We start from the raw sequence: 576,716 nt of genomic DNA on the forward strand, positions 1-576,716 counted from the left end.
TCACATTTGGTATTTATGCCCTTTGGAAATTTGAGTAAGATTAAAGCCACTCGATCTTAATTATTGACTGTTTCTTTTCTCGTTATAAATATATAGTTCTTCCTATATCCTTAAAAGCAGTAATATCTAAATACACACATACTATTAGACAATTGGATGTAGGACACAGTGCGGAAAATCTATTCACTATTTTTTAAGGGTGTCTTCTGACCCGTTACAATATGTCACCCATACTAAGCCATTTCCTATAGCGACGGCACCAATCAGGCTGAGAATATCGCGAGAACACGCAATACTGAGCGGAGATATATAGCTGTTTGCTTCTCACCTACATTTGAATGACACCGAGCAACAAGAGGGACACGCTGTACTAAAGCACGCGAGGTAAGATCATATCCATGCTTAGATCTCCGTTTTTGTCTCTTGGTTGCCGAGCGTTATATTCATCCGTAAAATTCACTCCAACTAAAACTTGGTTCTGTGCACATAACGAGTAATTATTCTTTTCTCTAAGGTTAAGCAACATAATCTAGTGTAGAGTTAGAAAGCCTCTGCTCCTACAAATATGCTTTTATAAATGCTATAAACTAAACAAAACAAGGGGAATCCCTGCGTCTATATAAGATCTATACCCATTCCAAGATGTCGTCCTTACTACCGGGCTTTTTTAGCTGTCCCACAATGGTCACGCGCTTATGATCGCGAGACTACGTACTATAGGACTTACAGATAAACAAGTCTGCAAGGTCCCCGCTTTTAAGTTTTGACTGTTTCAATCTGTAAATAATCATGATAGAAGGAGACTCCAAATAACTGTGATAGAAGGAGACTTTAGGCTTGCCTCAAGCTGGAATCATTTGAAGCAAATAGCCGTAATGCGTTAATTTTGAGGTAATATCTGACCCATTTCAGTTAGTCACCTCTGAATAAACTGTCCGTTTCTAGGAAAATGTCCCGTCTTTTTTGCTTAAAAATATTGATTAACCAATAAAATACAAATGATGCCCTAATAAAACCATCATGCAATTGTCTGAAAAAATTAGGCAAGTAGAGCATCATATTAACTCATACGAATAGTATTATTGGAGACAAATCTCGATAATATATTATTTAACTGACAGATGTGATGATTTAAACAAGGTAGAAATACTAAAATATATCTTATATTATCATCTCTGCCTTCCAGAATTAATAACCTGAACTCCATGTGCAAGTTTGTATAAGAAACGGCAGCATGCAAATTTGAAATAGACTACCCTCTTGTTTGGCGCCTTACAAAACGTTTGAGGTAAGAACGACACCAATTTTTTCACAGAACTCACGCCATACTTTAAGATACATATTAAAAATCTTTTTATATGTGTCTTTACCCCATAGATACATTGTTTCGCCAGAGGAGACTTATGACGGAGAGTCCTAAGGCAAAAAGCCAATACCAGCAAAAAAGAATATATTTTAATCACCATACGAATCTCTGACTCTATAGATCTAAGCAGTCAGTGTAAGAAATTTCACTTACTCCCAATTTAACAGTAATTGCGTGTTTCATTTAATTACTGTTCTGAATAGTTTTTCTCATTGCATTTACAGCTTTGCTTTCGTCCTACTATCTAGTCAACACTTAAGCGCTAGTATAGCGATCCAAATACACAATCTGTGTTGAAACAGGTATTTTAAATAGTATTGTGTTATTTTGTGTTGAACACTGGGAGAAGGGCTCTATGTCTAATCGACAGGCACATTAAAAATTCTCTCTTGGTTCATTCTCACAACCAAATGCATTTTCTGTCACTTTGGAGAAGGGCTTTCTGTATAATCTTAAATTTTCTAAATTTTCTAAATCTAATAATTCTCCTTCTTCTGCCTGAGACTTGCATGAACCAGCTATTTTGAAGTAATCTAAAATAAGTCTTCTAAGTAATACATTAAATACCCTCATGTTCCCCATATCTGATACACAATGGTCTTGCTTTTTCAGAAGGAAAGTAGCCCCTCCAAGGTTTTTTTAGTATCTGATGGTCCTGAGGAAGGTGATCTTTATCACCGAAACGTGCGTAGACCAGATCGAATGTTCTGACAGCTGGAAAATAAATCTATACGGATCAATTTAAACACAGATGAAATAAAAAGGAAAAGTTATCTTAAGATAAATGTCAACGGAATACACTGATAAATATCATTTTGAGAAAGAAAATATTTCCAGCGTTCAAACATATGTTTTTACAACTTTTTTTGTGTATATATATAGTGCAGTATGTGGTATGGATGTTGGTATGTGAGATGAGGCAGTTAAACTTTTTATGTTTATAATTTTTTTTGTTGTTTTGTGAGGGGCACTGTCAACCATTTAGTAGTTTTTCTGTTTTAGGCAACTATTAATTAGTTTGTCTACACTACTTGATTATGTACATGTATGTTTTATGTCAATTTATGTAAATTATAAAACAAAAAAGCAAAAATTGAAAATGTTATAAAAATCATGTTTTATCTTTGACTAAATAATAAAAACAAAGAAAAAGCACTTATGTTGTGAGGACAGTACATTTATGTGTTACACTTGGGGGATTGTTACATAAATTCAGAGATTTTCTCCACACAAGTAAATAAGATAGGTTGGTTAAGAGGTCTACATCTCATTGATCTATCGTGCCCTTGGTCACTGGTAAGTGACCCAGACTCTGTCCCCTCTGCTTTCAGGTTCCTTCCATCCTAGATCCGGGCTTGGATCTCTTCGGACACTTCTCCTCATCACGGCAGCAGCACTTCCCGAGCAGCTTCCATTGAAAACAGCGACGCGACCCGACACCATTTGACACCTATGCACCCGGCTTCCCTGGGTGAGGTAACTCGAGTACTCTGGTGTTCCCGTGGGTGTTTGCCCTAGACACCTCTAATTCCAAAAGGGTTCGCTCGTAGATATCTTCTACGTGTCCTTAAACTCTAAATTTCCAACCGCGACATTCCCCATAGAAGTAAACGGCGATTCGCGGCTGTGTTCTCACACTGCACGCATCCTCCGTGGGTCCCCTGTGTCACTACCTTGGATGGTTTCTTGTGGTCGAAGCACTTCTACAGGCTCTAGGCCTTGTGTCTAGTTCAGCCGTGGTTCTTATACCACTTTATTGGTATATGGTTTGATACGCCCATAGGGCCCAAACGTTTGCGCTATCACTGTTGATTGCTGACTTGTAACTTAAGTACTTCGAACTCCAGTCTCATAAAGAGCCTGGAGGGGTGTGTTTTATCTTAAATACATATATTTTAAATATATACCTGGTGTGGTTGTCCTTTCATTTGGTCATTCAAGAGATTATAGACTGGTAAAACAAGCTGCTTTACATTCCTACAAGACTTAGCCTGAAGGCTGCACTCCATAGCTAGCACTAGGATAGCTTTCAATAAAGGTTGTCTTTAACCTATCACCATAAGGGGTTGTTTGGACTGATACAAGGTGCCCACTATAACTAGTGGACAGCATATATGTGTAGTGTGTTGATTTGGTACTTACCAACGAGCAGTCCCGTTCCATATGTGCTATCCTGGAAGTGCTGGTTGATGATGGACTGTTGGAAGATGAAGAAATCGTGCACACTGCCTGGGTAGTTTGCGACAACATTGGAGAAGAGTCCCCGGTGGTCCACTATTGCCTGCACATTGGTGGAATGCATGTGCTTTCTGTTGCGGTAGTGGTGTGCAGTATCCGCAGGGGGCACAAGTGAAACATGTGTGCAGTCAATTGCCCCCAATACGGCCGGGAATCCGGCTATGGCATAGAAGCCTTGCTTTGTGTCCAGCTGTTCCTGCGTAGTGTTGGTGAAGTGGAGGTACTCAGGTATGAAGCTGAGGATGGCATCCAGGACAGGTGTGATGAACTTTGATAGGGCTGGCTGCGAGACTCCTCTGACTCTGGCAGTTGTTGGTTGGAATGTCCCAGAGGCCAACAGGTGCAGCACAGCCAGAAGCTTTGTCTGAGGTGGGATGTTGGTTTTCCGCTGTGTTGGGACCGTCAGCCTGTGGGCGATGTGTGTCATGATGCGGATAATGGTTGTCCCTTTGAGCCTGTAGTGGGCAATGACTTCCGCGGGTGTTAGGTATGTAAGGGTGGTGCGTTTTCGGTAGGTCCACTGTCTTACTATACGCTGCCTCTGTGGTGGTCCGGGGGGGTGCGGGTCTTGGTGGGCTGGCGGTCCTGGGGGTGGTGGCGGTGGGTGTTGTGGCCCTGTTGGGGCTCCAAGCTGCATGATGAGTAGTTCCATGGCGTTGTTTGTTCTTCGGGTATGGCTGTGTACGGGGCTCCATTGCCTACTGCAGGTAGGCGTCCGTCTTTACACCTGCTTGAGGCAGGTGTTAAATAGCTGCGGCCCCCGCGGCTCATCGCCTGTTTTTGGTTCGCTTCGCAGTTCTGTCAGTTCATTGTGTAAGTGGTGGTGTTTTTTCATCTGTTTTTGCACGGGAACGCCTACTCCGCATGTCATTAGAGTTAGTTGGTGGTGTCCGCCGTGGTGTTAGATTTTGGGGCAGTTATCACGGGAATACTGGCGATGTCAGCAGTTTGCACCTGCTTGTGAATGGGGTGTTAAATCTATCTCCACTTTTGTTGTGTTAAGGTGGAGATAAATCGGTGGTAAGTCCTTGTGAATATGCCCCTTAGTACTGTATATTTTCATTACAACATGCAGGTGAGTGAGAATGTGCATTTGTGTGAATAAATAAACAAGTAAGTTAATGACCTGAGTAAACACTTTGGGACCACTGCTCCTTTTTTTATGACTGGACCCCTTCATGTGGTACTTGCTCATCACTCCCACATTGTCACCGTCATAATAATTCATGAACTATGGTTCATCCAAACCTTTAGTTAGATGATGTACCAAGTATTCAACCCTTTCCACATGCTCTGTGAAGTGGCTTTAGTGACACGTTGACAATACACCTCCTGTGATGCCTGCTGAGTCTTTATTTATCAGAGTGCTGCCAAATTACTTCAAGTTTTTGATGATTCTTGTACTCTTGCAATTCAGTAAGTTACATTATTTAGCCTCTGCTTACCCCTTTCCTTATAGTTGTGATCTAATATTTAATTATTTGCTATAGTTTCATCTAGACTGCATTGTGGACTGACAATTGTTAAGTTGAAGTCATTTTGTTCTTCCACACTCACTGAGTGGTCTAATTGTTTTTATCAGGATGACCATGTGCAGGCAATCAGGATGCTGTTTAAATTAGCAACTTGGGCAACTGTGCCAGCGGCCCAACTAAGTCAAGCCCATTTTCACCCTTCTGCGATATGGATGTATTCCCTAGTTCTGCCATTTCAGAGAAATTGGCATACAAATGTAAGCAATTACTTGATCTTGCACTCCCTACTGCTGCCATTTTAGATGAGTGACATGCCAGTCTTGTTTGTGTAGATATGGTTGGGCCGGGTGACCTACTTTTTGTAAATGATCTACTTATGTGCTGCACTACTGTCAGGTCTCTAGTCAAACATAGCATATGTATCGCTCAGTTTATTATAAAGCAAAGTTTTAATATATTCTTTATAACAGAAAAAGGCATAACAGACACATCCCTCCTTCATATACGCTTAGCTATTCCCCCAAATTTTAAGGTTTCCCATGTCAGGGCAAGAGAGACAGTCGACTAGTAATTATCATTCATGGTCATTTAGTCCTGTTAATTGCCCTAGCGAGTGCAGCCCGAATGTGAATAATTTGGCATTTAGCTTTTCAGGGATGGTGGCCTGCTTAGGTCAGTAGACCACCATGTCTGTGATTGCTTTTTAATAAAATAGAATGACTCAACTACTTTCTCGGGTATTCTACTCTATTTTCCTTTAGGAAGTGCTACTGAATCTGAAATGGAGTTTTCAACTCTCAAAAATCTCAACTGCCTCTAAATTGATTTCAATAGGGGATTGGCGGTGTCATTGTGTGGTAAATGTCCTAACTCACCAGTTATGGTAAACCTCTGGTATCTTGTGCCACTCATAATCACACACTGAGGACAACTGTCCTTGGCATAATGCAGGGCATTCTATAGACCGTACCTTTGTCTGCAAGTTGATTCTGCAATGTAAATACTCAAACGTCGAAGACGTTTCCTTGTGAGCGTTGTCAAAGCAGTTCTCAAAACCCAAGAAGACATAACGGAAGGAATATTCTTTTATGCCTCTTGTTGGTCCTTTTTAGTGATGCAGGACTGGGTAAAGAGAACTACAACTGAATAAGGCCCATGCCCTCTATTGAATGATTGACAACTAACACTGTTTTTTTTTAACTTTCGGATTACCCCGGCTTTAGATGTATTTGTGACTATCAAGATATCAGTTTCTCACCATAAGAGACCATTATCCCCCTGGTATTCTTCTGTCTTGGTTGAAGCTATAAGGGCTTCTAAGCTTTTAGAGCACGAATGGTGTCGGAAAACTCTTTAGAAGCCAAGGCAAAATACACTGTCACCGTTTATTAGCCTCTCCGGAGTTTCTCAAAATTGTCAAGGAGTTCTCCAGTCCATGGAACACACAAAAGGATGCCTCTTCATTACCATTTCTCTGTGAATCTTTGCTTTTTGATTAACAAAATAAAGTTTATCTGAGAATGAAAAATTAGCCAACCTCCCTTAGTGAGTTGAGGATGCATTCTAAAAGGACATATACTGGCCTGCTTCAGCATACTAAGGATGCTGAAGAACATCTTCAGGTGGCTACCAGATAACATCACCATCAGACTAGACTAATGAAAAACCATGTAAGGAATTACCAACCAGCTCACAAGAAGACTGCAAACCATCTGAAATGCAGCAGCCAGACTAGTCCTCAACCTCCGTTGCTGAGCCCACGTCACACCACAACTTAGGGAACTCCACTGTCTAAAGATAAAAAAGCACACACACTTTAAACTCCTCACCCACACCTACAAAGATTTCCATAACACTGGCCTTGCCTAACTGAATGACCACTTACACTTCAACCTACCTTCCAGACACCTCCGCTCTGCTGGCCTCTCACTAGCAAACACACCACGCATACACAAAAGCAGAGCAGGTGGCAGCGTCTTCTCGTTCCTGGCCCAGAAAGCCTGGAATAACCTCCCACTGCATATCAGAACCTCCTCCTCTCTTCTTGACTTTTACAAGAAGCTGAAGACCTGGCTTTTGTAGTAAGCCCCCAGGGCTATCTGCACACACCTGCTAGAGTGTCTGGGTATCCTCACAGGAGATTAGCACATAATAAAACACCAATAACATAACATATTGTACAACTTATGAAGATGATAACATTTAGCTCTCACAATGATTCTTGTCCGAGACGCATTATGTAGTTGATAGCCACTACTATCACACTAGTTGAATGTAGTGAACTTGTCCTTGGAGTGTGCTCTGATTCCCTGTGTGTGAAAACAAAACCTATTTAATTCCCCTGCAGAAAAACATCTTCTCTAGATATTTCCACTCTTTAAGTAACTATCACGATACTTCGATGCTGCCTTTTAATGCTAAAATAGCAGACAGAAAGTGAGGTCATTGCTCAAGTTTCCTCTTTGGTTATGAAGAATTCTAACTTAGTTCTGCTTTAGCAGGATTCTGACCCTGTCATGGAACAGATATTGCTACATTGTCAGTTGAAAATGAACTGCCCATAATCCTGGATCTGGAGGCTTTGCAACTCTAATTCTTCTTGATCACTCCGTGGCCTTTGACACCATGTCACACAGTTGTAGAAAGGCTAAGGAGAATGGAGATCAGAGGCAAAGAACTGATTTGACCTTAAGTCCATGATGAAGAATGCTGCAGCATATAGAATGCCTTTCAGTGGTGCCATGGTGGTGTCTGGTCCAGGTGGGAGACAACCAGGGCAATTTCACCACAAAATACGAACGCCCAGGAAGTCATTGATGCCTGTGTGTGGTACCTGATCCTACAGAGATATTGATAATAATAGAAAACACCTTACCCACTAAATGGTGGCATGCTTCATCATTAGTGTTCGGTCAATGCCACAAGGGTGGGCTTGGAGCTCTTATATATTTAATGTTCTGGACAATTACAGGGGGTTCACTTAAGTATAAAAATGGTTATGGGTGTGCCCTAAATGTCTGTATTCGGTGGGGGCCCATATCATGACTAGAAACCTATAACCCAGATGCCAAGGGGCAAGCCAGTGGTCCCAGCATCCTCATTTTGCTAACAGACATCCCTGCCTACCCTTTTCCGATTCTATAGCGGAAAGTAAACAAAAGGAGGCATAATATCTATAATAGTAATAATATCTCTGTAGGATCAGGGAACACACCCAGGTATCAATGAGTTCTTGAGCTTTCGCATTTTGTGGTGAAATAGTTTGTCTGTGTGGGCAGATATGTCAAAAACATACACCACTTTTCACAATCTCATTTCTGTGTAAAATATACAATCAGGGCTTCCACTGCCATTCTGAAATTGCCTTCTGGAAGGAGGGGCTTCATTTCTCTCAGCAGTAAGTAATGGTTTAGTGTATTCAATTTATCCTTGCTGATGTGTTCTTCAGAGATCTGTGTCAAGGGTGTATCCAAGTGACATTTCATTGTCTGGCAGATGGGGATTGAAGCTGCCTATGTAAGTGTTGACTAGCCAGGCATTAATGTGCATTTTCCGAAGGTGCTTCTGCTCGAATAACACCTATTGCCACAATAAGCGCCATGCTCATCTGGAGATGAATCTGCCGCCCCAGCCTATCCTATATGAAGGATACAGAATATCATAAGAGCACATAAGGGCATGGTTCTTTGTTTATTCTGATCTAGCTAGTCTGCTGGCCCAGCTCACCCATCATCTGTAATGAATGATGCAGTTTGTAATTAATATGTAACTTGATGTAACACTATTGCCCTTATAATCACCATTGTATGGATGGCTGATGTGTATGCATTGTGCAGCGCTCTGATATCTTCGGGTCATGTATAACCCTGGGCGGACAACTAAGCTACGCTCGCGAATTTTGCGTAGTTTGTGCTACTTCGCACTACGCGAATTACACGTAGCACAGTGCAAAATCGAGTACCGTAGCGTAGTCGTCGCTCGAGGTCCTCAACGTCAAGTTGGTGACCATGAGCAAGCAAAATGACATCCCGGCGAGACATTTTCCTTGTTCGCGATCAGCAACATCAAGTTGCCAATCGCGAGCGTGGAAAATAAACCTCCCGGCGAGATTCTCAACGTGGGAAGGTCAGGTTTCTCATTGCGAATGGTCACGTATGACCGTGACCGCTCGCGATGAGAAACTACCAGTCCGCGTTGAGAAAGCTGCGGCTCGAGTAAAAATCTACTCGAGCGGCAGAAAACGACCGCTTGCACTGTGCAAGATGCTGTTTGCAACGATTGCATAGTGTGGACAAGCATCCGGCACTGTGCAATCATCGCGAACAGCGTACTAGGCAGTTCGCGTAGTGCTATGCATATCTCGCATAGTGCGCAGTGCACTTCGCGTAGCTACGCGTAGCGCTACTACGCGAACTACGCCCAGGGTCAAACTAGTCAGGGCCATCATAAACCCCCACTTCATCAGCTTGAGTGGAGGTGAAAGCAACTGGCAGTGTGTGTAACACGTCTTTAAAATATTTTACTTGGCTCCTTTGACTTTGATTGGAAACACTCGTCCCCAAACATAAATACCACTGCAAGACAATAATATGAAGATGTAAGTGGCAGGTGGCAGAACCAACAAAACAAGGAGTATCGAAGAAAGTAAAGGAAGACGTGACTGATGGATGGATGAACAGTTGGAGAGAATGATGGAGAGATGACTGAATGAATGGAAGCCAGGATGGGTAAAAGATGGAGAAGAGGATGAAGGAGAGAAGGATGGAAGAATGGGAAGGATTAATGGAGAGAAATAAGGAAGGCTAGTGAGAAGGATGAATGGATAGATAACCAAAATCATTAAGAACTTACGTGTGATGTTTAGCCGCACTGTTTTCCGAATGCTCTTGGGAGAGCAACCGGATGAGCGTGTTTGTGTCACTTGCAAATTCAGTGCCATTTAGAATACGGTACAAAGGGGAGGAATTTTATTCATCTGCCTCCTCCACTGTACTTATTAAAACTCTAAAATAAATTAATGTACATATCTGTACTGGAGAACAGTGTGCCATGATATCAGGCACTTGAGCATCAGTGCATTAACTCACTCAAACTGAATGTCTGAGCATGGACACCGACCCCATCGGGTGCACGCTGTTTGTTCCCCCATCTGTCACTCTTGGGGCCTAGAGCTGCACTGTTGAAGGGACCTGCACAACTTCAGACTCTCAGGGCGACATGGATGAAACTTGGGAGGAACATCCCATGAAATTAGCCTCTTCTGCCATAATGTGCTCAAGTTGTTTAAAGATATCTGTCAATCGCTCAAATTATACTTCTGCAAAATATTCAGAGCATTCCACTGTGTAGCCATTTATTGTAAATATCAACATTCATATGTGTATAATTCCAAAATTATTTTATTGTATTTTACAAAAAACGCAGTCAATTGCGCATCTCACATTCTCATGCGAAATGGAGGCTGCCTTATCAGAATTCTATCAAATATGTATATACCGAGCATATCTGTACTTTTAGCCGTAACAATTGTAGAATGGTTACGAAGGATTAGTTGTTCACAATTTCTTTTAAAAACAAAATCTGGGAGGTTAGAAAAGTAAGTATCAGTGAAGCATACCTTACACTAGTTAAATAAACAGCACACATAACTGGTGAGGAGGGATGCGTGAAGCTAGGACTTTGGGGGATAGACCTTAAATTAAATCATTTGTCACGGCGAGCAGGATGTACAGCTATCACAGCGAGAAGCCAGTTGATGTTTGAGCACATCTGTATAAACGTTAGATAGTAGCGCGCTATGTATTTATACATATGTTCACACTTTTCATATAAATGTTTTAAGTTTACAAACTGAAAGACAGGTGCAATGTGTTTAATCATTCTGACAAAAGAAACCAGGCCACTCTGTGCTGTCTGTGCCTTGTTGTGAGAGGTCCAGGATGCAGATACCTAGGAGCAGCTTATGAAAGACTAATGGGCCATCAGAGCACCACTTCACTTCCGTCCAATTAGGAAATATTTACATCAAAGCCAGACCCTCTCAGCACAGCAAGGGCTGTCTTGAATGAATTGCAAGGAGAATGACAGCAGTGGCTTATTGTTCCCCCCTTCTGGAAGCACAATCCTGCAAATGTTTTAATAAGTTGTTTGAGGTCAAAAGGTTGAGGGTCCTAAGAAACTGTTAGAGTGTTTCAATATGCGTGCTGCTTGAAAAGCAAGCAGGCAGACGCGAGGACTGCCCTATAGAAGTCTGACACCGCTCACTTGCTTGTGGTTCAACACTGAACTCTCATGCGCTTATGGATCTGGAATGCTACCCAGAAAAAGATGGATGGTTTGCAAAGAAAGGCTGCGTCGCAGAGGAGGCCATGTGAAGTTATTGTATGAATAGACACTGTGATTAAAAGGTCAAAGGAGAGAAACGTGTTTTCTCTTTATTGTAATTAAAATTTCACTTCTCAAATGAAAGATAATAACTTCCTCCACAAAATAACCCAGGTTCTCCCAGCGCTAAGATTCTGAATAGACTATTTCAATGCTGTCTTCATAGCCAAAAAGCTATCTTTCTGAAGCTCAGAGAGCCTGCAGCTACGCAGCCTGACTTTTCTTAAACCCAAGTCATCAAACAGATCATGGGCAACCCATTGCTCACTATCAAAGAAACATCACAATTCAAAACACTGTGCTCGGGTCACAGGGCACTGCTAGAATGCACCCCTGAATATTGTTCTGAAGTTCACGATCCATGCCAGCCTGTTAAATGGTAGCGGCAGTTTCAGTCGATAACCTTTCAAGTATTTGCCCGGCGGTAATCGCCTCTCATACCACTCGATAATTTACCAATGAAAGAGGCAGGCACCGGAGACTGGAAGGCAGGAAACAAAGTTTTCTTCCGTCGGAGCAGAACACATCAAATCAGACAGCAAGGTATCGTCACAAGGTGCTCTAACCGCATCTCTGAGACCTGGTCTCTTATACACCGGTTTATTGCTTTATTACATATAGTACATTCTTGAGATTCTCTTGATGCCTGAAAGAACATCCCCTGAAGCCCCGGCTCAGATCCGATCCCACACATAGTTACAGTAGAGGTTCCCACCCTACCCGCAGTGGGAGATGGCTATCGCGCAGCAGGGAATTCCGCTAATTCCCGGGGGTGTGTGCAACCGGCCGGGTCTCAGGGGGTAGGGGCTTTGATCTACTGTAATCCCTTTGATGCGGGGTGTTTCCCTTACAGTAGGGGCAATAAACTGCATCCGCAGGGCTAGGTGATGGCCTGGGACCAGTTCGGACAATGGGGCGCAGAGGAAGGGGTTTATCAAAGGAGAGGCATGACCATGTATGGGATGTCGGTCGGATGTGGTTCCGTAGCAGGGTCGCGCAGAAGGAGAGGGTTTATGGCCTGTAGGAGAGAGCGGGGGTGGCCGGCGAGCGGGGGATGCTCGCAGCGCCAGGGGAAAGCGCTGGTGATCGAAAATGAGCGGGGAGAGAGGGGGGGTGCCTAAAATGGCGGCCGTGCATTCGCGGTGCGTGGTGCTGGGGAGAGTCAAGATGGCGCAGATAATGTTCAGTTTGCACGCTAAATTTCCACAGTCCTCCCTTTTAACATATCTCGCCAGCTTGTCTAGTTCGGATTTATCCCCATAATACTGCGGACTTCTACCTCATAGAGGGCTTTCATCCGCTCTGTTTCAAAGTTCAAAGTCTTAGGGCAGATGCAGTTCATAAAAAGCGAACATAAAGGTGGCAGACACTGAATCCCCAAACAACATCCACATAGTATCACAATCGGTATTAGGATAAATGAAAACAGCCTCCATCCCCAACTTTTGATAGTGTCCCAAAACCAACTCCCCAGCGACCATTCTTCTTGCTCTTGATGGACCTCTGTGGACAGTCTGTGGAGGTGTTCAATTGCTTTGTAGACTGAGGGTGAGTTATCTGGTACGTAGGTACAACAGCTGGACCCAATGATGCGGCATGCTCCTCCACGATCAGCCAGAACCACATCTAGAACAAAGCGGTTCTGAAGAGCCACCAGGCGGACGGCCTGAAGCTCAGCGGTGTTGTTGGCGAGGGCGCCAGCTGTAATGTTCATTGCTGTTTCGACTGCTTTGGTTAAGTGGCGGATGGCACGGCTGTTTGCCATCGGACCCCAGAGCGGAACAAGACCCTTTACTGCGTCCATGAACTGTGCTCTGGTGGAGTCGGCTTGTACAATGTCTTTGGCACGTTTCTGTCGGTGATGGTTTGCTGGAGCCACATACGTCGGGGGAAGGACGAAGGCGATGTAGCAGGTGCCTCCCCAACCTTTCGGGAGCCAGGTGTAGGCCTTAGTACCACAGACGAAGTACATATTCGGGGAGGCAACAAAGGAGGGTGGGTCAACTGAGTCCAATGTTCGGGTGATGAGGCAGGAGCTGTGGCCCACCAGCTGTGCCCCCAGGCCTTCGAGGCATACAGATCCAGTGATGTTGATGACGGACAGGGCCACTGTTAGGGTGGCGGCCGTCCGTTTTCGGAGGTAAGAGAAGGTGGGTCTGGCTGGATTGTTGAACACTTGCATTTCAACTCGCTCTTTGGCGGGGATGTCCATGTGAAAGGAAGTGTTCGATCTCAGAGGGCAGAAGAGGGCGGAAGTTCTACCAGTTTTGTTCAGCCAGAACCCATGGTAGAAGTGTGACATGGTTCTGCCGGAAGTGGCATTGTCCTTGTAGCTCTCCTGCAGGAGGATCAGCCAGGCGAGGCAGGAACCATGGACAGAAAAAGGTGAAGGGATGAAAGGGATTGAGTGCCCAGTGGCATGGGGTAGCAATCCACAGATCCAGCAGTTAGTGGCGTTGGTGGCAAGATTGTGTTGGTGGAGCAACTGCACAAAAGAGTTATTCCAGAACTCCTTACGCCTTTCTCGGAGTTGGGGTGAAAGTGAGATCAGATGGTGTTCTTTCGTGGTGGTAGGTTGAACGGTGGCCAGCAATGTCTTATGAGCGGGTGTGCTCTCCTCCATGATCCAGAAGGTGACCACGAGGAGAAGGCAAAAGAGAAGGGAAATGAAAAGTGCTATTGTCTTAAAGCTGTGCATTCGGTCAGTCTTTGGGTTTTTGTAGTGGATCTTCGGACGTCCGGTTGCTTCCATCATCTTCATGTCGGGCGCTTCCATCACCTTCAAGAGACTCGGTAGCGGGCAGAACCACGGACTTTGTTTTAGTTTCTCTCCTGGTGGCCTTTGAGGTGACTAGGCTACCGTTCTGAGATTTCCACTTAGCCTGTGGTCTGCTTAGCCGAAGTTCTCTCCTTTCGTCGCAAGTTATACCCTTCTTTGGATGGCACAGTGGGATCGGGATATTCAATCAATTCAAGTGTCTCTGTATCCGGGCAGCGGCTCAGGGATGGTCGGTCTTTGTCCAGAAGTTCCTCTTGGGCGGTGATGATGTCCGTGGTTGTCAGGGTCGGTGGTACCTTCTTGCAGTGGTGTGCATGCAGCCAATTGCGTTTCCCCTCCACTCGAAGAGCTGTTCGGGTGGTGATCAGGACTTGCAGGGTGCCCGTCCAACGGGGCTCCAGACTCTTGGTGCACTGGAAGTTACGCACTAAGACGAAGTCACCGGGTTGGATGTCGTGCCCGGGGCCCCTGGAAACATCGGGAATGGCGTGCAGCACCTGCTGATGGATAACAGACAACGTCTTAGTTAGGTTATACAAATAGTCAGACATGAGGACGTCCGGGACGTCGTGGATAGATGTTGGTTTTGGTGCAGTCCAAAGGTTCATGGGCCGCCCAAAGACGACCTCGTAGGGGGTTAAGTGGTGTTTGGTGGGGGTGGAACGCATTGATAGCAATGCTAGTGGGAGAGCGTCTGGCCATCTTAGTCCTGTGGTGGCGACTATTTTTGCTATCTTAAGCTTCAATGTGGCATTGTGTCGCTCAACCAGGCCTGCGGATTGGGGGTGGAAGACCGCATGGAATTTCTGTTTTATACCCAACCCTTTTAAGATGAGTTGGATAACTTTGGCTACGAAGTGGGGGCCGTTGTCGCTCCACAAAATTCGACAAAGGCCGTATCGGGGGAAGAATTCCTTCAGTAGTACTTTTGCGGTAGTCATAGCGGTGTTGTCATGGGTTGGGTAGGCTTCCACCCACTTGCTGAAGGCACACACAACGACAAGTACATACTTTAAACCTTGGCACCTTTCTAGCTGGACATAGTCCATTTGTAGGACTTCAAAGGGGTGATTGGGGACCCCAAACCCTCCCCGGGGTACAGCAGTTCCTTTCCCAGGGTTGTGTTGGAGGCATACTAGGCAATGTTGGACCAGACGTTTGGCTGCGTCTGGTATTCTGTCGTTGTGCCAGACTTTGGAGATGAGTTCGATCATAGGGGCAGACCCTATGTGTGCGGGGGAGTGTGCCATGGTCAGCATGGGGATCAAGTATGAGTCGGGTAGCAACCATTTGTTCGAGTCTTTAGTTCGCCAACAACCGTCATCGTCCTTCAACCCCACCCGGGCCCATTCAGTTAATTCGTGTGGTGTGCTGGCTAGTTGGATATCCCTAATCGTTTCCCTAGCATCCTTCCATTTCTCAGTTTGTGACCTGGTCACGTACATGCGGGTCGTGGACCTGTTCTCGGCTGTGGTTCGGGCAGTAATGTCAGCTAGTGCATTTCCCTGTCCTATAATGTCTGTCACCTTCTTGTGTGCCTGGCATTTGATCACAGCTAACCGTGTGGGGAGGAGGACTGCTTCGGTCAGGGCAGAGACTAGATCTCCATGCAGGATGGGTGTGCCATGAGAAGTCAAGAATCCCCTCTCTTTCTATAAGAGCCCAAAGTGGTGAACTACCCCAAAGGCATACTGACTGTCTGTGTAAATGTTTGCGGTTGTCCCTGCTGCCAGGATGCAGGCTCGTGTGAGGGCAATTAGTTCCGCCGCCTGTGCGGAACGCTGTGTGATGCGGGCTGTCTCAACAACTGTTCGAGCTGTGGTGACTGCATAGGCAGCTGAGGTGGTGCCATCGGGGAGCTTGATGCATGAGCCATCCACCCACAGTTCTCCGTCAGGGTCCGGGAAGGCAGTATCCCGGAGGTCAACCCTACTCTTGGTTTGTTCGTCGGTGAGGGTCACGCAATCATGTATAGGGGATGCATTGGGGTCAGCATCCGGGAGAGGTAGTAGAGTAGCTGGATTCAGAGTGGTGCATCGTTTCAATGTGATGTGGGGTGCAAGCAGAGTCAGTTCATAACCAGTCAGTCGTGCGCTAGTCAGGTGTTGAGTCTTGGTTTGGTTCAGGAGGGTATCAACAGCATGGGGTACCAATACTGTGAGGGGGTTCGAGAGCACGATCCCCTCACTTTGCCGGATAGAGACAGCAGCGGCGGCTACTGCTCGAAGGCAGGCGGGCAAAGCTCTGGCTACGGGGTCAAGAGTGGCAGAGAAGTAGGCACAAGGGCGTTGCTTAGGGCCTATGGACTGGGTTAGGACAGACAACGCACATCCCTCCCTTTCGTGGGTGTAGAGGGAGAAAGGTTTAGTGTAGTCTGGGGTTCCTAGGACTGGGGCCGAGCAGAGGGCGTCTCGTAATTCTTTGAAGGAGGATTGACATTCGGGTGTCCAGGGGAGGGGGAAGGGGGTATCTTTAGCCAGCAGGGAAAGCAGAGGTTTTACGATAAGACTGAAATTTGGCAACCACTGTCGACAAAAGGAGGTGAGGCCCACTAGGGACCGCACTTGCTTCTGAGTTTTGGGAACAGGGGTTTCTAGAATGGTTTGAATTCGGTCAGGGGTAAGTTTCCTCCCGTCTTTGGATAGTAGGTGGCCTAGATACGTTACTTGGGGCTGGCAGAATTGCAATTTCTTTCTGGAGACCTTGTGACCGTTCTCCGCAAGGAAGCGGAGGAGGTGAATGGTGGCTGTGACGGCAAGTGGAGTGGTGTCGGCCGCCAAAAGAATGTCATCGACGTACTGTATCAACACCACTCCATCGGGTAGTTGGACTGCATCCAGTTGCCTCTTGAGGGCCTGGCTGTAAATACTGGGACTCTCAGTGTAGCCTTGGGGTGCCCTGCAGAATCTGTATGAACGGGCTTTTAAAGTGAATCCGAACAGGTAGCGGCTGTCTGGGTGGATGGGGATGGAAAAGAATGCGTTCTTGAGATCAATAACAGTAAAGATGGTGGCAGTGGATGGAATCAGGGTGAGGATGGTGGTGATGTCTGAGACCACGGGGTACTGGGGTATGACTACTTTGTTAACCTCTCGCAAGTCAACAATGAAACGGTAGGCTTTCTCATCCCCCTCGCCTTGCTTCTTTACAATGGGTAGGATAGGGCTGTTGCAAACATTACTCACTACTTCTTCTACCACTCCTGCCTCGACTAGGGACTCGATGATTTCCACCAATGCCTTCTCGCCTTCGGGTGATATCCGATACTGTGGAAGCTTTGGGAGCACTGCGTCCGGTCGGACGGTTATGTGTACCGGGTCGATCACCATGCGCCCTACATCTGAGTCGGTTTTGGCCCATAGATGTGAAGGTAATGTGTCGAGTAGGGACATGTCAGCATCGGTTATAGAGAGCATACGCCGTGTGTGATAGGGTCTGGACAGATCTGGGTTGTCGTGCAGGATGACTCGAACTCCGTCTGGGGAGCATCTGATGGTAGCTCGAAAATGTTTTAGCAAATCAAGTCCCATAATAGCATCGGGGGTGTTGGAGGAGAGCAGAAAGGTCGTGTCAGTGGTGTTATTTTCTAAGTCAAAGGAGATTGGTGCTGATAGGGGTTAGTGGAGGGCGTTCCATCGAAGCCTATTGAGGTTACATGTGAGCCAGACAAGGGTGCCCTAGGGATCAGTCGTTTGGATAACGCACTACGTGTCGCCCCAGTGTCTACCAGGAATGGGGATTTTGTGCCCAAGACCTTAGCAGTGACGTAAGGGCCTTGCTGGTCAACACGGAGTTCGACTGGATCCCTCCCTTGCCCCTGGCGGTCCTATGCGAAGTCATGGGTGCTTTCATAGTCGGACTGCTGACACTGGTTTTGTCGGGGGCGGTCAAAGGTGTTTGGTTTGCCTGGCCTGACGTTGGTTGCGTCGTTCGTGTGCCCTCGTCCCTGTCCTCTGTTTCTGGGGTCATATGCTGTGTCTCTGGGATCCCTATTTTTGTTTAGTTCCAGAAGGACCGGGCACTGGGATTTCCAGTGTCCGAACCCTCTACAGAACGCACATTGGTTCCCATCTAAGTCTCTCCGTCCGTTGTAGGGTGCAGGTGTATGGTCTCTAGGGGGTAGCTTTCTAGGGGCGGTTGGGTGGTAATTCTCTTTCGGGGGTTCCCTTCCTATGGTCACCCCTTGCAACTGTGCTATCATTACCCTCTCCTTCAGTTCCTTTTTCTTCTTCTCTGATGCCCTATCGTTCTCGTTTTTCTGATTTTCGTAGTACTGGGCCATCTGGAGAATCGCTGCGGGTTTGGAGGCTGCCCAGCTACTCTCGCTGGTCTGTAGTTTCTGGGAAATTTCTTGTGTCAGACCCTTCACATAATTCTGGACAAAGAGGTGATGTCCGGTTGCGGTGGTCATGTCTTGGCCACTGTAATCGGAAAACACGGTCTCGAATCGGGAGAAGTATTCAGACACATCCTCCTGGGGTTTCTGGCGGCAAGCCGTTACTATCGACCAGTCTACCTTTCTTTCTGGGATTAGAGTCTTCAGTTTTAGTACAATCTTGTCTGGGAGCTCTAATATGGCTTTTGGGGGTTTCTGTCCTGGTTCTCGCTGCTTATCTATGGTATCGAGTTGTACCCAGGTATATCCGAACGGCTCAGCGTGGTCAACTTTCCGGATTTGTTTCCACACATCAGCCGGCAGACATAGCCCAAAGAACAAGTCGATATCTGCTAAAGTCATAATCGTAGAACCTAAGGCTGTACCCAGTTCAGTGTAGAAGGCAGTCGGGTTCTTTCTTAAGTCGGGTAGAGTTTTTCTAAAGGTCAAAATGTCTTGCCGGTCCCACGGCTGGTAGACCCAGTTATATACAACCCTTCCCTTCGCATCTTGGTGGTTGATGTCGTCATGTGTTCCCAGACCTCGCGGGGGGACCCAGTAGGGGGCAGCTTCTTTAATGGGCATCATGGCATCAGCCCTTCCTTCCTGGGGCTTAGTCGCTATGGGGGTTTCTGCTTTGGTGGTCTGTCCATGTTCTTTAAGGTGTCGGTAGACCTCGAGTGTACGAGTGAAGAGGTTCGTAACGTCGCCCTCTCTTTCCTCTCCGATGTCTACCTTCCTATATAGGGCTGCTAAGCCTTCGGGACCTTTATCGTGGTATCTTTCCTCATACGCATTCAGGGCGTGATAACAGAGCCGTACGACGAAGTGTCGTCTGCGGCTGTCGGCATACGAGTTATACACGTCTGTTATATACTCCTCACTTTCTTTTCGCTCCACCAGTGTCCCTACTATCTTATCAATTCCTGCTCGTTCATCCTTTGTTAATCGATTCATTCTGGTGGACTCTTTCTTTCCCATCTCATGGTCATCTAGCGTTGCAACCGACATTGGGTTCAGTACAAGAGGCTCAGCCGGCGCGGAGGCCGTGAGGACCGAGGCCCCTGTACTGCTGTCGTTCGTGTTCGGGGGTTGTAGGTGTTGCACTACTGACTGGGAGGGTGCATATGGAGGGGGCATGTAAATGATCGGGGGACCTAACAGTAATTCATCATTCGTTCGCTGCTTGGAGGATAACTCAGGGTAGAGCAAAGAAGGGGTCCTAACAGCGTACTGGCCTGAGGTTTCGGGCTCCTGTCTTAGTTTAGTTTCCCTTCTCTCCTTTATGTCTTCTTCTAACTTTCTAGCGGCAAGGTGAGCTGCCTTTCGTAATTCCTTTTCTGCTTTTACTTCTTCCCTCTTTTTCCGTTGCGTTGCTTCTTTGCGCCACATGCCGATACTGTCAAGCATAGTAGGCGTCGTCTTATTGCTACGCAGAGCTATTTCTAGCGCTTCTATCTTATGGTCGTCGAAGGATCCCATCAGTGGCCACTGACTCTCGGGGTCCTTCTTGGTATATTTATGCCATAGTTTGGTATAAGCTACGGCGACTAGTCCATAGTTAGTGAACATGTCCTTATTAGGGGTGCCCTCCAGTGGAGCCGGATGGTTCACCTCTAATAAGCGGTCCGGGCAGAACCAACTACCAATCAGTGGGGAGAAGATAGGCATGACGGGTTTCAACGGGGACAAAAGTCAGCACTACCTATCTTTTCACTGCTTGCAAAGACTAGACAGAATATCTCTATTCCTCGTTATTTGTAAGCAGAGAATACCTCCAAAGAACCAATATCGAACAACTAGTGTTCGGACAATCAATCAATCAATCAATGGGAGATAAAGATAGGCATGACGGGTTTCAACGGGGACAAAAGTCAGCATTACCTACCCTTCACTATTTGCAAAGACTAGACAGAATATTCCTATTCTACGTTATTTGCAAACAGAGAATATCTCAAAAAGCACTATTCTCCAAAACAATCAATGTTCGGACAATCAATCAATGGGGAGATAAAGATAGGCACGACGGGTTTCAAAGGGGACAAAAGTCTGCGTTACCTACCCTTCACTATCTGCAAAGGGAGAGAGAGAGAGAGTATTTCTACTCCTCCCCGTTTGTAGACAGCGAATATCTCAAAGAGAACAACCAATGAGCACAATCAATGAGCAATACTAGTATTTCCAAAAGCTTTAAACAATCAATCAACTATTTCGCATTTTGTCGTGTATCACGACCTTACCCGGACCGCGTGGACAGTTTCTTGTCTTCCGCCTCCAGCGCCCGATCGTCCTCTACTCTCCGTATTTGCCGCGGCACTCCTGATGGTTCCCAGTCAGGACCGTAGATCACTCGAGAGAGGTCTGCTCGGAACCAGTGAAGTTCGGATGATCGGCTGCCAGACGAGGGTCTATTGGGCAGGAGCTCTCCCGATCGTTGCAGTCGTTCACTCTGTCGTCGGGACCTCTCCCACTGGATCCACGTGTCGCTGATGGGCCCCACGTTTGGGACGCCAATTGTTAAATGGTAGCGGCAGTTTCAGTCGATAACCTTTCAAGTATTTGCCCGGCGGTAATCGCCTCTCATACCACTCGATAATTTACCAATGAAAGAGGCAGGCGCCGGAGACTGGAAGGCAGGAAACAAAGTTTTATTCCGTCGGAGCAGAACACATCAGATCAGACAGCAAGGTATCGTCACGAGGTGCTCTAACCGCATCTCTGAGACCTGGTCTCTTATACACCGGTTTATTGCTTTATTACATATAGTACATTCTTGAGATTCTCTTGATGCCTGAAAGAACATCTCCTGAAGCCCCGGCTCAGATCCGATCCCACACATAGTTACAGTAGAGGTTCCCACCCTACCCGCAGTGGGAGATGGCTATCGCGCAGCAGGGAATTCCGCTAATTCCCGGGGGTGTGTGCAACCGGCCGGGTCTCAGGGGGTAGGGGCTTTGATCTACTGTAATCCCTTTGATGCGGGGTGTTTCCCTTACAGTAGGGGCAATAAACTGCATCCGCAGGGCTAGGTGATGGCCTGGGACCAGTTCGGACAATGGGGCGCAGAGGAAGGGGTTTATCAAAGGAGAGGCATGACCATGTATGGGATGTCGGTCGGATGTGGTTCCGTAGCAGGGTCGCGCAGAAGGAGAGGGTTTATGGCTTGTATGAGAGAGCGGGGGTGGCCGGCGCGCGGGGGATGCTCGCAGCGCCAGGGGAAAGCGCTGGTGATCGAAAATGAGCGGGGAGAGAGGGGGGTGCCTAAAATGGCGGCCGTGCATTCGTGGTGCGTGGTGCTGGGGAGAGGCAAGATGGCGCAGATAATGTTCAGTTTGCACGGTAAATTTCCACAAGCCCTTCCAGAGCCTGTTCAGAACACGAGTAGCCAGACACAAACCACTGCGGAGCTAGCTGACTTCCCATGCACAGAGCACTGCGCTGTGATTTAACTCGCCCACCCCCACTTCACACGGGTAAGACAAAATAAAGCCTTCTTCTAGCTCTATCAAGGCCTGAAAAACAAATCTTTGTATTAAAATTAGAGATAATATGCAACCGGTGGCTCCTGACTATTTGCACCCCTTTCCCTAAAAAAGCCATGTAACAGAAACCGTTCAGGTGCCTAGCCCTGGCACCAACACTATGCCACGCTACATCCGGTATTTCATCACTTTGTTTCCTACTCATTAAAAGCAACTTGAATCTCTTCTATAGGGTTTCATGCCAATTAAATACACTTTATAGCGGTGCCAATCTGGTTTCACATGGAGTGCAGCTAACAAAACACTGCGTGTCAATACTCAATGGTGTACAGTTTGTGCAGGTAAGGTGATACCCATCCCCTCATCCTTATTGACCTTTCTACAGCATTTGATACAATCGATGAGGAAAGGCTTACTTATATCCTGGAATCTTGCATTGGCTGCAAAGGTACGGTAATAAATGGTTGGGACATGTAGGAAGACCAATATTTTGGAAGAGGAAGTTCCAGCCACAATTTGTGGCATGCTTCATCATAGGCAACCTCTCCCCACCCTGGTAGGAGGGTGTTACCAGGATGGGCTCAACCTCCAAGGACTGGGAAGAAGGAGGGAGTTCTTAGATAAAGTAAAACTGGACAATTTGCGGGATCCAGATAAGTTGAAAATACCTTGTGGCACCAAGGTGTTTCACCTCTAATTCTGGGGACCTTTGGTACATCTAAAAATAATACAAGGATGGAGACTGAGGACAATGGCTGTATCCATCCCCCTTAGCCAACATGTTTCTGCGCCTATCATTAGCCAAAGGTAGTTTTAACTGTTATGGATCCCGCAAATTGTCCAGTTGTACTTTATCTAAGAAAGTTGAGGTTGAGTCTGCCCTGCTGGCACTTTCCTACCAAGGTGGGGAGAGGTTGCCTATGATGAAGCAATCTTCTGCACCCTAGCATGTCGGGCTTTAGACCTCACTTTAGCACTGAGATAGTCCTATTAGAAGTTGCTGATTACATAAGGGGTGCCCTTGACATCAGAGGAAAGGCAGTCTTGATTATGTTGGACTTATCGGCGGCTTGCGATACTATCCCTCATCAAAGACGCCTTGACCACCTTCAATCGATCGGGCTCAAGGATACAGCTCGAAATTGGCTTTCTTCCTTTTTGGATGGGAGAAGCCAAGATGTTTAGATGCCCCCTTTTTCTTCCAAAGCCAGTGAGCTGATGGTAGGCGTGCCTCAGGGCTCGGCACTTAGTCCTACTTTGTTCAATGTATACCTCACACCCTTGGCGATGTTGGCAGGGTCTCTGGGAGCGAGGGTAATCTGTTATGCTGACTGCACCCAGCTTCTCTTCTCCTGTGTGAAGGGAGAAGAGTTAGCTGGAGAAGTCATTAAAAATTGCCTTTCTAAGGTGTTTAATTGATTGGCCTTTAACCAATTAAAATGTAACCCAGAAAAAACTGAGATTGTGCTCTTGGACCATTCTCACTAGACATATTGTGATCCTTTTGGCCAAAGGACCCCCCTCCCATTGGGCCCTTAATTGGGTACCGTAAAAAACCTGGGTGTTAAGTTCAACAGTGCTCCCTCTTTCCATTCACAAATTCAGGCTCTGCCAGGCTCTTGTTTTGGGCTCTTACGGACTCAGTATTGTTTTTTGTATCATAGTGTATCATCCAGGGAGTACGTGTGGTGGCATTACCTCCCCCTCGCCACTTGTGTGATTAGAATGTTTATGAATGGTTCATCTAATTACTGGCCTACCATGCATAGTGGTTTAGAATGGCAAACCACATCTGTGACCCTTGTTGGAATGCTTGCATTGTTACATCCATCACCATTTTATTTGTATGTGTTGACAGTGTGACTTGTGATGGAGGAGCACAATGACTAGATTCACCAATTTGTAGACTCAAATTAATTTGAAGATTTCCTCCACTGATGATGGCCATGATCTTGTGGTCCTGCCTACAAAACCTCCTAAACTGATAAAAATGAGAAATCTATTGTTCAATTGCCTTTTCATGTAACAGTACCTAAGTTCCCACCCAAATCCCTGCAGTTATCATTTGAAACTCTTGCCCCTCTTATTGATATGATCGACTGTCGAAATACAAGTTAAGTAGAGAACAATATGCTGAATACAATATGTGGTGCAGTTCAGATGAAGCCAGTATACCACTCTATCTTCCTGGCACAGGAGCAACCTTCCGAGCTTGTAGGTACAATGAAAAACCTCCCTGCCGGTGGGGCAGTAAGCAGCCATCTAGCACAAGAAGAGCCACGTTAATCAAAAACCTAGATTAACTTAGTTTACTAATGACAATCATTAAACGTGTTTTAACAACCTTGAGGAAAATGTTTTTTATAATATTGCAATTTTTACATTGAAATCATTTCTGGACTTTAGACTTTAGACTTGTTATGTATGCCACATGGCTCACCACAGGTCTTTACCACGCTTCTAAAGAGGAGTCCTTCCTTTTTGTTCATGACTTACTTGGACTTAAGACTCCCCCGCCCATTCTGAGAGTATCAGGACACAAGAGAAAGGAGGTGCAGAACTACTCAACAGGGAAGGGGGTGCTCTGACTGGGATGAAGAGGACCTTATTCTGGGTAATGAAGGTTAACAGGAAGTAATGGTTTCATCACCTCCGCATTGGTCTCCCTTGTCCGAGCCAAAACAACATAGGACATGAACAAATCACACTGCATCATCTTATGATGTCACAAAAAAGAATTTTAATACAGGAACAACAATTACCACATTGCAGTTTTCACAACATTAAAACCAAATTGATCAGAAGTATCAGTCAACACATCCAACTTGTAATGTGTGATAGGGCGCCCAAGTAGTTTCCCAGCATATCTCCTGAATATACACTCCACCAACCTCCGCCCAGGCAGAGGAGACCGACCTAGTGGAACGACCCTGAATCTGAGAAGGAGGAGTCTCTTCACCTGACTCATAGGCCGGAGAAATAGTGTGTCAAATCCATCGACTCGAAGTAGAAACAGACACCCGTTTACCTTTGTTAACTCTCCCAAAAGCAACTAAGAGGGAATTTCGAGACTCTTATTTAGTGCAATCTAAATAACACAAAAGAGTATGTCTAACATTAAGGAAGTAAAGATCCGGCTGCAGATCATCACCCTGTAAGACAGGCAGAATCAACTCTTGATCAGCATGAAATGTAGGATTAATCTTGGGAATAAAACTGGGATCAGGAAAACAAATCAGTCTATCAGGTAAAATCCTCAGATACGGGAAAGTAATGACCAGAGAACTCTAACAACAGCTAGAGAATCTCTCTAGCCGTTGTGATGGATAAAAGAAACACCAATTTAGGGGTCAATCAAACCAAATGGGCTGAATTCAAAGGTTCAAATTGCAAACCCCTCAAAACAATAGGTAAATCCCAGTAGGGAACTGTAATCAAGGAAACAGGAGTCTGTAACCAAAAACTCTTCAATAAACGGTAGACCAAAGGAGTAACAGCAGACAAATCACTCCTGATACCTCTACATGATTTAAAGGCAGCCCACTGAGCAGAGAGAATTGAAGGAGGCGGCTTCTTCAGAAAACCATCTCTCAAGAAATTTAAAACCTGGAAAATATCAACAAAAACAGGATCAAAGAACATAGAAGAACACCAATGAGAAAACGATTTCCAATGCCTTTTTATAAGAAGTCCTGGTAGAATCCTTCCTAATGTGCTTAATCTGCTCCGCCACCAGGGTGGAACAGGCCAAGGAAACCAGACTCAATTTCTCAAGTTCCAAGCAGTTAGACTGTGGTAGAGCAACTGATTCGGAGACATCTCCAGAAACTGCAAGGAGGATGGGACTGTCTGGAACTTGAAAAACCCACTCTTGGATAGAGACATCAGAAGAGAAAACCATAGGCGTCTGGGTCAAAAAGGGGACATCAGAATCACCGATACACCCTCCTCCTGAATCTTATAAAGAACCCTCGGAAGTAACGTAATCGGAAGGCATATAGAAGACCCTGTGACCAGGGTATCGACAGGGCATCCACCACCCAGGCCTGTGGACAAATCATCCCTGTGTAAAATATTGGGAGCAAATAGTTCTTTCAGGAAGATTCAAATAGGTCGACCAGGGATAGTCAAAGAGGTTGCATATCTGATGGAAAAAATGAGTTGCCATATGAAACAGGACTGAAGAAGGTAGATTGTGACTTAAGCTGTCTGTCTGAAAATAATTCAGAGCCCCTTGAATGTACACTGCCTTCAGGGATAATAAATGAGCCCCACCCAGGTACAGATTTTGATCATCAACTGATTCAGAGATGGACACTTAGTACCCCCTTGGCGACTCAAGTAGAATCACCTGATTGTCTATCCAGATTTGGAGGCATTTCACCCCCAACTGAGGCAAAAAGTTCTGAACTGCCTTCAACACTGAAGCTAGTTCTCTCCAGTTGGAGGAACAGCCTCTGTCCTTCTCTGACCATTGCCCCTTGTACTCCCAATCCAGAAGCGTTGACCCCCATCCCCACAAACATGCTTCAGTCATCAATAGACACGGAAGAGGCATCCAAAAGGGGATACCCCTCTTCAGATTTGGAGTGTGCAACCACCAATTGAAAGCCTGAATCACCTCTGGAGTCACCAGAGCTTTGTAATCTAGTGATGCAGGTTCCCGATTGACTCAGAATGTGATTCACTAAGGGCTTCAGGTGGAACCAGGACCATGGTACCAATGCCTTTGTTGAGGCCATTAGACCCTGGACTTGAAACCACAGCCTGGCTGATGCAGAGGGATGGGAGAATAGTGTCTGAAGATGCTGTAGCAAAGACACAATTTGCTGTGAAAGGAGAAACACAGACCCCCGCTGGATATTGAAGATCGCCTCTATGAACTGGATGATCTGAACTGGAGCCAAATATGATTTTTGCACGATCAACTTAAAGTCCATCATGCAGAAAAGCTCTGTGTATTCCAGAACTGCTCTTGAGCCTTTGAAAGAGAGGAAGCATAGATTAGCCAATCATCCAGGTAGGGAAAGATAGAAATCCAAGAAGTTGTATAAGAGTGACAACTGGAGCCAATTCCTTTGTGAAGGTTGTTGGAGCAGTCGACAATCCGAAAGGCAGCACTTGAAATTGGACATGTCTTCCATGCACACAGAACCAGAGAACAGGTTGGCTGCTGGGGTGAATGGGCACATGAAAGTATGCATCTTCTTAAAATACAGAGTTGCCAGATAATCTCCCAACTGAACCAAGGGAACTATCATCTGTAGGGAGACCATTTGAAGTGGTCCAAGCGAACCCACTTGTTCAACTACTTCAGACTAAGAATGGGTCAATATGATCCATTGGGTTTCAGCACCAGAAACAGAGTGGAGTAGAAACCCTCACCCATCTGACGAGGTGGGACAGGAGTAATCATGTTTTTTGACAGCAGCTTTTCTACTCCTAATAGCATAGCATCCCTCTTCACAGCATCACTGGACATAGATCAGCACATCCTGTATCCCTCTTGAATAACTGAAAGTACCCAAAGATCCGTTACTTGAGCCCTCCATTGAGGAAGGAAATGTCTCAATCTGGCTCCTACTGCCAATTACTCCCTTGTGACCAGAATCTCTGTCGGACTGTCCTTGAGGCTGGGATTTATCGGCAAATGCAGCTCCCTGACCATGAGCCCGGCTGTGAAAGGGAAAAAGACATCCAACATCTGGCCTCTGCTGAGCCGGTTTATGCACAAACGACTTCTTCCTTTGGTAGAGTTTAAAAGGTTTAAAAATCTTCTTATTCTCTGCGGAGTTTGCCACTATATCATTGAACTCTTCTCTGAAAAGTGTGGATCCAGGGAACAGAAGTTTCTGCAGCAAACACCTCTGGGAGGACTCTAATTTCCAGGGTTTCATCCAAACTGTATATCTCCCTGACATAGCAGGCCCAGCCGCAGAGGCCGACGCCCACAAATTGGACAGCATAAGAACGTTTCAGAGAAGATTCAACCTTGATGTCTATGTCATGCACTTACCTGGTCCCAACTGCGGGGACGATAGTGGAGCTGTTGCTGAACCTCCTATCCCTCCTGATGAGAGCAGGTCAAGGAACCAAAACCTTAGATCACACACTGTCGCCTAGCCGTAATAGGGCTTTGGATAAAATAAGAAAAGAGAGACTTGCAGTACTGGATCTGCTCAGCAGCTGCACGATACTGCCTCACAGGATTGTTGCTTTAGAGACCCTATGTGTCTACGAGCTAGATATCAACTGAACGAGAACCTCTGGTTATTCTATGATGCACTACATGGGAAATGTCAAGAGGAGGCAGTTACACTAACACGCCTCTATATAGAATGACCATGCATTGACTTCAGTGACATACACTTACAGATTTCATCAGCAGCACAGCATAAAAGCAGAAATACCAAAATCACAGATTTGAAGTGAGAGAAACTCCCAAAAATGTAACTTAAAACACAGAATTCGGTACAAGGTTCATACATATATGAACCGCTCTATGGTGCTTTCTCTTGGCACTACAGATCATCAGAGAAACATGGAGCTTAAGGCTCTAGTCATTGTGCAATCACAGTTTTAGCGCTGAGGTTGCAAGAGGGGTCTGTAGCATTAACACCTAAGAAGAGCTGGAAGAAATCACGGAACGGACATGGAGGAAAAGTCTATAGTCTTTGAAGACGCTGATACTCGGTCCTGCTTACAACTATAGGAGGATTTGTGCGCACTAACCTGATATCAGGCACTTAAGCTAGTTTTTCCACTAGTCTGAAGTTTAAAGAAGCACTTAAGGCTATGACTCAATTGAGTCACATGGGATAGGCAGTAGCTGTGCTGGAGGGAGAGCTGAAGGAGGCGAAGGATGCTGGAGTCACTGGTACCACCGATTCAACATGGACTGAAGTGGACTGCAGTGCTTCTTGGTTCCGGCTGGACTCTTCAGGTGAGTGGGAAGGGTGAAGCTTGTTCCGCAGGGAGCGAGGCCAATGACTCAGGTTTGCGCGGGGTTTATATACCCTCTTTGAGGCTCAATGGATATAGCTAGATCGCGTGTGACATGTGGGACACAAGGCCGTCTGGAAGGTTCTTGAACCCTTGAAGAAAACATGTGTTAGTACACTTGCTTTGAATTTAGAGGAAGGGCAGGTGCTACTTGGCGGTTGGAACCAAATAACTGGAAACAAATGTATTGCTTTTCCTCAAACGTGCATTATGGAATAGGTGCTGCAAACAGGCAAGAATATTATTGCTTTTAAAAGCAGGCCACGTTTAACTATTGCAAGTGTTTTTAACTACGGGACAAAGCTTCTATCACACTATTTATATTGTGAGAGTTTTAACTACGGGACATAGCTTTATTGCATTGTTTATATGTGCTGTCTCATTGCACACATTTTTGGAGCTAATTACCACTCTCCGGTCTGCCATGGCTATGTGCCGTTTACTCTAGAGAAAGTTGGTTCCTATTGTTTGTCTCTTCCTCGTGGGCTACTAGACCGCTTCTATTTTGGGCAGGTCAGCGGTCTAGACAATAGGCCTGACATGTATGTCTCCAATTAAAGTAGATGCAGGGCGAGGTCGCCCCACCATGGCCCAGAAGGCAAGCCCATCTGCGCTCTTCCATGCATGAACGACGCAAGACACCAAGACCCCTGCCTGTTTCCTTCCTCTGTAATTCTCTTCTAGCATTCTTGATTGTATGGCCAGTAAAATGACCTAGAACTACTCCTCTCTTGAATTGTTGCACTGCCCGAGGTTTTAATTATCGCTCATATTCCTGTTCTTTGTTACAATCAACAGTTCCCACTTTTGGAGGGACCTGCAAGCTGCAAAAACTGCAGCTTCTCATGCCCAGACCTTCTGTTTGCACCTTGTGCGAGGAACCTGTTGGCGCATATTAGCCCACTCTCAGGTCCTGCTAAAGCCTCTGCTCTAAAGACCCTCTCACAAGAGGTTTGGGGTCTTATCTCTTCCCATCACCCCATGTTATGCTTTTTCACAGAGACATGGTTATGTGAAACTCCCATCCTAGCATCTCACTAACAATACCAGACCAATATTCATTAAGCAAACGAGAAAGAGAAAAATGTCCAGGACAGGGCATTGCAATTGCCTTCCATGATTTGGTACAAGTTACAAAAATTGTCTCTCTACTTTCAGAATGGCTGGAGATGTGCATTTTTAAACTCTCCATAGCTGCAACTGAAATCTGGAGAGGGGCATTGACCACCTGTCTACAAGAAAGATTTTAGCCAGACATTAACTGACTATATTGAACCACACAACCTCTGATAAATTTCTCTTATTGGTTGATTTTAACTCCCATGATGAGAACACCAACGACACTGGAGTGTCCCAGTTCCTAGCTGACTTAGAGACCCTAGGACTTAAACAAATAGTTGCTGGCCCTATGCATAAGGCTGGGCACACTTTGGATCTCATTTTCACTAATGTAGCACAAGTGACAAGCGAACCTCCTCTTCCTATTAGATTGTTGACCACTATCTGATCAAGCTCTCTATCCCACAGAAGAGTAAGTCTGAAAAGATCAAGAAAGAGGCATGTAGCACCCACCGTCCATGGAAGGCAGTCATCCCTGCCTCCTTCTCAGAATCTTTTACGGCAGCTTCTCTGGCATCCTCTACAGACATTAATGCCGCTTTAGACACTTCTCATAAGTCACTAACAGCCTTTTTCAATCAAATAACCCCTTTTAAGAAATCCTCCTTTTCTTCACAAAAAAATGTGTCACCTTGGTACTCTAATGATCTGCCTCAGGAGAAATCTAGGTCTTGGAGTGAAATTTCGCTGTGCTCACGGAGTTTGCAGAGTCTTTCCCACTCTGCACTCCGCGTAGCGTGCAGAGTTCTGAAAAACTGTCCTTAGCGTAGCAGAGTTTTTTCCTTGTTCCCTCTCACCAAAGTTGAGTTGGTGAGTGCGAGTGAGGAAAATCTTACTCCAGACTACCTTCCGGTAAGATTTGTCAACGGGGACGGTCACGGATGGGCGCTACCGCTCGTGTTGGGAAACCTTCCATTCGTTTTTTTTTGTCAAACCATTTTTATTGCAGGACCAAGTGCAACGTACAGCAACCAGGATACATGTCAATAATGCAGGGTTCCCATCCTCCCCTTAATCATTAATCCGGGTAGTATACACAGCCGTACTGCCCACATCCCAGAGGCCGGGCGGCGTCATATAGACACATGGCACATTAATACGAAACTGTCAGGAGCATACTTCCGGTGAAGAACCCCGCTGCCCGCTTTTGATCGCTGTCCCTCTGCTCCCCTAAATACCTACAGAACGTACAATCTACTTTCAAAAAACCCTTAAACTTGGGAACTCCCCCTCCACCCTCCCTCCCTTGTGCCCTCCCGATTGTGCCTAGTCAGGAACATATAGCATGTGTGGCGGGTAACAGGAAAAATGCAGTAATCCCTAATCGTGCGTGCTTGGCAGGGGGGCCTGTGGTACGACTTCGTCCGCTGCTTCCTCAGAGTTCTCACCCTCCTCCCCACTGGCCGGGCTATCTCGCAGGGCCTGCACCATCACTTCCCATACCATTGCCGCCGCCTGAGCCCGGTCGTCCGGTTTACGGTGAGCTAGTTGGTACCTGAGCGTGCTCTCGCTAGCCGCCCATTTGAGAAATTCATTTAGCCATCGCCGGTGTGTTGGCCCCGCCTTCGACTTCCACCCTTTCGTCACCTCTCGCTTAGCTAGGAGAAGGCCCATGTCTATAAACTTGCTGGACATTTTATTCTTGGGCGTGTGCGGGAACCAGTGGAGTATACAAACAGCCGTGTCGTATTGTAGGTCCCTATCTGCTACGTCATTCAATGTGTCTCCGACCCCCTCCCAGTACTCCTGCAGGTTTGGGCAGGTCCGCAGCATGTGGACCAGGTCCGCTCCCACTCTGTTGCACCTAGGGCACGCAGCTTCCGCGGCTCCAAAATATTTCCTAATTTTTCCTGGGGTAAGGTATGCCCTATGGAGCACATAAAAATGTATCAATTGGAATCGCGCATTTCTCGTGCTTTTTCTGGCTCTGCGCACCAATTGCGCCCAAGTGGTGTCAGGGATGTCCACCTGCAGATCCAGCTCCCACTTGTTTTTTAATGCAGTTAGGGGCTGGAGCGTCTCCCTCACCATCCGCGAGTAAAGGCACGTCACTGCCTTGAAGGTGCCAGCCGACATCATCGTATATTGGCACACCTGTGTCGTCGTAGGTTCAACTAGGCCCTCGCCCCAGTGCGCCTGTATGGCCCTCACCACCGCCGCATGCAAGAGGTAATCTCCTCTCGGGAGGTCATAGCGGTCCCGCAGAGTCTGGAACGGGTTGGGAAACCTTCCATTCGTGTAGAGGAAGCTGCTGATTGAGTGGAACATCTACTCGAGCTGCAGAAAGAAACAGTGCCCTCCTGCGCTGCACATGGTGCAGTTCGTGCTGATTTTTCAGTGTGGGACAAACACCCAGTGCTAAAAATCAGCAATACCTAATGCACTTCACCGCTTGCTGAAGTTTTTGGTCACTAAGCAGAACACAGCAAACTCTGCCCAAGCCTAGAAAAATCTAAATGAAAACGTTAAGAACGGCGCTGGAGGTCCACCAATTTCCCCACGGATAAGCAGCTTATTGGACCATACTTCGCAATTATCACATGCAGATCAAAAGAGCTCAGAAAACTCTCATCACTTCCACTGTTACCCTAGCTGGAAATTCTCAAAAGGAGCTCTACAGAACATTAAATAGCTTTTGGCATCTCAGAATCTTTGTGACTTCTTAGCCGACATTTTTGAAAATAAAATTAACATAATCTATAAGAACTTTCCTGTATGCCTAGAACTACCGCACACTGCTCTGAAACAGAGTCAATCTCACCCAGTCACCATAGCCTCTTTGGAGGCCTAACCCTGTTCAGTAGAGCAGGTGCAGCGGATGCTAACTCTGGCAAAAAGTCTCTTCACTAGATCTTTGTCCACATAGGATAACGTCCAGGCTAGCTAACTATTTGGCTCCTTCAAAAAAAATCTGTTTGATCTTTCGCTAACCTCTGCCAAAGTGCCAGCGGAGTGGAAGTATGCGTAAGTATCACCACTTCTTAAGAAGTCCTCTGCCAATCCAGGGGACCTCATGAATTACAGCCCCATCTTCCTACTATCTCTGTTGATAAAAACCCTGGAAAGCCATATCAATAAACAATTATCATCTTTTTTGAGGAGCACAGGATCTTAGACCCCTCACCATGTGGTATTCGAGCACTACATAGTACTGAGACAACATTGGTGGCTGTTACTGCTAACATACGACTCTCTCTCGATGCTGGAACTTCAGTCATCCCACTGGATCAGTCTGCTTCGTTTGACACTGTCTCCCATTCCATCCTCATTAGCAGACTACATGAAGCAGACATTCATGGTAGGGCACTACTATGGCTCAGGGACTTCCTTGATAACCGCTCCCAACAAGATTGCATTAGGCCGTTTAAATCAAGAAAGATAATCTCTAACAAAGGATTGAACCCAACCCTATTTAGCATCTATGTTGCACCCCTGGCTCATGTTGTGACATCCTGCAGAGTGGAGAACATGCCATAGGCAGATGATACTCAACTTCTCATCACCTACAGTCCTGACCCAGACCTGGTGAAAAACCAACTCATGTACTGTATGAGGGAAATCATGAGCTGGAAAACCAACAACTATCTCTAACTAAATAGTGAGAAATCCAAGATCATGCTGTTTGGCAAAGCCCATGAGCTTTGGTCAGCTGTCTGGTGGCCCTCTGATCTCGGATCAGACCCTCCACGTAAGCTACTGGTGAGAAACTTAGGAGTGAAACTTGACTGTACATTATGTATGAGAGATCAGGTCAATGCCATCTGTGGCAGCTGCTTTGCCCCAATGATACTGCAAAAGAAAGTTTTTCCTTGGTTACTGTCCACCTCCAGGAAAACCCTGGCCCAGGCGCTTATAACAAGCCACCTGGATTATGGGAATGCATTGCTGGTCGCAGCTAATGAATGGCACCTTGCCGGCTAAACTACACGTCGTTCAGAATACTGAGCCCTGTTGATTTGTAATTTGCCAGCTCGGTCACCCTCAGCTCCCATTCTGAAAACATTGCATTGGTTGCCCATAAAAAGATGAGCAATTTTTAAACTCTGTTGCTTGACACATAAGGCCCTGTTCCAATCTCAGCCCGCTTATTGACGTCAATACTGAGTTACTGCCTTTCATACAGCTAAGATCTTCTAATAAACCCTTTCAGCAGATCCCACTTATTCGTACTGCCAGATTTGGTGGTAGAGCGTTTTCATATCTAGCCCCATATCATTGGAACAACATTCCTCTCCACATTTATACCTGCTCAAATTTCAGGAATTTTAAGAATATGCTCAAAACATGGTTGTTCTGGGCAGTCCTCTCATGCCAGCACAGCGCAACACCAAAATGCTCCTCTGGGAGTGAGTCGTGCACGATACTAAGTACTAAAGTAAATTGAAGTAAATTGAAAACAACATTAAGGCCCCAGCAACAGTGGGTGTAAGACACTCTATTGGTTCACTGGGGTGGGGAATGCTAACAGGGATTCAAGCGCAAAGGAATCATGGGATTTGGAGAACATCAGTCATAGTATCATACGTGCCATTAAACGCCACAGGGGTAATACAACATGAGCCCTGTGCGCTAGGCACACTACCCAGAAGGTGCCTGAGGGGCTCATGACATGAAGAATCTGGAATATTTTGTTTGTCCACGTCCTTCAATTCTTTTTGGATTATGTCTTGAAGAATGTCATGAAAAGGCAGATTCTACTCTAAGCATCCACTGTATTGGGCATAAAAGCCATCCTCATCATCAGATTTTTTTCTGCATCCCAGTACCTCTCGGGTGTGTGAGAGCATTTCTGTCAGAGCTTTTCCCTGTATATATTTTCCTTTAGGGGAAACATCAACACATACTCAGTATCCAGACGTTGTCTCTGAGGGTGACTGAGGGTCATTAACAGCCTCATCAACTGCCTGTTTAATTATTTCTTGTAATTCAGCCATTTTGGAATCTAGAGGGTATCCTCCTCCTCCATAGTTATGATATTGTGGAGTTTTGCAGCCCTCTTCCCTGAGCTGGAAGACTCCATTGCTAAAGGCAGAAAAGTCAACCCAGCTACACTTCCTTATTTATACCGGTTTCCTAGCAAAATCTCACGATAAAACCGGCTTGCAGCCTTCCCTGACATTACGCACCCTGCAGTGGTCAGAAAACCCCTAGGTAGTTCTAAAGCGGGCCACTGTGGTGCGCTGAATGAGGCTCCCCCCCAGCTAAGCTTATGGACGGGGAGACCGTCCCCCCCCCCACCAGCTAAGCACATGGACGGGGAGAGCGTCCACAGCACTGCAGAACACCCATTGTGCGCCGAGTGCCGACAAGTAAGAATGCATACAAGCATTGGCATAGCCAATAGGTCTCGCCTTTGGGACCTTATAAGTGTTTAGCCATGCAACAGTTGCATAACTAAATACTTATAAGGTCCCAAAAGAGAGACCTATTGGCTATGCAAAGCGGCTGTGCGGCCGCGAAAGTGAAAGTAATCGCGGTAAAGCGCGGCGCGCGCACCCGCGCACATGCACTGTAGCTCTAGGCTGGCCTGGTAGCACTTTTTGGAGCCCTCTCAATAAGTCTCGCCAGACCAGCGCATGCGCTGGGTCAGACGAGACCTACTAAAGAATACATTTTTTTTAAAGAAACACAGAAGCATAGCACTTAGCTGTCGAAGACATGAAAAAACAGAAAACGGGTGGGGGGGAGGGAGGAGCCCTAAGTCTTTATAGGTCATGGACATAAAGGAAGGACTCCTCTTTAGGAGCTTGGTAAAGACATGTGGTCGGAGGGGGCTGCATCACACTGTATTGAGTGGGACAAGGGGGACCAATTAGGGGGTAATGGCATGCATGGTAAAGACACCTGAATGGTAAAGGCTGCATGATAAAGGCATTATGTGGTAAGGTCTGTGTGGTAAAGGCTGTTTCCTCTGACAATTACAAATACATGTAGTTTTTTATATGTGTCAGAGGTCTACACAGACACATGTCATATTTGCACATATCAGGCAGAGTCCCTCGTTGGTGCACTGTTCGTTTGATGACAGATACCAAGTCCAGTGTCCTAGACACAATACTAAACATTTATATTTCTTAAGTCTGTATTATTTAAGGAATCTGTTAGCGCTAAGCACACCCGCCACATCCTGGCTATCCGGAAGGAAGAGTTTGTGCAGAATGTGCATGTATCTATTTTGTTAGAGAAATAGCCAAAATGCTTTTTTATTTTCATATACTTCAAACGCATTATTCTAGAAGGTGGTTTTATTTTTTTCAATTTAACTGTCTATTACAGAAAATCACTACTCATTGATGGTGTTATTATGCTCTATTTAGTAACAATAATAAACAAATGTGTTCTTTTTTTCATACATTCTGGAAGACCAATCAGAACAAAATGGAGTAAACGCCAAGGAGAGGATGAAAAGGGATTAGGGAAGGGAAAACTGAATATAAACATGTACCTTGACGATGTATGTCAAGGTTCACAGATGTGGTGCTAAGAATAGTAAATCAATACTTACTAAATGAACTTACTTTTTCACTATTTTGGGTCTTATAGAGACACTATTCTGACATACAAAGCAAATTCATCACTATACTATGTTTGGGTCTCTGCTTCTTATTTCCAAGATGGTCACTGCATAGAGCTCCCGCCAGGGATCTCCCAGGCTAGGGATCGCCTAGCGGCTTGGATCCCCTGAGAAGACCCTCCCCCCAGGTCGCCACTACCTGGCCAGTGTGCCATGCCGCAATGCCAACTACAGACCACTGGTCGCAATAGCAAAGACCCTGCAGAGACGAGAGTTGTTGAGGTGGGAATCCGGGGGTGATTCCCTGGTTCCGGGCTCTATTTGCCATCGGCACAAATCCCAGTGAAAGTTGGGAGATGTGCCTGCGGATGGCCACCTGCCCTTCCATCCCACAGCGCCTCTCCCCACCTGCAAAGCAGCCATATATGAGCTGGGAGGTCGCTCCCTTCCCCAATCCCCAGTGCCCCTGTGACCTGTCGGGAGAGAGAGCTGGGTGGCCATTCTGTGGCAGAGTGAGCCCACCGCCACCCTCCGTTGGCCGACTGATGGATGTCAGCAGATGTGCTCTGGTCCTGCTGTCCTGTACACCCCATCCTCTTCCCAGAGAAGGTGGGATTCCAAGCTGGGACCAAGTTGTGTGGGCGCTCTCCGACGCTGCCTCTCTTCTCGTCGCCAGCACGTTGGTGATGTCCCGGGGTGGGAGATGGTCGGGGCAACCATGTTAAAGAGAACTAGGTGGCCATGATGTCCCCACCCATGCACTCTTCAGTTACCAGCCTCCCGTGGTGCTGAACTGTCCCCAGAACCATAAACTATTCTCAAGTTCCCAGGAGCATTGAGGAAACCGGGGCAACAAGTGTGGAGGACATCTGGCCATCACCAGCTCGGGGATCCCTCCAGGCCCAAGATCACTCCCCGTGGATGCAACAACACCCTGAAGGCCAGGCTGACAGCAATGGTGCGAAGATCATGATGTGTAAATATGTAATATATATGTTTGTAAATGCCTATTCGCTTCAACGTTTCTTAAAATGTAACCTTGAGTGGATTCGCAAATTGTATTGCTGTAATTCTAACCACTAGTATCTCTAGTAGACTTATGTACCTACTACCATTCTTAGGTGAATTTAGAATTTATCTGTTTGCATCTTTTATGTAATTCATGTACTCTGAAGTCCTTATGTAATGTAACTGGTTCTTTTGTAAAGCTCTCTTATATCTTCGGGTAAAGTTTGTGCTATATAAAAACATATAAATAAATAAACACTTTTAAATTAATGAATAGAAGAGGTGTGTTACCCACCCATACCTTCCACCTCCCATCCAGTCCTGACCCATCCTGGCATGTGCCATATTTCTCCCACACCTTTGTACTAAGTCTCTTCTCATGCCATCCCTTACAATCGTCTGTCTTCTATAAACCTGCTAACCCGTACATACACCTAAATTTCTCTCTGGTGGTCATGTACATGGGGAAGAAGGTGGCTGAGAACAAATTAAAATAGCTACATGGGTATGGACTCTGGGAACCACACACTCTTCATCAACCAACAAGCACATGCAAACAGAAATCAAACACAAGCCTATGCACAATATCTATAGCACGGCAACAATGAAAAATTAAAAATTCCAAAAACAAAAGAAATACATGAACTACTGTAGACTAGGGCACAAGAGTAAAGTACGACAGTATAAGAACAAATCTGGACACAAACACAAGTTAAAGGAGGGAATAAATATAACCCTCGGGAATGTGCTCTCCATAGTACAAACTTCATGTCATCCAACAAAAAACAATATGAAATTTAATCAAAAAAGAATTGAGTTGATCATTAGTGCTTAGTGTTAAAAACACCAACAGCTCACATTTGGCAAAGTATTCTAGCATTTTTCCTGCAATGGGCTTTTTACCCAAACAAAATCTCATTAATGCAGCGCATTGTAATCTTGGGTATTTATGTCATATCCATAACACAAAATTCCAGAGATTACGTGAGATTGCACAGGTGTAAATTAACTTTCTCTTGGGCTAATGCAGGATCCAACTGCTTGCTGTAGAGCTTTTTCCTACATTATGGGGAAACAACCAATTGTTAATTCTCAGGCTTGCACAAGCGTATTCTAATGAAAACATTTGAAGGCTTTCTGCAAACTCAGCTTTCTTACAACATTTTATCTCAAGCAATTCTTTTAACCCTGAAAGGTACCTTCCCCACTGCTGGATTCTGATTCCCCATCTCATAGAGAGGTAAACTGCTCAGAAGTAAGCATAGGACATCTGAAATATCTAGATCAGTCGAAGTAGACACCTCTGACTGAAAGCCTCCTCAGCTGAATCTCCTTTTTCCTTATGGACTTTTTGGGGTGGTCTTTGTTCTGATGATAACAGCTACCACTGGAACCCAACCTCTAAAGTCCCTCTGCAAAAAAATAGCCTGGTGACGTTGTTATTTAGACTAAACAGGACCTATCTTTTCTACTCACCCATCAACACTTCAAAGTTGGTGACTGGGTACTTATAACCCTCACCGGCCACAGTGACTTCATGACCGATTTGCACATGATTGGGTATTTAACAGCGGCTAAGATTAATTCAGGCATTTCATCCATCACTTTTTTGCATACTTCAGTGGAGCGCCAAGGTTGGACAAGTATGCCCAGAAATGGGTGCCGTGCACACTGTCTCACTGGAACCAAGATATACTTGACTGATGAGCCCTAATGAGGGTGAAACCGGTCCTGGTTTACTTGTGTTCTGGTTCAGGGAGGACCTGGTCTGGTAGTTCAGGCAGGACTGTTCCTAGTGGAGTAGGGTCGAAACTGAGGACGCAAGGTGTGTAAAATAATTAAGGACTGGGATGCTGCTTGATAATTACCAGAAACTGCGAATAATTCAGGCATTCGATCCATCACTATTTTGAAATCAACAGTGCGAAATCTTAAGTGGATGGTATGCCAAAGTATGGGTCCTTTACACAATGTGCCACAGCACCCAGTAATGTTCCAATAGTTGATAATGTGGTGTATACCTGACTGATGTGCCCTAATAAGGGTAAAAGAGGTCCTGGGTTGCTTGTGTTCTGGTTTAGGGAGGACCTGGCCTGTTAGTTCGGGGTGGACTGTTCTCATTCTAGCAGTGTCAAGACTGATGTGTATTTAGCTGGGTCCAAACTAAGGTGGTATGGTGTGCAAAATAATAATGGTCTGGGATGCAGCCCCAAGTAATTACTAGTAGCTGAGTTTAATTCAACACATTCCATCCATCATTTTTGTCTGCTTCAGATCTGCGGCATGAGCACCAACCATGATTTGGTAACCACTCGTGTCTTGCATGCCACTTAATTTGGTAGAATATACCTAGTCATGTTCCATATGGTCCTATCTCTTGGACAGGATTTGAGGCCCCTCCACCCAATCAACAGAGACTAGCGCTATTTCTAAAGGGACAGCTTGGCAACCCTCTGCCAGGTAGAAAAGTGGTGTGGGTGTCTGTAGGATTGGTGCTAAGTGTTGGCAGTTATGCATCAAATGCCTTATGTCCAACAGTTTTAACACCCTTCCCTATGTTTGGTCAAGAGCACCTCTATCGCCACCTTTCTCAGAATTATAACCATTTGTAAAAGATTAATTCCCTTTTGTTTTTTCTTCCTGTGGATTCTCCTTGGAGCCATTGTAATTAAAATCTAATCATCACAGCCTTGCACCATTGGACTACCTTTCCCCTTCTGACCTACCTGAATTATTATCTGCTTGTGAGCATGTGCTAATCGTCCCTTGGAATCAGGTTTCTGCCAATCAGCCAAAGACTGATGCAGCTCTAGACAAATGCTAAAAAGTTGTTTTATTACCAGCTGATTGAACAAACTCCTAAGGTTATGGCCATGTTCTTTTCAATTACCTACTCCAACTTGCATGAATGTCATGAATAATAAATGTTTCCCATTTCATGTTTGGCATCCTAAAAGCACGCTGGAGATTTTTTAATTTTGAACTTGGTCAGCCAAAACGTTTTTGAACTAAAATATTCTAAAATACTTGGGGCCATATTATCAAGGAATGGCGATAACATTATCACACCAGAACCTGGGCTTTTATGGGAATTCACAAGAGCATATTATCAAGCCCATTATCACCACTTTAGCAGCAGTTTCCTAAAGCGGCGATAATGTTATCGCCGTTCCTTGATAATATGGCCCGAGTTCTGTTGCTTTTATTCAATGCAAAAACAGCTTTAGCACTCTTTAGCTGAAATCTGCTAAATGCAATCCCCACTTTACTCATATTGCTTAGATTATGCAGGGCAGAAGGCAATTCAAATCCATTGATTCAAGCTATAACATGAGCCCCAGTGGTGTTGTTGGGAACTGTGCTATTGATTAGGACTATATAGATATAGAAAATACATAAACTGTGTGGCACAGTGGTCATTACCTGTCGAAAAGCTAACTTAATTATCTGTAATTCTAGCATCTTAACCTCCGCCATATTGGCAAGTTTCTTTTCTTTCAATCCTATTTCTTTTCCTTTAACATACCTCTCTCCTGCAAGTCACGTCTCATCTGCTGCTCTCAGCTCATCTTTATCAAAGCCTCCTATTCAACTTACTTAACAGGCTCCATCTCCGCCATCTTTGCAAAGCACTCAATAATGCAATTAATGCTTGGTGTAGAGGGCTTTGCATGATCTAGGCTCTAGATCCCACTGCTACCACCAGTGTCATCCAGGTCTCAGGAATCAAGGGCAGTCAGACAATCTTTTCAGGAAGGCACTGCTGCAGTCCTTTGAAACACTGGAACAAGGTTGTACTGAAAGCTCAATGAATTTCTAGGTATCCTATTTAGGCTTAGATTTTCTTGTGGTAAGGCAGCAAAACAGATGAGGCTTACTCTGGGGAAGAATATCGAGGGCATGTACCACTCAAAGGAGCAGATTTACAAGCCCCTTGCGACACTTAAGCGCTGCTGTTGTGTCACAGCGGCGGCGTAAAAAATGCAGCCGATTTACAATGTGACGCATCTAGGGAGATGCTTCACATTGTTTAGCCCTGCGTCACATTATACCTGCATCAAGTATATGTATGCAGGGTGGGCGTCCCCACTCCGGAAAGCCTTATAAAAGTGACGCAGTAAAATCTACAAGAATTCACTGCGTCACTTCTAGGATGCCACTGCGTCAAAACCTTAAGCCTGCTTGAAGCAGGCGTAAGGAGTGATGCAGTGTAGTGGGAATAGGCCTCAAAATGGTTTGCTGGAGTTGCGTCGTGCTTGCAACACGACAATGCGCAAATTTTGCCCCAACAAATGCGTCAGAATTTCTGCCCTATCTGTCAGTCCTTGCACCATGGTGCGTCGTATTGTAAATACGGTGCATCCATCGCGGTGCAAGGTTTTCTCAGGGTGACGCAGGGAAAGTGACACATCTCTACAGATGCGCACTTTCTTCTAAATCTGCCCCAAAATGCGCAAGGAGTCTTATTATTTATGAAAAAAGAAAAAAGGAAGTGAAATGGAGATTCTGGAGGGCTGGGGCACAGAGGACTCAGGACCAGACTGGCAACTGGGCCAATCAGAGCAAGGACTTGAAGAAAGGTGGTCATTTCCATGGGAATTTAAGAAGAGGCAGTAGCAGTGGTTAGTTGCCTCGCAACTGCTTAGCTGAATGGTTCCTCAATCGTGGTTCGACCACTATGTTCCTTTACTTGCACATTTATAGTTTTTCCACGATCCTTCGCTGTTCCCTTTCCTCCTGTGCTTGCCATGGTGTGATGGACACATGCATTCTTGTGCTAACTGGGTTTGCTAACCCTTCTCCACTGCTGACCGAACTTGCAGCATTTTCCTTGGCGTTCACCAAGCTTTGTGTCCTCTTGTCCCGATACCATCCAAACATCCGATGACAGCCTCTTCCACCTTCCAGTCCTCTAAGGTGCGGGAGGGATTGGGGGCGCTAGAGGGCGCACAGCGGAATGGCTGCCTCTTGAGACAGCTCCGCCGGACGAGGACCGAAAATGGCGAAAAAAGCATGACCGGGGACGTATTGCAGCCAGGAAATGTCCCTGCACTGATCGGAAGCTGCCCGCAACAGAAGGGGAGCATGTAAACAGCCCAACTGCCCTGCAACTCCTAAAAACACGGGCTAAAGTGCTCCGGGATGCGAGAGACTAACGGCTCCCAAGATGGCGGCACCCGCTGAAGCGACGACGCGATAGTGCAGGTAGCGGCCCAGCCACTGACGAGCGCTCCATGTGGGCGCTGCGGCCACGAAATTGCCCTCAGATCACCTTTGCTGGCGAGTCGCGGTGGCCCTGAAAATTCGGACGGCGACCGGAGAGCGCTGCGGTGGCGCTGCGGACGGACGCTGCCATGGACGGACCGAAATGCTGATCGATGACCAGGGGTGAGGACTGGGCCATGGTGAGGCGGCGCGGCTGGAACAAATGTGTAACGCTGGGCTGCGGTAGCGATCGTAAGAACGGAGGGATGCTGCGGGAAGCCGGAGTGGAAGGGTGCTACAGACTGCCTGCCTGATATTGTGAAGCCCGGACACTGGTGAGAGACATAGGGGGCTGGGGCGGCACTGCTCCCGCGAACATCACACGGAGCGCGCCTTGGAGGCTGCCGACTACGCAGGCCTGCCGTTGTGCCGGTGAGAGCTGGGCCGCGCGACGATCGTTGGGGTGCTGAAGGACGGCGCTGGATCCCAGAGTGCCGCAAAACAGTGAGAGCCTGAACAGCGGCCATACTACCACGATACCCCCTACCCCACCCGAAGGAGAGAAGGCGCTGCTCGGTGACGGTGTCGGCCGGCCCCGGAGACCCAAGGGCGCCAGTGGGCACAATGGGGAAACCAGAGAAGACCCAGTCAAAGCTTCCATTTGAGACTAAGCGCCAGACTAAAGGCGCTGTAATGTCACCAGATGAAGTACCAGGCGCTGAGGAATCGACACCACAGGGAATGGCGGAGACGCTGAGGGCCATCCAGAGTAGCCTACAAGATGTCCATGGCAAACTAGACACTATCACGCTACGTGTCGACAACATGGCGGCGAAACTGGACGCGCACGGAGAACGCCTGACAGAAGCGGAGACCCGAATTGGGGCGCTGGAGGACGTTTCGCAAACCACGACTCAAAAGTTCACGGAGGCTGAGAGACTGCTGGAGGTGCTGAAAAACAAGGCAGAAGATTTAGAGGCGCGCTCACGACGCAATAACGTTAGAATCACGGGGGTTCCGGAGTCTACCAACACTGGACGGATGGAGACGTACGTCGAAGAGCTAATTAAGGAAGTTGTGGGCGCGGAGCACCTCTCCTCGATGTTCCTCATTGAGCGGGCACACAGGTCACTGGCCCCGAGGCCGAAGCCCGGGGCGCCCCCGCGGCCTATAGTCGCCAGAGTCCTCAATTACAGGGACCGCGATGCTGTCCTCCGCATAGCGCGTGAAAAACAACAAATCACGCACCAAGGGAACACTCTGGCGTTCTATCCGGACTTTACAATTGCAGTTCAACAAGCACGGAAAGAGTTTAACCCGGCGAAAAAGAAACTTCGAGAGATGGGGGTTGATTATGCCATGCTGTATCCCGCCCGGCTTCGAATAACACACGAGGGACATGCGGCACTGTGCCATTCGCCACGGGAGGCGCATGACCTGATCAAAAAAATCGGTCTTAAGCGAAAGGACAAGAGGAGAATCGAGCCACACGAAGACGCTGACTGAACGCCTGTGCAAAAACAACATGCCAAAAGAACGCCTAAGCGACTCCATACCGTGGGATGCGCCTATGGCCCTGACGGACTGGGCTGCGAAGGGCACAATGGCCGGTAAAACGACTTATGGCAAAGCACAGACGGAAGCTGCAACTGCTGCGTACATACACGCTGGGGACTGTGAGGAACGGATGGACAATGGCGGGGCCGCTAAGTCCGTCTTGGTGATCTAGACCTCCCTATTGTCTGCGGGCCACCGGTGGTGGGACTCCATTGCCGGATGGGACCTGCGTGGCGTGGGGGACAGCCGATCCATGCTGGGAGAGCATAGGGGATTTTACAGGGACTGCGGATGGCCCCGCCAGAGGAGCAGCAGCAGAGACAATACCTGCCTCCCAGGACTAGATCATAAATACATAGGTAAGCTGCGGGAGGAGGGCCACCCTATAGACTGGCGAGAACTAGTTGGCCAGCAGGACAGTAAAATTGTAAATGGGATATTATGAACGCTGCTGCAGCTGCGATGAGCCCTGGGGAAAGTCACTCGGATGCTTACACGGAGATGGGGCCCACTGGGGTCTGATCAAGTAGCTGTCCTTGTCCACATCCATTGAGTTGGATGGAGTGGTGTGTTCTCGGCGGTCCCCCCAAAAAGAAGGGAGATCCCCGTATTCAGTTACTTTAATGTTTAAACTTAGTTATGGGGTATGTCTTTGGCATGGTTGGGGTGCTGAAGTGGGTGGGGGGGAGAGGGATCTGGTTGGGCAGTTGAAATGTTGGTCACGGTACAAGAGGCACACTGCTGAAATCCAAGTGCGTTTGCTGAGACACAAAAACAGGAGGTCACTACCCGCTACGCAAATGATAGGGAAGCGCGCTGGAGGGGGGGGTACATGGGACATACATGCTGACACGAGGGAATGACTGATACAGGTCTGAGGGCGGGATATATTCGTTTATTAACATGGAATGTCCGGGGACTTGGTAACCCCAAAAAAATAAGGCACACGTTGGCATATCTAGACAGGCAGCGCGTAGACATTGCACTACTGCAGGAAACCCACTGCGCACCGTCACGCCGAATACCTGTGGGCCGTCGATGGGCTGAATCAGTGCACTATTCATCTTACTCCTCATATGCGCGGGGGGTGATGGTGCTCATCAGAAAAGGACTTAAATATACAATTGAGAAGGTTGAGAGGGATGACGTGGGGAGGTATGTCATTTTGACTGGTCTCCTGCGGGGGCAAAGGCTGGCTGTGGTAAATGTGTATGGGCCTAATGTGGACGATCCACAATTTTACCAAACAATGTGGAGCAAACTGCGCGACCTGCAGACTTCGCACGTGGTGTGGGGGGGAGACTTTAATCTTGCACTCTGCGACGGCATTGACCGATCAGGGGCGACTACAGAACCCCATAAGCGCGCACTCCATGTCCTTCAGGACATAATGGCAGATAGAACACTCACTGACATTTGGAGGAGTAGACACCCGGCTGAGCTGGCTGCTACTCATGTGACTACGTCGCGAGGTAGCTGGTCCCGTATTGATTACTGGTTGGTCTCAGGGGAGGTTGCACTGTGGACGAGGGAGATTTGTCACCTGCCTAGAACACTTTCCGATCACAACCCGGTGCTCCTCGCCTTGGAGCTCCCAAACTACACGCCACCCCCATTTAGCTGGAGATTTAATGCTAAGGCTCTCATAGACCCCCTCTACGCTGATACCATTGGGCAGGCGATACAGGACTACTTTGAAAATAATGCGTCCACTGCGCCTGACTCGGGAGTGTTATGGGAGGCCTGCAAGGCCACTATACGTGGCGTCTGCATCAGCACTAATGCGGGCATCCTTAAAGATATTCAAAAGCAAATCGGAGCCAAAGAGGACGAGCTCCGAGCACTGGAGCGTGAATACGAGCGCACTCAAAATGCTCGGACGTTGGGGGACATTCGGACAGCTCTGACCGAGTTCCAAAAGCTTGCGGACGATGAAATTAAATATACCATGAAACGGCAGGTGGCGAGGGCATACGGGGAGGGCGGCAGGCCAGGTAGGCGGTTGGCGACTAACATATGCGAGGGACGTGCACCGCAGAACATACAGGTGATACGCGGACAACTAGGAGAGCGGAAATATGGGGAGCGTGAAATATTAGGGGAATTTATGACTGCATACGGGGAGCTGTATACCTCCAGACCTACGGCCTCCGAGGCTGAAGTCGGGGAGTACCTCGACGATGTGGCGATAGCGTGGCTTTCGGATGCACATCGTGAATACCTATCCCAGCCCGTCACGGTGGAAGAGGTCACAGAAATAATTAAGTCGCTGCCGAATGGTAAGGCGCCGGGTCCTGATGGCTTCACGTGCGAATTCTATAAGGCGTTTGTGGACCAGTTGGCCCCCCGGTTGGTGGAAATGTATGGTAATGCCCATGAGCAACAGCGCCTGCCGCCAACCCTATGCGAAGCCTTACTACTGGCACTCCCCAAGCCACAGAAAGACCCGGAGCTCTGCGACTCATATAGACCACTGTCCCTCATAAACGTAGACAACAAAATATTGGCCAAGTTACTGGCTGCCCGATTGAACCCGCTGATGCCCAGACTGGTCTTACCTGACCAGTCTGGATTCATACCCGAGCGCTCCACGGCGCACAATACACGAACGCTGTTTGCACTTTCCCATTACTTGACACCAGAGACGAAGGCCGCGGCGGTCTTTCTAGACGCGGCCAAAGCCTTTGACTCGTTAGAATGGACATATATGACTAAAGTGCTGAGAAGGATGGGCTTCCCGCTCATGTTTCTCCAGTGGATTCATCTATTGTATGATGCACCTGTGGCGAGGATTAAGGTAAATAACTATATCTCAGACACCATAGCTATCCGGAGGGGGACGAGGCAGGGATGCCCGCTATCCCCTCTCTTGTTCGCATTAGCACTGGAACCTCTTGCCTGCAGGATAAGGCAGGGACATCACTATTCGGCCCTGCAGTTTCCGCAAAGGCCATTGCACATATCATTATATGCAGACGATATGCTGCTATATGTGAGAGATCCACAGACCAATCTGAACCCGCTGCTGAGGGAATACATAAAATTCGCGCGGCAGTCTGGTGTCACTATAAACTGGGCCAAATCACTGATTATTCCCTTGACCGACACCACGCACCCGCACCACATAGACTACCCATTGGAGTGGAAAACGGACCCGGTAAAATATTTGGGTGTATGGTTTCACAGGGACCCGGAAATTGTGATCAGGGCTAACTACGGGACGGTGATCGACACGCTGGAGGAGAAGGTGGGGAGATGGATTCAATTGCCTTTATCACTGGCAGATCGTATTGCTATAGTAAAGATGGTGGTACTGCCGAAGTTACTCTACCTATTCGTCAACATCCCCATACACCCCCCACGGGAGGTATTCCGCAGGATTGTTTCGATGGTCCACAGGCTTGTATGGGCGGGAAAGACAGCTAGGGTGGAGATGCGGACGCTCACATTACAATACAGTCAGGGGGGGTTCGGGGTCCCAGACCTCTATCTATACTACCTCTGTGCGCAGGCGCAATACGCACATTACTGGTACCATAGGATTCCATTTCTCACCCACACTGCGATTGAGGAGGGAGATGCATTGCCAATCCCACTTGAGGCGATCATTACTCACCGTAGGCCCCCTTTGCACGCGCGAGACATAAATACTGTTGACGCCACTAATAAAGCATGGCACGCCATGGGCAAAATGGCCAATAAACTACCGCTGTATGCCCCGGCGCTCAGGCTTCAATGGCATCCATCCATATCGGTAACGCAAGAAAAGTTGGGATTGGACCTCTTGCGCCAAGTAGGCATCGACACTGTAGGAGACTTGTACGAAGAGGGGACGTTTAAAACACTAGCACAATTAACATACATTAGTAATATGTCTACACTTTTTCGTTTTAACTATCATAGGTTACAAAAAGCTGTAAAGCAGCTGTATCCAACGTACCCCCTAGAACCGCAGACATTAACAGCACTGCAATGGCTGATAACCACACCTGCAAAAAAACACCTAGTATCAACACTATATATAAAAATGCAGGAGGACATAGCGGGAAACACGCACGTTTCCATGGACAAGTGGAGCAGCTGCCTAGGCACGCAGTTAACGGAGGAGGAGTGGACAACGACCTGCACACTGACGGGGATGCTGACGCCCAATGGCAACCTCCGCATATTACATTTCAAATACCTACACCAGACATACTACACGCCGGCTAGACTACAACGGTATGGGCTGCGTGGGGACTCTAGGTGTGAACGCTGTGGGTCTGAAGGGGCAGATTTCCTGCATCTGGCATGGTCCTGCGCAGCAGTGGGAGAATACTGGGAGCAGGTGACGAAAATACTGGGGGCCATGGTGGGAGGTGGGGTGCGATGCGAGGCCAAAACCTGTTTGCTGGGGCTGCTGCCCGACTTGCGGGCCCTAAAGCGTAGATTCTGTGTGGTTGCGTTACTAATGGCCAAGCGAAGGGTCTCGCTATGCTGGAATGGGAGGAGGAGCCCGAAGCCGAAAGACTGGCTTATAGACTTAACGTACTGCAGAGATACCCTGAAAACTTACGAAGAGGAACTCCCTGCGGGGTCTGCGCCCAGAGACTACTGGGTATACCTAACCCAATATTTGCAAACTGTTTCCACAGAGTCTGCGAACGATTAGTGCGCAAGGGGGAGGAAGAAGTGTATAACAGTCCTCTGACTAGGAAATGAAAAGGTGACATGGATGTAGGGTGCTGCTGTGCTGTGACCACAATGTTTTGGTTGTTGTTTGTTTGTAAATTATAACAAATGCCAATAAAAAAAAAAAAATAAAAAAAAAAAAGGTGCGGGAGGGATTTGCGGTACTCCTTGGTTTGTTACTAACATTTCTCTGATGCCACCTGGTAAGTCCCAGTCTGTAGAGTTCAACATCAGAAGTCATATTTGAATTGCTCTCACTAATACCTTATACCTTATTTGTTCTTATGAATCTGAAACGTTTACCCAGTTGGGGTCTATAGACGCAGGAAAAACACTTCAAACAAAAAACAATCATCTGAGAAAACTGCTGCAAAGAAGAAATGTGCAGAGAGGTTAAATATTAAGGAATAACCAGGGTTTCATCAATTTTAGTGAGCAAGACATGAATCAAGTTTTAATGATCACGCAGCATCCTTGTGCAGTCTGTAAATGCGCAACACAGCATATTGTGAGATTGGACTTGAACATATGGAAAGGAAGAACTAGTTGTTTTTACCTGGAGAAGAAAGCTGATGTCAGGGTCAGGCAAGATCATTTAGATGCTTTGCACAGCATTTCGTTACATCAAAAATCTTTCGTTAAAAATTGTGCAAAACATGTTTTGCCATAGATTCACTTAAGAACACCTTCATAAAATTTATACTAACTGATGAAAAACTAAGGGGCTTATGTACAACAAAATGTCTGAGAGCAGAGTTGAGCCAAATTTGGCTTTATTTTTGTATTTACTACAATATGGCACACCCCTGTGTTTTCCCTAGCACGGGCGCTAAATTTAGCTGCCTGGCGCCAATGCATGCACCCTTGCACCATAGTGCAAGGGAGCCTGCATTGCATGGAATGATTACTTATGTGCACACCAATCCATAATGGCTATTTGTTACTTCTATATGTGCTGCATTCTGCAGCACACCTAGAGGTAGCAAATCATCATTATTTAATGATTGTTTATGTGCAGGAAGGCACACCTTCCTGCACATAAACAATCACTAATAGCGCTTTGCTTTTTCTATGCGTGCTGCATTTTGCAGCACACATAGAAAAAGCAAAAACGAGGAGAAATAAAAGCATTTCTCCTCGTGCACCATTCTGACGCATGCTCTTGCACGGGCAGCGTCAAAAATCAATGGGCAGTGCTTAATTCGAGCAGGTGGTTGCCGGTGCTCGGTACCGGCACTTAATTGGTTTCCCGTGCTTGGCACCAGCACTTAATTGTCATCACCACACTTATGACACTCTGCCACATGGTGGCACTGCTCATCTAACTTGGAGATGAGCAGAACAACATCTGTTTATATACTAATACCTGCCTCCCCAGCCATTCCTTTAGCTTTGGGGACCTGGAATAACCGGAACTGTCGAACTTGCAGGTGAGAGAAATGGTTAGTAGTTGTTTTGGTACCATCATTGGCAGTGATGACTGGCCAATGGGTGATTATTCTGCAGTTGCCTCCTGGTCAGAGCTCTGGCACTTATTATTGTACAAATTAAGCACTGGCAATGAGTGTTGAGGTGGAACGTCCACAGCAACATCCATTGCACAAGCCTTTTACGCAGATACCTGCGTGAAAGAGTGTGAATATTTACAAAGCGATGTTAAGCCACAGAAAGTGGCTTAACGCCAATTTGTAAATATGGTACAGGGCATACCGCCACCAAAGCATCAAAAAAAGTGAAGCTCTAGTGGTGCTAGGGGCTTGTATATATGCCCCTAAATATGCCCTTCTATTCTATAGCAATCTCAACGTACGGCATGTCCACAAACTGATGACTGGACACGCCCGTCACAGAATAGAGGCTGCACATGTGCGCCAGACAATTTTCCATATTGTTCATGAAAGGAAAGGTGAAAACTACCCCAGGGTAACCACTGCCCCCTCTAATATGGATGTTCCGCCATGTGGCTTGCCATACCCAAATACAGCAGCCTCCCTTACGAGGCTGTAAGTGGCTTTTGCATGTATTCATATAAATGTATGCATCAAGACATACTTAGATCCGTTTAAACGATAAAGAAGAGCACAGATACAGTTTTAGTGAATGACTGTGAGGTACCAGCACATCCTCCGTCTGTTTTGTTGGTAAATTGGCATCTGTCGTTTTTACACAAGCACTGTTTGTACTTGCACACGTGCATATGCACAAGACTCATATAATCTCATATAAACTGATTAATAACAGCATACTGTACCCCTGAATTCAACAAATGCGGTGCAGTCGTTTTCGACATATCCAGGCAACTTATTTCGGGGCATATTAACAAGGGCTGGCGATAACATTATTGCCGCTTTAGCGTCCGTTTTCAGGCGAAAAGCGGCTTTCATTTTATCACAATATCATCAAGGACACGCTAGCGCGTGTTTCCTTGACTTAGCGCCCATTTCCAGCACGCCTAACTTCGCATCTCTAAGGAGATGCAAAGTGGGCGTTACTGGGCGTACCCCTGACGGACTACCTTGTAAAATATCGCGAAATGTACATTGCGATATTTACAAGGATGCCCACGCATTTTTGCAGATGTTAGTTTTTGGCGAAAACTGCGGTTTTCGCCAAAAACTAACATCTGCAAAAATGCAGACTTAACAATACCTAACAATAGGGGTGGATTATGCTGATACGACCACAGGGTCGTATCAGCAAGGTTATTGCCGTTTTCCATGGAACATCGCTGGAAAACCAGCAATGTTCCATGGAAAACACCGCTATCTCTGGGAAATTATCGCCATTGCGCTATGCGTTGTTAATACAGCGATAGCATGGCGGAAATTGCCAGCGATAGCCGGCGATAAAATAAATCTCGCTAAGAGCGGCCAGCGATAATTATCGCTGCCGCTTGATAATATGTCCCCAAGTTTCTGTCAAATTGGTATTGTACGTAGAAAGCATGTTCGAAAACATTGCAAAATGACATGCATGTTAGCGCAGATTGGTAATGTCCATGCAATTTTTTTTTATAATGTAATTTTACCTTTGTGTGCCAGCCAATTTGTGTTTCCGAATTTCAAGTAGACTATACTACAGCCATATATATTGCACAGATATTACGAACACAACAAACTGGATAAGGGAATATTCGTTGCAAAATATGACAAATTCACTTGGGTGATTCTTTGAAGGAGCAAATTGAAATGTTAGCATTAGAATCTGCGAATGCTGCTTCAATAAGGAAAAAATTAATTTGCATGGTCCAGTGAGAATACCTTCAAAACTAACACAGCTATTAATACCTTAAAGTTTCCCAATCTCTCAGACTTCAGTCTGTCTGCACAGCTGTTGGTATCTGAGGTTTTTGGCAGATCTCCAACACAGAAGTTTGACAAAACTTTTCAATCTCTGTCCCATCAAGCTTCAAGAGCTGCTAGTGCGTGTCAGACAGAAGGAAATGTATATTTCCGTTGAAAACCACTTACAACCCAGGTATGCAGCCAGAGCTGTAACTTACATTCCAGCTTGGAATAGGACCTGCTCCGCAGCTGCTGTCACTGCTGTTTTACGCGAACACGCAGCAATAATTCACAACTAAACTGTAAGTTGTGCCTGTCAGTTTATTATCTTAATTGAAAACCGCCCAGTTATATTTTCTTAGTGGGGAAAGTGAGGGGCTGTGACTGAAATAGCAACAGAAGAAACATTCCATTTCGCAACATGCTGCTGTTGTGTCCAGTGCGTGCGGTTGGCGTATTTGAATGTTGGGGATGGCGCACAGTGGCGTAGCAAAACTAGAGGGGGCACCTGCAAAGTACATGCAGGGGGGGGCCCCCACGCTCCGGAGCCAGTCCGGAGCTCTCCGTCCAGGGACCCGCTGCCGGAGGCCGGTCCCCTGGAGCTCGACCACCCCGCCCCCACACCACTGGGGCAGCAAGGCTTTTGTTACGCCACTGGTGGCGAATACGAAGTTTACTTTGTCTTGATTCCACCTCATGCCTGTTTCATTTGCCACCAAGCACCCACGGCCATTTATCAGTGGCGGCTCGCATAGGGAGTGCTGCGGGACAGAGAGACGTATGTCCGAGTTTACTCAGTGGTGGCTTGTGACATTTGAAAGTGGTGATCTTGTAGATTTCACTCAGCCACTTTTCGGAGGCTTTCCTGCGCCGGAACGCCCCCCCCCTGTGAAGGTACGCCCACATGTGGCGCAAGCTTTACAACGTGACGCATCTCCCTAGATGCGTCACGTTGTAAATCTGCCGCAGGCATGGCGCTGGCTTTGCGCCGCCGCTGCGTCACAAAAGTGACGCAACGGCGGCGCAAAAGTGATGCACAGGGCTTGTAAATCTGCCCCGTAGTTTACTTTGTCTTGATTCCACCTCATGCCTGTTTCATTTGCCACCAAGCACCCACGGCCATTTATCAGTGGCGGCTCGCATAGGGAGTGCTGCGGGGCCGAGAGACGTATGTCCGAGTTTACTCAGTGGTGGCTCGTGACATTTGAAAGTGGTGGGCGTAAACTTTGTGGGAGAGCACCCTGGCGAGCGAGCAAGCTCAAACTTTTAAAGGAGGGTTTGGGGGGCGTTCTCCACCACGAGAAAATGTTGAAAAAAGAGTTGGTAAATGGTGCATTTTCAAGCACATTTGATAAGAAAGAAGGTTAATAAAGCAATTGTGAAAGTGCAGATATTACATAAATAAATGGATGTCATATAACATGGTAGCTGCTTTCATTATAACCACTGAGCTTCATAACAGACTTCAAGATACAATGCTGCAGAACCTCTCAGATTTTTTAAATTTAAACTGCAAACAACTAAACAGGTCAGAAACTAGCAGCATTCAAGAAGAAATGTTCTGTGACAATCTGTCGTACGATGGGACATTAAGCAGACTTCCTTTCCATTCTGGATGTATTTTGTAGTGCTCTGGCCTCCATGTACAACAGTCAACAAGAGGTTGTACTCTTGTTTTTTTGTATATTACCTGCTAGAATAGTCTGTCTAAAGCATGGCCACCGTAGCTCGCTCAGCATCCTCAGTCCTTACAGACATCCATGGCCTCCCTGAGCCCAAGGGCCACTTTAACATCCTGCAACAATGACATGCTCAGGGCACAACTGCGAACTAGAATATTCCCCATAACGATCGGACTTTTCTGCAAGACTCAGTTAAAAAGATTTAAATACCTTGATAAGCCTCTTATGCCAACTGTGCAGCGTTCCAGCATGCATTACAGCAGCTCTCACAGACATCTGTGTCAGGCAGTGGTGCCAGTGGCGCGCTTTCAAAAGGTAGCTGCCCTGCTGCTTGCCAATTTGGTTCAAATGCACAGGCTTGTACCTCGTGTGGTGGCATGGGAAACTCCTTTTCACTTTCTTTTATCCCACTGGTTGGAGCCATCCTGACCAGGGTGTGTACAACCTTCCCCCTGGCCCCTGGCCCTGGGCCCCAACCCCTGCTCAATATAACAAACACGGCAAGTCCATTGCCACAGCCGTCCGTGCACACAACTCCTCACATATTTTTTTAGTTGCTGCAGTTTTCTATAGCGCAAACTCGACCCAAAAGTATCGGAGCGCTTTACATGAGCGCCAGTTACATTACACTGATCTCTCTCAGGGTCAAACTCATTTTAATTTCAGGTTACCCCACACAAACTATTATTCAATGAGACAACCGAACACAACTAAACAGCCATTCACAACTAATCGGGGGAGATTGCGCAACTTTGAGAAAAGTCACATTCTGTGAAGGGGGAGAGGCATCATTTTCTGTTATGCCACTGGTGGTGCCTTGTCCCCGGTGTAGTGTGAAAACCTGGTCCCAATTAAGTTCGGTACTTACATTACACAGGTGGTGTCAGTCGCGGCTCGCGGGGGGTTGGGGGGGTTTCGCGCGGGGGGGAGGGGGGAGTGTTAAAATAAATAAATAAATCCTACCTGAGGTCCTGAGCAGGTCCGCGCTGCCTCGGGTCCGTTGGTGCCTACAGCCCCTCTCAGCCAATCCTGGCGCTGCCAGCAGCGCCAGGATTGGCTTTGGGCACGGTTATTGCTCGCCCGCCTGCCCATTAGGAGACCGAGGTTTGAGCTTTTGCTCAACCCTCGCTCTCCTAATGGGCATGCGCCAGCCAGAGCAGACACTAGTGTGCATGACTGGGCACGGCGCGAAAATTCTCTCACCTTCCCCACTCATGCGCACTTGAGCTGCTGCCTGTTTCCCCTGGTCCGTCTGACAATCATGTCAGTCAACATGACGCCGGCCCGCCCACCCCCTTCAGACTCTGAAGGGGGTGGGCGGTCCGACGTCATGCTGACTGACATGATTGTCAGTTCTCCCTCGGTGTCTTTGAACTTAGGTAAACTGATTCAGTTTACTTAAGTTCAAAGATGCCGAGAGAGCTGCGGGCGGGGGGGCTACGCCCCAACGCCCTAATGGACGCACAGCAGCTGAGTTTACTAAGTGTCTGTTGCCCCTTGTTTTGCGCCTTCTGTATTACAGATAGCGCTGGCGCACATGTAGTGCCAGTGCTATAGAGAGAGGGTGTTATCTTATTTGTATGGAGGCGTGGCCCCGTGACAATGAGGGAATAACTTTGCCTCTGCGCCCTCGCCTATTACCGACAGGGGCGTAGAATCAAACATTCCCTTAGGATGCGCACTGTAAATGCGCCAGAAAAAGGTGACGCACTCTCAGTGATCCCCCTAAGGGCAGCCCTTTCAAGGGATGAAAGGGGGTTCCATAGACCTCCCAGAGACCCCCCTTGCAGGCGGGTGCAGTCACTCAGTGCACCTTCTTGCAAGGGGGTCTCTAATCCCTTTTGAAAGTGCAGGTGGGTTGCCGCCTCCACAGAGAAACACGAAGCAGCTTTTAAACAGTTGCTCCGTATTTCTCTTGAATGCGCTGCCCTGGGGTCAGAACAGGTTTGCAGCTCCCCCGAGGGCAGCACATTCTTCGTAATAGGGTGCACTTTCCCTATTTCCACCCCGGTGCACATGCTTGAAGGTGTGCTATGGTGCAAACAGGGAAAGTGCTCCTTTTCTGTAATACCAGACCCAGGTTGTGTGTCCTCTCTGCCCATGACCCTTTGTACATCCTCTGTAGTTGACAGGTCAAGCTGCATGGCCCAGTTCTGCACCTTTCCCTTTGCACAGTGCCTTCATGAGAAACATGAAAGCTTTTCAAAGAACTTAGTCATACTGAAATGACAGGAAAAAAGTAAATGAAATTGCTGGCTCGCCATTAAAACATCACTTTTGTTTTGTAGCTTTTTGGACGAAAAGTGAATCAATATTTTGGCTGTTAAAAAAAATATATATTCCATGTTTGAGTGCTTATACTGCACAAAATGCAGTTAAATAAAAAAATATTTCAAATTTAACTGTGAAAATTTAGAAATATTTCACACTACCCTGTGAAAAACAGATTTCATCATCACAACGACCACCCCCAAACCACTCAGAAGAGCTTTATCAAACAGCATGGAGGACCAAATTATGCAGGCAAAATGCAACGTATGTGACACACTCTCTAGCAATGTTATCTTCATCCAATTTGGACAGAAACCAAATTTCTGTGAAATCTGCAGTTTTGCAAATTGTGCAGTAAAGTTTGGCATTGCGCAGTAAATCCACAATTATGAGTTATTTACTGCAGCCAAAGAGTCAACCGAGCCTTCTGGCATTCACCATTGCACATTGTTTTATTGGCAATTTATTTTTGAAAGGTAAACATGAATATTCTAATTACAGTCAATTGACCCTGGTTAGCTGCAAATTAAACATAAAACTTATGTCAAGATAACTACCCAAAATAAATATGTAATCGAAAAAATACATAACAGACTCAGTCACCAATAAGACTATTGTGAGCAGAAACCTGATTGGGGCAGCTACACAGCAGGAAGATCAGCTGAGTCAGATAACTGACCTCCTTAGGGCCCAGAATAATCTCCTGGGACATCACTAGTATACTATAACTCAGAATTCTAGGGTGCTTGCTGGATTCCTTCAGATCACTGGCTGCAGCAGTGTCTGACTTAGCTGTCACTTTCAGTGGTTAAGTACCATCTGCTGCCAGCTCAGTCCAGGGCATCTACAATTGGCAGCACCACGGAAAGCGGATACTGCTTATTACAAAGATACCTGTCACCACCTCCTGTTGACACTAAGGCTGCTTCAGTAGCCCTTAGGAGGGGTTGTTCGTCTGGTTGAGCACCAGAAAAAAAGCCATCTCCTAATGTAAGCGGCTGGACTATTCTGCTTATCCACATGTTGAACATGCATTTCCCATCCGCTCATGGTCTGTTGTCTGGAAAAGGACTCTAAGGAACTGTTGGCTAATCTTAAATTTCTCATCCAAGTGACCTTATTTTCTGAGAATCTTACCTGAAGATAACTGATGGAAAGAAATTGTGTTGCTCATAAATACATTCATTTACAAATAAAAATGTATAAACAAAATCCTTCTTCTAATCTTTTTTTAAATAAGGTCACAACCAGTACATAGTTTAGATCAAAGTATAAATGGTTGATACTCATGTATTCTACAATGAAAATACACATTACATGACCACAATTATAAAATACCCGACATAACTATATAAAACAACAACAATTGCTGAACTTTTGAGGACCCTGAACGATATTATGAAGGCCTAGAATGAAAGCCAGGGGGCCACAATATGTTCTATGGAGTATCAACTGAGTGTCCACACTTTACATTCTGGGGTGGTGGAAGATGGCTTCAGAACATTGTCTCAAGCAGGGTCTCATTTATCTGCTTCTGCGGTCAACAGCCCTTGACCCTGTTTCAGGCCAGGCCACTCCCCCTCCGCATCAGCACACCCTGCTGGTGCCGTGTCCCTGCCCCTTGCTACTGCTGCTACTGCTGGAAGTTCGAGGCCCTCCTCCACCCGCAGGCTCCCGCCTGCGCCTCATCCCTGGTGGCCCAGTGGTCGGCTGTAAGTATTGTAAGTATTGCTCTGCCTGTTTCTGTCTGCTTTCTCTCTTTTTTTGCTCATTTGTGCTTGCTCTGTCCATCCGATTGTGTTCTGTCTGCTTTCACTCTCTCTGCTCATCTGTGCTTGTTTTCTGTACATCTGATTGCGTTGTGTCCCTGTCTACCTCGCTTTCTTTCCGTTTTCCGTGATCCCCCGTTGTGCTGCCTCTGCTCCCCTCTGCTTCCCCCCCTGAGTGAATAAAGTTGCCTCCTTGTCTTTTTTGCTTTTTTCGCCGTCCTTTCCTCCTTTCCCCGCCGCCCGCTTCCTGCTCTTTCCTGCCGCTGTGTCCCCTGCCGCCCTGCCCCCCTCCCTCCCATTGGCTCCCGCTACCCGCCTCCCAGCTGCTCCTCCCTCCCTCCACCCCTTCTTAATGCTGGCCGCTGAGCGGCCGAGCCGCTGGCGCGCCTCCGGCGCGCCAGAGGCAAGCCCGTCTGCGCCCGTCCGTGCCTGGACCGCGCCCAGCGCCAGAACCCCTGGCACCCGACAAGCCCACCATGCACGACGGACCTTCGACGCCGCCACCCTCCTCGCACTCAACACCGGCCGCTCGACTGCCTGCTACCAAGCCACCCCGAAGCAAACTCACAGACCATTCTCCTGCCGAAACTGCTGCTACACCAGGACCCGAACCATCGCCTCCCACACCAGCCCAGGAAACAACAACGACCTCAAGTGCATCCTACTCAACACCCGCTCCGTACACAAGCACGCCATCGAACTCTGGGACCTCCTCGACTCAACAGCCCCGGACGTCGCGTTCCTGACGGAAACCTGGATGAATGCCTCCTCGCCCCTGACATTGCCATTGCCATCCCGGACGGCTACAAAATCATCCGGAGGGACCGTACCAACAGGCCCGGAGGAGGAATCGCCATCGTCCACAGGAACACCCTCAGAGTCACGTCCAGCACCGAAGAAACTCTCAGCACCGCCGAGCACCTACACTTCCAGATCCACACCGACCCCAAGACCACCCTCAGAGGAACACTCATCTACAGACCACCGGGTCCACGCCCACAATTCAACGAATCCATCGCCGACTTCGTCAGCACGCACGCCCTCGCCACCACAGACTACATCCTCCTGGGGGACCTGAACTTCCACCTGGAGAACAACAACGACAACAACACCACCACCCTGCTCGACAACCTCTCCAACTTCAGACTGAAGCAACTAGTGAACACCCCGACCCACCACGCAGGTCACACGCTGACCCCATCTTCTCCGCCAGCACCAACGTCACGGTCAGCCATACCACCACTCTCCACTGGACCGACCACCGATGCATCCACTTCTCCTACAAGAAACTCACCGCACACATCCAACCGCCGCAGATCCCCCGAAGATGCTGGAGCAAAGTCACCACTGACCAGCTGACTGCCGCCCTCGCCCAGGGCCCCCCGGCCAACACCTCGGACACCAACACCGCCATCCACAACCTCACACAGTGGATCAGCAACTGTGCCGACACCCTCGCCCCTATCTAGAACCCTCCGAACAAGCACAACAGCAGGAGAACCACCTGGTTCACCACAGACCTCAAGGTCTCCCCAAAAAAACGCTGAACTCTAGAGAAAGCCTGGCGCCAAGAACGGACTGCGGAAAACCTTGAGGCCCTTAAGACCGCCACACGCAAACACCACCAGCTCATCCGCATCGCCAAGAGAACGGCCTTCATAGAGCGTATAGACAACAACGCACACAACAGCAAGGAGCTCTTCAGCATCGTGAATGAACTCTCCAACCCAAGCTCCAACTCCACCGACATCCCCCCTCACAGGACCTCTGCAACTCCCTCGCAGCCTTCTTCCACCGCATGATCGCCGACATACACAACAGCTTCGCAAACCAGACGCCTCCACCAGCCGCAGAACCAATGCCCACCACCGCACTCCTCAGTCGATGGACCCCCGTCAACACCGAAGACGTCACACAGATCATGAACACCATCCACTCCGGCTCTCCATCCGACCCCTGCCCTCACCAAATCTTCATCAAAGCAGACACCATCATCGCACCCCACCTCCAAGACATCATCAACAGCTCCTTCGAATCTGCCACCTTCCCTGAGAGTTGGAAACACGCTGAAATCAACGCCCTCCTTAAGAAACCGACAGCAGAACCCAAGGACCTCAAGAATTTCCGGCCCATCTCCCTGCTCCCCTTTCCAGCGAAGGTCACCAAGAAAGCAGTCAACAAGCAACTGACCAACTTCCTCGAAACCAACGGCTCCCTTGACCCGTCCCAGTCTGGCTTCCGCAGCAACCACAGCACCAAGACCGCCCTCATCGCTGCCACCGACGACATCAGAACCCTGCTTGACAACAGAGAAACTGCAGCCCTCATCCTCCTAGACCTCTCAGCTGCCTTCGACACGGTCTGCCACCGCACCCTAAAAACACGTCTCCACAACACAGGGATCCAGGGAAAGGCCCTGGACTGGATCTCCTCCTTCCTCACCGACAGAACCCAGAGAGTCCTCCTACCCCTGTTCCACTCAGAGGCCACCAAGATCATCTGCGGCGTACCCCAAGGCTCAACATCTACATGAGCCCCCTAGCCGACATCGTCCGCGCACACGACCTCAACATCATCTCCTACGCCGACCACACCCAGCTGATCCTCTCCCTGACCAGAGACCCAATCACCGCCAAATCCAACTTCCAAGAAGGAATGAGGGCCGTCGCCAAATGGATGAAGATCAGCCGCCTGAAACTGAACACAGACAAGACGGAGGTCCTCATCCTTGGACCATCCCCCTCCACCTGGAACGACTCTTGGTGGCCCGCCGCCCTGGGCACAGCACCGACACCCACCGACCACGCACGCAACCTAGTGTTCGTCGTGGATTCACCGCTCACTATGACAAAGCAAGTCAACGCCATCTCCTCCTCCTGCTTCAGCACCCTCCGCATGCTACGAAAGATCTTCAAATGGATCCCCATGGAAGCAAGAAGGATTTTCACCCAAGCCCTCGTCACAAGCCGGCTCGACTATGGCAACGCACTCTATGCAGGGACAACGGACAACGGCCAAGCTACAGAAAGGACTGCAACGCATACAGAATGCCTCCGCATGCCTCATCCTGGACATCCCCCGCCACAGCCACATCACCGCCCACCTGAGAGAACTGCACCTGACTCCCCGTCAACAAGAGGATCACGTTCAAGCTCCTCACCCATGCACACAAAGCGCTCCACAACACCGGACCCGAATACCTCAACAAACGCCTCTCGTTCTACGCCCGACTCGCCAACTCCGCTCAGCCAGCCTCGCCCTCGCCACCGTACCACGCACCAGAGGAACAACAACAGGCGGCAGATCTTTCTCCTACCTGGCCGCCAAGACCTGGAACTCCCTCCCCACCCACCTCCGACTGACCCAAGACCTTCTCACCTTCAGGAGACACCTCAAGACCTGGCTGTTCGAGCAGTAGCAGCACCCTCCCACCCCCCTCAGCGCCTTGAAACCCTCGCGGGTGAGTAGTGCGCTCTATAAATGTACTGATTGATTGATTGATTGAACCACTATTGGGTGTCAGATTGGATCCAAAAATGTCTGCAACAGCTCCACTGAAAGCAAACACTGTGCCAGATGGAGCCACCAGTCACCACTACCCTCTATTGACCCTTAGGCCGCCTCAATGGCTTGTAGTAGTTATTGTTCATCTAGCAAGGTTGAGGGGAACACCCAAGACCCCACCAGTATGAGATGCAATAAGTGTACCCACTGTGTGCTGGAATGAAGCAGTCTCGCAAAAATTTAATTCTGCCATAATCTTCAAAAAAGTTGGAATGGTTGTTTGAATTTTGATGTCCGGCAATAGTTCTGTCTTGAATTCTTGTTCCAGTGCCTCTATGGTGTCGCGGGTCAACTTGTACTTCTTAATGATGTGCCTTTCATGGATGGTCTCTACATCTGGATGTGCTTTGTACAGATGTTCATTACATTGATGTATCCTTTGCCATCTTGCCTAGGGAAGATAAAGGACATATATTCAAAATATAAATCCAATGCATACATGAGATAGATACATAGATACACACGTTTGATGGACACGTGTAAAGAAATTAATTTGGTGATGTTTAAATGCTGACACATAACGGCTGCAATGTGAGTAACCTCACTAATTACACTAAGTGTAAATCTATTTATATTAAAGAGGATAATCTAGTTGTTATTGACGGGGGTAAAATCATGTATGCTGGATGCTTCCAATCTGCCATATTCTCAGGCTTACTTTATGCTGGCATCGATGGTTTTTGAAGGTGGACTAAACATGCCAGATGCCTAACGTAGCAAACCCAAGAAGATGATGGATGGAGTACTGAAACTTTTCAAACACTCACCCCCAAACACAGATCTGAGTTGAATCCGTTATTGTTCTTTAGCTCACTTTGCCGCCCCAGTTCAGACACAGCTATATGCAAATCAGTCTTGACCCTGTGCCTCATCAATCAATCAGAACATTTGTAAAGCGCACTACTTACCCGTGAGGGTCTCAAGGCGCTGGGGGAGGGGGGGTAATGCTGCTACTGCTCGAAAAGCCAGGTCTTGAGGAGTCTTCTGAAGGTCAGCAGGTCTTGGGTCTGCCGTAGGGGGATGGGGAGGGTGTTCCAGGTCTTGGCGGCGAGGTGGGAGAACGATCTGCTGCCGGAGGTCGTTCTTCGGATGCAGGGGACTGTGGCGAGGGCGAGGTCGGCGGAGCGAAGCTGGCGGTTGGGGGTGTAGAAGCTGAGTCGTCTGTTGAGGTATGCTGGTCCGGTGTTGTGGAGTGCCTTGTGTGCGTGGGTGAGGAGCTTGAAGGTGATCCTCTTGTTGACGGGGAGCCAGTGCAGGTCTCTCAGGTGGGGTGTGATGTGGCTGCGGCGAGGGAGGTTGAGGATCAGGCCTGCAAAGGCGTTCTGAATGCGTTGAAGTCGTTTCAGGAGTTTGGCCGAGGCTCCTGCGCAGAGGGCGTTTCCGTAGTCCAACCTGCTGCTGACAAGGGCCTGGGTGACCGTTCTTCTTATTTCGGTGGGGATCCACCTGTAGATCTTGCGGAGCATGCGGAGGGTGTTGAAGCAGGAGGAAGAGACGGCGTTGACCTGCTTTGTCATGGAGATGGTGGAGTCGAGGATGAACCCTAGGTTGCGTGCGTGGTCAGTGGGTGTTGGAGCTGATCCCAGTGCGGTCCAGCTACAGCTGACACGCCATGTCTTCCCTGGACCAGACACAAGCATCCTGGGACCGGTTTTGGGGTAACACCCCTAATCAGCCAGGCTAGCTTGATTCCAGTGGCAAAGTGAGCAAGGGACCCACGTCTGGGCATACCTTGCCAACATAGTGTGAACAAAGAAAACACAAGGATATGATGGACAGAGAGCTGAAACTTGTCAAACACTCATCCCCAGTCACTGATCTGAGTTGAATCCATCATCGCTCTTTAGCTAACTTTGCCACCCCAGTTCAGACACAGCTAAATGCAAATCAGTCTTCACACTGTGCCTCATGGAAACAGTCAAGCCCGAATTGCCAAGCCATATCTTCCCTGGACCGGACACAAGCATCCTGGGATTGGTTTCGGGGTAACACCCCTCATCATCCAGGCTAGCTTGAATCCAGTGCCAAAGTGAGCAAGGGACCCACGTCTGGGCATACCCTGCCAACTTAGGAAAAACAAAGCAAACACAATGAGATTATGAACAGAGTGCTGAAACTTTTCAAACTCTCACAATCAGTCACAGATCTGGGTTGAATCCATCATCGTTCTTTATCTCACTTTGCCACCTCAGTTCAGACACAGCTATATACCAATCAGTCTTGACCCTGTGCCTCATGGCAACAATCCAGCCCAAACTGCCAAGCCATGTCTTCCCTGGACCGAACACAAACATCCTGGGACCGGTTTTGGGGTAACACCCCTCATCAGCCAGGCTAGTTTGAATCCAGTGCCAAAGTGATCAAGGGGCCCACATCTGGGCATACCCTGCCAACTTAGGGAAAACAAAGCAAACACAAGGAGATGAGGGACGGAGTGCTGAAACTTTTTAAACACTCACCCCCAGTCACAGATCTCGGTTGAATCTGTCATCGTTCTTTAGCTCACTTTGCCACCCCATTTCAGACACAGCTATATGCAAATCAGTCTTCACTCTGTGCCTCATGGGAACAGTCCAGCCCAAACTGCTAAGCCATGTCTTCCCTGGACCAGACACAAGCATCCTGGGACCAATTTCGGGGTAACATCCCTCATCAGCCAGGTTTGCTTGAATCCAGTGGCAAAGAGAGTAAGGGACCAACGTCTGGGCATAACTTAGGGCGAACAAAGCAAACACAATGAGATTATGAACAGAGTGCTGTAACTTTTCAAACTCTCACAATCAGTCACAGTATATGCAAATCAGTCTTGACCCTGTGCCTCATGGGAACAGTCCAGTCCGAGCTGCCAAGCCATGTCTTCCCTGGACCGGACACAAGCACCCTGGGACCGCTTTCGGGGTAACACCCCTCATCAGCCAGGCTAGTTTGAATCCAGTGGCAAAGTTAGATGCCTAACGTAGCCATCAGTGATGAGTAACTATTTTGTCAAGGCTGTGCCTACATTTCCCAGTGGCCGTGGTCCCATACTGATTTAACTGTCCCATGATTGGTGGAATCAGTCCTCTACTGTGCACGCTTCCGTTGACAGAAAATCCATTGTGATGTTTAAATGCTTACACATGACATGGCTGCAATGTGAGTAATTTTGCTGACATTAGTTACACATGCTAAAATGCTTCATGCAAAAGACTTCAGTGAATAAATATTCAAATAGCTCAAAACCATCTATATTTAAAGTCTATTTAAAAGACATTGGGGGTCAAAACCTGTTTTGGGACTCCCTTTTTTCTTTGCACCGCCTTGACCAATCACCCTGAAACTTTCTTTTATCCTCCAATATAGAAAGAAGAATAGGTTTGGAAACTTTCATGGAGATTCCTCAAACAGGTGCTCCGATATTGAGGGTTAAAAATACAAGGAATTCTTATTTCTAGTAATCCTAAAAATAACTTCAGAGTTGCTACAGACACACTGTAAAATAAATATATATGCACACACACACACACGCACTCCTTTTAAAATCATACATGCAATTGTATGTTCTGTTTCCCTAATTAATAGAAACCACTCTCTACAGGTACATAAAGTGCCACTGAATGCTAATTACAATTCCTTCTTGCTATTTTGTGGATTGCGTTTCTACGGTGATGAGCCATAAAAGAGCAAAACTCCCTTCAGAACTGGTGGCAGCTATCAGCAGATCTAGACAATACACTAATAAGCTATAATTAGAAAAGCGTTCGAACATATCTTTATTTCAGCACATCTGTTGTCTCTGCCTTTGATTTGTAATTTTTCACGATCATGGTTTCAATCCTTAAAATGGCCATCAGATTAGCGCACGCCTTAACTGTGCCAGCCACTGGGAAAAATAGGATCTGTGTAATTATGGTCCTTCAATGTTGTGATAACATTGCGCCTGTATCACCACCACCCAACAGCATATTTGCGGGTGAGGGGATGGAGGATACACAATGACGAGGTGATCCAAGGAAAATAATTATTGATAGAGATCTGGCTTATTTAGCCCTGTATATGCTGCAAATTCAAAAGAGCAAATTGGAATTTCAAGATTGGTTTAAGAGAATGTGACCGTTCTCCACAACGTTTTCTAAGCATAGAATACATTTAAAGTTCCAACGTTTGTGGGTCAGTTAAACTAGGGTCTTCTGCTGGTGAAGTAGAATAAATAATTATTTTAGGTGTGACCTAAAGACAGCTTTGACTATCTCACCAACCTCATGTAATAAAAAAAAAATTGTAAATAAAAAATATGTCACACTGATCAACCATCTTCATCCATTTGTCTGTTCTGCTCTCATTCATACTTTGCTTCTGTCCACCACAAGTATGAGAATAGGCATTGGGGCAAACCAGTTCAACAACTGGCCCTATTGAAGCTCCAATGATTGATGTCTTCACCTCACTGATAAGCTTCACATGGACATAGTGCCGGGCACCGTGAGCTCAGCATAGATGATTACGGTCAGTCATACATGGTCATCTGTATATTGGTGCACCCGTGCGAAAGCACTTCGAAGAACACTAGAAACACTATCAATTGCTCCTAACAGAACCCATGTGAAAAGGCACATCAGAACAGGTTCGCAGTTTCTTTCTATCCGCTTGGGCATAGAGAATGAAGTAATGACTTTGTTTTTGGCCTAAAATCTAAACTCCTTTCTGCCTCTAAAACCCTTTTAGCCCCTGTTTAAATCTTTCTCGAGGGAGGCAGTAGCCTTCCTCTATTGCGGACAAGATCACCAAGTAGATGTCTTTTTTTGCATGTTCCAAGTGGACTTGAAATGTAAACATTTTAATTTCTCATTTCCTGACACATTAGTACTCAAAAGGTTGAGAGTGCAAAATATCCTTTAACTCTAGAAGCTTCAGCACTTTACTACTGAAACCACAGAGATTCTTTCAAAAGAAAACCTATAACAAAGCCTTCTCGGGCATTGCACCAATAATTTGGAATTCACTCCTTCAGGACCTAAGGATGAACCCTTCAACCTCATCCTTCAAGAAAGGAGTTAAACTATTACTCATGAGCAAATTTCTACCCTAGACTCTAGTAACTCTCTTTCCGAGCAGTCTATACTTAGCAACCACACCTTTAGATTACTGCTAGCCTGTTCCACTATTGTCCTTATGATTTCTCTGTGTCAACATTCAGTGGACCCCACCCTTATTTGGGATGCTGCCTGATTAATCCTTTGCTGTCCTAGATTATAATACTATGATCACTTGCCTAATCTAATTGTCCTATCACTGAGATTATGCCACCCTCAGCAGGGGTATTGTCTCAGATTATGACACCAATTTTACTACTTGTATATTGTATTATATTGTTGAAATCTATTGGTCATAACACTGAAAGGTCACCATCCTCTTATTGGGGAAATGCTGTATCCTGTAATGCTCTAATTATTCCAAATGTTCTACATGGTTCACTGCATAACTATATCCTCTCTAACATTTATAAAGCACTCTGATACCTGTGAGGGTCATGTTCGTGCTGTATAAAATGCTTGTAGGACTTGGTGTTGCCAACTTAGATGCTTTGGGCACTTTTCCACTGCTAATCAGTGTCAAAGTGCAAGTGCTCCCTGTATAAAGTATAATGGTAATTGGTTGTCCATGATTGATATGTTTGCCTTACTAGTAAAGTCCCTAATAAAGTACACTATGTGTGCCAGGGCTGGTAATGCAAATGCTACTAGTAGGCCTGCAGCACTAATTGTGCCACCCACACAAGTAGCCTTAGGGATAGCGACCCACCAACGACTTCAATTTGCGGAGATTATAACAGGCCAAAAACGCCCATTCAAAAGTTACTCTTGCAATCATCTGAACTCGCGGGCCAGAAAGGATTTAGTAGTATTCCCATAGTGAATCACAAAGAACTAACACATAGCGGCCATTCTTTCAAAAGGGACACATTGATATTGTGGAATGTTGCAGGAATTAGCTCCAAAATTTTGTCTCCGGAATGGCTTACTTTTATTGATTGTTTTGATATCTGTTGTTTTCAAGAAACATGGCTCTCTACATCACAATGTCGTGTAGGATTTTTAAATTACTATGTGCCGGCAGTAAAAGGGGCTAAAGGTCGGCCCTCAGGTGGTCGGATTATATGGGTTCGGCAAGCACTAGGTATCAACATCAAGGAACTCCCATCCAACAGCAATGACATCCAAGTACTAAGATTAGATCTAGGACTATTAGGGAAAGTTGATATTTACAACATCTATGTGAGGGGAACAAGAGGGGGTAGATCTCAAGTTTTAGCAGCTTTAGATAATCTCCTCGATTCACACTCACTAGAAAGTAATATTATCATAGCGGGTGATTTTAAAATTCAACCTTTGAGCCACTTGCCAATGAGGAATGGCTTCTCACCCAAGAGGAAGATGCCCAGTGGGGAATCCCAAAATTGGATCTTGTACCAATAAGGAAATGGACAGAGGCGGTAATCCAGATAAACTCTATGTGCCTAAAGAAGGGGCTTAGGGCACTAAATGGTAGGACTCCACAAGATAGAGTAGGGTCCAATACATTTAATAACGGATTCAGCAAAAGCAGGATCGATTAGAATACTTGTGAGTCTGAAACTTTGGCATACCATTGGTGATATGGATGTAAGGGATCGTCTCGAAAGTGACCATAATCCCTTGTGTGTAGCTCTAAGTTGGTGGCTGCCCGATCAATTGTCCTGTAAGGAGGTTGAATTACATTCCCATGATGTAGTCCCCACTAATGATATGAGGCAACTCAAGTGGTCGAGTGTAGTTGAAAATACAGGGTCCCTGGAAGACATTGCAAAGGATGTTGATCATGCTTTATTAATGTTGTAAAGCCCTTGTTTCACTAGTGTAGGATTGGAGATCGTTAACCAGTCCCACAACAGAATTTTTTCACATATGAGAACTTATTTTATCAAACAACACAAGCCAAAGAAAGCAACAAACCAGAAATTCTGCCGCTGGTATAACAAGGAATGCTGGCAGACAAGAGCTCTTCTTGGGAAGGCCATTAGAGGTTGTGAATCAGCCGCAGTACGTGCAGCTAGGCAGGCATATAAAAACTCCATGGCAATAGCCAAAGGCTCCTGGAACGAAAAAAGATGGCAGGAGCTTAAAGAGGCTAGTAATAAGAAAGACAGTAAACAATTCTGGAAGATCATAAAGTGGGATCGAGAGGGCATCCCTGAATCTCCACATAATCATGTTTCACAGGAAGAGTGGGTTAAACATTTTGAACCACAATATGCCCGTAGCCCACTAGAGCAAACTATGGAAGACCCTAGCTATGTGTTTTATGTTGACAAGGCTTTCAACAGTAAAGACGTCGAGATAGCACTTGGAGCAGTTGTTGGAGGAGAGTGCCTGGCCCAGATGGCATACCTACTGATGTGTTTCTCTATGATAAAACTAGATGGGGAAGGTATATTATGCTACTGGCTAATGCAGTTGCACAAGGAGCCCCTATACCGGACTCTTGGGAAGGAGCCGAAATAATCCCTGTATACAAAAAAGGTGATAAATCATTGCCGGGGAATTATCGACCCACTAGCCTGATTGATTTGCTGCAAAAGATACTGGGGAGATTGATCCTTAGCAAAATCCAGGATTGGATAGAGGAGCATAGCATACTGTCACCTTTGCAAGCCGGTTTTCGTGCATATACTAGTACCATCGTTCAGGTGTTCCGTTTTGTTTTATTATATTGGAAAACGGTGGTCCTGGGCAAAGGCAGCTTATATGCTGCCTTTGCGGACTTAAAATCGGCATTTGATCTTGTCCCCCTCCCAAGTTTATGGGCGACCCTCCAAGAACTAGGGTTGCCCATCGAACTCCTCACGCTTATAATGAGATTGCACGAGGGCAATTATGCCAAAATACGATGGGGTTCCCAGGGTCAGGAGACTAGTTATTTTCCTCTAGAGCGAGGGGTGCGCCAGGGAAGTGTCATGGCTCCGACTATGTTCGCTGTGTTTATAAATGGGAATAGTTGATTGCATGACACGTGTGAACACTGATGCCCCGATTTTAGCAGGAATTAAAATTCCAATTTTAATGTTCGCGAACGACACTTTGATAATTTCAAAGACTCCAAGTGGGCTCCAGTGAGCTCTGTTAGTGTTTGAGGAGTTTTGTTTTGCTCGTGATCTTGAAGTCAATGTGTCAAAAACGAAATTTATGACTTTTAATCAACATAGAGTTTTTAAAGGTGGTATTTTAATGAATAAGCGTCCACTGGAACAAGTCAGAGAGTTCACATATCTAGGGGTGCATATTCAGAGTGATCTAAAGTGGAACCAGCAAATCGATATGGCCACACTTAAACACCAGCAATTGTCAGGGGCACTACGCCTCGAGCACAATAGGTCTCTTACGAAACCAAGTAGACCGGTGCTCCAAGTGTATGATGCAAAAGTGGTAAGCTCAGCATTATATGGTGTAGAACTATGGGGGTTAGAGAACTTGTCTAAACTTAGTGTGTCAGAAAACAAGTTCCTACGGGGTATCACTAAGCTCCCACAAAGTAAGCCATTGTGCCCTCTATTTTATGACCTTGCGAGAAAACCCCTTCTTGACATTGCAAAACTATGCACTGTGTTATAATGGCGTAGGCTGTGGACAACACCAGAATTGGCACCATATACCGCGGGCTTTATGGACATAATAAAATCTGACACCTTTCACAAAATTAGTTGGCTATGTGGCATTAGAGACATGTTAGCTGAAATTGGCATGACAATGCTCTGGGATGATCCTATCACTGCCAGTTTTCCCCCCAAAAAGGTTTTATAAGAAAAGTATTAGGAGATAGTGGCACACAATGCCCTGAGAGTTAGCGAATCATCTTCATTAGCAGGAATCTTCTTGGAATCCAAACTCATCCCGAGTCTAGAACTATACTGGGACACTGTCACTAAACAACTTGACAGGAAACTGTATTTTCAGCTGAGGGCAGGTACGTTGCCCCTAAGGTCTTTTACATCAAGGTGGACCAAAACATGTTACAGTAAGTGTCCTAGTTGCTCGGCTTGCACTGAATCAGTTGCACACATGTTATTTGCCTGCCCAGCTTACGAAACCCCTCAAAGGGTGTGGTTGAGGCCCATATGTAAATTATTAGGCACAAGACGAAGCCTTGAAGCTGAAAGAATTATACGTACTAATACTTCATTCCCCATTTTTTTAGCAGTTGCAAAATACCTCGGGTGGATGTGGGTAATCAGGTCGAAATCTATCTCTCTATGAAATGTGCATGTAAAATTGTGTTAAATTACTTTTCTGGTTCAGTGTTTTTGGACATTTATATTCATCTAAACCAACATAGTGCTCTCTAGCTTTGGGCTTAGCTAGCCAATCTGAATTCTTAGTTACAGTGTTTTGTGGAATGAGATCACTGTGTTACACTTGGCTAGCTGCCAAAATAGAGACTGTCCCAGGAGAAATCTATTTGTTGTTGGCATTTAAGTTATATGCAATTGTACATTGGCCAAACAGGCTCATTTTATAAACTGTGTACGACACTTTTATTGTAAATATTATAAAATGTTAATGTGCTTTTATGACTATATGTCGAATAAAGCTTGTTTGGATTGGATTGGATTGGTATGTTTGCCTTACTAGTAAAGTCCCTAGTAAAGTGCACTATGTGTGCCAGGGCTGGTAATGCAAATGCTACTAGTGTGCCTACAGCACTAATTGTGCCACCCACCCAAGTAGCCTTAAAGAGGGAACTCAAGTTTGCCATTGCAGTGCCTGCTTGCAGTTTGTTAAACTGCCATGTTGTACTGACAAGTGCACCCACTTGCCAGACTTTACCCTTCCCTTTCTATGCACATCAGCCACCCCTATGGTAAGTCTAGGGGTGGCTGCACCCTGGGCAGGGTGCAGTGCATGTGAAAAGTAGGACATGTACTAAGGTGTGTACCATGTCCTGACAGTGAAATAATCTCCATTTCGTTTTCACTGTTGAAAGGCCATCTTGCCCAGAGGATAGAATGGGGAGGCTGTGTAATATGTTTTCCAGCCTATCTCCCCAAAGGCTTAAGATGGAGAGGTGAAGTTTAGTGTGCCTGAACTCACCATGTAATAACACATCTTTTTATGAAGGTGGTTTAAGCATTATGTGTTTAAAAGCCACTCTTTTAGAAGTGGCTGGGTTTTTGTGCTCTAAACATTTCTGTGTGTCTCTGTCTGGTTGTGGATTGACTGTCTGGATTTTAAAGTGATAGGATCTGGGGAATGTCTTGACCCAGGGGAGGAGGTGAGACAGCAACAGACTGACCTGCATCTGGAGTGTAGGGTGAAGAGTAGCCCTTAGAGATGAGGAGACCTGGGTTACTGCCATAAAACAATTGTCCCATCTCCTGCTGAGTGATTGAGAATCCAGACCCCCACTAATCAAAGGAAGAAGGTGTCACTGGCAGGGAGGCACCCAGAACTGGTTTGAACAGGGGTCAGTGCCCCCCTGAACACAAAGACTTCAAAGCCATTTAGGGGTATAACTTTGAGAGCTGAAGTCCCTGAATTTCGGAAAATGGCTTGATCAAGACTGAACAAGACTGGAGCTACTTCGTGGTCAAGAGGAACCTTTGCCAAGGAAGAAACAACTGAAGAGACTGAAGTAAAGGACTGACCCTTGCTGTGTGTTCTGGGGCTGGCCTGCAGTTTGCTGTTTTAACCAAGGAAAGGCTGAAGAGACTTTGCTGTGTGCTGTGTCTCCCTGCTTGAAGGGACTTTGCTGTGCTGTGTCCTGAAGTAACTTATCCCCAAGGGCCCGAGGTGAGCTGGCTCCCTGTTGAGGAAATTCAGGAACACAAAGGTTTCCACGAGAGTCTCAGCGACGCAGTGTGCGTGTGCTTTTTGCAGCCTGAGACCCTCGTAAGGAGTGCCCTGTGATTGTGGGCACCTGGAGTCCAAGCGAGTCTCAGCGATGCTGTGTGCGTATGTTTTTTGCAGCCTGAGCCTTTCGTAAGGATCGTCCTGTGATCGTGTGCATCGGAGTCCAAGTGAGTCTCAGCGACGCTGTGTGCGTGTGCTTTGTGCAGCCTGAGACCTTCATGAGGTTTGCCTTGTTAACGTGCACACCCGGAATCCAAGTGAGTCTCAGCGATGCTGTGCGTGCTTGGTGCAGCCTGGGACCTTCGTGAGGATTGCATTGTTGACGTGCACCTGGAATTCAAGTGAGTCTCAGTGACGCTGAATGCGTGTGCTTTGTGCAGCCTGAGACCTTCATGAGGATTGCTTTGTTATCGTGCCCCCGGTGTTAAAGTGAGCCTCAGCAACGCTGTGTGCGTGTGCTTCATGCAGCCTGAGATCTACGTCAGCGGGCCAGACCGGCAGCCCCGGAGGAGCTGAGCCGCCGGCCCGAGCCCGCCGTTGCCAATTCACCAAGATTGCATCAGAGGCCCAAGTCGCTGGAAGAGGAGAGGAGAGTGAGTTTGCACCCCCCAGGTATCGTGTGTCGACTTCTGGGGTAGGGTGCGGGCTCGGAGGGAGACGCTTTCGGCCTCTCTCTCATTCCGGCAGTGCGAACCTCTGCTTCGGCTCGTATTGTGGCCTGTTCTTGCCAAGGGAGTGGCAGTACCGGGGTCGGAGCGCGGAGCTGCACTTTTTGTTACACCATACCCATGTTGGAGCAACTGTTGACTGAGGCTGACTGCGAGTCAGCACGGGTGGCGGAGAGACCTCCTAAGTGTATTACGCATTACCTTATTTCTGCATAACTGAGTACCTGATTGTTGTATTACACATTGCATCATTTCTGCATAACGAACTACCTGATTAGTGTATTCCGCATTGCATTATTCCTGCATAACGAACTACCTGATTAGTGTATTACGCATTGCGTTATTTCTGCATAACGACGTACCTGGTTGTTGCGTTACTTATTGCATACGTTTTACATTGCAAAGTGCCTGATTCTAGCATTACGAATTGCATAGCATAGTATTAGGACTACAGGGGAACGGTTAGAAGTGCTCATTAATATCGCCAGAACTTAAAAGGGCTGGTTGGCCTAACAACTGGCCAGGAGGAATATTACAGATACGCATATGTTGGATTTATATTGTGTGGTCTTATCGTATATCTTTTTATATAAAATGTATACTTGTTTTTATAAAACTCGTGTGGAGTCCATTTGTGGTGTCATCATTGGCTTGCTGTGAGCGCGGCTGCAAATACTTTTCACATTTGCCTTGAAGATAAGGTTGGCTGCTCGTGCCAAGCTACCAAGGGGGTGAGCGTGGGCTATCTCAGAAGGTGTCCTTCCTTTCCCTGACGTGGAAATCCGGGTCCCTATTTGGCCTAAGGTACCTACCTCAGCCAACCAGGGATCCCGGTGGCAGCGGTGGGATTTGAATGTGTAATTGCAAATTTACTCAATGTGATTGGTGTACATCACAAGTTTAGCACAGACCACGAAGCAACCACATAGTATGTTCTTTATTTGTTGGTTCTATTTTTGAGCGACCTTTAAGCCACATTTCATGACTCGGAGGAGTCAAGTAGCCGGTGAGGCTGCAGAATTTGAGTTCGATATTAAGATTCTCCTGGCTCGTGAGTTAAGCATGAGAGAACTGGACATTAAGGTTAAGCAGACAGAGTCCAGTTTGAATGGTGGCAGCATACAGATGACTGGGTGTTGGTGAGCATGGCAAATGATGTGAAGGGGTTGCTCAACTTTATCCCCAGGGAGCCTAGGCTCAGTAATTGTTTTCCAGGATTGCGCCAACCCGTGTTAGGGTGCGATCTCTTTGATTCTCGGGAGCTGGCACAAGAGCCTGACCCCTGGTCATGGGTCCAAGGGCCTGAAAAGGCCCTAGAGAGGGAAGAGAGGTGAAGTAGAACCGTTAGGTCCTGGAGTAGTGGGGGGGCATGTGGGCTAACGTCCTGTCTCAAGGGAGAGGGAGGGAGCGTGAGCAGTGTCCCCAGGGGTTCACCATCCCACCCCAGAGACTGGAGGGTTCCTTAGAGGAGCACCAGGTTCAAGGCCTAGCGCATACTTGCCAGCTGTGCGAGGAAGAACACCTAGCGTCAGGAGGGCTCCCGCGGTCCTGAACTTTGTGGGTGCCATTCCTTTTAATGCTCTTTACTTTGAAAAGGATGGGTATTGGTTTTAGTAAGTGAGGATTACCATATGCACAGGGTATTGTTTTATTGTTTCCTCTGAAGTGAGAGCTTAAAGTTAGAAGAATTGGTTTGTGTCATAAATCGAACCTATCACAGATGGACCCTATTAAAAAACTTCTCTTACCTCTTTCAACATTCCCATAGAACCTGACGCGGGCCAGGGTAGGTGATGTACCAATCCTAACTTCCCATTTCATTATGTGATTTTGGGTCTGGGATGTATATGCAAATTCGGTTTGGGATCCAGTAGAACTGAACTGTGCCAATTTCCCCATGGCTTTAATCATGACAAGTGAGTGTAACAACCTTCTTCCTGACTATCAATTAGGGTTCAGGCCACAGTGCATTATACAAATTACAGCTATATCATTGGCCGACCACATCCACTGTATTACCAATAACTGTGCCCCTGAATCTTCATCCACTTCAACCTCTTAGCAGCACTCAGCACTACCAACCAGCAAGACCTAACTTCTGTCTCTTGCTGCAGTAAGCTTTGATTGCTCGCACCAAATGCCCTTTCCAAGGGAGTAACTTTACCTATCCCATTGCTGAGCAATACTGCGTAACAGCCTGGAACACCGGTGGTAAATGGTTGCACCAACCATGTATATTGCCCTTTAATCCCAGTCCAGGTTCCATAGAAAAAGCTTAACAACTGTGCATTCAGAGATTCCATTTTTTCTTGGGGACCACTGATAACGGTAGAGGTAAGGATGGTGTTTGCATCGTGGTAACTTTGCACAAACTCAAGACTCCACTATGCCCACTGCGACTGACGTTTGTCTTGAACTCACTCTTAAAACATAAATTCAACATCAATTCAATCACAGTGAAGCAGATTTTGCCCCACAGTAATGACAGAGGAATTTGGGTTTGCAAACCATGAAGGTTTTATCATAAAGTACGAAAGTTACAATCAAATTGAATTAGTTCAATCATAAATCATTAATCACTTACAAACAGCAATGTGAATGTAATTCAGACAGGTCAAAACAAGCAAATGCAAAACCAAGTCATTAGGAGTCAAAATATGTGAATTTGAAGTTCCATCCCCACAACAAGAAACTTCCTAATGCTAAGCTAAGGTTGTGAGTGAGTTGGAATCATGAAAAGAGCTGTTAAATATAGTATTGAAAGAAGTACCAAATTACGGGTCCCACCAACGAAAGGTGAAATGTACTTACTGTAGAAAGTAAGTCTATGAGCAAAAGTATAAGGAGAATTGGGTCTCATCACAGCCATTGTGTTATCTCACAAAGGCATAACTGTCTCCTCTGCCGCTCATCCAGTGAGGATATATGATGGAAGAACGCATGCCTCACACATGCCTTTACCATGCAATCTTTACAGCGCATATACCGTAACCACGCATGACTGTACCATGCATGCCTGTACCATGCATATCTTTACCATGCAAAACATTATCATGCCTTATGTATAAGGCAAACATTACGATTAAATGTAGAAAAAATTATTTTATATATTTACACAAATGTATTTCATTACACAAAAAAATATTTTTAGGAACATAAAAAGTACTGCGCAGCGCATATGTGTGCAACAGAAAACAATACAGTACATCACAACTGTACGAAAATAAAATTAATGCTTTTGACATTTCTACACAATGTGCAACCCTGTACCCAACTAAGATGATGGAAGTAATCTCTGAAGTTGGTCAAATACATATCAAAAACACACTTACAATACAATTATACTTTTAGTCACATATTTCTTCACTCAAAAACACAGATTACAACATTTATTTTACTGATCATTGCAGTTAAACCTTACCAAAGATATAAAAACAGGTGCCCACCATTTGTGATCAGTGATACACTGCCCTCTGAAGTGACCACAAGCACGGAAGAAAGCAGGACTTCTACTACTACAATTTTCAGAATTTATTAGCTATGGAGTCTACCACCTGTAGGAACATTTCGATATGGCAATGTGTAGAAAGTTGTCATAATAACAGTGAGTGAAAATAATTTTAGAAATGACATTAGAAATAGCAAAACGAAAGCTTGCAATGTAATAAAATAGAAAACGTTTTATTTTTTTTCCACAAACAATAACTGTGTGAACCACTAACTTTTCCCACTCCAATAAGTGTTACCTTCAGGAAAAGTGCTGGACAGTGGCTGTGGGGCTGTGGGGTAGATTTACTATTCTAACTCCACTAAGTAGAAACCTCAGGGAAGGTGCTGGACAGTGACTGGGGCAGATTTACTATTCTAACTCCACCAAGTTCTTACATCAGGGAAGCTGCTGGACAATGACTGGGTGTCAGATTTGCTATTCTAACTCCACCAAATACTTACCTCATAGAAGGTGCTGGACAGTAGCTAGGGGCCAATTTACTGTTTTAACTTCACCAAGTATTTACCTTAAAGAAAGGTGCTGGACAGTGGCTGGGGAGCAGGTTCACATGTATAAGCATAAAACATAAATAAACACTTTTTAAAACGGAACTGAAATATACATTTTTTATTCTCATATTAACATACCATCCATACATAATTTTCGCTAATTTCGTTGAAAAACATCTCCACGATAAAGAAAAAACTATGAACAGCCAACTTGAAGGAAAAACTGTCACAGGTTAAAACAAATAAACAGCATTTTTTAACATAAATATTCAATCCCCCAGGAACTGATTAAATGAAAACAATTTCATGCAGCACAGCAAGAAAATACGTTTTGTACCTAATACATTGCTAAAAAGTAAACATTGTTTTTCCATCTTTTATTAATAACAGAATCTCGAGGAACCATCTCAACTGGAAGAACTGAAATCACTAATCAAAGTGAATAAAGAACTGCAACAGAACAGACCAAATCTTCATTACAAAAAAGGTAATAATGTTTGTAAAAAAACAACTTCAAAACACTTCTCTTTAAAGTTTAGGAAACAATTATTTTCATCCAGCAAATAAACTATGACATTTGAGTCCAAACAGGTTTTTAAAAATAATAAACATTTTGTTTACAACCATCGGTGCAGCAAAAGTTCTAGACAACTAATGTAGAACCTTTACAGAACATTTTACTAAAACATTTTGTTTTTCAGAAAATAGAAACTCAACAAGCTGCATTTGTGTTGTCTTGCCAAGAAAACAAACTACTAAAGTACAATGGTTACCTTTATTGTATGGAGAGATTAACTAAGCCCAGGAATTACTGGAGGTGTGTTGAGTATTCCTCAGCCCGCTGCAAAGCGGAGAGGATGTGGCCTAACGGCTAGGGTGGTCGACCTCAAATCTGGGGAACCGTGTTCGAGTCTCGGCAAGGACACGCAACATCCTGTGATTCTGGGCAAATCACTTAATCTCCCCGTGCCTACCAAAATGAATGTGTCCTCATGTAACGCAACTGGTGCTCATGTAAAGCGGTCTGATACCTGATACCTTCGGGTCAAGTTTGCGCTATATAAAACTCCGTAAAAAAGGCATAACGGTTACCCTTAGTAATATGGTTGAAAGAACCAATGAACATAACCTCTGCAATCGAGATTGAGGCTAGAGAAAATGTACACCATATTAAAACTCTAATGAACCTTGTGACTCTGTTTTGAGGGAGGTATCCCAGAACATCCCAATGCATGTTGCGAGTGGTATGTCTACAATCCCCAATTTGAGAAGAATAATACAATTTAAAAAAACAGGAGAGTAATCTCATAAGAGTAACCCTCAGAACCTTCAACCAATAACCTTTCCTACTTCATAATAATGAAAACCCTCTTAAATGCATGCTAACTTTCAGTACCATTCAATATGCAGTTATGCTTGAGAATAGTGAAATTTGGATGATGGATGGATCTTTTAAACCAACACCCCATTTATTTTCCCAAATTTATACTATTCATGCAAATATAAATAACACTGCCATCCCTTTAATTTATAGCTTACTGCCTGACAAACATTCCTCAACATATACTGAATGTTTATCAGTTGTAAAAACCAAAACAACTGACAAGTCCTAGGTAAATAGTAATTGACTTACAATAACAAATCATTAATACTGTTAATAAAACGTAACCAAATTCAAGGATGTTTTTTCCACTTTTCCCAGTCATATTGGAGATAAAATTAAAAAAACATCCTCAGTTGAGGAATCCTCAGTTGAGGAATCCTCAGTTGAGCCGGTTGACATTGACAAGCAGTAAGCTACAATATGATCTTAAGAAACTAATAACATGGCATTGTGTTTTGTACCTGTTAAATGTAAAGACAAATTCTACACCTCAATTATAAAATCGAAAATTTCGTACCCAAAATTAGGACAAAATGGCACCACTTCTAAATTACTTTGAAGATACATGGATTGGCAATCTAAGCAGGTCGGGTTACAGAAGGAAACCACGTTTTCCGAATAAGTGGTGGAACTGTTACTCGACTTGCTTAGAGGTAGTTTCAAAAACCAAAAAATCAATAGGTCAGGTCAGGTAATCTTTATCCGTTCATTTCACAGATGATCATAAAAGACAAGCATAATATAAACAAACACAATTAATATAAAAAACAGGCAAATATGTAAATATGTAATATTTAAAATACATCAGTTAAAAGGACTACATACCAACCATAAGGCCATAATTAAAACATAATCTTAAAATAAAAGCAGCTATATTACATAATAAAATTGAGACAGAAGATAATAAAAGCCGAGACATAAAGTGCAGATGCAAATGAGCGGACGTTATTCAGTAGAAGGATGGCATAATTCATTTAACAGCAGTATTGGTAAAACCCACCCTAACCTATTGCCATTTCTTTAAAATTTTGAAAAAACTACAAGTCATGTCAGAGACTTCCTTAAGCATCCTTTCAAGGCGTATGCATAAAGTAACAACTGTCACATTTAACAATTAAAAGAAAAGGGAACAATGCAGATAAATCTTCTGTGAGAAATTAGACTCATTTATAGGAAGAATATTCCTACATAAATTACGACATGATTTTCATCATTAACAGCGTTCCTTTCATGTAAAAGCCTTCACAAAGGCAATTATTGCATGACTGATTCAATATGCAATATCAAGTGCCTGCCAAAAGTATTTTGTGCTCCTCTTAAATGACTTTATCCATTTTTAGGTACCTGCAGGAATTATGCGTTTCTAAAGAGAGTGGGTTTCTGACATAAACCTGAGACATAATTCGACATCTCTATTACAAATTTCAAGTATATACGCAACCTGACTCACATTGAATGTGATTCCACACATCTTTTGCCACCGCAGTTTGACTTGGAAGGAAGTGTTTAATCAACAACCTGTGTTCATTTGGGCATTAAAATACATTTGAAAAATTAGAGGCTTATTTGCTAGCTTTTGACGCAGGGCAGCGCAGCAATTCACTTTGACGCACTGCTCCATGTCAAAAGAAAAGGGCAGGAACGCACCATATCTATGAGATACAATGCATTTCTGCCCGATTACACTGTGCTGGCACACACATGGCTGTCTAGTGCCAATGCAGGCACCCTTGCACCATGGCGCAATGGTGCCTGCATTGAAATCAGGTTGTTTTTGTGCAGGAAGGGACACCTTCCTTCACAAAGACAATTGTTATGCCACCCCTGGGGAGGTGCAAGGTTTTGACACAATTCCCAGATTTACGCTAAGTTGTAAATATGTGAATGTGTCAAAATCCATGGGAGTTGAGTGGGGACACCCACCACAATGCCCATGGCACACCTCTTCTGGGCAGTGAGAGGCAGAGTGGCTTTTCGTGGCCTCGTAATACGGGTCTGAACTGTGAACATCTGGAACGTCAAAAAAGTGACGTTTTTGCAGTGTACAGAGCTTGTAAATATGCCCCTTAGTATTTTGTTTAAGGGCACAAAGTACGGTGTCAATTACCAACCATTTTTTCTTATCAGTGAACCAACAATTTAGAGGGCACACTGCAGTCAGACTGTATGAGTGCCAGTCTCGGACTGGCCTATAGGGCAGTCAGGCAGTGCCTTATGGGCTGGTCTGACCGATTTTTAGCAGTTTGTGTGCTTGTTTCATGGCAAGTTAGGCCGATTTTTATTGCTTATTTCCCTCATATTACCGCAAGCAATGCCTACGTGAAACACAAAGGCATGCAGTCTCACATACCATGCAAAATACCCACACAGTGTGCCCTTTACAAGTTCAAAACTGGCATTATTTGGAAATGTGGGCCACTTTTTAGGTCTCGCCTGACCCAGAGCATGCGCTGGTCTGGCGAGACTTATTGAGAGGGCTCCAAAAAGTGCTACCAGGCCAGCCTAGAGCTACAGTGCATGTGCGCGGGCGCGCGCGCCGCGCAATTACTTTCACTTTCGGGGCCGCACGGCCGCTTGGCATAGCCAATAGGTCTCGCTTTTGGGACCTTATAAGTATTTAGTTATGCAATTGTTGCATGGCTAAACACTTATAAGGTCCCAAAGGCGAGACGTATTGGCTATGCCACTGCTTGTTAGCTTTCTAATTTGCTAATGGGGGCCTTTAGCAAACCCCTTCTTGTGCATAATTGCTCTGAAGTGTAGGGTCTAGCAATTTCAGCCAACTGGTATAACACAAACTTTATGATTACCAACAGTGTTAAACTAGTTAAATTGGATAGATAGAGGCATTAAGAGTGTTGGTTGCCTAATCGCAAATAATCTTTGTACTCTTTTTAAGAGGTGCATCACAGGGTTGTCCAGATACAGTTATCCTCAAGTATGATTTGTTAATAGCAGGTATTAATCTAAATATGCCAAATCCTTCTGCAACAGCCGAGAAAGGTGAAGCAATGTTGGCTTAAATTTACAACATATCTACAGAAGTTTAAGAGCCTTATTAGGATGTTGGTTGGAAACTAAACCGCACGACTCCTTGTTGGATTTGGTTCTGACCGACTCGCGGTCGGTGGTTCCGCCCGACCGGTTATGATGCTCCCAAACATTGTTCGGAAGGATTCCCATTGACTTCAATAGGAGCCTATGTTCTGATCGACAACACAGGCTCCTATAGGGGAAAATGGGTGTATGCGGAAAACCTTTCACCCTGGTGCAGGCACCCCATGGTGCCTGCCACACTGTTCATGGTTTTATAGGGAGGTCCCTTGGGTACCCTTTCGACCCCAAGCCAGAGGACCAAGGATGGAGAGGGGCCTGCTAGGATCCCCCAAAATCAGTTTACGACAGCCTTTTCATGTTGGACAGACCGAGTCGGAAAGGCTGTCAGAATCCAACATCGTAATCGGCCGGTCGGAAATGTTGTCCTTAGAGCTCAATGAATCAGCTTTGACTGACTCGGATTCTCCGAGTGCCGGTCGGAAACTGATTCAGAATGACTGAGCGGTTTCCATTCCGACCGCGAGCATCGTAATCGGTTGGTCGGAATTGTTTCCTCGAGACCGAGGGTTCCTACACGGTCTAGGAGAATATGACTGTCTTAATCAGGCCCTTAATGTCCTTTATTTATATTTATATGTAATAAAACATATAGATCGCGATACTGACGGCCCCTAAAACTGAAGGTGAATAATTATGGGGGAATGACCTTGAAAGACCTTGCTCATTCCTTTATGAAACACACTCAATTTCATGTTCTGCAAGCACAGCTCAAACATTGAATTTTTCCTATAATTGTTTATAGACCCTAGCTCTCTTAATAATATGAAAAATTCTAAAGATAATAAATGTTGGTCTTATAACAATAATAGTGATGTATTACAAATGTTTATTTAAAAGTTAAGCTGTTTTGGAAACAAGTTTAGGATAAGATTATTGCTATATATGTTGATATAATATATATTGTTTTGGTGGTTCTTGCAATATATTGTCGTCAAATTATTTAAATAGGAAATTTCTTGGCCCAGGCATAATTGCAATTACGCTTGAATATTCAGTGTAATTTTGGTAATTCTGCTTTACTCTTTGCTGTGGAATTAACAATGTTATGAGATTTGTAGAGCGCATGGCTGTCCAGGCAAAGGGACGTCCCAGCACTAGCAGCCGAGAGAGGAAGATCGGGGAGGAAACAAGGTCAGCGAAAGAGCCAGGTCTTGGCCGCCCTTCTGAAAGTCAGATGGTTGGGGATACTTCTGATGGACAGTGGCAAGGAGTTCCAGAGGGCCGGAGCTAGCACCTTAAAAGAATGCCCTCTGGCTTGGGATCTGAGGAAACTGGGAGCTTGTACCAGATAGAGGCTGGTAAATCAAGCGTCGGGTGTCTTATGAGTAAAACAGTGCACTTTGAATCGAATTCCTGGGGAGGGCAATTGGCGCACAAGCTGCTGTGTTCTGAGTGCGCTACAGCCTTTTCATCACTGACTTGTTGGATCCAAGGAGCAGCACATTGCAATAGTCCACCCTAGCTAGGACAGTGTCTTGAACAATCAGCTGGCGAGTGTGGGGTGTCGAACAGACCGAAGATGGGTTTTAGGACGCACAGCAGGCCGAAATAGATTCATGTAACAGATTTGGCATGCTCTTCGAAAGTGAGGGCATTATCAACCCAAATGCCTAGGTTTTTTACAGCCGTTTGCGGCCAAGGGGGTGAGCCGAGCTTTAGAGACCACCAATTGCTACCCCATAGATGGGAATCTCTGCCTCATACAAGGATCTCTGATTTCGTGGATTTCAATTGGAGGCAATTATCCTCCATCCAGGCAGAGATGGCAGTCAGGTCCTCCTGAAATTTGGCGGCATCTTGATTGGGGTTGTCTAGAAAAGAAGAAAGCCAGGTGAGGGCTTTATCAGTGATACCGATCTCCTGCAGCCAAAAAAGCAAGATGTTGTGGAGGATTGTATCGAAAGCTGCACTGAGATCCAACAGGATCAGTGCCGAAGTTCTGTCCTCATCTAAGGCACCTCTAAGTTGCTCAGTAACCGCCAGTACAGCAGACTCTGTACTATGCCAGGGTCTGAAGCCATTTGCGAGGGGTCTAAAATGGAGTTGGATTCCAGGTACTGAGTCAGGATGGTGTTCACATGGGATTCTGTGATTTTAGCTGAGAGAGTAAGCAAACAAATTGGGCGGTAATTCTCTGGTCTAGAGGTATTTAAACACTTTTTTTAATAGAGGGATGACTTTCGCATGTTTCCAGGACTGCAGAATCTCTGCTGAGGATAGGGAAAGATTGATAAGTTCTCTGCAGCTGGGTAAAAGGCATTCTTCGACAGAGTTTTATATAGCGCGAACTTGACGCAAATCGGGTATCAGAGTGCTTTACATAGCACCAGTTGCATTACATAAGGACGCATTCATTTTTGTTAGGCACTGGAAGATTAAGTGATTTGCCCAGAATCACAGGATGTTCAGCGTCATTGCTGAGACTCGAACCCAGTTCCCCAGATTCGAGATCGACCTCCCTAGCCGTTAGGCTTAGATCGGATTTTAGAGGGTCATCTAGGGATCCAGATTTAATCTTAGTGAGCACGGCCTGAAGACCTTCAATGGTCATCGTAGGAAAGGCGGGAAGGGAGCGAGTCTCAGTGCCACTGGAGAAGCCTTCCAGAGAGTCCCAGACTGTCATCTAAGGACAGAAGCTATCATAAATAGCCTCAGCCGTATTAATAAAATAGGTGGCCAGTGCCTCACACTGAGCATTAGACATTATAGTATTTTCCGTGGACAGAGGGAATTTCAACATGTCCCTTAAAAGAGAAAAAATCGTTTTAGAGGAGTTATTGCTAGTATTGATTTTGTTGGCAAAGTACGCGGCACAGGAGTTCTGGACCATTTTATGGTATGTTTAATTGGCCATTTAGCGTTGGAATCATATGAGCGTCTCCAGGCTTGTTCTAAAGCCTTACCGTTCTTCCTAGCTGCTATAAGTGATTCGTCAAACCAGACATTAGCCCGAGCTTTTCTTGGGGTATGTCCGTTTGGTCGGGATGCACATGTCTAATGCCTGATTGACCCACCTCCCGAAACAGTCATTGGCCAGCACGATATTGGTGGGCAGTGCTGGTTTTAATGTGCCAAGAGTGTCTTGACAGGTAGTCTGTGCTAGTTTATGCCATGGGCATTTGTTTGAAGGGTTCCTGTAAGGCTGATATTAAGGGCCCGCTAGGTGTACAGAGAACTGGATAAGAGAGTAGTTGGTGCAGGCCATGGGTAGTGGGGTCGAGACCTCTAAGTATGGTATGTTGGAGAAAAAGGGGTCAAGAAGATGTCCAGCCTCATACTTGGACCCCAAAACCACCTGTAATAGTTGGAACCCCTGCCATGTCACCTAAGAAATTACGGATGTCAGGATCCTTTTGAGATTCCAAGTGGAGATTCAAGTCTCCAATGAAAGTAAAATTGGCTGTTCTAAGCGCTAGTGTAGTAGCAGCAGTTACTACTGCTTCTCTGAAAGGCTTAGACGGACCAGGGAGGGTGGTAAATAAGTAATCCCGAAAGCATAAAGTTATCTGTTAAGGCAATTTTAAAAATAGCGCTTTCACAGTCCGGAAGTATTTCCTGAATGAGACTGCATGTGTAAATAGTCTTATAAATGACTGCAATGCCCCTGCATCTCCCCGTCCATATTTTTGCATTTCTCATAGCGTATTCTGAAGGCATAGCCAGGGCCGGCATAGTGGTAGAATCCTGTGAGAGCCAAGTCTCAGTCAGGAAAAAGATATTAGGGGACTGTTCAGTTAGAAGGTCAAACACTTCAGCATAGTGCTTAACTAATGAGCGGCAGTTAAGACTGGCAATTTTATACTACTTATACAGGAGAGGAGGCATGAACAGTAGTTGGCCCTGAAATTGCACTGGCTGCAGTGCAGAGGACCAGAGGTGGGAGAGCATCTATGGTTCCCACACAGGGGTGCTATTTTGCAGGGCAAGCAGAGTCTCGCGCAGATACATTAATCTGTGGGTCGGCAAACGGGCATAATGCCGGGCTCCGGGCGATGCCCATGCACGGACGGGCGCAGATGGGCTTGCCTTTGGTGCACCTTTGGTGAGCCAGTGGCGCGTCCGCGTTATGAAGTGCATGAAGTACCTGGAGGGCACAACTGGCTCCTTCCAGGCATGCCTCTGATTGGAGAAAAACAGGCCAATCAGAGCGCTGCACCGACGAAAAGCATGCAGCCACAGAGAATAGGTTAAGAAGTTAAAAACACAGTCAATACACATCAATAATAACACAATTAAGCTTGCCTGTGTAATTAAGAGCAATTTGGGAGAAACAATCCTATCACAAGAGCACATTTAGCGACCACTTGCTATTTCGGTTCTGATGCATTTTGCAGTAGATGCTGGAAGTAGGTTGGGGGAAAATTCTATCCCGATAGCACATATATTGCAATTTTTTGTGTGCAAAATACCTTCCCACAGCCATTTTGGATGCGAGTGGAGCATTTTGCAATAAGTATAAAATGCAGGGGGTAAGTCGACACATTTAGAGAGCACGAGCAACTGCTCACGCTTGCTATTCATATTCTGTTGAATTTAGCACTACTTCTTAGTGCAGAATGCATTCTCACCCCCATTTTGGAAACAATGGGGCATTTTTGCATTAGGAAATAGCGCTAAATGCAAAATTATTCTTCTCGCATAATTATGCGTAATTACTAGGTCCCTTTCCAGCCGGTTAGAAACTGACCCCTGTTCTTGTATCATGGGAGGTTCCACAAGCAAAGATGTCTTGTGTAGTGTGGGGGGGATCAACAGCCATAGGGGGCAATATTACTAATAACATTTAGACATTTTTTCTTTCCTTTGGGAGCTGATCCCATGCTGAAGGGGTGGGCACAATTGGATACCAGAGGAAGGGAAATTATGGCTGCCTTTTTTCAAAAATAAATGTGTCCAGGGCTTTTCTGGAGCTGCCCTGGCACCAAAAATTAAACCCCCCATGCATGACTCAACCCCCAAGGGAGCAATATAAGATATTTTTTCAATTTTTCCAAATGGGGCACTGTCTACGGTTTAGGCATGGGAAAATATGCAGACATTTTTTAATGTGCATGTGCCTAGTATTTTTGTTGCTCCTTGTGTACCCAATTAATATAGGGTCGAGTTGATCCCTCACACTATAGGGCACACAAACATTTGTAGACTTTCCCTTCCCTGGTGGGAGGTACAACCGTCTCTACAAAGAAGGGAAAATATGATGGCCAGTTTTTTGTATCTGCTTCTGCTCTGGAGCATTTCAAGTGCCCTCTCCGAGGGCAGCACAGTCAACCGCTTCAGCCACCAATTAGTTATTGTGCTGTTCAGATTATACCAAGCACATTGCGGGGCAATGGGTGAGCCCACTTCAGCTACTGGTCAGTTATTCACCCCTTCATGTTTTGCCATAACCATGGCATTTAGGAGGCCATGGTGGGTGGACTGACATATGACCCTAGGATGTAGCAAGCAAAAGCAAAATGTGAATGCTGAATAAAAGATCGGTGGCTGAAGTGGATTCGTGATGTATGCCATGCAGGGTACAATTACCATGTGAGTGGCACAATAACTGATCAATGCCTATAATGTGCTCACCCATTTACCTCAAATAATGAAGGAGAGATTTGAGGCAGAGTTTAATTCTTTGAAAGCATCGGAGGTAGAGGGCCAGGGAGCAGAATCTGGGAGTGATTTTTCAGTCTGTGTCCCTTCTGATGGCAATTAATCTTTTGATTATTCAGAAAAACAGGCCAATAGGTGTTGTGATGTTCTTTCACAAGGGCAAACTGTGCAGTGGTGAGCAAGTGGCAGGGTAGACCAATCCAAAGTGCAGGCAGTTACCACGCTGAGCACAGGTAGAGTGCTCACTTGACAGACTTCTAATTTAGTCCAGACTGTAATTCCCCCATTCATTGGAGATGCTGGATGCAAGTTCAATGCAGCCCTTTTTTTTACCAAATGATTAATTCCATCTTTTTCTGGATCCAGTCTTCCTGGAATAGATTGTGTACCAAACAAATTTGCGTGCTGAACAGTTTCTGTGGGAGCATGGCTGCTCGATATTTTGCGCAATTTCAGGCAAACTTTGAGGTTTGCGGGTAAGAAATGTTGTGTGATCAACAAGAAGCACATAACCCTGGACTCACCTGGGTGTCTAGTTTTCAGAAATGTCAAGGTTTTTTATGTTTGCCAGGGTGACTGCTAAGTGCTGGCACAAATACTGCAACAACCCACAATGCCAAATCAGGTCTTTTTTTTTTTACAGAAAATGTGTATGTCCCCACATTGGTTTTTTGGCCCTTTTCTGTCACAGACTCTAGGCCCAGCACTCAAGTGGGAAATGGTTTTTATCAGTAGATGTGTGGGAAAACTGGATGATGGGAAAGTGCTAAATACCCACAGATCCCAGAACTTTACCTCACAGAAAGGTGAGGAAAATGTATGTTTTTAACCAAAGTTTGAGGTTTGCGACAGTGTAGAAGTGAGCCCCTTTTTGTAAAGTGAAAGAAACTTCTTCCAAATCTGAGGTTCAGAGATGTTTATTAAGAACAGCGTACACATGGACCCCATCAAACTACCAGGTCCAATTGCCTTTCACAGCACTCTAAATTCCAGCCCAGCAACCACCCACATTCTTATGGCTATATCATCACTTAGAAACTAACTTTAATGAACATGGAAGAAAGGTAAAACACCACAACACCTCCCTCCTTATAAAACAAAGTCAAAGAGAACAGAAAAACAAGAAAATAACTAGGAAAGGAAAACGAGACGGAAAATTTGCTGGTCACAGAGTAGATGACACAGTTTTGCAATTGGAGTGTTATCCTTTTTATACGTAGCAATCTACCATCCTTCTCTGGACCAACCTGCCTGTTGGCATCACCAACTTCCTTTCCTGGACACCTAGCCACCCTGTTAAGATTCCAAATTTTGTGATTATGGGTTTTCACTGCGTTTTTAAACAACTTAATGACCTTGAACGGTTGACTGAACTTGGACTTTCCTCCATCTCTCCATTGGGACTTAATCCTAACCCAATCCTCCACAGATACCACAGTTTTTTTACCGCCTTCCTCGCATCATACCACACCTTCCTCTTTTTCATCTTGGCTCTCTCCTTTACCCTCCATCCTTCGGTGCTACCCACATCATCATCCACAATACTCTTCTTGGCTATGACCCATGATGGAGTCACTTTATTATTGCTAATCATGCCCTTGAACAAACGAAATGGAGCAACACCAATGGTGGAATGTGGAGTAAATATGTATTCACATACTTTTTTTTCATAGCCATCTCCCAATTTCCTTTAGATAACACAGCCTGCTGAAAAGTTTATTTAAGCACCTTCACAAACCTCTTAACAACACCATTACTTTCAGGATGGTACACAGCTGCTTTCTTTGTATAATACCCCTCTCTTTCAAACAACTTTAAATCATTTTGGAGGTATATTGGACCCCATTGTTTGACAAAATGGACAACGGAAAGCCCTCCCTTTCAGAAAGTTCCTCCAGATATTCGATGACCACACCAGATTCAACAGAATTACCTATCTTAATCTCAGGCCACCTGGAAAACATATCTAAGCACACCAATACATACTTGTCTTGAGATTTCAACTTGACAGGGTGCAAAATATCTATTGCAATGTCAGACCATGGCCCGCTAGCTTGTTCCCTTACCACCATGGGTTGTGTCCTGCACTTCAAAAACCTGCTGCTGCACAATCATTCAGTACAATCTCAAATACTTTCTCAATCTGCATGACCATGGCATTCCACCAGTTTCCCTGATTCTTTCCTTTGTCTTTGCAATATCCATGTGACTAGCATGAGCGCCTTTCACAAGTTTGTCTCTGAGATTATAAGGAGGAATCAACTTGCTTCCCCTCATGAGAAGACCATCACCTAAAGCCAGCTCCTCTCTGACTTGGCAATACCCTTTGATTTCATCCTCAGAGTCCTTTTATCGACCCATCTTCCCAGAACATGCTTCATTACCTGTTTCAACCTTTGATCATCTGCCAGACATGTCCTCCATTCCTCCTCCAGAATCAGACCTCCACTGACTGCACAAACATTGACCTCCTCATCAAATTCTTCTCCCCCAAACAAGTCGCTGTCTTCTGAGACTTCAGCCTCACTGCCACATAATTTGGACAGGCAACCTGCTAACATATTACTAGAGCCAGGTACATATGAGACTGTGAACTCAAACTTCTGTAATGCCACAACCCATTTCCTTATACGATGAGAAACAAAATCAATACCTTTCTTGGTAAAAACCTCTCTCAAAGGCTTGTGATCAGTTTACACTTCAAGCCTCTTGCCCCACAGGAACTTTTGTAGGTTTATGCACCGCCCAGAAAAAACCTAGGGCCTTTTTTCCATGACAGAATAATTACATTCTGCCCCTCTCAAAGGTCTCGAGATGAATAATATAGTTTTGTCCATGCCATTTACTTTCTGTAACAGAACAGCTCCTAACTCTTTTGAGCTGGCATCCGTTATGACATAGGAACATTTTAATGGATTAACACTTGCCAAATTGGGAGCTTCGGACAAATTTCTCTTAATGTACACAAACTCTTTGCCCCAACTTTAACTCCATACAAATTCACATCCTTTCCTGAGCAATGCCCTCATACAGCAGGTCTTATCAGCAAGATTAGAAACAAACTTATTGTAAAATTCAGCCATCCCTAAAAACGTAATTAGTTCTTCTTTGTTGGAAGGAGGCAAAAGATTACAAAAAGAATTTACCAGTGAAGGTTTGGATCCAATACCAGATGCAGATACAAGATGACCCAAATACTCAATCTTGCTAACATCAAATTTACACTTATCTGATCTGAGAGTGAGACCCGCTTCTAGCAATTTCTTTAACACTGACCTGAATCTCTCATTATGTTCTTCAAGATCCACCTCAAAAATCAGAAAATCAGCTTGATAAACTTTGACACCATCAATTCCCTGCAAAATACTCTCCATTGCTCTCTGAAATACAGAGGCTGCAGAAATTAGTTCAATAGACATCCTCAGAAATTTAAAGGTGCCAAACGGCGTGATAAAAGTTGTTAGATCTTAAAAAAGTGGGTGGAGCTGGACCCGATGGTAGGCTGAAGATAAGTCTAATGTTTCGCAAAATGCTTTGCACCTTCAAGAGAACAAAGCATTGCATTTATATTTGGAAGTGGATAGTGGTCAACCACTACTGCCTTGTTAAGCTCACTCAAGTCAATGCAAAGTCTAGCCTCTTCATTGGCCTTCCGAGCCGTAACAACCGGAGAGACCCACTGTGTGGCTTCCTCCTCCTGAATTATACCATTCTCCAGAGTTTGTCCAATTCAGCTTGCATGCTTTCCTTCACTAGTAGGGGCACCCCTCTTCCTTTTGCTACCTTGGGAATGGCAGTTGACTTGAGCTTGATAAAGTGCACATGATTTGTGAGACATCCCAGTTTTTTTTCAAACACATTTTGGAATTCTTTAATCCAATTTTCACTCCCTTGCTCCACTGAGCTGACAGAAGGAATCTCTTTCAAACATACTGAGGGGTTTTCATTGGTATCCAAATACACACGCAAATCAACTGATCAGAGAGTCTCCCTTCATTGAAACATGTATTTTTGCACTAATAATCCTTCCTTTAAAATCAAAAGTGCCCCAAAAGTAGCTCAAAAGATCAATATTCTCTCCACTATACCCCTTTGGTTTTATATCAGGTTTCAATAAAACAGCCTTTCCCAATGGGTGTTTCTCATAAAATACCTTCAGGATGAGAGCAATTTAAGCCCCAGAATCAAAAAGCATGTTCACAGATGCATCATTGATCTGCACATCTTCAAACGGCTCTTCCCTGGCATTTTCCTTAAACTGGAGAATATTAACTTCCTCAACAACTTCCTCATAGACTTCCACCTCTCTGAATTTCTTAGCATCCTTACCAGATTTGCAGCATCTAGAGAAATGCCCCTTCTTTCCACAGGTACTGCAAGTGACCTTCCAGCCTGGACAGTCTTTAAAATTTGCCATGTGTCCCACATTGTGGTGGCAACAGATTTGTTCTTAGTGGGTTTGTTGTCCACCGTCTTGACTACATCCCCTTCATTTTTCCCTGCAGTTACACCTTTGCGTATGGTGTCTACACAGGCCTTAGAGTGTTCATGCATCTTCACAATAGTAAGAACCTCTTGTAAGGATGGGTTATCTTTTTGCAATAAACTATCACTAGCTTTGTCAAGGGTGCAACCCAACATCAACTGATCTCTCAAGCGTTCCGCCAAAGACGCCCCAAAATCTCACGTAGAAGCAAACTTCCGTAATACAGTGATGTACTGTTCTGCCGACTCTTCCTGTCTTTGCATTCGCCTCTCAAAATGATATCTTTCAAAAACCGTGCTAATTTTGGGAAGGTAATGCAAGTCCATTTTCTTAATACAAACCTCATATTCATTCAGAGCAGCGTAGTCACAGTCGGGAAGATCAGGCAGATGATCGAAGACCTATTTCCCTTCTGAGCCCAAGCAATGCATAAATAAAGATGTTTTCCTTTCTGCACTGAGAGATGTGCCACACACTCTGGCATAATTTGCAACATGTTTTCCTTTCCGCAATGAGAGATGTGCTTAACACCCTGGCATAATGTGCAAAACCCTTCATTCATCTCACAGCCACGGTATAGGAGGATCACCAGGGGATGGAAGAAAAAATGGAGAAGTGGTAACGTTTTGCATATTTCCTAGAGCTCACACCCAGTCTACTCAGAAACTGTTTGTGGAATAAATAAACTCATGCAAACCATCAGAATCAGAAAAGAGAAATACATGAAATTACTGACTGTTAACGAAATGCTTAACTATTGATCCCCTCCAGCTGATGTAGTTGTAACTAAATAAGGAACTTGTACTGAACCTTTGGGATGTAACAAGAAATACCCAGCGGATGAAGAAACTGTTGAACAAATTAAGAAATTGCTGCGAAGAACAGTGTGAAGAGTACTCTCTTAAAATTGAGTAGCGATATGTTATAAGCTGTGTGCACCAGCGTGACACCCTGATGCACATTGACTATTGGAAGAGTTGAAAACGGTCTAAGAAGGAGCTGTGCGCGTCAGTGTAACCGTGAGCACAGCGCCGATATCAATAATCAGCTGTGTGCATCAGCTTGACATCCTGATGTGCAGTGAGGGAAATAAGTGGGTTAGTCCAGAGCTGTGCCCATCAGGGCATCCGTTGCGAGAATTGAGGTTGTCCTGATCCGAGATGGCTGCCATGGGTGCTCTGCATGTTCTGCGTCCTCCGCACTCTCTCGTCACTTGGCTTGCAGGCGTCAACATTCGAACACAGAAGCAGCCGCGTGCATGCAACTCGTGGTGGAGACCGTGCACTGACCTCGTGCTGGACTCGCGCTACCGGCTTCAAGATGGTATCTTGACAGACTCGTGCCAGCTGCTTCGCAGTGGTCTCGTGGCCGACTCGCACACAGCACCACCGGCTCCCTAAAGTAGGTTCAAAGTCTTAAGTTCTTGAAATTGTGGGGAGTCTTCAAAGAGATGCAGGTGCTCTGTCACTGATATGTGATGAAGGCTAATCTTCCATTCAGTGTTGGGATATCTTTTCTGCCCTGCTTATTTCCTCCTTTTTCCAATTGTCGCCAAAATGTAAGAACAGTGTACACAGAGCCCCCATCCATCAGACAGCCAGGTCCAACTGCCTCACATAGCACTCTAAATTCCAGCCCAGCAACCAGCCACATTCTTATTGCTACATCGTCACTTAAAAACTAACTTTAATGAACATGGAAGAAAGTTCAGTTCATAAACTTTATTCGGATAAACATTTGTATCCATAAAAGTACAAAATAGTAAAAAGAAATGTAAGTGACAAAAGAAGAGTAACAGTAAATGCTTATAAAAATGTTCAGTTATAAAACACAATGTTACAGGTTCGAAGTTGTAAATAAAATGAAAGATTCATTATCAGCGATTATAAATTTATCCATTCATGACTTAGAAACTCAAAGGTTGAGCATTGTCTTACGTGCCCAAGTAGCAATTCTCAGAAATGTACTTATACGAAAAACAAGCTCTTCATCGGTCAAGGCAAGTATACTTAAAAAGGCAGAATTCAAGCTAATAGGCCTACTCCTATTTAAAAAAAGGGTAAAGAAGCCCCTTGCTGTATTTCATGCAATATATACAAAAAAACAAAACATGTGAGGTTGATTGGCCACTCACCCCGTCACAAGGACAGGGTACTAAATCAAGTTTCGAATGGTAGCCAAGAGGAAAACACAATGCAAATTTAACTGTCCCTGCTCTCAAGCGGAATAGCAGGCTCCTTTCCCAGTAACTCATAGGTAAAATAAGATAATTAGAGGGTGGCAGTGCCGCTCAAGAGACATATAACTAGAAACAAAGGGTTTCTTCGATTCCAGCGCGAATCTTTCTGTATTATATGACAAATAGAGGGCGCTTCTGAGTTCTTTTTTATGCAGAGTTTCAGCTTTGCTGGGGTTTAAGAAGATTATTTATTGATGCTGCATAAACTCTGGTATACTCCAGATAGCCAGGGAATGTCTTTCCCCCTTCTCACACTTCAAACAATCGGTAATAATGTCTCTAGTTAAAGTCGCTGCCTCGTTCTTCCAGACCGATAACCAGAAAAGGGCTGGACTAGCACGTATAAAATCAGCTATATAATTTAAGTTTAATTCTTTGTGGCAAATATATTGTGGGGTGGAGATTGGGATACCCAGCAGTTTCCTGCAAAATCTGTTTTCTTCCTGCTGGATGCAGGAACTGTTTGCAGTACCCCAAATCTCTGCTCTATAAGTAGCCACTGGAACACATTGTAGTTTAAATTTTTTTTAAATAGCTAATATGGCACCTGAGTTCTTTGGACGGGGAAAACTGAAAATCGAATTGATGGTCTTTGAGAACTTGCTCCTGGAATGGGTAAGATGCTCAGTCCAGGAGCCGTTCACAGCAAAAACCACCCCAAGGTAGGGGAATTTACAGGTGCTTATCAATTTTTGACTACCAACAGCAATAGAGCTGAGCTGGCGTTTCCGAGGGCCATAGGACATTAAAAATGATTTATTAAAATTAACTCTTAGGTACAGACTATCCATATATTTAACAAAAGACTGTACTAGAATGCGCAGAGAATTTGGGGTGCGGCATATAAGAACCGCATCATCTGCGTATAACAGCACAGGGAGGGGTTTCCCATTAATTATAGGGACGTCAGGGGTCATGGACACTAGTGATTTGTTCAATTCATTAATATAACTGATAAAAAGAAGAGGGGCCAAGACACAACCCTGCTTGACCCCCCTTCCGACCTTAATGGGTCCTGAAACCTCCCCGCCTCTGCCAATCCTCACTTGTGCCTGGAGGTATTTGTGTAGATATGCCAAGAAATGGACCAAAGGCTCATCCAGACCATAGGCCAACAGGATAGCCCACAGCTTTGACCTGTTAACAAGGTCAAAAGCTGAGGACAAATCCATGAAGGCCAAATAGACTGGAGAGTTCCATGCAATAGTATATTTCCCAATTACAAGGCTAAGGTTGAGACATTGTTCGTTAGTGCCAACCTTACTGCGGAAGCCTAGCTGGCAGGGCTCTAAAATGCTACATTCCTCTGACCATTCCAGGATCTTATTATATAAAACTCTGCCCAATATTTTAAGGGTATTATCGATCAATGAAATAGGCCTATAATTACTGGGCTGTGACCGATCCCTCTTTTTAAAAATTTGGGACAATAATACTCTTTGCCCAGGTGTCAGGTAATGGAGCATACATTAGGTTATTGAAGACATTCAGTAGAAGCGGTGCCCAAAAGTCCGATTTCCATTTGATAAGATCTATTAGTAGCCCGTCAGGCCTTATTCCCAATGCTCTGGTGGATAGCTTCTTCTACTTCGGAGAGTGTTATCTGAATACTGGTAAATGAACCATATTCATACTGGTCGGTCTCCGATAAGGGGGTGACATGGATTTTAGAAAAGTTGGTTTCCCAGGATTGGCTAGAAATGGTGCAGCTAATGGGAGTTAATAGCTGTCCCATAGATCGGAGATCCCTTACAGCAGACCAAAATGATTTACCCTTTTTGTCAATTGTAGCCTGCGATAGGGTTTTCCACCGATCACTTGAGTACTTCCTTTCGATTGTTAACTGCTATATTGTACTTCTGCCTAGCCAGTTTCACATCTGTAGCACACCTAGGTTCAATTGACAATACCCTACGCAGATTCCTATTAGCCAGTGAACATTCATCGTCAAACCATCTAGGGCCCTGCTTTCTCAGAGGTGCACGCTTCAACAAAAGGGTTTTAACAGCCAGACAGAGTTTAGAAAAATCATGAACTACCTCTGGATACGGGGTTTGAAATAACAAACAGGAATTAATGAGGGGCAAGTTGTCCTTAGCTAGTGACTTAAACAAATCCCCATTGTCAATGCCCCTCCAAATTAATCTTACATTTTCAGTCGAAGGCATTAAATCTCTAGCCCCGCATTCAGATGAAAACACAGGTTGCGAAGCCAATCTCAATGCTATTTTAATAGGGTTGTGATCCCCATGGATAGTAGCAACAACCTCTGCGGTAATTAAGTAATCTGCGAGCGAGGGAGAGATAAAAACAAAATCTATTGTGGACGAGTAGCCCCTGCCTCTGAATGTCGGATGGTGATTATTAGTCACATGTAAAATACCCATCTGATCCATGACATTAACCAAGTTATGGGACCTCAAAAATACTACCAGATCTACACCCCTGCGGGAAGAAGGACCTAAATTATAGGGCTCTGCACCAAAATGCATATCATTTAATTTTGCATTAAAATCTCCTCCTAGAATAATCCCAATAGTATTGCCCGGACATTACTGATAGTCTAAATTAGAGATGAAATCAAAAAGCTCAATAAAATTCTTGTTGGGAATGGAAAAGAAATCATTATTGTAAAAATGTACCAAATAAAAGGAAACTCTTCTCTTGTAAAGTACAATTTGAAAGTTACAGCTATTAGTTGAAAGTATCTTAAAACTGCCTCCAGCTGCTACATTAGGCCCCCTGATGGTCGGCCCAATTTATGGCGAGATGCCGCTACACTAATACAATGAAACCCCTTGATATGCAAGTCGTGTGTGGCCCAAGTCTCCTGAAACATTACTACGTCTTGTTCTTTAACCAAGCACAGCCAGTCCTGGTCGTCAAGCTTAGAATGTAACCCTGCTACATTCCAACTGAGGATGTTCAAATCTGCTCCGATGTTAGCTCTAGTTGGGGGTTAATCGCCATTATCATTATCAGTTGTTACTATGATTACAGGGGAATCCTCCAAATAATGATGATGATGCTGCTGGGCAACCATCAGTGGTGGTTGTCAATCCTGTACATCTAAACTAGAAAGTGCGTTGAACCTGTTGGTTGTCAAAGGCAAGACGTAGGCATTCCTGGAGGGTTTAGAGGGTGGCTTATAAAAAATAACCCAAAGGGAGCGCACTAATGTGGGTGTTTTGCGTGGGGGATTGCTCGGAGAGACTCAGTAAACGGCGAACCGTATGGGGTCTGCGGAAATTAAGGACAACACAATCGCCATTTATGTCCTTGGCAGAATGACCAACCCACCCTACTCTTCTGGCCATAAGGATGTCATTCATGTTGGAGGGATGGAACCCCTTGTGTTTGCAAAGCCAGTCTACGGACTTGTTGCGCAAATCTTCCCAGGATTCCCTTTGATCTCCAATTAATTCGGGAACCCCAGCCAAAACTAACACATAGGAACAGGAGGTAGGGGGTAGACTTAGCACATCAGTATTTGGTCTCAAGCAGGCGTTCCTAGGGAAATTCTGAATATCCCTGTTTAAACTTATATCACTTGCAGGGGCCCTGGGACGTGAGTGAGTGAGATGGCTTCTTCCTGAGGCTAGGTTAGAATTATCTATATTTTCTAAACGGAAACCCTGTCTTTCCTTTTGTTCCCTATGGGGGTTTAGCCCAGGGAATACATTTAATTGCTGCAATTTTTGTGCGGGATAGCAGGAACAATATCTTTATGAAAGACAGAGCTGGGATGTGGCTCTTGCCCAAATGTGTTACTCATAGAGGATTCCTGTCCATTAGGTTAACCAATTCAGAGTTCAAACATTCCATTTTCCCCCACAGTAAATAAAAATTCATATCAATTACATTCTTAATGTCAGCCAAGGCATTTTCAATACGTTTCAGTGCGGACGAGGCAACAACAACGTCTCCCACAACACCTATATTAGTGTCATTACGGACAGGGTAGAGAGAGGCATCAGTCTGTGTGCCCACTGAAACAGTGCAAGTATTCACCAGATTTGTTACATTATTAGCGGGTTGACAACCTTTGGGATTTTTAGACTTAGTCATCCCTGCATTTCTCTTTCTTTTTGCAGGTTGTGTTTTCACTTTAGCATTCCTTTGAGGGCATGCCGTCCGTGCTCTAGTGTTGATGCCAAGTGCATCAGGGACGTCCATATTAGGGGCTCCCGGGCTTGGCGATGATGAATCTAAGGAAACAGAGCATACTTCTGTTGGGAGTGACTTATGGGGGGTTTCACGTGTCACACTATCAGTGATCAAGCCGCCTAATGATAGACGAGAGTGTAATGTTACAGGTTCCAAGGACAGGCGTCGCTCTGTCAGTTCGATTTCATGAGTCAGCAGGGACTCTGTCCTCACAATAAAAGCATCTAATGTCCCGGCTACTCCTTTGTGTTTGCTCGTCATTCCAAGGACTCAAATCGGTCCAGTTATAACACTGCAAGATGAAATGAAATGAAATGAAATGAAATGAATGAAATGAAATGAAATGAAAAGTGGATTTATAAAGCGCAAATTGCTGCCCGGAGGCGTCCAAGCGCTACTTGAAGAATGGAGTGAGGGGTAGCCGGGACACTTCGGGAAATTAATTTTGGAGAGTAAAAAGAAAGGTCTTTAAGTGTTTGCGGAATGAAGAAAGGTTGGAGTTGGATCTGAGTTGAGGAGGTAAGAGGTTCCACAGCTTGGCGACATTATATGAAAACATCCTGCCGCCAGCCCGCGTTCTCCTAACCCTTGGAACTGTCGCTAAAATAGCAAGGCTGGAACGGAGGTGCTTTGTAGGATGATAATGAGTCCTAAGGTTCCGGCAGATTGCCGGGCCTGTGTCCCAGAAGGCCTGATGGGCGATGCACAGTGCTTTAAAAGAGATTCTTTGGCGGACCGGGAGCCAGTGTAGTTTCCTCAGTCCGGGTTTCGCTGATATTTTCCGTGGCAGTTGCAGTAGTGTGCGGGCAGCACAATTTTGCACAGTCTGTAACTTGCGGAGGGTATAGTCGGGGGCACCTAGGTATAGGGAGTTACTAAAGTCGAGTCAGGATTGTATCAAACCCTGTACAGCGACTTGCTTGGCTTCCATGGATAATAATGGGAGCACTTTCCTAAGCATCCTAAGTAGGCCAAAACAGGTTGCAGACAGCTTTGTGGCCTGGGTGTTGAATGTTAGGGCCTTGTCCAGCCATATGCCCAGACTTTTTATATTGTCCTTGGGTACCGGCGGAGTGCCAAGGCAGGAGGGCCAAAGAGAGTCAAAGGATGTGGGGGCGGCAAGCCCCAAAAACATCAGCTCCGTTTTGTCCGTTTTGTCCCCATTGAGTTTGAGGAAGGATCTTGTCATCCACACTTTCACAGCCTCCAGGCAATCCCTTAGTCCTCTTTGCATGGGGCCACTGTTCTCCTGTGCCAGGGATACCACTAGCTGAGTATCGTCCGCGTAGGAAACTATTTTAATGCCAAATGGGCGGACGATCTCAGCCAGTGGTCGCATGTAGACGTTAAACAGTGCAGGGCTCAGTGATGAGCCCTGCGGGACCCCGCAGCTAAGAGATTTGCTGGTGGAGACAATGTCTCCCTCAAAAACCCGGAAAGATCTGAACCAGCATAGAGCCTTGCCCGAGATTCCTATTTCAGAGAGACGGCAGAGGAGCACATCGTGACTAACCATGTCGAAAGCTGCGCTTAGATCAAGGAGGATCACTGCCACTGATCCTCCCTGATCCATCATCCTCCTGGCTTCTTCGATTACTGCCAATAAGGCAGTCTACGTCCCATGTTTTGGTCGGAAACCAGTCTGGGTGATATCTAGCAGCTGGTTTGAGTCCAGGAAAGCCATGAGGTGGATATTGATGTGCTTCTCCAAGATCTTACCTATCCAGGGGAGCAGGGAAATGGGGCGATAATTACTAAAATCGCCAGGGTCCAGATTGTTTTTTTTTAACAAGGCACGGACCATGGCCTGCTTCCAAAGTGCTGGGACTATGCCGGCAGTGAGAGAAGCGTTGAGAAGGTCCTTGATGGTGGGAAGGACCGTCTGGATGACCGACACCATAGCCTTAGGAGGGGCAGGGTCACAAGGAGATCCAGATTTCACCTGCCGTGCTAGTGACTCAACGGCGTCCTGCTCCAACATGGGGAAACATTCCAGGTTAACCATGGGTTGGGGAGGAATTTCCGCATAGCAGGGCCATGTTTGAGAAGCCCGACGGGAGCCAGTAGCAGAGAAGGAGGAATATATTTAGAGAATTATTTGATGAAAAAACACTGCCAAGTTGTTACAATGCATTAATGTATTATCCGGTAGTGTGGGTGGCAGAGGAGGTTTGGTGAGGCTCTTTACTACTTGAAAAATTTCCTTAGATTTAGATTTGGCCTGCAAAATTTGAGTGGAAAAATAGGTAGCTTGAGCGAGTTTAACCTCATTTTTATAGGCTCTAATTGCCTTTCTATACAGTATTTTGTCACTTGAAAGAAAGTCAAGTCGCCATCGTCTCTCAATTTTCCTGCAATCCCTCTTTTTTTTCCTGAGTTCCTCAGAGAACCAAGGGGCAGATTTTTGCAGTCGTTTGGTGGTGATTTTTTGAAGGGGAAGGATGGTCTCAAGGGAGTGAGAGATCCATTCTTCATACTCCTGATTGGCTACGTTAAGATCCATATTGAGGGAAGTGCGTGAGCTAGCAAGGCTTTTGGACCAGGATACTGCAGAAAGTTTTAACCAGTTTCTAAAATTCTTTTCACGGTGAGTTACCCGGGGAGAGGTATAGGTAGACCATAGAAGAGGGACAAGCAGGTGATCTGTCCATGGCAGAGCAATGGGGGGTCCAGCCTTAAGGTCAGAGCAATTGCTGAACACAGGATCCAGCAAATGGCCCTTAGCATGAGTGGCAGAATCGACCAGCTGCTCCAATTGAAGAGCCGCTAGGTCATTCACTAGCTCGCTAGCGATGTGATCATGGGCGGTATCGAAATGAAAATTAAGGTCGCCCAGCATTGTGTAGTTTGAAAATGTAGTGACATCTTCAGCTAGAATCGAGGACAAGACCTTGTGGAACTGTCTCGAGGGACCTGGGGGTCTATAGACCTGTGTGCCTGAAAAGCAGGTATTTGGGGAAAAATTGATACTGAACGCAAGGCTTTCACAGTCGGGGATGATACTGGCCATACTTCTGCAGGGATATGTTCTTTATATACAATTGCCAGGCCACCTCCTCTGGCACAATGACAAGCAATGTATGACAAATTGGATCATATTACCTTGGAACACGAGTGTAGGGGTTGTTTCCTCGATGAATATCAGAGGGGTGGCCCAGCCCAACCTCTTCCAGCCCCTGACGGGCACAGACGGGCCCACCCTTGGCCCGGGCTTTGCCCGGTGTGCGCCCACGTGCGTCCCGCAATGCGGGTGCTGCGAGGTATGTTATAGCCTTCCCCCTGCACAGGTGCGGCACGTTGATGGCAGCAGGGCTTCCTGGGACTTCAGTTCCCCTCAGTAGGTCACAGTGTCCTCCTCCTGCAGCGAAGCTGCTCCCGTGAAGCAGGTGCCGCAAGGTATGTTATAGCCTTCCCCTTGCACAGGTGCAGCGCGTTGATGGCGGCAGGGCTTCCTGGGACTTGCAGTCCCCCTCAGTAGGTCACAGCGTCCTCCTCCTGCAGCGAAGCAGCTCCTGTGTAGCGGGTGCCGTGAGGTATGTTATAGCCTTCCCCCTGCACAGGTGCGGCACGTTGATGGCAGCAGGGCTTCCTGGGACTTGCAGTCCTCCTCAGTAGGTCACAGCGTCCTCCTCCTGGAAGAAAGGTAAAACACCACAGATGGCTTCTTGGTAAAAAAAAAATCCTTGTGAGATCTATGCACTCCCACAGATGTCTAGATTTTTTTAACTTTCTGGGTATGGTAAGTTTCCCTGGGTGGCAGCCCAGCCCAGGTCAAAAATCCACAGCTACCCACATTGGAAAAAAATGGTTTGTTTTGAGTGGAAAAATGTAATCTGTCCACCTTGTGTTTCGGGCCCTTTCCTGCTCCAGCTGCTAGGACGAACCACAAAAGTGGAGACATGTGGGAACACAGAATAGTAGTAGAATAGTAAAACATTTGTTATTACCTATTGAACTTCTTTTCTTTTTTGGCTTCCAAATGTAACCCAGTGTGCAAGGAAGAAGACAATTTGCAAAATACCTTTTAAATCACATGAACTACCCAAATCACGTGGGTACCCACAAATTCAGAGATGTACAAAAGTTGTTTCTAGACTCAATATCTTGTGTACATTTCAGAAATGCATGGGTTTCCGTTATACACATTTTTAGATTATTTATATTTTTCTATACAAATTGCTGTGTACTCAGTACATAATGAAAAATCATTTTAGGGTGCTGCACAATTGCTGGCTCTGGGCATTACGAGTTTTTCGATAACCTGCAAACCCTATATATCCCCCCAACCAAATGGTTCGATCGGCCATAACGGTATATTGGTTTTGTAAACTGACTGTTGTGACATAAAGTTGCAGATAAAAAAGTTGTCACAATTTCATTTTCATTACATTTATATTTTAACTGTTAATTATTTAGCATAACCTTGATGGGTCTATTCAAATGACCCCTTGCACATTTCAAATTGTGTCTACTTTTCAGAAATGCTTTCTGGGATCAGCCATGGGTTTCATACTGCTTCCACCAAAAACTGCAGTTGGCATGAAACAACAAAAAAAAGGAAGTATGGACTACCTCCTTTAAAATTCCAAAACTGGTAAAAAACTGTTTTGGGATGCATCTCTAATTGTTCCTGAAAGTTGGGAACATGGTGATCTTAGCCCAGCAAACTTTTCGTTGACACCACTTTTAGAAAAAAAAACATACACTGTCTTGCACTATTTTCCCATTTAAAAAAAAAAAAAAGTTTTGCTATATTTTGGCTATTTTCTTCAGTTTACAACAGGGGACTCTACAAACGCCGGTGAATGTATTAGAGAAGGTAGTTATGCGAATGGAAAGCCCTGTAATGTACGACGATGTAAGTATATGAACATGCATTGTACCAAAGGAAATAAAATATGTTTACGAAAAGGGGAATCTACAAACGCTGAGAATCCCCAGGATGTTGGAAAAAATGAATGTTGGAAAAAAAGGACACACATTTGATGCGGATCCTTAATGTGGAAAAAAGTTATGATGGAGTAAGCACGAATTACCCTAAATTGCAAAACAAAGGACTCAGTACTGGTGGTGGAAAATTCTCGGCAGCTAAGGAGTTAAGAGGAATATGTTATGGATGGCCCTGACCTCCTCTTTATTGCAAAATGTTGTCAGAGATAATACGGTGACTGAAGTTTTACAAATGTACTTGAAAATATATATATTCAATATAAATATTTAAATTAGCGTACATGCATTTATATAATATACTATTCCTAATTATCTTTGAACAATAAAATTCCTACTATTAATCAGAGATAAAACACTTTATATTGGTTGGCCCATTCCGTTTTCTTCTTGTGTGCGTATAGGCCTTTTTGTTAAAACTATACAGTAGGCCTTTTACTGTAATAACGAATAACTGTGATTTAAGTTTATGAGGTATTCTTCTTTTAGGTTTATCCATAGTAGCTTTTCTGTTCTCATTTGAATCATTTGATTTACTATTACTTCTAAAATTGTACTTTAAATGTTTATTAAAAGCATCTTTAAACCATAATTCAGGTGAGAATTAGCCTGGGGTGCGGAATTATCTCCATAACACCTTTTCGGGCAGGGCTAAACTTTTAGATGTTCCTAGATTCGGAGCTCAGGGTTCCAATAACACTCCCATGCTAAAATGAGGGCTTCTTTTTGTGAAAAAGCATGGCTTTAAATAGGCAGGTAAAAGTATTAAAACAATGATGCAGCATATTTGTTATCTGGCTCCTAATGACCCAGAGAAGACATGCAGCCCATTAGTGAAATGCACAAACTTCTGGGATGTTATTCGGTCTTTGTGTCCATTTCCTTGGGTTACATGCAGTATATTGCATAGTCTCATGCTTTGAGGTATAGAAATCCTCTGCTTGAAGCTATACAAATCCTTGGCTGTGCTGTAATTGGATAATTTCAGCAAAGCTGGTTCACCAAAACAATGCAAATATCTTCAGTAATGGCGAGGGCAAATCTGGACTGACAAACTTTGCAAATGAACTTCTACAGGAAGTCAAATGGCTTCGTTCAACCTGGTTGCTTGCTGGTTGTGCTCTGATGAGCTTCCGACCGATTACACTGTTTCTTACACCATTTCCATTTCTCTCATCTGTGTTCATCCTTCTTGATTAGCAGTAGATCTACAGCACACATTCTAACTCTAAGAGGTCTTCACTCTGGGGCAATAGTTGTTAGTTGTACGTTGCCTTAGGACAACAACATGCTCTGAGCAGGAATGAACAGAAAATTAGACATTAACATCAAAATTGCAAGGAGCTAACAGCTAGCCTCTCGTACCCAGCTGCCAATTGGTCAACCTATTAAAGGATATGGTGAAATCACCGACGACCAATGTAAGCTCTATCACCTCTAATGATCAATGCGAGGTGCTGGCCACCTATTTTATTAATAAAGTTGTTGGCATCTATGATAGCTTTCACGTGGCATGTGAAGCCGCAGATATGTTGAGGGGAGATTTCACAGGAAATGGGGTCCACTCCCTGTCCACTTTTCCTTCTAGCACTATAGATGGCCTCAAGGTGTTGGTCACCAAGATAAAATCGTGATCCCCTGATGACCCTCTTAAAATAGAACTCTTTGTTACACATCAGGATTGCCTTCTTCCCAGTTGTCGGGATCTTATTAACCTTTGCCTCTCCAATGCTGAGATCCCGCAAGCTTGGAAGCACGCTAAGGTCATTCCCTTCTAAAGAAGCCTTCGCTAGACGCATCCAGACTGGAGAACTATTGCTCGATTTCTCTGCTACCGTTCCGAGCGACAGTTACCGAATCCTTTGTGAACGGCCTTTCGACGCAATATCTGGAGTCTTATTCCTTATTGGATCCGTCTCAAAGTGGCTTCGGTCCGAAGCGAGGCATAGCACGGAGTCATCCCTATAAGCAGTAATGGAGCAACTAAGAGTCTTCAAGAATGAAGGCAATCTGACAGCACTCATCCTGCTAGATCTCGACGTCGCCTTTGATACGGTTTTACATAACATCCTGACCCGTCGGCTGCAGGAGATCGGTAACAAGGGTAGTGCTCTTGATTGGTTTGTATCCTTCCTGCGTAATAGGTCTTTTCAGGTTATCTCTCCTCCCTTTCACTCTCAGATTCACCCTCTGTGCTGTGGGGTTCCCCAGGGATCAGCATTGAGGCCGACCCTGTTCAATATTTATGCTCAGCCATTGGCCCTGCTGGCCAAAGCCCGCAAAATATCCTTGGTATCTTATGCGGATGATACGCAGCTGGTCTTTTCTTGCACTAAGGACCCTAGCCAGGATGCGTCAATTTGCCGGAGGACTTGTCCACTATAGTGGGCTGGATGGAGACAAATTGTTTCCAACTTAACGCGTCTAAAACTGAGATCCTCCTATTAGGCAGAGACTCCCATCTGTGGGGCAACAATTGGTGGCTGCAGGAGCTGGGTACCTCTCCTGTGCCTAAAACTGTTGTAAAGAACCTCGGTATTCAGGTGGACAGTGCCCTATCCTTTGAGGAGCATGGCAAGTCTGTGGCAAGGACCTGTTTCGGCATGCTGCGTGGCCTCAAACCCATTTTGGGCATGTTTGACCCCCACACTCGCCAGCTGGTAGTACAAGCCACGATTTTGGCCAGGCTGGACTACTGGAACAGTCTCCTGCCTGGCGCTAATAAATCTGTGACTAATAGGCTCCAGTGCACCATGAACGTGGCGGCTCGCACTCTACTCGCACTACCGAAGCACAGCTCTGTTTTTAGGTGCGTTGCGCCGACTCCATTGGTTGCCCATTGAGCGGAGAATCTGTTTCAAAGCACACTGTGTCACACACAAAATACAGGCGGGTGCCGGCCCAATGTTTCTCAGTGACCTATGTCTCCCCTACATTCCTACTCGCGCTCTGCGCTCTGCGGATCGCCACTTGCTGCGGGTGCTGCGATTCCGTAGAGCGAGAACCGGAGGCTGTTTATGTAAGGTACTAGCACCGACTCTTTGGAACTCGCTGCCTCTCTCCATCAGGAACGTCTCCAATCTTCTGGCCTTCAGAAAGGCAGTAAAGACCTGGCTGTTTCAGTAAGCAGTAGCCTCTTTTGCACGCTTCCTCTGTCTTTTAGCGCTAGGACGTCCCTTTGCTGGGACAGCCATGCTCTCTACAAATCTCCTAACATAACATAACATAACATAAAATAACATCACACAACATTAAGTAAGCTAACATCCCTGGGATCTGTAGTTCTATCTTTCAGATAATAAGTATAAATTTACAACACCCACCTGTTAGCTGAAGACACCAGTAGTGAAGACAAGCCGATGAGGCTCAGGTGAGAAGAGATTACTGGTCTTCAATTCTAACAACTGAAGTGAAGTGGGCAATTGCTCAGGGGCCCAACTTTTCAAAGTTCCACTGCTCCCCAGAAAGTTAACTTGTTATCTATTTGTCTATCTGGGCATCATATTTTCTTTCTAAGTCTCTGTAACTCTCCCCATTTCTACCTGTGACTTTGTCTTTCTACCCCTTGTCATCTTAAGGATTTAATGGGTTCCAGGCAAGCCATATTTAAGCTGTTTTGTGGGAGCCTGTTAAAGTTTAACACTTAAGGGTCGATTCCAATTCCGGTCGCAAAACGTACCGACCGACAGGGACCCAGACCGGAGACCGACCGACACGGACCAGCGCCGTACGACCCGTGCAGTACGATGCAACGCGTGTGAATTACAACTGACACGTACGGAATACAAGCCGTACAACCGAGCCGTAGGGAAAATAGTGATCCGGACGGAAAACCGAGCGAGTTTTACCGACCGACACGACCCCGGAATGAACTCGACCGACACGTACCCGCGATGTCCGACCCGCGCAGTACGATGCAATGCATGTAAAACCAGACGGACTCGCACGGAGACCAAGCCGCATGACAAAACGCACAGAAAACCGGGCCCACAAGTAATAGAGATCTCCGCGACCGACGGTGTGAAACACAGAAGGTAGCCAGCGTGAACGAGGCGGAGAAGCATGCACGAGCCAACATCAGCGTCCGTCAGAAGAACGTCTCCTTCATGCCTAGAAAACCCAAAGGAAAAAAGACAAAAAAAGGGGCAAACAAGCAATGACAAAGCCAATAAATATCACATAAAAAAAACCCGGGACAAAGACACACCCACAACTCCACCTATATAAAGGACTTCAATCACTACCATGATCCCTTGCAAATAGGAGACACGGCCAGCAGCAAACACCATCACACAGCAACCACAGACACACTCACAACTCACCCATCACACAACTCACACACCATCAGCACCTCACCAAAAGCACTCACACATACGGCTAGCTAAACCAACACTAACCCACCCTCACTTGCACCCTCACACACACATCACTCACTACCACCACCCATCACCATGCCCCCAAAGAAGAATCCAAAGTTCACAGATAGTGAGTTAGAAGTGTTGGTAGATGAGATCATCAGAGTAGAGCCACATTTGTTTGGTACATTGGTCCAAAGGACCCCCATGTCACAGAAAACCAAGATGTGGGTGAGGATTGTGGACAAGGTGAATGCACAAGCACCAGCAAGGGGCACAAAGGACGATATCCAGAACAGGTGGTATGACGTGCGCAGGAGGGTCAAGAAACTCATCGAGAAAGATCACGCCTTCAGTCAGTACACCGGCGGTGGCCCTCCTGCCAAACCAGTCTACTTCAGGACCTGGGAGGAGAAGGTGCGGGACATCCTACCACCAGAGAGCGTCCATGGTCTAACAGACATACTAGAGCCTGGTGAGTACACAAACAACATACCCAGAATTGTGTGGCAAGGGGACAGTGAAACCATGCACCGCAAGCAATAGATAATCATCCCAAGATGTGTATGCTAGTCAGACAAACACAATACCTGCCATCTCATAGTGACTTGGAACTGTGTCATGACATGTACCAACCTACAAACAAATAGAGCAAGGCAGTGGCACAAAGCCAAATAAACACTGCCAGACAGAGTGCCACCACAAACACACTACCTCACAGTGCAGCTGACTGACAGGAAGGAAGAGTGGGGATGCAGGTGAAGTGAGTGTATCCAAAAGCATGATGGGGTTTGTAGTCACAGATAATGCTCCCCATCCAAATTGGCCCATCAAGCCCTCTCTGAACCATGCCCACATCACAGGGAGTGGAAAATGACTGACAAGATGGCTGACACTGGGTCCTGCTGTGGGGAGCACAAGGCCCTGGTAGGGGTTGTGTGCAAATCAGAAGCAGGACACCACTGACTGACATCCTGAAAGACAACTTGCATGCCCTCCAATGGATGCACGTTTCATGGTGGGATGTCTGGCTGGGTGGGAAGGAGGACTGACAGCTCTGACCATACTTACCAGCATGTGGAGACACCCCCCCTCAACACAAACTCCACACAACTCACCAGGTAGAATGCATTGACCCACACCTCAGTGAAATATAATCAAAAGATACCCTGTACTGGGTGTTGCTGTGTGAAGCACAGGGGCTCTCTTTGGACTTGTAGCCAAACAAACACCAGGATTTCACAGTCAGCCATCTTGCCATTGCTGTCACACTCCCTCACAGGGAAGCAGAGTCAAAAGGAAGGAAGTATGGGCATGCTGGGAAGCGGGATGTAGCCAAGAGCATGATGGGAGTTGCAGTCACAGACAATCCCCACCCACCCACATGGCCCAGCAAGCTCACACTGACGCATGCTCGTCCCACAGGGAGTGGGAAGAGACTGTCAAGATGTCTGACACTGGGCTCTGTTGTGTGGAGCACAAGGCCCTGCTGGGAACTGGGCAACAACAAACACCAGGACTTCACAGTCAGCGATCTTGCCATTGCTGTCACACCCCCTCACAGGGAAGCAGAGTCAAGAGGGAGGAAGTATGGGCATGCTGGGAAGGGGGGTATAGCCAAGAGCATGATGGGAGTTGCAGTCACAGACAATCCCCACCCACCCACATGGCCCAGCAAGCTCACACTGACACATGCTCGCCCCACAGGGAGTGGGAAGGGACTGTCAAGATGTCTGACACTGGGCTCTGTTGTGGGGAGCACAAGGCCCTGCTGGGAACTGGGCAACAACAAACGCCAGGACTTCACAGTCAGCGATCTTGCCATTGCTGTCACACACCCTCACAGGGAAGCAGAGTCAAGAGGGAGGAAGTATGGGCATGCTGGGAAGGGGGTGTAGCCAAGAGCATGATGGGAGTTGCAGTCACAGACAATCCCCACCCACCCACATGGCCCAGCAAGCTCACACTGACACATGCTCGCCCCACAGGGAGTGGGAAGGGACTGTCAAGATGTCTGACACTGGGCCTGAGAAATCATGTGGCTGACAATCACACAAATGCACTGACCAAACAAAACCCGGTCGCACACACAGCGATTGCAACCATATGTTTTAAATCATTGTCTGGGGATGCAGTTGCTGCAGATCAGGGCATATAAATTCTCCCTACTTCCATGGACAGAGTAATTCCACAGTCATGCGCACATACACTCATCACACACTAGGGCCCATCACACCGACATTCATTCTAATACTCTATCCACACTGAATATACGAGAGAAATCCTAAACAATCTGCATCTATACTGAGGTCAATGCGACCTAATGATCAGTCTTGAGTCATGATATTAAACAATAGGAATACATTTGGAAACTCAATAAATGACAAAGAAATAATCACCCGACACTGTCATTCAAACAATAGGTTATTTTATCTAAATTAGTTCAAATGAAAGTCAACCAATTGCAAAATCATTATTCTCATAGTTACCTATTCTAGCTAAATGTCATATTTGGGTCAGGACAGGTCTCTCAGTAAAGTCTCCCGAGTCGCCGTCCTCTCATTCAGCGTCGATCCTCTCGAGCATAGGTTCGGGAAGAAGTGGGCTTCAGACCCTCTCTGGTCTAACAATATTTATACCCAAACTAACAATTTAAAGTAACAAACAAACTCTGAACGTCCGTTGAGCCATTGAGCAGAGTAAGGATGTTGACTCGCAACATTTAGAAAAAACCTCCGCTCTCGAAAATCTCAAAAATAAAAACACGGAAGAAGGAAGCATAAACTAAAAAAAAATGTAACATCCATGAATGCTCTTCCTCGGAATCATAGTGAAGCCACCGCAAGTTTATCAAAGTTCATTGTGGCCTTATTCTCTTCCAAGTGCAACTGGCATCAAGCCCGGAGCTGCTGTCCTCACGGAAACTTTTAATACAGACAGAGGCCGAGGTCAGGTGGTTTCCAACCATATTCAGCAAGGCCTCTCTTCGTATTTCAGCAACTCAAACGCAGGCTGTAAATATCGTCCATCTTTGTCTAGGCCAAAACGGACCATCTTAATTAAAAGAAACACAAAACAACGTTACTTCATCGTAATGATTATACAGTGTTAATTCCCACTAATACCCTTATGTGTATGTAATTATCTAGCCAACGGCAACATAAAGAAGCATTAAAAGCGTATTATTTCAAAGCGTTTGCACTCAAACAAATAACAAATAGCACATTTAACCACACATATTTAATTAATTTGCTCACCAACTTAGTTCACGTATTAATAAAGCAACACAAATGCATCCCCACGTGTAATTCTCTCATTAGTAAGGTTGATTAATCAGAAACTTCAACAAATTTAATAACTAGTAAATTAATTATTAGTAATTTTAATTATGACATATAAAAATATAAGCTGATGTTCGGATTTTTACAGAAAACCCTGCTCCAGCAATCCCCCCTTTGGTGATATATTATCACCACAAAAACCAACCCAAAAAAAAATGTAGTCCCCATTTCTTAGGAGAAATTGAAATGTCTTTTTTCAAAACACTACACACCAGATTCTCTTTCGTCATCCCTCTTCGATTCCAAATACACACTCTCCCTAAATTCTTCTAATTCTATTTCTCGTGGGTCTCTCTTTGACCTCTTTTGTTTCTTTTCAATATTTTCTCTCATTATCTTCTTTTTCCCTCCCCTGTTTTTACAACACAAACACCCTAATCTAAGTAACAGTAAAGCAACAATCACACATGTCAAAGGAAACAATATCTTACCAAATATGGTACTACCTATTTTAGCTATAAAGTTCTTAACAGCAATCATTTTATTAGCTAACTTAGTCCAGATACTTTCAGCTTCCAGTGATACTAATTCTTCATGTAAATCAGTAATATTCTTGATATAGACCTTTAGATCTTTACTTTTATCAGGAATGTAAGTGCAACAATGTTGTACTTTCAGCATTCCACAGACTCCACCCTCTTTGGCCAATAGAATATTAAGGGCAAGTCGATTTTGCATAGACATGGCGCGTAAGGCAACCATCTCCGTATTTACCAAAAGAAACCCTCCAGCGGTGCTTGTCGATAAGCGATCCACCACTGTTGACAGTTTCCGAATTCCATATGCATTTAACGAAATTCCCACTGCTGGTATCAAAGCTCCAAAAATATCTCCTACAATTTCTGACCAAGTTTCTCTTCTAAAGCGTGTTAGTAGATTAATCTCTTCTGCATCTTCTATCTTATCTATATGGAAAATCTTTGGAAAGACCAGGCCAACATAACATGTGCCATACCAATGGTCAGGCAACCTGTAATAAGCCCTGTTCCCACAAATATAAAACACTCCCGGGAAAACCGGATCTTCTCCTCCTTTAAATCCCCATCCCGTTGCAATGAAGTATGTATCATGGCACTCACTAGTCCCAACAAAATATGTATCATATTGGGATTTCCTTCTGGTAATGCATAGTTTACCCTTCTGTGGTGCATCTAAAGCCAAAGTTGGACTGGCCCCATTCCTCAATTCTTTTCCCATCTCAATGTCCCACATTGTCTCACTCATTTTGTATCCCCCTGCCTTTTCATGCATGCTCACTCTCCTTTTCTCTACCATGTCCAGGAAATCTTTTTCTTCTTCCTTCAAACTACAAGTTAAATTGTTTCTAAAAATGTAATCTATTGTTAATTCTTCTGTTTCAATAAAAATCTCACCTAAAACATTAGCTTCTTTAGCAGGATTTAATCTCTTATTCATAGACAATTGCCCAAAAATGTTATTTTTATTAGACATCTCATAATCTATTTTCCCTAGCAGATAAAAAATGCTAATTAACACACTACATGAAATCCCATATGTAGCTGGAAGATGGTGATAAGTAACTCCCTCCGAAACGGATGCAGGTAACTGCATACAGACGTAGCAATCCCTTACTTCCATTGTTTTCACATACTCATATAATAATTTTGAAAAAACATTGCTAGGAAAATCATTAATTGACCTATCTTTGTGTATGTATATATTACTAATTCTAGTTGGCACTACTCTTTGTGAACTCTTCCCTACATTAGTCATATTCTCAGTGTGTATTCCTAAAGTGTCTACTGTAACCCTAAAGGTAACTAATAAAGCAAGTACACTCCATAATAGCATTAATAATCCTGTACAGCAGCAGCACATCCTGCACCATCTTTCCAAGAAGGTACATCTACTTTGATTATTTTCTGTGTTAGCCATTTTATTACTTTGACCGTGTCTTTTGACTCAGCCTCTACTACTCCACTACTGTATCACTAGAACACTAGATTTTACAGTCTGTTAGTTTTCAGAACTCTTCTTCACTCTTCTCCAAGTGACTCTTTAGTTCACTCAATTTGGGTTTTCATCATTTTTCACTTCTTCTTCAGCAACATCAAATTGTATCAAATGTTCAACATCCTGAGCATCTGACTCTTCTCCAATGTCAGTCAAGATAACTTTCAGGATTCCAACAGATTTCTCTTCCTCAACCACTCTCCGTAAGGTCCCCTCTGGATTTCCTTGACTCTCTGCCTCTTCTTCTCCTTCAGACAGTGCCACATACGTCCATTCCGGTGACCTATACTTCTGGTTGGGCTTTCTGATTCTCTTGATCTCCTCTGGTTCTTTTGATTTCTTTTGTTCTTCTTCTTTCGCTTGATTTTGACTCGACACTTCGTTCACCTGTTCAGCTTTCGATGAATTCACTCGTGTCCGTCGATATCTCAGCCTCTTTATCTTGTTAGGCCAAAGATCTCCTTTTACACTCCTTTTCTGTTTCACTTCTCTATTGTTTCTCTCTCCAATCCAAGTTCTCTTTCTCAGAACTCGACCCACCGGTTTCTCATTCTCACTCTCATCAGATTCTGTCTCATTTGTATCAAGGATTTTCTCTTTTTCCACAGTCTTTTCCTCCACCGATTGAGATTTCCCTACTACTGTCCCTCCTCGGGTCTCCGACACGCAATCTTCTTGCTGTCTACTTGTCCCTTCACCTAGCTTATCAGGAATGTTCCCTACACCTCCTCAGGGGTCTTCCGCAATCTGTCCCTCTCTATCTTCTTCTAACCCTACTTCTTCAGAAGCAATCTCAGGTGGATTTCTCTCATCCTCTTCATTTGTCTCAGGAATAGTCTCTGTGGAACTGCTCTTTTCTTTTCTTTTTTCCCTTTTATTTTCTCCACTGCTCGTTGAAACTTCAGGCACCTTTCCAGAATCTGATCTTTCTACTGAGGTTCGCAATGTTCCTCTTGAAGCTCTTGAAACTTCGTCTGGTAAGAAAAAAGAATCACCTGACTCTCTTTCTGACTCTCCTTCCCCCCTTTCAGGATTCTTTTTTCTTCTCACTGTTTCAGTGTCTTCATCATCACTGGAATCTGACTCTTCAAAATACTCTTTCCCAGTCCCATCTTTTGGATTTGGAACTCTCAGAGTATGACTTGCATGAACCCAGTTCTTCCCTCCAGCACACTTCACAGCAGTCGTAGTAGTCAAAATGACTTGTCTTGGCCTTCCCCACCTTGGAACCAAGCAATTTCTTCTTCTGTGCACTTTTATTCTCACCCAGTCCCCTGGACTCAGCTCATGGGCTTGCTTCTTTTCAAGTGTGGTGGTGTCTTCTCCAACCTGGTGAAACACAGAATGAACTGCGTCAGCCAGGCCTTTACAGTAATCCAAAATCATGTCATCAGTTATAGTCATCAGCTTGTTGACGGGCACGAATGCATGTCTCATCGCACGTCCCATCAAAATTTCATGTGGACTCAACCCCGTAGTTCTGTCTGGAGTAGATCTAATAGTCATTAACACTAGAGGCAAGACATCAGGCCATTTCATTCCAGTGGCTAAACACATCTTACCAATCCTGTTTTTGATTGTGCCGTTCATCTGCTCAACAACACCAGAAGCCTCTGGCCTGTATGCACAATGTAGCTTCTGCTGTATGCTCAATGCTTCACAAATTAAACCCATGAGCTCATTGTAGAAGTGTCCCCCTCTGTCTGACTCAATTGTCACTGGGAACCCGTACCTAGGAATCAGCTCTCTTAACAGCAACTTTGCCACTGTTATTCCATCATTTCTCCTAGTCGGATAGGCTTCCACCCATCTTGAAAACAAACAGACCACCACTAAAACATACCTCAACCTATTGACTTGAGGCATTTCAATGAAATCAATTTGCATTCTGGTAAAAGGACCACCTTCTCTGCCTATTGTTCCTAGGCTCACCACTGTTTTCTTTCCAGTATTGAACAGCTGACAAATTAAACATCTCTGACAAATGCTCTCTGCAATCAGCCTGAACTTTGCATTGTACCAGGTTTGTTTAAAGGACCTAATCATAGCGTCCCTCCCCAGATGTCCCTGGCCATGATACATTCTTGCCATTGTTGACAGCATGGAATTAGGCATAACTGGTCTTCCATCTCTATAGATCCAAACATGATCTTTCTCTCTTGGAGCACAACCTGCTTTGATCCAATCCCTCATTTCCTCATCTCCTGCTTCATCCTGCAACTGTTTCACCTCATCCCATGTTTCCAGGACGTTAGTAAACATCACCGAGCAAAAAGACATTTCCCTTTCTCTTCCCCGGTTAATCGAATTAGCATTCTTTGCACAATACTGTGCTATGTCATTTGCAAAACGATTACCAAGGGTAACAAAATCGTCTCCTTGTCCATGAGCAGCACATTTTACAACTGCTAGTTCTTTAGGCAGCTGTATCGCCTCAAGCAACTTTCCAATCACTTCAGCATTCTTTATAGGAGTTCCACTCGAAGTCAGGAAACCTCTCTGTAGCCAAAGTTGGCCAAAATCATGAACCACTCCAAATCCATACTGACTATCAGTCATTACAGTCAATCTCAAATTTTTCCCAATCTTGCAAGCTTTCGTCAATGGCACCAATTCAGCTACTTGAGCAGACCTTACTCCTTTCAGAGACAAAGCTTCCATAACCTCTGAAACTTTGCACACCGCATATGCTGCACTCAGCACACCATCATCAGTCCTCAGACATGATCCATCCACAAACAACACATGATCACTCTCAGGCAATGGCAGATCTCCTATGTCTGGTCTCGGTTTTGTACAGTAGTCAAGCACATCCAAACAATCATGATCAACATCATCTCCCACACCCACATTCTCTGCATCTGGCAACAGTGTCGCTGGATTCACATTCACACATCTCTCAAGTGTCACATTTGATGCTCCTAGAATTATTTTCTCATATTTAGTCAGCCGACTATGTGACATATATTGAGTTCTTCTTCTGGTCAAAAGAATTGCCACATCATGAGGTACGAATACCCGTACAGGATATCCCATTATTATACCCTCACTCTGTTCCAAGCTTCTGCATGTAGCAGCTACTGCTTTCAGGCAACCTGGCAACCTGGCAAACCCACAGCTACTGGGTCAAGTGTTGATGAGAAGTACGCAATTGGTCTTCTCAGTTGTCCATGTTTCTGGATTAACACTGATAGTGCACATCCGTTTCTCTCACTACAGTACAATTCAAACTCCTTCTCATAGTCTGACATTCCCAAAGCAGGAGCTTCACACATTCTGCTCTTTAATTCTTCAAATGCTGCCATTTGTTCTGCATTCAATTCCAATGGGTCTTTCACCTCCCTTTTAGTCAACTTATTCAATGGTTTTGCTATCAGGGAAAAATTACTTATCCACTGACGACAATAACCCACCATTCCCAGAAACATTCTTACTTCTCTCTGGGTCATTGGAGCTCTCATTCCTCTGATAATCCTGATCCTGTCATTGGTCACATTTCTCAGACCTTTTTCAATATTGTGTCCAAGATAATGTACTTCTTTCTTGCAAAATTGCAATTTGGCTGGAGATACCTTTAACCCTCCATCAGCCAGATGATTCAGTAAAGCTATGGTATCTACTTCACAAGCTTCACGTGTCTTTGATGCCACAAGTAAGTCATCGATATATTGTACTAGTACTGAGCTCTCAGGCATGATCAAACTCTCCAAAGACTTCTTCAACAACTGATTGAATATTGAAGGACTCTCTGTATACCCCTGTGGGATACGGCACCATGCCAAAATACACTGTCCAAACCGAAATGCAAAAATCGGCTGGCTATCATGATGCAATGGAATTGAAAAGAAAGCATGACACAAATCAATCACCGTGTACCATTCAGCATCATGAGGAATCTGATACAAAATCACTGATGGATTTGGCACAATGGGACAACATGCTACCACAATTTTGTTAATCTTTCTCAAATCTTGTACGATCCTGAACTTACCATTAGGTTTCTTCAGCGCCATTATTGGTGAATTACATGGGCTACTTAGTAACTCTCTCAAAACACCTTGTTGAATCATCTTGTCAATTATAGGGGTTATTCCTTCAATTATTTCTGGTGCCAATCTGTACTGTGGGATATTAGGATAAGTGATTCCCTCTTTCACTGCAATCTTCACTGGATCTATATTATTCATTAATCCCACATCTTCTCCAGTAAAATCCCAAACTGCTGTTTTTACTGTGTGTCTCAACTCTTGAGGCAAATCATCTGGATTAAATACAGCATACGTTCCAACAATCTCACTTTCTCTATTATCTAGAGTCATCCTGTACAAAACATCCTCATCTGGTGTCTCAAAAGCTATTCCATCCGGAGTACAAAAAATTGTGCAATTCATCTTACACAACAAGTCCCTACCTAACAAGTTCACTGGACTAGTGTCACAGACCACAAATCTGTGCATATCTGAAAATTTCCCTATTCTTACCCTTACTGGCTCAGTAAGACGAGTTTTAATCTGTGTATTAGCTACACCAACCACTTGGATTGCTTCATCCGAGAGAGGAAGATTTTTTATATCTGCTGACCTGACAGTTGATCTCGTCGCTCCTGTGTCTACTAAAAAAGTAACACTTTTCCCATTTATTTTCCCATCTACAAATGGTCCTGCCTGGTCTATTTCTAGAGTTGCACCAAGTATGCACTCTTCCTCCTCTCTCCGGCACCGTCAGTAGTCCCCTTCAGACTCACTCCCCTCATTCCTTAACCAGTATTGCTGTACTGGGTTAGTACGTCTTGGTTTGTTTACCTGCTCATCATTGTAGAATCCTGAGTCCTGGTTATATTTCTGGGACCCTCTATTCTGCGGCAAAGGCGGCTTTGGCTCTTGACTCTGCTGTCTGACAACCTTCTGCTGTTGCTGCTGATGATTACACCCCTCGTTCTGCACCTGTTGATTCAATGATTTACTCTCATTATTCACTAATGGTGGATTCGTACACTCGGATCTCCAGTGCCCCAATTGTCCACAGTTGTGACATGGGAACTTCTTCTTGGCCTCTTCTAAGTTCCCCTTTCCTCTTCCTGTGCCATATCTGGGCCTATTTCCTGGATTATTTGTTTGTTCCACTAGCTGTGCTTCTTGTCTTTCTGCAACCTTCACCTGTGCCCACATTGCCTTCTCTTTCAGCTTTCTTTGTTTTGCCTCAATCTCATCACTAAAGTACTTCGCATGTCTCAAGATTTCATCAATCTTCTTACTCTGCCAGTCAACTGTATGCTCACGTATCATTTCACTGATCTCAGGTCTCAAGCCATATACAAATCTGTATACAAAATGACTCAAATCCTTATCACCCAGATGTTCATCTCCACTGAACTGTTTAAATGCCAGTATCAACCTTTCATAAAAGGCATGAACTGATTCTTTTGCTTCCTGGTGTGTTCGATCTATCTTAACCCAATCTGTCTCTTTAGGGGGTACCTTATTCTTCAGGAACACAATGACCTGATCATATTTTCTCATTACCTCCGAGTCTGGAGCTCCTGTTCTTTGATCCCTTGGGTATTCTTTAGTAGGCCAATCTATGACTATTTTACACTCTGCCCACAAATCTGCTGGAACAATTATATCGAACAGACTATTCAGGTCAATCCACAGCACTTTTGACAATTTCACAAACCTATCTACCTGCCTATACCACTCGACGGGCTTTTCTCTTAGTCGAGGGAAATCATTCGTAAATGACAAAATATCCTGTCTAGTCCATGAAACATGTACATATCCTCCTCCAGGAATCTCTCTCATAGGATAGGCATCTACTGTGTTTTCCTTTTCTCTCATGGGAAATGCTGAGTAAGTCCTGTCCACTGAATCTTCCCTTTTCTTGTACCACCTATCCTTCCATTTTTCCACATCACCCCATTTTCGCAATAAGGAAATCATTTCTTTAATCTGCCCCGTTCTGCCAACACCATTTAGATTCTCAATGTCTTTGTCTGAAAAGTCCACCCTGTAAGGTTTCTGCAAAGCTTTCACCTTATCCATATCAACTCCAAGTTCACTCGCTATTCCTTTTAACCTGTCATGTGTACTCTTAGCCCTCCAGGTAATACTCTTGCACATGAATAACAACTCTCCATCATGATGATTTTTCAACATCTCTGTAGGAATTGTCCCTGCTATAAGTTCCTCCAGTTCTATACGCAACCTGGCTACATCGATTGCCTGTGAATCTTTATCCTTCTTTTGGAGAACTTTTAACCAATCATTCAAATCCTCAGCCGTTATTTCTGTAGACCTTTTCACTTTACCCGCTTGTCCTGTAACCCTCTGTGGTTCCAAAATCGATCCTCCCAAACAACCAGTATTCAATCCTGAATTAGGCTGTACATTTAACTCTCCACCACATGTGTCATGTCTCAGTTGTCTTAAATGATTTTCTTCCGACCTCATTCCAGATTCTCCCGAAGAATTAACCAAACCATTTCTTACGAAAAGAACCGTCAAACCATTTTCACCCATTCTTTGTTTTTCAAAAATAGGCACTACCGGACCTATGGTTACAGGCACTGTCACAGCTTCTAGATTCTTTGTTAGCTCTCTAATTTTCTCAGTCAACTCAGATGTCGTTCTGGCTAATTCTCTTGTTTTGTCATTCCCGATTACACTCTCTCTTTCTCGCTCTCTCTCTCTCTCTCCCTTTCCGTGAAAGAGCTACCACTTTTCAGATCAGGGGTCGCAACCTCTGTTTTAATAATCTTCAAAGTATCTCTTATTGGAGTAGCAACTGATGTCCTCACTTCTGGTTCCGGTCTATATGGAGGTGGTCTCTTATAGAGCATGTCATCCAAGACCTCATCCTCATAATCATTAGCCCCATACCTTCTCAATTCTGCATCAGGTACCTTTTCTGCACTTTTCCTCTCTTCCGTCTCTTCAACAGTTCTCATAGGATATAATCCCTCTGACATACTAGCATCTCGCCATCTCCTCATTCGATCATGATGAGTTTCACGATCATATGTCCTCCCAAAAATATACCTATAATTGCCTCCACTCCTCTGCTTTTCTCGCTGATGCACTTCATCTTCCCATTCCACCAATGCCTCAAACTGTGTCGGCCTTGGTCTAGGCTCTAGACACATCATCTTCTCCCGTAAATTTCTCAACACGGCCAAATTAAATGAACCATGTTCCGGGAATGCTAAAACACCATCTTCTCTAGTCTACTTAGCCCAATTGTCTAACCAAATACAGGTATGATACCCATATTTCGCAACCAAGAAGGATGCAGGGGTTCTTGTCGGAGGTAACAGTTCACCTTCTCTAGTTATAATGTCCTGATCCTTGTCGAACCACCTTTGAATTTTACCGAACAAGGATTTCTTTTTTTTCTCTTCTGTTTGGTAATACATTTTCGCGTTTACCACAACCCTCTAGTCCCTTCCGCAACCGTACGATCTTTTGTCCAATAACAGCGCGACTCACACTAACGCACCAATCCTGGAACGTCTACGTCACCCTGTACTCCTTCCAATCCCTGTGCGGCTCACACCAACGCACGAATCACAGCGCGAGCTTTGTTCCAACCCACTGCCCAATCACAGCGCGGTCTTTCTGACGTCAGTAGTCGCTGGCTGCAGTTTCTACTCCTGTCTCCTGTCACTCGACTACCCCTCCTTTACAAAGTCTTCTCAGTAGACTTCGTTTCAGATTCTACAAAATCTATTAGTTACAACATATAAACATCTCCATTGTCTGCTTCGCTAACCACAGAATAGTAAAGAAATGTCTTTCTCACAAAAAATCCCGCTTCTCTCTAGAACAGCGCTTACCTCTGCTCCACTACGGAATTATTACTTTCGTTGACACAGTAGCACATCCTTTTACTCTGCCCTTCTAACATGCATCCATCAACTGTTTTCTCTCGGAATGCTCCTAAGAGTTTCACAATCAACTGAATGCTCATACATTCACGCACTTTCACACCAGAAAATGTAGCACATCCACACAGAATCCTGCCTTTCCCGAGAACAGCAAACAGTCTGTCCCACTACAGAATTATATCATACACTAACCAAGCAGCGCTTACCTCTGCCCAGTCCTTCAAGCAAGCTCAGAGGATACCTATTACTTCTCCAGTGATAAGCTTTAATGGCAAACCTTACAGATCCCTGGGACTTAAGACCAGAGTTTCACAGATAACCTTCACTACCATACATACCCCTTTTATACTGGAAATTTATCTCTAGTAGTAACACAAGACGATGTCACTGATTCCGAACCCAGGCAATGCGTCGCGCAACTTCAATTGTCACACACTTTTCCTGCATACGTACAGGTAATTCCAACAATTCCGTCTTTCCCGAGAGCAGCACACACTTCCCTCTGCCCTACTACGAAATTGTCACCATCTCCCTACGTTCCAGAAGCCGTACACACTACATAAAACTCACTACGACGACTTCAATATATAGTGTTAATACATATATCAACATCAATCAATAAACCAATGAATCCAAAAGCCTATGTACAAGCAATCTATCAGATCAAGACAATAATCAAACCATCATACTGCTACCAGGAAACTGCTGCAGATCGGGGCATATAAATTCTCCCTACTTCCATGGACAGAGTAATTCCACAGTCATGCGCACATACACTCATCACACACTAGGGCCCATCACACCGACATTCATTCTAATACTCTATCCACACTGAATATACGAGAGAAATCCTAAACAATCTGCATCTATACTGAGGTCAATGCGACCTAATGATCAGTCTTGAGTCATGATATTAAACAATAGGAATACATTTGGAAACTCAATAAATGACAAAGAAATAATCACCCGACACTGTAATTCAAACAATAGGTTATTTTATCTAAATTAGTTCGAATGAAAGTCAACCAATTGCAAAATCATTATTCTCATAGTTACCTATTCTAGCTAAATGTCATATTTGGGTCAGGACAGGTCTCTCAGTAAAGTCTCCCGAGTCGCCGTCCTCTCGTTCAGCGTCGATCCTCTCGAGCATAGGTTCGGGAAGAAGTGGGCTTCAGACCCTCTCTGGTCTAACAATATTTATACCCAAACTAACAATTTAAAGTAACAAACAAACTCTGAACGTCCGTTGAGCCATTGAGCAGAGTAAGCCGGAAAGGATGTTGACTCGCAACATTTAGAAAAAACCTCCACTCTCGAAAATCTCAAAAATAAAAACACGGAAGAAAGAAGCATAAACTAAAAAAAATGTAACATCCATGAATGCTCTTCCTCGGAATCATAGTGAAGCCACCGCAAGTTTATCAAAGTTCATTGTGGCCTTATTCTCTTCCAAGGGCAACTGGCATCAAGCCCGGAGCTGCTGTCCTCACGGAAACTTTTAATACAGACAGAGGCCGAGGTCAGGTGGTTTCCAACCATATTCAGCGAGGCCTCTCTTCGTATTTCAGCAACTCAAATGCAGGCTGTAAATATCGGCCATCTTTGTCTAGGCCAAAACGGACCATCTTAATTAAAAGAAACACAAAACAACGTTACTTCATTGTAATGATTATACAGTGTTAATTCCCACTAATACCCTTATGTGTATGTAATTATCTAGCCAACGGCAACATAAAGAAGCATTAAAAGCGTATTATTTCAAAGCGTTTGCACTCAAACAAATAACAAATAGCACATTTAACCACACATATTTAATTAATTTGCTCACCAACTTAGTTCACGTATTAATAAAGCAACACAAATGCATCCCCACGTGTAATTCTCTCATTAGTAAGGTTGATTAATCAGAAACTTCAACAAATTTAATAACTAGTAAATTAATTATTAGTAATTTTAATTATGACATATAAAAATATAAGCTGATGTTCGGATTTTTACAGAAAACCCTGCTCCAGCACAGTGTCCAGGGGTGCCCCATGGCCGGGCAGGGGAGGTGTGTCTTGCAGATGACAAATGTGGAGAGCCATATATATGGTACATTGTGCAAAACACACAGGAATTCACATATACATCATTGACAGGGGACATCTGACAGTGAATGGAATGGACACACCAATATAGCCGATACCATAGCATGGTCACATTCATACTCGGTGCTGTTGTGAGCTGCATTCCACCCCTACATCGTGCTGAAACATAGGCATCCTTCACACAACACACCACTCGCTGACATAGACACTGTAGACACAAGGTCAAACATGGACAGCATTGGAGGAGACATGCTACTCACAGCAGCCAAACTACAACACACTCACCACCGGCCCTCACTGTCATGAACATTGAAAAGCCAGAGTGCTACCTTGCCCAATCCATGTCAACATGTGGAACATTGACAAGTCAAATCACATATGCACGTACAAAACTCAGCACCAGACTCATTAACAATGGTGATATCATCACTTGTATGAAATGAGATGTGAACTAGGAACACTGGAAGAAAACACTTCCTCCAAAGAGATCACAGGCATACCTGACTGTGACCATGTCGTACCAATACACCAATGTGGCACACAAAGAGTAGCAATCTCTGCTACCACACATGCCCCAATAGTACAACATATCCCCAGTGGAATAGCACGTATGTCCTTGTTAAAGCTCACACGTGTACAGGGATGACACACCTGTGTCAGCAACGTGATGGCCCTTGAGTAGCAATGGTCATGTACAGACAAATCTATCCATGAGCTGGGCATGCACACACTTCGACATGCACATTGAAATGTTTCTTTATGGCAGGGCAATGTACAACAACAATATCAATCTCTGTCCGTGACAAGCCGAAAAAAAGCATTGTACAGGCAGGCATCCGTTTGTACAGTAGAATATGTCATGTTTGTGAACCATTGATGCCTGTAGAAACATAACTTACATTGTGTGCCTCTTCCAAACACAATTGGTGCTGGGGACCCAGCACCAAATGAAGAGGATTCCCAGTCCCAGACTCTGGTGGACACTGAGCTCTCTGGTCTGACTCTGTCTCTGTCCTCTTCGGATGATAACGACCAACCTGGCCCCTCCGGTGTGAGTCATCATGCAGCACCAGCAGCATCAACATCTGCACCCCCTGTACCCACGCCTCCAGCATCTGGAAACCGACAAGGCACCCCCGCCAACACGGACAGACCAAGGCCACTGAACACCCACAGCACAGGGACACAGGACCGCCTGGAAGCTACAGCAAACACCACCAGCAACACCACCCAAGGGGTCCAGTGTCACCTGTGCGGCACGCCGCTGGTCCTGCCCGTGTGGATAGGGTTGCTGGGAGGGGTGGGAGGCAGAGGGGTCTGGACTGCATGATGACCCCCAACTGGCACGCATCATAGATGCGTATCAGGATAGCACCGGAGGATTTGGCCAGGTAGTGGGGATCCTCAAGGACATACAACAGGAGCAGGCTGCCCACCATGCCCGCATGGAGGCAAAGTGGGATACCTTTACTGCGGTGCATCGGGACATACTCCAATGCCTCCGCCAGATGAGCACAAATCTGTCCACACCTCCCTTTGTGGCCACAACATCTGTTGCAACACCATCTGCCAGCGCCACAGGGAGGGAGGAGGATTCTGGCAGAGAGTACCCTGCACCGCAGAGGCTTGCACTTGAGGATCCTCCCCCAAGTAGAAGAGGGGTCGTCCGAAGTAGGACATGTGAGAGGCAGATGTCCCAGCACATCCCCCAGGGCCTCTAAACGTGTTCTGGACAATGTTCTTTGTGCACACAACTCGCCCACACCACATGGAGGGTTCATGTTGGTCCAATGTAGCCGATGACTGTGGACTTTACTCTGGACATTTCATCTACCAGCACTTCCAACTCTAATCTGAACTTTGGATTCAAAACCCAATGTACAGCACCCACCATCCTGTGCACTTTCCTCCCACATGTTCGAAAATAAACTCACCAGTACACCATACTTGCCTCTGTTGTGATTACAAACTTGTCATGTGTCATGGAGATGTCGATCTGCTAAACAACACAGTGCTTGCCAAACACTACAACAATGTGACCAACGTTAGGTGAGTCATGGTGATGTGACACATGTGAGGAAAACACACCACTATGGCAACACAACACATACTCACCATGGCCATTTTACTCATCCCACACAATGACGTTGACCTGAAACACATAGGTATGCACAGACACAACACCTATCCACAGTCAGTGGTAACAAGTCCACAGGTGAGGTAAGCAAATGTCACTCAGATGTGGGAAGACAGACAATCCACCTAACAAAGCATAGCACAGGTTCATTACACATCAGCAACATGTTTATTCTAAAATAGTTGCAAGGCAATTGTATGTTACGGTGGACACCCGGTCACAGAGAGTCTGAATATTGAAGTCCAGGGGTGTGTGGCACATCACTTGATGGCAATTGACGACTCCCACACTGGTGTTGGATTCTGGGTGTTGGGGGTCAGTGTTGACCAAACAACAGGCAAATTACCCTGGGAAGGACAGACACAAGACACAGTCAAAAGCACAGCAGAACAAGAAAGAAATGCAATACACATGCACAAAACATGTCGCAATAAACCTACGCAGAAACAAGTTAGCAGTACTACCCTATTGTGGAGTACACACCACCTGAATGGACACATCAATGCACGCATCCAGTCAAGTGGCACACAGACACACTCAGACAGCAACTGAGCAGCGACAACACATTCCAGGCTAACTCCATACATTGACATAACAACCCTGGAAACTCACATTCAGGTGAAGAAGTTGTTGATGAGCTGTGAGCGGACGTCACCCTCATCCTCATCATCACTGGCATCGTGGCCCAGGCCGGGATCCTCCACAGGTGGCGGAGGTTGGTCATCATCATCCTGGATGAGAGGCACCTTCTTCCGCACTGCCATGTTGTGTAGCATGCAGCATACAAGAATAATTTTGCACACCTTTGTAGGCTCATATGGGAGGGCCCCTCCGGTCTAGTCCAGGCAGCGAAAGCGGCTTTTCAGGAGGCCAAATGTTCCTGAGGGGTGCCAGTAACCACGGCATGTTGGGGTATCCGGAGTCACCTACACACAAAAAATTAACAAGTAGCGGAGTTTTGTAGGAGTGCGGAATACAACATTGCCAAACACACACAATGGTAAACAGTCAGTACACACTGACAAGCCAGACACGCTGATCTGGCATCTGTGACATCAGCGTTGCAATGCGACTACTCCTCATTATGTAGGCATTGTGCGCAGAACCAGGGAACCGTGCACACACATGTGTGATACACATGTCTGCAAGACATACCACCAGGGCATTGATCGAGTGTAAATGTTTCCTGTTCCGGTATGCCTGCTCATGTGCCAGTGGTGGTATCAGGGCCACATGTGTAACATCAATAGATCCGATGACGTTCGGCATCCTCCCCAGTGTATAAAAGGCATCCTTTATTTCAGGGAGTTCAGCTGGGCTAGGGAACTTGATGTACAGGTCAAGGAAATGCAACATCCCCTCCAAGACATCGCGTAGCACACAACAAAACATAGTTTGCGGCATCCCACCTGCTGTAGCCACAGTGTACTGGAAGGTACCAGTAGCAAAGAAGTGCAGGGCTGCCATCACCTTCACCTCTGGGGTCAGTGCTGTAGGGTATGTCCGGCCAGGTAGCAGATATGGCACCAACTGCTCCGCCAACTCCTCAATCACTGGCCTGGTGAAGCGGTACCGTCGGATGCAGTCGCGTTCCTGCATGGTTTGAAGGTCTGGGAACAGTCGATGGACAGCTGGTGCCCTGCAGAACAGAGATGAACAAAGGAAGATTGTCGGTTCATCCACCCATGTGGCCATGACCAGGCTCAATATCACATGACACATCATGACACTACACAATGTACTGAGGCGTGTGCTGTTGGGCATGGACACATATGTCACCTACATGACCATCACCTCACATCTCAATTCCACATGTCCACATAAGTCCCATGTAGTGCAATGGCCAATCATTGGGCTGTGTCAGCCGACCTATGTACTGCTGTGACGTTACAGACACACACCACAGTGACAAATGAGGCCTGATGTCTCCCAGGCATCACAGAACTTTGCCATGCAGATAACCAGGGTCCCTGTATTGCCACATTGACACTGGCATGGACATAGCGTATCATGTACACACCACAAGGCAAGCGTGAGTCCCACAGGTAGTGGCCACTGTTGTCCCTGCAGGCCCTACATGTACGTCTCTTAGACACACACACACCATCAAGGTTGCTGCATATACCACATGGATGTGGAGACTGTCTCCCATTGGGCACATTTGATCATCCACATCTGAGACACAACATGCACACAGACTGTGGATGCACATCTGAATTGTGGCTACAGGTCTCACAGTGACGTACATGCCATCACCCCCAGGACTCAGGGTGTATGTGACATGTCCTAAATATATCCAACCTGCAACTGTGTCCGTGACTCATACCCATTACTGTACAGTTGCACATAACAGTGGTAATGTGCACAACAAACAAAGGCTTATGCCCCCATGAACACGTGCATAGCCTGGGAGTGGCTAAACAAAAGTGCCACACAACAAACCAAATGTTGCCCCCCCAACACACAGGGAATGCAGACTTACATGCCATGGGACACTGCGTGGCCAATGCTGTAGTGTGGTAGGTGTGCACATGTGTCCCTGGCAAGTAATTGTGTGCTGAAGCCGTCAAATAGTCACACCAATGAGGTCCGACGCGGGTGACAATGCATACGCATTGCACGGTTCATGACCAAGCTGGGCGTACGCTTTGTCATTGACTGCAATGAGGTCCGACGCGGGTGGCAATGCGTATACATTGCACGGTTCATGACCGAGCCGGGCGTACGCTTTGCCATTGACTGAAATGAGGTCCGACGTGGGTGACAATGCGTACGCATTGCAAGGTTCATGACTGAGCCGGGCGTACGTTTTGTCATTTACTGCAATGAGGTCCGACGCGGGTGACTATCATGCATGTGCGTCGGGCAGGCATTGTCCGAGACAGGTGTACACCTTGGCCATTGAATCGTATGGAGACGGGTGCTTGTGTATTTTAAAACTACGCGTTGTACAGTCAGTTGACCGAGTCGGGCAAACCCATTGGCTCTGGACTGTCATGGAGACGGATGCGGATTCAAAACTTGTGCGAGTTGTGCGCTGGAAATTCAGTTGGATGCCTACAACAATGTTGCAATTCCTAGGGTTTTATGAAGGTGAAGATTTGAACGATGCGGACGACGTGTATGAGTCGTACATTTCCATGGATTGGCCAGATTCATAGAATGCAACCGTTTTGGGCCTATCACTGGGGACACATGGCACAGAGTCTGCCTCTGCAGAACAGATATAAGGCTGGCTGGCCCCCAGGGAGCTCACTTGCTTGCACTACATGCTACTGGACCACATCCCTGCTACCACTGCTGCTGTCTCTGCATCCTCTGGCTCCTGCTATGGCACGTACTCTGGAGAGGGCCCCAGCCTTCACTGAGGAGGAGAACCAGGCCCTGCTGGACGTGCTCCTTCCACAGTACAGCAAGCTGTATGGGAAACCAGGGGAGCAGGTGAGTCTGCAGTCCACTGCCTTCCTAATTATGCATGTTGTCTGACTAGCAGTACTAGCAGTGTGTACACCAGTGGCAAGCATTCTCACTGACTACTTTCATCCCCCAAAGTGTGTAGGTACATGTAATGAACAGGTGTTCTGCTGCTAAAGTGCATTTGTGCTTGCTTAAACTTCCCAGGCATTGTTAACATGTCAGACATGCAGGTTATTTGTCCTTTTCCATGGTTGCACTACCTGTGTAACTCATTTCCCTTTGTGATGATGACAAGTATATCCAAATGTGTGCAGCACAAATATGGGGCATGTGTGTTAATGTACTTTTAACTTTGTCATCCTCACAGGTTGATGCCCACCAGAAGCAGGAAATATGGCTGACCATCGCCCAGGCAGTTCGTTTGGTGGGGGTCTACAAGTGCGGATCCGCAACTGCCAGAAGAGGTGGCAGGACCTTCGGGCTGGACCGGGAGGATCGCAAGAGTCCAGCTGAAACTGTAACCTCCTCGCAGGAGGGGCGGACACTGGACCCTGACCCCCCACATGCTCCGGATACTGGCGGTGGTCTTCCTGGACCTTGATAGGCAGGTGAAGGCCAGACAGCAGCAAGGAGGGGGTAAGTCTATGCCTATTCTGTGTACTATGTCTGACATGCTAATTGCAGTCTTTTGGCCTAGTCACACTTCCACATTACGTAGGTCTTGTAGTCCAATACTCAGGTCCGTCAATTGTGTGATGCACCCTCCTCATCTGTTCCACAGGTGTGGCCCCTACAGTCTGTTGCTTGTGTCACTAGGGCACTGTGTCCCTGCAGTCAGCTATGCTTCAGCTTCCGGAGAGCATCTGTTCCCGTGACTCTGTTGTGTGTTTCATGGGTGGGTCAATTGCTTACCCAATGCCTGGGATCTGACATGTGATCTGTGGGTGCCCTTGATATGTGTTCCAATTGCTGGTCTGAATCGCCACATGTGGCTGGGGTATTTCAAACAAAATCATGCAGCAGGGGACTCCAATTTGTGGGCCTCAGGAGTATGTATATAAAGTATGTCACACTAGCTTAGCCACCTGACTACTGTCCAGGGCCAAACACTGTTTCACGTAGACCTGGGCAGTCATGCCTACTCAAGGGCATTTACAAACACTCTGTTATCCTACTCCTGTGTATTAACTTACAGGTTGTGCTTAGTGACATGTGCCTTCAGGTGTCTGCCTCTGTGTCATTATGGTGTGGCTTCCTGTTACGTACAACTGGGGTGTCCATGATTTTGAGGGTCAGCAGGACATCTGAGATGTGACTGTGAGAGACAAGACCTGTGTGACATATAGGTGTGTGATCATCTGACAGCGCACAATGGTGTATGCAACTGTGTACTTCAGGCAGCTGGGTTACATGCACAGCAGACTGTGATGTGCTAATGTACATGGAGTTGTGTTCGCAGAGACTCATATGTCTGATTTGCATGATGTGGGGTCTTCTGGGTCCTGGATATGTTGTTTGCAGGGGAAGGGCAAGTGCACTTGTCATCTGCAGAGTTTGCATTACCCCTGAGCTATGATTGTGACACAGTGCATACTGTTGTTGTCTGGATGCCCTGCCCCTGTGACAGGAGACAGTGTTGACTGACTTTCCAGGCATGCCAGTGCCATTGCATTTAACTTGCTATGAGTGATCCTGAATTGTGTTCAAGTGTGCACCATGCACCCAGTGTGGCATTGACTATCAGTACATGAGAACATCATAGTGTGCTTTGCTGGCATGCATCACAAGCATGTGAAATGAGTCTCTGCCCATCCCTTCATCCGGACACCTGTACTGAGTCAGTGGCAAGAGATGTGCTGTGTGTATAGTGACATACTCCTACATGTTCACTTGCATGTCCAACAAATGTGTGGGTGGTGCATGTCGGCACATTGGGGTATTAGCATCCAACATGCACCAGACATATGGGTGCAAGTCAAGGAGTGATATGTGTGCCATGGTTGATGGTGAGAATGACAATTGGCTTATTCTAAACAGTGTTGGCACTTTGAGCAGTGTTCAGCTGATGATGCCAGGCCTTGCCCTGTGATGTGATGTACTCACTGTGGTGTGTGGAGTCAGTGCAGGTGACTGATGTTGTTCTCTTTCTTCCTATTTCTATCCAGATACATACACGGCCACAGATGGGGACAGCTCCACGGACCAGGAGGAGCCACAGAGCCTGACAGGGACAGAAGGAGAGGAGTAGGGGGGGCCCAGTGGCACGGAGGGCGAGTGGAGCCACACCGAGGAGTCCTCAGCACCATCCACCCCAGCTGAGGGCCACAGCAGCTCTGAGGATGACTCCCTTGTGGAGGCGGGTGTCAGCAGCCACCAAACCCCAGCTAGTGAGGCGTTCCCCGCCACCGCCCCCACCACCCTCCCATTGGCTCCCATTCCAGAGGTCCGTGGAGGCTCCCGTGTTCGGGAGCATGTCTCCTTTGTGCCAGGCACCGCACCCCCTACCCCTGTGTCCCCTGCTGCCCTGAGTGAGGAGTCTGTGGACTTACTTAGACAGATCCATGTAGGGCAGACATCGATGCTGAGTGTCCTCTATGCACACACCAGTCTGATGACACAACTGGTGTCGTTCATGGAGGGCATTTCATCGGGCATGTCTGCCCTACAGAGGACCAATCAGTCCGTGGCCTCCTCCTTGACGGCAGCAGTGTCCCTCCTCCAACAGTCCCACGCCCCTCCTACCCCTGCACCACCCACGATTCCTAGCAGCCTACCTGTCCCAAGCACACACACACCTGCACATTCTCACAAAGCCACAGACATGGGCAGCACACAAACACCCAAACCAAGGGCTAGACGTGCACACAAGCAAGCGCAGGGGACTGATACCACACTCACAGGGGATGGTTTGCAGACACACACACAGTCATCCACAACCACTCCGCAGTCCTCCGAAACCTCTCCCTCCCAGCCCCCTTCCCTTGCCTCACCTGCAACCCCATCTCCACAGAAGCTCTTCCTCTGTGACCTTGGCTTCTTCCCCACCGACCCAGCAGATCCAGATTACAAGGGGAAGAGGAAGTCCCCACACACAGAGGGGAGTGCCCCTCACACCAGGACACCCTCCCTCAGGCACAGTCAGACTGAGGCCCCCACCCCCTGGAGTCAGAAGAGCAAGACCCCACCCCCGCCACGCAGCTCCAAGACGAAGTCTCCATCCCCCAGGCCACCACTCCAGAGGTTCCCCCGCCACACCCTGCCCCGGGTTCACCCACCACAGCAACACCATCCCCAAAATGCTGAGGCCCTCCCCCCCTACCACTTGCTCCTCCACACCCGGTCAGACTGTTAGTGGCACTGATGTGGGGACCGTGTCCCCCCCTCTGTCCTGCCGACCTCACCTGCACCCCATTCTGCTCACATGTATTTAGGCATTGCAGTGGAGTCCACGACCACCCCGTCTGACTTGGGCACTGCAGTGGGGACCCAATCCACTCCATCTGACCTGCCCACTGAAGTTGTGCCGGCACCCACCCCATCTGACTTGTGCCCCACAGTTGTGACTACACCCAGCACTTCAGTGAGCTCCACTGCAGTTGCAAGTGACTCTCCTGCATCCACCACCCCTTCACTACCTCCTTCCGCTGCGCCCTGATCATGTCGCAGCGGTGCCTGGCCTGCCCCCATGTATGCCCCTCCGAGGGGATGTCCCCTGTCCTTATCAGTGCGGGCAAGCAACGTGTGACATTTGTCACTCAAGTTCACTCCTTGTCATTTGATAATGGACTGGCCATTGGCCTTTTGTTTGAACGGACGTTTACATTTTCATTTGCTTAATAAAGCTTTTTTCTTTATCCCTGTGGACTTGATTTAGCTGTACATTAGGTTGATGATGTTTAGCATGCCCTTGCACCTCTTATGCTTGGTTTCCAATGTTGAATACTGAGGTGTTGAAGTGAGGTACTCCATGTGGTCCGTGAGATATGTGTCCTATTCTGGTCGGTATCCATGTCATACTTTGCAGCTAACTGGGTTTGTCATGATCAACAATTTGTGGACATCTCTGTGAACAATTCATTTGCATGGTCACATCTGTGGCTTGTACCCGTGCACATATGATGTGCTTCACATTGTCCAATTTGTCTATTTCCCTGACTTTGGGCGCATCACCACTGGACCTACAGGTGTGGGCATCATTGGTATAGGAGCAGCTGGGTCCTCTGTGGAACTTGCTGTACATATGTGTTGAGTATGTGCAGATCACTTAGGGGAGACTCACATACCCAGGCTGTTGTGACCAGAGCCTTCATTGTGGTAACTGATGGCTGACTGACCAAGTGTTCTGCTGACATGAGTGAGACGTGCTGTGACTATGTTTGGCACAGCTGGGCTTCCACAGGAGTTGGGTCCCCTCAAGTAAGTGTGTTGTTCCGTGACATAGCCTGGGCCCATGGTGTGTGGTGTGTGAGCATGTGTGTGTGTCCACATCCCTTTTCATACTCAGGCAGTGTTCCCTTGATATGTTCCTGTTGTTTATGCTTGCTGAGTGGTACTGTGTTTATCCCACAACTTTGCCATGGGCTACCAGATGTGTGGGTGCATGACACACTACTGTTAATTGGTGTTTCATCATTGGGATTTGTCAGTTCTGAGTGGTGATGATGTTGTCAGACGCAGATGGGACACAGTCAGGGGTCCCCAAGGCACTTGTTTGTTCGAAATATCATTTAGTTGTCCCTAGGTGATACCTTTCAGTGATTGAGACATGTGTATGTGTGTGTGACTGCTCCCACTTGTCCGGTTCAGGGCTGCAATGTTTGCACATGTCAGCATGTGTGCCTTGTGGTTCACCTTGGCTTCTGCATTGTCCTGGGACTGTGGCAAGTATTCTGAAGGTTACGTGAGCTTTGACATCATGGCCAGGTACCGCATAATGTGCAGTATGTCTGTCATTCACCAGGGTTGTAAACTGTCCTTGTGTAATGAGTCTGTGCACCTTAGTTCCTCCCAACATTCCTGTGTTTGTCATGGGTGTATGTGCAATGTCACCTGTCCATGTGGGCTTCACAGATGCTCATTGTCGCAGTTCAGGGTGTGTGGTGTTGAGGATGGGCTGATGTAAATGTTTGCATGGATGTGCCCCTAGCTCCTGTTTGTCCATGGATGACGGGCCATGCTGAGTGATTTGTGTTTGTGTAGATGTGATGTACGTTTGTGGCACAGGACACATGTCTGGTTTTCACAGTTTGTACGACATCTGCCTTTGTCATCACAGTGGATGCTTGTGTCACCCCAATGTCTGGTCCCTGGGGGTAGTGCTGTTGTGTGTCAGTCTCTTGCTGTGTTAGTTTGTGTTCATTCCAGCTTGTGTTACATGTGTCTTTTGTGCTCCCTCTCATCTCACAATGCCCGATTGCCCACTAAGGGGGTCCCAATGATGGTTTACTTTTGTATGGCACTGTGTCCACATCTGTGTCACTGTGCTTAAGCCCCACTCATGTGTTGTGTAGTTGCCTGGGGATACTGAGACACACACACACACATGTTGTCTCAGAGGTGCAGTGTGAGGTTGCCTGTTTGTGTTTGTGCATCTGCATCAGTGCATTGGTATTGCTGTTGTGGGCCATTGTCTGGATGCTGTTTTTGTTATTTACCCTGCTGTCCCTGTGAGTCATATCACATCATTCTGCACATTCATCCTGGTTGTTAGGTGCCATTGCTGGCATGGAATGGGAGTTTGTGACCTGACACCTACAGTCTACAAAGGTTGTTTTGATTAGTGTGTCTATTTTTCGAGTTGTGTGTATGCTTTGTGCCATTGTACACTGTATGCATTGTCAGTCCCCATGTGTTGTGCTTGTCTGCACATGGCCAAGAGTATGTTTTGTTTTCAGGGCACTGTTAGCCTCACCACATCTCTGTGGGTATGGACACAACCACTAGTTTGCCCCAAAAGTGTTTTATGTGTTGGGACCAGGAATCATACATGCTGTTTGGCATTTGCAGCTTTTACCATGATGACACTTACCTTTTGGTCACTGTGATGAGGGGGGTTTAAACCCCATCACCACAATGCTCGACATTTCCTGCAGTTTGGAACCTCACACTTAACTTTTGTTCTACACAGTGAGGGGGTGTTATTTTTACATTGACGCAGTGCTATTGTGATGCTTGTCTTGTGTAGGCCACACTCATTTTTTGGTTACACATGTGCTGATAGTTACATTGTATGTTCGAAGTCATAATCACCGTTGTGGGCATTTGTCACAGACTACACACTGTTGTCATGATGTTAGGGGGGATGTATTTTGCTGACATACCTAATGTTGGAGTATGATGGATGTGTGGTGCATCACCCATCCTATGGGTGGGGGTGGCAGTAGTGCTGGGCAACAGGTCCCCTATGGGTGGGGGTGGCAGGGTCGATGGGTAGCAGGTCCCCTATGAGTGGGGGTGGCAGGGGTGATGGGCAACATAAGTCCTATGAGTGGGTGTGGCAGTAGTGCTGGGCAACAGTCCCCTATGAGTGGGGGTGGCAGGGGTGATGGGCAACAGGTCCCCTATGAGTGGCGGTAGCAGGAGTGATGGGCAACAGGTCCCCTATGGGTGGGGGTGGCAGGAGTTATGGGCAACAGGTACCATATGAGTGGGGGTGGCAGGGGTGATGGGCAACATAAGCCCTATGAGTGGGGGTGGCAGTAGTGCTGGGCAACAGGTCCCCTATGAGTGGGGGTGGCAGTAGTGATGGGCAACAGGTCCCCTTTGAGTGGCGGTGGTAGGGGTGATGGGCAACAGGTGCCCTATGAGTGGGGGTGGCAGTAGTGCTGGGCAACAGGTCCCCTATGAGTGGGGGTGGCAGTAGTGATGGGCAACAGGTCCCCTTTGAGTGGCGGTGGTAGGGGTGATGGGCAACAGGTGCCCTATGGGTGGGGGTGGCAGGGGTGATGGGCAACATAAGCCCTATGAGTGGGGGTGGCAGTAGTGCTGGGCAACAGGTCCCCTAAGAGTGGGGGTGGCAGGGGTGATGGGCAACAGGTGCACTATGGGTGGGGGTGGCAGTAGTGCTGGGCAACATAAGCCCTATGAGTGGGGGTGGCAGTAGTGATGGTCAACATGAGCCCTATGGGTGGGGGTGGTAGTGGTGCTGGCCATACAACCCCTATGGTGGCCTGTTGTTAGTGGCCAGGATATGGATCCCCTGTGTGTGTGTCCTTTGTTTGTGTGGTAGGTGTCTGACTTACCGTCTGCGCCATCCACGTCTGTACCTGATCCGGTCATAGATGTAGAGTACTCGTATGACCTGCATGTTACGGGACGACTCTTTGGTACGTTGTCAGTCCCGATCGGCGACGTCCCATTAAGCAGAACTACATTGCCCAGAGGGCGGTGCGGCGCATCGGTGGCGTGTTGACGCCATGTCCGGCACGCAACGCTGTTTCCGGCATCGCGCGCTTGTGAAGAGGGAAACAAACGCGCAAAGCTGGTGCCGGATATTCCTAATGGTTCCTGTTATGCAGCAGGGCGGAAAGAGAGGCTGTAGGCTGTCGTGGTCGGGTAAGGGTGCACAAGCACCGTTGAAGTTGCTCTGATAATTTCGAGTGTGGGCGTCTTGGTACGGGTGGACCACTGACACTCAAACGATATTCTTGTTCGTGCATATTCTCAGTGCACGCGTTCTGAGACATTTCGGAGGAAAACAAATAGGGCACACACCAGGGTGAGTGCAATCATGGGTTATGGAGTTTACTGGTATGGAATGAGTGTGTGTGAGAGAGAGAGAGCAACGCCGTGAAGTAAACGGCTCTGTCATAAAAAACTACCTTAGAAACCCCTCTATGCTCAGATTAGGTAAGAGCTGGAATTTGGAAAACATTGTTACATGGTGGAGCACTGAGGGCCGAAGCCGGGGTTCGAACCGGCAACTATAGTGCATTATCATCCTTTGTCGAAGCCGTGTTGAGAAACGGTGGAGGTCATGGAATGAGAGTTTGGTTACTCAAGGAACCCGGTTATAACGAAAGGCATGCAAAGGTGTATTAATTCTTTTGGTGAATTCACTACTGGTTCTCTGTGGGAGATGTAAACTATGGGTACAAACAAGCCCGAATCCAACCACTGAACCACAGTACTGTTCATGACATTCTAATGAGGTCCATGGTTATTTTCTTTTACAGGTACTGAGATCATCCACAGGGTAGTTCCCATGTTAAATGTTTACTGTATAGTCTACGCATAGATACAGTGTATAATAGTGTGCTTCTATTTTTTACAGGTCTCCCTCCCCGCTGTCCCCATCCTTTCCTTCCCTCACTTGATCCGATCTATCTCTTGTGCTATAATAGCTATCGGAGAGGAAACGATCAAGAGGTGGAACCCTTTGTGCAACAAACCAATTCCGAGGTGGTCAACGAATTCAACTCGAAGCTATCGGAGCTGACAGAATATCCGGCCCCTAAAACAGTTCACTTCCTAGTTGGTTCGGAGCACAATGGCCACCCTAGAAGACGTTCTAGCAGCCTTACAAATAGTACAAGCAGAGGTAGCGGCCTCCAGAGTAGAGACAGCTGCATTACAGGAGCGCGTAGAACGATTGCAGCGTAATCCTTTTGATGCAGTTGGGAGCAGACCCATTAGTGGAGGTACTTGGGGAGGGGACCCGTCCTCAGCGCAGCCCACTCCTGTTACGGTGGAAATACCCACACCCATTCCCTTAGCCGCACCAGAAAGGTTCCATGGGGACGAAAAGAAGGTACAGGTATTTTTGACGCAAATCATGCTTCATTTCACGTGTCGTCCCAAGGTGTTTAGTACCAACCAGGCTAGAGTAGCCTTTCTGATCTCCTATTTGGCGGGGACGCAGCACAATGGGCGGTTCCCCTAGTACGGAAGGATGATCCTTTGTTATATGATTGGGACGGTTTTAGGGAGGAGTTTGAAGGCGTCTTTGACCACAGAACCCACTCCTATTCAGTGGATAGGGAGTTGTTAGAGTTAAAGCAAGGGAATCGTGACTTATTGGTATATGTAAATGCTTTTCAGCGATTAGTGGCAGAAACGCAGTGGCCCGAGGAAAAACAAGCAGCAGTCTTTCACCATGGTCTTAGGGATGAGTTGAAAGATGTAATAGCCCAAATAGACCCACAACCCCAGTCCTGCACAGATCTAATCAACCTAGCTAGACGTTTGGATCATCGTCTCTCAGAACGAAGGGGGGACAGAAAGAAATCTGAACGTCCTTTTCTGAGTGGTGATAAACCACGCTCACAGGGAGTATTATCTGGTCCAGCGGCGGAACCTATGGAAATAGGTTCAGTGAGAGCGGCCCTAACACAGGAAGAAAGGGAACTGAGGAGAAAGCAAGGCTTATGTATGTATTGTGGGAAGAAAGGGCACTATGTAAAGGAGAATGGAGCTTGAATCACACCCTACGTGTCGGTCAGGTTTTTGGCAGTTATGCGCATCGTACTTCATCAACAGGACGGACCGGCTATGGGTACGTGTCGGTCGCAAGGTAAGGCTACGAACAGCTCTCGGAGTCGACCCCTTAATGTAGTATTGTTTGGCTTGAGTTAACAAGAAATGGGTTTCTCCATTTCTGTACTTGTTGCATTAGAAAATCCTAACCACTGGAAACACTTGCTTCTCCCTGGCAAACAAGTAAACAAGAAACCTCAGTGTAAGGCCTTGTCTTGCCTACCTGTGTGTCTCTGGCTATTGTTTTCATGCTGATGAGCAGCTGTCTATTTTCTAGTGTAATAACTATTTTACGCCACCACAAAGGTAAAACCTTGACCTCGGTCACAGGCCTCCACTCTCCCCGGCAGCTCCACTCGCTCCATCACTGCCACTGAGCCCGCCTTGCCTGGGTGTTCGAGGCTGCTCTTTGCCTGCCTCCGCATCGCGGTATTGTATCTGTATCTGCATTTTCATTTTGTGGTATCGCGCATGCATCGCGGTATTTGTATCTGCATTGTTGTATTTTGTTGTTTTCTTTTTTCATTCTTACCCTTACTCTTTTTGCGCTTTCCCTTGACTTTCACTGTACCCCTACCCCTCTCCCTCCCCTCACTGTTCCCTTCTCCGTGACTCCCGCCGCTGCTGACTCGCGGCCCTTCCCCCCGGCCCTCGCCCGTTTCCCGCCTCCCAGCTGAGCGTCCCTCCCCTCCCCTACATAATGCATACCACTGTGGGGGAGCGCTTGGAAGACCTTGAACTTGGTCACAGGCCTGCACTCTCCCCGACAGCTCCACTCGCTCTGTCACCACCGCTGAACTCCCTCTGCCGGGGAGTTCGAGACTGCACTTTACCCGCCTGCCGCATCGCGGTTTTGTATCTGCATTGTTGTATTTTGTTTCATTCTTGCCCTAACTCTTTTTGCGCTTTCACTTGACTTTCACTGTACCCCTACCCCTCTCACCGTTCCCTTCTCCCTGACTCCTGCTGCTGCTGACTCGTGGCACTTCCCCCTGGCCCTCGCCCGTTTCTCGCCTCCCAGCTGAGCGTCCCTCTTGCAGATCCTGAGTAGATCCTTCACCATTGACAAAGCCCTCACTACCGCCGAAGGCCCACCCGAGTCACGCACCGCTGAAACCCTGACATGCATCTTCCTCAACGTACGCTCCCTGCACCGACACGCCGTAGAGATCTGGGACATGATCGACACCCTCTCGCCCGACGTCGCCTTCTTCACGGAAAGTTGGACCAACACCACCTCCGGCCCCGACATCGCCACCGCCATCCCCGACGGCTACAATATCCAGAGAATGGACCGCCCCCATTGCCCAGGACTCACCATCGCACACAAGACCCCCCTCCGACTCTCCACCTCCAGCACAAGTGACCCCCATTCCAACACAGAACACCTCCACTTCCAGATCCAGACCAGCCCCAGGACCACTCTACGCTGCACCCTCATCTACAGACCACCAGGACCTGGCACCCAGTCCATGACCACCATTGCTGAGCTTGCCGTACCTCACGCCATCACCTCCACGGACTACATTCTACTCGGAGACCTGAACTGCCACCTCGACAACCGCAACGACCCCGACTCCACCACTCTACTCAATAACCTCGCCAACCTCGGATTGAAACAGCTGGTCAACACGCCCACTCACAGAGCTGGACACACCCAAGACCCCATCTTTGCAGGAGGAACAAACATCCGATTCAGCCACACCACCCAGCCCCACTGGACGGACCACCACTGCGTCCACTTCACCTTCAACACCACCACCGCACCGAAGCCGCCTCGCGCCTGCCATGAAGGAACTGGAGCAAGGTTACAGAGGAACACCTCAACAGCACCCTCCTCTAAGACCCCCCCAGCACCACGACTGACACCAACTCCACAGCAAAAGAACTTCACCGCTGGATCTCCTGCTGCGCCGACAAGCTTGCACCCCTCCACCACCCCACCAAACAATGCCCTCTGAAGGCCGCCTGGTACACCACAGAACTCCAAGAAGCCAGGCACTCCTGCAGATGCCTAGAGAAAACCTGGCAAAACCAGAAAACCACTGAAGCTCAGAACAACCACAGGAGCGCCCTGAAGGAATACCACCAGCTCATAAGAGACACCAAACGGACCTTCATAAGAAACAAAGTCCATACCAATGCGGCCAACGCCAAGGAACTATTCAATGTCATACAGCAGTTCACAAAACCCCCCAGCGAAACCACGGACGTCACACCCTCCCAGGAACTCTGCGACAAGCTCAGCTCCTACTTTCATCTGAAGATCCAGGCCTTCTACGACAACTTCAGCGAACAGATGCCGGACATCACCCCGCTCTCCGCCACCTCAGACAAGCCAAGCGTCACGACCTGGAATCCCGCCACCCTGGAACACATCACCACAACCATGAAGAAAACCCACTCAGGGGCCTGACTGATCCCTGCCCACCGCACATATTCCACAAGGCCGCAGCCGCCATTGCACCTGAACTAGGATGGACCATCAACGCCTCCTTCAGGTCCGGCACCTTCCCAGACAACTGGAAGCGGGCGGAGGTTAAACCCCTCCTAAAGAAGCCAACAGCCGATCCAACAGACCTTAAAAGCTACCGGCCCATCCCTTCGCGGCCGAAGTCACCGAGAGACTCTTAAACACCCAACTGACTGCCTTCATCGAAGACAACGCCATCCTCGACGCCTCATAATCTGGATTCCGCAGCAACCACAGCACCGAGACGCCCTTATCGCCGCCACAGACGACATCCGCATACCACTCAACCAGGGACACACCGCGGCCCTCATCCTCCTATACCTCTCCGCAGCCTTCAACACCGTCTCTCATCGCACGCTTGCAGCCAAACTTCTTGACTCGGGGATACAAGGAACCACCCTCGACTGGATCCAATCCTTCCTCTCTGGCAGAACCCAGAGGTTCAGACTCCCTCCCTTCCTCTTCAAACCCACTGACATCAACTGCGGAGTACCCCAAGGATCGTCGCTCAGCCCGACGCTCTTTAACATCTACATGGCCCCCCTCACCGCCATCATCCAACAGCATGGGCTCAGCATAGTATCCTACGCCGACGACACCCGGCTCATCCTCTCGCTCACGAAAAACCCCGAAGACACCAGACTCTGCTTCTATGAAAGACAGTTGCCTGAATCTCAACTCAGAGAAAACCGAGGTCCTCATCCTCGGCCCCTGCACCTCCGCATGGGACAACACCTGGTGACCCTCGGCCCTCGGGAAGCCACCCACCCATACAGACCACGCACGAAACCTCGGCATCATCCTCGACTCCTCCCTCTCCATGAAAAGCCAGATCAACGCCATCGCTTCCACCAGTTTCAACTGCCTGCGCATCCTCCGCAAGACCTTCAAATGGATCCCCCCCATTGCAGAAGGATCGTCACCCACGCTCTCATCACCAGCAGACTGGACTACGGCAACGCCCTATACACCGGAATCAACAGAACTTTTCTACACAAACTCCAAACCATCCAGAATGCCGCAGCCAGACTTGTCCTCGGAACTCCACGCCACCAGCACATGACCCATCACCAACGAGACCTCCACTCTCTCCCCGTCGAGAAGAGGGTCACTTTCAAGCTCCTCATCCACACCTACAAATCCCTCAACAACATCAGACCAAAATACCTTAAGGAGAGAGTCTCCTTCCACGTACCCATTAGGACCCTCGGCTCCGCTAACCCCACTCTGGCAGAAGTCCCTCGCATCCGCAGAACAGGCAGTAAAGCTTTCTCCTACATCACAGCCAAGACCTGGAAGAAGCTCCCTGTAAACATCAGACGCTCCCCGACCCTGCACACGTTCAGGAAGGACCTCAAGACCTGGCTCTTTGACTGATCTGGAGATGCCCCTCCCACCCAGCGCCTTGGGACCCTCACAGGTGACTAGCACGCTTTATAAGCCCCCTGATTGATTGATAGATTGATTGAAAGTGTTTTTGACAAACAAAAAAATTACAATCCATGAATGTGAAGAAATAGAAAAATGTGCTACTTAAAAGACAAAATGTTTGAAATTTAAGAGGTATACAACACACTTCCTACTTCCTTATAAAGTTCTTTTTGCCTTGAAGTGCTAGTAGATACCAGCACCTCAAGACAGAGGTCTTCAAACTGGGGCGGGCCCTCTGGCAGGCCTTACGTGATCCTGTGTGAGTGTGGAGGGGGTGCGGGAAAGGTTCTGGCCAAGAGAAGCATCATGCTTCATTTTAAGTGATAAAAAATGAGCGGCAGTAAGCCACTTAGTAATGGGCCATCACCAACCACTTTTGTCATTATATATCCTTACTGAGAGTATGTGTAAAAGGAGTAACCAAACTTAACTGCAATATTTAAATATAAACATTTCCAATTTAACAGAATAATTGTGAAAAATTGAGGGGGGGTCCCTGATGATTTCTTTTTCTTTTTACACAGGGAGGGGCAACACTGTTACTGAACAGAGTGACGAGGTTTGACCAGTAGTAAAGTGAACTTGGAGTGAAATGGATGGCCTATAATGTTAGTGGCAATGTATTCACATATTAATTCACATGGTTGCATAGTATCATGCCAGCATATGTCCATGTCTGAATGTCTCTTAAGAGATTCTGGAATTCTACAAACTGTAAAAACCTATAAAACTTTGATTTGGAACAGTAGAGGCTGTTTTTAATCATAGTTGCAATAACATTATAGATCTATCTATTCATTTATATAGTTTGATTTAAAACGAAAATGGCCTGACTCTTTAGCGTGCTTCACAAGGGAAGAGAAAGTAACACACTAAAAACAACATTAGTATAAAGAAAGTTAGAAACTATGCATGTATGCAACAGGAAGTCGCTCACAAAGGTATCTTTGAAAAGGGAATTTGCTTAAACGTGACTGTGTCTCCAGTGAGTCAGTGGCACATAGATCTGGTGGTGGGACTGTTCCAGATTCCTATTGGATTCCCTGTCAAGATTATGTCATCCTACTCTTCATTTTGAAAGTTGGAGATTCTAAACATAGTTATTCTGAGCTGTGTAAGGATCTGTTCATTATCTAAGCAAGGTAACAGAAGTGGGGGAGTAGAACCTTGTGGGTGACATGCAAAAAAATTACAATCCATGAATGTGAAGAAATAGAAAATCTTGTGAGAGCCTTGTCTTTCATGGGTATCAATTTCTTAGACATATAAACAAAGGGGCATATGTACAAGGAAGTGGCGAATCCTCCGTGGCTTAATGCAGCGTTCTGCCACTTCTGAAACACAGGGCTACAAGGTATTTACAAGAATACGGTGCAGCCTTGCAATTCCCCCTGTGCTGGTGCTAATTTAGCTGCCTTGCGCCAATGCAGGCTCCCTTGCACCATAGTGCAAGGTTGTCTGCGTTGCAGGGGAAGATTGTTTATCTGTAGGAAGGTGTCCCTTCCTGCACAAATATGATCTTTAAATGGCATTTTGTAACTTCTGTGTGCTGCTTAATGCGGCACACATAGAGGTTGCAACTCATAATTTCTTTATGATTGTTTATGTGCAGGAAGGGACGCCTTCCTGCACTTAATCAATCAAAGGCGTTTTTCTGTTTCTATGTGTGCTGCCCAACGCAGCACACAGAAACAGCAAAAACGAGGACAAATAAAACATTTCTCCTCGCTTTGCCAGGGTAAGAGCAGGTTTCTTTTTGGTCTTAATTTTAACGCTACCCCATATTTACGTCATCCTTGTAAATATGGGGCAGCGTCAAAATCAATGGGGGTTGCGGTTGAATGCCGACCACAACAACCGTTGCCCACCCCTTTCACGCAAAGTATATCGTGAAAGGGTGCATTATTTATAAGCCAGCGTTAAACCATGTGAAGTGGCTTAATGCTGCTTTGTAAATAAGGCGAAACCCCAATCGCCATTACAACGTTAAAGAAAGTGATGTTGTGGTGGCGATAGGGGCTTGTAAATATGTCCCAAAATGTGGTGCAGCATGAATTACATCCTTCAGGAGGGTGAGGCGTATTTCAGGAAGTCCAGTCAAGTGACACTTGCCATAATCAGTCGTTGACAGAGCACCTGATTGATTGGCACTGCAGCTATCTACTCATACTCAACCAGTTGTTATCAGTTCTTCAAAATGTGCATTAGTGGCTTTTGTTTCGCTCTCTCCTCATGCTATTGACTGTTTGGTGTATGGTTCTACCTCCTTTGCAGTGCTAACATCTCAAAACTACATCGAAGCATCACACTTTAAATGTTTTACCTAAGAGATGCATTATATAGAGCAAGCAATCAATTTTTTTTGTTCTGTTTTTTCTCTGCAGCAGAATGTTTTATTGTGTTAGTCAGCACTTGCCGGCGCCAAAACTTTGGGGGGGCCAATTGATGACCAGTGCAAACCCAAAGCACTCAAAAAATGGCCTCCTATTCTAAGGGCCCCTCCATCTTCAGGCAAATGTATCTTTGTTACCATGATTGAATGGAACTGTAATAAATTACATTTCAAATAGAATCATCAATTTCAGTAACTTAATGTTCAGTCAATGATGAGACGATTGAAATCATTTTAAAGCTTTAGTTCTCATTACGATATTAGTATTGTTTTTGACACTTTTATTCAGATTAGTCAAATTACAAAAATATTGAGAAAAGGTTTTGTAAGAGTCAGCATAAAATAGACAGCGTGTTCCATAAAGGAAATAGTCCTTATCTTAATCTAAGCTCCTAACCTAAATAAGAACTCATAAAGAGTCCTCCTAGAAAAGAGCAAGATTCTGGAACTTCTTGTTAGTCAGAGAATTAACTCCATCTAAAAAGTAGTTCTGGAAAACTCAGCCAAGTTCCCCAACAAGTTGCAGTAGCTACTGTTAATCTATCAAACGAAATTAATCACTGCAGTAGCTCTGATCAACATGAGGAGAAAGTCTCCCTGCAAAAGGGTTAGACTAAAAGGAAATCCCTGTTAGCAGTAGCACACAGCAACCAGGGCAAGAATAGGGGAAAATAATGCATAAAGTATGGAGGATAAGATGGCATGGAAAAGAAGAATGACATGGATTAGATTGTTTCCTACTCTCTAACTAGGAACATGTATATATGAAATCACAAAACATTTGCAATCTGTAGCATGGTTAAATCATCTTCGTCCAATGGAAATGGGTCTTCCAATGGTCTGTCATCTCTCTCCTCCCATTTCCCACGGTAGGCATCCATGCCGGCGAGCAGTTATCTAAACGTTTCTAAGGGCCTCATTACGAGTTTGGAGGTCTTCGTCTGAAACCACAACTGCAGTGGTCCCAGGAAGACTGCCAAACCCGTGGTGCACCCGTCCCTCTATACCGAGTCGAATCCTGGGCTGGCAGTGTGGTGGCTCTGTCACAGTCATAGGAGAGCCTCACAAGCATACCGCCACGGTGACAGCAGCTCCAGGTCCAGCATGCACAGTGTGGCATGTACCATGTTGTGCCTGTTTCCCCCCGCGCACCTCCATGGCAATTTAAGGCTATGGACCCTGTTGGGGGCCCCTTTACATGCCGTTCTGCCGAGCATTTCATGGTGGGGTTACCGCCATGAAATGCTTGGAGGAATAGCAGGTAGCAATCAAATTCCCCACCGCCGCCCCATCGGGATCCAGGATACCGGCGGTTGTGGCGGTCTCGTGACAGTCCCACTGCGACACTCGTAATACAGCAGTCGGAACGCCGGAGTGGTGGCAGTCGGACCGCCCCTACTAGTACAGCGATCCTTGGACCACCATACTTGCACTAAGCCCCTAAATGTCTTGAACCAGATACATGAGGGAAGGTTCTAATGAGAACCTTTGCTGGCCTATCCTGTTAGCTGTTGTCATTATTCCTTTGTGTGGACAAAGGGCTAGTCTAAAGCAATGAAACATTCCAATCAGTATGTCTTGATGAGACCATGCAAAACAATACCTTCAGTCAGCTTAATATTACTAATACTCTATTCATTATAAAATATTGTGAAATACATTGTTTAAAGAAATAAGGAAATCTTATGGTGTGAGGAAGCAAAGAAATACATTTCTCTTAGAGCAGCACATTTTAAAGTAATGAACGATTTTGCAGTCAGATGATTAGGTCAGACGTTCTAAAAGGCATTGGGGCATATTATCGAGAACCGCGTTAAAATTATCGCCGCTTTAGCGGAGGGAAACTGCCGCTAAAGCGGCGATAATCGGCTTGATAATATGCCCTTGAGAATTCCAATAGAAGCCCATGTTCTGGTGTGAACCTGGGCTTCTATGGGAATTATTCAATATTTCTGTAATTTGACTAATCTGAATAAAAGTGTCAAAGTGTCATTTTATTTTGATGTCAAACAGAAGTCAAAGAACAGTTTCAGGCCTAATCGTAGAAGCACATTAGGTTTGAGGACCTACATCTTTATGTAAGCTACACGTTTATTTTACATTGAAGAAAGAATCATCTCCTACGGTTTAAAGCTGCATAATGTATTTATCATATTTTAAAGAAGAATTTTCTTTGCATTTATGACAAAGTTAAACACATTTTCTAATGTCGGGCACATTTTCTTCAACCTTAACCGAGGTCAATTTTCGTGAACAAATCTGGACTTTAACGCACTCAAAACGCAAGCCAGACCTATTGGGTTTGCCAAAGTTTGATCCCCAATGGAGGGGAAGTAGACATGGCAGTGATGTTCTTACTGTGATGGCGTGGAGTGTAACGGTGGGATTACTGGCATCTCATTTTGGCGGGAGTTTAGCAGAGCGTTGTTACTTGCTGTGTGTTTTTCTTCTCATACCCTGGAGTTATTCCGTGCTTTCAAAACACCAAGTAGATTGGAGCTTCCATCATTTGTCATGTACCAACTGTGGAATGACTGCCATTCGTCTGAAGTTGAAGTGCTACAATAAGCTGGCAAACACCATGTGTGTTTAACAACATACCTCAGCTTCAACTCATACATTTCAGAAACGTGCAGTTTGAAATATTATACCTAATGACCAAAATAACAAATGCGTCTGCTGGAAATCTTGCTACAAAAAATTGTGTATCAAAAATTCACTATATTTTGAGCTTAATATAGTAAAACAGGTCAAGCAATTTATTTGATTATGCACTTTCCACTGCACTGTGCATGTCTGTACCATGCTCTACTGGTGAAACGCTCAATCACTCCTTTTCTCTATCTGGTGCAGAATCTTTGCCCATCACCCCATGAGTAATCGTCAGGAATGAAACCCTTGTTACATCTTTGAGGAACCCACAAATAGGACTCCTGCGCTCAGATTTAATGTCAGGCAACATCTAAATCACATTATTTACACTGGATAAAAACGCACCTCTAAAATCGTGATAAAAATGGGACGAACCAATGTTTGTGACCTGAATTTCTAATATCTGATCTATGGAGGAGGCAAACATTTATGTAGGTTCTGTTTTTTCCTAAACTAAGATCCTAATATCTGTCAACAAAGGTCTTTTCGGATTGCATCACCTGTCTCCCCCTATCACTTGTCAACATGTTTTTCTTCCCGGCAAGTACCAAGGCCTTACATTGCCACAGGCACACGCGCGCATGCACACACAATCAGGAAAATGCTGAGATTTGTGAAACCTTTCGACCTCTATTTAGGATTATTGTCAACTGCGACAGATCTGTAGTGAATCACTCTCTGGAGACTTATGCTCTCTAATGGAAACGTGTTTTTGTATTGATCGCCGTGTTCTGTTCCAGTTTACCTATAATAGATTTGCAGTCTAATGCATGTGATAACACTCAATCAATGAATGAAAACAAAACTGCGCTGGACAGCATAAAACAACGCCCCTCCCTATTCAGAAGATACCAGTGGACACGAAAAGCCCAAAGGCTAAACGAAAAAATAATCTACTATTAAACCAATTTCTGAAAGATGGCTGAAGGATGTTTGCGGATTCAGACATCTGTTGTGAGTGGGCGGGACCAAATTATGCAAATTCTATTTGAGTTGTAATATGAGTAAAAAAATGCGACGTGCTGTGCTGCTTTGTCCACACTCAATCCAGCAGTTGTGGCTAGTATTAGGATATGTTATTTTCAGGCATTCCAATGTATAGTACCACCCATAGCGAGTCTTATAGTGTATATTCATGGCTTTTGTACTCATAGAGCAACTGTGTATGCCTCTCCTCAATGGGTTGCACTGTTTTAGTGTGATCTCAATGTGCAAGGCCTTCTTCCTCTCCCATATAGACATGTGGGACCAATTTTGCTGGGAGCCCGGATCATGCAGGACCACATACATATGCAAAATAGCCCCCCCCCCCAAGCCTTCCATATTCAGAAAAAGGGTTTAAAATGGCTTGATGGCCCTCATTGTGGCTGCTTTAATTTTGAAGTGTAGGGCCCTGGGGCATATTCGGATGTAATTGAGTCTTTTACCCTCACTGAGATGAAATTTTATTTGACATTGGAGAAAGGATTTGGGGGCATATTAACAATGGCCAGCGATAATTATCGCTGGCCGTGCTTAAAGATAATTATATTATAGCAGGCTATCTCTGGTATTTATCGCCCTGGTAGCGAGGTTATCGCCTTTTTGCAGGGAACAACACTGGTTTTCCAGCGATGTTCCCTGCAAAAGGGCGATAACCTTGCTGATACGACCCACAGGGTCGTATCAGCATAATCCATAATCAGTTAGGGATGGCTAAGTCAGGATTTTAGCAGACGTTAGGTTTTGGCGAGAACGGCCATTTTCGCCAAAATCTAATGTGTGCTAAAATCATGTGGGCTGCCTTGTAAATATCGCGATGTAAACATCAGCGATATTTGCAAGGTAGTCCATCTTGGGTACGCCCAGTAACTCCCACTTTGCATCTCATTGGAGATGCAAAGTGAGGTGTTGGGAAAAAGGGTGCTAACATGCGATTATGCATGTTAGCACCCTCTTGTAAATAGGGCGCTGTTTTTAACTGCGCTTTTTTGGCTTTTGTAAGCCAATAAAGCGGAGATAAAGCCCTTGTAAATATGCCCCTTGGTTACTCCCTTTGAGAACAGGCCCAAAACCATTATTCAGCTCCACTCACTCAGTTTCGACAATAGGTCTTCTGCACAGGTTGGTGTAAAATCTGTGTTACAGTGGATCAGGATGTATGGTGAGGGAACAGAACTTAAACCTTTATTGACAGCTACTTGGTGCCCCATATTTTGGCTGAGTCTGATCAGAAGCATTTAGTCACCACTCTTTACTGTGCTGCCTCATAGTAGGCATATAGATCTGGTATTGCCATTTGCCGTCCCTGCCTCGGTTGTGCCACAGAATCTAAGGGGACTAGTGGTCTGGTCCCGTTCTATATGAATTTCATAATCAACCCCTGAATTTTCTCCAGGAATGTCTCCTTCAAAGGTAACAAGAGTACCTGGAAGAGGTACAAAACCCATGGTCAAACATTAATTTTCACACTATTGACTCTACCTATCCAGTGCATAAATAATGATCAGTTTTACAGATCTTGTTTAATGGCCTTTGTCAAAGACGGGAAATTTGCCTTAAATAATTCCTTACCATTGGGCGTTATTTTAACCCCAAGTACTTAATAAATTGCAACGTCCATTTAAATGTAAACTTATTTTCCAAGTTTTCAGCTACCTTCAGAGCCAGCGTCAAATTAAGTATTTCTGATTTAACCAAGCTCTTTCTATCTCTTGCAATGACTTTGATCTCTGCAAGGATGCGGACCACTTCCGGAAGCAAAGCTGCAGGTGTACCTAGGGTAAGACATCGCCCACACTTAGATAACTATTCTATGTTTTTGCAGCCCAAGTTGCATTCCCTAAATATCTGTGGACTCTCTTGCCTTGCTTGCCAGTGGTTCAATACTAGGTGCAAACAGCAGAGATGACAAAGGCTCACCTCTTCAGAGTTCCCTTTTTCAGACACAAAGGGTAAGATATACTGAGATTTACATATGTTCTAGTTTAGAGCAAAAATAGTTTGCCATTATAATTCTTAATTATCTAGGGCCTATGCCCACCCACTCCAACACCTATCTCAGAAAGAACTTCATGCTGCTATTGAAATAGTCAAGCAATTGAACATTCAGAAAAGTTTGTGCATAGATAAGAAGTAGTCATGGCGGTGAAATTCATTCTATGATTAACAATTTGCCTGATAAGTTAATAAAAATCCTTTCAGGAAAAATGGTACAAAAACTGTTGTAGATGTTAAAGTTTTTCCCATCTTGGTAATTTTAAAATTGCCCTGCTATTGACAAAGTTTATTCAAAGTGTAAAACAGGAAGGACATTTCAGCAGACTATGCAAACCCAGTTAAAGGGAGTACGTTTAAAAAGTGATGAACCATTGGTCAATTGTAGGAATATTGAAATGGACCCAGTACCATTTTGTGTGTAGGAAGTGAAGAAAAGAAGAAAGGTTTCCCCTATTGTAATATTTCAATTGATGGGAAACAGATTTCTGTGTTGATTAATTCTTGTGCTTGGTATACAATTATAGGAGATAACATTGTTAAGGAATTGTGGCCTAACATGACAATGTTACTTCTTGTTGTATTTCCAGGAGGGTATATGGGATTTTAAGGAAGAAATACAAGAATGTGTTTAGTAAAAAGTTAGGGGAATTCTGTGGGTTTAAACATTGCATAATTCTGAAGGAAGATGCTTTACCAGTCCGGGATAGAGTTGGGAATGATCCACTTTCTACAGAGGAAAACTTAGAGCAAGTTGAAAGATTTATGCAAGGATGGTATTATTGAGCCAATGGAATTGTCTCTGTCGGTGTCTCCAGTAGTTATCTCTGTGAAGGCATCAGGACAGTTGAGACTTTGCATCGATTTATGCAGTGTCAGCACTTCCATTTGGGCTGATGCTCATCCCCACCCAAATCTGCACAAAATGGTTACAACCCTATATGGAGCTAACAATTTTTTCACATTAGGCCTTGCTAGTGCTTACCATCAAGTTAAGCTAGATGAAAAGTCCAAAATGTTAACGTTATCACACCAGAGGGACTGTTCTGATATTGTATGATGCCTTCTTGTGCTACTTCAGTGTGCAAGAGCCTCGAGTCTGTTCTACGAGCATTATCAGACAAGGGTTTGACATTGAAGATAACACAATGTAAGTTCTGAACACATGAAGTTGTGTATCTTGATCATATAATAAGTGGGTTGGGAATTGGAAGCCATTTTGAAAGCTCCCATTCCTATTTTCAAGGAGAAGTAGGTAGCTTTTCTGGGCTTAACCAAATTTTACTCAAAGTTTGCCCAGAATTACTCTTCTAAAGTTGAACCATTCAGGTGTTTGTTTGAAGAATGCTAAGTTTTTGTGGAATGAGTCTATGATTTATGAAATGAAAGAATTCATAATCAATGTACTGTGTCATAAACCTTTTGAAGTAGTTAAAGACTATATAGTGGTGCTAGATATGAACTATTGTGAACTGGGTGCAGTGCTAATGCAGATAGACGGTGTTAAGGAATGGATTGATTTGTATGCCTCAAGAGTGCTTTGTCAAGCAGAAAGGCATTATTATTTACAGAGGGAACTCTTAGCGTGTATTTGAGGTGCTGAACATTTTCCATTTTCGTACATTTTTGGGGGGGGTGCCAAATTTTTTAATAAAACAGACCACAAACCTCTGGTGCACAATTAAACATTAGGCGGGGGGATTTGTTATGACAGCCAGGTTGGGCAGGTTGGCGTCCAGACTACAGGTTTTCCACTACAATTTTGAATTTGTTCTGGGTAAGAACAATGTCCATGCTGATTGTATATCAAGATTGCCATTATTGGATGGAAATGTTTCTGGAGATGAGTGCAAGGTAGCATTCACATGTTCTGAAATCATTATGGTTGATGTTACCAATGCAATTTTTTATAAGTTTAAATGGTGGGCAGAGATGTCTTTGGATTCTATGTTGAGTGCTGTGCCCAAATACATATAGGATGGCTAGCCTGAAGAACGTAATGTTGCTGGTGAATTAATGACTTTTTCTAAAATAAGTGAAGAACTGGCTATTGAGAAAGGTGTGATAATGAGACGGGACAAATTTGTACCACCTTTTGGGTTGAGGGAAAAGATTGTTGCTTTTGCCCATGTAGGACACATAGAAATTTCAGGTACCAGAAGACGAGTCAGAGAGAACTTCTAGTCGTCTGGAATGGATATTATGGTGGATCACCATGTGACGTTTTGTCACAGTTGTGATTTTAGTGACAAATCAGCTAAGCTTTGATTACTGATGCATCACCTTTTGAACTTCCGGTTGGACCATGGAGGAAATTAGGTGGGGATATTATTGGAACATTTGCAGTTTTGTTCAGACAAGAAACGTATGGTATCATCGTAGTAGACTTTTTCAAAATGGCCTGCGATCAAAATGGTTAAAGATGTCACTTCAGAAATAGTTGATGAATTTTTGGATGAGGTTTTCTGCAGGGAAGGAATCCCTGAGGAGATTATTTCAGACAACAGGCCACAGGTTATTAACATGTATACCCAAAGGTATTTGGCCAAATGTGGTATTAATCACAGAAAGATTTTGCTTTTCCAGATGGAGAGGTTTAATAGATTTGTGAAGGATGCTATTTAACTTGCTATCAAGAGTGGATTAGATTGAAGGAAAATGTTACAGTCTATGTTGCTGCATGGTTGAAGAACAGGAAGGAAAATTATTTTGAAATCGATTTTCAGAGCAAAAGGAAGGCAATAGAGAAGCATAAACACAGAATGAAACTCAATATGAATGTGAGAAGTTAAGCCTGTAGTAAACGGTTTGTGGTGTTTGGTGATCTTGTACGTCTCAAGAAAAACAAGATTGCTGGAAAAGGAGCAGCATCTAGGTATGATCAAGTGAGAGTCATTGAAGTTCTTAAAAATGCTGTTTGTGTGGAAGGGGGAAAGTTGTAGAATATGAATTAGGTCTCATTGTTTATTGACGTGCTTGTGAGATGTGTGGATAGTAGTAAGGACCATGGATGTGTCCTTGGAATGTGTTTTTGGATTTCCATGGAGTGAAGAGTGGAGGAGCATTGTGTAGTACTACTATATCATCGTCGGAGGGGGTTGCCAGAGGTAGTGCTACACCATAGAATAATGTTAGTGTTGCTCACAGAAATGCTAGTGCGATTTCTGTGAATAGTGAAACAATATGCGGAATTCCTATTAAATTTAACAATTATATTATGTACAGTATTTGCCTGCATTTTGTCTGTTAGATTAAATTGTATTGTGTACTGTATCTGTTTAGCGATATATTGTATGTGCTTGTTTTGTTTAAAAAGGGGGAGATGTGTTACATATTGATATTTGAATTATGGTGGTGGTGTTGTTTTCTCTTGAATGGGTGAGAGTGTGCAGTAGAATGTAAGTGGTGATTAGGGATGTAAATTCAGATTTCCTAGTCTATTGCTGGGATTATGTGCAGCTGGCTGTACACTCTTACCTTCTACTCATTAAAGTAGGTTAACTACTTAGTGTGGGGGTGGATTTATTTAAGAGAGAGGACTTGCATCACACATATTTATAACAACAGGTGCGCGGTCTAAAACTGATATTGATCCAACTTCAGGCTGATATTTTTTTAGCGCCCATAACATTGCTGGTTAATATGCATTTAATGCGTGAACTGGAGTGATGGACATGGAAATAGAAATTGTTGCCCATGTCTTGCATGTGTAACCCCCTTCATAAAATTTCTAATACACAGTTACTTTAATTCATTTTTTTTATGTTTTGGAAAATGCTCCTATGCACCCAATTCCCCATGATGATCTATCTCTCTAAGGGTTCCAATTCACATTAAAATCCTGTAATGATGATGTCTCCCGATGTGAAATTGATTAGTATTTCCAAAAAGACCCCTTATTAAGGTGTCATGAGTCGTGTTGGTTGCTTAAAATGTAACAATGGTGATGCGTGAGTATATAGCAAACCTTTAAGTATCTAATATCAACCATTCTTGTGGTCTGATTTTTCTTCATTGAATTTTCCACCCCATTGTGTTTTGAACCCCACCCCCATCCCCCTCCCTTGAAGACTGTTAAGCGTTCGAAAAGCACTGTGCTTCATTCTATGCTGGTCTGCTCTCATTAAGTTAGTTTGTTGCAGGCACGTAAATAATATTGGATATCTTTTCCCCAAGCAGGCCCAACCCCCCTTCACACCAGAGAGGTAACCTCTTTAGTATAAAGATATACGGCCCTCACCATCCGTGCCTAGTTGGTTGTCCTGATCTCTCCTGTGCTCCTGTAACATGTTTTGCACATGTGTCTCCTGGAAACTCTTTTTTGATCAACTCATATTTTATTAGCCCATTTTTGGAGAGGACCATCTTTTGTGTGGTAGTCCCCCAGATTGTTGCTTTCCTATACTGAACTCATTTTTACTGTCTCTAGGACTCGGTGCACACTACACCTGCCAATCAGTGGCAAGAGGCCTTGTGCTCTCCCTTTTACACATAGGCAAAATGGTATACACCTAATTGCACATTTAATTTACTTATAGGTTCCTAGTATATGGCCCTGCATGTACCGTAAGCCTGTAAATTAAATGCTACAAGTGGGCTGCAGCACTCATTGTGCCACCCACTACATTAACACAGTAAGGCATTGTTTCAGACCTGCCCTGCAGCCTATCTCTGCAGTTTTATATTTCCTTTTCAACCTGGCAAAATAAACCTTTTGCCAGGCCTAAACCTTCCTTTTAATATGTATAGGTCACCTCTAAGATAGGCCCTATATGCCCTTGGGGCAGGGTGCATGGTATTTACAAAGTAGGACATGTATATTTAATGTTTCACATGTCCTCGCAGTGAAAATCCTCTGAAGTCATTTTTCACTTCAACAAGACTAACCCTCGCATAGCAAAACACTGAATTACATGACAACAATTTATAATGCTTAGCTTCAGTTAGCGAGCAACTAGATCCATGATCGAAGGACTGGTTTGAATAGTCCAACTTAATGGACAAGTAGGATTCTATATGACTATTTTAGAAACTTCTAAAAAGTTGTCATTCCTCTGTCTAAGCCAAATGTGTCTTTTTGCCAGTGTCCAGTGTCACCTGACTGTTAATGACTTTCTTGTGTGTGTTGCTCCCGAAAAGTGGACAACGGTCTAGGTTGTGGATGTTTATTTGTTTTCCTTCTGCAGAATGGTCTGAGTGGTTTGTGCCAGCCTCAGCCTGAGAATCAAAGAGTGCCTACCCTGTCACTGGAAGATATAACTCACACCTAGGCCTGCCTCCCTTGTCTTCCTAGTCAGCTCAGGGAGTGCAGCAGTGAGGGGAAGGCTGCCCTAGAGCTGGTTTAGAGTGACCACAAGGTAGGGTTTGCCCTTTGGTTGGGCAGAGAGAGCTCTGACCAGGGGAAGGAAGGTTCTGCCTCATTGGATTCATGTAGAGAAAGGACACTGTGAGGTAGTTTACATTAAAATACACAGAGGAGTATGCAACATGCGTTTCCTGGTTGCTTTGTCTTATCACGAACTGATATCTTCCTTTTTGCATCCCATGATGGAAGATCCAAAGTCAAAGCACTCAGCACTTTATCCCAGAAGAATTGCATAAGGGTAGCCATTATGTTTTAGTCTTGGTAATTTTTATCTTTAGTGTTTTTAGTATGACGCCTTGCTATCCAATTTATGCACTAAGCACCTTTCCTTGAGCATTTGGCCTACCATTATTTTTTTTAAACGAATAGTAAGGAAGAATTGTACAAGGACAGTTACGTTCTGGTCTTTGTAGTTTTGACTTTTTGTGTTCTTAGGATGATGATTTGTTAACCAATTCAAACACCTTTCCTTGATTATTTGGCCTTTTATGATTTTACATTAGTAAGCCTATTATGACGACAGGGAACTCATGTCAAGCACTACGCACTTTTCATTATGTTTTAGCATTAATAAAGCTATTATGTTGCATGTCTGCTGATTCTGTTGACTCTCCAATTTGGACTTGCACTTGCGCGAAGAATCTTGCACGTTTTATATCATAAATTCATATTTAATCCTTTTAATCTGGTACTGGTTTTGTGATCAGTTGTGTTAAATTTTTACGATTCTTGCCCTCTGTATGATTTTTACAATTCTTGCCTTCTGTATGACGACAGAGAGCTCTTGCCAAGCACTAAGCCCTTTTCTTTGTGTATTTGCATTAGCAAAGCTATTATGTTGCATGTCTGCTGATTCTCTGATTTGACCTTGCCGTTCGTGCTTGAGGAATCTTTGCCAGCGGACTCAGCGTTTGTTTCGGGTGTGAGGGACTGCGAGGCTCTGCAGCGGTAAAACCAGCAACAGCTGCGGCCTCTTCCCGGACACTCCCCCTTGCCTGCCTGCCTTCAAAAGACAACTCACGGCCCCCGCTCCCCGGGTGCCGTTCGTGCTTGAGGAATCTTTGTCAGCGGACTCAGCGTTTGTTTCGGGTGTGAGGGACTGCGAGGCTCTGCAGCGGTAAAACCAGCAACAGCTGCGGCCTCTTCCCGGACACTCCCCCTTGCCTGCCTGCCTTCAAAAGACGACTCACGGCCCCCGCTCCGCGGGTGCCGTCCGTGCTTGAGGAATCTTTGCCAGCGGACTCAGCGTTTGTTTCGGGTGTGAGGGACTGCGAGGCTCTGCAGCAGTAAAACCAGCAACAGCTGCGGCCTCTTCCCAGACACTCCCCTTTGCCTGCCTGCCTTCAAAAGACGACTCACGGCCCCCGCTCCCCGGGTGCCGTTCGTGCTTGAGGAATCTTTGTCAGCGGACTCAGCATCTGTTTCGGGTGTGAGGGACTGCGAGGCTCTGCAGCGGTAAAACCAGCAACAGCTGCGGCCTCTTCCCGGACACTCCCCTTTGCCTGCCTGCCTTCAAAAGACGACTCACGGCCCCCGCTCCCCGGGTGCCGTCCGTGCTTGAGGAATCTTTGCCAGCGGACTCAGCGTTTGTTTCGGGTGTGAGGGACTGCGAGGCTCTGCAGCGGTAAAACCAGCAACAGCTGCGGCCTCTTCCCGGACACTCCCCCTTTTTTGGTATTGACTTCTATAAACACTGAGTCGAGTCCCGGGACGCGGGACGTGCGCGGGTCGTGCGCCTGGCGAAGCCCGGGCCAAGGGCGGGCCCGTTCAAGCCCGTTACAGACCGAGTAAGACCGGACCGGGCCCCCCCTCTAACGTGTTCTTCTGCAAGCAGGAACATATAATACTTTTGTCGCCCTATAGTACTGTTTTTAGAAAGTTCTATTCACTGTTGCTATAAATGGCGACTACTCGAGGGAGTAGGAGCAAGGCGACTACGGATGCATCCTGTATCACTGGTCCACTGGATAATTTTATCGTAAGAGCCAATTCAGTTATTGATCAAGGGATTGCACTCATGGAACGGAGAGTCTCTCAAGACTTACTATTAGCAAAACGTTCCTCTTTGGGCCATTTTGCAACTGTTAAAACTCCCGATCCACAAAGTAACAAGGTAGTTCCGATTTTAGGACATGCGGACCTACATAGTATCCCAAACGTGGTAGACTTGTCATTGTCAATGACGGATTCTATATCTCTTACACAACTAGAGAGGTCCCCGCTCCTTGTTTCAGAACCATTGGATACAGAATTATTGCTACAAGATCTAACAAATAGTCAGACGAGAGGAGCGAGCGAGGGAGTTAGTACAAAAACATCTAAAAACTCTAAGAAAAAGAAAAATTAAATGAAAGTCAAGAAGTCTAGGTACTTACAAAAAACCACTGCACTTGTGGATAAAGGATTAAGTGAACTCCCCCGTAGGACCGCAGCTCGAATTGAACAGCAGTCAAAGAACGATTCTACTCAAAATTGCCCATTTGTAACCACTGCCACACTGGATTTGACTAGTGCTGAGGTTTCTCCCGCTATTGATAGAAAACCCAAGAATATTGTGTCTGATAACAATCTATTTAAGCATCTAAAGGAGCTTTTTAAAACCTATCTCTTCCCCTTAGAAATTAGGTTGAAGCGGATTGAGGTGCAGTTAACGGATCTGGCCGTTCTTTCTAAGACCTCGACTACCTTTGAGGCAACGAAGGCTGCGTCTGGGACATCAAGCTGTACTAAAAAACCATTAGTGGGCTCCTTGACTGTTAAATCACCAGCCCCTGTTAGAAAGGTAAATAAATCGGTATCCACCATGACAGAGAAAAAATCAATGGAAGAAATTAAAAATCCTTTTATAAATATTGCTCAGGAGGCAAACACACTTAAAGATTATAATTGGGGACCTAAACCAGGGAATCCAATTATTAATCTGCCCCCTGAAGCATCGCCTTTTTTGGTAATCCTGACTGGGGTTCCTAAATTGAAGGAGGATAAAGAAGAACCCATTGGATCATTAAAAAATAAGGTCCAATACTGGCTCAATACTAATCGACCTCTCCCTCCAAATAGGAGTAGCAAGATTTTAATGGTCCGCAGGGTACCCTGGGTGGGGCCAGGAAGAAAATCAATACAAGGTGACTGTGTTCTGGTCAATTTTGATGACCCAGGTACGGCCGATTACATTTGCTCGTGGGAGACCCAGTCTAACGATGAGGGTATTGAAACCAAACGACTTTCTTTCTTTTATCCACCCAGATTTTATTCTCACCCACTTCATGATGGTAATTGGGATTTTGTGGACACTCAAGCTAAAAGAGCGGCCAAAAGGGATTGGGAAAGGCAACCCTACAGGGATCAAATATCTAGGGATACTTGGAGAGGAATACCAACCTCCAATCGATATAATAGCCTGGAGATGGTGGATTGACTTTATTGGAGTGGTCGGAGTTTAAACGATCACTGCCCTAGTCCTAATAAATTGTATAATAGTTTTAACCACCTGGAAATAGCCTCCTTAGGGGATATCGATGAGGGCAGGGCCAATAAATCAACAGTAACCCCAAAAATAACTCCAATAGTTTCTCGATCTTTCCCTGATAAATTAGAGCAGGAAATGCCTGTACATTCCGATCAGGAATCGGAAAGTGCATTAAATTCACAACATTCCCAAATTATTATCGAGATAGAAACCGAAAGAAATTCTCCATTGATCGAAACAGATCATTGTGTTGATTATCCCACTGTTTTAGAACGTGGAGGAGAAGTTGTAAGGGGGGAGTTGGCCCTTCTATCATGGAACTTAGCGGGTTTATCAAATAAGGTAAATGATCCCATTTTTTGCGATTTAATTGAGAAAAATGATGTTATTTGCCTTCAGGAGTGCTGGGAACAGACTGAGATCCATCTTGCAGGATATCGTACATATTTTACCCCTGCAATCCAGTCAAGGAGAGGTAGGAGCTCTGGTGGGCTTTGTACTTATATCTCTAACACAGTCAATTTGTCTATAAAGCGACAGTCTACACGGGGGCACAATAGTTTCCAGGTTCTTAGCCTAACAGCAGGAGGGAGTCGACTCATTATCCTAGTCAATTTATATAACAACATCCCAAAGGAAGACCAGAACAAAGTTTTCGAAGATTTAAATAACTTTTTATGTTGTGGTACTGATTTGGAACAAAATGACACTTGTATCATCCTGACGGGTGATTTTAATTGCCATTTATGCCCTTATAGCAACTCGGGCATATGTGGAATGGTCAACCTAATCGGTGAACCATGTACCCACTTCAAGCATACTTCTTTGGGAAATTTGTTTAATAGTTTAATCTCTGACTGGAACTTGGGTTTTGCAAATGAACTTTGCAGCCCCCCGCTATCATTTCAAACCACTTTTAATGGGCGTGGTTTACAGTTCGTCATAGACTATACCCTGGTTACTACTTTCCATCATCATAATGTCCTGTCATTCAACACATTGGACATCGTGTTGAGCGATCATTATCCGATTTGCTCAACCTTTGACATCGAGACGAGTATTAGATCTGGCCCCAGCGCAGTAGAAAATTTGTACCGCCATGCTTTTTCACTGGCGAGACAAAATGGCTACGCCATAAAATGGAACAAAGTTGATCCTACCAATTTTCTTCAGAGTTTAATAGTGGATCAATACAATAATTTTAAGATTTGTCTAGAGGACAATCTTGATCCGGGCGTGATTATTAAAGCTTTTAACCAGATTACATCATATATTGGTAAAAAGCTAACAGGAACATTACGAGCAGGGGTGAGAGAAAAAGCCGAGGGATGATTCAACTCAGATTGTACTAAAGCACATTCCCATTTAAAGCAGATCCTAAAGAAAATACCGAAAGATCTGCTAGAAGTTAGAGCTGCTAGAGCAGCTTATAAAACTTCGCTGAACAAACGGAAACGGGAGCTGAAGGAGAATGTGTGGGATACTTTAGTAAAGGCTAGCTCTCTGAGAGATAATACTGCCTTCTGGAAAGCAGTAAATGCTCCCTTTTTTTGTAGAAAGAAAATCTGATAAGATAGAGCTCGCCATTGAAGGATCAATCTGGGTGGACCATTTTACAGAGCTTTATAAAAAAGATGTTTTGTTTACTATAGATTCCAATTCCCAAAATCATCAGCCTTTTACCGAGCCTACTCCTTCTGCTTTATTTCCTTTGAGGATTTCTTTCTCTGTCTCTGAAGTAGAATTAGCTTTACTAGAAAGTGCAAGAAATAAAGCTCCCGGGCCCGATGGTGTCCCTATAGATATATACAAAGATACTATCTCCCTATGGACCCCATTGTTGACCAATGTGTTAAACAGCTTTAACATTAGGGGATTTCCATCGTCTTGGCAAGAAGCCATAGTCGTGCCTGTTTTTAAAAACGGAGATCGAGATGATCCCAAATGCTACAGGCCTATCTCGCTACTTGATTCCTTGATGAAAGTAGCAGGTAGAATCATTTTGAATAAATCGCACTTGTGGGCTGAGGAAAACAATGTACTTTCTAAGTTCCAGTATGGCATCAAGGCAGGTTTAGGTACCATCGAACAAGGACTTAATTTAGCTTTAATTACTGGCAAATACATGATGGCAAAAAAAGGCAATCTTTTTATGATGTTTGTTGACTTAAGATCAGCATTCGACTGTCTGAATCACGAGGTCCTATGGGATACGTTAATAGATCTGGGCATTGATTCAAATATTGTCAATTTTGTTAAAGAATTACATAGAGGGGTGGGGGCAAAGGTACATTTTGGCAAAAAAGAAGAGTGTTCTAACAAGTTCCCAATAATGAAAGGGGTTCGACAGGGTTGCATCCTGGCACCATTCCTTTTTAATTTATATATTAATGGTGTGGCGGAATTTATAATTACTCAAAATTTAGATTATCCTCAAATTGATGGCACGGCGGTTCCCATTTTACTTTATGCGGATGACGCGGTCATCATGGCTAGAACCCAAAGGGGCCTCCAAAAAGCATTAACTAGTTTCTCATTCTTCATGAGCTCTAGGGGCCTAAAAATAAACATAGGGAAAACATTTTCCATGTGCTGCTATTCGAAGAAAAAAATTTCCTGTAACATTTTTATCGAAAATCGAAGATAGGACTTACAAGTACTTTTTCATACTTGGGGATTGTTTTTAATGAAAAAGGCACCTGGAAAGCAGCGACTAGGAGCAGGAACCTTGCATTTGCTCGAGCATTAGGTGCAGTAAAACAGTTTGCTAATAAACTGGGGGGCAGGCCTGTCCGTATTCTAATGGATATTTATAATTCCAAATGTGTTTCAACCGCATTATACGGTTCTGGCATATGGGGTATCGCTGAATGTCAGGAAATTCAAGTGAAAGAAAATTGTTTCCTGCGCTATCTGTTAGCGGTTCCCAAATCGACCTCTACATTTATTTGCCATAAAGAATTAGATTTGGTTTACATTTCTGATCTAATTAAAGTTAGTCCTTTATTACTATGGCATAAGATATGGACCTCAGAGGAAACAGTTTTTAATAGAACTGTTTTGACTGACTGCCTTAAATTAGAAAGATGCAAAGATATCCCGTGGATCGCCTATGTAAAAGAGTTTATGACTAATATGGGGCACCCAACCTTTTTTGATAATCCCTGCTCCCTATCCTCGATCTCCAGGAAGGCTTTTAAAAAATGTTGTCTCGCCTTCCTGGAAAGTAGACGATGGCTTGAGGAGAAAAGTAAGATATCTGTAATTCAACATAACTTACTTTTACAGGGCCCTGGCCTACAGCTTTATCTGTCTCCTGATTACTCCAGCTATGACAGAATGTTGCTAGCCCGACTGAGATTTGGGACCTATTATAGGTTGATAACTTTCCCAGATAGAAATGATTGGTCCACAAATTTAATCAAATGCCCTTGTGATGATCTTGCAATGCAATCGCAAATACATTGCGTCTTATTTTGTAAATTCTTTACACAGGGAAGAAGGAAATATTTGATTCCCCTTCTTAAGACATGGGGCTTAAGGCAGTGTAGACCTGCTTACTTAAAGCTGCTCTTATTACAAAATGAAATAACTATTAATGCTTTATCTAAGTTTTTAAAATTTGTAATTCGGTGCAGATTGTCGATGAATTAAGTCCAGTGTCTGTTTTTATGTTGGATACCCCGATTAGGATGTACTTAAGATGTTATGTACCCCGATTTCTACCTCAGTATTTTAATTGTATGTATTTTTTGTGCTTTTATGATTTTAAATTTGAAATCGAATAAAGCTATCTTGACTTGACTTGACTTGACCTTGCACTTGTTGCGTGCAGAATCTTGCATTTCTTATATCATTAATTCATTTTAATCCTTTTAATCTAGTACTGGTTTCGGTGATCAGGGGCCAGATGTATGACCCTTACAATTTGCGAGTCACAAATAGTGTTGCTTTGCGACTCTCAATTTGCGACTCGCAAAATTTAATTTACAACAGTGTCTCAGACACTGTTAGCAATTCCTAATGGTGTCACAAATTGCCTGCCTCATTAATATTCACGAGGGAGGTGGTATTTGTGACCCCACTAGGAATGGCTAGCCCTCCCAGGGATGGTGGCCTGCTGGGGTCAGAAGACTACCATGTCTGTGACTGCTTTTTAAATAAAGCAGTTTTTTTAATGCAGCCTGTTTTCCTTTAAGGAAAACGGAATGCATTTAAATAAGAAAAATGAAACGTTTCTGTTTCATTTTTTAAGAGTAGGCAGTGGTCCATGGGACCACTGCCTGCTTTTAAATTTTATTTTCGCACACACTCACAAAGGGGAAGGGGTCCCGTTTGCGAGTGGCTTACCACCTACTTGAAGGAGGTGGTAAACGTTATGCAAGTGTTTTGTGACCACAATTGCGGTCGCAAAACAATCTTACATGTCAGTTTGAGTCGCTATAAGGCAGGGACGCCCTTGGCATGCCCCTTCCAAACAGCGGGTCGCAAACCCTATTTTGCGAGTTGGTAAAAGGGTTTGTACATGGGGCAGACCAATTTTCCGCATTTGCGACTGCAAAATTTGGTCGTACATCTGGCCCCTGGTGTGCTAAATGTTTTACAACAAATGAAGGATGACAGTACAAATTTACATAAATGATGGATTTTATTGTATGATGTTTTAACTTGTGACCTTGTGACTAAATTGTAAGTTTTAATTAACTAAACAATAACGTTGTTTTTAAGGTTAAGGATTAAAATATACAGGAAGTGCTGCAAACGTGGGTCACCCCTGGGAACATTTACCCCATTGGTTAGGGAGTGACCAGGAGCTTCCCCACCCACAGACTGGCACTAGGCATTATTATTGCATTACCAGTACTCACCTCAGATCACTTCTGGAGCTTAGGAACAACAGAGGAGGACTGGACCTGCTGTTTGCATCCAGAGAAGAGCCTTGAAGACTGAACCTGCTCTCTCTTTTGTACCCTGGACAAAGAAGAGGACTCTAAGCATCATAAGGCATTCACAGCTGACTAGTTCCAGGCGGACCTACCCAGGACCGTGCTGCTGGCCTCTGCTGGAGTGAGTCTTGACCACCAAGTGATGTCCCCAAAGGACCTTGACTCTTGGCTGCTGTCAAAGTGTACTCCTACTAAAGTTTCCCAAAACCTGGAACTTGGAAACTTTTTGCCAAGTTTTTGCTCTTAGAACCAACGGGGGACAAGGACCAACCACCAAGCCAATCTGACAAAGGTGCATCACCACTAGGCCAAATATCCAGGTTGCTCCCACTCTGTTTTTCTCTGCAGCAGAAAATCCAATCCAGCTGGACTTTGCAGAGAAGGGTCTGGCCTTGTGGGGTCTTCTTTGGCTACAGCCTACACCCTTGCCTCACTGGCAGAATCTGAGCTCCAAAAGTGTGGCTAAGTTCAAAGGTTGAAATCTTCACCAGGTAAAGGGTCAAAACGATTTCAACTGGCGAGGGACCTTCTTTGGGCGTAAATTACAAACTTTTCCCTCTTGGAACTTTCCTTCCAAAAGTTAACGGCTTCACCGGGAACTCGGCTGGGACTATTCGATGACATGGAGCCCTCCTCTGTCACAGCCTGCTTCCTTGCCCCACTGAAGACTTTTGACTTCCATTCCCGAGACTACGTTTGAAGTAAAACATTTCTCCAGGACAAACATGGACCCTGTATCCAACCCACCCTCCATCGCTGTTGGCCCTAAATCATACTGTGATTAATTGAGATACTGGTTGAGGGAGGTGAAACCCTACTCAAACAGCAACCACAATCCTTGTCAGGGTGAGGCACAAGTAAACCCCAAATTAACCGGTGCTCAACCCTCTGGTAGCTTAACACAAAGCAGTTAGGCTTACCTTAGAGGCAATGTGTAAAGCATTTATGCAGCACTTCAAACAGTAATAAGGTGAAAACACAACACAAGAAAAATTCCACACCAACTTAGAAAAACAGATTAAAATCTAATAACTACAACAAGACCAAAAAAACAAAAATGTAATCAGTAGAACCAGAGATATGCAGTTTTAAAGATTTAAGAGAAAATGTGCCAAAAAGTCCAAAGTGGCACACGTGGCTATCTGGACGTGCAAGACCAGGAGAAAGACACAAGTTCAGGCTGACTGTGATGGAGTGTGGGTTGCAAACAAGTTAGTCCTGTTAAAAAGTTACCATCTCAGTCCAGTGCAAAGAGTCCTGTTTCCTGTGAGGGGGCTGCAAGAAGCGTCGCAGACGGTCATCGATGTAGCTAGAAGAGCATGCCTGACGACACTGATGGTCATTGCTGTAGTGTGAAGAACCTGTTGTCACGAGCGGGGTGGCACTAACCGTGAGTGGTCTATGCTCTAGCACGAAGAGTCAGGTTTACGGAACTTTGAGTTGGCGGGCAGTGCGAGTAACAAAGTTTGGCACCAGCAGACCCATTGACTGTCACAAAGAGCCCAACCCCTTCAATTCAGCTCCACTGAGGCAATACCAAGGGTCCAGGACCTGAGGTGCACCACTGGAGGGAGGGCGAGGGGGGGGGTCAGTGGCTGGCTCCAGCTGGATCTGGGTGGTGGTTCTGGTGGTTGGAGCCTGTCATATCCCTGTGACTCTGAACTGAAGGCCAGCTGACTAGCCCTTGGAGTCACCATGGGTTCAGGTGTAGATCCAATTCCTCTGACTCAGACAGGAGGGCAGCAATCCAGTAAGGCAGTAGTCCAACAGGGTGGCAGTCCAGAAGAGCGGCTGTCCATTAAGCAGCACAGCGATCCTTCTTCCTGTCATAGTCTCCACAGGTCCAGAAGTGTACTGAAGAATTAGTGTCTGAGGTTTAATATTTATACTAGGTGCCTCCTTTGAAGTCGGAGAAACTTCAAGATATTTCCCTTTGAAGTGCACAGGTTTGCTGCCTCCGCTGCCCTGACTCTAGACTAATTACATGGGGTATACATCCCTTTGTGTGGAGGCAGGGCACATCCTATACAAGTGTAAGTAGGGCTGTGCCCAGCTCCGCCCTTCCATTCTGCCAGCGATGGCACATCCAGGCACACCTAAGCTCTCTATTTTGTATAGCTGTCCAGGAGGAATAAACAAAGCCCAACTCTTAGCTACACCATGTTATTTGATCCATTTACAGGCTGCAGGCAGGAAACGGCTGAGGCAGAAAAACGCCAACTTTCTAAAAGTGGCATTTTAAAATTGGAATTTAAAATCCAGATTTACCATAAAAGAGGATTTTTCATTGCAATTCCAAAGACAGCAAACATGAATAGGCTACCTGTTCCCATTTGGTGCTTACACATTATTGATTGTAATAAGGTAACTTCAATGTTATCCTATGGGAGAGGTAGGCCTTGCAGTAGTGAGAAACGAATTTAAGAGTTTTCCACTACCAAGACATGTAAAACTTAAAAGTACATGCCCAATTTTTTTTCTGGGCTGTCAAGGGCCTGAACGCGGGGTGACTTATATGGATTAAAAAGGAAGGTTTGGGCCTGGAGAAAAAGGTTTCTTTTTCCAGGTTGAAATGGCAAGTTAACCTGCACACACCAGCTGAAATAGCAGGCCTGAGATGGTTTTAAAGGGTTACTTAAGTGGGTGTCTGTAGGAAAGTAGGATCTGCTTCTTATGGTTACCACCACTTTTTGCTTGATGTTACACTGTTTTTGACTAGTCTGACTGGGATCCTGCTAATCAGGACCCCAGTCTATCTGCTTTCTCCTCAAAATGTCATGTATGTACCTAGGTACACTCCAGATTGTATACTGGGGTACCCTTGTCAATCCCTAATATAGGGTACACATGTACCCAGGGCATAGATACCCCAGAGACCTCCCGTTGGCTGAAGCATGTATTGAGATGCCATGCAGGTCCCAACCCTGGCCCCTTGAAATATTCTTCTCCACCATCATTTCTCTTAACATCAAGCTTCATTTTCTGATCAGGGTTAACATTGTGCCTCTGTCTTTAAAATTGCAACCTCCTGCACTCATCTTATCTGAACTTCTCCCTCTGCAAAGCAGATTAAGCATTTCTAAATTAAATCTACCATATCCCATTCCTACCCTCTGCTTTAGTAGTTGTTATGTTATGTTATGTTATGTTAACTTGAATTTGTAGAGCGCTTAATACCAACAGGTCTCTAAGCGCTGTGAGCGGAACTACGGAAGTGCCAGGAAATGAAAGTATTGTAGCAAGGGCTTTAGGCCCAAGCCTCCGTGAATAAGAGAGTTTTCAGTTTCCTCCTGAAGGGCAGGAGACTGCTTTCAGAGCGCAAGTCACTTGGTAGTTTGTTCCAAGTTTGAGGCATAAGGGTGGAAAAGGCTCGGCCCCCTGTTTTGGAGTAGTGGAAACGTGGGCATTTTAGTAGACCCTCCGCGGAGGACCTGAGAGTGCGACCGGGGGTATAGATTGTCAGACGTTCTTTAATATATTTGGGGGCTTGCCCAAACAAGGCCTTGTGTGTGATGCAGAGGCCTTTAAATTTGGCCCTCTGCTTGATGGGCAGCCAGTGTAGTTGTTGTAGTAAGGGGGAAGCGTGAGTGTGTCTGGGTAGTTTAAATATTAATCTGGCTGCATCGTTCATAACCACCTGTAGTCTGTGCAGTAGTGTGGATGGAAGACCAATGTATAGTGCATTACCATAGTCGAGCCGGGCTAAGATCAGGGCGGATACTACGGTTCTCATTGTTGAGAAAGAGAGGATGGGGGAGAGTTTTCTTAATCGCCTGAGAAGGCTCACACAAGTCCCGAAGACGGAGGTGATCTGATTTGACAAGGAGAGATTCGCATCGATTTTAATTCCCAGACTTTTTACCATTGTGGCTGGTGCAGGGATTGCCCCCAGTTCATCGGGCCAGAACTGGGAGTTCCAAGGGTTGCTATTGTTTGTGATTGCTAACACCTCAGTTTTATCGGGGTTGATCTTAAGTGAGTTAGAGGTCATCCACCTGACCACAAATCTCAAGATATCTTTTACCCTATCGTGTGCTTGCGTGCTGTTGTCTATTTGGATAATGATTTGTGTGTCGTCCGCATAGTTGAAGACTTGGCAGTCCAGTAGGTCGAGCTTCCTGATCAAGGAACCCAGGTAGATGTTGAACAAGAGGGGGATAGTGCTGACCCTTGGGGAACACCGCAAGGAATGGATCCCTTCTCTGACGTCAGATCCCCCATCTGTATTTTGAGGGTACGATCTGACAAGAATGATTCAATCCAGCGGAGGATCGACCCTCCAATGCCGGTGTCTAATTCTATCCAGGAGTTGGGCATGATTGACCGTGTCAAACGCTGCCGACAGGTCGAGAAGAATTAGGACACAGGGTTTTTTGTTGTCTGCTTTGGTCCTAATTTCATCTAGAACGGACAGCATCACCAGTTCTGTACTGTGGTGAGCCCTGAAGCCGGCTTGCCTGTCCTCAAATAGATTGTGGGACTCCATGAATTTGGAGAGGGTTTGGAGGACGTATTGCTCCAGTGTTTTAGCGAGGAAGGGCAGCTGAGATATGGGTCTGAAGTTTTTCGAGTTGGATACATCAGCCCCAGGCTTTTTAAGAAGGGGGATAACTCTCGCTTCTTTGAATTGGGGTGGGACACTTCCTGAATCCAGCGAGGAGTTCATCAGGGCCAGTTTGAAAATCTTGGGAGGGCAAGGGTCTAATGGTGAGCCGGATTTTATTTTGGTCACAATGCTTCGCAGTGTCTCCAAGTCAAGGGGCTGGAAACAGGATATCAGCTCAGTTCCTTTTCCTTTTGACTCCACCCTCATGTTAAGGGGGAGTTTAAAGGGGGAATTGTTAATGTCCGTCAGAATATCTTGGACTTTATCCGAGAAGAAGGATAAAAATTTGTTACATAGTTCCTTACTAGAAGGGGCGACTGGCACCTGTTTTTGACTTAGTTCATTGAGGATATTAAATATTTCTTTTTGTTTATTAGTGGCCATCTGGATCTTGTTCTCGTAATGTTTGGCCTTGTAGCTCAACAAGGTCTTTTTGTAGATGGCGAGTTTTGCCTTATATTCTGCATGAGCTTGTGGTTCATATGCTTTGCGCCAACGTCTTTCATATTGGTGAAGTGTGCTTTTCAGGACTCGGAGTTCGTTTGAAAACCAAGGGGAGCCTTTGCCCTTATTTCCCGTTTTTTTCCTTTTAATTTGGGCAAGTGTGTTTATGGCAGATATAAGATGGTTATTAATGGAATCTGTCCATTTTTCCAGATCCAATGTAATAGGCCTCTTGACAGGGTTACTCCGAAGAGTACTCTCTAGGGTAGGACCGGAAATATTGTTCCAGCTTCTAACTACCTTCCAGGTAGAAGGTGGACTGGGGTTATGTTTAACCGGAGGGAGTAAAAGGTTAATAGAGTAGTGATCAGACCACCCACAGGGGATGATATTTATTAAGTTCACGGAGGGGGAGGTAGTCCATGCCAGGTCAAGGGTGTGACCTTTCTCATGGGTGGGGCCTGACACCAGCTGGGTGAATCCGAGGGAGGTAAGCATTGTCTCAATAAGTAGATCCTGTCCCCCTCTGGGTGTCTGATCCCAGTGGTAGTTGAAGTCACCTACTATCACCATTTGTTGGAAGCGTGAACGAAGGTTAGTAATACAATCGGTGAGGAGGTCGACAAAGGAGGGTGAGCAGCTAGGTGGCCGGTAAACAGTCACGATGACTATGTTAGAGGCGCTGTTGCAGACCTTGGTGACCAGTATGTCTGCTGCCTCCAAGTTTTCCCCAGACAGCTTCTCAATTGTCAGATGATCTTTAAAGATAAGGACAACCCCACCGCCACGCTTCCCTGCTGACCTATTGCCAAAGGGCATCAAAGCCTGGAGGTAGGGATGCGATTAGCGTGGGTTCTGAGTCCTCGTCGAGCCAAGTTTCGGTCAGGGCGAGGGCGTCAGGGGCATCCTCTTGTAGGAGGGTGAAAATTTCTGGGGCGTGTTTATGGAGTGATCTTGTATTGAGGGAGACGAGTTTCATGGGGATAAGATGCTTTGAGTGGGTGAGGTCCGGATTGGGCGGGGGAGAGGCGCAGCCTGTCCCCTTCACCTGTGAATTGGGAATACCTTCTCTCTGGAGGGCAAGCAAAGTTTCTGATGTTAGGGGATGTAAGTCAGTGCCTAGACGTAGAAGCTCATTGTGCGAGTATTTGAAAGCAAGAGCAGAGTTTTTGGTCCCTGGGCCCGTTCGGGCGCGGACGGGCGCAGACCGGCTTGCCTTAGGCGCGCCCGCTGCGCGCGTCCGCTGCGCGTCCGCTCCAGCGTGTCTTTTCAATGCTTCTCAATGCCCCTAGGCCCCTCCCCTCCAATCAGCCCTGCTGAGCAGCAGCTGAGGCCCCTGAGACTCGTGGGGAAAGCGGGGAGGAGGTAGAGGACTAATTAGCAGAGGATGTTTGCTTGCGAATTCACAGCAGGTAATACAATTTTAAAAAGCAATGTTTTAAAAGCAACAGGTTAAAAAAACGCTAAAAACGGGTAAAAGCAATACTAACACTGCCTGGGCTAGCGCGTTCTGCAATCGCTTCGCTGCGCGTCCGCTCCAGCGTGTCTTTTCAATGCTTCTCAATGCCCCTAGGCCCCTCCCCTCCAATCAGCCCTGCTGAGCAGCAGCTGAGGCCCCTGAGACTCGTGGGGAAAGCGGGGAGGAGGTAGAGGACTAATTAGCAGAGGATGTTTGCTTGCGAATTCACAGCAGGTAATACAATTTTAAAAAGCAATGTTTTAAAAGCAACAGGTTAAAAAAACGTTAAAAACGGGTAAAAGCAATACTAACACTGCCTGGGCTAGCGCGTTCTGCAATCGCTTCGCTTGGTGTCCTTCTATCTGATTCTCAGCGCCTCCTATGCCCATATCCTTTATAAGGGTTCCCCCTCACTCCTCAGTGTTCCTATGTCCATCAACTGCAATGTTGTACCATCTCTGAGATTTCGGCTTCTGCCACTCCTGAAGTGAGCGCTCTGACCTCGTAGATGAATGTGGCTCCTGGTTCAAACTGGGGGGGGGCAAGGGGGCGGCTCCTGATAGAGCTGGCCCCAAGATGTTCACTGTTTTGGCTCTATTCACGAGGTGTAACATCTTTCCAGTGTGTTTAAAGGCAATACCAAAAAGGCAGGTCCATCTGCATAGAATGTTCGCACTTCTCAGCAGTTGCAGTGAACAATTCTAAGTTCAGACTTTGTCACTTTCTTGGATGTCAGAAATCTCCAGCAGGGCGAAGCTGCAGACTATATACAACAAGGGCTATACAAGGACAGATACCCTTCGTGAGAGATGCTGCTTAACAGGATTTGCTGCTGCAGAGAAGAATATAGCGGGTAATCAGGCTGACAGTCATTTTACCTCAGGCAGACTGACGAACAGGTAAATTCCAGTCTCCTGTCAGTTCTCAGGTCATTTTTTGTGGAATTTGTTTTATCCCAAGTTTCATGTTTTGGCTGTTTGGGCATACTTAGCACCACTTCCAAGGGTCCAGGAGTGATTGAGCACCACTTGGAAGCATTATTTTTCGCTAAAAACTTTGAAAAAGTTTCAGAACTCCTGATCTACGGATTGGATTTAATTTATTTTGGTGTCAAATTATTTATTTGATTTGTCTAAATTGGTGAGGGATTTTCTTTGTGTTGTATTTTCACTTTGTTATTCCTTGTATGCTACATAAATGCCTTAGAGATTTCCTCTAATTTAAGCCTGTCTGCTTTTGTGCCACCCTATCAGAGGGTTAAGCACAGATAATTTAGTGACTTTTTTGCAGTTCACCCTGACAAGGGTTGTGTTTGTTGTTTGAGAAGGGTTAACAAACCCTCAACCAAAAACCCAATTTCCTACAAACATATATTCTTGCTTGTTGTTTTTTTGTTTGAGTTGCAACAGTCCATATGTGTATGCTGTCACAGGGATTCTGCTGGTAAATAAGAAATCTGCCTTGGGATGACAGGAGATCAGAATGCAGGGACTGAGTCTCTCTACAATGTCAGTATCTGTCAGCCCAAATCCTGGCTAGCTCACAGTGCCTCACCTCAACTCCTAGCCTTCCCAGAGTAGCAGGTGATTCTGACAACCTGACCCTGAGCATAATCCTCTAGTCCCAAGGGAACCGTGGAAACAGATCATCACCTTTTGTCTCTCACTAATGCATGCCCTTAGTAAAAAGAAGAAAGGCACAAAAAAGTTTATAATATATTTATTAAAACTATCATAGTCTAATATGAAGCAAATGTGCTGTGATTATTAGGCAGATACAACTAAACAATTTAATTAGCATTACCATCAGGCTGTATAAGACAAACATTCGAACCATGGCAAATTTCTATCTGTCTAGGCCTATCCTTACTGTGTGAGCACAGGTATATATGAGTGATCTCTGGAATTGGCAACAGACCCCGAACCTATTATATATAGTTAGGTGGTCCACATCATGAGTGTAAAGTCAGTTTACTCAAAGCTGTTTGCCATGCACCGGGGGCATGCATTCCACGACAGGTCTCTCTGCTGGAATTCTCCTCTCTGTCTCCAAGGGGACAAGACACTGTTTATATGATAAGAACTACTGTGTTGGAAAGCTGTAGCTGTGTTACCGTATTATGGGGCATATTCTCAAGGATCTATCCCCGAGTTATCGGCACTTTATCGCAGCCACGATAAATGTATCGCCCCATTCACAAGCTGGTGCTACCAGCCCATATCACCAGTTTACCTGCGATAGCAGTCGCAATAAACATCGCCACAGATGACCCCGGCAACTAACGCTAATGATATGCAGAGAAGGTGTTCCCGTGCAAAAAGCCGCCACAACACCACTTCGCAACATTCTCAACGACCAGCCAGATCGGCAATAAGATCACAAAACATGCGATAAGGCACGTTAGCAGTAGGATTTTAACACCTGCTCTGACCTGGTGTAAAGTCGACAACCGTTACCAGACAAGGGAGCACAGCCCATAGCCACACATGAAGGACAACAGATGCCCTGGAGCAAGTGATCATGCAGCCCGGGGTCCCAATAGGTTAACAACATCCACCGCCACTACCCCCAGGACTCCCACCCAGGCCCTACATGGCCCCCCCCACCCTCTCACTTTGGGCAAAGATGTTGCACATCAACTCTACGAAATCATGAACCAAACAATTTGCCTGTAGTTTCACAATCATAACACCAAACATACATGTGTGGACGGAAAAAGGGAAATCACACATTCATCTCATAATATCCAAATAATACATTTATTACAGAATAAACCCAAAACAACAATTCTGAAGAGTCATGGCAGGTCTTCTCAGGACATTCTGTAAGTCACAGCCTGCAAGACAGAAATCTAGATAAGAAGGTGTGCCATGCGCCCATCAAAGTACAGAGAGAGAGAGAGCGAAAGAGAGAGAGAGAGAGATACAGATAAGGAGAGAAAGAGAGGGAGAGAGAGAGAGAGAGATAGAGAGAGAGAGAGAGAGAGAGAGAGGGAGAGCGTGAGAGAGAGAGGGAGAGAGAAAGAGAGAGTGAGAGAGAAAGAGCGAGAGAGAGAGGGAGAGAGAAAGAGAGGGAGAGAGAGTGCAGACACTGCAGACCCAGGCCTCACTGCTCACCTGCTGCCACCGGTGTGCCTCCAACCACGTGCCGGTACACACTGCAGTCCCCCAGGTCCCTTATCTGAAACAGTTCCAGAGACATGAATGGCAGAGTCCATACAGTTGCACACGCCGTCATCGCTTGCCCGCCCCTGCGCATACAGGCTGCTGCACACTAGCCCATCCCGCCGCCCAGTGGTGATTGCCCGCCCCTGCGCTACTAGGCCTCACTGCTCACCTTCCGCCACCGGCGTGTTTCCAAGAGGGCCCACCACGTGCTGGTGGGAGCTCCAAGCCCGGGGACCGCGACCATGGCACCCTCCACATCATGTAGCCCCACACCGCGGGCCACCAGGTCTCACACTTGATTCTGGGTCTTGATTATGCAATGGCAGAGACCATATCAGTGCACCCGGCATCATCGCAGGATGCACACCCGCTCAGCTCTTGAGGTGCCACTAACACTGTGAAGCGCGAGTGCTCTCCATGCCACTGGAATCAAGCTATCCTGGCTGAAGAGGGGTGAAACCCCGAAACCGGTCCAAGGATGCTTGTTTCCTGTCCAGGGATGACCTGGCTTGGCAGTTCGGGCTGGGCTGTTCCAATGAGGCACAGGGTCTAGACTGATTTGCATATGGCTGGATTCAAACTGGAATGGCATGGTGAGCAAACAAACGATGGATTTAGGCCCAGATCTCTGTACTGGGGTGAATGTATGACATTGTTCTGCAATCTGTCCATCAACTGTTGTTTTTGCATTTGTCACCCCGAGTAGGACGGGTATGCCCATACGTGGGTCCCGTGCTCTCCATGCCACTGGAATCAAGCTATTCTGGCTGAAGAGGGGTGAAACCCCGAAACCGGTGCTAGGATGCTTGTTTCCAGTCCAGGGAGGACCTGGCTTGGCATTTCGGGCTGGACTGTTCCCATGAGACACAGGGTCAAGACTGATTGGAATGGCATGGTGAGCAAAAAAACGATGGATTTAGATCCAGATCTATGTACTGGGGTGAATGTATGACATTGTTCTGCATTCTGTCAAATGTTGTTTTTGCACTAATCCTTACCAGTCCAGACCGCCAGGACGGCGCATCATCGCAGGCTGCACACCCGCTCAGCACTTTAGGTGCCCCTACCTCAGTGCACCGCAAGACACCATCCCGTGGTGGTGTGCCTGTGCCTGCCGCAGTGTATTCGGTGCCACCAAGTCTGTGCACCGCTATTTATGGACCCTTTATGATTGAGTCCCGTGGTGCGGACGCCATCATGGCACCCCCGGCACTGGGCAATGTGAGGTGGCAGGGCCCTAGGCCCTCATGCATAAATGATAACCACACGGAGACACCCAGTTAGAGAGTGGAGATGGCGTCATGTTGCGTTGTCGCCCCCCCTGTGAGTGTAAGCGGAGTGGGCTGTCCTGAAATATGCCAGTCCAGCATTAGGGTGTGAACAACGACCCCGGAGCTCTGGGCATGGTTCCTTCTTGGGATGGACAAGGAAGTAACTAATGCATGTGTCTCCGTAGTAGTGTCGGCGCCACCCAGACCGCAATCGGCAATGTGTCACCCTGTGACCCGAGTCAAACAACATGAGTAACATGGACATAAGGGGGAATCCCTGACCCTACATTCATCAATACTTCCACACTTGAAAGATCATAGACATGACACATTTGTGTGAATATGAATGATTATTGCACATTCAGTGGAGTGTTGCAGTTGGAGCAGTACAGGGCCATGCAAACTCCACTTTACATTGTTGGCCCGTGGAGGGCCAGCCAGAGTCCTTCAGGGAATGACAAGTACTTCAGAAGAGGAGTTCAGTCCGCAGTCTGATAGCTGTGTCATTGGTGACCAAACAGAATATGGCAGTCTATGTCGAGGTCCAAGGTGAGTGTCGCAGAGTGCATCGGGAAACAGTGGAAGGTGATGATGCAGAGGGCAGAACCAAGCAGAAACAGGCCACATGGCGGAGATGAATGCTACTGCATCCTTCTGACCACAAAGGCAGATTCATCCGCATCTTCATCCTCTGCTGTTGCATGTGCCTCACATGTGGGTGGTGGTGTTCTGTCTCCAGCACTGTGTGGCAGTGACACCTCAGGGGCCGGAGGTGGAATGTCTGTCGCACTGTGTGGCACTGACACTCAGGGGCCGGAGATGTGGATGGGGTGGTAGCAGCAGCATGCATCAGTGCCAGACCTTGTGGCAGCAATGCCATGAGGAGGGTCTTTAGGGCATTGAGGGACATAGCTATCTCTCGCTGGTGTGCAGCCGCGGCAGCCGCTCTTTCCGCCTGCGTCCGCTCCATGTTCTCCATGATCCTCCGCATGTGTCCCAACTCCCGTGCTAGATAGCTGGAGGCACTCTGACTAGACAGTCGTTCTTGTCACAGAGTCAGGACTCTAGCGTTGTCAGCCATGGTTCGTTGGACAGCATGGAGCGGACTGTGGGTGTCCGTTAGGGACTGTGAGTGGTCCCTGGTGGGACTTAGACACTCACGTATGGTGTCTAGTTTGGCTGCCATGCAGTCGAACCCCACCTGCACCTGTTCAGCCAGCTTCTCCTGGCACCCCAACACACAGAGTTGGAAGGCCATGTGTTCGTCGTGGGGGGCCTGGGATGCTGCAGTGGTGGTGGGTGCTGCCTGCCGTGTGTTCTGTGCAAGGGGTGGGTTCTCCTTGTAGCAGCTGGGCTGCCCTGCTCCTGGAAGTGGGCTGCGGAGGCTCTCCACGAGCTGTTGGACAGCGTCGAAGTCGAAGGTGTGGTGGTCCTCTTCGTCATCAGAGAAGAGAGGTTCAGCCTGCTCTGCAGGAGGTGTTGGATTTCCCCCTGCAATGTGAAGGGGAGATGCAGTTTAACATTGTGTTCACATGTATGTTGATGCATTGTACATGTTTACATTCAGACTTCATGACAGTGTACATTGTGACTGTTTGGGGGGAGCTGCCTATTTGATGCGGGACAGTGGACATTCCGACAACATCACAGATGTGTGTTTGTACTTGTACATTGTCAACTCACATTTCCCTGCAATGTCAAATGTGATTGGCCAGTTTCTACACACATACGGCACCAGTTGTGGACGTGTTACGGTTTGTACCACATTGTTGTCAATGTTGATGTGCTCTGCATGTAATGTGTGTGTGCCGCATTTTGGGGGAGTCGCCCCTGCAACTCTGATTTAGCTGCCTCTTATCTCTTACATGCGGTGTGCCTCTGGCTTCTGTGCTTATACTGTGCTGAGATGTTGCATACTTGGGTGCATTGGTCTCTTGGTGGGAGTTGGGAGTCTGGGGCATGGTTTGTCCGCAGATGTGCTATGCTTAATTGTGCATGTGTGCCATTGTGCCCATCTCCCCCGGTGCCCCCAGTCCCTGGTTGTTACTCACCCTGTTGCTGCTGTGTCCGGTCATGTTGAGCAGTGTCCTGGCCCCCAACTCCTGCCACCGTCTCTGCACTGAAGACTGTGGACACCATTGCTGCCTTCCGGTTGTTTGCGAGTTTCTGCTTGGTTTTGCGCTTCAAATCATTCCAGCGCCTCTTGACTCTTCCATTGTCCTCTTCAGCACTCCGACTGCATTCACCTTGTCCACATTGGTCTGCCATATTCGATTTTGAGTTGCCAGTGACACAGTGGAGGTGATGAACAGTAGTTGATGGTGTTCCACCACCTCCGCTATCAGGATCCTGTTTTCCTGCGGTCTGAACCGCTTCTTCCTACTCTTCTTGCCCTTGCCCTTCCCTGACCCAGAGGTACCAGGCTGGTCCTCTGGGGGCTTGTGGGGTTCTGGTTGTCCTCTATACTTGCTCCGGCTACCTCCATTGTGCTTCGCTGTTGTTTGGATTTTGTTTGTATGTTTTTTTTCTACTTTTATAGTGCATTTTCCCGCATGGCGCATGGGAATTGCAGGCCTGTGGCTGGTTTTCGCTGATTTTTGTATCACGATTGGCGTCATCGCTACTATTTTTGCGTTTGTGTTTCGCATTTTTGTGGTGTTGCGTTGATTTTAACGCGTTCATTTGACACATTATCGTGAGACTATCGCATGGTACCGCCGTGTTGGGAACACCACGTTAACACGGCGTTATTTTCCTGCGATAGACTGCGATGGGAGGAGTTGCGTTAAGCTAATTTTGTGGTAGTTATCACACGTTCTTGAGAATATGCCCCTATGTTTAAAACGTTAGGAACTGTTGCTGACCAGGCAAAGAAAACAGTCACCATGTTGTTATGTATTCTAGGCAACCTGGTACACAATTTGCAGAATGAATCCCAAGAAAAATAACTGAATAACAAAGAACATGTACAGGGTATTCCTAAAATAATGTCATGAAAACAAATGTATTATGTGTGGCTGTGCAAAGCAGAAGCAGCCGAGAACATCTATTATGCAAAACTCAGGGTAAACCAAAGTGGGCCTAATAGGGAAAGCACTGCCATGCAAGTATGTATACGTTAGGTGCATTATAGAACTTTCATCATTTTGTTCGACTGGTGTTTGCTTGCATGAATGGAAATTGTCTTACAGATATGAAGGTAATCACAGCACTTAACCTATCATTTTGGTTTGTGGAGACTGTACCTGCCATGGACAACCATGTTCACCTGAAACAATGTTTGCTTTCCTTGGTGGAGATGCATACTTTTTGGACCATGGTTCCTCCTGGAGTTCTGCAATAAGCTTTTTGCAGATTATGAACAAAGTTGTTAATGAGGATCAAGCGCAGAATCATAGACTGGAACATGACCCAATGAGCAACATGCGTTAAACTTGTCTATCAATTCACATTGGGTTTGCACCATTGGTGCATCAGTGTGGGAAGCGATCAGGAAAGCAAAGAAAGTGCTCAATGGCGCCCTATGTGGACTGTTCAAAGCTTGGTCCTCTCAAAAGTTTTTTAAAACTTTTTATATTATACATTAGTCTCGTTAAATATTGTCACAGGGCACACACAAAAAAATGAACGTGGTGATGAGATTTTTGTCACAGTATTATAAGAAGCCAATCAACAGAGTGAGAGGGTAATGTAACATAGGTGTGCAGTTATATTGTGATGGATTAAAGATTACAGGTCTGGAAGAAACTTGTTTGAAGTGGCTCACCCCCATTTTCAAGCAGGGTCGTGCTGTACTCAGAAAACACTGACGCCAAGTTGTCCAGCTTCTACATGAGTGAACCGCCAAAGTATTAAAATGAATAATAGGGTAAAAATCCCTACGCCATGGTGCATTCTGTGGAAGTTCACATTCAGTGCATTTAAACAATAAGAGACCAGAGAGGGCCTCGAAACAGCTGCCGAGTTAGCGGGGCGACCGCTCGGAGAAGAGCCCGCTCAGATCTGGTATCCAGATAAACATGGCATTCAGGCCCGCCATCTGCCTTCGGGTCGGCGAGGACAAGGCATGAAAACCATTATGTTTTAATGAATGAGCATCGCCTGCGAGGCACGCGGTCACGGCACACGTACAGTACATGCGGCGGGCTGGAAAGAGTTCTTCAGAAAGTAAACAGCTCTAATTTGATTTTACGTCGTCGCTGAAAATTACGTACAGTAGCAGGGTTGAAATCTTGGCGCGCATTCAATTACCGTTTGCGGCACAGGCCTTCTCCGGCAGAATTGTATTATCCTCAATCATATGTTCTGGTTTTTTTGTGTTTCGTGTGTTCCTTTCATCCTAATAAATAATGAATCAACTCTTTATTTTTAGAGCCCCCACTGAATGAATGTACAACCTCAGGAAAAACCACGGACTCATTTAATGTGGCGTTTTCATTAAGACCACTTGCGATTAAAGCGACAGTACAAGCTTACCGAAATGGAAACAGGCAGGTGCTAAATATGCCGGTGGTTGACCAAGGTGCCATTTGTCATCGTGAATTGGTGAAAACGCACATTTGCCTGTCTTCCACGATCTAGGAAAGAGTTTGCTATCTCGTTTCATGTACTCCGTCTGTGAAGTCCAGAATCACAAGCCAGGAAGGAAAGGGCAGATTGCTTGGTTTGTGTTCACTCTGCTTGTGTTCTTGCTGTTTTGAATGTGTCACTCATTGTCTGTGTGTTTCCCTCTTCAGGCTTTGGCCTCAAGCCCTTTGTTGGGAGACATTTGGGCTGGGGAGGAAAATAGCTGCCTGAGGTTGATTGATCTACAGCCCTCCCGTGTCTGCACATACATGAGTCTCGTCACAATGACGGCAACGTACCAGTAGATGTTTTGATGCCTGCACCATCCCACATTCTCAGAGACAATCTACACGAAACAGGGCTTGAGTAAGGAGCCGTAAACTAGTAAATGAACATCAGACCTGCCAACTTGAGAATATAACTTACAGTGTAGGAAAGGGGCATGGCCTTGGAGGGGCGGTCTTGGTGCTCCAGGCATCCCTGTTGGTCCCTCTCCTGATGGTAAACACATCCGTTAGCGAGCCATTGACTCGCGGGAAAGCCACAGGGTTGGAGTATAATAGCATGATCAGGGAGACGAAAGTGGTGGGGATACCCAGTTTAACCAGAACTGCCTTTAGAAAGGGCCACTCAGTGACATAACAAAGGCCCTCGCAGTCCCTCAGTGCGGGGGGGGGCTGACTCTAGGGGGCTTCCTCAGCACAGTACCCTGGCCTGAGAGCTCCTGAGTGAGTCCAGAGTGAGTAAGTGAGTCCCCTCCATGTAGTTTGCAGGGTGCCCACTCAACGTTCGTTACGCCTCTGGGGCTACTCCGGGGAGTCAAACGCCTATTCAGCATCCAACAAAGCAACTAATGCAGGTTTCGATGGGGTGATCCTATTAAGGACTGTGAAAATGGTACATAGATTAAGGGAAGTAGATCTATGGGGATCGAAGCCGGACTGGGCAGGGGATGTAATCTGTTCCATTAAAAGAGACAATCTGGTAGCGGGGACTTTGGCCAGAATTTTATTATCCTGTTTTAAAAGGGAAAGAGGTCGATAGGAGGAGCAGATATAGGGATACTTTTCAGGTTTTAACAGAAGTGTAAGAACTGCTTCCCGCAGCGTAGCTGGTAATATACCAGATGCTAGAGTTTCAGCATAACGCTGTATGTCCTCCAGACTCTGTAAGGGGTAGCGGGGCAGTGCCAGCTACAGCAGCTTGCATCCGCTAGGAAACAAAAGAAGGGTTCAGCCCAGTGGCCCAGGAGATGCAGCCCCAATGGTCAGGAAAACAGGGGCACCACGGGCGCCAAGGCCCAGAGGCAAGGTAGGCCCAGAAGCAACCCATGTCCCGGTGGACACCTTCAGGGGTGGGTCGAGGCGATGGGGGCAATGTATGGGAACGTGCAGCTCTCCCCAAGGACGGAGCACTCACCGATCTCTCCACGGTATCCTGGAGAGGCCAGGGCCGGCGCACAACCCTGATGCAGGTCTTCAGTCTAGGGCCCAGCAGCACAGGCCGGTGTCAGGTATGGGGCGCGGCGTTCGTGAGGAGCGTGCAGTACCCACGGTTCAGTCATCCCGCAGCAGCTAGATGATGCATGCAGCACGCAGCACCAGCGGGCCCGGGAGGACCAAGCCTCAGGCTCACCCACAGTCCCTATCACTGTGGGGCCTCCAAGGCAGTGGCAGGGCATGCGGGCAGCTCAGTTCAAAATAGGTGGTCCCTCCGTCTGGGGTCAGCAATGCCTCTCTGTGTCAGTCATGGGGCACGGCAGCTGCGAGGAGCATGTGCCATCCACAGGCCATTCACCAGGCAGCGGAAAAATGTCGGCCCCTGGGGAAATCAGGGTCGCAGACCAGTCTTCTCCCGGGGATCTTCACGCTGCCCAGACGGACAAGGTGGGGGGGGGGTCATAAGAGAGGGTCTAGGGGCGGACCGTGGTGCCTATAAAGGTGTTATGGAGGGAGGTTCTAGCCTCTTACCCAACACCTCGCACCACTGGGTTAGGGAGAGTTTGTGAATTTAGTCCACCCATCCACCCTACAGTTAAAAAAGGGAGAAGGGGTGAGAGTTAAGCATGCTAGTTTAGGACTGGTTATAAGGTTCCAGGGTTGCAGAACTTTGGAGGTGTGGTGAGTCACGGACGGATGGAGCCACCCTTCGGGGGGGGGGGGGAAAGGTACACAGGTGACTGAGGGTGGAACGCAGGATGCAAGGTGCAGCAGAAGAAAGTCAAGAGAGGATGTTTAAGAGGGCTGTGAAGGTGAGAAGGGATGTATGGAGAAGTTTACAGCAAGAATGGGAAGGAGTGAAACAGGTGAGTTGGTTGAAGAATGGATGAGGGCTATGAGCTATTATTGTTGAGTAAAGTTATATAGTTGAATGTTATGTTTAATAAATGTTTGGAGTTATGATAATCTTGTCCTAATAAAATGGCCTTTTACGCTTCAAATGCAAAAATAACTATTGATGGACAGAATTTAGAACAATGTCATACATTCAACCCAGTACAGAGATGTGGGCCTTAATCTATCGTTTTTTTTGCTCCCCAGTTGGGATCCAGTAATATGCAAATCAGTCTTGACCCTGCGCCCAATGTCCAGCCCGAACTGCCAGGCCAGGTCCTCCCTGGACTGGAAACAAGCATCCTAGGACCAGTTTCAGGGTTTCACCCCTCCTCAACCAGAAAAGCTAGATTCCAGTGGTATGGAGAGCACGGAACCCATGTCTGAGCATACCCGTCACATTCAGGGTGATAAATGCAAGAAGAACTACTGATGTCATACATTCACCCCAGTACAGAGATCTGGGCCTAAATCCATAGTTTTTTGCTCATCAAGTCAGCGTGGTGTGTAGTTTTTGCGCTGTGATGCGAGAGGCCCGAAGCATGCTTAAGCCCGGGTTGTCTTGGCCTCAGGCTAGCCGAACTCCCAATCACAGCGGGGCCTCCGAGGCAGTGCTGGGCCACACGGGCCACTCAGATAAAAGCAGGTGTTCAGGAAGCAGCTGCCATGCCCAGGAATCATTTATCCGACAGCCTATGCACTTAGGAACAATAGCGAGGCACTATCTGTGGGATAGCGGTGATGATGGCGGAGTTTAAGTGTGGATAAACCTCACAGCCGCCAGAGCCTCACAAGTTTGCAGCCATCTTGGCTGCTGCCATGGCCAAGCCTCCCAGCAAGAGGGTTTTTAAAAGGGGAATCACTTTGGCCCGTTTCCTGCACACCAGGATAGATGCTGACTCCAGGGAACAGTTGAATGCATGGTTAATAATGGGGCAATAGAAGTAGCGAATGGTCTGAATAGGGCTGGAAGAACAGGGTTTAGAAGGGAGCCAGATATGCAATGAAGTAGAGCAGACTGAGTTTCAGCCAAAGAAAAGGCCTTCAGTTTATTAAGAGAGCAAGACACAGTAGGATTATTACCAGGTTATGCTACTTCCAATAATCGTTAGCTGGGACTGGCGGGTCGAAGTCGCCACGGATCCTTAAGATGTTATCCTCAAAGAAAGAGGATAATTGCTCCCACAGACCACCTGAGGCATTGATAGGTGAGTTACATGATGCAGAATTGATTTTACAATTTAAAACATTTCCCTAGAAGAGTTGTCAGCTGCTTCGATGCGGTCAGCATAGAAGGAGCGGTTAGCATTTTTAGTGACTATCATTTCAATCTTTGCAGGCAGGGCTATAGTCCTCCTCTAGTCCCGACGCCATTGCCATTCTAAATGTTTGCACTGTTTCTTGATATACAAAACTTCCAGTGAAAACCAGGGAGTGAAGGGACCTCTTTCTTTGTTTGAGACCTTTTTGGAGGGGACGAATAAATTACCACCTCCTGCAACCAAATATTGAATAATCCAGCGTCTTCATTCATCGCAACTGAGAAATCCAGTAGAGAGGTCCTCAAAAAAGAGGTTGTTTTGGCCTCATTAACTTTGCTCCAAAGGATAACCTCCATGGGGCCCTGATTAGGATGCTCAGTTTTTCTTGTCCCAGTGTACCAGGACAGAAGTTCATGCTGGCTGTATGAAATTGTGTTACTATTAAGGGGGGGGGGGGGTGAAGCCTGAATCAAGCAGTAACCACAAATTAACCTGTGCCCAATGCTTTGGTCACATGGCACAGAGCAGTCAGGCTTAACTTATTGACAATGTGTTAAGTATTTATGCAGCACTTCAAATAGTAAGAAAGGAAACAGAACAAAATAAAAATCCCACACTAATTTAGAAGAATATGGTATATATTAATACATAAAACAAGACAAAAATGATAAAACTTCAATCAGTAGAACCAGAGACATGCAATTTTAAAGATGTCAGAAAATATAGCCCCAAAAAGCACAACACGCCAACTGTGGCTATCTGGTCATGCAAGACCAGGACAAAGTCCCAAGTCATGCCAATCACGATGGAGTGCGGTCCGATTACAAGGACCGTTAAGCCTGCTGAACAAGAATACCTTAAATCCTGGTTGTGGAGCATTGCGAAGTCCCATGCCAAAGATGTACAGCCACGATGCCAAAGATGTACAGCCAAGGCGATGCATAGGTTCTGAGGGGCTACACAGCTGTGATGCAAGATCCTGTGTCATCGTCAACAATCCCATCAGTGAGGCTTGCAATATGAAGTTCTGTGTTGTGGATGCCATACACAGTCGAGGAGATGTGTCGGTCTGGAAGAGCTCTGAGGCTGCGATGCGAGAACCTGCATCATTGTGGAGGCAGCCATTGACGACCATTGTGTCGGTGAAGCTCCGCACAGCGGTGGTTCCAACGCGGGCTGTGAGGTCAATTACGAGTCCTTTGGCTGAGAGAATCCTCATTGCAGAGGCACTATTTCGGTTCTGGTCAGGTTTGCACCGAATAGCAGAGATACGTCAGTACTGCTGAATCCACAGGTGGGCTTGCAGAGCCCCTTCAGGCCCATTTCCCTGGCTCCAGGATTCGAGTGCACCACATGGCAGGGTAGGACTCTCAGATGGAAGAGGACAGGTGCTGGGGTCTAGGTTGGTGGAGTCTTCTGTCCCTGGCAGCAGTAGTCAGGAGGCAAGCCAACTAGCCCTTGGAGAAACTCTGGGGTCCTGGGTTCAACAGATGTAGTTCCAGTCCCTCCCACCAAGGTAAAAAGGCAGCAGGTCAAGCAGGGCAGCCGTCCTTCAGGGCTGCAGTCGAGCAGAGTGGCAGTTCTTCAGCTGCTTAGCAATCCCTCCTCCTAGGAGAGAATTCACAGGTTCAGTGTGTAATGAAAAGTTGGTGTCTGGTATCCAATATTTATACCTGAGCCTTCCTTTGAGGTGGGAGAAGCTTCTAGAGATTACCCTTTGAAGTCTCCAGGCATCCTGCCTTCCCTCTCCTGGCTCCAGACTAACTAGAGCGGGTATGCAGCCCTTTGTGTGTAGGCAGGACGCAGCCTATTCAGGTGTTATTCGGCTGTGCCCAGCTGTGCCCTTCTATCCTGCCAGTGATGGGCCATCTAGGCGAACCTGAGCTCTCTATTGTACGTGGCTGTATAGGAGAAATACACAAAGCCCAACTGTTAGCTACACCGAGTCATGTGACCCTGAGATAGGCTGCAGGCACTAATTGGTTAAGGCAGGAAAATGCTCACATTCTAAAAGTGGCATTTTCAGATTTACAATTTAAGTTCCAACTTCACCATAAGAGAAGATTTCTCATTAAAGTTCCAAAGAAACCAAACATGAACTGGTTACCTGCTCTCAATTGGAATATATTACTTATTGAATGTAATAAGGTAACTCCAATGTTAGCTCACATGAGAGATAGCCTTGCAGTATTGAAAAATTAATGTAAGAGTTTTTCACTACCAAGGTATGTAAACCTAAAAAGTACATGTCCCACCTTTTAAATACACTGCACCTTGCCCTCTGGTCTGTCCCGGGTCTACCCTAGGGGTGACTTACATGTATTACAAAGGAATGTTCGGGCCTGGCAAAAAGTTTATTTTGCAAGGGCGAAATGGCAGTTTAAAAGTGCATACACAGGCTGCAAGGGCAGGCCTGATACATGTTTAAAGGGCTACTATAGTGGGTGGTGCAATCAGTGCTGCAGGTCCACTAGCAACATTTACTTTACAGGCCCTGGGCACATGTAGTGCCACTTTACTAGGGACTAACAAGTAAATTAAACATGCCAATTGGGGAAAAGACAATTTTACCATGTTTTAAGGGGAGAGCAACGTCACTTTAGAAGTGGTTAGCAGTGGTAAGGAGTGGGGAGTCCTAAAAGCAAACAAAAACAGTTTCAGAACACAGAAGGTGAAGGCAAAAAGTTTGGAGATGACCCTGCAGAAAAAGCCAATTCCAACATCGACCATTCGCCCAATCAGTAAAAAGGCAAATATACCCATCACATTGCTGAGGAAAGTATAATAAAGTTCACAAAATGCCCTAGAAACAATGTTTGCCAGATATATGGTGTGTTTATCACCAACAGATCAGACTACAGAAAACTGCTAATGAGTTAGGACAATAGGCTGCATGTTCAAGGTGTTCTTGTTACTATCTTTCCTCCAATGTTTTGTGTGGGGATAAAAACAATCGGACTACTCCTAACAGTGCTTAGTGGTAGAAGAGAGTTATACTGCGGGATGTGTAGTTGAAATGCAATGTGTTTGTCTGCATAAGAGCCATGTCACAAAATGTGCTTGACCTTTCAAAATTGGTCTCTGATGTCTTGTCATTGTGCATTGCATTGTGGAGTTGTACCTGATTTCGCAAGGTGGGGGGGCACACATGCAAAGCCTCATCTCTGAAAATGACCACCAACATCCTCACACAGTGGAGTCCTGCATTGTTTTGAAGAGTGGGGACCAGTATCCTAGCCCCTGTGTAATTCTTGTGACATGCTCTAGTTCTGCCTCGGCTAATTCCCCCAGCAGCCTCTCATTCTCAGCTTGACACTGCCTTTTGGCAAGGGCCACAAAACTAATAATCTTGCCCTGCAAGCTAGCTTTGAAAGCGCCCCAGACTATGTTCCATGGCACACTAAACCTATTGGTGTCAAAGTATCCCTGTGCCCAGTTCTTTATATGTTCGACAAAGGTTGTGTTCACCAATAGCTTCCTGTCAAGCTTCCACTTATACCGATGTTGTGTAATCACTTGAAGCTTTACCTCTAGGATCAGGGGGCTGTGGTCTGAGATTATCTTTGGGAGCTTCCTAATCTCGGCTTTATTTAGCAGGCCAGCTGATATTAAAAAATAGACGAGTCGGATATATTTATTTTGCAGGCATCTTGAAAACTACTGAATAAAATCACTGAATGGATTTTATCAAACCTCAAGATGGAACAATTGTTAGGGCTCGATTCCGAAGTCATTTGGATGACCTCCGAATTGGATGTGGCTTTCCCGGATCTGATTCGTAGCCCTTGTTTACGACCGAACCATGCACAGGTCCAAACACCCAAGTATGATGCGAAGATCACATACGCACTGACCGAATCGTTTCCAGGACCCAAACCTGTCCCGTACGGCTTGAGCGTAGCCGAATCGTGCCACGCTATAGAGTCGAATTCCGACCGAGCGAGTACGATGCACGATTCGGACAGTCGCTTTGCCTCGGTCTCACTGAGACAAAACGGCTGTCGGAAGCAGACTTCAGGGGACCGTAGCAGGTCCCCCTTCACCCAGGGCCCTCCGAATCTGTCACAAAGGTGTGCCCATGGGTCTACCCGATCCAGACATGCACAGTGTGGCCACAGGGTGTACGCTTTTCCCCTCATCACTTTTTGCTATGGGAGCCTGTGTACGCGTCTGTACACAGACTCCCATAGAGTTCAATGGGAGCCCGAGCGAACCAAGTCAGTAATACGGCATACGGTTGCATCATACTCGCTCGTTCGGACTCCCAGAGCACGTTTCGCTCAGAAAGCCCTCGGGATCCAAGTCGTATGGAGGGCTTTCCTAGCGAGATTGGAATCAGGCCCTTAGTAATATTCTCTCTTTATGTGAGGTTCCATTCAGCAGACTTTGTTGTAGCAGAGAACAAACATTTTCCTAGTACATGAAATCCTATGGTTAGAGATCCCCAAATAGCGTTTTTCTCTGTGAATGATGTATGTGGAGTTGCAAATAAAGAACATGAGTTGGAAGGGTCCACCATATACAAAATTTCATGCACACTCCTCAATGAGTGCCAAGCCATTTGCAGAAAAAAAATGTCTATGCTTGATTAAATTCATAAAGACAGATTAGAGGTCTGATGAACGAGTCCTTAGTAGATTAAAGTGCTCAATCCTTTATTCATTTACTTTTTTCTTTTATAAAAAATCCATTTCATAGTGGGTTCTCCCATATATTTGACTCGTATATATTTCCAGTTTATATGCAAATGGCTTTTCTCATCTGTGTTTGTGCATTTTCAATGTGTTATTGTGGTTTCAGCCTAGCGGGTATTCTTCAAAAAGGTGGTCTGTGCATGATCATGGTGTTTGCGGGTTCAGGGGTGAGTGTTGTGTGCAGGGAAGAAGAATGTTCAGTGGAGAACCTGAGAACATGGGAGTGTGATGTTGCACAGGGGATTGAAGGGACATTGGTGGTGACAGTTGGATATAAGTACCCCTATAGTCACTGCGCTCCTTCTATGTACTCCCTTCCTGTGCCAATAAAGTATACTTACCTCCTTCCTTTCACGCATGATTCATCTTCTTTATCCACCTCACACTGGTGATGGGTTTTGCAGGTTTTCGAGGAGTACAGCGAGGTAGTTTGTCAGCGTTTTTGCTTCATTTATCAGGGGGACCTTATCTACCCACCCTCCTGGAAATTATTTTGGTGGCTCTGTTGGTTGGTGCGATGTGAAGTCCAGCGTCAAGGATGCCTTGCACAGTCGAGACAATATGTAATTTTGGAGGAGCTCCGAGGCTGCGATGCGAGAACCTGCGTTGTTGTGGAGGCTGTCATTGGCAAGAGATTTGTGATGCGAGGGCCTGTATCATTGAAGCTCCACATAGCGGCAGTTGAAATATTTTAAGTAGTTATTTCCACTATGTTTCAGTAAGGAAACACATAAAATGTTGAGCTCATGATTGTTCTCAGGCTGTTTATGGTGGTGGACTTTCTTTCCTCCGGAAAAAAATTACAAAATACTAATTGGCTGATTACTAGTCTGGTGGTCTACGGACCGCCAGACTCGTGGGGGCGCGGCAGTGGCAGTCTCCTCACTGCCCTATAATGAGATTGCGGTGGGACCACCACAGCCCCACCATAGCTGCCAGGGAACCACCATTCTCTACGGCAGTCATGAGGAATTCATATGCTTGGCGGGACCGCCACAGTTCCGCCAAGTCTATTAGGAATTTCCTCTACGCCAGGGTTTACATGGTGGTTCCTCCTCCATTTAAACACTGGCGGAGAGGAAACAAAGGGGACCCTACAGGGCTCACGTGTGCCTCTGAGTCCTGTGGATGCACACATGGGGGCACAACATGTGCCCTCCTGTGTGCAGGCACACTAGTTCCTGCACAGCATGGACTTTTAAGTCTATGCTATGTAGAAACTGGTTTTGGCATTTCCATTGCGGTGCCTGTTTTTAAAGGCACCACTGTGGGAATGTCCAAAAAATAGAGCCCACCAGACATTAGTTGCACTCGCGATCTGGCGGGCAGCTCACCACGGGTTTGGAGATGCGGCCGGGGGGCGCACCCAGTGCCACACTGCCAAACTCCTAATCGCGCCCTTAGTCTGTGTGCTGTTCTTGCCAGACCTACTGAAACTCTCCAGCTTTTGACAGGCCATTTGGTGACCCTCAGCTTTGAGTTACCAAACAACTTTTGTCTCAATCCACTGTCACAGAAGCTCCCTGCAAGTCTGACTCTCCAGTGTTCAGCAAGTCCATCAAGATGTGGCTAAACTGACAGTAGGTATTTTAATTGTAGTTTGAGTACCAGGATAATACAGTAAGTTGAACGATAAATCATGCATTAAGGGGCATATCAACAAGCAGGCGATAAAAAATTATCGCCGCTTTTGCGGACGTTTTCGGCCGAAAAGCGGCGATATTTTTATCGCCTAATCAGCAAGGCCACGCTAACGCGTGAAACCTTGCTTTAGCGTCAGGATTCCTAACGCCCAGCTTTGCATCTCTAATGAGATGCAAAGTGGGCGTTCCTGACCTGGCATGACAGGAGAAATGTCGCTAAGCAACATTTCTCCTATCAGCAAGCCTAACGCTATGAAGCATAGCGTCAGGAAAAGTAGCGATGACCCCTGTTATCGCTACTTTCCTTACGCCTGCTTCAGGACTGACTTAGCCATGATATCCTATGGCAGGTGGATATCATGGCTAAGTTTGTGAGTCCCTATCAACTAGCTAACGTGAGATTATCGCTGGGTTTCCAGCGATAATCTCACTTTAGCCAGTTAGTGCTATGATTTTTATCGCTGATGAGATAAGCGTTGCTAATAGCACGCTATCTCAGCGATAAAAATCGGCGCTAGCCGGCGATAATTATCCGAGCGCTAAGTGCGCTCAGCGATAATTATCGCCGGTTGTTGTTGATATGCCCCAAAGTGTTTTGTGAAGTGTCAAATTCACAGCCTTAACATTATCATAGTGGATTAATGGGTTCTCCATAGTTGACAGTTCCAGCTAAGCTCCTTTCACCGAAGCGGGGACTTGGAAGAGGCAAGATGTCAGGTTCAATAACTGCTCGTGTGAGTACACCACTGTAAAATACAACTAGGTGTCAATAGTATGAAAAGTATTGTCATATTCATGACTCCTATTCGTATGTCTTCTTGGAATCATGTTGGTGTTGAAAAGGGGCAACATTTTGGTTATAGGTTATTAGGGTCAGTTTAAAGATCATGTACCTCATTTAGATACGATTTCTTTTCTTCATTTACTCTGTCCATGTTTAATTTTCCACTAACAATGAGTCGCATTGGAAAAGGTAGACAACAGAACATGTGAGATGGAAAGGAAATGGGGGATGAAACTTAGATATAAGAAGTTTGGAAGATGATAAGCAAAAATTAAAGATCCCACATGCATATTTAGCATGTGTGGAAGCAGTCCAGGTTCATAACCTTCTCAGAATTAGCTCAGAATTTGTTGTTCATGTATATGAACCCCAATAGTAATTAAACAGGTTTAATGACCAGCTTTAGACCATTACAAGGTGGAAGAAGAATTCTCATGCCATGTCCATGATGGTCACAGAGTACACACTTTCAGATTGTTTTATTGGACACACTAAAATTCACCAAACTCTAATGCTTATACCATTGTTACTCTTGCAACTAGGTATGATAGTGTGTAAACCTTTATAAACTTTATAACACATCTTTGGAGTGATTTCAAAATGGAAGGTGGAAATCCATCAAAACCATCAGATTATTTACAGAATATCAAACGTTTAGATATAGGTAAATTTGTGTAATTAGCTGTCATAATCTTTTCTCAAAACGCCATCTGAAATTCTTTTATTTATTTATTTCTTTTTATTAAACCATCGTTAGCATCAAAATACAGCAGCACAATAGGCTATGCTCGTTAATACATCTCCATCTCCTATTAAACTTTCAGTAACTTATAAATGGTTATTTATATGCATCAGTACAATCAGGTCCCTAGTACAACCCCCCCTCCACCCACCACCCACTCCCGCACTTAGCACTCGTGTCTCTCAATTGCCCCTGTATATTCCCCATTGTTGCCATACTTTTCCCCACTTTTTGGGACAACCCCTACTTTCATACACTGTCTTTTCGGTTGCACATCCCCAATCCATATCCATCTTCCACCATGCCACTGTTGGGTGGCCCCCCAGGTTCCGGCAATGTTTCTTTTGGCCACCATTGCAACCACCAGCAGCCACATTTTTGGTACTTAGACCAAGTTTGTTTCCCCATTATACATAGGACATGCCATCGGGCTTAAAGAGAGACCTCCTTCCCCACTACTTCTGACATTATCTGCGTCACCACCCGCCAATACTGCTGTATGATCAGACATTCCAATATAATATGAAAGAAGGTACCCCTCTGATGACATCCCCTCTGACTATTCTCCGTGGGTATGCGCCCCAGTTTGAACATGAGCACACTAGTGGAGTAGGACCTGTGTAGGATTCGTAATTGGACTAGCCTGAACCTTGCCCTAATCACCACCTCTCTAGGGCTTTGTATAGCCTCCACCCAGTCATCATCTTCCAGCAAGCCTACGTTGGGTTCCAAGAATTTCCTTAACTTTATGAGGAGGTCTGGGGCATTATTGATAATCTTCTTGTATATGCATGACAGTGCTTTATCCGGTATTGGATCTAATAGTAATCTGTCTTCAAGCGGGCTATACTCGGGTATCTGCTCCCCCTCTTTGAGGTGCCTGCCTAGTGCATGTTTCAGCTGTAAATACCTGTAGTGCTCTGTATCTGCTAATTGATACTCATTTTTTAATTTGGGGAACGTGAGCATGTTCTGTCTCCGCCACACATGTCCCAGGCGCATTATATCTATTAGCTTCCATTTGCTGAAACCCTGTAGGCTGCCAACGTCCTGGAGCATATCGCTGTCCCATAGGGGAGTCTGCTCTGTCAATCTATTAGCCCAGCCCAAGAAATGATTAGCCTTTTTCCACACATTAACTACTATCTGGGTGTGAGATGGCATGAGTCCTTTCTTCCTTCGACTATATAGTGCACCTAGATAACCTCCGGTCCCCATTGCCCAGTGGTCCACTCGGTATGCCCGGTCGTTCCTTTCTGTGGATACCCATTCATTGATGACCATTAGGTGTCAGGCCCAATAAAACTTTTGTAGGTCCAGGATCGCCAGGCCCCCCTCGTAAACTTCTTTTTGTAGTTTGAGTAATGCAATCCTTGCACCCCCACCGTCCCATAGCAGCATTCTTAATTCACTGTCCACGTCTTTTTCAAGACTTTATCGGGTATTGGGCAGGGGTGATTTGCAGAATGTATATTATGTGTGGCAACAACATCATCTTGTAGAGCACAGCTCTCCCCTTAAGAGATATCGGTAGTTTTCTCCAGTGGGCGACATCACTCCTTAAGCGCACCAGTTGTGGTTGTAGGTTTCCTGTCAGAAATTCCGTGTCTGTTTTGCCAATTTGTATACCAAAGTATTTGAAACTATCCTTAAGCTGCAACTGATTTCTGGCCCCAAGTACTGGAGGCGGACCGCTTGATAACATGTAAAGGAGTGACTTATCCCAGTTATTCTGGTATCCGGTGTACCCCTCGAAGAGTTTAAAAATCTGCAGTAGCCAGTTAATTGTGAACCTTGGTCTTGTCGTGTAGAGCAGGACATCATCAGCGTACAGCGATATCCACTCTGCCCACTGCTCACCCCCATAGATGCCGGTGATTACCGGGTCCCCTCTCACCCATGCCGCCAGTGGCTCTAGAGCCAATGCAAACAAAATCGGCAAGAGAGGTCATCCCTGCCGTGTGCTTTTATGTAGAGCAAAGGCACGAGAGACTGCGCCGTTCACTTGGACTCTAGCCAGGGGGTCTGTGTATAGCAACTTAACCCATGACTGGAATTGCAGGCCAAATCCAAACTGCTTCAGGACCTCAAATAGGTAGTGCCACTCTATACTATCAAACGCCATGCGGGCGTCGAGGGAAAGGAGTGCGGCCGCCACACCCGGGTTAGTCTTTACTATGCGCATCACTCCGTAGAGTCATCTAAGATTAAGCCTGGTACTTCTGCGGGGCATGAAGCCCGATTGGTCTGGATGTATCAGGGTCATAATGGAAACTAAGAGGCGATTCACCAGGACCTTAGCCAGTATTTTAACCTCTACATTTAGCAAGGATATCGGTCGGTACGACGTACACTGGTCGGGTTGGCTTACCCGCTTTGGGAATTACCACAATGGTGGCCGCCCGCTGGTTGACCGGCAGACATCCCCACTCTCTCACCTCACTAAACATGTCCAGGAGATATGGGGCCACCACACTTGCCATGCATTTAAAGAGCTCCACGGGTAAACCATTTGGTTCCAGGGCCTTGCCTGCCTGTAGGTCTTGTATAGCTCCTACAATTTCTTCGGTTATTATGTCTCTATCAATACTTTCCCTGTCTTCTTCTGTCAATACCGGTAGTCTCCTTTCCTCTAGTAGTGCCCAGCAGTCTGGGGCTGACCTAACTGGAGTGGACCCATACAATTCCTCATAGTAATCCGCAAAGACCCGTGTCCTATCCTCCCCAGTAGAGTAAGCCTGTCCTCTTTTGTCGTGTATCTCCTCTACCCAGCTCCTTTCCCTGTCCCTTTTCTCCAACCAGGCAATCATCTTGTTAGAATTATCACCTAAATCATATATTGGCCTCTGTGTTGCGAGTGCTTCCGCTCTTGCAGCATTATGTGCCAGGTCTTGTAGATCCTGTTTCTTAAGCTCTAAGCGGTGTGCTAGTTCCTGGTCAGTTCCCCCACCCTACAGGTATGTTGCCTCCAGTTCCATTATTGTCACCTCTAGTTTATCCCATTGCAATATCTTTTCTTTATTGTCACTGTTAGACCTGGCATTTCGTGGCGTGATTACACCTGTCTTTTTGCCTCTACCTCTTCTATTTTTTGATGCTGGGATGGATTTCGTTTTACCAACTTAGATGCTTTGGGCACTTTGCCACTGCTGATCAGTGTCAACGTGCAAGTGCTCCCTGTATAAAGCGTAATGATGATTGGTTGTCCATGATTGGTATGTTTGCCTTACTAGTAAAGTCCTTAGGAAAGTGCACTATGTGTGCCAGGGCTGGTAATGCAAATGCTACTAGTGGGTCTGCAGCACTAATTGTGCCACCCACACAAGTAGCCCTAAAGAGAGAACTCAGGCGTGCCACTGCTAAACTGCCATGCTGTCCTGACAAGTGCACCCACTTGCCAGGCCTTACCTTCCCTTTTTATGAACATCAGACACCCCTAAGGTAGGCCCCTGGGCAGGGTACAGTGTATGTGAAAAGGTAGGACATGTACTGAGGTGTGTACCATGTTCTGACAGTGAAATACTCTCCATTTCGTTTTTCACTGTTGAAAGGCCACTTGCCCATAGGACAGAATGGGGGGCCTTTGTAATATGTTTCCAGCCTATCTTCCCATAGGCTTAAGATGGAGAGGTGAAGTTTAGTGTGCCTGAAGTCACAATGTAATAACACATCTTTTTGTGAAGATGGTTTTTGCATTATGTGTTTAGAAACCACACTTTTAGAAGTGGCTGTTTTTTTTTCTAACAATTCTGTGTGTCTCTGCCTGGTTGTGGATTGACTGTTTGGATTTGAAAGTGATAGGATCTGGGGAATGTCTTGATCCAGGGGAGTAGGTGAGACAGCAACAGGCTGACCTGCATCTGGAGTGTAGAGGGGAGTAGTAGCCCCTGGAGGTGAAGAGGCCTGGGCTGCTGCCATAAAACAATGGCTTTATCCCCTGCTGAGTGATTAAGGACCCAGACCCCCCACTATCAAAGGAATAAGGTGTCACTGGCAGGGAGACACCCAGAACTGATTTGGACAGGGGTCAGTGCCCCCCTGAACACAAAGACTTTAAAGACATTTAGGAGTATAACTATGAGAGCTGAAACTCCTGAATGTTGGATTAATCATGTGTAGGATCTGCTTCTTATAGTTACCCCCACTTTTTGCTGTTGTTTCACTGTTTTTCGACTTTAGTCTGGCGGAGGCCCTGCTAACCAGGACCCCAGCCTAGTTGCTTCCTCTCTAAATTGATTCCCAGTACTTTAGGTACACTCCAGATTGGATTCTGGGGTACCCTTATATGTCCCTAGTATATGGTATACTATGTACCCAGGGCATAGGTACCCCAGAGGCCTACCAGGGGCTGCAACATGTATTATGCCACCCCTGGGAAGCCTTCCAAAATGACACCACAGGACTGCTACTGCAGCCTGGGTAAGGTTGTGAATGCACCCCTTACTGAGATATAGGTTCACTATATCTCTCCATATCACTGCACATATAAACCTATCAGTAACTCCTATGGTAGGCCTTACTAATCCTGAAGGCAGGGTGCTGGGTTTTATGTGAGAGGGTGCCCATGCATGAGCAGAGCCCCTCTGCAGCCTTCGGAACCTTTATTCCAGGGTTGTTTGTGATGCAGCCAAACCATATACTCTTTAGTGCGTTATAACCAAACGGTAAACGCTAACTTTGGGATGGCTGCACAGAAACATGTCGTGTTTGGTGTCAAACACCTTGGAATCATACCCCTTTTGATCCCACCCTTCTAGAGGGAGAGACATGACACCACTGGTATACCCGGAACCGGCTAACAGAGCCCTGGCATCACAAAATGGATGCTGCCAGCCTCAGACAAGAGTCTGCCTCCTGCTGCTAGACGAAGGTCCGGAATAGGTTTCCTGTCACAGGGAGGTGTCACCACCTCCCAGTCAGGCTTTAGTGTATTGGGGCTGGGTGGGTGCACTCAAAGAGTGCTTTGAAGTCTGCACTGGGTGCACATTTGGTGTCCCTGTGCATAGTCCAGATCAAACAGGTTGCAGGGGCTACCAGCCCCTGCTCTGGTGTGAAACTGGACAAAGGAAATGGGTGTAGCCACCCCTCTTTCCTGACCCTCCCATAGGTGGGTCCCTAGAGTTTGTCCAACCCCTTCCATGGGTATAAGAAAGGAACCCGTGGCTACAGGACTTTAGATTACACCCGGACGAATCTCTGATACTGAATCCTGGAACTTCGTTCGACGATCTACATTGAACTAGATGACTGAACAATCTCCCTTGGAGTAAAGGAGTTACTCCCATGCAAGGCAGGCACCAAAGACGCATCTGTCCGGTTTGCATCTCCGAAGCTCCCGCCGAACTCCGAAGAATTTTGCAACACAGGAGGTGGGTTTCCGTGATCTCTGAGGTTGATCTGTGCACTCAGCAATTCTGAGGCCTGTATCCCTCGTGGAAGACTGTGCAACCCGAACCCCTGGACACCGCAACCATTTGCAGAAGCATCAGCTTTCCAGCAACTCCTGCAGCTGAGCTTTAAGTTACTTGTAGCCCTGACCCCGAGCAGCATTTGCACTGAAGATTGCCCGCTTACACTCCATGAGTGTTCCGTGAGCTGGCCCTTTGTGTTTTCTCTCGAGGTCCCTTCGTGATCCCTAGTCCATCAACTGGTGGGTCCCTGTGAAGGCAATTTTACTTCTAAATTAGCTTACCTGGTTGCTCCAGACGTGCCCTGACTCTCCGTTGCTTGGGGAGTCCCCAGGACCTTGCTGGTCCGCACCGAAGCATCTTTTCTCTTCCTGTGTGGGTTGCTGTTGCCAAGGCTTGTTGGGTCCAATCCGGGCACCAACACCGCAGCACTCGACATCCTTCATGGGAAAGCTTGAATCCAGCTCCTGGTTGCCCTCGACGCCTCCTGATCCTCGTGGCTGCAGAGTCAAGCTTCACCTGTTTGCACCTGAAACACCCGACATCGGTGGGCATTCGTCTATCGTGCTCCTGGTCACTGGCAAATGACCGGAACTCCGTCCCCTCTGCTTTCAGGTTCTTCTGATCTTCGATATAGGCTTGGATCACACCGGACACTTTTCTCCTTCCCGGCAGCAGCACTTTGCAGCAGATCGCCATTGAAATCAAAGACGATTCGCGACACCATTTCCCTGGGTGAGGTAACTTGAGTACTCCGGTGCTCCCGTGGGTGCTGGCGCTAGAACCCCCTAAGTCTAAAAGGGTTTGCTCAAAGTCCTCTCCTAAGTGTCCTTAACTTTTAAAATTCCAACCGCGACTTTCCCATAGAATAGTGTGGGGTTCGCGGCTGTGTTCTCACACTGCATATGTCCCCGTTGGTCTCCTGTGTCACTACCTTGGGTGTTTCATTGGGGTCCCAGCGATTCTACGTGCTCTAAGCACTGTGTATAGTCAAGTCATGGTTCTTATATCACTTTCTTAATATATGGTTTGGTCCGCCCCTAGGGCCCATTGTATATTGTGCTATTTACTGTCGTTTTAGAACTTTATTATTGTGTATCTTGGACTTTAATCTCATAAAGAGATTAGTAGTGAGTGTTTAGAAATAAATACATACATTTTATATATATCTTGTGTGGTTCTCCTTTCAATTAGTGATTCAGGAGGTTATAATCTGGTAAACCAAGCTGCTTTACACTCCTTCAAGACTTAGCCTGCAGGCTGCTCTCCATAGCTACCACTAGGATAACTTTCACTAAAGGTTGTCTTTAAACCTATCATCAATAAAGGTTGTTTAGACTGGTGCAAGGTGCCCACTATTACTGATGGACAGCATATCCCCGACTAACTTCTCACATCAAGACTGAAAAGGATTGAAACTAATTTGTGGTCAAGAGGAACCTCAGCCAAGGAAGAAACAGCTGAAGAGACTGACGGAAAGAACTGACCCTTGCTGTGTGTTCTGGGGCTGGCCTGCAGTTTGCTGATTTAACCAAGGAGAGGACTTTGCTGTGTGCCATGTCCCCCTGCTTGAAAGGACTTTGCTGTGTGCTGTGTCCTGAAGTAACCTGAGATCTTCGTCATCAGCCCGGACCGGCATCCCCAGAGGAGCTGTGCCGCCGGCCTGAGCCCGCCATTGCCAAAGTGGGACCTTGAACCAACCCTGTCGTGGGGGGCCCGAGTTCCATTGCCCGGAGTCAACGAAGTCGCATCGGAGACCCAGGTCGCGAGGCGAGGAGAGCGAGGTCGCACCCCCCAGGTAACATGTGTCGCTGTCTGGGGCGGGGTGCGGGCTCGAAGAGAAACGTTTTCGGCCTTTCCCATTCTCGCAGCGTGAGCCTCCGCTCAAGCTCGTACCACGGCCCGTACTTGCTGAGGAGTGGTACCGGGGCCGGAGTGCGGAGCTGCACTTTGGTTTACACCATACCCGTGTTGGGGGCATATGTTGGCAGAAGCTGACCGTGAGTCAGTACGAGTGGAATAGAGACTGTCCAAAGCACCGTGATCGGTGCCGGATTGCATTATACATTGCATTATTTTTGCATAACGAACTGCCTGATTGTTGCATTACCCATTGCATTATTTTGGCATTACGAACTGCCTGATTGTCGCATAACGAACTACATTATTTTTACATCGCAAAGTGCCTGATTCTTGCATTATGAACTGCATAGCATTGCATTTGGACTGCATTGGATCATCTAGAATTGCTCATTAATACTGCAAGAACCTACAAGGGCTTGCTGGCTTAATAACCGGTAAGGTGACATCTTACAAATACGCATATGTTAGATTTTTATCGCGTGGTCTCATCGTATATCTTTTTATATAAACATATAATTGTTTTTATGAAACTCGTGTGGAGTCCATTTGTGGTGTCATAATTGGGTTACTGAGAGCGTGATTTCAAATACTTTACACACTTGCCTTGAAGATAAGCCTTGCTGCTCGTGCCAAGCTACCGAGGGGCTGAGCAGGGGCTATCTGAGAAGGTGTCCTTCCTTTCCCTGACTTAGAAGCAAGGGTCCCTATTTGGCCTAAGGTACCTCAGCCAACTAGAGACCCCTAGTTCAAACAGCCACTCCCTATGTAGGCCTGGACATGGCCCCTCATGACTGGCTTAAAGGCCTCCCACAAGGTACACGCCTTCTCCACTGTCCCCTCATTTTCCTGAAAATGGAGTTGTGCCTATTCCCAAACTTTGAGTGTTTTCTTTGTTTTTGAAGAACCATGAATTCAGCCTAGGTGGTAGGGCATGTTCATGGATTGGTCCCCTCACCATAACTTCTACTGGCGAGTGATCCGAAATACCTCGTGGACCAATATTAGCTTTGGAGAACCAGGCCTCCTCGCCTCTATGCGTCAGTATATAGTCGAGTCTGGAGTAACTACCGTGAGCGGCTGAGTAGAAAGTGAATTGGCGGGTGCTTGGATTATGCAGTCGCCTAATGTCTGTCAGACCCATTGCGTCCATGAACGCGCTGAGTGGTTCCACCCCTCTGTCTCTAGTTGATGTGGATTCTCTATCCATTCCCGGGTTGATGGCAGAGTTCATGTCACCAACCAGTATTAAGAGTCCCTGTCGGAGATCAACCAACAAGGTCACCAGCGCTGTCTACGCCTCAGACCGCATCACAGGTGGTATATAGCATGAAGAACACAACAATGGGGGAGGGTCCAAGGGAGAAAGGTTTATAGACCTGCAAGATAGTAATACCCCAATCAAGTTTACTACAAAACACAAAGAACTATCTTGGGTCTAAGAGTGAACAATGATCACAAGTGACAGAGGTTAGTTACGGTAAACTCCCACTAGGAAAAATCCCATTATAGGACTGGAACCCTCACTCACCCTAGGTGACATGCTTCATCATGGAGTTCTTTCTCCCAATGGAAAAACCTAGTTCCACCGAGGGCTACAACCCCCTCACTGTGAGGGAGGAGTCCAGGGATGTTATATGTAAAGATGAGGCTGTATACAAAGGAGGTCCTTTTTAGTCCCTTATGCGGTGAGTGGAGTGAGAAAAAAGCAGCGCAAACAATAAGCTAATTTAGGAAGAAGAGTGTGGTGAAGTTAAAACTGAGTGGTGAGAACCAAAATATTTTTATTTTGTAGGTTTCACCATCAAGGTTAAAAAGCAGTGCAGACAGAGCAGTATAGAGCTTTAAACTGCTTGATGTAAAAGGTCAACATGTTTCAGCCCTATTGATCTGTAGAGAAGTATCCAGGCTTTCTTCAGGACCGTGTGTTAACAATAAGCTGCTGCTATTTGGTGCTCAGACAAATAAACAATACATTTTGATACTACACCAGTAATCAGTTCATATGTCTTCGGTATTACTGGGTATATCTAAAAGAATAACGTAAACAAAATCGCTGTCAGGACAGTGTCTAAAGTTCATACAACACTATTGTAGTATATATTTACTACTAATAAACCAATTAGAAGTAATTGGAAGCCTGTGCTGTGGGCAAGGCACTTACCCAAATAGTTGGATATCCACCCTCACCTCAACCTGGTAACGACTCAGGGAAGGGGGGCCCCGCTCTAAGAAGAAAAAAAAATCCATCTGTCAGACTGTGGAGAAACCTACTTGCTGACAAATTGGTCTATTCCTCAAAATATTCTTAAGTGTCACAGAGAGACACATCAGCAAACAAACCAACTTTAAGACTATGTATGAATATTAGGTCGCAGTCTGGAGCGGCACCGCATATATGTCCATTTTGTTCACTTGCCCTTTGGGCTTCATTCCTGTGGTCACCTTGGTCTCCCGCTGAAATCATGGGGAGTACTGACCCCTCGTTGTGTCCCCTCTCACAGGAACCATGGCCTCTTTTCCCATTTGTGCGTTCTGGGGTCTGTCACAACCTCATACACTTTCCGGCTTCAGGGGGTATCCCAGTGGTCCTACGCATTCACTTCTGGCGTACAATCTGAACAGTTCACAGGCCCACTCCTGCCCTGTCCCTCCAATAATCACCTACTGCTTCTGGGGTGATGCCCCTCTGCGAATGAATGTCCACTTTGTTCTGTGTTCCAATGAGCACTTTAATTCCTGCTGTCCGGTCTATGGTACTGGTGCCCCCCCCCCTCCGGCCAGGCAAAGCTCTGCGGCGCTAAGATTAAAGTTCGTACGTCAGGGCCACTCAATGTGACCCCTGATTTCTCACTGGCCTTCACTGAGTTTCTGTGGGCCACAGTACCGCTTACTGAGCCCTCTCGTTCCATGGGCAGATGGTAGCGGGGGAGAGGAGAACTTGCAGCCCAATCTCTGCCGAGGGGCCACTGTCTAGAGTACTCTCCACTGAGCCCGGATTTTCATCATATTCTGGGGTGAGGCGTTTGGATGGATTATAACCGTGGCTTGCCTCATCAAAGCTGCGCTGTGCTGCCTCACCTGTTTCACACGGTGCATCTGCCGCGGCCCCACCCAGATCATTCCTTACTGCGCCACAGCTGCAAAGAGGGTTCCTGGGCCATTGCCTCTCACTCACCGACGGTCCCCAGCATCACTACGGCTTCTTGCCGTTTTTCCTTAGAATGTTTGCTGGCGCCGGGCCCTGGGTTGAGTTCCACCGTCCCCTCTGTTTGCCGCTCTGTCCTACCAGGCCCCGGCAACTAGTGGCTGCGTCCTCGCGTGTGGCCGGCCGCACCTCCATTTCGATTGGTGTTGGACAAAAGGGGGGGGACAGGAGTAACCCCTCAGGCTCCCTCAGGACGTCGGTGTATTCCACCCGGCGCTCGCCTCATATCCTGGTGTCCTCTCATCTGTCTGCCGGCTCGGCCTTGTTTCAATGGTGGGCGGTGGGAGGAGTCGCATCCCGGTCCTAACCGGGGAACTTTCTGATATGCACTCTCCCCCTGTGAGCCACGTTATTGTGCTGCACACTCCCTTTGGTGGTGTTAAGTTATCCGCTGCGTGGCTGCGGCCAGCCTCACCCGGGATTCGTGCTGCCCACTCACCCCTCTCCTTCTCTCCGGCGTGCAGACAATGGGCGTGCCCCGTTCCCTTGCATCTGGGCTCTGGCTGCTGAGAGCGTCCTTCTTCCTGGTGGTTTCTCCATGCAATTGCAGGTCTACGGCATCAACTGGAAAGCTACAATATTGCCATGTATTACAGAGGCATCCCTGCTGCTACTGTTCGGCTGAAAGTGTGGATCTTCCAAGGTTTAAAGACCCGGGAGCTGGAGCTCTTCCAAAACGCCACCATTGCGCTCAGTGCCAAAACCACGCCCTCCCCATCTGAAATTCTTGGATTAATGTATTTTATGGCATTTCAAGAGAATGTGAATAAGAGAGCCATCTTCCAGCCCCATTTACCAGCATTGACAATGATCGCCCTAATTTTGACTTACTTAAATTCACTTGGGTGCATAGACCATGAAATCAACTGTATACATTAATAATGCATTATTTAAGGGTTTCTGGCTGCTGTCTTTTTGTTTTTAAGACTGAGAAGCCTGAAGTCACTTTCTGAAGGTGTTTTTTTTCCAGTGAAGTATCTTTATTTTTTTACTGTATTAATAAGTACCCGATTTATCCAAATATAGTGTTTCCATCTACACAACTGGGATTGCATGTTCGGCAGTGTCCAATACACAGTGACACGGTCATTAAAGAATTCATCAAAGTAGCTTGTGTATATTGCACTTCAGATGGATATTTGTAGAATAAGACTAATGGCCTGATAACGAGTTTGGCAGTCCATGGGACCGCCAACTCGCGGTGGAGATGCGGATGCGGTGGTGGTCGGGGACCTACCAGCAGTCCGACTGCTGTATTACAAGTATGGCGGTCGGACTACCAAGGAACCTCAGCAACCGCCAGGGATCGCAGATCCCTGATGGTGTTGCGGTGGTCTGAGGCCACAATATGCTTGGTGGTGCCTAGCACATTATGAGTTTCCTCACTGCCCTCCTTATCATGGCGGTGAGTCCACCATGAAAAGGGTGGCGGTGAGGAAAATTAGGGGCCCTACAGGGCTACAGGGCCTTCTTATGCGCCAGTGCATGGGGATGCTGTAGGCCAGCTGCCACAGGACCCCCTGCCCATATTACAATTTGTAATTCGGCAGGCGTGGTGGAGTTTGGTGGTGTGGGAGCGGGGTGGTGGTCTGCTGCCCTGCTCCCACACCGCCAAACTCATAATCAGGCCCTAAGCTGTCAATTAAAATGCTGGGATGTCATTAAAAAAGATTGTAGATACTATCGCAGCAAAATAAAAAGATTGTAGATACTATCGCAGCGAAATCCTCTGTTTAGATCAATAAAGGGGCACATTTCAGATATCAGTTGACTTCTTGTTCTTTGTTAAGCGCATGTACCAATAGTCAAAACCAATATCATCTTTAACAAGCTTTTGCAAATTCTTAGATTGTGGGATTTGACTAGGAATAGTTTTTGGGACTACATAAATGGTAGTTATAAAAATTTTTAAAAAACCATGCCTGTAGGCTAAAAAACAGTGTTAACCAACATGAGCCTGGCTAAGACCCCTCCTCATTTTGTAGTTCAGAATAACCAACCCTACACTTTGCAATTGTGATTATTCCCGGCCTCAGATATGAGTGAAATAAGGTTTTCATTTTTGACTCTACTGCGCTTAGACTTGGTGCTATTCAATTTAAACTAAACATCTTTTATTTTAGTCAGCACCAAGAGACCCCTGCTGGGGTCATAATGCGCTTTAGTAATGCATGTTATGTTATGCTCTGTTATGCTACATTACATTGCATTATGTTATGTTAATCTATGCTATGTTATGTTATATTATGCACTGGGTTTACAATATTAAACCTCAGTGGCAGCAGGCATTATTCACGGGTGGCGGCGGCGGGCTGGGAAGGGGGTGCAAGGAGGGGGTGGAGAGAGGAAACAGGAAAAAAAAAGCAGAATTTACTTTGGCGAGCCAGTCCTGCATCTCTGCTCATGCTCTCATCATCAGACTAGGTCACAGGAAGCACAGAAAAGGCTTCCCTGATCAATCACAACACTGCAATGCAGCGTTGTGATTGATTTTGAGTGCCCTGGTTCAACCCTCAACCAGAGAATGGGTGCCTGGGCTTGTTCTCAATACAGGCTGCAATGCAGCATGCATGGAGAACGGGGAAAATGCCTATGACTGGTTTTAGCTGCCCGAGAGCGCCGACCAAACAGTCATTGGACACTTACAAGTGGGCAAACCACTCCTCCCCTGCCCTGCTCCGAGAGCAGAGCAGCACCGCCCACCCGCCCACAAAGCAGCAGGAAACACAAGATGATAATAACTCAAAGTTATTATCATTTTATGTTTCCTTTACTTTGCAGTTCACTGCTTAAAAGCAGTGGGGTGACGCTCCTCCGATATAGCGGAGGAGCCGCCCCTGTTAAACCTACTGAAACTTACAAACTGGGACCCAATCTTTTATTCTGAATTTATTCCCCAGTCGAGGCATATGCATCTCCTAGAAAGCTCATTTATTGGAAGGAGATATCATGACTACTTATGAATGGTTATGTGAAGTGTCAGGGGTAGGTTGTTCCATTATGCCTGTTCTTTTTGTCTTCTGCAATAACGTTGTGATAACGAAAGAGAATTTGATGCTTAAACTTTTGAGTCATGAGGCGCACTTGTGGTATTTGATAGAGGTTTGATGGCGTAATGTGTACTCATGCCTGTACTTTATTTCTTACCTCCTGTCTAATAATTCTGAACGTTCTCCGTCATCGCTTACTGTTTTGTGACATTGATTTGACAACAATGTTTTTCTGGTCAGCCACACAGAGACATTCAAGCAACCAGTATGGCTCTTCACAGTGGTCTACAGTGCTATATTATTGCACACTGCAGATTCATACTCCATTTCGCTTTTCTCTGCTTCCTAGTCGTTGCCACTGTTATTATAGATTAAGGGAATCATTAACAGCATTACGTGGACAATAGAGGTGTCTGTGCTCTGAAATATTGGATTCTGAACCACAAAATCATGAGCCATTGATTTCTCTTTTCTCAGGTTGGATTTATAACTGGCAAACACCTGTCAGATATGCTAGGTAGGGGGTGGCAAATGGTCATTCCTGTGGAGTAACACAAAATGATAGACTTTCTTCTGTTCACAACATTTTGGCGACGATTTTGAAAGAACCTGCGTATTACACCTGGTTATGGAAGCATTTTCTACATAACTTTGAAGCCAGAAGATACTTCAAGGTAAAGGAACTTCTTTTGAAACTAACAGCTGTGTATTTAAAAGCAAATTGGCACCCCTGAGCCCCACCAGTGACCCTGAGATCGGTCGCCCACAACTTGAGTGTGCCAGTCACTGCTGTTCATGGACTGTTTGGAATGGATCCTTTGACAACCTAACAGCCAGGGCATTTCTTGTGTTCATCTATGTGTTTCCCTGCCAGCCAGCTTGTGGGATTTTTCTGCTATGCTTCCCTGGATTTTCCTTTGGAACTGCTATTCCACCATTGACGTTGTCATCGGTCGCCCACAATCCAAGAGTGCCAGTCCTTGCTTAGCTTTCTTTCTACATGTTGGTAAAGTGCCTTCACGCTTGGGAGTTCTATCAACCAGTCTGATGAAGTGATTCAGGAGAGTTTCAACTGTGGTGTAGAGCAATTGTTCTCTACATGTGGAAGAGCTACAAGTTCCCAGTGAAGAACTTCAAGTCGGGTGAGAGAGAGCCTGCTTTTCCTGTGTTTAACCCTGACATGTGGAGGAGCCATTTTCAATCGCTTTGTAGGAGTCTCAGAATGCTTGGCTTCTCTGTGTCTGACCCGGAGAGAACTGGAAGGAGTTGTCCCTGTGTTGTGGTGAGGATTTTTATTTTATCGTTTGGGCTCCGGTAAGCCCTTGCTACTTTCTGGCAGTTCAACCGTAATTATTCTTTAAAAATGGAACAGCGCGTCTCTGTCAACGCATGTGATCTTACCTGCTTTGTGGATCCCTGCTGCGTTTTTCTTCGATTCTTGCCTACGTCGCTACCACGCAGCTTAGAGCTGCTGAAGGACGCCCTGCTGCTCTTGCACGCCGTGCCATATTATTACCCGGCAACAAAAGCCGGATTTAATTCCCGACTGTATTTCTGGTTGTTTCCCACCCATTGCCCTACATTAAAGGCGCTAAAAATTTAAAGTTGATAATTGAAGAAGCAGCCATCTGAAGGAGCAACCTTCCTAACCTTTGGTTCACTGGAATACGGAGCTTCCAGTAAAAATCTTACTGCGTGCTATAGTATTGACTTACGAAGGCTGTCGTAAAACACAGCTTCACTACACAGTTGGACTATGAGGAACTGGGTCAATTTGTTCATCGTACAGTTTCAATTCAGCAAGGTGACAATTTCTACGTAGCTTGGCAATAGGTTTTTTTTATGCTGTTACGTACAAGGTCTGCGTTGTGCTAAGGGTGCGAAGTTGTTCACCAATGTCTTGTTTTTATAGTTATGCCACATGGGCTTATTGGGGTTTATCCCAGCCACTATTGAAGCAACAGTTTTTTATTTATCTTTGAACATGTTTATTCCTGTTCTGCTCATTGTTTTATTAATGCTTCTTGTCATCTTGCTTTGCCATGCTCAATGTACTGCTGTTTTGTTTCTATACCATGTTTAACTTGTTGCCAGGTATGCTTACCATTATTGAATGTAGTATTACTTATGGTATGTGCATTTAGTGTGTTTACTGTTGATTTAGAGTCCATGTGTTTTCTTCTCGTTTCAGACACGGAACCTCTTACTTTAAATTTTGCATGATGTTATGCAGGGGGTTGTGTTTTCGTGTGCTGTGGGTTGAGTTGCAGTCACTCTACGCTGCTGAGCTCATGTTTCTTGTTTCTCTGGTCTTCCTTCGCACGCCAAGATTTGTGTTGGGAGAGTGCCATTCAGGGCAAGTTCTTAGCCACATTTCTTTAGAGTGATTGTTCTTTCCTTCTGAGTGCTGATGTTGCTGAGTGTTGCCTGATGCGCTTGCATATGTTCCGTGTGGAATGTTTCCCACACATCCCACCCCATCTTTTCTTGGGGGAGTGCTTAAGTTGCTGAGTGAAGTCTTATGTGCCTCAATAGGTTCGGTGTAGAGTGTTTTCTACACATCCCACCCCACCTTTTGTTGGGGGAAGTGCTAGAGTTTGTTGGTTGTGACGTTCTGCGCATGCATTGTGTTTCGTGTGGTGTGTTTCCCTCACATTCCACCCCGACTTGCGTTGGGGAAGTGATGAAGTTACTGGGTGTTGTGTTGTGCCTTGTAGTCTGTTTCCCACACATCCCACCCTGACTTGCCTTGGGAGAAGAGTTTTTGAGGTTTCTTTACTATGATATTGTATCTGAAATCATTTTGTTCCATTTCAGGTTCTGTGTGGACATATATGCCACACTTACCACCCTTACTATGGGTAAGGTTGGAGGGCAATGTTTCTGCCGTTTGCTCCCTGTGGAATGATCTTCCACAGCTACTAAGGTTTTAGAATGGTTTCCTACCACATCTTCTAGTCTGTACTCTTTCTATCTCTTGTTGGCCTGGCCAGCCAGCTTGATTTGGTATTGGGGTTTGTTTGTGTTTTGTGGCGTGGTAGCGTGTGTGTTATCTTTGTTGGTTTAAGGGAGTGCATGGTTTGTTTTTGCATGGTAGAAAGGGAGAAGTGGTGTGTGTAGAATTGCTGGATTGCGTGGTGTGTTTACTTCTTCTTCATATGTATTCTTTGTTATCTTTTATACATGTGTATTGTCATCCGTACATGTATGACATTGCTTTTGCTCTGATGCCCCGTGTTGCATGTAATTACTTTATTGTCATATCTTTTGCATGCACCATTTATTTTGTGATCCTTATGGAACTGATTCTCTTTTGTATAAAGAAAGGGAGATGTGTTATACCTACTGCTCAGCCAGTGTGACTGTGGAGTGGAATGTTGGTGTGAGAGGTGGCAGTAGAATGTTGGATGAGTGAGGATGTCAGTTGGTGGATGGGCTGAGCAGCAGGAAGGCTGCTCCTGGTGGGGCTCTACATTGTAACATCATACTTGGAATAAACCTACATGTAAACTACTTGGACCGGACTTTCTTCTGTTTACAAGTCTCCCCCCTGCAGAATTTGATGAGGGGCCCGAGTCTCCCATATCTCCGAGATATTCATTGGCCTTCAGCTAATTTGGGTGGCCCTTGAAGAGTTGGAGGCCCCCTATTGGGTTCACCTCCACTCCTCCCTAATGCAGAGGCAAGAGGGGCATGGGTTAAGCCCCTGCTGTGTGAGTGTCTTGAAAGGCAAAAAAGCTAATTTGGCAAACACCGATAAATTAATATCTTATGGGGTATACTCAATTGCTTACAATGTCTTTTCCATATTTGTCGCCCTCCTAAAGGTAGATTTACTTCTTATTGGCACATTCACATTCAATAGCATGAGACTGTCTGTGGAGTGGGGCGAGGAGAATGTTATGTGTGTATGTGTGCGTGTGTGTACGCGCACGTAAACCAGTTAATACTTCATCCACTACATAACAGAGGAAAGAAGAACTTAAGATACATTTCACATTGACTTAAAATTGACAGCAGCAAAGACACATTGCTTCCTTGAAAGAATAGCAGGCAACTACTACTCTTCTTTTCAGAATATTTAGGAAAAACGAACAGCTATTTACTCTGCTATATTTTATTTACTCTTCCTTGGATTCTTTCTAGCTTTTGTGTGTTTTTCCATCTGTTGCTGGTGTCTGTCATTTGGTTGTTCGTGCACAAAGTGACTTCAAGCAGCATTTATTTCTTCACGCATGTGCTTTTTGACCCTTAGTGCATGTTGGTTGTCTTGGGGGTTTTACTTGCCCTCCTGCCATGCTATCTGTCTCTGATCTCCTTCTGTGCATTTTGAGGGGTGCGCTGGCAGCCTGTGGCGATCAGTCTTTGTGCAGACCGCAAAATGTAAAGTGAAGGGGTTTCAATTAAAGGAACTGGCTCATCTTTACACCGGGTGTAAAATCGAGTTTTGGCTCCATAGGCAGCACTCACACACTGGAAAAACAGCTTGCAGAAGGGCTGGTGATATGTATCGTATAGACTGTACCCATATAACGACATTACTCAGTGCCACTTATGCCCCTGGGCAAGGATATCCCGGACGTGAGGAAGGGAACGGTTCCAAAGTGACAGATGGGCATGCCTGTGGCCAGGCAGGACACCATGTCTGTGCGCCGCCTGTGTGAGTGTCACAGCCACAATTCCCGTCTGAGACTTCCAAGAGACAGCTGCTTCTGCTCAGTTCCTACTGACAGAAATAATTCATCCTTTTCGAGGTTTGCTTTAAAAAACATTTTTTGTTAAACACGTATTTTTGACCAGAGAATCTCTTCTCCCTCGTGTTTTACGATATTGTGTGAAAGGAAGATAATTTATGATGATACAATGATAGACAGAGAAAGATGGGAAATAAAGGCGGAAATAGGGATAGGGAGGGTATATAATGACAGGAAGAGAGAGAGGAAATAAAAAGAAAAGAAGAAATGTATGGAAGAATGGAAGAAAGGAAGGCAGTGAGAGTGGAATGAAGGAAGAAAGTAAGGGTAGAAGGAAAGAAGTGAGTGTGCTAGGGACGAAAGGATAAAAGTAAGTTAGGGACCGAAGGAAAGAAGGAACCTCGTTCCTTCTTTTCTTCCTTTCCATAAGAAAGTTAGTGAAGAAGGGAAGACGTAGGAAAGAGTGGTTAAGTGAGGGAAGGAAGGTTGGATGAAAAAATGTGAGGTAATATGGGAAGGAAGAAAAGAAGAGAAGAAGAAAGGAAAGGTAGGAATGGAAGATGGACAGGAGTGAGCAAATAAGGAAAGGAAACAATGAACAAAGGAGGTGAAGTGGTGAGGAAGGAAGGAATTGGCTAGGGAGGGAATGAAGGAAGGAAGGTAGGTTCCTTCTTTCTTTTCTTTCCGTAAGGAATTTTGCGATTAAAGGAAGAGATGAATAAATGAACGAACGAAAAAAGGGAGTGTTTAAGTGAGGGAAGGAAGAATGAACGAAAGGAAGTGAGATAGTGTTGAAAGAAAGAAGGATGGAAAGGAAAAAGGAAGGACTCAAGGTCGGAAGGAAGAAAACGTGGACTGAAGTGAGTGAATGGGGAAAGTATGGAATGACAAAAGGAGGTGAAGTAATGAGGAAAGTAAGGAACCCCTAAAGCAGGGAGGGAAAGGAAAGGGAGGAATTGAGATGAGGAAGGAGTTAAGGAAGTAAGGAAAGACAGGATTGCTGAATGAATTCAGTACACACTAGTTACATTTGGTGTGAACAGCAGGCAACGCGATGACACCCCAGCAATACTAACCCTGGATTTTTTCAGGATAATTTGATTACGAATAAAATGGGGAATTGTTCCCCATTTGATTGGACAAAGGAATGGTAAAAATTGTGGTATGAAGCACTGTATAAAAAAACACAATGTTATCACTGTTTTTCAGAATGGGAACAAAGGATGTGAGGACAGAAAATAAAACTAAATAAGAGTGCACACTTATAATTACTTTTAGCTGGTACACTTGTAGAAGGGGATGGAACAACAGGAATATTTAGATGTCATGGGAAACTCTCACGGCTAGCACTTCCCTCTTACCACAAAACCTACTTTGTTTCTCCTGAACACTCCTCCTGATTCCCATTGGAGAATTATTTGAAGAAAAAGCAATGGAAGGATGCAGTTTACTTATACGAACCTCCACTTTGCTTGACTCATAATCTGTACCACGTACAGTGGATTGATTATTTTAGCAACGGATGAATGGAGGATCTAAATTCCTTTAGGTTTCTAGGCTTTGCAAACAAATATATCTCTAAGAGATTTCAAATCTATCAAGCTCTGGTGTATTAATCCGATATACACTAGAGTTTGAACAAATATTGTGTCAAAACAGAAACCTCTCCAGGTACTGTGCTATAAGATATCTCTGTTTAACAACTCAACATCCTTAAGCAGAATCAACATTGTTGGTATACAGCTCAAACACACATGATCAGGTTTCCCTTTATTATTAAAAGTGCTCTTCATTGGCCACTCTGAATCTTAAACTGATCCTGTGGCGTTTGGACACTTGTTTCCCTCTTTGCATGGTCCTGATATTCTCTGCCTTTCTTTGGCATCTGGGGCTGTTGACACTATTGGTGAAGCTGCAGGTAGATCTTGAGCATCACACTACACTGTGAAGTTATTAATTTTTTTGCAGATTTATATAGCGCAAACTCGACCCGAAGGTATTGGAGCGCTTTACATGAGCACCAGTTACGTTACACAAGGACACATTTATATATTTTTTCTTTTGGTAGGCACAGGGAGATTAAGGGGCATATGTATCAAACGATTTTGTATTCGCAAACGCTGCGAATCGCAAAAAAACAGCATTTCAGCCTCGCAATCTTAAGGAATCGCTAATTTTGCGATTTCTTAAGTTTGCGTAAGCATTTAAGAAATCGCAAATTGCGATTTCTTAATGCAATGTAACACACACCCAAGTTGTGTGATTTCTCCTTAAGAAATCGCATATTACCACCAACTTCAAGTTGGTGGTAATTTGCGATTTCTTTGAAATATGCACTTTTTTGCATATTTCAAAGTGCCATGTGGCGCACATACATGCCCTTAGGGCATGTATGTGCGCCATATGTGCACACATGCTGATTTCAGGGGTGCATCAGGGTGTCATCATGACACCCTTGCACCTTTGAAAATATTCTCAATTTGCGATTAGCAAATAGCGATTCGCAAATTGAGAAGGACTTCCCATTCATTGCTATGGGCCTCCTGGCCCATAGGAATGAATGGGAAGGTATTCCTTAATTGCGATTTCGCAATTTGCTAATCGCAATTAAGGAATTTTTAAGAATTCGCTAAATTTGTGCGAATTTTTAGATACATCCCGTTTTGCAATTCTCAAATAGCGATTCTCAAAAAATCGCTATTTGAGAATCGCAAATGGAGATGTTGATACATATGCCCCTAAGTGATTTGCCCAGAATCATGGGATGTGGAATCGACCCCGAGACTCGAATCTTGGTTTCTCAGCTCCAAAGCCGGCAGTCTAGCCATCAGACCACATCCTCTCCCCAATGAATGGTGGTCTTATGCATGGGCAAGTGAGTGATATATCGTTTATACGTTTGTGTGTGTGTGGGGAGTGCGTGCATATATATCTGAGAGAACTAGAGAGAGAGAATAAAATAAAGTAAAAAATGTCTTGATTCTCACTGATGCATCTGCTCCCATGTTGTTCCGTCGTCTCCCCCCTGCACTGCCTGTTTGCTTTGGTGGATAATCTACGGTTACAAGTTGTGGAATGGCCTTGATTATCCAGCCTCCTAGTCCCATATGCACTCTTTACCAGATCTGGGGGCATATCAACAACAACCGGCGATAATTATCGCTGAGCGCACTTAGCGCTCGGATAATTATCGCCGGCTAGCGCCGATTTTTATCGCTGTGATAGCGTGCTATTAGCAACGCTTATCTCATCAGCGATAAAAATCCTAGCGCTAACTGGCTAACGTGAGATTATCGCTGGAAACCCAGCGATAATCTCACGTTAGCTTGTTGATAGGGCTCACAAACTTAGCCATGATATCCACCCTCCATAGGATATCATGGCTAAGTCAGTCCTGAAGCAGGTGTTAGGAAAGTAGCGATAACAGGGGTTATCGCTACTTTTCCTGACGCTATGCTTCATAGCGTGGGGCTTGATGATAGGAGAAATGTCGCTTAGCGACATTTCTCCTATCATGTCAGGTCAGGAACGCCCACTTTGCATCTCATTAGAGATGCAAAGCTGGGCGTTAGAAATCCCCACGCTAAAGCAAGGTTTCACGAGTTAGCGTGACCTTGCTAATATAGCGATAAAATTATCGCCGCTTTTCGGCCGAAATCGGCCGCTAAAGCGGCGATAATTTTTTATCGCTTCGTTGTAAATATGCCCCCTGGTTCTTTGATCTATGGATCTCCACTTCTTGGGCCTTTCTTCATTTGTTTTCTCGCCAAGCTAGTTACAACAGGATGCTCATGCCCTTCAGAGAAGGGATTGGAGGGCTTATTCACCCTATCCAATGATATTCATTTGGAGGTTGTTGGCTGCTGAGTCACCCTGTTTCAGTCCATGATGTGGCAGGTCCCGTGGCATCAGTCTATGGTTGTTCTCTGTTTTCCCACACCATTGGTGCCACCTCTATTACGACCTGGGTCTCCATCCACCTCAACACTCTATTGCCACCAGCCAAGGCATCCCAATGTCTTTACCTCAGTAAATGAAACATGATCCACACCACAAAATCAAAAATATTGCAAACCAAAATATTGCTAAAATTCAATATAATGTTTTTGAAAAATATTATAAATATATATTATTAAATATATACGAGTACCAACAAAAAAACATAATTAGTGCTTACTGTATTACGTTTGTAAAATAGAAATAAAAAATCCAAATACTAACCTGCAAACAATAAAACTAAACTTAAAAACAGCAAATAAAAACGTTTTCCCAATTAAAAATCCAGTATAAAAAGGAAACAAAAATGTAGAACAAAATCCTGCGAAAGAAGCCAAAACCACTGAAAAGCATGATTCTGCCAGATTGGAGCTAAAGACAAAAAAAGCTGTAACAATTTAAAAAAGTCCACACCCCCGACCAGTCTCAACCTTAAAATATCGCCATAGACTAAATTCGCTCGGTGCCCGCATTCTCCATGCGTCCCTCGAACAAATGTAACATCACAGGGCGTAGTATCTAGATCTGAACGAAAGCTGCAACTGTTAAAACATGAAAGACAACATGCTTACTCAAAGAGAAAGCGTGCGCCGAGTCACCCAACTCCTCCATGTTGGTACATTTCCAGCTTCACACGAACAGTGAAGGGTGAACTCCTTTTTAGTTCCTCTAAGTCACATCAGCTCAGTCTAATAAACAAGGAGAATAGGAGCAAAACACAAGGACTCAGGAACCTGTTACTCCTCTGGGGAACTCCATTTCTGGGAGGCACTCTCCCAATGTTACAGGATAAGGAGAAAGAAAATCCAACATAAAAGGACTGCAGGTGTTTCTCCACATGACAGTCACAGGGGGTTATAGCTCTCAGGAAAACAGACTACGGTAAAGAGGTTGAAGGAATGTCACTTTGCACGAGAGGAACACCTTCACACAAACACTCTATCACGCAAAGGCAGAGAAAATACTTTATTCCTCAAGGCTGTTAGGCTTGTTACTTGTTTGGGGAACTCCACATGATGGAGACACTCACCCAAGTCCAGCATTAACTGGCGCGTCCTCGATGGGGCCAACCAGTCTTCTGGTCACTGGTGAGGTTCAGGACTGCCAGCTAGCTTCTTCCAATTACACTTCATGAATTACAGGAGCCTTTAGGTTTCATAGGTACCAGTCCGTTCAGGTAGCACACGCAGGTTCTTTCAGTTTCGTCGCCAGTGTTACAATGAAGAATGATACGCAGGCAGGTCTTGTAGAAAAGGTTGTTGATTTATTCTTGAGATTACTTCTTATGTTACAGGTTACTGGATGGTAGTCAGATCCATACATGTGCCCCACCAGGAGCAGCCTCCTCTCTGCTCAGCCCTTCCACACCAACTGATTCTCCCTTCAACACAAACACACTGAACATTCCGATGACCTCACCATTGGCTGAGCAGCAAGGCAGAGAACCTCAATAGGGAGGATGCATTAAGTAACAAGTACGTTATAACACTCTTCCTATCGGCCTTTAGCCATGTTGAATGTTAATGCCAAAAATACAAAAGACTTGCTTAGAGGATATCCTTCCGGGGATTTAAAACCCGGGCCAGTCGGTCTTCATTAAACATTGCCAAACATGATAATCTCAGGAGGGTGTTCTAACTGGTCAAAAAGGCAAACAAGAAAAAGTCTTTGACGGGGTGGACTGACACTTCCTAGTCAGAGTACTGGAGCCTGCAGGGTTAGGCCCCACTTCCTGACATGGGCGTTTGGCAGGGTACCAGGAGCAGTCGGCCAAAATAACCCTCATTGGGGGCTTTCCCACTTCAAAGAGGCACCCCCACGGGATGTTCCCTACAACCTTTCCTCTTTGTTTTCTTTGTGATGTGCCTCCAAAAGGACGGTGGGGTCTCAGGCTTTACTTTCGGAATGGAGGAATACAAAGTGATGTTGTTCATAGTGACATTCTGCTGGCCCTGACAAACCCAAGCATGTCACTCCCAAAACTTTGCACCCACCTGGAATGGTCCTAACAAGCATCTGGGTTGAAAATCACCCATGAGTGAATCAGAAAAACTAAATCTCACTCTCCCAGGGAATGAGGTTACTTAATGTAAGGGTCTGCTGATGTTTCGCTGGCATCTACCAGTATTTAATATTTGGGGGTGCAGATCTCGCCAAGTCTAACCAACCTCTAAAGGTTAAACTATGTCCTGTGAAATACACAAGGATCAGCAGAGATAGAGTACTCTCCAGGTGTCATGGATGGGTCAAGTGAACACAATTAAATATGAACATATTATTAAGACTATTGTATCTCTACTCCTTTTTTTTGGATAATAAAGCATACTTTTTTGAACTACATATGGGGAGGTGCAAAAATGCGAGTATCTTCTGCCATACACTACAGACCAAAAGAGGGGGATGGAGTAGAATTACAAGTCGTCCACTTGTATTACACAGCTGCCCGACTCTCAGTCCTTGCAGACTGGAGTATGCAGGAATTGAAAAAAGCTTGGGTGAACATGGAAAGGACTGTTGAAGATCCTTCCTTGTGGGACTTGAACTGGAAACCTAAATGTGGCTACCCCCAAACCTTTACCTCAGCATTGCTACAGCCACTGCTTTGATGATCTAAGATGATGTCAATAGGCGACTGTGATGGAGCGGGTAAAACGTTTTCTTTTTATATACCCAATCCATTTATATAAGTTTATATTAAAATGATTAATAATTAATTCTAATAATTAATTGATTGATGTGATGGTACTAAATCAACCTTATTAACAAAGAAAATACACGTGGGAATGCATTTGCATGGCTAAAATTAATAAGTGAACTAAGTTGTATGCATATTAAAACGATAAGTGTGGCTTGAGCCGTGTTAATCTGATTTGCGCTTAAATAAACCAGCATTAATGGCTTTGAATGTTGCATATGGCTAGATAAATACATACACATAAATGTATTAGCAAGGGAATAACACTGTTTTAATCACTTCTATGTATTAATTACGATTGTGTGTTTCTTTGCTTAAAGTTGACTATTCTGGCCTACCAAAAGATGGCCGCCGACTGAAACCTAACTAAAGTACATGACTTCATCATTTGAACAATGGAGAAAGGCGCCTGCACTGACTTCGTTCGTGTCCCTTGTGTGACCTGTCAGACCATGCCCATGAAGACTACCCTGGGCGAGGTGCCAATGTCCCTGACCCTGAAGCTAATGTTGCAAAATTGCAAATGAACTACTGAACTCTACCGGTTACCAACAAAAAGATACAATTTGTACCTGGGAACAGTTTTTTCCCATTCGCCTTCTGTAAAACTTCTTCCACATGAGAATATTAGAAAATGTTTCATAATGTATTGAGATGCATTTGAATTCAGCCAATCATTTGCCTGGGAATTGAGAAAATGTTACGATTATATGTAAATTTTAGTATAAATATTAGTAGTCTAAAGAGGGAAGGGGCTACTACTTGCCACACTCTATGCTGCTCTTCGCTAGAGACCACTATTAACGGAGAATCGATGATCAGAGATCCTTATGCTGACAGAAGAGGACGGAGACTTTAGAACTCTGATGAACTTTCTGAGGACCAGTTCTGACTTAGAAAACGACAATTAGCCAGAATAGGTAAATATGACAAAAGATAATATTGCATTATTAGGATTTAACCTGCATTTTTAAACTAGATAAAGAAAATCATTATTTGAAGAACTGTGTCGGGTGATTATTTCTTGGAAATGTTTATTGATTAATTCGAGAGTTAAAAGCGTCATCAAATTATACAACAACTAAATGATCTAATTGACCTCCGGATGGAGGAACTATTAGGGTAAGTCAGTAGAAGGGGTTTCCTCTATCCAAAGAGAACAGCGGTAGTTCGGGATTTGATATCCCTCTGTAGGCACGGATAGTTTGAGAGAATGAATGTTGGTGTTATGGGCTCCACCAGCGTGTGATGTGTGTATATGCGTGTGACTGAGAAATCATTCCGTCCGTGGAAGCAGGGGGAGATTTAGTGACCCGAACTGCACCAACTGCACCTGACCACGTATCCCTTGCGATACACTTTTATCAACTTCAATCTGGAGTTCACCCCTGCGTTAATCCCTGGACCCTTTGACACATGGCACAAGGGTAACTGCCTCATCATCTAGGATATGTATGCCAAGAATGGCATCAAAACCTTCAACGATTGCAAGCAAGAATGCTGCCTTGATGAGAAGGAACAGCTGTGCTACGCCCTGCTATGACACTGGGTAACACATCCCACCATGAAAGCGGCTCCTCATAGAAATCTAACGCAGATGGAGAACTTTGACTCAGTAGGGGCACATGAGGGGTCATCTCTACGTTGTATCAAATACTCCTGAAGGCCTGGTTCCTTCCCACCCATCCTTACCTTGAAATGTAGATCACACTCACAGGTTACACATACATGGAGCACCAATGGTTATGTATGTGGGGTAACAAAAACTAATATTCCCATATAATATTAGGTAAAGAAGCACACTACAAGTTGTTACATAACTGGTACATGCACCCCACTAAGTTGCACAAATGCTACCCCACAGATAGCCCACTGTGTTGGTGGAAGGTAGGGGAATGGGGAGACTTACCGTACATTTGGTGGACATCCCCTGAAACCTGGGGTTCTGGAATGAGGTGTTTGCAGGGGTGTGCAAGATGCTAGGCTATGCTGAGAGGGAGACATTACCCTCATACTCCTGGTGATGGGACTCTGGGATCTTCAAAACCAACCAAAATCTAACAAATTTGTTACATGGGCTTGCCTAGAGGCAGTGAAGGTGATGATTGCAACTGCCTGGAGGAAAAAGGAAACCCCGGACATTCTACAATGGCACTTGCGTCTCTGAACATTGTGGCAAAGGAAAAACTGATATCCACCAGCACGGATAGTTCTGATGCCTTGGTGATGTCCTGGGACCCCCTATTACAGTACCTCTTGGTGGGGCAGCCCCGGAGGTTGCTCCCAACTTACCTGAAAGCTTTGAACATTTTCTGATCTTCTCCCAACTTTTGCACTGAAACTAGTGGTGACGCTGTCTCTGATTCAACGATATACTGAATTCTCGTGTAGAGCCCTAACTAACACCAGCCAGGTAACTTCTGGTTGGTCTACGTTATGTGAGACATGGTCATGCCACGTGGAGGATGGGATGGGAGTTCCTTTTCCTATATGGGTTTGTATATCTGCCTGGATGGACCCTGGTTGACTGGCTAATATGCAATGCAACTTGCATGAACCCAGGCCGAATGTTTTTACTGTATTTCTGTTTGAAAACCAAAAAAAGTAGTTTGACACAAAAAATGCACTTGCAGTGTTGTAACTGAAGTCCTCTGTATGCAATTTGATATCCAAAAACAAAATACAAAATTAATCAAAAATGTGTTTAAAATATTGCTGAAAAAATTTACAAAAACAGATAAACAGTAAAAACCCATCCATTTCTACCAAACAATATCCAGGGGTCCGTCTGAAGTCCAAATCATTAAAAATAAAAACAAAATACTCCAGGAAAACCACAACAAACAATGTAAAGTAAATAGCTGGTTAAAAATAAACAACTATTTTTCCTTTTAAAAACTGACATGCACCCGCCATTAAAACATGGAAGTTTGACTTTAATAAAAACACCCATAAAAGATAATCCTTCTAAAGTTACTATAGACAAAAAGGGACCGAAAACGGCATTACATTACTCCAGCTCAGAGCTGAAGTAAGTCCAATACCACAGATGACCAGCCACTGTTACTGCAACACCCTGCCACAGAAATCAATGGAGGTAGGTACCTAAATTAAAACCCCATAGGAAAAAAATGCTTAAATGATTCAAATAAGTTGAAAATACAAAAATATATAATTTAACATAAAAAACTATAAAAATACATATATGTGAGATTCAATGTTAGTAAAATATAGTCAAATTACTTCTAGTTAATTCTATACACTACTTTCAATAATAAATAACCAATTTTATGTTTTTATTTTTATTTTAGATGGGAATTAATGTTTTAATTTAAACATGAAAAAATAAATGTGATTTAATGTATTTAAGTGTAATTTTAAATCTTAAATTATGTTAATATTGCTGTAACATTTTCTTTAGTTCTACATTTAAAATAAACATATAAAACTAATTTACAATACTTTTTAATATTAAAAATACTTTTACTAATTGTTTCCAAGTTAAACTTTTTTCTTTTCCCTAAACTAATAAGTTTTTATTTTGTTGTGTATTATTATTTATTCATTAAATGTACTTTAAATATATTGTAATAAAGTACATATTTACATTAATTTATTACATTGAAAAATGTAAATAAAACATTGAATAAATTAATTAATAAATATGTATTATTTTTATATATTTTTAGCATTCTATTATAATTATTTATATATTTGACTAACATTATTTCCTATGGGGTTTCAGTTTAATTCCCTGCCTCAATTATTTTCTATGGGAAGGTTTTGCAGTACTAGTGGTGGCCATGTGTTGACGTGTGGTGCTAGACTTACTACTGATTTTTTCCAGTAGTAACTTATACTCGTACTTTTGGCTCGACTCACTCTTTTTCAGGCAGTGGAGACATGTAAGTGGACACTTTTGAGTAACTTTACACTCAGATTTTTGTGAATAGCTCAAAGTATTAAAGTTACTCAAAAGCATAATGGTAAAATACATGTGTAAATTATGCACAAGTGTAAATTACCTTTGAGTGAAGCCCCCATAGTACATAACAAATTTTATTAGAGTGTGATTTACTAACTACTGTGTATGTGGGTTGATTTTGAGTTATGATGTGGGACTCTGCATATACCCCATACAGACGAGAATTTCATTAAACAGATTTTCAGCCTTCTAATACTCCCTCAGACCATAGCAGAACCTAGAAGGGTGGATGAGAGAGCCCTTATAATTCTTCCTGTCTCTGAAAAAGGCACCGTTACTTATGGAGGCTTAGGGGATCTACCAGATATGACCCCATTAGTGTGGGAATAATAAGACACGGTGCCCAACATGAGGCCTGGTCACTCTGGGCCCTAAGGGCCTAGAATCCTAAATATCGGCTGTATACACAAAAATATGCTGTGACGTCCAGAAGTATTGGATGGTTCTCCTCAGTACTAGTAAATAGTGTCTGTTGTCCAACTGAGGTTTGTTGAGCACTTAAGTTACAACAGACCTGCATGAATCATTAGTATCAATTCTGGGATATAAACAAGGGCGTTATAGGCAGAGGCAATAGAAGGAGAAATGGTGTAAATACTAAAGAATTTAGGGGCATATCAACAAGGGCCGGCGATAATTATCGTTAAGTGCACTTAGCGCTAGGATAATTATCGCCGGCTAGGGTGGAATTTTATCGCTGAGATAGCGTGCTATCAGCTACGCTTATCTCAAAAGCGATAAAATTCCTCGCGCTAACAGCCAAAAGTGAGATTATCGCTGGAAATCCAGCGATAATCTCACACATTTTGGCGTTAGTTTGCTGATAAGGCAGGGCATTATATCTAATGTAAGGTGGATATAATGGCTAAGTCAGGGTGAAAGCAGGCGTAAGGAAAGTAGCGTTAACTGTGGTTAGTACTACTTTTCTTATCGCTATGCCTGTTAGCGATTCCCTTGATAATTGGAGAAATGTCGCTTAGCGACATTTCTCCAGTTATTTTGAGATGGAACGCCCACTTTGCATCTCATTAGAGATGCAAAGTTGGGCATTATGGGACAGGGAGCTAAAGCAAAGAATCACGCGTTAGTGTGACCTTGATGATTAAGCGATAAAATTATCGCCGCTTTTCGTCCGAAAGCGGACGCTAAAGCGGCGATAATTTTTCATCGCCAGCTTGCTGATATGCCCCTTGTTCTCTGCCCATCTGACTATAAAAGGATTCAAATTATTCGAGGGCACAATCATATTAGTGGCAGGTGCAAACCCACTGTATAACACTGAAGTATTCTATTCATTGAAGCTGCAGACACAGCAAGGCTATTTGAGAAATATCCAATAATAGATCCTTCACAATAAAACATATGTCATGACCCTGCTTCAACAGAGGTTACTGCATGTAAAACACAAACAGTACGTTTGGGTCCTTTATCATTGGCAGGAGAGACATGCCCCACATTAGCTCACACTCTCAGAAGAGATTTGTAAAATGTTGATAAATGCGATGGCTGCTTACAGATAGTTAAGACAGTTTTTATTGCAGCAGTGTGTCACAGAAGTCAGGGCCACTCTCCAAACAATAAAACACCCACAAGCCACTGTAAATAATCCACAGTCTAAAAATGCATTAATGAGGTGCTGCCAACCTAAACATAATTAAATTCCATTCTGGGGAGCTGGAAAGACCTATCAGGTTGAGGGGGTTGATATTCAGTCATCTCCACAGGATAAACATTGACTAAGATGGACGCCTCCACTATGCATACACAATAGTCACAATACCTACAGAAAATTCCAGAAAATCCATAAAACTGTTTAAATTAGGGGTTTCTGAAATAATTTGCATTTGCATTTTTCTGATTATGCAGTATTTCAGTAAAATTATGCAAAAGTGCATGAAATGCAAATCTCTACTCTCACTATATTTTAGAACAAAATGTTGTTTAAAACTATTGCAAAAAAGAAAAACCATTGCTGCATCTGTTCTGTCATTCCTGTGCGTTCGCTTTAAATTTTTTACCATGAATGGCTTATTTGCTGTAAATTTTTATAGCGAGGGGGCGGAGCTTACCTGGCCTCAAGATGGCTGCAATGTGATTGAGCTCTCGTTTGCATTGCTGCAATCCTTCAAATATTTTCATCATCCATAACTAAAATCGCCCGAAAACTAGTGTAGCTGACGGCACTAAGCCATGGCAGTGGTACGGTACCTGTAGCTCTTGAAACAATCGAGGTTTGGAGCAAATAATGGGCCCGGCCTGGCTGCGCTGGTGAGGCCTGCATCAAGACCGTAACGGCCTGAACAACCTGTGGACAACACCCGCAGGCGTTGAGACGGAGAGCAGCGGCCGTGCACTTGAATCTTCCTGATACACTCCACTTTGTGCAGCCGATCCTACGGAGTCATCGCAATGCTGAGGTCGGCTGGCCAGGAGAGGCTCCCGAGCGGGGTGAGGTCCAGGCCATGTGTGGAGGACTGCAGTGAGTGAGGAGGTGCTCGTGGCCTGCTGCCGCTGGGGCCCTCTTGCGTGAGGGGACCATGCGGCACTATCTGGAGTGCCCCCGTGGACATCAGCACGGAAGGTAGCATCGGGGTAGCATTGTCGGGGGTGACATCTTGATGGTGCCTTGCATTAATCAGATGCGGGCCCGCATGGGGTCTGGATGTCTCCCAGGAGGCCTGGAGCAGAGCAAAATGATCCCTGGAGCCAAGGACTTATCTATAAAGCCCTTCCTGCAGTAACTGAGCAGGATATATTACCAGTGTCTTGAAGCAGGGGCAGGGTCCATGTAAATAGGTATCAGATTGGCACCATAGGGGAGCGTCTGCCCCATTTGAGGGAGGCCAGTCAGAGAGCTCCAACGTTGTTAGTATTTGTAAGGACATGCCAGCAAGCGGCGGCAGCGCCATCGCTGGAGACTGTTAACCTGTTAACTGAGATTGCTGGTGGGGTCGCCCCTTTACTGTGTATCTCGTGGGGGATAGAAAACCTGAACCCTGTACAGAACAACGGAGCTATGGGGATGTCAGATAAAATTCAAACCAAGCTACACTTTGACCAACGTAGGTCATCTAGATTGAGAGAAGATGACGCGGATGTGGATTTGGGGAACAAGGGCGCCTCTGGGTCTGGGCCGGGAGGGGATCTGCACCACATACTGGAGGCCATGCAGCAAAGCCTATCCACGATAGACGCCAACATTGATTCTCTCTCCTATTGTATGGATCTCATGTCAGAGAGGTTGGACAAGCACGCCGAGAGAATCAATATGGTAGAGAGGAGAGTCTCAGAAAAGGAAGACCAAAATGTCGAGACCTCCGGTTCTCAAAAGCAATTGGGGAAACGTGTGGAGTCACTACAAGCAAAAGCAGATGACCTGGAAAAGCGCTCAAGGTGCAACAACATACGCATAGTGGGACTACCAGAGTCTACCCCGACAGAAAACATGGAGCTCTATGTGGAGAATGTCCTCACCACACTCCTAGGTCGAGAGGTATTCTCTTCCATCTTTGTAGTAGAGCGGGCGCACCGCTCACTAGCGCTCAGACCTCCCCCGGGAGCTCCCCCTCCCCCCATTGTAGCCTGCATATTGAATTACCGGGATAGGGGCGCAGCATTACGGAGAGCATGAGAACTTCGGACACTTCATCATGAGGGTTCCGAGCTGTGACTATACCTAGATTTCACCCCTCAGGTCCAGGAGGCGCGCAGACAGTTTGCACCCATCAAACGAAATTAAAGAGAAATAAACATTGAGTATGCCATGCTCTATCCCGTTCGATTGAAGGTCAGAATTGATGGTAAAGGGAAAGTCCATATGCACCCCGGTAACATGCAGCAAACACTTAAAGGCTACACCAAATCTGAAGAAAGCAAGCAGACACCTGAACGGGTGGCACAGGAGACCTATTCATCAAGCTCGCTTGACCAAAATGGCTGAGGTATTGCAACAGGACTAAATGCACTTAGCGGGAGACATGGTTAACATCAGGGGTGGATGTGGTGCTTCAAGATGGGGGGGTAACTGTGAATTTTTTTATTCCAGGATAAACAGGGACGTTCAGAATCGAGGTAAGGGAGAGGAATGCTCTGATTTGAATAATATTTTGCTGGCGTCCAGCCGCTCAGAAACCAGAATATGGTGCAAAGAGGATTTCTACAAAACGATAAGCATGGATGATTGGATTATGTGGAAGTATAGTTGTAGTGATGTTTAAGTTTCTAACAGTTGGTTGGGCACTCACAGCCCTACAGTGTGCTACACACAGTTATTAGAAGGGATGTTAGATTTGTGGGAGGGGATAATGCCATAATCTCAAATGTTGGGGGACACGACGTGGGTGGTGGCGGGGGGATTAATGATTATGCATTGATTTATGGCAGCGGCACAGACATAGTCAAATGTTCTCATTTAGACAGCTATGCGTACATTGTAACAGGCACAACCTGATTGGAATATGAGTGGGAGGGGTGACCAAACAACCCCACTTGTGGATCACTTACTGAACTTTTTAACCTGAAACATAAGGGGGTTGAATGATCAGCTCAAAATTCGTAAGGTTGTTTTATATTTACACAGGCATCACATAGATGTGGCAGTGTTGCAGGAACCCACTTGGCGCCCGTCACTGGGCTGTTATCGCAGAGGGGAATGAAAGGCTTCTGTGTGGCAGCTGGTTTTACGTTACATGCGTTGAGGGTCCTGGTGTGGGTCCAACAGGGAGCCAATATCAAAATACAATCAGTAGCAATAGACACCGAGGGAAGGTATGTTGTTGTGCATTGTCGAAGTGGGAATATTGATGTGCGCGTAGTTGGAGTATATGGGCCAAACTATGATAATCCCCAATTCTACCGCACCCTGCACAAGAAGCTCACTACACATTCTAAAATGCTCACCTTATGGGGTGGTGATTTTAACTGTGTGCAATCGCCTGCACTTGACCGTTCAAAAGGACCAATGCGTTCTCCCTTGGCGGAAACGAGGGTGATTGCAGCCATTGCGGAAGTGGACGGCTTGGTCGATGTTTGGCGCTATCGCACACCGACGGGAAAGAAGTACACACACTACTCATCGGTGTATGATATACACACATGTATGGATTATTGGCTGGCATCTCGTGACTTAATACCCTTCATAACAAAGTGCAAACACCTGCCGCGCACATACTTGGACCATTCCCCGGTTAAGCTACAGCTGAAAATAGACAACCTCCAACCTAGGACCCGAATGTGGCGCTTTCCTCAGTACTCCTTGTTAGGCGAGGTATTCAAGGTGGAAGTATCAAAATAAATAGATCTCTTCTTTACCACTAATCTTGGCAGTGTCCCCGAAATGTCCACAATATGGGAGACATTTAAAGTCTACATCAGTACATAAGGGGGGTGGTTATCTCGAAACACCTGGGGTTACTGCACTCCATTAGAGGGAGAATGCAGAGGCTAGAGACTGAATTAGCGGATCTAGATTGGCACGTGGTCACGGACTCCACCCCTGCCATGCTAGCCCAGTTCAAGACTAAGATAGATGAATATAATGACGAGGCCCAAGCTGAGGTAGCACATTTGGGTAAATCTGCAATTGCAAGGGTTTATGGGGAAGGGGAGAGGCCAGGTGCGACGTTGGCTGCACTGACCTGACCAGTCGGAGAGTCGAATGAGGTGTTAGAGCTGTATGATGAGAATGGTATAATACTAAAGGGAGCTGCACAGATAGCGGACAGATTTTGCTCTACACCTCGCATGCATTCGACTCGGATAAATCGGATGAAGAATACATATCTTACATAGCCATGAAGTGGCTTTCAAATGCACACAGGGAACACTTGATGGCACCATTACGCTCTACTGAGATAACTGCGGCACTGAACACAATGACCAACCACAAAACCCTGGGGTCGGATGGACTAACTGTAGCATTTTATAAAGCCTTCCAGGATTAGCTAGTTCCACATTTGGTAAATCTAATCAAGGAAGTGGCGACAGATGGCATATGCCTTCCTAGCATGAGAGAGGCAACTCTGATTACCCACAACAATGCTCTTTGTACAGGCCACTCTTGCTGCTCAATACGGATATCAAAATATTTGCCAAATTATTAGTGAATCGACTCAGCCCTTTACTTCCCATGGTGGTAGCCCCTGAGCAGTCTGGCTTCGTGCCAACCCGGTCACTAACAAATAATTTGCAAACTCTTTTTGGCGCAATAGCTGGTATTGATCCAGAGCCAAGTGCCACTGCAATTTTTCTTGATGCCAAGAAGGCTTTTGATTCTGCTGAGTGGTGCTTCCTGAGAGCTGTGCTGAGATGGGTAGGGGTGGGGAAAATATTATTAAATTAGTGGATGCCCTTTATGAGAAGCCTACAGCATGTGCACGCATGAACAGACTACTCTCAGAACCAATAATCATGACACGGGGCAGGGGTGCCCCCTCTCTCCCCTGTTATATACTGTAACGGCGGAACCACTGGTGTGCGCACTGGGCAAGTATCATGGACACCGCGGAATAAGACTCCCGCAATATAATTTGATAATCACTGCTTACGCAGATGACACACTCCTTTATGTTAGCGAACCATCAAATAATTTAATGCCAATCCTTCAGGAGGTGGAGCAATTTGGACAGCATTCAGGCTTACATATTAATTGGAGCAAATCTGTGTCGTTCCCGCTGACCCCCAATACTCTCCCAGTGGTGATCGCTTATCTCACTGAATGGACTTCAGAGCAGACTCGCTATCTGGGAGTGCAGATACACACCGACTCAGACATAGTATTCTGCGAAAATTACGGGAGGCCGTACAGAAACTTACAGAGTCTGTTGAGAAATGGATCTGACTACCTCTATCTTTATTGGGACGAGTATCGCTCCTGAAAATGATAGTACTGCCACGATTTCTTTTTTTATTTGTCAATATACCTGTACTAATGCCGATTTTTTTTTTCCGCATGCTGCGATCCCTCCTAATCTGGCTCCTGTGGGCTGGGAAGCAGCCCTGTGTGCAGTGGGATACGTTAATCAAACCATAATCGGCAGGGGGGCTTAACGCCCCTGATTTTGAATTATACTATTGCACTGCACAACAGATGCATGCATATCAGTGGCTACATGGTACACAAGACAATCCACAATTGTTCATTGAAAGGGAGGCTGTGGATCCTTTGTTATTGCCACAGTTTTTGTTTACATAGCCACGTAGGTGCTATCACGTAATTGACTCAGTTGGGTGCACCAAGAACCTGCTCTGGCGGGCCGCTAGTAAGCAAGGAACTACCCTAGACTGCCCTGGAGCTGTGCAGCTGATTGCCAATGGGGAAGGAGAGAGAGTCTTTCTCGGCAATACGCTCACTAGGGATTTGCACTGTGGGCGATTATTTTCAAGATGGGGTGTTCAAACACTGGGACACATTACAGTTTGACTCATTAGAGGCCCCCATGTTCGCTAAATTTCACTACTTCCGCGCAAGGCATGCACTTCGTGCAACACTGGGAGAGGATATGGTGGAACCTCGGGAATACACTCTGTTGTGAGGCTTCCCTGTGTTAGTGGGTGGGGGCATGTGTTGCCTGCCTGCACCTGCCTGGGCCTCGCGCGCGCGACGCGCAATAATCACACACACACTTCGCTGTTATGGTTGGGCGCGAACTGAGCTCTGTTCGCCCGCCCGTTTATTATATATGCGCGCTCACGTCCGTCGACGTGAGCGCAATCTACGCATTGCGTGTGGCGCTCTAGCCGGAGGCTAGAGCGCTAACTGTAACATCCCTCTCCAACTCAGTCCTTTGACGGCAGTTCAAATGCTTAATTCGCGGCATCACTTGGCACGCAAAGTCTCTCAGCCGACTGCTGGGCCTGGGGTTCTCCCTCAGCACATACCTCGAAGCTCTCTGCGAGGCCGGGACGTGGCTCCCAGGTGCCGCCTCTTGCCTTGGCTCACTGCCCGGGCGTTCTGCGCTGTCCGGCTCCGTCCCTTGGCCGCCCCGAGGAGCGGGGCTAGGTGCCCTGGCTGGGAGGTCCTCAGGGTCATGGTCCTCGTCTACGCCCGCCGCCTCTCGGTCGTCTACGGGCCTCCTCACCACCTTGAACCATGATATGTTCCGGGTGACCACGTCTCTCCCTCGGCGCGCCGTCACCATGGTCCCCCGGCGGTCGACTACTCTCCAGTATCCCTTCTCATACCGTGTCTTGAACTTTCCTCCCGGTCGGCGCTCCTTCAGGACCACCGTGTCTCCAGCGCAAACCTCTCTGTTCACGGCTCTCCGCGCCTTGCTGACTCGATTGTTGCGTTCTTGGCGCCTCCGGAACGCCTCCCCCTTGCTGAATGGCGGCGCCGTCCATCCTGGGGCTACTGGTAGCCCATCTCTGCGATGTCCGTGGAACATTAGGGCCCAGGGCGCCTGGCGGGTGGAACAATGGGGTGTGCTGCGATACTCCCCTAAGAATCGCTGTAGTTCTTGCTCCGGGTCTGATTGTTCGGACACGGCGATGCGCAGTATTTTATTGATGGTGCGCATAAACCGTTCTGCTTCCCCATTAGCTTGGGGCCATTGTGGGGTGATGTGCCTGTGTCGGATGCCATGTGATTTTAGGAGTTCTTCGAACTCGTGCCCTTGAAATGGGGGCCCATTTTCACTCCGCAGTTCTTCGGGGCACCCGAACATCCCAAACACCTTTTCCAGGGCGGGACCTACGTGCACGAAGGCGGTGGACGGCAATGCCTCTACTATTGGGTATTTCAAGTAGCTGTCGATGACTACTAGCGTGACTCGCCCGTCGGGCAGGCTCCCAAAGTCCACACTGATTTTCTCCCATGGGCGTCGCCCGTGCTCTTCCGTTATGATGGGCACCGGAGGTTGGGCTCCACCCGTCAACTGGCATGACTGGCAGCTACGGACGGCATCGTCGACATAGTCGTCCATCTTCGGTAACCAGACCTTTTCTCTCATTCGAGCCTTCATTCTCTCCGTCCCTTGGTGTCCCTTGTGGGCTAGCTGCGTAGCTCTTGTCCTGAGGGCCGCAGGGACGACAATTCTGGAGCCTCTTAGGAGGAGCACCCCTCTGGTCACGCTCAGCTCGTGGCGTACCCTCCACATGTGTTGAAGGTCGTCTCTGTCTTCGTTGGCCCACTAGTTTGCTGTTTGAAGAAAGTGCTGTCAGGTTCCCTCAAGAACGGTGCTCTTGACCTTGGCCATTACTGGGTCTTGGTCAGCTGTCTCTAGGACCTCTTCTAGCGTCAGGGCCCGGGGACACGTCAGCGCAGCCACCATGTCAAGATGACCCTCAGCCTCTTCCTCACTGTATTTTGGCTCAGGCGTGCTACAGCGGTCCGGGTGTCGGGACAGGAAGTCCGCTGGGTTTTTGGCTCCTGGTCTGTACACTACGCTCAGGCGGTACTGTTGCAGGCTGATGGCCCATCGTTCTATCCGTGGGGGAGGGTGTGGCGCTGTCCCTCGGCATAGCGGCACCAGCGGCTGATGGTCGGTCACCACCGTGAACGGGTGTCCACATACGTACAGATGGAAATGACGGCAGCCCCATCGGATCGCCAGTGCTTCACGCTCGATTTGGGAATATCGCTTTTCTGTGTCTGTGAGGGCCTTCCTGGCGTATGCTAGAGCTGCCCATTGTCCTGGTTCTTGCTCTTAAGCTAGGACTGCGCCGAGCCCTACGGGGCTGGCATCCACTAGGATTTCGGTCTTCTTGCTCGGATCAAAGTAGACGAGTGTTGTTTGATCCAGCAGCGCTTCTCTGATCGCTTCAAACGCTGCCTCCTCGGCGTTAGTCCACCGCCACATTACGTCTGTCTTGGTGAGATTCCGGAGAGGTTCGGCCAGGGTGGCCAGGTTCGGGATGAATCTCCCACAATAAGTGGCCATCCCCAGGAAGCTGCGGACTTCGCCTGCTGACGTGGGGGCTGCCTCCACTTTGATGGCGTGTGACTTCCGGGGGTCCACCTGGATGCCTTCTTTAGTAAACACGTATCCGAAGAACTCAATCCTCTGTTGAAACAGTTGGTACTTCTCCCGGTGTAGGGTGACGCCGTGCTCCTGTAGACGTGCTAGGGTGGCCCGGACATGTCTGTAGTGCTCCTCCACTGTCTTGGAGTAGATAAGGATATCATCGCTCACGTTTAGGACGCCAGGGAGGCCGATCAAAATGTCTTTGATGGTGTTTTGAAAGATTTTGGCGGCCGACGAAATCCCAAAGTTTAGACGCTTGTACCGTCTCAGCCCTAGGTGCGTACCGAATGTCGTAATGTACCTGCTCTCTTTCGCCAGAGTGAGCTGGTGGTAGCCCGCGTTCAGGTCTAGTTTCGAGAACCATCGGGCACCGTTTAGATCCGATACAATGTCATCCATGGTCGGAGTGATAAGCCTCTCCCGTTTGATGGCCTTGTTGGGGAGACGCATATCGATGCACAGCCGGATCTTCCCAGGTTGTCGTGGTTTCTCAGCTATCACCATTGGGGATACCCAGGGTGTGGGCCCTGTGACCTTCTCGATCACTCCCTGTTCCTCCAGTCTTTGGAGCTCCTCCTCTACCAGCGGGCGTAGGTGGAAAGGAATTCGCCTGTGCCTGAGGGCTGTTGGTTGTACCGCTGGGTCGATGTGGAGACGTATCGGTGGCCTCTAGATCTTCCCTAGTCCTGAGAATAGGCCTTGGAATGTCTCCAACAGGTCTTCGACTTGCCTGTCCTGGACTATCCGGAGGAAGGTGATGAGTCCTAGATCCTCTGCGGCGTGCCCACTGAGCAATGCATCCACTTCTTGGTCGATTACGTGGATGTCGATGACAATTTCTGATTGTCCTGATTGCACTCCCACTGTCATCTTCCCTTTCAGCGGAAGCGGCGTGTCACTTCCGTAGGCGTATATCTTAGCCTTGGATCGTCGGAGCTCGGGCTTTGGCTTGAGGCGATTATACTGTTGTACACCCATCACTGTTACGGACGCACCTGTGTCGATCACGGCATTCACTGCTGATCCGGCTATGAGTATGTCGCACCGTGGCTGCGGTCGTCTGGTACTCTTTAGGGCCCTGGTGAATGATATGAGGTACGTTTCATCTTCATCGTCGGAGTCCGTGCTTGAGTCTTGATGCTCCTTGGTTTGTCCCCTCCCGGGCTTTGGCTGTGACGACAGCGATGTGTGTGAGAGCTGTCGCACCATCTTCCACAGCGGCCTGTCCCGCTTACTTCCGCTTCTCTGTGCTTTCCTCCGGCAAACTGACGCAAAATGGTTGTCGATGCCGCAGTTGGTGCACGTTTTCCCTCTGGCCGGGCATGCTTTGAGAGGGTGGTCGTCATATCCGCAGTATCCACACTGCCGGGCTGGATCCGGGGCTCGCCGGTCCCGGGGCCTCTGCGGCCTTTCTTTTGCTCGCACTGCGTCCGCCTTTTCTACCTTCACTTCTACGCCTTTGTCGGCACCCTTGCTTAAGGCTTGGTCCATCTCTTCTGCTCGCGCCGCTGACAAGTCGTGTGTTCTGGCCAGGACCAGGATCTCGTTCATCGTGATGTTGGGTTTTCGAAGTATCAGCCCCCGAAGCGTCTTACTCCTGAATCCCAGTATTATTTGCGCTCGGATCTCTTCTTTGGCCCTGTCCCCTACGAGGTGCGTGTCTGCGAGGGCCCTTAATCTCGTGTGGAAGGCATCCACCGACTCCCCTTCGCGCTGCCTCGCTTGGCGCAGTTTAAAATGTTCATAGTCGGGGTTGACCTGGGGGTCGAAGTGCGCATTCAGAGCCCTCACTGCTGCCTGGTAGTCATCTGGGGTCCCCGTGTCGGGCAGGTGCTTGAAAAGCAGGTATATTTCTTCCCCGGCGTAGTGGAGGAGGAGGGACCGTTTCACTGCTCCATCTGTCTCCCTGGACCCAATGAAATAGTTTTCTAGCCTGCCCAGCCAGGTCTGCCATCGCGGGGCGGCTGTTGTGAAGGACTGGGTTATTCTTAAGACCCAGCGGTGCCAGGGAACAACACCTGAAACCTTCGCGGGTTACCTGTTCTGGCGTACCAAACACAGAGACACGGGACACTTCCAGCGACGTCAGAGATCAGCGTTTATTACTGCAGGGATACAGAAGTCACAAGAAGTACACAACGTGTAGGTTCTCGGAGACTGCTTCAAATTCGTAGAAGTGGGTCGCTCCTTTTATACACGTTTTTGCCATAGCACAGTATGGCGAACAAAGGTTACAACTCAGTTCCCACAATAAACTTCAAAAGGGTCGCATTCATGTTTCAGGAGGCCGGAACATAATTACAACAGTCCTGCCGGTTCCCAACTGTAAAAGCATATTCCCTCCGCAATCAGCACATTCCATCCTAACCATAAACACATTAAAAGGAAGGACGAAAAACAGATGTAAGGAAAAGACAAGGATGCACAACAGGTTAGAAAAGAGTGTTAGGGGCAATAAAGGAAACTCGATAGAGGGATCAAAGACCTCGTGTCTAATGTATGCGTGACTGTAACAATAGACCGGAGCGGCAAGATGGGCCTTGAGCGGGGCCATCTGCCTCGCTCGTGTCATTCCCCTCATCGTAAAAGTCACCTCAAAGAAACACGTGTCCTTCGTGCAAGCTTGAGAGTCCCAGGGTCACGGAGCGGACAAAAAACCCGTTCGCTGGCTACCTGAGGGCAAGAAACAAAATGGACGCTGTATCTAAAATGGAACCCGAGGGTTTGGATGAACGAACCCAAAAATGAGGCGAACCATACGTGGCTGTATTGCGAAACTTCGTACACCCACTATACTCGTCATTTGCGGTTCGCAGATACCAAACTCAGCCATATTCGTCACCACTCAAAAAGTGCCGTCCCGTCTCACACGGAACCTCAGACGCTCCTTTTGCCCTCATGTAGGCAAGCACTAGTCAAGATCGGAATCTATATCAATATTCATCAGATCGTTCAGCTGCTGCTGGAACATCATTCTATTCATCAACGTCTCCTTGGTAACAGATGGCCGCCTTATACACGTCGCAGCACATAGGCCACATAAGGCAGGACCACACTGTACACAAAGACAACACGTGAACAGAAACGCTACAACAGCCCCTACGATCATTAGAATCTTCCAACCCCAGGTTGACATCAGGCCCCAAAACCATCCTAGGAGCGTCCAATTACCTTCGTCCACGTGTATGGACTCGGAAATCTTGTGCAACTTCGAGATGGCTTGGTAAACAGTTGGAGCATTGTCAGGAATAAAAATGCAACAACTCGAATGGATAATTTTACACACGCCCCCTCTATCTGCAAGAACAACGTCTAGAACCATACGGTTCTGCAACGTCATGAGTCTATCCGCCTGTAGTTCAGCTGTTAGATTACCAAGGGCATTTGCAGTAATATTAGCAGTCGACTCTACCACACGGGTCAACTGTCTTAGGTTCCTACTATTAACCATAGGTCCCCAAAACGGCAGGAAACCCTAAAAGAAGTCTCCTGCTTCTTGACCAGCAGTATCCTCTTTGCTAATGACGCCTCTCACGACTCTAGTTTTGTGGTAGTCCGAAGCAACTGTGAAGGTCGGAGGTAAAAGATTCGCAATATAACAGGTACCCGAAAAGTCGCGGGGTAACCATGTATATGCACGTTCATAACACACAAAATAGGTGCCCTTAGCAGTCAGAAAAACAGGGGAGGAGAGCATCGGTAGGACATACGTTTCAGTGCAAGCACTGTTCCCAAGTTGTGCTCTCGGATTTCGACCCAAACCCTGCAAGCAGAAATTTCCAAGGTGCGGTACAATCCATATTGGGGACGAGCTCTTAAACTGTCTATCACCCACTGATGTACTATACTCAGTCTCACTCAGGTCCTTATAGGCCTGTACTTCTTCATCTGGAATGAGTGATGCATCGAAAACATCTCTATCCAGATCTGCTATGGCTATCGCCAAAGGCTTGTGGTACGGCCCAGGACCAAAGTTGACAGACCGTGGCTCTCGACTGGGGTAGGAATCTAGTGCACTGCGGAACATAGTTTGGAATGCTCGAGCTGAACCCTGGGAGCTGTATGGAAGGACCAAATACGGAATACCCCTATCCATAGTGTGTGGCATTAACCCACATACCCAACAATTGGTAGTATTCACCACCAACTGATGCTGATGTAGGAGTTGAACAAAGGAATTATTCATGAATTCCGCACGTCTAACCTGCTCATGTTGAGGCAAAGGATGAAAGGAATGTGGGGAGACAGTGGTGAGGGAACTTAGGTTAAGAGAAGAGGTAGGTGAAACAGAAGGCAAGAACAACGATACTCCGAAATACACTCCACCCACCAATAACATAGATACAGTTAGGAACAATAGAAACACCTGAAACAGAAAACATTTTGTTCGTACAACCCTCCATAACTCTGATCTCTGTGCCAACACCCTTTCTTCTTCCATCAGCTTAGAGAATGCCATCCTCTACAAACCGTCCGTGACGTACTTGACGCACTTCGTTCTGAGTAGCGATTATCAATCCCCAGGAGTTCCCAGAGATCGACAAAAGTAACCAACCTAGCGTCAGAAACCTGCTAAACAGAAAAAAGTACCCGCACGGCCCTACGGTAACCCGGATGGCGAGGTTTCCTCGAAACGTTCAAATTTTACTACAAGTCTCTTAGCAGAGGAAAGCACAAAAACTCAGAAAGAAAGGATGTAATTGTTCATAATATTCGTAACGTTAAAAACCACTATACTGTTAATTTTTATTAGTCCTTGAACGAAGAAAGTATCGACTTCCTCCAGGTCGAGTTTGCTCTACGAACAATTGTTCAGCTGGCGCAACAGTGTTCAATGAAGCAGATGACGAGTCGGACCTTGGGTTCTCTGCTACTAATGACTCCACCTGTGGACTCGGCAAAGACGAATCCTCTTCCACAAGTTGAGCGTCGCTAAATGGCACAAAACGCGGAGGAGTCTCAGTTTCTCCGGCCAAAATCCCAGTTCTCACCCAACAGTCGGTTGGTAAGGGAATCGGTACCTTCTTTGTGTGACTGGCATGGACCCAATTTTTCCGGCCCTCCAGTCGAACCGCTGTCCTCGTTGTCAACAAGACTTGGTGGGGTCCGACGAATCTGGGCTCCAAGTTACGCTTCCGACCGAAGTTTCGGGTAACTACCCAATCTCCTGGCCGGAGCTGGTGTCCAGGACCCTCTGTCTGCGCTGGTAGAGCTTCAAAGACCTGTTGATGAATTAACCGTAGTTTAGTGGTCAAATCATGCAAGTAATCGATCAACATTGGATATTCAAGACTATCAAAAGCCCTAGGCCTCGGGACTCCCCAAATATTCGCAGGGCGACCGAACACAATCTCATATGGGCTGAGCCCTACTCGAGAGTGTACAGTTGCTCTGGTCGATAGGAGAGCCAGAGGCAAGGCATCAGGCCATGACAGACCAGTCGTAGCTTGAATCTTAGCGAGTTTCAGCTTCAGGGTACCATTGTACCCTTCGACCAAACCCGCTGCCTGAGGATGGTTGGCACTGTGGAATTTCTGACGAATTCCAAGGCCCTTACACACACTCTGCATTACACTTCCCACAAACTCACTTCCATTATCCGACCACACAATCCGTGGCATTCCATACCTAGGAAAGTATTCCTTCAACAGGATTTTTGCTGTGGACAGGGCAGTATTATCTTTAAGAGGATAGGCCTCAATCCATCTGGAGAACGCGCAAACCACAACCAAAACATACTTCAGATTATTGCATCTCTCCATATGGATGAAGTCCAGCTGGATAACCTCAAAGGGACAAGCAGGAGGAGCGAAATGACCAGGTGGAGTGGGGGTGCCTTTTCCGGGATTGTGCATCAAACACACCATACAATTCTTAACCACTCTTTCGGCACACTTAGCGATACCATCATTCCTCCATACAGGAGACAAGAACTTACATATTCCTTTCGCACTAATATGTGACAACCCATGAGCCATCGTCACAACAGCTAATACATACGCGTCTGGTAACATCCACCTCTGACATTCCGTCAGGTCAACCCAACATCCATGCATATCCAATTTCCCTGTACTTTCTTTCCACTTGGTCTTTTCGGCTTCAGTAGCTTCGTTCTGAATCGCTTTCACACTTTCAACAGTATTTTCACACATACCAGTCTCCGTCGGCCACCTTACTGAACTCGTAACATACATTCGAGTCGCAAGATTCTTAGCCGTTTCCTTAGCAATCTCATCCGCAAATGCATTACCACGACCAACATCATCCGTCACTTTCCGATGTGCACTACATTTGACGATCGCCACTTGTTTAGGCAACGTAAGTGCATCCAAAAGATCATTCACGAGATGCCCGTGCTGGATCTTTGTACTATGCGATGTCATAAATCCTCTTCCTCTCCACAATCTTCCAAAGTTATGCGCAACACCAAACGCATACTGACTGTCGGTAAACACATTCACTCGCTTTCCCTTCGACAGAACACACGCTCTTGTCAAAGCAATTAATTCTGCCGCTTGTGCTGAATTCTGGTTCAATCTCGCAGTTTCCACAATCGTGCTCAACGTCACCACAGCATACGCAGTCGTCACATCGCCATTCGGTAATTTGAAGCAAGAGCCATCCACATACAAAGTACCATCGGGATCTAACAAGGGAGTGTTTTTCAGGTCCACACGACCTTTTGTTTCTTCCTCAGTCCGTAAATAACAATCATGGGGCAGCACATCATCTGATTCCATATTAATCGGCAACAATGTCGCCGGATTCAGTACATTACAACGCTTGATCTGTATATGACTTGCCAAAAGGGTCAGCTCGTACCCAGACAACCTTGCACTCGTCAGATGTTGAGTCTTTGTCCGATTCAAGAGCGTATCAACTGCATGCGGAACCATTACTATGAGCATATTGTCCATGACCAAACCTGCGGACTGCCGAATAGACGCCGCAGCTGCCGCTGTCGCCCTCAAGCAACTTGGCAACGCTCTAGCCACCGGATCTAAGGTCGAGGAGAAATATGCACACGGACGCTGCTTATCACCAAATTGTTGCGTTAGAACACTCAACGCACAACCGTCCCTCTCATGGACGTATAATGTGAAAGGCTTGCTGTAATCAGGAGTACCTAACACAGGAGCTGAACACAGCGCATCACGTAGTTCAGAAAAACTTTTCTGACATTCCTCCGTCCAAGGCAAAGGAGTTGAAACGTCCTTGCACGTGAGGGCTACCAATGGCTTCGCTAACAGTGAAAAGTTCGGGATCCACTGTCTGCAGTATGACGTGATACCTAAAAAGGCACGCACATCTCTCTGAGTTGCTGGCACAGGCATTCGAGCAATTGCTGCAATTCGTTCGGGGGTCAACCTTCTTCCCGCCTTTGACAATAAGTGACCGAGATAGGTAACTTCTTGACAACAATATTGTAATTTGGAAGGTGACACTTTATGATGTAAAGCACAGAGATGCTGTAACAAGGACACTGTAGCGGCTCTACAGAGCTGTTCAGTGTCAGCAGCAACCAACAGATCATCAACGTACTGAATCAAGGCTGCACCAGCCGGTAACACAAATGCATCAAGTTGACTCTTAAGAGCTTGGCTGTAGATTGATGGACTCTCACAGTAGCCCTGTGGAGCGCGTTTGAATCTGAAGCTGCGACCACCTAATGAGAAACCAAACAAGTCTCTGCTTTCCTCAGCAATCGGAATGCTGAAGAACGCATTCTTCAGATCGATCACCGAGAACCATGATGCAGTGGCTGGAATCAGAGTCAGTAAAGCTGTAATGTCTGGCACCACAGGAAACTGCGGGACAACGACTTTATTTACCTCCCGTAAGTCGATAACTAGACGATACACGGGAGGCTTGGAGGGATCCGTTCGTTTCAGAATAGGCAACACGGGACTATTGCACACATTACCTCGTGTCTCCTCAATAACATCTTTGCCGATCAGATCGTAAATGATCGCTAACAGTGCCCTTTCACCATCAAGGGAAATACGATACTGAGGTATACGTGGCAAACGCGCACCAACTTTTAGTTGGACAACATAAGGTGGTATATCCAACAGGCCCACATCATTGGGACCTGTCGCCCACAAGGAGTCTGGGAGAGATCTCAATTCCGATGGGAACTTATCGATCGATAAATACATAGGGGAAACCACACTCTTACCCAACGTAAGCTCCACACCCGTAGGAGAACAGTACAAAGTCGCATGTAACCTTTTCAACAAATCTAAACCCAAAAGATTCTCACCACAACCAGTAGTCAAAATCAAAGGAGCTTCCAGCTCATGAGACCCAATCGTAAGGGGCAAAGGGCTAGAAACTGGATTGCTAACGGGGGCGCCAGAAAATCCAACGGAAACATTCGTTAAGCCAGACAAAGGCGCGCCAGGGAGTTTGGAATGCATGATGGAACTTTTTGCTGCACCAGTGTCCAACAGAAAAGGCTCAACAACGCCCAAAGTGGCTACTGCAACATAAGGCCCTCTCTGATCAACCGGAACTGATACTTCTCCCTTCCTTTGTCTATGGCTGTCCTAGTAGATACCATCCGCATCACCATCACATTCAACATAACAATCATCCACATGATACTGTGCAGACCGACCGGACGATGGTTCGCGCCGATCGAAACAATTTTGCGAATCCGAAGACGTCGCAAAGCGTTCGGCCTGTGTCTGGGTAACTCCGCGACCTCTACCACGAGAAACCTGTTGAGGACCACTACGTCCTCCTCGAGCCGACACGCCATTATTCCTATCACGGAGAACCGGACAATCGAACTTCAGATGGCCTTCCCCACGACAATATGCGCATTGATTATATCCCAGCACCAAGCGAGGCGCAGGCGAAGCATTTCGCGTCTGCGATCTGGAAAACTGTGATTGCGATCTGTTTGGCTGCTGTGTATCACTGAAATTCAAACGCGGTGGGTAGGCTTGCTGCAACAAGACCTTAGTTTTGAGATCCTTAGTTTTCTTTTCTGCACGCTCATTTTCCTCTTTTTCTCTATTCTCGTAATATTGGGCCGTAGCCAATATTTGGGCAGTGGTAGAAACAGCCCACGCACTCTCAGAATTCTTCAACTTGTTGCCGAGGTCGGGCAACAAATTTGATACGAACTTATCAACGAACAGCCGCTGACCACCCTCGGAACCCATGTCCTGACCGCTATGGTCAATGAACGCTTCCTCAAATCTCGTAAAGAAATCAGAAACACTTTCATCCCTCTTTTGCCTGCACGCTGATAATTTGTCCCAATTGACGCGCATCGCTGGCATAAGCGTTTTCATGAGGGTAATTATCCTCTGGGGCAAAGCCACAATAATCTGTTCAGGTTTAGCCCCACCAACCTGCCGGGCATCTGCCGCTGTAAGGGCAGCCCAGTCACCGCCTAACTCGGCTACGTGATTCTCGTGACAAATTTTCGCCCAAATCGGCTGAGGCACCACATTGCCAAACAACATATCAATATCAGCTAGGTTCATAACAGTAGCATCCACCAATTGGGACAGCTCCTTATAATAACCCGCAGGATTCTTACGGGGATCAGGTAAGGATTGCTTTACTTGCAACACTTCCGATCGTTTCCAAGGGAGGTGTATCCACACTCTCTGGAAATGGCCTGGAACAGGAGGGATAGCAGCCTGATCACCTGGCATCCATACCGGGGGAACTTCCCGCATAGGATATTGACCAGGTTGTGCCATCCATTCTGCGGTCGCGTCCTTAAACAGCGCACGTGGTTGCACTGTACATCGAAAGGATAACAAGCGTTCCAAAGCCTCTCGAACTTTGTCACCTACAATTGTACCCGTGGCAAACCGAAGCTGTAGCTCGGAAACCTCAGGTGGTATATCATCAGCTACATCATCGTCCCACTCCTCTTTCAATGACTTACACAATTCTTCGAACACAAATCGTTGCGTGGGCACATTAAACTGAGAAAACGTTTCAAACACTACACGTGGGGTGTATTTAACAGGGTTACGAATCCATCTACGTGCCGTTTTCACCAACGATTCACGTTCCCTACCATCAGGAAGCTGGCTGCGTCTTTGAGCAACATCTGAAAGAGTCGAACCAAGTATCGGCCCAAAGAGCGGAGAATAAAGAGAAGCAACAGCAGTCAAGAGACGACTACGAACAGAAGGAGAAGAGGAAGAAGATGCAGGCGTAGCAGCCATAGGGGTGGAAACAGTAGAAGTAGACGCAGCAGCAGGAGTAGCGGGAACGACAGGCTGAGGAGGGACTTGGAGAGGCGCAATAGGGAGAGAAGCCGGAACAAGAGGATGTACGATCTGTGGCCCAAGGGGATTCGGGAGTACGGGAGGAACGGCAGGCTGACCAGCAGCCGCCAAAACAGCGGGTTGAGGAAGAGGTGGATGAACGGGACCCATAACATCGGGAGCATAGGGAGGTGGCGATTTCATCAGATAAGACAAGAGCGAATCCTCCATCGATTCTTCTCCTGTCTTATCGATCGTCGAAGGTAGCGCCGGATAACATTTGTCCACTGCCATATGGTGAAGCCGAGCACTAACTTCCTGCTCTTTCTCATCTTTGTCTAACTGATATTGTTCTGCATTGCGCATCACCGTAATAACACCTTCTCGTTTATTTTTCTTATTCTGTTTGATTTCTTTCTGTTTGGCCTCTTTCCGCCATAACCGGAAGGAATCAAACATGGCCGGCCTAGCTTTCTTTTTAAATAATTTAGCTTCCAAGTTATCTAAAATGGCAGTCTCGAAACTACCATGAGGTGGCCAACTAAGGACGCCATCCTTTTTAGTATAACGAACCCAATATTCATTATATACGATAGGACCCACGCCATGGCGACTATAGAGCTCGTAAAGCGGAGTTCCAGCCGGAGGTATCGGACATGAATCCTCCAGCCGGGAATCCATGCTGCAACATTTAAGAAACCCAAACAAAGTACTACGGCCAGGCATCGTGCACACTAGCCAAGTATACAAACTTCAAGGGCTATCGAATTACGATGTCCTCGCAAAAATGCAAGACCCTCGGTTTTTGGCAATTGCAATCGTCAAATAAAACCCAACAACTAAGAACCACGAATGCTATGGAACCATGCAAACAACAAAGCAATACTGGGAGCGACCCACAAATATTTAACTGAGAGAACAATGGCGTCACCAGGAAGGCCCGTTGATCGTCTCGCCGTACTAAGGACTACGCCAGGCGCCAAAACAGGTCGACAGTCAGGGCATCGGTCCGTCGCAGCCGTCAGGAGGCGGGGATCTTCGCGGGAAAAGACGTCGGGCCACTTATTTCGACAACTGGATCGATGAAGCGGGGTGCACCTTCCCTCGGAGATTTCACACGAAGTTCCTCACGATCGTCGGGCTTTGGACCGGTACCGTTGATGTCGCCCCACGTTGGGCGCCAACTGAAGGACTGGGTTATTCTTAAGACCCAGCGGTGCCAGGGAACAACACCTGAAACCTTCGCGGGTTACCTGTTCTGGCGTACCAAACACAGAGACACGGGACACTTCCAGCGACGTCAGAGATCAGCGTTTATTACTGCAGGGATACAGAAGTCACAAGAAGTACACAACGTGTAGGTTCTCGGAGACTGCTTCAAATTCGTAGAAGTGGGTCGCTCCTTTTATACACGTTTTTGCCATAGCACAGTATGGCGAACAAAGGTTACAACTCAGTTCCCACAATAAACTTCAAAAGGGTCGCATTCATGTTTCAGGAGGCCGGAACATAATTACAACAGTCCTGCCGGTTCCCAACTGTAAAAGCATATTCCCTCCGCAATCAGCACATTCCATCCTAACCATAAACACATTAAAAGGAAGGACGAAAAACAGATGTAAGGAAAAGACAAGGATGCACAACAGGTTAGAAAAGAGTGTTAGGGGCAATAAAGGAAACTCGATAGAGGGATCAAAGACCTCGTGTCTAATGTATGCGTGACTGTAACAATAGACCGGAGCGGCAAGATGGGCCTTGAGCGGGGCCATCTGCCTCGCTCGTGTCATTCCCCTCATCGTAAAAGTCACCTCAAAGAAACACGTGTCCTTCGTGCAAGCTTGAGAGTCCCAGGGTCACGGAGCGGACAAAAAACCCGTTCGCTGGCTACCTGAGGGCAAGAAACAAAATGGACGCTGTATCTAAAATGGAACCCGAGGGTTTGGATGAACGAACCCAAAAATGAGGCGAACCATACGTGGCTGTATTGCGAAACTTCGTACACCCACTATACTCGTCATTTGCGGTTCGCAGATACCAAACTCAGCCATATTCGTCACCACTCAAAAAGTGCCGTCCCGTCTCACACGGAACCTCAGTTGTTGGGTCAGCTGCTTCGCTGAATGGAGGCAAGACCCCTGACGCGGGGTGATGGGGCAGCGCCCCTGCTGGGCCTGCTTGTTCAGTGTCACTCATGAGGGCGTCGGGACACCACCCACGTGCTTGCAATGGCTACAGTGGTTCTCCCCTCCCGTGAAGTGCCGGTGGATTCTTACCAGCAAGTTCAGTGCGCTGCACCGTCGGGCGAGACCTTCCCAGGCTCGAGGAATGTGTTTGCAGCTCGGAGGCCGGTGGCGTGGGTATTTGGGGCTGCTCCGATTTCTGAAATGGAATCAGGGGCCCACCCTCGTCGCCAGTGTTGTGAGGCTTCCCTGTGTTAGTGGGTGGGGTATGTGTTGCCTGCCTGCACCTGCCTGGGCCTCGCGCGCGCGACGCCCAATAATCACAAACACACTTCGCTGTTATGGTTGGGCGCGAACTGAGCTCTGTTCGCACGCCCGTTTATTATATATGCGCGCTCACGTCCGTCGACGTGAGCGCAATCTACGCATTGCGTGTGGCGCTCTAGCCGGAGGCTAGAGCGCTAACTGTAACACACTCCTCAAACAGATTTATTACGCGCTAAATCCCCGCATCTTATGATATCAATACTGTATACACTCTCCAATACATTGACCGGTCCCTTAAACACGAAAGCATTGCAAGAGTGTCGTGTAGAATTACAGATAGATATTACAGACGAACAATAGACATACTGCTGCACAAGTAGAAAGTCTGTCTCACAAAATGGTAAAAATCGCTTGATATTCTTCAAGTTTTTACAGAGAGTTTATTACACTCCAGCTCGTTAATTTAGGTGCGGCCTCAGAGAAGATGATAGATGTGCGAGGTGTGGGGCAGCAGATGCAAACTTCACACACCTTGCGTGGGATTCAGGGGTTCTGGGAGGCAGTGCACAACGCGCTACAAGACATGGCAGGAAAGAATTTGAATTTGACCCCCTTGACTTTGTTAGGCTATACTAGAGGGTACCGCAAGGCTATGTGGAAGTTGCTATCACTGGGTATTTTGATAGCCAAGCGTAGTATTGCATTGCGGTGGATGAGAGGCCCTACGCCCACGATAAAGGAATGGTGTGCAGATTTGACCTATTGCAAAATACACTCTGAAAATATCAATGCTCTCATGCCTGTGAATTGTAAACCAAAGAACATCTGGGATCCGTACAAGACATACCTGGTGAAACAGGATGCAGCATCTGAAACAGAGGAAGAACAGAATAGGGCGGGGATTGGTTGACTCAGTAGAGCATAGATAATCGAGCTTCAACACGTTCAGAGTTTGTCGCACATTGTAATTATATTAAGCCAGATGGCACCTGCTAAGTTTTGTTGTTACCCCTGGTTGTTAAATAGCAATGCATTAGACTCAATGTACAAAGGTCATACCCCTACAGATCAAATTGTAGAATGGCTGTATCAACTATGCTGTCAATATTAGGATGGAATTGTTTTGACCTTGCTGCTGCTGTACTTAATGTAATGATTATCGTGAATAATGTTTGTAAGCAAAATGAAAATAAAGTTTAAAAAATATGTATACATTTTATACCAAAAGGCAGTTTGCAAAGTGGGATATTTAGATAATTTCAGGAATTTCAGGTAACAAGCATAACACAAACTTACATGAATTACATTAGAGTACTTCGAATTTTGCCCAGGCCTAATTTAAATGTGATTTTTCCCAGCTAAGAATTGTTTTGTGAAAGGAAAGGACTCACCACCAGAGCTCCTACAAAAGTGTGTGACATTAGACCTCCCGAAAAATCCCCAAAAGTTGAAAACATTTATAGGGTTGATGAAATTTGAATAAACATATCCACATTATGTGAAGATATGAAAAGTGTTGTACCAGTTAACTACCCCTATGTTTAAATGGAAGGACTGGAAAAAATTAATATACTCAATTCTCAGGGATTTGCAGAAAGGCTTGAAAACAACAGCACATTTACAAACACAGGTCAACAAACACAATTTAGTGATGAGATTAGTTTCTACATGTTACTTCCTGGAATCCTTGACGTGGGTCTCTCATAACGTTTTGCCTTCAATGCTCCTGTTTTGCTGAGTTCATTTTTGCTGGCTTTAGGGCTCTGCACACTTCACCACTGCTAACCACTGCTAAACTGCATGTGGTCTCCCCTTTAAACATGGTAGAATAGGCTGACATCAATTTGGCATAGTTACTTGACTTGTAACTCCCTAGTAAAGTGGTGCTACGTGCACCCAGTGCCTGTAAATTAAATGCGACTAGTGGGTCTACAGCACTGATTGTGCCTTCCACTTAAGTAGCACTTTTAAACACGCCTCAGACTTGCCATTACACACTGTGTGTGCAGTTTTTTTTTTTTAAACATTTTATTATACTTAATAAAGTAATACAATACAAAAAAGAGCTTGGTACGTTCGGTAGTGCATTTGTCATATTAGTGCTCTGCAGGTCTATTACACAGATAAAGCAATGCCACAAAGTATCGTAATTTACATATTAGGATGTAGCAAGAGAAAACTTCTGGAGCGTCGATCCCGGCTACTGTTATGCCCCCTCACTGGACCTACTGAGTTAATCGCTCAGATCAGGATCTGAGTCTGGTGCTGGGGGGGGGCGCAGATGTTGCCCCGAAATGCATTCCACCTACCCCACACCCGTTCCCATTCTTTGGGACACCCTCTGTGTATAAAAACTGCTTTTTCGGCCACCATTGAACTATCCATGTCTTGACACCATCGTCTCCGCTGAGGGGCTGCCGGTACGCCCCAGTGCTGTGCAATATTGCGTTTTGCCAACATGATCCCCAGAGTTGCCCAGTCTTGTGCTGCGTGGTTTAGGTCAGTTAGTTCCCATATATTGAGGAGGCATCGCTTTGGCTTGGGTGGAACCGGAAAACCACACACATGCGTAATTGTGTCCATAACCTCCTCCCAGTAGGGTGATATGTGTGGGCACTCCCAGAATGTATGGTAGAATGTGCCCCTTGCCCCACAGACAGAGAGGTGTTACAGCTTGGCCGATCTTGTGGAGCATGGCCCTAGTGTAGTATGCCCTGTGTAAGACCTTCAGTTGCACCAACCGTAGCCGGGACGGGATCGCCACCTCCCTCGGGGACGCTAGTGCTTCCTGCCAGTCCTGTTCATCTATATCTCCAAGGTCTGCCCGCCATTTGTCCCGCAGAGCTAGTGTGGGGTCTTTTTAATTATTAATGAGTTTACGATAGGTGAGGGAGATGGCCCTCTTGGTGAGTTGGTCTGTAAGGAGACAGTCCTCAAGAGGGGATGATTCGGGAAGAATCGTGCCTCTTGGTATTGCCCTTGTAAGTGCATGCTTAATTTGTGTGTAACGGAATAATTCTGTGTCCGCCATTTGATATGTCGTCTGTAGTTGAGCAAAATCCACCACCTCCCCCTTTTTCCACAGGTCCCCAACTCTGGAGATACCAATCAAGTCCCATTGCACAAATCCCTTGCTGTTGCGGAGTGTACCAAGTTTTGGTGTATCCCACAATGGTGTAAGTTGTGTCATGACTCCCTCCCATCCGAGCGCTCGTTGTGCTATGAACCATGTGCGTATCGTGTGTGCGGTGGGACCCACCCATGCGTCTTTTTTGTTCTTGTGATAAAGCTCCCTGACATGTCCCCCAGTCCCAAGAGCATGCCGGTCGAGCCGGAGAGCTGGCTCATCCGAGGGGCATGAAGCCATTGGTTAACTATAATAAGTTGTGAGGCCCAGTAGTACTGTCGTATACTAGGCAAGGCTATTCCTCCATCGTACCAGCTCCTGATAAGTTTGGACTGAGCTATGCGGGGGGGGGGGGGGTTCCACCCCAAAGGAGCAGTCCCACATCCGCCTCGACTGCCTTAAAGTAGGAATCAGGGACCGGGGTGGGTGTATTTTGCAGGGCGTATCGGAATCTCGGGAGAGCCATGATTTTGAATAGTGCTGCACTGCCCAGGAGGGTAAGGGGTAGTGTATGCCAGTGCTTAACATCGTCTTTAAATCTCCGGAGGGGGGGCCTGAGATTTCGCTCATAGAAGTGGGTGGGGTCTGGAGTAATGTGGATACCCAGGTATTTAAAGCCGTCCCTCCCCAGCTGTATCGACACTCCCCTTGGTAGACGTGGAAGGGAACCGTGGAGAATAAACAGAACAGATTTCGCCCAGTTAATCGCGTAACCCGAGCACCTGCCATAGGCAGCACATATGTCTAGTAGACAGTTGATGGAGCGGCTGGGGGAGGACATATATAGGAGTATATCATCCGCGTAAAGCGATATGCGGTCCTCCCACCCCTTCGCCCACCGAAGCCCTCGTATCACTGGATCGTTCCGTATCCAGGCCGCCAGGGGCTCGAGTACCAGGGCGAATAGGAGCGGGGACAGGGGACATCCTTGCCTGGTCCCGCGCCCCAGAGGAAAGTCCTCTGAGATGCGCCCATTGACCACAACATGCGCCAGGGGTTGTGTGTATAGCAGTTGGATCCAAGCACGAAAATTGGACCCAAAGCCAAAGCGCCGGAGTACCGCGAACATGAAGGGCCATTCCACCCGATCAAAAGCCATGCTGGCATCTAGCGAGAGAAGAACCGCATCCTCTTGAATAGTAGACATTCGAGCCAACACCCCGTGGAGCCTATATAAGTTCATTGCCGTGTAGCGGCCGGGCATAAACCCGTACTGATCTGGGTGGATAAGTGTCGCGAGGTGTGGCTGAAGCCTAGTGGCCATCACTTTCGCTAAGATTTTCGCCTCTACGTTGAGGAGTGAGATGGGACGGTACGAGGCACACTCCTGAGGGGACTTGCCGGATTTTGGAATTGTCACTAGGGTCGCTATCCTTTGGTCTTTGGGCAGTATTCCCCTATCTAGGCTATCTTCGTACATTTTCAGTAAGTGGGGTCCCAGTCTTTCTGCATCGGTTTAATAAATATCTACGGGAATGCCGTTGGGACCGGGGGCTGTGCCTGATTGAAGACCCCTAATTGCTGAGATGATTTCATCCACCGTAAATGGCTCTTCTAATTGTTCGGCATCTCTGGGTGTCAGAGCGGGCAACCGAATATCTGTGTGTGCAGCTTTAAACTACCATTTCAACGTTGCAAAACAAACTTTATTCCAGGCCCAAACCTTGCTTTTTAATACATATAATTCACCTGTAGGCAGTCTCTGAACAGTCCAGAGGGCAGGGTACAGTGTATTTAAAAGGTTGGACATGACCTTTTAAGTTTTACTTGTCCTGGTAATGCAAAACTCTTCAATTCACTTTTCACTGTTGGAATGCCTGCCTTCGTCATAGGATAACTTTAGAATTACCTTATTACATTTCATATTCTATAACTTCCAATTAGGAGTGGGTAGGACGGTCAAGTTTGGTGTCTAAGGAAGTGTAATTTCAAGCCCTATTTAATGGTAAAGTTGGAATTTTAGCAGGGGTGTATAGTAAACTCCACTCCACCAACCACCACGTAGCAGAATGTACAGGCGCCACCCCTACACTTGCAGTTGATGTATCGCCAGAGGATGCCCTCGAAGCCTCGTTATTATTGTATCAACAACCAAAGGCTTGGAAAAGTCTTCAAGCCTCTGCGGGACCTTCACTATTTTATATATGCTTATCAATTCTACTGACTGACTGACTAGAAACAAGTGCAGAAGTTTATTTATTTATAGGTTTACTCAGAACGAACACCAGCCAAAGGCAGGTGTAAAAAATCCATGAAGAAGGAGGTTGATAGAAGAATGATACAATTTAATCAGATGAACACAGTACTACAACCACAGAAGTTCAGTCCAGAATGATTCTCCTACATTCCAAATGATCATAACTGTGAAGCATGTGCCATGGTTGAACATATACAGTATAATTAAAAGGGCAACAAGTAATTAAAACAGCACTGATAAACAAAGTACAAAGGATGCAACACATTTATTGGAGAAGTGTGGCTCAATGATTGGAGCGGCAGACCCTGATGCAGAGGTCAAGCCCGGGACCAGGGTTCAATTCCCCGCCTCGGCGGGTCTTGGGCTCAAAAATTCCACCGACCTGATAATTCTCGCCTCGGTGCCATTCCAATCATGGAGTCCCACTCTGCAACTCTGGGCAATAGCTTGCTTAATTTCCACAATGGCCCCCACAATGCTAAGGATGCCTGGCCTCCACCTTGGGGGTGCCCAGGAGTGGACGCCTCACAGGGAAAGCCAGGATGGGTTCCACAGCGGTATTCGTACAAGCGCCTTGAGACCCTTGCGGGTGAGTAATGCGCTATACAAGTATCAATTTACTTTTTACTTTACTTACTATTTACCCCCTTAAAATCATTAAGAAGGAAGCATAACACATTTTAAAACACGTCTTACATTCCAAACTTGTCCACCTTGGGTGACAACACTATTACGATTGACTTTGATGATTTTCACAGGCCTGCTGTACTTGCTACAACCTTTAAGAAGAATACCTGGCTTGCATATTCTCACAAAATCTCCAACTGCAAACTCAGGCACTCTAACTTTCATACGAAGATCATACAGATTTTTACTCTTCTGTTGTTTTTCCTCAATCCTACTTGCTACCCCTTCTTTGTCCAAATCGGAGGATTCAACTTTTATCACCTTTTCAAACCACCAAGGACATAATTTCGACACCGGTTCCCTACCTCTGAGTAAACGAAATGGAGAAACTTCTGTCGTCGAATGAGGGGTTATCCGGTACAACCATAACTTCTCCCTCAATTTGTCTTTCCATTCAGTACCATGATTACGTGCCCAAATAATATCCTGCTTGAGAACTCTATTTAATCTCTCTACTTGACCATTCCCTTGAGGTTCATAGAGGGATGTAGTCACATGACGAATATTGTGAATTTTTAAAAATTCCACCATCTCATGAGACTTGAACTGTACTCCATTATCTGAAATAATTACCTCTGGACTCCCTTCTCTGGCAAAGACTTCCTTTAAGAAAAGAATAACACTACTAGTAGTAAAATGTGGAACTAACTTCACTTCTGGCCATTTAGAGTGGTAATCAACCATTACTAACGCAAATCTACAATCTTGTGGTAAAAAATTGAAAGGTCCAGCAATGTCTATTCTGAGCTTTTGCCATGGATATTCAGGCCATTTAACAGGAATAAGAGGAGCAGGATTACACTTGAGAGATTTCTCACTACAGACACATTCTGGACATTCCCTCACAATTCTATCGACATACCTATCCACGCTAGGCCACCAAAACACTGATCGGATAAACCTTTTCATAGAAGACATCCCCACATGGCTTTCATGGCTCAATACCAATATTGAATCACGCAACAAAACCGGTGGAATACACTTCCCTTGTCTAAAGATGAAATCATTTTCCACTAAAATCTCATCGGAGACTTTCCAATACGGATATAATTCATCAGAGATCTCCTTCTTGGAAGGCCATCCTACATTACTATACTCAACCACTTGCTGTAATAGGCTATCCTCATTCATGGCTTTTTTCCAAACTCCTTCGGTAATGGAACAACATTTTCCTGACAAATCATCAGGAATACTTGCAACAACACCTTCATCATCTGTAGTATCACTTACATCGCAAGGAAGACGTGACAAACAGTCAGCGGTGACATTCCCTTTTCCTGGAACATATTCCACAGTAAAAGTGTACTCCTGCAACCTTGACATTAACCTTGCTATACGTGCTGTGGCATTTACACCACCACCAGGAGATAAAATGGAAATCAACGGCTTATGATCAGTCTTTAAGACAAATCGTCCGCCCCAAATGTAGTTCCTAAAATGTTCCACCCCCCCAGACGCACGCTAATAATTCTCTTTCAATCACCGCATAACGTCTTTCCGTTACATTTAACGTCTGTGATGCAAATGCCACATTCCATTCATCCTTACCCACACATTGAGATAATACACATCCAAGTCCATATAGACTGGCATCAACCATAAGTACACACTTTTTTCCAACACAGAAAGGTTTAAGAGTGGGAGCAGCAATCATTTCAGCCTTAATCATATCAAATGCTTCCTGTTGTCTCTTTCCTCTAACAAATTCAACATTTCTCCTCATTAGTTCTCTCAAAGGTTCCATCTTAGAAGCAGAATTTCTTATGAACTTACTATAATACTCACACAACCCTGAAAAGGAAAGAAGTTTATCTTTAGAGTCAGGAGAAGGTGCCCTGAGAATAGCATCAACCAGTGATCTCTTGGGAACAACACCTTCTTTTGAGAGAGTGTGACCTAGATATTCAACAGATTTTTTGAATAGCTTACATTTGTTCTTCTTTAAGGTGAGACCAAAATCTTTAAGTGTCGTACAAACTTTTCTGAGATGTTCCAAATGGGTTGCTTCATCAGGCGAGTAGATCAAAATGTAATCTTGGAAACATTTCACACACGATTCCATTGGTTTAAAAAGATGACACATTGATCTCTGGAACACAGATGCCGCAGACGCCAAACCAAAAGGCATCCTCTTGAATTGGAAAAGACCTTGTGGTGTAATGAAAGCAGTCAAATGGCGTGAATCCTTAGCCAACTCAATTTGATGATAAGCTGATCTAAGGTCCAAAGTGGAGAATACAGCAGCACCCCCTAACATGCTCACAACTTCATTAATGTTTGCCTGGGGGTGACAATCGATCAAAATGTTAGCATTAAGTGCACGAAGGTCAATGCACAACCTCAAAGATTTGTCTGCTTTCCATGCTAAAACAATCGGAGAAACCCACTCTGATGATTCAACCTCTTCAATGACCCCTTCATCTAACATCTCATCCAGAAGTTTACCCAATTAATTTCTAACATTGATAGGCACATTTCTGAGTTTTTGTCTAACAGGGACTGCTTCCTTCTTGAGCATAATCTCATGAGTGAACCCTTTAAGTTTTCCTAATGAATCTGAAAAGACTTCCGGGAACTCTTTCCCAATGACATCCAGACTATCCACTTTAATTGCAATGTCTTTTCCATCAAACCCCTCAACAACCATAACTGGTTCTTTGTTACGAGGATTGAGAATAATCCCTAACCTCCATTGGTCACGCCAACCTAAAACATTAACACCTTTTTTTTCAACATAGACTTTTATAAAAGCCGTTCTCCCTTTGAATTCAACTTCAGAAGCAATATAACCTTCTAGATCTATTATAGCCCCATCAAAACTTTGAGCTACAATATCAGGAGGAGATAATTATTTTGCAGAAATGACGTTACCAAATTTCTCATTGAAATAAACATCCGTAATTATGGTCCACGGCGAACCCGAGACAGCCATGAGCTCTAGAGTCTCGCTTAAAAATCTAACTTTGCATTTGGGCGAGCTTAGATGATCTCCTATAGAGCATATATCCACAATAGAAACCACTATGCCTCTTTCACTGTCTTGATTTCTATCACACTGGTTGGGACCTGTCACACAAGAGACATCATTGTTTAGGGAGCTGACATTTCTTCGAACATCAATGGTTCTCTTACGATCATCCCTGCACGCTTTAGCAAAATGTCCTATCCTTCCACACTTGATACATTCTTTTCCTATGGCAGGACAAAATTTAAATGATGCTACATGACTAGTACTCCCACACCTAAAACAAACCACATTCTTGTTGTCTCTAGTACTTGGTTGAAATGTCTTATAAGATGGAGTTTTTTAACAACGCAAACTTCATCAACACTTTTATTACTATCACCTTTGGCATTAACATCATCCATAGTTTTCCTCCACTTTTCCGATTGCTCGAAAGCTTTTGCAGTAGCAAAGAGTCATGTAAGTTTGGATTTCCTAAAATCCACAATTGTTCCTGTGTTTTCTTACTTCTTACATTTACAATGATCTGATCTCTAATCATTTCATCCGACAAACCACCAAAATTACAAGAGACCACTAAACTCCTAAGAGCAGTCAAAAAGTCATCAAAACTTTCACCTTATTTTTGAGCCCTAGTATAAAATTTATACCTATTGAGTGCTATGCTAGTCGTGGGTTTAAATCAAGTTTCCATCTGCATCAGTGCCTCATCAAATGTGCTAAATTCTCCATGTGCAAGAGGTAAAGTCCTAAATACAGCTTGCCCCTCTGACCCTAAGCAGTGTAAAAATATACTCTTTTTCCTTTCATTGCCCATTCTCTCTCCATCGATTGCTTTCATGTATGTTAAAAATTCCTCCTTCCATCTAGACCATGGAATAGGAGGATCACCCTTAGATTGTAAAAATTTTGAAGGAGGGTCAAATTGCATGGTGACTAAATAGAATTTATAGAAAATTTTGAAGAAAAGAGAAAAAACAAATTACGTGGTAGTACTCTTCCTAAAAATGTTTCAGGTAATGTATAAATTATTATAAATAAACACGGCATAATAAATAATTCTACACCTTGAAATGATCAGCAAATGTGCACAATGGTATTGGTAGATATTACTATAGAAATGTTTGTTACGAATCAGCAATGTATATAAAAGGACAGAATTTAAAATGAACAGCTGTGCATATCAGCGACATGCACAATGGCAAAGATAGACATTAGTGCAGAAGTCTTTTGCTTTGCAGCGGTGTAATCGTTGTCTACCTGCTCTTTTTTTAAAAAGAAAACTGAACGCTGTGCACTTCAGCAAAGAATCTTTCACCTTTTGCCAGGATAAGAATCCAAATACCAGATGAAAGGAAACCAGTTTGTTGTGGTGCGTATCCACAGAAACGCACACGGAAAATTAATGACTATCACGTGATGACATTCCTTGGGAAAAAAATAACACGCCATTACGGCTTGAACGACTTCCCGTAGCGTGTTCTGTTTACTTGCGCGATAGTAGGTACGCTGCACGACGCTCCGACGTCTGCTAGTAGCGTCACTGTAGCGATGTTCTGTTTACTTGTGTGATGACGGGTACTGCAAGTAGCGTCTCTGTAACGATGGTGATCCGTGCATGAAGCGCGTCTCGCTCACCCAAGAACGAAAGAGGTCACGAGCAGGTAGAAATCGTATTTAAATGATGCCAAAGTCTATAATTGTTGAATTTTGTTGAAATTTAGCTACAAAGTCCAGGTAGCTTGTAGGAAGATCAAAATCACACGGTGGTGAATAATGTCACTGGATTATTCACATGAAATGTCCATTTTAGTTCCCAGCAGTTAAACAGCCAATGAACTTGCATACAATAGATCCCAAAATAAATAGTACCGCTCCTGTGCTCAATGAAGTAACAGGTACAGAGTCCCTCGTCGCCAGTGTAAAAAATCCATGAAGAAGGATGTTGATAGAAGAATGATACAATTTAATCAGATGAGCACAGTACTACAACCACAGAAGTTCAGTCCAGAATGATTCTCCTACATTCCAAATGATGTAATCATAACTGTGAAGCATGTGCCATGGTTGAACATATACAGTATAATTAAAAGGGCAACAAGTAATTAAAACAGCAATGACAAACAAAGTACAAAGGATGCAACAGAAGGTTATCCGGGAACTTTACAAAGTCGAAGGTTATCAAAGCATTTTTGCGTGAAGTTCTGCAAAAATAACGTAGTTGACATGTTACTGAGAAGAGCAGCACTTCCCTAAAGAGCAGCGCTCTCTTATTTATCCAGAATAATGTTTGATAACACTCTAGCTTAACTTAAACTTTTTTAAAGATGCGTTTTTAACAGATTGGATTTTGTGCCCTAAAGTACGCCTTAAATTTATACATTTTGTTCCAAAAACTCCCCACTATAAAAAGTGCTCAAAGCAATAATAACCAACATTCCTGCAGGAATGCAATCCTCTCTATCTGTGCAGCTCAGGTACTTTCCTTCACTTTTAAACCCCCCAACCCTGAGAAAAACCCTTCAAACATACACAAAAATTCCCAGTCTCCGATCCCGGAATTGTAAACAAATGAATGCGGGGAACGTATATACCAGTGGAAGCATCAATGACTAGACTGCGCAGATTCAAGGAACGTACTTTCGGCCACTGTTCTGGAAAGGTTGAATTAGCGGGCCATCATTAGTGTTTACAGAAAACTAAACGCCTGTCCCCCGCTCCCCATGTGATGAAAGTAGCAGCCCTCTTAGATTGCCCTGAGGATTCGGTGTCGACTCAGCATCCTTTACCTTTGGTTTTTGACAATAATAGTCCTGCCATGATGTGCTGTATGCGTATCTGCCCATGGGCTCATAGTCAGCTTTTAGTTGCTGCTCTTGAGTCCATACTCATCCTGGCTACCCTCCTGTGCTTCTCATGCAGTGCCTGCGACCCAGTGCAGTGCCCAGGTCCTAGCCCTGCAGCAGCGACCTCTCTATGAGAACATGGACACCCGGGACGGTGGCGATGGCATGAGCACCCTCGAGAACCAGGTTGGATAGCTCACAAACAAGAATGTAAGTAAACAAAGTTCCTACAATTTTGGTTTTCGTTTATCCACAATAATGTCCCAGGTCCATCTACCAGCTGTGTTGTGGACATGTTGTAGGTCACTTTTGTAGCGCCAATATCGTTTGAAAGCTCTGGTAATAAAACCAAAGGGAATTACAGTATGTCAAAGTGTGGTGTATGCTTGAAAGAGTCTTGCAGTATTACTAGTGTTATTGGTAATTTATACCTGGGCCACTTCAAAGTGCTGACAACCACTTTAAATAATGAATGACGTTGAAGGTGGGCGGAATTATACTCTACCGCTATACCAATTAATAATGTGAGCCATGAGTAGGTCACAGATGGAGCAGCAGCTTCGAGCATGACCACTCCCTCTCTCCGTCCTTTTTTTCGTCTGCATTCCCATGACACTGCTCTGGTTTTCATGCTACAATGGTTTGAGACTTGATGCAATGCATGTAAAGATTTACTCCGCCCGCTTGTGGAACTCTGGGGAATTTGGCAGAGTTTTTAGATAAAATGTGGAAATCCACAGTGTGAAACACTGCAAGCTTTGCCCAAGCCTAATTTTTAGTCACAATTTTGAAAACGCCACTTTTAGAAAGTAAAAGACACACAGATGATCATGCCCATGCTCTCCATGCCACTGGAGTCAAGCTATCCTGGCTAATGAGGGGTGAAACCCCAAAAGCGGTCCTAGGATGCTTGTTTCCAGTCCAGGGAGATCCTGGCCTGGCAGTTCGGGCTGGAATGTTTCCATTGGGTGCAGGGTCAAGACTGATTTGCATATGGCTGGGTTCAAACTGGAATGGCATGGGGAGCAAACAAAACATGGATTTAGGCCCAGATCTCTGTACTGGGGTGAATGTATGACATTTTTCTGCATTCTGTCCATCAATTGTTCTTTTTGCATTTGTCACCCCGAGTGGGTCGGGAATGCCCAGATGTGGGTCCCGTGCTCTCCAAGCCACTGGAGTCAAGCTATCCTGGCCGATAATGGGTGAAACCCCGAAACCGGTCCTAGGAAGCTTGTTTCCAGTACAGGGAGGACCTGGCCTGGCAGTTCGGGCTGGACTGTTCCCATTGGGTGCAGGGTCAAGACTGATTTGCATATGGCTAGGTTCAAACTGGAATGGCATGGGGAGCAAAAAAATATGGATTTAGGCCCAAATCTCTGTACTGGGCTGAATGTATGACATTGTTCTGCATTCTGTCCATCAATTGTTCTTTTTGCACTTTTAGACAGTTGGCATTTTCATATCCTAACCATGTGTGCTGTCTGATCCTGGCTCACATGACTAGGTGTAGCCCGCAGTTGGTCTTTGTGGATTTCTCCCAGACAGTGAGACAAAGGGAAGTTAGGCATTGGCAGGATGAGCCACACTGAATTAATGAGGGAGAGGAACTGTCACCTACCACACTTTCACATCACAAAGGCTTTGCCTGAGCACTCTCACAAACGTTTTGTCACTAGTCTTTTGTAACCCCAGGTCAAGCTGGGGCCTGGACAGGTAGGAAGGGGATGCTTGACATCTCAGGGTGGTGGAAACCCCTTTAAACTACCTCTACTTCAAAGTGGGCACTAGGTATAAATATTGGACCTCTAGACCCAACTCTTCAGTACAATTCTCGACTTGTGAGCTAAGGAAGAGGGACTGCTGTGCTGCTGAAAGGACACCCCCTGCTGTGCTGACCTGCTGCCCTCTTGCCTGGATAAGAAGGACTGGAACTGCATCTCTAAACCCAGGACCCCAGAGTGAATCAGAATCCTTAGGGACAGAACAGGCATCCAACAAACTTGAACCCAGCACGTGGACTCTGCCATCTGTGAGTCCTGCCCATCAAGGGGTGTCACCCTAGTCCTGGACCATTGGAAGTGGGCGTAAAGGTGCTCTGCCAGCCCATCTGTGGGTTCACCAGAACCAACATATCTCCTCCATGGTGCAGCGCATCTCCCACAGACCTAGCACCTCTCATCTGCTGCTCAATGCCTCCACCTCAGAACGGACAAGTCACCTCTGCTGCATGGAATTCCATGGCGCAGGGACTCATTGCTGATCGCAGCCCATCAGAACCGCTGCTGCGCAATTCATCTCTATGCAAGGAATTCGCCTTGCTCAACGCAATCCATCAGAACCACTGCAGTGCGACACATCTCCAAACACTTTGTAGCTCCCTGGAACTACCGCAGCATGATGCATCTCCTCATCTGGACCTCGCATCACCTCTGCTGCGTGCATCCTCAACGAGGGCCTCTGCATCTCTTCACAACCAGGATTAAAGTACTGGGTTCAGTGGGCCTAAGTAGGTCCTCTGTAGCATACCCACGCTCCATCGCTGTCGACCTGAACTAGTGACTTTGTCCCAGTTTGGCACGAACAGAAAACTGCAATTGGTGTGTTGTGCTATTTTCACTGAAATGTTTTAACTTGCACATCTCCAGTTCTATTGGTTGGATTTTTATTGTTTTGGTTTCATTTATTAACACTCTCTTTTTCTAATTTGGTGTTGAATCATTCTTGTGTTGTGTGTTCACGTTAATACTGTATTGCCTCCAAGTTAAACTTGACTGCTCGGTGCCAAGTGCCCAGAGGGTTGAGCATAGACTAATTTAAGGTTTAATTGTGACATAAGCCTGACAGCCATTGTGGTTGCTGCTTGTGTAGGGTTTCACTCTCCTCAACCAGTAACCCAGGGCCATATATATGTTTGGGTTGCATCGCTTTTGAACCACGCAACAGGGTGCATGCATGACACAAGCCTAAAATGCCATTTATCAAGCCGCACAAGGCCACCTTGCGTGGCCATGAGTGGCTTGATAAATCCAGAGTAAATCAACGCAGCACAAATCACTGCATTGCCCTGGGAAGGGGTTCCATGGGTGGAGCACGAGTGTTCCCACGCAAAGCCTATGGATTTTGATACATTTCAGATTTACCATTACTGGTAGACTTGGGAATGTGACAAAATGCTACGCCTTCCAAGGGGAGGCATAACAAGGAGAAATACCTTTATTTCTCCTAATTGTATCACACATAGAAAGAGGAACATGCCTCAGGGGATTGTTTTTCTACAGGAAGGTGTACCTTCCTGCACAAAAGCAATCCTGCTTACAATGCAGGCACCCTTGCACTATGGTGCACGAGTGCCTGCATTGGCGCTAGACAGCACATTGTGCAACAGCACTGGAAAGAGGCAGGAATGGGCCGTATTGTGTTGAATGCGGTGCATTCCTGCCATTTCCCTGCCACACTACGCTGCGTGACGTCTACCTAAATATGCCCACCACTGTCTTACACTACAGAAATATGAAAATATTCTTTTGTGTGGCAGTGGGATTAGGGTGGATAAAAGTTAAAGAAGGGTAGTTTGATTTTCACTACTATTAAAATGAAAGGTGGTATCTACAGTATGGTGTGCCTTTCATTTGTATGAGCTGCTGCAAAAATGGAATGTTGTTTATAAGAATTATTGCCACCACTGCAAGAACCAACCATGTTGCTTTAGGTGCCAAATACTAAAGAGACCTTGTAAGCAAGCCTTGCCAAATTAGCAATGATAGCTTCATTAAAAATTAAATCAGGATGTAGCACTAAATCAACTAATGATTACAATGCTCTATGTCATGCACATATAGTACGTGTGCAGAAAAATATCCACGAGCATTCCTTGGGGTTTTAAAAACAATTATACATACATGAAACATGACAGGGCTGGTCATGCATAAAAGAAACTGAAAAAGGAATGTTACATGTGTTTAAATACACTTTAGGATCAGCATCGCAGACGTTGTGGCATTTTACATCTAGTCTTTTATCTGGATTGGTTCCAAATAATAATGGTAGGCTGTCAGTAATAACTACAATACTAATAATGAATAATGAATACATTAATGCACACAGTATACCGAAGAGATGTTTAAAGTGTGAATCAGAAAATGAAGATGTTTGGTTAGGAACAACCCATAAAATATGCATGAATGAAGAAAAAGTAGCCGATTATCAAGAAATTGTTATGTATTTTAATGTTTCTGGTCTCAGAATTTCTGCTCAAGCAAAAATGCACTAAGAACATGATTTGGCACTCAAATGATTCACTGAAGAATAACACCATGAAGACATGATGGTCTGAAGCACTGGGTAGGGCAACTCTGAATGCCCAATGAGTAATTTTGTAAGCCAAATGCTTATACATAAAATGGGAGTAATTTTAATTATGTTGGAGTAATTTTGGTAATTTCTTTGCTCCTCTTTGATGAGGAATTACTGATAATAATGTGGTTCCGCCCGCTCGCGTAATTAAGAGTAATTTGGAGGAAATATCCTACAGTGAGAGCACATTTAGGGAGTGAGCGGTTGCTTGCGCTGCTGTTCATGTTCTGTTGCAGTTAGCACTATTTATTTGCACAAAATGCATTCCCGCATCCATTTTGGACACAAGGGGGCATTTTGCATTAAAACACTAGTGCTAACTATCTGGAGTAAGTTAGGGAAAATCCTACCCCAAGTGCACAATTTGTTAGCGTGAGCGGCTGCTTGCACTGCTATACATGTTCTGATGCATTCAGCACTATTTCTTAGAGTAAAATGCAACCTTGTGTCCATTTATAATTAGAATGCAGAATTACTCATGTAATTCCATATAATCTTACAGGATTTGCTACACGGAATCACGCGAATTATTCTCACCTCTACATACAGACATTTAAAACTACAAACACATAGGTGAGGAAGGTGTTCAAATTAATTTTTAAAATACTAACTAGAGGTGTGCGAAATTTGTGTAATTTGCTTAAGCATAATTACGCGAAATTTTGGTAAAATTACACAAAATCTAAATCCATCACTTTGCACTATATTTTAGTATGAAATTCATCCACTCATTAATTTTGATGCAAGGTGCAAAATAACAAAAGCACCACAAACAACAGTCATTCATGTTTTGGTCTTCTATGTATTCGGGGTAAATTTGTACACCAAATGGTGCATTTCACTGTAAATTATTACAACAAATGACATGCAAATACGAGAAATGCCGAAATGGCGTAATTTTGGGAACTTTGCATATGTACTAACATCTGGGTATGTGCTCTTCATATTCCACTGGCAGGTGAGAAATTCTTTGAAAGGTTTGTCTGACTTCTTAACCTCCCCCCTACCACAGCATAATATCAGTAGGGGATGAGTTAAAGACCTCTTCCAGTTCTTTCCTCTGAAAGGACACAGTTACCCTTTGAGGGTTAGACTATCTTCCACGTGTGATCCCGTACTACTCTGCTACTGCTGGGCTGAGCACCTGGTTAAGTCTAGGCTCCCTTTCAGGGCAAGGACAAGCAGTATGGATGTGAGGCCCCTACAACATGTGACAATGCTTTCTGTGTTAGCTCAAATACATGTTGGACCTGGTCAATCCTTCATGGTTGCTGTGGGATCATACGGGGATTTTCCAGAAGTTCTTGGGAAAAGTCGCAATTGTTTTGTGACTCGCTATTAGGAAGGGGCGTTTCAAGGGGTTCCCTTCCTAATAGCGACTCTGTACCCCATGTATTTTTATTTTATTTGAAGAGTTTTATATAGCGCTGGCTAGACCCGGAGGTATCAGAGCACTTTACATGAGGATCATTAAGTTACAAGTTACAAATTACAACAGTTATAAGAGCATCGTAAATCACAGGGGGAAAAAACAATGTTACAGTATTTCTTTGGAGGGAGGGGGAGGAAGGAGACACAGCGGGGAGACGGAAAGAACTGTGTCCAATGTCTGGCTGGGTAGGTGACGGCCGAGGGGGTGAACCAGGGACCAATCTCCTCTATAGCTGTCTAGCAGCTCCACCGGGCATCAGCCACGTTGCTCAGGACTCAGCGGTCAGGAATAACAAGAATAACAGTTTTGCATATGTATGTCTGAATGTTTTGCGACCGCAATTGCGGTCGCAAAACACTCGCAATTTACCGCCCTGTTCAAGAGGGTGGTAATGCACTCACAATTGGGAAGGGGTCCCCAGGGGACCCCTTCCCCTTTGCAAATGCAGGGAAAAATATTTTTTGGGGGTGGGCAGTGGTCCCAGGGACCACTACCTGCCCTTAAAAAATGAAATGAAAACGTTTCATTTTTCTTTAAGGAAAACAGGCTGCATTTAATTTTTAAAAACTGCTTTATTTAAACGCAGTCCCAGATATGGAGGTCTGCTGAGCCCAGCAGGCCACCGTCCCTTGGAGGGCCAGCCATTCCCAATGGGGTCGCAAATTGCGAGGGCTTCATGAAAATTGTTGAGGCATGCAATTTGCGACCCCACTGGGAATTGCAAACAGTGTCTCAGACATTGTTGTACATGGCATTTTGCGACTCGCAATCGAGCGCAATTTACGAGTCGCAACTTGTCATGGTCATACATCTGGCCCTAAAAACCATGGACTTCCTGAGCATGTCCACAGTTTTGCCATGTCTACAGAAGAATCTGCTCCTATTAATGTGGCATCCCGTGATGCCATCATCCTTGTTACTGCTGACAATATGCATAAAAATCATCCTGATAAAATCCCAGCTCCAGCTTTTTCTGCTGCTTTTTCTGCCAGTAGCTCCAGAAATCTCTGCTCGTGACAATGACACACCAGATGATCCTATGACAATGCACCTGCTCTACAACCGAATCTGTTTGCACAAGCTACAAAGCTTAAAGAAATGAGATGCACCACTTTTCAAATGAACATACCCATGAACCTTTTTGTTCTAATGTGTATTAGGAAGGACTGTGAAACAGTTTTTAATGTCTTGTTCCAGACTACAGTATACTGTCATTATTGCACCATCTCCAAATATACCTTTACAGTTTGATGGGCTTTGTTCTGTCTTGGGTCACAAACCAGAGGTTCTTGAGGGGGGGCATACTGTCACGATCCTGCAAAACTGCCATTGGGTGGCACCACGTTAGGACCTTCTGCAAGCCTGCTGTCAACATGAATACTAGTTTAGAACCTGTGCTAACTTCATTGTTCAAACCCTCTTGGAAATCAGTTCCTCTCCAGATTTTTGTTCCAGTGCTTGTTGGGTACATTCTTGTATTCCTTGTTCTGAGTCCTAGTTCCAGTTTCCCTGTATCAGCAGGGCATAACTTGTTCTAATGTCTGTTGAGTACATCCTTGAGTTCCTTTTTTCTGAGTCCTAGTTCCAGTTTCCACATACCAGCAGGGCATAACTTGTTCCAGTGTCTGTTGGGTACATTCTCGAGTTCCTTGTTCTGAGTCCTAGTTCCAGTTTCCAGTTCTTGATTTCTGAAGCCCTGTTCATATTCCTTGTCTTGGTTTCTGCCTTGATTGCTGTCTTGTCTGGCCTGTATTCTGGTTTTCTGTTCCATTTCATATTCGGTCCACTGTCTGTTGCAGTCCCTATCCATTTGCAGTGTGACCTTTGGCCTGGTCTCTGTTCTGATCAGGTAAGGGAAAGACTTCTGTTATTGTGCCCAGGTCCTTTGGAGTCTTACCAGTCTCAGTGTGGTTCTCAGCCTCAGTCCACCTTGCACTGAAAACAACAGTCCCCTTACAGCAGGCCACATTATGACTTTGCTGTATGCCTGTTGTTAAGAGCTATCTGCTGGTGTCAGTCCAAAAGGCTTTCTCTAAGCTACCAAGAGACCTCTTGTTCATTTACCAGTACACCCCTTACTTTGATCATACTTTGTTCTTATCTATATCCTGTCCTATGTTGTTTAGTGGCCTCAGTTATACTTTGAGTAGCCTGGTATTGTCTTGCTTTGTCTCCTTGCTAAATTTTACCTCTGGAATCAATCGGCCCTGCTTTGCTCCCTGACAAAAAATGTTTTGGGTTTGGTGGAAAGACGGGAATAGACGTGACTAAGCAGTATCTCTCACAGTATTTTGTAAATTACGGAAAAATACAGTATTTCTAACGTCTGTACTGATATAATCTCTCTGAAACAGATTTGAATTAATACATTTTATACTGCTGTGGCAAATACATCAAAATTGGTAAACTTCAAAATGCACAATCACTCATGGCGCAATTTATAATGTGACAGGCACACTCCATTTTTGGTTAGAAGTCACTAGTGACCAGCCACTTACTAACTTGCCTTTTTATATAAAAAAAATAGATGATCATTCCAAAGTTAGGGAAGTAATAGCATTATAATTGGGCAATTATTAAATAAATGGTTGTTATTAATATTGGTCAAGTTACACATAAAACGCATGTTCATATTTAAAATTCTTTTTTTTTTAAACAAAAAAAGAAGTGATTTGCTCAAAATTTAAGTCCAAAAGGAGTTAAATTTGACCGGTATGTCGTCCCTGTGAGCCCAAACTGTGAGAATGTGTGATCCAGTTTTTTAAGATTTTGGCCTTGCCGTACACTATTCTAGTGTGTATGAAGGACTAGGCCTGCTGTTGACTGCAATAAGTTCTGGAATTGTCCTAATCCTGGAGGGGTATACAAAGTGAGCCCTGATAGTGACAGAAGGACTACTATCCCAGCCACGGGTTTCACACGTCTGGCACAGTGGTGGCAGCATACCAGGTTTTGTAGTGATTTTAGTGATCAGGACTTTTTACCTGTGCCATGTAACTGGGGAACCTTCCTGCATGAAAACAATCCATGGAGGCGTTTTCCTCCTTCGATGTGTGCTGCAGTAATGAGAAACAAACATGGAGAAATAAAGATATTTCTCCTTGTTACGCCTGCCCTGGGGAGGCATAAGATTTTGATGCATTCCCAGGTTTACAGGTCCTTTTAAATCTGGAAAATGCATCAAAGCCCATGGGAGTTGTGTGGGAACACCCACTGCAACGCCACATCCATGGAACGCCTCCTTTGCACAGAGTAAGGCGACGCAGCAATTTGCTCTGCGTTGCCGTACTCAAGATTTATGAGGTCACTTCAAGCCACGCAATGTGGCTTTGAGTGGCTTCATAAATCTGACTCAGAGCCTTGCGTCACGCATGTACCACTTCGAGTGGTGCAAGCGTGACTAAAGGCTCTCATAGAAATCTCCCTTTGTACACATAAAAACGACGTTTACAAATTATGATTAATATTCTGCAGGTTTACCCAGAGCCAGAGAGATTCTTCAAGACAAAGATCCTCCAAAATGTAGAATTGGCTTGGTGATTGCCAAAGGTTTTGGCTGACTGATTTCTTAAATAGCTGAAGTGCTCTGGAAGCAGAATGTTACTGTATTACACAGTTGTAAATGGTTATTTGTCACTGGAACTTTAAATGAATATGCTGTTTTTGGCTGGCAATATAGCAACATTTGTTGATGCCTCCAAAATAACTAGAGAGCACAACACATCATTAGACAGTAACATAATGCAAAGTAAGATATCAAGACAATAAATCATGGCAGGCTACAAAAGAAGAAAACAATCAAAACCAAACACATCACAACAAAACAATGCAACAGTGCCACACAAAACACATCAGCACCATAATACAACAAAACACATCACCACTGCAGTAATATGCCACATCATAAAACAAAATAACACACTACCACAGTAACAAAACCACACTATAATGCACAATTCAAAAAATACAAACGATGTAAAATAATATATGAACACAGTTAAACAAGAGAATGACACAACAGAGCAGAGTAACACAACAAAAATAGCAACATAATGCACCACAATAAAACAAATGCACACTTTTAAAATAGCACACCATGAGGTTCCGTGAAATCTGAATCTGCGTTATAAATATCATGGTTCCGTTATGATTTTGGTAACAGCGAACTGTAACTAGTGAGTTCAGCTAGTACGCGTGTTTTCGTCACATTACACCAATGGATTCACTGCGTATTTAGGGTTTTCATTCCGAACCCTGGGTTCCATTTTGCGCATGGTAGCCATTTTGTGGTTGCCCTCACATAGGCTGATGACTGTGGTCAAACGAGTTTTTTTGGACAGGCGCACCTTAGCTCGAGTTTGTGCTGACTCCTACATGACTTGAGTGAACTGACCTCGTTGCCTGAGGCCGATCCTGCCAAACCAGTTCCTGCCCGCTAGCTGATCTTGATTAAGGGTCAGAGCATGGGACCTCGTAAAGTTTTATTGCACACAAACATGCCTCATCCTACTTCTAACTGTTTTCTGTTTCTTCTTTTATGGTCCATTTACGATATGGGTTGTGGTCTCTTTATTATGGGTTTGTCCGGCTTGTCTAAAGAAGAATGCTGTGATTGTTCAATGATTGATCATTGGCCGGACAACTGAGAAGAGGTTTTTACCGTCATGCGATACCTTTGGTATGGTTACATGTGATTGGACAAATTGTAAAAGAATGGGTGTTTGTCTGAAATGTGATGTGTTTTGTATAAAAAGGGATGACTTGCTTTGTAAATTTGAGCAGTCTCCTGAGAACTCATACCGTGATGACTTCTAGGACTTCTGTTACTGGCTGCAGTCAATTAATTCGATCTCTGACACCACCAAGAAGTATCCTGTGTCTCTGTATTCTAAGACAGGTGAACCCGAAGACTTTGGGCGTGCCCCTGGTGCCGCTGGGTTCTAAAAACCCGGTTCTTCAGTTGGCGCCCAACGTGGGACGACATCAAGTGGTACCGGTCCAAGCCCGAGGATCGTGAGGAACTTCGTGAGGAAACTCTGGAGGAGGGCCCCCACCTCATCGACCCCTGCATGTCGAAAACCTGGACCGAAGGTCTTTTCCACGAGGTTTCCCCCTTCTGACGGCTACGTACGGACCGCTGCCCTGACTGTCGCCCTGTCTTGGACCACCCCCTTTTTGTGAAACTTTGTAAGGCGAGACGATCAACGGATCTTCTGGGTGGCGTAGCAGACAACTTGGTTAAGTATAAGTGGGTCGCTCCCACTAATTTGTTTGGTTCTTAGTTTTACTTGGTCCTTAGTTTGATCGGTTCTTGGTTTTGCTTGGTTCTTAGTTTGGTTCTTACTTTGTTTGGTCCTTAGTTTTGATTTGAAAATTGCAATTTCCAAAGCCGAGGGTCTCGTATATTTACGAGTGTATCGGTAGAGATAGTCCCTTGCAGTTTGAAGCTCGATTACTGAGCGAAGATGCCTAATCGTAGCAAATTTGGTACTTGGTTTTGTTGTGGTTATAACAGGAAGTTCCGATTGGAGGACTCGTGTCCGATACCTCCAGTTGGAACTCCGACTTATGAGCTCTATTCTAAACACGGCATGGGCCCCATTACGTTCATTGAAGTATGGGTCCGCTACACTAGGAAAGATGGTGTCTTACGATGGCCCCAACATGGTAGTTTTGATACAGAGATTTTAGATAATTTGGAAGCGAAATTATTTAGGAAGAAAGCCCGGCCGGCAATGTTCGACAACGAGAGATAAAACAAGCTAAAAGAGGTAATAGAGAAAAGAGTGTATCAATAATGCAAGCTACTAGGCAGTTTAAAGAAGATGAAGAAGATAAAGCGATTGAGGTGTCAAATAGGCAACATCATATGGCTATTGATAAATGTTATCCAGTTTTGTCACCCCCTCCTGTGCATCCTGTTAAGGATCCCGAAAAGGATCCATTAATGTCTTATTTGTTCAAGTCACCTCCCCCTTACGTGCAAGGTGCTACTGCACCGATGTTACACCTTGTTGTACAACAGGTTGCTGGTCAGCCTTTAGTTCCTCCGCAACCCCCTGTTCCTGTTCCACAGTTGGTTTAAGTTCCTCCGGCACCCCCTCTTCCTGGGTTGCCTACTTTACCTTTGCCTGCCTTGACTCAGACTGCTTTGCCCCTTGCTCCTGTCCCTTCGACTTCTTCCACTTCTGCTTCTTTTTCTTTGCCATCACAAGGTACCTTCTCTCCTGTTCTTATGACTGCTTCCCCTTCTGTTCGTCGGTGAGTAGCTGACACTGTTTCTAATTTCTTAACTCCTCTATTTGGGTCGCTAGTCACGACCCCCGTTTCTGATGACAGACAGAGACGTAGTCAGCTCCCTGGTTCTGTGGAGCGTGGAGTGTTGGATTCGTTGGCTCGTAGGTGGGTTACGAACGTTTCTAGGTATGATCCGGGAGTGGTTTTGAATACTTGCCTACAGTGGAAAGAGCAGACGCAGCTTTATGTTTTTGATATGATGTGTACTTTGCTTCGGGAACAATGGGAAGATGGTGAATTGGAGTTGGCTCCTGTTGGATTGCTTGATATTCAGAGTGAGTTCGCTAAAGGGACGATAGTGGGAGCTGGTGTCGAAGATGCGGTAGTGACACTTCTTACATATAGGTCTGCACTTTCCCCCCAGCCATTATTTGAGCCTGATCCCTCAGTTAGGAGGAAGGTACGACAATATCCAATGAGAGAGGTTCCTCCAGTTTGGAGAGAGGGAGACGCAAACGCTAATCCACCTATTTTGGCTCATTTCCAACGAGTTTGGATGCATGTCCCTTGGAAGAGAGCTGAGGTTTTGGCTCTTAAGCAAACCTTACCCGACCCCCGTAAGAATCCCGCGGGGTATTATAAGGAGTTGTCCCAGACAGTCGACGCATGCATTATGAATCTAGCTGATGTGGATATGTTATTGGGTAATGTAGTTCCTCAACCGTTGTGGGCGAAGATTCGCCATGAGGATCATACGGTAGAATTAGGTGACACATGGGTGAATATTGCGGCTGCAGATGCTAAACAGATAGGAGGAGCTAAACCTGAGCCTTTAATTGCGGATTTACCCGGTAGAATTATTAATATGATGAAAACGATGAGGCCAGCCTTACGAGTGAATTGGGACAAGTTGACAGCATGTAAGCAGAAGAAGGACGAAAGTGTGTCTGATTTCTTCACTAGGTTTGAAGAGACTTTTATAGATCATAGCGGTCAAGATATGAGTACGGAAGGTGGCCAGAGACTGTTTGTAGATAAGTTTGTCTTTAATTTACTTCCCGAACTGTGTAATAAGTTGAAAGATACCGAGAGTTCTTGGGCTGTCTCTTCGTCGGCCCAGATATTGGCGACTGCACAGTACTACGAGAATAGGGATAACGATGAGAAAGATAGATTAGAGAAAAAGATAAAAGACTTAAAAACGAAGGTTCTTCTGCAGCAGGCGTATCTGCCTCGCTCGAACCAGCAAGAATCACAGCAACGTCTACAGTTTCAGCAACCTCCATCGTTTCAGAGACCATCACAGAAACCTGAGTATTTTCCTCCAAGACCACCTTTGGGTCTGAATCAGTGCGAGTATTGTAGAGAGGAAGGTCATTATAAGAATGAGTGCCCTGTTTTACCACAACGTGCGAGCGGTATGTTGGCTCCAAGAGGTCGTGGTAGTTTCCAGCAGGTGTCTAGGGATAGAGGACGTGGCGCGTTTCCTCAGAACGAACGTTCTTTTACCCCACAGACGTCTATGAATTATTTTGATCAGCAGAACGTACAGACTGGCAGATCGCCGCAATATTATGTTGACGATTACTATGTTGAGAGTGAGAGTACTGGCTATAATGATTGCTAGGACAGCCAAGGACAAAGAGAGGGAGTAGTGTCAGTTCCAGTAGACCAGGATGGACCTTATGTTGCAGTGGTTACATCGGGTGTGGTAGAGCCTTTTCTTTTGGATACTGGTGCAGCGAAGAGTTCTATCATGCACTCTAAACTCCCTGGCGCACCTTTGTCTGGCTTAACGAATATTTCAGTGGGATTTTCTGGCGCCCCAGTTCGTAATCAAGTTTCTAGTCCCTTGTCTCTTTCTATTGGGCCTTGTGAATTGGAAGCACCCCTTATTTTAACGACAGGTTGTGGTGAGAATTTGTTGGGTCTGGATTTGTTAAAGAGACTGCGTGCGACATTGTATTGTTCTCCTTTCGGGAGTACACCTTACATTGGGTAAGAGAGTGATCTCTCCGATGTATCTGTCTAAAGATCAGCTTCCACTGGAATTGCGTTGTCTCCCTGATACTCTTTGGGCTACTGGGCCTAATGATGTGGGTCTTTTGGGGATTCCACCATATGTTGTGACGCTCAAATCGAATGTTAGATTGCCACGTATTTCCCAATATCGGATTTCGAGTGATGGTGAAAGAGCGCTTTTAGCGATTATCTATGATTTAATTGAGAAAGGTGTGATCGAAGAGACGAGAGGTAATGTGTGTAACAGTCCTGTTCTGACTGTCTTGAAGCGTACTGATTCTTCTCAGCAGCCTGAGTATCGGTTTGTGATTGACCTTCGAGGGGCTAATAAGATTGTTGTGCCCCAGTTTCCTGTTGTTCCGGACATTACTGCTTTGTTGACTTTGATCCCTGCTTCAGCTGCCTGGTTCTCCGTCATAGACTTGAAGAACGCTTTCTTTAGTATTCCAATCGCCGAAGAAAGTAGAGATATTTTTGGCTTCTCTTTGGGAGGACGAAGTTTCCGGTTTAAGCGCGCTCCCCAAGGCTATTGCAAAAGTCCGTCCATCTATAGTCAGGCTTTGAAAACTCAGCTTGATACTTTTGTGTTGCCTGCGGGTGCTGCTCCTATTCAGTATGTTGACGATCTGTTAGTGGCTGCTGATGATAAGGAAACTTGTAAAGAAACTACTCTTTAGTTGTTGCAACATTTGTCTGATTTGCATCATAGAGTGTCACCTTCAAAGTTACAGTACTGTCGCCAAGAAGTGACCTACTTAGGTCATCTCTTGTCGAAGGAGGGAATAAGGTTGACCCCAGAACGAATCCAAGCAATTGCTCAAATGATTGTGCCTAGTACGCAGAGAGAGGTACGCGCTTTCTTAGGTATCACGTCGTACTGTAGACAGTGGATTCCGAATTTTTCCTTGCTGGCAAAACCTTTGTTGGCTTTGACTTGTAAGGATACACCGAATCCTCTTCCCTGGTCTGACGATTGTCATAAAAGTTTTTCTGAATTGCGTGACGCTTTGTGTTCTGCTCCGGTGTTGGGTACTCCTGACTACAGTAAGCCTTTTACACTCTACGTTCATGAGAGAGAGGGTTGTGCATTGTCAGTTTTGACGCAACAGTTTGGTGAGAAGCAGCGTCCATGTGCGTATTTCTCGTCGACTTTGGATCCGGTAGCTAGAGCATTGCCGAGTTGCTTGAGAGCTACAGCAGCAGCGGCTGTTTCCATCCGACAGTCTGCTGGGTTGGTGATGGCTAATACGTTGGTTGTGATGGTTCCACATGCAGTGGATACTTTATTGAACAGAACAAGGACTCAGCATCTTACTAGTGCTAGGTTGTCGGGTTATGAGTTGACGCTTTTGGCCAGTCACGTGCACATTAAACGGTGTAACTTATTAAATCCAGCGACATTGTTGCCGATTTCTGTGGATACGGATGGTCAAGAACAGCATGATTGCTTTCTTAGGACAGAAGAGGAAACGAAGGGTAGAGTCAATCTAAAAGATACTCCTCTTTCAAATCCAGATGGTACGCTATGGGTTGATGGGTCATGCTACAAGCTCCCGAATGGTGATACGACTGCGGCATATGCCGTGACGACATTGTGTACGATTGTTGAAACTGCACGAGTGAGATATAATTCGGCACAAGCAGCGGAATTGATCGCATTAACGAGAGCGTGTGTTTTGTCTGAAGGAAAGAGAGTGAATGTATATACAGATAGTCAGTATGCGTTTGGTGTGGCACACAGTTTTGGACGCTTGTGGAAAGAGAGAGGATTTCTTACGTCACATGGGACCAAAATCCAACATGGACAGTTGGTGAATGAGCTTCTTGAGTCACTTACTTTACAGAAACAAGTTGCGATCGTGAAGTGTAGCGCTCACCGGAAGGTTACGGATGATGTTGGTCATGGTAACGCGTTTGCGGACGAAGTTGCGAAAGAAACAGCGAAAAATGTGATGGGTCGAATGTATGTTGCAGGCCCTGCGAGATGGATTGGCGCGGCTGGAATGTGTGAGGATACGATTGAGAGTGTGAAATCGATTGAGGCCGAAGCTACGGAGAGTGAAAAAAGCGTGTGGAGAGAAACTACGGGTAGATTGGATTCGACTGGTTGTTGGGTTGAGTTGTCGGAACACCAAAGATGGATGTTACCCGATGCGTATGTGCTTGCGGTGGTTACAATGGCACATGGAATGTCTCACATCAGTGCGAAAGGGATTTGTAAGCTGTTGGCTCCAGTGTGGGAGAATGGAGGAATTCCCAAGTGTGGGGAGAATGTGGTCAAGAATTGTATGGTGTGTCTGATGTATAATCCTGGTAAGGGAACTCCAACTCCAGATGGTCACTTCGCACCTCCGACGTATCCGTTCGAGGTTTTGCAATTGGATTTTATCCACATGGAAAGATGCAACAATTTGAAATACGTCCTTGTAGTTGTTTGTGCCTTTTCTAGATGGGTAGAGGCATACCCCCTAAAAGATAATACTGCCTTGTCTACAGCTAAAGTCTTGCTCAAAGAATATTTCCCTAGGTTCAGGTTGCCAAGGATGGTGTGGAGTGATAACGGAAGTGAGTTTGTGGGCAGGATCATGAAGAGAGAGTGTGAGGGCTTGGGCATAAATCAGAAATTCCACGCTGCGAATCATCCCCAATCAGCTGGTTTAGTAGAATGCTATAATGGCACTCTGAAGCTGAAGTTAGCCAAGATTCAGGCGAGTTCTGGTCTCCAATGGCCCGATGCCTTGCCATTGGCACTTTTGTCAACTAGAACTACAGTGCATTCCCGAATTGGACTTAGTCCGTATGAAATAGTTTTTGGTCGACCGGCAAATGTGTGGGGAGTGCCGAGACCAACGAAATTTAGTGACATCGATTATCCTGTGTTGGTGGACTATTTGTATGACCTGACGGCTAAATTGCGTGTCTTGCATCAACAGGTTCATGATAGCTTGCCACCAGCCTCTGTGGACCCAGGTCATACTATCAATCCTGGTGATTGGATCCTGGTAAAGAATTTCCAGAGGACTAAGAAAGATCAGCCCAGTTGGACGGACCCTCACCAGGTGTTGTTGTCTACAAGGACATCTGTAAAAGTCTTCGGAAAAAGAAATTGGATCCACGGCGTACACTGTAAGAGAGTACCTTTATCTCTGCCGTATGACCAGTGGATCTGCGAAGGCATCGCAGACACCGAAATTGAGAGATTGACGAAATTCACACCGTTTAGCGACGCTGAGTTGGTATGGACAAGGTCTGAGAAAGGAGATGACGATGTCTTGCAAGCAGCTGTGCCTTCACCTTTAAGATTGGACACCACTGAACCTGAACTGTTGTTTCGAAGTCAGACAGAGCCTGGTAAAAGTCGTTATAACCTGCGGTCTAGAGACAATGGACTAATAAAGAACAAATAATTCCTTTCATTTTGAGAACAGCACTCTCTCAGCCAAGAAACTGTTTTGATCTATTTTTTCCTTTTTTTGAACCACCATCCGGGTTCAGCTGTAAGGTCGCGGTGTAAAGACTTGGGATTGCAGCCGTGTAGACACAAGGTTGATGGTTCTGGTTGGTCCTAGGGCGTTCCCTGGACTGACAGACGCACTCCTTAGCAGAAGAAAACCAACCGCCGCGAACAGCACGGTGAGAGGATGGAGTTTTTTTAGATCAAGAGAGCTGTTGAGAAAACGAACTTTAAGATGAAACTATGCAGGATAATGCATCTCAAATGTTTTCCGATTACATGTATTCTGATGTTTCTTAGCATGACGTTAGCTTTGGTGGGTTGGATTGTTTTTTCTACCCAATTGACTTCTGCACCCACTTCCCAACCTACGTCTTTTCCTATTACTACTTCTTAGCATTCTTTGCATATCTTACCCGAACACGAGCAGATTAGAAGGTCAGAATTTGCAAATAACTCATTTGTACAGCTTCTGAATCAACATCAGTTGGTAGTGAACATCACTAATTGTTGGGTGTGTGGACTTATGCCACATACTACGGATAGAGGTATTCCCTATCTGGTTCTGCCGTTTAGTCAGAATGGGTCTTTATGGGCTTTCCAGACGATGTTCATTTGGTATAAAGATAGAATATCGACGGGAAAATATCGACTAGCATTAATATCGTGGTAAGAATATCGACTGTGAAAAATATCGTAATAGAAAATATCTTTGTAAAAAATATCGTTTCTTGAGAATGACAAAAATATCGTCAAGAAAAAATATCGATGAACAGAATATCGTTGATCAAAATGTCGTTTCATATAATATCGACAGAAAAATATAAGTTGTTATAAAATTTATAAAAAAATATGTATTATGTTTTTAAAAAACTTACAAAACTCCTACTAGTAATAATATGTGTTAAAAAATATTTTCTACAAAAGAATTGGTAAAATTTTAGTAGCGGGTTATTGGTATTATAGGGGATAAGGGTGGGTAGTAATTTAAAATTTGGTTTTTACAAAATTTCTAAAATATAAAAATATTAGAAAATAATTAAGAAATCGAAATTTTAATTAGAAATTTCAATTTGTTCACGAAATTAAATTTGTAATTAAATTTTAAAATTCCCCCAAAAAATTTTAGGAGCGGGTTATTGGTATTATAGGGGATAAGGGTGGGTAGTAATTTAAAATTTGGTTTTTACAAAATTTCTAAAATATAAAAATATTAGAAAATAATTAAGAAATCGAAATTTTTATTAGAAATTTCGAATTGTTCACTAAATTAAATTTGTAATTAAATTTTAAACTTCCCCAAAAAAATTTTAGGAGCGGGTTTTTGGTATTATAGGGGATTAGGGTGGGTAGTAATTTAAAGATGTCGTGTTTTAAAAGTGTAGAAAATATTAATAAATTAGAAATTTATCATGAAATCAAAATTTAACTTCGAAATTTTCAATTTTACATGAAATTTATTTTTTAATATTAATAAAAAATATTACATTAATATTGAAGAAGCGTTATTTTGGTATTATAGGGTAATAGGGTATAAAAAATAATTTAGATAGAAAAATTTATATTGTTTACTAACCTGCACATTTCCTGACTTATGTTGGATTGGAGTTAGAATAGTAATTTATTATGGTTTACTATCCAGCACTTTCCCTGACTTATGTTGGATTGGAATTAGAATAGTAATTTATTATGGTTTACTATCCAGCACTCTCCCTGACTTATGTTATGTTTGGAGTTAGAATAGTAATTTTTTATGGTTTACTATCCAGCACTTTCCCTGACTTATGTTGGATTGGAGTTAGAATAGTAATTTATTATGGTTTACTATCCAGCACTCTCCCTGACTTATGTTATGTTTGGAGTTAGAATAGTAATTTATTATGGTTTACTATCCAGCACTTTCTCTGACTTATGTTGGATTGGAGTTTGAATAGTAATTTATTATGGTTTACTATCCAGCACTCTCTCTGACTTATGTTATGTTTGGAGTTAGAATAGTAATTTATTATGGTTTACTATCCAGCACTTTCCCTGACTTATGTTGGATTGGAGTTTGAATAGTAATTTATTATGGTTTACTATCCAGCACTCTCTCTGACTTATGTTGGATTGGAGTTTGAATAGTAATTTATTATGGTTTACTATCCAGCACTTTCCCTGAGTTAGTTATGTTATGTTTGGAGTTAGAATAGTAATTTATTATGGTTTACTATCCAGCACTTTCCCTGACTTATGTTATGTTTGGAGTTAGAATAGTAATTTATTATGGTTTACTATCCAGCACTTTCCCTGACTTATGTTGGATTGGACTTTGAATAGTAAATTATTATGGTTTACAATCCAGCACTTTCCCTGATTTATGTTGGATTGGAGTTAGAATAGTAAATTATTATGGTTTACAATCCAGCACTTTCCCTGATTTATGTTGGATTGGAGTTAGAATAGTAATTTATTATGGTTTACTATCCAGCACTCTCCCTGACTTATGTTATGTTTGGAGTTAGAATAGTAATTTATTATGGTTTACTATCCAGCACTTTCCCTGACTTATGTTGGATTGGAGTTAGAATAGTAATTTATTATGGTTTACTATCCAGCACTTTCCCTGACTTATGTTGGATTGGAATTAGAATAGTAATTTATTATGGTTTACTATCCAGCACTCTCCCTGACTTATGTTATGTTTGGAGTTAGAATAGTAATTTATTATGGTTTACTATCCAGCACTCTCCCTGACTTATGTTATGTTTGGAGTTAGAATAGTAATTTTTTATGGTTTACTATCCAGCACTTTCCCTGACTTATGTTGGATTGGAGTTAGAATAGTAATTTATTATGGTTTACTATCCAGCACTCTCCCTGGCTTATGTTATGTTTGGAGTTAGAATAGTAATTTATTATGGTTTACTATCCAGCACTTTCTCTGACTTATGTTGGATTGGAGTTTGAATAGTAATTTATTATGGTTTACTATCCAGCACTCTCTCTGACTTATGTTATGTTTGGAGTTAGAATAGTAATTTATTATGGTTTACTATCCAGCACTTTCCCTGACTTATGTTGGATTGGAGTTTGAATAGTAATTTATTATGGTTTACTATCCAGCACTCTCTCTGACTTATGTTGGATTGGAGTTTGAATAGTAATTTATTATGGTTTACTATCCAGCACTTTCCCTGAGTTATGTTATGTTTGGAGTTAGAATAGTAATTTATTATGGTTTACTATCCAGCACTTTCCCTGACTTATGTTATGTTTGGAGTTAGAATAGTAATTTATTATGGTTTACTATCCAGCACTTTCCCTGACTTATGTTGGATTGGACTTTGAATAGTAAATTATTATGGTTTACAATCCAGCACTTTCCCTGATTTATGTTGGATTGGAGTTAGAATAGTAAATTATTATGGTTTACAATCCAGCACTTTCCCTGACTTATGTTGGATTGGAGTTAGAATAGTAATTTATTATGGTTTACTATCCAGCACTCTCCCTGACTTATGTTATGTTTGGAGTTAGAATAGTAATTTATTATGGTTTACTATCCAGCACTTTCCCTGACTTATGTTGGATTGGAGTTAGAATAGTAATTTATTATGGTTTACTATCCAGCACTTTCCCTGAGTTATGTTATGTTTGGAGTTAGAATAGTAATTTATTATGGTTTACTATACAGCATTTTCCCTGACTTATGTTGGATTGGAGTTAGAATAGTAAATTATTATGGTTTACAATCCAGCACTTTCCCTGATTTATGTTGGATTGGAGTTAGATTAGTAAATTATTATGGTTTACAATCCAGCACTTTCCTTGATTTAGGTTTTGTTTGGAGTTAGAATAGTTAATTATAATGGTTTACTATCCACCATTTACCCTGACTTACGTAGGATTGGAGTTAGAATAGTTAATTATTATGGTTTATTATCCAGCATTATCTATTTACTATTTTTAATAAGAATAATATATGTCATGTTGTAATATTCATTTCAACAATATAAATTAAAAACATTTTTATAACATTTTTACATACATATGACAAGTTTCTAAATTAAGAAATAACAATTTTTAGATCTTTTTTTTTATTCATAGTTTAATTTGTTACTGCAAAGATTTTGAACATTTTATAAAACATTTAACATAATTTTTGTTAACAAATTATTTTGCAGTTTTGTACAGAAATACAGTTTCAATTATGCATACATTAGTATATTAAATTTTTATATTTTTTATAAAAATTTAATATATTGCATATTTTTTATGACATTGATTTTATCACGATATGTACATAACATAAATTTACATTTTTTAACATCTGCGAAAAATATTTAACAATGAAAAACATTTTTTAATATACAATAAACAATTAATATATAATTCTATTGAACATATTAATGTATATTTTACAATATTCATTTGTTTTTTAAGAATAAAAAGTAAATTATTACTAAACATGGTAAATTTATATTTAAAGGATGGATTTAGCTATTAGGTCTAAGTATGCTAGACCTTCTATACTTGGGTACAGTCTAGTTTTTTGCTGGAGATATTCGTACATATTTAATGTTTGTTTACTTAGTTTAGGGCCAATTTTAGAAAGGGATTGCTCTATTCTGAGTTCTTGGTAGCTTTGTTCTTTTTTAATGCTTTGGATTAGTTTGTGAAGTGTTGGTTGACTTCTTCCTAAAGTGGCTTGGAAGGCATTATGCCATCCTTCAACTGCGTTGTTAGTTTTAGCTTTCTGTGCTATTGTACTAGCATACACATTCCACCATGGAATTTGAAATTTAGGTTGTCTACGGTGGCCTGAACGATGTAATCTTCCAACCCAGGTATCTTCAAAATAGTCCAAGAAGGGAGTTAGTATTTTCTCATTGGTGCGGTAGAAAGGGCTGTCAATTAATAAATTGTAGTAGTTAGCTACTTCTGTTGTTGGTACATATGCCAATGCAATCAACTTTTTTATTTGATAAGCAAAGTGACTGTTTGTACAATATTCAATGCTTAAGGTAGATTTTTGTAAGTGCCTCCATATACTTTGGTTGTAGTGATAATAACAACCTTGTATTGAGGTATGGGGATATATCTTAAGGATAGCTTGAATCATGGCTATTTCAAAGTCAATTATAATTCTTTGAGGATAGTAATTATCTGTTAATTCTTTGATCTTTGTTAAAAGTTCAACGTAGGTAGTATTTGTTTTGTTTGGCAGCAGAGTATAAATTAGAGGGATATTTGTATCTTTGTATTCCCCATGGATGGTGTAAAGTTGATAGAAAGGTTTGGGACAAACTTTAAAAGTCCCGTCCATCATCCATGTTTCACATGATTTAAGTTTTTGCAAATTACTATTAGTAGCAAAAAGTAAAACTCGTTTGTCATGACTCTGGTTGTCATACATTAGGAATTTATCCTCATTATGTGTAATGGTATATTCAGGATATATTTTTATATCCTTAAAACTTTCTGGCGTTGGTGGAGTTGGATCTGAAGCACGTTTAGTTTTTGAAATTAATCTTTTTAAGTTGGGAATAGAAGGTAGCTGTCCTGTCACATGTTCTGGCACTTTGCTTAAAACATTTTTCAAAATACTAGTGCTTGTTTCTTGTGATCCTTTACTAGCATCTTTCAATGTTTCCAGTGCTTCTCTAACTTCCACTTCTGTTACATTTGGTGGGTGGTTATGCTCACGTACATTTACCACATTGTTATCAACAGTTGTTACTCTACCATAGCATGCACTTGAGTAATATTTGCTACATTTCCAATGGGTCTTATTCGCTTTTACTCTTTCTTGGGTGTAGGTGTAACCCATGTAGTTCAGCATTAGTTTCCCTTTTTGCGAAGTAATGAAAGTAGCTCCAGTTGCCATGTCTAAGGTAGATCTGTGGAAAATATATATATGTAGTTTTAAGAACATTGAAGACGATTTACAGAGATGTGTATAAGAGCAGGAAAAAGCGTGAACATATGCTTACTATGTGGCTTCACTGGTAATTCTTTTATTCTTATTTCTTTTTCTGAATTTTCTTATTTTTAAGTTCTGTAGTAGTGTTAAAGAATAATTGAAAGACATGATTTAGTGTTATAGGTGTTTGATTTTACTTTCAGAATTGTTATACATACAGTAACTATACTTACTTGATGTAGTAGAAGATGTTGGTAGTGTAGTTGTAGATAGGTAAATAATTTTGTAGAGTCTGTGGAAAAAATAATCATTGTGTTACTTATAGTATTTGGATGATAGTAGTTGTTAACATATGAAGTAAATAGTACATTTACTTAGCAAGTTTAAATAATTTTTATCAGCTATCTAAGTAGACATGGATAAGGTAGTTTATAAATGTTTTTACATCTACTTTTTTGGTCGTTGTTGATAAGTTCAACATGTTTTGTTTTCACTCTAAAGAAGAACAGTTTTTAAATTAGGGAGTTTATCTACTTTTTGCTAAGTTCGAATGAAAAAAGCAATGGGATTTTACTTACTTGAAGTGTAGTATGACGTTTTGTAGTTGTAGTCGTAGTTTTGTATTCTCTTCTCTCAGCAAGGTAACCGTTTTTCTCCAAGTTTGTGCCAAAAATGGTAAATTACGTTAAGTGTATAATTGTTTTTATATTAGTGAGTTAATTAATGGTAGCTTTTGATTGGTTCAATTAGTGAAATTTCAAAATCATTGGTCGAGAACGTAATTTCGAATTAGAAAACCGTTATTTTCGTAAGAGTTTGTTGCATCACTATTTGTTTGTTAAAGTACATTGTAAAAAGTTTTATATGTGCTTTTTTGTTTTATATGTAAATAGTTTATATGTAGAAAATAATGAAATGTGTTTCACATTTAGGCCATCGGAGTGTATGATAGTATCAGTAAATGTAATTTTTTTTAACATATATTATATATTTTTATATCAATAAGTATTAGGAAAACTAAATAATTATATGTGTGAATAGTTTTGTAAAGTAAAATAGTAAAAACAAGTGAGTAAAATAAAAGAATCGTGCATATCGAGTTGGTAATAAAAAGACGATATTTTTTGTATATTTCTATAAGCAGATAGGTCGTCGATGTTAGTGTAGTCGATATAAATGTCTAAGGTAATGATATTTAAAATAAAGTCGATAATGTAGTAGTCGATATTTATGTTGTAGATATTAGTGTGAACGATATTAGGGTTGTCGATAAAAAAAAATCGATATTTGTGTGAATTCTTGTTTAAGTATAGGATGACGATATTAATGTAAGCGATATTTTAGTGACGATATTTATTTCTGACGATATTTATGTTAACGATATTCCATCATGGAACCAAAGGGATGACTTGCTTTGTAAATTTGAGCAGTCTCCTGAGAACTCATACCGTGATGACTTCTAGGACTTCTGTTACTGGCTGCAGCCAATAAATTCGATCTCTGACGCCACCAAGAAGTATCCTGTGTCTCTGTATTCTAAGACAGGTGAACCCGAAGACTTTGGGCGTGCCCCTGGCGCCGCTGGGTTCTAAAAACCCGGTTCTTATGCCCCAAAGTAACACAACAAACAAAACAGAACAGAATAAAAGCATAAATATAATACAATAGCACCACACCGAAATAGTCTGAATCAGAATACAAAAACACGAAACAGTTGCAATGATATGCATTTATGCTGTTTTGTTTTTGGTTATTTTTACACTGTCTTGGTGTCTAAGGTTGATTTGATGTGATTTATTAGTATGATAATGTGGCGTGGCTTGATGCAAATGGTGTAGGAAGCACAAAGCAGTGTTCCAGCCGATAGATCCCCATCCAACAACATCCTAACTCAACTAGCCGGCTCAAGGCGGTGCACAAAGTATGAGAAACACCCCCAACACCCATCTACCACTTGATGTGCAGCCTTGCCTGGTGGTTGGGACGGATTGATGACTGCCGTGACTCAGAAACGGAGCTGTGAGGCAGTCAGTTCAAAATTAAGGCCATGACTCGCTGATGGGGGAGCTGAGATGCATGCAGAAGCCAGACCTGTAATGGCCCAAGGCCTGCACTGATGTGCCATAAGGAGGCCTGATCTTATACTTAATGGGTCACACTTGGTGGCAGTGTGACAGCATTGATCCCTGTGGCACAGTGATAACAAACAGGACCACACAACAAATGAAAGAGAGTACACCGGACAGTGGCGGTCTATACAGAGAATCGGATTGCGGCTAGTGCAGTGACTGGTATGGAGCTGCCTGCGGAGGCAGGGGCCCCTCAGAGCCGAGCTGCAAGCGGAGCGGCACGGGGAGGAATAACTGCCACTGCAACACCCGCCCAGAGAATTCTCAGTAAACAGTGGAGGGACCCCATCATTGACAGCGACGGTGCAATATCTTGCACAGAAGAGGTCACCCTTATGAAGTGGTCCTGGTCACTCCCGCTTCCCCTTACATCTGCCATCGCTGCTCTGAACAGCAGCTTATAGAACTGCTGCCCCGCCGACCACCTGATGTGAATCCTCTAACCCTTCCACCAGTGAGAACGACAGAACACCGGAGGGGTGCGCATGGCGCTGCAGCAGGTCAGTGATTGCATTGGGGAGTCAATGTCTAGCAAGGAGCATGCCCCTGCCCTGTGGCAATAAGTGCTGCACAGAAAATGATTATGTTTATGAAGTGCTGCACCACATGCCTGGGAATCTGTGACAATAAACTTTTATACTAGATAACCGGACCTTCACTGCTGGCTTTCCTGGTGTTAGCAAAGACCCTACTCTACAAGATATCATGCAAGCCATAACGGCCTCATGCGAAGCCCTAGAAACTAAAATAGACACACTGGGTACGGACCTGGGAATCTTGCCGGATGATCACCACTGGCTAGCGGTACAAGTTATGTTATGTTATGTTAAGCAAACTTATAAAGCGCATGGCTGCCCCAACAACGAGGCGTCCCAGCGCTGACAGACAGGTGGCCAAAGAGAGGAAATCTAGAGAGTAGAGAAAAGCCAGGGTTTAATCAATTTCCTAAATGCCCAATGATCTTGTGTGCTCCGAGCAGCAAGAGGAGCAGCATTCCATAGGGCGGGGGCCATTACCCTAAAGAAGCGCCCCCCTGCTCTATGCCTGCGCACTCGGGAAGTACAAGTCAGGTGCAAGTCAGCGTAGAGCTCGAGTCTGGACATATGGAGAACATAGCCCTTGCAGGATTTGGGGGCCTTGGCCATGTAGAATCCTGTGTATAGTGCATAGAGTCTTAAACTGGACTCTCTGTTCAATTGGTAACCAGTGAAGATGGTGAAGATTAGAGGCATTATAGTGCTTTGGTAAGGCAAAAAGAGTGCAAGTCTTTTAGTTGCGGATTTGTTCACACCAAGTAAGAGCCTGTTACAATAGTCTAATCGAGACTGCACTACAGGCTAGTGGGCGGACATATACGTTGAACAGCGTGGGGCTCAAGGCAGAGCCCTGGGGGACCCCACAACCGAGAGGGTAGATGCTGGACAAATAGGGAGGGGCAGAGACCTGAAAAGAGCAATCGGTCAAGAAAGATGCAAACCAGGCCAGGGCTTTGCCCTTGATTCCGATCTCCTTGAGCCGGTGGAGCAGAATCTTATGGGAGACCATGTCAAAGGCCGCACTGAGGTCTAATAAAATCAGTGCAGAGGTGTTACTCTCATCTAACGTGGCCCATAGATGCTCTGTTACTGCCAGTAGAGCCGATTCAGTACAAATCAAATATTTCTGCATGGTGTTTCACAAGTGATCTGCAATTAAGGCTAAGGATGGTAAAATATGCCAGACCAGAGGCCAGAAGGAATGACCCTAGTCCCATCTCAGCTCTAAACCCGCATTTATCACACTGCCCTTGAGGAGGTTTCACTTGGGGGCGTGGAAGGCGATTCGTTCGTTGAGGTGTTGGGGTCCGGTGTTATGGAGGGTTTTGTAGGTGTGCGTGAGCAGTTTGAAGGTTATTCTTCTTTCGACGGGGAGCCAGTGGAGGTTGCATGACCCAGCACGGGTGATATGGTTATGTCATGGTATGTCGAAGATAAGTCTGGCTGCGGCGTTCTGGATGGTCTGGAGTTTGCGGAGGAGTTTTTTGTTGATTCCGGCGTAGAGGGTGTGTCTGTAGTCCAGTCTGCTGGTGATGAGTGTGTGGGTGGCGATCTTCCTGGCATCGGGGGATCCATTTGAAGGTCTTGTGAAGTATGCAGAGGGTGTTGAAGTAAGTGAAGGACATGGTGTTAATCTGGCAGTTTATGATGAGTGAAGAGTTGAGTATGATGCCGAGGTTGCAAGCGTGGTCTGTTGGGGTGGGTGAGTTTCAGAGAGCGGGGGACCACCAGTTGTTGTCCCATGCGGAGGGGGTGGAGCCGAGGATGAGGACTTCTGTTTTCTCCGAGTTGAGCTTCAGGCAGCTGCTGCTCATCCAGGTTGCGATGTCTTTCATCCCTTCTTGGAAACTGCACGTGGTGATATTGGGTTCCTTGGTGAGGGAGAGGATGAGCTTGGTGTCGTCGGTGTATGAGACTATGTTGCGTTAGTGTTTCCTGAAGATGGTTGTGAGGGGGGCCATGTAGATGTTGAAGAGTGTGGTGCTGATGGAGGATCCTTGGGTTACTACACATCTGATCTCTGTAGGTCCAGAGAGGAAGGTCGGGAGTCTTATTCTTTGTGTTCTGCCTGAGAGGAAACATCAAATCCATCCTAAGGCTGTTCCCTGGATGCTGGCGTCATTGAGTCTGGAAGGCTAATGTGCGGTGGGAGACGGTGTTGAAGGCTGCTGAAAGCTCCAGGAGAATGAGGGGTGCTGGTTGGCCTTGGTTGAGGAGGGCACATATATCGTGAGTGGCGGCTATGAGGACGGTCTTGGTGCTGTGGTTGCTGCCAAATCCGGATTGAGAGGTGTCTAGGATGTGGTTGGCTTCTATGAAGTGTGCTAGCAGGGTGTTGATGGCTTTCTCAATGACTTCGGCGGCGAAGGTGAGTGTGAGATTGGCATGATGTCGGGTCAGTGGACGGCTTCTTGAGGAGGGGTTTGACTTCAGCGCGTTTCTAGTCATCAGGAAATGTGGCAGTCTTGAGGGAGCAGTTGATAGTTTGGCGTTGTTTGGGTGCAATGGTGGTTGTTGCCCTGTGGAAGGTGTGCGACTGGCAGGGGTCAGTAGTTGCTACGGAGTGGATGCTTTTCAATGTCTTTGCGGTGTCTTCTGTCATGAGAGGGGTCCAGGTGAGGAGGGTCTGTTGGGTGGCGTCGCTGGGGGGAGGGGGGTTGGGGCGTTGCTGTGGTCTTGGTCATCAAAGTTGTTGTAGAGCGTCTTGATCTTGTGGTGGAAGAAGGAGCTGAGGCTGCTGCAAAGGTCTTGGGAGGGAGGGACGTCGGTTGTTTCGCTGGTGGGCCTGGTGAATTCTTGTATGATGGCAAAGAGTTCCTTAGAGTGTTGGATTTGGAGAGGATTCTGTCTTGGATGAAGTTTCTCTTTGTTCATCTGATAAGTTGGTGATGTGCCATGGTGGCGGCCTTGAAGGTGGAACGTGCTTCTGGGGTTTTGCTGTTTCTCCATGTTTTCTCCAGTCATCGTCAAAAGCGCTTGGATTCTCGGAGGTTTATGGAGAACCTGGGTGGTTTTCGTGTTGTGTCGTCTTGTGGTGTTTGTTGGAAATTGCCCTTTTTGCAGGGTTATCCCCAAACTTTTTGCTTCTTCCTCCTATTTTTCCCTGACCTGTTTGTGTTGGTTTTAGGACTCTTTGCCACTGCTAATCAGTGCTAAAGTGCATATGCTTTCTGTGTAAATTGTGTTATGGATTGGTGTTTCCATGACTGGATATTTGATCTCGGGGGCCTGCAGCACTGGTTGTGCCACACCCGTGAGTAGCTCTGAAAACAGTAACCCAGACCTACCATTGCAGAGTCTGCGCGCAGTGTAACTGCCATGTTGACTTGGCCAGTGCACACACTGACCGGTCCATATCCTTCCCTTTTCTTACATGTCAGACATCCCTCTGGTAGGCCCAAGGTACCCCTGTGGGCAGGGTGCAATGTATGTGAAAGGTAGGACATGCCCTGGTGTGTGTGGCATGTCCTAATAGTGAATTACAGCCCATTTCGTTTTTTTTCACTATTGTAAGGCTACCAGTTCCCCATACGATAGAATGGGAGGTTTGTTTATAACATCTTATAAACATAACTGGCCCAGGGAATTCGGTAATAAAAATAGAATTTAGTATGCCTGAACTCAGAATCTAAAGATGCATCTTTTAGTGAGGGTGATTTTTACATTCTGTGTTTGAAAATACCACTTTTAGAAAATAGGTATTTCCTTGCTCAGTCATCCCTTGTTCCTCTGCTGAAATGTGGATTGCCTGTCTGGGTTTTGGATGACAGAAGGCTGGGGAGCAGGAGGGCTCCAGATAGTTTAGGTAGGGTCAGGAAAGGGCTGAATAGACCTGCAATGCAATGGGGGAAGGGAGAGGAGATTTCCTTGCACCTCAGAGGGCCTGGTCTGCCTCTGACAAGGCCGTCTCCACCTCCTGCCAGGAATTCACACCAGAAAAGGAAGATCTGGTTCTGGCTGAGCCCAGACACCCTCTGCCTAGATGATCAAAGGATTTTTGGATACAAATACTGGGGCCCGACCCCTGAACTTTAAAACTCATCTGGAACAAGAAGACTGCCACGAATAAGAGCCGGAGACGCTGCGAAAAGGAACAACTGCTTTGCTGGGTGCTTTGCTGGGCTGACCTGCAGTGGTTGCTTCTGTCTTGGGCAGTGAAAGGCCTGGACTGGACTTTCTGCAACCTAGTGTGTGAGTCTCTTCAAGGGCTTGAGGTAAAGCTTGCCCCCTGTTCACAAAGTCTCTGGAGCAGCAAAGACTTCAAGTTCTTCGACCCGCAGCACTGGGGACTGTGTGTTTTGTGCTGCAACCCAAAGAACACCAACTCGACGACTTCTACGTTGCCGCTGCCGACTCCGTGACCTAAAGGCACCGCAGAGGGCACCGCCGCAATGCTGCACCACAACTCTGGTCTCACCGATGCTGCCTGTTGATGCCGCCACCGAGCCGCTGCATGCACCGCGACCTGTGGGCACCGCACACTGCACCGCCTCACTTCACGGCAAAGCTTTGGCACCACAGAGGGCACCGTCGCAATACCACACCGCAACCCTGGTCTCACTGATGATGCTTGTTGACACCGCCACCGAGTCGTGGCTTCCACCGTGACTTGTGGGCACCGCGCTCCGCACCACCTCACTTCACGCTGAAGCTTTGGCACCGCAGAGGGTTCCGCCGCAACGCCGCACCGCAACCCTGGTCTCACCGATGCTGCCTGTTGATGCCGCCACCGAGCCGCTGCATGCACCGCGACCTGTGGGCACCGCACACTGCACCGCCTCACTTCACGGCAAAGCTTTGGCACCACAGAGGGCACCACCGCAACACCACACCGCAACCCTGGTCTCACCGACGACGGCAGTTGATGCCGCCACCGAGCCGTTGCTCACACCGTGACCTGTGGGCACCGCACTCCACACCGCCTTGCTTCATGAGGATGCCTTAGCCTTCCTGACGCCGCCACTTCCCGCCTAGATTGATGCCGCTGCTTGCACCGTCGTTTGGGGGCACCACTTGTAAGTTACACGACGTACCGCCCTCATCCCACACCACAGTGTTGGCCCACCAACACCAGCACAATCGACTCCCGTTCGTCCGCCAACGACAGCGCTTCAGCAACGACGATGCCGCTGCTTGCACCGTGACCTGCTAGCACCGTGGCGAGCACCGCCTTCATCTCGCACCGCGACCCTGGTCTCACCGATGCTGCCATCTGACGCCGCCACCGAGCCGCTGCTCACACCGCGACCTGGGAACACCGCACGCTGCAGCGCTGCGCTTCACACCGCAGCACCCGACGCATGCCGGCGCCAGCGCTCCTGATTCCATCAGAGAGGAGGTCGACCTGCAACGCGAATAACTTCAAGGGCCCTGACGACTCCTGCACCGACCTCCGGAACCGACGCCCGTGGACGCCGTGTCCTCGGAGACTCGACCCAGAGGTCACCAGTGCCCTGCATTTCTAAAAGGTACTGTTTGCGGGTCTTCCCGACACCGTAGCTGGCCGGCGACGCCGCGGCCAGCCAGAACGGTTTTGGATTTGTGTGCTCACGACGCCGTGGTAGCCCGGACGGAGCTATCCACACAAGGAACTCTTTTTAATCAGGGTATTTTTGAACTGTGAACTCTTAAGTATAGTATGGTGGATTTTTGTAATCGTTTTTGGGTCTTGTTTTAATTATATGAAAATATTGGATATTTTTCTAAACTGGTGTGGTGTCCTTTTGTAGTGCGTACACTGTATTACTGTTGGTTATGTGCAAATGCTTTACACACTGCCTCTAAGATAAGCCTGGCTGCTCGTGCCAAGCTACCAAGGGGGTGAGCAGGGGTTATTTTAGATGTGTAACTCCCTTATCCTGACTAGAGTGGCAGTTTTTGCCTGGCTTCGGCCCAAGCCATAGCCTGCCAGAAATTCCTTTTCTAACATTGGTTGTCAGAGGTGAGGATAGGACTTGCGTTTGCACTTGACTTACAGTGATTGGTGTGCACTACTACCACATCGCAGACCATTACGTGCCACATACTGGTTCTTTTTCTTTTTTTGGCCTATTTTTTTACCTTGCCGGCTTGAACTTGCCCCTTCATCATGTCTGAAACAAGAGAATTATCTGTTGCATCCATGGAAATTGTCTTTGAGGAGGATAGGTTGGAATCCTACAACGTGAAGGAGTTGAAAGCGATTTACAAAAACCTAAAAATCCAAGTCAGAGGCCTCACTAGGAAGGAGGAGCTACAAAAGGCGCTGAGGGCCTGGGTAGCAGCTAGACATGCCAGCGAGCAGTCTGATATTCTCAGTGGGGAGGCGGAGGAGCCTGTTCCTAGGGTGGATGTGCTTTTGGGAGGTTGTTTTTTCCCCAGAGGAGCTGGAGGACAGAAGGGATGATAGGAGGCACAAGATAGAGCTTGAGAGGCTCAAGATGGAGTCACAAAGGATGATGTTAGACCATGACATTAAAATGAGAGAGCTGGACTGGGAAGACAGTAGGGCTAGGCCCAGCCCAGATGGTGGCAGCAAAAGTGTTAGGCCCAGTACTGAGGATGAGGTACACGGACACACCAATTTGGGGCCTTGCTCCAAGAAGGGGGTTGACATACACCAGGGGGTTCAGGATTGTGAGGTTACTCCAGTGGTGTGTAGTGTTCCTGAGGTGGATTGAGGAACTGGCACAGGGGATCATTTTCCTGGTAGTGAGAGGGATACTCTACTGACTCTCGATGAGAGGGGCAGGGAGAGGGGCTCTCCCATGATAGAAGCACTTGTAAGTGAGTATGGAGACCAGCCAGAAGAGTATGGGTTAAGAGACAGCAACAGTCAGACACTGTCTCACCAGTCTTGTGAGAATGATGTGGGGTTCTTGTCTGAGGCACTAGATGGTTGGGTGAAGTGTAGTTTGGTTAACACCTGTGTGGGGGTGCGTGATTCAATTGTTGGAGAGCATATTGTAAGTCCCTGTTTTACAGAGCTATGCCAACACCCAGTGGTGCATGAGTTCTCTGACCCCAGGGAGCTTGCACTGGAGGAAGACCTTTTGGTGGATTCCAGAGGGTCTGGAGAAGCATCTGGGGGTGACCCGGAAAGAAGTGGCTTAGGTATTTCCCAACCAAGGGTGGTGGGAAAGGTTTGTGGCAGCCCAGATAGGTCCCGGTGTCGTGGGAAAGGTGTTGGGACTCACGTCCTGTCTCTGCGGAGAAGGAGTGGGAAGGGGCTGTGGCCCAAGGTGCTTGAAACCCAGTCCCAGAGCCTGGGGGGTCCAGGAGGGAACACCAGGTTGGGAGCCTAGGCTGTACTGGTAGGCCGTCTGTTGAGGGGGATCTCCTAGAGGCAGGAGAACGTGGAGTGTCTGTAAACAGAGCTCCAGCGGTTCTGGTGTCTGGCGGTGCTGCTCCTAAGTGGAGGGCACAGAAGTCTGGGTGGAGGGGTGAGAGGGGGATGCGTTCCCCAGTGGGAGAACCAGTGGGTCAGGCGCCAGCCATATAGGCTGGGCCTCCTAGAAGTGACCATGGTAACACCACTTCTGTCCTGGGGGATCTTCGCGCACTGTCAGATGGACAGGGGCCTTTAGATCTGTGCCAGGCAGACTGTCACACAACACATGAGTCATGTTTTACCCTCAGGGGGAGCATGCGTGCTCCCAAGGAAGTCCTGGTGTGCCGGGCAGGTGCTCAGCCGCAGGGTTTAGTCCCTGGGTTGGGAGGCCAGGTTCAGCACCTGCCTGACCTGGAGGGAAGGACTCCTGTAAGCAGTGTCCTGACCGGTTTGTCTTCTAGGGGTACCACTCCAGGTGGGAGAGTGCAGAACTCTGGGAGGGGGTACAGAGGGAGGGAGTCCTCGCCTCTGACCCCGGTTCAACCCAAGGGTTTAGATCCTAGGGTAGTGGATCAGTTTCAGGGTCAAGGCCCAGAACTGGTAGAAGAATTGTGTAGAAGGTCCGGGTCCAGCTTCCTAACAGGTATTGGTTCTGGGGGTGCTTCTTCTGGGAGGAGAGTGCAGGATCCCAGAAGGATAGGTGAGGGGAGGAGAGCCTCGCCCGAGACCTCTGGTCAGCCTGAGGACACGGACCCTGGGCTGGTGTACCAGTTGCAGGATAGCACCCCTGAACTGGTGGGCGAATTGTGCAGGACACCTGCCACAGGTTCCCTGCCAATTCTGGAAGGGGGTACTGTTCCAGGTGGGGGTCTACAGAGCCCCAGGGAGAAGGAGGGTGTGGGAGAACCCACCCCAGTCTCCTGTCCAGCCGCAGGCTACAGACCCTGTGCTGGAGGGTGAGCATCAGGATGCCATACCTGACTTGGCAGGAGGAAGAGTGGAGAAAGGGTGCCTGGCACCTGGGGCTACCGCCCCCCACTGTCTGGTGCCACAGCTATTGGAGTGGCCTGGAAGGCATGAGGCCTGGCTCTCATCGCTGACAGCTGTCAGTGACCACTGTGGCTGGCTGTCCGGAGGGACAGAGTTGCCCCTGGGAGGGGGAAAGAGTCACACCCCAGAGGTCGACTGGGCCCCACTGTTGTGTTGGCCATGTGGGTACTGTCTGCCTGTTGGGACACATCTGTGAGCAAAGTAAGTTTAGGTGCTGCACAGAGGGGGTCCACAGGTGAGGAGAAGGGTCCCCCATTGGTCAGCTTAGTGGGCCCTGAGAGTATGGATGGAGGGATCCAACTAGGTTCAGGAAGGCATAGAACGGGATGGAAACCCTGCTGTTGTGGGCCAGGTTCCGTGTTCTGTCACCCCAAGCAGGGAAGCCCATCGAGGTATGGATTGGTATCTCCTGGCTTTAAGCTGGAAGGGGGTTGTGTTGGAAATGGCCCTTTTTGCAGGGTTATCCCCAAACTTTTTGCTTTTTCCTCTTATTTTTCCCTGACCTGTTTGTGTTGGTTTTAGGACTCTGGGCTCTTTTCCACTGCTAATCAGTGCTAAAGTGCATATGCTCTCTGTGTAAATTGTGTTATGGATTGGTGTTTCCATGATTGGATATATGATTTACCTGTTAGCCCCTAGTAAATTGAACTGCGTGTGCTAGGGCCGGTGAATCAAATGCTACTCAGGGGCCTGCAGCACTGGTTGTGCCACCCCCATGAGTAGCCCTGAAAACAGTAACTCAGACCTGCCATTGAAGACTCTGCGCGCAGTGTAACTGCCATGTTGACTAGGCCAGTGCACACACTGGGCGGTCCCTAACCTTCCCTTTTCTTACATGTCAGACATCCCTCTGGTAGGCCTAAGGTATCCATGTGGGCAGGGTGCAATGTATGTGAAAGGTGGGACATGCCCTGGTGTGTGTGGCATGTCCTAATAGTGAATAACAGCCCATTTCGTTTTTCACTATTGCAAGGCTACCAGTTCCCCAAAGGATAGAATGGGAGGTTTGTTTATAACATCTTATAAACATAACCGGCCCAGGGAATTCGGTAAGAAAATAGAAGTTAGTATGCCTGAACTCAGAATTTAAAGATGCATCTTTTAGTGAGGGTGATATTTACATTCTGTGTTTGAAAATACCACTTTTAGAAAATAGGTATTTTCTTGCTCGGTCATCCCGTGTTCCTCTGCTGCAATGTGGATTGCCTGTCTGGGTTTCGGATGACAGAAGGCTGGGGTGCAGGAGGGCTCCAGATAGTTTAGGTAGGGTCAGGAAAGGGCTGAATAGACCTGGGCTGCAATGGGGGAAGGGAGAGGATATTTCCTTGCACCTCAGAGGGCCTGATCTGCCTCTGACAATGCCGTCTCCACCTCCTGCCAGGAATTCACACCAGAAAAGGGAGATCTTGTTCTGGCTGAGCCCAGACGCCCTCTGCCTAGAGGATCAAATAATTTTTGGATACAAACACTGGGGCCCCGACCCCTGAACTTTAGAACTCATCTGCAACAAGAAGACTGCCAAGAAGAAGAGCCGGAGAAGCTGCGAAAAGGAATGACTGCTTTGCTGGGTGCTTTGCTGGGCTGACCTGCAGTGGCTGCTTCTGCCTTGGGCAGTGAAAGGCCTGGACTGGACTTTCTGCAACCTAATTTGAGAGTCTCTCCAAGGGCTTGAGGGAGAGCTTGCCCCTGTTCACCAAGTCTCAGGAACAGCAAAGACTTCAAGTTCTTCAACCCGCAGCACTGGGAACTGTGCGTTTTGTGCTGCAACCCAAAGAACACCAATTCGGCGATGTCTACGATGCCGCTGCCGACTCCGTGATCTGAAGGCACCTCAGAGGGCACCGCCGCAACGCCGCACTGCAACCCTGGTCTCACCGATGACGCCTGTTGATGCCGCCATCGAGCCGCTGCTTGCACCGTGACTGGTGGGCACCACACTCCGCACCACCTTGCTTCACACTGAAGCTTTGGCACTGCAGAGGGCACCGCCGCACCGCAACCCTGGTCTCACTGACGACACCTGTTGACGCCGACACCGAGCCGCTGCATGCACTGCGACCAGTGGGCACCGCACTTTGCACCGCCTCACTTTACGTTGAAGCTTTGGCACCGCAGAGGGCACCGCCGCAACACCGCACCGCAACCCTGGTCTCACTGACAATGCCTGTTGCCGCCACCACCGAGCTGCTGCTTGCACCACGTCCTGTGGGCACCACACTCCGCACCGTCTCGCTTCACGCCGAAGCTTTGGCACCGCAGACAGCACCACTGCAATGCCGCACCGCAATAATGGTCTCACTGACAATGCCTGTTGTCACCGGCACCGAGCCGCTGCTCGCACCGCAACCTGTGGGCACCGCACTCCGCACCACCTTGCTTCACGAGGACGCCTTGGCCTTCCTGACGCCGCCACTTCCCACCGAGATCGACGCCGCTGCTTGCACCGTGGTTCGGGGGCACCGCTTGTAAGTTACATGACACACCGCCCTCATCGAATACAGCAGCCTTGGCACACCGACGCCGGCACCATCGACTCCCGTTCATCCGCCGGCTACAACGCTTCAGCAATGACGCCACCGCTGCTTTCACCGTGACCTACTAGCACCGTGGCGATCACCGCCTTCATGTCGCACCGCGACCCTGGTCTCATCGACGACGCCACCTGACACCACCACCAAGCCGCTGCTCACACTGCGACCTGTGGGCACCGCACGCCGCACCGCTGCACTTTGCACCGCAGCACCTGACGCCTGCAGGTGCCAGCGCTCCTGATTCCAGTGCGCAGTGAGCAATGCGAGTAACTTCAGAGGCCCGACGACTCCTGCACCGACCTCCGGAACTGACGCCTGCGGGTGCCGTGTCCTCAGAGGCTCGACCCAGAGGTCACCAGCGCACAGCATTTCTAAAAGGTACTGTTTGGGGGTCTGCCCGACACCGTAGCTGGCCTGCGATGCCACGGCCAGCCAGAGCTGTTTTGGATTTGTGTGCTCACGATGCCATGGTAGCCCGGACGGAGCTATCCACACAAGGAACTCTTTTTAATCAGCGTATTTTTGAACTGTGAACTTTTAATTATAGTATGGTGGATTTTGTTTTTGTTTTTGAGACTTGTTTTAATTATATAAAAATATTGGATATTTTTCAAAACTGGTGTGGTGTCCTTTCGTAGTGCGTACACTGTATTACTGTTGGTTATGTGCAAATGCTTTACACACTGCTTCTAAGATAAGCCTGGCTGCTCGTGCCAAGCTACCAAGTGTGTGAGCAGGGGTTATTTTAGACGTGTAACTCCCTTATCCTGACTAGAGTGGCGGTTTTTGCCTGGCTTTGGCCCACGTCCTAGCCTGCCAGAAATCCCATTTCTAACAGTGTTCTGGAGGTGGGCGAGAGTGTTAGCGCAGTTGGCGATCCAATGGTGGAAGTTGCTTGTTGCTGTGTTGACATTTGTCGAAGTAGGGGGAGGAGTGCAACTGAGGATGGAGGTGAGGTGTTCTTCAGAGACTGGAATTATGGGTAGAGGATGCTGAAAACCAATCACGTTGAAATAATATCTGAATAGTAGGCCTGCTTGAGCACATTGAGGGGACCAACATGGTGGACTACCTAGACAGATGGCTCATAGAGGAAGTGGCAGAGGAAGGCCTCTACTCATTCTTTGCCCTAAAGAGGGCACACAGAGTACTGGTGAGACCACCACTCCCGTGGGCCCCACCATGCCCGGTGGTTGCACATTTGATGTACTACAAGGACAGAAATCACATTCTCAACCAGGTCAGACACAAAGGGGACCTTAAGGTGGAGAAAAGTACAGTCAGAATTTTTCCTTGATGCAAAGAAAAGGCTAAGACAACAGGGTCTATCGTTTGCAATGATTTTCCTGGCCAAATTGAGAGTGGTGACAGAGGAGGGTACTCAGTTCAGCCAGTCCAGACCCTGCAAGAGGTGTAGAATTGGTTAGATCACCACCCGCAACCTGCGGTCAGTCAAAGTTCAAGCAAGTTCAAGGAATATGCAACCTCCCAGATTGCTATTGAAAAGCAGACCCAAATTATGCAATGCTACAGCCCCCGAATCGGAAGAGGTCCAGCAGGAGAGTTGGAAATCAATGGAAGAAATGGCTTCCCTGAGCGGCAGCAGAAGAGGACCCCTATTGATGGACAAGGACACAGAGACCAGAGACTCAGAACATGTGTCGGTGGCATCAGCGGCTTATAGTGTGAATCGACCCGACATCACCCTAGAAACATCTGATTAAAGTATCTGAAGTGCCCAACAGATAGAAACTCCAGACTGAGGTGGGACAGTGGCAGTTTATTAGAGTGAGGGGAGTGGGGTGGGCGAATAGCTGTCTCCCCCTGGGCAGAGGATTGTATTCACTATATGACTTGTTGGATGGGTGAACTTGCCTTAGGGGCACAAAGCAGCCATACCCCCTTAGATACAGCTACACGTGGGTAGTCCTCCTGAAAGATGTGAGAAGTTTGCAAGTTTGGATGAAGGGTCGATGCCCACTCGTCCTGGGGTGTAGGAGAAGGGATTAAAGATTAAGGTTGTTTGCATGGGAAATAACGAGTTTCGCCAATAGGGACCCTATAGGGAGGATTTGTGTCTTGTTTTTTTTAAAGAGAGGTGAACCTCCCCACCCACACCCTCCACACTTGAGGGAGCTTATTTGGATGCTTCCACTGTGGACTGATGGCTACCTGTACAAAGTATTTTCCTACTTAAATAGGAGAGGTATACATATAGCACTCTTACAAGTGATACACCTAACAGCCAAGCAGGACACTGCACGACAAAGATGATGGAAGGGGCAGGCTTTATTTCCACTTTTTCAACCTACGCTATAGGACCACAGATCTGGGTTCAAGCAGGAATACCCTTTCAACACACAGGGCATTTAATAGACCTGGAGGGAATGTATGTGGTGGTGACGGGTCGCTTAGAGGGCCGGGACATAACGCTCATCAATCTATATGCTCCGAATGGGGACCAGGGTCATTCTTAACTGATCTGTAGCGACCCTTAGCCCCTTATCTTCTCCATTCAGCAGCACTGGGAGGAGACTTTAACTGTGTGGCAGACTCTCTACTAGATAGGTCACTTTCTTCTTTGTGGAATGCTCCTATCGCTCGAATTATGACAGACTGGCAGACTAGGTGGGGGCTAATAGACTTGGCAGCAGACTAATCTGCAAATGAGAGATTATTATTTTTCACAGGCCTACATGACCTACATGTACAACTGGACACATTCTTATGCATTGCAGATGTCCATGCTCTAGTCCACGACTCGGAATATTTGACACACAACATATCAGACCACAACCCAGTATTACGTCACCTGAAATCGAAGCGGTCAAAACCGAGCATTCCCAAAAAGCGATAAAAACCCAAATCACTGGAAGTTCCTCATTACCAAGAACTAATCAAGGATAATGTTAGGCAAAGTTTTACTGAAAATAGCAGCACAGCTTCCTCTCTCCAACTGGTGTGGGATGCTTTCAAAGTAGTAATCAGAGAGAAGTATAAAGCTGAGTCTGTGGCTGTTAGGGGCACACTACTACTGGAGCTGAACTAGAACTATGGGATGTGGACAGACACAGACACGGATGCCCAGAACTACAACCACAACTGCTAGAGTGTAAGGAACAAGTAGCAAGTTAGGTGGAGCGACTCAGATGTTTCAATTAAAGGCACTATATGGTAAAGACCCATGCGGAGCAGCATTTATCCCCGGTCGCAACACTGTGCTCAATATACTATGACTGCTGACACTCCTGGTGGCCAACACCTATGATCACAGTCAAGCAGCAGTATTCGATCTCGAGATAGAAAAAGCACTTGACAGCTAAGAATAGAGTTATTTGTATGGGGTGCTCGAGCACATGAAACTGGGGCAAGGATTCTTGACCTGAACCAAACTGCTCTACTGTGACCCTTTAGCTAGAATCTGTACAGGCCAGGCCATCTCTGAGAGTTAGAGATCTGGCTGAGGGATGAGACAGGGATGACCTTCTCCATTGCTTTTTGTGCTGGCGATGGAGCCATTGGCCTGCCATACAAGATTAGGGGAAAGGTATTGCAAGTAGGTGACTGTCCTCACCACATAGCCTTATATGAGGATGATTTATTGCTCTTCCTTAGAGATACAACAGATGACTTGTGGGGAGCCAGGAATGTGTTGGCAGAATTTAGAGCTCTGTTGGGGCCAAAGGTCAATTTGTATTCTCAATGGCAAAGAACTCGGGCCCCCTGCGGGGTTAGACCTGTTCCAGTGTGAACCACAATGTCTGCCATACCTGGATGTTAGAATTTTTCATGAGCAGACCGACATTCTCTTTGGGAATGTAGCACCAGCCATTAAATCACTTTGAGCGACCGTGGCCTGGTCTGCCTCTGACAATGCCGTCTCCACCTCCTGCCAGGAATTCACACCAGAAAAGGGAGATCTGGTTCTGGCTGAGCCCAGACGCCCTCTGCCTAGAGGATCAAAGAATTTTTGGATACAAATACTGGGGCCCCGACCCCTGAACTTTAGAACTCATCTGCAACAAGAAGACTGCCAAGAAGAAGAGCCGGAGAAGCTGCGAAAAGGAATGACTGCTTTGCTGGGTGCTTTGCTGGGCTGACATGCAGTTGCTGCTTCTGCCTTGGGCAGTGAAAGGCCTGGACTGGACTTTCTGCAACCTAATTTGAGAGTCTCTCCAAGGGCTTGAGGGAGAGCTTGCCCCTGTTCACCAAGTCTCAGGAACAGCAAAGACTTTAAGTTCTTCAACCCGCAGCACTGGGAACTGTGTGTTTTGTGCTGCAACCCAAAGAACACCAATTCGGCGATGTCTACGATGCCGCTGCCGACTCCGTGACCTGAAGGCACCTCAGAGGGCACCGCCGCAACGCCGCACTGCAACCCTGGTCTCACCGATGACGCCTGTTGACGCCGCCACCGAGCCGCTGCTTGCACCGCGACTGGTGGGCACTACACTCCGCACCACCTTGCTTCACACTGAAGCTTTGGCACTGCAGAGGGCACCGCCGCACCGCAACCCTGGTCTCACTGACGACACCTGTTGACGCCGACACCGAGCCGCTGCATGCACTGCGACCAGTGGGCACCGCACTTTGCACCGCCTCACTTTACGTTGAAGCTTTGGCACTGCAGAGGGCACCGCCGCAACACCGCACCGCAACCCTGGTCTCACTGACGATGCCTGTTGCCGCCGCCACCGAGCTGCTGCTTGCACCACGTCCTGTGGGCACCACACTCCGCACCGTCTCGCTTCACGCCGAAGCTTTGGCACCGCAGACAGCACCACTGCAATGCCGCACCGCAATACTGGTCTCACTGATGATGCCTGTTGTCACCGGCACCGAGCCGCTGCTCGCACCGCAACCTGTGTGCACCGCACTCCGCACCACCTTGCTTCACGAGGATGCCTTGGCCTTCCTGACGCCGCCACTTCCCACCGAGATCGACGCCGCTGCTTGCACCGTGGTTCGGGGGCACCGCTTGTAAGTTACATGACACACCGCCCTCATCAAATACAGCAGCCTTGGCCCACCAACTCCGGCACCATCGACTCCCGTTCATCCGCCGGCTACAACGCTTCAGCAATGACGCCACCGCTGCTTTCACCGTGACCTGCTAGCACCGTGGCAATCACCGCCTTCATCTCGCACCGCGACCCTGGTCTCATCGACGACGCCACCTGACACCACCACCAAGCCGCTGCTCACACTGCGACCTGTGGGCACCGCACGCCGCACCGCTGCACTTTGCACCGCAGCACCTGACGCCTGCAGGTGCCAGCGCACCTGATTCCAGTGCGCAGTGAGCAATGCGAGTAACTTCAGGGGCCCGAGGACTCCTGCACCGACCTCCGGAACTGACGCCTGCGGGTGCTGTGTCTTCAGAGGCTTGACCCAGAGGTCACCAGCGCCCAGCATTTCTAAAAGGTACTGTTTGGGGGTCTGCCCGACACCGTAGCTGGCCTGCGACGCCACGGCCAGCCAGAGCTGTTTTGGATTTGTGTGCTCACAATGCCATGGTAGCCCGGACGGAGCTATCCACACAAGGAACTCTTTTTAATCAGCGTATTTTTGAACTGTGAACTTTTAATTATAGTATGGTGGATTTTGTTTTTGTTTTTGAGACTTGTTTTAATTATATAAAAATATTGGATATTTTTCAAAACTGGTGTGGTGTCCTTTCGTAGTGCGTACACTGTATTACTGTTGGTTATGTGCAAATGCTTTACACACTGCCTCTAAGATAAGCCTGGCTGCTCGTGCCAAGCTACCAAGTGGGTGAGCAGGGGTTATTTTAGACGTGTAACTCCCTTATCCTGACTAGAGTGGCGGTTTTTGCCTGGCTTTGGCCCACGTCCTAGCCTGCCAGAAATCCCATTTCTAACAGTGTTCTGGAGGTGGGCGAGAGTGTTAGCGCAGTTGGCGATCCAATGGTGGAAGTTGCTTGTTGCTGTGTTGACATTTGTCGAAGTAGGGGGAGGAGTGCAACTGAGGATGGAGGTGAGGTGTTCTTCAGAGACTGGAATTATGGGTAGAGGATGCTGAAAACCAATCACGTTGAAATAATATCTGAATAGTAGGCCTGCTTGAGCACATTGAGGGGACCAACATGGTGGACTACCTAGACAGATGGCTCATAGAGGAAGTGGCAGAGGAAGGCCTCTACTCATTCTTTGCCCTAAAGAGGGCACACAGAGTACTGGTGAGACCACCACTCCCGTGGGCCCCACCATGCCCGGTGGTTGCACATTTGATGTACTACAAGGACAGAAATCACATTCTCAACCAGGTCAGACACAAAGGGGACCTTAAGGTGGAGAAAAGTACAGTCAGAATTTTTCCTTGATGCAAAGAAAAGGCTAAGACAACAGGGTCTATCGTTTGCAATGATTTTCCTGGCCAAATTGAGAGTGGTGACAGAGGAGGGTACTCAGTTCAGCCAGTCCAGACCCTGCAAGAGGTGTAGAATTGGTTAGATCACCACCCGCAACCTGCGGTCAGTCAAAGTTCAAGCAAGTTCAAGGAATATGCAACCTCCCAGATTGCTATTGAAAAGCAGACCCAAATTATGCAATGCTACAGCCCCCGAATCGGAAGAGGTCCAGCAGGAGAGTTGGAAATCAATGGAAGAAATGGCTTCCCTGAGCGGCAGCAGAAGAGGACCCCTATTGATGGACAAGGACACAGAGACCAGAGACTCAGAACATGTGTCGGTGGCATCAGCGGCTTATAGTGTGAATCGACCCGACATCACCCTAGGAACATCTGATTAAAGTATCTGAAGTGCCCAACAGATAGAAACTCCAGACTGAGGTGGGACAATGGCAGTTTATTAGAGTGAGGGGAGTGGGGTGGGCGAATAGCTGTCTCCCCCTGGGCAGAGGATTGTATTCACTATATGACTTGTTGGATGGGTAAACTTGCCTTAGGGGCACAAAGCAGCCATACCCCCTTAGATACAGCTACACGTGGGTAGTCCTCCTGAAAGATGTGACAAGTTTGCAAGTTTGGATGAAGGGTCGATGCCCACTCGTCCTGGGGTGTAGGAGTTGGGATTAAAGATTAATGTTGTTTGCATGGGAAATAACGAGTTTCGCCAATAGGGACCCTATAGGGAGGATTTGTGTCTTGTTTTTTTTAAAGAGAGGTGAACCTCCCCACCCACACCCTCCACACTTGAGGGAGCTTATTTGGATGCTTCCACTGTGGACTGATGGCTACCTGTACAAAGTATTTTCCTACTTAAATAGGAGAGGTATACATATAGCACTCTTACAAGTGATACACCTAACAGCCAAGCAGGACACTGCACGACAAAGATGATGGAAGGGGCAGGCTTTATTTCCACTTTTTCAACCTACGCTATAGGACCACAGATCTGGGTTCAAGCAGGAATACCCTTTCAACACACAGGGCATTTAATAGACCTGGAGGGAATATATGTGGTGGTGACGGGTCGCTTAGAGGGCCGGGACATAACGCTCATCAATATATATGCTCCGAATGGGGACCAGGGTCATTCTTAACTGATCTGTAGCGACCCTTAGCCCCTTATCTTCTCCATTCAGCAGCACTGGGAGGAGACTTTAACTGTGTGGCAGACTCTCTACTAGATAGGTCACTTTCTTCTCTGTGGAATGCTCCTATCGCTCGAATTATTACAGACTGGCAGACTAGGTGGGGGCTAATAGACTTGGCAGCAGACTAATCTGCAAACTAGAGATTATTATTTTTTCACAGGCCTACATGACCTACATGTACAACTGGACACATTCTTATGCATTGCAGATGTCCATGCTCTAGTCCACGACTTGGAATATTTGACACACAACATATCAGACCACAACCCAGTATTACGTCACCTGAAATGGAAGCGGTCAAAACCGAGCATTCCCAAAAAGCGATAAAAACCCAAATCACTGGAAGTTCCTCATTACCAAGAACTAATCAAGGATAATGTTAGGCAAAGTTTTACTGAAAATAGCAGCACAGCTTCCTCTCTCCAACTGGTGTGGGATGCTTTCAAAGTAGTAATCAGAGAGAAGTATAAAGCTGAGTCTGTGGCTGTTAGGGGCACACTACTACTGGAGCTGAACTAGAACTATGGGATGTGGACAGACACAGACCCGGATGCCCAGAACTACAACCACGACTGCTAGAGTGTAAGGAACAAGTAGCAAGTTAGGTGGAGCGACTCAGATGTTTCAATTAAAGGCACTATATGGTAAAGACCCATGCGGAGCAGCATTTATCCCCGGTCGCAACACTGTGCTCAATATACTATGACTGCTGACACTCCTGGTGGCCAACACCTATGATCACAATCAAGCAGCAGTATTCGATCTCGAGATAGAAAAAGCACTTGACAGCTAAGAATAGAGTTATTTGTATGGGGTGCTCGAGCACGTGAAACTGGGGCAAGGATTCTTGACCTGAACCAAACTGCTCTACTGTGACCCTTTAGCTAGAATCTGTACAGGCCAGGCCATCTCTGAGAGTTAGAGATCTGGCTGAGGGATGAGACAGGGATGACCTTCTCCATTGTTTTTTGTGCTGGCGATGGAGCCATTGGCCTGCCATGCAAGATTAGGGGAAAGGTATTGCAAGTAGGTGACTGTCCTCACCACATAGCCTTATATGAGGATGATTTATTGCTCTTCCTTAGAGATACAACAGATGACTTGTGGGGAGCCAGGAATGTGTTGGCAGAATTTAGAGCTCTGTTGGGGCCAAAGGTCAATTTGTATTCTCAATGGCAAAGAACTCGGGCCCCCTGCGGGGTTAGACCTGTTCCAGTGTGAACCACAATGTCTGCCATACCTGGATGTTAGAATTTTTCATGAGCAGACCGACATTCTCTTTGGGAATGTAGCACCAGCCATTAAATCACTTTGAGCGACCGTGGCCTGGTCTGCCTCTGACAATGCCGTCTCCACCTCCTGCCAGGAATTCACACCAGAAAAGGGAGATCTGGTTCTGGCTGAGCCCAGACGCCCTCTGCCTAGAGGATCAAAGAATTTTTGGATACAAATACTGGGGCCCCGACCCCTGAACTTTAGAACTCATCTGCAACAAGAAGACTGCCAAGAAGAAGAGCCGGAGAAGCTGCGAAAAGGAATGACTGCTTTGCTGGGTGCTTTGCTGGGCTGACCTGCAGTGGCTGCTTCTGCCTTGGGCAGTGAAAGGCCTGGACTGGACTTTCTGCAACCTAATTTGAGAGTCTCTCCAAGGGTTTGAGGGCGAGCTTGCCCCTGTTCACCAAGTCTCAGGAACAGCAAAGACTTCAAGTTCTTCAACCCGCAGCACTGGGAACTGTGTGTTTTGTGCTGCAACCCAAAGAACACCAATTCGGCGATGTCTACGATGCCGCTGCCGACTCCGTGACCTGAAGGCACCTCAGAGGGCACCGCCGCAACGCCGCACTGCAACCCTGGTCTCACCGATGACACCTGTTGACGCCGCCACCGAGCCGCTGCTTGCACCGCGACTGGTGGGCACTACACTCCGCACCACCTTGCTTCACACTGAAGCTTTGGCACTGCAGAGGGCACCGCCGCACCGCAACCCTGGTCTCACTGACGACACCTGTTGATGCCGACACCGAGCCGTTGCATGCACTGCGACCAGTGGGCACCGCACTTTGCACCGCCTCACTTTACGTTGAAGCTTTGGCACCGCAGAGGGCACCGCCGCAACACCGCACCGCAACCCTGGTCTCACTGACGATGCCTGTTGCCGCCGCCACCGAGCTGCTGCTTGCACCATGTCCTGTGGGCACCACACTCCGCACCGTCTCGCTTCATGCCGAAGCTTTGGCACCGCAGACAGCACCACTGCAATGCCGCACCGCAATACTGGTCTCACTGACGATGCCTGTTGTCACCGGCACCGAGCCGCTGCTCGCACCGCAACCTGTGGGCACCGCACTCCGCACCACCTTGCTTCACGAGGATGCCTTGGCCTTCCTGACGCCGCCACTTCCCACCGAGATCGACGCCGCTGCTTGCACCGTGGTTCGGGGGCACCGCTTGTAAGTTACATGACACACCTCCCTCATAGAATACAGCAGCCTTGGCCCACCGACTCCGGCACCATCGACTCCCGTTCATCCGCCGGCTACAACGCTTCAGCAATGACGCCACCGCTGCTTTCACCGTGACCTGCTAGCACCGTGGCGATCACCGCCTTCATCTCGCACCGCGACCCTGGTCTCATCGACGACGCCACCTGACACCACCACCAAGCCGCTGCTCACACTGCGACCTGTGGTCACCGCACGCCGCACCTCTGCACTTTGCACCGCAGCACCTGACGCCTGCAGGTGCCAGCGCTCCTGATTCCAGTGCGCAGTGAGCAATGCGAGTAACTTCAGGGGCCCGACGACTCCTGCACCGACCTCCGGAACTGACGCCTGCGGGTGCCGTGTCCTCAGAGGCTCGACCCAGAGGTCACCAGTGCCCAGCATTTCTAAAAGGTACTGTTTGGGGGTCTGCCCGACACCGTAGCTGGCCTGCGATGCCACGGCCAGCCAGAGCTGTTTTGGATTTGTGTGCTCACGATGCCATGGTAGCCCGGACGGAGCTATCCACACAAGGAACTCTTTTTAATCAGCGTATTTTTGAACTGTGAACTTTTAATTATAGTATGGTGGATTTTGTTTTTGTTTTTGAGACTTGTTTTAATTATATAAAAATATTGGATATTTTTCAAAACTGGTGTGGTGTCCTTTCGTAGTGCGTACACTGTATTACTGTTGGTTATGTGCAAATGCTTTACACACTGCCTCTAAGATAAGCCTGGCTGCTCGTGCCAAGCTACCAAGTGGGTGAGCAGGGGTTATTTTAGACGTGTAACTCCCTTATCCTGACTAGAGTGGCGGTTTTTGCCTGGCTTTGGCCCACGTCCTAGCCTGCCAGAAATCCCATTTCTAACAGTGTTCTGGAGGTGGGCGAGAGTGTTAGCGCAGTTGGCGATCCAATGGTGGAAGTTGCTTGTTGCTGTGTTGACATTTGTCGAAGTAGGGGGAGGAGTGCAACTGAGGATGGAGGTGAGGTGTTCTTCAGAGACTGGAATTATGGGTAGAGGATGCTGAAAACCAATCACGTTGAAATAATATCTGAATAGTAGGCCTGCTTGAGCACATTGAGGGGACCAACATGGTGGACTACCTAGACAGATGGCTCATAGAAGAAGTGGCAGAGGAAGGCCTCTACTCATTCTTTGCACTAAAGAGGGCACACAGAGTACTAGTTAGACCACCACTCCCGTGGGCCCCACCATGCCCGGTGGTTGCACATTTGATGTACTACAAGGACAGAAATCACATTCTCAACCAGGTCAGACACAAAGGGGACCTTAAGGTGGAGAAAAGTACAGTCAGAATGTTTCCTTGATGCAAAGAAAAGGCTAAGACAACAGGGTCTATCGTTTGCAATGATTTTCCTGGCCAAATTGAGAGTGGTGACAGAGGAGGGTACTCAGTTCAGCCAGTCCAGACACTGCAAGAGGTGTAGAATTGGTTAGATCACCACCCGCAACCTGCGGTCAGTCAAAGTTCAAGCAAGTTCAAGGAATATGCAACCTCCCAGATTGCTATTGAAAAGCAGACCCAAATTATGCAATGCTACAGCCCCCGAATCGGAAGAGGTCCAGCAGGAGAGTTGGAAATCAATGGAAGAAATGGCTTCCCTGAGCGGTAGCAGAAGAGGACCCCTATTGATGGACAAGGACACAGAGACCAGAGACTCAGAACATGTGTCGGTGGCATCAGCGGCTTATAGTGTGAATCGACCCGACATCACCCTAGGAACATCTGATTAAAGTATCTGAAGTGCCCAACAGATAGAAACTCCAGACTGAGGTGGGACAATGGCAGTTTATTAGAGTGAGGGGAGTGGGGTGGGCGAATAGCTGTCTCCCCCTGGGCAGAGGATTGTATTCACTATATGACTTGTTGGATGGGTAAACTTGCCTTAGGGGCACAAAGCAGCCATACCCCCTTAGATACAGCTACACGTGGGTAGTCCTCCTGAAAGATGTGACAAGTTTGCAAGTTTGGATGAAGGGTCGATGCCCACTCGTCCTGGGGTGTAGGAGTTGGGATTAAAGATTAATGTTGTTTGCATGGGAAATAACGAGTTTCGCCAATAGGGACCCTATAGGGAGGATTTGTGTCTTGTTTTTTTTAAAGAGAGGTGAACCTCCCCACCCACACCCTCCACACTTGAGGGAGCTTATTTGGATGCTTCCACTGTGGACTGATGGCTACCTGTACAAAGTATTTTCCTACTTAAATAGGAGAGGTATACATATAGCACTCTTACAAGTGATACACCTAACAGCCAAGCAGGACAATGCACGACAAAGATGATGGAAGGGGCAGGCTTTATTTCCACTTTTTCAACCTACGCTATAGGACCACAGATCTGGGTTCAAGCAGGAATACCCTTTCAACACACAGGGCATTTAATAGACCTGGAGGGAATATATGTGGTGGTGACGGGTCGCTTAGAGGGCCGGGACATAACGCTCATCAATATATATGCTCCGAATGGGGACCAGGGTCATTCTTAACTGATCTGTAGCGACCCTTAGCCCCTTATCTTCTCCATTCAGCAGCACTGGGAGGAGACTTTAACTGTGTGGCAGACTCTCTACTAGATAGGTCACTTTCTTCTCTGTGGAATGCTCCTATCGCTCGAATTATTACAGACTGGCAGACTAGGTGGGGGCTAATAGACTTGGCAGCAGACTAATCTGCAAATGAGAGATTATTATTTTTTCACAGGCCTACATGACCTACATGTACAACTGGACACATTCTTATGCATTGCAGATGTCCATGCTCTAGTCCACGACTCGGAATATTTGACACACAACATATCAGACCACAACCCAGTATTACGTCACCTGAAATGGAAGCGGTCAAAACCGAGCATTCCCAAAAAGCGATAAAAACCCAAATCACTGGAAGTTCCTCATTACCAAGAACTAATCAAGGATAATGTTAGGCAAAGTTTTACTGAAAATAGCAGCACAGCTTCCTCTCTCCAACTGGTGTGGGATGCTTTCAAAGTAGTAATCAGAGAGAAGTATAAAGCTGAGTCTGTGGCTGTTAGGGGCACACTACTACTGGAGCTGAACTAGAACTATGGGATGTGGACAGACACAGACCCGGATGCCCAGAACTACAACCACGACTGCTAGAGTGTAAGGAACAAGTAGCAAGTTAGGTGGAGCGACTCAGATGTTTCAATTAAAGGCACTATATGGTAAATACCCATGCGGAGCAGCATTCATCCCCGGTCGCAACACTGTGCTCAATATACTATGACTGCTGACACTCCTGGTGGCCAACACCTATGATCACAATCAAGCAGCAGTATTCGATCTCGAGATAGAAAAAGCACTTGACAGCTAAGAATAGAGTTATTTGTATGGGGTGCTCGAGCACGTGAAACTGGGGCAAGGATTCTTGACCTGAACCAAACTGCTCTACTGTGACCCTTTAGCTAGAATCTGTACAGGCCAGGCCATCTCTGAGAGTTAGAGATCTGGCTGAGGGATGAGACAGGGATGACCTTCTCCATTGTTTTTTGTGCTGGCGATGGAGCCATTGGCCTGCCATACAAGATTAGGGGAAAGGTATTGCAAGTAGGTGACTGTCCTCACCACATAGCCTTATATGAGGATGATTTATTGCTCTTCCTTAGAGATACAACAGATGACTTGTGGGGAGCCAGGAATGTGTTGGCAGAATTTAGAGCTCTGTTGGGGCCAAAGGTCAATTTGTATTCTCAATGGCAAAGAACTCGGGCCCCCTGCAGGGTTAGACCTGTTCCAGTGTGAACCACAATGTCTGCCATACCTGGATGTTAGAATTTTTCATGAGCAGACCGACATTCTCTTTGGGAATGTAGCACCAGCCATTAAATCACTTTGAGCGACCATGGAGTTTTGGAAATATCTCCCCCTGTCAGTGGCTGGCAGAGTTGCATTGCTCAAAGTGGTGGCATTACCATGGTTGTTGTATTTTCTTCTCAGTGTCGCTTATATAGATTCCCAGGAGAATGTTCCAAGACCTCAATTCCTTGACCACTGGATTTATCTGGGGTCTGGGTCGCATATGAGTTGCTTTAACTAAACTACAACGGCTGATGACTGACGGGGAACTGGCAGTTCCTGAATTTGAAGCGCACTATATTGCAGCAAAGCTGCAGTGGTTCACGCAATGCATAGCTGGCAGGCGGAACCTAGGCAGGGTACTCAGGCTATTTGTCCCAACACTAGATACATTGCTGAGGGTGCTCTTGAAGACAGGATGTCCTCAGGAGGCTGATGCCAGAGAGTTCCACATGATGCACCGATGTTGGGCTCACTGCCTTCAGAAAACGAGTCGTAAAATCCCCTACTCACCTAACTTACCCATCACAATGCTCACGACATTACCCCAGGGGGAAACTAGGGAGGGTTAATGAAATGGGCACCTGCTGGGACCACGAGAGTGGGAGATCTGTATGTAGATGGAGAGCTCCTCCCTTTTGAATACCTTAAGACAGAATTCGACCTGCCACAGGCCCACTTCCTGCTTCACAGAGCAGTGAGGAAAGCATATCGCAAACCCGTAACACAGGTTCTGCAGACTCACCACCTCATCAGACCTGCCAATATATTGTGACTTCTTCTGGCACCCAAAAAGTGGTGCAAAAACAACAGTTGATGGACAGAATGCAGAACAATGTCATACATTCACCCCAGTACAGAGATCTTGGCCTAAATCCATCGTTTTTTTGCTCAGCATGCCATTCCAGTTTGAACCCAGCCATATGCAAATCAGTCTTGACCCTGTGCCTCATGGGAACAGTCCAGCCCGAACTGCCAAGCCAGGTCCTCCCTGGACTGGAACCAAGCATCCTAGGACCGGTTTCAGGGGTTCACCCCTTTTCAGCCAGGATAGCTTGATTCCAGTGGCATGGAGAGCACGGGCCTCTCGTCTGAGCATACCTGTCCCAATCGGGGTGACAAATGCAAAAACAATAGTTGATGGACAGAATGCAGAACAATGTCATTCATTCACCCCAGTACAGAGATCTGGGCCTAAATCCATCGTTTTTTTCTCACCATACCATTTCAGTTTGAACCCAGCCATATGCAAATCAGTCTTGACCCTGTGCTTCATGGGAACCCAGGATGCTTGTTTCCGGTCCAGGGAAGACATGGCTTGGCAGTTCGGGCTGGACTGTTCTCATGAGGCACAGGGCAGACTGATTTGCATATGGCCATGTCTGAACTGGGGTAGCAGAGTGAGCTAAAGAATGATGATGGATTAAACCCAGATCAGTTGACTGGGTGTGAGTGCTTGCAATGTTCAACACTCCGTCCATCATCCCCTTTGGTTTTGCTTTGTTCGCCCTAAGTTGGCAGGGTATGCACAGACATGTGTTCCTTGCTCACTTTGCCACTGGATTCAAGCTAGCCTGGCTGATGATGGCTGATTAGCCAGAAACCAGTCCCAGGGTGCTTGTTTCCGGTCCAGGGAAGACATGGCTTGGCAGTTTGGGATGGACTGTTCCCATGAGGCACAGGGTCAGACTGATTTGCATATGTCCATCATCCTCTTCGGTTTTGCTTTGTTCGCTCTAAGTTGGCGGGGTATGCCCAGACGTGGGTCCCTTGCTCACTTTGCCACTGGATTCAAGCTAGCCTGCCTGATGACGGCTGATTAGCCAGAAACTGGTCCCAGGATGCTTGTTTCCGGTCCAGGGAAGACATGGTTTTGCAGTTCGGGCTGGACTGTTCCCATGAGGCACAGGGTCAGACTGATTTGCATCTGGCCATGTCTGAACTGGGGTGGCGGAGTGAGCTAAAGAATGATGATGGATTAAACCCAGATCAGTTGACTGGGAGTGAGTGCTTGCAATGTTCAACACTCCGTCCACCATCCCCTTTGGTTTTACCCAAAAAGTGGTGACAGCCATCTATAAGACAATACGGGGCTATGTACTCTCACCACTAGGCTCTATGTGTACCAAATGGAAGAGAGACCTGGAGATTTCTATCCCAGAGTGTGACTGGGCTTAAATATCAGACAGAATACCAAAAATATCCAGGAACACTAGGTTCAAATTGATCAGTTATGTTCTGAACAGGGCCTATCTCACAGCCAACTGTAGTAATAGATACTTTAGTGCAAAGAATGCTACATGCCCGAGATGTGGGGAGTTAGGTGCTGACCACATGCATATGTTGTGGCACTGTTCTACCTTAGTTTACGTCAATTTACTTACCAATAAAAATTCCAACCCTGGAAACTGTCGTCAGGTCATTGGACAACCAGGAAAAGCTGCAATCGAGGAGTAATACACAAATCTAAGACTCAATGTGGAGTAGGAGGATTATGAAAAGCCAGTAGTTAGGCAGTCAGCATGTGTGGGGAATGAGCTCAAAAGAAGGACGAGTAGTAGCTTCGCTGTCGGATTATCCGTATTATTTGTATCAAAGTTCTATAAAAATACATCTTATTGGGGAAATAAAACGAACACAATAAATTTTAGTTTTATTTGAATCTTCATGCCACTTTTTGTATGTGAGATTCTAGCAGGAGAAAATTCATGTTGTTTAGGTTTTCCTTTGTACTTTAATTTAAAAAATAGAATATGATACATTCACTTTATGGCATTGTGCATGGACATATGGTTGACAACAAAAAAATTGTATTGGCCCAAAAAAGTCCCTCGTGCCAGATGGCTTCACAAAAAACAGATCGTTGATCCCCGGCATGTTCATTATAGATGTATGCCAGGCAAGTCATGTTTAATTATTGCATTTTTGCACCAATATATATTTTTGTTTAATTACCAATCAGTACATCTGTCTACGTCTGAAAGGCAATTTAAAATAATTGGACACTATTTTTATATCATCATATGGAAAGCAGGTTCTTGGTCCTTCAGCAACATATTTGTGGTGAGCACACTGCATGTGAAAGGTGCCACAACACATTTGAGAAGGGTTTTTCAGTAATTTCTTAGAAACATACCAATGAAAAGGAAAACTTTTCAATGACATGATATGTTCTGTTTATTTTAGGTATATACTTTAGGATTATTTGAGGCTGTATTAGCAATTGAGGCCAATGCATTCATTGGTCATCATCGTGGAGCAGCCTAACTGGCTCTGTGAAAGGACCGATCGGGACAGTACACAAGTCTGTTACACAACCAAAGGCTGAATTATGGCTGAATCTTCTTGAAGTTACTGACATTTTATAGAGCAGAATATGAGGGTCTGGAAGGTAGTAGTAGAGCAGTGATCTCATACGTTCCACCAATCACTGTGAATATTAATAGTGCAGTGATCTCATAACTGTTCCACGAATCTCTGTGAATATTAGTAGTGCAGTGATCTAATAACTATTCCACCAATAACTGTGTATATTAGTAGTGCGGTGATCTCATAACTGTTCCACGAATCTCTGTGGATATTAATAGTGCAGTGATCTCATAACTGTTCCACGAATCTCTGTGAATATTAGTAGTGCAGTGATCTAATAACAATTCCACCAATAACTGTGTATATTAGTAGTGCGGTGATCTCATAACTGTTCCACGAATCTCTGTGGATATTAATAGTGCAGTGATCTCATAACTGTTCCACGAATCTCTGTGAATATTAGTAGTGCAGTGATCTAATAACTATTCCACCAATAACTGTGTATTTTAGTAGTGCGGTGATCTCATAACTGTTCCACGAATCTCTGTGGATATTAATAGTGCAGTGATCTCATAACTGTTCCACCAATTACTGTGGATAATAGTAGTGCATTGATCTCATAACTGTTCCACGAATCTCTGTGGATATTAGTAGTGCAGTGATCTGATAACTGTTCCACCATTCACTGTGGATATTAGTTGTGTAGTGATCTCATAACTTCCACCAATCACCGTGAATATTAGTAGTGCAGTGATCTAATAACTGTACCACCAATCACTGGGGATATTAGTAGTGCAGTGATCACATAACTGTTTCACCAATCACTGTGGATATTAGTGGTGCAGTAATCTCATAACTGTTCCACCAATCACTGTGGATATTAGTGGTGCAGTAATCTCATAACTGTTACACCAATCACTGTGGATATTAGTGGTGCAGTGATCTCATAACTGTTCCACCAATCCCTGTGGATATAAGAGGTGCAGTGATCTCATAACTGTTCCACCAATCACTGTAGGAAACCTCTTTACCTATCCCTGCAGATCAGCAAACCTCCACTTCATTTCTGCCCAAGCAGAAGGTAAGTCTCTGTTTCTTATTCTCTACTATGGTTACATGCCTGTGCATAATTGTTGCATTGTCTGGATTGTTTACTATTGTTCGTAGAAACTTTGTGAGGGCAGGGAGTTTATTGCTTGTTTCTACCTGTTGCCTCTGAGTCGCTATTGGTCATTTTAGGCCTCATCTCCACAGGTATGGCTGGTGAGGTTGACACCTGAGTATAATTTACTTTTCTTTAATGCAGTGTGTTTTGCTGCCTGGGAAGCCTGTAATAGTGTTTCTTTAGTGGGGATCCGTTGGTTCCCTGAGGAGGGCAATAGTGCGCTGGCCTTGCAGTTTTAAAGAGGCAACCGCATGCACTCCCTGCCTTTACAATTTGGAGCTATGAGGCTCCTGTATTAACGCAGTGCAGAATTCCCCATCATCCGTTGTTCATCCTCAGCTGCTGGCAGACCTGCCTCCTGCCTCATATGCTGTTACATATTTGTTTTTCTCAGCCTGGTTTTCATGGAAATGGTTTTCAGGGATCCTGGATTACTTTGACTCCTTGTTTCGGGAATATAATGTTTGGAATACCTAAAAAAGAAAGAAGAGTTGCAACCTATATATGGTAAGGGTTTGTTTTCAGTTGTTACATTTACCATATTTCAGACTGCTTGCCTAGTGTTTTACGTCAGTCTTTCACCAGGTAGGTCATGGAGGGTACAGTAACAAATGGCTGAGGAAGTTTTCTCTGCCAAAATCTCCACTGAATCCAAACCTTTGTCTGTTTGACATCTCTTTGGATGCGTTTAGGAATGATGTATGAAGAGGACAGTATTCTACCTCCATTGGTGAGATATCTGTCCAGAAAGGGACCCAGTGGGAGCTGCTTGCAGGGTCCTTGAGTGTAAAAAGTCTCTCTCAGGATCAGGTGAATTATTTTGAACTAGAGGTTCTGAGGTAGAAGAGACACACCGAACAGACCGCCGTGGGCAAAGACAGGAGGCATGGGGCCTCCTTTCAGGGGAAAATCTACAGATTTATGAAACCTCCCACAATCCAGCTTGGTCAGTTACTGTGGAGTTCTGTGGACTCTTCGGGTAGCTTTTAGGAACCTGCAAGCAATCAGGGGAAACAAAACTGGTACTCAAAGATTAGATTGAGGGAGTTGGAGTGGAAAATTCATTGTTGATCTTCGGAACATGTTAGACTGCACTAAATGAGCAGAGACTTGTATCTCCATGGTGGAAGATGAGGAACAATCACCTAATAGTGACCTGAAACATCTGTGGGAGGTGTTGCTCTTACTGAAAGGCACAGAAGGCAGATCCAGGAGGAAAAACCGAGGCTTGAGGGGGTCCTGGTAGGGTCGGAGTATAACAGGCCGGAACAATACCTTATCACATGGCTCAAAATGTGGGCTCCAGAAACACACCTGTCTCCCTTATTTATACTGGAGACGGTACATTGTGCTTTGGCTCCCAAAATCCCTACCCTCCAGTTGTTCCCATATTTTTAAGGGTGCTGAATTCTTCAAACTGAGACATCATCCTTAAATCAGCATGACCAAAACAATGTGTTTACTGCAATTCTATGAAGGTCTTCTTTTTCTTTGAATACACAGCCTGGATGTAGCAACAATGAAAATCCTCAATTGAGGTTAAACAATAACTCGGGGCTATGCAATTTAAATATATTCTGCAGTACCTAGCAAAACTAATATTGTTGTAACAAGGAAAATCGTTCTTTTTTTGAGAATCTGGCTATGTTTGGGACTGGGTAAAGCTATACAAACCTGTATAATTTAAACAAAACACACAAACAAACAAAAAAGATGCCTTCTCTTTTGTCTTTAAATGCAAACACAGTGACGCTGGGTGAAACCAAAGTGATTTTAGGAGCAAACACAGTGATCTTCATGGCCTGTCAGAAAGCGTAATAAACAAGAATATAGTGTGGTCATTTTGAAAAGACCCCATCCTTAAAGCCCCAAATTATCCAACCTCATCCCTCCCAAAGCACTCCCCGCAATGCCACAACACTCCTGAGTTGTGGTCGGCAAATCCATGTTCTCTGACGGCGTCCACTACTCCTCGGACTACGTCTCAGGGATGTTGGCAGAGATTGTCTGGGCTCCTGATTCACCTTATCTGCTCCCCATGAGTCTTGTTGGCTCCTCTCTCCTCTGATCCTCCCGCCTCTCCTCGCTCTGTCCAGGCTTCTGGATTCTCCTGCCCTCGCTCTGTCTTTGCTTCAGCGGTCTCCTGTCCTCGCTGTCTGTGCTTCTGCTTTTGCCTGCTGCACCTTGGTCTAGTCTTTTCCTCTGCCTTTTAATTTGTTAGCCCCGCCCTCCTGAGAAGAAGGAGAGAAGTCCTTCTTCAGTCTTGGTTGTTTGTGTTGCCGCCTCCACCGTTCCTGACACTATGGTGCCGATTCCGATCCTTTAAAAATATTCCCTTTTACATACGAATCGTACAAGTCCCGTACAAACTGGCAAGTACGATTCGTATGTTAAAAAATCCATACGAATCGCATTGGGAAAATTCCCCGACACGTCCTCGGGTCGGAAAAAGTGTCCGACACGTCCCCGGACAGTTTTACGTACGAATCGGGAAACTGAAGTCCGAGCGCGCAAGTACGATCCATCCCGTCCGTCCGAATGCACAGCCGTATGGAAAAAACACCGTACGGAGCGAACTCCCATAGCAACCATGGAGACGTCCAAACATGTGCCCGTATACGCGCCGAACACCCCCCCAGCCCACCCCCCGAGTATGCGCCGTACCCCCACCCCACCCCCCCAGGTACGCGCCGTACCCCCAGCCCCCCATGTACGCGCCATACCCCCACCCCCGTATGTATGGAGCGTACCCCCACCCCACCCCGTAGGTATGGAGCGTACCCCCACCCCGTAGGTACGGAGCATACCCCCACCCACCCCGTATGTACGGTGCGTACCCCCACCCCACCCCATATGTACGGTGCGTACCCCCACCCCCATATGTACGGTGCGTACCCCCACCCCCCTGTATGTACGGTGCGTACCCCCAGCGCGTACACACCGTACATACGGGGGGTGGGGGTACGCACCATACATACGGGGGTGGGGGTACACACAGTGTACATACGGGGTGGGGTGGGGGTACGCTCCGTACATACGGGGGGTGGGGGTACGCACCGCACATACGGGGTGGGGTGGGGCTACGCACTGTACATACGGGGGTGGGGGTGTGCACCGTACATACGGGGTGGGGTGGGGGTACGCACCGTACATACGGGGGTGGGTGTATGCACCATACATACGGGGGGTGGGGGTACGGCGCGGACATGGGGGGGTGCTGGGGTACAGCGCGGACATGGGGGGGGCTGGGGGTACGCTGCGGACGTATAGGGATGGGGGTACGGTGCGTACTGGCCCCCCTTTCGCCGTGCATCGTGGCGTACTTAGCTTTTCCGGCACTTTTTGGGTCCCGTAAAAATATTGCCGTGCGAAGTGCTGTGGGTACGAATCGTACTTGCTGGTCCGTAAAATGCTGCCTGACTCCGTCCGAATGTCGCGTACGCGGTGTCCCGGATCGGAATTGTGGGTATATTTTAGCCGGTCGGTGTTTTTTACGATTCGTACGGAAATGGTGTTTCCATACGAATCGTACTTGCATGTTTGTAAGGTATTTTTCCCGGGTACGAGTCGGGCGGAGAAAACGCTCCGTCCGACGATTCTTATCCGGTTTTTCCAGGATCGGAATCGGCCCCTAAGTCTTTTGTTTTTCGGTACAGGTTTGTTGGCGGTACGGAAAACAGAAGAATAGGCACCTGGGATGCTCCAAAGGTTGCTTGAGGTGATAGGGGCGGGGGGGGGGGGGTGATTCTCCACATGTCTATTTGGATTCCTTGTTTTGTAATTTGGAAGCAAATCAAATTTAACAGGTGAGTGATTTTGTTGTGGTCTGCAGAGTAGCTCTCCATGCCAAAGGTCAGCAGATTCACTTGGACCTGATCCAACAGCTATCTGGTTTTGTGGAGTCCTTCTCAGCCACAGGCTGCTTGCTGCCTTTCCCCATGAGGATTTTTTACTTCAATTTTAGAGACTAAGTCAGAAGGTAAAACGTCCAACCTGGATGAACCTAATGTTTGTATCCAATCCTCGCTCCATCATGGTCAGCCTTAATCAATGCCTAGGTAGCAGTGAAGCATAACCAGATGACCGAGGTTGGCGCATAACGCTTTTTTTTTTTTTTTTTTTAAACCTTTATTACAGAATTCAAAAGATATACAAAGATGGGCCTACAACCTTCGGGCCGGCCGCTAGTAAACAGTATGAGCATAGAATACAGTCAGTAAACAGTCGCTGCAACGTGAGAGAGGTCACAGGAGTTGAAAGAAGCGTTGGCGGCCACACCGTCCGGACCCCCCACATGGCGGTTCCATTTTTATATAAGAAACGACAAACAAATCCACAAGGCAGCCAAAAGTCAAAGCAACAGTATGAGCTCCCCTGGGGAGGACCCTACCGATCCACAGGAATAGCGGGGGGGGGATAGGAGACAAAGTGGACTCAAAGCCCAGAACCAAGGCGAAAAGCAGACTAAGGAGACGGGGCCAGTGCCAGATCAGGCGTCAGGGGCGGGGTACAAATTCCGCCACGGTAGGTGTTCCAGGGGCCCCACACTTTCACCCATTTCCCAGGCTTACCTCTCGCAACATACACTACCTTTTCCCGAAACATACACCAATCCATGTTGTCCTTCCACGCCGAGACCGTTGGCAACCTCTGGGAACCCCACAATTGCGCAATGTCACGCTTGGCCACCATATATCCCAGAGTCACCCACCACGTCTACGGCACTGAGTAGTCAGTCGGCTCCCACACATTTAGCAGACATCTCCTCGCCTCGGGAAGCAGCGTCACATGCATGACCGCCTGCAACACCACGTGCACATCACGCCAGAATCGCGCCACCTCCGGGCATTCCCACAAAATATGGAGGAAGGTCCCTAAAGAACCACACCCACGCTTACACAACCCATCCACGGCATATCCCATACGCATCAGACCCGGCCCCGTAACATAGACCCTATGGAGTATCTTGAGCTGGACGAAGCGAAGGCGAGCCGGTATGGCCACTTCTTTCGGGGAGGCCACCGCAGACACCCAATCCTCGTCATCCAGCTCCAATCCATCGGCCACCCACACCTCACGAAGGCTAGTCAGCAGTCCCGAGCGATCGTTGATGAGCTTTTTGTAAATCAATGAAATCGTGCCGTCCGGTACATGCCCATCTAGCACTCTATCTTCCAGAGGGGAATACTCCGGGATGGAGGCAACATCCAGGAATACGGAGCACAGTGCGTGACGGACCTGGATATATCGAAAGTACTCCCTGTCCTGCAACTGGAATTCAGTCTGCAGCACATCGAACGTTTTGAATCCCCCCCTCGTCCAGAGATCGCCCACCTTGCTGATGCCTATCATGTCCCACTTCTCAAAGCCCTTCGAGGTCCACAGAGAGCCCAGCCACTCAGATGCATACAGCGGCGTCGCCCGGGTCAACCGATCCTTCCACCCCATCGCCGAGTTTGCCGCGTGCCACACCCGTACCGCGACCCGCGTAGGGCCCGTCAGACGTGCGTCGAGCGATCTAGAATAAAGCGCCCGATTATAGTCGCCACCCGGCAGTAATAGTTTATCCATTTCAAAGGCCGGGTTAAGAGCGGGCCCATAAAGGCCGTGGTTTATAGCAGCCAGCTGGGAGGCCCAGTAATATCGTTTGATGTCTGGGAGGACGACCCCCCCGTCGTACCACGGGAGCGTCAGCTTCGCAAGGGCGATACGCGGCCTACCCTCCCAGAACAGGCGTCGCTGCAGACTCTCCACCTCGCGAAAGTAGCGCGCCGGGACAACGTCCATCGTGTTCTGTAAAGCGTATAGGAAACGTGGCAGCGACATCATCTTAAACAATGCCGCACGGCCGAGCGGTGAGAGCGGCAAGCGCCTCCAACGCGCCACGTCCTCCTTCAGGCGCTGGAGGGGGGGGAGCAAGTTCTGTTTATATCGGGCCTCAGCGTCCAGGGTAATGAAGATACCCAGGTCCTTAAATCCCTGCGGAGCGATCTGGATAGGACAACCCCGCGGAAGGATAGGAGCCTCCCCGGAAAGGACATACACACAGGATTTAGCCCAGTTGATGACTAAGCCGGAGTTGCGGCCAAATGAATGCAAAACATCCACAAGTACAATCAGCGATTTACGCGGGGAAGCAAGGTATAAGAGAATATCATCAGCGTAAAGGGATACGCGATCCTCATACTCGGGGGTACATCGGAGACCACGGATAGAAGGGTGCCACCGCAGCCACTCCGCCAGGGGATCCAAGGCAAGCGCGAAGAGGAGCAGCGATAGCGGGCAGCCCTGCCGCGTGCCCCTGCCCAGCTCAAACGGAGCCGACACTCTACCGTTCACCGCCACTTGCGCCAGCGGTCCGGAGTATAACAGTTTCACCCAACCAATAAATCCCGGGCCAAAACCAAACTTAGCCAGCGTCGCCCAAATATATGGCCACTCAAGCGTGTCGAACGCCATAGTGGCGTCCAGGGACGCCAAAATGGCCGGCTCTCGTATGAACGGGACCCGCGCGAGCACCCCATGCAAACGCCGCAGGTTGAGCGCGGTGTTGCGATGAGGGATAAAGCCGGACTGGTCCTGGTGAATCAGATCGCACACCACGCCAACCAGCCGATTAGCCAGTACCTTGGCGAGAATTTTGGGTTCCGCATTCAACAGCGAAATGGGCCTGTAAGACGTGACCCGATCCCGCGGCCTCCCCTCCTTATGAATAACCACGATAGTGGCCAGACGCTGGTCCAGCGGGAGGGAACCCGCCGAGCGGGCCGCGAGGAACATAGCACGGAGATGCGGCGCCAGCGTATCCGGTCGTAGTTTGTACAATTCGATGGGAAGGCCATTAGGACCCATGGCCTTGCCGGAGGCGACCGAACGTATGGCGAGGGCAATCTCCTCAGATGTTGGGGTCGCGTCCAACAACACTTTATCCTCCTCCGAAAGGGAAGGCAGCGCAATGTCTTTAAGCAGGGCATGGGAATCCTCTTCCGAGCGGGAAGATACCGGGGAATACACCCCACGGAAATATTCTGCAAAGCAATCAACAATTTCTCCTGGTTCAGTGACACACACACCATCCAATTTCTCAATCAACGGGACAACTCGACTCGCTCTCTCCTTTTTATCCAGCCACGCAATCAGTTTACCAGCCTTATCACCCACATCATACAGTCTCCCCTGTTGCTCTCTACTGAGGCCCCTGGCTGCCTCCGTGACGAGGGCCTTGTAGTCCGCCTGCTTGAGTCGGAGTATGCAATTTGTCGTCCGTCACCCCACACTCCAAATCACCCTCCAACTCGGTTATCTCAGTTTCAATACGGGTAACCTCTTCCCGCTCGCGCCTCCGGGAATGGGAAATAAGGGACAGGGCCTCCCCCCGGAGTACCGTCTTAAACGCCTCCCACAGAGAAACTGCGGACGACACAGACCCCACATTGTCTTCAAAATATCGCTTAAGAGATTTAACCAAATCTGCGCGAATTGTGGGGTCACGCAGGTACCAGGGATTAATCGGGGCCACCCTCCCCTCCCCCCTCGGGACAATGTCGAAGTGCAACAGGAGCGGGGAGTGGTCTGAAATACCCCGCGCCAAATGTCGTACCTCCCCAACCCGCCCCGCCTGTACCGCTGGCATCAGGACATAATCAAGTCTCGAAAGACTGCCATGAGACCCGGAATGAAAGGTGTACTGTATCTGCGTAGGATGTTTCAACCGCCAACAATCCACCAGCCCCAAGGTATCCAAGAGGCCGGACAACCACGCTTGGGCACGGGGGAGATCCCTAGGAGGGTGACGATCCTCAGTCCCGGAAACCACAGCGTTAAAATCCCCCCCAACCACTAGAATCCCCTCCGGAAGGCCAAGGAGGAGGCGCCCCAGATCCGCAAAAGTAGTCGTTTGCAACCCTGGCGGGACATAAACAGAAACGAAACAATCACTCTACCCTCCAATCTACCCACCAGAACCGTGTATCGTCCCCTGTCATCATGGAGCACCTCATCAACTTCCAACGGGAGCGAGGTCTTAGCCATAATGCCCACACCCCTCGAACCAGACGTGAAGCCCGAGTGGGCCATAAGGCGATAGCCCCGTCTGTTCATGGCACGAAAGGAGTTTCCAATGAGGTGTGTTTCCTGCAGAAAGACTATATCTGGTGAAATTCGTTTTAGGAACTGCAGGACCACCCCCCGTTTTATCCTGTCCCCCAGTCCATTAACATTCCAGGACAAAAGACTCAGTCCCCTACCCCCCATCATAGCCGAAGTCGATCAATCGCCCCCCAGAGAGCACTTTAGAAATAGCACAACAATACTTCTGCCTTGTGGTACAAATAAACAATACCCAACCCCAACCCAACAACCCCAACAAAACTCCCGCCTCCCTGCACCCCTGCATGAGCCCAAACAGCCCCCCCAACTTGCAGTGTGCCTGTCGCCCCTATGTGATTTGAACTACTAAGACCCCCTAGAGGAGGAAGGAGAACCCCCTCGAGACCCAGCACCTCCTCCAATGGAGGGGAGACAAGACACAACAGACAAAAGACCCTAAGCTTGGCCGAAAGTGGCATCATCCGGAGTGAGCCCCCGTGTCAGTACCTCAGACCCGGTCCGGTGAGCACTCTTCTCCCGACCCCCCCCCCCATCCCGACCATGACCCCCAGACAAAGTGTCCAGCCAGTCCCCGGCCGTTTCAGGACGATCAAAAAAGTGAGTGCGACCATCCGCCTCCACCCGCAGCCTGGCCGGGAAGAGCATGGCGTATTTTAAGTTCATGCCTCGAAGCCGCCGCTTGACGCCCAGGAAACTCAGTCTCTGCTTCTGGACCGCCTGCGTGAAATCAGGATAAAAGTTCACTTCCATGTTCTCCAGCTTAATCGGCCCTTGCAGTCTGGAAGCTTGCAAAATCGCATCCCTGTCCGGAAAGTTGAAAATACGGGCAATAAGAGGCCGCGGAGGGGCTCCGACCTTCAGTCTGCCTCCGGGAACTCTATGGGCCCTCTCCACAGCAAAGAATTTACTCAGTCCTCGAGGCTGGAGATGGGTAGAGATCAGGTCCTCCACAAAGAGATCCGCCGCCGACTCCTCCCGTCCCTCGGGTACTCCGATGATACGGATATTATTCCTCCGGGCCCGGCTCTCGGAGTCCTCCAGGCGCCTATCCATGAGCGCACTTGCCTGACGGAGCCGGTGCACCTCCGTTTGAAGGGCCGCTACCTCAGTCGTGAGGCCCGACGCGGTGTGGGCCAAGGAGTCGACCCGGTCATTCGTCTTGGAGAGATCAGCTCTCACAAGGTTGACATCAATGAGGACCGCGTCGAGTTTGTGTGCCAAAGTGTCGAATTGCTGGCCCACCGAGGTCTTCATCTCAGCAATGGCGCCCATAACGTCTTGCAAAGTCAGATCCGTAGGCAAATCCGGGGCATCCGGGGGGCACTCGGAGGACTTGTGCGATCCGCCGGGAGATCCCTTCGGGAGGGTGTAGCGGTCCATGACGTTGGCCTGATGTGCGGTGCCACGCCGGGTCGACTTGGCCTTCAACCGATCCCCATCCTGCTTCGTGGCCATCGTCGTGTATCTCGCACCCGCACCAGCCACACAGTGGAGAGCAGGCAATCAAGGCCAAGAGCCTCGGGGGCCACCCCAGGACGGCAGAGCGGGCCACCGCAGGCAGGCAGGCAGGGTCTCCCAGCGAGGCCACCCCAACACAGAGAAGCGCTGTGATCCCACTTGCGATAATGGCAAGGGGACTCAAAAGCGAAAGTGAAAGTGTGGGGTACGCGACTCGCCAGACCCAGCCCGCCGTTGTTGTTCACTTCGCCACTGGGTCGCCCCCAAACTCGAATCTAGGGTCAGGAGAGAAGTAGGCCGCAAACTTCAGTCGGTGCTCACTCCGGCACCCGGGGTCCAATTCGAAAACGGGTACCACCTCGGCTCAGGCTCACCGACACAGTCCCCTCAACCGATTCAGGATGAAGACAGGATAAACGTAGGAGGTTGCGGAGGTCCTCGGGAGCCTCGCACCTACGCGGCCATCTTGGTTGCGCGCTAGGCTCCTCCTCGCCGCATAACGCTTTTTGATGCTATTTTCATTTAAAACTTTAAACATTCATAGCTCTGGTTCCCCTTATTGGATGTTGTCATTTTGATGTAATTTTGTTCATTAAATTATCCTCTATTTTTATATATTGGATTGGGATTTTTAATATGCTGTATTTTGACTTTTTACTGTTTTAGTATTTTTAAATGCTTTAAATATTTTCTAAAGTTTATCCTCTCTGATCTGTGACATAGCTACCATAAATTGAGCTCAGGTTTAAATTACTGAAACCTTTACTGGACCAAACAAGAATAGTGACATTATTATGTGTGGTGGACTACCATCCACCCCAATTAATAGTCCACTTTGTCACATATATGAATCACGTAAATCCTATTTAGAAAACATTTTGACAGATTATAAGTGATCTAAGAGAACAGAGATTAACAGGAGATGATATCTCCGAAGGCCATGGCAGATTGCACAATCTGCCAGCACGGCATAATGGCAGTGCCATCTTTACGTCCCAGTCACCACATTCCAACAAATGTGACAATTTGGATTATTATGTTTATTATTTGTAAGAATGTGCTTCACGAGGTGTTATTATTTTAACTTTTCTGCTGATGTGCTTTTATCAAAAATTGGCAGGCATCACCACCATGTGGTGGATTGTCAGAAGTATAAATGCAAATGTTGAGAAAATATTGCCAGTGCTGAGCACAAGCAAACACCACCACAAATTAAGCACTCATTTAGTCAACTACAGCCTTAGGTTGACATGGTATACCAGCCTTTTTTATTGGAAAATGTGATAACTGATGTGCCCCAGGGTACCACAATCTATCACAGCTAGTACTGCCATTAGACCCTGTGGTGTTGAAAGATTGACAGGCAACTTTAAATGTGACTTGTTTATGACAACATCTGAATTAGTTTTTATGCTTGTTCTTCGGTTCTCCTTTATGGCTCAGCATGTGTGCTATAAATTAACTGAGAAAAAATTCTTACATCATGTCCTGCATTTTCAAAATGCATACCTTCGGGTCTATTATGATGGCGGGCGGACAAAGTCTGTCCACCATCGCACCGGGAAATGGGACCACCTGCTATGTGTGTGGCGGTCCCGCATGTACAATTAGGATGCGCCCGCCACACTGGCGGGCGCATCCTGCATTTTTTGCATTGCGGTGGGCGGAACTGTCAGGAGCACCCGCAGCAATGCAAAAAAGGCATCTGTGCATTTGCATGCACAATGTGGCAGGCACCGTGAGGTGCCTGCCACGTCGTGCATGCAAATGCAGGGGGGTACCATAGGTACCCCCATGTGCCCCCCCCCCACCTCCCCAACATCCTGGGGGCCCGTGATCTATCGTTCTCCAAAGCTGGCTTGAAATGTTATAATGACGTTGTCATAATAATAAAGTCCATGGTCCATATTATCAAGAATGGCGATAACATTATTGCCGTTTTAGCGCCAGGAAACTGCCGCTAATGCGGCGATAAGGGGCTGGAAAATATGCCCTTGTGAATTCCAATAGAAGCCCAGGTTTGATGTCCTTCACACCAGAACCTGAGCTTCTATTGGAATTCCCAAGGGCATATTATCAAGCCCCTTATCACCACTTTAGTGGCAGTTTCCTGCCGCTAAAACGGCGATAATGTTATCACCGTTCTTGATAATATGGCCCACGTCTATTGTCAAGGATCAACTGGGTAGCCCAGGTTAATGCCAACTTTTAAAAATATAATTCCCAAAAAGTTACTTTAGTTTGGTCTCACTGAAATTGGCCAAGATTGAGCAAAAAGGTTTAAATTGAATTGTGCTAAGAAAGATGGAAGTTGGTGGGGACTCCTGAGTACCTTTCTGGTTAGGAGAAATCCAGGTGACCTACTTTATTGGGAGGTGCTTGGTTAACTTTGGCCACGCATAACACAATGCGTACTCCCCTCAGTGAGGGACAGAGGATGAGAACTCACACATCCTGCCATTTACAATGGAACCATTATTACCCAGCACAAATGCCATCTCCTGTCTCACAGTTTTAACATCCTCTAGATATTCGAAATAGCTTGAACCATTGCTTGTAAGGGGGTAACACCTGGGTTGTTTAACTTTCAAGAATATTAGGTATGTGACCAGAGAAGTAGAAGAACCGGGGATACTCCTAGTCTACTCTGCAACCTTATTCCTGGCCAAAGACTAGACTGCTAGTCTTCTGGTCTAAGTTAAGGCGTGAAGGGAAAAATAGGAGAAAAGGAAAGAGTAGTGCTAAGTTGAATCAGCTCAGATCCCATAAAGTAGGTGCTATACACCTCTCTGGGATGAGGTGATGGCGAAACGGATCATGGCGATGATCTGGCAGACTTTCCTGTACCTCTGTTTGCTACTGTGGTCATCTAATAAATAGCACCACTGGTCAAATGGACCTTTCATTATTGACAGGAAGTGTATGAAAGGAGCTAGCGTCGGCCCAATATTTCCATTACAGGAGAACCATTGTGGCTTCACAAAAAAGACAGAGAGGATGGTGTCCAAACCAGGATGGTGTATTAGCAAAATGTAGTCAACTTACAAATCCATTAATCAGTAAATCAATGTATCCAACAAGCATAATATCGATAAAATTATGCAATCTGAATATGTATATTGTAAAGAAGTAGATGCAAAATTAATAATGTACACAGCACAGAACACAAAATAAATTGGCTTCATAAAGAAACTTCCCTAATCTAATTAAAGATTTAAAAGTGCAATGGGAAGTTAGGAGGAAGGTGTCAGCGTCAGATTTACCAAGCTAAGGTTGAGGGACATGTTGTAAATTAAAGCAGAATGTGATTAAGCATTTACTGAAAACATTAATGCTTCCCCTTTAGATCGTGTTTTCTTCGTTATGTTGACAGAAGTCCGGACTCCATTTTGTATTGACATGCTGCCACGTGTTCGTCACGAGGAGAGTCCGACCTCTGTGTTAGTTGCTCCTGTAATCTGCCTAGTAACAGTTTATAAATAGCTCTCTTGTCCATCTGGCGCATGCCCAGACTTGACCACATCTGTTATAATTAGCTTTGCTTGACCATGTGTTTTCGCGGGCTCAAAGAGTATGTTAGCTCCGCCCATGTATTGATTCAGTATCGAGAATGACCATAAACGGTAATGTTCTTCGACCTCATGTTGTATCCACCCACTATGAGCCCCTCTGTTGTGTATAAAAGGGGACTGTGTACGCAAGTTCTTTGTGCTACTCCATGCAATACTGAAGAGTGTTGTGTGGATTGTAGGACCACCCTTAAGGGTTAATAAACGTTGTTTTTGTACTTTGCAGTTTCTGTGCCAACTTCCTTATAGATTCCGTTACAGGAGAGCGAACCCTTGTGCTTTGCGGGCCTAGCTGGGGGCCTGTATTCATCAATTGGCGCCCGTCACGTGGGGCTCATCGGCGACTCGGATGCTCGAAGGACTGGTCGCGACGAAGGTGAGGAGTTTGGCCGGGGACGTGATCACTGCCAGTGGCGTCTTAGCCCTGGCATCCCGAGGTTTTTCTTCCTTCCCTTCCGAGCTGACCGTCTGGGTGGCGCCGGTCATCGACTGAGACCTCTTCTGTCGGTCCTGCCGTGAGAGCCGTTTGGGCGATTGTGGAGCTTGGCAGTTGGAACCTGGACTCTTGATTGGTAAGAACCGTTGTACGGTACTTGCTCCGAGTTTTGAAGCCTGGTCTGGCTATTTGAGTTTGATTGATGGTGACTAGTCATATTTTGAATTTGTCTTTGTGAAAATATATGCGTTGCAACACATATAGGCAGGTAATGTGGAGAAATTTCTCCGGAGCTGTGTAAACTTTGAACGGCGCAACGATTAAGTGCCATTTTCTTTATAATATTGCATATTTTGCATTATTCCTAGCATGCCTGCTTTTAGCGCACTCCGTAAGTGGTGCTGTTGTTTTGGAAACCGGTTGAACCTCGAGGAATCTGCTCCAGCTCCCCCAGAGGGGACTCCTAATAGGGATATGTACGTGAAGCATGGTCTTTCTTCCATAATGTACAGCACGTTATGGAGGAAATACACGAAGAAGGATCCTGAGTTGCGATGGCCTTTGTATGGATCGTTTGATATACGTAAGATTGAGTATGTGGAACAGTGTATGTGTAAGCGACGTGCTCGGCAGGATATGTTTGAGTGTGTGCGATTATGGGTGAAGGAAGTGCGTGAGCGAGAGAAGCGTGAGAAAGCGCTGTTTGATAAGGAGCAACGAAAGAATGATCATGTGCGAGCGCAGGAAGCGAAGCGTCGGGAGGACAAAGAGCAAACGGACAGACAAGAGAAAGAGCATAGGCTACAAGTTTCGGGTCAATATGTTGTTCGTCAGCCGCTTTATCCTGTCCTTAATAATCCTGATGATGATTTTTATTTGCTAGATCGCTCTCCGCCCCCTTATGTTGGCGCATCTGCTCCACGGCCGCAAGATTCTGACCCGGTTTCGGGTAAGGTAGACACACGGTCCATGCTGTCGGCCGAGCAAATGGCTGAGCTTCGGACACTTTCCTTCCGTGCGCTTAAAGGCAAGGTATCCATGGAGGACTTATTTCAAACTTGGGGGCCGTGGCAGGAGAGAGATAAAGTGTATTTTCTGGGTCATTTCGCGGAAGAAGTGATTACCGCTTTCCGAAAATATTCTCATGTTCTTGAGCCTGACGAAGTGTGTTCGGACGCTAGAGCAATACGTAACGGTGCTTTTTCTCCCTCTAAGGCTCCTGAGGCGGCTCGGCGGCTGTTCGCCTTGCGGGACGAGGTGCTGGCCCTTCGAGAGAATGCACGCCAACAAACGGAGGCGGAGAAGCAGTCGGATTCGGTTGCGGCAGGGGGCTACCCATCTACCTCCCAGTCAGATAAGGATGATGTAGTGCATGCTAAACCAATGCGAGAGGCGGCGCCTTTGTATGTTCCTCCTAAAGGAGCGGGGACTAGCCCGGACATTAATTCTGTCGATGCTAGGGGATATTTTGTGTATAATTGGGTTTATACTCCATGGCATAGAGCCGATGTTATGGCATTGAAGAATGCATTGCCTGACCCCCGTAAGAATCCAGCGGCCTTCTATGAAGAAGTCGAGGGGGCCTTGAATTCTTGCGTTATGACTTTAGCAGATATAGACCTGTTCTTTGGCCTTATTCTACCACCGGATATGTGGCGATCTGTACGAAAGGTAGATGATATAGTTGCCTTTAAGGCCCGGTGGTCTGAGCTTGAGGATGAAGACAGGGAGAGGAAGCCCGCGCAGAAACCGCCGCAGAGTATTTTAGATCTCCCCGCTGCTATTGTGACTAAGTTAAAGACGATTATCCCCCCTAAAAAGATTGACTAGAATATGTTAGCTGCATGTAAACAGAAAGTTGACGAGTCAGTTGCAGATTTCTTTACGCGCTTTGAGGAGACGTTTCATGACTTTAGTGGCCAGTCGCTTACTGACGACACAGGCCGCCACCTTTTCGCGGACAAATATGTGGCTAATCTGCTACCGGCAGTTGCGGCCCGGTTAAAAGCGAGTGAGAGTTCTTGGTCCTCCGCGACACCGACGGCCCTTCTGACCATCGCTCAGTATTATGAGCGTCAGGAGCACGAGGCGAAGGGCCAGGAGGAGAAGAAATCGAAAGATCTCAAAACCAAGGTGATGTTAGCACAAGTATATGGCCCGCCCCGACGGGGTAATAATAATAATAGAGGAAGGGGCGGATCTTATGGTCCCCCTTCGAGCCGATCTGATTTGAATAGGAACCAGTGTGCGTACTGCAAGCAGTTGGGCCATTGGGCCAGGGATTGCCCAGCGTTGCGTGCTTCGCGCCAGGGGCACACTCCGGGTGGCCCGAGAGGTAGAGGGGGTTTCTCGAACTTTAGAGGGAATTCTAACGATAATGTCCGTTTCGATACTGCTGGACAGCACCGAGATAGTTCAAATGTTTTTGATCGCCAGCACCAGTATCATGTATCGGACATCGATCAATCGGGATATCATGATTCTCAGCATGCATAGGAATGCGTTGGATGGGGGTCCGAATCAGTTGAGGTGCCGGTCGATCAGACGGGTCCTTATGTATCGGCTGAGGTTTTAGGTTCTACTGATCAGTTCCTAGTGGATACAGGAGCGACACGTAGTGCATTGTCTAGGTACTTGGTTCCGGGGGCTCCCCCATCCGGCTCAATAGTTACATCGGTAGGGTTTGACGGTACACTCTCCCGAAGCCCTCTTTCACAGCCCCTTGCATTTAAAGTTGATTGTTTTTCTGCGCCCTGTCCGTTTCTGCTTGCTCCGTATACACCGGATAACATTTTGGGCCTTGATATGTTAAAGTACTTTAGGGCTACAATCCTCTGCTCCCCTGAGGGTGTGAGGGTGATCTTAAATGACAACTATCCCAGGTCTGGGCGGATGTGTACGATATCAGAGGATGCATTGTTGGCTACCCTCCCCCGAGCTTTATGGGCGACTTCGGACACAGATGTGGGGCAAATGGTGATTCCTCCGGTCCACATTAGTGTCCAGGAGGGGGCGGTGCTACCACGCCTCCCGCAGTATCGTATTTCCCAGAAGGGCGAGGAAGCTCTCATACAGATTGTGCAGGATTTGATCGCAGTAGGAGTAGTGGAAGAAGTTCCCTATAATATCTGTAACAGTCCGATTCTCCCTATTCTGAAAAAGGATACAGATGCAAAGGTCTATCGGTTCATAATTGATTTGAGGGAGGTAAATAAGATCGTGATACCTCAGTACCCAGTGGTCTCCGATATCACGACGTTGCTTACCTTGGTCCCGCCTACGGCGACCATGTTCTCAGTGATTGATTTGAAAAATGCCTTCTTTTCTATTCCCATTCACCCTGATAGCCGATTTCTTTTTGGGTTCACATTAAACAATAGATCTTATCGTTTTTGTAGAATTCCCCAGGGCTACACAGAAAGCCCTAGTATTTATAGTCAGGCTTTGAAACGACAGTTGGACTCCTTTGCCTTACTCGAGGGGGTCGCCCTCATTCAATATGTCGATGACATCTTGTTGGCGGCTGACACCCTGGAGTTGTGCGAGAAAAGCACGCTAGCCTTACTTTCCTTTTTAGCATCCCACAATCACAAGGTCTCTAGGAAGAAATTGCAATTCTGTAGACCAAAGGTGACTTATTTGGGTCACCTTTTGTCTAAGGAGGGGCGTGCACTCACACCAGATCGTATCCAAGTAATTTTGGACACACCGAGACCATCCACGCAGAAGGATGTGCGTGCATTTTTGGGTCTTGTTTCTTTTTGTAGACAGTGGATATTGGGGTTTTCACACATAGCTAAGCCATTACTAGCTCTCTTGACAAAAGACACGCCCATCCCAATCCCTTGGTCAGATGAGTGTGACGCTGCTTTTCAGCAATTGAGACAGGCCCTTTGTTCAGCACCAGTGTTAGGGACCCCTGATTATACAAAACCCTTTTCGTTGTATGTGCATGAGAAAGATGGATGTGCATTATCAGTCTTAGTGCAGATGCACGGCGATAAGCAGCGCCCTTGTGCATACTTTTCGGCTGTACTTGATCCTGTCGCCCGAGCATTGCCAGGGTGTTTTCGCTCGGTTGCGGCGACAGCTGTGTCAATACGCCAAAGTGAAGGAATTGTGTTGTCCCATAAGCTGTTGGTGTTAGTCCCCCACGCTGTTGATGCCCTGCTTAATCAAACAAAGACGCAGCATTTGACCAGTGCCCGTTTAACGGGATATGAGTTGACGCTTTTGGCTCCTCATATTACGTTAAAAAGGTGCGTGACATTAAACCCGGCCACATTGTTGCCATACCCCGAGACCCAGCCTGAGGCGCAGAAAGCGCATGATTGTATTCTTGTGACTGAGGAACAAACAAAGGGTCGTATTGATCTCCAGGATACGCCCTTTTCAGAGGTAGATGGAGAATTGTGGGTAGACGGATCATGCCTGAAGCTACCAGATGGTACGACTTCAGCAGCGTATGCAATTACCACGTTACAGACGATAGTGGAGACAGCACGCATACCGCAGAAATCAGCTCAAGCAGCGGAACTGATAGCGTTAACACGAGCGTGTGAGCTCAGTACAGGATTGTGTGTGAATGTTTACACAGATAGCCGCTATGCCTTCGGAGTAGCGCACGATTTCGGCCTACTCTGGAAGGAGAGAGGGTTCTTAACGTCACATGGGGTACAGATAATGCATGGGGAGTTAGTCCACAATCTCTTAACCGCATTGACATACCCGAAGAAAATTGCCATTGTTAAGTGTAGTGCCCATAGGAAAGTAGTTGATAAAGTTGGAAAAGGGAATGCGTTAGCGGATCGAGTAGCACGGGAGACTGCGATGCAGCCCGGCGCTACTGCCATGTATGTAGTAAAGTCACAGGTGGAAAGATGGCGTGATGCGAAGGAAGAAGTGCGAGAAATACAAAGGACCGCTTCTGACAAAGAGCGGGAACGATGGGCTAGCGAAGGAGAACTGGATGATGAGGGTTGTTGGAGAAATAAGCAGATGGATAGATGGAAATTACCCACGGCTTTTGTACAACCTATGGTTCAGATGGCACATGGGCTAGCACATGTTGGAGCTTCCGCAATTGTGAAATTGCTTACCCAAGTCTGGGAGCATCCAGAGATTGCTAGCACGGCAAAAAGGGTGGTGCAGACTTGTATGATCTGTCTGAAGTATAACCCAGGGAAAGGCACTCGAACTCCAGCAGGAGGATTTGCGACGCCCACTGCACCCTTTGAGGTTCTGCAGATGGACTATATCCAGCTTGAGCGCTGTAACAATTTGAAGTATGTTCTAGTAGTGGTCTGCGCCTTCAGTAAATGGGTTGAGGCGTACCCTACGAAAGACAATACTGCAATGACTACAGCGAAGCTATTGCTGAAAGAGTTTTTCCCTCGATACGGCGTCTGTAGACTTCTGTGGAGTGATAATGGCCCTCACTTTGTAGCGGATGTTATAAAATATGTCTTGAAGGGCCTAGGCATCACCCAGAAGTTCCACGCCGTATTCCACCCCCAGTCTGCAGGACTAGTCGAGAAGTATAATGGTACACTGAAGCTTAAGATCGCCAAAATCCAAGCTTCAACATCTTTGACTTGGCCAGACGCCCTGCCACTGGCGTTATTGTCAATTAGGTCGGTGCCACACTCTCGAACTGGCCTTACGCCATATGAAATCGTATTTGGACGCCCAATGAATATTTGGGGTCCACCAAGGCCTAAGGCTGTGTATGATGTACCTTGTGTAATGATGAGCGATTATCTGGCACAGTTAACGGATAATTTGGTTTCTATTCATCAACAGGTCCGAGAGGCGCTCCCTGATCGGTCTACCGGCGAAGGACATGGTCTCCGGCCTGGGGATCATGTCATGGTGAAGGTCTTCGACAGAACGAACAGTTTGGAGCCGAGATGGGTCGGACCTGAGCAAGTCCTCCTTGCAACAAGGACGGCAGTGCGAGTCTCGAACAGGAAGAATTGGATCCATTCCTTGCACTGTCGAAAGGTACCGCCCGGATTGGTGGAGTCTGCCGTGCTGACCGATCAACGAGACATCTTAGCAGCAGAGACAGGCCGTGCTGCAGAGCCAAACGACACTGAGGAGCTCTTTCCGGACCACGCGACTTCTGGAGGAAGGCGATATCATCTGCGACCAAGGAAGTGAGGTTTCCAGTACCGGGACATACTGTCAGAACGGCGCTTGGGTTAGTGAAACGGAGAGCCGATGAGGCAAGGGGGGGGGATCAGCCCTGCATTAGTGTAGTGACACCCGTCTTGGCCCGCTGGTGAAGAAATCAACCGCTGCCCAAGGGGAAGAGTTCTGACAGACCTTTTTAGTTTCAGGAAGATATCAGGGTATTGTTTCCTTTGACATGGAGAAGAAGAAAATTCTTTGTGCGTTGGGGTTCATGCTAACCGTAGCTATCGTTGGTATAACCACATGGTTTGTGGAGGAGGCAACTCCTGCTCGAAAGACGCTTGTGTTGACGACTCTAGTGCCTGCGGAGCACTACTTTTATACATTGCCATATCAAGAGTTGAAGCATCGACAATCCTATTTGAATAACACTTTCATTCAGATGCTGCATCACACCCACGTTGCTACGAACGCTACGAACTGCTGGATATGTGGGATGATGCCAGCCCATCAGAAGAAAGGAGGTACGCCATTCATACCACTTCCTTTCTCTCATAATGGCTCTTGTAGAGCATGGTACACTTTGTTGTTTGCCACTCGGAAACCGACAGTGGGACGATTGCTTTTCAGACTCAATAAAGAATGTCATCAGGACAAAAATGGATATCCACAAGCAAATGGGACAATTTGGGAATGGGAAGAGTACCGACCAGACAATGAATCCATTCCCTACATCTTCACGAACACCAGAGACACTGTGGGGAAGGACAAGTTTGTGATCCAAGTGGCCCAAGCCCAAGCGGACCTGTGTGTCCAGAGTGTGGGTTTTATCCCTGTTGGTGTCAGTGATTGCATAACCGTATTGAACATCGACGGGTTAAATAATAGTACCTTCCTAGCATCCCATAATACCTACTTTGTATGTGGAAATAAAGGTTATTTCCGTTTGCCGGCTGGGTGGTCTGGGGTATGCTATGTATCATTCCTATTACCTCCTGTATTCTTAGCACCCGCGTCATATCATAAGGATTTAAAACTGTTGAATAATGTGACTGTAAATAGATATAAACGTACTCTATCAATTGATGATGTGGATCAAACCGATACCAGCTTGCAACAGTATATTGATTTTAACTTAGGACTGTTTTTCTTTGTTGGAGCTGCTTTGAATAGTAGGAAGATCCGAAGATTAACAAGAGTGGTAGAAGCTGTGACTAATCAGACTGCTGCTGCTCTTGGGAATCTTACGGAAGAATTACAAATAACTAGGATTGTTGCATTACAGAATCGTATGGTATTAGATGTAATGCTAGCTGATCGAGGTGGAGCCTGTAAAATTATTGGAAGTAGCTGCTGTGTGTTCATCCCTGATCATACGCCATCCGTTTATAACGCCATTAACAAGCTGCATAAAATAGCAGCTGAAATCCACACAGAAAACGGCACTTGGTCCTTTTCTGGATGGTTTTGGGCGTTGGTTACTGCCTGGGGATGGAAGGTTTTAACTGGTCTCTGCATTATTATAGCAGTTCTGTTCCTTTTCTGTATGTGTATTCAATGTGGACCATTGTGCTGTTCCGTATGCATTTCATTCTGCATTCCAGATAAGAAAGCTATTGCCGATGTTGCTCGCCAGAAGGGTCTAGCTAAAGAGGTTAAGGGAATGATGATAATTGATATATATGATGATTATTCTTGGAAGCCGGATGTCTTCAGTAAATGCTGAAAGGGTCGTCTGTTGTAAATTAAAGCAGAATGTGATTAAGCATTTACTGAAAACATTAATGCTTCCCCTTTAGATCGTGTTTTCTTCGTTATGTTGACAGAAGTCCGGACTCCATTTTGTATTGACATGCTGCCACGTGTTCGTCACGAGGAGAGTCCGACCTCTGTGTTAGTTGCTCCTGTAATCTGCCTAGTAACAGTTTATAAATAGCTCTCTTGTCCATCTGGCGCATGCCCAGACTTGACCACATCTGTTATAATTAGCTTTGCTTGACCATGTGTTTTCGCGGGCTCAAAGAGTATGTTAGCTCCGCCCATGTATTGATTCAGTATCGAGAATGACCATAAACGGTAATGTTCTTCGACCTCATGTTGTATCCACCCACTATGAGCCCCTCTGTTGTGTATAAAAGGGGACTGTGTACGCAAGTTCTTTGTGCTACTCCATGCAATACTGAAGAGTGTTGTGTGGATTGTAGGACCACCCTTAAGGGTTAATAAACGTTGTTTTTGTACTTTGCAGTTTCCGTGCCAACTTCCTTATAGATTCCGTTACAGGAGAGCGAACCCTTGTGCTTTGCGGGCCTAGCTGGGGGCCTGTATTCATCAGACATGGGCACAGATGTTCAAGCATAAAGCTTAACACCATGGGCAGTGGAAATCAGTAGAGTTTGGGAAAGGATCTGCCAAACTGTTCTGAGAAAACACAACTAATACGCAGTAGAAGGTTCTGGAAGCTTCGTCCAACCAACTCTTAATGATCAGGATATCATGTCCTAAGAGCAGGTAAACTCCCCGCGTTCTCACCACCGGACAAAGAAGCACAGAACTGCATGGCCTTGACAGTAGCAATGTTCTGGTCTGCTTGCTCCAGGAGACTCTCTCCCATCCCCAAGCACAGCATGTCCATAGCCAAGTGTCAATTAGGGCCTAACCAACGAGCAGTGATAAGGTACTTTCAGAAAAAAGAAACCATGAAACCTACATACATTCTATGATGAGGCAATTTGAGTGACCTGGGCCTAATCACAGTCACTCTAATGTTAAGGAAGAAAATGGTAGTCAAAAGAGTACAGTTAGCATAAGCAAGAACTTGATTATAGTTTGACTATATAAATGTGGTTTCTGCTAAAAGTCAATACAGTTACTCACTAATATTCTGATTAATACAAATATACATGGAATAATAGTTGCTTACATATGCAACCATTTGATAAATAAATGCATAGAGCACAAAATGATGCTGTTCCAGCCTGTGGTGTAGGAAGGGGGGGTGCGTGGGTGCAGGCCCCCCCCGGGTGTCATCACTGAGGGGGGTGACAAAATGGCAAAAATATGTATTTTAAACACATATTTTTGACATTTAGTAAACACGGGGGTGACAAGAAATTTTCGGCACCAGGTACCACCTGACCTTGCTATGCCACTGGTTCCAGCGACAAGATTCTCCGGCTAACACAGCCTGTAGGTCCCCGGTTGCAGCTGTGACTAGCATCCAAGAACAGCAGGATAACTTCTTGAAATCAGATTAAACACAAACTGGGAACCAAGGCATGTTCATCTTGTGTGAGCCAATAATTAAAGGAACAATATAGCAAAATATCCTGATGAAAAGTGAAGAGAAAAATATGAAAGCAAGGTGATTTGAAGTATGGGTGAGAACTAGTCCGAGGTGAAGAAGTCTTACACTAAATACAGATTCCATAGGTTGCACATGTAAGATATTTCTAGTGCATCTGGCTTTCCTGCTCAGAGGCGCTGTGTGTCTAATCCTGATGTGCTGCTGAAACCTCACCATATGAATGTGTCCTGCTGCCACTGGCTGATCCTACAGTAGCGCAGCTGCCGTATACCAATGGTTGATAACCTAGTGTGGGACCAAGTCTATCTGTTCATTTTCCCACTCAGTTCTTGCTTCCTTTCCTGTTGTGTTGGTGGACACCCTTTATCCTGTTGCTACTGACTATTATGTAACTTCATATGTAACCCTTTATTCAGTGCTTAATTGGAGCGGGTGCTTTCCCGTGCTCAGAACAGGCACCTAATTGTCAAAACCGTGCTTGTGAGAGTCTGCCACAAGGTGGCGCTCTCTGGTTAATTTAGAGATTCATAGATGGCCACAACAGCAGTTAATTATTAATTCAATATACATTCAAAATAACTATTACCTGCTACCCAAGCCATTTTTATAGCTCTGGGGGTCAGGAATAGTCCGAACTGTCACACTTGCAGGAATTTAATGGGTAGCAGTTGTGTTGATACTATCATTTGCAGCATGACATGGTAAATATGTGATGCAAGCTGCTGTGGCCTCCTGACAAGAGCCCTAGAACTTATTTATTTTTACAAATTAAGCACTGTTTTTGTACCAGACAGAGCAGTGATGTAAACCCTTAGGATGGGCACAATATCTTCTGAATTCAGTTAATATAGTTCGGTTACTTTTAATTTTTCTTGGCTTTTAGAAAGCAGTCATGGGTCGCAAAACGTGTTTTCACAACAGTTGACACTTTGGGCATAACACTGGTGATAAGCATTAATGTGCTGGAAATCACATACAACTTTGTGAGCTAAATAATTGCTAAACCTAGATTTAATGTAAAATGATAGCCCTCAGTATGCGCATCTGTAATATATTTGAAAGAATAAGGGAAACAGTTGGAACACCACGGTCTGAACCACAAGTGTTCCAACTACGCAAGCTATACCACACATGCCTTAACCATGCATATGCGGGCTTAAGGCAGGGCACAGTCTAGCTGCAGGAAGACGGAAGCAGGTGAACGCAGCAGTGAGGTAAGAGGGGCTGTTTTTTTTTAAGGCTGAGACGGGGTCGGACCAGGTTTCAGGGCAGGGGACGGAGTTGGGGTAGTTTAAGGGACAGCGAGGGGGGGGGGCAGGGGCAGGGGCAGGAGCATGGTAGTGTAAGTTAGGGTGCAGGGTTTTAGGCCTTAGGGCAGTGGGAGGGGAATGGGTAGTTGGGTTCGTTTTTAGGGCGGGTCATGGTAGGTTTTAGGGCAGTAGGAGGGGTTGGGGTAGTTAAAGGGACAGTGCAGGGCCAGGGGGGTGAGTAGTGTAGGGGTTTAGGCACCAGGGCAGTGGGAAGGGAATGGATAGTTGAATTCGTTTTTAGGATGGGTGTCTGGGTACGTTTTAGGGCAGTGGAAGGGGTTGGGTACTTTAAGGGATAGCACAGGAGTCGGGGGCGGCTAATGTAGGGTTTTAGGTCTTGGGGCAGTGGGAGGAGAATGGGTAGTTGGGGTCGTTTTTAAGGCTGGGAGGGGGTTGGGTAGGTTTTAGAGCAGTGGATGGGGTTGAGGTAGTTTAAGGGACAGTGCAGGGGGTCGTGGGTGTTGGGGTAGTGTAATTTAGGGTGCAGGGTTTTAGGCCTTAGGGCAGTGGGAGGGGAATGGGTAGGTGGGTTAGTTTTTAGGGTTGGGTTGGGGTAGGTTTTAAGGCAGTGGAAGGGGTTGGGGTAGTCTAAGGGTTGGCGGGAAGCAGGGTGGTTGGGGTAGTATAGGGTTTTAGGTCTCAGGGCAGTGGGAGGGGAGTGGGTCGTTGAGGTACTTTCTAGCATTGGGATCGGGTTGCTTTTAGGGCAGTGGAAGGGGTTGTGGTACTTTGAGGGACAGCGCAGGGGCAGGGGTGGAGAGGTGGTTGGGGGGAGGTGGGGTAGTGGCGACCTTAGCGACACATACCCCTTTACAATTCATGCCTTTACCACAACATTTCGTGGTAAAGGTATGCGTGGTGAAGGAATGCGTGGTTAAGACTCATTTGTGGTTGGGCTGCATGGTAGAGGCACGCGTGGGAAAACCATTTGTGCTTCTATCTTACAACCAAAGAATGAATATAGCTTCCCCTCTTAGCGCTGCAAAATGAATAACATCAAGGTAATGCCTTACAGGAGTGAAGATGGTCTTTAAAACAAGGTGAATGCATTTGCAAAAAGTTAGGCCCTGTTTGCAGGGTCGAGATGCCCCTTAAAGATATTCTCTCCTTTACCAAGCATATCCGATAGGCACCATGACCACAGTCATGGTCAGTTGCGTTAATGAGTGGGATCTGTCCCATATGAATAACTCGTATACAGTCTCTGTCTCTGGTTGCAAGTAGATAATCTGCTGCAAAGGCTGCAAATTCTGACCCATTACATCATCAAAATGTGTATGGTTGTTTATGTTTGTATTCGTTTCACTCATACTGCAATACCATTTGTTTTCAGGTGCTTCAGAAACCTACCAACCAAGGTGAGGAGCTCGAGGTTACATTTACTGGTCCCAAATCCACACTTCATGAAATCAAGAAATCCAAGTCTCTCCAAAAGGTTTTCCTGGAAAAGCATTAAAGATATAGCACACCAACGCACTCTGCAACCTGGTAGACCCTTATGTGGATACCTCAAATGTGCTGTTCCCCATACAAACTGGCACCTGCACTGGGAATAGCGAGAGAAGAACTAGTTGTTTGAAGCCACCGGTCCACCTTTCACAGGAAGTAGCAGATCCAACCTCGCATTTAATTTCGGGAGTGCTATGATTCCTCATAAGGTCCTCCTTCATGAGGCACACATTAACTGTGCACCACCTCTAAGTGGCCCACAGTCAATGACCCTCCTGATGACCCCTTTTCCTTGTCTTCCATCTGTAATCAGTGCGGACTCAAAGACAAAGGATTCCCTCATTTGCATGGAGCCTTGCGCCAATGCAGCCATGCTGTCTTGGGATTGAGCTGGTGTAGCTTTAGCACAGATCTGCTCATTATAGGAGTCACAAAAGAGTGTGTGGCCCATTCTATTATGCCATAGTGACCCAGGGTGCTAAAAGTGAGCGCAAACTCCAATTGCGATCCAGGGCTCTATGTTTAACAAGGCCTAAGCTACACGAAGATCAACATCTTGAATTCTTTAATTCTCAACAGAAGATTTAATTCACATACCTGAGAACTCTTATTTTCACATGGATTGCTAACATGTGGCACATGGTTAAGTCATTTTACCACAGGTGCACTAACAGCCCTTGGATGGCTGCCTTTAAATGTATGCAGTTATTTCAGTACCTTGAGAGATAGAGCTGTAGGCTACTTTTAAAACAAGATCCTCAATGATTTTGCGTCTCTCTCTGGTCTCAGAGTGAATTGGGCGAAATACCCATTTAACCAGGCTTGCCCCAACTCCACACTGGTCATTAACGATATACCTGTGAAGTGCAGCCCACTGTCTTTCAGTACCTTGGAGTACATTATATCATCAGTCAGTGGATCTAGGAGAGGGGAACATCCCGCGGGCGACAGCAGCTGTCAAGTCGCAAATGCTCTTTTGGCGTGGTCTGCCACTGACTGTCATGGGTCGCATAGCGCTACTTAAAATAATGGTGCTGCCCTAGTTACTGAATTTCTTTACTAACTTTCCTGTGTATATTCGGCCTCCTGTCTTCTGCTGCTTCTAATGCATCATGCACAAGTTCATATGGGACGGATCATGGTGCCGGGTTGATCTGTCCAAGCTATACTTACCATTTGGTCAGGGAGCCCTCGCACTACCTAATATTGAGCACTACTACCTGGCGGCGCAATTGCAGTGGGAGGCCAGATGGGCCAGTGGACTAGATCTTGAGGACAGGGCTGCGTTCTCGCCAGCATGGACACGCTCGTCAGTCCTGGCGCTCTTTCATCCTGGGAGAAGAGGTGAGGTGCCCGTCCAGAAAATGCTGGAGGTGGTTTATCAATACTTTCACTGTTGCTTGCATCTCACACACACTACCATACCATATGCGCAGGCAATAACACTGCAAGGCATGCTGAGGGGTGGCTGCACCACAACTAGAGTGGAACAGAGTCCGGGTGACCTATACTAAGATGGGTTACTGGTGCCCTTCGACGCCTTAGTAGATGACACTGGATTGCCGCCAGATCAGTTTTTACTTTGTACCTCGTTACTTACAGAACTGTGGACACTATGGGGGCACATGTCCCGAGAGCCTGACACATATCTCACAATTCAATACATACACGTGATCGGCACAGAGAGACATCTCACAAAGTTGTTTGTTATCTCGCTGCACAGGCACACAGCACACCTGTTAACGTATCTTCAACATCGCTGGGACGCAAACCTGACATGCTTGGGCAGAGACCAAGAATTGGTGGGTATACTCATTCAGTACTATGTATTGCACAGAGCCTATTTGACCCCATCTAAGATCAACAGGTTCTTCCGGCTTACGGATGCTTGTTGTCCCTGATGTAAGTAGATAGACGTGGGTCTCATTCATATGCTTTGAGGCTGCCCCGCGCCCGATGAGTACTGGCGTAGCATCACAGCACATTGGCTGCACTGGGCGGACGGTGGGGTGTACCCAGGATGTATGTCTCCTGGGGATCTGACGTAGATCGGCTAGCAATAGGGTGGAGTCCTGATTCATTGATCTGGGACTACTTGCAGCTAAGCACTTAATCACCAAGAGATGGATACGTTCGTAAACTCCCTCCGTGCTGACGTGATCCCGCTCAAGAACAGTCTTTGTGCAAGCTGAAAGTATTGCCTTGCGCCACGAAGACACATTGGGGTTACGTAAAGTTCAGATGGGAGCCAATAGGGATGTTATTTTGCAGGACTATCAACGCAGCTGGCAGTCAGAGGGCAAACACAAGGAGATGATGGACGGAGCGCTGAAGCTTTTCAGTCAGAGGGCAAGCCACATGCCCCCGTAACATGCACGGATGTAGGGGCGGTAGCGGCGACACAGTAGCACATAAGGCAGGGATGCTCCATGGATACGCTGGCATCCTGTCTTGCCCCTCTTTCCCCCATCCCCATCGTACATTCCCCACCTCCTTCATCATCTTCCAGAGATGCGACTAGATATGTACCCATTGATCCTAAAGTTGTGTGGGTCGTGCAGGCATTGTGGGCAGCCGCGGTCCGTGCAGGTAACAGCGGTGGAGCGGTGGGGCCAGGTAAGGGGGTATTTCGAGGGACGAAGCAGAGGGAAAATTAAATAAATAATTAACTTTCCCTCTGCACCGTCCCTCGAAATACCCCTTTACCGGCCCCACCACTGTTACCTGCACAGACCGCGGCTGGTTTTGGGAGAGAAGAGTAGTAGCGGAGACCTGAGTTGGGCATCAGTTAATACTGTTATTCTCTAGACCTTGGTTCTTCTCCACTCCCTTCAATGTGCCATACTTGTCAGCTCCTATTAGTGGTGTAAGATGCAGCGTCCAAACCCCCTATGCCCTGTAACGCATATTAGCGAGTACCTCTGTGGTATTCGTCGGGCCTACGTTCCAGGCCATGCAATGCACTGTTGCCTGAATTCTTATTACCTGTGATGTATGCAACTCTGCACCTGAGCTGAAAGGATGCTTGTAACTGTATGGCAACTATGTTTTGTTAAAAATATCAATAAAGTAATTTAAACCAAAACAAATGTGTGCTTCATGCTGCAGCACACATTGATGAGCCAATTCCACTGTCTAGATTATTTTTGTGCTGGACGGTGTGCCTTCCTGCAGCAAATCAATCAGCCCTGCAAGGCAGGCATCCTTGCACCATGGTTCAAGGGTGCCTGCGTTGGCACATGGCAGCCATTGTGCGCCAATGTTGGGGAAAAAGACATGAATGCGTCGTATCTTATTGATAGGGTGCATTCCTGCCCTTTTGTTTTGTCGCAGCGCAGCAAGATTCCTTGTGGCGCTGTCCTACACAAAAAAACTCTTAAATGAGGCCCAAAGTGTGTTTGTATCATTTTCAAGACTATGTATTTTCTGACGTTAAAAAACTGCCGCGAATGGGACTAAGCAGCAGTTTTTCTTTTTTAGCGACGTACAAAGAAATCCTTGTAAACATTGCGTTGTGGGTTTTTGGGGGGTTTTACATGGGATGGCTTACCTTGCATCTGATTTTCGGTAAGTCACGCTAACAGAAGTGGGGCTGTGAAAAATTCACGTTAACGCTGAAAAAATGCCACTGACTATACTTTACGGCAACTTGTAAATATGGCGATAAAAAACATAATGCCGCCTTAACCTCTAAAAATTGAAACTATGGTGGTGGTAAATACTTGTAAATATGCCCGCTGTTTCTTTCGACCACGAAAAGAACAGTTATAGCTTATTCACTACTCCTTGATCATTGAGTCTATTTTCATACAATGTATACATCCCTAATGCCTCCTATTTACTGTTTTCCACGATGCACTATTTACTGCTTGTATCTTTAAATCATTAGTTCCTTCTCAAGTCCACTGACAAAACAACCGACATGATTTGGGGTTTATATTCAAGGAGAGATACAAAAGGAAATCATGAATTAAATATTCCATTCGACTGAAAAGAACCGCTGTTTTTCCTGCAGGGGAATTCAACGCACTTGTCAAATCTGTGTGCACTCCTGTCATAGTTTAAGCATCCAGACTGGCTGGGTCCACATTTCAGAAATATTTCCATACCAAAGGCGAACCTTCCCAGTGCAGCTCATTCCCAAGCTTGTCAATCAGGTGCCCCGCATTCCTTTAAAGTTTAAGCCTTATTAACCTACACACTGGATGTGACTGACGATCGGCCACAACAAACAAAGGAAACCTGCTCTCAGGTTCCAAATCCTGTCATCCCAGTTCAGAAGGGCCCTGGAAACCCCGGGAGGAGATGAAAGGATTACTCACATGTCTGATCAGGCAGACACACAGGCAGAGACTGCACATTGTACGGAGTTAGCAACCCCCTGCTGATTGAGATATCTTAGCCCAAAAAGGGCTCTTTAAGAACGAGCTCTTCACAAAAGTGGCGGCAATCTCTATCTGGGATCTGCGCAGCCGTGTCAAACCCTTGCTGGGAACACACTAGGCCAGATCAGGCTGCTCTGCGTAGACTTGGCAGGAAACAAGAATTCAGGTTTTGCTGAGCCAAGTTTGCCCGCATTCTACAAAAAAAAAAAAAAAAGACAGCGACTAGCTATCGTTTTTCTGTGCATGTAATTCAACTGCAACCTCCAATAATGGATATACCGCGATATACATGCGTGTAATTCAGAAATTAAGCTGCAGAACAGAGAGTATATGCGGCGTAGCATCTGTGGGGTAATTCTACAGAAAATATGCGTGGAAAATGTTCAAAGGGGTGGGTCGAGGATAAAGATTCAGATAAACAGCAACGCTTTAATGAAAAAAAGAAATGCATTCAGGGCGAGGGACACACAGGCATTACAAATGGTTCAGGGGTTTGTGCCTTACTGACACAAGGGTACATATTTGTAAGTAATTATTTTTATAATTTTTGTTTTCACTTTGTTATGTAATAATATGATGCATAGTAATAATTATCTTGACCCCACGGGAAGCAAAATCGTCTGCATTTGTTTTGGGGGTCAGTCCCTCTGATATACAGGCCGGGCACCCTGGGAGCCAACATTTATTTTGAATATCTTTGTTTTCCCCTGAGAGGGTCTGAATGCGCCCCCAAGGGAAATAATAATTGATTGCATCTGTCATAGGGATCTGCCCCCAAGGGGGCAAACTTTATTTTGTTTTCCCTTGGCGGCGTCGATCAGGCCCCAAAGAAGTGCATGCTCGCCACCCTGGGGAAACCATAATAGAGGACAAACATCGTGGGGGTCGGCCAGCTGGTATACGAACGACCCCATGGGCACTGGCGTAAGGAAACTTGAGGGGGCCTCCCTGCAAGGCACGTGGAGGGGCCCCCTTCGGGCTCAATCAGGTGCTCTGCAGCCAGAGTGCTATGCTGAGGGGGCCCCCTGGAGCTTGGGGCCCCCTAGGCACCGCGGCCTGTGTTACGCCCCTGCCCATGGAAAAAATGATAATTTTTTTGCCTGCAATGTTTATTTTCCCCTGGGGCGGCACGATCGCCTAGTCGTCCATACCTTGCAAAACACCTACACAGCATGTGATTATAGGTTTCGAAACAGGCCCAATGGGGGCTACTTTTTAGGTCTGGTGTTAGCCATGACCTGTGGAGTTTACTAAAATTACAGATAATATCCCCATTCATTTTTCCATAGGAAAATTTAGCAGTGATACCACAACAACTGCTGAACTGAATTACAATAAATTTGGCAAAAAGCTAGATCTTGGTCCAGACAGTGTAGCAGTAGTTTTTGAGAATGCAATAGGTCTCGCATTTATGCGAGTTTGAGCTATTGACATTGTAAATGAGAATGCCTTTTATTTTTGTTTTCGTTTTTAAAACATAAATAAAAGACTTTGTCATTTACAATGCCAATAGCTTAAACTCACATAAATGCAAGACCTATTGCATTGAATAGAGAAGACACCACTCCTTCCCTTGTAGCTAGAGGCACCTCAAGGTCAGCATTAAATGTTATTGTTTATTATACATTTTTAAAATACATATTTGCTTATTCACAGCGCTTTTACTGGGACCTCGTAGCACTATAAGCACACATTACTGTTTATTCCCCACTGTTTCAAACAGTATTCAATTATGTGACTGTCTGATTACACTCTTGACATATGCAGTTATCACATTAGCATATTGAGCTGTCATAACATAAAACTGTATTTCCTAACAGTTGTTCCAGTTTGCAATTATTTTTAATTTTAGGTGTTTGTGGTACTTAGAAGTGAAAGGCCAACAAAATAGCTGCAGGCTATTGCTTTTTTTAAGCCACGTTGCAAGCCACACAACCATACTTGCACTGGGCCAGCACTCACGGATCCCCCGTCCAGGAAGAGCTCAAGGGCACAGTTCCCAGACTCTGCACCTACCCAAGATGACGAGAGTTGGGCCAAGCCCAGGAGTCTTCTGCTCCCAGGCTCATGTAGTCAGTCTCCTTCCCAGAGTGAGGGGTTGGGTGATGCTAAATCCACAGGTCCGACAGTCTCCTCACAAAGTTCCTTGCAGGAGAGCCCTAATCTCCTGGCTGATTCTCAACAGCTGTAAACAAATACACGCGTTTGCTCACAGAAGCATGCACAGTGTATCTGTACACAGGGCGCATGTGCTCTGACTTCACAAAGTCTCAGAATCTGTGACGTCAGATCTCGTGCTCACCTGGCTCTGCCCACTGCCTCATAAAAAGGCAGCCTCCTGCCTTAGTTCACTCACTGTAACCCCACCCCTTCCCAAATTGTCACAGGGTGGCGTGGGCTGGGGTGTGTGGTGTTTTCTAACCCCACCCCACCCGGGATGGCTTGCGGGAGGGTGGTGAAGACGAGGCACCAATGACTTGACCTTCAGCCTCTGGCAGTTCTGGAATAATGCTCACAACACCCAGGACTGCTGTAAAAAATGATGATGCTGCGCATCATCCGGGGGGAGATCCCGAAGACCCCTGATTGTGGCAGACCTGGGCTGGCATAAGGTAAGACCTTAGACCTCCACACTAGTGAGCACATGAACACTAATGCAAGTGCCAGTTTAAAGTGCCTGGCTACCTGGCACTTGTGTAAGCGAGGGTCAGAGACTGACAGTCAGGTAAAGGCAAAACGTTTTTGTATTATTTTATAGGGCAAAGATATGACATCATAAAGCCAGGGGAATTAGCAGGGTGGAGCCGCCTCGCCCAAAGTCAGCAGCCGCCCCCGTCAATGTTAGGCGGAAGGATCAAGTGAGAGTTGCAGTGGAGTGACATCTTACCGGCTGAGATTCACAGCCGTTAATTAAGTCACTCAAGGAGACACTGACAGACACTGGAACATAACGAGATTGAAACAGGCACTGTGACAGCCAGGCAATGATGTAAACACTCGTGCATTTGGAACTTTGGCTCAGACGGAGACACCAGTAAAACAAGCGCTCGCTTTCAGCGAAAGCACGATGCAAAAATAAACACGTGGCGCACTGTCTCCTTTTGGGAGGCCCATCAGGACTGGATCTCAGAGGCTTGTTTACATAAAACATCTCTGAGATAAGAAATTGCTTCATGACAGCCGTGAAGAAGGAGACCCAGTCCGGATGGGCCGTCCCAAAAGGACAAAGGGCGGTAACACAGAAGCCTCATTTTCAATGGGAAGCCACCGTTTACCATAAATGGTGACGCTAACCAATGAAAATGAGGGGCGGGGCTTCAAGCCCCCTTCTGAAATATACTCACTCACAATATGTCTAGCAGATGCGAGCAGCGCATGCGCGCTGCAACGCAGTTCTGCAAGACCTAAAAACACATATGGGAGGCAGAGTAGGGACACCTTTTCCTGTTAGGCTTGTTGCTAATTACCTCACTATGACATCATTGATAAAGTCACCGAAACATATGAAATGGCATCATTGATATCAACACTGTGCATGGCAGGGGCGTGAGTTATAGTTACTTTAGGGCACGAGTTATAGTTAATTGAGATAACTATAACTGGTGAATTTCAGTGGATTTGTTCATTTAAAACATTAAGGGCCTTAATACGATGTCGGGTGGACGCACCGACCGCCTAATACAAGTATACAATGTGACCGAACACTGTTCGGTCGCATACCCCCATTTCTCAATGGGAGCTTGTGTTACAGCCATAAACCAGCCGTAACACAAGATCTCGTTGAGAAATGGAAGTCTGTGTTCATCCCTGCACCCTGTCAAAAGGTGCAGGGATAAACAAGCGCCTGCTCGGCCCCCAACTGGAGGCCGAATACAGAAGGGGACCCTGCTAGGGTCCCCCAGACACACTTTCCGACATGGTTTCCATGTCAGGCAGGCATGGAAACCATGCCAGAAACCATGCATCGTAATCCTAAAGGGGGAAAGGCCCGCTCTTTGGGATTAAGAGCCAGTTCTTAAACCTGTCGGAAGCCAGCCGGACTGACCGAGGGTTTCAATTCCGAATGGCTGATACTTAATCAGCCGTCAGAATTGAAAAAGATGAGTAAGGTCGGAAAACCTCCGACCAAAGGTCGTAGGCTTTCCGACCTCCATCGTAATCGGTCCCTAAGTTTTAACTGACATTTTCACCTAACTATACTGTCTCTTATATATAAGGACTTTTAGCCAACCCTTTACATCCATTAGTGTGTTGTTGTGTCATCACATTTTTCTTCCAAACACTAGCGTATAGGGCAATGGGTCACTTAAGCCATTGGGTATCTTCACTTTGAGTGATGGTATTTGGTCTTTTCACGAGAAACACGGCCGCACACAAAGTAGGGTCTTCAGTCGAGGCCAATATGCCAATGTGTGCTTCTTGATACTTAAGCAAAAACTTTACTTTTAGGCAATTTTTCCCAACAATAAAGTTTTGCAAAAGCCATGACAAAGCAAAACAAGCATTGAGAAAACCAAAAGTCTGGCAGTGAATGCCAGACCTATCAGCTTTGCAAATGGTTGTTTAACTATCTGGTTTGCTAATGGGGGACACTTTATTGTAGTGCCCAGGTCGACTTTCTATACCTGACTAACATGCCTTGGTTTTAGCTGTTTCCCACCTAAAATTGTCTCTGCTGCATGCGAGTGCCATAATAGATGAACAGTTTGGCTGTAGTAGGCTCACCCCTCATACCATGAAGTATGCTGTGGTATTGCCCTTGTGGCAAATTGAAGTAATATTTAGTTTTTTTCTGTCTCTTTTAGTGTCATTGGAAAAGTTCTTTTGAGGACTTCTTCGGAATGCAGCATCTAGAAACAATCAGCCTCATGCATCAAGCCAAAATCCAGTCGGTAAAATACCGATTCGCTAATAGCTCCCGGTATTGAGTTAAAAATACCCAATCCCAATGCATCAACCCAAAAGCAAAAATCGCTAATCCTTAAATAGCGATAGCATTTAAGGAATCCCAAATAGAGATTCCTTAATTTAAGGAATCTCAATTTGGGATTCCTTAAATGCAATGCATGAAAGTTAAAAAATTAGCGAATTCGCTAATAGGGGGAGCAAATTACAATGAAGATGAACTGCATGGTAATTTGCTAAAAGTTTGAAAAATGCACTTTTGTGCATTTTTCAAAGTTTTATGTTGCGCACACACATGCCCTTAGAGCATGTGTGTGTGCAACATATGTGCACATATAAATTTCAGGGGTGCAATAGGGTATCATTTTGACACCCTTGCACCCATGAAATTGCATGAGCAATTTGCGAGAACCTACTGGTACTCGCTATTTGCTCATGCAATCTCCAATTCATTCCTATGGGCCAGATTGGGATGGCATTCCTTAATTGCTACTCGCAATTTGCTAGTAGCAATTAAGGAAAGTTAAGGAATCGCTATTTGAATAGCGATTCCTACATGCATAGCCTTTTGCTATTCCTTATTAGCGATTCCTTATTTTTCGCTAATAAGGAATCGCAAATGGCATTGTTGATGCATGTGCCCCTTAATCCTTAAATTTCTTCCACATGCACTACCCTCACAGGAGCAGAATTTTAGCGCTCGGACACCTAATTAAAGTAGCCATGCACTTTATGAATTACCTTATTATTATTTCATTATTATTGAGCAAGTATAATCTGTGCACCACTGAACATCATATTAAACTGCCTGATCAGTTTAGATCTGGATGGGCCCAAAGGAACTTGCTTAATATGTGCCACCACTAGACGTACCTGCCTAGCACTTAATTAGGCACACAGTATCAAAGGTAGATCAAAAGGTCGAGTGGCTACTGCCAGAAAGAACAGATTGTGAAAAAGAGGAGAGAGTGACAATGGGAGACAAGAAAACTATTTTAAAATAATAAAAGTTAACTAACAAAACACATTAAATGAATAGAAAATAACCACCATGTAAGACATATACATCGTTGAAAACTAAGATAATTTAAATGTTTTAGAACCTGGACACCATTGCACATGGAAATAAAACTGGGTGGCAACTAGAGTAAAATAACGAAACAATCTAAACAGAAGCAAATAGGGAAAGAGGAGTCAGCACACTAGGAGGGGCTCTATGGCCTCTGCTTCATGGCACAGACATGGCACAGAAAATGTACGTACAGCATCAGAAGGCAGGACAGCAGGCAAAGTACTTAAATGCTAATCACCACTACAACGGTGTGCCTGTGAGAAATGTGGGAAGGGTGACTTCACACCTTAATAATTAATCACAACTCCTGTCAAGGTAAACCCTCAAAGCCACTAAATGAACCAAAGCTCAACCCCTTGGTAGCTATGGCACAGAGCAGACAGGCTTAACTTAGGGCAATGTGTAAATATTTATGAACTACCAAAACAGTAATAAAGCCACCACACCAAGCAATAAAAGTTACACAATAGAATAAAAAGTAAACTAAGTGACACCAATCCAACAAAAATCCAATTAGTGGAACCGGTGTTATATTCCATATAGGTACCCTATATTGGCACAGGTAGCATTGCAACCTTTCACCTATATTCTTCCCTACATTACAAACATAACGGTTCTTATCGACTGACCTTTTACCTAGATATGACACTGCATTTAGAACGCGGGTTTTCCCTAGTTCGAATCTCATACATTATGCATGAGGTTTCTTGGAAGCACGGCAGGGCTACCATCTCCTGTATAATATCTCTGTATAAGGTTTGAGTTTGAGTTTGAGTTTAAAAATTCTTATATAGCGCTCTTACACCAGCGGTTTAATGGCGCTGTAAACTGGCAGATCTCCTCTAGACAAGGAAGGGAGGTCGGGTAACAGAGGATTAAATGAAGATTTTGCTAAAGAAGTAGGCTTTAAGTTTCTTTCGAAACTGGGAGTATAGGGTTAGGGATCTGAGGTCAAGGGGTAAAGAGTTCCAAAGGATTGGGGCAAGAGTTGCAAATTTTGAGCCCCCCCACTTTTTCCGGCGAAACCGGGGAACTATCAGGAGGGATTGGGAAGAAGATCGGAGCTCCCTAGTTGGCAAGTAGGGGATAATCTCCGAGGAAATGAATGCAGGGGCCGTACCCAATCGAGCCTGGTAAGTGATAGATGCAAGCTTGAATTGGATGCGTTCCCGAACCGGAAGCCAATGTAAAAGTTTCAGCAGGGGGGTGACATGTGAGGATTTAGGAAGGTTAAAGACCAGCCGAGCCGCCTGGTTTTGGATCATCTGCAACCGCCTGAGACTATATGCAGGTATACCTGCATATAGGGCGTTGCCATAATCCAGGCGGGAGATGACCATCGCAAGGACGATCAACTTCAAGGCCTCAAAGGTGAAAAATCGAGAGACCCTGCGGATGGTACGAAGAGACAGAAAAGAGGAAGAAACCACAGAACTAACCTGGGAGTGGAGGGTAAGGTGGGAGTTGAGTTTAATACCAAGGGTTTTGACCGAAGTAGAGGGGACCGGAGAGGGACCAAGGGAAGGGGGCCAAAAGAGTGAAGACCAGGGACTGGAACAACCACCCGTCAACACCAACTCGGTCTTATCAGGGTTGAGTTTCAGGTGGTTGAAATCCATCCAGTCCCTGATGAAAATCATAGTAGACTGGAAATTAGAGATAGAAGCAGAAGAAGAGGACAGATTGAAGACAAGTTGGAGGTCATCCGCATAGTTATATACGGAGACCTCCATTTGTTGTAAAGAAAAAATGAGGGGAGAAATGTAAAGATTAAACAGAAGAGGTGAAAGGGAGGAGCCTTGGGGGACCCCGCACAGAACTTTCCGAAAGTCCGCAGAAAAGTCACCCAGGCGAACTGCCTGGGTGCGGTCCCTCAGGAAGGAGGACAACCAAATCAGGGCCGTACCCCCGATCCCCGCCGCCGCGACACGGGAGAGTAAGATGGTATGGTCCACCGTGTCGAAGGCGGCAGAGAGATCGAGGAGGACCAATGCCTGGAATTGATTGGTGTCCCTCCCCTCCCTGAGGTTGTCAAGGACCGAAAGAACTACGGACTCCGTAGAGTGTGCGGGGCGAAAACCAGCCTAGCGGGCAGCCAATACCCCATTTTCTTCCACAAAGGTGCTCAGAGACCTGGTGACATGGCGCTCGAGCACCTTAGCCAAAAATGGTAGGAGAGAAATGGGGCGAAAATTGGCTGGGATCGAGGGGTCTGCGCCAGATTTTTTTAAAATGGGTAAAATGATAGCCGATTTCAAGGGGTTGGGAACAACCCCCTGAGAAAGTGAACTGTTCAGTAAGTGAAGGGGAGGATCAGGGCAAGAAATGTAAATGTGACGTAGTATATGAGCGGGACAGGTGTCAAGGGGAGAGCCAGATTTTACAAGGGGGATTAAGGATGTGAAGGATTCCTTAGTCAGAAGAGGGAGAGAGTTTAGTTGTCCTTGGGAAGGAGGACACTGAGGATCAACAAAAGACGGGGAAGGTGCAGGGATATTAGCTTTAATGGCAGCAATTTTATCAATGAAAAAGCTGTTCAGAGAGTGACAAAGGGCAAGGGAAGGAGAGGGCTTAAGAGTGGTGCGATCTGAAAAGGCTAGGTTCTGAACAATCGAGAAAATTTCCCTAGATTGGTTCTCGGCTGTGAGGATCTTGGAGGAGAAATAGGCCGTTTTAGCGGCCAAGATGGCATTCTTATATTGAGCTAAAAGGGTGGTAAAATCGGCTCTTAAGATGGAACAATAGTTTCTCCTCCAAGCCCTCTCAGCACGGCGTACCGATAACTTGAAGGTTTTCAAGTCATCGGTAAACCACAGGTTGGCATCTTTCTCTCGCTTGGACGTCAGACGTTTCAAGGGGGCAATGGACTCGCTGGCTGAGGAGAGCCATTGTTCAATGCTATTAACCTGAGCCGAAGTGGAAAGCCCGTGTAAGACGGGATAGGACGCACTTAGAAGAGCTGATAAGTTAGCCGGGTCAACTCTACTCCACGAGCGGACCCAGACATTATTAGGAAGGGGGGCCCTAACTGGAGAACTGATAGGAAGAACAAAAGAAATCAGGTGATGATCAGACCAAGTGCAAGGAGAGATGAGAAGGGAGTCGACAGGGCAGTTCAAGGACCAAATCTGGTCCAAGATATGCCCCTTGACGTGAGTTGGGGAAGATACGTGAGAAACAAAATTAAGGGATAACAGTGTGTCAGAAAACTCTCTAGAAGAAGAACACTCTGCTGGGTCGGAGGGCCAAAAATTAAAATCACCCAGTAATAACACTGAAGAGTTATTGACAGAGAGGGTGGCTAACACCTCCTGGAAGTCAGAGAGAAATCGTAGAGGCGACTGGGGAGGACGATAAATGAGAATACAGGTGAGAGGGGGGGATGTAGACGTGGTTCGAATAGCAAGATACTCTGTGGTGGCAATATCGGGGAGAGAAAGTAGTTGAAATGGAAGATCAGAGCGGGCAATGACCGCAACGCCACCCCCCGTTCTGCCGGATGAACGATCGGCACGAAGTGCATAGTAGGGGGCGGGCAATGTAGCTAGCAAGGTGGGTAGGGAGTCATCGCAGAACCATGTCTCGGTTAAAAGGAGAAGATCTGGTGCATGGTGATCTAGCAACACTGAAAGTTCGTGTGAATGAGCCACCGCCGATCTGGTATTCAAATAATACGCCTTAAGGGTCTTAACTGGGGCAGTATTGACGGCTACTGTGGAAGGGGAGACCGGGATGAGGGGAGTGAATGAGCAGGAACAGTGAGAAGGAGGGGATAAATCTAACTGGGATATCCGTGAGTGTGTGGAGGCAGATAGGACCCACGGACCCTGTAGCCTGTGAAGCTGGGAAGGAGTGTAAGAAATGATTTGGGCAGGGTATTGTGCCCCTGGCCCCGGTCGGCCGCGGACGGGCGCAGACGGGCTTAACTTAGGCGCAACTTCGGCGCGCCTTCGTCGCGCCCGCTGCGCCCGCCCGCTGCGCCGTCGGTGAGGGGAAGTGATTATATAGGGACACATGTGGGGGGAGTTTTGAGTGGGGCGTGGCAGGGGGTGGAGGAGCCAGAGTAGTGCACGCCCAGCCCAGACCCGCCCAAGGTGTACTGGCCGGCCGTCCCACTCCCCACGCGAGGCAAGGAGGGGGCGATCAGCGGAGGCGGTCTGGCTGTCGTGGAAGCCGGCGAAGGGGCAGGCAGGAAGTTGCTGGCGCTGTTTCCTGAGCGCTGGGCGAAAATAGGCAGGTAGGCACAGGTCAGTTAAAACAATAAAAGAAACACCGTTGCTCCCGGCGAAGCCTCGGGAGATCTGCAATCACTGCAGGTAGCCAGCTGTCCGCCTTTTGAGCCGTTAGCCAGGGGGGGAGGAGCCAGAGTAGTGCACGCCCAGCCCAGACCCGCCCAAGGTGTACTGGCCGGCCGTCCCACTCCCCACGCGAGGCAAGGAAGGGGCGATCAGCGGAGGCGGTCTGGCTGTCGTGGAAGCCGGCGAAGGGGCAGGCAGGAAGTTGCTGGCGCTGTTTCCTGAGCGCTGGGTGAAAATAGGCAGGTAGGCACAGGTCAGTTAAAACAATAAAAGAAACACCGTTGCTCCCGGCGAAGCCTCGGGAGATCTGCAATCACTGCAGGTAGCCAGCTGTCCGCCTTTTGAGCCGTTAGCCAGGGGGGGAGGAGCCAGAGTAGTGCACGCCCAGCCCAGACCCGCCCAAGGTGTACTGGCCGGCCGTCCCACTCCCCACGCGAGGCAAGGAGGGGGCGATCAGCGGAGGCGGTCTGGCTGTCGTGGAAGCCGGCGAAGGGGCAGGCAGGAAGTTGCTGGCGCTGTTTCCTGAGCGCTGGGCGAAAATAGGCAGGTAGGCACAGGTCAGTTAAAACAATAAAAGAAACACCGTTGCTCCCGGCGAAGCCTCGGGAGATCTGCAATCACTGCAGGTAGCCAGCTGTCCGCCTTTTGAGCCGTTAGCCAGGGGGGGAGGAGCCAGAGTAGTGCACGCCCAGCCCAGACCCGCCCAAGGTGTACTGGCCGGCCGTCCCACTCCCCACGCGAGGCAAGGAGGGGGCGATCAGCGGAGGCGGTCTGGCTGTCGTGGAAGCCGGCGAAGGGGCAGGCAGGAAGTTTCTGGCGCTGTTTCCTGAGCGCTGGGCGAAAATAGGCAGGTAGGCACAGGTCAGTTAAAACAATAAAAGAAACACCGTTGCTCCCGGCGAAGCCTCGGGAGATCTGCAATCTTGCAAGGTTCAAGCCCGACGTCATCCTTTAGGCCGACACAGTAACACAGCAAGGTAGGACTACTGGGGTGACCTATGGGTATATATACATCACATCTTACTTAGAAGGACAGAGGAGACCAAGACTTCCCGGCTGGCACTCTGAACAGAGACGCTGAGGTTCCTGCATGCAGACACTCCAGCTCGCAGTGGTCTAACATCCCTCCCGGGGTGTCCAACTCGAGACCAGGATGGGGTCCCATATTCTCTCATTCTCAGGTAATGGGGTTGACAGGATCCTAGAAGGATTCTTGGCATAACACCTACACAGATGCTAGGTACATTTAGGTACATCTAGTTAGGGAGGCATCGTAGGAGTATGCACTTTTTATCATGTATTTTATGTACTTATATATATTCATGATTACTGCAAAATGGTAGAACTGTATCATCCTTTTACTTTCATTGTACTGCTAATCATTTATCTCTGCCAATGGTGGTTCTAATCATTTATCTCTGCTAATGGTGGTTGCAGCTCATCTATTCTACACTAGAATATTTATTCTTTGTATCTCTGAGATAAACTAAGTGAGCACGAGTGACTGAGCGAAAGGTAGTATATTGTTTCCACGATTCTGAGGGATCAGGGTTGTCATGTTCTGAGGTTGCAAGAAACTATTTTCTCTTTCGTATTGGGAGATTATAGTGGCACTGTGAGCTATCTGATACAGACAGGCTAACATATCCCGTGGGGGTGCATGGAATCAGTCTGTCACCAATCCCAGAGTTTATGTTATCCAAACACGCAGATCCTGTATAGGTTATATAGGAACTACATGGAACTGGAGATATGCATTTTAAGGTTTTAACTAGAAATAGCACCAAAAAGCGCAAATCTCCAATGATAGTCAATAGTTGCTGTTAATCAGGACCTAGGCATGATTTGAGGCTAACTGCAATGCAGCCCTGGTCGGATACAACAAACACATTGGTCCCGGTAAGCCTGGAAGTCAAAAAGTTCCAACGAAGAAAAGGTCACTTTTCTGAAGAAAAACATTGAAATTTCTTCTAAGCCCCAAACAACCACAGGGTTACCCTTCAAGGTCGCCAGGATTTCAGGGGAGAGCACTTAGGGACCTCCAGTGTGTCAGGCAGAGGCAACTGCAAAGTCCAATCTAAGTATAGTTCCCATTTGTGAGCTTGGTAATTTAGGAAAAAGGCCTCTTGCAAGGGCAACACAATCCTTTGATAATTCTGGGCCTAAGACTGTAAATACCAGATTCATCACTGGCGCTCTGTGTGACTTAAAACATGTGCTAGTAAAACCATTCTGTAAATACCCAGCAATGGTGCATTCCACTCCCGCTAACACTACATCTTTGATACCCAAGACTCATGGTACCCCGCTAGTTACACACGAGCAACTCCCTCCCCAGGAACAACTATCCTCCACCTTATCGCACACAGGTTTACACGGAGACCCCCCCCCCCACCCACTTACTCTCTCAACACATCCTCTTTCAGACTTAGGTGCGCGCCTAGATGATATTTACCTCCAGCTGCACCTTCTCACTACCGAACTACATGACCTGAAAGTCCTCTCTAAGGACTTTTTCCCCGTGATCCGTTCCATCCTCACCTCTGCGAATCTGCCTAGACCCTCCCCTAGCGATAGTAAATAAATTGGGCCAGTTGTTAGCCCCAGCCGTCTCCCAAACCATTCCCTTAGCTTACTCGCCCTCCCGGCCAAGAAGATCTGAGACCTTGGCGCCCAATGATCTTAATGACCTTCACAACTATTACTCGACTAGGTCCAACTCCAAGTTGACCCCGCCGAAGCAAATACAAACCATCCATCCTAACCTGCACAGAGAACCTCCTCATAATCTTAGATTCATCAATAAAGACAACCTCACAAGAGTGAAAGTCACCCAGACTCCTTCCTCCACAAATCCACCTAATCTGAAATGTGTACTACTCAATTGAAGGTCAGCCAACAAACACACCTCCGACATCTTTGACCTAATTCAACACAATGATCTAGACATTATCATCCTTACTGAATCCTGGCTAAATCCAGCCTCCACTCCTATTTTAGACCTCTTTGTTCCTCCTAATCATGACATAATTAGGCTAGACAGAGCCAGGAAGCTTAGAGGTGGCCTAGTCTGCATTCATAGGAACACACTCTCGATTTCCCACATGGAATCCTCTTCGCCTTCTTCCTGTGAATATCTCTGTCTCATCATCTCAAGTAACCACCGACCGGTCTGCAAACTTCACACCTTTTATCACCCTCCGGGAGGCAACCTACCCCTCATTGAACAACTAATGGAGATCATCTCGAGTAATGTCGACTCAGCCATGTCCCAAATCTTTCTTGGAGATTTCAATCTCCACTGGTCCAACCCTAATGACCAAGCGGTAACTTGCCTAAAAGACTTTTTGAATAATCATGAACTGACGCAGCATTGTAACCAACAACACACACACTCACAACAAAGGTGAAACTTTACACCTCATTATCTCAAAAGGGCAGTCCATCACACTGGAATCCATTACCCATTGTGATTGGTCAGACCACCATTGCATTCTCTTCTATATTAACATGGAGGTATCGATGAGGAAGGCTCATCCAACGAAAGCTAAGATCTGGAATAGGGATTTCAGATCAATAAACCCAGATGAATTAGCTGCTCATTATAAAACTGCCCTCTCCTCTCAAGCTGAATCGAACGAGGTCCAGCGACTCACCAACGCCATGGTACAACGACAATTTAAACACGGAATGACGCAACCTTTGGGTAGCTGAACGAGCCTGGAGGTCAAATCCCTCCCTGGAACAACTGAAATTCCTTAGAGAGGCCAGGACTATTTACAACAAGTAAATCAAGAGGGCTAAGGCAGATTACCTCAGACAGCAACTTGATCAAGCCGCAAATCGCCCCAAGAAACTCTTTGAATTGATCAAACAACAATCAATTGTTTGTTCAAATAACTCTATCTCCGATGTCTGGCGATTAATTTTCAGCTTTTTTCATAGAGAAATCAAGACTCATCTCTAGTGAACTTGCCTCCAAAAAGGCTCTACTGCCAGTTTCAGGGTCTGCACCACCTCTTGTCCTCTTAGAAAACCCCAATCACACAAGCCTGATCATTAAGAACAATGCCTCATGGAGCACCTTTACTCCTTTCAGTGAAAATGACATCAACAAGATTCTTCTGAACATCAATCCTTCCAACCACTTCAGTGACCCACTACACCCGACCATCTTCAAAGAGATCAAGAACGTTCTCATCCCTACCCGGACAAGAATTGTAAACGCTTCTCTATCACAAGGCACGATTCCTGACTGTCTAAAAGCAGCGCAGGTATCACCCATACTAAAAAAACAATCGCAGATAAATCTGACCAAAATAATTTACGTCCCATATCTAATATCCCCACTCTAGCCAAACTACTAGAAAAATGCGTACAATCCCAACTTTGTGCTCACATGGAGAATTTCCAACTCCTTAACCAGCATCAATCAGGCTTTCGGAAGGGGAACAGCACAGAATCGACACTCACGCACGTTTTGGACGATATCCTAAAAATGCTTGACCAAAATGACTCCTGCCTCCTGATCCTCCTTGATTTTTCCTCCGCATTCGACACGGTTAATGACGACAACCTCCTTTCCACTCTGAAGAACAGGATGGGATTCTCGGGACTGGTTTTACAATGGTTTGCCTCCTTCCTCCAAGGTAGAACACAAAAAGTTAAGGTAATCCACTCCGTCTCCCAGTCCTCTCCAGTACTCATGGGTGTCCCCCAAGGGTCCGCCCTCTCACCTATCCTCTTCAACCTGTTTTTGGAACCTCTTGCCAATGCTCTAAATGACATGAACATTCCCTTCCATATGTACGCGGACAACACACAACTTTACCTGAAAATCTCATGCCTGGATAACATAATTTCACTCAACTCTGCCCTAACGTCTACTCAAAATTGGTTGACTGAGAACCACCTCCTGCTCAACACCTCCAAAACTGAATTCCTCCTCTTCTCTCCTCCGAACCACCCCCTGAAGCTTGACCTTTGGTTGACTCACCTCACTGCTTTGAATTGTACCCCTCTCATCATAGACTCGGCCAAATCTCTCGGAATCAACTTGGACAAGCACCTGAATATGAAAAGTCATATCAGCAACGTATGTAAGGGAGCTAATCATTTGATGAGCACTCTTAGAAATATCAAGCCCTTCCTTCCTCAAAATGACTTCAAACATGCGGTCCAAGCACTGATCCTGCCAAGGCTAGATAATGGCAGCGCTACGCTCTGTGGCCTTCCCAAATACACCCTGGCTCCACTAAGGTCAGCACTGAATGTTACTGGTACCAAACGAAATGAGCACATTTCCCCAGTCCTTAAATCTCTTAAATGGGTGCCCTATGAAGCTCAAATTCAGTTAAAGATTGTTGTCCTAGTGCACAAAGCCCTGTACGCCAACACCCCCAGGCACCTAGCGCAAAAGCTTGAATTATCTTGTGGCGAGAGAGCCTCAAGAAACGCTAACAATTTCCTCCTGAAACCATGAATCATGAACAAAAATAAAACTTGTCGTCAAGCCTTCTTAGGGGCTGTCCCAAAGATCTGGAACTCTCTTCCTCCTGATTTGCGCAGAATCTCCTCACTAACTGCTTTCAAACTTGAAGCAAAAAGATTCCTAATGAACAAATTCTTACCTTAATTCAGGTTAGGTGCATTTGCTCACTGATCCCTCAACTAGTGCACCAACATGAGTTGCATTGACCTTACCACTTTTTTTTTTTTTACAACCTGTGTTTTCGGTTGTATGTTTTGCCACAGTAGCATTCTGTTATTTACCTGTTAATTCTATTACCCGTTGTGTACCATTTGTTTGTGATTTTTGGGTCTGCAACTGTTTATGACTGTCACTTGCTATCGTTACTGGTTTATTATTTCCCCCTGTCATCCTTGTGTAAAGCGCTATGATATCCCTCGGAATCTTGTTCGCGCTATATAAAGCATTATAAAAAAAAAAAGACAAGGAAGACTGTGGTTGAAGTGGGCTTATTTGTGTTTATTGGCTATTCAGATGGGGTAAAGACATAATTTAGTGTAAAAGCAGGGAACAGTTCTCAAGGGATAGGGCTTCAAACTCATTAGACTCAGAGCTCAATTGAAGGGTATATTTCACAGAGTATAGGCATCAATCACTTAGCACCGTGGTTGGCTGTGCATTTTAGAGAGTAAACCGCTATTATTAAATCGAGGCAGTTCACTGGAAATTAGGGTGCATTTCACGGAGAGAGGGATACCTGTCGATCATACTGCAAACTCCTGTAACTATTTTTTTACCCTATTCTAGTGAGGTTTCTTTGTGTGTATTACAGTTCATTTGCCGTGATCCAAGCCCAGCCTGGGTTCTATTAGCTCTTCCAAAATGTGGAACCCAGCACCATGTGATGTTCTAAATCTACAGATATGCCAGCTAGAGAGCTTTGAAGGTGGAATGTCTGACAGAATATCGACGGACATAAAATCGACCTACAAAAATATCGACACAAAAATATCGATGACAAGAATATCGAGATCCTATCTACAACATGGTAAGTACAAAAATATCGAAAATAAAATATAGAATGTCAAAAATATCGTTATTAAAAATATAAAGTATTTATTAGTTAAAAAAAATATGTAAAGTAAACCAAATAATACTTATAAATAAAATAAACATAATTAAATATATGTTATAATGTTTAAAATTAATATATATAATGTAAAAAAACATTAATTAAACATATACATATAATATATATACTTACTTAATAATACATTTTAATAATTGTTTTAAAAACTTATAACTTGTTAAAAATTATTATAAATTACAAATACATCATACACATAAAACAATAACATGAATAAAAATTAAATAATTATATATAACACATTAAAAAAATTACATTTAATTTGAATATTGTTAAAATTAATTATATATTACATTAGCTAAAATAATACAAAAAATATTAAATAGCACCGACAATAAAACTACTACTCCAGCTCCAAAAAAAAACAGTAAAGAAAATGTTGGATAGCGTAGAGCTAAAAATTACTATTTCCACTCCAGGGAGTGTAACAATAGGGAAAGTGTTGGATAACGTACAGGTATAAATTACTATACCCACTGCAGGGAGTGCAACAGTAAGGATAGTGTTGGATAGCGTAGGGGTAAAAATGACTATTCCAACTGCAAAGAGTGCAACAGTAGGGAAAGTGTTGGATAGCGTAGGGGTAAAAATGACTATTCCCACTCCAGAGAGTGCAACAGTAGGGAAAGTGTTGGATAGCGTAGGGGTAAAAATGACTATTCCCACTCCAGAGAGTGCAACAGTAGGGAAAGTGTTGGATAGCGTAGGGGTAAAAATTACTATTCCAACTCCAGAGAGTGCAACAGTAGGGAAAGTGTTGGATAGCGTAAGGGTAAAAATTACTATTCCAACTCCAGAGAGTGCAACTGTAGGGAAAGTGTTGGATAGCGTAGGGGTACAAATTACTATTCCAACTCCAGAGAGTGCAACAGTAGGGAAAGTGTTGGATAGCGCAAGGGTAAAAATTACTATTCCAACTCCAGAGAGTGCAACAGTAGGGAAAGTGTTGGATAGCGTAGGGGTAAAAATTACTCTTCCAACTCCAGAGAGTGCAACAGTAGGGAAAGCGTTGGATAGCGTAGGGGTAAAAATTACTATTCCAACTCCAGAGAGTGCAACAGTAGGGAAAGTGTTGGATAGCGTAGGGGTAAAAATTACTATTCCCACTCCAGAGAGTGCAACAGTAGGGAAAGTGTTGGATAGTGTAGGGGTAAAAATTACTATTCCAACTCTACAGAATGCAACAGTAGGGAAAGTGTTGGATAGCGAAGGGGTACAAATTACTATTCCAACTCCAAAAAGTGCAACAGTAGGGAAAGTGTGGGATAGCGTAGGGGTAAAAATTACTATTCCCACTCCAGAGAGTGCAACAGTAGGGAAAGTGTTGGATAGCGTAGGGGTAAAAATTACTATTCCAACTCCAGAGAATGCAACAGTACGGAAAGTGTTGGATAGCGTAGGGATAAAATGTACTATTGCAACTCCAGAGGGTGCAACAGTAGGGAAAGTGTTGGATAGCGTAGAAGCTAAAAATAACATAGTTATAAATAAAATAATTATTTAAAATAATTAGTGATTTAATTATTAAATAACTCAAAATTATTTACAAATACCAATAAATAATTATTACAAACATAACTACCAAAGAATAATTAATTAACAATACATTAATAATAAATACCAATAAATAATAATTAATAAATATTAATCACCAAATAATAAATATTAAACGATAAAATATTTTTCATAACCAAAAACATATGAATTATTAAAAAGTAAATACCAATTAAAATATATTTAACCATTTAAAAAAATATATACCGCAAAATAATAATTATGAAACATTAATTACCAATTAAAAAATATTGAACTATTAAATATTTTTCATACGCCAAAATAATAAATATTACACATTAATTACCAATTAATAATTACTTATTAATATATTTATTAGAAATATCAATGCATAATATTTAATTATATTTAATTCACAATTAATGATTAATCAACAATTAATTATTTTTCATAACCAAAATATTATAATTTAAAATATTTATCAATTAATAATTATTGTCCAATTAATTAATTATCAATACCCAACAACTAATTTAATAATTACGTAATTAGATTTAAATTACCTCCAACACTATTCCCCTATAAACGCACGCCACATTCCACTAATAAAATAATATACTTAACATAATTATCAATTAATCAACTAATTAAAACTAATTGCCAATTAATAAAAATTAATTACCAATTAATTCTTAATTAACAATAATATAATTATCAATACCAATAAATGAAAATAAATTATTAATCAATTACAATTAAATTACTTCCCACCCTATTCCCCTATAAACCCACAACCCGCTACAGAACTTAAACGCAAACATTTATTAAAATCAATTTATAATTCCTAAAAATGTATAATTAATTCCATATAATTAAATTACTTCCCACCCTATTCCCCTATAAACCCACAACCCGCTGCGGTACTAAAACACAAAATTGACTTAAAAAACCATTGTTAACATATAAAAATTGTATACATATATGTTAAAACCAGTAGAACACTTAACTAAAAACATATAACACATACATATTAAATACATAATAAAATACATAACAATAATATAAATATCGATATTAGTAACATCAATATTAGTAAAATCGATATATTTGATGTCGATATTACTAACTTCGATATTACTAACATCGATATTAAAATACTTACCTTAGGATCGATATTCTGTCCATAGATATTATTGACATCGATATTCTGTCCCTTCGATATTTAAAACTCGATATTAGTGTAGGTAGATATTTTAGTTTCGATATTCTGGATGCTCACCTTGAAGGTGATGGGGCACAGCACCTTCTTAAAGACAACAGGTGATACAGACTGTTAAGAAAATGCAATGTACATGCCCTGTCACTTTTCAAGTAGATTCGCAATCATATGTTATGAAGGAGAATCTTCAAATAAAAAATGAATAAAAAATAAAAAATAAAAAATACAGATATCAAACTTCGGGCTGGGGGAGTGAGATTTGGTGTCCCTAAGCACGATTTCCGGTCGCTAAGAGGACATCTAGAGAGGTTTTTCTAAAGCGGGTGGCAGCGGGCAGTTGCAACCATTCACGGTTTTGAGAATTCCAATAGAAGCCCATGTTGACACCAGAACATGGGCTTCGATCGGAATTCTCAAGGGCATATTATCAAGCCCATTATCGCTGCTTTAGCGGCAGTTTCCTGCCGCTAAAGCAGCCATAATTTTAACGCCGTTCTTGATAATATGCCCCTAGGTGTGTGCTGCCGGGCGTTGTAATTATTGTGGTGAGGGGCATGAATTCGGGGGGCTCCAGAAACAATCTAATGCATGCACTAAGCACTGAGCTCCTGAGGCGGAAGCCGGGAGTGAGACTTTGTTCTTAAAACTTTTATCATTGATTGTCACTTGTATATCTTGTTAAAAATCACTCACTTCGCTCCTCGCCCAGTTCTGCTCGCGCAGCGGATCCAGCGCTGCCGCGGCTTCTTACCCAAAACTTGTTTTGCCACCATTCCCGCTAGCCCAGAGGCCACGCCCCCTTTCAGAGGCCACGCCCCCCCGCCGCCGCCCCACCTATCCATAAATCATGTGCATCTTCCGTACGCGCAGCGGACGAGCGCAGCGGGCGCGCCGTCTGCGCGCCGTAGGCGCGCCAAAGGTAATCCCGTCTGCGCCCGTCCGCGGCTGACCGGGCCCGGGGGCCATCCATCATGCCCAGATTGTTCAACACTCTTCTACTCAGCTCCACACCCTCCAAGACCCGTGGCCTTTGGAGGACTCCGTGATGTCGCACATCGACAGACTGGGACTGACGGCCTTGCACCCCCCCCTTTTCAGCTGCCCTTACCCTTCCCTCCCCCTGTCCCCCTTGCCCCCCCGCGCCCACTACCTTGTCCGTCCATTATCTTCACACCAGGTCAGCAGTTAAGCATTGTCATGAACTCTTCATCTTGTTGGACTCGCACAAACCGGATCTCTTATTCCTTACAGAGACCTGGTTTTGTGACAACTCCCTTCCTTCTCTGTTAGCTGCCCTCCCCGCTGTTTACTATGCTCTGCGCGCCGACCGACCCTCCGGCAAATCGGGAGGTGGCGTCGCCCTGATCGCCCGCAAAGAATTCTCCTTTCAGCCGTTATCCTTTCCTTTCATCGGATCATCAGACTTTTTAGTCGTCCGCTCACCTTCCTTTAGACTCCCACTTACCTGCCTGCTCATGTACCATCCCCCCCAACCTTCTCCATCCTTTCTCCCCAGCTTCCAAGATCTAGTGGCCACCCTAGCGGTCAACAACGCCTCTATCTTGATACTAGGAGATTTTAACTATTGGCCGTCCGACCCCGCCGAATGCTCGATTTCGAAAGACTTCTCAGACACCCTCCGCTCCCTTAACTTTGACTCTCACGTTCACTCCCCCACCCACATTCAGGGCCACATCCTGGATCAAATCTGGTCCCTAAATTGCCCTCTAGCCTCCCTGCTCATCTCTCCCTGCACCTGGTCTGATCACTTCTTGCTGTCCTTCTCCCTACACCTTAGCCCAGTCTCCAAGCCCCCTCTCCCCAAAAACACCTGGGCGCGCTCATGGAGCAAGGTGGACGTGCCCGCTCTCTCCGACACTCTCCTTGCATCCAGTCCGGATCTACACGGCCTGTCATCCTCCGCACAAGCCGACTCCATCAACTCCTGGCTACTGTCAGGCTGCGACTCTGTCGCTCCCCTCAGGCGGGTGTCCTCCAGACGTGCGAACGACGCCAACCGCTGGTTCAACGAGGAACTCAAGGCTCTAAAACTCACAGTGCGCCATGCCGAGCGGGCCTGGCGACGTGACTACTGCCCTAACCTCAAAACCCAGTATACCATCCTCCTGTCTCAATATAAAAAAAACTATTTTGGCTACGAAGACGGCCTACTTCTCCTCTAAAATCATGGCTGCTGAAAACCAGCCCAGAGAAATTTTCTCTATTGTTCACGACCTTGCTTACTCCGACAGAGCCACCCTCAAACCCACCCCCTCCCAGGATCTATGTGATTCTCTTAACTCTTACTTTCTGGACAAAATCTCTAACATCAAAGCTAATATCCCTTCTCCCCCCCCTTCCTTCGTCAACCCCCAGTGTCCATTAGTTGCGGCATGCCTCGATTCTTTCCCTCTCTTGACTGAGGAAGTCTTTCTCTCCCTTCTCCCTTTGATTAAATCAGGCTCTCCTCTTGACCCCTGCCCTGCCCACATCCTGAGGCACATTTACTCGGTCTGTGCGCAGCCTCCTCTTGAATTTCTCAATAGCTCACTGTCCCAGGGCATTGTCATTCAACCTCTAAAACCGGCCATCATTGTCCCTATCCTCAAAAAACCGGGCGCCGACCCCTCCGCTCTCGCTAATATCGCCCCATCTCATTGCTGCCCTTCCTAGGGAAGGTGCTGGAGCGCCATGTCACCAGAGCTCTCAGTACCTTTGTGGAGGAAAATGGAGTGCTAGCTCCCCGTCAGGCCGGGTTTCGCCCCGCACACTCCACGGAGTCCGTAGTGCTATCGGTCTTTGACCACCTCAGAGAAGGCATGGACAATAACCACTCCCAAACCCTGGTACTCCTCGACCTCTCCGCCGCTTTTGACACGGTTGATCACTCCATCTTACTCTCTTGTTTCGGAGCGGCGGGGGTCGGTGGCTCAGCTTTGGTCTGGCTGTCCTCCTTCCTGACGGACCGCACCCAGGCTGTCTGCTTGGGCGACTACTCGGCGGACTTCCGGAAGGTGCAATGCGGGGTCCCCCAGGGTTCTTCCCTCTCTCCTCTTTTATTTAATTTGTACATTGCCCCTCTCATCTTTGCTCTTCAGCAAATGGAGGTCTCCGTCTACAATTACGCAGATGACCTCCAGCTTCTCTTTACTTTGTCCCCCTCCCCTGAGTCCATGGCGAATTTCCAGTCTATTATGATCTTTATCCGCGACTGGATGAATTACAACCACCTGAAGTTAAACCCAGACAAAACTGAGTTGGTTCTGACAGGTGGTTGCACCAGTCCCTGGACTCCGCTCTTCTGGCCCCCCTCCCTAGGTCCCCCCCCTCCTCCCTCTTCCTCCGTGAAAACTCTAGGGATCAAACTGAACGACCAACTCACTCTGCACTCCCAGGTCAGCTCCGTGGTTTCCTCCTCCTTTCTTTCACTCCGCACCATCCGCAAAGTCTCCCGTTTCTTTTCTTTTTCCGCCCTGAAACTCATTGTCCTGGCGATGGTTATCTCCCGCCTAGACTATGGCAACGCTCTATACTGCGGCATGCCCGCCTACAGCATGCGCCGATTACAACTGGTCCAAAACCAGGCTGCCCGCCTGGTTCACAATCTGGCCAAATTCCACCATGTCACTCCGCTCTTGAAGTCCTTACACTGGCTCCCTATTCGAGAACGAGTTCAGTTCAAGATAGGATGTATCACCTTTCAAGCTCGGGCTGGCGTAGCCCCTGCGTTCATCTCCTCGGAAATCTAAGCCTACGCCCCCGTCAGGGAATTACGCTCATTCTCTCAACAATTGCTGACGGTTTCCCGCTTTAGGTGTAAAAAGTGGGGGGGCACGAAAGAGTGCCTTCTGGAACTCTCTACCCGCCCACCTTAGATCTTCTACTCAATACCTGCACTTCCGCAAGGCGCTTAAAACCTTGCTTTTCTCACAGGCCTTCCCATCATAACCGTCCTCCCCGACCCTCTTGCCCTCTTGGGCTCAGTACTTCATAGCGCCATGAAACCGCCAGGTGTACGTGCGCTCTACAAATATTTTAAACTCAAACTCATGTCCTTACTCAATAAACTTAAATCAGGCTCCCCAAAAGACCAGGCACCCCCTACGGTGTTGCAAAAGGTTGGCCCAGAAGTAGCCCCCGTTATCGCAACCCTTATTAACTCCTGACTGGCAACAGGCAAGGTCCCTTCACTATGGAAGGAAGCGATGGTAAAGGCCCTGCTAAAAAAACCTGGATCAGACCCGGAGGTAATGGCCAACTATCGCCCTATCTCCCTGCTCCCGGGAATAGCCAAAATAGCAGAGAAGTACGTCAACACTACCCTTTCCACTTATCTGGAGGAACATGACTGTTTGCACTCGACACAGACTGGTTTTAGATCTCGTCAGGGCACTGAAACCGCCCTGATTGCCGTAGTGGAGGAGGCAAGGAAAATTATGGACTCAGGAGGATCAGCTGCAATAATCCTCCTTGATCTCAGTGCGGCTTTTGATACCGTCAACCATCAACTTCTCATTGCAAGATGTCACGGGATGGGGATGAATGGTACCGCACTGAGATGGATAGCCTCCTTTCTGGAAGGCCGCACATTCCAGCTCTTTGAGGAGAATGTGACTTCCAGGAATGTGCCTTTGAAGAGTGGAGTGCCGCAGGGCTCATCACTTAGCCCCACTCTTTTTAATATTTATATGTGTCCTTTAGCCAAAATTGTGGAGGCATTCGGCATACAAATTGTTACGTATGCCGATGACACCCAGCTGATTGTCTCCCTAAAAGACCCAGGACAGCCAGGAAGTAATCTTTCCAGATGCCTTGAGAAAATATCCGTCTGGATGAAAGAGTCCTGCCTCCAGCTTAATGGAGCAAAAACAGATCTTATGCTATTGGGAAAACCTTTGCCTCCAGACATGCCGTTGGCATGGCCTAGCTGTATGGGAAACCCGCCTACTCCTAAAAACCACATCAAGAGCTTGGGAGTTTGGCTGGATGCAAGACTAGACATGAAGACACAGGCTAACAAGGTAGCTGGGTGCTGCTTCGGGATTTTGAAGTCAGCACGAAAGATCCTGCCTCTTCTCCCGTTTCATGCAAGAAGATTACTCCTCCAGGCACTGATTCTGTCACGTCTGGATTACGCTAATGCCCTATATTTAGGAGCCCCCCAGTCCACAATAGGCATACTAAAGAAGGTCCAGAACTGTGCGGCAAGAATTCTCTTGCAAATTTCGCGGAGAGAATCAGCAAAAAAAGCAATTAGACAATTGCACTGGCTTCCTGTCTTAGAAAGGATTAAATTCAAGGCCCTCTGTGTCACGCACAAGATCATGGCTGCGAATGGCCCTCTAATCCTTCAAAGGATAGTTTCTCCATACCATCCCAGAAGGCACCTTCGCTCTGGAAATAAGCGCCTTGCAATGGTACCGAGAATTGTCAGGTCCAGATGTGGAGGTCACTGTTTCTCTTATGTCGCTTCTAAGACATGGAACACCCTCCCAGACTCCATCCGTTTGGAGGAGGAATGCCTGCCCTTTCGACGGCTTCTGAAGACGCATCTTTTTCCTACGGTATAATTTAATCTGCCTCTGGTCATCTGGTTCTTAGCGCTGGGAGGCCTTAGGGTAGCCATGCGCTCTATAAATGCCTCTTTCATTTCATTTCATTTCATCCCAGTCATTCGTTAAGTCCGCTCCAGAACACATCAGCCCGTCTGCAAACATATTGCCCACAGTCTGGAGACGACAGCGGGTAAGCCCACGCTGCGTTAGCGATTCTGTCATAGGAGGCAGCCATGGATTATGCAGAAGAGGCAAATGTGAAGCATATAAATGTTCGGCCCCTAAGTATTTACCAAGACGTCCCCATTCCCAACTTGTGGTTTGTAAGGTGTGGATTTCAGCAGGTGTCCTGGTTAGCCCCAGCAGGAGAATAGTAGAAAGAGGATATGGGCGAGCCTGAGTAAACTCTGCTTTAAGGAACTGCATTCATGCATCTGAGTGATACCAGAAATATGCAGAGTGTGTCTGCGCCACAAGATAATATAAATAAAAGTCGGGAACTCCAAACCCACCCCGCTCAAATGGTTTAGTGAGTGTCTGCCACTTTACCCATGCCTGTCCACCCGCCCAAACCAGCCACGTCGACATGCTGCGGAGGGTATTGATGAAGGATATCGTGAGTGGGATTGGGATGTTCAGGAACAAATACAAACAAGCATTGGCATAGCCAATAGGTCTCGCTTTGGGACCTTATAAGTATTTAGTCATGCAGCACAATATCCTTACTGCAACAACATCAACTGTTGCATGGCTAAACACTTATAAGGTCCCAAAGGCGAGACCTATTGGCTATGCCAATGCTTGTTGAATTTTGCCTCCACTGGCTACATGCTGAGCAGTGCAGCGAAGGAAATTGTATATACGTCACGGCGTGGGTCCTTCGAGATTCAGCAAGATGTGTTCATGTGGGAAACAGATCTGGACGTATTCTATTGGAGAAAAAATCCAGTGGTTTAATCGCGCAGGAGTGGACTGTGGACACCTATAGATTAATTAGATTGTCTTCCCATTTTTTGTGACTCTGCAAAATAAATGTAAAGAATAATGTTTTGCATGTCTTAGAATGCTTAAAAATGTGTGGAAAGTAGTCATTGTCTGCTCCCCCTCAAAGCATTCCGCAAATGTTATTTTGCTGGAAAATGTCAACTTTCCTGAATTGCACTAATCATGTGACAATATAAAAAAAGGAATGATTTGCGAAATTCTACTTAAAAGACGATGCGTGTAATTAGAAACAAATCCGAAGTTCAAGATACAGCTGAAATGGCTACTTTACACTAAAAAGTGTGCCTTCATGCGAAGCTGGGGGAGAACTGAAAAATAAACACAAAGCTAAACAATGAAAAACCCGTATAGTTAGAGAGTTAGGCAGGCGGACAGAAAGATAGCTGTAAGGACATAAGCAGTAAAAGATAGCAAAAAAGATAGCAAGAGAGACAGGCACACATACGGATTGTTTGGAAAGATAATAGAGAAGCAGACAAGTAGATAAAATATATAGTTAACAACAAAGTCAGAATCAAAGATTATCAGAAAGCTCATTAGCGAGGCAAACATGAAAACACAAACATAGTAAGCCATACATATATTGACAACTAGCCAGACAGATAAACTTGAACTTCATAGGCAAACAGGCAGGGGCACAGGTTAACACAAGCATTGGCCGCACGGCAGTAAAAGTAACGCCGCGCGGCAGTAAAAGCGAAAGTCATCGCGATCGTTCTGAAAGTGCTGCTGAAGGCTGGCAGTTCGCGCGTGCATGCTCGCGTGAACACAAGCGCTAGGCCAGCCAACAGCACTTTGAAAACTCACCTCCAAAATGTCTCTCCGAGCCAGCGCATACGCTGGGCTCAGCGAGACCTAAAAAACGGGGCAATACCACCATTTTGATAATCGCAATGCGACCAGCAACAGATAGTGAGAGCGCTATCCAATGGCCTATCTGTCTCGCCAAACAATCAATGGTCGGGCCGTAATTGAGCCGGATGACCTCCGATGCAGTGCGGTGTAAAATTACACCAAGATATTTGGGAGGGTCATCGTACCAGAGCAGAGGGAAATCCAACGCAAAGGGGAGGGTTATAGGAAAGACTTCAGATTTGGATCAATTTATGACCAGCCCCGAAAAGACCCCGAAACGAATCACCTCATGTATAATCGGGGTGAGATTTACAGCCGGTTCCCGAATAAATAAAAGGATGTCATCCGCATATAAAGAAGTCAGAAGGGGGCCCTGGTGGAATGCAATTCCTTGCTTGAGGGGGCGCTCCTGGAGATGGCGCACCAAAGGGTCCATCGCGATAATAAACAATAAGGGTGACAGCGGACATCCCTGCCTGGTTCCGCGCAATTGTAAGAATTTGTCCGATTATACTCCATTAACTCAAAGCTGAGCGACAGGGTTTGTATATAATAGACGGACTAAAGGACGAAAATAATGTGGGAAACCAAGTTTAGTGAGCGCCGCCAGGAGGAAGTCCCACTCCAGGGAATCGAACGTTTTTTCCACGTACAGTAGTATTGCAGCAGCAGGAAGTGTGGGATTTATTTGGTTTATGACTGCGAACAACGTACATAGATTTACTGACAAGGAGCCGCCTGGAATTAAGCCTGACTGGAGGGGAGAGACTATCTGACCAATAATGAGCGATATCTTTGTTGCAAGAACCTTTGCTAGTATTTTGTAATCTTGATTCAATAAAGAAAGCGGTCTATAGGACACGCACCCATCTGATGTCTTGCTCGGTTTAAGAAGCAGTGTCGCTATTGCCTCTCTCATAGTAACAGGCAGTTCACCTGACTCCAGTGCCTCCGCGTAGACTTACAAAAGTTGTGGAACCAATAGTGCTTTCCGGGGACACGGGAACCGTTTAACTTGACAATGGCCTCCTCAATCTCCTCCGCACCAATAGGGAAGCAAAAAATGTTGCTGACCATTTTCCAACCAAACCATTGCTATTTCATTCAGGTAATGAGGTATATAGACGAGTGTAATAAGACAAAAGGGTAGGGATAATGTCTGCGTCACATATGCCATAGGTACCGTCTGCAGCCTGAAGTCGGGTAATGTATGTAGTATTTTGTCGAAGGGTAACACAGGTGATCAGCAACAAGTTATATTTATGAATTGTGATTTGTCGGAGAATGATCTTCAATGCAATTATGTGTATATAATTTCTTGTAAGAGATTATTTTGCTAAAAGTGGGGGGAGTGCCCTCCCCCTACACTCGGGTGCCCGAGTACTTGCCCAAATAGGCGATCTCGCATGCTGCAAGATCCTGAAAATTGCCTAAGAGTTTCGCATGCTGAGGCAATGTTGGGGGAGACACTCCGAACAGTGTCTGGGCATCCAGATCCTGCAATAGGTCCCGGCGGAGTGTGCGCAATATACCAGCTTGTTTAGCTATGCAAACACCCCTAATGTAAAATTTGAGGGCCTCCCATAGAATGGCGTAGAGCGACACAGAGCGCGTATTAGTATGAAAATATTCTACAATCACATGTTGAACTTCACTTTTAAAAACCGTGTCTAATAAAGCATCAGTTGGAAATCGCCAGGGTTTGTAATTACGTGAAATAGTAGGCAGAATTACGGATAATAATACAGGTAAGCGGTCCGACAAAGTGCGGGGGCAAATGGTCGGCTTCTCGCAATGTGACCAGGATGTCTGGCATTGTGTACCATATGTCTATACGGGAACAGGCGCCATGTGTCGCAGAATAAAACGAAAATCCCTTGTCTATGGGATGCAGGTGTCACCATGCATCAGCCAATGGATGCAGGCATAGTAAGGCCTCCAGTTCCACAGTAGAGCACGGTTTTGTGATGGGAGCAGTGCCCGTGGTATCTACATTCGGATGCAGTGTGAGATCGAAGTCCCTGAATAATATAATGGAATCTATTAATGTTGCGGTGATTTTTTTTTCTTCTTTTTTTGATGTCCTCATATAACCTCCATAGAATGAACAACCTCTCACTCCTGTTGCTCATCACTTGGGGGTCCAGTCTCAGCTGATGTTCTCACGAAAAAAACAGCCTGCAGAGCACATCGTGTGCTGACCAAGAGGTATAATCATCGGACACCTTGTTCCTATCAAGCACCACTATTCAGGATCTAAGTGCCTCCAAAATATACCAAGCTCAGTTCTTTCCCTATAAACATTGACCTTTTGATCTAAGTCCTTAAAGTATCTTACTGAGTTCCACCAACCTCTCCATGGAGGGGGTGCTACCTGGCGCCAATTCTTACAGATTTCCCTTCTTGCTAAAAGCATTAAGTAAAACACTAGTTTGTTCTGCAGCCTCGAAAGGCCTTCCACCCCATCAGGCAGCAAGACAATACCAAAAAGAATTACAGAGGAGCTTACCTCCAGATCTTTTCCCAGAACATCCGACGGCGTCTTACCCACATTGCCCCAGAACTCCTTTAGCAGGGGGCAGGTGGCAAACATATGGATATTGTCTGCCTTCTGGGCATCGCATCTCGTACACCTGGCTTATCCGCCGGCCCTTATTTTTGACAGTTTGAGTATATCCTGTGGAGTGTGAAAAAGTGGTTTCTCCTTAATGCAGCAGATTTAATCAATGGGTAAAGCATGTCTAAAGATACTTGCCATAGATTTTTCAGCTCCTCATCAGTCAAGTATTTCTCCCAGACCAAATAAGGAGGTTCCATCTTCCTGTCTGCTGCAGAGAGGAAATAGTTGTACCAGAGTGCCACTTCCTTTTTCATTGGGTTTTGATCATGCAGGTCGTCCTCCGTTGAGCTGTCCACAGAGGGATGCCATTGCTGGCTCTTGCACCACATTGAGATTTGATAATATTTGAATCTGGATAATGTGCCATTAGTTAAGTTGTTCCAAGTTTCCCATGGCAGACATTTGTCTCCATCTACTATGTCCATCCAATGTACCACACCCGCATCTTTTAATGGCTGGACTAAAGCGTCCAAGAAGCACTGTTCCCAGGGAGTCCCACACGGGGGCCCATTCACTATAGTAGGATAAACCTAAACTGGAGCGGCAATCATACCACAGTTTGGCAGCAGCATGTAGAACTTATAGCCGGACTTTTTTTAAGTACTTGAGGGCACCAGATTTATACATAAAACCCTCCTCAGTGCTGCCCAATAGCATAGCCTTAAACATGCAGCCAATCAAAGTGTTATCTGGCCTAAGAAGTAATATCCTACAGTTCTTCAGTTGATATGCCCAACAGTACAGCTGAAGATCAGGTCGACCCAGGCTGCCATGCAAAAGCTTAAGCTTCTTCCCAGACAACCTGATCCCCCTGCCCGCCCATATAAAAGCAGAGATTTTTCCCTGGATTTTAACTAGAAGACCTTTATCGAACGCCAACAGAATATTATTAAATAAATACACAAATTTGGGGAGGATGCACATTTTAATCAAGTTAACCCGCCCAAAATGTGTAAGCGGGAGATTCTGCCATCTTTACAAGAGTGCATCAACCTCCTTGAAGACTCCAGCTAGGTTCACTTTAAGGATTTCCTTTAGCTCCTATACTATGGTTATACCAAGATATCTTATCTCCTTAGATAGCCTCACCCTCTAAGCTGCCACATTCCAGGCCATAACTTCAGTTTTGTCGGTATTGACCTCATACCCGGACAGTTTGCCAAAAACCTGTACTTCGGTGAATACTTCTGATAGAGTTTGGTTGACATTAGATGATAATATGATCAAATCGTCGGCATACAGGGCTAACTTCCTTGTAAAACCATTTACAACAAAGGGATAGATATTTTTGTTCTGCCTCAATACATTGAGCCAAAGGCTCAATGTAAAAGTCAAAGAGAATAGTGACAAAGGACACCCTTGTCTCGTGCCACTCTCTAATAACACCGGAGCAGTGAGGCAACCATTAACCGCAATCTGAGCCCAGGGAGACTTATAGATTTTATTAAGTACCTCTCTAAAGGTCTCATCGAAACCAAAAGCCATCAATACTCTATTCAGATAACACCAGTTAACTTGATCGAAGGCTTTTGCTGCGTCTAGAGTGATAATTTACAGTGGAGCACCAAGTGCCATTGCCAGATCTATTGAGTCAATTAGAGTAAGGACCAGATCCTTCATCTGCCTCCCCGGAAGGAAGCCCTTCTGATCTTCATGGATTATCGGCCCCACTATCTTACAGAGACAGGCATTTAATACCCTAGCAAAGATCTTATAGTCCCTGTTCAATAATGATATTGGTCGATAAGACTGGCATTGTGCAGGATCTTTCCCGGGCTTTAAGATTAGTGCAATGACAGCCTCACTCCACGAGTCCAGTAGATGTGAGGTGACTCTCAGGATCTCATTAAACAGCTTCAGCCAGATAGGAATAACTTCATCTGTCAATAAGACATAGATCTCATTAGGGATTGCATCTGGCCGTGCCGTTTTTCCTTTCTTGATCTTTATAAGGACAGTGAGAATTTTGTTCCCTGTTATATCTCGGGTAAGCCTTGCTAGGCTATCCGAACTCAGCTTTGGAAGCTGTTTCTCAGCGAGCCACTGATCTAGGGCACCTTCGCCAGCCACCAAATCCTCCTGGTGCAAATCCTGGGAGACAGGGTCAAGACTGATTTGCATATGGCTGGGTCCAAACTGGAATGGCATGGTGAGCAAAAAAAAAGTTGGATTTAGGCCCAGATCGCTGTACTGGGGTGAATGTATGACATTGTTCTGCATTCTGTCCATCAATTGTTCTTTTTGCATTTGTCACCCCGAGTGGGACGGGTATGCTCAGACGTGAGTCCCGTGCTCTCCATGCCACTGGAATCAAGTTATCCTGGCTGAAGAGGATGAAACCCCGAAACCGGCCCTAGGATGCATGTTTCCAGTCCAGGGAGGACCTGGGCTGGCAGTTCGGGCTGGACTGTTCCCATGGGGCACAGGGTCAAGACTGATTTGCATATGGCTGGGCCCAAACTGGAATGGCATGGTGAGCAAAAAAACTATGGATTTAGGCCCAGATCTCTGTACTGGGGTGAATGTATGACATTGTTCTGCATTCTGTCCATCAATTGTTCTTTTTGCATTTGTCACCCCGAGTGGGAAGGGTATGCTCAGACGTGAGTCCCGTGCTCTCCATGCCACTGGAATCAAGCTATCCTGGCTGAAGGGAGGTGAAACCCTGAAACCGGTCCTAGGATGCGTGTTTCCAGTCCAGGGAGGACGCAGCATGGCAGTTCGGGCTGGACTGTTCCCATGGGGCACAGGGTCAAGACTGATTTGCATATGGCTGGGTCCAAACTGGAATGGCATGGTGAGCAAAAAAACGATGGATTTAGGCCCAGATCTCTGTACTGGGGTGAATGTATGACATTGTTCTGCATTCTGTCCATCAATTGTTCTCTTTGCATTTGTCACCCCGAGTGGGACGAGTATGGTCAGACGTGAGTCCCGTGCTCTCCATGCCACTGAAATCAAGCTATCCTGGCTGAAGAGGGGTGAAACCCCCAAACCAGTCCTAGGATGCGTGTTTCCAGTCCAGGGAGGACCTGACCTGGCAGTTCGGGCTGGACTGTTCCCATGGGGCACAGGGTCAAGACTGATTTGCATATGGCTGGGTCCAAACTGGAATGGCATGGTGAGCAAAAAAACGCTGGATTTAGGCCCAGATCTCTGTACTGGGGTGAATGTATGACATTGTTCTGCATTCTGTCCATCAATTGTTCTTTTTGCATTTGTCACCCCGAGTGGGACGGTTATGCTCAGACGTGAGTCCCGTGCTCTCCATGCCACTGGAATCAAGCTATCCTGGCTGAAGAGGGCTGAAACCCCGAAACCGGTCCTAGGATGTGTGTTTCCAGTCCAGGGAGGACCTGGCCTGGCAGTTCGGGCTGGACTGTTCCCAGGGGCACAGGGTCAAGACTGATTTGCATATGGCTGGGTCCAAACTGGAATGGCATGGTGAGCAAAAAAACGATGGATTTAGGCCCAGATCTCTGTACTGGGGTGAATGTATGACATTGTTCTGCATTCTGTCCATCAATTGTTCTTTTTGCATTTGTCACCCCGAGTGGGACGGTTATGCTCAGACGTGAGTCCCGTGCTCTCTATGCCACTGGAATCAAGCTATCCTGGCTAAAGAGGGCTGAAACCCCGAAACCGGTCCTAGGATGTGTGTTTCCAGTCCAGGGAGGACCTGGCCTGGAAGTTCGGGCTGGACTGTTCCCAGGGGCACAGGGTCAAGACTGATTTGCATATGGCTGGGTCCAAACTGGAATGGCATGGTGAGCAAAAAAACGATGGATTTAGGCTGAGATCTCTGTATTGGGGTGAATGTATGACATTGTTCTGCATTCTGTCCATCAATTGTTCTTTTTGCATTTGTCACCCCGAGTGGGACGGGTATGCTCAGACGTGTGTCCCGTGCTCTCCATGCCACTGGAATCAAGCTATCCTGGCTGGAGAGGGGTGAAACCCCGAAACCGGTCCTAGGATGCGTGTTTCCAGTCAAGGGAGGACCTGGCCTGGCAGTTCGGGCTGGACTGTTCCCATGGGGCACAGGGTCAAGAATGATTTGCATATGGCTGGGTCCAAACTGGAATGGCATGGAGAGCAAAAAAACAATGGATTTAGGCCCAGATCTCTGGACTGGGGTGAATGTATGACATTGTTCTGCATTCTGTCCATCAATTGTTCTTTTTTCTTTTTGCAGAACTTAGTAAAAGCCAGCTCAATATCATCTCTATCCTCAATATACTGGCCACCATCCCCCAGTTTAATCTTACTGGTGTAGTTATAGGATCTATCTATTCTGCTCTTCATTGCCAGTAATTTGCCACAGTTCTCTCCCTGATCAAAGTCCCTCATTTTAGTGACTTCCTATTTCTGCCACATAATTTCTTCAGTTTTAAGTCTAAATTCCCTCTGCAGGTCTTCAACCTTCCCCATTAAGCTTTCTTTTTCCACCCGCTCACATGCCCGGCCTTTAAAGATGCTTCAGTCACTATTAACTGCTCCTCTAAAACAGCAATCTCTATTTTTTCAGCTCTGGCCCAAACCACAGTGGGGCCCTTCAAAATCCCTCTCAGCCAGGCCTTAAAAGAGTCCCATACTACATGTCGAGGCACAGAACCTAAATTTTGATTAAAAAAGAGAGCATGTCTCCCTCTTTATCTTATCTGGGATATATGGTTGCAGAAGAAGCCTCCTATTCAAAGTCCACCTTCTAGGTGGGAACCTTGAAGGGAGCTCTATTTTTAAGGCCATTGCACCATGATCAGAAATATGGATGGGCAAATAATCTATGTTCCTTACTTTCCTTACTTCTGGAAGCTCCATAAAAATATAGTCTATCCTTGATTAGTGGCCGTTTTTTTTACAAAAAAAGAATAGTCCTTAGCGTTGCCCTTTTTTGAGAAGATGGGCTTTGACCCGTGGTGCGGCAATTTGGGTGCGGGAAGAGGATCTATCAAGCCTATTGGTTAGAAGGACGTTGAGGTCCCCGCCAACTATCAGAGGGACTTCAAAATCAGCTGGAGAAAGGCAGAGACTATTCAAGGGTATAATATCTTCTTTGTTAGGGCCATAATAGCTAGCCAACGTGTAAGCTGTAACATGACTCCAAAATTCTACTACCCCCAAAGCCCTTTCTCATCTGTTTGTGATTTAACCAACTCTACTCCAGAGTTTAATTTAAATATTATAACAACTCCTTCAGAGCAGCATTGTTGGACTGTGGCTACAACTTTTTCCACCCACCTTTGTCTATCAAACAATGCCATACATGCAGATTGCAACAAATGCGTCTTCTGAAGCATAAGAATCCTAGCTGGGCAGTCCTTCAAGTATTAAAGGACCAGTTGCTGTCTTCTTTTGACCCTCAGGCCATTCCCATTCCAACACAAGGGGGCAGATTTACAAGCCCCTTGCATCACTTTTGCACCGTCGTTGCGTCACTTTTGTGACGCAGCGGCAGCGTAAAAGTTACGGCCCATTTACAACGTGACGCATCTAGGGAGATGCGTCACGTTGTGAAGCCCTGTGCCACAGTAAACCTGCATCAGGTTTAATGTATGCAGGGTGGGCGTTCCTTCGCAGGAAGCCCCATAAAAGTGACGCAGAGTCACTTTTACGTCCATGCTGCGTCAAAACCCTGCACCTGCTTGAACCAGGCGTAAGGAGTGACGCAGCATGTTAGGCATAGGGTGCCCATGAGCATTGCTAGAGTTGCGTCGTGCTTGCGACACGACTCCAGCTATGCGTAACTTTTCCGTCAACAGATGCGTCAGAATTTCTGACGCATCTGTCAATCCTTGAGCCAGGGTGCGCCGTATTGTAAATACGGCGCATCCATGGTGATGCAAGGATTTGGCTTGTTGGCGCAGGGAAAGTAACGCATCTCTACAGATGCGTCACTTTCTTGTAAATCTGCCCCAAGATTTCTAGACAGTCCCCACCAATAAGACCCGCTCTATCCCTCATCATCATATCCCCAGGTCAAACAATATCCATTAAAGGACGTTATATAAAACGAGGACACTTTTTCATTTTTTTTTCTTTTCTCCCCAATGCTCCCCACCACCACTCGTGCTTTAACCCCCCTCCCCTCTCCCTCCCTGGGAACCCTCCCTGACTACCTTTTGGCATATGCAGTGATTTGTGTGGAGATGCTAGTAAAGAAGCCACGGGCGTCTATATTGGGAGTGTACTGTTAATGAGGAGTATTTGTTTTGAGCCTACCAGCTACCAGCTACCAACATATATCGCCCCTCAGGATCTACAGTGACCGACTGGGACACAAAGGGGAGCGACCTGTGTATGAGCACACACACACCATGGGAATAGGTGCTGTAACTAGCAAAGAATCTGTTATTACCCCAGAGATTGTTCAAGTTTGGGGCATAGTGGGTCTCCTGAAGCAGAGCAATGTGTATTTTGTGTTGTGTCAGATAAGCCAAAACCTGTTGTCCCGTGCAGGGATTCGCCAGCCCCCTTACATTCCATGTTATGCATTTGGGTGCAAGTCCCATCCCCCCCTGTGCAGGACCCCTCATGATGGATGTAGCAATCGATGGACCGATGCGTCTTTACGATTGGGTATGAATAGCTTGCCAGTGGATGTGAAAGCAACCTGCAACATGCAAACAAATTGAACTTTATACGACTTAACTTCCCACCCCACCACCCTCCTCTCACATTGGATAACCACCCAATTTGGATCTGGTGAATCCCTACTCATCATAACAAAGGAGCAACAAAATATTGCAAAGTTTAGGAGATCTCCGGGGGAGGGGGGTACAGCAATGCCCCAAGCAGACCGATAACAACATGAAACTGATAGGTTGCACATTTGCATGTAACTGCTCACAGATGGAATCGGCACAACAATTATATCATCTATCGAAAAAAAAAAAAGAAGATGTCCTGGTTTGTCAACTTTGAAATGTTTGAGCTAGCGTACATTGCGCTCCTCACATGCATCCAAAGTACCTGCCTACAGATAGTAGACCATCATGAACAACTGCAGGTCATTTTCCAGGGGAGGGACCTCTACTTGACTTATGGCATTTCCAGAAATCAAACGCCTCTGCAGTTGTGTCAAATATGGAGGTTTTGCCGTCAATCTGGATACGAAGGCGCGCTGGGTACAGCATTGTATAACGGATGTTTGCATTCCTCAAGGTTCGCTTAATGTCTTGGAACCTGTGCCTGGCCTCCGGCACTACCGGCGTAAAATCGGGATAAATGGACAGTGGCATTCCCTGGAACTAATAGATCTCCCACCTCGGTGGCTCTGTGCAGGGGGCATCACGGTCGCAGTAGATGAGCAGATGCGCTATAATGAGGCGTGGGGGAGCTCCAGGAGCCGATCTAGGAGCCAGAGATCTGTGAGCCCTTTCCACAGCAAATGTAGTGGAGAAACAGTCTCTGCCAAACAGCTCAGTTATAACATATTAAATAATAATAATAATAATAATAATAATATTAAAGACTCAGTTAAACAAAATAAACAAGACCGGGATGTTCCAACTCTTAAAACGAGATTTTGCTTCAGACCTCCCTCATCAGAACAAATCAACCTGGTGATAAAGAAGATTAAATCTGGGGGACCAGAGGACCCTTGCCCACCCAAGGTGATGCACATATTCCCAATTTGTTCAGTGAACAATTAAAAAACGTGTTCACATAAATAAATCTGTCTAGTTGCTTTCCAGACACATAGAAAATGGCTTCAGTGTTGCCACTCTTAAAAATATGTTATGTTAGGAAAACATATACAGCGCACGGTTACCCTGAGGTGTCCTGGTGCTTGCTGCAGTCCTCCCACTTAAGGTTGCGGCCAAAATGATGTTTAAAACAGCCATGTTTTCAACGCCTTCCTAAAGGCCAATAAATCCTTAGAATTTCTCAAGTAGAAAGGGAGCTTGTTCCAAGCCTTAGCTGCCCCAGCGGAAAAGCTTCTGCGTCCCCCATCTGACTTTTTTTATAGGCGGTACTACTGCTTATTTTGCTCCTGACGAGTGTAAAGATCTTCTGGGCACATACCACTGAAATTGTTGTTTCAGATGAGCTGGGCCTGTGCCCTGAAGAGCTTAGAAAACTAGACAGAGCGTTTTAAAGAGGACTCGTTTTTTTACGGGCAACTAATGACATTTTTTAATTGCACTCGAAATTGATGCAAATTTCGAGGTTCCAGTAAGCAGTCTGGCTGCTGAGTTCTGGAGCATCTGAAGTTTTTGTATACTGCGCTCCTGCATGTTTAAATATAGACTATTACAATAGTCTAATCTTGACATAATCAAGGCAGTTACCACTGTGCGCTTGCAATCCGCTGGCAGAAGAGGCAGAATTTTCCTTGTGGTCCTGAGAATATATGATGTGGCAGAGACCACGGCATTGACTTGAACACGCATGTCAAGATGTTCATCTAATACCACCCCCAGGTTTTTAACTTTCCTGGAGGGTATTGGTAGAGTCCCCATTGAGTTTGGCCACCAGCTTGGGGTCCAGAAATTAACATTGTTCCCAAACAGGATGACCTCTGTTTTGCTAGCATTCAGCTTTAAACAGTTTTGCATCATCCAGCCTCCCACTGCTCCCATACAGTCATGAAGCCTCTCTCCAGTTGCCTTCTCCTGCCCTGGTCGGAGGGATACCACAATTTGAGTATCGTCGGCGTATGATGTAAGACAGAAGCCGAATGACTCGATCAAGGGAGCCAAGGAGGATACATAAATATTAAAAAGCGTAGGGCTCAAAGATGACCCCCGAGGAACCCCACATGGGAGAGAGAAGTCTTTGAGACAAACTCACCCAACGTGACTATCTGTAGTCTGTTGGAGAGGAAGGATTTAAGGAGAGTCCAGGCTTTATCCTGCACTCCGCAAGCCAACAAACGGTCCATCAATACTCCATGGTGGACCGTATCGAAGGCTGCGGAGAGATCAAGCAGGATCAATGCAGCCTTTCCTTCCTGATCCAACGCTCTCCTGATCTCTTCCGTGGATTTAAGAAGGGCTATTTCACTACTGTGCCCTTCCCTAAACCCAAATTGGGTGGGGTCTAAGACCTTGGCCTCACGTAAATAGGTACTCAATTCAATATTCATATATTTCTCAACCAGTTTGGAAGGCAATGGTAGGCGTGAGATGGGGCGAAAGCTGTTTGGGTCTTTCATATCCAAACTTGGATTTTTTAAAAGTGGCATAACAGATGCAGTTTTCCACACTTTAGGAAAACGCCCTTCAAAAAACATAGCGTTGAATAAAGGAGTGAGTATCATGGCTATAGGTTCAGAAGCCAGTTTTGCCACTGCTACTGGGCAAGGGTCATAAGGTGAGCCTGATTTGGCTGACAGGAGGAGCTTGAGTGTGTCTGTAAAGGATATTGATTGAAATGTATCCATACTGAGCTTTGAATCTAGCCCCGACTTGTGGCCCTGTGTTAAGTCTCCTGATCCGCTGCCAACTGGACCCTTAAAGGTGCTAAAGATAGTTTCCACCTTTGCCTGAAAAAATAGCTCCTGGCTTGTTTTGATAGTTGCAGGTTGTGGATGTACCAACCTAGTTACTACTTTAAAAAGTTCCTTTGGAGAATTAAGAGCTAGATTAATTTGTCCAGCAAAGAACTCTCGCTTAGTTTCAAACAGCAACTTTTTATAAAGTAGGAGGCCTTGTTTATAAATTGCTCTCTCCGCTGGACGGTACTCCTTCCTCCAGGACCGTTCCAACTGTTTATATTTCAGTTTTTGTGCCCTCAGTTCCTGAGAATACCATGAGGCTGTGGGCTGTGCCCTTTAGGGAATAATTGCTTTCTTAGGGGCTAGAGTGTAGCAGGCATCTTCTACCCAGGCCGTATATGCGGAAGAAGCTTCCTCCACATCCAGGGGCAGATCTCCCTGAGTTGACAGTAGAAGCTCTGTTAGCTCTTTCCCTCCCACTTTATTCCAGGCTCTAATTTCCTTGTGTTTCTTAGGGAGAAGGTCCAAACCCTGATGTTCTTGGATGGCCAGCTCAAATAAAATGGCCGCATGATCCGACCACGCTAAAGGCAACACATCAGTAACCGAAAGATATGGGTGATTTGAGAAAATTCCATCTAACGTGTGCCCTGCCATGTGAGTGGGCCCATTAACTAGTTGTTTTAGCTCGGCACTGCTCATTAGATCTAAGAGGTTTGCCGTGTCTATGTCAGAGTCTGCCTCCAAATGGAAATTAAAATCTCCCAGTATAGTGTAGGAGTCTGAGCCCAAGCCCTCCTCTAATAACGTACCCATCAAAGATAAAAACGGGCTCCTAGGACCAGGTGGTCTGTATACTAGGATTCCCTTAAACATATGATGGTGGGAGAGGCTAAGAGAGAAGGACAATGCTTCATATGAGATATTAGAAATTATTTCAGAAGTCGCTTTAATTGAACTATGATAAATTACTGCCAGTCCCCTTCCTTTCCTGAAGGGTCTATAGACTGAATGGCATAAAAAGGCGGGGGCGTCGCATTCACTAGGTCTGGGCCAGACGCCTCATCTGTTCACGTTTCTGTAATGAAAGCTAATTTAATTTTACCATCCTCTATTAGGGCTGCACATTCAATACTATGTTTTACTAGTGATCGTGCATTCAACAATAGACAATTTAGCACTGCTTTAGCCTCCTTATTGTTAGGAATCCTATCTGGTGTCCCCCTAGATAGCCCCAGCCCCGGGCAAGTAGTTTACAAAAATGACAAGATCTCATAGTAAGTACAGGCTCTGTATCAAACGTGAGACAAACACATCCAGGTTTTCTTTTGCAGCCATTGAATAACAATAACTGCTCACCAGAGTAGTTTAAGGAAGGCGGCTTACCTGTGTTCATTTGAGCAGGGGTTATGGCGCAGAGCCCAATCCGAGCGCGGACGGGCGCAGTCGGGCTTGCCTTAGGCGCGCTCACTGCGCGCTCGCACCATGTACCGATGTATAGCGTCAGAGCCAGAAGACTGGACCGCTGACCGTAATTCTCCCTAAGATGGCAGCACCGCACACACGAGCAGTCCCCCGGTATTGCAAAAATAGTGCAAGATGTAAACTGTAGGCTTAAAAGCCCTGCTACCCCATAAGTCCCTTTCTGAAGGTTGGGGCGTGGCTTGGAGGCCGATGGGGAAGGACGCGTGAGCTGTGAGCTCCGCATCCAGCCCGGCCGTTATCCTGTTTACCGACGCCCCGGGCCCGCTGTGAGCCCTCCGGGGGCCGGGCTCGGACACCCCTGACTCCCGCCGCGGTACTGTGACTGGTGGGGGCCGCCGCGGCTGAGCTGGCTCCGGCGAGAGGGTGACGACGCGGGCGGCCGCCGGCCATCTTGGGCGGCCTGCTTGAGGAGAGGGATCCCCGAAGTGGCGTACCTGCGGCGCCGGCCGGAAGTGCGAGGCGGCCGGCGGAGGACACCGGAAGTTGCGGGTCGGCGGCTGCACCGCGGTGGTGGCTTCCTCTGATCGCCGGCGGAGACCGGGCGCCAGGAGTACGGGGCAGTGCACGGCCCCGGGGCCCGTGGGGTGGACCTTGTGACTGTGGAGGGCCCCCGGCTCGCGGTGCGTGGCAGGCGATCCCATCGGTGCGGCGCCTGCTGCTGGAATCACCGTGCGGGGCGCGGCTGGAGCCGCGGCGGAGGACGCAGCGAGGCCCGTGCGGCACCGAGTGCAAGGTGGAGCCCTGGGACGGAGTGAGGTGGTCGGCTTGGAGCTCTGGGAAGCGGTGGCGGGGCCCCCTGGAGAGCTGTGGGCCCACGGTCAGAGTAGACCGGCTTCCTTGCCCGAGAGAGGAGTGGTGGGCGGGCCGCCCCCCCTGTCCCCTGTCCCAGGTCGGCGGGACTACCCTGGTGGTGAGATAAGCCCCCGTGACTGTGGTGAGAACGAACAGGGTGCGGAGCGGGGCAGCTTTGTTGCCGCAAGCAGAGGCTGAGAGGTTGGGGTCTCGCCTGACACAGCGTGGGCTGCCGGGAATTGGGGGCAGCAGGGCCCCGGACGGGCCGCCCTTGAGCGCTTGTGGAGCGATGGGGAAGACGCGCCCAAAGCAGGGAGCCGCTGCTGCGGCCGCGACCGGGGACGCTCCCGGCGAGAGCGATGGAGTCGAGGTCGGGGCCCTCTCTGGGGGCCTACAGTAACAGCAGTTCGACCAGATCCTCCGGGCCATCTCGGACACCCGTATCGCGCTACAACATGACATAGCGCAAGTCTCCACGGACCTGGGGCTGCTTCGGGGGGACCACCGGAAGCTGGTCGACCGAGTCAAGCAGACGGAGGTCGTGCTTGAGCAGATGGCGCCAGCCCAGAAAGCCTCGGAAGCCACCATGGACGACTTGAAGCGGAGGGTGTTGCTGCTGGAGAAGAGGGCTGAGGATGCGGAGGGACGTAATCGCCGCAATAACATACGGGTGGTGGGACTGCCGGAGAAGATTGAAGGGAACGATATGCTGGCGTATCTGGAGACTTGGTTGAGAGAAGTGGTTGTCCCGGAGGGGCTAACGCCGTTCTACACGTTGGAGCGAGCGCACAGGGTTCCGGCTCGCCCCTGGATCCCAGTAGACCTCCGCGTCCGGTGGTTGCCCGTCTTCTGCACTTCAAAGACAGGGACATTATACTCCAGAGGGCCAGGACACAGGGCCCCTACCGGGTGGAAAATGCATCCGTTTCTATCTATCTGGATTACCCCTTCGAGGTTCAGCGAAAACGGACATCGTTCCTGGCAGTCAAGAAAGCCCTCAGGGATGAAGGTATTCAATACGCGCTGTTGTTTCCTGCGCGCCTGCGGGTCATACAGGGTGGCAAGACATTCTTTTTCAACGACCCCGAGGCTGCGTGGAGTTGGTTGGAGGCGAACAGGCCCGGAGCGGGGGCCAGTGCCACAGGTGGGGAATCCCGGAGGTCTTTGCCGAAGCCTCGTCGGGGTCGGCGTGCCAGGACTCGGCTGACTGGGAGGGGCTCCCCCCTGGCGTCTCAAACAGTGATGGAGCGGAAAGCAGCATTGCAAGCGGTCTCCGCTATTTCCGGAACCGTGGTGGTGGCCGGGGCTGGGGGCTCGGGCTCTCCCAGGGGTCGGACACTCCACGCAGCGACGAGACGGACGACGATGCGGCAGGGCTGCCTCATGTCACGCCGGGGATGGCGGATGGCATAATGGACTCCTGAACTATTCCTGGCATGCCGTTGACAGTAAGGGGGCTAGCTGGGGGCCGGAGTGGGGTCATGCTGCACTGTTGCCTCTACGCTGCGGGGCGGGGGCTGCGGCGGTCCTACAGGGGACTGCTTGTTTCTCCATGATTGCGGGGGCGGGCTGGGGCGGGTGAACCGGGGGCAAGAAGGGTCCGGGGAGACATTGTGGAGCCTGGGCTAGGATTCTTGCTGCGAACACATTTGGTACCCACTCGGCTCCGGCCTACCTCCTCTTACTCGCACTTGTTGTGAGGCTCTGGTGGCTATCAGAGAACTTGGTTAATAGTATTGTATTTGGATGGGTAACTATGGTTGGGAACCTGTTCTGGGGGTGGGTGGGATGGGGGGTTGTTGGGGAGTTAAGGGGAGTTGGGGTAATGTCAGTGTGCCTAGGAGGGGGCGTGGTTTGCTGGTAAATGTTGGAAGCTGTGATGGCCTCTCCTCCTGAGTTGAAGTATCTTACCTGGAATGTGAGGGGGCTCACCTCCATGACGAAGCGCTGCAAGGTCCACGCTTACTTAGTGCGCAGGGGGGTGCAGGTGGCCTTTCTGCAGGAGACCCACTTGGATCGGACGGAGGGGCGGGCCCTTCAGAGGCGCTGGCGGGGCCAGTTGTTTTACACCACCTATTCCAAATTTGCACGGGGTGCCCTTATCTGGGTTAGAGCGGGTCTTCCCTTTCAGCCCCTCGCCATGCAGGTGGACCTGGAGGGACGATTTGTGGCAGTGCAGGGCCGGCTGGATGGGAGGGACGTAACGCTATGTTGTCTTTATGCCCCGAATGTGGAGCAGGCGGCCTTCTTTACGCGCATATCGGGCGCTTTAGCGGAGTATTTAAAAGGGCCAATTATACTGGGGGGCGACTTTAACTCCATCACAGATGTCCGCTTGGATCGATCTCACCCACCCTTGGCCCAATCGGTGGTACATCGGGCGGCTAGAAGTAGGCTGGGCTGGCAGACTGCGTGGGGGCTGGTGGATACATGGCGGGAGCACCACCCACTGGAGCGGGACTACTCCTATTATTCTACCCCACACGATCTGCATGTGCGCCTGGATGGCATATTGTGCTCCCCGGGAGTACAGGCTCTGACTCGCCATAGTGAATACCTGGCGAAAACCATATCGGACCACAACCCCTGTTTGGTTATCGTATGCTGGAGTAGGCAACGTCAGGCGATACCCACCTGGTGTCTGAATCCGCGGATGCTGGAAGACTCTGTCTTCCAGGCGGAAGTCCAAGATGGGATAACACATTATTTCGCAGAAAACGCCTGGACGGCCTCACAGAGGGCATGGGAATGGGACTCGTTCAAGGCGGTCATCAGAGGGATCTGTATCTCCTCCACCTCTGGGGTCCGGAAAGCGCTCTTGGGGGACGTGGAGAGGGCCGACGCCACGCTGCGCAATTCGGAAAGGGCACATCACTCGGGGGAGCAATCTCATGAAGAGGTGGCCGCAGCGCGTGAGCACGTGGCGGTGCAAGTGGAGCGGCTCCGCTGTTTTGACTATAAGACGTACCTCACTAGGGCGCATGCGGAGAGGGACAAAGTCAGGCCACTCCTGGCCTGGTTGGCGAATCCGGCTGCGCGTGGCTCCCCCATACTCTCGTTGACCACCGGGGAGGGGACTATGGTGTACTCTCAGAGTGAGATTAATGATCAGTTTTTGGCATATTACACCGCCCTTTATACTAACACCATGTAGGATGCCCCCGGGGAACTGGAGGACTTCCTGGCCACAGCCCGATTACCGAGACTAGCCCCCACTTTCAGAGAGGCGTTGGGGGATGATATCTCACTTGGTGAGATTCGGACGGCGATCAAACATATGGCGCATAAGAAGACTCCGGGGACAGATGGGCTTCCTGTGGAGTTTTACGCGGCCTATGTGGACCTGCTTGCCCCACAGTTGCAGTCAGTCTATAGGGAGGCCTGGACAGCGGGTCAATTGCCCGCCACTGCACGAGAAGCGTTGATTATACCGCTCCTGAAAAAAGGAGGGGACCCGGGTGCCAGGACAGCTTATTATCCGCTCTCCATGCTAACAGTGGACTATAAGATTCTGAGCAAAATTCTGGCTGCGCGCCTCTTGGCACACATGCCCACCCTGATTCACCCGGACCAGGCTGGGTTCATTCTGCGACGGAACACGTCAACGTGTATCCGGAGACTGTTGCGGGTCATGGAGGTGGACTGCATGGTCTACCCAGCTGCCTTGACCCTGTTGATATGGAGAAGGCCTTCGACAGCGTGGAGTGGCCGTATCTGTTTAGGGTCTTGCAGGAGTTTGGCTTGGGGGATGGGTTTGTGCGCTGGACGAGGTTGCTCTATACCAATTCGGTGGCTAGGGTGCGAACGGGGACCACGATCTCGGCTCCCTATCCCGTACGTCGGGGAACGAGGCAGGGCTGCTCGTTATCGCCGCTGCTGTTTGCCCTGGCAATCGAGCCTCTGGCGGCCCATGCTCGAATGGGACGCGCGTATGCTGGGCTGCTCCTGCGGGGGGGGACCCATTATATTTCCCTCTACGCGGACGATTTATTGCTTTTCCTGGCTGACGCTGGAGGACTTTGGGCGCCTCTCGGGCCTAAGGGTCAACTGGGACAAGACTTGTGTCTACCCCATTACTCAGTGGGAGCAGATCCCCCCCCCCTTCCTGGGGTGATCCGCTGTGCGGATAGTTGTCTGCTGTATTTGGGAGTGCCCGTTTACCGCACCCAGCGCGACCTGTTGGAGGGGAATGTGGGGAGAGCGATCGCGGGCCTGGCGGGCAGTATCGGATTCTGGAGCACTCTCCCACTCTCGGTGGCCGAGCGGGTGGCGCTGCTGAAGATGGTGGCGCTCCCACGCCTGTTGTATTTTTTCCGCACGCTCCCTGTCTGGGTGCCGGTGTCACTCTTCCGCAAACTTACGGCCATGGTCACGGGCTTTATCTGGGGGGCTGGCGGACGGCGGGTGGCGCTGGCGCTGGCCGGCCCAGAGCCGAGGGAGGGCTCGCGGTACCTGATTTTGAGTGGTACTATTTGGCTGCCCAGCTACAATGGCTCACGCAGGCAGTGGCTCGGGAATTTAGAGGCTCCGAGGGTCCGCAGGGTAGAATGATCCCGCGACACGTGCTTTCGTTTATCGTTTTCCAACAGCGACTCGAGCTGTCACAACTAACGCTCGAAGAGCGAACGCTCCGGCTGTGTTGGAACCGGAGCCTGCGGAGGGCCGGCACTGCTCGCCCTTACGCCCCGGAGATCCCCTTGGGTATGTGCACGACCCTCCCCCACGGCGGAGACTGGTCAGGGCTGGCCCGCTGGAAAGACCTAGGGATACAGATGGTGGGGGACCTGTATCTGAATGGAGAGCTTCAGCCATTCCAGGGGCTGCAGGACTCCTTCGTTATCCCGAGGGGCGACTATCTCCTCCACGCAGCCTTGGTGGCGGCGCTACAGAAGTACTAGAGCGTGGGGCTCTCGGAACCGCGGACGGCGGCCGGCTGTCAGTATGTGGTCATGGCGGCGGGCAAAATCAAGGCCATTACTTGCCTCTATCAGAGAATGGCCACGGAACATCTAGCTCCTTTGACTGCGTTGAAGGATAAGTGGGAAACCGATATCGGGAAACCTATCCCGGAACTGACGTGGCCTACACTACAGAGACGGGCCTGGAAGAGCACGCGTAACGCCCGGTTTCAACTGGTGCAGTACTTCACCCTGCATAGGGCATACCTGACGCCAGCTAAATTGTTTCAGTATTTTGGGGGCCCCACACCACAATGCCCTCGTTGTGGGGAGGAGGGGGCTGACTTTAAGCACATGTTTTGGTCCTGCGATGCTTTAAGCGGCTACTGGGACGAGGTCATCGACTGCTTGGCCCAAGTGACAGGGCGGGAATTGCGGGTGGAGATGGGAGTTTGTTTGCTGCTATGGTTTCCACACACGCCGCGCACGAAAATCACGAGCAAGTTTTGCGACCTGGGGCTGGTGGTGGCCAAACGAGAAATTACCCTCCACTGGAAGTCGAAGACGGGTCCCAGCTTCACGAGGTGGAGAGCGACATTTACCAAGTGGGCGGGTAGCGAGGGCACGCTCCGGCTGCAGCTTGCGCTTAGGGGAAGCGATGACAATGCTCTGGCCATGGCTCGGGCATGGGAAGCACTAGTGGTTGATCTCCAGGGGTGGGGAATAGCGGGGGAGGGGGGCCCTGCGGCACTGGAGCACCCGGCAGGAACCTAGGGGTGGGGGAGGCTAGCTGATTAGCTCATGGGGGCCGGGGTCTTTCCTTTTCCTTTCTGCTTGGGGCCTGTCTGTGGTGGAGGGGGGTGGCTCGTGGCTCCTAACACGGCTACTTCTGAGAGAGGTTTATCCTGGTAGTTGTCGTCTCGGCACACTGACATGTGGGTGGGGGGGATGTATTCGTTCAGGGGAGGGTTTGGGGACAGCGCATTGGTAGGTGGAAGTGGCCCAGATTGTACTTGGACGTGGTTTTATATGCGGATGGCTGCCACTGGCCAGATGAACATTGTGGATGTCAACTGTGTCTGAGTAATGCAATAAAAATTGTTTTTGCAAAAAAAAAAAAGTCCCTTTCTGAAGGTTCCCACCTCAAAATTAAAATAAACAATACAATTACAATTAGACTATTTAAAACTAGCAGCAGTTCTAAGAAAGTAGCAGCAAGAGAGGAAAATAGCAGCAGATTACGATACGAGCAGCAGCCTACGGTCTCCCGGCTCAAGCCTCAGGAGGTGTTCACATAAATAAATCAGTCTAGTTGCTTTCCAGACACATGGAAAATGGCTTCAGTGTTGCCACTCTTAAAAAAAGATACCTTGGACCCAAAACAACCCAGTAGCTATCGGCCAATAGCAAGAATCCCTTATCCAGCTAATTATTTTTTAAAACTACTTAATAATCAACTATCAGAACTTACTGCTGCAAACAACTTCCTGGACCATTCACAATATGGGTTCAGGAAGGAGCACGGAACAGAAACGGCATTAGCATTGGCAGCAGAGGAACTCAGGATGATGTTAGATGCCGGAGGGATGGCCGCCCTGATTCTATTGGATCTCTCGGCAGCCTTCGACACTGTGAATCATGAAATACTACATGATCAACTAGTAGAGCTAGGGCTCCATGACTCTGCACTCTTGCTAATGGATTCCTTTATAAAAGATACGTCCTTCTCAGTAAAACTAGGAGAGTGTACATCTGACCTTTTCAAATCACCTTGTGGAGTGCCTCAGGAATCTTCCCTGAGCCCCACGCTTTTTAATATTAACGTTGCCCCCTTGGCAGAAATATTTAGGCATTATGGATTCATGCCAGTGTCATACTCTGATGACACCCAAATAGTGGTGTCAGTTACAGGCAGAGTTGAGGAAACAGCTGCGCACTTCAATGAATGCATGACACAGGTCGGTCGATGGATGCAGTCATACTACCTGAAGCTAAATGGGGACAAAACCGAGGTTATGCTCTTGGGAGCTGGGGCAGATTTTGGTCGCCCAGATGGTGGCTGGATAGTCTGTGTGACTGCCCAAAACGTGTGAATAAGGTTAAAAATCATTTTCGATAATAAACTTACTTTTAATGACCAAATAGATAACCTTTCGTCAACCATTTGGTATATATTGAAAATGACCAGAAGAGTATGCCCATATATTCCTCAAGATTCGTGCAAAACATTGGTGACGGCATTAGCCCTGGCCAGATTAGATTATGGCAATGCCTTGTACTTAGGAATACAAGGCTGTAGAATGCAGCCGCAAGGCTGGTGCTCAAAGTTCCTAGATCTGAGCAATTTGGTCATAGATTGAGTAGTCTCCACTGGCTCCCCATGGGGAAAAGAATCAGGTTTAAATCATTGTGTCTGGCCTATAAAGCCTTACACGGGACGGGACCACAGTTTCTAAGAACCCACATGAAATGGTACGTACCGGCTAGAAATCTGAGGTCAGTCTACTTAAAAACTCTGCAACTCCCCAAAATCAAGCAGGCAAGGTGGGGAGGGAGAAGCTTTTTGCATCAGACTGCCTAGGATTGGAATCTTTTACCCATCACGATAAAAGGTAGCCCTTCTCTGATGCACTTCAGGAAAGCCTTAAAAACTTGGCTTTTTAACGCCTAGACAAAAAACGCATGGCCAAATTTTCTTCAACATCGGACACAGCGCCAAGACACCCACAGACAATCGCACGCTTTAGAAATATTAAATCAAATCAAATCAGTTAGTAAGCCCTCAATATATTGCTCCATAGGGCCTGTGTTGGTCGACTTAGTCACCCCTGCTATCCGGAGGTTGTTACGGCGCGATCTCGCCTCTAAATCTTCTGCCTTCGCGGCCGTCGTTTTGAGGAGGCACTCCGTGTGATCAAGGCATTTAGCCATTGCTGCTTGTGCGTCTTCCACCTCGGAAACACGTTTTTCTGGCGTGTCTGTGCAGGCCTCATGCTGCTCTACTCGGGTATGTATGGTGTCAATGCGCGTGCCCAGGTTGTCAAATCGCACATCTATAGCCTTGAAACCTGCCCGTAACTCCACCATTATGGCAGCAGTGCCCTTCATCGCAGGTCAGTCAGCGTCTAGAGAATCAGTGAGCTCTGTCGATTCTCCCCGCACCGCATCTTCTCCCCCCTCATGCCTAGGGGTCTTAGTGGCTTCGAAAGAATGCTGCCATTGTTTGGGGTGTCCATGCCCCATAGTGATTGGGCAGGCAGCCAAGCGTGTAAGTAGTGGTGGAAGTAAGAACAGCCAAAGACTTCTGGCCTGCAGAGGGTTGCAGCAGCTCAATACGGTTAATATGAAGTCCAGACGTGGGCACTAATAATCTTGGGCCCTCTGCACCATCGGCACATATCAGATGGTCAGGCCTACTGGCAGGTGCTTAATGGAGTCCGGGGAAGTTTTCCACTCAAATCACTATTCGGCTAGAGCTACAATGCATGCAGAGCGAGGGGGGCCATCACGTGCCGATGTCTTCCCAGGCACTTGCCGTCTGGGACTGAAAACCAACTATGTCCAGACAGGGGGACTCCCCCCCACCGCACTGGTTAGTTAATGCGCGATGGTGTTGCTCGTTGCCGCGTGTGTGCAGTGCGCGGTATCCCCGTCATTGGGAGAGTGCGAGATTATAAGCATGACTCACCCCCGCTCTGCAGGACATGCTCTTCATTGCTCCGTGGTATCTGCCGACCCTCCTTTGTGGGCCTCAAGCTGCTGTCTCGATTTTCGCTGCAGCCGCTCTCCGCAGCAGCGAGCCTGCCCTCAGGCCTGCCGGCGACCCCTATTGTTGTGGGGCCTCCAAAGACCGCGTCAGGCCACCATCACAGCAGCGGAGCCCTTGGGGACCGGGAGCATCTTCACGAGCTCCGCTTCACTCCGTCCTCGCTCTGATGTGCCAGGTGTCCGCGGCAGCACTCAGGGGCCCTAAAGTCAACGCGGGGTCATCGGGTAGCAGCAAATCAGATTTGCCACTCGGGAGCTCCTAGATCAGGCGACCTTCTTGGTGCCTGTTTAGGCCACGGACCCTTGTGCCTTTTGTTTAAATGAAGTTCATATTTGTTTACTATAGTAAAAGGGATCAGATAAAAGTATCTATGTTCACTGTACTTTGCCTTCAATGTTTGCAGGCTATGACTGTGCAACTGTGGCTGTCTGCTCTGGCTGGTAGATCTGATGTCCATGTCCATATTCCATTACAGATGGTTTTGGCTCTTATTTGTAGTTTAGTGAAGCAGGACATCTGCTAAGAATTGTCAGATGTTTAGTCTGCTGTATTTAGAGCACCATTAACATCAATGTATTCTTAATATGGTAGACCAGACAACAACCACTTTTTAGGTGATGTCCCGCATCCACTCGATTTTAAAACTTTTTTGGGCATGTTTGCTGCCCTCAAAAAACATTCAAAAAGACCTTTTAATCTCATATTATGAATATATTTTTCTATTTTTCTCCCCTAACAGGGGGCTATAACCTGCATGTATGGCAAATGAATGTGCCATCCTCCAATTGGTTGGCTCTTCCCCGGAATTCAGTGCATAGAAATCCAATATATATTTTTCCCTTAGATCATTCCCAATCAGAATTGGCCTTGCTTTTGTTCTATTCCCACAACCCTCTGAGATAATCTCACAAGATCTTCTAGCATCTTTACTATAGTCTGCGTCCCTCGAAGCAGTCCATTTACGGTGACTTTCCTGTTGTTTTAAAGTTGTTTAAATCTAATTCTTCTCCTTTTCAAGAGGGCAATCTGTTTTCTCCTCTGCTACGAATAATAAAGAAATTGCCTTCTGACTAACCTATTAATCTCTTTGTTTAGAAGCGCAACTCTTCCTACTTCTCAACTAGGATCCTGAAAGGGATATACCAAGTTTTCCTTTACCACAAACTGTTTCATATGCTGCTCATACTTTAGGATAATACGCCCCACACTGCACCTTCCTTTAATACAGCTTCCATCAGATTAGCAGTTTTATTGGGTTTCCATTGCCTTCTGCCATTGCACTCACTAAGACCGACTGCCTCCTGTATGATTCAAAGAGCCCCCCCCCGTTAATTACACAGTATTCTTCGCCCGGTTACTATATTACGCTGGACAGTCCTCCCCTATGTGGTCATTCACTATCAAGTATTCGTGTTTTCTTATGCAATGTAATCAAATTGATCCTTTTTTAACACTCTTTGGGGCATTATATATACAAGGGGAGAGGGTAGGGGCTGATTAGAACCGCACCAAACAAATATTCGTGGTTAACGTAAACAATTCAAATAGTGCACGAAACCAGAGAGTACTACCCTCTGTACTCTCAATAATGTGGGACAAAGTCCTACAATAAAATATAAATGCACAGGAGGTTCAGCACTATGTACTATGGTTGGATCTCCAAGTACCCAAATTCTTTTGTATCGTTAACAGTAAACGAGTAAAATTCTGATGAAGCACACGACACATTAAACATATAAGTTTTTTTCTCTTTTTCTTCTTTATTAATTTTGTATGCAGATTTCTTCCATGTCATATTTCACATTTTCATAGCCAACGCGTTTCGTCTCCCATGAGACTTCTTCAGGGCTCAATGATATGATGAATCTAATTCCTTTATATCGTGTTGTTCTTTAGGGTATGGTTTCCAAAATTCTAGTATTGTTTTCAGCGATCTAGTAACCACCGACTGCGGACATCATTTCAGCGAAAAAAACTCTTTGGGGCATACTAACAACGGCCAGCGATAATTATCGCTGGCCCTGCTTAGCGATAATTATATTATCGCAGGCTATCTCTGGTATTTATTGCCCTGGTAGCGCGTTATTAACAACGCGTTACTCCAGGGCGATAAAAATTCCAGAGATAGCGAGGTTATCGCACTTTTGCAGGGAACATCGCTGGTTTTCCAGCGATGTTCCCTGCAAAAGGGCGATAACCTTGCTGATACGACCCACAGGGTCGTATCAGCATAATCCACCCCCTATTTTAGGGATGGCTAAGTCAGGATTTTAGCAGACATTAGGTTTTGGCGAAAACGGAAATCTAATGTGTGCTAAAATCATGTGGGCTGCCTTGTAAATATCACGATGCAAACATCAGCGATATTTGCAAGGTAGTCCATCTTGGGTACGCCCAGTAACGCCCACTTTGCATCTCATTGGAGATGCACAGTGAGATGTTGGGGAAAAGGGTGCTAACATGCGATTATGCATGTTAGCACCCTCTTGTAAATAGGGCGCTGGTTTTACCTCCGCTTTTTTAGCTTTGTAAGCCAAAAAAGCGGAGATAAAGCCCTTGTAAATATGCCCCTTTATTTTTTTCCGGGAACATCGCCGAAGGAATATTTTGGGCTTTTTCTGTAGTCTGGTATTTGAACACAACTAAGGCATAATTGGAAATCTTTGTTTAAAATCACCCACTTAATATAGCTGACAACAATTCTCCTGTGCCAATGATTCATTATGAAAACAAATAACTCTATTATCCAAGTGGAACACGAATTATCTAGAGGAATATAAACATTCACAATTAATATCAAATCCTCTATATCAAGCCCAGGGATTCTGCTCATTTGTAGTCCTTGAAAATGGTTGCTTGTTTGCTCAAAGTAATTATGCAACCAATTATATTTATTGCTTAAATATACACCCCCATCATGGCACCTACTTGAGAGGGATGCTCTTCTACTAAAACATAATAATTATCTAAGTCTATATGTCTTGTCTGCCATGTTTCTTGGATGCAGATAATATCTGCCAGATGTTTTTATTGCTAATTTATTTGATCTTTCTGAAAACCAGCTATGTACCAGGAAAACAGTTTGATCCCACCATTAGCTGAACTGCTGGTTCATATTTTCCAGGGTGTGATTATCATTGAGGGAGCTTGCCAGCCAGTTTCACCTTCTATCTTCCTCTCCCCCCTCTATTTTTGTGAGCTCTTCCTTATTCTCTGCAATGGATAGTCTTCTACCTCTCTCTCTCTCCAAAAGATACCACTATACGCTTTGCATTTTCCCTCAGCCACTCTCTTGCCGTCAGTGATGATACCCTATATTCATATTTAGCCACAAAACTTCTATTTGTAAGGTGGTTATATTCTTTATATGCCTCTGGCTTAAAGGGGATGATATCAACACCCTTACATAAGAGTTGGTGACTATTTTGCACAATTAAATTTGCTACCACGTTTGATTAAAAAACTACTCTCAACCCATTCACAGTATGGCTACTCAATATTTGAGCTACATAGATATTCTCAAATCTTCTACTTCAGAAAAGCACTTCAATAAATGTGATCTATTCAAACATATTTCATAATCATCAAACAGTATAATAACATCCAAGGTAGTCGAAGCGCACTCTTGCTCATCCATCCCATGTTGTAATGCTAGTACAGGGAAGATTTTTAAAGATTTAAGATTATTACCGCTTGGGGGGTGGGGCTTAGGCACCTTCGGAGATGGCCGCCGGGTCTGTGAGCTCCGCGACTGCGTGAGGCGGGGGAATGTCTCCAGGGCATTTTTACCTATCGTAGATGCATGGGAATCGTCCCTGATAGCATCGGAGGTGTAGCTCCGTGTTGTGCGCTGCAAGAATGGACTTTTGGTGAGCTTTAAGTCAGCATTTCTCCTCAAATTCGGATGCGTTGCACCCGCGGCCGCCATTTTGTTTTTCCTTTTGAAACGCGTTTCTCGCGTTTATGGCCACAGTTCCTCAGGCAACATTTATTTGCTACAGAAATGTATCCTTTCTTTTTCCTTGGAAAGACTGTCTAACATGTTATTTTAAAGCACTGTATTGGAGCTACTTTATGGGTTTTTTGCTTAAACCCTCTACTTTGTGACCTACTGTTGTATCGCCTTCCCTGATGATTTTTATGCTCTGTGGCTGGCCATTACTGTATTTTGAGCATAAGTTGTTTCGTCTGGGAGCCACTTTGACGAGACGGGACTTTCATTAAGTCGCTTTGTGGAGCTACCGGTTCTCTTTGAAGCTACTAATGTATGGATTGGATTTTATGATCTCTTCTCCAGCATTATTTTGTTCTGTATGTGGTGGTTTCCTACAGCTATATTTTACTTTCCACAATTTCATAGGAATTATTTGTGTTCAATCTGCAACAAGGCGACTTATCGGAACAATCGTAGAGAAGTCCCGCAAGCCAATGCTGCTTCTTTGGAAGACTTTAATCCTTTTAATATTTTACAAGAGAACGCAGATGATATCTCCAATGATCCTGCAGTTACAAAGGGTTCCTCTCCACCCATGTCTCGGATGGGCTCCAAACAGGGATCTAAAATACCATCCTCAGTTCCCTTCACTCCTAGGAAACGAGGCAAAGCGAATCCTCCTTCTCCTACGAATTCTTCTTCACCCTTGTCGTTGGAGCTTATTCTTGAAGAGATTCGCGCCCTCAAGCCCTACATGGAAGAGACTAACATTTGTTTGCAGAGCTTGGAAGACAACTGGTCCCACACTGAGCAACGAGTTGACGCTCTGGAGAAGAGAGTTGACTGTGTTCAAGACTGTGCTCTACAAGTTCCTCTTCTTCATAAAGAAGTTGATCATCTTAAACAACAGATTGAACAGTTGGAAAATCGAAATAGGCGTAATAATTTACGCATTTATGGTCTGGCTGAAGGTCTTGAAGGTTCTAACGCAATTTCCTTCTTTCAGTCCTTTCTTCCAACTCTTCTTGGTCTTCCAGAGTCTCCGTTATTAAATATCCAGCGTGCACACCGTTTTGGTCATCTTTCCAATTCTGCATCTTCTTCAGCGAAACCCAGAGGAGTAATTTTGTATTTCCTGGAATATACGGATCTTCTTAGAGTCCTGCAGGCAGCCAAACAGAGAGGAAGGCTTTCTTGGAATGGTTCTAATCTCTTTTTTGCTCAGGACTATGCCAAGGTAACTGCTGACCGTCGGAAGAAGTTTTTGGACATGCGACCTGCCCTTCGCAGCCTAAATGCACGTTATGGTCTATTTCACCCCTGTCTTTTCAAGGTGACTTATAATAACAGAACAACCAACTATGAGGATCCTGCTGTGCTTCAACGATTTTTGGATTCTTGTAAAGGAGTCTCTATGGACACTTCTAAATCATAATATGTTGTGCTAATTTTTGTTTCTACTACTCACCTTTTGTTCATATACGTCTTGGTGTTAATATATTATTTTTCATATTAATCTATCTTTTACTCTCCCCTCTCTAGGTTATGGTTTCTTTGCTCCCTTGCTTCCGGTGTTCCTTCCCGTACCTGGATGACATTCTCTGTTTTGCTTCTCGTCTCGTGACCTCTCGCCCGACGTTTGGCCCTCCTCCTGTGGCTCCACCTACCCCGACACTTTTATTTCTTGTGTAGTACGTTTTTCTTATATTGTATTGATTTAGCACTTGTTAATTCTGTTATGTCTTTTTGTTTCCTGTTACCTTCACTCCTTCCCTCTCTTTCCCCTTACTTCTTCATTTTATCTTTCTTTTTAATTTTTCATCTATGTTCTTTGTATACAGCGTCTTCTCTCTTGTTTTCACTTTTTCTTCTTTTCTGTAATCTTCTATATCCCTCACTTCTATCTTTTCATAAATACCTTACATTGCTTTTTGTATATATACTTCGTAAGTTTTGTCAAAATTGTTTCAATTTATTGATATAAAATTTATATGTCGTTAAATATTATATCTTGGAATGTTAAAGGTTTCGGTTCTCCTATTAGGCGTCAAAGGGTTTTGTCACATATTGCGAATTTGAAGGGTGATATTGTTCTTTTGCAAGAAATTCATTTACCTGATACTGAAATAATTAAGCTACGAAGGAATTGGGTAGGTCATGTCTTTGCCTCACCTGGTTCAGGAAAACGCAATGGCGTTGCTATTCTTTGTCATAAACGCTTGGATGTTCAGCTTTTAAAACAGGATAATGATTCTGCCGGCAGATGGGTTGTGATTTCTTTATTGATTAACGGGATTCCTCTCACTATTTTTAATATTTATGCTCCCACTATTCAAGATAAAGGGTTTTGGCATCAAATCCTTCCCCTTTTAATGCAATGCACTGATGAGTATTTGATTTTTGGTGGGGATTGTAACTCGATTGTAGACCCCTTTATTGACAGAAATTCCAAAACTAGATTTGTCCCTTCCTTTATGCATTCTCAATTTACCTCCACTATCTCTCAGAGATCTCTTGTAGATTCCTGGAGACTTTGTCATCCCACACTACGGGAGTATACTTACTTTTCTCCTGCTCATTTTACACAATCTCGAATAGATTATCTGTTTATTTCCAAAACTTTACTTCAACACATTTCTCACTCAGACATAGGTTCTATTCTAATTTCTGATCATGCCCCAGTCTCCTTAAGTGTGGATCTACTTCCCCCTGTTAAAGGTACCAGGCGCTGGAGATTTAATAATTCTCTTTTGCTCGACCCTAAATTTACACCGGCCTTTCTTGACTTTGCCTCCTTATTTTTCAAGGAGAATGAATCCCCTCAAATGTCTCCCCAACTTGTATGGGACACCTTTAAAGCCGCTTCTAGGGACTTTATTATCTCCTTTGTTGCTCGCAAGCGGCGTGCAGCTTCTTTATCGTCTCACGCAATTAACCTACAAATTAAACAATTGGAACACCGTTACTATTTAACAAAAAGCCAGTCTACTTTAGAAGAACTTATTAAGGCCAAATTTTCTTTTAACAAACTGGAGTCTGCGAATCTTTATTTACTAAATCTAGAGCTAAATTCTATTGTGCAAGAAATAAATCTGGCAATCTTCTTGCTAAATATCTCAAAATTAAGAAGGAACGTACTAAGATTGAATCTATCATATCTTCATCTAATACCATACTCCACAAAGACGAAGACATTCTTTTAGAATTTTCCAACTTTTACAGATAACTTTACACCCCTGAATCTCCTCCGCTTTTATCTGACATTGATCAATTTCTAAACTCTATTCCTCCTCCTTCTTCTTTGGGTGTGGATTTCTCCTCTTTAGAAACTGATATTCATGCTAAGGACATCCTCAATGCCATTCAGTCACTGAACAAAGGGAAAGCCCCGGGACCCGACGGTTTTACCATCGAATTTTATACCCACTTCTCTAAACTACTTGTTCCCAAGCTACTACAATTATTTTCATCTTTTATATCTTCCCGGAGTTCTGATGGTTCTTTTCAAGAGGCTTTGATCTGTCTCCTTCCTAAAGACGGTAAAGATCATACACTGTGCAAAAATTACAGACCTATATCTTTAATCAATTTAGATTATAAGATTTTTGCGAAGATTCTTGCACTGCGCCTCGAAAATATTCTACCTCAACTCATAGGTAAAGAACAATGTGGTTTCATTAAGGGTCGCCATCTTTCTGATAACACCCGCCTCTTTTTCAATGTCCTGAGTCAATCTTATTCCCATAAATCCTCGTTAGCTGCTGTGGCTTTAGATGCTGAGAAAGCTTTTGACCGGGTTAATTAGCAATTTATCTTTTCCACTCTTACTTAGTTTGGTTTTGGTCCCAAATTTCTCTCTTATGTTTCCCTGCTTTATTCTTTTCCAAGATCATTTATTTTAGCCAATGGGCTTGTCTCCTCTTCTTTCCCTCTTCTCAGAGGTGTCAGACAAGGTTGCCCTCTCTCTCCCCTTCTATTTATTTTGGCCCTTGAACCCTTCTTATCTAAAATACGGACGAACAAGGCTATTACTGGTTTTCCTTATGGTGATAAACATCTAAAACTCTCGGCATATGCTGATGATATTCTTTTATTTATTTCTAATCCTCAGACATCCTTGCCGAATTTTCTCTCAGAAGTCTCTGCCTTTTCCTCCGTTTCGGGATACAAACTCAATGTAGACAAAAGTGAAATTCTTCTGTTAAATAAATATTGTTTCCATGCTGATTTTCTCTCCTCTTCATTTCATTGGAGCCCTACGAAGATTAAATACTTAGGCTTATGGTTTACCCCCTCTATTAAGGATACTGTATCTCTAAATTTTAAAAATCTCCTTTCCTCTTTGACTAATTCCACTTCGAGATGGCATCCCTTATTTTTATCTTGGTGGGGTAGACTCGACTAAAAATGATGTTGGTCCCTATAATCTTATTTTTCTTATCCAATCTTCCTCTCAATATTCCTCACTTCTGGTACAAAAAATATATTCTATTTTATCAAAAGTTTTGTGGCAGAACAAAAAACCTAGGATGTCTCTCTCCAAGCTTAAACAACCTAAACTTTTAGGTGGAGTTAACTTCACTGATTTTGCATCATATCATACTTCCTTCTTTCTTAAAAATTCCTCTTCGTTGTTATCACAGAACGCGTCTGATTTGGTAGCTTTACCTTTGTGGGTAGAAATTGAATCTTATTTTATTTCTCCTCTCTCTTTTGATGAATTTTTATCCCTATCTAATACTCCTCAGAAATTTTCTCTCCCCATTCTTACGCATGCTCGTAATATTCTTCACCCACTTCTGCTAGATGGTTTAGACGCCCGTGACCGTTTCTTGCAGTCTCCAATTTGGTATAACAAACATATTAAGATCAATAATAGGACTCTTTTTTGGAAAGACTGGTTCCATCTTGGTCTTAGATGGACCCACCAGCTTTTTCAGGATGGTACATGTACTCCTTTTTTTATATTGGAGGAACGATATTCTCTTCTTTCTTCCTATCACCCTAAATATACATTATTGACCCTAGCTGCTCAAAGTTCATATGATAATTTCTCATCTCCTTCTACACAGATCAACCCTTCGTCTTTATCACTTTCATCCCTGACCTTGACCACTTCGGCTTCTCAAATCTACACTAAATTGAGAGACAGTGGTCATACTCGAGACAAGTCTAAGGTAGAATCTTGCTGGGAATCTGATCTAAACACTTCCTTTCCTTCCTCTGTATGGGATAAAATTTGCATTAAACTAAGAAAGGCTTCTAGGGCAGCAAATATCACTCAAACATTATTTTTCATATATAATAGACTCTTCATTACTCCGGCCAAATTGCATCAGATTAATCCCCTCAATCCCTCTGCCTGTTGGTCCTGTCCAGCTCCTGTTGCAGATTTTAAACATATGTTGTTTACTTGCCCGCCTATTTACCAATTTTGGCTTAGGGTATGGCGTCAAGTTAACAAAATATTTTGCACAAATATCCCGTTTTCTTTTTCCCATATTTTTCTAGGTAGCATTGCAGAAATATGGTCCTCTTCCACTTCTCTTAATACCCTCATCATTGATCTACTTATTGCTGTTGCTTTTCAACAAATTACTAAGTCATGGAAAAATGCCTCCCAAGTTTCTTTTCAAAGCTGGTGGTATGGGGTTTGCTATAATCACAGACTGGATAGAGCATATGTTCACCCGATTGCACTTGCCATTAAACGTGATTTACTATGGTTACCTGTTACTAATTTTTCAGACAAATCGGCTCAATTATTGCCAAGACATGTTCCTGTTGTAGAAGACGTTTCCAAACCTCCTTAAAATAGTATTAATCAAGCGTTTATTTATTCTAGTTTTTCTTATATAGTTGCTATATTTTTACACTGCTGGTTTAATTACATTACTATAAGACTTATGTTTATCTCTCCCCCCCCTCCCTCCTTTCTTCCCAACCCTTCCTATGTTCCCTTCTTTATGGTATGCATTATACTTACAATTTTTCTTATTAATATTATACACTGTACTGTATTATAGTGTTATCCTATATTTTCACCAAATAAACTCTCTTTTAAACTCAAGATTATTACCGCTTACGTGCAACACAAAAGCTGCTGGCAGCGGTTTCAAAAGGCCATTATCCTTTGCATCTGATGGTGATGAAGCTGCAAGCACCATATTATTTTCTGTTACTTCTACCTGGCTATCACCACCAGCCTGTTGAGTAACTCAAACTTACCTCTCTAGCACCTCAGAAATATCACCCCTTGATTACATTTTTTATCTAGTCTTCTGGTACTGCAAAGCAAAGTTTTATGGGGTGTTTTTTGTATAATCCTTCTTTTCTTTTTCTTTTTTTGATTTCTCCCTGATTTTCCTTTTGAAACTTCCACTACTTTAACTTTTGGAAACTTATTGACCTCTTTCTCCTGGAAATTGGAAAAAAGGACAAGAGCACCCTGGGGCCGTAGGACTCTGTGGAGATGGAGTCTATACTTTCCTCAGCGGTATTTCCCAAAACGTTTTTATCGAATAACTTGATAATTTGTCAACTGCATCCAAGTTATTGCCCTTGCTGATCTTTTTGTGGCATTTACTATATAAATATCCAAGTTGAATACCAAAGTCTCTATTAGATAATTTAGGCAAAAGGGAGTACTTTCCCATGCCTGTTCACTCCTTACTGGCCAAACACTTTAGAATCGCTGTCAAGGAGTCCAAAATATGGTCAGACTTTTTTGGTAATTTTTCCATTAGTGACAAAATTGAAGATAAAATTCTCTCTGAACATTGCAGGTCCTCAGAGTATTGAACATACTCCCTAGTCAAGTTACATGATGCATCTAGATTAAGTTCAGGAGTTCTAGATATTGCTGATGCTATAGAAGAATTCTCCATTGGGGTACAACTGAAGAGGACCAGACCTATTTACAGCTTCACACTTGATATCTAGTAGGGTAAAATCCAGATGCGGGAGAGGAGTTGGCCTAACGGCTAGGGTGGTCGACCTCGAATCTGGGGGACTGGATTCGCGTCCCGGCAATGAAGCTGAACATCCTGTGATTCTGGACAAATCACTTAATCTCTCTGTACCTAACAAAAAATTAATGTTTCCTCATGTAAAGCAACTGGTACTATGTAAAGCGCGCTGATACCCGATTCGGATCAAGTTTGCGCTATATAAAACGCCATAAAAAAAATACAGCTCTCCCTTCACTTGCGCCACCACTTAAATATTTTAAAGAGTTTCTACTCCTGAAGCATCAGATCTTTTGGTAGGACTTATTTCCTCCCCTTTACCTTTTGATATCCCCAGGATTTGTCGGGCCAACACTGGACAAGTATACTGTTCATCCCCGTCCAATTTTTGAAAAAAGCAGGAATTGAGTTAAAACCTTTCTAGGCGTTTATTTGAAAAGATCTATTTTTCGATGGATTGGACTTTATTTTCTTAAAAGCACTAGAAGGAATCATCCTTCCATATCGTAGCTTCTGGCAGTCATTGTGCCACCACTCACTGCTATACGTTAATTAACAGAGGCTATAAAGAAAGTGCCTTGCCAGGTGGAGTATCTCATAGACACACTACCTCTAAGAAGATTTGTACGATTCTTATTAATAGACCTGAGCCAAGATCATAATATTATGACCCAATAACGTCTGTTGCCACTCCCTAGGCTGCTGGTTGTTCCTAACCCCAAAGCTCTACCATACTCCCCGACTCCTAGAGATACTCCCTTAAAATCAGGTTAGTAATGGTACTTGGAGCTATGTCAGAAGGGATCCCAAGCGTATGTCAGTGGAACCGTTATGACTAATGCTGACTCTTCAAGACCTCTATAATGTCCTCTTTTGCCACTGCCAAATAATTGGGGGAAAAGTAAGGGGTCATTGCTGCCAAGCTGCACCAGAGGACGCTTTCCGAATATGTCCACTAACTCCACTAAGGAATCAGACCCAAGGCCACATCTACTCCATTCAATCTGCCGGTATTTCTTCAGTCCCTTGATCAGTTGTGTATGCGTAAATGAACATTGATCATTGGGGATCCCGGTAATAGTTGGGAATGCTGGCAAGTAGGGCATTAATATCATAGAGGTTGGTGAAGACCAGGGCTCTACCTGTTCTTCTAAACATGGGCTCTACTTAGAAAAAGCTTCCTTGGACTACTATTAATGTTAGCATTGGTATTAGTATTAGTACTCCTTGTTAGTATTAATTAGTATGTGTCAATGCATCATTTCCAGGATTGATTGTGTTATTATTAGTCACTTAACTGCTGAGGCTTTAGCACGCTAGTGCTGAGCCCTTTTTTTGCTATTTAGCATACTTTACGCTTATGCCTTGATTTCTTCCCCCATATAATGTATCCATGCCAAATTTGCGTCCTTTTTCCCAGCATTCTGAGGATTCTTAAAGGACCCAGGGTTTGTAGATTCCCCAAAATGGGACTGAGAAAATAGACAAAATATAGACAAATTATGGTGTTTTTACAAAAAGGGAAAAAGTGCTGAGCAGGAAAGTGTCTCCCAGCTTTCAGGATAGAGTAGAGCTGCACCAGGCAACATGTTTTTTTACCAGAGTGATCCATTTTTTCCTACTTTTTGTGGTTTTCACCTACTTACATATCTACCTTTGAAACTAGTGCATTCTGACCGCGGCTGAAGATGTCAAGCAGGCCACAAGCAAGACAAGGATTTTCTTAACTAGAGGAAACAGTTTGAAAGGCTGCTTGTCTAGTGAAGTCATGGGCCATGGAACATATGCATACATGCACACGCACTGAAAAGTATACACTGTCAGGCAGCTTCACGTCTGCCAATTTCCCAATACTTCACTTTTGTGTGGTACAAAGAGAAACAAGTTGGAAAATATAGGTCTGGATCAGATGGGGCCGGAGGGCAATATTATGGAATGCAGTTTGCAAAGTGCCAATCCTGCAGTCTTACAACGTCCTTCACAGCAGATCAAGTAGAGGCTACTGCTTCTGCAGAAATAAGGCTTTCAATGATGGCCAATTGAAAGTCAATGAAAGACATCTGCGTTCCTGTGTTAGTCTGATTGTAAATAACATACACATTGTATGTTGCCAAATGGATCAGGTGGAAAAACAACTTCTTATACCATGTGTGAGTTGTATGACTTGCATTATATGGCTGAAGTACCTAGTCATTCTTATTCTCTCCACTCAAGTGCTTGTTCTAATGCAATGGGGCTTGTGAGCGTCTGCCAACTGAACCCAAAACTGTGACCAAAAAGTGCTCTCATCATGTATTGTAATAAGAAAATATAGAACTTGGCTATTTGAGAACTTGATTGCGAGCAGTTGCTTGGAATGCAAGGCAGTGCTCTGTCCTTTTTGGAGTTTCTTACAAACAAGTTCCTGCTAGAATTTTGTCACAGCAACATCGAACTGCTTTGTACAGCTCATTGAACAGCTCGACATCTGTATAGAAGTTGTCCACATAAAGTTTGGAACCTTTATGAAGGATTGATTTGACATACTCACATACAATCTTTGCCCTTCCATACATTGAATCACTGCAACCTGCAGAATTGACAATGGAGCCCTTTCTATGAACTCCAAGGCTATATACATAACCAGTAGAGCTCCCACACAACATGTACATCATGATGTCATAACAAGCTTCTTTACTTGGTATATACTATGTGCACAGCAGCCGCCCTTTATACAGGATCAAGGACTCAACATCAGCTATATTCTTTCCAGGAGTATAAATCTCTTGAAACCTGGCAGACAAATGTTCTACAACAGGCCACATTTTGAACAACATGTGGTCTGTATGCCAGCATAGGCGTCAATATAAAAATCTATCTCTGCTCATGACCTGTGTGTACCTAGGTGTTGTCCAAACTGTGTAAGTAGACCAGTAGAACTGTATGCTTCGTTTGTGCACTGTCCCCATGTTGAGCCTAAGGCTCAGAAATTTTTCCAACTCACCAAGTTAAGTGAGAATCCACTGGAGTGACGTAGAATTAGGCACATACTGTCTCAGAAACTGTCTTCTCAAGGAAGTCAACATCCAGAAATAGATGGCCATTGTCAATGGGCAAAAAATGTGCATTGTTACTTCACATCCAGCATGTGCAGGGAATGGGAGAATTTGAGGTGGAATAAATAGAGGGGCTGCCAAAAGACTGCTATATATGTGCTTACCGCTTTATCTGCTTTCTGAGTTGGGCTACTCTTCAACTGTTGTTCTGTTGCACAGTTTGTGCTTCCGAAGGTACATCATAACTGCTCTAACCATGTTCCTCAGACCCACTGGAAGATGAATGATCGAATGGAACTCCGTCCACTGAAAAATCAATTACATATTCTGCTCCATTTTACTCTCCCTCTGACGCTATCTCAGTAACTGATTGGGCCTCATAGCTGTCCTCAATTACTCAAGTTTAGGTTCTGGTCATCAGACATACACTGAAACTCCACATCTCTTAACTGTCTAAATCTTGTCTAACACGTTCCTGCTGAAAGACTATCAGCCTCATGCATCAACCCAAAATCCAGTCGGTAAAATACCGATTCGGTAATAGCTCCCGGTATTAAGTAAAAAATACCCAATCCCAATGCATCAACCCAAAAGCAGAAATCGCTATTTAAGGAATCCTTAAATAGCGATTCTTTAAATAGGGATTCCTTAAATACCGATTCCTTAAATAGCGATTGCATTTAAGGAATCCCAAAGTGAGATTCCTTAAATGCAATGCATCAAAGTTAAAAAATTAGCGATTTCGCTAATAGGGGGAGCAAATTACCATGAAGATGAACTGCATGGTAATTTGCAAAAACTTTGAAAAATGCACTGTTGTGCATTTTTCAAAGTTTCATGTTGCGCACACACATGCCCTTAGAGCATGTGTGTGTGCAACATATGTGCACATATTATTTTCAGGGGTGCAACAGGGTGTCCTTTTGACACCCTGGCACCCTTGAAAGTGCTCCCGCTATTAGCGATTCGGTAATACCGAATCGCTAATACAGACTGGCTTTACATTCATTCCTATGGGCCTCCAAGCCCATAGGAATGAATGGGTAGGTATTCCTTATTACCGATTCGGTATTACCGATTCGGTAATAAGGAATATTAAGGAATCGCTATTTGAATAGCGATTCCTACATGCATAGCCTTTTGCTATTCCTTATTAGCGATTCCTTATTTTTTGCTAATAAGGAATCGCAAATGGCATTGTTGATGCATAGGCCCCTAAAAGCCTGAAGTGAGAACCAGGTTTTTAGCTGTTTCTTAAAGAAGGCTGTTGAATTGTTTGAGGCAGAGAATTCTAGATGTTAGCCATCAGGCAACTAAAAAAGATGCCTCCAATTCTGACTAATGGCTAGCTTGGTATCAGATGATCATGAGGTCCTGCCTGCAACATAACGTTTGACCAGAGACTGAAGGTAATGTAGGCCGGCATTTGATAACGCTTTATAACAATAGCAGAGAGCTTTAAACTTAATTCCCTGCCTAACTGAGAGCTAAAGAAGTTTGCTCAAACTCATTCCGATGGAAGTGCAATCAGGAAATTTTAACAGTAGACATGCCGCAGAGTTTTGAACGCTTTGAAATCTACTGAGTTGTTATTGGGAGAGGTCAAGAAAAAGGACATTGCATGGCGGTGATCAGAGCTTGAACAACAGTTTTCTGTGCTAAAACTGCCTAAAAACCTAAGATCTTCTTGAGGATTTTTAATAACCCAAAACATTTTCTGGCTAGTGATTTGACTTGGTTGTCGAAAGACAACTTATGTTCAAGCCAGATACAGAGATTTTTACATTTGATTTTAGTGAAGGTAACGGACCTAGACTATTGAGCCACATTCCAGTGGACCAGATATTGGGCTGATTGTCCAAAATCAGTACCTTGGTCTTCTCGCCATTTAGTATTAAGCAGTTATTATCAAACCAGCTGGCTATTTCTGAAGGGCACAAGCACAGTAGGGAGGTGGTATTATAATTTGTTTAAGAAAGAGTGATAATAAGCTGTAGGGAAGTAGGATCTGCATTTATGGTTACCCCCACTTTTTGCCTGGTGCTATGTTGTTTCTGACTAGTCTGACTGGGATCCTGCTAATCAGGACCCCAGTCTCTGTGCTTTCTCCCCTAAATTGGTTATGGTAAACTTAGGTACATCCCAGATTGGATACCTGTGTACCCTTATAAGTCCTTAGTATATGGTACTGAGGTACCCAGGGTATAGGTTCACCAGAGGTCCCCCATGGGCTGAAGCATGTATTATGCCACCCATTGGAGACCACTCAAATGGTAACTACAGGACTGCCTTTGCAGCCTGTATAAAGCTAAAGCTCGCACCACTTATGACAGATATAAGTATCCCTATATCCAAGGTCACTGCACTTAAAACCTATAAGTCACCCCGAAAGCAGGCCTTTCAAATCCTATAGGCAGGGTGCTTGGTTCTAAGTGTGAGGGTGCCTCTGCATGAGCAGGACACCCCTACATCCTTCGGGGTCCATTAGCCTGGGTTGTAAGTGCTCCAGCCATTACGATACATAGAGTGGCCATGCGTCATTACGCGATGACCATCTCTAAACTGGCTGTAACAAACCCCGTCATGTCCTGCTGCTCCTGGTCTCGTCGCCCTGCTCGTCTGCTGCAATGTCTGTGCCTGTGCTCCATACAGGAACCTTCCAAGGCCTGTGGACTCCCAAGACACCCGAAGGAATCTCCCTTGAAGTGAAGGAGTCACTTCCCTGCATCTGCAGGGACCGCAATGAAGCTGACCGGTCTGCTGATCCTGAGCCCCCACGAACTCCAAAAGGCTCAGCAACACAGGTAGTGGTTCTTTACATCCCTCGAGGCCTGCCCTGTCCTCTCATCAAGTTTGAGGCCAGTATCCCTCGTCGGAGCCGCAGGAACCGAACCCCTGTGCACTGATTCGACTTGCCGTTGCAAAGGCTTGTTGGCTTCTTTCCTTCAAGATCATTGGGCTCCAAATAGCGCAACCTCAAGCATCTCCTGTGATCAAGATCTTTGTCCTCACCGCATCACTTGCATCGTGAGCCTGCATCTTTGGTGAGCTGCTCGAGGTCCTATTGCGACTCCAGTGCCTCCAACCTGTGGGTCCTCTTGAGGATCTCCTTTGATTTTCCCCTGATTGCTTGGGCCCTGCCCTGACTCCCTCGCTTGTGGTGAGTCCCCTGGACCTTGCTGGTCCTGACACTGCACCTTCTTCGTTTTCCGCGTTGTTTGCAGTTGCCAAGGCTGGTTGGTACTCCCAATGGACACCGACCCGCCAACTCTTGACATTTGACGTGGGACAGCTCATGATTGGCTCCTTTCTTCCACAGCATCACCTAGTCCGCACAGCTGCAGTTCCAAGGTCCCCATCAGCTCTCCTGCAACATCGGACATCTGTGGGCATTCGTCTTCTGTGCCTCCTGGTCACTGCTGAGTGGCATAGACTCTGTCCCCTCTGCTTGCAGGTACTTTTCATCTTGAATCCACCTTTGGGTTCCACCGGACACTTGCACCTTCTTTAGCCGCCGCATCTTCTTGAATTCCTCCTTTGAGTTTGATGGCGGGTTCCGTCGCCACTTCACACCTATGCACAAGGCTTCCCTGGTGTATGTATCCTGGTTCCAAGGGTATCCACGGGTGAGGTTGATCTCCAACCTTCTGTCTTCCACTGGGTTTCTTCAGGGTCCACTGGGAAGGGTCCTTCTTTAAAATTGCAACCTTGACTTACCCGTTGACTTGTATTGAGTACGCGATTGTGTTCCCACCCTGCACATGACCTCCGTAGGGGTTTCTAGATGCTCACCTTGCATGGTTCCTGAGGTCCCAGGCACTTCTACGTCTTTTGGGTATGGTCTTGACTCGAGTCGTGGTTTGCATACCACTAGTTTAGTATATGGTTTGGTCGCCCCCTGGCGACCACTGTGTATTTGTGCTAATTTCCTGTTTTTATTGCAAAGTATTGTGTGCATTGTGTATATCTCCGGGTAGGAGATATCTGTATGTGTTAGTGAGTGTCTTATAAGAAATACATATTTTTATAAATACACTGTGTGGTTCTTTTTCACTTAATCTATACCAGCAAGATTCTGTTCTGGTTAAATAAGCTGCTTTACACTCCTTCTGGACTAAGCCTGAAGGCTGCTCTCCACAGCTACCACTTTCTAAGGTTTGTCTAAGAGCTCTAAAATCACCATAAGGGTTGTGTGGATTGGTGCAGGGTTCCCACTTACATAAGTGGTTTCTATACAAAAAGTTACCTCTTTAACCATAGATTGAATATAATTTTAAGCGAGCCGGAGGTACAAAATTCTCCGTCTCTCTGGTTAAACTAATGAACATACTTTACTAGAGCAGTGGTTCCCAAACTTTTGACTCCTGAGGACCCCCATTGAGTCACCACTGAAATCCGGAGACCCCTAAGCAATTTGTAGGATTTAAATTTCAAACATTAAAACAGTAATTTGAATAAAATAAACACACCTGTGCACACAAAAAAATATTAAAATTACTAAGGATTTTAGGGGCATATTTACAAGCCCCTATCGCCATAGGAATGTCACTTTACAAGGCAACGCTAAGCCACTCAACGTGGCTGAACGCTGCCTTGTAAATAAGGCCCCCTTTCACGCAATGCTTAGCGTGAAAGGGGTGGGCAGTGGGTGTTGCGGTGGGTGTTCCACCGCAACACCCATTGATTTCGACGACGCCCCCTATTTACAAGGGCTGCGTAAAAAGGGGGCAGCGCCAAAATTAAGACCAGGGAAAACCTGGTCTTAACTTGGCAAACAAGGAGAAATGCTTTATTTACCTTGTTTTTGATTTTTCCATGTGTGCTGCCTTGTGCAGCACACAAGGAATAAGCAAAACGGCTTGGATTGTTTATGTTCAGGAAGGTGACCCTTCCTGCACATAAACAATCTTTTTAAAAAAAAAAAACATTTTATAATTTCCTTGTGTGCTGCATTAAGCAGCACACATAGAAGTGACAAAACTGCTTTTCAAGATTGTTTATGTGCAGGAAGCGGGCCTTCCTGTACATAAACAAGCTTCCCCTGCATGCAGACACCCTTGCACTATGGTGCAAGGGTGCCTGTGTTGGCACTACATTGCTAAGTGTAGATCCAGCGCAGAGGGAAATGCAGGGCTGCACCATATTCTTGTAAATATGGTGCAGCCCTGCATTTCTGAAGTGGTGGAGCGTGTTGTTAAGTCAAGGAGGCTAACAACACTCTCCTCCACTTCTGTTGTAAATATCCCCCTGAGAATGTTATAGTGAAAGAATTTGCAAAAAATTAAAGATTTTAATGGGAAGGTTGGTTCTGCATCTCGGTGACTAACTTTGAAATGGTTGGTTTTATTTCCCAGTACGAGGCTCCTGCTCCTGCCAGGGCTAGACTGGAAACCCGAAGCAGCCCTGGCAAACGTTTTCAGACCAGTCCCCATACTGTACACACCAAGTGCAGTGAGCGAGCTTGACCACTACAAAATATTTAGGAAACAATGGTGCAGTATACAACACATTTTTCATTATATATTAATTTCCATTCGCTTTTAAAGAATAGTAAATGAAGACCTTACTATGCACCAGGATACCACAATCTTTGTTGGGGTTCTTCAATGATTCCCTTATAATCACCCTCCAACAGTGCCTCTCATCTCTCCATAGCTCCCCTGTCACATGTATTTCATTTGTTTTATAGCATCTCTCATACCATTGTAGGATGTCAGAGCACTTTACATCAGACAAATATAGAGACAATGAATCATACGTGTAAATCAGTGTATAGAAAGTGTTACAAAAGGCAAAGGGGACTACAAGATATAGAATTCACATGTCATTCATACTGGTAGGCATTTTTAAAGAGTGCTTGGTCTGGAGAAGCACAAACTCAGGATTCAGAACATAACACAGTGGTTAGCATTGAAAAATGTATTTTCACCCATATACACATTTTTAGCAGCATCAGGATAATGAAAGACTGGAAAAAAACATAAGTTACTAACTTGTACCATGTAGATTGGAAGCAGCTCTTTGATGACAGTTTGTAGGTCACTGTGCTAGATTACGACTGTCACTTATGAACTGCACAGTAACAAAGGAATCTGTGACAAAAGCAGTAACCCACTGACCTATGCACATAAAATACTGTTTTTTTAAATGCATGGTACACGTTCTTTGCAGTAGGCATATTAACTAACCCTCTGTGCTACATTAGATAAGTCAAAGCTGCCACAGGACAAAACTCTCATCTCTCTCCAGCAGGTACATTAATCACTGACTTTATCTTGACACTTTTATTGTTGCTCGAAAACTACTAATTATACAACGAACTTTCTTGTGCTTTACAAACTGCAGCCTGCGGACCCCCTGGGAATGTGTCACGGCCCCCAGGGGGTCCGCGGACCACAGTTTGGGAAACACTGTACTAGAGTATACATTTTAGTAGAACTAGCATTGCCCACATCATGTTTCAGGTGTAAGCCCAACTGGTTTCAATCAAATTAATACTCATAAGTAAGGTATTTAAATTATGTATTTTTCTATTTTGTAGATTTGAAATATTTTTTTCTTTCTTTCACAATAGGATACAATGATGATATATATATTTACAACAAACTTTGTACATTACAAACACATAAAACAGTCAAATGAAAAAAAATGAGAACACAAAATTGACATTCACATTACATTAATGCAAATAGTTAGTGAAAACACGAATTTGACGTTGACAATACATTGCACATATATATTTTCTGTACAAATCGTACACAAGTGTCCAACTAAAACATTAACTGCTAAATGTTGGGATCTACAATCCTTATGTCCTCATACATTTATAATGATTAAGTAAGGTCCTGGTGGGGTCAGAGCAAGATTTGATCATTTTGATTATATGAGCACCCGTAATTGTGCATTAGTTTGTAGTGCCTTTTATACTCTGGTCACTTAGGTTAGTCGCTTTTGGCCCCAGTTTATTGTGTGCCAACGCGTTTCGACCTTCTTGTCTGGACCTAAAACAGGTTTAACATAAGTGTGCACCATATACCAAGCCAGTTTCTCACATAAGATGAGTGTCATCTGCATAATAAATAATGCTAAAGCTGAGGGTTTATGCCTGGGGACCAACATAAATATTGAAGCGATTTGGACTCAGGGCGGATCCCTAAGGTGCTCCTTGATGCAATGGAAGCACCTTAGGGTGAAACGGTTTTTGAGACTCACCTATGAAGAGCATCAGCTTATAGTACTTAATAACAATCCTGGTACTCTGACTATTTCCCGAAATAGGTAGTTGGGTTTGGCTTACACAGCCAATCTGGAAATGATAGGTGGGTTGGTATTACTGCTCAATGTCTAGATGAGACATAAAATTGGGGTTTAGGAACACCCACTCAGTGGTTAAACATTCATAGGAAACACCAGACTTTATTAAGGGTAAGGACTTGTTAGGGGATGACATACATTAATACTATGGTAATGTTGCTGGTCCTGCAGGAGTGGTTATACTTTTCCACAAAGTATTACATGGCAAATGACATACATGAGTGTGAGAAAGATGAATAGGCGAGACAGCGAGATAAAACACCTCTTACACTGCCTGATCCACACCTCTCACATTGGTGTGCATCTACAGTCTGATCATGTCCTATGTGTTGGTTGTGATGTAGTGGACATCACAAGCAGGAATACATTCATAAGAAACACAAGACATCATTATGGGTAAGGGCTTGTTAGGGGATCGCATACATTAACAGTATGGTAATGTTGTTGGTCCTGCAGGAGTGGTGATACTTTTCCACAAAGTATTACATGGCAAATGACATAAAAGAGTGTGAGAAAGCTGAATGGGAGAGGCAGAGAGAGAAAACACCTCTTGATCTGCTTGATCCACACCTCTCACGTTGGTATGCATCTACAGTCTGATCATGTCCTCCGTTCTGCATGTGATGTAGTGGACATAACATCGGTACAAGTTATACAAAAATCATTTTTTCACTAAGTCGCTTTACACAATTGATTTTGGAATTGGGTATCAGGTTGGATGCCTATTGAAGAAGGTTGTCCTGCACTCGCTGTTAAGCACGGTATCCAGTACTATGTATTTACGGATATTCAATTGTGCTGTCAATGCACAAGCAAAATTAACACAGTTCCTTAAAGCTACTAATGGAGCAAAAATAACAAATTGTTACAAACATTGGCCTATACCAATACACACTCATGTTGAAAGGCCATGGAATGCACTCTGACCTTATGTATTACACAATGCATCGATACAAAAACTGAGACTGCTGGAGTTCTGAAGTACTACTTAATGGAAAAACATAACCTTGCTCTCACGTAAAGCAGGAGAAAAAATCTCTAATGCTTTGCACTAATGTCTAAATAAGGGCCGGATTTCTATATCCAAATAAGGGCAATGTGAATTGGACCTATATAAGGGCATACATTGGGAAACCTATATACGGAATCTAAATCTGCACACAACACCCACTCCAGTTTCGTATGAACGACGTTACTACATCCTAAACGTTCTAAACATATCTTAAAACAGAGTATCGCATGGGTTTGCTAAAATAAGCTAAAAACATATCTAAAACATATGTTCTAAAAATACATTACAAAACCATTGCTATGCATAAAGTGTTGTACATATTAAAGGCAATGTTCCATTCTAAGCATAGGATCACATTGGAACTCTAAATGAAGGAACCAAAATATATACATGTGATGAAATGGCTCGTAAATACAGAAGAAAAAGGGCCGAAACTATTTCATATCAGGTTACACAAGTCAAATTGTTTTTCATGACAACGTGGCATACTGTCTCTGGAAGTTTTATCAAATAATTCTGTTCTCTATGAATAGTTCTACTATAAGCAGATTACTGTGCCAAAAAATAAAAAATAACATTTTGGGACGGGTAGAGAAAAAAATATGATCATAGAAAAAGTTCCAAAGTCAGTATTACGTTTGAAAAAGAATGAAGGCCAAATTCAGAGTCTCTCCGGAACACTGTGTGCTTGAATCAAAAGTCAGTTTGTGGGGATGGAGAAAACATAAAGATGCCGATTACGATCCGGTAAAAAAATTCCCCGTACGACTCGTATCCGGTCTTTTTACCGTACGAATCGTACAAGTGCCGTACCAACTGCCAATTACGATTCGCATGGGAAAAAGTCCATACGAATCGCATTGGGAATTATTCCCCAAACGTCCTCGGGTCGGAAAATGTGTCCGACACGTCCACGGACGATTTACCGTACAAATGTGAAAAGTGAAGTCCGACCGCGGAATTACGATCCATCCCGTGCGTCCGATGTTACAACTGTATGGAAAAAACACCGTCCGCACAGAACTCCCATAGCAACCATGGAGACATGTGCCCGCATACGCGCCCAACACTCCCCCAGCCCTCCTATGTACGAGTCGAATCCCCCCCTCCCGGCCCCCGTATGTACGCGCCGACCCTCCCCCCAGCCCCCGTATGTACGCGCCGAACCCCCCAGCCCCCGTACGTACGCGCCGACCCCCCCAGCCCCCATACGTTTGAGTCGTACCCCCCCCGTGTATGTACACCCGTGTACGTTCGAGTCGTACCCCCACCCGTGTATGTACATCCGTGTACGTGTCGTACCCCCCGTGTATATACACCCGTGTACGTGTCGTACCCCCTGTGTATGTACACCCGTGTACGTGTCGTACCCCCATGTATGTACACCCGTGTACGTTCGAGTCGTACCCCCACCCGTGTATGTACATGCTGGGGGTACGCACCGTACATACACGGGTGGGGGTACGACTCGAACGTACACGGGTGTACATACACGGGAGTACGACACGTACACAGGTGTACATACACGGGGGTACGACACGTACACAGGTGTACATACACGGGGGTACGACTCGAACGTACACGGGTGTACATACACGGGGGGGTACGACTCGAACGTACAGGGGCTGGGGGGGGGGTCGGCGCGTACATACGGGGGCTGGGGGTGGGGGTACGGCGCGTACCGGGCCACCTACTCTGGTCGTTTTGCGCCGTACTTCGCTTTTCCGGCACTTTTTGGGTGCCGTGAAAATATTGCCGTCCGGACTGCTGTCGGTTCGAATCGTACTTCCTGGGTCGTGAAACGCTGCCTGAAAGCATCCCGACGTCACGTCGCAGCATTCCCGGATCACATTCGTACGTATATTTTCGTCGGTCGGAGTTTTTTACGATTCGTATGGAAATGGTGTTTCCGTGCGAATCGTAATTCCATGTTTGTAAAGTTTTACAACCGGGTACGAGTCGGACGGAGAAAACGCTCCGACCGACGGTTCGTACCCGGTTTTTACCGGATTGTAATAGCTACCAAAATGTTCTAAATCTGTAGACAACAAGTCGTCTACTGTTGTGAGTGAGAGTTGGAATACCTTGTGTAGAAGATCAACAGCACATAGATGCGAACTATCGCCTTCAGCATGGGAAGCATCAGCAATGTCCGGATTGGATGTTACCTGCGCGCCTGGTGATTCCTCTCGTACCTCAGCAGTAGCATGTAGCATCTGTGAGATCTCAATTAATGCCGCCATCAGGATTGGTAGCCGTTGGGGACAACACATAGCATGGGCCGTTATCGGGTCCAGCAGAGTATCTATATCCATAGGCATGACTGATGGGAGTGTCAGACAAATGTGCAGCATGCATTCTTCACCGCATAGCAGGCAGCGTAGAACAGGTAAGATGCAATCTTGCCAGATTGGTCTGAATGACAGAAACCAAGTGGTATTTTATTCTTGTAGATGAGGTAAACCCAGAATTTGGACGATGCGCTCACGACACTTCATCTCCGATAGAGCTCTTTCCATGGTGAACTGGGTGTCGCCAGTGATTTGGCTTGCCATATCGTAGCAGTAGGAGCAAAAATAGTATCCCTGCAATGAGTGCTAAAAGGAGTGGCAGTCTGCCAAACACAGAGTGCACGAAGTTTGGAAACATTCCGAGGACTGCTTGAAAAGGTGCTGACTGTCCTGCACACACGTTCTTAAATACATGTACAATACTGCTCGTATCAGACATGTTTAAGATACGACCTAACATTTCTGAGAAATGCACAGGGCAGTTTGTATGCAAAAGGGTATGTATCTCCACAGAAGTCCTTGCGACTTGGAGAACATAGGTTTCTTTGGCAGAGGTCAAAGGTACAGTTTTTTGTAAAGAATGACTTTCATTCTGCTTAGAGTATCAACTCGTATAGAAGAAATATTCAGTGAAGGCCATAAAGGTGACTCCCTGACTATGTCTATTTGGGGAAACAAGACTTGCATACAGCAAGTGACCCTGGATGTAACTGTTACTAGATATGGGATACCTGGCAGCATGCCACAGCAGCTGTGATCATTCAACATAATGTAACTCCCATTTGAAAGTTGACCAAAGATTTGATTAATCACTGCTGCCGGTGAACCGTGCAGGTGGCAGGATAAGTTTGTAGTGGAACCGTCACAGGCCCCGTGTAAGTTAATACCCTGACAAATGAGGGAGCCGCTTAGTTCGTGTTCACAGTTTTCACTGCTAAGAAACACTTCACGTCAACCACTCCAACATCTGTGTGTGTAAGGTAAATTCTAGGATGTCTTGATGTATTCTTTACCCAACCTTTCATATTTACCTGCTGGTATATTTTTGAGGCAATACTGAAAATGGAAAGTCTTAACAGGCAGAGTAATCTTACCATGTATGATCCACTCAGTAGCTGTTTTTTCTGCCACTGTGAAAGGTAATTTCTCCAGTTTTTCAATGCTCAGCACCGTATAGTCTGCTCCCCTTTGTGCCAGTTTGATCTGTCTATCAGTGAGATTGAATTCTGCAAACAGTGACGTAGTATTGATTAAACACCAAGGCACATAGCCAGAATGCAGGTTTTCAAGCGTCCAGCCTAATAGCACGATAGAACGTAGCTGTGACTGACCATGTTGCAACATGACCAAGTCTTGTTCCATGATGTCTATGACATAGGATACAATGCTGTCCAAAGAACATATCTTGGACGACAGAGTCGTTAACCCATTGTCTACTACAGAGAGAGATTTCTCTAAATTAATACGATCAATCTCTCATATTCGTTCTGCAGTCTCTGCTTGGGTGACCTTCCATGCTTCATTATAAGCAGCGTAGATACCGGCATATATGAAACTTTTTCGACGCGTTTTCTTGGTCCTAGCAAGAATTCCCTAAGGTCTGCGCCTTCTTGAAGTAAAGTTAAGTGTTGTTTTACATCCTCTAGTGGAGCTTTCTGTAGCCAATCAAGGCAAAGTTTCCCTACACTGTAAGTTGTTACTACCCCCGGATGCTGTCTTTGGACATAACGTGGGTCTGGCCTATGAAAGGTAAAACCTTGTGTTTTGTTCAGGAATCTATCTTGATAGTTGTTTGTGTCTAAGGGCCAGAGCAACCATTTATTCCAGTCTGGATCTGATCTGTTGTGATGCAAAATTGTATGTACGTCGACCTCCCCCTGTGTAGTGCTTTCACTGGTAGGTGCAGGTATAGGCGGAGTGTTCATGTCTTTTATCTTGGCCATTCCAAGGCATGATGTTTGTTGGACAGTGTCGTTCAAAAACATAATTTGCTCAGGGATGATACTGGCTCTAAACAAGGCTTCTATTCCCTGTACTTGCCAATCTTTAGTACCCCAGACGGTTTTCGTCTCAATGTTGTCTTTCCAAAAGTCGTAACCCTGTCTAGACAGTTGCGCAATAAAGGTTGCAGAATAAATCTGTTTGGTATTCGTTAACATAGTTTTCATTCCTGTCTTATTGACATTCTTAAGGTAAAATGTCTCTGCATTCGAGATATTAAACCCTGAAAAATATGGAAATTTCTTTGCAAATGTTTTCGAGCTACCCTTTGATGGCGTAGGACAATGTTGCCATTGGTTATACATAAATACATTTCTAGGTGTTGCAGATTTATGCAAGAAATGATGACCATAGTGGTTATAACAATACAGTTGTTCATAGTCTGATGAACTTTGTAAATATTCATTATTAGTGAATGCAGTTGACATCTCTAGATCAGACATCATATTATTAACAGTCTCGAAGTCCCAATCATCAGAAAAGGTACTGGAGGTAATAAAGTCACTTAATGAAATTTTAAATGAATGTGGAATCTTCAAAAGCTCCGACAGGCCAAAAATGTCATATTCGGTTTTGTCCCAAGCTATACCATCAGGTAAAGGAATCACTGTGATGTTCACTGCTGACAAGTCTCTTGCTTCACGATGGGATGATTTGTGTGGCTGGAGAAGTAAGTTCACTCTTTTACTTGCTATGTTCATTTGAATATATCTTCCATTAATCAGAATACTCAGAGTTATTACCAGAGCTAACCAAAGTAGAAAGAAGAATATTCCCAAAACAATCCATAGTTCAATCCATGGTGAAACCAGATAAGTCTTTTTCAAGAGTTGAAAAAAGTCTGTTGCTTGTTCTTTGAAAGTTCTTTGTACTGGCATAGTTTCAGGCTTGCTGGGATACTCAGAAAACTTATCAAAGTTCATGAAATGGTCAGAAGCAGTTCCGTCAATGGTTGGAATTGCATCCGTATTTGATGAAATTGCTGGAACCAGTTGATCACTTGTTACTTTGTTGTAAACATGTGTATCTGGACGAATTGTTATTTGGGTCTCAAGAGGTACAAGGTCCATAGCATTATTGCTTAGTCCTCTATGTCTTACTGTCGAATCTTCAAAGGTGATGAGTCTCTCAGTTTGAACCTCTTGGATTGTAGCTAGAGGAGTGCGTCTGCTACATTGCCGGAGTCCACTTGGCCTACTGTTCAGTATCGGCAACATAGTGTGGTTTGATCAGGTCGAACAAATCTTTTCTCCTTTTTACCAGCAAGGGGCGGCAAAAGTACTGTTCTTGATCCGTGGATTGCTAGGACAGGTACTGTTTGTCTGTATGAAGGCCCAAATTCCTTCTTAGCCGCGATCTTTTCTCTGACTAGATCCCCAAGCTTTGGGATCCAGACAGGCCTTGCTGGGACGGCCTGATTTTTCTCAGTGGTGGTTGGCTTCAGGACCACATTGCTTTGTTGCGTTCTTAGTTTATTTAAGTCCTGTAAAACCGCCAAACGATCTTTGATATCAAATTGTTTGTTTTCCACCACTGTGCCTTTCATATCTAAGTCCTGAACCAACATTCTAGTCCCAAACAGGACCTCATATGGATTGGCACCCCCTAGAGAACTAGAAGAATACCGCAATGCTACGCCCAGACTGGCCATGGCTTCTTTGTAAGCCCTAGAGCTAACCAAGAGAATTAACCAATTGTATCCATCTCGGATGTAAAGCTTTTGCATTTGGAATGCTAGCCTTTGTAACTGCCTCTAGGGCTGGTACAGGTGTTACGATCATAATGCGTTTCCCCTGTGTTAGGGCACTTTCTTTTGCTACAGCGGTTTGAACTGCTGTCAGAATTCTTTCTGTAGAAGTGAATTTCATCTCTGCTTGTGTATACAAGTGGGATTTGTATGCAATTGGTACTTTTTCACCTTGGTTAAAAGTTAAGTAGGTGAATCCGCATTGACCCGGAATTATTTGGATCTCTAAATTGCGTACGTTTATGCGTGTTTGCAAGTATTTCGTTGCTAACATGTCTGTTTGGAGTGAACGCCAAATTTCTGTGTGTTTTTCTGTCCAATGTGTGAGTTTAAAATCAGGTTTGATTAATTCGTAGAGAGATTTAAACCTTTCTGCGTAATTTATAATGTAAGTTCATCCAAAATTCAGGAAACCTAGAATCAACTGTAAATTTTTCAGCATTTTTGATGGTTTGAGCAGCGCACATTTTTCTAAAAAGTTGGCTGCAAGGCTTTTGCCTTCACTTGATAGTTCATATCCTAGGAACAGGACGTTGAGGTGGGCAATTCTTGACTTTTTAAAGTTGAATTTGTAACCCTCTGAGGCGAAGCCCAATATTATGGTGCTCACCCTGTTCAAGTGCCTATCCAGGTCATCGTCTGTCAGATATATATCATCGACATATGACAATGCCTCATCATCATAAGTTTCTACTAACTCTGTTACCCTTGCTGAGAATAACCCTGGGCAGTCGACAACATTGACGCTGGGTCCCCATTATTGAGAAAGCGGCCAAATATCTGCTTTCTGGTGCAATATTTTGACAAAAGAAACCATTTGAAATGTCTAATGTGGTTTTATATTTTTTACGCACAATGTTATTCATTAATGCTGTACTGTGTGCACTAATGTTTTGCAAAAAGAATTTAAGTGTCTGTAATTCAAAACTAGATGATATGTATTGTCTGGTTTGGGGACAGGAAACAAAGGATTGCTCATTTATGATGTGCATGTTTCAATCACCCCCTGATATTCAAGTTGATCTAAAATCTCCCTGACCTCTTTTTTAGCTTCTTGCAGTCTTTGTGCAGTCGGTTGATTTTTTTACTGGATTTTATGGTGAGATGAGTCCTCATCCCATCCTACATGATTTTTATACAGTGCTGGGTCTTGGGCTACTGCCCATTTCCTGGCTAATGTATATTTTAAATGAATTGGAATATGGTTGGAGAAGGCAGGCATAATGATGTTCTCTCCATGTGGGCACTCCCTGACAAACTCTGGTGGCCAGTCCTCTTCTGCTAGAAGTATATCATAACCCTTTGAAAGATGCTTCCAAAAGAGTCCTTTCACTTTTCTTGGTATGTCTCCCTCCATCCGGGGTGTTATTTCATATAACCTATGTGGAGAACTAACCCTGGTGTCTACAGTCTCAACTTGTATGTCTTCATTCAAGTCCACTGTCTCCAGAAGTCCCTTCAGGTTCTGGCGAGCTATTGTAACTTCTGCTGCACTGTTTTGCTTTATTTTTCTGAACGTGTTGATCGTCTTTGGACTTCACACGTTCTTCCTTATTTTCTGTCTGTCCTCTTCTGTGACGATATCTGAAAGGTACGAGAGGGACGTGTATCATTATCTTGATATCTGTCAGGTTTTCTCAAATTATCCCTATTCCTGAGGTTGCACCTCCTTCAGAGGGCTCCTTCTGTGGAGGAGACCTGCCTCAGAAATGAGAACGCTTCTCTTTGGAATTCTGTTTGCTATTTTCCCACTTCTTTTTAGAAGAGGTAGGAGTGTTTTTAGGAAAGAGCTTATCAGGACTTTTAGACAGTTCTGGTTTAACTGTATAGTTCTATTAGCTTTTGTATGTTTTTAAGTAATACCTTGAATGTCAGGGTCAGGTGTGTAGCCGGCTAAAATCGGCCATGTTGCTCCTGGTCTACCTAGTGGACCGAGCATGGTAATGTAATTGTAATGTTTAATGGCGCCTTTAAACCAGAGCTCATGCTCCTGGTATGTGAGTGGAATTTCAATATCCTCAAAAGGAATATATTCCTCAGGTGGTTCATCTTCTTTGTAGAAGTGAAACACATGTGTTACTGGATTTGATTCTGGGAATACTATCCATGAATAGAATACGTCGGTCTGGTGAGATTCGTGTGCCTCTATCACGAAAACTGCTCTACCACCTCTTGGTGTTAGGCCATGTTTAATAAGTTTTAGAGTGATGGCGCATATTATCTCTACCCACTCCAGACGTCTTATGGAGTTTCATGAGTAGGGGTCTCTGAGAAAAGCACAACTGAGTTACTTCAGTATCTAGCGTTAAATTAGTGCCTTACCACACCGTTGGGCGCCATGTAGTGTAGTTCCTATATCCCTGATAGGCTCTGCACATTGGAAAAACATACACTATAGATTTGTCATAGGACTAAGGTCAGTATGTCTCTATCGAGTATATTAAACTTAATTACTTGTGTGCCAGCTAACTCAGAGTTCACTAGAAACTTCTCGAATATACAAGTAGGGATTAGTCTCTGACAACCGCATAAACATGACAACTTTGTTTCCCTTTAGAATCTGAACAGTCTCAGAACTGTGGAAACAATAGATAACAGTTTCACTCAGTCAATCGTGCATGCTTTGTTTCTACAGAGTTGCACAGAAATAGAGAGACGGGCTGTTTCAATAAAAGGGTTTATTGAACAGTCTTATTTCTCATGCAAGAGATTTGAATTGCTACAATCGTAAGACAGACTGCGAAGTACAATATGTAAGAGGTTAGCAGTAAGATAAAATAATTCTGTAATAGCATGGTTTGTAGCTATGACATATATTAATCAAAATACATACATAAATAACATAAGCTAAAATGTGATACTCATCTGATGCTTCTAAATTGTTCTACCCCAGTGTACCTAACCTAAGTGCAGTACGAGGTTTGAAATAGGTGCCATGTCTAAAGTATAGCTAGCTATATTTTAGTTTAGCCAAGAGTTGCCAAAAGTTTCTCTAAGTTCTAGTCAGCTCCATACCTTAGAATGAGAGAGGTTGGAATCTCTTTTCTGGACTCGATAGTCTAACCCCCCCGCAAGGGAAATCAGAGAGCACTAGAGCTGCGAGGAGGATGACAGCGTCAGGTCAGTGCATCAGGCTGGAACTCGATCCCCTTCCGAACTTGCCGTGGCGAACCGCCTAGTCTGGGTTGGAACGAATCCTCCGGGAACCGCAGTTTGCCAGGGCAATTGCTGGTATATTTATACCTTGAAGGTGTCTAGGAATGCCAGCATTGACGTAAAAGTCGGGCAGAGGAACGTCATGAATGAACCCCTAAGGAATAGATGTTCATGCATACTTAATGAGTTCTTGGAGAAATCAATTATCAAGCTGAGGGAAATTCCTAAGGCTTAAGGGTCTGGTTTTCCAAGAAATCGTTGTGACGTGGATGGACGGATGTAGGTGGCCATGCCTGTATTTGGTTTGTACGGACAATGTCTAAATAAGGGCCGGATTTCTATGTCCAAATAAGGGCAATGTGAATTGGACCTATATAAGGGCATACATCGGGAAACCTATATACGGAATCTAAATCTGCATACAACACACTGAGCAGTTAGCCTGATTGGACCTTTGCAATTGGGAAGTGGTCCGAAACAGGCACATGGACACATTATTGACTTATGTTTTCCCTTCCAAGTCTTAATAAACCATCCAGTGATGTAAACCCTTGTTTGGTCAGATCACTTCCTTAAATTCTCTTGATCCTTCTATCTAGTGTATGGATCATTGAACGAAGAAAGATGTACTCTCTGATTGACCTAAATGAAGCCATTGGCTCTTATGGTGAATTTGTCCACTCTGATTTTGGGTTGCTCTGACTTAAATTAGTCATCAGTGTCTTTCTTGTCTATGAAAAAGGTGTTTTCTCGATGAACTTGAAAGATGTTCTACCAGAAAGGAAACTGAGATCAAAATCTGCTCAAAACGTTTTTGCTGGCCAAAGTAAGTATACAACCCAGGATTTGCAAATCTCTTTGGAGATGTGACTGTGAGACGAACTGAAGAGCTGCATGGAAATTGGTTTTGACCAGTTACAGGGGTGAGCTTAAAAAGCTCTCATAGCATAATATGAAACTCATAATCTGTCAGAAAAAACACCCAGAAGGGAAATGTCTACAGAGTTAAGGAACTATGCAAGTGTTTGAATAGATCTCTCAAGGGGTGGACATAATCACCATTCCTGGAAGCATCTGAGGTTGGGCATTGCCTAGGCAGGTTTCCAGCTTAACCACAGTGCAAATGTGTTTTTGTGTCTGTGTTACATGACTTTCACTTGACAGCTGATGCAAGTGACGTCAACGCTCTCATTTTATTAGTTCTATCTGAAACGTTTGACACTGTTGGCCAAGGCATATTTTACAGTAGGTTTAAAAGAATTAGGATGGGAGGAATGGCTCTTAGCTGTTTGAGCTCCTTTCTTTCTGAGCATACAGAGTGCATTTTGTTCCACCCTATACTTTTGCCGTTCCTCTCTTCAGCCATGGAATGCCCCACAATCGGCCATCTCTCTCTGCCGCTTTAACATCTGTTTTGCTGCTCTTACTAGATCCAGCTGCTACCACGACCTCTTGTTCTGCATGGATGCAGGTGAGATCCAGATCCCTTATGGTTGAGGAAGGGTTCATCAGCATCATCACTTCATCATTGCGTGCTGTAGGTCTGGGATTGAATAGGCAGCCCTTGGAGTAAACGGAACCCACTAAAGAATGAGGTACCATTGGGTACAAACAGTGCCGCGCTGTGGACCTCCACGTTTGGACTCAAAACTTTGCTGATAACCCAGTAATTTGGTCAAGAGACTTATGGCAGGTATCAGTAACATCATCCAACTGCTTTTAAACCCCAGCCTGTTGCTTAAAAGCATTCCCTGTTTTACCCAGAAGGACAGGCGCCTTGTAATCTTGACCATAACAGGCCATAATCACATTTACTCAATTACGACAATGCCCTTTATAATGGTATGATGGACAATCAGATATCAGGGTGAGAGAAACTCCTTACGTACAATGTCTGCAGGTGTAAATAATTGTAAATTTGAAATTCCAGATATGTCCACAGACGCCAATTTGTGCATCTAATTTCAGATCAGGTGAATATAACAAAATGGGTCCTTTAGGTTGTTGGTCAAGATTTAAACAGTTTGCAAATGAGAATGTCGAAATCAAAAGCAAGAAGTGTTACCATGTCAGTTTACAAACTCAGGTGGTTGAGTGCTTGTAGGGCCACAGGCTTTGGGTTCAACTGTAGCTGTTTTTCATCTAGCAAATTTCGAAAGGCTTATAGCAAATGTGTCAGAGTGGTGTGAAGAGTTTTAGCAACAAAAGGGAATACAGTTTGTTGTGTGTTCTATTTAAATCCCCAGTCCTATTACAAGAGTAGCCACTTCACACAAAGCTCTCAGGCCCTTAAAATCTTTCCAAGAACATTCACAGCAGGAAAGACTATTACCACAGCTGAGCATTGGTCCATAATGAGAAGAAATGAGCGCCCTCAAAGCATCTTTGCACCCACAGCGTGCATGCATTAAGACATCCTCTCTTTGTTTAGCTCTTTTAACAGGGTTAGAAAGAAAGCCTTATTTAGACATATGTTTTCCTCCACAGCTTCATCATATTTTTCTCATTTTTCTTGGTTTTAAGTTAAAGTTCCTTATCCATTATCGCCATTCAGGGACCCTGGAGAAACGCCAGCAAGACGCCTGACGCTGGCAAAATCTTTCTGATAAAACAACAGGATTTGAGCATAAGGAGGGGAGCTGCCCATGCAAAATTTAGCTGCCTAATCCGCTCCTGTGGGCTGGCACAAAATCAGCCGAAGAAAGGAACCAAATTACCCGGCTCAGCCTTGGCAGATTGAGCCACTGTCAGCAGGCCAGAAGTTAATTCCCTCCTACTCTTGTTTGCCACCAACTCCATGCGCCAGCCTCCCTGCGTAAATCTGTCAGGCGCGATGACGCGCAGCGTGAAAAGCGCGAGGGGTCACGCTAAGAGTGTGGTCCAGCCGCCAAATCAAATCCCAAATCTTGAAACTGGCCCAGGAACTACCTCCCTTTTCACTTGCGCGTGAGGGATGTCTTTGACATTGGGCGAGAGCGAGCGTTTCTCAAGCAGTCACGGGGAAAGTGCTTGCCAAGGGTTGCGGACTGCACGCTGTTGTTGGTCTTTGTGTGGGGCAGCGTGCCTTTCCTGGCAAGACACAGCAGCAGCAAGCTGCTTAGCATCTCGCTAAGATGCAACAGTACCTCAGTGCTGATATATTAATAAAGAATGAAAGGCCTTCGTTAAAGAAGCATTAAGGATCTCAAAGTGAGGCAATGGCTGGGAGTGGTCGAGAAACACGTTTTAGGATCCCTGCAGAATGAATTCTAGAAGCACTGTGCTAGATTCTAAGAGTCTGTGCCACCAGACAACAGATTGGAAGACTATTTTCTATATTTATTGTGTCGCAAACCAATATACTATCTATGCCCTTAGCTGTGCAAAATAACACAAAACAAATTACCGAGTCTATTACAGGGAAATAGCATGTTAGTCCATGCAGGGATTTGTGAGACACTACAAATCAAATCAAGAAAGAAAGAAAGAAAGAAAGAAAGAAAGAAAGAAAGAAAGAAAGAAAGAAAGAAAGAAAGAAAGAAAGAAAGAAAGAAAAAGAAAGAAAGATAGAAAGAAAGAAAGGAAGGATGAAAGGAAGGAAGGAAGGAAGGAAGGAAGGAAGGAAGGAAGGAAGGAAGGAAGAAGGAAAGAAGGAAGGAAGAAAGAATGAAATCTGAGTCTTGCAATGTTTCTTGAAAGCCTCAGGCATGGATGGGGGCTGGTGAGTGACGGAATACCAAAACAAGATAGTGAATGAGCGAGCAACTAAGAAAGTGAGTGAGTGAGTGATTCAGGAAGAAATGAAAGAAGGCACAAATGGAGTGAGTGGATGAGAAACTTGGGGGCATATCAACAACAACCGGCGATAATTATCTCTAAGCGCACTTAGCGCTAGGATAATTATCGCCGGCTAGCGTGAATTTTCATCGCTGAGATAGCGTGCTATTAGCAACGCTTATCTCAATAGCGATAAAAATCCTCACGCTAACAGGCTAACGTGAGATTATCGCTGGAAACCCAGCGATAATCTCACGTTACCTTGTTGATAGGGACAGGCAAACTTAGCCATGATATTCTCCTTCCATAGGATATCATGGCTAAGTCAGAAAAATACCAGACTTAAAAAAGCAGCGTTAACCGGGGTTAGCGTTGCTTTTTTTGTCTCTAACAGGGTTAGCGACATTCTTGATAATAGGAGAAATGTCGCTTAGCGACATTTCTCCTATTATTGTACTCTGGAACGCCCCCTTTGCATCTCATTAGAGATGCAAGGGGAAGCGTAGAGTAAAAGGGTGCTATCATGCAAATTTGCATGTTAGCACCCTGTTGTTGATAGGGTGCTAGTTTTATCTCTGCTTTTTTGGCTTTTAAAGCCAAAAAAGCAGAGATAAAGCCCTTGTTGATATGCCCCTAGGTGAGTGAGTTTGAGCACTTACAAACAGTTCATAGTGCGAAAAAAACCTTGCTCACAGAAGGATCTTCATAAACCTAGGTTCTGAATGCAGAAGGTATAGATGGCCACAAGGGATGCAGGTGCATTTTCTAGAGATGGTTTGCCCAGTTAGATTCATGAAAGGTGGCACTGTTATTAGGCTTAGATAGCAAGATCAGTACATTTTCATATACAGGAAATTCTTTTTGCATGATCGCTTTACGGATTTTAACTTTTAATCTGTATTGCTAAATTACAAATGACAAAAAATGAAGTGCTGAAAATGTCACCCACTGTGAATGAACTGACGACTGAGTGAATATTGCTGGGACCAGGCAAATTCTTTAACCACAATAGCTATACCATCAGCAAAAACCAACCTGCATTGGTGGAACCATTAGGTCTGGTCTCAGCAAGCTGGTGCGATGGTTGTTTGTTATACTTATTTTATTGCACGCATATGCCACAAAAATACAAAGCAGCAGAAAAAAGAAAACATAACACCACTTAAATGAGGTGGCAGTACATTATAAACATTAAAGAAAAAAAATCATATAATTTTAATAAAACAGTATCTGGGCAGAATGTGTATAGAAAACCTTTAAGTTGTATTGCGTGACAGAGGATTACTGATACAAAGAAAAGGCATGGTTGGCTTTGAATTACTGTAACCGGAATACATTGTTTTGGCACACAATGATAAAAAAGTACAAAGAATGCAAAAAAAACATTGGCAATTTAAAAGGTATCGTCCCAGTAACCCTAGTCCTGAAGAGGCCTAATTACATTCAAGGCATATTGATATGTGAGGATACGGAGCAGTGGTTAATTTATTAAAAAATAAGTGGCTCTCGTCAGGAGGCAGCTTGCACCAGCCCATCTCTCCTGTTAGTGCCACGTAAAACAGAACCAACTATGAACCATGTGGGGAGAGCATGTGGTGTAATGGCCAAAGCTGCCAATTTTGGAGCTGGGGAACCTGGTTTGAGTCTCTGCGTCTGCTCAACATCCTTTGATTCTGGGCAAGTCACTTAATCTTCCCTTAAATGAATGTGTCCTTAACTAGTCCTCATGAAAAGTGCCGGTGTTGATGATTAATTGCCAGTGCGGAGCACCGGCAACCACCGGCTCAAATTAAGCACTGATAGGAGTGATTCTAATCCAGATTGCAGACTTTGTTTAGCAGCCCCCAAATCCTTCACTCATATTCTGTGCACATTTAAAAAACTCCTGAGAGTGCAAACATTTTGACATGCCCTATTTTTATAACTCTAAAAATGTGATCTTTCGAAAAAAGGCAGCAGAGTGTTACCTAAAAGGGGAAAGTGGCGATTTGACTGCCCGATTTTTTAAATATATAACTTTGGCAATCGACGAGTTGAACAGAGCAGGAGCAGCAAAACAGTTGGATTGCCGGATTCCACATAGCTAAACAATATCTAGCATTTATAGAATGACAAAGACATGTTGTCCAAGTTCGACATACTGTGATTCTGCATTTATTATTCAGGGCAACTATGTAGACTGGGGACTTGCACAGGCAAAGATCTGTACATCGTGTTTTTGCATTGATCAATCCGTGAATTGCTGCACATTGTGCACCCATAATAGTGAGTTCCTGAATATTAACTGGGATTGCGATTTTGCACTGGCCAGCGCCATTTGATCTGTCTAGTCCCAACTCTGGGGAATTCCCTGTAGTTTGCGGATACCAGAGTAGAACATCAGTTTGACTGTAATACCCACTGTGTAAGAATGTAGTGAGGACGGGATAGGTCAGTATATATTTACCATTCTGAATTCCACATCTGTGTACCTTGAAGATCAATATTGTAGTAGGATACGCTTTCCATAATCCCAACTAAAGAGTACTACCATAGTTCAGTATGGAATAAATGGTGGGAAGTGAGCATGTCAACATGGACTTGTGTTTTCTTTTTTAGGGTTGAGCCCATGAGTGCATGCGCTAGCACATGATTCTCGCTTGCGAGACACTGTTGTATACAAATAAGGGCTTGGAGCCCGCCAACTGCATACCATTTGTTGTATTCACATCACTCTTCTTTAAAGACTCCTTAATTGGCCAGTGCTGGCCTAAAATCACATCTGATCATTACTGTGGAGCCGGGATAAAGCACAGATTGATTCAAAATCCGTGTCCATCCTCTGCTCCTGAAATGATTGAGGTACTATTTCTACCCCCCTCCTACTACCTCTTCTTATTGCTCCGCCAGTAGATCTTGCCCCATTTTTAGGTTTCGGCTCGAAGGCTGTGCTTGCGCAGTCTCGATCCGAGATTTAATGACTTGGAGAAGAGGGGCTTCAACCCGCCCCTCTTTTCCCCTGTTCTCCATTGGCTGGCCTCTTGAATGCTGGCCAGCCATTGGAGAAGAGGTCCGTCATTCCGATTAGGCCCCGTCCTTTTCGGATCGGGGGGCGTGTTTTTTGCAGAAAGTCTAATTATCTCCTCCAGCCAATGGCAAGAGGAGATAAAAGCAAAACACGCCCCCGAATCCGAAAACTCCGCTGCGTTTCTCCGAGGCATTTCTGCTTCGCCTCGGAGAAAGGCGGTGGTGTTCCTGGTGTCCTCTCCCCCTGCTGTTGGCTCCCGTGTTTGGCTGCTGCTCTGGTAAGGCAGCATTCGTTATCTTTTTATCGTAGCTTCCGGCGTCTCTAGCCTTCTGCGTGACTGATAGATTTCTGCAACAATCATGGGTCTTAATATTTACCACTCGGTGTCAGTTTGTTAAAATGGCCAATCGGCGGGTGGAATACGAATTGTTCTTTGCCCACGCATACCAATTATATATGCAAGAAGTATTATTGGTTATGATTAATCCAGCAATAGAAAGCAATGACGGATTTTTAGATCGGCCGTTTTGCCCAACACAACATGCAAAGAAATTAAACATCCTCTCCCTTCCGGGGAGGACAGAAGAGGTCAAGGGAGCCGTAGGCGGCTGCAAACTTTATGACAAGGAAACAACCCTTCTCCTGTGGTCTGTAATGTGAGCAGCCAGCAACAATACACTCGCGCAGGGCCACTTACACCAGCCGAGGTATCTGCAGCCTGAGCTGGGCTGCTGCGGCGTCTCCAGATTACGTTGCCCGGCCGGCTTGTTCAAAGGAGGCGGCGCTCCGCCTGACTCCTGGCGGACACGGCGGGGCTGCCTGAACTCGCATCCCGATGGCCTTCCTGCAGCGGAGCCGTGAGCAGCGCTACGCCAAGGAAAGGTGCGTGACCTTGTTAAACTGGGGGTACGTGGATGGGGGAGGTCTTGCGTGACGGTGCCCGGGCCAGGAGCTGGAGCGTAGGAAAGCGGCACTATTCGGTGCGTCTTCCGGGCTCCTTGTTTACAGCATGCCTGCTCGTGTTTCTCAGCGCAGGCTGCTGACAGCTGGTATTGCGTTGCAGGGATCGGTGCGTTTAAGGCCCACTGCCCCCCGCTGGCAATGTACCTGCGCTCCCCTTGCTTTACCCGGGTTTCAGGGGCTGCACTAGCCCCACCTCCCTCCGCGCCCTATCTAGAGGCACTAACGTTTACGTACTTGTGGGAGAGTCAGATCAAAAGGCACGGGATACAACACAACGAATGCTGGTGTTCCCGGAAATAGCCTTGTTGGGAAGCGATATACATTAGCCCTCTAAAGCGACTCTCATTTAATCATAGCTGTACGATGGTCTCATGTCACGAGAGTGACTTTATTATTGGCGTTGGTGTTTTTAATAGGAACGGCTTATGGCTAGCATGCTGGTAGTGGTAGTTCCGCGCTTCTTGTCATAGCCCCACAGCTCCCAGCCTGTTTAGTGCTGGTATCAGAAAGTCAGGCATGCCTGAAAGTTATATTTGCCTGTTAAAGATGTAGTTGACAGTAGGTTTCCTTTATTTTTTCAGACTATGAAATAGGTTCTGCTTGAGTTTCACCAACACGTTAACCAAATCAATGCTGTGTCCTCAAGTCTACATACTTCGGAGGAAGTCAAAAACTTCTAATTTCCTGGCTTAGCCATGTGGACCGTGCCATTGCACGCAGAGTGAGAGTTTGACCGTCAATTTATCTATTTAGGCATTTTTCAGAATGAGTTTACATTTATGCACACTGTGTTGTTAATGCAGCCAGGTGTAACTTTAAAGGCAACGTTTTACATTTCCAGGTCACTGCTGCGAAAAAAAATGAGCGAGGTTTGTGGAATTTCATTAATAATAATTCAATTGGCCCTAGTAAAACAAGCATTTACAATGCAACGGTCTCGGCATTGTTAAAGTTAGAGCTATTGGCATTGCTCATGACAATGCCGTTTCTTTAAATGTTTTAAAAACAAAAACATCAACAAAAATAATGTCATAAGCGATGCCAATAGCTCTAACTTTACCAATGCCGAGACCATTGCATTGTAAATGCTTGTTCTTATTTCTTCTGTCATTCTGCTGACTTACATGCCGGCTGATGGTAATATGTTTTTATTCCAAAGACATGTCACCACGCCACAGGGCAGCGAATACCGCTTGTTTTTTTTAAAAAAAACCAGACATAGTAATTGTATTAAGAACATATGAACGTCCTCCGATCTCTGGGTCACTCCTGAACAGGCAACGCCGGGGACAGGGCCTTGGCACCAGTTGTCATGATTTTAGCATTCAGATATAACCCCAACAGCAGCATTAAGAAAAGCCAGAATGGAGTTTCTGGGTTCTGGGCCTCTTTTCCACCTTGTTTACAGCTTCCCCTTTTCTCTTTTACATCCTAGCCCAAATGAAAATCAGGAGAGGAAGAACTATTTGTAGCTGAAAACAACCGTGCAAATAGTAGGCCTGGGTGGAGTTCCACTATGCAAAGTGATAAAAAAAACTCTGCCGCGCTACACAGAGTTCCACAAGCAGCAGAGTGCTTAGGTCATTCCATTCCCTCTGATTTTTAGCACCGGGTGTTTGTTCCGCACTGGAAAATCAGCACGAAAGGCACCATACACAGGGCAAGATGGCACTGCTCCTTTCTGCTGCTCACGTAGATTTTCTACTCGAGCAGCAGCTTCCTCAACGCGAACAGATGGTTTCTCAATGCGAGCGGTCGTGACCATCCGCAACAGCCCATGTTCAGAAATCTCATTGGGAGGTGGTCTAGCATTGGATTTCCTCGCTCATGCTCGCCAACTTAACGTTGGCAAGCGCATGCGAGGAAATACCGCCACTCCTTGGGATGTAGTTTTACGGACCTCCTCATGCTCCATGGAGTGTGGAGTGTGGAAATCTACACAAACTCTACAAACATTCAGAATGCGCCACCCAGGCCTAGCAAATAGAGTACAGGGTCAATCTGACACGGAAGATGTAACTCAACCCAGATGTCAGATGTTAGGGTGGAGGCCCAACCTTGCCTCGACTGGCTTCCCAGGGCACATCCCACGCCGCAGGAAGATAGGCAACACTATGAGTGCGATGTCAGTCTCCTTCCCCCTGCAGCAGCTGTGAGCGCCTCTTGGCGCAATGGACCCTGGGACATTGAGTCCCACCAGGGAATGCGGACGAAATGCTGGTGAGGCGATCTGGTGCTGGATATACCATACATAACAGATTGTACAAGTCAGCAATGAAAAAAGCAAATAAACCCAACTATTGAAGCAAAATCCACACCACAAATTGCCCCAATAAAGGATTTCATTAGATACAGAATTTCACGATCTAAAATACACTGAAGGAACCCATCTCACTTCTCAAGATTTTTTTCACCAACTGACAAATCATTACACAACCTATACAACACAACCTTGCATTCTTACTTAATGTACAAAAAAGAACAGCACTAACCCATTTTCAACAAATCTCTCCAGGGAAAGGTTAACACAGCCTCTGCACTCCTTCAAAGAACTATCACCACAGACTTTTTGGATCTTATCAAATTGCACAAGCCAGCTGGTTGCCCCTCTGACTCTTATCCAGCACAAAGCATTCTCCTAACAACTTCAGAGTGCATCCAAGTCAGAACACTGATCAATAACTCCTTGACAACAGACGTTGTTCCAAAAGACTTTAAAACTAATCAATCAAACTGGATTTGTAAAGTGCTGCTGTGTGGGTATCTAGGCGCTGGGAGTCGCTGCTGCTGGGTGTAGTTAGTCAAACAGCTAGGTATTTAGACCTTTTCTGGAATCCTTCACGGTAGGGGTAGGGGAGGTCCGGCGGTAGAAGTAGAGGCTGTTCCAGGTCTTGGCGGCCAGGCAGAAGAAGGAGCGGCCACCTCTCCTGCTTCGGTGGTAGCAGGGTGTGTGGGCGAGGGAGACAGAGCACAGTTTTCGGAGGGGTTGGTGGAAGTTCAACCTGTGGTTGATGTAGGCTGGTCCTTGATTGTGCAGGGCCCTGTAGGCACTGGTTAGCATTTTGAACTGGCATAATGCCTAGGTTCCTGGTGTATTCTGTGGGTGTGGGGGAAGGTCCCAGGTCTGCTGGCCACCAGGAGTCATCCCACAAGGATGTGTTGCTCCTGAAGATGAGTGCCTCTGTTTTGTCGGCGTTGAGTTTGAGGCAGGTGTTTCGCATCCAGCTGATGATGCTGGTCATCCACAGGTCGAAGTTGGTCTTGACAGTTGCGAGGTCTGCAGACAGGGAGAGGATGAGCTGAGTGTTGTCAGCGTACGATCTGATGTTCATACCATAGGTCCTGATCAGGGTGGCCAGAGGGGCCATATAGGTGTCAAACAGGGTGGGGTTTATTGAGGATCCTTGGGGATGCCGCAGATGATGTCATTTGGTCCCGCAGTGAAGGGTGGAAGGCGGACGCTCTGGGTTCTTCTGATGAGGAAGGATGTGATCTGTGTGAGGGCATCCCTTTTGATCCCCATCTGGTGAAGTCTTTTTAGGAGGGTGTAGTGGACACGGTGTCAAAGGCAACTAAGACGTTGAGTAGGATCAGGGCTGCGTTTTTTCACTGGTCTAGGAGGGACTCAATGTCATCAGAGGCTTCGATTAGAGCTGTTTCTGTACTGTGATTTGAGAGGAACTCAGATTGGGATGGGTCCAGGAGGTCTTTGTTCTCTAGGTGGTTGGTGAGTTGGCGGCTCTTCCAGGCCCTGCAGATGGTTTTTTGAGGAGTGGTTTGACTTCCACGTGTTTCCATTCCTCTGGGAAGTTGGCAGAGGTGATGGAGGTGTTGAGGATGGTGGTGAGTTCTTTGCTGTTGGTGCTGTTCCCCAGGTTAAATATGTGGTGGGGCAGGGGTCCCTGTGTGCTCCTGAGTGGATGGAGCACATGATGGTGGAGCTGATCTGGCTGGTGAGTTGGTTCCCAAGTTGTAATCCTTTGGTTTCAGTGGGAGTTGGTGAGGTTGGGAAGGCTGTGAATGCTGGTGATGGGTGGTTGGGGGTCGAATGGTTCGTAGATGGTGGAGATTTTGCTGAGAAAGGAGTCTGCTATGGTGCCACAGAGATCTTGAGAGGGGATGATGTTGTTCTTGGTTGCTGAGGGGTTGGAAAATTCTTTGACGATGCTGAACAGTTCTTTGCTGTGGTTGGAGTTGGCTTCGAGGCATGCAGTCTGGGTGTCCTTTTTAGCGTCTTTCAGACATTGGTGGTAGTTGTTAAGCGGTAGTTTGGTGGTGCCTTGGTCGTTTAGCTCTTTGCTGGTGTGCCATATCCTTTCCAGTCATTTGCAGTTGCATTTGGTGGATTTAAGTTTCTGGGTGAACCAGCTGGTGTGTTTGGTGGGTCTGCCTGGCTTGGCGGGTTTGAGGTGGGTGACTATGTTGGTGCACTTGGCGATCGATGAGCTGGAGTTTTTGTCGGCCACCTCGAAGTAAGAAGTGGTGTCCGGGGGGAGGCTCTGAGGGTGTTGGTCCATAGGTTTTCGTTTACTCTGTTCCAGCTCCTGTGGGAGGTGCTTTTCTAGTTGGTGGGGGGTGGTTGTGATGGAGAAGTGGATGATCAAGGGGTCCAGTGTGTATCCAGTGATGGGCGTGGGGTCTGTGACAAGTTGGGTCAGGCAAAGGTTGTTCATGATCTCGAGAAGTTGACTGTGTTGGCGCCACTGGGGTCATCAATGTTGAAGTGAGGTATCTGAGGAAGATGAAGTTCCCGGAGTTGTTGGCCAGAGGGGCAATGAAGTCAGAGATGGCCTCGCAGAAGGTGAGGCATGGTCATGGTGGTCTGACGCAAGAATGCCTCCCATGGTGATCTTGCAGTCTGTATTGAGTTGGAAGTTGTGATGTTCCATGATGGGGGTGGTGTCGTTGGTGGCGGCTGTGCAGTGGAGGGATTTTTTGTGGATGATGACTGTTCCACCTCCATATTTGTTGATGTGGTCCTGGTGTGTGATTTTGTATCTGTTCAATGTGACAGTGGCAATGTCAGGTGCTGATGCCGGGTTAAGCCGGGTCTCGGTGAGGAAGATGATGTCGGGGTTAAGGGAGGTGATGGTGTCCCAGATCTTGGTGGAGTTGATCAGGAGGCATTGAAGTTGTCCTGGCTCAGTGGTGGGTGGGGGCCTGTGGGCGAGCGATATGACATTGCAGGAGAAGAGGCATTGTTGGCAGGAGAAGGGTCCTGCCATTGATTGTGGGGATGCACACCTGCAGATGTTACTATGGGGTCCGGGGTTCAGGGCTGTTATCTCACAGCTAGTGTAGCTGTAGGTGGTAGAGATCCAGGGGTCCTGGCACTTGCGTGGTCCAAGCACGGACAGGCTCAGACGGGCTTGTCTTAGGTATGCCGTGGACACACCAGAGGCACGGATTCCATTAAGTAGATTCCTGGGCTGGGCGCTGGGTGGGGTCAACAGATAGCAGAAAGTGGGTTGGAGAGCGGCACTGAAGGCACCAAAAAATGAGCAGTGAGAGCGTGGTAAAAATGCGTTGCACAGGAAACAGTTGAGAGAAAGGATGTAAAAGTCAGATCAAAAGCATAGGTAAGAGGAGGCAAAAGTCGGATAAAAAGCACAGTTAAAGGGGCAAAAGGAGGCAAAAGTCGGATAACAAAGCACAGTTAAGAAGAGACAAAAGTCGAATTAAAAGCACAGTCAAGAGGAGGTAAAAGCTGGATAAACAGCACAGTTCAGGGGCAAAAGGAGGCACAAGTCAGTTGAAAAAGCACAGTTAAGAGGAGGCAAAAGTTGGATAAAAAGTACAGTTAATGGGAAAAAGGAGGCAAAAGTCGATGGTAAAAAGAGAGCAGGGCGTGGAAAAACAATGCTGTAAAAACTGGCAGAATGGTGTAGGCTCGAGCAGAGAGCTCGGCCTGCTGCAGCAGTGGGGAGTTGGCCTGCGGACCTGCCCATGGTGATTGCGCAAAAGCCTCCATTAAGAAGGCTCATGGGAGGGGACAGGGGCACTGGGCAGGGTCAACAAAAGGTGGGATGTGGGAGGGAGAGCGGCAATGAAGGTGCCAAAAAATGAGCATGGAGAGCATGGGAAATATATGGTTTACAGGCAACAGTTGAGAGAAAGGAGGCAAAAGTGGAATCAAAAGCACAGTTAAGAGGAGGCAAAAGTCAGAACCCAAAGCACAATTAAAAGGAGGCAAACGTCAGATAAAAAGCACAGTTAAGGGGGCAAAAGGAGGCAAAAGTTGGATAATAAAGCACAGTTAAGGGGGCAAACGGAGGCAAACGTTGGAGGTAACAAGGGTTAAGAGAGCAGAGTGTAAAAAACTGGCAAAATGGTGTAGGCTTGAGCAGAGAGCTCGGCCTGTAGCAGCGGTGTGGAACTGCCCAGAGACTTGCTTAATGGGGTCGCACTGCGGCCTCCATTAAGTAGGTTCCTGGGAGGGGCACTGGACGGGGTCAACAGAAGTTGGGAAGCAGGAGGGAGAGCGGCGCTGAAGGTGCCAAAAACAAGCGGGCGAATGCGGGAAAAATGCTGTTAGCAGGCAACAGTTGAGAGAAAGGAGGCAAAAAATTGGATCAAAAGCACAGTTAAGAGGAGGCAAAAATAGGATAAAAAGCACAGTTAAGGGGGCAAAAGGAGGCAAAAGTTGGATAAAAAAGCACAGCCAAGAGGAGGCAAAAGTAAGATAAAAAGCACATTTAAGGGAGCAAAAGGAGACAGAAGTTAGATAAAAAGCACAGTTAAGGGGGCAAAAGAAGGCAAAAGTCAGATAAAAAATCACAGTTAGGAGGAGGCAAAAGTTGGATAATAAGCACAGTAAATGGGACAACATGAGTCAAAAGTCGAGGGTAACAAGGGTTAAGTGAGCTTGGTATGGAAAAACAACTGTGTAAAAAACTGCCACAACAGTATAAGCTCAGGCAGAGAAGCTCAGCCTGAAGCAGAGGTGGGGAGCTGGCCCGGGGGGCTGCTCAAAAAGGCACACATATGCCCATTATTAATGTTAACATACCTTGACTCTCAAGACCCTAACAATTACAGACCCATGGAAAAATGGACCATTCCTAGGCAACTATAAACAAAGAGCAGCCTTTGCCCAGATATCATAATTCATTCAAGAGAACTCCCTACTTTCTGACTTCCAAACAGGATTCCCTCCAGGAAGAGGCACTGAATCAATCCTAATCTCCATCTGGGATGACCTACAAAAAACACAGTAGATCAGAATAGTGTTGCTGCCCTAAGTCTCCTCGACCTTTCAGCTCCCTTCAACCAGTCAATCATGATACACTAATACTAAGACTCAGAGGGCATTTGTCTCACTAATATATCAAATGTTATCCATACTCCTTCTTTCTTACCCAAACTCTACAGCATAACAGCAGGAGTCACTCAAGGCTCTATCATTTCACCCCTTTTTCGCAACATGTAAATGAAATTCTTACCGGGACTGATCAATGTTTTTCACTTCTCTTACTATAAATAATCTGACAACACACAGATGCATCTTACATTGGGAAAAACCAAGAACATTGGAAACTCCAAAATCTTCAGCTGCCTACGGGCCATTAACCAGTGGATGACAAGAAGCCACCTCAAATTGAACACCTCCAAAACTTTAAGTTACCTAAGGTGATTGGAAAATGTATTACCCTCTCTGTGCCTTGCTTGATGATCTAGGACCACCACCGAATCTATCCATGAAGGTAAGAAAACTTGGATTTACCATGGACTCCAATCTGTCTATGAAAGCCCAAGTGGATAAGCTATCCAAATCAAGCTTTGTACCACGAATATGGTACGACGCATCTTCCCACACCTAGAATTTCCCCTCAAAGTCCAAGCAACATTCTCTTGTCCTATGAAAACTAGATTGCACCAATCATCTTTATCAAACCTCACCTTTATCAACCATGAGAATATTTCAGAAAATTCAGCTGCCAGACTACTCCTACATGTAAATCCACCACTGCATATCTCCCCTGCCTTGAAAGGCCCTACACTAGTTACCAGAAGATCGTCTGCTTTGCATCACCCACAAGGCAATATATGCAAAGGACCACTTATCATCAGGAGAAATCAAAGAGATACACCCAATAAATGAACTCATGCTTTACACTGGTAATATTGCAGGGATTCTGCGGAGTCACAGAACTATGCTTGGGATCATGGAAGCTTATTAGGCAAGGATTGAGTCAATCTACCACCTGAGTACCCATGAGCTCGGGGACCGACTAGCTATAGTGTCTTAATTGCCCGCCTACTCACTCACAGAGGAAGAAGTGATTAGACACCCCAGAACACAACACTCCTGACCCTCTCAGGAATCGCGGTTTCAGGACTCACCCTTTCACTCCCACTCTCCACAAAAAGATCTGACAGAGACACAAGAAAAGTTTAACATCTTTATTTTAACTATCATGCTCTAGAATGCAGTATACGTTCCACAACAAGTAGAAAAATGCCTAACACAAATATGGTTAGCATAGCAAGTAGTCTGTAAATCATAAAAGGTGCTGTCATTATATACGACAGTGTAGCCTAACCTCCCTCCCCGTCTACAGAAGCAAAATTATTATATGTCAGAAGATCTCTGGGTGTTAGCAGCAGACCCTGTACCTCAATCTATAGATGGAAGATTTACATCACAGGTGCTGTTAAACTCCCTTCTCTAGAAAGATCCCTCTCCAAGTGTATGTTACCCACCCGTGTATACCTATAAGACCAAAGTACATGATCCCAAACAACAGCTGCATCCCATCCGCGTGTTTTCTCTAGGTGTTAGGGCCTGACCAGAACAAAATAACAAGGGGCATTGTTGTTCGACCTTGTCTGCAGTGCTCAGACTAAATCCCAGGAAAGACCAGAACTCAAAAACAACAGCATGTTCTGTGTGAAAGTTGCAATGTGGCACAAAGCAAAATACATTTTTGTAGTAACGTGCGCAAAGCAGAAGACAGTCTTCCACAGGCTCATGCTAGGATGGGGAAAACGACAATTGTCACATGGACCACGTGACAGTACCACGTCTCAAAATCCCAGTGTACAAGAAAAAAGCCATGGGTGGAAAATCTTTCACTGTGCATGCAGCTAAGCTATAGAATTTGTTAATCCAAGCAGCTCTGACAACCATCTCAGCTTCAGAAGACTCCCTGAATTCGGCTGCAAGGACCATCTCAGCTTCAGAAGACTCCCTGAATTCGGCTGCAAGGCTTATCACGGGATCCAGAAGGAATAACCACATCACACCAAATCTGAATTCGCGAAACTGGCTTCCATTTGAAGCTAGGATACATCTTAAAATTGCTTCCATGACACACAAAGCCCTTCACCTAAATACTCCTCTGTACCTAGCTCAAAAACTGGAACTCTCTGGTGGTGGAAGATCCTCTAGGAGTTCCAGCACCTTGTTGCTGAAACCTAAAAAATTAAAAAGAAAGAAAACCTATGATCGAGCCTTCTCGGGTATTGCCCCTAGGATCTGGATCTCCTTGACTCTGGAAATCAGACTGAATCCCTCAACAGCATCTTTCAAAAAAGAAGTCAAAGCACTACTGATGATTACTCTGATCTGAAATGTACCTTGTTTTTTCCTTCTTTACGGACTTCCTCACCCAGAGTGGCACAGCTACAATGTGTTTCGCACCTGATCGTATGATTGTTTTCAACATCCCTATTTGTTTTTGCTCTTATATGCTCATGAATATCCTCTTTGCGGTGTCCCGATATATTGTTCTTCTTCTATACACCGGTATCCTGCATTCTACTGCTGCTCTTACTGGCCCACTTGTCTCCCTCTTTTTTTTGTCCTTGATCATTTGTAAAGCGCTCTGATACTTGCCTGGGTCATTTTCGCACAATATAAAACTATATATAAATAAATAAATGAAAATAAATATTCAAGAGCTGGCTCATCCCTACATGGTCACAATACTCATAACACAACTGTCATGACTCCTGCTTCTTGCATCCACTACATAGCGGTCTTGCGTGCAGGGCTCATGTGGCTGTATTTCTATGGCACTTTATGTCACGCTATGATATCATAACTGATGTTTCCCTAGCATCCTCACGACCGATGTTCCCCCAGCACCCTCATAACTGATGTTCCCCAACACCCTCATGAATGATGTTTCCCCAGCATCCTTATGATCAATGTTACCACAGCGCCCTCATAACTAATGTTGCACCAGCACCCTCATGAACCAATGGATTAACTGCTCTCGCTGTTACTAGGGCCTTGGTGCAGTTTTCCATTGAATCCCTGCAAGCTTTCCTCAGAATCCCATGAGCCAATGGCAATCCTTGCGCTGGTTGTTACTGGGGCCTTGGTGTTGTTCTTCATTATGCGCCTTCAAGCGAAAATTATACATTTATTTCCTGTTATTTGGGTCACAACAACAAATTGCACCTGCCCATTCTGTAAGGTCAAAGAGACTGTACTAACAAGTGTTGTCTCCAAGGTTCAAGAACCTTCTAGACGGACATAGGCCCCATGTGCCACATGTGATTTGGCTACATCCATTGAGCCTTAGAGAGGGTATAGAGACCCAGCCCAATCCCAAATCATAGCTTGGCCTTGCTCCCTGTCGAACAAGCTTCTCCCTTCCCACTCACCTGAAGAATCCTGTCAGAACCAAGATGCACTTTAGTCTCTTTCAATTCCATCAGAACCTGTGGTTCCTGTGGCACCAGCTCCCTTGAGGTCTTCCTCCTCGTTCCCTCCTGCACAGCTTCTCTGGACCCACGCGACTCCCTGAGTCAAAGCCTTGAGATCTTCTTCGAACTTCAGTCAGGTGGAAGAACTAGGCTAAGTCCCTGATATCAGGTTAGTGTGCACTAATCGTCCTACAGTAGTGAACAGGACCGAGTATCCCCATCTTCAAGGACTAAAAACTTTACCTCCATGTCCTCTCGGTGCTTTACTCCAGTGCTTGTTGTGTGTTTATCCCCTGGACTCTTCCTGCACTAGAACTGTATCACACAAGGATTAAAGACTTGAGTTTCTTGTTTCTCTGATGAACAGTAGTGCCAATGGAAAGCACTTCCAAGTCCTTGATATATGCATAAACCTTGTAGACCACCCTGTGCTTCGAATGTATCCTTAGGAGAGCATGTAACTCGAACCTTTGCTCCGAGTGTATCCTTGGGAGTGCAAGTAATTCCAACCTTTGCTCCGAGTGTTTCCCTGAAAGTTCCAATAACTCCAATCTGTATTTCAAGTTTATTCCTAGGAGTGCCACACTCCAATCTGTGACGTTGGTTATTCTGCTCTCATGCCGAGCTGCTGATGAAACCTGTAAGTTTATGTCACTGAAGTTAATGCATGTTCATTGTATGTAAAGATGTGTTCCTGTACTGATGGTAACTGCCTCCTCTTGTTATTTCCAGTGGATTGATTAATCGCAAAGCCAGAGGTTCTTGTCCAGTGTACAACTACCTCGCAAACGCAGAAGGTCTCAGAAGTGACAAATCCTGTTATGCAGTGTTGCACAGCCCTTGAGCAGATCCAGTACCGCAAGTCTCTCGTTTCTTATTTTATCCCAATCCCCCTTCCCACCTGGGGGGCAGGGTGAGATCTATGGTTTCGGTTCCTTTACTTGCATTGTCCTCGGGAGGGATAGAGGTCCAGCATCGGCTCCAATGTTGCCTCCACTGTTGGGACCAGGTGAGCACATGACACTTCACTTAAAAAACAAATGTTTGAAGTGATGTATGTATGGTAATGATATTTTTCTTTGCATTGCAAAAAGCATTTCAAATTCACTGAAAAAATCAAAGGTTAAAGGGATGTTATAGTTAGGTGAAAGTGTCAGTTAAAATATGCCATTTTAAACAAAACCAGTGAAATTCACCAGGTATAGTTACCTCAGGTAACTATAACTCATGCCCTAAAGTAACTATAACTTGTGCTCCCGCCATGCATTGTGTTGTCATCAATGATCTCATTTCAGATGTTGCAATGATGTTATCAGTGATGTAATTGGACATGTTATGAGTGATGTAATACGGAGGTAATTAGCAGCCGCTTTCGGATGGGTGAAGATATTGGCTCTGATAAAATGAGACTACAGGTAACTTTTGCACCGGGTGCTCTTCCTAAAATGTGTGTGCATAAACTTAGCATGATGTTGGCTAAAAGCATTTGATGAAGGGAATGGAAAAGAGAATTTCCATTGGAAGAACTCTTAGTACACCTTAATTCAGTCTATGAGTGTGCTAGAAAGGACTTTAGTAAAAATTAACTGAGTTCGTCTTAGCCTGGGGGTTGGGTGTGGCTGCTCTCCTTTATTGAGCACCGTGTAGAAGTATCCATTTAATGTGTTTGCATAAGGACTTAATCTGTGCTGTACAAATAAATACTTGGAAACACGGATGTTCGCAAGAAGCTGCTGAATGTGGTGCGATTACCAAGAGATATACACATTGCGGGTAGAGACATGAATGGTCAACCCATTTTATCAGATGTGGCTCCTCCGCTAAGGCAAAGGAGTGTCGCCCCTCTAACTTCAAAAGGAAAAATAAAATGATAATGTACTGTTAATATTATTCTATTTTTGCTATTGAAGTGAGTAGCTCTCTGGGCGGGGTGAGGCTGCCCAGAGCAGGGAGAGGAGTGGTTTGCACTCCTTAAGTGTAGATGACTGCTTAGCCGGCCCTCTCGGGACAGCCAAACAGTCCTGCGCACTTTTCATCTTCCCTACCAGGCTTGCTTTACACAGCCTGGTGAGGAACATGCAAAGCCTCCCAGTCCCCATCTGAGCGCCGTGGTTCGGCGCTCAGACCAATCACAACGCTTCATTGCAGCGTTGTGATTGGCTATGGAGAGCCTGGGAGCTCCGGTGCTTCCTGCTCCTTCCTGCAGCCAGCGGAGACAGGTAGAAGAGGATGGAGGGCAGCCAGCCGGCACAGGTAAGGTTTTTTTTTTTATATTTCGTTCCGTCCCAGGATGCTTGTTTCCGTTCCAGTGAGGACCTGGCCTGGCAGTGCGGGCTGGACTGTTCCCATGTGGAATAGGGTCAAGACCGATATGCATATGGCTGGGTTTAAACTGGAATGGTTTGGGGGAGCAAATAAACAATGGATTTAGGCCCAGATCTCTGTACTGGGGTGAATGTTTGACATCATATTTAAAAACAAAAATGACGGCTCTATTAAAATGCATTGTTTTTTAATAATTGCATGGAGCAAAAGCTGAACTGAATCCTGGTGTGCCTTGTTGGTCTTCGACCTCAGGGCCTTAAACTCAGAAAATTATGTTTACCATTGCGTATTCAGTTCTCAGGCATGAATTCCTAAATGTCCTGATGATGATCCTATGATTTAGTGAGGATCAAAACGTCGTCGACTCCCGCACTTTGACCCTACTTTAATTTTGATAGTAATGTGCATAAGGGCAGAAGTGCTGTCAGAATTGTGACAACCCTCTTTTTTTCAATTTCTGTCACATACTAGTGCCCAAGTCTCTTAGTCAATTTGACTGTCATTTTCACCCACCCATTAAATGATATTGTTTAATAAAAAAATATTTTAATTTATCTATTGGACATATATGGGCATATCCATATTCCTGTTTTATTATTGTTGCATGTTCTGATGAGGGACTAATGTTCCTTTACAATAGATAAATCGAGTGGCAGACTACTCTATTCACGTGCCATGGTCTGCAAAATCACATTAGTCTGTGCAATGTTCCATAATATCTGTGTAAGGACAAATGTCCGATTGGGCTTTGAGGGGGCAATCCCACATGACCAGGAAGAGGATGAAGGCTCTGAGGAGGAGATTTTCCACTATGGCTAGTCGTCAGAGACATGATGGAATTGTAGAAAATGTTTTTACTTAATATATAGATAAAGATAAAGAAGGTACACAAATACTTGAGCTTTAACTCTTACAAATAAAACATCTTTGACACCACAAATGCTCTCCCTGTTTGTTTCAATTTGTCCCAATTTGCTAATGTATTGCAAATCACTGAGACACCCACCAAAAATATGTAATGACAAATCTGACAGACATGTGCTATACCAGGCTATCTAGTACAACCAACATCTGTAAGTGATGAAGTCAGTATGCTTGACATCAGGTACACAATACTCAAATATATGCGAGCACAGCCATATATGACAGCAAAATGTTAAAATTCATTTCAATGTATGGCTCACATCAATATAATTCCTTCACATCACCATGTAGTTTCAGTTTCCAAGGCTGCAAAATACAAGCACCGTTTGCTTCACTGAACTTCACAATGGTAATTGACTGTGTAATGTGTGAGACTTCACCATAGGGTGAAAAGTGTACAAAAAATATGTCTTTGTGTACGCTGACAAACATATGACAACCATACAAAATATGGTGTCATTCAGATTGAGAAATGCAACAATCAGATGTGTATTGCAGGGGTTGTCACAAAGATGGCAGATGTGAGTGGGTGTGTGTGTATCCATCATAGTAATCTTCTGTCTAAACATGAAAGTCACCATGTTGATGTGTTGTGTGTTTCACACCATGGACATTGCAATACCCATGGAATGCCTCCCTGGTGCAGAGTAAGGCAACGCAGTAACTTGCGTTGCCTTGTGTTACTCCATATCTATGAGGCCAGGCAAAGCCACGCCATCTGAATGCAAATATAACTGTGGCTGGCATCCAGGAGTGTAGCCTGGTAACTCATGTGGATATTGATTTGGAAACAATACGCTTTGGAGGCATGCCGTACTGCCTGCTGCCCCTCTGGCTGGATGATAAGCACTGCTCATGCATCCCTTGAACCCAGATTTACTCCAAGGGCAATCTGCCTGGCCTCCTGTTATGAATTCTCAGGGACATAAAAGACTTGCAACCACCCTGCTTCAGCACCTGGGCTCTGCCATATGTCAGTCTCCCCTGCCAAATGGTGCCACCCCAGTCCTAGACTCATGGAAGAATTTCTAAGGTTTTGGCTCCAGAAGATGTCATGCTTCTTTTGTAGATCTGGCACATCGCCTCTGTTGCGCGGGTCGGAACAGTTGCATTGCCCCTATTGCGTGGGTCGGATGATTTTTATTTGTCATGAGTTGGTACTAATGTGTCAGATGAGTACAAGATGTTAAACTTGTTATGAGTATATTTTAGGAATAGGTTGCATTGTCAGAGTCCTCCGCACAACTGTAAGGCTTTCTCACATTTTAGTTATGTGTGGAACCATTTCCATTGTTTAAACACTGTAAGTTAGACTCAGTATTTGATTGTACACAAAGCACAACACTGGTAGTCTACTTACTGTAGGGCCCTGTATGAAAGGGAGAGGGCATATAAGTGTAGGATTTGACATTTGAATGTAGATTACTGCTCCCTGGCTGCACTGACATACAGACTGCTGCCTAGCACTAACTCAGACACCCTTCCACCACTGTGTACTGGGGTATGTCTGTTGGCTGGTTGACAGTTACTTAACAATAGCCCCTGCAGCCACGGTGCTGCAGGGGGCCAAAAGAATCAGGGGGCCCCCTTCAGGCTGAGAGATCCTAACTGTGTCCGGAGCGTGGGGGCCCCCTCTATGTTGTTTGTAGGAGGGCCCCCTCAACTTTCATTATACCACTGTTGGTTGATACATGTGCATGAAGTCACACCTGCCTGGACAACGTCCATCATAATTTGAATTTGCCTCTTTCTCAGTGTGACACATCATGCAGCTCACCTAGAAAAAGCTGACAACAGTAATTTTCTACCATATGACTCCCATTTACCCCTTCCCTGGGAAGGTGTAGCATTAATACGGGGTCACTGGTCTTCCACCTATGCAAAACTTGTATGTGCAAATGATTCTGGTATGTGGATGCATTCACACTCAACATATGTGGGGCCTCTCTGGGGCAGAGTAACATAAGTCTATTTTGGCCAGTGTTGTATTACTCAACACTTGTCAATATATACAGGGGGAAGCAAGGTGCACTTGCATGTCTTGGTCACTGTCATTTAGAGTATTGGGTTGCCCTTGTGCATCCTTCTGAGACACAAGTACTATGCTAATCCATGAGGACTGTGGCCATGGCTATCTTGCTAGTATTGGTACAGCCAGCCGGAGTTTTGCTTTGTTGATTATAGTTGTGTGAGCAGTGATGTTTTCACATTTGGAAATGATGTTATAATCTTTATAGTACAACATTAATGTTGACATTTTTTACAGTGTTTTGACCTTACATGCCTCACACATCCCATTAATAGGTGGCAGGTTTGTGTGTACTTTGTCAGAACATTCTCACTATGCAATTTAGTTGAGCTCTCTCTTTTTTTCAGCTGTAAAAATGTGGTTTAGGATTTCAAACTCATATTGTACATGTAGACTTTTCAGAAACAACCAACAATTGTAATTCCTGAAGTATGGATCCTCACATTAAAACATGAGTAGATGATTTGATTAACATGTATCCTTAAATGTAAGGTTTTAGTCATAGAACAAGTTCCTTTTTGGGCACATGTCAGAAGACATTTACATATGATGATTATGTTCAGTAAGGAGGAACACATTGTCATTACCAAAGGTGAGATTGTTTTATGACCACAAGTGGATAAGATAAACAACTGCACAAGCAAACAGTACTGTACTGGGTTCCAAAGAAGGTCGCATGATGTCCTACTCAGGACAGGTAAGATAACTGACCATGGGCACCTCACAAATGTTTATCTGGTGCTTCTTTGGTGAAAACTGGGGAACTCCACATCTTCCTCCGATTCATGTTTAGCCTCCCCTGTAATTGGTGGTGGTTGAATGGGAGACAACTGAGTTATTTCACTATCCTCGGGCAGACACACATCAGAGGCCGAAGATGTGGCTCCCCTTTTCCCAACAGCATTCTAGAGTGCTAGTAAGGCACGATGGTAATCCCTGGCAAGGGTCGGCTGGTTTGCCAACAAAGCAATGACTTTGCTATTGAGGGCACCCTTTAATGCAATGAAGGAGTCAATCTTGTGCTCCAGGAACTGCATGGTATTAGGTATGGCCCTCAGATGCCTAGCAATTTTACTGGTGTCTTATGTAGAAGGCTGGTGTTCCTTCTGCATCATGACACCAGTGATGTCAACTAGGGACTCATCAATCCGATGGAACCAAGAGTAGGTGTCTATGATGGTCTTTGTTAACCCCTTATTAGGGCTAAGGCACATAGTGCCAGCTATGGTCTCCATTCCTGACCAGACCTCATTCAGCCATTTACTGCTTGGCTCCTACCACTCACCATTGAAAAACAACTTGAGGGTCATTGGAGTCCTTATACGCGATGGTAAAGCTAGATGACCCATGTCCATTGCTCGTCAGTTCATCTGGAGACGCTGCAATGTCGTCTTCCCTTGTCAAGACCGGAAGTGAAGTATCAAAAGAATCCAGGAGGTGTTGGAAGGTGTCATCATCTATGGAAGGGCAGTATGGCATCTCCAACAGGTTGGGCATCATAGGCAGACTGATCTACAGGAGGTGTTAAGAATAAATCAGAGAACAATTTAGAAAAATAGGTCATAATTTTATGTAGATTTTGATACCAAGAACTTCGTTATCAAGTAAGTACTTTTTTAAATATTGAATTTCACACTTAAATGCGTCTTTAATCAGCAATGCTTCCCCAGGGGCGAACAGGCATATGTTGCATACAGTTATTTACGGTTGGTTTCTAGAGGTCTCTTTCGGGGCTTAGGATCATAGGGGTTCAAAGTACCACCAGCAGTTACTTGTTACCTGCCCTGGTGCATGTTGGTGCAGAGGGGCTGATGGAGTTAGTAGCTTTGCGAGTTACATTGGTGAAAAGAAAAGTGCCCACTTAGAAATAAGCTGCAGAGGGCACTTGAGGAGAAGTATGTGAGCTCCCCATAGAGGGCTCGGGTCACAAGGGTCTGGGAACAAGGGGGCATGGTAGGTTCATTGGTAACAAGGTTGGGGCACGTAGGTGCAGAGTGGAAAGGTAGGCTGAGCTCTGTGCACCCTAGGGCCTTGCAGTTGTCGGTCTCACCATTTGAGGGTGCGTAAATCATGACAGCTGTGCCACTCTGGAAGTGGGTCTCTGCGTTGCTAACGTCTCTCAATGGCTACTCGGTCTCTATGCTGTTAGAATCCTGACTGGACTTAAACAGGCTTTGGTTGTTGCAAGGGTCTGGTACCCCAGGTATTGGTCCTGTGTGGCTCTGGTCGGTCCTGGTGTCCTTTTGCTTGGTGGAGGGACATATCCGACCTTCAGGAGCACAGGTGCTTCTTCCTGGGGACTGCTGCGTCTGATTGGCTGGGGCGCAGCAAAACAGTAAACCAGACTCTGCTTCTTCGGTGCCTGCAGAGTGCAGGGGAGTAGCTCCTCTACTCCAAGGGAGGTTGCTAGCAATTTGCGAAGGGCTGGCAGTCTACTGGGGATCGTGGTAGTTGCTCGGCTGCAGAATGAGTCACTCCATCACAATTGTCAAGACTGGTTCAGGCAGACTGCGTTTGGCGCCAAAGGTCCCCAGCAATCTTCAAATCTTGTTGTCTCACTGTTCTTCTTTGTTTTCTTCTTCTGAATCCATCGAATCTAAGTTCCTGGCATATGGGGTGCCTCCTAAATATTTAATTTAGGGCTGTTTGGGGGACTGACAGGTAGTACCCAATGGGCTACTTACTTTTAGGACGACTACTCCCCCTATATGACCACTTCATGTGTTAAATGGGTAAAACCCTGACCCAGTGAGCCTAATTCAACCAAAACCAAGATGGTGGGATTCTAAGTTTCGTGTTCACATCAGGTAGCTCACCTTAGGAGTGGGACTAGCCTGATGGGGAACACACCTCCTCACTAGCTCATTTTCACATCTGTCCTGGTGCCAAATGGGTCTGGGGCAGGGGCCGGCATTTCCCTTGTCTGGGGAAGCCTTGGGTCGCATATCAAAGGCGACAGAGGCCTTTGAAGGCTCCTGGGATATGCAAATTACTTAGCCATTCTGCTTGGAGGAGATGGCAATACCTCCGGCCTGGTCAGGCATTCTTTCTGCCCTCAGAGAGAGTGGGCTTTCACCTGGAGGGGGGGCAGCAATCTGTCTGAGGTAGCGGGCTGTTCTACACCAGTCAGCCAGTACACTGATAGTCAGTAGATTTTTAAGAGTCACCTTTAATGCTGCCCTCTTGGTGCATGTATTAATAAATCCATCACTGGAACCAGTGTCAGCTTATTAATACGAGATGTTTGATAACAAACATCTCTAGTTTCAGTGAAGCCATCAATTATCTGGGGAATTTGTAATCACTAGTGTCCAGTACATGTACCTAAAATGGCTTCCCTGTACACTTGTAATATCAATGAATCGACTTAGACATCACAGGTGCATACCTGCTCATGCAGATATGTCCACATGTGTAGCATAGTGCACTCTGCATTAGGGCTGTAAGGCTTGCTGTAGGGGTGACTTACCTATACCGCATGGCGCATAGGAGGTGTGCCATGTCCTGTGTTCACTTTTCTATGCACTATCTCACACAGCCTGCAATGGCAGTGTGTAAGAGTGTGCTTAGGGATCCCTTAGAGTGGCACAATACATGCTGCAGCCCTTTCGGACCCTCTTTAGAGTCCTTGATCTAGGTACCAGGGGTACCATTTACTAGGGACTTACAGTGGGTGCTCAAGGTATTGCCAATTGAGGGAACAATTGTACCGTTTTAAGGAAAGAGATCTGGCACTTGGGACCTTGATAGCAGGAACCCAGTGCACTTCTGTCAAAATTGCATTGAATACCTGGCAATGAGTTGGGGTGACCATGTCAAGAAGGGGCAGTTTCAAACACTACACTGTTTACCTTGTCCACTATGCTTTGCCAAATGGCGTCCTTCTTTCCTAATGGCAATTATGAGGTGACAAAGAGGAGGTGTTCTTTCTTTGTCTCTTCACTGATTAGGATTTGGTTCTCCTCCTCACTGAAATGCGACTTTCTCTTCCTCTTCCCCTGGAACGCTGGAGGTTCGTCTGGGCTGGGGTTGTTGCCCTTGTGGCTTGTTGAGGCACCTTGCATGTTTCTCTACGTTGAGAGCTACTGTGCATTGCCATTTTCAAAGGTTCCCGCCATTGAACGCACTCCTGCGAGATGCAATGCTAATTTGCGGCACATAAAGGTGCTTTACGACACACAAATCAGCTTTGCATCACGTAGGTAGTAGTTACGTTACGAAATGCTGCACCAATCTTTACAGCGTTGCTTCAAAATGTTTGACGCATCTTTGGTCCTTGCACCATGCTGCGCCGTCCCATAAATATGGCGCATCCACGTTGCAAGGAAGTGCTGCAACACAGTGCAGATTTTTCAGATGCAATGCTCCATTGCGCAGTGTTGCGTCAGTGTGGATAAGTTTGCCCCAGAGTGCCTTTCTCTTTCATGTTCATGACAGACATAAAGAATAAAAGGAGAATCTGTACTACAAAAACAACACACCAAATATAGCAGTTAGTACTTTTTTCAAAAGGTATCAGAATCACTTTAAAGCAAATTAGATAAAAGGTTGCTGTGGCGCTGTGTCTGTTGAAACATGCAGAGATTCTCTTCCCTGTAATGACCCATAGCATGGTAAACTGAAAAGAAATATTTGCTAATAAAAATGTGTACACATTAACAATTTACCCAACGCAGTATATTTGTGGGGGTTTGCCCCTTTGTCTGTGATATGGTTTTATCCATCGAGATTGATAAAGTGAGTACCATTGAGTTGAAGAATTAAAAAAACTATGCCTTAACACCAAGAAATAATTATTTTGTGCAGGCTTTTACCAATGACTTAAGTGAGGGGTCACGCACTATATAAAAAAACAAGTTATTATGCTAAGTAGTAAAGTAGATGACCGTTGTATGCTAATTTGTCAGCAGTAAATCACATAGGGGCATATTTACAAGCTGGCGCAAAAAAATTATCGCCGCTTTTGCGGCCGTTTTCGGCCGAAGAGCGGCGATAATTTTATCACCTAATTAGCAAGGCCACGCTAACACCTGAAACCGTGCTTTAGCGTCGGGATTCCTAACGCCCAGCTTTGCATCTCTAATGAGATGCAAAGTGGGCGTTCCTGACCTAACACGACAGGAGAAATGTCGCTAAGCGACATTTCTCCTATCATCAAGCCCCACGCTATGAAGCATAGTGTCAAGAAAAGTAGCGATAACCCCTGTTATCGCTACTTTCCTTACGCCTGCTTCAGGACTGACTTAGCCATGATATCCTATGGAAGGTGGATATCATGGCTAAGTTTGTGGGGCCCTATCAACAAGCTAACGCCACATTGCGTGAGATTATCGCTGGGTTTCCAGCGATAATCTCACGTTAGGCAGTTAGCGCTAGGATTTTTATCGCTGAGGAAATAAGGGTTGCTAATAGCACGCTATCTCAGCGATAAAAATCCACGTTACCCGGCGATAATTATCCTCACGCTAAGAGCTATAATTATCGCCGGTTGTTGCTGATATGCCCCTAAGTGCTTGATGCTAGGGGACCCCATTGGACCACGTGATATTTTCCTTTGTGACGGTGGTATTCAAATACATATGATTTACCGCAGCTTATGAAAATACGGCGGGTAGGTTTTTACCAGACACATAACTGATCACCTGGTACGGCTCTCCATCAACTCAAGCCTCAAGTAGTATCTTCCCAACTTTTCGTTTTTTCGCCGGAATGCTGTTTTATTGTGCCGTGCATACGTTGGGAAGATGTCGGCAGTCCCCCGTGTGTCCTTAAGAGCACAATAGTGCAGCAAGTAATTAATCTTGGGCTAAAGAATTCCTGATGGAGCCTCACAATGGATGAAAGTGGCGGATCATGTGCGCTCCCCTCCTGACCCCTCGCCGCCCTTATTCACGCCCCGTCTCCTCTCGTGTCCCATTGAGGAATTGTTTAACGCCCTGATGTCCGAGGCCTCTTGACCCGCGATGGGCACACATTAGGCGGGCATCACTGCGCTTGTTTAAGGAGATTAGCACATGGGGAAACTGGACGGATTTATAGTTCACGTTGCGCCGACCCTCGAGCAGCCCAGGTACGCCGGCTCGTCGGTGTCTGCAACATGGCACAACCTCTGCAAGCGCACAGCCGACAAGTCACATGAAGCCAAAGCGAGTGGGTTACCTGACGTGTGGTGCTGCATTCACATGAATAGGCATCAATCGAGCAAATCATGTTCATTTCAATATTGTGCTGATGTGACGCTTTCATAGTGTTAAAGCTATTATTTCAGTTGTTCTGCAGTTTTCAATAAATGTATATCTTTCTTTTTCACTGACAAATGACAGTGTATATTATAATGCACAGTGTAAATAAAAATTACAAAATCTGCAGTTCTAGTTTAAAGGTTCATAAAAACTATCAATTAAAGACTGATTTTTTAAATTGCTGATCTCTCCAATGGAGCGTGCGCGGACATACAACCTTGTCACTTCACACTTTAGGGCTTTGGCATACAGCTGTCACATTTCATTTGGAACCCCAGTATCAGACCCTGTTCAAGGGGAGGGGGCAGGGGGAAAGCAGGGGTTCGCGGCCTCCAGCTCGGGAGTGGAGGCCATTTGACTCAAATGTCCCGGCGTCTGTGCTACCATGGCACTGCAAACTGGGCCAAACTACAGCCCTTCCCACACTTGACTCTCGGGGTACAGAAGACAAGCAGTCACAGGCCTCTCGGAGAGGTAGTGTGGGGGTGCTCGAGCTCCCCGATCTATCAACATACTCAATAAAGTGAATGTCCTGCCCCGTGCTCATCTTTCTAAGAAACTTTAATCACACAGTTGCATTCAATACTACACACAAAGATAATCAAAAGAAGCCAGTATCTCTGGGCACTACTACAACTCATCATTATAAGGTGATTTGTAAAGGGCATAGCTACTTCAGCTGACGTGTCTCAGCGCTGAGATTTCAGTCCTGATATAGAAGAAAAACAGATAGCAGGACCTGATTTAGAAACATTTAAAAAACAGGTTTTGAGATCCTAGCGAAAGGAGACTTCAGAAGTTTCCTGCCTGAGCCGAAGAGGGAGCCAATTCCAAATTGTTGCTGCCAAGTACACAAAGGAACTACCTCCAGTACCTATAGAACTACTTCCAGTACTACTTTGGCAGATGCTGCACCCACCCCCCCCCACCTCTCTGCCACACTGTACTCAGATTGTTTTCCCTGTTCCTCTGTCTCTCTAGGTGTCAACAGTAATAGAGTGAATATAGCACAGGTGCATTTCAATCACCCCAATGCATATATGCACTCTGTCTCAATTCTCTTTCCCGTCACCGTTTGAGTCGGTCATCTCAGGGTTGCTTTCAGGCGGCCGAGTGCCCAGAAGATGTGCCTGCACATTTTAGCAAGATTAGGGGCACCTCTGCAGGCATTTGCGGAGTTCTTTTGACTGGCGTGCAGGGCTTCATTATATGGTGCCCTCATTCAGCTTATTCTTCATGGTGGCTCAAAGACTGGCTGTACTGAGATGCCATCAGCGTCCTAACTGCTGTAAGTCGCTGCCCATGCTGTGGTCGGTTGGACCACAGATCTAGCCCAGGACAGAGCCTTCGATACTTGAGTAATTGCCAACCCACATGGGCCTGTCACGGATTCAGCAAATGCAGCTCCATATGGGCCGATCGGGAATGTAGCAGAAACAGCCCCACATGGGCTGATTAGCGATACACAATCACAGCTACTACTGTTGAAGATTGCCACTTCCACCTGGATCAACTGGGAGAGCCTTGGGAAGACCCTCTGACACATCTAGGGAAGCACTAGGCCTGGCTCCTTCTTTGCTAGTCTCCCCTCCTGCAGGTTAATCAGGCTCCTTCCCTTTCTCAGCAAACAGCTGCTTCAGAACATATTCCCCTGTTTTCCAGCAAGAGATCCAGACTTCAGGTGATGTCCCCTCATCTCTGGGAAACTGGCTGCCAAGCAAACTCCAGCTATTGTTGCACGGCATCACTCGACATTGTTGCACAGAAGCACTATGAGTATTCTGGAGACCACTCTCTACCTTAATCATAGTGGCCTTGGGACTGGAATTAAGTGGGGTAGCTGGGATCCCACTTTTATACACAACTGGCAGACAGAAGATGTGGGTCCGCTATCTCAAACTGCAGGACCAGTCTGAAGTAGTTCTTCTTTTAAGGGTCCTTTCCAGCCTGTTCTCCAGTTACAGCCTTTGTGTAGAGAGATGCTTCCAACAGCAGGATCATCTCCATCCTGGAGCACCCAAATAGAGGCACAAAGAGGTGACAGGTTTGTTCATCTGGCTGTCATTAGTTCAACTGAAGGAGCATTCAGAGAAAAACAAATGCACAGACCTCACCTAAAGACTTCCCCTTTTCACAACAGAGTCTGCACTTCCACCCCTCAACCCTACTATCCATCAAATGGCAGTGTTCAGTAACACAAATCAGCAGCTCTTTCCCAACCAATAGATATCTTAGAATATCTAAAGGAGCCCTGCATCCACCCTGCTCACTTAAATATCTAAGTCTCCCTTCTCTCGCTATGAGAATGTGAGCAATACACTTTCAGTGTCTGGGAGCACAGTCCTCACCTTCCCTCCCGTATAAGGTCAGGCCACGGACATCCCACATGGATACCACTAGCCTCCATTGGTCTCATTCAAGCAAACCATGGATGTACAATTCAGGCCACCCACACACCAACATGCTAACTTTGTACTTGGGATGTTAGTGCAGCTGACCGGGGAAGTGCATAAAATTTGGAACTTTACACAAGTGACCCATTGTCCTCCACTTCAGTGGTCCAGATAAAAATGGCTTGGTCACACTACTGATCCTTAAAACACGGTATGCTCCCACCACTGGTCTATATGTTAAGCCCAATGACAGGGACAGAAGCCCTCCATCTCAAATGAGGGCAAAATCGGTGTTCCCCTCCAGGTCTCAGGACAAGTCCAGGACCTTTCATAGTCAGGGTTAGGCTAGCCCTCTGTACATGTGCTGGATTTTCTTGACTCCAGGGCCAAAAAGGAAAATTCAGGATACAGCTGATATTATTAGTAATTATGTGTTACAATAGTAACACAGAATTACAAAATGCCTCCAATTCTGCTGGCAGAATAAGAATTCCACCCATTCCTAGTCATGAAGTAATATAAGATCCATTTGATGGGCGTAACTTGTGTAATTCCATGTAGCCAAATTGTGGAAAATTTCACCAAAATTCTGCAAGATGACGTGGAATTATGCGAAAAGAGTGATTCTGAATTTAGCGCTATTTTCCTAGCACAAAAATGCACCCTCATGTTCAAAATGGATGTCAGGATGCATTTTGCACTAAGAAACAGCAACATGAATGGAGAGAGCGAGCATCCACTCACGCTTGCTAAATGTGCACTTGGGGTGGCGTTTCCCCCAAAGTACTACCGGCAGTTAGCACTAGCTTTTTAGAGCAAAAAATGCACCCTTGTTTCCAAAATGAACACAAGGATACATTTTGCACTAAGAAAACAGCGCTAAATAAAACAGAACAGAAACAGCAGTTCGAGTAACCACTCGCTAAATGCCCTCATGGTAGGATCTTTGTCCCCCAAATTGATATTGATTGTGTTGGTTGGCATAATCGTGTTCTTATAGGTAATTCCATGTCTAATGGTAATGCAGAATTACTGAAATTACTCTGGCGTATGAGTTCAGAGACCACACCACCACAACCCTGTGCATTCTCTGCTTGGTTCCTAGCTCCAAAAAATATCTACCCCAAAGTTCCACGCACCATCCACTAACCATGCCAGAGTGCTGAGGTGGAATTCTTTTATGATAAGCTAATAAAATATCTCCATCCCCTTTCACAAAGGGCTGCTTCTGAGCTAGGTTTGCACTGTACAAGTAACATTGTATTAAAGCATAATCCATACATACACGACATTTCTCAGAAGCATCACTATTCAAAATTCAAGATTAAAGTCTTATAGGTACTGTACTAAGGTAGGCACTTCTCAGTAGTATGTTCTATCCCCTGGAACGCCTTTCCTACTCACACACACAAACTCAAACAATCCCACCTTCTGGATAGCCATAAAACCCTACCCATTTTCACAGCATCACATAGGCCTCTTCAGGCCCTCTGGCTACTGCAAAACACTTGCACAAACAGCCCTCACTGACCCATGTAGGGCCTGATTACGAGTTAGGTGGAGTGGTAAACACGGCTAGGTTATCACTATGCCTCATCACAAATAGCCTGGTGTTCCGAAAGCTGTTTTTCACAGCTGCAGCAACAACATGCTCAATCTTACCAGCCAGAAATTCCAGTCAGGTGTCTGTCCACTTTAGGCAGCCAGCAGATTAGCTTCGCTGAGTGCGAGAGAACCAGTGAACTCTATCTTCCTGAAGACCCCTGGGCAGTAGCCTGATAGGGGTTATAACAGGCTATCTTAATGTCAGGCTGCCTGGATGGCTGCACTCCCCAAACCCAAGATGTGACCTATATGAATACAAGTGTGTATACACTCTATGGCACAGTCACATGAGATTGCAGTGTTTTTATTAATATTTAGGAAGGTGAATTCATAAGTCTAGTAACCAGAAAACAACCTAACTTCTTTCACACTTGCGATCTGCCAAGCCAGATATAATTTGCTGTTTCCCCACCCAGTTTGCCTGGTGAGTAGCAGACCTATATGGAGACTAAGCATTTCAACACATTGGCACCTCCTGGTGTGCCATGGAAATGGGTGTGGTTTGGTTCAGCCCTGCACTTTTGGAATGACTTCTGACATTGAGGACCACATCTCAAGCTGTGCTTTGCTCTGGGGCCTATGCACCACAGCTCCCAGCTTCCAGCTTGTTGGTCAGCAGGGAGTTTCAGCTGATGCTTACCTGCTCAAAGGGCCAGTAGAGCCTGGGAACCTAGAGATACACATCAGTAGTGTCCAGCAATGAGTGCTCAGTGAAAAGAAGCCAAAGAAAGATTTGGTGCTTGGATCCCAGAGCTCTGCAGCCAAACAATCAGCAGATCCTGTGACACTTTCAGACACCTGCTAAGGCAAATCCAATGAGCTCCCGATTCTTAAAGGAGCCATCCAGTGAAATATAGAAAGCTTGTCCTCTTATCCAAACATACATCAATAATCACTAACAATAAGGGGTTCGGAATGCCCGTTTATTTGATGACATCTGGTTGTATTGGAAAATCTATTGTGACATCATTCATTATATGGCCCAATTAAGGGATTTTAGACCTAATACAAGAGTGAAAGGGATTATGTGCCCCCAGATACTAGCCTTGCCAAGGCTCCTTGAATAGTGTGGATAGACGTCCCCTCTCTGCAGCACCAACTAATTTGTACCTTCATAATCTCAAATATGTAAGTATACCCCATACCCTCTGAAATACAATTTCTTAGAAGCTTCTTCAAAATACCCAGTATGCGGTCTATCCAGATAACTTAGATGCATTACTGAAAGGCAGTACTGACTTTCTAAACCCAAATTTCTTTTTTCAAGCCATTCCTTATTTTCCCATTAAAGGTGTTGGAGCGGGAATCAGTTTAAATAAAACTCGGATTACCATCTCATACAGGAACGATCCACGTGGGAAACAGCCATTACAATGCGGTCATTACCATGCATGACCATTACCGCGAATCCTTTACCACGAATATGCCTTTACCACGGATGCCTTGACAATGAAATCGGGCAAGTGTGGTAAAGGAATTTTCATTGAAAAAGGATGTAAAGGAAAGGTAATGGTCATGACCACGTTACAATGGCTGTAGCGTGGCAAGCAGTAGCATCTAAATCGTGACTTACCCTGAAAGAATATTGGATCCAACTTCTGTGGCGCCGTCAGTTGCAGAAGGCCATCTGGATTTAATTCTGCTCCCTCTGTTTCCTAAAGCAGCCAGGAAACTTTCAATGTTTAGAGCAGCAACCGTCAGGAGAAAGCGATCCCAAGTAGAGGCATGCTGGGAGATGTAGTCAAGCACGAACTGCTTCTCCTTGATTGCTAGTCCTTTTAATGTCTCTGGGTGCTGCAAGCTATCAAAATAACATTGCCTGAATGTAAACTAGTTTCAGTCTCCAAGGAACTTTTTTTTGTACTTGAGAATGGAACTAATCATTATAGTTGTGTGGATAAACGCACCAGCCTGATATCGTCACAACACTTCTTTCACACATGCAAATTCGCCTTATAGTCATATATCAGTCCATGCTGGTGACACATAGATGCCTAGTTTCCCAGGTCCATGCATGGCTAGTCAGGCTAGTCGCAGGTTTTCTGAGAATTGTGGCACTCATTGTCCTGTTGTTAAGTTGATTGTATGTAATATAACTTACAAGCAGAATTCTCAATAAAATCCTAGACTGGACTATTCTTGTCACGCATGAACCTGGGAAACTTGGCACCTATGGTCATGTGCATGCTGCGATGATGACAGAACCTGTGGTCATAATAAGTCTCATCTCACTCCAAATTTCCTTCTTTCACACAACTTTAACTCGGTGATTTTGAAAAAAAAAACATGGCATCGGAGAAGACTTTACTGAAAGCCACTCAATAAACATAATTTTGCTGGATTAAAATGTAGTTCAGATCACTTGTTTTCCAGGCACGTGCATAAGTAACTCCTACAAGCAGTAGCATCTAAATCGACACTTAATATGAAAGTATGTTGAAACCAGCTTCTGCTGCACCATCCGTTGTGGAAAGCCACCCGGCTTTAATTACGTCAAACATTGTCGATTCCTGTACCCCGCTCCTTTGCTGTGGCCGTAAAGCCACATTCTATTAGTTGTATTGTCTCTGGTTATGGTAATGTAGTCTGATTTACAGTTGGACTGGCTGACAACGGCAGAAGGAGAGTGAAGGGAGGAAGTAAGACTGCGTAGGGAAGGAGTGCAAGAAAGAGTAAGCAAAACCAGGACAGCAGGCCATGAGAAAGTGAAATTGGATGTGGTGGGAGCCGATGACCTATTAGAAGAAAAAAAATGAATGACGTTGGTAAGTAACGGCAGTATGGCTGTGTGTGTTCAGCTGTGAGTGATTTGTGAGCTTGTGTTAGTTTTTACCACACATATGTCTTTACAACCATGCATTTAGAAAAGAATTTTTGTGGTAAATGCATGTGGTGTAAAGCTATATGGCTGATGCCCACCAGGAATGAGGACACCCTCTGTTAGTGTTAATTAATCTGCAATAACTCGGTACGTCCAGGACTTATGATGGGGCTTTCAACAGTTTTGAGTTCATCCAACCAGCCATACCCAAGAAAGCACATTTCAGGGGTGTTTGTTTGGTTGAAAGGAGAAAACCTATGATTTTTCTATGAGGCTAAGAAATTACCACACACATGTCTTTACAACCATGCATTTAGAAAATAATTTTTGTGGTAAATGCATGTGGTGTAAAGCCATATGTGTTATAAAAATATTTGTTGTAAATGTATGTGTAGTAATGACGTGTTGTACTAACAACAAAGTAAAGGCATGCGTGGTAGTTGCATGCGTTGTTCCGTCATACAACCATCCCACATGCTTTTTCTCAAAGTCGCATGGACCTCCGCCATTCTTTTAGAGAAGATCAGGAGCAAATCATCACATAAATTATAATCATCATATTCAGTCAATAATGAGAGTTAAAGGTTTTAAGGGTTTTATTATTCAAGCTTAGTGAGCCATCCTTGTTCAAATCTTGAGTTTTATTCAAAGTAGTTTAAATATTTAATCATTAACAGAAATTGATAGTAAAAACTGGTTAATTTGAGATCACAGCAAAATGCATTATGTGTGTTCCATTAAGGAAGAAACCCTATCCTAAGATTTTGTGAAAAGGTGTCAGTCAGAACCCATAAAGAGTTCAAGTTCGAAAGAGTGAGCGTTATCAAACATAAAGCTCATAAATCAATTCAATAGTGAATAATCGACCAAAGCAGATCTTCCTATAAAGAGAGGTTCAAGAAACTCAGTAGAGTCTCAAAACAATGTAATAAGGTAGGGTAAGTCTGTAGCACCAGTAGCAACCACAATCAGCAATAGGGTCTGGGCAGAATGTCTTGGTAAAAGCGTTTACTTACTCTAGGAGCACTTACTATTATAAACAGTCAAAAATGATATTGCAGTTCATGTTGAATATTCTTCTCCTGTTGTCCAGTCAGCTTTCAATGTTCTCCTGGGGACAGGATCACTCCTCTTCATCTCACATGAATAGTATAGTCCACAGGCTGTAGTGTTAGGTTTGTAACTTTCAACATGACAATTAGATTCTTTGTACCATTTTTTGTTCCCACACATCTGACTATGTGTCTAATCTTCTAAAATATCAACTTGTACATTTTGCTAACATTGATCAATGTAAAAACTGGAACATCTTCCTAACAAAAAGAAAATATTTCTGCATGATTTCATCCTGTGGAAATAAAACAAGTATGTTAAAAGAGGTCACTTTCAGTTTATATGCTGCATTTTATACATGGCTATTCTTCATAATTCCAACTAAACAACAATTTCTAATAAAATGTTGACAGATTTCTTTGAGTAAGTAGAAACATTTTGCAGAGCTAAATGAAATTCTGTTGTTTGCAATTTATTTTGAATAAAAACATGATCATTGAAAGGTCCCGAAATAATTATTTTATGCGTTGCAGCACATCTTATCAAACTACTTATTAAGCAATTCTTGTTTTAATAATTTCTGAGGCCTAGTATGAACAAGTATGACTACCTACCACAATTTATACATTTTAAACACATTTTAGGCTCCTTTAAGACTGCACGTTAATGCTGCACATGAAGTTTAACTATATTATTTTGAGTTTTACAAAAAACGCTCTTTCAAAGGCATTAGCGGTATTACCATTCAACCTGTCTAAATTGTCAGAGGTCTCTGATGATGAAATGCTGGTCTAACTACTCAAACTTTCCATTACAATGTGGTGGCCTAGATGGCTAAAAACTTTTAAGAAAGTGATCATTTCTTAAGTTACAAATGTGGGTAGAATCACGTTAGACTCCACATAAAGGGTACTTGAGAGTTATGTCTAAAGGTTATCTCAGTACTGCCTAATTCTCTCCTAAGTTAGCCTTGCCCACACAGACTAACAGAGAAGGTGTGCACTTTGCATCACTATGGACATGTAATGCCAAGTCACATCACCCATTTTCCTGGATACAGAGCTGACCAGTTTACCCTATGGTTACCAATACCACAGACAGCCCAGTGACCAGAAGGAGGTTGGGGATATCACAGGTGGACTCAGGATGGGGGCAACTACCATTGGAGGAAAGAAAGGTGGGAAGAAAAGATCACAGAGCAACACAGATGAAAAAAACGAATGAGAGAGTAGGAAAATGGAGGGACTAGAAGAGAGTGAAGTTGAATAGTAGAATAAAAGGAGATGCAGAAGAGGGAATGAGGATATTATTGTAGAACAGCAGTCAGAGGAGCAGGTTGGGTAAGAAGATGGAGTTACGGAGGGCAGCAGAGAAGGACTAGCAATGCTAGTGATGTGGGCCTCAAACACAATCATAGAACTGTTCAGGGTGCTGAGTTGTTCACCTTGAGGTTGGCACCCAATGGGTTTATATGCTTATACAGTTGGTTTCACTGAAATAACTATCAGTGGTGGTGTTGTAGTGTTGGGTTACTCACAGGCTGATGCCCACCAGGAATGATGACCCTCTCTGTTAGTGTTAATTAATCTGCAATAACTTGGTACGTCCAAGACTTATGATGGGGCTTTCAACAGTTTTGAGTTCATCCAACCAGCCATACCCAAGAAAGCACATTTCAGGGGTGTTTGTTTGGTTGAAAGGAGAAAACTTATTTTGTTTCTATTAGGCTAAGAAATTGGCAATAAAAGCTCCGAAAAAGCAAAAAGGATGGGGTTTGCAATCTTTTTATACCATACTCCCTCTTCAATATGGACAGAGGCACATTTGCTCACTACCCGTCTAATTGAATAGATGTACAGTTGGATAGATTGAAAGAGCAGGGCAAGCTCACTAATTGGTATTTTTTATATCACAACATCCATGACCCTCTCGTGATAAACATTTTGGGTTTGCTTATCTGGATTGATTCCGTTCCACCAGACTGCAGATCCTTGGAGCACCTTGTGCTGACTTTCTCCTTTAGACATCCATTGTGAAGGTCTCAGTCATCTGTATCTTGAGCTTGTTTTTGAAATGAGGGCAGGCTCCTTCACTCCAGGTAGTCCTGCTTCTTATTTTCCAAATAATGCGTGGCATCAGCAGCATAATGAAGGCAACATGGGGAACAGTAATGTGAAGTCGTTATCCTGATACCACTTCTTCTGTGAGAGGATGATGAAGAGCACCTCCAGGCATCAAAGGGCAACAGGTTACTGGTCTCAGACAGACAGTACTTTATGGAGGTTGGAGCACAGACAGGAGGCCAAAGCCCAATCAGAAAGCATATCATCTTCAAATTGTACATGTACGGCACACTAGAGATTACATGACATTTTGAAAAACACACTTGACTGTGTCTTGAGTGAAAGTTGAATGAAACAGCATACCTCTCACTCAAAACATACTCAAGGGGAGGCCATTGCTAGGCACCGGAAGAAGGTGGGTATCTGAGCAGCAAGCCTCCTGGTGGATTTCAAGTGTTCTTCCGATTCATGTGGACATCCCAAACTCAGGAGACATTTCCATAGGGTGGCTGGAGCCTGGGCGTTTGTGGAAGCTAAAGACTTGATCTTTTTGCAAGAGCCATGTGGTTAAGTATACATTGATGGGGTTGGCTGCTCTTTGCTTCACTAAACGCATCCGGTTGCCTGTCTGGCCTGGGATGTTTTCCTGCCTCCATGAGTCTTTCTTCACCCATCTTTCAGAATATGTTTCCAAGACTTCAGAGAGGTCTTTTTTAATAAAAGATGTTGTTTGTTTGAATTGCTAATTAATGGTTTTGTTCCTGCTCTTTCTTTCCCTTTTCTCTCTGACCAGCTGTTTCTGTGATACTCTCTCCTTTCATGACAGGATGTTCCTGCCCTCCTAATACAACCCAGTCTTAACTAACTTAATTTCTTACACAGAATTATTTATTTATTTCTATATTTCTTAACCTAGCTTTATGTCAAATATAAATTTGACACTATGTAAGCCCCCTAGTGGTATTAGTTTATTATATATATATTAATTGAAAGTGGGCACCTCACAGACTTCGTCAAAGAATTTGAATTACTTTGTTTTCTTTTTTCATTGGTACAACTCAAAATATTTCTTGATTCCCATGAACCTCCTATTCGTAAGCCTTTGGAAAGTGTGTCAACATTTCATTTCATTTACACGAGCAGACCAAAAAAGAAGAAAGAGCATTTCTTATGTTTCAAACAACCTGATTTATTGCCGATTAAAAAAGATACCTCTGTTGCCATCAGTAACTCTAGTGATTCACTCCTCTTTGGCAAAATGGAAAGTAACCTAGATGGAGCTGAGAACAGCCCACACACTCGGAAGATCCCTGTGTACACAGGTTTAAAACAAAGGTGCGTTCTTCCCCCAAGCCTATTCAATATCTACATGGTGGACCAAGATGATCCGGTGTCGGAACCTCAAAATGACCCGCCCAAGCTGGCAAATCGTCCAGTGAGGTGCTTACAATATGCAGACGACATAGTCCTATGCAGACAGACACCAATCGGTCTCCAGCGCCTGATATACAAATTACACGAATATACAGAGGAGCTTGCAGCCGCGGTCGGTAGTAGGAGTAACTGCAGGGCGGTGACGTGGGGAGGGGCAGGGTGGGGGGTAGTAAACTATGGATTACGGAGGTTTACAGGTAAGTTAACATATAAATTAATGAAACAAATTTCGTTGCGTGCACTGCATCCCCAAATGATAATATTCTGACTACTGGACTTAAGTGGCTTATTCATTCTTTACACCAGTCGAATGCTGGAAAAAGTGAAATAAGTCAATGCTTTTAGTGTTTGGTCTTTGGACCCTTCCCATGGTTTTGATGATGTCATATATGCTTTATGACGCCATATGAATTCTGAATGTTAACTATGTGAGGGTAATGATTGCAGTGCTTGCAGAGGAGTGACTGTCAAAGCAGGTGTAACACTGGTGTGCCAGAAACATTGAGCAAATTTCAGAAACCCTTATTTGCAAAATGAATGCAAGGACTGTGCAATATTATGAATGTGATTTTGTGCACAATGTGACGGAAGCTGATGAATAAATTGATCTAATGAGCAAATCTTGTTATTCCCCATGGTATCTGATTTTTGTTACAATACTCTAACGACAATGCATGTGAATATACATAATACATCCTGAGTATGCATTGATCATGAAATGATCTATCATAGTGGCTAACTGAACTTTTGCTCGATATTTAAGTAAAAAATTAATCTATCCCTACAGGGAACTCTAGTCTCAATACAGCTCATGTACCCGGGTTCACATGGGGTTATGAATGTACTCCCACTTAACCTTCGCTGGTGCACTACAACATGCTAGCATTATTTTGTTTCAACCACCCTTATTACAGAGGAGGTTGCCCGATCATAGCTGCATTATTCAGTTTTATTTGTTTCATTGAGCCTTCGTCTGTATGACGAACATATGCATGATTGCTGATGTGGAGAAGAAATTGGAGCAAGTCGGTGCTAAAGCACCTGTGATGTCGCCAATGGAATGTTGGTACTGAGAGAAAGAGAATCTCACCCAATGGAAGGTTGAAGAGGATTCATGAGTAGAACCAAAGAAGTGGCTGAGGTCAGGCGCCACAGATGTTACATGTAATCTTATCCACATACAAATTAGTGAAGTTCGAAGAGCTATCGAGTGAGAGTCCAAGAGCCTTGGCTACTAGTGAGAGCCTGGGTGTTATACCTAACGCGGCTGATTCATTCAGATAGCACGTTTAAAAATCTTCATGTGGCAAAGTTATCCACAGGTTGATAAGTGGGCCACGCAAGGCAATTTAGGGTGATTTAGTACAATATAAGAAAATAAGTGTCTATCGTCGCCCTGAGTTCCAGCCTCATAGTGAGAGCACACTTTACAGTTTTCAGCTTGTCACTGTGTTCAAGGTATAAATTTCCCCCATTACATGAATTCTTATCCCTCAGGCCTTCCCCTTCCCTGCAGTGCGGTGCTGGCTATCACAAAGGGGTTGGGAAATGATTTGCTAGAATTACTACCCCTCGGATATAAAGGATGGACATATGAAATTTGAATGACTGTGACTTTTACTCCTAGGTTCCTGTGTGGAGAATTCATGCCAATGATGGCCGCTGAGAATCTCCCTGAGTTAGCCAGCAGATGCACTGGTGTGAGTGTGCCTTGGTAAATGTCCCAGCCATGGAGGCATTCCTCTCTCTGGCTTTTGGGGCTGGAAGCCAGAGCGGGTGTGCAGACTGTGGGCGGGAGATAGCTGGGAGTCCATCAGATGGAGGTGACAGCATGAATGGTAGGATGGAGGTTGTTCTAGGTATAGATTGAACTAAGCAAGGGAACTGTTTTAAAGGACTATGCGGCTGATATACAAGCCCCTTGCACCGCCGGTGCATCACTTTTTCCCATATTAAAATTGACGTACCAGCAGCGCAAGGGGCTTGTAAATAAGCCCCTATAATTGGAACTGGCTTCACAAATTGTGGAACTACGCTGGCTGTGGAGATTACGGAATGGAGCAATGCGCTCACTCTGCTCAATGGTACTACCAATATAATGGAGCTGATCGCATCAGGTGGGTGACAGAGCCGGCAGCAAGAAAAATGACTATGGGATAGACTTAACTGCACGGAGTGTGCAATAGAGCTGGTTTCACAAAGTGCGGTACACTGCTGGCTGCAGGGACAGATGGATGTAACCAACTCAAGGGACAATGAAGTGGAAATGACTACAGGGATTCAGAGATGCCCTGGCTGCTGGGAAAGTAGATAGTGCTGGCTGAGGGTCCTATGTGGGGGAGGTAGCTGCAGGACTGTATGATGGAACTGGTGGAAGTGACTCTGGGGTGAAGCTGGAATCAGGAACTGTGGGGGAGAGCTGCCATCATGAAAAAATGCATTCTATTCTTTGTGTGCATCTGCAAATATGTTGTCCAGCACTTGACGTTCTCGCATTGATAAAAGGAATAACTTGAATCTGAGGATTCCCAAATATACGCTTTTAATTTTCAGATTTTCCAAAATGCTTGGCACACATGATAAGTGGCTTTTAATGTCATCAGTCTGTATCCCGCCACATTGAAGCCAGGCGCGGCCCGTGCAGGTAAGAGCAGTGCGGCGGTTGGGCGGAGTGGGGGGGACTCTACAGACGATGACAAGGGAAAATTAAATAAATAATTATTTTTCCCTCGCTCTCATCTGTCGAGTCCCCCCACACTGCTCCACCGCTCTTACCTACACGGGCCGCGCCTGATTGAAGCCCATTACTTGGACACTCTGGCCAATAGAGATGTTCTTAAGGTAATCTCCTTTCAGGCTCTTCAAGACTTTAGCTCCACTTTTCTCCACTCTTTAAAAAGACACTGTCGTTCTCGCATTCGGCACTTAGCCTACAAAGAAGCAGATGCTCTAATAGTTCAGGCAATGCAACGCAGCAACCAAATGTGCTGCACTGTGTTTCATGAGAGGGAGCGAGTAGGACAGCTCCATTTATGCTAAGATATGCCACTGCTGTTCTCTTCTCAAGCACTGGTGCACTTTCAGGCTGCCTAGCGCACACATGCACCTTTGCACTTTAGTGCAAACATATGTGTGTGATACCTAGCATAGCTTTTGTACTGGAAAAGTTCTCTTCCAGCATAAAATACTATGCTCAGTCATCATTTAAAATTATTCACATGTTGTATAATGGCGCACACATGAAAAATTTGAACTGTTTGGAGAACAAAAACGTTTCTCCTACTTTGCGCTTGCCTCAAGTAGGCATATTGTTTGGCACCAAGCCCTGTCTGCAAATGTCAGTAGATATAGGTTTGCATCAAAAATGATCAGTGGTAGCATGGGAATGTCCATGTACCCAATGTGCAAAGTAGTTGAATGAGCTATTTGCATGGCTCTTAGACAACGTTACTGCTCAAAAAAAGTGTTATGCTGGAGAGTAAATACTTTATGAAGACTTTTCACCAGTTTGTATCACTTTTTGGGACTTTGCACTGGTGCACAGTATTGATACATCACTCCCAAAGTCCATAAGGCTAGTGTGGGAAGACATTCTAGCTACTACCTGCCACCAAAACTCTAGAACATGCTGCCTGCTGGGTTCTTATCTCATGATGGCAGATTTTCAAACCTTCTGAAAGCACTTTAAGTTCCGGGAGGCAAATTTACAAGGAACTGACGCATATGCATAGATGCGTCAGTTTCCTTGCACTGGTGCTAAATGTCCTTGCGCCACCAAGGATGCACTGTATATACAATACAGTGCTCCACGACGCAAGGATAAACAGATGCGTCAGAAACACTGACGCATCTGTTAGCACAAAAGTGACGCATTGCTGGAGTTGCTCATGAAAGTGACGCAACTCCAGCAATGTGCCACAACAGATCGGTGAGTCCCATACAAAAAGCCATGCGCCATTCCTTACGCCTGGTCTGAGCAGGCGTAGAGATTTTGACGCAGTGAGGGTGTAGAGTGACGCAGTGAAATGTTGTAAATTTCACTGCGTCAGCTCTGCATGGCTTTTTGCATGGGAACGCCTTGCCTGCATATATTATACCTGTCGCAGGTATAATGTGACGCAGGGCTTTACAATGTGACTCATCTCCCTAGATTCGTCACGTTGTAAATTGGCCGCATTGTTTGTGCCGCAGTTGCTTCAAAAAAAGTGTCGGAATGGAGGCACGAGGAGGCGCAAGGGGCTTGTAAATATTCCCCCGGTTCTTTTCGGCTAACATATGCTGCTGGCTCTTGCCTGCTGTGTATTGAGTTTCAGTGACAGGAGACCGTCAGGGGTGACAAGTATTGAGTGTCATATTAGTTACTTACCTACTTAATTCATTCATTCATTCAGTTGCTTGTGCGACAATTTCACTGGATGGTGGACTCTGGAAAGTCTCTGCCGTGTTGAACGTTTCTGAGATGGTGTGCTGCGTTTGCAAGTGATGGATCCTAGTGACGTGTGGGAAGCAATGTGATAGCTGGTTATTTTACATATCTCGACTGTATTGAACGCGTGCAATATGTTCTGTTTAGTTGTGTCTCTGTGATGGGAATTTTGGCGGCTGGTGTTGTTGGAAATGATTTTACAATCTATTCCTGGTCTCATTCTGAGCATCGTGCAAAAAAATCGTGTGCAAAAACCACATTGGGAAATACCATTAAATGGTTGGCTTTTGGGCAGTGTTTGCGCAGATTTTGAGTACCCCCATGCAATGGGAAACAACATGTGGGGACAGACTTTGTACATGGTACCCCGTGTAAAGCTCTGTGTTGTGTGCTGAGTACTCCCGGCAGCACCTGGATAAATTGCATTTGCAGACAAATCTGGACAGAGTGCAATTTGTCCAGAAACCTTGATTTAAAATTAGGCGCAAATACCATTTGTTCCTGATTTTGAAGTTAGTGCAGCTCTTTAAGCAAAACCGTGTATGGGGTATATGTGTTCTGTTTGGTTTATGTTTTATTTTTTTGCATCTTTTATAGAGCGCGAACTCGACCCGAAGGTATTGGAGCGCTGTACATGAGCACCGTATTTACATTACAAATTCAGGCACGGGGAAATTAAGTGATTTGCCCAGAATCACAGGTTGCGGACGCGACCTCGAGGCTCGAACCCTGGTTTCCTGCACCAAAGTCGGCAGCGCAGCCGACGGACCATATCCACATCGTTACGATTGTCTTTTTTATCTGTGTGTGCGTTATATTTTGGTATCAAGGCCTGTAGAAAGAGACTTGGTACAAAATACATATGTAGAGGAAAGTTGTTTATCGTGAAACAAAAATGTTATCAAACAGTGGGTTATCAAAAAGTTATCAAACTGTGTGCATTGGAGTGGAATCAAGCCTGTGCGTGGTGAAAAACGAGTGATTTCTTTAAAATAAAACAGAATAAACGCTCCTAAGGGTGTGGATGCTTTGGCACTCTGGTTACCTGTCTATTTGAGCTGGCTTGAGTTAATACCAGTGCTTTCAGACTTCCCTATCGCCTCATGAGTCTTTGTGTCTTGTACTCACTGCCTCCTCTTCCAAATAACGCACTTTTTTTCTTTTTTCCATCTTTATCAATTACAGGTACTGTAAAAAGAAAAACTTGCTGGAAACCATGCGTCTTTTTCTTACTAAAGCATTAGGAAGCAGTCCAGTTCTGTCCTGTCCCTCTTCAAACACAATGAATGCGCTCACCAGTGGGAGACTAGGAATCCTTCCTTTTGAGTCAAGACAATGGCCTCACTGCTTAGCTTGACTTTTCCCAAATTCATGACCTTTGGAGGAAGTGTTCCACCTCATTAATCTGTACAAGTGCTGTCATATCCAACCCACTCAGGTAGACTTCTGAGAACTCCCACTGTATCTGATGAAGTGGTTGTCTAGGGATGCTTTGAAACCTTGTCCTCTGCATTCTTCAGCGGTCTGATAAGCAGAGTTACTTAGAAACCGTGTGCAGGTTGTGTCGGAAGGGATGAGAGATGTGCCTGCAAGAGCAAGGAGCCCATGGGAGTTGACAGACAGGGCCAGGAGCCATGAAAAAGGGTCAAGAAGAAAATCAGAGATCAGGTCACGGCTGTGTAGATATGGGTGGAGAGGAAAGGCTTCCTGGTGAAGATATTGACTGTGTCCAAAATATGCTGTGGAATTTGGAAGCAATGTTAAAGAGCCAGGGCAGCCTCATTAAAATCTGAAATCGAATGAAAACTTTTTTTCTTTGAACTATAAAACGTACTTTTTGAATAAATACTGGTTAGGTATATAATGTGATGTTTAAGCTGTAGTACAAAAACATACTTATGGCTTGATTGAGGGTTGCCTGTAATTATGTGTGGTACGTCAACAACCTGTAAATATGATAACCTTGATGCTAAATTTATGAAGCATTTTATTAGTGCATTATTTTGGATTCTCCACCTCAGAAAGGCAGATAGTGTGGTATTGTAGCATATTTTCTCCCTCTTCTGAAGCGGGCCACCTCATCCCTTTTTTTATAAACAAAATATATTCACTGGTGTCCTGTATGATTTCTGACATTCTTCCCATTTTCATTTTTTTAGGGGACCCCTTACATGTCCCTAGTCCCAGTGGGGGCAGAAAGTGTATTGTGTTTTGGGAGTAGAGGCATGGCCTCCTGCCAGGATGGGTCGCCAATCCCCTTTTTTCAAATGAAAATATTTCTTGTGCGTAGTGCACTTTCTGCTCCCTGGGGGCACACTGGGGGCAAGACCCTTGATTTCCACCCCTCAGGGGGAGCTGATAGACTTTTTTTGAGGGGAAAGCACTTGCCCATGGTCAGGGAGGCTCCTCCCACCCCAAAAACCAATTCCTGGCACTACTTATTACCTCACATATTACATCACTCAGACATGGTCAGTGACATCATTGATGACATCACTGATGACATCTCAAATGACATCACTAATGACATCATCCAGTGATTGTGAGTGTTTTCTGAATGTTTTTGTGTGTCAAACGTATATACGGAGGTACCACACAAGTTAAATTGCTATACTTTGTGTACTACTAACAAGTGTGTCACAAGGACAGTGGGGAATACAACCTATCAGGGGGTGACTGGTGGGAACCACAGGAACTCACGGACTCTGTGATTTGTGCCCCTCAGGGAGATCCATGGACAGCTTCTTTAACGGAGCTATCAGATTATGAAGCAGGTCCCTTTAACTGGGCCATCCTACCCGACAACACCGCCCCCTATGATGACGCAGGTAGCGGACAACCAATAAGATTCCCGGAGGAGCGAAACAGGAGGTGCGTTGACAGAGGGATGAGGAGAAGAACATCGAAGAAGAGAAGAATCAACGGGAAGGCGAGCCACGCGAACGTCAGAAGAGCTGCGAAAGTCCCACGGAGGACGGAAACCGGAGACGGGAGGACTCCGCAACCACGCTTCGCTGAGCCACGCCCACGGAGGAGCGTGGCTAACCCAGGTACGGGATCGCTTCTCGGGTTGGGAGGCGGGAGAAGGGAGGGCGCTACTAGACGCCGCCACTCGCCACCTCTCTTTGTAAATAGAAGAACCCCCCCCCCTTAGCACACCACTCCAACTCACGTACGGTCGCTCTTCTCACCTGTGCACCAGTGTGATGTCCTCACTCCCAAATCCCCTGAATGCGTTATAAAGCGGATGTGACAACTAACACTCGCTTCGCTCTTTGTGTTTCATGACCCCCGGAGAACCCTCCCGCTCTTCAGCTGACTACCAGGAAGCTCCACTACGCCAAGAGCAGAAAACGAACACCCTACCATCGTGAACAGGAAGAGGAACCCGCACCTTCGGGACTATACAGTTCTTTGTTGGTCTCTTAAAACTGGCCTCCTCGAGAAGAAGCACTTACTTAAAAATAAAACTTACCTTCACCAAACGCCTTCTGTAGCGTCCTCCTTCCGGCCCGGTTACAGTGGTGGAGAATGCGGGCATAGGAAACCCAATCTCTACAACAAAGATGGATGCACTTATCCAACACATAATCAAGGGACAGGAAAAGCTTGAATGGGCGGTTGAGCAGCAGAGGGCCTCCGCGAGTGCGGACCGCGAAGTCTTTAAGGACACAATTGCCGCACAACTCGAAGGGCTACAAAAAGCGGTATCCGATCCCCAAGTTGCCACCAGGCGAGAGACACGCAGCCGCAGTCACCCCACCCCAGCAGGGGTCTCCCTGCAGAAGTATCTGCCCGGCGAAGACCCGGACGCCTTTCTCACGAATTTTGAAAGGGTAGCCAGAGCGTGCAGCTGGCCTCTGGAAAAGTGGCCGTTTTTCCTGGCCCCTCTCCTGACAGGAGAGGCACAAGCTGCCTATCAGGCAGCCAACGCCACCGGGGATCCACCGTACGGAACAATCAAGACTATTATACTGGATCATTTGGGTCTAGATGCAGAGGCCTACCGCGTACGGTTTCGAAAAGAGAAAGGAGCACCCGGAGAGGACCCAAAGACTTTGTATTTCCGTCTTAAAATGGCAGCAGACAAGTGGTTAAGCCCCAGTACTATCTCCAAGGAGGAAATCATGGAAAAGATATATCTCGAGCAGTACTTGGAAGCATTGCCCTTCCACACTCAGAGGTGGCTGAGGCAACACACCCACCTGACGGCACAACAGGCTGTTGAGATGACCACCACCTTCTCCAGAGCTATACCGAAGGGATATGCTTGGGAGGTAGAGAAGCAGCGCAACCTACCCTTCCGAACGGACAAGAAGCCCAAGCCCCCAGAACCGACAAAACCCCGACCATCGAGATTCGACATACCCGTCCTAAAGGGTCCCCAGTGTTTTGAGTGTGGGGAGTGGGGCCACTTTGCCCGGTCGTGTCCCAAGAAGAGACCAATGGAGGAACCCATGGAAGTGGGTTATATACCCAAGTCCATCCTATACACCACGGAGATGGGGTCCGCGTTTCATGTAAGTGTGCAGGTGAATGGAAAAACCTTACGAGCACTGTTAGACTCGGGCTGTAGACAGTCCGTCATTCAGGGGTTGTGGGTTGCCCCCGAACAGATAGTGCCTGAGTCATCTGTACACATTCGGTGTGTCCACGGGGATGTCAAGCCATATCCCATAGCAGACATCCCTCTTACACACTCCACGGTAGTCCGAAGCCAAATAAGAGTAGGAGTCCTAGACAGCCTCCCAGAGGACCTCATCATCGGGACCGATAATCCGGAGTTCCTTGACATGTTCCGACTTGTGTTGAATAAAACAGAGGGAGGGAGCACAACCCTGGGTAACACTGCTAACACCACTGCCCCTGCCTTGATAACCCCGGAACCGTGGCTGTTAGATCGTAGCTTCAAGTTCGCCCAGGCCAACGATGCCACCCTCTATAATGCATGGGAACAGGCCCATAGCTCTTCGGACAACGACTCTTCTAGGTATCCCCGTTTTCTCATAAAAGACGCTCTGCTATATCGGCAGGCATCACCTTCTGACCCCCACCAACTGTTGGTTCCCAGGTCCTTTAGGGACCAAATCCTGTTCTTTTCCCACTCCCACCTCACGGCTGGACACACAGGGTCGGAAAAAACAACACAGAATATACTCAGACATTTTTACTGGCCAGGGGTTTATAAAGACATCAAGGACATTGTCAGACCTGTATGGTCTGTCAGAAAAGGAATACCCACAGGCCCCCTGCTGTCCCTCTACAGCCGCTTCCAGTGATAGGGACTCCCTTCGAGAGAGTAGGGATGGACCTCATAGGACCCCTGCCCCGTACAAGAAAAGGGCATATGTACGTACTAGTTGTGGTAGACTACGCCACCCGATTTCCAGAGGCCTTTCCCCTTGGAGCCCCCACTGCCCGTAACATAGCCGACCGGTTTCTGGAATTGTTTTCACGAGTAGGATTCCCCAAGGAAATCCTAACAGACCAGGGTACGCCGTTCGTCTCCCGGCTGATGAAGGCAGTGTGTCGAATCCTGGACGTCCGTCAGATCAGGACGTCAGTGTACCACCCGCAAACAGATGGCTTGGTTGAACGTTACAACGGGACTCTAAAAACCACACTCAAGAAGATGTTGGAAGTAGATGGGAAAGAATGGGACCAGCTCCTACCGTTGGCCTTATACGTCATAAGGAGCCAGGTACAGAGCAGCCTCGGCTGCTCTGCCTTCGAAATGTTATACGGACGCCAACCACGAAGTCTAATGGAAATGACGAGGGAGGCGTGGGAGAAGGAAGACATACTGGAATCCCGAGAAATGTTGGAATATACTCAGGGACTAAAATCCAAACTCGGGAAGCTCCGCGACCTGGCGTACTCCAGCCTCGCCAAAAAGCAGGAAAAACAGGCCCACTATTACAATAGAGGGAAAAGATGGAGGTCCCTAAAAGTGAATGACTGGGCATTGGTGCTGCTCCCTACATCCACCCACAAGTTCCAGAGCGAGTGGAAGGGCCCGTATAGGGTGATCGAAACCATTGGAAGGACCACCTATAAATTACAGGTAACCCCGAATAGGACCCAGGTATGCCATGTAAACCTGTTATAAAAATGGATAGGACCCCCACCGAAGACAACGTCCCTCACGCTACCCACGCGAAGGAATGACACGACCACCCTACATCAATTGGTCATCAACCCCGAAATAAGCCAGAAAGAAGCTGGGGAATTGACGAAAGTCCTGCAGTCACACTTCTCATTGTTTTCGGATATCCCAGGGAAGACCCACCTCGCTGAACACCGAATCGAGACAGCACCAGGAAAAATCATCAAACAACGACCATATAGAATACCCGCGGCCCGAAGACAAGCGATCCAGCAAGAAGTACGTGATATGTTACAACTGGGTGTGATCAGACCCTCCAGAAGCGAATGGTCTTCTCCTATAGTGATGGTGCCAAAGCCGGACGGGAGCACCCGTTTCTGTATGGACTTTCGGGCTCTCAATGAGATCTCGTCCTTCGAAGCTTACCCCATTCCCCGTATAGATGAGCTTATCGAGAAACTAGGAGAAGCCAGGTACATCACCACACTGGATTTGACTAAAGGATACTGGCAAGTGCCCTTACGGGAAGAGGACCGAAAGAAGACCGCCTTTTCAACCCCTGACGGCCTCTTTGAGTTCACGGTATTGCCCTTCGGACTTCATGGTGCCCCGGCCACATTCCAGCGTCTTATGAACACGATCTTAAGAGAGCACCAGGCCTTTTCGTCAGCATATCTCGACGATATTGTGGTCTTTAGCCCTGACTGGAAGACACACCTCCAGCATCTGCATATGCTCTTTCAGACCCTGCAAAGAGCTGGCTTACATGTGAATGCAAAAAAATCACGGGTGGCCTTCCACAAAGTGAACTATTTAGGGTATGTCCTAGGTCATGGCCTCATCGCCCCACAGAAGGAGAAGGTGAAGGCCATTACCGACACCCCTTTCCCCTCCACTAAAAGAGACATGAGAGCATTCTTAGGCCTGATAGGCTACTACAGGAGATTCATACCTAACTTCTCCGAGCTGGCCTCTCCATTGACTGACACCCTTCTTCAGTACGTAAAACGCCAGGTATTCAGGCTTCCCACAGAACAGATGAGACAGGCCTTTCACACTTTAAAACACATTATCACTTCAAGCCCGGTGCTGTCCTCACCAGACTTTTCTCGTCCGTTCATCCTGCACACCGATGCATCAAACCACGGCCTGGGAGCTGTTTTGTCCCAGGAGTTAGCAAATGGTATAGAGCATCCAATAATGTACATCAGCAGAAAACTATTCCCAAGGGAGATGAGATATCCCACCATTGAACGTGAATGCCTTGCTATCAGGTGGGCCGTAGATAAGCTACGATACTATCTAGAGGGTCGCCACTTCACCTTATACACAGACCACGCCCCCTGCAGTGGATGAGTCAAAACATCTAAAAAAATCCAAGGGTCCTCCGTTGGTTTCTCTCACTCCAGCCCTTTTCCTTTTCCTTTTCCCTTAAACATCGTAAGGGATCGGAAAATGGTAGCGCAGACTACCTGTCCAGGACGTCCCCTCTTCCCGATCGGGAGAAACCCATGGTGGAGGAGTGTCACAAGGACAGTGGGGAATACAACCTATCAGGGGGTGACTGGTGGGAACCACAGGAACTCACGGACTCTGTGCTTTGTGCCCCACAGGGAGATCCATGGACAGCTTCTTTAACGGAGCTATCAGATTATGAAGCAGGTCCCTTTAACTGGGCCATCCTACCCGACAACACCGCCCCCTATGATGACGCAGGTAGCGGACAACCAATAAGATTCCCGGAGGAGCGAAACAGGAGGTGCGTTGACACTGGAGAGAGGGACGAGGAGAAGAACGTCGGAGAAGCGGAGAATCAACGGGAAGGCGAGCCACGCGAACGTCAGAAGAGCTGCGAAAGTCCCACGGAGGACGGAAACCGGAGACGGGAGGACTCCGCAACCACGCTTCGCTGAGCCACGCCCACGGAGGAGCGTGGCTAACCCAGGTACGGGATCGCTTCTCGGGTTGGGAGGCGGGAGAAGGGAGGGCGCTACTAGGCGCCGCCACTCACCACCTCTCTTTGTAAATAGAAGAAACTCCCCCCCCTTAGCACACCACTCCAACTCACGTACGGTCGCTCTTCTCACCTGTGCACCAGTGTGATGTCCTCACTCCCGAATCCCCTGAATGCGTTATAAAGCGGATGTGACAACTAACACTCGCTTCTCTCTTTGTGTTTCATGACCCCCAGAGAACCCTCCCGCTCTTCAGCTGACTACCAGGAAGCTCCACTACGCCAAGAGCAGAAAAAGAACACCCTACCATCGTGAACAGGAAGAGGAACCCGCACCTTCGGGACTATACAGTTCTTTGTTGGTCTTTTAAAACTGGCCTCCTCGAGAAGAAGCACTCACTTAAAAATAAAACTTACCTTCACCAAACGTCTTCTGTTGCGTCCTCCTTCCGGCCCAGTTACAAAGTGATTCCTTTTTTTAACATAGTTTATGTGAGGCGCTGTGTGACTGTATCCGTGTGTTAGTAGGTGTCTGAGTGACTGTACAGGTGTATGAGTGGGTGTGTGAGTGGCTGTATGGGTGTATAAGTGGGTGTCTGAGTAGCTGTGTGGGTGACGTAGTGGCTGTGTGAGTGGCTGTTTTGGCAAGTGAGTGGGTGTGTCAGTGGCTATATGAGTGGGTGTGTGAGTGACTGTGTGTGTGGCTGCATGTGTGGGTGTGTGGCTGTGTCAGTGACTGTATGGGTGGGTGTCTGAATGGCTGAATGAGTGAGTGACTGGGTATATAAGTGGCTGTATGGGTGAGTGAGTGGCTCTTTTGTTGAGTGTTTGGTTAAGTAAGTTGGTGAGTGAGTGTAGGAGAGTAGATCTGCCTCTTATGTTGCCCCCACTTTTGTTCTGATGTGTACACTGGTTTCTGGCTATAGTCTGGCTGGGACCCTGCTAATGAGGGCCCCAGCCTCTCTGTTCTCTCTAAACAACCTGGAGTGCATATTAGGTGCACTACTGATTGGATACTGTGGTGCCTTATGAGTCCCTAGTATATGGTACCTTAGGTACCAAGGGCATAGGTACTTCACAGGCCTACCAGGGGCTGAAGCATGTATTATGCCACCCCTGGGAAGCAGACTAAATCTGACACCACAGGCTTGCTACTGCAGCCTGGGTGAGGTGGTGCTAGCACTCCTCACTGAGATATAGGTTCACTATATCTCTCCTGCACACACATTTAAACCTACCAGTCACCCCTAAGACAGGCCCTATCAATCCTGAGGGCAGGGGGCTTGGTTTCCATGTGAGGGGGTGCCTCTGCCTGAGCAGGGCCCCTCTGCAACTCTCAGAGTCCATTCTCTGGGGCTGTTTGTGAATTAGGTCAAACCATATACTCTTAAGTGCATTATAACCTCGCGGTAAATGCTAACTTTGGAATGGCTGCATCAAAACATGTCGTGTTTGGTGTCAAACGCTTTGGAATCATCCCCCCACAACAGTCACTGGTGTGGGAGTATGATCCCACCCTTCTAGAGGGATAGACATGTACCTACTGTGGAAACGCGGTAGAATTCTGAAGAGCCCTGGCATCACAAAATGGATGCCACCAGTCACAGACACCTGGCTGCCCTCCTGCTGTTTTTTTTTTAAAACAAACTTTATTGCAAGTTTATTACGACAAGACAATATACATTACAACGATTACTCCAGGATGGGTCGTACCTGAACAAACCGCTCTCTCCGGGGCCCCTGTCAAGTCCCCCTGATCAAATTCCGGTATATCGATAGCCCTCAACCATCTCCACCATAAGACAGGGTATTTCCTAGAACTCTCCATATTTCTATCCCGTCCTGCACCTGCGATATCAAGGCCCTCGGGAGGAGCACCCCTCCCCCTATCCCAAAACCCCCCTGCTGCTCTGCCAGCCCTCCCCTACGGCAACAGTGTTAGGTTAGGCACGGCCTATAATCCCATCCAGAGCATCCGGGTCAACAGTGTCCTACTAGGCCTCGCTACAAGCCTCCGCAATAAATAACAAATTAACTAAACTCCCTCTGCCCAACCCCAGCCCCTCCAACTCCCCCCCCCCCACTGCCAGACATGTCGCTCCCTCCGCTATCTTCCAGTATCACTGATGAGCCCATCTGATTGGTCCACTGGTAACGTAATGCCAGGGGGCGAATGAACAGAAGTAGCCACTCAAAACCCTCTATCCCCCAACCCCGCTGCCCGCTCGGGGAGGGCAGATCAACCATGCGTGTGCCCTAGTGGAATCATGAAGGAGATCAGTCCGGGTCAGCAACCGACGCCTTAAGCAGGTCCACCAACGCCACCCACGCTCTGGCTGCAATCAGCATTTTATCATTATCAGCTCTCTGGGCCATTTGGAGCCTGAGAGTCCCCTCGCAGTCAGCCCACTTTGTAAATTCTCGCAACCAACGCGCAGCGTTAGGCGCCGTGGTCGCTTTCCAGTGACTGGTGATTTCTCGTTTAGCTAGAACTAGTCCCAAGTCAATACATTTACTAGTCACCTTGTTACGGGCAGTGTGGGGAAACCAGTGAAGTAAGCAAAACCCCGGGGTCTGTTCAATGTTTCTATCTGTCGTGTCACCCAATGTAGCGGTCACCTCCCCCCAATACTCGTGCAATGAAGGGCATTCCCAAAACACATGCAAAAACTCAGCATTTTCTGATTTGCAGCGGGCGCAGGCGGTGCAGGATCCAAAAAATTCGTTAATTTTGTGCGGGGTGAGGTATGCCCTATGGAAGACATAAAACTGTATCAGCTGAAATCTCGCATTTCTAGAGCATTTCCACGTCCGCTCCATTAGATCCTCCCACGGTCTCTCCTCAATGGGCATCCCAAGGTCCGCCTCCCATTTGGTTCGCAGCCTCTCCAAGGGGGACCTAAGCTCCTGAGTAAGACGCCTGTAAAGGCAGGTTACCGCTTTAATCGTCCCCGCTGCATACACTACATATTGACAGGGGAGAGAGGTCGGAGGCTCCTCCATCCCCCTCCTCCAGTGCTTCTGGACAGCTGCCGTCATGGCAGCATGTAAGAGAAAGTCCTGTCGGGGCAGGTCGTACCGCCCCAAGAGGTCCTGGTAAGGCAAAAGCACACCATTCTCATAGAGGTCTCCAATAGTAGTGACCCCCACATCCTCCCAGTTTCGCAGCCGCTGCCAATCCCCCCTGTATGGAAGAGCCTCGCAGACCCTCAACGGAATCTCCGGGGCATACAGAGGATTCATCTTGGCCCTCCTACTCGCCTGATTCCAGCACTGCCGCACCACCCACAGCTCCCTCGGGGTCTCCCGCTCTCATAGGGGGAGCAGGAGAAGCGTCCGAGAAAGTCGACGCAGATTCAGACCCAAGCCCCCGCGGCCCTCGTCCAGGCGCAGTTCCCTGGCCATCCATTTAATAAACCATTGAAATTGGGCTGCATGGTAATAGGCCTCAAAGTCAGGGGCTGCGAGTCCCGCCTCCCGTCTGGGACGCTGCATGGTAGTAAGCGCCACTCTGCGTCTCCCAGACCCCCACAAAAACCCCTTGGTCATAGCGTTAAGCTGGGTGAAATACTTTTGCGGTATCCATAGGGGGAGGGAGCCGAAGTAATACAGAAGGCGTGGCAGGGTGACCATTTTTAACAATGCCACCCTTCCCGCCACTGAAAGGGGAAGGGTCCCCCAGAATTCAAAATTGCTCCTGGTGGTCCGCATCGCCCTTCCGATATTCCCTTCCAGTAGATCATGGGGCTCATGGTGGATCCGGGCCCCCAGATAAGTTAAGCAGCTGCTTTCCCACCTCACCTCTGCAACACCTGGAGGTGCCCCTCTACCCCCCCCGAATAGGGAAAAGGCGCGTCTTATTCCAGTTGACCTTGAGCCCGCCACCCGGCCCAGTCTGCCCAACAATTCGCGGGCCCCCTGCAGCTCCTCCTCAGCATTGTTGAGGAACATTAGTAGATCATCCGCGTACAGGGCGATGCGATGAACCTGACCCCCCCCTTCCAATCCCTGAAAACAGTGTCCCAATCGGGCATGCACCGCCAGGGGCTCTATCGCCAGCGCAAACAGGAGGGGAGAAAAGGGACATCCCTGCCTCGTCCCCCTGCCCACACTGCAGGCCTCTGAAATCACCCCCCCCTGTGTGAACCCTGGCAGTCGAGAGGTGGTATAAAATCCTCGTCCAGTCCACAAATCTCTCGCCCAGACCAAACGCCCTAAGAACTCGAAACAAGTACGGCCACTCCAAGCTATCGAATGCCTTCTCCATGTCGATCGATAAAATACATGCCTCTTCCTGGAAGTGCCCTGGGTTATGAAGCAACTGACATAAGCGGCGAACATTCATGGCCGTGTTCCGGGAAGGAATAAACCCGGCCTGATCCGTGTGGACCAGAGTGGTCATGTGGGTCAGGTGGCGGCTGGCCAGGATACTGCTTAAAATCTTATAGTCAAGATTAAGCATTGCGAGGGGGCGATAGGCAGTCCGATCCCACGCCGGTTTGTCCGGTTTGAGAAGTGGTACGATTATTGCCTCTCTGGTAGTGCGAGGTAAGTAGCCCTCCCGCCGCGACCTGTTGTAGAGGGCTAACAAGCGGGTGGCCAACTGATCCACAAATACGGCATAAAACTCTATAGGGAGCCCGTCTGTGCCAGGGGTCTTATTCCTGGCCATCCGCTTTATCGCTCCCCGAATCTCCCCCAGCTCCACGTCCCGACCCAGTGTCTCCGACTCTTCTGGCTCAATCCGAGGGAGTTCAATATCCAGGAAGTCAGCCTCCTCCAGCACCCAGGGGTCTAATTGACTTTGATAGAGAGCGGTATAGTATTCTAGGAACTGGGCATTAATAGCCTGCTGCTCGTAGTGTACCACCCTATCTCCATCCCGCAACTCCAGGACCGGCGTCCCTCTGCGCGCTTGGTTGGCCAACCAGGCCAGTAGAGCCCCTGATTTGTCCCTCTCAGCGTGCGCCCGCACCGCATATGCCCGATAGTCAAAACAGCGCAGACGTTCGACATGGGTTGCCAAACCCTCCCTGGCCACCAGGAGCCCCTCCTGCCCCTCTACCAGTTCAGGCCTCTCCCTTTCCATTTCACGGAGTTGTTGCTCAGCCCTTTGGACCTCATGCAACAGGGTTCTGCGAACCCCGACCGCCTCTCCAATACAGCGGCCCCTTATCACTACTTTAAAAGCATCCCACTCATTATGGATGCTACCGGTCGTGCCAGTGTTGGTCTGGAAATACTCTTCAATGGCCGTGCCTATTGTCGTTCGGAAGACCTGGTCTTCCAGTGTCTCCGGTCTAAGGCGCCACCTGGGAATAGCGGACCGAGCTCGCAGCCAATTCAGGGACACCAGAAGGGGATTATGATCTGACACTGTCCTGGCCAAATATTCACTCATGGTGATGCTTCCATGCACATCTGGAGAACAGAGAATGGAGTCCAGCCTAACATGTAGCTCATGTAGAGCCGAGAAATAAGAGTAGTCCCGCTCCCCTGGGTGATGCGCCCTCCAAGTGTCTATCAGCTCCCAGCGCCTCTGCCAAGCACGGCGAACCTCCGCTATTCTATGCGAGGAGGCGTCAGGGAGGGGAGGATGAGACCTATCCAGGGTCACATCCGCGATACAGTTAAAATCTCCCCCCAACAGCACAGAACCAGTCAAGACCCGCGCCAGCTTCTGAGATAGCTGTGTAAAGAAAGCCGGCTGATCCATGTTGGGGGCGTATATGCTTGCTAGAGTGATATCTCGGCCATCCAGACGCCCGACCACATCCACAAAGCGCCCCTCAGGGTCAATTATCTGTTGTACACATTGGAAGGGAACCCCCGCTCGCACTCATATCAATGTCCCCCGCGCAAAGGCCGAGTACGTAGTGTGGAAAACCTGACCCCTCCAACGGCGCTGTAACGCAGCCCCTTCAGTCTTAGTCAAGTGGGTTTCCTGAAGCAAGGCTATTTGGACCCCCCTCCTTGTCAGATAGGCATGTACTTTGTGCCGTCTGTTCATCGTGTGCAGCCCCCTGACGTTCCAGGTCATAATTTTTATGTCTACGGAGGTACCCATAGTCCTGACTCTATATAGCGAGCGCACCGACTCCCTTGAGCGACATGTCTGACCCCCCCCCCCTTGTCCCAAACCCTAGCCCCTTCCCAACTCCCACACCCCAGGACAGGCACACAAAAACAGGTCCCAATCCAAACTAAGGCAGTCATGCTCAAAACTAAGGGAAGGTGGAGGTACGTGTCTCGCCCTCGACGTCCCCAGAACCCCCCCCCCGGCACCCTCCGCCAACTCCTGGTCATCCTATCAGGACCCGTGAGATAGCCAAGCCCCCCCAGCGGATATCAGGTAGTCCATCGGGGCTAGAGCCCATAAGAGGTTGCCCACCGGCTCCCCACCAAGAGACAGGCCCACAACCTAGCCAAACACCTCATCTGCCGTCTGTGGGGTGACATCCGGAAGTTCAACATCAGAGAGCCCCCAGACACTGCTTGCCCCTGAGCTCGCAGAGCTGTCTCTCTCTCGGTCCTCAACAGCGCCAGCCGGATCACCAATCCCACGGCTAATAGTCGCCACCGCCAAGACTGCCCTGTCTCGTTCTCGCTGGCGGTCAGCAGGAGAAAGGGGCCTCCGCAATGGAGAGACAGGGGACATCCGCCGCCGGGGTGAATTCAGGTGTGGTGAGCTTGGCCCAGCTTCACCTCGTGTGTCCAGCCAGTCCCAGGCGGCCTGCGGGGTGAGGAAAAAGTGCGTCTTTTCCCCAGGTGTTACCCGGAGGCGGGCCGGGAACAACATCGCATACGGAAGATGAAGTTGGCGCAGCTTCCGCTTCACAGCCAAAAAGGAAGATCTCTGGTATTGCACCTCCCTAGTATAGTCCGGGAATATCATCACTTTGCTGTTCCCGATCTGAAGGTTCTGTTTCTCGCGGGCCCTCTGCAGAAGAAAGTCTCGGTCCCGATAATGCAGCAGCCGCACCACAAATGGACGAGGCGAAGCCCCAGGCCCAGGCGGACGCCCCGAGACCCTGTGAGCCCGTTCCAGCGCATAGAAGGGAGAGAGACCCTCCGGGGCCACTGCAGCCTTCAGCCAGCTCTCCAAGTAGTGCACCGCATCTGCCCCCTCCTCTCGCTCCGAAACGCCAATTATGCGGAGGTTGTTTCTTCTTGAGCGCCCCTCACTGTCCTCAGCCCGCAACTCCAGGGTCTTAACCCTATGCACCATCTCTTTCAATGAGCTTTGGAGGATGGCGACCGCATCTGGGATGGGTTTCATGGTGGTCTCGTTGGTCACCACCCTCTCTTTAAGCTTCCGGTGATCATCTTTCAGGCGGGTTCGCCCCCAGGATGGCGCAGGACACAGGAGGACCCACAGGACCGCCGCCGTGGCCCTCCGATGCAGCAGGCCCCGGGCTTTAGGCGGGACGGGGCCGAGTCTCCAGGGAAGGTAGCCACGAACCGCGACCTCACTCTCTCTCTGGCGAAGTCACCGTGCCACGCAGCTCTCGCAAGCAAGGGGTCCCGCCAGCACCCACCAGGGGGGGAGCACCGCACTCTCCTCTCGCCTCACCCTGGAATCGCCACCCCCGCAGGTGCCGCCGGCCACAGGCTACTCACTCCCTCGTCGTCGAAGGGTCCCCGGGGGTCCACGGCAGTCTCGGCAATCGCCTGTCCCTCCAGGCGTTGCAGACGTCCGCAAGCCGCAGTCTTCTCAGCCCCACGGCCACAGGAGCGCCGGCCACAAGCCCAGCACAGGGGACGAAGTCACCATCAGCCGCCGTAGCCAGGCGGGTCACCCAGCACCTCCACTCCGCACCCGTGGGCCCCGTATTCAAGATAACCGGCCTGGTAGTAGTCAGGCCTTCTGGAGGAGCTGCGGTGTCCCGCCATCCGCCATCTTGAGGTCAGGCAGTCCCGGTCCGACCATCCGTCGAGTCGATCTCGACCTCGCCGCCCACAGCCTCACCGTCCCGGGGGCTCCCAGGGCGCTCCTCCTCACCAGGCAGCCAGTCCGCACCGGCCAGCGATCGCGCCAGAGCCTCCTAAACTCCCCACCAGCTGGCGTCACTCCCGCCGGTCATAGCTGACATCTTGGGGTCTCGCTGCAGCAAGAAGCGGCTCGCAACAAGGAGCCGAGTGTCTCCCACGATCTGCACCCCTCACACCTCACAGAACGGAGGCACCAGGTACACCACTCCCGTTTTCAGCGTCGGGACCCTCTGTATGTCAGCAGGATAAGCTGCGGCAGAGGGCAGCCACGGAGGAGCTCCGAGGTCCGCTGCTGCATACATCGGCGCCAAGCCGCGCCCCCGGCTGCCCTCCTGCTGATGACCGAAACTCGCAGTGGAGGAGGCCCAACAATAGGTATCCTGTCACAGGGAGGTGTGACCACCTCCCAGACAGGGTTTAGTGTATTGGGGCTAGGTGGGTGCACTCCTAGAGTGCTTTGAAGTCCTGCACTGGGGGAGCAGTAGGCTCCTCTGTGCATACACCAGTTCAAACCGGCTCAGGGGCTACCTGCCCCTGCTCTGGCGAGAAACTGGACAAAGGGAAGTGGGTGTAGCCACCCACTCCCCTGACCCTCTCATAGGTGGGGTCATAGAGCTAGTCCCACCCTTCTTTTCAGTGTAAGTTAGGGAACCCTTGCCCTTGAAAACTAGATACCCCTGGACGACGCTCTGAAGACGAATCCTGGACCTTCGACGTTCCACTACCTCTGGAAGACAGAAGAATCTCCCTTGGAGTCAAGGAGTGACTCCCCTGCTTGGCAGGCACCCAATCTTGCAAACAACGGTCGCAAACTTTCCCGCTCCCGCTGGAGTCCGAAGTCCCTGCATCCCAGGAAGAGGATTTCCTGACTTCTCCAACGCCATCGTGAGTCCCCAGCAACGCTGAGGCAAGTGGACCCCACGAGTGATGAGGAACCGCAATCCCTGGGTACCAGCACTATTTTCAAGTGCAACTCCTTCACGACGTTCTATGAACTTGTCCAGAATGACCGTGGGCCCCTGTTGAGTGAATCCTCCCAAGGCGTCTTTGCGATCCCTTTCCGGTTGGCTTGTGGGTCCCCTGAAGACTTTTCTACAGTTCCAAGGGGCTCCCCTGGTTGCTCCAGGCCTGCCCTGACTCACCCTTGCTGGGTGAGTCCGTCAGACCTTGTTGGTCTGCACCGCTGACTTTTTATCCTTTCCACAAGACTTGCTGTTACCAAGACTTGTTGGCTCCAATCTGGTCACCGACACCGCAGTAAGCTGCAGACTTTGTGGGACACGCCGAATCCAGCTCCTGGTTGTCGTTGACGCCTCCTGGACCTCGTGGCTGTAGAGTCAAGACACCCGTGGATCACCTGAAATCACCTGACGACTGTGGGCATCCATCTTCCTTGCCCCGGGTCACTGCCAAGTGACTGTGAACACTGTCCCCTCTGCTTTCAGGTCTTCCTTCTTCTGAAAACAGCCTTTGATTCCACCGGACACTTCTCCTGTTTTCACAAGCAGCAAGTCTTCTTTGGCTCCCATTGAAAACAACGCCGCAACCCGACGCCAAAAGACACCTATGCACCCGGCTTCCCTGGGTGAGGTAACTCCAGCACTATGGTGCTCCTGTGGGTGTTGGCTCTAGAACTACTTACCCTGTAAGTGACTTGCTTGTAGACTCTCCCGAAGTATCCTAAAACTCTTAATTTCCAATCGCGACTTGCTCCATTGAAGTCAATAGGGATTCGCGGCTGTCTTCTCACACTTCATGCGTCTCCCGTGGGTCCTTTACTTACCTGCTTTGGGTGGTTTCGTGAGGCCCCAGCACTTCTGAAGGTCCTAGGCCTTGTCCCCTTGCAAGTCGTTATCTCTAAGTCTCTTTTTTTAGTATATGGTCTGGTATGCCCCTAGGACCCCAACCATATTTGTGCTTAATTTATTGTGAAACGTTGATTTATGCATATGTTCCTGACTTCTAATCTCATAAAGAGATTAGTAGAGAGTTGTTAGTAATAAATACATTTATATTTGATATATATACCTGTGTGGTGTCCTTTCATTTAGTGATTCAAGAGATTATAAGGTAAAACTAGCTGCTTTACATTCCTCTAAAGACTTAGCCTGAAGGCTGCTCTCCACAGCTACCACTAGGATAGCTTTCTTTAAAAGATTGTCTTAAACCTACTACCATAAGAGTCGAATTGTACTGGTGCAAGGTGTCCACTTTAACTAGTGAAGAGCATATACCAGGCCAACTTCTCACAGTGGGTGGCTATGTGAAAGAGTGAGTGTCTGTGGTATTGACTGTATGAGTGAGTGAAGGGCTGTGCGAATGGGTATATGATTGTATGAATAGATACATAAGTGGCTGTTTGGGTGTGTGAGTGAGTGTGTGAGTGGTTGTATGGGTGAGTGATTGGCTCTGTTGAGAGGCTGTATGGGTGAGTGAGTGGGTGTGTGAGTGGCTTTATGGATAAGTGAGTGGTTGTATAAGTACTTATATGGATCTGTGAATGGGTGAGTGGTTGTGTGGGTGTGTGAGTGGGTGTATGAGAGATTTTATGGGGGTATGAGTAAGTGTGTGAGTGGTTCTGTGGATGATGTCATGAGTGATGTCATTTGAGATCATCAGTGATGTCATGAGTGATGTAATATGTGAGGTCATAAGCAGTGTGTTGTAGGGGCGTAAGTTATAGTTAGCTCAAGTAACTATAACTGCTGAATTTCACTGGTTTTGTATGGGTGAAATCTGAGCCTAACTATAACAATCTTGTAACCTTTGTCTTTTTCAGTGAATTTCTAAGGTTTTCTTTATTCTATTTCCTAACTATAACGTCCCTGTAACCTGAGGTTTTTGTTCAGTGAATTTCTACTTTTTTAAAATTCTATTTCCCAACTATAATGTTCCTATAACCTTTCATTTTTTAAGTGAATTTGTAAGGTTTTTTTATTTTATTTCCTAATTGTAAACACTAACCTTTGACACTCAGTGTGTGAGTGAGTGCATGAGTGTCTCAGTGAATGTATGAGTGTCTGAGTAGGTTTGTAAGTGGGTGTGAGAGAGTATGAGTGGGGCTGTAAGTGGGTATATGAGTGTCTGAGTGGGTCTGTGAGTGGGTGTGTGGGTCTCTGAGAGGGACTTTGAGTCAGTGTCTGAGTCTCTCAGTGTGTGAGTGAGTGCATGAGTGTCTCAGTGAGTGTACGAGTGTCTGAGTAGAGTCGTAAGTGTGTGAAAGAGAGCATGAGTGATTCTGTATGTGGGTGCATGAGAATCTGACTGTGTCTGTGGGTGGGTGTAAGTGCCTAAGTTTGTCTGTGAGTAGGTGCATGAGTGAATGGGTCTATGAGTGGCTGTGAAAGTGTTTGAGTTGTTCTGCGAGAGGGTGCCTAAGTGCCTGAGTGGGTTCTTCTCATTTTCTGCCTTGTTTCTGCTCACTTGACCTTTATATTACCTCTTACTGTTCCTGGTTAACCTTTATTTTTCCTTTTTCTGCTCCTTTCTGACTTGTATGTTGCATCTTTCTGCTCATTCCTGTATTTATTTTGCCTCTTTCTGCTCTTTTCTGACCTTTATCTTGCCTCTTTCTGCTCATTTCTGACTTTTGTTTTGCCCCTTTCTGCTCATTTCTGATTTTTGTTTTGCACCTTTCTGCTAGTTTCTGATCTCTATCTGCCTCTTCTTGCTCGTTGCTGACCTTTGTTTTTCCTCTTTCTGCTCATTTCTCACCTTTATCTTGCCTTTTTCTGCTGGTTACTTACCTTTAGTCTGCCTCTTTCTGCCCGTTACTTACCTTTATTCTGCCTCTGTCTGCTTGTTTCTGACTTTTATTCTGCCTATTTCTGCTCATTTCTGACGTTTATTCTGCCTCTTTCTGACCTTTATTCTGCCTCTTTCTGCTTCTTTCTCACCTTTATCTTGCCTCTTTCTGCTCATTTCTCACCTTTATTTTACCTCTTACTGCTTGTTTCTGACTTTTATTCTGCCTATTTCTGGCATTTTTTTTTGCCTCTTTCTTCTCCTTTCCCCTGGACCATGGGAGAAGCCTCAAGGCCCCCTCATTCCCAGCCTTCTTCCCGCATCCTGCAGGAGATGGCATTGCTGGAAAGACAGCTTCTTCTGTGCAGGAGCAATCATTTCATCTCTTTTCCTGCCCGCATGTCTGCGGGCAGAGAAAGAGATGAAACCTCCACATCCAGCAGGCAGGAGCACTTTGACAACTCCCTCCCACTGGAACTGGAGGGCTTGCTTTAGCTTGGTGGCAGCTGTCACAGCAAACAGCTATGTCCCTGGGGTGGGCACCCAAGGACATAGCAGTAACCAGCCCTGGGGGGTGGCGGTCCCCAGGGCCATATGGCTCCAGGAGTGGGGCAATGAGTCTCTCTCCTTTGATCTGCATGGGCCTTCCCTGGCGAGGTGGTGGTGGTCCCCGGGGCCGTATATGGCCAAGCAATGGGGCCACGCAGCCCCCAACAAGTGTAAATTTTGAATTTGACCCAGGAAGGGGGTGGTCTCTGGGGCCAGAGGTCCACGCATACCCTCTTAATTTTGTTTACTTAGACCTGGGGAGGTGGTGATGCCTGGGGCTAGAGGTCCATGCAGACTCCCTTCATTTTGTTTATTAAGCCCTGGGGAGTTGGTGGTGCCTTGGGCGTCTAAAAGCCCTAGGAGCAGGTCCCTGCGGCCCTCTCCTATTTTTAAATAAGCTCCAGGAAGGTGGTGGTCCCCGGGACCCTGGGTGGTCTGCAAAGCCCCCCCATATGATTATGTTGCACCGGGAAGGTGGTGGTTCCCAGGGCATAAAAATGCCCTTGGAGGGGAGCCATGTGCGCCCATGCCTTTTATGTTTACTACATATAGCATGCCCCCAGGACATAGCCTACCCAGGGTCATTATTAAGAACTAGCACGGGAGTCCGTGCTTATTGTTTTTATTTTTGCTGCAGATGTGTGACTCCGTCACACTTCCATGGCAAAATCTTTTTTTTAAAGTGATTTTTGCAATGTCTGGTTCCATCTAGAGATGGAGAAGTGTGGCTCAAGGATTAGAGCGGCAGACCCTGATGCAGAGGTCTAGCCCGGGACCAGGGTTCAATTCCCCGCCTCGGCGGGTGTTGGGTTCAAATATTCCACGGACCTGATAATTCTCGCCTCGGTGACATTCCAATCATGGAGTCCCACTCTGCAACTCTGGGCAATAGCTTGCTTAATCTCCACAACGGCCCCCACAACGCTAAGGATGCCTGGCCTCCACCTTGGGGGTGCCCAGGAGTGGACGCCTTACAGGGAAAGCCAGGATGGGTTCCACAGCGGTATTCGTACAAGCGCCTTGAGACCCTTGCGGGTGAGTAGTGCGCTATACAAGTATCAATTTACATCTAGGACCCCAAGGCTTCGGGGTCAGAGTATTCGTACCCTGCATCCTTATCTTTTTTTAAACATTTGTTTTGGAACTCGGCTGAAGTCGAGTTCCAAGATAGCTGCCAACATTTCCTGGTTGAAGTGTCGGTATCCAATTAGATTTCAGCACAAGGACTGTTGGATCCTCAGAAGAAATTTACATTTCTCATTAATATCTCAAAAACTACTGAACGGGTTTACACCAATTCACAAAAAGGTTGCTTTCTGAACCTACAGCTATCTTTCAAATTTGGTGTAATTCCATTCAGCGGTTCGGGCTGTAGTAGTGTCTTAAATCCCTATGGGAATTTGCATGGGGAAGATGCGTTTTGGGACCCCTCATTTTCTCGGTCTCCGTTTGACGGATCACCCCGAATCTTTCAAGACAGCAGCTGAAGTGAGCGTTGTACTACTTGGGGATGCGTCAAATGGTGCCAAAGTTATTGGCAAAACAAAACATGCTTTTCCAATGGAAACAACTTCCTAACTATAACTACCTACTGGCATCCGCCAGTAGTTAATAAAAAGGCTTAATACTTACCTGCTAAATAATTACTTTTTTGTTGCAAAGGCATGCGTGATAGAGGCATATGCAGAGTAAAGACTGCCGTTGTAAAGTAATGCGTGGTAAAGATGCAGTCGTTTGTAATGACCTCTTTGTTAAGGCATGCGTGGTAATGGCATTCTATGTTTCATCATACAACCCCACAACACTTAAGCAGCTAAACCAATATACACTTTTGATATCCAATAAAGATTTGCATCTTGGTTGACTTTTATATTGTCCATACCTGCAGGTGCTTCTTTTATCCTTCACAGGACCGGACACTTTAAAGCATTACAAACTCCCCTTGCATCAAAAATGACTTACATTAGTGATAATTTGCTATAGGCCGCCCCTGCGGATCTCACCCTCAATAGTTCCCTACAAATATACAGAGCATCTGTCTTTATAGCTCTATCAAATACAGAATGTGGGCTGGTACTTCAGCATTCTCCTGAAATTCTAAAGGGGACCTGCATAGAAAAGATTAACTGTGCACACTCTATCTTTCACTCTTTTTCCACCATTACACTAAGTGCTGCAACTCAAGACAAGAAAAAAGCACCGCATTGGTCATTCACACACAATACCTTTGCACCTGGTTCCAAACAAGCACCTCCTCGTTGTGTAGCAATCCATTTAGTTCATAACTTACTTTGGCGCCTTATTATTGATAAGAAGTGCTATACAAATACAATTAGAATTTCAAACATTCTGCAACAAATATTCAAGCAAGTCTTTTCTAAGTCAGGTAATCTTGAAACCTACTTTTTTCTTATCTGTGCAGTTTGAGGATACATGTATCCAAAGCAATCAATAATTCAAACATTGAGTGGTAAGCCATCATGAAATACTAAAACACTTCTTTTATCAAAGGATACTTTAATTGCAGAATGTGAAATAAATATATAAATTCGGGGAATTAGAAATAATTCATACATTTCTTACATTGTCTTTATAAGAGAAATGTCAAGAACACAAAAGAAATACATTTTTTCACCTATTGAAAAATGTTACAAATTCTGCCATGACTCATTAGGTCTTGCTGGCGTTGCAGTGCTTCGCGCTGCCGCCAACGAGACTTATTGTTGCCGTGTTTGCTCCCAAGGGAGACAGACCAGGGCACGTGCAGCGATCGGGGTCTGTGGACGCGCTTGCGCAGACGCCCCCAAGCGCGCGCGCGCCACGCTCCGCCGGGCTTGTCTTGTTGTCTCGGGTTCTGTTTCCCCGCCTCACTTTCTCTTCCATCCCCTGTCCCGTTCTGTCCCTCCCTCTTTTCTCCCTTGCCTTTTTCCTTTCCTGACTCATCACCTCATCTTGCTTTCTTACAGAACTCCATCTTTTTCTCGTCTCTCGCACACACTCTTCTCGTCTTTCTGTCTGTACGTATCCCGTACTCTCAGGGCCCCTCTCTGTCTCTCTCCAACTCTGTCTCTCTCACCTCTTTCTGTTTCTGCTTTTGTCTCCTCCTTACTTTCTCCATGTGTGTCAGTCTGTTTCTCACATCCTTTCACATTGCGTCTTCTCAACAGCTCGACTCGCATCACTTCCCCTCGCTCCCGCCTGTCTGACATTGCCCACCACTCCCTCCCAGGGTATCTGCCATGCGCAGCTCTCACACCCCGTTCCCCACCCCCCCCACTTCCCTCTCTCCTGTCCTCCACGGGTTCGTTTCTCTCTCCCCTTTGCACATTTCTCTCTTTTCTCCCTTCCTCCATACTTGGGTCTGTGTTGCTCATGTCCGCCTGCCACCTCTGTATATTTCTGTCTAACTGGCTGTGACCACGTAGACGTTATGTAACAAACTCTGATTGAATAACGCGTGTTTTTAATGAATTCCCTTATAGTAAGGCGCACCCCGGAAGTAGTCCTCAATGTCCGGGTTGGACGAGGCGGGGCTAGCTGCAGGGACTCTGGGCTCCCCGGTCTCAGTGGTTCTGGTCCTGCAGAGGAGGGTGAGACGATCAGTGGAGGGGTGGGAGTGACTGGTAAACATGCAGGAAGTGGTTATTTTCCAGACAGGCCAAAAGAGCCGGTATTCAGCCCATTCCAGTTAAGAGTCCAGTTTGCAGCAGTTGAATGTTGTAGGCAGAGTTGAAAGGTTATTGAGAGCCAATGTGAAGTTAGATGCAGTTTGCACCTGGTTGTGGTGACCAATAGAGTTTACAGTTCAGAGGGAACTTAATGATGTCAGTTGTTGACTATTATCATAACTATTGTATGCTTAAATGGTGATTTCTGTGTAATAAAGCATCTCAGCGTTTTTATATTAAGGGATTTGTGTATGTTTTCTACACCGAAATAAAATCATAGTATATATTTTAAAACATTTCCAAGCTATGAGTGTTGTGCAGCCGACTCTGCCCAGCCTTCCTTACTTACAACCTGCCAGTTTCTTTCCTGTGACCTTCCCGTTTTCCGACCTCGGAAAGAAACATGCCTGCACGCATGTGACTGACTCTCTCCAGTACAAACGGCCTTTCAAAGCCACTGGCCTTGCCCGACACGTGACGCCTTCCCAACCTTTCACTAACACCAGTCTCTCTGCAAGCACTGTGACTGACTTTACCACTGGCCTTTCAAAGATTGTTGTCTCTGGCCTGACCCATGGCTAACCCCGTGCCAGCCTGTCGGAGACACCTGTATTTGTAAAAGCCATGTGACTGACTCTGTCACTGCCCTACTGGCTCGCGAGTCGCAGTGTGCCTACTTTTACTGTCTGTACTCTGTGTAAGTGGGAGGACAGACCACCAGTGAGGCTCGTGAGCCGTAGTGTGCCTGGTTTAAGTGTCTGTACTAAGCGACTAAGTGTGGGAAGCCAGAACCACCAGTGGGGCTCGTGCGCTGTAGTGTGCCTGGTTTAAGTGTCTACTCAGAGAGTAAGTGTGGGAGGCCAGAACCACCAGTGGGGCTCGTGTGCTGTAGTGTGCCTGGTTTAAGTGTCTCTACTCAGAGAGTAAGTGTGGGAATCCAGAACACCCAGTGGGGCTCGTGAGCTGTAGTGTGCCTGGTTTAAGTGTCTACTCAGAGAGTAAGTGTGGGAGGCCAGAACCACCAGTGGGGCTCGTGAGTCATAGTGTGCCTGGCTTAAGTGTCTGTACTCAGAGAGTAAGTGTGGGAAGCCAGAACCACCAGTGGGGCTTGTGTGCCGTAGTGCCTGGTTTAAGTGTCTCTACTCAGAGAGTAAGTGTGGGAATCCAGAACCACCAGTGGGGCTCGTGAGCCGTAGTGTGCCTGGTTTAAGTGTCTGTACTCAGAGAGTAAGTGTGGGAAGCCAGAACCACCAGTGCGGCTCGTGAGTCATACTATGCCTGGTTTAAGTGTCACTACTCAGAGAGTAAGTGGGAGGGCAGAACCACCAGTGCGGCTCGTGAGTCGTAGTGTGCCTGGTTTAAGTGTCTACTCAGAGAGTAAATGTGGGAGGCCAGAACCACCAGTGGGGCTCGTGTGCCGTAGTGTGCCTGGTTTAAGTGTCTCTACTCAGAGAGTAAGTGTGGGAATCCAGAACCACCAGTGGGGCTTGTGTGCCGTAGTGCCTGGTTTAAGTGTCTCTACTCAGAGAGTAAGTGTGGGAATCCAGAACCACCAGTGGGGCTCGTGAGCCGTAGTGTGCCTGGTTTAAGTGTCTGTACTCAGAGAGTAAGTGTGGGAAGCCACAACCACCAGTGCGGCTCGTGAGTCGTAGTGTGCCTGGTTTAAGTGTCACTACTCAGAGAGTAAGTGGGAGGGCAGAACCACCAGTGTGGCTCGTGAGTCGTAGTGTGCCTGGTTTAAGTGTCTACTCAGAGAGTAAGTGTGGGAGGCCAGAACCACCTGTGGGGCTCGTGTGCCGTAGTGTGCCTGGTTTAAGTGTCTACTCAGAGAGTAAGTGTGGGAGGCCAGAACCACCAGTGGGGCTCGTGAGTCATAGTGTGCCTGGCTTAAGTGTCTGTACTCAGAGAGTAAGTGTGGGAAGCTAGAACCACCAGTGGGGCTTGTGTGCCGTAGTGCCTGGTTTAAGTGTCTCTACTCAGAGAGTAAGTGTGGGAATCCAGAACCACCAGTGGGGCTCGTGAGCCGTAGTGTGCCTGGTTTAAGTGTCTGTACTCAGAGAGTAAGTGTGGGAAGCCAGAACCACCAGTGCGGCTCGTGAGCCGTAGTGTGCCTGGTTTAAGTGTCACTACTCAGAGAGTAAGTGGGAGGGCAGAACCACCAGTGTGGCTCGTGAGTCGTAGTGTGCCTGGTTTAAGTGTCTACTCAGAGATTAAGTGTGGGAGGCCAGAACCACCAGTAGGGCTTGTTATCCGTAGTGTGCCTGGTCTAAGTGTCTCTACTCAGAGAGTAAGTGTGGGAAGCCAGAACTACCAGTGAGGCTTGTGAGTCGTAGTGTGTCTGGTTTAAGTGTCTACTCAGAGAGAAAGTGTGGGAGGCCAGAACCACCAGTGGGGCTTGTGAGTCGCAATGTGTCTGGTTTAAGTGTCTCTACTCAGAGAGTAAGTGGGAGGACAGAACCACCATTGGGGCGTGTGAGTCGTAGCATGCCTGGTTTAAGTGTCTCTACTCAGAGAGTAAGTAGGAAGGCAGAACAAGTGTTTGGCCTTGTGAGTCGTAGTGTGCCTGGTTTAAGTGAATCTACTCAGAGAATTTGTCATTGTCCTTTATAAATGCTGGCTTCTGATTCGTCAATAGGCTTGTTAGTCTCTCCTCAGTACCGCCTTGTCTTCATTTGTAACCTCCCATGAGAACTGACCCTTTTACTTCAGTTGTTACACGGTACGTCATATTTACTCTGTAAGCACTATTTTCTTTAATGGTTTAAGTGTCTCTACTCAGAGAGTAAGTGGGAGGGCAGAACCACCAGTGTGGCTCGTGAGTCATAGTGTGCCTGGTTTAAGTGTCACTACTCAGAGAGTATGTGGGAGGCCAGAACCACCAGATGGGCTTGTGAGTCCTAGAGTGCCTGGTTTAAGTGTGTACTCAGAGAGTAAGTGTGGGAAGCCAGAACCACCAGTGGAGCTCGTGAGTCATAGTGTGGTTTAAGTGTCTACTCAGAGAGTAAGTGTGGGAGGCCAGGACCACCCGTGGGGCTCGTGAGTCGTAAAAGGGCCTGGTTTAAGTGTCTCTACTCAGAGAGTAAGTGTGGGAGGCCAGAACCACCAGTGGGGCTCATGAGTCCTAGAGTGCCTGGTTTAAGTGTCTCTACTCAGAGAGTAATTGTGGGAGGCCAGAACCACCAGTGGGGCTCGTGAGTCCTAGAGTGCCTGGTTTAAGTGTCTCTACTCAGAGAGTAAGTGTGGGAGGCCAGAACCACCAGTGGGGCTCATGAGTCGTAGTGTGTCTGGTTTGAGTGTCTCTACTCAGAGAGTAAGTCGGAAGGCAGAACAAGTATTGGGCCTCGTGAGTCGTAGTGTGCCTGTGACTCTACTCGGAGAATTTGTCATTGTTCTTCATAAATGCTGGCTTCTGATTCGTCAATAGGCTTGTTAGTCTCTCCTCAGTACCACCTTGTCTTCATTTGTAACCTCCCATGAGAACTGATCCTTTTACTTCAGTTGTTACACTGTACGTCGTATTTACTCTGTAAGCACTATTTTCTTTAATGGTTTCTCCTACTGCAGACACTCTATGCTTTCCTGCAACATTCAGCGCACCATGCATGCTTTCACGGGGCGCTTTTACAAAAAAAAGGATTTGTTTGTCAACTTGACAAACAAATACGTTTTTGGGTAAAAGCGCCCCATATCACGCTTTCAGTTTAATAGCGGCCGCGGACCTTTCCTTAGACACGGCTTGTCTAAAGAAAGGGGTGTGGCCACTAGTGAAAGCGCAGCATGGGGCGCTTGTAATCAACAGGCATTTGCAATGCAATAGGTCTCGCATTTTAGAAACTTTAACCTAATGGTATTGTAAATGACAATGCCTTTTATTATTGCAGGTTTTTTTAACCCAAATAAAAGGCATTGTCATTTACAATGCCAATAGCTCAAAGTCTCGCAATTGCGAGGCCTATTGCATTGCAAATGCTTGTTTTTACCTGTCATCAACAACACAGTCAAACTATTCTAAGAACATTCCACACAGTGTGAAAGAGATGATTTTCTCTATGCACAATTGGAGCTCGGGTATTGTAGACACTGTGTAGTCATTTCTCAGTTGGGTTTTTATTTCAACAGGTGCCAACAATTCTATTTTGGCTGCAGCCCTCTAACGATTTTCTTTAACCTGCATCAGGAAAGAGGGTTAGGCGCTAATTAAACAAGTTAAGGACCAAGTACCCCAATTTGGGTATAGTATGATACACACAACATAAAATCATTAAGACCAAAAATACCTTTTTTTAGAATAATTACAAGGATGCTTACTTTATGGGTTCTACTACTGAATATGAATACCAACAATATCGAGATAGATGAATATTGAGGGCCAAAATATTAAAGGTAAACGCATATAGGGATGTATAGATTTACTATTCCTAAATCCCCTTCTACGTACCCTGAAGAAATATGTACTGTGTAGATACATATATATGGAGTTAGGTATAAAAAATCAAGACATACTTGTCAATAATTGTTTTTAATATCTTGTCCTCAATATTCTGCCCCACCTCTATGGTGGGTTTGATATTCAGGGTACACGCCTTTCTTTAGTAATACCACTAGTCAGAGAAACAATAAGTCTTAGAGCTAAACCTTATAGGTTGGATTACAAGAATGGCAGAGCCAGACAGCTCCACTAGTTTACATATTACCCTATGTTACCCACATCCAAGATTCCTGGGTGTAAGAAGAATTGGCCCAGTTGTACCAGGTGCAGATCTACACGTGGCATCAGCTGAGACACAGCCTGGCCCTCACTCTCCCCCCCCTGGTAACACCACAGGGGAGGGTGCAACACTCCTCCCAGTACTGCCTGGGCCCTGATGTCCTCCAGCATTGCTGGAGTGTACTCTGTCTCCTGATGCCACATGTAAAATGAATGTGGTGACCCAGGTCCACTAGGTAGAGCCTGATGGTGTCAATGGAGATCAGTACATGGGGACCAGAGCTAAGTACTGGGGATCAGAGTCTATGATCAAAAGCTGCCGGGTGCTTGACGCCGGTATGCTACTGACAGCTGTCACTGTTCTCTATCAGTGGCTGGGCCGGTTGTTTTGCCTTTTTGCTGCTACTACACTGCAACTCACCTGACAGCTTTTTGCAATGTTCTTCTGCTGCAGAGGTTCAATAGTTGTGTGCTTCGAATATTACCACGCATCTGCTGCACGAGTTTAGTCTGCATGCACAACCATTTACTGCATAATATTCATAATTTCTCTCCCTTCCTGATCTCTCGTCTACAACAGCTCCAAAATGTCAAGTTGTAACAATGCAGAAGAAGAGGAAAGGAAACTAGCAACAGGCAGGATTCCACCATTCTATGGACCACGACAAATTGATAACTAAATGAAACAGCAGCAATACTGGAGAACATGGTGAAGGGTAACTGAACTAGAAAGATGAGTGCAAGTTAATATCAAGGGTGTCAAACGCCTCCAAGAAGAGACTGCTGAAATGCAAGAGAGAACTGCAGACATTTGAGACACCAGCCACTGGAGAGTTAGGGGATCCTCCCTCATGTAATATTCTAGGAACACTATCACAGTTATGTTGCAACCATCATACCTGAAGCGAATCCACTTGCAATGATAAGTGACTCGTTTTTTCCTAGGCATTACTTGATCACTTACTCTGCAATGACGGCAGGGGTCTATATGGCAGTCAATGACAAATGAGTTTTAAGTTTCTTGCAAAAGTGAAGATGACACTCCATGGATCTCAGGTCAAGAGGAAAGTTGTTTCAGGTTTTTGGAACTACACAGGGGAAGGCTTGGCCACTCTTGCAGTCCTTTATTAGAGTTGCTTAGGGTTTTTGACTGTCAAACAAATGGAAAGACTTATTTTCACCTAAGTAGGAGGGCATGAAACTCTGACACTTCCTATAACCAACAAGCGTTGGCAAAATCCAATAGGTCTCACCTTCGTGACCTATTGGTTTTGCCAATGCTTTTTGCAGATGCTGAGCAGCATCAGCAAAAATCACAATACTTTTCATGCAAAATGCTTTTTGCTGATGCTTTACAGCATCAGCAAAAAAGGAAACAAAGAGAAAAAAGTTGCGATGATGCAACACACACTTGAGCGCGTATGCATCATGACGTCATGTGGCTGAGTCATTCAGTTAGTGTGCACTTGCGTGATGAAGTATACTACTGAGTGACTTGAAGTTTCTATTTTTTTTATTTAGTAGTCCAAGATGGTGGAAACCACTTGGAGCCATAAATTTAAAAAAAAACAAAAAAATTAACTTGCACAAAAGCGCCTTTCTGAAAGTGGAGCAGTTGGCAAAAATGGAAGCTGCACGGACCTCCAAAAGGCGCAAAGAAAATATGTTAAATACTGCAAGGGGTGGGTGCAGTTGAGGGGAGTGTGTTAATGGAAGCAATGGACGAGCTTTAGCTTTAAAAATAAACAAATCCTGGGTACGAGGAGAATGGAATAATGCAAAGCATCTGGAGGTGGAGGGTTAGTATGTTTAAAGAAAAAAGTAGTTGCCTAAATGTGAGTAAAGGATTGATACAAGTCAAACAATTAAAAGAATGGTGAAGAGGCTGTGCTCCAGAGAAGTGAAGAATAGGAAGGCAAGCAATCAAATAAGAAGCAAGCTAATGAAAGTGGCAATAAAGCCAACAATGGTAAGCAGTGGGCGGGGTCTAAACCCTCTGTAAGGTTTTCACGTGGTCCACAAGAGATTTTCTACAAACAGATAGTTATAAGTTGTCTGTAGGCAAGCACTAAATATGGGGGTAATGGACCCTCTTGACAAATATGTTGAAGGACAGTTTCGTGGACAACAGAGACCTGGAGTTTGCTCGCTAAGAAATAAAATATGACTCAAGTTCACTGCCATGCTGCTGCTCTTCCTGAATGTGTCACTGTGACACTGATGCACCAAGCAGTCAGTGTTGTCAGTGGTGAATTAATGGTGTCCAACTCATGGGCACCACTTGCGACATCTATATAGTATCTCTTGAAATGTCAGGCTCTGGCCAGGGTTGTTACTATGAAGAGGCAGAGCCAGTCCTCACTGGTACCTGATAGAAGAAAGCAATGAATCTGATCTTTGGCTACTAGAGACATGAGCCAACAGAAGATAGTCTTGACAATAAGTAGCAGACAGCAACAAAAAAAGCATTGGCAAAGCCAATAGGTTTCCCCTATGCAACCTCTATTGGCTTTATCATTTTTTTAACACGTTGCACAGCAGCGTGCTTCATGGCTTAAAGAAAAGAAACAAAAGTGCTATGAAGCAGCCAGCATTGACGACATGATAGCACTGTCCAAGCCATGGTGGACAGCAGCCCACACTGCAGTCGAATATGTAAAAAACAAAAAGCATAAGGGGTAAGCCACACAAGGTGGTGTGGGTGAGGTGGGAGGGAGCAGCAACAATAGACAGCAGAGGAGTGAAGCAACACCTGGGAGAAGCAGGGGAGGGAGCAGCAATGACGGCCATCAGGAGGAGGGCAGGCAGAGAAGGAACATGAGGGGGCAGGCAGGAAAGACGAACAACGGACGGTAGGAGGAGGGTGGGGGGGACAAGTAACATGAAGGGGGTGCAGAGACAGAGGGAGGGATCAGAAAAAGAACAGACAATGGAAGGATGGCAGGGGGACATACAATCTGAGGGAGGGGTGTAGGAAGGAGATAGACTGCACACACATTCACTTCTCTAAAATGCATGTCAAAAGTTTTTTTTTAAAGTACCTGCAGGAGCCTGCAGCCAGTGGATAGACACTGGTTGTAGACAGGAAGCTGTACTAGGACATGCTCCATGGCAAGGAAAAACACTAGGGTGCAGCACGTGGGAGAAGATGGCACTGACCAATCAAAAGCAAGGAAACAAGAGTGGCGTGGAATCCAACCAATGGTAGGCAATCACAAGTAATGGGTGGGCTCTTATGGCCGTTTTAAGCTTTTTTTGTTAACAATAGATTTTGCTGATAGCACATATGCACTATCTCGGGTGAAACCCAATGAGCTTCGAACACCCTCTTCTTCTTAGGCTGGATCTAGGCTTGCACAGACATAAAGAAGGCAGGAAGACAAATTACAAAAACATGACAGACAAACAAAAGCTTCATACAACGCAGCACAGCACCCAAAGCTGCAACGCTGTGTTGCATGGGAGGGAGAGAGCAGGTAAGCACCATTTCTACACAGATATGGTTCTCTCCTCCTCTCTCCCTAGCACTGGCGCAGAATTCAGCTGCTGAGCGCCACACACACACCTTTGCACTATAGTGTAAAGGTGTCTGCATGAGTCTAGCATAGGTTTTGTGCAGGAAGGGTGCCCTTCCGGTGCAAAATGCTATGTCTAGACAAACTTTTAACTTTTCCCACTTCAGATATGTGCCATACAGTGCAACATAAATGCAAAGTGGAAAAAGTTAGGAGAAATAAAAGCATTTTTCCTTTTAAATGCCTGCTTTCAAGTGGCGTTATTTTTGGGCACAAAACCCTGTCTACAATTGTTAGTAGATAGGGTTTTGCATGAAAAGGCATGGGAGGTTGAAACACCCCCTTGACACAGACTAATGCAAAGTAGCGCAAAATAGGTTTTCCACTGGAAAGTACATTTTAAAAAAATGTTTACGTGGGTTTGCATCACTTTTGTGACACAAACCTAGGGCAAAATGTTTGTTAATCTGCGCTGATGACTCTTGAATGACACCCCCCTTAGAGAGCATTACATGTGCTGGTCTTGGGTCTCTGTTGCTGGGCTTGGAGAGACACCTCTGGGGTCTTCCTGCCCGATGCTGCTGCGCTTCCTTCTTCTCCACAGTTGCATTTGAAATGTTGAAGCTACCATAGAAGGGGTAGAGATTAGGAGGTGGGGAGCATATGTGGCCTGCTGGTTTCAGAGCAGAGAAAAAATGTATGCTGTGCTGGTATGTGCATTGCTGTAATGTCTTGGACACAGGCATCAAAAGAGGGGCTTATATAGATACAACACAGAAAAATATCTGCCCTCCACAGTGCAGCCCCCAGTTATAATCACTGTCTCTCCTTCTCTGAGATATGCTTTTTCAAAGCTGTTATTGATTTACTATCTGTGTGTCCCCTGAGAACGCGGGGACAATATGGACCTAATTCTAAGGGCCTCCGCACTCATGGTGGAGGCCACTCATTAGGAGATTCTGCCTCAAGTGCAGTGACTCCCCGACTGCAGGGTTTCCGACAAAAGTGCAGAGGCCATTTGTGAATCAGGTTCTATGTGTATGATCAGTAACCAAGTATATGATTTTCTGACGGGAAGAAAGCATTGGCATATTGGGGAGAGGAGTTGGCCTAACGGCTAGGGCGCTCGACCTCGGACCTGGTGAACTGGGTTCGGGTCTCGGTAATGACGCTGAACATCCTGTGATTCTGGGCAAATCACTTAATCTCCCCGTGCCTAACAAAAAATGAATGTGTGTCCTCATGTAACATAACTGGTGCTAAGTAAAGCGCTCTGATACCTGATTGGATTCGGGTCAAGTTCGCGGTATATAAAACTGCAAAAAAATAGAAGGGAGACACTAATCAGTAGGGCTTGATTAAAGTAGACATCAGTCGGACATTTAATAGTCACATCCACTAAGCTGTCTCATTTTAAGATATAGAAGGATAATGCCTATCCACACCAATTGCTTTTTTATTATTAGGTTTGGTGTTAATGAACACCTTTCTTTTAAATGAAAAATTGTATATGCTACACATACTTACTACCTGGGGCTATTAATCAGCCCGCTTTCATCCACTGGTCCGATGTAGTGTTATTCACCCACCACAGCATACAGCTTGGAGCACTGGGTCAACACACTTCAGCCACAGGTTTATCTGCCTGTGAGTGAGGGCACTCTGCTCTTGCACAATGTGTACATCCACACAATAAGTAGTCCCCTTCAGTTTCAGGGACCACTGGTGCAATGTGTGCTTTTTCGTAAAAAAACATATATAATTTTGCCTCTTAGACAATGGGCCTGATTTAGATGTCGGCGGATCTGGCCCCGCCGTCACTTCCTCAACAGTCTTCCTGCATGCCGACTTGGCGGTCCACCCGCTTTATTTAGATGTTGCTGGGTCTATGGAGGGAAGACCGTCAGAGTCCCACCACCTCTGCCAGAATCTTGCTCCTTCGTTGACAGCGTCTGAGACAGAAGCAGCTGCATTCTGCAGCACACGTCGAAAGAGGAAAATGCCAGTGAGGATTGTTTTGCGCAGGAAGGTGCCCCTGGTGGAAGGGCTCCTCGGTTGGTGCTAAGCAGCACTCAGATGCGCCAGCGCACAGAGAGAGCAGGAATGCATGATAACACAGTAAACATGGCGCATTCCCGCTCTTTCTGTTTGATGCAGCGCAGAAAGTTTTCTTGCCGCGTTGTGTTGCGCCAAATATTAGTAAATCTGAGCCTAAGTTCCCTGCACTAGCTCCATACATGCCACTTTTGCAAACAGGAAAAGGGTGATTTTGCGATTTAAAAAAAAACAATTGGGGCTATTTATTTTTCCCACTGACAAATTTTATCAGGGCAAAATCTAATAGAACGCCATTTTCGGCTATACAACTCATGCATCTCCCATCTGAAGTATGTCTATTGGCTTGTATCTAGTTCATATCAATACACCTGAACCTCAACAATCTTAAAGAGGATTGTTTCGCTGCTGGTGCGCTAGTTCGCAGCTAGCAGCAGACGTTGCTTGGGGGAATGCAGGAAGTGTGCAAGCACCTGGATTGACTTTTACATCCCAGAGATAAACTCCATTTGAACCGATCCCTGCTGTAAATGTAGTACTGTGCACCACTCCTGTGGGATCATTCAAACCTGAAAGAGACTTTAATCAAGTTATGGCGACGAGGTCTGGCTCAAAGCGGTCACTGTCTGGGGGGCGCTGACCCAAAGTGTTCACATTATGACATTTTTGGCTTCACCAGATCTGGACATGTTTTGACTACTGCTGGTCCCAATTAGTCGAGGCACCTGCTTTACATATCAGTCAGTGACTTCAAGAAAGAGGGTCAGAAAATTGCGCCCAAACATGTGTTGAGCCTCATTTAACCATCACTATCTGGTGAGTGAAAAAATACTCTCGAGCCAGTGCTGTTTGAGTCAGCTCGGCGCCCCATACCGAGGCCGGGGGTAAAAAATAAAGACATTTGACAAAAATAAATCTGTGTGTGACAGATTCACAAAGCCATCTGTACATTCCAGAATGTATGTGATATGCCTGTGTACTGCTGAGGGTTACTATTGCCTAAAGACTGCACAAAACTTAGAGGATAGAAGTAAGTAAGCTATAAATAACAGAAGTTTTGCTTTGAACGGTTTGATATTCCCGTTAATTAATGGCGTGTGACTATTTTTCCTAATCCTAAATGTGCACAGGGTTTAGCTGTCTCTAGTACGTCAAGTCCTGGTACCCAGGGGTAAAGTGGGCCTACTTTACGCCTTTTAGGCAACCCTGTGCTTTAGAAATACATGTAATAATAAATCATTATAGACATCTTTTACTATCCAATTCGCCATGTTCTGCAATTGCTCGGGTTGTGCTTGCACACTCGTAGCTCTCAAGCTTTTGAAGGAGCCTGGTGGGTGACACAACCCATTTCGGCTAGAGATTTTTTTCACTGTAGTCTGAGGTTATCTCATCTTTCAGCCGTATATGGTTAAAGCACACTGGAGCCAGTGGCGGGTCCTCCGCTAACGTGGAGGAGCGTCGCCCCACTGCTGCTGTGCAGCAGAAAAAGAAAGGAAAAATAAAATGATAATAACGCGATGCTATTATCATTTATTCTTCCCTGCTCCGGCAGAATGAGGGCGGGGCTGCTCTGCTGACAGAGCAGGGGAGGAGTGTTGGGCACACTAAAGTGCACATGATGCTTTGACTAGCCCTCTCGTGCTGGCCAAACAGTCATGCGCACTTTAGCATGCAGACTCCATTACAGCCTGAATGGAAAACATGCCCAGGCCCACAGTCCCAATCTGAGCTCCAAACCACGGTGCTTAGACCAATTACAGTGCTGCATTGCAGCATTGTCATTGGCTCAGGGGAGCCTAGATTCTTCCTGTTGGGAGGAAGGACGATGGGGTACAGAGGAGTGAGGAGGTAAGAGCATTTTTTTTTTTTACAATTATACCTCCTACTCTCTCGCCCTGCCCGCCCCACCCTCCCAGATCCATGCAGGATGCCACTGCACTGGACGAATGGTGATTGCAGTGTGATGGGATAGTTTACAAAGTAGGGTTATTTATATACCTGGAGTCTGACTTCTGCACACTCTCCTCAGATGTGGAACTATCAACTGTTAAAAAGCTCAATGACACAATTGTTCAATACTTGACCAAAAGGGTGACCGATAGGTCCAGTAGCGTAGCAAGGATGCCACAGGCTCAGGTGCAAGTGAGGAAAATGGCACCATTGACTGCTGTTGGAGTAGTAAAGTACAGCAATTATCAGGACTCAATGGGCCCCCTCAGGGCTCGGGCGCACAATGCCACTGCACCTGCTGCACCAATGGTAGCTATGTTCCTGGGCAAGTGATCAGTTTGAGACCTGGTGGGCTGTTGATGTGAAATACCATACCTTGTGTAATAGAGATACCAGTAATTGGCAGCTCATCAAGCGCCATATAAAATACTTGTGATTATTGTTATCCAACCCCTCAAATCATGTGTTGGAGCCTACTACAAGAGAATTTACGAGACAAAAAATCCTACTAGTAACTTTGCACACATAGGTTGAGTTCTCCACCACCATGGCGAAGATCTCCCTAGGTAAAGTGTCGAGAAAATTATTAAAGTTTACTATTCATTTTATGCATTTATTTTTAATCTAAATCTAATAAAATAAAACTAGTCTAATTAAATGTGAATTAATTAATTTTAATTTATTATTTTAAAAATGTTCGTTTTTGAACAATAATGTAAAAACCATTCCCATCCTAGCTAACATTTAGTCTTTGTTTAATATGTAATACTTTTTGTTTAAAATTATGACCCAGAATTTTAAACATTTTGCGCTGGGTTTGCATCACAAAAGTGGTGCATATCAGCGCAAGATATTTTTTTAAAATTTACTTTCAAGTGCTAAACTTGCTTTGTACAGGACAGTTGCCTGAAAGTAATGCAAAACAGTGCAAAGTGCAGCTTTGAATTACTCTGCGTCAAGGGCGCGTTCAATGAGTGGTACATAGGCTTTCCAAGGCTGTTTGAGGCGAATCCCAATCTACTAACAATAGTAGACAGGATTTTGGCCCACAAAATAATGCCACTTTGAAGCAGGTGTTAAAAAGGAGAAATGCTAACTTTTCCCACTTTGGATGTGTGCTGTAGTGTACAGAACACATCTGAAGTGGGAAACATTTTAAAGTTTTATCTAGGCATAGTAGTTTGTAAAAGCCCAGTACAAAACCTATGCTGGACTGACGGACACATCCTTGCACCATGGTGCAAAGGTGTGTGTATGGTGCTGGCAGCCTAATTGTGCATCAGGGCTAGAGAGAGAGGATAGTACCATACCTCTGTAGATATAGTGCTTTCTCCCTGTCACACAACTTAGAGCAGCAACTTTGGGTGCCTGGATGTGTTCCGTGACATCTTTATTAATCTGGCGATATGTGTTTAATTCATTTTTTATACATTTTTGTTGAATTCATTTTTAATTATGTTATAGTTAGATCAGCCGTTCCATAGGAAAAAAAATGTTTGTGTTGCTAATAACTTAGGCACCATTTGATGAATCTCCTAGAAACTTTCTAAAAGGTTCTACTTTTTGACTAGTTTGTGCATAAAAAGTTTCAGGGTAATTCATCAAGCGGGGGCTGAGTAAAAAGTGGGGTCCCAAAATGCAAAATCCCCATGCATTTTCCTTAGACTTCTTTAGACAAGGCTATAGTAAAAACTGCTCAACGGAATTACACTAAATTTAGCAGGAAGTTAGATCTTAGTCTGCAGATTCTAGTTTTGGGGATTTGCTGTAAATCCATTCAGTACTTTGTGAGAAATTAAGATTGAAAAATAATTGTATTTCTGGATGGTTGGGTCCGCGAGAGTCTCGAGGGGCTCTCTTGGGAGCAGCAATTAAAAAATAGAGCAACCTGATTGGTCCAGGGAGCTTTATTTCCTTTGGACCATCGAGCTCCAGCAGGCGTCAGCCTCCCGTGGGAGCGGGTGCTCTGACTGGCTGCCAGCAACATGAGAAAAATGTTGCTGGCAGCCAGTACAGTACTTGAGGACTTAGGGCCAGATGCATGAAGCAGTTTTTGCCTTCGTAAACGGCTGATTCTCAGAATCGTCCATTTGCGAATGCAAAAAAATGCTCTTCTTTTGCAGGAAACCCTATTTTGCGATTTGGTAACCTGTTACCAAATCGCAAAGTGAATTTGCGATTTGCTATTAGGAAGGGGCGTGTTTAGGACATCCCTTCCTAATACCGAATCGCATTGGTATGCATGAATGTTTTGCGACCGAAATGTGGTCGTAAAACATTCGCATTGTACAACCTACTTCAAGTAGGTGGTAACCAATTCGCAAATGGGAAGGGGTCCCCATCGTACCCCTTACCCTTTGCAAAAGTCTGTAAATGCATCTTCTAAGAGCAGGCAATGGTCCCACAGACCACTGCCTGCTCTTAGAAAATGAAAGGAAAAGTTTTCATTTTCTCTTTTGTAAAGCAGCCCATTTTCTTTTAAGGAAACCGGGTTGCGCTTTGCACCAAAAAGATTGCTTAAAGAGCAATCACGGACATGGTGGTCTGCTGAACCAAGCAGGCCACCATCCCCGTGAGTTTTGTGATTCCTGGGGAGTAGCAAATTGCGACCTACCCCTTAATATTCATGAGGTAGGTAATTTGTGATACTAGGAATCGCAGAAAGTGTTAAACACACTTTCAAGCATTCTGTTTTGCAATTTTCGAATTGCGAATCGTAAGGATCCGCAATTAGGAAATCGCAGAATCGTTTGTTGATGCATCTGGCCCTAAGTCTTCTGTCCTGAAGTGTAAAGTAAAAATATAAAGGGGCAGGGTAGGGATATTCTGACCCCTTAGGTCCTATGAAGGTAACCCGGGGATGCCCACCCTCGGGGCTGAAATTTGCTTCCCTGGGGAGGGTGGCAATTTAGCTACCATCCTCGAGCCTCCAGAGTCCCTGGCTGGTGGCTGAAATTTAACAAAAGGGGAGTGTCCCCTCCGCAACCCTCGAAAGACCTCTGAGAGACAACCCCCAGGGCCAAAATTTAACAAAATAGAGAAGGGACCACGTGACTCCCCTCCCTGAGCTGTTAAAGGCCCCAGGGACCGGCACTCAAGCTATGACCAGGGGAGCACATCCCCAGTTAACGGTTTCCTGAGTTTGCTTTTGCTTGGTGGATGTATTTTCAAAACTCTTGCCAAGCGGTAGAAAACAGAAAGTCTGCTCACAGTGCGATTGAGCTTTGAAAATGCTCCCACCCACTCAGAGCAGCAGACTTTTAATCTGTTTCCCTGTCCACACTGAAGCAGCCAGGGAGACAGATCAAAAGATTACTCATGTCCAGAGGGAGCAGGAGTAGGAGCTGCTCCCTCTTGGCAGAAGCAATGCAGGGAACCAGATGGGGCTGCAGGGTCCTTGATGCCCCTAACTACTATATGGTGGGTGCCCTGGGTGGGCTTCAGGGCACCCGCCTTAAAAAAAGATGGAACCCAGGAAATGGGGTCCCCGGGGCCAATAGTGGCTCAGGGAGGGAACTGCGCAGCCCCCTCCCTATTTTAAGTAATCTTGTCTTTGGGGGTGACCTCTCTGGGGCCTTAAGACACTTGCAGAGTGTGGCCACGTGGCCCCTTCCCCATTTTATTAAATTTCAACTCCAGGGATGGGCTCTCCCTTGGTCTTTTGAGGTTCAGGAGGGGGCCATGCAGCCCCCCTCCCCATATAAACACATTTTGGCACCAGGGGTGAGCTTCCCAGGACTTCTGGAGGCTTGGGGATAGGGAGCCTGCATGGAAAACCCCTCCCCACATAAACTATATGATGATGGCCCCGGGATGGGCTCCCCGGGGCTGATAATGCCTCGGGCAGGGGGTCGTGCAGTTCAAAATAGGACCTGGGGACCCAGGGAGAGGGGGCTGTGTAGCACCCCTCCCATTTATTGCAATCAGAGGCCCTTCAAAAAGGGATCCCCAGAACCTAACATGGCTCAGGGAGGGAGGCCGTGAGACCCACCTCCCATTTATTTAAATGAGCGCTGGAGGATAGAGCCCCCAGGGCCTAACAAGCCAAAGGCCAGGCCTTGTGGCCAACCCCACAATGCAGATAGCAGCAAGTTGGATTTACATATGTAATTAAATATTACTTTATGTTAACAAATCCCTAGAAATTCAAAGGTTGAAGTAAGATTATAGTTAGGAGAATTTGTCAGTGACAACATTAATGTTTTGAACTGAAGAAAACACAGACATGTATCAGTTATAGTCAGCAAGGCTAACTATAACCTGTGCCCTTACCATGCACTGCTTGTGAACTCACATATTACATCACTCTTGACATGTTCTATGACATCATTTATGACATCACTGATAATATCTCAAATGACATCATTGATGAGATCACTGATAACATCATCAAATCAGTGTACTAATTTATTTTATAGTTTAGATAGTGGTGGGTAACTGCCATATTACTTTTGTATTTAATTTTGTGCAGCCTGTGTCCAGATAATGGGTGTAAATGTTTACAAAACGCATGTGCTTCTAATGCATCATAAGTGTATAGAGGCTTTATACATATTACACATCTTTGTTTTGAAGAGTAACTCTGTGTGTGGGTGACTGTTGACGATTTGTGTTCATTATGTTCCACACAAGTTTTTTTTGGTACTGCGGAAAACATTTCCAGCAGGGCAAAGATTCTACATACTAAGTATTGTAAGCATCCTTGAGTTAATAGACAGAATCGTCTCAGCATGACAATTCTTAGCTAACTTGTCCACCAGGTATTAAGCTATGTACATGTGATTGCTTTGCTTCAGAAGATGGGCTTTCTGTAAAGTGTTAACCACAGTATGTAGGCTGTGGGTAGTAGTCACTGACCATGTCATGAGTGATGTAATAAGTGAGGTCATAAGCAATGTATTGTGTGGGCCTTGAATTATAGTTAGCTCATGTACCTAAAACTGCTGTTTTTCAGTGAATTTCTACGCTTTCTTTAGTTCTATTTCCTAACTATAATGTCCCTATAACCTGTGATTTTTTCAGTGAATTGAATTTTTTTTAATGCTATTTCCTAACTATAACATCCCTGTAATTTGACCCATAAGTTCATTTTACTAAAAGCACATATTCATTACTAAAATAGCACATTTAATACAAATTATGCTATTGCAATTTCTATAAGTGTATCACTGCCTGTGTGTGGTTGGTGAGTAGCTGTATGAGTGACTGTGGGTGTGTGAGTGACTATATGGTTGTGTGAAGGGCTGGGTGAGTGTGGAAGTGGCTCTGTGGGTGTGTGAGCAGGTGTGTGAGTGACTTATGGGTGTGTGAGTGGGGGTGTGAGTGGTTGTGGAAGTGGGGGTGTGAGTCTGTATCGAAGTGGCTGTGAGGGTCTGTGAGTGGGTGTGTGAGTGGTTTTGTGGGTCTGTGAGTGGGTGTGTGAGTGGCTGTATGGGTATGTGAGTGGCTGTGTGTGCAGTGTGTAAGTGGGTGTGTGAGTGTTTGTGTGAGTGGCTTTCAGGGTCTGTGAGTTGCTTCATGGGTCTGTGAGTGGGTGTGTGAGTGGCTGTATGGGTGTGTGAGATGGTATGTGAGTTGCTGTATGGGTGTGTGAGGGGGTATGTGAGTGGTTGTGTGAGTGTGTAAGTAGGGGTGGGAGTGCGTGAGTACATCTGTGAGTGGGTGTGTGGATGGCTATGTGGGTCTGTGAGTGGGTGTTTGAGTTTTTTTGTGAGTCTGTGAGTGGGTGTGTGAGTGGCTGTATGGGTATGTGAGTAGTTGTGTGGGTATGCAAATGGGTGTGTGAGTGGTTGTGTGGGTCTGTGAGTAGATGTGTGAGTGGTTTTGTTGGTCTATGAGTGGCTGTGTGGGTGTGTGAGTGTCTTTGTGAGTGGCTGTGTGGGTCTATGAGTGGATGTGTGACTGGCTTTGTGAGTTTGTGAGTGTGTATGTGTGGGTGGCTGTATGGGTGTGTGAGTGAGTAGTTGTGTGGGTGTGTAAGTGAGTGTGTGAGTGGGTAGGTGGGTAAGAGAGTGTGTGAGTGGCTGTGTGGGTCTGTGAGTGGCTGTATGGGTGTGCACGTGGTTGTGTGAGTGGGTCTGTGAGTGGGTGTCTGAGTGGGTTTGTGATTCTTTGAGTAGGTGTGTGAGAGGCTGTATGGGTGTGTGAGTGGGTTTGTGAGTGGTTGTGTGAGTGTATCAGTGAATACGTTAGTGGGTCTGTGACTGGGCATATGTGTTTTTTTATTGGGATCTGTATCTGTAGATCTGCCAGGGAGCACACATAAGGTCATGCAAAGCACTGCAGTGGATCTGCAGACCCTCATGTGCTAAAAAAAACATTTTTGTACAATTTCTTGTCCATGAGGGGTCCTTCACAGACCCCTCCATCAGTCCCATAAGGTGAGGGTACCTCTACCCTGACCCCTTTTTTCACTATTACATTTTATTTTACCTCTGGGAACCAAGTCCCGATAACCAATCACTACATTGCATTTGCCGCGTGGCTCCGCAGATCCGCCGTGGTGGATCCGTGTCTTTAGAAATACATATATTGTGACTGTTGGACCCGGCCCTTCTGGCAGGTTCACCCCGAAACTTTTTGCTTTTCATTGATGACTTGGTTTAGTGATTTTTGGGTTTCTGCGCACTTTACCGCTGTGTCCCAGGGTAAAGTGCGTGCGTGTTGTGAGGTTGGCCTGCCCTCCCATAGGAATGCATGGGGGAATGTATGTGTCCTGGCAGTTCCTGATGCGTGGGGTGTGCAGGCTCGTGTTTGGTATGTGCGGACTCGTGTGATTGAATGCTGCGCGTTGATGTGTGCGGCGTGCATGTACCTAGTGTGGAAGTGCCACTTCTAGAAGTGGGCACTTCAGTGTGCAGTATGAAATGTGTGGCTTGTCTGGCGATTGGCTGGTGGAGGTCATGTGACGGACTAGGGAAATCCCCAGAGTCAGGAGGAGTCACCCAGTGGTGAATGGGGAGTTAGCATGCTGATGGCTGGGGAGGAGTATACCTGGGTCCTGAATAGGACAGGGCTTTCCCCAAACAATGCTGGCGCCGGCCCCTGTGGTGCGTCTAATGACCCTAGCCCTGCCAGTGAATAGGGAGAGGGGCTGAGCAAAACAAAGTGCTCAGGAACCTGTTGGAACTGGTTCGCCCCTTCCCTGCACCTTCAGACAAAGACTTGTACTATATAAAAAGGAGCTGTGTCCCCTTACATTGGGTGTGTTCTCTTGCAGGATCATCTGAGGGGGGGGCCTGCTGCTGCTGGGCGCCAGGAGAGACCGCCACTGGGGACTGCCTCCCTGCTGGAGGGCCCTGTGTGCTGGCTCTGGGCCCAGCCTTTGCCCCCTGTTCCTTGAGGACTCTTTACTGGACCCCTTTGGTGATCAACAGCGCCTGGGAGCGCTTCCTGGACTTTGTAGCACTGTGCGCGCTGTTTCCCTGGACCTGCTGTTTCTCAGCGCCTGGGAGCGCTTTTATGATCCTTGTAGCGCTGCGAGCGCTGACTCACTTTATAGCGCTGTGTGCGCTTTGATTTCGTTGGCGGGTGCCCACCCCGCTTGTTCGTTGTGCTTACGAGGGAGCCTACCCCTCTTATTGCTGAGGTTTCCGATCACCGCTGCAGCCCGGTCCGGGGAAACCCGGAAGTCAGGCAGCCTTCGTGGAGGACGGGGGCGGCACTTTGAAACAGGAAGCGGACGGGAGCCTACCCCGCGCTCCTGTGCGGTGAGAAGTGCCCGGGAGGAGTGAAGGTCCAGGCGGGAGCCCACCCCGCGCTGGACCGTGAGAGGAGGACGGCAGGAGCTGGAGCGGAGGGGGGCGCGAGGCACATTGTCGGTGCCTGCCCCCTCCGTGTAGAGAAGCAGCCCCGGGAGTCCGCCGGGACCAAGAGAAGCGGAGACAGCGCGGGAGTCCCCAGAAAGCAGCCCGGTAAGTGAGGAGGGCTGGGGGACTCCGTGCGTGTGCCTGTGGGTGCCGGTCCCAGACCGGCTGATTCTTCAAAGAGGCGCCAAACGGGGCGCATGGGTTCCTGAGCCCCGTAGCTCGAACGGAAGGGCACTGTAGTTCCGAGCCCAGTGAGGCTCCAACGTTACTTAGAGCCTGCGAGGCTCTAGGGGGCCTGAGTACCTAGAGCGCTGACGCTCCAACGACGGGGCATTGTTGTTTGAGCCCAGTGAGGCTCCAACGTTGTGCAGAGCCACGAGGGCTCTAGAGGGCATTTTGGATAGCCAGAGCCCAGAGAGGGCTCCAGAGGCACGCAGAGTGCCTGAAGTTCGTTTTCCAGCTGCCCAGCACTTAGTGGGCAGCTGCCACGTTTAGGTGGGGGACCATTTTCGTTTCAGCTTGCGCAGCTGGCGCAGCTTGACTAACGCAGGGCGTCCTAGCCCCTTCCAGGCCAGTTGGCCCAGGGACTGCCACAGGTGGTGGCATAGGAGTTTTGCGCAATTGTTCCTACTTGCACCTCTGAATGTGTGTTGATGCATCATGTGCCATTGCTTTACACCTCTGAATGTTTTATGCATCATGTGTGTTCCTTCCTGGCACCTCTGAATGTGTTCTGATGCATCATGTGCCATTGCTTTACACCTCTGAATGTTTTTAGGCATCATGTGTTTTCCTTCCCTACACCTCTGAATGTGATGCATCATGTGTAACGTTCTATTACCCCTATAGGTATTGTGATACGTAGGTGGTTGGTTGCTTTCTCCTAGTACAGGTGGTGCTAGTGAGGTTCTAGTTCCCTGCGTGACAGCCTCCTAAGGTAGTTAGGGTTACGCAGGTGGTACTTCCCCGATACCAGTAAGTACTGGTTGTGTGCTATACATATTATTTTTGTGCTACAGTGATCTTATATATTTTTGTGCTAAAAAGTGCTAATTTCTGACAGTGGTCCAGGTGGCCCTGTCTTGTACATAATCCCTTGTAAATTCTGCCCGTGCCTGTTGGCACATTGTAAAGTGTGTGTTTTTATCTAATGTGTTGTGTATAATACAAAGGTTATTTTTATAGAATACCTTGTGTGGAGTTTCCTTTGTGGTGGGCCTTGGGTGTTGTTGCTGGGTGCGCGCGCAAACGCTTTACACATCGCCTCAGAGATAAGCCTGACTGCTCTTGCCAAGCTACCAAGGGGGTGAGCAGGGGTTATCTTTGGCGTGTAACTTCCTTGCCCTGACTAGAGTGGTGGTTTCTGCCTGGCTTTGGCGCAAGCCTTAGCCAACCAGAAATCCCAGTTCTAACAGTGACCAAGACTGCTTGGCAGTCAAAACGCATAACTCAAAGTAAAATCTATTCCCAGTAAATTTTCCCTGAGAGTGCATTTTATTTGTCTTTCAATATGGATCTAAAAGGTCCGGCGTACTCTGCCGGCATTATGCACCAACTATTATGGGCTAGGAGATTGGAAGGAGCAAAGCGTGAGGATTATCTTTTTACTTTAATAGCTCCAAACACGACTAACAGATTTACACCAAGTTACAAAAAACACTCTTTCTGGTCCAAGATCTAGTTTTCTGCCAAATTTGGCATAATTCCGTTCAGCGGTTTCGGCTGCAGTCGTGTCTAAAATACCTCTGGCTAATTGCATGGGAAAAAAGCATTTTGGGAACCCCCCCTTTTTCTCGGCCCTAGCTTGATTGAACACCCCGAAACTTTCCAGACAGCAGCTGAAGTGACTGGCAAACTAGGTTTGAAAATTTTGAGAACATTCGTCAAACTACTCCAAAGTTATTAGCAAAACAAAAAATCCTCTATTTAGGGAAACTAGGTCCCAACTATAACTACCTACTGGTGACTGCCAATAAGTAATATATATATGTACATATATATCAATGAAAATGCCAAAGGTTAAGTATTAGTAGGCTATCCTGTTTTAGGTTTAAACCTATAATAACGGATAAAACCCCACCGAAAGGTAAATAACCCTCACCAGTATAAACATATAAACACTGAAAAAACACCTTCACAACCACAAACTAAATGCTGTTCAAAGAAAGGAAAAGGTAAGTGAAAGAGTCATTTTTATTTCTTCCTGAAGAGGCCAATACTATGTAACTTTGTTATACAAGGCAGCAGCAAGAAAGACTTGGCTAACATTACTCTGCTTGAGTTCGGTTGTTTAGGGATGTCACTGAAATATTGTTTCTTCTTCCTTATGCCTTTTTCAGTTTTGTGGTCTTTGGTCTAAAGGTGCAGGGTTTGAAAGCATGTTTTAGGTTTTATTGAATTATTATATAGATTGTAGAGAATCCGGAAATATCAACATCATATTTGATATTTTGCTACGTTTGATTTATTTGCTGATAGGTAAAATGCCTGGTTTCATAAGAATCTTTCCCAATATGTATCATCACATTTACCCACAGACAGAGAATGGGTGAAACCCTTTGATACATCACCCCATTTTCGAGCAAGTTACTATTGATAGTAGGTGAATTGCTAAACACCCCAAACTTTAAACAATCAATGCAAGGTATAGTGACAGGTATATGTGAAAAGAGTGCTGTCATCAAGTATCTGAGATAGTGGTGAAAACATGACAACAGGTGTTTGGAAAACATGGAACGCAGTGTCACTTGGAATGCTGCTACAAAAAGTTCTTACAAAGTTCGACCAAGATTGTAGAGATCTTTTTTGTATTTGCAGTAATTCAGCTAGGTATATGAAAATGTTGTGTGATGACCTGTCAAAATCGATACCCAAGCTGAAGTGCTTCCCTGTAGTAGTTCATTGCCACTTGCTAGTTGTTATGCTGAAAGCATCTTTACAATCTGCAGAGTTAATGAAGAATGCCATTGACTTTGTACTCAATTCTGGTGCACTGTTTCGTTATGCGGAGGAACAAAAATGCAAACATTTCTCATTTTTTGCTTTGCGTGGCATCAAAGAATGAGTCATCCCAACTGTGTCATTCAGCCGGTGGTTCTCAGTCCTAGAGGCCTTGAATGCTACATTATCCATGTGATGATCGTTTACAGAATTTTTGCTTAGTGATGTTGCCATAGGCAAGAAATTCAAGGATCTTGGGTCGCATATTGATAGTGATGTGAAAAAAAGTTCACTTTACTGCATTCTTGGATTTTTGCAGGAAAACATGTCTGCTGTAGTGGACAGAAGTGAAAAACTAGAGTCTAAAAACACCATTGTTTATTAAGTGCCCGGCGTAATTGGTGTAGATGTAAAACATCTCCTTGAGAGTAGGTTGGGCGACACTTTTAATGACTTTGGCACTGCAAGACATTCCATGTTAGAATTCTTGCCACTTGGTAAGCAAAGAAATGTTGAGGAGCGCCTCAGGAAATTGTATTTTACAGTGCATTAGAAATGGCTTGCAATGATGCATAGGAATGTCCCTTCACCAACCATGGCATTTGAAGTCTATGAAGCCTCACTGAGGTACTCTGCACAAGTTCTAGATCCCTTCTGTATAGGGGAATTTTCTCCAGACTTTGAAAAGTACTGCTTCATTTTTAACTACTTCAATAACTGAGGGCGTATGTGCCCAGTTCAAAGCATAGTTGCAGAACCTGTCCCAGAGAATCGCAATGTTGAGATGCATCAGTATTTGTATTGGAAGCTATGTCAGTGGTCAAAGTTAGCAAATTGTGTACTGGCTGTTTTGGCATTGCCCGTGTCAAGTGCCAATGTTGAGAGGGTCTTTTCACAGATTAACGTTTAAATGGGAAAAAAAGAGCGAGCGTACATGACCAAAGACTCACTAAAGAAGTATTGTACAGTAGACTACAATGAGTGTGATTTATAAAAATGTATTTGGGCCTCATATACCCTGTACGTACACGGTCCGTACACATGCACTATCGGTGCAGTAAGCAAGCAATATTAAAAGCAAAACATTCCATAAACACTGGAAAAACACTGTTTCTATTGTTTTGAATGCTGCAAAAATGTGTAACCACTGATAGCCACAGTTTTTTTAAGGTATTTAAAACAGTGGAAAAAAACATCAGAATTTACCAAAAATAGAAACTGAAAACAGGAAAGCCTCAGTATTAATTATAGTTAGGAAAACGTTATTTCTTCTTTCTATGCAAACACAACTTAAACTCATCAATCATTAGACATTGTAAATTTATAGTTTTAACTTACATTTATAATTTAGAGTGTTGTAGAGTGGAGTTGTATACAGTGGAATAGGGTACAGGGGAGTCTCATACTGTGGTGGGGTGTACATTGGAACGGCAAAGACTGGAGTGTCACAGAATATAGTGGCATACAGTATAATACCATAGAGTACAGTGATGTGGAGTGGCGTAGATTGGAGTGGAGTAGAGTGAAATGGCATACAGTGGATAAGCATAGAGTAGAGTGGCATATAGGGGAGTGACATAGAGTGGAGTGACGCAGAGTGGAGTAGCAGAGAGTGTAATAGCATAGGGTGGAGTGCCGTAGAGTAGAGTGGCGTAGAGTGGAGTGTGTTATTTGAAACAGACATAGTGTGAAAGTGTGTGAACGGATGTAGATGTAATGTTGCAGTAATATACATTATGAGGTACAAATGGTAATTTTTGGTATGTGAGTGAATTGTGTAAGCATTGTTAAAGTTATATGTTTTTAAAAACTCGGTTATATATTATGTGGCTGTATATCACAGTAAAGTAGCAGTATACTGGGGTACAAGTGGATCAGACATCAGTATGTGGTTGGCTAAAGTCTATGTCTGCCAAAGGTAAAAGACCACTATGTAGTTTTTATTACAGTTTTGCTGTGTTCTGTGATCAGCGTTTTGCTGTGTTCTGGGTTAGGGTCATAGATATACGTAAGATTTAGGTTTTAATGTTGTTCACTACCTATTACCCCTTTAGTTAAGTGGTAATAGGTACTGAATTGTATTTACAATTTTCTTTATATTTTTATAACAGTCTAGGGAGGACTGTGCATTTTTTTTCAAGTAACACTGTAATATGTAGGTAACACCATGCTACTCTGTAGACTGTGCATATTTAAATACGTTAAAAATAGAAAATACACCTTAGTACACTATTATTGTAAAATACAGTGTATTAGAGTGTATTTTATATTTTTTACATATATATATATGTATATATATATATTATATATATATGTGTATATATATATATATATATATATATATATATATATATATATATATATATACGCTCAAGTTGCACCTTTTCGGGAATTCACTCGTGGGCGGGTGCTCTTACTGTGGCGGTACACTCCACAAATATCAACGCTCCAATCCTCTTCATTCAGAGAAATAAGCACTCACGGGAGACGCTCGAAGGAGATTTTTATTCCGATGCAAACAAACGCGTTTCGGCGAACTGCCTTCCTCGGTGTTTATCAACTTGCTGAGAAGCCGCCATTATTTGTACAGGCATAACGTCAGTATGTCGACATGGAAAAGGGGACTGCGCAAAGCATCCTCACAGAATGCGCCATTTATAAATGTGCAATTTAACTGTTTTCGATCCACTTTATACAGAATTGCAATACAAATTTTGAGAAAAATACAGAGAATGCTTAACGATAATGTTAAACTCAATCATGAATCTTATCAATTCTTATAAGCATCCAAATATGCAAGTAACATACCATGAGTAATGCTCATGTTATCGCTAGCCGCCAAGTAACACGCCATGGATTGGCCCTATCTGGTGTTCTCATATTTTCTCAAAAAAACACAAATCTCGCCGTGAATCGGCTTAAGTCCCTCAAACCATGGACATCCTTGTACTGAGACAAAAATAATCGTTCTCTGATTATTCCTCTCACTTAATCATTACAGAATATATTAAAAATTAGAATCTACATTTCATTTACACATCGCTATAGCCTTCCTTAGTCAGCCGTAATCAGTTTCTGAAAATTCATGTATAATCGTTACAATCGTTACAAGTAATACAGTGCATTTTCTTGTTGTTACTAATGCTCATCAATGATCCTTCATACAGTTCTATTACAGTGAAACAGTACTAATCAATCCTATATCTAAGTTGATTATGAGCCCAAATGCGACGCTAATTCTTCCCCACTATTCAGACCCTTAGGGGATTTCGTCTGACAATCCACTATGTAGCGTGATTCAAGTCTACGCAGTTTTTTTAGCCTATCGCCCCCTCTTATGTTATCGGGTACGTGGTCTAGACCATGAAATCTCAATAAATTCCTATTACTGGAATGCTTCTCTGCATAGTGTCTCGCTACAGGGTATGATACATCTTTTTTAGTAATTGCTCTTAGATGTTCTAATATTCTGATCTTAAGTGGGTGTATGGTGCTCCCTATATAACATAGATCACACGGGCACACTAGACAGTATACCGCATAAGAAGTGCTGCAGGTAATGAATTTATTGATGGTTCTTTTTACCTGTGCATCTGGTATACTTTAGGAAAGAACTCTTTTGCTATTGGAGCACGCCTTGCATTTACCACAAGGGTAAAAACCTTTCATATCTTTAAGGGTGCCCCCAGACTGGGATTCTTTCTCAAGATGACTTTGCACTAGTTTATCCTTCAAGGACCAAGATTTTCTAAAGGTCACTAGTGGGTATGGGGGGATATCCTAATTCAGCACACTCTCAGTTTTCAAAATATGCCAGTTTTTTTTAAACATACGTTTTAGATAGTTGGCTTCTGCTGAATAGGTTGTCACCATTCTGAATTTACCTTCATGGGTTGCAGCTGACTTATTTTCAGACATTGAATTGTTAGTCAGCAAATGCTGTCTAGGGATACCTTCCACCTTTTTAAGTGTATTCTGTAAAAGTATTGGATCACACCCCCTTTGGGCAAACCTCTGTATACATTCTTTGGCTGATACCTCAAAATCACATGATCGAGAACTATTGTGTTTTAACCGCAATAGTTCCCCATAGGGAATGCTCTGTATCAATTTCGGTGGATGATTGCTTGTGGCAAACAAAGTTGAATTTCCTGCCGTGATCTTACGGTATAAGGCAGTATGTATTTGCCCATCTACAATGAATACCTTCAGGTCTAGGTAGTCCACTGCCACTGGATTCACCACACCTGAGAAATGTAAATTTAAATCATTGTTATTTAGATCACTAATATATCCATTGGCAGATTCAATTCCGCCCTGCCATACTATGAATAGATCGTCAATATAACGATACCATTCAACAACCTTTCCTGTTACATTGCCACACTCATAGGTTCTGGACACCTGTTCCTCCCACCAGCCTACGAACAAGTTTGCATAACTGGGGGCGAAACAGGTGCCCATCGCCGTACCTGATACTTGTTTGAAGTAGCTGTCCTCAAACAAAAATATATTGTTCGTCAAATAGAACTTGGTAAATTCCAAAATCATGTCATTATGTTCAGCAAATCTTAGCTGTCTTTTGTTCAGAAAGTATTGCAAGGTCTTTAAACCATCCTTGTGGTTAATGCAAGTATACAGACTGGTGATATCCAGCACCATCATTACATATGTTGAATCCCAGGTTATGGTTGAAATTTTACCCAAAAAGTCTTTCGTGTCTCTCATATAGGATTTAAGTTCTGCCACAAATGGGAAAAGGAAATGGTCTATGAACATGGACATATGTTCCGTGAGGCTACCCTGCGACGAGACTATAGGTCTCCCTGGTGGGCGGGCTGCATCTTTATGTATCTTTGGAATGTGATATAATGTTGCTATTACTGGATTCGGGCACCTTAAGAACAAATGCTCGTCTGTTCCCAACATGCCCTTGATATTCCACAACTTCAACAGACCTTCATATTCCTCCACACTAGCCAAATAGATTTCACGTGTGGCCGGAGCATAATATTTAGTATCTTGTAGTTGTCGAAGTGCTTCCTCCCGATATTGTGTTCTTGTTTGTAGCACAACATTCCCACTTTTGTCTGAGGGTTTTATGATGGTTGTTTTATCTGCCATTAGATCCGCTAATGCAGCCTTCTCTTCTCTGGTTAAGTTCTCTTTCACAGCACACTTGCGGTTCTTGCATCTAAAGTTGAGTAGATCTTTAACCATTGCCTCAGAGAAAACGTCTATCGAGTCATAGGGCATCTGTGGAACAAACAGCGATTTGGGCTTAAATGGACTTTCTTGCGTCCCTTGTTCAATCCCCGCTTTCACTGCTCTGTCTACCATGCACACTCCTATGTCCTCTTGATCTATAGTGTCCAAATTTTGCAACAGTTCCACTGCTCGTATATCGTTGCATGTTAAAATATCTGTTGCTGTTATTCTCGAGGCCATGGTTTTATTTTCTCTCATGGTGGGTCGCAATTTGAGGTACTTATGCAGTTTCAATTTTCGTACAAAACAAATCAATTCTTGTTTGAGTGAATTCTAGATGACTCGTGGGGCAAAAGGTCAGTCCCAGTAACAAAACTTTAATTTCCTTATCGGACAATTCTCTTGATGTTAAATTGACTACCGTGAGATTACTTTCATTTATTGCTTCTTGTTGTATCTCTTCTTGCGTGTGTTCCAGGATGGTGTTTTTCCTCTTGCTGCCCCACCCTGATCTCCGCGTTCTTCGTTTGCTCATCGGGTGGTTTGTTCTTGCCTCCCCTTAGCCACGATTGTCTGATGATCTGGAACTCGTCGAAAAAAGGAGTGGTCGTTTTTCCGACTGTGGCCTGACTGGTGGTACGTTCGTCTTCCGATTCATTCTCTGTAATCTCCGATTCTGATGTTTCTACTCGTGTAGTTGCTGTTTGCGTTGTCTTTATTGACAATTCTTTTCTGGGACCATCAAATTTGCGTGCGAATGTAAGCACTCTTCCTTGAGAATAGTCCTGTTCATCACGTTCAAATTTTTCTTGCTTTCTTGACTTGATTTTATTCTCGTATTTCTGCAAGCGTATCTTCATTTGCCCTAATAGTTCTTCTATTTTGTTTTTGTCCTCTTCTTTGGATAACACTTCTTCCACCTCCTTTATTTCTTGCAGTGCCTTGTCCCGATCACTCCAGGCATACTTCACAAAAAATTTTAATGTGCCTTGACAGTACGATGCTGTATGATCAGCCCATTCTGTTAGTAATTCCGGGTCCGGGTTTTCATACGATGGAACCGTATAGACTCTTAAACCCCTCGGTACCCTGTTGACCTCAATATAGCTCTGAAGTGAAGTTGCCTCCCACCACTTGCGTGTTTCTCTTTCATAAAGTCTCTCCAATTTTGCCAGCAAACTGTTGACACCACTTGTGGACTTCGCATTGGTGGGCATAGCTGAATTGTCTGTGGTTCTAGTTGTTTTATTCTGAAACATGCCTTGCGCGGCCTCACGTCGCGCTGTGTCGCTAAACATCATTAGTCTCTGTCGGAAATATATATATATTTAAAGTTTTTTTCGGTAAGGCGGTACTCCTGAGACACTACCGTGGTACTCTGTGTTTTTCCCTAACTATTACCACTTAACTGAAGTTAGTATAGGTAGGGGGAAAATACCAAACCAGCTACTTACCTAAATCTTAAGGCATAACGCAGAATACAGCCAAACTGTACTTAAAAACAACATGAGAGCCTTTAACTGCTGTATCGGTAGTCTTTAGTGAATCATTTAATGACTTATCATTGCTATGTACCGTGGTACTTCCATGAAATACAGCGACAAAAGAAATCACTAAGCTACAACGCCTTACAGCTTAAAAAAGGCTTACCCTACTTAGCTTTAGTTCCCAGAACAATCATCTGCGTACCTTAATGTCTAACCCTGCCAAAATTTCATGTAAATCTGTTTAGCCATTTTGGCACTACGTCCAATACAAAAAATCTATATAACATGAATTGGGGTCAAAACCTGTTTGGGACTCTCCTTTTTTCTTTGCCCCCTCCAACCCTCCCACCAATCATTGCGAAATGTATCATCTGCCAATGTAGAAGGAAGAATAGGTCTGCAAGGTTTTGTGGAGATCCATCACAAAGGTGCAAAGTTATTAAGTGGCAAGACTCAAAGGAATTCCCATCTCTGGTAACCCTACCTACAAGATATATATAACTGTAATAAATAGATACATACATTGGTTTCGATAGAAGTGTGTGCTAGTATTGTGAGTGGCCATATGTGGTTCTCTGCATACTCCAAGGCTGGGCTAGAGTAAATTCACACCTGTTTTGACACAAGGAGGACTTTAGTAAATTTATAAGTGTACTTTGTGATTAGCAATGGTTTTTTACATGTATGTAATGTATTATTATACTTGAGATATTTATTGGCATCTAGCACACAGCATCCTATGTTATTTCAAAGATGAAATACTGTTGTTTCACTTTCTGTGAGTTAGCTGTAAGACCCAGGTTTCATTTCATGTAGAAACAGAAGAAAGACTATACTTAATGTTTCCTTGCTTTCAAGAGCATCCATTATAGTCCTGCTTTTGTTTTAATATGAAACAAAAAACAGATGGCAAAGAAACCTTCATTATAATCCTGCTTTTGTTTCTATGTTATAAGAGGCAAAATGATAAACCATACAACCAACAGCAGAATGCTGAATGAGAAATACTCTTTTGGCTGGTCAATCCAGCGGCTGAAATAGGCTAATTCACAAAGAAAATTGCTATTAGAGTCATTTTTGGGCCTTAGGACCCCACAACTGCCTTAGTCAACAAATCTATCCTGGTTTTGGTGGCCTGTGCCACCAGATACCCAGAGGCCATACCTCTGAGATCTCTGACTGCTCCTTGCCAGGTTCAGGGTCAGAAATCAAGGGACTTTGTCAAGAATGCAGGAGGGAATGCCTGAATTCTGATGTGAGAGAGACAGTTGGCTGATGGGTCAGAAGAGGCATTAGAAGTGCCCCTGAACAAGTAAGACATTGCTAAGAAGCAGAGGGGAAGAACAGGAGCCGAGGCTGGACAAAAAAAAGTAATCTGCTGCACAATGAGGGTAGGGCTTGCATTACTCTGCAATGGTGAGGCCTGAGGGTCCGGAAGTATCCCCCTAGCACAAATGTCACTATGTACTCCTGTCAATGGACACTACTGTGCAGCTCTACTCTGCCTGAGTTCCAATAAAGAAGCCCAGCACCAAGAAAAAGCGGGTACTTGAAAAATCCAGAACACAACCCATAGTCTTCCTGCAAGAAGAACCAGATTACCTGGGGGAATCCCTGCATCATCGGAGGCACCATAACAAGTCAGTCGGGTCAGGGCAAGGACAGTGTCCTCCTCACACTGTGGGCTGTGTATTGTGCGCAACAAACAGACAGGTGCTGCCCTGCCAATCAACGAACGCTGCAAGCGTTGCCTACATTGCTGATAAATCAAAACGGGAGCTCTGGTACTGTGGACCCTCGGTCAGAACAAATGGAATGTGAAGCCCATACAAATGTCCAGCGAGTATTCACCATTGCTGGCCAATATCAGGCCAGCCTCCGCAAGAACACACAATGATGTGGACCCTCAGGAAGGGCCCCAGGGACTGTTCAGGTCTTTTTGCACTTTCAGTACCACTGATGTTTGTCCCCATGGGACAAGTCAAGTCACATCTCTAGTAAAATACTGAGAGTATTATGTATTATGAAAATAATAAGTAATAAATGTTGGCTTCTGAAATGTTATGCACAGCATAGTATGTGACTTAGCAAATTATTTACAGATTTGACACTGGGTGGTTGACTTCCTTTGAATGGTTTATTGAGGTCTGAGGGTCCAGTGTGAATGGGGTAAACCTGGTGCTCAGTTTTGGGCTCAGTAGTGAGGATAACCTCACGGTCATCTGCAAAAAAAGCTCAGACTGTGACAATCTGAGCCCAATAACTCCTGTCTGCCCTGAACTCCTCAAAATTTCCCAGATCATGTAAACGGTGCACAACATGCGCTAAATTGTGTCTAGGTGCCTCTGGCCAAACTAAAGCATTGTGTTCAAGTCGCATTCAAAATGCTTGATGGAATATGGTTATGATCTAAAACATGTGAAGCTCTCCATTTTAAACTTATTTCATCAACCACCTGCTCATTTGGAGGCATGCTGATTTATAGACACCCAGGACCCAGATCCCCCTTTCTCATGGAGCTTAAACTCTGATTAGAACCTTTTCAAGCTAATAACTGTTTGACCATAATGGGTGATTTTAATTTTCACCTTGAAGAGTCGGATAATCAAGACTCACGCTCCATTATCGAAGCTCTCTCTAATTTAGGAACGTTACAATTGGTATCCGTCCCCACTCACAGGGCTGGCCCTACACTGGATGGTATTTTTACTAATGATAATAGGCTGGCCTATCAAAAAATCATTCCCATCAGCTGGTATGATCATAGTGCAGTAGCCTTTTCTCTCCTATCCTCATCCGCAGCCAGAAGTAATTAACCCCCTCGCACTCTGACTAAGTTAAGAAGCTGATAGGGAGTTTCGGCCGAAGCATTGTCCAGAACACTAAATAGTATACCCTGTGAAATCCCAGATGACACAGATAGGGGGTGGAGGCCTTTGCTGAGTTTTTTTTTGTCGCATATTTATATAGCGCGAACTCGACCCAAAGGTATTGGATCGCTTTACACGAGCACCGTATTTACATTACACAATTAGGCACGGGGAGATTAAGTGATTTACCCAGAATCACAGGATGTGGACGCGACCCCGAGGCTCGAACCCTGGTTTCCCGCACCAAAGTCGGCAGTCTAGCCGACGGACCACATCCCCTCCCACATCCCCTACCACATCCCCTGAGTGGCTGGAAAGGGCCGTCAACAAACTGGCCCCCTTTAAGACAACCTCACAACAAAGACCCTCACCATCAGCCCCCTCGTACAATGACAGGCTTAGGATGCTCAAGCAGGTTTGTTGCCGTCATGAGCGGTCGTGGAGGAAAAACCAAGAAGAGCAAGAAAATATCTCATACAGAAAGAAAAATCCAAATGTTGCACGTATAGAATTGAAAATGCCTCATCTGCCAGAGAAAGCTTCAGGGTAGTGCAGCAGTTCTCTACCCCGCAGGCCTGGGAGGAGCTGGAGGGATCTCAAATGTTTTGCAATTAGTTAGCAACTTTCTTTAATTCTAAGATCATAGACATCCATGCAGGGTTCGAACTAACCCCTAAAGTGTCCACACAGTTAAGTTCTACGAGATGGCCCTAACTCAAGGGATGTCAGCACAAATAGTTCAAGAGACTAAAGTTTTATCAGGTTATCCAACTCTCTCCCCTAAGATGGTGGAACAATATCTTCTTAATACAAACTCAGGGTCAACTCTGGAAGCCTGCCCACCAGCTGTTCTTCACCTGGTGGCCAGCACTATAGCCTATTCAATTTCCAATTTAATGAATAAAGTAATCATATCCGGATCTTACCCATGGAGTTGGAAGGAGGCAAATATTAGGCCCCTCCTAAAGAAACCGAATCTGGATAGCACAGACTGCAAAAATTATCACCCAATCTCTCTACTTCCTTGTCCAGCAAAGATTCTTCAGAAGCACCTTAATATCCATCTAATGGAAACTGCAGAACATCAGCATTGGCTGAATGACTCCCAGTTCGACTTTAGGAAACATCATGGGACAGAAATGGCACTGATCTCAGCCACAGACTGCATCAAGCGGTTAGTGGATGAAGGACAGGGTGTGCCCCCCTAGCGGCAATAATTGAGGCATTTGGTATGAAGGTAGGGTCATATGCTGATGACACTCAAATTATTGTGTCAATTCCCATGCTCGTTAGCAGGGAATGTTTTACGATGCATGTTGCCATTGGCAGAATGGATGTCCTGTAATTCTTTTAAACTTAAAGGGAAAATGACTGAAGGGCTGATATTTGGTGCAGGATCGCCCAGCTCGAATAATAACTGCTGGCCAGGATATTTAGGAACCTGGGGAAGAAGGCCAAGAACTTTGGAGTTGTGATAGATACTGAAAGCAACTTCAATGCCCAGGCGAATCATACGGTAGCAACTTGCATCTGGATTATAAGGATGCTTGAGAACCTCTTTCTGATTATTCTGCAGTCTGCCAGTAAGCCGGTCGCTATTGACCGAGTAATGTCCAGACTGGACTACTGAAACTCACTAAACTGGACTCTAATAAGAACATACAGCACAGACTCCAGGTGGTACAAAATGTGCTGGCCTAATACAGGTTATTCCTAGATGCCTGTCCGCCGTCATGGGACTGGAGGCCTTACATTGGCTACTAATTAGAAAGCGCATTATGTTTAAATCTCTCTGCATTGTGCATAAGGCTCTTTATCTCCCTTGTCCAATGAGAATAAAAGCAATGTTTAGATGGTACCCCCCAGGTATATACCTGCGGTCATCGCTTCAATACCAGCTCATAGTGCCGAGAACTAAAAGAAAGAAATGGGGTGACAGAGCATTCTCAAAGGTGGCTAGTAGACTCTGGAACTCCCTTCCACAAAGCCTTAAGGCTATTTCTCAGTTTATGCCCTTTAGGAAGGCACTCAAGACCTGGCTACACCCTCTGTCGACCATCTCTCTGCATCTAGAGTTATAGCAGGCCTCCTCTGGATGGTTGTCTACAGTGCCTTGATGCCTTTGGGTAATTGTTTGCGTTCTACAAATTTTCAAAACAAAATCAAATCAAATCAGAGGAAAAACAACAAATAATTGATACAATAGTGATTGATGGACAGATATAATGCATTAAAGGAAAAACAACAAATAATTGATACAATAGTGATTGAAGGACAGATATAATGCCATCATTGGGAAAACCTACATTTTCTAAAAAGAGGGGTTTCACGGCTTTTCTACAACTCATTAAGGTTGATTTGCCCACAATATCATCAATGAGGTTTTAACCTAACACTGTAAATCTGTATTCTTCAGAACCAGTGACTGTCAATGGCCCCACACTTGCTGCTCTGGGAGTGCAAGAAAACAATAGTTGACATTTCTTTCTTGCTGAGGAACTAGGGCCTTTCCATTTGGACATGAGCCACACACAACCAGTGCCACAATCGTGTAACTGCACTATGGATGTCAATTCACCACGATGGCAAATGTAGAGGACATGACATCACACACACACTCTTTGTCGTCAATGATATCACAGGAAGTGACATCATATGACCTTTGACTCTGAATCCCAGGAAGTAATGCCACATGACCTTGATCTTTCTGACATCACTATAAGTAATGTTACTGAAGCCTAGTGTACCATTCAAAGAGAACGTGTTTTGCTAAATCAAAGGGATCACTTGTAAGAAACGATCACACTTACGGAGGAAAGAGGTGACTTGTTCATAAAAATAAAACATGGCAACACGTTTAAAAATAATTGTGTTTTTCATGTGTTTCGTTATGATGTATTTACGAGTGTGACACTGCTGAATGTATTTATGTTGCCCAACTGAGAGTGCAATATCCCACTTGGCGCTGTATGAAGTAAGCAGTGCTCCTGAGGGCACTGTTTACCTTCTGCTCTTGGCACAGCTTGTGCCACCTCTGAGGCAGCTGTTACCTCTGTCGACCCCTCAATGACATCCATAAACAGTTTTTACTCACACGGCTTTGCAGTAGTTTACCAAGAATGAGACTTTGCAAAATCCAGTTCCAGAACCCAGGTCTCTAGATTTCAAGGGCGGGTTAACTATTCGGCCGCATCACCTATGCAGTGCTCTTCGGCTTTATTTTCATTTGTTTTTCCGTCTTTGATTTAATTCAGATTCAAATAATCTTCATTCGACCATTTTTCCCAGATGATCATAAAAGACATTCACGGCTTAAAACACGCCCAATTAATATAAAAACAGTCAAATAACTAAATGTTTTAAAATGCATAAATAGAAATAAAATAGGCAGAAACCCAAAAAAGGCCTGTTCTTAACACGTGGACTAATATAATTGATTCAATTCACATGGGTCTGATTAACAAATGACACTTGGAAGGCAAAGGTACAGCAATTTGTTTTTGTATTCATTGACAAAGGGATATTGGTTTGAAAATGTCACCTCCATAAACACAGGTTAATTAATTTCGATCACAAATGTCCTTGGACGGTTTGCTATTTTACAAGAGGGGCTAAGTATTTCAGTTACTTTAAATGAATAACCACACCAAGGTCTCCAAACACTGAAATACACCATGCCTACTTTGGTCTAATAGTTGCAAAAGTTTGTTTTAACTCGGTGTAATTTTAAAAGCCCATTAAATTGTCCCTAGGTTCTGCTTTAAAAATCCACATCTGTCAAGTTGGCCAAACTTTGCAATACCGAGAACAACATTTCTATGGGGCACTTGAGGAGAAGGCCTCGCTGGAACGGTACATGCAAGACAAGGGAAAACATGGAGCCCGCCGTGTAAATAAGCAACAAGCACCCTGCTTGTGCTGCGCGTGTGTCCAAGATCAATTGGTCTGTCAGTTCTCCTCCAACTCTTTCGTCATCCTTGACAAGAGACAAACAGACTAAAACCAGGGGATGCAATTAAGGGATTTCTTTTTCGCTCTGGGCCAAGCACTGTTTACTGTTTCCTTAACTTTAGTGGAAAATTAAATAGGGCGAGAATGCATGACATGAAATACCCCTACAGCGCCTTAAGCAATCTCTCTCACTGATGGCACCAGGTCAACGTTCAAAACATCTGATGCGGACTAAGGGGCATATTATCAAGACAGGCGATACAATTATCGCCGCTTTAGCGGCAGAAAACTGCGATGATGGGCTTGATAATATGCTCTATGGAATTCCAATTCAAGCCCTTGTTAGATGTGAAGGGCATCTAACCTGAGCTTCAATTGGAATTCCATTGAGCATATTATCAGGCCCATTATCGTCGTTTTAGCGGCAGTTTTCTGCCGCTAAAGCGGCGATAAGTTTATCGCCTGTCTTGATAATATGCCCCTAAGATTTTCAGAATATCCTTACCTTGATTATAATGGGGCATATCAACAACAACCGGCGATAATTATCTCTAAGCGCACTTAGCGCTAGGATAATTAACGCCGGCTAGCGTGAATTTTTATCGCTGAGATAGCGTGCTATTAGCAACGCTTATCTCAATAGCGATAAAAATCCTCACGCTAACAGGCTAACGTGAGATTATCGCTGGAAACCCAGCGATAATCTCACGTTACCTTGTTGATAGGGACAGGCAAACTTAGCCATGATATCCTCCTTCCATAGGATATCATGGCTAAGTCAGAAAAATACCAGACGTAAAAAAGCAGCGTTAACCGCGGTTAGCGCTGCTTTTTTTGTCTCTAACAGGGTTAGCGACATTCTTGATAATAGGAGAAATGTCGCTTAGCGACATTTCTCCTATTATTTTACTCTGGAACGCCCCCTTTGCATCTCATTAGAGATGCAAGGGGAAGCGTAGAGTAAAAGGGTGCTAACATGCAAATTTGCATGTTAGCACCCTGTTGTTGATAGGGCTCTAGTTTTATCTCTCCTTTTTTGGATTTTAAAGCCAAAAAGCAGAGATAAAGCCCTTGTTGATATGCCCCAATGTAACTTAGCCGGAGCGCCTGTGGATGCTGTCAATAGCACCATCAGAAGGGGCAGTGGGTATCATTGTATGTATGTGGATAACATGGGCACATGTTGACAATATGATAAATAAATAAAATATGCCCTCACTGTAGAGATGCACATTGCAGTAGAAACGCAGGCAACGACTACGCTAATTCTTAGGGGGCTGGTTTTTAAATGTGTCCCCACTGTAGAGATGACCGTACTCGCATACGGGGGGATCTCTGACCCCTTTTGTAAGTGCAGGCAGGTTGCTAGTTCGCGGATGGTTGCCCTGGGAGCAGCACATTCATCATAACAGGGTGCACCAAGCTAGTCTGAGCCAGGCACACAATTTGAAGGCTGTGCCGTGGCACAAACAGGTACAGAGCACACTTTATATATGGGCCCAGGTTGTAGAGCTGTGTGTAAATGGGGAGATTTGTACATCTCAGACAGAAGACTCCACATGTTTAAGGTATCTGACCAAAGCAATGACACTCGGGTCAAGTACCCTAGCATATGCTCATGTAATGCTGAAGACTTTAAAGCACATTTGTTCATTAATGGGAATTAAAATATCAGTGTGGTTCACCCTCTGAGATAGTCATAGTGAGGCGACCTACCTAGATCGTATAACAGGAACCCTGGCAGGATAAGGCTAGAGTGAGGACTAGTGAGATCTGTTGTGGAAGGAGCAGCTAGGGGAAAATCCCTTGCAGGACACGCTTGTGGTGTGAGGCACTGCTTGTCATGTTGCGGATTTGGGGGATTAAGTTTCAGGATGACCTTCATTCTTCACCGAGATGCAAATGCTTTTTCTTGTGGGTGCTCAAGACCTGTGATCATTTTAAAGTTGTGGAGTGGTCTAGGAGGTCCATGGTTTTCTCTAGGCCATGATATGTAGTGGTGAGTATCTCGACCCTGGTGGTTAGCGGGGGTTATATTCCTCTGTGCTGGCTTGAATGGTGGTGTCTAAGGAGGCAATTTTGTGAAAGGTAAGAAATCACCTGAGCTGGGAATAATATTTGAAGGGCTCTGGACACCCATGGCTTGCCAGAGATTTGATGGTATTTTATCAGGGTAACTTGGTCTGGAGTTATTAAATAGTGGGGTTTTGACATCATGTACAGTACCAACTTGTGAGTTTGTCTGTGATGGTTGCTTTAATTAGTTCTGGGATGGTGGATGAGGGCCAGCAATTCTGTTTGTAGCATCTTGGCATTGTAGATGTTTTTGCACTGAAGGAAGATGTAGTGAGGGTCTCGAAGTTTCAGTGAGGAAAGAATCTCTCTGTTGAGGTGTACATCCTTTTCCATGAATAGGTCATAAATAGTCAGTAGATGTTTGGAGATGGATGGTATTGCCCAACACAGATAGATGGGTTCTGAGGAGAGGAATGCAATATCTGTGATGAACATGGGAAAGTCCACTTGTCATTGAGATAAGAGGGTGACTTGACAACGTATTAGAAGTGAGAGATGCAGTGATCAGTCCTTGGACTAGGATGCTTGGTACTGATCCTCAAATTTAGATGTGTAGACATACATCATAAGGGTTCAATGGGTATTTTGGTAGCCCAGAGAGCTTATGGCTAGATTTGATTGGTGGATGCCTTAAGAGCTTAGGGCAACCAGTGGACGTGAGGCATTATTGAAGTTCTACATGCGCAATTTTTTCTGAGTGGTCAGCCTCATAGAGCCATGAGGTGCCACAAATTGTTGCGCCATTGAAATTGGGGTGACATAGCAGAACGTTTCCATCACATCTTGTTGACTTGGATCATTCATTATTGTTAATATGGTCAGTAGGGCATGTCTGGTTCAGGGAACAATTTCTAAATATATGAGTGACTGGTCTATTTTTTAACCCGTAACACAGTGATGTCATTAGAAATTGTGTTGAAAGAAGTGATCTCACACCCTGTCACATCACTCCCTTTCATGGGAATTAGTCAATGTTATTGTCAAAGCTGTAATATAATTTTGTCTCTAGTGCCACTCTGAAGTGCCTTTCTAGCTCTATGCCCCCTATACAAAAACAACAACAAAATAAGTGCAATCATACATAGAAAAGTCAATAGATCATTTTGAATTTCATTTTTATTTTTTCGTAAATCACTGGTATGTTTTCTCCATATAAAGGGGTAATTGAGTACATGTAAAAACTGGAGTTTTCACTGACCAAATACAATTTGGTAGTTGTATTTTTTAAAATAACTTTTGTATTTATTTTTTGGATGCCCGCTCGTGTATTTTAACCAGAGCCAAAGCACAAAAGTGCCTCTCTTCCGTTTGGAGTCATTGCTACCTGTTAAGCACACAAAATATAAATAGTCAGTAGTTTCCTCTACAGATATGAGCTCTAAACGCGACCCGACTCTCTTTTCAGTCCATTTAGGGGAACCAGAGAGTATATTGATTTTGATAGTATTTGTAATACCTCATTCCCTTGCTTAGAGAAGTTCCCTTATTACTCACGCTTATATATCCTCCACATGTGTATTGTTTTCAGCTAGGGCCACATGTATGAAAGTCCCATTTTGCGTTCCCTAACTAGCGAATTTGAGGTAATCACTATTTAGGGAATGCAAAATGGTGTGTAAGAAAATAGTGATTTCCTAATAGCGATTCCTAAAGAGATTAGGGAATCCCTATTACAAAATGCTGCTCTATTGATTCCAATAGGTGCGAATGGTTTTGCATTAACTAATTTGTGATTACCCAATTTGTAATTGCAAATTAGGAAATGCAAAACCAAGAGTGCCCAGGGGCCTAAGGCCGACTTAAAGCAGCCCCAATAAAAGATATGCAAATATAAATCGCACACATGCCCTAAGGTACACTGCACATTGAAAAATTCATTTTTTGTGCATTTTCAAATATTGCACATGGTTGCCATCAACTTGGAGTCAACTTTGAGCCAAGTTTGCATTTAGGAAATGCTTAGTACATGTGCTTAGGGAATCGCAAATTGCGATTCCCTGTTTAGAGTCGCAATTTTAGGTAATCACAAAAAATTGTGATTACCTAAAAAGTAACTGCCAAAGCCTTTCATACATAGTAAAAGGCTATTTTGCATTCGCAAACTGCCAAATTTCGCTTTTTGCACCGTTTGTGAATGCAAAACAGGTTGATACATGTGGCCCATACTCCTTTATTTTACACTTTTAAACTTGCCTAATATGGGGACGTCCTTGTACCTCCTTACCATTCTCTCTGCTTCTTTTCAACTTAGCATCCTTACCCACCTTTCCAATAGCGATTACTTACTCATTGCTGACTCCTTGCCCAGTTTACTTCTTAATGCAACCCCGCTATTGCTTACAAAACAGATGAGGTCCTGAAACCCTTAGCCCCAAACTCTCTATACTTCTAATCACTTCTTTACAAAAATTAATCACATATTACTAATCCTTTACTCCCAACCACTTCACATCGTCCCTCATTATGTTTCTTCCCGAATGGAAAGGCCCACCGGTACCATCTCACCCGTCTCTCTGCCTCAATCATGCTTTGTACTTGAACTCATCCTTCCTGCAGGCTTTACTTGTTTTTACTGACTCCCTTCACCAGATACTTCTGACTCAATGTTTAATATTATTTCCCCTCTAGCCCCTATGCCTCCCTTTCAGACCCACTTGCCCCTATTCACCACTCTTAGCACCTTCAGTCGGTCGCGGCCGACATAACTTGCGGGTGGAGAGGCAGGGGGTCGCGCGCGGAGGTTTCATTTAAATAAATGTTTTTAACTTACCTTCACCGGGCCTGTCCTGTGTCGTCTCTGCTTCTCTGCTCCCCTCCTGAACAGGAAGCAGGCAACCTCCCTCCCCTCCCCTAAGCCAATCACAACGCTGCACTGCCAGCGTTGTGATTGGTCGGGACGATGACCAGCCTGGCATCTATGGAGAGGCCATTTTCTCGATGTAGGCTGTATGCAGCCTGCATGGAGAAAAGACAGAGTGCGCATGACTGGTTTGGTCGGCCCCAGAGGGCCTATCAAACAGTCAGCGCCCTCAGCAGGGGGAAAGCCACTCCTCCCTTGCCCAGAGCGGACCCGCCCGCCCCCAACCAAACCCTTCTGCTTTCTTGCAGTGCGAGAAGCAGAAACATAAAATGGTATTTATAAAACCATTTTATGTTTCTGCTTCCCGCAGTGCGAGAAAGCAGTGGGGCGATGCTGCTGCGCCCACATGGAGGAGCCGCCCCTGCCTTCTGTATATTTTTGGTCCATCACTTTTTTGTTGTATTTTTTCGCTTATTACTTTTCATGTATGTTTATTTTCTCACTTGCCTTTTCGAATTATTTGTATTTCTCACTTTTCCATTCACATTTCTAAACTAAACCCCACTACAAGCTGGTAGCATATCTGTATCTGCATTCAGCCACCATCTACAAAGCAGAGCCCAAATCAGAAATTGTTTATTTTTTTAGTTCTTCCCTTCTCGCTTTAAATGCAAATACAGAAGTGGGGCAAGCACTTCTCTGGGGAATGAACTTGCTAGTGAGAGATGGCGGTGCTCTCACATTAAACGATTTACACCAGTGTTGAGAAGTGCTGGCGCCCTCCTTTCCAAATTACAAACGAGCTAGTACTCAGTATCTCACAGTACAAGCCAGACAATTTGATGCACAGACACTTAACACTGATCGAGGTAACATGCTTATTTCTGGCACCCCTCCTGCAGGTATTTCTATCAGAAGATGGTTGTCATTTTGAAAGGCCTCACAATGAATTGGAGTGCCGTTCCGCCATTTTAGATGACCTGTTGTGTTATGTTATAGTTCAGAACAAAAATTAAAGAATATTAAAGACGATTATTTGAAAGAAAACACATACATAATGTCATCATCAGCAGGGGCAAAACGGAAAATGATGCCCTCCCTGAGAAATTTGATGAGGGACCCCTATGTCTTCCATATATCGCAGATATGCATTGGCCTTGGGCTGGATAGGGCCCCCCTGAAGGATATGGGCTCCCTGAATGGTTGGTGGGGGGGGGGGGGGGGTGCGTTTACAGGGGCTGCAGGGGTCTTTGCCCCTGCTGATCAGCAGACAATCCTAGGCACACAGCCCTCGTTTTCAGAAGGAGAGACCCTGTCACTCTCCCCCCCTTCTGCCAAAAGCATACTTGTCATCCGCAGACGCAGGGGAGGGCTCGCGATGGCCTTCGGAAATGAAGTTTTCCTTTCCAAGGTCACGGCATCTCATTTTGCCGCAGGACTTCAGAGAAACCAAAGAAAAGGGAAAAAAAACATGGCCTAATAGGCACTTTCTTATACCCTCATTGTCTTAAAAATACAATCACCCCCCCAGGAATGCGTCACTATATCATTTTATAATTGTGAACAGGATTAAGCCTATAGCCGGGCCCCATTTGCTTCTGACCAATAATATCTGTCCATGCATATCAAAGAGCGGGGGAGGCGAGTTATTCATTATTTCGGCAGCATAATGAGAGCATAAGAGGGCTTTAAAGCACGCTATCTGCGGCAGGAAGCTGTCAGAGAACGTGGGAACAGAGCGCTCCCGCATTTTTGTTTCAGCTCCGTTGATCAGAAGCCTGAAAGGCCTGCTCTACCTACAGGGGTGCTCTGTTCAGGACCCGCAGGGCAGGCATAATCCATCCTCACCTCCTTCGGAATGACAGGCCACAAACAAAGCCCGGGGCCTCCGTGCAGCTTAGCATTCCTAGGAAACAAAAATCTTCATTCCTTCTACTGTTTTCCCCGACTCCTAAGATTTAATTAAAGTTGTTCTTCTGTAATATCGAAGGATAAAAAAAACAGCTTTAATTTATCTAATACTTTTAAAAGGGGTTTTAGGCCACAAATGGATTTTTTCCATTGACGTTTCAGCAGGCTCAGTTGCTAACTGATACAAGGTGGGCAGGCGGGTGAGCTTGGCAACACTTTGCCAACAGACGGGAAGAGGTGTTAAGTTTCTAGGTGGTTTTTGCTGGTTTAAGGTATAAAAAATGCTTTTCGTTGCTCTGTTGGCATTTGCTGTTTGCATGTTTTGGAGGAGGAAAAGGACACAGGATGAGCTCAGCAGTAAAAGAGTCCCAGGTGTCTTGGATGGGTCGATTTCGCTTCATGGATAATGTAAGACAGTTGAAATAAAATAAAAAAGTCCCATTCACATTTCTCAATTTTTTTTATTTAGCATATATTTTGAAGTTTTTAGCAAGCAATATTTAACATCATTCTAGTCTCACTTACTGTAGGTAAATTGTACCTTTTTTAAAACCCAGAAAATTATTTGGAAGAAAATTGATTCCCTTCTTCTATAAATTTAGTAAATAGATCCTATAGGTTCACTTAAGGTTGTCACCTGACAGTGAATGCCATTGGCCGAATTTTTCAGCGTAAGGATGGTTTGTTGGGCCTACGCTACGTAGCTCTCTGAGGCAAAAATATGTATTCGAAGCATATTATTTTAAGGTGCCCTTATACTTACCAGCAGCAAGCTAAATGAATAAGAATTAATTTAGGTAAACAGCCTTTACCCCTGCAATGCTTTTACCATGTATAGTAAGCATTGGTAAGGTAAGTATGTGTAGGCTAAATTGAGAGTTATTATTTATTTATTCTGCAGTTTTATATTGCGCTAGCTAGATCCAAATGTGTCAGAGTGCTTTACATGTCAAAGTGAATACGTTTACTTGAATTACATGCGAGGATTCGTGAGAGTCAAAAAAAGCGACAACAAAAGAGTATAAAATAATATAGCATTAAGGTAGTCAAAACAGTCATAAATGTCTACAACATTACAGCATTCGAGACAGAGTGAGTCAGGCAACCAGATCAGCAGGTTGGAGCTTGGGGAAACTTAGTTCAGTTTGAGTGCGTGTCGAAGTAGTTGTTCATCAGTAAAGATTTGATGTCTCACTTGAAGCAGGAGAGAGAGGGGTTGCAGCGGAGATTCTTGGGTATTCAGGAGCATTTCCTGAGAAAGAGCGCTTCTGCTATGATTTCTTCTTCATCTTCGGAGGTCTGAGAAGAAGTGGGTTGGAGCTTCTCAGTGTGCAGCCTCTTCCTGCTCTCGATAGTTTGGATTCTAGGTATCTGTGGTTCTTTGTATGAACAGCTTTGTTAGTGATACAAGCTGTCTTGAAGGTGGATCTTTCTTCAATAGGAAGCCAATTGAGACACTTGAGGGCCTGTGAGATGTGATCAAACCATATGATCCCTGAGTGAAGTCTAGAAACTGCATTGAGAGTTGCTCTTATGACGCAGGGTGGCTTTTTGGAGTTCCAGTGATGATGGCATTGCCGTAGTCAAGTTTCTAGAGGACTAGTGATTGTACTACTGTCTTAAGATCGCCGAGGGGAATGAATGGTTTGATTTTCTTGAGATGTTTTAGTGTGAAGAGCGCACCTTTGGCTGAGTTGCTGATGTGTTTCTTCATTGACATGTTTTTTTCCAGGGTGATACACAAGGACTTTACAGAGTTAGAATGTGAAAGAGAACAGTTCAGTGCATCCAAATTTTTTAACCATTCTTGGATTGGTGATGGATTGTTTTGTGGGGAGAGGAGTAGAAGTTTAGTCTTGTTGGGGTTCAGTTTTAGGTGCTTGGTGTTTACCCAGATTTGTATCTTATGTAGTCTGGAACTTAGGTGACAGATGTCTCTTGGTGATGGTATTTTGTAGTAGAGTTGTGTGTCATCTGCATATATGTGATATTTGCCCCCTCATTGGTTCAGGATAACTGTGAGGGTTTCCATAAAGAGATAAAATAGGTCTGAGGAAATCCTTGGGACACACCTTGTGGAACTGGAGCAGACTTTGAGAGACATCTGTTGATTTTTATTTGTTGGGCATGGTATTTTAGATCATGGTCATGAACCATTTAAGGACTGTGTCATTGATACCAGTGTGGTTTTTGAGTGTCTCAAGTAAACTTTGGTGATTTACTGCAGGAGTCGCCTTCATCTAAGGAACTGTGAATGTCATCTAATTTATTGAGCATAGTAGTTTCTTTTTCTGTTTGAAATGCTTTATTTGAAGAGAAACATAGCGAACGACAAATACAGGTCATATAAAGAGCATTGTCATACAAAGTCAAAAGGAGAGAAAAAATATTACAGGGTCATTATGAGCTCAAAAACCTTAGAAACCTGAGGAAAAAGTACGAAAAGCATTTTATAAAATTTTAAAGGGAACCGAAAGGAAAAAGGGGGAAAAGGAGAGAAAGGGAAGGAGAAAGGAAAGAAGGGAAAAGAAAGAGAAAGGGAGATATGAGGCGTCTAAGTGAAGAGTAAATGCTATAGTCAGACAGAAGATAGATAAAATAGAAAAAGCAAATAAGCCAAGAGTAGGGAATATTTGAAAGGCAGGGAATGAGAATGTAAATGTGAATAAGATAAAAGGAATAGAGAAGAAGAAAGAAAGAGGAAGGGTAGAGCCGGAGTACTTCATGGGGGTTTGAAATTCTCAGAGGATAAAGGAGAAAGAGACTTCGACCTCAGAGCCATAGAATCAAGATAAGATGTGAGAGGCAACCAGAATAGATCTCTGTTGAGAGTAGGAGTGGAGGCAGCAGCGAAGCGAACATCAAGTCTGTGATAGTGACAAAGGGAGTTCCACCAACATTGTATCGAAAGCTTAGAAAGATCCTTCCAGTTGGAAGTGATGTGCTGGAAAGCCAGAGCCAACATGAGATCTAATAGGCCTGAGGAACTAGAAGGAATGTCAAGAGCGTCAGAAATACTACCTAAGAAAAGAAGAGGAATAGAATACGGAATAGAGATAGAGAATAGGCGAGAGACATAAGACCATACCTGATCCCAAAGTACTAGAGCAGAAGGACATAGAAAAAGTAAATGATACAGATCAGCATTAGGGGCAGAACAGGTCCAACAAGTAGAGTCCTTATCAGGAGAGAAGCGAGAAATAGAAAGGGGAGAGAGATAAAGTCTATGATATAGAAAGAACATAGACTGAGTTAGTGAGGCAGAACGGGAGATTTTTAAAGATCTGACCCAGACTTTGTCCCAAACAACTATAGACCATTCACAGCCCAAATCAAGCTCCCAAGCAAGTTCCAATTTGGATTTCGGACGAGTCGGATTGGGGGAGGAGAAAAACTTATAAATAAGAGAGGCTTTGGGGAGAACAGAGAGAATCTGAAGAAGCGAGGACTGGGAAGCAGAAGAGGGTGACAAGGGGAGAGAGTAGTAGACCTCAAGTATAATGGCCATTAGGACAGAGAATCTATGGAAGAAAGACTGGGGACAGTGAAACAAGATTCGGAATCGAGGAAAAGAACACGGGAGAACACCATCAAAAAGCTGGTTAACCCATATCAGCCCCTTAGCTCTCCACGCAGCCCAGCAAATAGGGCGATTATGGAGGAGAATAAGTGAGTTGTACCAAATCGGGGAAGCCAAAAAAGATTCACGGGAGATCGGGTCCGAACGGACTAGAGCATGTAGTAGAGAGGTAGTATGTTTAAACAGGGGTAGAGGGGTGGTTAAATTCTTAGCAGTGAAATGTACGATTTCAGAAAGGGAAAAAGGAGAGAGGAGTGAACGTTCAATGGAGAGCCAAAGAGGAGCTAGAGGGGAAGGTGTAAGGACAAGCCAATTAGAAGCCTGACGGAGAGAAAAAGATTTATGGTAGAGACGGAAATCCGGAAAGTTGACTCCGCCGTTAGCCTGTGGCTTACGAAGGGCAGCAAGCGCAACTCTCGACTTTTTATTATTCCAAAGGAACTTAGAGAGGCAGGAATCAATGCGTTTGAAATAGACATCAGGGATATGAACGGGGGGCATGGAAAGAATGTATATGAGAATGGGAGAAATCATCATTTTGATCGAATCCAGCCGACCCCACCAGGAGAGAAAAAGGGGATTCCAAGAGGAGAACAACTTATCCATACGGGATAGTACGGCAGTGAAGTTTAGCCGAATAGATGAAGAAATGGAGTTGGAGAACCAGATTCCAAGGTATTTAATTTTAGAGGGATTCCATGCAAAACCGGTGGCCGAAAACTGGTGAGGGAGACAAAATTTAGTAAGAGGGAGAATCTCAGTTTTATCGGAATTGATCTTGTAACCAGAAACTTGGGAAAAGGAGTTAAACTCAATTAATAAGGCCGGAATGGATTGGTCGGGATCGGAAATAAACAAAAGAATGTCATCTGCATACGCAGAGAGTTTCAAGTGGGTTTTATCATAAGGAAAGCCAGAGATAGAAATGTTGTTTCTAATGGACGAGAGAAACGGTTCTAAAGCCAGAACAAAAAGTAAAGGGGAGAGAGGACAGCCCTGACGGACACCACGCTGCAAAGGAAAGTAAGAGGACGTTCGGCCGTTAACTAATACAGACGCTTTAGGAGAGGAATAAAGTAGAGAAACAAGAGAGATAAAATTAGGGCCAAAGCCGTGCCAACGAAGGGAGGCGAACATAAAGGACCAATCTACTCTATCAAAAGCCTTCTCGGCATCCACTGATATAGCAGCTAGAGAGGAGTTAAGAGAAGGTACTTTATTGAGAACATTAAGAAAAAGACGGGAGTTATCCGAGGTAAGTCTACCCTTTACGAAACCGCATTGTTCCTTACCGATAAGGTGTGGGAGGAAAGAATCTAAGCGTCGGGCAAGAAGTTTAGCAAATAATTTATAATCTACATTAACGAGGGATATTGGGCGATAGTTCTTACAGAATTGCGGGTCACGGCCATCCTTGGGTATTAAGCAGATGGTAGCCTCGTGAAAGGTACCAGAAGCCGTGCCGGAGGTGAAGAAGGATTGAAAGAGAGAGAGAAGTTTGGGAAGCAAAAGATCTGAAAAATGTAGATAAAATTCCACAGAAAAACCATCCGGACCCGGAGATTTACCCTTGGTTAGAGATGTTAAGGCGCTGTCCAGTTCGGTGAGAGAGAGGTCAAGCTCAAGATCAGGGAAATTAAGATGAGAGGTAGAGGGGGCAGGAATTTTGTCCAAGTAGGATTGAATGAGAGTAGTCGAAGGGGGGGATTCAGGGGTATAAAGAGATTGGTAGAACTGCTGGAATTGGGCGAGTATATCGTCTTCCTTGTGAAGGAGACGGTTATCGTTGGAGTATATTGAATCAATCAGGTTACGCTCCTTGCGGGACTTAAGATAGTTGGCCAAAAGCTTACCTGACCTGTTACGACCTCCGTAGTAGCGGGCGCTGCTGCGGAGAAGCAAAGAGGATGCATTGTCAGTAGAAATTTTGTTGAAATCGAGTTTGGCACGTATAAGGTCTGGTACAACAGTTGGAGTAGAAGATGTGTAAAATTTATGTTCTAAGGATTTGATATGAGAGAGAAGGTCTTTTTGTTTCTTAAGATAAGATTTCTTTTTCTTTGAGACAAAGTCAATCACAAAGCCGCGAGCCGTGGCCTTGAAAGAGTCCCAAATAACATGAGAGGGTAGAGAAGGATCAGAATTAAGTAGGAAAAATTCCGTGGCAAAGGAAAGGAAGGAAGAAGAAAAAAGAGGGTCTAGGAGGAGAGAGTTATTAAAGCGCCAGCGGGAGGATTTGGGGTGAGGGGGAAGAAGATCAAAAACGGTGACAATAGGAGCATGGTCTGAGATGACTATCGGCTCTATAGATGAGGAAAGAAGATTTTGAGAGAGAGACTGAGAGAGGAATATATAGTCAATCCGGGAGAAGGAGGCATGAGGGGGTGAGAAGAACGAGTAGTCTAAAGAGTCAGGATGGAACAGTCTCCAAGAGTCAAGAAGGTGAGATTTGGAGATAGTGTCAAGGAATTGTGTATGTGATTTGTGGGGGGTGAAGCGGGCAGAGGATTTGCGGTCAAGAAACGGGTCAACAATTTGATTACAATCCCCCCCTAGAATGAACAAAGAATCACTGTATTGGAAACATTTAGAAGTTATTAGAGGCCAAAAGTTACAATCAGGATGAGTGGGGCCATATACATTAAAAACAGTCAAGGAAACAGAATTAATTAAGAGCTTAGTTAAGACCCAACGACCCTCAGTGTCATTTTCTTGAGAGAGAACTTTACATTTTAACTTCTTGTGACACAAAATGGCCACACCATTCTTTTTGTTAGAGGTAGGAGAAAATAAAACCGTTCCCACCCAACCTCTTTTTAACTTAAGAGACTCCGCCTCAGAGAGATGAGTCTCTTGCAAAAGAACTAAGTCAGGGGTGTAAGAGGCTAGATGGGAAAGCACTCTCTGCCGCTTAATAGGGCTAACAAAACCTTTCACATTCCATGAAATAACTTTAAATTAAATCACAATAAAGTGTGCCAGGAACAGAGAAAAGGAATGAAACCAAAAAACGCCACAAAGGAGAATAACGAGCGGAGGAAAGACAAAAGCAAGACAAAAGGAAGTCGAAGAACATGGTGAAAAAAGTGAGCAAGGAAAGAAGAAAGGAAGGAAAGGGGAGAAAAAGAGGAGAAGAAGAAGAGACAGTACATATCCAAAACGGACGACTGAAGGAAACATACCTGAAGAGGGGAGGGAGATGAGAAGATGACGACGATGGGGTGTGGGAGGATTCGACAAGAACAGCCCTCCGAGCCGGAGAGCAACAACCCACCGCAACAGGACGGATTATGAGGAAGACGGATCAAATGGTATGGAGAGGATTACAAGAGGGTTGGTCAAACAGAAAATCTGGGGGAAGGAAAAAGAAACATGTTATGCAGGGGTCATGGGAAGGTAAACAATACCCAAACAAACAGTTATATGCAAAAAACAGAAACCCCAAACGACAACCATTATGTAATCACATCAGATAGAAGGAGAATCAACTAAGGAGGGAAAAATTCCAGCGAGAACCTGTAAGGAGAAAAGACCAAACAAGTAAATAATCAACCAGTAGGAGGATTGGATGTGTCCATGCCAGCATTAGTCTGAGTGTGGATGAATTTTTTGAGCTCAGCCGGGTCTTGAAAAGTCCAAGTATTGTTCTGGTGAGTTACCTTGAAGGTACAAGGGTGGAAAAGGCCATATCTAGCGCCCATAGAACGTAGGGGAGCGCGAAGAGACAGAAATTCTTTTCTTCTGGCAGCAGTGGCACCAGAGACATCCTGAGAGAGATAGACTCTCTGACCCATCCAAGATATTTGGCGTTTCGCTCGAGCTGTGGAGAGGATCAGGAGGAGGTCCGTAAATTTAAGAAAGAGGATAATGACCCCCCGCGGTTTGGTGGAGGAGGAGGAACGAGGACCAAGTCTGTGGGCTCGTTGGATACTAAGAGAGGTGGTAGCAGGAAGGTCTAACAATTTCAGGAGGAAAGAAGAGAAGAACGTGACAGGATCATCCCCCTCCAAAGATTCCGGCAGGCCATAAACGCGCAGGTTATTCCTCCTGTTCCTGTTTTCCAAATCCTCAGTATGCTGCTGAAGGGCAAGAAGAGACCTCTCCAAAGAGGAAATGCGATGGGAATTTGACTGAATTTCTGGAACCTGCTGCTCCACAGAAGAGACACGGGCCTCCATAGTTGACCATTTGTCCTCAAAAAGCTGCATCTTAGCGTTAGTCTCCTCCACGAATGGGCACAAAGCGCGAATCTCCTCAAGTATCAACTCCATAGAGATAGGAGGTGGAGATGACTCAGGTGGAGGAGGAGAGGAGTCCGGCTTCATGCGCTTAGGTAAGGAAACAGGAGGAGAAGATTTGCTGGAAGAAGATTGTGATGAAGAAGAGCGGGAGGGACCTGCTGTCGCCATTTGCTCTATGGAAGGAGACTGAGGAGAACGGCCTGATGGTGAGGAGGAGGCAGAGGAAGGCGGAGCCTTCGAAGGCACAAAGACAAACTTCGGATTGCGAAGCTTGCCCATAGAAGCGTGGAACGTGCCAGTGATAGTGAGCGAAAGTCAAATAAGCAAGCCAACACAACAACCTGGGTTCAGAGGCAGGGAATGTCAATATGCCAACATGACAGACCAGACCAAATAGCCCAGCGGTTATCAAAAGGAGGAGGACTTGGAAGAGTCATTGAAAAACTCCGGGTCCGAAAATGATGTGAGCAGATATTAGGAGGTGTTTCCACACATAGTAAGCGGTTAAATATGGTTGTCCAAATACTACGTTTAGTACCACATAAGGCTTGGCAGAGGTATCCTCAAGATTGTACATAAGTCACAGAGAAAGAGCCCCTGGTGTAAAAACCATCTCCAAGCGTCACAAAGGCGTAGAAAACAAATTAAATCATTTCTCTGAAGGGTTAAAATAGATATGTAATCCTCGGGAAGCAGCTCAAAACCACAGAGATATTCACCTACCAGGGAGGTTGTAATAAGTCCTTCATACAGCTGCTCCTTGAAAAAACGATTGGGAAGTAGGAATTACTCCACGTTGTCATGGAGAGCAGAGCGCGTCTGAAAACATGGGAAGAACTTGCTGTTCCAGGTGCGCGCGCCGGCTACAGGCAAGTGTCGCTGAGGAGACAAAATGACAAAATGGCGGGCGTTCTGAGGAGCGCATTCAGCGCGACGAAGATAGCGTGTTTCGAGCGCAAGAGGGATCACTCTTGGCTCCCCCGGTGCACATCCCGTTCCGCTAGCTGGACCATCTCCGTGGGGTTGCCGAAAGAGGCTGGGGACTGTTATAATCAATCCGGGTCCATCCCGGTGCGGCGGAGCTCCGGGTCTAAGCGGCCATCTTGATCGGCGTCCAAGCCACGCCCCGAGCATAGTAGTTTCTGTGCTGCAGCCTTTCCTGAAACCTGATTGGATTGTGTCACTAAGGTTGAATTCATCTATGTGTTGGTTGAGTTGGAGTAGGTCACATTTCTCAATAGTTTTAGCTAGGAATGCAAGGTTGGTGATCGTTCTAAGGTTATTGAGGTCATTTGGTCTGAACATGGGGTAGTGGTTAAAGATGGTCAGGGTAGTTTGAGGGATTAGGGGTCAGTAGTGGTAAAGGGAGGAAATGGTAATTCTAGGGTTTGGGGTGGGTAGTTGTAAAGGGTGGTACGGGTAAATTTATGGTTTGGGGTGGGTTAGTGTAAAGGGTGGTAAGGGTAATTTTTGGGTTTAGGTTTGGGTAGTGGTAAAGAGTAGTAAGGGTAACTTTAAGGTTTAAGCATGGTAAGTGGTAATGGGAAGTAAGGATAATTTAGGGTTGGAAAGTGTTAAAGGAAGGTTAGCAGTCCATTAAAAAAGGTGGGGGTTTGTGGTGGTTTTCGTCTCACAGAAAAAAAAGAATAAATTAAATATTAAGCTTTTTTTGTAGGTCGTAGCAAAGGGATGTATGGGTATTTTTAGGGTTTAGGGGTGGATAGTAGCATATTCAGGTTAGGAATACATTTTAAAAAAGGAGGAGACGTCCCTCCAAAGAAGAAAAAGAAATATTAAACATAAATATCTTTAGGATTCCCAGAGACAGTAATTCAGCAGATTTTGCTCACTTATAACTCTGCCACCATTTGACAAATCTCCATGAAACCTTGCTAACCTATTTATTTTTATGGTGTACAGATGATCCTTTTTAGTAGTAGAGGTAAGTAGGGTAACTACTTTTAAAGTTATAAGGCTCTAAAATTTTATGATAAATCAGGCACAGTATTTTGTGGTAATTTCACAGTACTTGCCAATGACAAGGCAGTATATGATTTGCTAATGGCTGCCTGTACAAAAATAAAATGCAAAAGTAACAGACGGTGGATGGGATGCTGAACAAATCAAACCTTCACCCCCAGTCACAGAGCTGGGCAAAATCCACCATTTGTTTGCTCACCACACCATTTCAATTTGGACCCAGCCATATGCAAATCAGTCTTGACCCTGCTCCCCATGGGAACAGTCCAGCCCGAACTGCCAGTCCATGCCTTACAGGAACACACTGTGGCACTCCAATTGCGGTGCCTTTGCAAGGCTCAGATATGAGCCTTGGAAAGGCACCGCAGTGGAACCACTGCTGCAGGACCACCTGACCTGTATTCCAATTGGAATAAGGCAGGCGGCCAGACTACATGTTTGGCGGTCTTGGAGTGGGGGGCTGGCGAGGTGGCCCCCCTCCATGACTGCCAAACTTGTAATCAGGCCCTAATTCACACAGATTACACCTACAACAAAGAAAGTACCTTGACATAAATAAACAAAGGATCACACTACGACCTCTTAAATCACATTAAACATAAAAATAAATAACTACTGCCCACAAAAATAATCATCGACTTTGAACAAGCCATGATTCAACCATTTAAAAAAAATCACCCCCACACAGCCATACAAGGCTGTTACTACCAATTCAATCGAAGAATATGGAGACATCTGCAACAATCTGCAAAAATCATAGAATAAGCTACAAACAGGCAAGTTGCTTGTGAAATAAAAAAAAATGATAGCACTAGGTTATGTCTCTGTTACAGAGGTAGCTAACCACTACAATTTATTGATAGAAATGCCTTTCTACCAACACAATGAAGACAAATTAAGCTCCCTAGTGGATTATTTCAAAGACACTTGGGTTGGCAGACTGAATCGCTCTGGACGCAGATGCAAACCTAAATCCGAACTACCATGGTGGAATGTCTATGACAGCACCTTGGCACAGGAAACCAAAACAAACAATGCAGTAAAAGTATGGCACAATGCCTTCCAGGCCACACTAGGCAGAACCCAACCTACACTCTATAAATTTATAGAAGCATTACAAAAAGAGCAAAGCTGCAGACAACTATGAATGGAGCAATCTGCAACCCAAATTGAACCTAAACTTAGCAAACAAACCAAAAGAATAACGTGCTACAATGTAAAGTCAAAATCTTTATAAATAACAAAGGAATATATCACTTAGAAATAATAGCCAAAAGCAATCTATAAAATAAATAATAACCTAGAAAATCTAAACCAGCATGACAAATCGTTTTTTACATAAATAATAAACATAATATTTGAGTAAAGTCAGTCTAAACATTAACCAATACTCCAATGTTAAATCAGACTGAGGGCCTGATTACAAGTACAGCGGTCTGAAGATGGCCGTACTCGTGGTGGCGGTCTCACTGCTGACTCCTCAGTGGTCCAACTGCCCAATTATGACCTTGGCGATTGGACCACCACAAGACCTCTGCCACTGCCAGGATCCTGTATTCCGCGGCGGTGGGGAAAGCAGTGGGGATGGGAGGTGGTGAATTTTGCCGACCTTTTCACGTTGGGGACCCCACCATGAAAAGGTTGATGGAAAGGCAGGTAAGGGTGGGGCCCAGGGCGATTTTGCATATTGGGCAAAGTGCAAGGGGGCACATGTGGTGCCCTCCACTTATTGCACTGTCATGCGTGCACTGTGTGCCATGTACGACATGGTCCATGAAACACAGTGCACCAAACTTGCAAGTGGCACTGCCACACGGTGGCATATGCTTAAGGCTCTCTGTGAGCCGAAGCATGCCACTACCCTGGCACACTAACACACCACCACCAGCTTGGTGGTATAATTGTAATATGGCAGTCCGGATACCGGATCTCTTGACTACCTTAACAGCGGCAAATTGCGATGCAGCGCGCGCTACGAAATTCATTTTATTTATTTAATTGTTTACTTACCTCCAATTATCCATATTCCGGTTTTTAGTTCCCCCCACCCTGCCCCTCCCCCGCCCCGCCTTTCCGCCCCACGGAACACCCTCCACGGGCCGCGGTTGTAAACATGTAAACAAGAACATTCACCCGCAAAACACATTCCAATCCCAGAAACAGATATACTTTATGCTTAGTCATCAAAAAATAAGTAACATAACACAATGATAAATTGCTAAAACAGTGTTCGAAAACCCCAAACTACACACTAGTGAAAAACACTACTATTAATACAACTAAACATACAAAAATCCACAACACTATAACAAATCTCTAGACCTCCTAAATCCCTCTACCCTCAAAACCCTAAATAAAAGCCTTTGGAAAACTTTGAAAACATAAAAATAGAAAAATGTGCTACATGTCTTTATTCGATAAAAATATGTAATTAATTATATTATTTATTACAAACATTAACTAACAATTATTTTTCTAAACACCAAGAATTCTAATTAAAAAGCACAAATTAGTTCTACTACATACAAATACAATTTAAACAAAAGATTCTACACTAAAATTATGAAATTAAATATTTACACTCCAACACAAACCATTTTAAAGAAAGTGTTAGACTCTAAAGGGTTGCCATTTTCCATTCCTACTCCAACCTATACCAAGATGGGGAAGGTATTAGACACTAAAAGAATGACAGATACTATTCCCACTCCAATCTATATCAATTTGGAGAAGGTGTAGGCTACTAACTGGATGACATTTACTATTCCCACTCCAATCTATACCAATTTGGAGAAGGTGTTGGACAATAAAAGGGTGATATTTTCTATTGCCATTCCAAATTAAACTGATTTGCGGAGGGTGTTGGGCTCTGAAGGGATGCCATTTACTTTTCTCACTACAATCAATACCAATTTGGGGAAGGTGTAGAACACTAAAGGTCTTACACTTGCTATTCCCACTCCAATCTAAACCAATTGGGGGAAGTTGTAGGATACTAATGGGGTGGCATTTACTATTTTACTCCAATCTAAAATAATTTGGAGAAAGTGTTGGACACTAAGGGGGTCAAATGATCTATTCCCACTCCAATCTATACCCCTGTGGGGAAGGCGTTGGACACTGAAGGGTGACATTTAATATTCCCACTCCAATTTAAACCGATTTGGGGATAGAGGTGGACACTAAAGGCGTCACATTTGCTATTCACACTCCAATTTATACCAAATTGGAGAAGGTGTTGCACAGTAAAGGGGTGACATTTACTATTCCCACTCCCTTCTATACCAAATTGGGAAGGTGTTGGACACTAAAGGGCTTACATTTACTATCCCCACTCCAATCTATACCAATTTGGGGAAGGTGTTGGACACTAAAGGGGTGACATTTAATATTCCTACTCCAACCTATACCAAGATGGGGAAGGTATTAGACACTAAAAGAATGACAGATACTATTCCCACTCCAATCTATAGCAATTTGGAGAAGGTGTTGGACAATAAAAGGGTGATATTTTCTATTGCCATTCCAAATTAAACTGATTTGCGGAGGGTGTTGGGCTCTGAAGGGATGCCATTTACTTTTCCCACTACAATCAATACCAATTTGGGGAAGGTGTATAACACTAAAGGTCTTACACTTGCTATTCCCACTCCAATCTAAACCAATTGGGGGAAGTTGTAGGATACTAATGGGGTGGCATTTACTATTTTACTCCAATCTAAAACAATTTGGAGAAAGTGTTGGACACTAAGGGGGTCGAATGATCTATTCCCACTCCAATCTATACCCCTTTGGGGAAGGTGTTGGACACTGAAGGGTGACATTTAATATTCCCACTCCAATTTAAACCGATTTGGGGATAGAGGTGGACACTAAAGGCGTCACATTTACTATTCACACTCCAATCTATACCAAATTGGAGAAGGTGTTGCACAGTAAAGGGGTGACATTTACTATTCCCACTCCCTTCTATACCAAATTGGGAAGGTGTTGGACACTAAAGGGCTTACATTTACTATCCCCACTCCAATCTATACCAATTTGGGAAGGTGTTGGACACTAAAGGGGTGACATTTAATATTCCCACTCCAATCTATACCAAGTTGGGGAAGGTTTTGACACTAAAGGGATGAAAATTACTATTTTCTCTACAATCTAAAACATTTTATGAAAGGTGCAACAGACTAAAACTTTTAGATACACAATTATTACTCCATACTCACACATATTTTTTCATCTATAAAATAAACTAAAACGTACTTAAAAAGACACTAACCAAACCCACAAACCTATATATTCATTAAACATTAACATAAAAACTATTTTTTCACTAGTAATAATGAATATATTATTATATAATTTTAAATCTTTAATACCATGTATAAACTTTGAACCATAAAATAAAAATATCATAATCCAAAACTAAAAATAATAAAATAAAATCATACAAAACCACTTTTAAAATAAAAATAAAAAATACAATTATAAAAATATATTTATTACCTATGTATTTATATATTTATTATAAAATAATGTAAAACTGCATTATAATTAACATACATTTTAATTCATTATAAATTATATATACAAATTATTAATGTAACAAAAAAACTTAAAATATTTACAATATGAATTTGCATGTCATCAAAATAATTAACATTAAATACACATTAAAAAAATTATTTTTTAAATCTCTCCACCCTAATCCCCTAAAAACGCAATATCAGCTGCTAAAATAAACAGAATATAAATCCATTATTTTTTTACATTAATACAACTAAAAACACAAATTTCAACAATTTCATGTTTAATAAATTATCTAACTAAAAACACAAATAAAAAATCATACACAAATAGAATCAAACACACTGCAATAAATTACTTACAAAATAACACTTACACACAATATTACATACAACGATGTTTTCTAAATCAATATTTTTTTTAACATTATATTAAAGTTAACACTTAGGTCCTGATTACGAGTTTGACAGTCTGAACGCCTGACCACTGTGGTCCGAAGAACACGGCTGTGCCGGCGTTCTCCTATCCACCATATTACGAGCTTTTTTGATGAGCCGGCGGTCTTCCTGGCAGTGATCAGTGTTTGTCCATATTAATTGATGCATGTGTTTATCTTTCGACTACAAGTGTCGAATTTACACATAAGCATGATACATGTGTAAAAATACCACCTACCCACTGCTGATGTCTGACCCATATGTTGGCAGTTCAGTCAATGGATATGTGGTAGAAAACTGACTTTCCTGGATTTTGGTGCCAACAGGGTTGTTTTCTGCGGCGTAAAGAGACTGTTATGAAGGGGGGGGACCTAGAGATAGGGATATATGTAGGAGTCTGACTGGAAGAACAGGGACTGGGTGAGTGTGCACCCCAGACCCTTTGATTCTACTGACTCGAAGCAGGCGGTCCCACCACCATTTTCAGCTCTTCAGAGCCAAATTCGGATGGAGATAAACTTCTCTATACCACCCTAGGACCGCTGCTTTCCTCCGACCACCGCCGCAGGGATTTGCTACTGGCTGGCATTGTCGGTGGTTTGCCGGCGGTCTTTCCAACAACAACCCGACAATCTCGTAATATGCCCGTTGGACTGTTGAGGTTGTTGCAGTTGGACCTCTACTGCGACTGCAGCCATTTTGGGACCACCAAACTCGTAATCCGGCAGCTATAACAATATTTTTCCCCTCGATATTCTTGTCAATGATATTTTTGACATTCCAATATTCTTGACACAATATTTTTTTAGCACAATATTTTGTATTCAATATTTTGCCCAAACACCAAGCAACCAGTGGACGAAGGTGGGGAGGCACATTTACTTTGCATCTGGGCCCAGGGGACCATTACTATGCCTATTGCCCTTCTTCCATTGGTCTTGCAGCCATGTTACACTACTGAGGGTCTTCCCTCTGCTGGATCTTGCAGCAGGGTCAAGCACAGCTAGGCTGAGGAGAGGTAGCACTACAATGAGATTCACAGTGCTGGACCCCAGCTGCGAAACCCATGGTACAAGGCTTTCTTGGGGGTGTAGCAATCAATACTCCACTGAGAGGCCCTTCTCCCCTGAGTCTCGCAGCCAGGTTCAAGCTCTGCGAGACCCAGGAGAGATGTGCCTTACCATGTGCTTTACAGCTCTGTGCCATGACTGTGAATCCCATGAGACAGAACCCTCTTGGGTGCAGCTATCAATAGTGATGCATGTGTAGTGGCACCAGGGCTTGAGGATGTTAGTGCCCCGGTATCCAAATTAAGGTTGTGTTTTTCTGGTCAGCAAGTAGGGGTTTATTTTGTTTGCATTAGGACTCATGATGCCATTGCTACTCCGTTGAGTACTCTCCCTAGGGCCTCGCAGCTATAATCCAGAGCTTTGTGGGACAGGAGAGATCCATCCTGTACTGGGTGCTGAAGCACTGGACCATGGCTAAAAGGGCCAGGAGAAGATGCCTTTCAGAAGGAAGTTGCTTTCAATAGTGAAGCAAGTGCAGATGCACTGTGGCCCTGAGGGGTTTTGGGCCCAATGCCCTCAAATTATGGGCGTATTTTACTGTACAGCCAGTGAACCGGGGTAGGGGAAATTTACCTTGCTTGCACCAGGGCCTATGGCATCATTGTTACGTCCCTGGGACTTGTGCTGCGAGACTTGGGTGGCTGTGGAGCATTGTCCCTCCCCTGAGAACACAACACAGGTTCACTGCTTGGAGGTCCAGAGGATGAGGTCCATTTCAGGAGCATAGCTATCAATAGTGCAGTAGTTGAAATGGTACCAGAGCTTGGGGTTGGGTTTCATGCACCCAGGTCTACAGATAAAACAGAAGTTATCCTACATTTATTTGTAGAGCGCAGTTACATTTAGCTTCACATTAGTAGTGCAAATTGAGAGAAAGAGAAGTGATTAGTTAAAGAGTCAGGTTTTGATGCATTCCAGAATTTTATTAAAGTAGATTCCTGAAGAACAACTCAGATTTTCCACAGCCGAGGTGGGTAGAAAATCGCGAATTTATTATAGACACGGAGGCTAATATTAAGCATAATTCTTTATTGCCACCAACACACACAGCAACTGACTTTAACAGTAGAATTAGAATCTTAATAACATTCTAATCAATTAAAAATGGCCCCAACATGCAGCCATCTTCCTTCTTTTTGCTGAAGGTGAACAAAGTTCTTTTTTGAAGAAGATCCACCATATGAGCTTCTTTTATGATCTTCCTACAGCCAAATTCCAACAAAGGGGTTGATTACGATGTCGTTTGGAAACGGTTCCAAATGAATTGGTCTCTGACTCGTTTCCGAACGAATTGGGTCCTGCGAGTCCAAAAGACCGATTACGATGCTCTCCTACATCGTATGGTCAGACTCGCATTGACTTCAAAAGTCTCGCCAATTGCCGTAGTTAAACTAAGTGCTCTCTTTCACTCTCCTGATTTCGCTGCAAATCTTTTTCACCTTCTCCACTGGCAACTTCAATACACATTCCAATGTCCGTATCTGAAAGCCTAAAAATACTGTCTCCTGACTTGGCAACAAACATGATTTCCTCCTGTTCACAATGAAAGCCGGGTCTTCCAAAACATGAACCGCTAACTCCGTTTGCTCCTGTGCCATTTCCCTGGTTTCTGCCATGATCAGAATATTGTCTAAATATACTAACAAATGAATACCTCTCATTCTCAGGCATGCCATCACTGGTCTCATTACTTTTGTGAAACACTACGGAGTTGATGTCAACCCGAATGAGACACAAGTGAACCTCCACATCTCCCCACTCCATTGAAACCTTAGATAATCTCTGTGTTCCTGACATATTTGTGTTGTCAGGTAGGCATCCTCTCAGCAAGTGAATTCCTTCCATCTTGAAATGATTATACTGCACTCAAATGTTCAATTCCCTCATATTTATCATAAGCCTCATCCCTTTGTCATTCTTTTCCACCAAAATTATATTGCTTATAAACCCTCTTGAATCTCTCTGAGACTTTTGTATTGCACCATTCTCCAAAAGTGCATTCACCTCTTCACTGACCAGATCCTCGAAGTTCCTTGAGAACCTCAGAGACCTTGGTATTCTCACCTGAATTGGTACTATTACAAAATCTTTTTGATAGCCCTGTACTGTTTCCATCCATCATGTTAAAAAGTGGGCGAATTTGCCACCCAGCTTCATTGGAGTATATAAAGGGTCTTTTACCAAGCAAACCTTGTGAACCTCTTGCCCTTCTGTCACCCCTTGTAGGTTTTATTCTTCCTTTCTGTCATTGTGGGTAAAATCCTGGTGTTTGAAACGGTCCAGAGGGTCTAAAACCTCACGAGAACGAAGCTCATGTGAATCCATATCCATGGCCGGTAAGTCGACCCGCACTCTCCAGGCCCCACTAAAAACCTTTCTCATATCTTTCTGAACCTTCTAAATAGAATTAAAAGTTCCAGCATATCTGAAAATGTCTTTAATAGACTCCTCTACAAAAAGCAGCCCATTGGCTTCATTTCCTGGTTCTGTGCTATTAATCTCACATCTCTTCGTGGTTTGGGTTGTGTTACATGCTAAACAGATGTTACATTTATGATGGCCAATCAGGGGTACAATTTGTCTCAAGTTATCTACTGTATTTTTAGTGTCTTCTTCATATGCGTGTACCAATCGATCTTGTAGATTTGTACCCCTTTTGAAGGAGAACAGTGGTTTCTGTACAAATTCAGGTAAACCTCTTAGTAGATTCCAATGTTTGTAAATGATCTTTTTGATGCCATAGAAAAAGCCTTCAGTTAAAATGTATGTCACAGATAACTTTGCTATTGTATTAAGAAATCATGTTGTGTTTTGTTACCACGTGTACTGTCAAAAACAGAGGTCACTGCTAAAGTACCATATTTGATATGATTTTGTGTAATACGCTGAAAAGAAAAAGTAATGATTAGGATATTAATTACTGTGATGCAAGATTGAAGTTGTTTACAGATAATGCTGTTCTACTTATAAAATTGGTGCCCTGATGTATGTCGATTAATATGATATGTAACACAATAGCAGTGTATATAACTCAACCAATATCACTATAGGCAGCACAATTTAGAGACATTCTTTTATTTAAAGGTCCCATTGCAAAGACTTTAAATATGTCGCAACTGCGGTTATTAAATGTGACTCATTTAAGCTATGAGAGTTACCAGTTAAGAAGTAATACAAACACAACCCTAATACGAAATAAACAACAGCCATAAAATACACCTTTACACTTTTACGTTAATCATTTTTCAAATTACATGTAACAGTTTTTTCTAAAAAATAAATCTAATATGTATAAATTTAATAAATATGGCCAACAACACGAATAACAGCGATAAAAATGACTCTAAACTATATACATTGACACCAGAGCAAGATGGCCACTCGATACAAACATATACGTTAGTCAGTCCTCTTTCGTGCTCCAAACCGCTTAAAACACGGTGTTGGGCGCGTCTGCATGTTCGATGTGGAAATTATGATCCCCCAGTCCTGATCTACGTACAAAAAGCACAGGTAGGCGCTGACACTGTAATTAGTTAGTATACGATTAAACTCCACAGTTTGGAGATTAGTTTTATTGAATATTTGCTCCACTCTACTCTTATACAGATCTGAAAGTCGAGTAGGGCATTCATTAAATTACAACGCCTGGACACCATTAAATCAAAAAGCCCAAAAACCATTTGATATCGCTTTTTTAAATCTGAGTTGGCACGCTACATAATCCAGAGGTGCTTTTTGTCAATAACTGAATATTGATGTCCCTCAAAAAAGTCGGGTCTTCGTTCTAATACTTAAAGAAAGTAGTCCTAATACAGCTTTCATTCATTTTTTTTAAATAGACTGATTCGTTCTGAGCTCTACGCTATTGCCAAGACATTCACTGCTGCTATATAGGATTTACTGTCTTGCAATGAATTTCAGGTAGCTGCATATAAAGCGAATTGCTAACGTTGTCAAACTTTCTTGCTGCCTAATTTTTCATAAAATATAAAAATAAGAATATAATGATAGGTGGCAAGTGCACTTAACTAAATATGTTTGTCTATCTTTTACCTTTGTTAAAAAAACAGTGATCATGATACACGCTTACACTGTACTAATAGCTATCAATTTGACAAATGTTGATTATATATCACCGCTGATAAGGAAAAATACACATTTGTTCAACCTTATATCGATTTAAATGAAGGTTGCTTCTCATGAATTACAATAAGTATGAAGTGCAATAAGTATGAAGTGATAACTCTTTTGCAACACAATAAAATGCCTTAGTCAATTTCTAGGTTTATACAAACAAAAGCCTTTTATTTAATATATAAAATTGAGTTTTCTGAATATACAATGATTCAATAAGGTATTCTTTGTTAATAATACTATGTAACACTGATTTTAAATAGAATCTGGAATCAATGTTGTTGTTTTTTTAAATACACGGGTGATATGTGTTTTTTTCAAAAGTATGGTAATTATCTGTTTCCATACTTCATTAGGGGTCTACAATTTTAATACGTTTCTCAGTCCGGAAGATGGTCTCATCAATGGAAGCCTAGAGACCGAAACGTCGACTTACACACTTCTTTTCTAGATTTAATTTCTGACTATGATTGTGAAAAAGTGTTTACAACTGCAACAGTGAAGGCTGATACAACAGACTGTTACCTTCTTGTTCTTTTATATTTGTTCTTTATTAGTATCCTTGATCAAATCTGAATATATAAAAATGTATTACATTTTTTTACATACACCCGTTTTCCTGTTTCTGATTCCATTGGATATATTCCATTTGATACATATTGTCTGTATTTTTAAATATGTAAGAATTGTTGTTTGTGAGAATAATCAGATAAAAGAAATCAGCTGGCAGGTAAATAACATACCGTGCATCTAACTGTCAATATAAATATTACAACTAAGGTTCTTTAAATCAATCCCTTGAAGGCACATTTACCTTCTCATCCATTTTGCCCAAGGCCTCCAGGGTAGATTGGGATGCCCATTATACATACCACCTTTGTTAATACAGCACTCCGCAGACCGTTTCCTAGGTCTAACCAGTGCTTTATAATATAAAAAGGTAAATGTATCAAATCTCTGATTTATCTCACTAGATCACATTGCTTAATTAACAGTGACTTGACTGATGCCTTAACTAAAATTCAAGCTATTTTCAACTGTTTCATGACTTTCTCACTCATAGACATTCTATGCCACACATCTTTTCTCAGTGGGTATGTAGGAAACCATCTTGAAATGTGTGTGCACACTTTCCCCCCTTAAGACCATTCTACATGATACAGTATGCCTCTTTAGTTCCTGAGCAAATAGGACCATGCATCCCACTCTAATGGTGCTCCGCGGGCTGTCATTGCCAACCCATTCCACCTTCAAAACCAGCTGCATCATCTACTAATCCATCTTGACTGACACCACTGCTTACTTGGATTAAATGTTCACCATCTCCAGTGGCTCTATGCACACCTGTAGCCAAGACATTTTCAGAAGGGAGACAAAGAAGTGCAAAAAAGAAAAAAATATGATAAAAGGCCTTCACCGTCAAGGCACTGATGATCTGGAATGATATCTCTACATCCATATGCACAGCTTCAGCTTCCATTCAGCTTCAGCCCTTTTTACATTTGCACTATAAAAATACGTCATACATGCATAATAACATACTAATCTGGAAGAAAACTGTTAACATTGAAGTAAAGATACAAGTTTTGCTGAAACCTCAGCCAAGTTTTTTCAAGGGTTACTAATACAATGTATTTCCACTTAGGGGCCGATTCCGGCCGCAAAACGAACCGACCGACACCGACCCGGACCGCATACCAACCGACACGGACCAGCACCGTACGACCTGTGTAGTAAGATGCAATGAGTGTAAATTACAACCAACACGTATGGAATACAAGCCGTACGACCGAGCCGTTGGGAAAATAGTGATCCGGCCGGAAAACCGACGCGATTATCACCGACCGACACAAACCCGGAATGAAGCTGACCGACCCGTACCCACGATGTATGATTTGCGCAGTACGATGCAATGCGTGTAAAACCAGACCGACTCGCATGGAGACCAAGCCGCACGACCGACACGCACAGACAACCCGGCACACAAGCAATAGAGACCGCCGCGACTGGCGTGTTACAAAAACTGAAGAAAGGCAGCGTGAACGCGGCGGAGAAGCCCGCACGAGACAACAGCAGCGTCCGTTTCCGTCACATGAACGTCTCCTTCATGCCTACAAAACACAAAGGAAAAAAGACAAAAAGAGGACCAAACAAGCAATGACAAAGCCAATAAATACCAAAAAAAAAGATGGGACAAAGACACACCCACTACTCCAGCTATATAAACGACTACAATCACTATCATCATCCCTTGCAAACAGGAGACACAGCCAGCAGCAAACACCAGGACACAGCAACCACAGACACACTCACAACTCACCCATCACACAACTCACACACCATCAGCACCTCATACAAAAGCACACACACACATACACCCAGCAAAACCAACACCAACCCACCATCACTTGCACCCTCACACACACATCCCTCACCACCACCACCCATCACCATGCCCCCAAAGACGAACCCAAAGTTCACAGATAGTGAGTTAGAAGTGCTGGTAGACGAGATCATCAGAGTAGAGCCATATTTGTTTGGTACATTGGTCCAAAGGACCCCATCTCTAGAAAACCAAGATGTGGGCAAGGATTGTGGACAAGGTGAACGCACAAGCACCAGCAAGGCACACTAAGGACGATATCCAGAACAGGTGGTATGATGTGCGCAGGAGGGTCAAGAAACTCATCGAAAAAGATCACGCCCTGAGTCAGTGCACCGGCGGTGGCCCTCCTGCCAAACCAGTCTACTTCAGGACCTGGGGGGAGAAGGTGCGGGACATCCTACCACCAGAGAGCGTCCATGGCCTAACAGACATCCCAGAGCCTGGTGAGTACACAAACAACATACCCAAGATTGTGTGGCAAGGGGACAGTGAAACCATGCACCGCAAGCAAAGCTACACTAACCAATAGATAATCAGCCCAAGATGTGTATGCTAGTCACACAAACACAATACCTGCCATCTCATAGTGACTGGGAACTGTGTCATGACATGCACCAACCTACCAACAAATAGAGCAAGCCAGTGGCACAAAGCCAAATAGACCCTGCCACAGTTTTCCACCACAAACACACCACCTCACAGTGCAGCTGACTGTCGTGAAGGAATAGTGGGGATGCAGGTGAAGTGAGTGTAGCCAAAAGCATGATGGGGCCTGTAGTCACAGATAATGCTCCCCTTCCTGATTGGCCCATCAAGACCTCCCTGAAACATGCCCACATCACAGGGAGTGGCAAATGACTGACAAGATGGCTGAAACTGGCTCCTGCTGTGGGGAACACAAGGTCCTGCTAGGGCTTGTGTGCAAATCAGAAGCAGGACATCACTGACTGACATCCTGAAAGACAACTTGCACGCCCTACAATGGAAGCACGTTTCATGATGGGAAGGAGGACTGACAGCCCTGACCATACATATCAGCATGGGGAGACACCCGCCCCTCAACACAAACTCCACACAACTCACGGGTACAATGCATTGACACACACCTCATTGAGATATCAGCAAAAGATACCCCGTTCTGGATGCTGCTGTGTGAAGCACAGGGGCTCACTTTGGACTTGTAGCCAAACAAACACCAGGATTTCACAGTCAGCCATCTTGCCATTGCTGTCACACCCCCTCACAGGGAAGCAGAATCAAGAGGGAGGAAGTATGTGCATGCTGGGAAGGGGGGGGTGTAGTCAAGAGTATGATGGGACTCGCAGTCACAGACAACCTACACCAGCAAGATAAAACTGAACTATACTCGCCTCACAGGGAGTGGGAAGGGACTGACAAGATGTCTGACACTGGGCTCTGTTGTGGGGAGCTCAAGGCCATGCTGGGAAATAGCCAACAACAAACATGAGGACTTCACAGTCAGCCATCTTGCCATTGCTGTCACACCCCCTCACAGAAAAGCAGAGTCAAGAGGGAGGAAGAATGTGCATGCTGGGAAGGGATGTGCAGCCAAGAGTATGATGGGACTCGCATTCACAGACAACCTACACCCACCCATACAGCCCAGCAAGATCAAACTGAACCATACTAGCCTCACAGGGAGTGGAAAGGGACTGACAAGATGTCTGACACTGGGCTCTGTTGTGGGGAGCTCAAGGCCATGCTGGGAAATGGCCAACATCAATATCAAAGTCTGTCCGTGACAAGCTGGGGAAAAGCAGTTTACAGGCAAGCATCTGTTCGAAAAGTAGAAAATGTCATGTTTGTGAACCAACGATGCATCTAGAAACATAAATCACATTGTGTGTCTCTTCCAAACACAGGTGGTGCTGGTCACCCAGCACCAAATGATGAGGATACCCAGTCCCAGACTCTGGTGGACACTGAGCTCTCTGGTCTGACTCTCTTACTCTCCTCTTCGGATGACGACGACCAACCTGGCCACTCCGGTGTGAGCCATCATGCAGCACCAGCAGCATCAACATCTGCCCCCCCTGTAGCCACGCCTCCAGCATCTGGACACCAACATGACACCCCCGCCAACACGGACAGACCAAGGCCAATCAACACCCACAGCACAGGGACACAGGACCCCCCGAAAGCTACAGCAAACACCACCAGCAACACCACCCAAGGGGTCCTAGTGTCACCTGTGCGTCCCGCCGCTGGTCCTGCCCGTGTGGAGAGGGGTGCTGGGATGGGTGGGAGGCACAGGGCGCGCCTTGTAGAGGGGTCTGGACTGCATGAGGACCCCCACCTGGCATACATCTTAGATGCGTATCAGAATAGCACCGGAGGATTTGGCCTGGTAGTGGGGATCCTCAAGGAAATGCAACACGAGCAGGTCGCCCACCATGCCCGCATGGAGGCCAAGTGGGATGACATTACTGCGGTGCAGGTCAAACACTGTTTCACGTAGACCTGGCCAGTCATGCCTACTCAAGGGCATTTAGAAACACTCTGTACTCCCACTCATGTGTATGAAACTGCAGGTTGTGCTTAGTGACATGTGCCCTCAGGTGTCTGCCTCTATGTCATTAGGGTGTGGCTTGTTACGTACAACTGGGGTATCCATGATTCAGAGGGTCAGCATGACATCTGCGATGTGACTGTGAGAGACAAGACCTGTGTGACATATAGGTTTGTGATCATCTGACAGCGCACAATGGTGTATGCAACTGTGTCCTTCATGCAGCTGGGTTACATGCATGGCAGACTGTGATGTGTTAATGTACAGGGATTTGTGTTTGCAGAGACTCATATGTATGATTTGCATGATGTGGTGATCTGCAAAGTTAGCTTTACCCCCGAGCTAGGATTGTGAGTCAGTGCATATTGTTGTTGTCTGGATGCCCTGCCCCTGTGACAGGAGACAGTGTTGACTGACTTTCAGGGCCTCCCAGTGCCATGGCATTTAACTTGCTATGAGCGAGCCTGCATTGTGTTCAAGTGTGCACCATGCACGCCATTGTGGCATTGCCCAACAGGACATGAGTACATCATAGTGTGTGTTGCTGGTATGCATTCCAAGCATGTGAAATGAGTCTCTGCCCATCCCTTCATCCGGACACCTGTACTGAGTCAGTAGCAAGAGATGTGCTGTGTGTATAGTGACATATTCCTACATGTTCACTTGCATGTACAACTAATGTGTGGGTGGTGCATGTTGGCACATTGGGGTGTTAGCATCCAACATGCAACAGACATATGTGTGAAAGTCAAGGAGGGATATGTGTGCCATGGTTGATGTTGAGAATGACAATTGTCTTATCCTAAACAGTGTTGGCACTTTGAGCTGTGTTCAGCTGATGATGCCAGGGCTTGCCCTGTGATGTGATGTACAGGGACAGAAGGAGAGGAGTCGGGTGGACCCAGTGGCACGGAGGGCGAGTGGAGCCACACAGAGGAGTCGTCAGCACCATCCCCCCCAGCTGAGGGCCACAGCAGCTCTGAGGATGACTTCCTTGTGGAGGCGGGTGTCAGCAGCCACCAAACCTCAGCTAGTGAGGCTGTCCCATCCACCGCCACCACCACCCCCCTCCCATCGGCTCCATCCCAGAGGTCCCTGTGAGATCCCGTGTTCGTGAGCATGTCTCCTGTGTGCCAGGCACCGCACCTTGGCCCCTATGTCCCCTGCTGCCCAGACTGAGGAGTCTGTGGACTTACTTCGACAGATCCATGTAGGGCAGACATCGATGCTGAAGGTCCTCCATGCACACACAGGTCTGTTGACACTACTGGTGTCATTCATGGAGGGCATTTCCCCGGGCATGTCTGCCCTACAGAGGACCAATCAGTCTGTGGCCTCCTCCCTGATTGCTGCAGTGTCCCTCCTCCAACAGTCCCACACCCCTCCTACCCCTGCACCACCCACGATTCCTAGCACCCTATCTGTCCCAAGTACAGAAATCCCCAAACCAAGGTCTAGACGTGGACACAAGCAAGCGCAGGGGACTGATTCCACACTCACAGGGGCTGGTTTGCAGACACACACACAGTCATGCACAACCACTCCGCAGTCCTCCGAGACCTCTCCCTCCCAGCCCCCTTCCCTTGCCTCACCTGCAACCCCATCCCCCCAGAAGCTCTTCCTCTGTGACCTTGGCCTCTTCCCCACCGACCCTGCAGATCCTGATTACAAGGGGAAGAGGAAGTCCCCACACACAGAGGGGAGTGCCCCTCACATCCGGACACCCTCCCCCAGGCGCAGTCAGACAGAGACCCCCACCCGCAAGTCCCCCCGGCACCAGAAGAGAAAGACTTCCCCCGCCACCACGCAGCTCCAAGGCAAAGTCTCCATCCTCCATCCCCCAGGCCACCACTCCAGAGGTTCCCCCGCCACTCGCTGCCCTGGGTTCCCCCACCCACAGATACACCATCCCCAAAATGCTAAGGCCATCCCCCCCAGCACTTGCTCTTACACACCTGGTCAGACAGTTAGTGCCACTGATGTGGGGACCGTGTCCCCCACTGCCCTGCCGACCTCACCTGTCCCCATTCCGCTCCCATGGATGGAGGCCCTGCTTTGGAGTCCACGACCACCCCGTCTGACTTGGGCACTGAGGTGGTGAGCCAATCCACTCCATCTGACCTGCCCACTGGAGTTGTGCCGGCACCCACACCATCTGATTGTGCCCCTCAGTTGTGACAGCACCCACCACTTCAGTCAGGTCCACTGCAGTTGCAAGTGTCTCGCCTGCATCCCCCACCTCTTCACTGCCTCCTTCTGCTGCGCCCTGATCCTGTCCCTGCGGTGCCTGGCCTGCCCCCATGCATGCCCCTCCGAGGGGATGACCCCGGTCCTTAGCAGTGCAGGCAAGCAAGGTGTGACAGTTGTCACTTTAATTCACTCCTTGGCATTTGGACATGGACTGGCCATTGGCCTTTTGTTCTCACAGATGTTTAACTTTTAAAATGCTGAATAAAGCTTTTTTATTTCTCCCTGTGAACTAGATTTAGCTGTACATTATGTTGATGATGTTTAACATGCCCTTGCACCTGTGATGCTTTGTTTACAATGTTGAATACTGATGTGTTGCTGTGAGGTACTCCCTGTGGTCCATGAGATATGTATCCTATTCTGGTGGGTATCCATGTTATCCTTTGCAGCTACCTGGGTGTGTCAGGATCAACTATTTGTGGACATCTCTCTGGGAGCATTTCATTTGCATGGTCACATCTCTGGCTTGAACCCCTGCACATATGATGTGCTTCCCATTGTCCAATTTATCACTTGCACATACTTTGTGCTCATCAACACTGGACCAACAGGTGTGGGCATCATTGTAATAGGAGCAACTGGGTCCTCTGTGCAACTTGCTAGACATATGTTTTGGGTATGTGCAGATGACTTAGGGGAGACTCCCATACCCGGGCTGTTGTGACCAGAGCCTTCATTGTGTGGTAACGGATGGCTGACTGACCAAGTGTTCTGCTGACATGAGTGGGACTTACTGTGAATATGTTTGGCACAGCTGGGCTCCTACAGGAGTTGGGTCCCCTCAAGTAAGTGTGTTGTCCAGTGACATGGCCTGGGCCCATTGTATTTGTTGTATGAGCATGTGTGTGTGTCCACATCCCTGTTCATACACAGACAGTGCTCCCTTGATATGTTCCTGTTGTTGATGCTTGCTGAGTGGTACTGGGTTCATCCCACTACTTTTTCAATGGGCTACCAGATGTGTGGGTGCATGACACACTACTGTTAATTGGCGTATCATCATTGTGATTTGTCAGTTCTGAGTGGTGATGATGTTGTCAGACACAGATGGGACACAGTCAGGGTTCCTCAAGGCACCTGTTTATTTGCTAAATCATGTAGTTGTCCCTAGGTGGTAGTTTTCAGTGATTGAGACATTTGTATGTGTGTGTTACTGCTCCCACTTGTCGGGTTCATGGCTGTGATGCTGGCAAGTGTCAGCATGTGTGCCTTGTGGTTCTCCCTGGCATCTGGATTGTCCTTGGACTGTGGCAGGGAGTCTGAAGGTTACGTGAAGTTTGAGGTCATGGCCGTGTACCGCATACTGTGCAGTATGTCTGTCATTCCCCAGGGTTGTAAACTGTCCTTGTGTGATGTGTCTGTGCACCTTAGTTCCTCACAACATTCCTGTGTTTGTCATGGGTGCATGTGCAATGTCACCTGTCCATGTGGGCTTCACAGATACACATTGTTGTAGTTCAGGGTGTGTGGTGTTGAGGGTGGACTGATGTGAATGTTTGCATGGATGGTCCCCTAGCTCCTGTTTGTCCATGGTTGAGGGGCCATGCTGAGTGATTTGTGTTTGTGTATGTGTGATGTACGTTTGTGGCACAGGACACATGTCTGGGTTTCCCAGTTTGTATGACATCTGCCTTTGTCATCACAGTGGGGGTGTCATGCATGCTTGTGTCACCCCAATGTCTGTTCCCTGGGGGTAGTCCTGTTGTGTGTCAGTCTCTTGCTGTGTTAGTTGGTGTTCATTCCATCTTGTGTCACATGTGTCTGTTGTGCTCCCCCTCATCTCCCAATGCCTGATTGCCCACTGAGGGTGTCCCAATGATGGTTTACTTTTGTATGGCACTGTGTCTACATCTGTGTCACTGTGGTTCAGCCCCCCTCATGTGTTGTGTAGTTGCCTGGGGATACTGTGACACACACACATACATGCTGTGTCAGATGTGCAGTGTGAGTTTGACTGTTTGTGTTTGTGCATCTGCACCAGAGCATTGGTATTGCTGTTGTGGGCCTTTGTCTGGATGCTGTTTCTGTGATTTTGCATGCTGTTCTTGTGAGTCATATCACATCATTGTGCACATTCATCCTGGTTGTTAGGTGCCATTGCTGGCATGGAATGTGAGTTTGTGAGCTGACACCTACAGTCTACACATGTTGTTTTGATTGGTGTGTCTATTTTCGAGATGTGTGCATGCTTGGTGATGGTCACTTCTGCTCTTGTGTCATTGTACACTGTATGCATTTTCAGCCCCCATGTGTGGTGCTTCTCTGCACATGGCCGAGAGTGTGTTATGTTTTCACAGCACTGTTAGCCTCACCACATCTCTGTGTGTATGGGACACAACCACTAGTTTGCCCCAGAAGTGTTTGATGTGTTGGGAGCAGGGATCATACATGCTGTTTGTTATTTGCAGCTTTGACCATGATGACACTTACCTTTTGGTCACTGTGATGAGGGGGGTTTAGTCTCCATCACCACAATGCTCAACATCTGCTGCATTTTGGAAGCCCACACTTAAATTCTGTTCTACACAGTGAGGGGGGTGTTTTTTTACATTGCCACAGTGCTATGGTGATGCTTGCCTTGTGTATGTCACACTCATGTGTTTGTCACACATGTGGTGTTAGTTACATTGTATGTTCGTAGCCATAATCACTGCTGTGGGCATTTGTCACAGACTACACACTGTTGACATGATGTTAGGGAGGATGTATTTTGCGGACATACCTGATGTTGGAGTATGCTGGATGTGTTGCGCATCACCCATCCTATGGCTGGGGGTGGCAGGGGTGATGGGCAACATCAGCCCTATGGCTGGAAGTGGATGGAATGCTGGGCAACATGAGCCCTATGGGTGGGGATGGCAGTAGTGATGGGCAACAGGTCCCCTAAGGGTGGGGGTGGCAGGAGTGATGGGCTACAAGTCCCCTATGAGTGTGGGTGGCAGGAGTGATGGGCAACATAAGCCCTATGGGTGGGGGTGGCAGGGGTGATGGGCAACAGGTCCCCTGTGAGTGGGGGTGGCAGGGGTGATGGGCAACATCAGCCATATGGGTGGGGGTGGCAGGGGTGATGGGCAACAGGCCCCCTATGGGTGGGGGTGGCAGTGGTGATGGGCAACATGAGCCCTATGGCTGGGGGTGGCAGGGGTGATGGGCGACATAAGCCCTATGGCTGGGAGTGGCAGGGGTGATGGGCAACATGAGCCCTATGGCTGGGGGTGGCAGGGGTGATGGGCAACATCAGCCCTATGGGTGGGGGTGGCAGGGGTGATGGGCAACAGGTCCCCTGTGAGTGGGGGTGGCAGGGGTGATGGGCAACATCAGCCATATGGGTGGGGGCGGCAGGGGTGATGGGCAACATGAGCCCTATGGCTGGGGGTGGCAGTAGTGATGGGCAACATAAGCCCTATGGCTGGGGGTGGCAGGAGTGATGGGAAACATCAGCCCTATGGCTGGGGGTGGCAGGGGTGATGGGCAACATCAGCCATATGGGTGGGGGTGGCAGGGGTGACGGGCAACAGGTTCCCCTATGGCTGGGGGTGGCAGTAGTGATGGGCAACATGAGCCCTATGGCTGGGGGTGGCAGTAGTGATGGGCGACATAAGCCCTATGGATGGGGGTGGCAGGGGTGATGGGCAACATAAGCCCTATGGCTGGGGGTGGCAGGGGTGATGGGCAACATCAGCCCTATGGCTGGGGGTGGCAGGGGTGATGGGCAACATCAGCCCTATGGGTGGGGGTGGCAGGGGTCATGGGCAACAGGTCCCCTGTGAGTGGGGGTGACAGGGGTGATGGGCAACAGGTCCCCAATGGGTGGGGGTGGCAGTAGTGATGGGCAACATGAGCCCTATGGCTGGGGGTGGCAGTAGTGATGGGCGACATAAGCCCTATGGCTGGGGGTGGCAGGGGTGATGGGCAACATCAGCCCTATGGCTGGGGGTGGCAGGGGTGCTGGGCAACAGGTCCCCTGTGAGTGGGGGTGGCAGGGGTGATGGGCAACATGAGCCCTATGGGTGGGGGTGTTAGTGGTGCTGGCCATGCAACCCCTATTGTGGGCTGTTGTTAGTGGCCAGGATGTGGATCCCCTGTGTGTGTGTGCCATTTTGCGGGTACGTGTCGTTTGTTTATGTGGTAGGTGTCTGACTTACCGCCTGCGCCGTCTGCGTCGGTTCCTGATCTGGTCATAGATGTAGAGTACTGGTATGACCTGCGCGATGGGATTCATGATGTGTTCGTGTCGTACACGCTGCTTGTTGATCCGTCTCGTATCCGCTGCAAGCTGGTCCGTCTCGTAGCCGTGTATTGAGTTGTGGTGCGAATCGTAGCTGATATGCTTGTTTTCCAGATGCTGTGACGTGCCGTACGTGGTGACCCATCTGGCGCGTAGGAAGTACGCATCGTACTTGTCATGCCAGAAACTGCTATGGATACTGTTTCCGGGCGACTCGGTTCATCATTAGGAGTTACGGCTCGGACGGAGAATGGAGCTTGAATCACAGCCTACGTGTCGGTCGGCAGTTATGCGCATCGTACTTACTCTACAGGACGGACCGGCTCCGGGTATGTGTCGGTCGCACGGTAAGGCTACGGACAGCTGTCCGACCGGCTATCGGAATCGGTCCCTTAATAGTGTTTTAAAATATATGTAAATATATGTACTTATTTAACTAGCATTATTTTTCGCTGTTTTACTGATATCCACACCAGCAAAGTTGCTTCTTGCAAAGTTGCTTCAAGAATGTCAGAGGATTAATAGTCATTTGATGGCACTTGCTGTGATGTCAATCCCTGTGATGTCTGGTCGCCTACAAATTAGAGGGGCTTTGCACTTTCCCTTTGTGGCCAGGCACCAAAAATCCTAGAACTGGCCTGAGGATGCGAAGTGAATTATTTTTAAGGTACAGCTAGGGTGACCAGTAATCTAGTGTGTGAAGCCATGTTGTGCATGGCTCCCCGTGGCCCGCCTCCCCACGGACAGTTGATCCAATTGATTAAGGAAAGAGGATTGTATATTGGTAGCTGTCAAAAACATCGAGTTTTCAACCTCACAATTGCATGTGACATCTTAGACAGCATGAGTGTTGCTCTTGTTGGGTATATGATGTCACATGAGGTCCTTGGTGGAGTAGAAAACAACAACCCTGTGTTTGACAGCCACCAATCTATAACCCTGTATATTTTGTCTAAACTTTAGATGGTTAAGGAACTTTAGTTATTAGAAAATGTGGTGCCCCAGGATAACCTGAGAGGGGGTAAGACTGAAGAAATGTGTTTTTACCAGCCAGTTATGTGCTCCAATAAACATTGTGGTGCCCCCCAAATCCCAAAATCTTAGTTACACTTATAATTTGGGGTTTATTTAGCTATTCTCTAAAGCTAACTCATTAACAAAATCATTTGGATCCTCTGAGCTACACTTTCATTTAAAAAAGAAAAGAATTGTTGCATTAATTTGTATCAATTTTGAGGTAATTGCAAGGAAAAGTGGCAATGGTAGTTCCCTCTCAGTGCTTATTAAACCCCTCTTGTGCGCCTGGGGAACTTTTAATAAACAATAATTGCCCCATTAAACCTCAATAAGATGACTGCTGATGGAGTTAATTACACGTAATACAGTCTTTCAATAATGTTAAAGTGCGCAAGGGATAACTGAACATGTATTCCTCTGATAGACATGTCAGTAATAGTAAAAGATGAAAAGGCGAGACCCAGTCTTATTGAAATACAAAGCCAGTAGATTTATACCGTAAACCATAAGTAAGTCATGATATCGCAAAGTACTGTACATCTTACTTTGCACAACTAGACAGTTAAAGATCATTGAGCTTTACAAAACCCGAAATCAACTTGAATGCCCATGATTGTACACAACTGAAGGCACAACATTACGAGTGTGCGCGTGTGTGTGTGCGCGCAGGCGCTTGCTTATGAAGGATTCTAAAGTGGTTGCCAAGTAGAGCAAAGAGCAAGAAATGCTTTACATTACAATATATAAACAAAACACAAGTAACAGTTAATCTTAGGCTTCGGTAATACTTAAAGAAATGTACTCAAGCAAACATATTTGCACATTGGATGGTTAAATAATATGCTGAGGACTGCTCAAAATGTGCTTATTTTTCTGAATGTATAAGCTTGCAGTGTGTATTTGATGTATGGTGTGAAGGCATGAAAGAACACATGCATGTATCGCTCTAGTCTTTGGCATGTCATGGCGAAATTAACCTATTGAATATTTTTATATATATATGTATATATATATTCACTGAGAAAACCATAGGTTTCACACATGTTATAGTTAGCTGGACATTTCACTCGTAAAAAAACAATGAAATTCCCCCGTTATAGTTAGTGCAGGCAACTATAACTCACGCGACCGCAATCCTCTGCTGATGACGTCAGATATTACATCACTGTATTTAGACACTTATTTACCCATGTCTTCTTCCATTAATCTTTAGCTATACATATATTACAAATATTTATTTTTCATAAAGACACATATGTCATCAGTGATGTAATATCTGACGTCATCAGCAGAGGATTGCGGTCGCGTGAGTTATAGTTGCCAGCACTAACTATAACGGGGGAATTTCATTGGTGTTTTACGAGTGAAATGTCCAGCTAACTATAACATGTGTGAAACCTATGGTTTTTTCAGTGAATTTGCAAGGTTTTTTAAATGCTAATTCCTAAATATAACGTGTGTGAAACCTATGGTTTTTTCTGTGAATTTGCATGTTTTTTTAAATTCTAATTCCTAACTATAATGTGTGTGAAACCTATGGTTTTTTCATTGAATTTGCTTGGTTTTTTACATCATTTTTTTTCTTTTTCTTTTTTCCTTTAAACACTATGCTACCTATGTATATATTCATGGATTTAATGCATTCTTCAATATAGAAAGATTCACCTTTTTTAAATAAATGGTTAGATATAGTTGTATAACATAGTTAATATCTTCAACAAACCTTTATCTTTTTAAAAAAAAAAAATGTTTTAAATTTTTTTACCGTGCGCGTACGGTAAGCTTACCGTAAGCGCACACTTCGCTTTATGTACGGTGAGCGTACGTAATATTTATACTCCGTGTGTGCATGCTTACGCAATTTACGGACGCGTCCGTACTTCCTACGCGACGCGTAAGCGCATGCTTCATACGCGCACGCGCGCGCGCACGTTACAAGGAAGCGTACGAGCGTGCCTGTAATGCGCATGCGGGCGTGCGTGTGTCTTTCATACGCGCATGCGTACTTTTACCGTACGCGCTCGGTAAGCTTAACGTGTGCGTACGGTTGGTCATGTGATCAAGAAACAACACTTTTGATTGGTTTAAACTACTTTCAGTTCCAGAATCTTCCTACACCACACCCATTCCCCTCATTACTGCTTGTGATTCCTTAGGAGAAGGAGCTGAATTGTCTTTGGGATACAATGGCAGAGCAGCAGTCCTCTTCTCAGAGTGAGCAGGGCAGCAGCATCATCAGACAGAGAAGGAGGAAACAAAAGAATTCTTTTGTTTGGGAATATTTCACATTTCCAGAGGGGCAGAAAAAGGTAAATGCTCCATTAGTCACCTGCACACTTTGTGACCGTGTGTTATCTAGAGGGAATCCAAGGAAGAAGTATTTCTTTGGAAATTTCTCTATGTTTAGACACATTAGGGATGTACATCCCGGGACTTTTGCTCGACATACTGAAGCAAACCCTTCAGTAAGTCACCCGAGCACATCCGCAGAAGCTCAGCCGAGTACATCTTCGGCAGCTCAGCCGAGCACTTCCTCTGCGGTGGGAGCATCACCCTCTTCTGCTCCTGTGGAAAGGAACCCTCGATTTCAGAGGGTACAAATGAGGTGCACCAGATGTTATGGTCTAATTGTTCATGGGGAGACCAGTATTTCCCTAATAAACAATAAGATAGACCAGCACATCTGTGGTCCTTGTTAATATTCCCATTCTTTCTTTCCTCTGTCCCTGTATTAACACAACGGCTCTTTTAAGAGCCAACCTTACCTCACAACTTTTTTAAAATTTTTGTAATTAATTTTTTGAATTTTTTTTTTACCGTGCTATTTTCTCAGGAAATACTGTCCAGATTTACACCAGACCTGCAAAAGGCACATCCCTGACCTGAGGACTACCTCTCTGCCAAATTTCAAGTAATTCTGTTCAGCCTTTCGGGCTGTAGCTTGGACTAAAGGTCCTATGGAAAAATGCATGGGGAAAACACGATTTGGGACCCCCCCTTTTTCTCAGCCCCCGCTTGACGAATCCCCCCGAGACTTTCAGGGTAGGAGCGGAGCGGAGCGCCCCACCTATTTTGAAAATTTTGCGAGGATTCGTCAATCGGCGCCAAAGTTATTCAAAATAGAATGTTGCGGATTTCCTATGGAAACACGGTCCTAACTATAACTATCTACTGGCGACCGCCAGTAGATAATATCTATATATATATATATATATATAAACACATATACATTTATATATAAACATTTTTTTATATCACGTGAAAACGTAAAAAAAAACTGTTTGCTAAAATTTCTACTCTTACAATCGTTACATGTTCTGTATTGCGTTTGCATAGTTGAATATTTCAAAGTATTAGCTTCCAGTGTTTTTGTAGGATATCGCCTAAATAAATTGGTTTAAATAAATACATCTAATTATTGTTGTATCAATCAATGTTTTATGGCAAATACTTGTAAATACTTCATATGCTTTTTGAGTATATAGATTATGATTCCTGTTTTTATACGTATGTCACGTAAGATGTCAAATGTTTTTTATCAGCAACCTGTGCAGCTGGCTAACAGAAGCTTTTCTGCCAGTTGTTTGCTGCTGATACAAGTGAATGTTAATCCAACTGAGTTGTATGTGGGTTCAGTAGTTAAGAAACAGTGTTTCGTGTAGCAGTGTGAGGCATGCAGCACTGTGTGGCGTGCAGCAGTGTGCGGCGTGCAGCAGTGTGCAGCGTGCAGCAGTGTGTGGCGTGCAGCAGTGTTTCGTGTAGCAGTGTTTCGTGTAGCAGTGTGCGGCGTGCAGCAGTGTGCTGCATGCAGCAGTGTGTGGCATGCAGCAGTGTGTGGCATGCAGCAGTGTGTGGCATGCAGCGGCATGCAGCAGTGTGTGGCGTGCAGCAGTGTGTGGCGTGCAGCAGTGTGTGGCATGTAACAGTGTGCGGCGTGCAGCAGTGTGCGGCGTGCAGCAGTGTGAGGCGTGCAGCAGTGTGAGGCATGCAGCAGTGTGTGGCGTGCAGCAGTGTGTGGTGTGTAGCAGTGTTTCGTGTAGCAGTGTTTCGTGTAGCAGTGTGCGGTGTGCAGCAGTGTGCTGCGTGCAGCAGTGTGTGGCATGCAGCAGTGTGTGGCATGCAGCAGTGTGTGGTGTGCAGCGGCATGCAGCAGTGTGTGGCGTGCAGCAGTGTGTGGCTTGCAGCAGTGTGTGGCGTGTAGCAGTGTGCGGCGTGTAGCAGTGTGCGGCATGCAGCAGTGTGCGGCGTGCAGCAGTGTGAGGCGTGCAGCAGTGTGAGGCGTGCAGCAGTGTGTGGCGTACAGCAGTGTGTGGCGTGCAGCAGTGTGAGGCGTGCAGCAGTGTTTCGTGTAGCAGTGTGAGGCGTGCAGTAGTGTGCGGCGTGCAGCAGTGTGTAATGCAGCAGTGTGTAATGCAGCAGTGTGCGCAGCAGTGTGTGGCATGTGGTAGTGTGCGGCGTGCAGCAGTGTGCAGTGTGCAGCAGTGTGTGGCGTGCAGCAGTGTGTGGCGTGCAGCAGTGTGTGGCGTGGTTTGTAAACAACAAGAAAAGCGGACATCAAAGGAAGGGTGGGAGGGAACGAGCATATGGGGTGTGAGTTATAACGAAAGTTAATTGTTGTAAGAGGGGATGCAGGAAGTGAGGCTGAGCGCGCGCTGGCGAAAGCAGTCTGCTGCTTTCAAGTCCGATGCCAGATGCCAGCTTCGCGCTTGAATGCTTCACATGCACTGGCCATAAACCGCATTCCTAAGGTCTTGTAACCCTTACTAAATCTCTCTGAATGTGTGAGGCGGCGCATGCGCAGGAAGTAGCTGGTGGCAAATGCAATGCGCGTGGTTGTGCGCGTAACCGCCACCCGATCCGCCTGGGAAGCCTTTGGGAGCATTTTATGAAGCCCCTACATAAGTCTCGCTCGGCGATCGCTTACGCGATAGCTTACGCGATAGCCAGGCGAGACCTAAAAACTCCTATTAATTTCTGACAACGGCTTTTAGTACACGCGCAGTTGGTGCCATTTTGAATGTTGATAAAGACACATTTGTACTGGCTGTGTCGAAAAGTTAAAGGTGTCAGGATTATTTGATGGTGCCTCAGAGAGAAAGTCCATGCATCAGTTTGAAACACAGTAAAGACTGAATCTCTAGAGTGACTTTTATTCTCTGGTGACTGCTTTAGATGCTTAGGGTATGCTGTTAAGGAATTCTTCGGTCTTACACTGATTGTAAAACACTACCTATTGCTTTGAATGTCAGTGTTGCTTTGTTATTAAGTAAGTAGGTAATAAAAGTAAGTGTAGTACAACTATGTTTTAAGTTAAGAGAATCAAAATATGAAACACTATGGTCCATCCTTTTTCTCGAGATGTCCAGAGCGGACCAATTTGAAGAGGGCGAACAGGAAAACCTGTTTGGATAATATGCCAAGATGTTTGGAGCAAATCTGGGGATGGAAAGGAAAACATAATTGCTCATACACAGTGCAGAGGAGCAAAATATTTTTGAAAAAGCTTCCTCAATGTTCAGTGTCATGACTTCCTCCTGCACCCCCTCCTTTATGTAGTGGCCCATGTTACATTACCCCTGTGGCATTTAATGGCTTGCTCTGATACTATGACTGATACCCCCCAGAGCCTAAGTTCCATTGCACTTTAGTCTGGCAATAATTTGCCCATAACAGTTGAACCAATAGAGTACCTTGCACCTTCTGTTGCTAGGGCCTTGGTGTAGATTTCCATTGTACACAGTTAAGCAAAAGAGATACATTCGTTTCTGGCTTAATTGGTTCCATCCACCGAGTTACACCTGCCCTTCCTGAAGGGTCAAACTATTGTACTAACGTGTTTCCTTTAGGGGTAGTTGAGGACGTTCCATTCTACCAAGTGCTTCATGTGCCACACATGAGCCAGCTACATCCATTGGTATCCTTACATGGTATATAAGCCATACCCAGACGCGAATCGGGCGCGAAATCCTGCACAAAAACAATCCTGCTGACAACACAGACACCCGTGCACGATGATGCAAGGGTGACTGCGTTGGCGTTAGGCTGCCAAAATGGCACAAGAGTAAAGGACAAGAATGCACCGTAGTGCATAAATACAGTGATTTCTTGCCCATTCACTTTGGCGTAGGGCAGCACAGCAAGCTGACTTGCTGCGCTGCCCTACGCCAAATCCCCATAAATAATGGCCTTGATATCAGGCTAATGCTCACTAATCCTTATATAGTGTAGGCAAGACTGAGTGTTAAGCGCCTTCAAGACTTTAGACATTATCTCAAGGCCATCCCCATAATTTCTTCCAGCACTTCAGGTGTTTCCATGCTCCAGACACTTCTTGTGAAGTTGATGCTTGAACTGTGATAGTGCAAGAACTTAAGACTCTGCCCGTTTTACTCTGATGAACCGTTGTGACAAGAGGAACAACATAGGAGCCCTTGATATGTAAATTTTTTAGGTGATCGTAGTAGTGCCAGAAACTCTAAACTGTGTTTTATTTTGATTTCTTGGAAGTGCCTGAATCTCCAATTTGTATTTCAAGTGATTTCTAGGGAGTACCAGAAACTTCAATCTGTGAATTTGGTTATTCTGCTCTTATGCCATGTTTCTGAATGGAGACTGTAAGTGTATGTTACTGAAGTCAAGTATGAACTTTGTATAATGAGGTTTGTTAGTTAACTGATGGTAACTGCCTCCTCTTATTTTCAGTGTATTGCATCTTCACAATACCCGACTCCCTGGTCCAGTGCATATCTACCTCACAAACACCAAAGGTCTCCGGAGTGTAAAATCCTGTTATGCTGTGTCGTACAGCTGCTGAGCAGATCCAGTACTGCAAGTCTCTCTTTTCTTATTTTATCACATCCCCTCTTCGCCTTGAGGACAGTGTGTATCAAAGGTTTCATTTCCTTAGTATGCTATGTCCTTGAGTGGGGTAGGTGGTTCAGTCTCGGTTCCAATGTCATCTCCGTGGTTTTGACCAAGTGAGTGCATGGCACTCAGGTGATGATGCAAAAGATCTAAATGAATATGAGATATGTGAGAGCAAGCTTGAGTTACTTTATAATAGTAAAGTCAGTACCATACTCAAAAGATGATATTTAGGAATGAGGTTGCAGGAAGTTGGAGAAAGTGTAGCGAAATATGTGAAAGGAGTTATTTTGTTTGGTTTCATATTATAAATTTGGTGCAAATGTTGGTGAAAGAACACACTATGAGTTTATGTTAGAATGTAGCCGTGCTTAATTTGTAAAAGAATAAGTCTAATTCCCAAAGCTTTATTTGAGAAGTCTGTGGCCAGTGCTATCTAAGGTCATGGTGCCAAATACCAAGGCTACATAGTCTTGAGTCCACTTCATGCCTCTTTAATCCTTCAACAGATAATCCTTGTATATTTACCTCACTCATGCATGTTCTTTTTCATCCCTGTTGTCTCCCTTTGTTACGGTTTTCCAACCTTTCTCTTCCTTCTTCATTTGTGTTTTTCTCTCTCTTGTTCAGGAATAGAGGTTTGTTTAGGTAAAGTAACTGCCACGCCCAACAAATGAGTGCCTGTTGGCCCCACCTGCAACCCTGGCTCAAGTTAAGCAATTGGGTGCAGCATTGAGAAGGGAAGAAAGACATTTCAATTGTTCATGTTGAGAAATTTTATCTTAATAGTTAACTGGAATTGCGAAAAAGAGTATGTTTATCCAGTTCTGCTCACTTTGTATCATAGAGATGATGTGATGCTCTTGAGATGGTCTTATGCAACATACGTGTATGGAAAGCCATCTTGTACCAAGAGATCTCATACACATTTGGAAGATGAAGGTCATTTTGAATATATTAGTATATAAGGGGCAGCCATTATAATACTGGCTTTTCTACTGAAGTATCCCTCAGATGAGTGGATTGTAATCAGCAATAATTGAAAGGTATGTTTTGATACACACTACTTAAATATAACAGTTTCACTAGATAAATATGCTATCTTTTGTAATTGGAGTTATACAGCCCTTACTGCCCCAGACGAGGCGTTGAAGCACTTTACGCTGAGCAGCAGGCTGCCCCAGAACCCAAGGTAAGTGATTAGTCTAGTGGTATTGGTTATTGGGATTAGTCTTGTGCACTCAAGGAAACCAGTCAATGCATTTACTCCAGTTTCTTTGTGGTAGATTAAATTAAATGGAATTAGGTGACATCATTACTGGAGCTCTGAGTTCATGCAGATGATTGATATGTTACATAAGATCATGTTGCATCTTCTGTAATTCTATAATTTTGATTAGCATTGTCAGGCAAGACTAATCAAAATAATTTTTTTAATCTACTTTTAATTAAAAATATAACACAGCAATAATAGGGTTCTACTAAAACCACCAAAATTAAGAGCTTATAGCAAACTGATATTTAAGAAAAGTTAGACAGATTAGGAAGTAAGCCTTACAGTTCAAAAGGTTTAGATATGAAAAAACAATGAATTGAACTGACCACCTAATAAAGGGTTAGTGTTTTTGAATTGTATCACTATACTTACCTAGTTGGTATTTAATTTGTATTAGAATGAAGAACGTGAAACGCATGCAATGCATAAGTTGCATGAATACACAAGCCTGCATATCTTTTAAGGACTAGAAGCTGGAAAGGTCTGTTTAGTCGCTGTGTTTGCCTGTGGAGAGGGTGACTCCTCCGGGTAGCCAGGGTGCCACCCTGTACTAAATGCTATACCTGAATGCTGTCAAATGTCACCTTAAGGGAGGCCCTGATAGCAGTAAAAAAACAAAATGAGAGGGAAAAACCTGCTTGATAATCTTGTAGCTGTTGATTGAAGATGAAGATTGTATTGGGGAATATGAGCAAGGCACCAAACTCCCCTACATTAGGAAGGAATAAAGAGTCAAGCATACTCCAAGCAAAGAATACCAGAAATAAGCACAGGGAAAAACTAGTAACAAAACTCTGGGAGAAAAATGGAAGTGAATTGATGAATGTGATATAAAATAGAGAACTATCACATTGTGATGCTTCCTGCACTTGAAAAGAGTCCCTTATAAATGATACCTACAGAAACTGCCAAACACGAAGAACTCAACCCCTTCATGAATTTTAAACCTCCCCTGTCATTCCATGGGCAACCAGCCATCTTCAATAGGGCTATAATATAAGGCTGATTCACAACTCCTTTCTGACATCCATGTTGTTCACCAGGTAGTAGAAAAAGAATCCCATCCTTGAGTTAGCTCAGTGTTTTGCGACTCTTCCGCTGCACTGTAAGCTTGGTGCTCCATCTAACTTACGGAACACCCTTCCAAGAAAGCTTGAGTTGAAACACCAGAGCAGCTCAGGAGGTGCGCCACACAGCAACGCTCTGAGAGTGACTCTTTTGTACATACTGAGCATCAACGCAAACTGATAATCTTCTTTCTCGGCTCACACAGAGTCTTTGGTGGGTTTCTAAGTTCTGTCTTGACCCAGCTACACTGCCATTTGAGTAAATATCCATGAAGACATCCAGGCTTTTTATGTCCTTTTATTCTTTTCCCCAAGAGCCTTACAACTTCATTTTCTTTTAAAGAACCAATATGTCTTCCTTCACCTGCTTTTTCTTTGAGCATTTCACAATTTACAACTTTTCCCTCAGGACTTTTCATGTGTAAATTGAGAATATTTCTTACTCTCCCTTCTTCAGTTTTCGGAGCATTAATATACAACGTAAAGACTTTTTCCAGTTTTGAGAACTCAGGCAAATGTATTCTTCTACAGCACTTATTCTCTAAACCGAACATTATTTCTCTGGACCCTCAAACACTACTCCATTATTCCACTTTATTCACCTTGGACAAATACTGATTTCTAGTGCTATGTTTCATGACATTTATTTCCTTTCTAGTCCGCAAACTTGATCAGTAAAGAAGTAGCTTGATATGAACAAAAGAAAGAGATAAAATAAGTTTCTTGGTTTGAAATCCAACATAAGAGGAATGAAAATTGATCAAATATAGTATGTGATACCATCCATAAATAGACATGCACTTCTGATAAGTATTTATTATTATTTGTGTATCTACTCATAACTATAATAATGAAAGTGGCTGCTACATGAAACTTTGCTAATTTAATTAGTGTATAGAAAGAAGTACAAAATATAAGACACTTTAAAGATGGTCATGTCTTGAAGAAGCAGATGGGTTTCAAATAATGATATGTGATATTGTTTCCTGTTTTTAATGTCCTTACAAAATGTTGCCTAAATACAAACCTCTAAGATAATAAATGTACAATGCTGTACCTGCAAAAACATATTTAAGGGAATGAGCAGCAGGTTCCACATGGGATAGATATCATTGACATATTTTCAGAACAAGGTGCACTGTTTATTAACCCACCGATAAGTGCAGCTCTTTCAATATTTTTAACTTAAGGGAACAGACAGCTTTGAATGAAAAACAGATGTGATGGTTAGTAACGTGCACACATAAGATAAGTTTGTTTCAGGTGCTAGTT

Source organism: Triturus cristatus, chromosome 6 (genome assembly GCF_964204655.1).
Source record: "Triturus cristatus chromosome 6, aTriCri1.1, whole genome shotgun sequence".
In the NCBI taxonomy this organism is placed as follows: domain Eukaryota; kingdom Metazoa; phylum Chordata; class Amphibia; order Caudata; family Salamandridae; genus Triturus; species Triturus cristatus.